This window comes from Canis lupus, chromosome 6 (assembly GCF_003254725.2).
Source record: "Canis lupus dingo isolate Sandy chromosome 6, ASM325472v2, whole genome shotgun sequence".
NCBI classification, from domain to species: Eukaryota; Metazoa; Chordata; class Mammalia; order Carnivora; family Canidae; genus Canis; species Canis lupus.
Genome location: NC_064248.1, coordinates 12,354,815 through 12,865,000, shown reverse-complemented (window position 1 = coordinate 12,865,000; position 510,186 = coordinate 12,354,815). Strand labels below are relative to the sequence as shown.

The 510,186-nt window shown below is 51.0% G+C and overlaps 7 protein-coding genes and 4 long non-coding RNA genes across 47 annotated transcripts; 7 read left to right on the top strand and 4 right to left on the bottom strand.

Annotated features, from left to right (window-relative positions):
• The first annotated feature begins 57,793 nt into the window (after positions 1 to 57,793).
• LOC112646370 (uncharacterized) lies at positions 57,794 to 64,405 on the top strand. Of its 11 annotated transcripts, none has more exons than XR_007411170.1 (6): positions 57,794 to 58,146; positions 60,056 to 60,161; positions 60,293 to 60,464; positions 60,563 to 61,144; positions 61,400 to 62,046; positions 62,565 to 64,405. It is a non-coding gene; the product is annotated as an uncharacterized LOC112646370 (long non-coding RNA). The 11 variants fall into 11 exon arrangements; XR_007411167.1 differs by lacking the exon at positions 57,794 to 58,146 and adding an exon at positions 58,716 to 59,218; XR_007411171.1 differs by lacking the exon at positions 57,794 to 58,146 and adding an exon at positions 58,746 to 58,825.
• A 16,580-nt stretch (positions 64,406 to 80,985) lies between these two features.
• FOXK1 (forkhead box K1) lies at positions 80,986 to 148,939 on the top strand. The gene is made up of 9 exons (XM_025426322.3): positions 80,986 to 81,615; positions 125,655 to 125,840; positions 135,135 to 135,291; positions 135,918 to 136,064; positions 136,719 to 136,912; positions 139,371 to 139,537; positions 139,628 to 139,912; positions 140,736 to 140,960; positions 141,572 to 148,939. Exons 1-9 carry the CDS (start codon positions 81,017 to 81,019, stop codon positions 141,835 to 141,837), a joined length of 2,226 nt encoding a protein of 741 aa, XP_025282107.2. The 5' UTR covers positions 80,986 to 81,016; the 3' UTR covers positions 141,838 to 148,939.
• Positions 148,354 to 154,925, bottom strand: LOC112646369 (uncharacterized). The gene is made up of 3 exons (XR_003127600.3): positions 154,792 to 154,925; positions 154,335 to 154,539; positions 148,354 to 152,409 (listed from the first exon to the last, which is right to left on the bottom strand). It is a non-coding gene; the product is annotated as an uncharacterized LOC112646369 (long non-coding RNA).
• Positions 153,265 to 164,325, top strand: AP5Z1 (adaptor related protein complex 5 subunit zeta 1). Of its 6 annotated transcripts, none has more exons than XM_049111181.1 (17): positions 153,265 to 153,411; positions 156,621 to 156,758; positions 157,015 to 157,201; positions 157,647 to 157,791; positions 157,964 to 158,076; positions 158,501 to 158,669; positions 159,036 to 159,176; positions 159,463 to 159,500; positions 159,580 to 159,742; positions 160,218 to 160,396; positions 160,919 to 161,061; positions 161,406 to 161,498; positions 162,213 to 162,324; positions 162,475 to 162,572; positions 163,060 to 163,192; positions 163,277 to 163,491; positions 163,739 to 164,325. In XM_049111181.1, exons 1-17 carry the CDS (start codon positions 153,338 to 153,340, stop codon positions 164,007 to 164,009), a joined length of 2,412 nt encoding a protein of 803 aa, XP_048967138.1. In that variant the 5' UTR covers positions 153,265 to 153,337; the 3' UTR covers positions 164,010 to 164,325. The 6 variants fall into 6 exon arrangements, with proteins under 6 accessions (XP_048967138.1, XP_025282102.1, XP_025282104.1 ...); XM_025426317.3 differs by having other exon boundaries at positions 153,268 to 153,411; positions 161,358 to 161,498; XM_025426319.2 differs by lacking the exon at positions 153,265 to 153,411 and adding an exon at positions 153,729 to 153,850 and having other exon boundaries at positions 161,358 to 161,498.
• A 670-nt stretch (positions 164,326 to 164,995) lies between these two features.
• On the top strand, positions 164,996 to 171,940 carry LOC118354977 (uncharacterized). Its single transcript, XR_004816522.2, has 2 exons — positions 164,996 to 166,454; positions 167,130 to 171,940. It is a non-coding gene; the product is annotated as an uncharacterized LOC118354977 (long non-coding RNA).
• On the bottom strand, positions 166,838 to 294,213 carry RADIL (Rap associating with DIL domain). 12 transcript variants are annotated; one of them, XM_035717591.2, is made up of 21 exons: positions 294,010 to 294,165; positions 268,291 to 268,372; positions 266,475 to 266,635; positions 263,255 to 263,329; positions 256,338 to 256,439; positions 231,431 to 232,029; positions 192,038 to 192,270; positions 190,330 to 190,401; positions 189,763 to 189,843; positions 187,819 to 187,856; positions 181,356 to 181,516; positions 176,982 to 177,132; positions 175,569 to 175,806; positions 175,132 to 175,201; positions 174,584 to 174,756; positions 170,410 to 170,560; positions 169,239 to 169,429; positions 168,754 to 169,081; positions 167,800 to 167,939; positions 167,442 to 167,581; positions 166,838 to 167,139 (listed from the first exon to the last, which is right to left on the bottom strand). In XM_035717591.2, exons 1-21 carry the CDS (start codon positions 294,054 to 294,056, stop codon positions 167,034 to 167,036), a joined length of 3,339 nt encoding a protein of 1,112 aa, XP_035573484.1. In that variant the 5' UTR covers positions 294,057 to 294,165; the 3' UTR covers positions 166,838 to 167,033. The 12 variants fall into 12 exon arrangements, with proteins under 12 accessions (XP_035573484.1, XP_035573480.1, XP_035573481.1 ...); XM_035717587.2 differs by having other exon boundaries at positions 189,763 to 190,401; XM_035717588.2 differs by having other exon boundaries at positions 189,763 to 190,401; positions 294,019 to 294,154.
• On the bottom strand, positions 217,287 to 219,936 carry PAPOLB (poly(A) polymerase beta). The gene has a single exon (XM_025426316.3). The coding sequence runs from the start codon at positions 219,741 to 219,743 to the stop codon at positions 217,815 to 217,817; it is 1,929 nt and encodes a 642-aa protein (XP_025282101.1). The 5' UTR covers positions 219,744 to 219,936; the 3' UTR covers positions 217,287 to 217,814.
• On the top strand, positions 293,194 to 295,652 carry LOC112646365 (uncharacterized). The gene is made up of 2 exons (XR_007411161.1): positions 293,194 to 293,506; positions 295,032 to 295,652. It is a non-coding gene; the product is annotated as an uncharacterized LOC112646365 (long non-coding RNA).
• A 17,783-nt stretch (positions 295,653 to 313,435) lies between these two features.
• On the top strand, positions 313,436 to 352,632 carry WIPI2 (WD repeat domain, phosphoinositide interacting 2). Of its 8 annotated transcripts, none has more exons than XM_025426301.3 (12): positions 313,436 to 313,662; positions 320,420 to 320,502; positions 338,805 to 338,974; positions 340,365 to 340,461; positions 340,887 to 340,984; positions 341,418 to 341,510; positions 344,774 to 344,844; positions 347,592 to 347,699; positions 348,624 to 348,788; positions 349,667 to 349,774; positions 350,911 to 351,041; positions 351,933 to 352,632. In XM_025426301.3, the coding sequence occupies exons 1-12, from the start codon at positions 313,589 to 313,591 to the stop codon at positions 352,043 to 352,045; spliced, it is 1,311 nt and encodes a 436-aa protein (XP_025282086.1). In that variant the 5' UTR covers positions 313,436 to 313,588; the 3' UTR covers positions 352,046 to 352,632. The 8 variants fall into 8 exon arrangements, with proteins under 8 accessions (XP_025282086.1, XP_025282083.1, XP_025282089.1 ...); XM_025426298.3 differs by having other exon boundaries at positions 313,470 to 313,662; positions 351,593 to 352,250; XM_025426304.3 differs by having other exon boundaries at positions 313,472 to 313,662; positions 350,911 to 351,008.
• A 24,932-nt stretch (positions 352,633 to 377,564) lies between these two features.
• Positions 377,565 to 405,682, top strand: SLC29A4 (solute carrier family 29 member 4). Of its 4 annotated transcripts, none has more exons than XM_025426297.3 (11): positions 377,567 to 377,697; positions 391,765 to 391,950; positions 394,854 to 394,985; positions 395,253 to 395,366; positions 395,874 to 396,002; positions 397,903 to 397,977; positions 399,454 to 399,701; positions 400,347 to 400,488; positions 400,573 to 400,760; positions 401,771 to 402,011; positions 403,210 to 405,682. In XM_025426297.3, exons 2-11 carry the CDS (start codon positions 391,776 to 391,778, stop codon positions 403,344 to 403,346), a joined length of 1,581 nt encoding a protein of 526 aa, XP_025282082.1. In that variant the 5' UTR covers positions 377,567 to 377,697; positions 391,765 to 391,775; the 3' UTR covers positions 403,347 to 405,682. The 4 variants fall into 4 exon arrangements, with proteins under 4 accessions (XP_048967131.1, XP_025282082.1, XP_025282081.1 ...); XM_025426296.3 differs by lacking the exon at positions 377,567 to 377,697 and adding an exon at positions 388,201 to 388,242; XM_049111174.1 differs by lacking the exon at positions 397,903 to 397,977 and having other exon boundaries at positions 377,565 to 377,697.
• On the bottom strand, positions 405,567 to 490,732 carry TNRC18 (trinucleotide repeat containing 18). The gene is given in 30 exon segments (XM_025426295.3): positions 405,567 to 407,217; positions 407,525 to 407,599; positions 407,706 to 407,942; positions 411,198 to 412,528; positions 412,915 to 413,079; positions 413,748 to 413,864; positions 416,278 to 416,386; positions 416,476 to 416,551; positions 416,995 to 417,112; positions 419,127 to 419,268; positions 419,601 to 419,753; positions 423,603 to 423,971; positions 423,973 to 424,034; positions 435,142 to 435,387; positions 440,371 to 440,646; positions 444,360 to 444,720; positions 446,089 to 446,260; positions 447,932 to 448,060; positions 448,287 to 448,423; positions 448,988 to 449,163; positions 453,814 to 454,812; positions 456,211 to 456,640; positions 457,864 to 458,054; positions 458,519 to 458,665; positions 459,102 to 459,307; positions 459,580 to 459,682; positions 466,334 to 468,073; positions 468,672 to 468,797; positions 470,970 to 471,125; positions 490,399 to 490,732. Coding segments are annotated over 30 exon segments (8,943 nt in total). The 5' UTR covers positions 490,586 to 490,732; the 3' UTR covers positions 405,567 to 407,010.
• Between the last annotated feature and the right edge of the window lie 19,454 nt (positions 490,733 to 510,186).

Genomic DNA, 510,186 nt, shown 5'->3' with positions numbered 1-510,186 from the left:
GGCAGTCTACTTATTCAGAGTTCACCACTTATGATGTTAATCTCATCCAAACACAGCCTCCAAGATGACCCATAAAATAAACCATCACAGTGTCTCTGTCCCTCCCCTACCTTGCTTAGGGCCCCATCCCTCATGGGACCAGGTAGGCTAGTGACTCAGGAACCCATATCCAACAAGGAAAGAGAAGTTGAGATCCTCTCCTCACAAGATATTCAGGCAGTCTTATAGGATCTGGGACAGGGAGACCGTACCCCATCCTGAAAGCGGCTGAGGGGCAGAGGGCAAACTGGACAAAGTGTCTTTGGCATCCAGGTTTTAACAACATGACAACTGCTTGTCGCTCAACTGACCAATTTTTCCATGCCAATAATGCACCCAGAGTCAGCTCTGGGATGCACAACCCTTTCCCCTCTACCTGGAGGAGAGGACAGAACCCAAAAGCACTATTTGGGCTACTTGTTTCAACCCTGCAGCCACCTTCAAACCATCCTATTAACAGACAACAAAGTGGAGGACACAACTGACCATACAGGTCGGTCAAGGTGTCAAGTACCAATTCTCTCTCTTTTTTTTTTTTTATAAACCAGCTTTATTTTTTTTAAGATTTTATTTATTTATTCACGAGACACACAGAGAGAGAGAGAGAGAGAGAGAGAGGCAGAGACACAGGCAGAAGGAGAAGCAGGCTCCATGCAGGGAGCCTGACATGGGACTCGATCCCCGGCCTCCAGGATCAGGCCCTGGGCTGCAGGCGGCACTAAACCGCTGAGCCACCAGGGCAGCCTCAAGTACCAATTCTCATGAACTTCCCTCAAGTTCCATTAATTGATCTTTGGGGCCCTCATCTGCCTCATCTAGAAGGCCATATTCCAACCTCATTGCCGAAAGTGTTAAGTCAGAATCTGGGAAGGACCTGGGATTTTTACCCTATTTGCATGCTAACTGTTTAGTTTGCCACAATTTTATATACATATCCTGACAGAAGGACACAAGACCCCTGGGGCAGAGACAGGGAGAGTTTATTACTGACAGCAAAAATGATAAACAGAGCAGCATCTTGTACATTTCCCCATACCCTAATTCCCACAGGGCCAGGCACTGAGGGCCAGATGTTATCTGTACGTGCACAGAGGTGTACCACAGGACCCTAAAATTAAAAGACTCTGACCTTTAATGTGGCTGCTGGCATATCTGCTTATCCTCTCCTCTGAAGAGAAAGATTATTCATTACCCTGGAATGTAAGCAAGTATTTCAAAAAGACGAAGGAGATTATATCTTTCCTACCCAGAGACATCACCAGGGAGGTATTTCTCTAAATTTCTCTGGTGGCATATTCTCTTTAGCCTCCAGTACAGGCTTGCTATTCAAGTATGTTCTTTGTTCAAGGCCTAGGCTATGCAGGAACACAAGAAATCCATGGAGATTTGTCTTCCAACAATGTCACCTTTTGTGAATTATCTTTTCAAATATTTGGCCCATTTTTTATTTGGCAATTCATCTTCTTTTTATTGAGTTGTAATAATTTTTATACAATTCAAGTCCTTTTTGTAAAATATTCATATTACAAATATTGCAAACAAAAAGCCCTCCAATTATGTGACCTGCCCTGTTGTTTACTTAATAATGTTTTCGAATAGAAAGTTTTAAATATCTTATAAAGTCCAATTTATCCATTTTTTAAAATTTCATAATTTGTTTTTTGTATCCTGTTTTAAAAATTCTTGCATGCTCTATGCATTCTTCTAGAACCTTTATAGGTTTACCTTCACATTTAGGTCTATGTTCCATTCTGAGTTCATATTGTCTGTCATATGATGCTCACTTGTCTCCCACACAGATATCCTATTACTGTTGTGCCATTTGTTGGGAAGACTGTTTCCCCACTGGCTTTCCTTGGCATCTCTGTCAAAAAAGTAATTAATCACACATGTATGGATCTATTTTTGGATTCTCTATTTTAGCACAGTCCAATGTAAATATAATGCAAAATGTAAATGTAAGCTACATAGGTTATTTTAAATTTTCTAGTAGCCACATATTCAAAGAAGGACAGCTATGGGACTGCCATCTTAAAAACCCACAGTTTAGTCAGCCACGAATATTTACCCACTGGTGCTGACTCTTTTAATGAATAGGTCCAGGCTGGCCAACACAGAGGCTGGGCCATCATGAAATACATGTTAAGTAAAACAAAACTTGACACAATAAGATTAAATTGGTCTATAAGCTGGAGTCTCAGCTGAAAGCGGAGCCCACGAGTTGTGACTTTCAATGTGATGTTACATAATCAATGCTTAACATTTCCTCCTGCCCAAGCTACACGGAGCAAAGAGCAAGATTCTATAATCAATACCATGAGTAATACAAAGTTTATTTAACTCGAAGAGGAAAGAAATTATTAAAGACTGAAATAAATCTTACAGTTTAGTTAGAAATAGCATACACTATTCTGTGCCAGCCTCCTGGGTTAAGCTAAGTCTCTAGAAACAATCGGTGAGGCTTCATGATGCAACAAAGATTTATGGGAGAATTACCATTAGAAGAATAAAGACTGTGGATAAGCCTGCCTTTATTATTGTTGATTAATCCACAAAACATAAACAAGAGAGACAAAGCAAAATGCTGTACTAAGCATCACTTTCCTCTGACTCCAAATCCCATGAAATGGCAGAAAATACAATTTTAAGGAAAATAAATACATAATGATACTAGACCAGAACGTTAGAATATTTTTGAAGTATAGAAAGTATATGGGATATGATCTAATGAGGTGGAAAAAACAACAAAAAAATAGCCCAAAGGCAACACAAAAGCTGAAGCAGTTCAGGGGCACTCCAAACACAGAGCAGAACCCAGAACTCCTGGCTGGCCACTGACTTCTCCATCATATTCCCTTTCTCTGCTAAAGATTTTCCTAATAATAAATATTTTTAAAGATTTTATTTATTCATTCATGAGAGACACAGAGAGAGAGGCAGAGGGAGAAACAGGCTCCCTGCGGGGAGCCTAATGTGGGACTCAATCCTGGGACCCTGGGATCATGCATTAAGCTGAAGGCAACCACTCAACACTGAGCCACCCAGGTGTCCCAATATAATATTTTAAAAGTAATCTCAGATTATAAAATTTTGGCTTTTTAAAAATCAACATATAATGTATGATTAGTTTCAGAGATATAATGACTCATCAGTTGCATATAACACGCAGTGCCCAATGACATCGAGTGCCCTCCTTAATGACCATTACTCAGTTACCCATCTTCTCCACTCACCTCCCCTTTTCGACCTCAGCGACAGCAACTTCTTTCTAGACACATCTCCAAAGGCAAGAGAGACAAAAGCAAAAATAAACTATTGGGACTTCATCAAGATAAAAAACTTGTGCTCAGCAAAGGAAACAATCAACAAAACTAAAAGACAATCAACAGAATGGGAGAAGATATTTGCAAATGTCTAATCAGATAAAGGGCTAGTATCCAAAATCTATAAAGAACTTATCAAACTCAACACCCAAAAAACAAATAATCCAGTCAAGAAATAAGCAGAAGACATGAACAGACATTTATCCAAAGAAGACCAGAAGTGGCCAACAGATACATGAAAAAATGGTCAATGTCACTCAATATCAGGAAAATACAAATCAAAACCACAGTGAGATACCACCTAACACCAATCAGAATGACTAAAATTAATAAGCCAGGAAACAAAAGATGTTGGCAAGGATGCAGAGAAGAGGGAACCCTCTTACATTGTTGGCTGGAATGCAAACTGGTACAGCCACTCTGGAAGACAGTATAGAGCTGCCTCAAAAACTTGAAAATAGAGCGACCCCATGATCCAGCAATCGAACTACTAGATATTTATCCAAAGGATATAAACATAGTGATTTGAGGGGGTATGTGCACCCCAGTGTTTATAACAACACTATTTATAACAGCCAAAATTCGGAAAGATCCCAGATGTCCAACAGATGAATGTATAAAGATGTAGGGTGTCTGTGTGTGTGTGTGCACGCGTGCGTGCTTGCACTCATGCTTGCACACAGACACAATGGACTATTACTCAGCCGTCAAAAAGATGAAATCTTACCATTTGCAAAGATGTGCCTGGGAAGTACACAATACTAGAGGGTATTATGCTAAGTGAAATAAGTCAAAGAAAGGCAAATATTAAATGATTTAACTCATATGTAGAATTTAAGAAACAAAATAAATGAACATAAGAGAAAGGAGCACAAAATTTTGGCTTTAAAAAGCAAACAAGGGCAGCCTGGCTGGCTCAGTCAGTAGAGCATACGACTTCTGATCTCAGGATTGTGAGTTCGAGTTCTATGTTGGGTGTAGAGATTGCTTAAAAATAAAATCTTAAAAAATTAAAAAACGAACAAAAAATTCCCTCATAAAAAAATCCCAATTCGTTACATTTTATTTTATATTCCTTTTATATCCTCCCATTTTCAAGTGTATTTTATGCATATATGCATAGTTATAACAGTAGTACACATCCAATTTTATGTCCCGTTTTTCATTTAACCTTATAGAAATATTTCCCATCTTGCCACTGAATCTTCATAACTCTCATTTTTTATATCTACATAATATACTTTGATTGAGTGTATCATGATCTATTTTCTGCTTTCCTTCTTTTTGACCACTTGGGTTGTTTCCAATGTGTGCTATTATAAATAATGCTGTAATTAACATCTTTATTTCCTCGGCTAAATTTAAATCTGTTTTATGAATTAAAAGCAGCTGAACTGACTTCTGTGTCATTCCTCTTTGAACAAAAACGGAACGTCCTGGTTTCATAACAAGGAACAATCTAAATTTAGGTGTACAGATAGAGCTGTGTGACAAGTCAGAACAGCAATGGCAGAGTTCCTAAAGCTTTTTAGACAATGTCTATTTAGCTTACTTGTCTCTCTTTGGGAAATAGAATAAGTCCCAGGTTGCTTCAGTTTAAAATGAATCTCAAGATTGATAACAGTCTTGACAGGAGTAATTTTTTTAAAATAGTAGCACTTCTGGCTGCATTGCTTTCTTCAGATCTTTCCCCACTTGACCAAGGTGAAGGTCAACCACGAATACATAATTTTCAAGCTATTTCAAATACTGGGTAACACGAAAAGGTTTCCGTTTTCTCATAAAGTATTTTGTTGCCCAGATAAAGCAATGCCTGGTGAGAGTAAAGCAGATATGTGTGTGCAGGCCAGGCTGGGGGTGGGGCAGGAATTTTATAAAAGGACCGATTACAAGTTGAAGAAATTTAAAATAGGATACTAAATATTTTAAACTCAATGGAGCAGATGACCAGTAGATTGCTGCAGCTAAAAATGAATTACTTCCTGGATAATCAAACCATTTTGAGAGCCACCTAATAGGAATTTCATATGTAGGGAATTGTGGGAACTAAGGAGGGAAAAAATTCATAATAAAATTATCCAGAGTTAAATTAAGACACAAGTATTGGGGTTGAGTGAGTTCACTGAAAGTTGGTCAGAATGCATGAAACACATAAGCACCTACAGCGCACCACTGGGAACTTTCAAAACATCAAGGATGAAAGGGAAAGTCCTCAAAGATTACAAAGCAGGCAAAATAAAAAAAATAAATAAAAATTTAAAAAAGCAGAAGGAGAAAACAGATTGCCTACAAAGGAACAAATATCAAATTTGGTTCTGCCTTCTCATTGGCAACAATGGTGCTACAAGGCAACAGACCAACAGCCTCAAAAGTCTGAATATCATAATACAAAATGATTCCCACAACCAGATTAGTTAACATACCCATCACATCACATAATGACAATTTTATTTTGGAGAGAGAACATGTAAGATCTGCTCTCTTAGCAAATTTCAAGTATATCATACAACATTATTAACTGTAGTCACCATGCTGAATATGAGATCCCCAGAATATTTCCACCACATCATTGGAAGTTTGTGCCCTTTGGCCAACATCTGCCCATTTCAGCCCTAATCACCACCATTCTACTCTCCATTCCTATGAGTTTGACTTTTTTTGATCCCACATGTGAGATCGTATCGTGTCTTTCTCCATCTGACATATTTCACTTAGCATAATGCCTCAAGTCCATCCATGTCACAAATAGCAGGATTTCCTTCTTTTTTAAGGCTGAATAATATTTCATTGTATATACCACATTTTCTTTATCCAGTTATCCTCTGATGGACATTTAGGTTGTTTCCATGTCTTGGCTGCTGTGAATGATGCTAAAATGGACATGGAAGTGCAGACAATTATTTGAGATAGTGATTTCATTTCCTTCTGACATATACCTAGAAGTGAGATTGATAGATCATGTGGTAGTTCTGTTGTTAATTTTTTGAGCAACCTCCATACTGCCTTCTGTAGTGGGTGCACCAATTTATATTCGCTCCAATAGAGCACTAGGATTCCCTTTTCTCCACATCCTCATGGACACATACTATCTCTTGCCTTTCTGATTACAACCATCCTAACAGATATGAGGTGACCTCACTCTGATTTTGATTTGCATTTCCCTGGTGATGAGTGATGTTGAGCACCTTTTTGTGCACTTGTGAATCATTTGGATGTCTTTTGGTGGGGGGGCGGGGGGAATGTCTGTTCAGGTCCTTTGTGTTTTATTTATTCAATCATTATTATGATTATTTTGCTATTGAGTTGTGTGAGTTCTTTATGTATCTTGGACATTAACCCCTTTGTCAGATATATGGTTTACAAATATTTTCTCCCATTATGTAGGTTGCCTCTTCTTTTTGTTGATTGTTTCTTTCACTGTGCAGAAGCTTTTGAGTTTTATGTAGTCCTGTGTGTTTATTTTTCTTTTTTCTTTTTTTTTAATTTTTATTTATTTATGATAGTCACAGAGAGAGAGAGAGAGAGGCAGAGACACAGGGAGAGGGAGAAGCAGGCTCCATGCACCGGGAGCCCGACGTGGGATTCGATCCCGGGTCTCCAGGATCGCACCCTGGGCCAAAGGCAGGCGCTAAACCGCTGCGCCACCCAGGGATCCCTCTTTTTTCTTTTTCTTTTTTTTCTTTTTTTTATTTTTTGCTTCTGCTTTTGCTGTTGTATCTAAAACATCATCGCCAAGACCAATGTCATAGGGATTTTTCCTGTTTTCTTCCAGGAGTTTTACAGTTTTAGGTTTTAAATTCAAGTCTTCAATCCATTTTGAGTTTGCCCTTGAGAATAGTGTGAGATGGGGTCCAGTTTCAGTCTTTCACATGTGAATATCCAGTTTTCCCAACACTATTTATTGAAAATACTCTCTTTCCCCATTAAATATTCTGGGCTTTCCTGTGAAATGTTAGTTAACCATATATGCATGGATTTGTTTCTGGGCTCTCAATTCCATTCCATCAGTTTCTGTGTCTGTTTTTATGCCGGTGCCATGCTGTTTGACCACTGTAGCTTTGCAGTATAGTTTTAAATCAAAAAGTGTGATGCCTCCAGCTTTATTCTTCTTCCCCAAGACTGCTTTTGCTGCTTGGGCTTTCTTTGTGGTTCCATACAAATTTTAGGATTGTTTTGTCTATTTCTGGAGCCCAGATTTCTGGGCACTTTCAGAATCTACAGTGTGACCGAGTTTGGCGGGCTTCTCTCCAGGGGCACCCTGACCATGGCCAAGAGGGGCTGGGCCAACTCACCAACAACATCGAGGTCCATAGCCAGTACTGAGGTCTGCATGCCTACTATCCCATACAAGAGTGGGCATGAACCCTCCCAGGTCCCTTGGCCTTTGGTGCCGATGACAGGACCAAGTGCAATAAGGTGTAGCCAAGGTCTCAGGGGCATGGAGCTATTTTTGGCTGTGGCCAAGACCACAGTTGGTGAACCAGCTGCCTGGGTTCAGACCCTTCCTTCTCAAAATCCTCTTCTTGGTCTTGGACTGTGCTGAGGCTTCAGTCTCCTACCTGGATTCCAGGGTTCCCACAAAGATACCTCTGTCCACGGACTGATGCCATATTGTTGGAGGCACAGGGATATCTTATTTAACCGTCTTGCTGTCATCATCCCAGTATTTTAGTCCATATACTGGTTTCTGGACCCCCTCATCATCCTGAATCCTCTTCTCTAATTACATTTCAAGGTTGTCTGGATTTTTTCCTCTTAAAACAGAACACTCAGGGTAGGCTTACCCTGAGAATCACCATTTTTCAATATCTTTCTGAGCTTTGATACTGTTATCCACTAGTGGACTTTGCTTCCCAGCATTTTGGAGGGATTTAAATCACCAGGAGGTGAGGACAATGACCACATCCAGGCCCCAGGGGGGACACACACACATACCCCAAAATCAAACATTCTCCAAACCCATTCAGTGTTGCTCACAATTCCCCAGAGATTGTGGATTTCACACTTGCCATCCTTACACGGGTTCTTGGTTCACATCAGTTTCAGTTCCAATAGCCAGAGTGAGCCAGGCAGGTGGGGAAAGGACTTTTGTGACCAGGTAGAAACAGCTGTCCCGAGGTGCCCCTGTTTTCCAATTTTTCCCAAAAAGTCAGAAACCTAAATTTTTGGTTTTTGTCTGGGATTCTCCTGACTTCTGTAGTTTGCTAACAAAATAGAATAATTTGTAAACATTCTATGAGCCAAATAGATACATGCATCTGATTCAGAATAGACTAGAAACTTCCAATTTCAGTGAAGTCTAGTGGAAAATAAATCTCAAAGGTGATTAAATTTCTGGGGCCAGAACTTTGGATCCAGCAGAGAAAGGGAGGTGTGGCAGGGGCAAGGAGAGTCACAGCCATCTCTTTGCCATGGAAATCCCATGGGAGGAAGCTTATTTTTTTTCTGTATTAAGAGATCAATGAGAGATTAATAATAATCCCATACATTGATGTAGCACTTCAAACCTGAGTACTTGCTCATCTACGATCTCATTTGATCCTTATAACAGTCCCATGAGCTTGTCAAGAACATTCAACACTCTCTCACCCAATTAAAGGGAGCCAAGGATTCACACAATTTCACTGAAAGAAAGAAAGAAAGAAAGAAAGAAAGAAAGAAAGAAAGAAAGAAGGAAAGAGAAAGAAAAGAGACAGAAAGTAACCTTTTCCAGCTTTCAGTGGAAATGCTCGGAAATAAGTTCACTTTCCCCTAACTTTCATCTGCTCTCTTATCCTCCCTCTGTTCAGTACTCTCTGCTATTCTCTTGTTGCAAAAGGAAGAAGAGCATGTTCACAGAGCACGGGGCTCGGCAGCAGCAGGAGTCAGAGCCTGGCCAGTGAAATAGAACATATCTGGTGAGGTTTGTAATGAAAATATCACCTGGTGTTTGAGGATCCAGAAATGACCCTCACTGACTTGTTGATATCCAAAGAATCAAGCCTTGCCTGACCTCAGTCAGGTCTTTGGTCATAAAAAAATAAAATATAAAAAAAATCATTATCTGGAACCAATCTTTATAATCCAGTGGCTCATAGATAATAAATGAGTCAAAAGTGGGAGTGAACATACCCATTAGGATAGCTTCTATTCAATGGGGAGAAAAACACACAGAAAATAACCATTGTTGGCCGGGATGTAGACAAATTGGAACCCTCATGAACTGCAGGTGAGAATGTAAAATTGGTGCAGCAATTGTAGAAAAAGTATGGTGTTTCCTCAAAATATTAAAAATAGAATTACCATATGATCCAGCCATTCCATCTCTGGGCATTCACCCACAAGAGTTGAAATCATGGTCTTGATGTATTTGCACACCCATGCTCACAGCAGCATTGCTTGCCATAGTCAAAGATGGAAGCAACTCAGTGCCTATTGAAGGATGAATGAATAAGCAAAACGTGGCCTATGTGTACAAAAGAATATCACTCGGCCTTAGAAAGGAAGGGAATTCTGACACTTGGTCCACAAGGGATGAACTTTGAGGACATGGTAGTAAAGAAGACAAATGCTGTGAGATTCTATTACAGAGCATTCCTCCATTCAGAGTAGCCAAGTTCACAGAGACAAGGAGTAAAAGGTGGGTCCGAGGGCTGGAGAGGGGTGGAGGATGTCAGGGTTTAATGGGGACAGAACTCCAGTTTTACAAGAGGAAGGGTTCCAGAATAAGCAAGGATTGTTGTGGGGAGGGTGCATGGTTAATGGTATCCAGGCAGTTCTCAGCCACCTAGGACAGAGCAAAGATCCAAATATTGGGAGATGGGGCAGCCCGGGTGGCTCAGCGGTTTCGCGCTGCCTTCAGCCCAGGGCGTGATCCTGGAGACCCGGGATCGAGTCCCGCGTTGGGCTCCCTGCATGGAGCCGGCTTCTCCCTTTGCCTGTGTCTCTGCCTCTCTCTCTCTCTCTCTCTCTCTCTCTTTCTGTGTCTCTCATGAATAAATAAATAAAATCTTTAAAAATAAAATAAAAGAATAAAAAACAAATATTGGGAGATGGGTTGCAATTCGAATGGGATTATGTTAGCCGTAAATATGCACACTTCATGACTTTGTGCTGCATCTATCTCCCTATATTGTAAGTGTAGCAGAGGGTCCTAGGACGGTGTCACCATAATTTTAGGCATCTCTATGGTCTCAGGAAGGCTCCATGGAAAGACAAAACCCACAGGAGATGGGTGGATTCCTGGCCTGGCTCAGGATTAAGATTCCTGATAAACTGTGTCCAGTGGGGCAGCAGTCCGCTGGGATTGGGAGCAATGGGCTGAATAATGAAAATGCTTTCAAAGGATAATCCTAGACACCTGTGTGCACCTCATCTTATCCAACCCTTAAGGATACCTGGGCCAGATTCCAAGGAAGAGGAGATTCTACAGTAAAGGAGATCAATTTTTTTTTAAATGGTACTCCACCCAAGGGATATTTAAAAGCTTATTGAAAGGAGAGAGATACATAGCAGGAAGAAATAAATTATGAAACAGACCACATACAGGTAGTCCATTGATTTATTACAAAAGTGCCAAGGCCACCCACAGAGAAAGAACTCACCTCTTCCATAAATGGTGCTGGCACAGCTGAATACTCGTGAGGGGAAAACAAAGTTAACCCTTACCTCACACTGTGTACAAAAATTAACTCAAAATGGATCATAGGCTTTAATGTAAAAATTAAATCCCTAAAACATCTAGAAGAAAAACATTGAAGGAAAGCTTTGTGACTTTGTATTAGGCAGAAATTTCTTACATATGACAACAAAATTACAATCCTTGTAAACAGGGAGAAATTCGACTTTACTGAAATGAAAAACCTTTGCTCTCCAAAAGGCACCACGGAGAAAACAAAAAGACAAGCCACAGACTAAAAGTATTTTCAAATCCTGGATCTGATAAAGAACTGGTATCCAGAATATATAAGGAACCTCCATAATTCAGTAAGAAGACAAATAACCCAGTTAAAAATGAGTGAAAGACTTGAAAAGACACTTCACCAAAAAGTTGGGCAAATAGTTAATAATCACAAGTAAAAAATGCTAGACAGTCAACAGGGGATACAAATTAAAACCATTATGCGATCCCATTACACTTACTAGAACAGCTATACTACAAAGGACTGTCAGGTGGCAAGGACTCAGAGGGGCAGCACTTCTTACATGCTGTTAGTAGGAATATAAAATGGGAAAATACTTGGTTTCTTTAAATGTTAAGCGTACACTTATCTTATAAGCCAGTAATTCCACTCCTACCTATCTACCCAAGAAAAATGAAAACATATGTGCACCCAAAGACTCGTACAAGAATGTTTATTACACTATTATTCATAACAGCCCCAACCTGGAGACAACTTGATTGTCCATCAACTAGTGGATGGATAAACAAAATGTGATATATCCACACAATGGAATATGACCCAATAATAGAAAAGGAAGATCCTACTAATAGGTTAAACAGCATGGACTAATACGTCAAAAGCTTTCTGCTAAATGAAAGGAGCTCAACCCAAAAGTCTACATAATAATTTCATTTATAGGAAATTTCTAGAAAGGATAGGGCTTCAGAGATGATAAACAGATCAATAATTGTCTGACTTTGAGGTTAGGAATGGGCACAAGAAAATTTGGGGGGTGATGGAATTGTTCTAAGACCAGATAACAGTGATGGATGCAGAATGTATAAATTTACTAAAAATCATTGAACACTGCACTTAACAGTGGTTGAATTTTATGGTATATAAATTATACTTCAATAAAGCCATTTCCCAAAAGAAGTATTCTGTATGTTACCCAGAAACTCTACACCTATGAATCTATCCTTAATTCACCTTAGCAAAAATGCAAAATGACCTGTGCATCAATCTATTTACTATAGCATTTTTTATATACGCAAAAGATGGGAAACACCCCAAATGTCCATCAATAGAGGACTGATTGGCTGTAGTAAATCCATAAAATGGATACTCAGCACCTGCAAGAAGGAATGATGCAGATTATGGCATTTCCTGTAAAACAAATTCCCAAAAATACTGTTAAATGAGAGAAACAACGCTGCAAAAGAGTTTGTAGTAAAGGAGTTTAAGAACAGGGGGGTAGTGATGTATTTAAATAGGTGTTTGCATTCCTTTCAATAAAGAGACCATTGCATTCTATATAGATTTTAAAATTTGCTTCCAGGAGAGCTTCTTGCTGGTGTCCCCTTCAGTCCAGAACAGCCATGTGGCCGAGCCCATGTTTAATTCTGTGACAGTGACAGCTGCCACATCTACACTGTGTCAGGACTCAGAGCCACCAACAGGAGGAGTCTCCTCAATCTGATAACCTGGGAGTCAAAAACATGGGGTTCAAGGAGGAAAGTGGACCCCAGTGTCATGTTGGTCAATGCTTATCACCTGGCTGTCTGAGAGGAAAATTCTGATTTGCAGTGTTTGCCAGTTTCCGTGGTGCAGGTTTTCCCATCAGGGCCAATTTCAAGCTAATATCTTAACGTCTCTGAACCCAGTGCTGGGAAAAGCTGCACGTGATCAGCTCTCCTGGGGGTCCAGACCAGTTCCAGCTCATGGCTGGCAATGAGCTACCATTTCATACATTTAACTAGCAAATCAAAAAGCCTGACAACACCAAGTGTTTCATAGAAAGATGCATTAAAAGGTACTGGGTCGTAAATTGGCACAACTGCTTTGGAGAGCCATGCGACATTACCTGGTAAAACACAAAAACTGCAATCCAAAACTATTTGCAGGCTTCCACCAGGAGCTCTGGAACCAGTGCTTTTTGCAACATTGTTCGTAACAGCAAAAAGTAGGAACAACTTAAATGTCCATCCGTAGGAAAAATTCATAAACAAATCATAGACCAGTCATTCAATAAAAGAATGCCATCCAGCATTTAAAATTAATAAGCTAATATATGTATCAAGATGGCTGTGCCTTGGAAAACACAATGTTGTATTAAAAAGCAAGCTTTAGGATGTTATGCATAACGTAGAACTTCTGTAAAGGTTGAAAATGCATGAAATGATACTCTGCAATACTGTAGAGAAATATTCATTGAAACATGATGAAATCATTTTAAATAAAGTAGGCAGATACATACCAAATTCATGATAATACTGCCTCTGGAGAGAGAAAAAGAGAGATTGAAACTGGAGAGGGTATAGAGGGTACTTTGTCTTTATCGTGTTATTCGAGCTCCTTTAAATATTAAAAAATATTTATTTGAAATTAGAATAGCAACACATAAATGGTTTAAATTCTGGATTCTGAGTAATAGGGCATGGTGCTGGCTATCTCTGCCTTTATGCTTTTCAATATTTCAAAAGCTCCTTCGAAACACTGAGGCACCACCTTTTATGACAGGTTCTCAATTCTGTCACTGTTAGCTGGTGAGTCCCACAGGCCAGATATCCTGGCAGTGAAGTGCCATGAAAATGCAGTCATCTGACCACTTCCCATGCAGGTAGCATGGGACCATGGGGGTTTAACGCCCCCTCTTCTGACTTCTTCCTTTAAAACCTGGTGGTATCTCACGAATGTGCTATGGTGACATTTGTCACACCATATGTACAATAATAACATTGCTGTCTTTCCCATTAAGCCGTGAGACCCTCCTGGGTAGGATCTACAGTTTGCTCATCTCTGCATTCCTGGGCTCTCAGTGCACCACGGTGGCCACGGAGATTTGAATGAATCCGTGAATGAAGGAATCCTCTCTGTTTTGCGCGGCCACCTTCTAAACTCAGTGGGAATGCTTGTGTCCCTCCCAAATTCACAGGTTGAAATCCTAACCCCCATGGTGGCAGTACTAGGAGGCCTTGAGGCAATGATGGGGCCACAAGCCCTAAATACTAGGATTCACATTCTTATAGAGGAGACCCCAGTGACCCTCATCACCCGGTGATTGGGCCAGGACGTGGCCTCACCAGGCACCAGATCTGCTGGAGCCTTGACCCTAGATGTCTGGCACCTAGCACTGAAGAGATAAACGTCTGTTGTGTATGAGCCGCCCCGTCTGTGGTATTGTTACAGAAGCCAGAATGGGCCAAAACAGACGCAGAGTGCAGAGGTCACACCACTCTGTAAACAGACCAATTAAATAATCACCAGGAGTAGCTCCTGTGGGGCTCACACACACGGTCGTGAGGCAGAATGATGTGAGCCTCTGGTAAGTCACTGGAATAGGGAGGCTCAAGCTCTGGCCCATGTGGCCATGGCCGTGACTATAGTGACACCTGGAACAGATGGCTCTAGGCCCAGTGCTTCCTTCTGGCTCTTTTTTTAAATTTTTATTTCTTTATTTATCCATGAAAGACACAGAGAGAGAGAGGCAGAGACACAGACAGAGGGAGAAGCAGGCTCCCCGCAGGGAGACCCATGTGGGACTCGATCCCAGGACTGGGTCCCAGCCCTGAGCCAAAGGCAGAATCTCAAACGCTGAGTCACCCAGGTGTCCCCCTTCTGGCTCTTAATTCAAGATAAGTCAATTCACCCAAACCATAAGAGTAAGACCTAGGATATTCCATCACTCTCATTTCTCTATTAGAGACAGGGACATAACTCCACAGAAATAGAGAAAACGGGGGCACCTGGGTGGCTCAGTTGGTTAAGTGTCTGCCTTCAGCTCAGGTCATGATCCTGCATCAGGCTCCCTGCTCAGCAGGAAGTCTGCGTATTCCTCTGCCTTTCCTCCCTGCTCATTCTCCCTCTCTGTCTCTCTGTCTCTGTCTCTCTCTCTCTCAAATAAATATATAATCTTTTAAAAAATCAGGAGGACAGTAAAGTGAGCTTATGGGAAAGCCAACCAAAGCACCAGTGTGTACACAGAATGGGGACAGTGGGGTGACCCAAAGAAGGGACAGTGCAGGGTATGGGCACATGTTGGGGCAGGACATAAGCCTGATATAGTAAAGTGTGTTTACAGGAAAACTCATTTGTTCCTATCACAGGGGTCAAGGATGGAGGAAGACCTGAAACCTCAGAGCATGTCCTCAGGACTCAGTGACTGAGTCGTTCAGCAAGCTGACCTGTGCTAAACTGGGTGACCTCTACTGCTTCTATAGTTCCTGAGAGCCTGCTCAGGAAGTGTGAATCTCAGTGACCTTGGCCAGCAGAGCAGGGTCGGTGGCTCACCTCATGCCTGGAGTCGCATCAGAGCATCATCTGCATCAATGCCCTTGATCCTCACAAAATACCCCCAGGTAGGTGCGGTTATCATCTCTGCATCACAGATGGGGAAACTGAGGCCCTCCAGGGTTGAATAGTTAGATCCCCCAGCTTTTAGGTGGCAGACCTGGCTAATGAACCTAAAGAGAGTCTGCCCCTCAACCAGCACAGCCTACTGGTAGCAGGAATCTTCTTCCTCCCACCAAAACAACTGCTGGGACCCGAATCCTTTACATGAGGGTACATGCACCGCACACGTGCACATGTGCTCACACCCACACACACACATACACACATGCCCCCATACACACAGACGCCTGGACACAAATGCGTACCTGGTGACACAGGATCCCAGGAAGTAGAGGCTCCAGAAGCTTTACTATAGCAGGTCTCATCCCAAGGGGCTCTCAACAGACTGTCCACACCATGGGAGCCTCACCATAACAAGCCCACCATAACAATGTAAGTTTCCAGAATACTCACCCCCACGTTCTAGCATACTTCCTAAAACATTTCTCATCAAAATCACAAAAACCCTGCAAGAAACAACACGTGTTACTAATTTAAGTTACAGAGCCCTACTTCTAACGGGGACAGAAATGACTCAGATCGCATGAAATGTGACTTCCTACCTCTCCCTGGCAGTTAGAGGGAAGCTCTTACACAGAGGTGTCTTACAGGAAGGGAGAGAAAGCAGGAGATATGGAAACAGAATTTTAAGTCCCTCTTGAATTCTGAGTCTTGCAGATACTGGACATCCTACTTTGTCTGTAAGGACTGTGTAAATCCTGTCTGTCTGATGTGTTTGGCTTGTGCATGTGTTGTCTCTAAGTCTCAGAACTCCCTGAATTATTACCGCCAGGGCCACATGGGAAAACGAGCTGAGGAAAAGTTTGAAGTCCCAGTTAGCATCGTCATTATTGAGCTCATGAGCCCTGCTAGAATTCCAGTGGATTTAGGGAATTAAGACACCAGTGACCTCTTTTAGTCTAGCAGATTTACATAAGCCTAAGGCATGTTTGTTGAATGAATAAATGAGAGATGAATGAATGAGTGAATGAATGAATAACGAGGTGGACTCATCTTCCAGTTGTCCAGCTCAACACAGAAGTGGGGGATGGTACTGCCACTCCACAAAGGACAGAGCCAATTAAAACACTTGCCTTGTGGGGCACCGGGGTGGCTCAGTCAGTTGGGTGTCCCGCTCTTGATCCCGGCTCAGATCATTTCAGGGTCACAAGATCAAGCCTTGCATTAGGTTACACACTAGTTGGCACGCCTGGGTGGCTCAGCGGTTGAGTGTCTGCCTTCAGCTCAGGGCGTGATCCCAGGGTCCCAGGATCGAGTCCCACATCAGGCTCCCTGCATGGAGCCTGCATCTCCCTCTGCCTGTGTCTCTGCCTCTCTTGCTCTCTCTCTCTCTCTCTCTCTTTCTCTGTGTGTGTGTGTCTCATGAATAAATAAATAAAATCTTTAAAAAATAAAAATAGTTTACACACTAGTCATGGAGCCTACTTAAAAACAAAACAAAACAAAAGAAACACTTGTTCTGAGTTTTCACCTCTGTCTCTTAAAAGACAAAAAAAAAAAAAAAACAGAAACAAAACTTCCCATCTCTGAGTTTCAGCTGTGATTATGATATTTTAATTGTGCAAAACAGGGTCCCAGAAATGTGGATCTTGGATGCATGTACTAAGGAGTTGATCTGGGAAAAGCGGAAAGGATAGTATTGCTTTTCAGAGGGGAAAAGTCCAGGAGTTCTTAAACAGTAATTGGGCACCGAGGGTCTCAGCAAGGAGAAATGGGATCTGAGAAACAAGCCTAAGGTCTGCGGGAAAGGAAATCCGAGGCAGAGAGCAGCCCGAGCGTGAGACTCTGCCTATTGGCCTTGTGGACGTGAGCTCCTAACCTTCTGCCCAGGGGCCAGGCCTCAGGTGAGGCATCAGAGCTGGATGAGCCAACAACTCAACCAACAATGGGTCTGTATGTCCACTAGTACATTCCATTCAGTTACATTAATTTCTCAATATTGTCAAAGCATCTCTTTTTTAGTGTATAAGTGATTCTACCTTTGTATAAACACACACACACACACACACACACACACGACTCATTCAAAGGTTAAAATCTGAAGTTGATAGACAAACACCATCTCTCCCCTCAGTAATACTCCCTCCCTGCTCACCTCACCCAGAAGGTGCCTCCTTTGAAGGTAGAGAAGTAAAGCAGAGACCTCTGGTTCAACCTCTCAAATCCCCAGAGATGTCACCATTAGCAAAGGGAGAGTTAGAGCTTGGAAATAACTGCTGAAGGTTGGCAATTCTTGAGAGAAATTCAAGTATGTGCAAATTCCCCAAAGGTGAATCTTGGGCTGCCCAGTAAACTGAAGTTCCAGAGCTTTCCAGGAAAATGAGGCTACCCTAAGATGGTGCTATGAACAGAAAAGTCTGACTCCAGGGTATACATCTTAATGGACCACTGGCATGGACTCCCTTGATGCTCTTCTCTTAATACCAAGCACAATGATGCTTTCCTGGGAATCTGCATCTGCCAAAAACAAAAGCCTCTTCACGATGCTCACAAGCTGAATCTATCAGCCAGGGAGCTGAGCTGCCCCAGCTACAGTTGGCCATGGGTGCTCCTAGCAGCAGACAGTAAAGCCCTGGGGTAGACCTGGCCATGCGCTGGGTGGGGCCTATGACACCGTTTCTAGAAAGTCTGAAACCTAAGAACTTTCTCCTGAGGAGGACCATTTTCACCATGAAACTAAGCTGGAATCTGCAACCATAAGAAGCAAAATGGGGAGCTCAAGCAACACTTATCTGGTGGTAGCCTAGCACAGTTCCAGAAAAGGCAGAGGTGTTGACTCTTTCAACATTTAGATGAGTTCTCTTCTAGGTTAAAAGGGGGCAGAGAGGGGATCCCTGGGTGGCTCAGTGGTTTAGCGCCTGCCTTTGGCCCAGGGCGCGATCGTGGAGTCCCAGGATCGAGTCCCACATCGGGCTCCCTGCATGGAGCCTGCTTCTCCCTCTGCCTGTGTCTCTGCCTCTCTCTCTCTCTCTCTCATAAATAGATAAATCTTTAAAAATAAATTTTAAAAAGGGGGGATAGAGAATGTCTTTTTGTTCCTGTGATGGTTTATTTTATGGGTCAACTTGGCTAAGCTGCAGTGCCTAGTTTTTGGTCAACTGGCTGGATGAGGCACCCCCAACATTATAGAGAGCGATATGCTTTATCTCAACTACTGATCTACATGTGAATCATGTCTAAAAAAATACCTTCCCAGCAAGAGTCTGTGTTTTCAAATTCAGAATGAAAGTTCTGGCCTGCCCAGAATTCTATGCTTAAACTACCCATCAAGCAGAATTATATTCACCCATGCAAGTTCCAAAAGAAAAAATATTTACTCCTATGCATCACTTCTCAGAAAAATCCAGATGTAAGGCAAAGGATGTGTTAACCAGCCTTCTTGTGGGAAGTGTCTCGCAACACATGCACACATCGAATTGTCATGCTTTCAAACATTATTTGTAAATTGTATCTCAATAAAGCTGGGGAGGAAAACAAATAAGAAGGTGCTCTCTACCAACAGGAAGGAAGAAACCAAGAAAGAGAAGGCCCTGGGATCCAATAACAGGTAAACCAAGGCGAGCTGTGAGGTTTGCTGATGTGTTGTGGGCAGCAGCAGCAGCAGCAGCAGCAGCATTTTTGATGATTTCCTTCGGGCCAGGTAGTGATTTGGGGCCAAGCAATGAAGCCAGAGTTGTAAGGCTGCATGACACATAAAGCAGGATAAGGTGTGTGCAAAAACCCACCTGCTGGTGTCCCAGGTAAAATTAATGAGCTGGTCTTATCAGCAGAAACCCAGAGTTGGCTCCAGGGAGCTGTCGGCTGGGAACCCGCCCCGCACAGTGCAAACAGTAAGCAGAAGTTCCGTGGAGAGCAGCGTCTATGCAGGAGCTCGGCTGGTGCGGTCCCACAAGGAAACAGGCTCTTCCGTCCTCTCTGCTCTGGCGATCAGCCCGATCAGTCCCATGGGGGGCATTCTAGGTGAGCCACACAGCAGCATCCCCAAGGAGGGAATGTCCCAGGTCCTGGGGTGGGGAGCAGGAACCTCTCAGGTCGAGATCGTTTCTGTGTTGCACATTATGTTGCTCAGTATCCCTTGTATGACATCCACTGAGAAAGTCCTTAGGTAGTTTAAAACCAGAAAATGACAAATGGGCCAGCTTTATTCCCCATTAAATAATGTGACTCAGACAATGCTGATTCCCTTATCGCCCAGACCAATAGGATTTCCGGTGCCAAATTTAAAATTTAATCACAGTAACTTAGTCCTTGAGGGAGCTTATTTGTTCCTTTTCATGGCTTTGATTTATTTTTCTTTTCCCATAATCTTATTGGATATGTCTTTTATTCTAAGCAGCCTTAATATCTCCCTGGGAATCTCTGGCCCCATGAAGTAAAATTTACAAGAAACAGAATCATCAAGGCATGTCTACAAAAACAGTTTTAGGAGAAGGAAGAAAAGACGGATGTTCAGAGCATCGTGACCACAAGCGGCAATGATGTGCTTTCTCAATGAGAGAGTCAAGAGGAGAAGCAACATGAATTGAGGTCATAATATGAGAAATAGGAAGGAAGAAGGGGGGAAGTGGGAAACACAACGTGAGGTACGTCTGTGTGACCCTAGGAAATAAGTGAACATCTGGAGACGTCTCAGGGAAGTGGGAGTGACTGGGTGCAGATAGGAGGCTAATTATAAATATGGATAATGTTTTAATGCCAAGAATGTAGTATTTTCACACTACGCATATTTTTGGATTTGCAACCTGAAAAATATTCCAGAGTCAGAGGTTTTGATAAAACCTTGCAAAAACAGATGACAAGACTGCTCAAGGTCACTGGACTTGAATATGGAGAAGGGATGTCTGAATCTGATTTTTGATGAAGAATTTTCAGATGTCTGATTCAGGGCCTGAGGGGTGAGCGTGGGGATTTGCTGCCCACATTCTCTGTTGCTGCATCTGACAGTAAATCCAAGCTGAAAAAGGCAGAACCAGGTAGCTTATGACCCATCCAGGCTCTCAAATCCCAAAGGAAATGCAAAGGGGGATAAATTTCAATGGCAGATAGCAACCATCCCTAGAGAACCACATTGGGCCTTCCTTAATGAATGATGTTATCATGAAGAATCAAAACTTTCACTGACATATAAACAGGAAAATCAGTCTGGGGGTGACTGGGTGGCTCAGACAGGTGAGCATCTGACTCTTGACTTTGGCTCAGGCCATGGTCTCAGGGTCAGGGGATAGAGCCTTGTATGGAGTTCTGTGCTGGGCATGGAGTCTGCTTGGGATTCTCTCTCCCTCTCCCTCTGCCCCTCCTTTCACTCTCACTTTTTCTCTCTCATTCTCTCTCTAAAAATGAAAAGTATTAAAAGGAAAATCAGTCTGATTTAGAAATAGGTGAGGGAAGGAACCTCCTGCTTCCCAACAACTTTTTAGCTAAAGGAGAGAATGGGTAAATATCTCTTCTTGCAACATCTGTCCTCGCTCTCATTCCTGGATACATGTCCTCTACTGTCCCTTCAGTCCTACCAGATGGCATTCCACGTGTGGATGATAGAAAGCCTGGATCTCCTGATGCAGCTGTGTTTTTCTTATCACACTCAGAGTCGTCACTAAGAATTTAGTGCCTGCCCACTGCACGTGGGGCCTCAACACCCACTTCTAGGCACTGGATGCAACCCAACCTTCCCCTTACCCCATCCAACACCCCGCTGCAGCAGATGGGATCTCCAGCCACCCAATCTAGCTAGGAGCCTAGATCTAACACATTAGGGGTTGCTCTGTAAAGGTGTGTGTAAATTCATAAATAGGTCAACCAAGGTTGGGAGGAATGCCACATTAGTGGACAGAAGTCGCTGCCATAATCCTAAGTGGAAATAGTTGACCTGCTTTTCCAGGCTACATGACCCAACTACCTGCCAGACGCTGAATGAGAATCAATTCAAGTGCTTTTCTCACCCTGGGCAACCAGAATGTCGTAGTGGGTTGGATGGCATCCCCCATGAAGATATGCCCTAGTCCTGACTCTGATTACCTGTGAATCTGACCTTACTCAGAACCAGAGTCCATGAGAATGTAATTAACGATCTTGGGATGAGCTCATCCTAGGTTGTGGGTGGGTCCTTTATCTGATGATGGGTGTCCTTGTAAAAGAAGGAGGGAAGATATGAGACATGGGGTGCCACACAGAAGAAGGTCATGTGAAGATGGGGGTGCAGAAAGTGAAGTTATGTGGACATAACTAAGGAACGCCGGAGGCCCAGATACTGGAAGAGGCAGGAGAGGATCCCCACCTCCCCCCTCAGAGCCCTCATAGGGAATGCAGCCGTGCTGACACCTTGATTTCAAAACTGTGTGAGAATACATCTTCTAGTTTCAGCACTGGGTAATTTATTATGAAATACGAACGTAAAATGCAATTAAATTGTTCAAACAATTGGGCAAACAAGACCTGCTGATCAGAAAATGAAGGTGGGGATGCCCATACTGACCTGGCAGGGCAGTAGGTTAAAACATCCTTCTCCTGGGTGACAGATGGGTCACCATCTAGAGGAAGCTCTGTTAGGGCCACCACTGAAGCGTGCACAAAAGTAGGGTTCTGCAAAAGTCAGAGGTACTTACATAAATGGCAGGAGGAGCTGGAGATAGAACATCGCCACCAAGTAGAAGGTGACAGACAGTGTGTGTCAGCCACCGCTGGCTGCTTCCCCAGCCTGGTCTATTTGGGTCACCAGCCTCATCTTCTTGGGAGGTTCTCAGGCCTCAGGCCTCAGATGCTCACAGCCATGGGTTTGCTGCAGCCTCAGCCATGCACACTTGTCCACACTGGCCCCTCGGAGCTCCGCAGCTGGCCACCAGTCAGCAATCACTGCTCACCCTCCACACCCCTCCCCCCGCCCCCGGCTGGCCATCTCTGCCAGCCCTCCAGTCCTGGCAGGTTTCCGCGTGCAATGAGTGACTCCCGCTGCAAGGGCTATGACGGACCATCCATGGAAAAAGACACAGAAACTAGGTTTTTTGCTCTGCTGATGTGTCCCCGACACAGGAGCCAGTCAGAACTGCATACTTCCCGTCCCACCCACCCTGCACTCTCCAGAGTCACTCAGAGCATCAGTGGCTCTATGCCACCAGGCTCAACTCCCAGGAAATACTTATCTCCAAGCACAAAGTAACGCTCATCAAAATCTTCTGTATTCAAAGAGCCAAATGAGTGTCCGGGATGTGGCCATTCATTCAACGAGCACGTTCTCAGAGTCTCCTGGGTGCTCTGCTGGGCATCAAAAAGGGGTCACAGGGAATTCAGGAACTGGATATGAGAGCAACAGAAGGATCGGGCTCAAACTCAGACTCCAGAGATGGAAGCATAGACATTTTTGGATTTTGAATATTAATAATATTCATTCGATTACTCATTGAACTACTTATCGAATGCCAGGCATGCTATTCAAAGTCTATAGTGTGGGAGAAAACAAGTAATTTTCTGCCCTCACTGAACTCACTCAGAGCTGACGGGTGAATTAATAGTGATAATAATTACAAGAAGAGCAGCAAAGCTCACAGCTGCTAGGTCGGGCGTCCAACACCCATGTCCCATCACACCCGCACCAAGTCAGGTCAGGTTATCACTCCCGATTCGCCAGTAAAGAAACCGAAGCACAGAGAATTTCAGGATCTGTGACTCCCAGAGGCGTTCTTATGGTTCATTTTTTTTAGCATTAGGAATCATCTGGGGGATGTTATGACTTCTGATTACTCTCTTTCCTTTTTGGACGTTTTGTGGCCAGATCTGCCATTTCCCAGGGGGAAGGTTCATGAGACGTTAAAAGTTAAACACAGACTATGGGAGAAGAGTCAGGCATTCCCTCTCGGGGCGCTGATAATAAATGAACAATCTTTTTTTAATCAGAAATCTTGCCAAGGTCACAGAACTCATAAGTGGCAGAGCCGAGCCTCGACCCCATTCAGTATGCTCCACAGCTTGTCCTCTTGACCATGACATTTGCTAAATTAATCACATAAAGTCGGTTTGCCACGGCCAGAAGTCTGAGCTCACCGCAATTAGCAAAGATGGATTTAAAGGTGCTGGGTTCACTCCCTGCACCTGGTTCAGAGATTGTGCCATAATGCAGGGTGATACTGTTTTTGAATTATTAACGAATGTTTTTTTTTCCTTATTGGGGTGAAATCCATACTACATAAAATGAACTTTTCTAGAGTGTACAGTTTGGTGGTGCTTGGTACATTGACAATGGGGTGTAGCCATCACCTCCACCTGATTTCAAAACATAATTGGTGCTTTTATCATGCCTGATATTTCCCCAGCGCTGCTGGTTGTGCTTCAATAATGAATGCCAAAGCAGAAATGCAGAAAGAGAGTGAGCCATAACTGTGCTCTGAACGTGGCCCCCAAAATGTGTATGTTGAAATCCTAACCCCCAAAGGGGATGGTATTAGGAGGTGCGGCCTTTGGGAGGTGCTTGGGTGGTGAAGGTGGAGGGTTCTTATAAAATGGGATTCACGAATGGGGTTTGTGTTCTCATAAAGGAGATCCCAAGGAGCTCTCCACCCCCTCCACCCTGTGAGGACACAGTGAGACTACTGCCATCTATGAAGCAGGAAGGAACTCACCAGAACACACCATCTGGCAGCTTGACCTTGGACTTCCAAGCCTGCAGGATGGTGAGAAATAAATGTCTATTGTTTATAAGACACCCCCCACCCAAGTCTGTGCCAGGACAACATGAATAGATGAGACAGTCCTTTCTTGGCTTTTGAGTTGCAAAATTCTATGCCCAGAGACCCAGAATGTTCTCTCATATGTGAATGAGATTGGAGAAGCAAGCTGACTAGGGTAAGAAGGCATCCCGCCATTGAGACCAGAAAGGCTTCCCTGTTGGACAGGGTGGGAGAGAGGAAGAGGGTATGAAAGGTGAGGGGACAGGGGCGCCTGGGTGGCTCAGAGGTTGAGTGCCTGCCTTCAGCCCAGGGCGTGATCCTGATGCCCCAGGATCAAGTCCCGCATCGGGCTTCCCTTAGGGAGCCTGCTTCTCCCTCTGCCTGTGTCTCTGCCTCTCTATGTCTCTCACGAATAAATAAATAAAATCATAAAAAAAAAGAAAGGTGAGAGGACAGAATCTGGAGGAACCACGTGGACCACCACATGTCCACCAGGGTCAGCTGCTAGGAGCTGTATGGAGGCTGAGTCCATGTCCAAGGCCATCAATTTGCCCTATGCCCAGGGCTTCTGAGGGACAGGTTACTGTATCCTTTGGAAAGCAGTGAAGCCCTGCCACCTTGTCCCCTCCGTTTTTTGTTTTTTTGTTTTTTTTTAATTTTTTTTATTTATTTATGATAGTCACAGAGAGAGAGGCAGAGACATAGGCAGAGGGAGAAGCAGGCTCCATGCACCGGGAGCCTGATGTGGGATTCGATCCCGGGTCTCCAGGATCACGCCCTGGGCCAAAGGCAGGCGCCAAACCGCTGCGCCACCCAGGGATCCCGTCCCCTCCATTTTTAAAAAACCTTTTGCTGAGGCATCACCTACATGAAGTGCGCAGATGATAATCATAAAGCTCAGTGTATTTTCACAAACCAAATGTGGCCATCAGATTAAGGAGAATGTAAGCAGAGCCCCAAAAAATCCCTAGGTCCCCTTCCAGTTAACTGCCCCCCCCCAAACCATACCCTCTATCTCAACCCCAACAGCACAGATGAGTTGGGGCTGGTTTTGTCTTTTTTTAATATTTTATTTATTTATTCATGAAAGACACAGAGTGAGAGAGGCAGAGACACAGGCAGAGGGAGAATCAGGCTCCAAGGGAGCCCGACGTGGGACTCGATCCCGGGTCTCCAGGATCACGCCCTGGGCCGAAGGCAGACACTAAACCACTGAGCCACCCAGGGATTCCCTGGTTTTGTCTTTTATATAAAAGCAATCACAACAGGATGGATCCATTACATTTGTGAGATTAGTCTGTGTGTGGCAGTGATCCCTTCATTTTCATGGCTGTGTAGCATTCTGAAGCGTGACCGTGCACGTCACACTCACCGTCTCCCTACTGGCAGACAGGCAGTTTGGGGCTTGGGGCCTCTATGAACAGCGCTGCTGAACAGGAACATTGCATTTCACTTGAGTGCATGCCTCGGGTGGGATTTCTGGATGACAGGGCATCAGTAGGCTCAGCTTAGGTAGCTACTTCCACACCGTTTTCTAAAGGAAGTCTACTAAAATTCACAGGGAAGTGCAGAGGGCCAGGAGGGATGGGGCAGTGCTGGAGAAGGAGAGAGAAAATCAGGAGGAGCAGGTTGGAGGGTCAGACTCTACTATGGGACTTATTATAGAGCCACAGTAACTAAGTGTGGAAATGACTCAGAGGGATAAGCAGAGGCTGAGAAGCCTCTCAGAAGAAAAGCAAAAGCCCTAAGCTGGGAATTTTCATCTCACTAGGAAATGAGAATGTCTGCAACATTAAAAAATATTTGAAATGGTATCTGACGGCTCTCAGGAAGGCAGGCGGGACAGAGAGGTTCCCTGAATTCCCAGCTAATGGTTTGCATCACAGCCCACCACCACCCCCCGCCCCCCCCCCCCCCCCCCCCCGCCAAGGAGCAGAGTGGAGCTGGAAACCAACCAGCACCAGGCTTGCTAAACTGGGCCCCCGGGACCGAGTCTGTCCCAGGGTGCCTTTTCCCCCAACACTGTATCATGAAATGGTTCAAACAAGTAGCAAAATTGAAAGAATTTTACAGTGAACATCCATCTACCCAACATCTGGATTCCACCATGAACACTCAACTATGCTTACCTTCTCACACATCTATCCATCACTTCACCCAACCCCCCCCTTAATTTTTTTTGATGCATTTTGAAGAAACTGCATACATCAACACACTTTTTCCTAGATACATTGGCATGCATATCATTATCTGGAGTCCAAATCTGTTTACTGTCCTTTGTGTAAAATTTATATACTACAACATGCACAGATTTTAAATGCAAGTTCACTGATTTGGACAAAGGTATGTCCCCTTGTATAACCCAACCTCCATCAACATGTAGAACATAATCAACTTAAGATACCAACTTACCTGTGGTTCTGGATAGAAGATTCTAAAAGCTTGAGTAACCTGCATGGAGCTTCATTTCTGGAAACTGTGACTTCAGGATAATTATTGTGTTTGAAATAGATTTGTTTTCTAAAATTTTATTTATTTAAAGAGAGAGTAAGTGCACAAGCAGTGGAGAGGACCAGAGGGAGAGGGAGAGAGAACCTCAAGCAAACTCTCCACTGAGCACAGAGCCCTAACGCAGGGCTTGAGATCATGACCTGAGCCAAAACCAAGAGTCAGATGCTCAACTGACTGAGCCACCCAGGTGTTATTTTGACTTAAATCTTAATTTGCCAAGCAAAGCCCAAGTCAGATTCTGGGTTTCAGATGGGACCGATTTTGTGGATCCCGCTCAGTGTCCAGTGAACATTTAGACAAGCAGAGGTGGCCGTGGCAAAGGGAAATAAAGTGAGGATGGGCCCCTCTACTCATAGAAGAAAAGTACTTTCTAGAAAACTTCTTTAAAAAAAAACTCCAAGGGGGACGCCTGGGTGGCTCAGTGGTTGAGCATCTGCCTTTGGCTCAGGTCATGATCCGGGGGTTCTGGAATCGAGTCCCATGTTGGGCTCCCCGCAGGGAGCCTGCTCCTGCCTCTACCTGTGTCTCTGCCTCTCTCTGTGTGTCTCTCATGAATAAATAAATAAAATCTTAAAAAAAAAAAAAAACTCCAAGGATGTTCCCCTGTCTGTGTAAAGAAGGATTCCTTCTCCCTGTAAAACATTCCCCAATGGGGAATGTGGGTAAAGCTCCGGCTCTGAGGGTAAGTGTCCTGGATTCAGATCCTGGCTCCCCCAGAACTTGCCAGGAGTCAGACTGGTCACCTCGGAGCCCAAAGTCCTCCTCGTTCAATGACTTATAATAGTGTTCACACCACAGAGACATTAGTGTCTGTTTTTGGTGATGTTGCAATCATTCACAGAGGTGATATTCACATCACCTAAAGTGAACCACCTTCGGCTGAACCATTCAGGGCATCTACTGCCCTCCCAAGGCTGAGCCCCCCCCAACTCTGGCACAGAATGAGCCCACCCGTGTGATGGGTCAGGACCACAGGCACCCTGTAGACATGGGAGCAACACTCCTTATCAGGACCTTTTCTAATTGCATCAAGGCAAGGGTAACTTCTGCGACCTCTTCTAGGCCAGCTTTCCCTCCATCCAACAGATGGGCTGGTCATCTGGCTCCAAGAAGCAGTAGCAAGGACCTCACGTGCATGGTGGAGCATTCCAGAATCTTGACGTTGAGGAAACAGCAGGGGCCCTTTCTGGAAACAGTCAACAGGAAGGCCTCAGTTGGCAGAGCAGCCTCTGGCCCTCTGTCTCGGGCTTCACTTCCACTTCATTTCTCCTCTCCATGTGCACTGCTCTTCAGATCAATTTCCTTATGTTTTTAATTAATTTGAAGCTTAATTAGTTTGAGTTTTAGAGGGTGTGCTACAGCTCCAAAGGCTCTCTCGGGACAAAACCACATAAGGCTCAACCTAACCAAACCAAGGCATTCACGGCGGCTGCCTGCACAGACTCCTCACCCAGAGAAGGCAGCGAGGAGGTGAGGCTTCACGGGGCAGGCCAAGAGGCCAGGGGCATCCCAGAAGGCCCCATCCCCTCAAAACCTGAGAGCTACAATGGCATCGTTCTCTGCATAGATTCTGTGAGTCTGGAATTGGGCAGGACAGAGCAGGGACAGAAGGATCTTCTATTCCACGGTGTGGGGGCCTCGGCCAGAGGCCAGAGGCTGAAATCACCCGAGGGGATCTTTGCTCATACATCTGGCAGTTGGTCCATTGGCTCAGACATCACCAGGCCACTGAAGCAGCTATACTTGGTATCCCTGTGTTGTCTCTGTGTGGCTGCTTGGGCCTGCTCACAGGATGGTGGCAACATCTAAGAGCAAGTGTCCCATAAACAAGGCAGAAGTGCACCATGTTTACGACCTAGCTTCAGAAGCCACATAGCATCCCTTCTGCTCAGTTTCAGAAGGTGAGGTGGACCCTGATGAAGGGAGGCAAGGTTCTAGAAGAACACACAGAACTAGTGATATCACTGTGGCCATCTTTGCAATCTGCTACTCAGCGTCTACTGAAGAGACACTTTGCCCCACCTCAGCATGCCCAAGGCAGGCACCCCATCTCTCAGCAGAGCTGCTCCCCAACAAGGAACCTGGCAGTGACTCCAGAAAGCCCAGCCTACATCAGCCTGTGACCTAAAGAGGAGTCAAGCATTGAGATGTTGAGGTGTATCTGTTGCAGCAGCTGGCAGTGCTTATGCTGATTAACAAAACCATCAACTCAAAGAAAATGAAAACACTAATTTGAAAAGATACATGCACCCCTATGTTTATCGCAGCACTATTTGCAATAGCCAAGATACAGAAGCAGGCCAAGTATCCACTGACAGATCAATGGATACAGAAGATGTGGTGAATACACAGGATGGAATATTATCCAACCATAAAGACTGAGGCCATTTGCAACAATGGATGGGGAGCTAGAGGGATAATGCTAAAGGAAGTAGAGGAAGACAAATACCGTATGACTTCACTTATATATGTGGAATTGAAGAAACAAAACAAACTAACAGACAAAACACGGACTCTTAAATACAGATAACAACGTGGCTGTTGCCAGCAGGTGGGGGGGTGGGTGAAGTAGATGAAGGAGATTAGAAGTACACTTATGCGATGAGCATTGAGCAATGCAAAGGACTGTGGAATCACTATATTGTATACCTGAAACTAATGTAACACTGTATGTTAATTATTCTTCAATTAAAAAATTAAACGAAAAATAAAATAAAACCATCTAAACATGGAAGCCATGCCTGCCTTTCTCACCCAGGCTCTAGAAAAAAGACACACACCCCTGCAAGATTCATCATCTGAGATAGTCCTTCAATGCTCATAAGAACCAACATGTTCTCAGTTTCTCCATTTACAAAGCACTTTCGCTGTCTTCTTCCTTACTCAGGGTAACCAAACCTAACCCGAGACCTGCCAATTTCACCTCCCAAAGACCTCCAGACTCCATTGACTCCCCTCCACTTCCTCACCATGTCTGAGCCCACACTGTCCTCCTCTCCCTCCTGGCCCTCTGCACTGGTCTCTGCACATACATCCTGTTACCACTCCCTCCTTCTGGAGGCCCTCTTACAACCATCAGTGGCTTCCACTTTTCTGAAGACCAAGTCCAAAGTCCTAACCATGGCTACCAGGTTAGCCAGGTGCTCTGAGCAGCGCCACACCCTTCACCTTTACCCGTGCCTCTCGATCCCTACGCTGCAGCCCCCACAGAGGTGCCTTGGTGACACTTGCCGCTGTTCGTGTGCTCATGAGCCACGTGTGGCCAGAAGCCACTGAAGTGGATGCTCTTGTCCCCATGTTGCTCTCTATGTTTCTTCCTCACTCCAAGAGCAGCTCTTCATCAGGGTCAAGCTCTATTCTGCTTGTCCTCCAAGGTTGATTTTAATCTATGTATGTGCTCCTATTTATAGTACACATTATTCTTCTAAGCCACCTAAAACCATGCACGGACCAATTATCTGCTTTGTTCCTTGGAATGACTGAGTGTGGCTGTATGGCTGGATTGCAAGATCATGCCTTTTTAATCATCTCATTATAGAATCTGAGGTCTTCAATTTTCTTTCATAAACTCACAGAGAACATCTTATTCTGTTGTATTTTATTTATTAGCAGCAAAGCACTTTTGTCAAAAGGAATGTCCCTATGGATATAATCAGAGACAGCCCCCCTCCATCACGTGAAAAGTCACAGGCAATCAGAGCTGGTATAATTGAAGTGGACAAGGACAGGAAACACTGCCACCTGCCCCCCTCCCTCTCTGCCTTTTGCTGTGATGGCTCCAGGGCACCCCAGCTCCAAGGAACAAAGTTTGAGAACCAGCGATTTAAGTCATGACAACACATAAAACTTCTTTATGAATTCCAGCATCGTTTGCATATAAAATGTATATTAAAGTCTGGAGAGATTGCTTAGGCTCTTCAAAGTTATTAAAAGATCATTTTAGAAGTGAAAATCGCCTTAGAGATAACTTCTGGAGAATTTTAATTTGTCTGTGAGTTAAAGGCAGCTGAGATATAGTGAAAGAGAATATTGGTTAAAGTCAGAGGTACCCGGCAAGGAATTCTAACTCCAGGTAAAAAAAACACATAGCTTCATAGAGCTTCTGTTAGCCATGTTTCCTGCAAAACGGCAGGAAGACTTCCTTACCAGTTGCCTTGAGAGCCAAATGAGATAGAAAGTGGGAACATGCCTGAGGATAGAAAGAATGCGCAAGAAACTTCCCCTTGAAAAAATAATTGGACAATTAACACAATATTGCTATAGAAATTGTAGAAATTGATGTTGAGGAAAATCTATTTGTGATGCATAGAAATTCGTAATCTATTGCAGAAAGAAGAAAGGACACATCCAAATGTGCTGATGAGTAAGCCAGTAGCTCTATAAACATGTGCTCTTTATAATTTTATACAAATATATAATTTTATAATTATCCAGAAATCATCCTATAAGTATGCGTAATGTATGTGTGTATCTATGGGTGTATATGTGTGTGTGTGTGTGTGTGTGTGTATACATACAGTGATATACATTTTAATATATATAAATATATATTTATATATAAATAAATACATATATTTAAAAACCAAAGGATTACTTTTAAAATATTAGTAGTGGTTATCTCTGGGTGGCAGGCTACATGAGAGATATTTAATCTTTGTGTTTTCTGTAGGTTGGTTTGGAAGTTTTGTTTGTTTTTCGGGGGTTTTTTCCAAGCTTTTTTTTTTTTTTTTTTTTTTTTGCATTGGGTATGAACTGCTTGTAATCAGGAGGTGAAGTCGCCCATTCCCCTGGGTGAGCAGATCCCTGAGGATCTACCTTCATCCTGGACCATTAGTACAGCATTTTGAGTCTGTGGAAACTACTCTGAAGTTCAGTATTTTGAATGACAAATAAACTGAACAATCTGTTTTAAACTGAGTAAAAAATGTTTCTAGATTAGGTCATCTGGCTGTGAAAATGGCTGAATGAAATTGACATATTCTTCCAGACACGCACAGGCAAGGAGAGTTGTCACTTGAGTCTGATTTACAGGAAGTTGCTTTGTTTAGTTTGTCAGTTTGGTCAGTCTGGCCTGAACTGATTTCAATGAGGCCCAAAGAGACAGCTCTGTCTTGACCTTGGATCTTCGACCCAACCAGCCACTAGACACCTGGTGAACTCTCTCTGCTGAGGTGGCTAGGAGGCCGCCCATAGCTGAGGAAGATGCTAACGTCGGCCAAGATCTGCCTGGAAAGGCACAGCGTGCAGGTGTAACAGTGCCCCTGGAGAGGGGCTGGGGCACGTATGAATAGTGGACAGGTGCGCCAGGGACATGAAAGACCAGGGCCCTGGTGGGGGCGGACAGGTGTGACAGGGTCATGGAGGGAAGCCAGGGCATGGGGGTTGCAGGGGAGCCATACACCGGGCAGACTCTCAGAGGATGGTCTCGGGAGCTGCACAGGACAGAGCTCCAACTGGACATCTGCTGTGAGTGCCACCAAGGTCACCAAGGAAGCAAGTGTATGTGGAGAAGAAACAAGGGCAGGGCCCTGAGAAGTTCCCTCCTCAATTCATCCGAACAACAGGGGAGGCGTGTGCCTCTCGGCCTTGTCATGTGAGTTGTGCAAGGTCACTCTCAGATGTGGAGACAGAAAACACTAGAAGTCTTCTTGTCAGAGCTGTGTGCACGCATCCACCCATCCAAGGCGATAGAACAGAGGTGCGGAGGGAATCTAATTGGACTGTCTGCTCAAGGTGAATTTGAGCAGGAAACGAAAGAGGGTAGACAGGTGCTTTGGAAAATGGGAGCTCCATTCCTGCTCCTCCCCACTGCACTCAGAAAGCCCCGGGTGGCAGCGCCTGGGTGGCTCAGTCGTTTACTCTGCCTTCTGCTCAGGTCCTGGGATCCAGCCCCACATAGAGCTCCCTGCTCTGTAGGGAGCCTTCTTCTCCCTCCCCCTCTGCCGGCAGCTCCCCCTGCTTGTGCACATTCCCCCGCCCCCCCGTCAAATAAAAAAATTAAATCTTAAAAAAAAAAAAAAAAGTCCCTGGTGACAGGAGTCTTGTGGGCAAAGCTGACAAAGCACCACATCTGTGCATCTGCACTACTTGTCCCTGGCAGCTGTCCCGACACGCAGTCCTGCTGCGCATTTAACCCTCTGGTCCTTCCCTGCACCGGCCCCTTTCCTTGGCCGCATGGAACTCAGAGACCAGTTCCAGTCTCCAACAGTGTGACCCCCTCCTCCTCCTAATCCTTCCTGACTCTCCCCACCCTCCCCACACCTTATCCAAGGTCCCAAACTCGTCACTCAGATGGGGCAGCCTGGCCTCTCCCTTCAAGGGGATCAAGACCCTGAGGTCTGAAATCTTCCCTGTCTCCTCTCCTCCCCACCAGTGCCTGCCTGTGCCTCCGTCCTGTGCAACCTGCTTCTTCGCCCCGTTCAGTCAAATAAACATCTAACCCCCTCAAGGACATCTGCTGAATTTGGTCATCAAGAAGCCATTCATTCCTGGCCTTGAGCAGGACATCTCCAGGATGTGATGGCGGCCAAAGGCAGATCATGGTAGATGGAGGAGTTAGTAAAAAGGAGGAAGTGGAGATGGAGCTTTGGGGGATGCTAGAATGTTCTAGATCTTCATTGCGGGGGAGGGACCATGACAATATCTATTTGTCAAAATTCATAGAACTGCGCGCTAACAAGCGCAGATTTCACTATGAAACTGACTTCATTGTAAACATAGGCAATAAATCATTCTTGCTCAACAAAGATCCCTTCCCTCTGCAAGCGACTGCCTTCCCTTCCACTTGTCACATCTCAGATGGCACTAACAGAAAAGACGATGCACATAAATATTTCTCTCCCGCTCCAGTTTCCACTTTCCCCGTTCACCGATTTTCTTCCCGTTTTCCCCTCAGTGCAGACTTTCCTCTGTTCCCTTAATAGTCCCTGTTCTATAATTAGCAGCTCTGATAATTCTTTTATCATGTATGTTTTATTTCTAAAATATTCACTGCTGTGGCTGTCCCATAATGCCTTAATTCTCAATTCCCTGATCACCGTTTTTACAATCGTGCAGTATTAATAATATCTTCTATTTCGGTACTGCTTTTTTTTTTCTTTTTGTCTGATGAACGAAAAAGTACTTTGCAGGCATATTATACCCCTGTGAGGTAGTTAGGGAAGGAAAAGAGATACTTCAGATGGAAATACACAGGCACAAAATGTGCGCAGTGTGCTGCTCTCAGAAGATGGCTCGAGTGTTGGCCACAGGTCAGTCCAGATCTTCGCGTCCCAACAATGGTGTGGGCCCCCCACCGCACTGCCCCCTCCTTCACTCCCTCCGTGCCTGGGGCAATCTAGAGTCAGTCCGACCGCACTTTGCAAGGCGGAACACAAAATCTACACCATCCTGGCCCTGACACAGAGACTCATCCTAGAGGTTGTGGTGGGAGAGTGATCATAAATGGAAACGTGAACACACAGAGTGCACACCCAGAGAGAATCGTGGAATTTCTCTGAGTCAGAGGCTAAATCCCCTGACTCTAACTTTGTAAGCACACAGCATAGACCCGGGGACAAGTCCCAAGCCCAGACCTACCCCTAGTGGGTGCCCTCCCAGTTTTGGTTTCTGGGGTTCCCTGGTGCCAAACTATTCTCTCAACAAACACAGGATCTCTGGGTCATAGGACTCTCCCAAATGGTCCTGCTTGGGCAATACTCTCCCACAGAATGCGTCTTGTCCTGACAAAGTTGGTGCCAGAGAGTGTCAGTCTCCCTAACAATGCAGGGCATGTCACAAACAGACTGTACACACAGTGATTAAGACGTGCAAAGGGCCTCGCAACAGCCTTGACCAGCCGGAACTAGTAGCAGTGACCCTTACAGGCATCCTGGCCACCTCTCATCACACATGCCTGTCGTTATGGACACAGGGAGGTGCAGGTCAAGTGCCACTCTGGGAGTAAGTGGATGAGCTGAGTTTGGACCACAGACACGCCCCTTCTACTGCATCTTTCTTACATAGATCATAAGCACAGGCCCTGCGTGGGATTGGCAGAGGGTGATTCCAAATCTTTTGACTCCCTAGTGTCACTATCTCCCTCCGGGTTTAAGACAGGTTGTGTTTTCCAAAAGTGACCATAGCCATATCTTCCATCCCACCTGCTCTTTTGAAAAATATTAACTTGACATTCCTGTGGAGTGATGGGACATGTGTCCCCTCCCTTTGAATCCGGGCAGCTTTGGAAGTCTAGACTTCATTCACTCACTCATTTATTTTATACGTATTTATTGAGCACCGCCTACGTGCCCAGCATCTTCACTCAGACTTCAAATACTTAAGCCTCCATATTTTTGCATTTCAGGAGAGTGATTCCTCCTTCATGAGCTGCTCCCTGGTTTGTTTGGAGGAAGACGACCATGAGGATCCAAGGTAATGTCTGCAAGGTGCCAGGTGGGCCCAACACCGAATCTGTGCCCCGTGCCTGCCCTGTTCTCTGGGAAGCTGTGCTGTATGTGGAGCAGGGAGGAAACGTCCCATGTTAGATTCCCCATCTGGTGGTAGAAGATCCAATGTCACTCTTGGAACCTTACATGTAGCCTGGAGCAATCAGAGTGACCACCCATCCCCTCCCTTGTTTGTTCTTTCGTATTTAACACACGCCAGTCCCCTTGCTTTGTAACATCGGCTTCCTCTTAAATCATATCCCAATACAGTAAAGCATCAGGCTGACAGGGAGCTTGGGAAATGCACCGCTTTGATTAATTGTGTTTCTGGTTGACAGAGTTGAGCTGAAGCCATTCTGCTCTGATTCTTGGTGTTGTAAGGCTTTCTACTCTCCAGACTCCGTAAGTGTCGACTAATAAACATAATTGGATCCCACTTTGATGACAAACCTTTTTGGATTCCAGGGAGCCTCTATTTCCATGTTAGGTAGGACTTCTTTGGCTCTGGGTTACAACCAACCGCAGACAGGATTTGCATACTAAGGATGCAGGAGTGGTGAGGGTAGCCTCCAGAACAGACCACAGCCAGGAACCAGAACACTTGAAGGAATCCAGGCATCAGTCGGCCTTCTTGACATGCCTGGTCACCTGGGAGAAGATCTCCTTTGCCAGAGGCACACAGGGCTTCTCTCCCTGGGGTCCAGAGAGCCATGCTCAACTCCAACCAACCTGGCATCTCTAGTTGGACCAGCCACGGTCAGAAATCACCTCCAGAGCAAAACATTGTGTCAGTAGCAGATGCTGAACAAGCATGACGGCTCCCATTGTGACCATTAGTTGGATGTTGAAGGCACAGGCTGGGGACAAGGGGCAGCCTTTTTTTCCATCCAAAAACGGAAGCCTGAGTAGATAAGACCACAAGTGTCCACTGCACTCTCAAGATCTATGGTTGACATATAGTCCCAGACCTGGAAACACAATTCTAAATAAGCCCTCAATGTCATGAGTTTTCTTATCACCATGTCCTGTGTAATTGGTGAGCACAGTGGGCTGTCTTAGTCTGGGTTTTCCCAGAGGCAGCACTGACATGCTGATCTGAGTACAAGTGGTTTATATGGGACGTGTATGGTACAGTGTCTAAGATCACTTTGACACGTTCAGAGTTTTGTCGGGAGACGGAAGGCAACTGCTGACAAATCATGTATTTATGCAAATAGGAGAGACAACATGGTGTATGTCAACATATGCAAACCCCAAATAATCTGTTTTCAAGTTCTAGGGCAGCACATCACTGAGTGTTACCTTCTTTGAAAAATACAAAACTTGCAGATTTGAGGCAAAACTGGAATTGTTTGCATGATGGGGTGTGTGTGTGTGTGTGTGTGTGTGTGTGTGTTTCTGTTTTTACCTAAAGCTTCCAGTTTGAGACCTTTGATGCATAGCATGCAAGGGCGCCCCCTAGTGGTCAGTATGTTGTTTCCTGTGTGTTTGCATGTTTGGGGCTACACTGCACAGACCCCAAAGAAGGAGTCTCTTTCATGGGTCAGTTCTCCTCCTCTCTTCCTGCCTGCACTTTTTGCTCCCAATACCTAATTCATCAAACCCGGGCTAGCTTCTGTAACAAACCGACCCGGAATGTGCTGGGGCTTAAAGCAGTAAGATTGTCCTTCTCACTCATGGGCCAAACCAACGCCAGAGTGTTCCTGATGGGCTGGGGGCTCTGCTCCACCCAGGCATTCCAGGCTCCAGTCTCCCCGGGGACTTAGCTATTGTGGATGGGTCGGGTGCCCCTCCAGTACTGTGTCACTCGCGTGGGTATCCATTTCTAACTATACTTTGGACCCCCAAGGGCTGTGTCCATGCATAAGACAAGGCATGTATTCAAAACATTATTTTTTAATGAGGAAGTAAATGAGTGAACATGTCCAATCCATTTTGACTTCTGCCTGGAGAAGGGCTCCTCACATGTAACCTCCCCCTGCCCATCGCCAACATCCTTCCCTATAAAGGTGAAGAACGCTCTGTGAGTTGTAGAGTTGACAGGATTCAGGCAACGTCTCTTGATTTTCTTCTCAGAGGGAAATTTCTCATTCTCCTGGATGGCTACTCTTACATAATGCAAAATAATCACCTCTTCGCGGCCTAAAAAAAGCTTTCCTTGAATCTAGTGGCAGATGTCTGAAATGGAAGGCTCTAGTGCAGCTGAACACGCAGAGCCACAGTGTCAGGGAGCTCCAGCAGCCCCCTCCACTTGCTAGCACAGAACCTGGCAAGCCCTGCAATGTCAGAGGGAAGCGGGGAGAAGGCTCTGGGCCCAACTCCAGAGGAGAAACCGCAACACCCTCCCATCTGCCTCCTCCTCCTGCCTGCTTTCCCACCCACTGCAATCACAATGCTCTGTGTTTGCCCAGCATGGCACTATTTTTCCAAACACTTCCCTGCCCATATCTCATGGGATCCTTACCACACCACTGCAAGGGTACAATGCAGGCCTGGTTACCACCGTGCTATCCAGCAGAGCCCTCGCAGCAAGGGCAAGACGGAACTTACTGGAACACAAGTGCCTGCCGGCAGGGGCTGTCTCTGTACCACGGCTGGAATCAAAGATGAGCCGAGGTCCCCAAGCAGGAGGACTGCTTGGAGAAGCCACGCATGGATCAAGGCCGCTGACATCTGTCAATTTGAGAAAGGCCTCTCCAGGAGAGGGGGCAGCCCACGTCCTGCTGCCGAGAATGTAAATTGGCTCATCTTTCTAAAGAGCAGCGTGCTCTGCTGCCTGCCAGATTTGGAAACTCTGAGGGTTGATATCGGGTGGAGAAAATCAATGAGTCAGGACCCAGGCTTCTAATTCCGGTTCTGCCACAGACGGGCCGTGTGACCTTGTGCAAAGTGTCAGGTCACTTGGGGAGGCACTGTAAGAAGAAGATAAGGTAGGACATCGGTGCTTTTTGGCCCGTAGGCTCTCAAAGTTCATGACATCCCAAAATCAAAAAGACCCACATTTCCCAGAGTGCAGCAGTATCGTACCAACACATTTGTAATTATTACAAAGCACCGGCTTCCAACCTAGATTCTATCTGCCACCAGTTACAAGGTCTGCTTCTAGTCAGACAGTATCTGAGCAGAAGAGCAGAGGCATCTGAAGCTGGAGCCCTGCAGTCAGGAAGGTCTGGGTTCAGAGCCAGCCTCCCGCCACCACTGAGTGTGATCCTGGGCCTTAGGCTTCAGCCCGCTTACCTGTAACGCAGGTCCACGAAACAAGGCTTTATAAAATGTGCACACTAGGGCAGGTAGCATCGTTGTGAGGGCTGATCCAGATGACACAGCGCCTGCAGGTAGTAAGTGCTCAATAAACACATGTAATGTCATGATCTTCATACTTAACAAAAATGATCAAAACAGTTACTTCAAAGTTCACTGATTTAGCCACCAGATGCCAATAGATAGATGATAGATAGATAGATAGATAGATAGATAGATAGATAGATAGAAAAATTCTTGAGTTAATGAAGAGACTAGCTTAAAACAACGTAACAGAAAGATCTGACATTTTGGATTCTGTCTCAGTCCCACAACTGGTTAGGCTGCTGCCACCAGCACCACCACCACCACCACAGCCCTGATCCCTGGGACACCAGTTCTCTCTGAGCAAGCTCTAGATGCAACCCCCTCACCCTCACCCTCACCCACTCACCCAGCCCTCCTATCATATTCTTCCACCCTCACCAGTGCTTGGCCACCAGTGTGTGAGGCGCCAACCCCTTTGGGCAGGCCCTGCCAGGAAACTCCAGCCTTTTGACCCTATAATTCCATAGAAACTTTGTCCGATGGGATTTTCACACAGAGAAAATAGGAGTTATTTTATCTCACAATCTGATGATCAGCTTGGGATGGATTTTTGTTTTTTTTCCATATCAGTGTCAAGACTAGTGATCACAAATTTATATGTATTTAGCAGCAGTTCCCATAAATAAGTGAAAACTCAGGGAAGGAATATGGTGCTAGCATTAGCATGATAGTTCCATTTTGCTACAGCCATTGACAGAGGCTTTGGGCTTAGGGGACAGTAGGGCATGGTGGAGATTGAAGCTAATTGGAGGGAGACACATACAAAGGAGCCTCTGTGTTATAACTTGGGAGTGAGGGCCCAATTTCTCTACTTTCTTGGATTTTTCCAGGTTTTTTTGACAAAATCTGCCAAATTGTAAAATATTATCTTGATTTTTTTTTTCCCCTGTGTAGGTCAAATAAAACTGCAGACAAGAGTCAGCCGCGGACCATCATTTTGTGAGCTTTCATTGGGCCGCCTCCACTTCATCATCACCTCCAGTGTGTGTGGACCAATGTGAAGAATGGCATGGTCACCATGTGTGGTTGTCCAGGGTGTGCACTGCCCAAAGATACCACACCTAAGAGACTACGGGTTCCATCTCAGGCATCCCAAGGTCCATACTGTGAATTTCAACAGTTTTCCAGCAGAGGGCAGTCACATGTCATGCTCTAACAAAATCAGCTTTTATCACATTTTCATAAGAAGCAAGTGTCTTTGTGTTTTAAGATTTATTTATTTATTTATTTATTCATGAAAGAGACAGAGAGGTAGAGACATAGGCAGAGGGAGAAGCAGGCTCTTCGCAGGAAGCCTGACGCAGGACTTGATCCCAGGACCCCGGGATCATGATCTGAGCCAAAGGCAGCTGCTCAACCACTGAGCCACCCAGGTGCCCCTCAGAGACGGGCAAGTATCTTAAGGCAGGGCTATCCTTTTTCTAATTCCCACAAAGAATTTGTAAGAACCAGTTGCAGTCCTGAGGGTGGAGAATATTGAAGTGTATGATCCCATCCATTCTGACGGGGTTGTAAAATGAAAATTCCAAATACCAAACATTGGTGAGATTCTGGAGGCCCCAGAACTGCTGTACTGTCCTGACGGTATAAATCATTACACCCCCACTTTGCAAACTGGCAGCACCTAATCAAGCTGAACATGCAAATACCTGTGAGCCCGCAGTTCCACCAGGTGTATCCCCAACAGCACGCATACCTACGTGCACCCAAAAGCACGTTCTAGAACATGCTCATGGTTTCTAATAGCCCAAACCAGAAAGAGCTCTGATGCCCATCCGCCATCAGAAGGATCAGTAAGTTGCAGCATCGTGGGCAACAATGCAAAAGAACAAACCACTCTTACAAACCATAATACAGACAAATCTCATAAAGTTCACGCTGAGTAAAGGAATCCAGCCACAACACACATCCTGTGTGATTTCACTTGTATAAAATGTAAACGGCAGACAAAGCTCACTTCTGGCATCAGAAGTCAGGATAGCACTTTCCCTGTGGCAGGGGGAGGGCACACAAGGAATCTCCCAATGTGCTGGGAGGTTCTGATTTTTTTAGTTGGGTGGTGGTCACATGGACGGGCTCATCTGGGGAGATCTGTCCATCCGTACACACTCATACTTTTTGCTCTTTTCTATAAGCATGCTGTAGTCTAATAAACAACGCCACGGTAGACAATCCCATATGCGCATCGGGCAGGGAAGGGCTTCACAAGAGAAAGGGAGAGAAAACCAGCAGACCAACCGTCAAATGGTCTCCGGAAGGAATGTTCTTTCCCAAACTGCCGGGAATCATAGTACATGCTGTCATTGCAGAGGAAAGCCAGCTTCCCTGGATTGGCTGTGTCAACAGGCTGACTTCCCATATCTGTGTCCAGGAGTCCTTGCTTCTGGCTGCCATGGCTTCTGGCATTTGTCACGGGAAAGCACTGCTGGCCTCTTGTTTCCAGGAGGAAATGCAAATGTTACAAGTTATCGGTACACATTTAACAATTTATCACACCCTTGGAGTTTGATGAAGTTGATTTGTGGTTTGTGATCTGTGAGCAAGATGGGCAGCCACCCATCCCCCCAGTTCCAAAAGGGAGATGCTCCGGCAGGAAACAGCATGAGGACAAAGTCTGGACTCCATGTCCCCCATGTCCCAGTAGGATGACAGCGTGCGCTGAGCTCCCCCAAAGTCTCACAATTCTTTTTTGGCCTCTCTTGGCTTCAGGATGCTTTGCTTCTAATGGCCTGTACCTTCACAGCTGCTTTGCCTACACATTCGAAAATTGAAAGGTGCCTGGAGGATTCATCCCCGGTGAGCCCTTGGTCAGTGACACACAGGCCGTTGAATATGAAAGCCCAGTCCCTTTGCCTGACCTGGACAGACCCTCTGGGACACTGCCAAAAAACCCTGACCCCACTTGGCTTCTTTGCCTCCTGCCCCCCTTACACCTTCCACCCTGAGACCAAGACCTTAACAGACGACTTGCATGACAATCTCCATCCGAGTGTTTGCTCCTGGAGCCTGACCTGGAAGAGTGGGGGATGTGGATTCTAGCATCTTGGAGATTTCGAAATCTGAGATGGCTGTGGCTGGGACTCCTGCCTCCCACACACATGCCTGTATATCAGGTTTCTGCAAAGGCCAGCAAGTGGCTTGCAACAAGCTTGCAAGCAGCTGTCATCATTTCCAGGACTTGCTATTACTCAAGTTGTAATGTTTTCTTTGGGTACACAGACGTGCTCCCACGGGCTGTGCACCAGGGCCCAGTCCCTGGCTTGGAACTTGGAACATGCTTTCCCGTAAAAGTAACAGCAACTGCTAACATGGAGTAGCGCACCATAACTGACAAAGCCTATTCCCCAAACAGCCTTCTTAACCCATGTGTTGCCGAGCTTTTGTCATTAAAGTGCTAATCTGAAAAAATAAAGTGCTACACTGGGTTCTAGCAGTCTTCCTCCAGTTTGAGAGGGAAAAGACTTGGTTCCTCTCCTAGAACAAGGCTTGTCTGCTGTCCCGCAAGTAAGAGTGCACACTTGGTCATCTGAATAGACCCGAGATCCACCATTTACCAGCTGCTCTTCTTCGGACAAGCCACCAGCTCCTTCTGCCATCCAGATGTCCCCATCTGTCCAATGGACACAAGAATGCCAACCTTTCAGGATTATTTATAGTATTATTCATAGATAATATTAAGTGGGAATCTGGCCTGTGAGGTGTTCCACATTATTACACATCAAAGAAATGCAAATAAAAAGTACAATTCTGTAATAAGTTGAGCAAAAGTAGAGTCTCCCATTCCATGAGAGCACGACATGGTACAACTACTTCAGAAATGCACCTGCTAGAGCTAACTCTCCACATACCCCATGTCCTAGTAAGCTCGCCTACTCCCAAGAGAAATAAGGGCCTGGATGCACCCAAAGGCATGTTTCAAAAATATCCACTGCAGCCTTATTTATGACAGGCAAAAGCTGGACACAACCCAGACGTCCCTCAACAGTGAATGGGTTTTAGCATGTGGTGTATTCTGGTGATGGAACCTGATACAGCAGTGAGAAGGAACAACCCACCTCCCCAACAACATGCATGAGTCTCACAGACACTGCTGAGCAAGGAAGCCCAATTGAGTCCAAGAACAAGTAAAAATGTCTTAGTTCAGGCTGCTACAACAAAGTCCCACAGACAGGGTGCCTTATAAAACAACGGAAACTTATTTCCCACCCTTCTGAAAGCTGCAAGTCCAGGATCAGGCTGCCAGCGTGGTTGCGTTCTGGCGAGGACCCTCTTCCAGGTTACAGACGCCTTTGCATAGACTGACCCAGCAATTCCACTCCCAGGTAAGTAACCAAAAGAGTTGAGAAGAGGCATTCAAACCAAGACTTATGCATGAATGTTCAATAACAGCATGATTCGCAAGATCCAGAGGGTGGAAACAGCCCAGTGTCCATCAACTGATGAACAGATAAACAAAATGTAGTCTATCCATAGAGTAAAATATTATTCCCGAAAGGAATAAAGTGTTTACTGCTTCATGCCAGAATGTGGTTGAGCTGCAAAGCATAAATGAAAGAAGCCAAACACGAAGGACATATACAGTGGAATTCTACTTAAATACTTGGGATCACAAATCCATAGGGACAGAAAGTGGGTTAGTGATTTGCAGGGGTTGGGGGAATGTGAACGAGGAGTGGGTACGGGGTTTCAGCTTGGGGCCAATGTTCTGGAACTACATCATGGTGATGGCTGCACAATTTGCAAATTACTTAGCGAATTGTGAGCTTTAAAATGGTTCAAACGACAGATTTCATGTTCCGTGTGTTTTGCCACACACACGAAGTTAAACGCAGAGTTGCCATATGACTCAGCAATTCCCCTCCTAAGTACAGAGCCAAGCGAAGCGAAAGCATATGGCCACACGGAGACCTCCCCACGAACGTTCGCAGCAGCATGATTCCTAACAGCCAATGGGTAGAAACAGTCCAAATGCCCCTCAAACAATGAGTATGTGTGTGAGCTTCCCGGGGCTGCCGAAACAAATCCCCGCAAACAGGCGACCTCAAACCATGGAAATGTACTGCTCACACTCCGGAGACCAGATGCTCCTCCGGGAGCTGGAGCAGGGAAGCTTCCTTGCCTCTCCCAGCCCTTGCTGGTGGCCTGCCATGCTCGGCATTTCTTGGCTTGGGGCTGCGTCACTACAGTTTCTGTCTCTGCTATCACATGGCCGGCTTCTCTCTGCGTATCTTATCAGGACACCAGTCATTAAGGGCTCAATCCCCAGTATGACTGTATTCAACTAGTTGCATCTGCAAACCACCCCATTTCCAAATAAGGCCACATTCTGAGGTACGGAGGGTTAGGATTTCAACATCTCCTCCTGGAAGGACACAATTCAACTCATAACAATGTTCTATCCGCACAAGGGAATACTCTTCAGTCCTAAAAGAGCCTAAAACACCAACACCTGCTATGACATGCAAAGTCTGGAAACATGATACTGAGGGAAAGAGGGTGAACATAGAAGGTCCCATGGTGTGTGATTCCATTTATGTGAAATATGCAGAAAAGGCAAATCCAGAAAGGCAGAGTAGATTCAGGGACTGGAGGGACGGAAAGAATGAGGAGGGACAACTAGCAGGTCTGGAGTTTATTTTTGGTGTGATGGAAGTGCTCAGGAATTTAATAGTGGGAACGGTTATACAGCCTTGTGAATACACCAAAAACCAGTGGATTGTGTACTTTAGAAGGGTGAATTTATGTCAATTATATCTCAACAGGAAAAAAAAATGACCTTGTTAAGGGGGTAAAAAACAAGTCACAGACTTAGAATATTTGCAAACCACTTATTTAGCAAAGGACTTGTATTTCGATTATATTTAAGAAGAACGCTCAAAAATCCATTGTAAGAAAAAAAATTGAATTGGAAAATGGGCCAAAGAAACAAAAAGACATTCCACTGAAAAAGATAAAACAGATGGCAAACAAACACATGAGAAGGGTTTGTCAATATTAGCCACTGGAGAAATACAAATTAAAACCACCATGAAATATCACTACACACCTACCAGAGTGGCTAAAATAAAACGTAGGGACGCCCCCCAAAGCTGGTGAGGACGTGGAGTAACTGGATCCTGCATACATTCCTGACAGAAACGTAAAGCAGGCCAGCCACTCTGGAAAATTATTTGACGATTTCTTACAAAACTAAACATGCACTTACCATACAACCCAGAAATCACACTCTTGGGCATCTACCCAGAAATGAAAACTTACGTGTACACAAAAATCCATGCAAATTGTTCATAGCAGCTTTATTCATAATGGCCCCAAACTGGAAGCAACCCAGTACCCTTCAAGGAAACCGTTATATCCACCACGAATGCTACTTAGCAATAAAAAGGAACAAACCGTTGATACACATAATAACTTTTATGAATCTCAAGGGAATTATGCTGAGTGGAGAAAAAAAAAGCCAATCTTCCAAAGTTACATGTTCTAGGATTCTATTTATATAACATTCTTTAAATGATCAAATGATAGGGAGGGACAACAGATGAGTGGTTTCTAGGAGAAGGAATAGAGGTGGGTGGTGTGACACCATAAAGGGGCAGCATGAGGGGGATCTTTGTGGTGGCGGAGCAGTTCTGTGTCTTGATTGTGGTGATGGTTACCCAGATCTACACATGAGATAAAATTACATAAAACTGCACACACACACACCACATGTAAGTGGTGAAACTGAGTGAGTTCTACAGCTTGTACAAGAAATATCAATTTCCTGGGTACACTGTTGTACTATAATTATCCATGCTACCACTGGGGAAAACCAGATGTAGTACATGGGACCTCCCTGCATATATTTTTTTGCAATTTCTTGAGAATCTACAGTTTGTTCGAAATAAAAAGTGTTTTAAAAACAGATCATTTATTGAGGCACTTGGGTGGCTTAGTGGTTGAGCATCTGCCTTCAGCTCAGGGTGTGATCCTGGAGAGCTGGGATCGAGTGCTGCGTCGGGCTCCCCATGAGGAGCCTGCTTCTCCCTCTGCCTGTGTCTCTGCCTCTCTCTGGGTCTCTCATGAATAAACAAATGAAATCTTAAAAAAAAAAAAAAACAGATCATTTATTTACAAAAAACATTGAGCAGCCACTACTGCCTGAGCACTAACCAGTCGGAACAGAGCCCAGCCATGAACAACCAGTGTGGCCAGCCCCGTAATGGGCCTGTCTGCAGCGCACAGACCCCAGGGTGAAGCCAAATGAGGCATCAAATGTGTCATGGAAGGCTGCATCCCTTTAAGATCCTGTTTATTTTTTAAAAGCTAGAAACCATGAGTCGGTATTTATTGTTATGAATATATTATCAATGATACCTCTGGGTAGTGGTATTACAGGTATTACAGGTATTTGATCTTTTTTTTCTTTCCTGTATTTTCCCTGTATCCCCACAGTAAATCTGAATGCACTGTTTTTATAAGAAGAAAAAAATAAATTACGATGTCAGTTTTCTTTAGTTGAAGGTCACAGAAAGTAACGCAAATGAATCTGAACAAAAATGAGTCCTAGGGAAAAAAAAAAAAAAAAAATGAGTCCTAGGAAGGATGTTGAGGGCTGAGGTAAAGAGGGAGATTTGGCCACCTAACATCCTTCCTCTCTCTCTCTCTCTTTCTCTCTCCTTCTCTCTCTCTTCCTTCCTAACAGAAAACTGGTTTATTCAGGGTGGGAATGTGTCCAGTTAAACTGTACCTCCCAGCTTCCCTTAAAACTCTGGGTGACATGTGACATTGTTATGGAGGACCAGGTATAAATGAAAGTCCACTGGGCTCAAATTCTAGGAAAGTTCTTGGTTTTTTGTTTTGTTTTGTTTTGTTTTGTTTTGTTTTAAGTGGCTGACTGTGCTGGCAATGCCCTTTTGTCCCTCCTCCCTCCTCATCCCTCCTGTATGGAATATCAACATGATGGCTGGTCCTGCAGCAGCAGTTATGACATTGTGAACTTGAGGATGGAAGCCACACACTGAAGCTGGTTGGAGAAGAAAGACAGGAGGAGTCTGGGACAGTAGTGACTCTGTGGAGCCATAGAGCCAACCAGCTGCCTGTCTGATATTTAAACCACCCTTTTTCCACTGCCTGCAAACTTCTTGAGCAATTCTGGACTCCCAGGACTGACAAGAAGCTGGAGAACCAGGCTTGAAAACAGGCATGAACGTAGGCAACTCAAGAGTTAAGAAGCAAGAACCACACCCACAAGGTTATGGGTGTCTCCTCACCCGCCTGTGAAGATCCTCCTCCTCCAGGGAACATTAGTAAACAGTCACCTGTGTCTGAAAGCAAACCACATCCTTTCCTGGAAGCTAAGCTATAGGCTGGGAAAAGGAGAAAATTACATAGGTCTTTCAATTTGCCTTCTAAAAGTCCCCCTTTGGAGATTCTGCTTGCTTATTGTTATAATGCTTCCAGGAGAAACTCACCTTCTCAGTGCCTCAAATAAAACCTAAATTATGAATAGATGTGCTCGCATGTCTCCATATGAAAGGCTTCCCCTCCATGCTGCACTGTAAGCTCTGGGCAACTGCATGTGCTCAAACCCCAGCAGCTAACCCTTGCCAGCACAGAGGCCCAGGAAAAGTGACGAGGCCTGCCTCCGGCAGAGAGCTAGCTGGAAGTACCGTGGGCTACATCTAAATATGGTGTTCCACGAGGAAGAAGAGGTTTATTAGCAAAGCCCTTTGGAGCTCTAGAAATCCCATCTCCTTTGGTGATCATCAAAAATCTAAGAGTCACCTAACCCTACAAAGCATGGAGCCCTCGGTTTGGCACATCTTAAGATGAAAGAAAGTCCCATAAGAAGGGGCATGGAAGAGAAGTCCACTTATTTCACAGCCTCTTTGTTCTTTTGCTGGGGTCTGTTTCCAGAGGAAGAAGCATCCAGCTGGGTCTAGTTTGGGTCTTGTGGCGGAGGGCTAGCACCTAATGATAAACCCCACCCACTGCCTCTGAACTATACCCAGTGGGAAAGAGACAAGTGAGCCCTCAAGCAAAATCAGAGGGAACGGGTAACTGGGAAATACACACTCTCTTAACTTTTAAATAGATAAAAATTAAATGCTCAAAAGATAAATTAATTTTTTTTATATTTTTTTTATTCATGAGATCCACAGAGGGAAAGGCAGAGACATAGGCAGAGGGAGAAGCAGGCTCCCCATGGGAAGCCCGATGTGGGACTACATCCCAGAACCCCAGGATCACAGCCTGAGCCAAAGGTAGACTTTCAACCACTGAGCCACCCAGGCATCCCAAAAGACAAATTAATTTAAAACTTCCACTTAAAACTTTTTAAAAGAAAAAAACCAAAGTTCCAGGGAAGGGAAGTGATGCTCAGATGGCATATCTGTGATTTATGAGTTCAAATTTCTAGGCCCAGATGAATCCTTTGCTGAAATCAACCTGAACAATTCTGTGATTCTCTCAGGTCACGCGAAGATGAGTGAAGTGGTCCCTGGCATTGACAAGTTCCCAGCCCAGAGAGGGAGCAAGAGATATAAGTGACAAACCATAAGGTGATTCTAAGACCTATTAAAGGTACCTGGCAAAAGCACCATGAGAGAAGAGAGAAACTGAGCTAATTTTGACCCTGAAGACCAGAGAAGGCTTCCTGAAAGAGGAGGTGACACTTAAGTAGAAGATGCGGATGAAGACAGAGACTTGGGCCAGAGGATGGGGAGTTTTGAATGTTGTGCTGGACTTTCTTGTGGAAAATAGAGTGTCTCTGAAAGTTTTTGAGCAGAGGGATATAATATGATCTTATCTCATCAGGAGGGTAGAGATTAGATTGCCCCAGTGGGAGAAGTTAAAGGTCAGGAGACCAGTAAGAATGTGGTTGCAGTAATTCAAATGAGCAATGATAAGGGGCTATTTCAGAGTCCAGGGAAGCTGTGGTAATGATGAGAAACCACATTCCAGGGAACAAGAGTAGGCAAGTCTTGATGAGTAATTGGACGTCATTGGGGGCGCGGGGGGAAGCATCAAATGGAAGATAATGCAAGATTTCTGTCTTGGGTGATCTGATGAATAGCGATGCTATTAGCCAATCTTGAGAGCTCGGGAGCAGTGTGAAGGGGAAGACGACGAGGTTGATTGGGGTCAGGTAGGGTTTGAGATGTGTGAGAGACGCCCCGACAGAACCGTTCTACAAGTAGCTGGAAATCTGAGTCCAAAACTCAGGAAGAAAGTCTTGGTGGTCATTGCCTTGGAGCCCTGAAATATGGGCTGCCTTTTGTTTGGTTATTTTTAGGATCCTTAGTAGATATGTGTTACTTTTATAGTGACAAAAAAGAATATGCTGTGTTTTAAGAAGAGCTAATGCAGGAGCCAGGCTGGATTCTGGGACATCGGGAGCATCACAGACGCCTTTGCAGAACTGGCATCAGTTCAGTACAGGGCCAATCGACAGTTACTGAGCACATGCTCTTTGCCAGGCTCTGGGGGTGCTGCAGCGAACAGGACAGTGACCGTGACAGATGTAGCCCCCATCCTCAGAGAGCCCCGAGGAGTGGGAAGGTGCCAGGAGAGGAGAGATGAACATCTGTCCCTCTCTGCAAGAAAAGCAAGGAAAGGCAGATTCATTCTAGAAGCCGCAGAACTCAACGCCTGGCTGGGCAAAAATTCTGAAGTCTTGTAAAGCCTAGGACAAGAAGGCACAAGTGGATGGTCCGCCTGGATCCACGGAGACCATTCATACCAGAGGAAGCTTATTTGCCTTCCTGGGAGGAGACTAAAGAGACCATGTGTCTGGGGTTCAGCCAGACCGTTGGCAGAGGTCCTCAGGAGGCTCCCGTGGGTGGGCTTGACAAATATGAGCTGAGACGAGTCAAGTGAGACAGATTCAGGAGAGGCCGAAGGACCAGACGCAAAGTTTTGATTAATGGGTTGATGTCAAGCAAGAGAAAGAGTCTTGAGACCCACAGTTCTCCTTGTGACCCTGTCCTGTTTATCATTAAAAAAACAAAACAAAACCAGGAAATAGGTATCAGCTCAGGATAAAGAAGAATTTAAGCAATCTGAAAAAAGAAATAGTAGACAATCCCATCACCGGGTATGTGGGAACAGCCCCCATGACCACCTTCCATGGATGTGAAGTCCTGGATGAAGGGCGTAGTGACATCCTTTCCAAATCAAGCATCCTTCCTGTCTGGAAGCAGCCTCTAGACACGTCACCCAGAACCACCTACCCCACCCACCATCTCGGCAAACTCAACATTTCTGCAAGTGAGCTCACCCTGCGAAGGTGGCAGGGTTTGGTGGGAGGCACAAGATCTTTGCAGCCAGTTGAACTTGGTTGCCATCCAGCTGTCCAAATGTGTTCATGTGAGAAAAAGCACTCACTCCTGCCCTCCCTCAGCCTCAGATTCTGCATCTGTAAAAGGCAGACAACACCTACCTCACTGTTTCGAGGGTTCGGTAAGGACTATTGTGTACTTTAAGCACCCAGACCCACCATCTATCTGTGCCAAGTACTCTGAGAGGCTGAGTATCTAGCAGAGGGATCACATGCACACAGGCCATTAAAATGGGCAAATAAGCTAAAGAACATATGATTCCAAACTGAAGGAGAGACCTGGGGGAAGCGGGAGGCAGTCAGAATACACCTCTCTGAGCTTAAAAAAAATAATCCGTGCAGAGCTTTTCAAGCATAGCACACAGTAGGTGTCTAATAAATGACATTCTCTTTCTGTGTACCACCTATCCTCTAAATGGTATGTTAATCTGCTCCAGCTGCCCAAACAAAGTGCCACAGACTGGATGGCTTCAACCACAGAAATATATTTTCTCCACAGTTTTGGAGGCTGGAAGTCTGAAATCAAGCCCAGCAGAGCCCATTTCTGGTGAGATCTCGCTCCCTGGCCTGCAGATGGCCATCTCCTTGCCGTGACCTTTCGTGACAGAAAGAAGCCCTCTAAAAGGACACTAAACATATGGGATGAGGGGCCACCCATGAATTAATTAACTTTAAATTCTTCTTCAGAGGCCCCATGTCCAAATACAGCTACACTGAGGGCCAGGCTCGACGGATGAATTTCAGAGAGACACAAGGATCTGTCCATAACCAATGGGCAGCTGCACCTCATGACACCCCAATTTCCAGGGCACACGGGCAAGCTGCCACTCCCTGGAGTCCCTCACCCAGGCCTCTCCCTCCTCTCTCCAGCTGGTGAACTTGGTGGTGAACACTTACCACTTATTGACTAACGTAGTATCATGATATCTAACACTGATCAACTGTTTGCTACCTGCTGGGCTAAGTATTTCCCATGTGTTCATTCACTCAATACTCACCAGAACCTGTGAGGTGGGTCCTGTGACTCATCCCCTTTCAGGGAGCCCAGGCCCCACTGGGAGGAGGGCCGTCCCCACCAGGTCCCATGGGAAAGTCGTGCAGGATTTTAACCCAGGCCATCGGCCCCCATGCACCCAGGGAAGTAGCTCTGTCCTGCCCATCTGTCCAGCTGAGGAGTAGGTCAGTGAAATGCCTGCCTTCCCAAAACCTCCATTTGTCTTGAAGTGTTAAGGAAGAAAATTCTAATAATTTAGCTGGTAATTCAAAACATTATTTTTATGCTAAACATGCCTCTATCACAAAGTAGAATGCAATATGTATGAGCATTTTTAAGATAAAGCTGGAAGTTTCAGGGGAATTTCGGTAAGGTGGGCCCTGAGGTGTTCTTTCTCTTTTCCCTCAGGGTAGTGGGGTGGATGAGCCAGAGAGACCTGGCTCCCTGCTGCCAGCATCAGCCTTGCTGCCCACCTCACTTTGGGACTCTTGTCCACACTGCCCTCACCTGCCGCCTCCTCTCCCCTCACCTGCCTAGGCCACCTCCATTCCTCCCCAGCACCCCACCCTCTTCCCTCTGAACTCCACAGAAACACACACACACACACACACACACACACACACACACCCTCCAGCACCTGTTTGCCACTTCCTAAACCACACTGGCCTATTCTTTGTCTTTTCCTGCCTAGTTTCCAATCTTTTTGATAAAATCGGTGGTTCTTTGCAGACAAGAGCCGGACTGTTGCTTCTCCACATGACCTCGGGACACATCTCACACATGGTGCACACTCAGGGAACATGTGCTTATTATTTCGGAGGTGGATATTTCCTCAAAATTTGGGGCCATTGCTGCAGAAACGCTTATGTGCTTTCTGAGTGTCACAATGTCCCATAAGTTCTAGCTTTGATTGGCTCAGACTAGTTTGAACTAGCGATAAGGGGAAAGTATAGGGAAATCTGCCATTTGTACAGACATGCATATGGTTTGTCTCAAAGTCACTACGTGTGCTTCCTGCCCACCTGTTCTGCTGTGGAGCTACTTATCTATCCCTTAGATCTTGCCTCCTAGATGAGGTCACAGCACTCTTATATCTGCCCTGAGCACCAGGAAGCTCTCCTCTGTAGCACTTACTCATAGTTTACATGGATATGGGTGAGGCTTGCTCTCTGTTTGTTTTCTTTGCATTGGATCTATGTCCCCAGCACTTAGCAGGCTGCTTGTCACACAGTAGGCAATTCAATTAATGCTGACCAAATATCGAATGCTCCCCTGTTCTGGCCGATAAACATGAACCTCCTGCCAGCGTCCACCCAAATTGTCCTATCAGAGGATGGCTCAGGGAGGGGTGCTTGCTTCACACTCCCCACATGGCCAGGAAACCAGGTCTCAGGGCTGGAACCTCGCGGAGAACTCCAGGCCAGTTCTGGTGATCACAGGGGGACCTAGGGCACCTCAGTCAGTCCAGGAGGAGCCGCTGGGTCTTGCAGCTATGGCCTTGTTCAATTCTCATCCTGCACTGCCATCTCCAGGGCACTGGAGCGCTCTTCAGGATTATCGAAGGTGCCGCAGACTTGACCAGCAAACACAAAATCACCCTCCTAATAGGGGCTTTCAATCTGAGAAAGGTCAGGACACTTAAGAAACATTCACTCATCATTACTCTCCATTTGGCGGCGGTGGAGGGATGGGCAGTTGTTCAGAGTTACCAGGGACAGAAGCCAGAAGCCCAGACATCCACTGCCCATCCCCTCCAGTATGAGCTGGTGAGACCACAGGGCCAAGACAGGGGGCAGTACCCTACATCGGTGCTTATCCCAGGGTAACGGGCCTGGCAAACTCCTGGGACCTTGTCACATGCCACCTCCAAGGCAGTGGGCCAGGGTGGAACCTGACATTTCTAGCAAAACCCCAGATGCTGTGGTCTTATGCCACAGTCGACCCTTGATAGTCAAAATGCGATCCAACAAACATCAGCACCCACATCAGCATCACCTGGAATATTTCTGCTACTCAAAATGCAGTCCTGTTTTGGCAGTGTCCAGATCACCCGGGAGCTCATTAAAAACAGAACCTTGGCCCCACCCCAGACTTCCTGCATTTGATCCAGTTCCCCAGGTGATTCACAGACACAGTCAAGTGTGAGATACTCTGTTCTAGAATGCTGGTCCTTGGGTCCATCTACATGTTGAAACAAACTGTGGGGCTTTTAAAAAAAATGCTGTTGTGGGAATTCCTAGAGACCCTAATTTAATCTCCATTGGGTGCAACCTGCCTATCAGGAATTTTTTTTAACTTCCCCTGTCATTCCAACATCAAGCAAAGTTTGAGGGCTTTGCTTTATATTAGAATATTTTCTCAGTGTTTTATTTTTTAAAAAGGGTCACGTTCTGGGTGCTAGATACCCTCACCATTCCAGGACTGTTGTAGATTCTAGGCTCTTCGTCTATCTTGCATGTTAACCAATATTTGTATAGGTTCCTGTTATCTTGCAATATTGTTTATAAGGTTTGCTGAAATACGTATTGAACTTTGTTCCTTGGGCTGTCATGAAAAGATAAAACACAAAAAAATATATTGTATTAAATTTTACTAATTTTTTTCTTAATATATATTGGCATTTCTTTTCTCCAGAGAAAATGACCAACTAGCACATGAAAAGACACTCAACATCATTAATCATTAGGGAAATGCAAATCAAAATACAATGAGATACCATGGATGGATATAATTTTTTAAAATGGAAACTAGCGAGTGCTACTGAGGACGTCCAGAAATTAGAACCTTCCTACATTGCTGCTGGGAATGTGGAAAGGTGTGGCCACTGTACGAAACAGCCTGGCAGTTTCTCAGAAAGTTGAAATGGAATTTCCATGTGACCCAGCAATTGGCAAGTCCCAGCTGTATACTTGAAAGAATTGAAAACAGGGCCTCAGATACTTGTAGGTACATGTTCACAGCAGCATTATTCTTAAGAGCCAAAAGGGAGACACAACCCAAGTGTTTATCCGCAGATGCATGGGTAAGCAAAATGCAGTTTATCTGTACAATGAAATATTATTTGGCTACAAAATGGAATGAAGCATTGACACGTGCTGGAACATGGATGAGCCCTGAAAACATGCACTCAGTGGAAGAAGCCAGATAGACACAAAAGAATATTGTATGATTCCATATTCATGAAGTATCTAGAATAGGCAGTCCCAAGGACACAGTCATGTGTTCATACGTCTCTTCAAAAAGCCATGAGCTCCCAGAACCATACCGTGACTTGCCTGGATATCCTCTAGGCCTATTGCAAAGTGAGTTAGGGTCCTTCTTAAACTTGATTTGGTCATGGAAGTTTCTTGTGTCTTCGTTTTCAAAGAGACAAAATCATTCCTACAGGTTTTACACATTTTTTTTAGTTTATTTCTGGGTGTCTTCATTTATTTTGCATGGCAAAAGGGATCTTTTCTTCCATTGTATTTTCTGAAGAGCTGCTCCTTGTATATAGGAATACTACTGATTTTTAAAAAAAATACCCACCCATCGTATGGTAGGTTTCTAGGTATGGCTCATGCCATGGCCAGAAATTTGAGGTGAGTTCCTTATTCCAGTCCTTTCCAAGCTATGTGCAGTGAAGGACCTGGCTTTGGGCCTCTTCCTGATGCGTTTGTAAAACAGATGACAAGTCCACAAGATCCACTCTCAGATGTCATTAAAATGTCAAATTCCTACAGAAGTTTCTAAATGTTTATTTCCAATGTCTGTACTTTTTGGTCACGGAGCTGTAAGCAGTTGGCAGACCAGGAGTGGTCTGCAAGCTCACTCTGCATGTCATTGCTTTACTCTTCTCTACTGTCATTAGATGTTGCAATTCCACACCTGCAGCTCCTTCTCCAAGCTCAGGTACCAACATCCAGGAACCCTGGGTCAGTAAGTTACATAGTACCTAGTCTGTGTGTGTGCGCGTGAGAAAGAGAGAGATAGACTTGTTATGACCAGAACAAAAGGAGGAAGAAAGGACAAAAGTCCAGGAATAGATATTTAGGGATATTGATTTTGGAAGTTATATATAGAGAGAAATACAGATATGGATACAGGTTTTCTCCAAATTTGGAAGACAGAGAAAGAATGGGAAGAAGCTTGGCCAAAACTAAGGTTTTAAAATTCTGAGCAGGGCAGCCTGGGTGGCTCAGCGGTCTAGCGCCTGCCTTCAGCCCAGGGCATGATCCTGGAGTCCCCGGATCAAGTCCCACGTCAGGCTCCCTGCATGGAGCCTGCTTCTCCCTCTGCCTGTGTCTCTGCCTCTCTCTCTCTCTCTCTCTCTCTCTCTCTCTGTGTCTTTCATGAATAAATAAAATCTTTTAAAAAAAACTTTAAAAAAATAAAATTCTGAGCAAATTATAAGTTGGTGGGCATGGGAAATAAGTTTTTAAAAATAGATCCTTCAGTTAAGATGTCTTGCCTTACGATTACATTAGGGCAACAAGAGGCATTAATGGCCTAATTGCTCCTGCTGGAGCAGAAGTGCTCCCACATCTGGGATCCCGTGACTATATGATGGCCACCATGTGTCTTACAAGGTTTCAAGGCCCACTCAGGACCATGACTCTGCTGGCAGGGGAACAGGTCACATGAAGTATATGGAGGCCTGGGGATTTGTCCCTGTGAGATCCTCAGGATCCACAGCCCCGCTCGCTTTTCCCACCTTGCCAGCCAGCAGTGATAGACCACTTGTGGGCACCCTGCTGGATGCTCTTCATTCTAAAATCCACCACTGGTGCCAGTAAGGAAGGAGCTGCCACCAAAGGGTGTGATGTAAACACACACACATTTGAGTAAGAATTCCTCACCAGAAACCAGTAGGACCCCACAGCCAACTGAAGCCTCGGACTCACCACCTCTTTAACCCATAAACAAGCTTGCATGAATCCAAAGTTGAATCCACAGATTCCTTCCACAGGATTTACGGAGCACTTCTGGTGGGTAAGACCTGGTTGGATGCAGCAAGCACGCCTCTGCATGGGAGCAAGGCGGCTCTCAGAAGAGTGCAAAGCGCAGTTAACCACCGTTCAAGGCTCTGAAGATAATGAGACAGGACCATGAACAGACAGCTGTGTGCTATTTTAGGAGAAGACTGTTGTCTGAGGAGACATCTCAGCTGAAACTGGGTCCAGAGGACTTGGATCCTGAAGCCCTGTTCCTTAAGGCTGGAGCAGAGGCTGTGGGATGGATACGGGAGAGAGGACCCTGCACTGCTGTCTGAAGTCCTCACTCTTAGCTCCAGGCCCTGCTCTGCTCTACAACCTTGGCCTAGTCACTTTACCTTAGGCATTATTTTCTCCATCTGTAAAAGGAGCTAAGATCACCTGTGTAGTGATATTAAACATGGCTCCAAAAATCATGGACACTCCTCCCCTCAAGAGGTGGATCCATGACTCCACCCAACAGAGTACGAGAGAAGCAAGACTTGAGACTTTTGAGAATACATTCTAAAAGGCCATATAGTTTCTGCCTGGTTCCTTTGGGAGCCTCTCTATACAAGAAGTCCAGCTACCCTAAGGCCACCAAGCTGAAGAAGCCACAGGTAGGCATGCCCAAAGCAACCCTTTCTGAGCTCCCAGCTGCCAGCCACATGAACCAGCCACCTGGGACGTCCAGCCCACACCCCCAACACCTGATGGCAACCGCATGAGACCCCAAGCAAGAACTGCCTACCTGAGCCCCAGATGAGCTCCTGACCTACCAAACTGTGAGCCAACAAAATGATTGCTTTACACTTGCAAGTTTGAGGGCACTTCCCGTAGTTATAGTAACAGGAGCATCTACCTCACTGCCTTTGTTTCTTAAACCTCTTCCTCACTCACATGCTCCTACCTCCTAGCGGTATTTTTCTGCTCCTCAAACACAGCAAAATGGTTCTGGCCTCAGGGCTTTTTGTACTAGCTGTCCTCTCTCTCCAGAAAAATCCTTGTTCCCCCCACCCCATCTTCCACAGACATCTCCTTATCTTGAAGGTCTCAGCCCAAGCCGCCAGCACTCAGAGTCCCTGGGGCTTATACCCGATCTAGCTTAGATATTGGGTCCCCAGCTGCCTTCTGATTTTTACAGCACTTCCACCACCTGACATTTTGTTGGTGTTTATGGACTATGCCTTCTGCCAGAATATAAAGTTCAGGAGAGTCCCTTCCTATTTTGATCACCTGTGCATCCCCTGGTCTTGCATAGTGTCTAGCAGAAAATCAGCATGGATCTGTGTCTATTAAATGAATGAATTCACCAGAAGGAAACTGCTGTGTGAAGAAGGAAAAGCATTTCCATCAGCGAGGACAGCAAGGAGCAGTGAGGATGGTGTGTTCTGGGTAAGAAAGGTGGCGAGTTGGGACCCAAGGGGTTCAGGATGATGCGAGCAGGGATGAGGAGACAGGTGGGGCCTTTTAGAACATAAAAAGGGGTATTGTTGGGCAGAACTTGATGTGATGTTGAGCAGGGAGGATGTGGTAAAACACATACCACATACCACTTGCCATTTTAACCATTCTTCAGTGCAGGGTTCGGGGGCATCAGGCGTGTTCAGGCTGCTGTGCAGCTGTCACCCCTGAATGCCTCCAGAACTTGTTCATCATTCCAAACACTGTTCCCATCAAAGAATCCCCATCCCCTGGGCAGGTCTCTTCTAGATCCCTCCCGTTAGTGGGCTCCGACAGTAGTCGTCACTCGGCTTGATATCCTCTAGGTTCACCTATCCCTTAGCTTAGGTCAGAATTGTCCTTTTTTTGTGATGAAATACTCCTAACACAAAATTTCCTTCCTTGCTGTTTAAGGCTGAGCAGTACCCCGCGGCGTGTAAACATATTTTGTTCATGCGTTCATCAGCACGGGGGGGGGGGGGGCGGGGGGGGGGCGGTCTGCTGTGTTTAAAGGCTCCCCTGGGCGGCCACGTGGGCCAGGGAGGGCGGCCAGGGCAGGTCCGGAGCTCACCTGCCGGACCTGCCACCTGTGCTCCCTTCACAGGTGAGGCCCGGGCTCAGGGCACCTGGGTGGCCTGCCACGGGGCGCAGCCCGGGAAGGACAGGGCAGGGTCTGGCAGGGCTGCAGCCGCCGAGCCCAGCTCTTCCCGGCCGCCACCCGCCCCTTCCCGGACACACGTTCCCTCCCGGACACACGTCCCCAGCCAGCACAGCGGCGCGCCCCGTCCTCCAGTGCGCTTGCGCAGGAAGAGCTGCGCGGAAGGCGCGGGGCGCATGCGCGGGAGGCTCCGCTCCCCGGTAAGCAATCCAGGATCCGGGGTTTGGGCCCCGCCGGGAGCTCTGTTTATAAACACACCGCGCGGCCACAGGCGAGGGGTAACCCTAAAGGTAGTGAGGTTGGAGGTCAGAGGTCAGCAGGGGTGCCAGCGGGGAGGTCGGTCCCTTCGCCTCTGCCGGCTGCTGGTTGCGCGGTGGGGCCGGCCCAGCCACCCTACCGCGGTCCGGGGCTGCCGGGTGCGCCACGTGGTGCGCACGTGGTCCGGTCCCGGCGCGGCGCCTCCCTTCCCCCAACAGCGCCGGCGGCCCGCAGCGCCCCCTGGCGGCGGCTCTCCGCGCCTCACTGCGAGTCGCGCCTGCGCACAACGCGTCACGACGCGCCTTCCGGTCTGTGCGCGGGCCGGGCGTGGGTCGGTTGCGTCCTCGCGACAACTGCGCGTCCGCCGTCCCGGGGTCCCGGGGGGGGGGGGGGGGGGCGACCCGCCCAAGGTCACCCGCGCGGCGCCTGGGAGGCCCTGGGACCCCGCGGCCGGGGGCGGGGCCTCCGGGGTCCACGTGGCCTCGGAGGCGGAGCTCTCGGCCCCGCCCTCCCTCCCCGCCGGAGTGGGCGCTTCTGCGCTGCGGCCCCGCGGGCGCTCGCGGGGGGCCCGGTTCGCGGTTACTGCGAGGGGGCGGCGCCAGCGGCGACCGGGACGGGGAGGTGACGTGGCCGGCTTCCGCTGTTGCTCCCCCTTCCCCGGCCCGCGCCTTTGACTTCATGCCCTAGCGATTCCAAAAAGATTTGGGGAGGCTTACTTCGCACCCCCCTCCCCCGGCTTCTTTTTCTCTCCGCTACCCCCCCCCCCTTTTTTTTTTTTTTTTTTTTTTTTTTGCCATTTTCTCGTACAGGCTGAGTCGCCTCGCCGCTGCTGGCTGCCCGGTTAGCCGTTAGTCTTCTCTGCAGGTGGCCCGCCCAGCAGCACCTGCCGAATGTCTACGGTGTGCCCGCGCAGCTGCACGCTCCACGGCGCCCAGGCGCCCAGCCCTCGGCACGAAGGGGGCAGCTCTCAGCCCGCCTGAGTTACCGCGAAAGCCCCCGAGTGCTGGCCCACAGGTCAGGCCCTGGCCTTGACCTAGGGGCCGGGCCGGGGCGGGGCGGGGCGCGTGCATTCGCGGGTCTCAGGCCTGCGCCGAGCACCGAGCACCGTGTGCTGAGAATGATCCTAAACCGCAGGCTTTCTTGTAAATCTCGTGTGGTCCACTGGTGCACCGAGAATGCTTCTGCTTGCTTTCGCTGGACTCTTGCACCCGCCGCCAGCCTGTGCTTGAAATCCCCCCGGTGATTGTCCAGAACGGAGTTGCTTCCCAGCCTCCCACATTAAATGTCATAAACTTGGATTAAACGTAATAGGTGATACGAGGGATCCCTGGGTGGCGCAGCGGTTTGGCGCCTGCCTTTGGCCCAGGGCGCGATCCTGGAGACCCGAGATCGAATCCCACATCGGGCTCCCGGTGCATGGAGCCTGCTTCTCCCTCTGCCTGTGTCTCTGCCTCTCTCTCTCTGTGACTATCGTAAAAAAAAAAAAAAAAAAAAAAAAAAAAAATGCAATAGGTGATACGAACACGGTTGAGGTTGCATTAAGTAAGAAGTGAAGCCCAAAAGACCCTGGAATTTCATCAGTGGTACGAGCATCTTCTTGATGATGGTTTACAAATACTATTCTTCCTCAATGTGTTGTGCTGTTTACAATAGAAAGGCTACAGGCTTGACACAAAGTTTAGTTTAACTACATTGTTAACTTTCTCTATTACTTCCTAAAGTCTAGACAGAGGGGTTAGCAAGTGTTTTCCACAAAGGGTCAGAGGGCCAAAATATTTTAGGCTTTGCCAGATACACATAATCTGTCACATATTCTGTTTTGTTTTGTTTAACACCCTTTTCAACCTTCAGGCTCTGAACTATATAGAATTTTCAGATGGATGAGTTCAGGCTACCAAGGTGGAGTGTCTGAGCGCGGGGTTGGGAACGCTGTTTCCAGCATGTGGATCCAATAGAGGTAAATAATCTTCAGAGCATAGGTCACGGTAGGATAATTGGGAAGTAATGTGTTTTGAGACTTTGTTGTCCATAGTACTGATTTCACTGTAAACTTATATAATTTAATTTTTGATACTGTTTGTTTAACAGCAAGCCCACAGAATTTATCATTTCGTACTCGTGAGCCAGCTGCAGCTCAGCACTGGTCTTACCTCTAAGGGAAGGTGACAGTGGGTATGGCGGTTGGTGATCGATGTTCACTTCACCTGGGTTCCACTTGGCCATACCCCAAGGTCACCCCCAATGAGTCAACAGCCTCCTGGTGAGTGGGGGCCGGGCTGGTCTTGTGCTTTTGACCAACAGAAATCAGTGAAAGGGGTAGGATGTCAGTCCCTTGACAATGTCATGTTGTACTTGAAGGATGGTGGACTTCTCGCCCATCATGCTCATGTTCCCGTGATGACTGGAGACAGCCTCTCCTGCTGGCCTTGCAGGAGCAAACAGCCAAGTTAACTGCCCCTGGATAGTGCCACGTGGTAGGGGACTGTGGGCAGTCAGCCTCCAGGACCCGAGGGTGGCCTCCAGCCAGATACCAGGAAGAAGCTATGGCCCTTGGCCATGTAGTCACAGGGAAACACATCTGCCAGCATCCTGAATGAGCTTGAAAGTGTAGCACCTCCAGATGAGAACAGAGCTCAACCTACACCTGGATTACAGCCACAGGAGACCCTGAGGGGATGATAGAGACCCAGCTAAAGCCAAGGGCCAACTCCTGCCCTATGGAAGCTGAGGTGAGTGCATTTCTGTTTGTTTGTTTGTTTGTTTTTGTTTTTTTAAGATTTTATTTATTTATTCATGAGAGACAGAGAGAGGCAGAGACACAAGCAGAAGGAGAAGCAGGCTCATCACAGGGAGCCCAACGTGGGACTCAATCCCAGGACTCTGGGATCATGCCCTGAGCTGAAGGCAGACACTCAACCGCTGAGCTACCCAGGCGTCCCAGTGAGTACGTTTCTTAAGTCACCAAATTTGTGGTCATTTGTTATACCGCAACAGAAAATGAACACATTATTCGCTACGTTTATGTGCCTTTCTGCGTGTGTGTCACATTTCTCAATTTTAGAAGGTTGGGGGAGGAAATGTAAACATTACACAATAAAAATAGCAGGAACGAACGTACTCAGATGTTGGCCAGAGTGCTCTCAGACATGTGACTGAGGAGCGGTAGGTTTATGTTTGGGGTTGTTTATTCCCCAGGTGACTCACTGTCCTGCCTCCGTGGCCTGTCCACACTGTGAAGCGGGATTGAGGTCAGGAGCTGGCCCTGTTTTCACCTCTGTGCCAGAGCTCCCTGCCTACCTGTGTGTCTCAACGTGCTTCCATTTATTCACCTCTAAAGCGGAGATGACCGTAGTACTGGTGTCAGGGCACAGCTGGACAGGATTCGGTGAGGCAAACATTTTCAACAGACCATGTTATGGCCACTGTCCCTTGCAGCCCTCACCCATTAAGGAGCCATCAGGGGGCAGAGGGCTGACCCCAGCTCTGGGCCCAGGTGGGTCTATACCATACACGGTGAGTGATTCAGGAATCTAAGTAGCTGTCTACCATTCCCTGAGCCATCTAGGAGAGGTCAGGCCTCCATTTGACAGGGTTTTCCAGAAAAGGGTTCTTCCCTTTTAAGATACAGCCATGAGAACAGAAGGCCTTTCCTCTCCAGATGCCACGGGAGGGGGTGAGCTGTGGCGGCCGTGGGGCTTCCAGGCTGCCACAGGATGAGAGCGGAGCTGGCCTCATTGTTGACTGAGGGAGCTGGAGCCATGGGGTTGAGCTACTCCGAAATTCCATCTACATCCAGATCCCAATCATGTGGACTGAGACATTTCCGTGTTGTTTAAACTATTGTGAGTTGAGTTTTCTGGCCGAACTTGCATCCTGATGAGGTTATCACATAAAGCTATACAATGGGGAGGGCGGGCTGGGGGGGTTATGAGGGACAGTGGATGACGGGTGTTGGATTCGGTGTCTGCAGCTCCTCTTAGAGTTGGGTATGGGGGGCGTGGCATACTGACAACCATCTTATCACAATTGAAGCCCTGGGGGGCCTTCTCTGTGCTGGCTGCCACCTCCAGCATCTTGATCTCAGACTCCCAGCCCCCAGGACTGTGAGAAGTTGGTGTCAATTGTTTGTAAGTGGCCCCAGGTGGTGATGTTTGTTACAGCAGCCGGAGCTGACTAACACAATCCCCACATCAACCGGTATGCTCCATTGCTTCTGAAGTTTTGTCACAAAGCACTTCTGTGCTTGAGCGAAATCACTGTTGGCCGTGTGAGCACTGGCCCTCTGCGTCGGGCCTCCCACATGGTCAAAGCTGGCAGAGGCTCTGCAAATGCTGAGCGCCTGACTTTGGAATTTGCACAGGACGCTCCCATCCTGCCTGGCACTCAGCAGCTGTGAGGAGAAGGAGTCTGGGCTCTGAGGAAGGGAAACGTCCCCACTGCCCCTCACTGTAATGTGACTAGGACTACCTGTGGATGCCCCCCATCCAGCCTCAGGGACACATGCACCGGAGGAAAGTTCAAGCTGGTGTGGGACCCGCTTGGACCATGGTTTCTGGGCCTGGGCCTCCTGGCTGTTGCTTGGCTTCCTGCTTTAACTCTGCTATGCCTCGTCCCCTTCTTCCCACATCCCAAGCAATCCCTAGATTCTGTTGTGGTTCTAGGAGCCTTGTCCCTGATCACAGGCCTGTATTCTGTTTCCTGCCACAGAGACCTGGAGGTCCGGCCGCCTCAGCACCTCCATGGAGGGGCCCTCTCACCCCTCCCCCAGGACTACACGTCCTCAGCGCTACCCCTGGAGCCTTTGCTCTTCTCTTGCCTGTGGAATCGCACAAAAGAGAACAGGGTCCCTGGGCCCCAGCCTGGCCTCCCACTTTGCCAGCCAGACTTGAGGGCCCGCCCCAGAGGAAAAAGCTCCTGCTAATCACACTGCCCAGTATGCAGATAGATGAATCTTCCCAGACCAGCACGGGTCTCAAGGTTGGCCTAGCAGTGACGAAACTGAGCAGGCCGATGACTGGACTCCCAGCCCGCAGCCCGCCTCGGCTTTATCGGCCGTGTTTTGCCAAACAAAGGCCCTGCCGGCCCTGGGAGCTCATGCTGCCACTCCATTGAAATCCCGAGGTGGTTCCCTATTAATCACTCCCTTATGGTGCCTCAGAGGCCAAAAGGAGTCAAACAAAACCTCTCTGCTAAGCAGGAAGAGCTTTGCAGAGGCCTGAGCAGCAAGATTCCTCAACCGTTCTCCAGTTTAACACTAACAAGATGCTGGGGCCTCCCGGACTCACACAAACAAACCGGAATCGCTGCCTGGCTGCTGGAGGGGGACTTGGAATGTGACTGGCTCCTCCTGTGCTCCAAAGGCTCCATGTAGGAGGCAGGGCCGGTGAGGGAGCTATCAAGCCTGCACGCAGCCCCTTCCTTATTTTAAAACCTAAAAAGACCCAATTAAATGATTTTTTTTTTAAGCAGACACATACTAGGAAGACAGAAGAAAAATATTTTCATTTCTCTCCCTTCTCTGGTGTGACCTTGACTCTCAACTCCTCTGTCTGTCTTTTCTTCTAATGTCACCATCCTGCATGAACTGATAATATTGCATTATTCATTATTCTATAAATATGAAGTTTGGCTTCTCTTTTTATTAATTTTTTAAAGATTTTATTTATTTGACAGAGTGTGCACAAGCAGGGGGGTGGGGGCAGAGGGAGAGGGAGAAGCAAGCTCCCCACTGAGCAGGGAGCCCAATTCAGGACTCGATCCCAGGACTCTGGGATCATGACCTGAGCCGAAGGCAGACTCTTTACTGACTGAGCCACCCAGGCACCTCTGGCTTCTCTTTTTAAACAGACACACCAAGGCCAAACACTGAGCCATCATTCACCAAGACAAGTCTTCATTTCCCAAGGAGCAGACCTGTTATCTGTGGGCCAGCATTTGGATCGTCCTGCTGCAGAGAGAAATGGCTTTTCTGTACAGATGCTGTGGCCTCTATCAGAGGATAGTCCTAGATTTTTATGCCTCTGAATGAAAGCACATTCTTTTTCATAAAAATTTAATTAAAAAAAGAAGGAAGGGGAAAAAAAAAGCTGGCTCAAAGAACACTTGTGTGCCATCCGTTCACATGAGGGCAGAAGTCTATCCAAGACAAATGCATCATATTAGCTTGGAAAATCAGATGATTAATAAAGATACAACAATTCATTGGAAAGGCATCATCCTTGGGCTAGCAGTATAGGGAGCGTTCTTCAAAGTATAGCATTTGGCACGCTGTGGATATAGCAGTTGTCTTGTGAATCTAAAACAGGTTTGGTACAGACAACAGGAAGGTTGGGGGAACACATAGCATCATCGCACTGGGTGATCAATAAGGTGCTGCAATCCAAGAGGGCAGGAGCTCTCCTCACACAAATAATAAGCCTGAGAAACAGATTATATGGCTTGATTTGTGATCGGCAAGGCCTGCTCACTCCTTAAAGGTTAACGGAATGAAATGACTGGCACTCATCCATGTTTGGAGTATGGATAGTCCAGCCTAGCATGTGCTGTGATCAAATAGCAGAGGAAATCCTACCAGGGCAGTTAAAAAGTACTTCTGCAATATTGCTGTTGTGAGGGTTTTTTTTTTTTTTAATTAAAAAAATGACACTCTTAATCGGAAAGATGATTATGATAATGGTTCTACAGTGCTTCCTAAGGATCCATCATACCAGTAAAGGGAGGAAATTTAAGGTACAGTGGGGGGCCAACTCACTATTGTTCCAGGAAGGGCTCAGGCACTTGATGGCTCTTCTCTTTGAAAAATGCTGCTAATAATTAGAGAGTTTTATGTTTTGCTTTATGGTCTGTAGCACAAATCAATGCGCAGGTTCCCCACCCCACCCCCTGCCACGAGGCACCCCCCCCACACACACAAATCAGACACGTTCCTCCCATTCCATCCTTGACATGGGCTGTCTTTCCCCCAGTGACGAAGAGACCAGGAGCCAGCTAAGCCTCTGACCTACCTTCACAATGCAGGCTGTGAGCACAGTGAGTAATGTTGGCACTTAGGTTCTCCACTCCCCGCTTCCACCCGTGAGAGGCCTTCTGAGGCAAAGATTTATGGGGTTTTGCAAAGAGTCATTGATCGATGCATGGACCATGCAGTTATTTAAAATGATGTCAACTAAGGATTTTTGATAACGTGGAGAAATACCATGGAAAACAGATAGGAGACAGTGCATGTGCACACATGTGTGTGCGTGTATGCACTCTCAGAGAAATGCACCCAACTATTGAAAGTAGTCAGTAGTGAGGTTGAGCATGTGGCTAGTTTCTTTCTTATAAGTATTTCCTGATTTTCTCCAATGGACATATATTGTATTTCTAAATCAATAGATGTGTCATTTTTTTTTTTTTACAATGAAGTATAGCAGACATTGAAATGGCTCTCCAATATTTCTCCCCCCACCCCTCCCACCATGCCACCTTTTTCTGATGATTGATTTCTGTGGCCCGTTTAGGTCCCCTTTACTCCATTCTTGTGCTGGCTTGTTGCTTGGTAACAAGCATTTTTACTGATTGCTTGTTTCTCGTCAGCACTCGTTAGCAATGCTGCATTGCAGCACGATCTGCTGTGAAATTATCTCCATCCAGGGCAATAACCAAGACCATCTAACCTCAGTGATCACACCTTCCACCTAATGAGATGTGAGTGCCACTGCCAGCTTCCCAAAACATTGCATTTCATTAATGTCCCAGCAAGAATAACACCTTGAAGATTCGAGGGCCCTAGTTTTTGCTTCTATGTGCAGCCATGAAAATCTCTCCTTTTATCCTACCCCTGATGTGCTGCTGGTCCTCAATGTCTGTTCTTTGCCCTGTTGTGGCAAATGCCTTCTGGCTACCTTCCTAGTAGCTCCCTCCCGACCTCTCTCCTTTTCCCGTAAAGAGAACCCTGATTTTGTCCAGATACCTACCTTCTATCCACTGCAGGAGAAGCAGGACCCAGCTCATAAGAGAGGATCATGACTGAACTAAGACAAGTGTGGTGGCGAGTTTCACACCCCTTGCCAGGAAGTGGTTTGGGCACAGGTGGAGAGGGTAATTTTGGCCAACAAGACATGAAGGGAGGTGGGCTGGAGTAGGAGAAAAGTGTCATTGTTCCTAAAAAGCAATACATGAATCAAACATGGTCTCCACATCCCAGTTTGGGAAGATAGGGGTTGTAAGGCCCCTGTAGCCACCTCAAAAGCATGTGATTCAATACATCAAGGACACAGAGCCACATGGTGGAGAGAAAGGGAATCCTTGGCGACACCACGGAGTCACTGAATCAACACACCCTAGGCTCACCCTTTCTCCTAAGTCCTTACATGTGAGGTCATAAATCCCCTCTGTGTTGGAGCCACATTGGGCTGGGGTTTCTGCTATTTATAGCCAAAGCCTTCTAACTGAGCCAGTGCCAAAGTTAGACATGTTTGAGTGATGTGAATCTCCTGGTCACCCGCTGCAGAGGGTGGCTCACCTGTCCTGGATCATCCAGAGCACTCATGGTTTACGTCATGATTCTGGTACAGTTTCAATAGGAGCCCCATTTTACTCTCCAGAGTGTCGTAGTCTCTGAGGATCAATTATATGGTCATCATTCTGAGTCAAGCTGTGTCCCTGCCATAGTCATGTGTTGAAATTCTGCCCCTAGTACCTCAAAATGTGACCTTACTTGGAATAAGGCTGTTGCAGATGTACTTCATTAAAATGAGTGGCCCCTAATCCAATCTAGCTGGGGTTCTTATAAAAAGGGGGAAATTTGGAGATAGATCCTCCCCTAGAGCCTGCAGAAGCACATGGCCCTGCTGACACCTCCATCTAAGACTCCTGGCCTCCAAACTGTGAGACAGCACATTACTGTGGACTAAGCCACTTGGTTTGTGGTACTTTGTTTTGACAATCCCAGGACATGTACAGTCAACCTACCTAAGGCTGCATCTGAGAAGGAAGGAATCTCTCCGGCTGCCGGTGATCCGAGGTGTCAGCATTTGAGAGGAGCCTTGATCGAGGAAGGGATGATATTTGGAGAGAGGGCCCGAAACATGAGCCAAGGGCAAAATTACAGACAACTGCTAACTCATCCTGACCCAATGAGATGGAGGCAAGGGAAGAGTCCAACTCCAGGGTACCTGGTGCTCCTCTGAGGGGAGTAATCCTGCTGTGAGGGGCAGCAGCAGAGGAGGTAGGGCATTCCATACTGTGTAGTCTTGGTCCAAGTATACACCAATATGCAGAGGAGACAGCAGAATGCTCAGAAACAGATCCATGTACCTGCGAGCACCTAATGTGTGACAGAATGGGGTGGGCCTGCAGAGCTGTAGGGGAAAGACTTGGTTTGCAGCCAGTGGAGTGAAGAAAATTATGTACATACACATCTGTGAAAGAAGCAGAACCTCTACCTCACATCATATGCAAAAGTCAATTCCAGGTGGATCAAAGAATTAAATGTGAAAGGCAGAGCTACAGACTTTCAAAAGACACAACAGGAGAATTATCTTCATGACTTCATGATTTCTTAAGTCATTAAAAGCACTGATCGGGGGCACCTGGGTGGCTCAGTGGGTTAAGCATTTGCCCTTGGCTTATGTCATGATCCCAGGGTCCTGGGATCGAGTCCCACAACTTTGTCAGGCTCCCTGCTCAGTGGGCAGTCTGCTTCTCCCTCTGCCCCTCCTTCTGCTCATGCACACACACACTCTCTCTTTCTCTCAAATCAATAAATAAAAGCTTTTAAAAAAATAAAAGCACCAATCATACATAATGACAAATCAAACTAAATTAAAATCAAGAAGTTGCTCATCAATATGTAGCAACAAAAAGAACATGAAAATGAGAAGGCCAGTCTTGGAGTGGAAGGAAATACCTGCAAGAGGTATACAACCGGGGATCCCTGGGTGGCTCAGCGGTTTAGCGCCTGCCTTTGGCCCCGGGCACGGTCCTGGAGTCCCAGGATCGAGTCCCGTATCAGGCTCCCGACATGGAGCCCGCTTCTCTGTGGGCCTGTGTCTGCCTGTGTCTCTGCCTCTCTCTCTCTCTCTCTCTCTCATGAATAAATAAAATTTTAAAAAGAAAAAGAGGTATACAACCAACCAAGGCCCATTTTCCAAATATTTCAAGAGCTTCAAACAGATGAGGAAAAAACAGACAACCCAAGAGAAAAATGGGTAAAACACTGGACCAGGCACTGCACAGAAGAAGTTGTCTGGATAGCCGGTAAACATTTGAGAGAGGTATTCCACCTTATCAGAAGTCACACAAGTACTATTAAAACTATGATGGGGTATCTCTGTATCTTCCAGGCTGACAAAAATTTAAAAGTCTGGCTGAGATACAGAGCAAGAGAAGGTGGGAGTGCAGTCTGGTACAAAGGCTTCCGAAAATAGTTGGACATTTTCTAGGAGATTTGAATTTTGGGTATCATGTGACTCCCAAGTGTACTTCCAGATATACAACCAAGGACACTCATTCTCAGGTGTCCCAACCCCCTGGAGGGCTTCTGGGCCCCGCTCCCAGAATTTGAGTCCGAAGGTCTGGGTCGGACCCCAGAATCTGCATTTCTAACAAGTCCTTAGGTACTGCTGAAGCCGCCGCTCTGGGGACCACACTTTGGGTAACACCTAGAGAGATGTGTGCTCACGTGTTCCAGGATACAGGGACAGGAGGCGTTCTTGGAGTCAATTGCTGCAAACATCCATCAGCAGTTGAATGAATACAGTGTGTTCATCCAGCAGAATCCTAGAAAGCATTGGGAATGAATGGCCGACACCACTTGCAAAATACGGATGCATCGTCCAAACCATTTGAATGTAAAACGCCAGACACAGAAGACCCTAAACGGTATCATTCCAGTCACAAAAACCTTCAAAGCAGGTAAATGCAGCCCATAATTCAGGGGTGCATGCATACATGATAAAACTCTAAGGGAAAGCAGGAAAACAACGCAGAAGTCGGTGTGGTGCTTTCCTCTGGGGTAAGGGGAGAGTGAGTAGTGTCACCAGGGAAAGTGTGCTGGTTACGGAATTATGGCCTGCTGGCACCAAACCCATCCTTCTGCATCAGCTTTGTGATGTCGGGACTGGAAGCTGCACTCCACACTTGGGCTCAGCCATTCGGATCCCTCTTTAGATCTTCCAGTAGGCGATGCTGGACAATGCCTGCCAGGCTGGAAGAGGGAGGAAGAACATCCTTCTTCTGGTTCCTTCCATTTGGGTCTCCACCTGTCCTGTTCCTATGGTCTGTTCTAGGGAGGTTTCTTCACCCCTGATTCCTCTGCCCCTTACTGCAGCACCTGTCTGCTATTTTTTCTGAGAGACCCCTCAGAATCACAGCACCAGCCAGCCACCACCTCACAAACCAGAGTTTCAACTGCTCCAAGTTCTTAAGTTTCAATAACTCTAACCTTGTCACTTTGTCCCCTTGGGTAACCTGCACTTCATTTTGTTGCCACTTCCAAGAGATACCCAGAGTTAGCTTTTTATGCTTCAGTTACCTAGTTCATGGCCTCATACCTTAGCACACAGTTCTTTACATCAAGTTTTGTCTGTTAAAATCAGTCAGTGGCTCTTGTCTTCACACTCAATGCTTCATGGTAACCCCTAGAATGGAGCTCACAGGCTATCACCCTGTGCAGCAAGAGGGGGACAGGCAAAGGGGACATGCACCAGCGAGCAGCCTCTGCTGCTTTCAAAGAGCCTGCTTGGAGGATGGCCAGCTGTTCCAGTTTGCTGGTCATCCTGAGCTCTGGGACCTCTGGTTAAATACATTAACCACAGTGATGTTGTATGACCACCACCCTTGGCCTCAGGGAAGGTGGAGACATGTCGTGTTCTAGCTGGGCTCCGTACCATCCCAGGCAAAATCAGAGTTGTGCTAATTAGGAGGAAGTGCAGAATAGGTACAGACAAGGCTGCCAGTGGTTGTGCCCTTTTAACTCCAGACTGTAATGATTAACCACCCTGCAACACCGCCAGCAAGCACACAACTGCCAGCAGAGCTGTGACCAGACACCAGGTCTTCTGACGGTGGTCCCTTCGTTCGAGCACTGCTTCCCTTCTGGCATCCTGGAAAGGAGAATTATCTCTACCATGGAGTATTTTATTTTATTTTATTTTATTTTATTTTTATTTTTTTTATTTTGTTGTTGTTTATAAGATTTTACCTATTTATGAGAGAGAGAGAGAAAGAGAGAGAGAGAGAGGCAGAGACACAGGCAGAGGGAGAAGCAGGCTCCATGCAGGGAGCCTCACATGGGACTTGACCCCAGGTCTCCAAGATCACGCCCCAGGCCGAAGGTGGCGCTAAACTGCTGGGCCACCGGGGCTGCCCCCCTGGAGCGTTATAAATCTTGGGTGGCTAATTAAATTCTGTAGGTGAGGGGCTGGGCAGTACACCTGCCCGCCCACAGAGGGTAGCTGCTGAGCGATTGTGGTCCCCAAAAGGAAAGGTTTTATAGAAGTTCCATTTGTCTTTCTGCGCTTAGGGTCAAGCATGGCTTTTTCCAAGTGGGAACCTGGGGTTTACATTCTTAATTTTGAGACAGGTTCAGAAATCTTGGGTCCTGTACTCTTTTTTTTTTTTTTTTTTTGGATACCTTTTATTTATTTGGTGCTTTCCTCAGACATTGATTATCATTTTATTCTAGGTTTATTCAAAATATCCTTTAGGACCTACATTTGCAACTATTGGTGTGGTAAGAAAATGCTTGCCAGGGAGGATTTCAAACCTGAGAAGTGAATATGCCCACTCACTTCAAATTCAGCAGCTCATTCTATCATGGCACTGATAAACATAAAAAGAGGGAAGCAAAATTATGTCTTATAGATTTAATCTTTTCGATTAACGTAAGCTTTGTAAAACTCTCTTAGGCAGCTGGTTTTCCCTTTTGAAGCCTTAATTGGTTAAACCGTGGAGGGGAAATCTGATCGGGGGGGTACTGGACAGCCAAGAGATGCTGGGCTGTGCACATTTCATGTGCGTTTTGCGGCCTCCCAGAGCCGCATCAGCTGCAAAGGTACACACAAAATAGGAGGCCACATCTCATCTGCTTCCAATTACCCCAGCGCCGAGTGTGTCTAGTACAACCGCACTTTTTATAAATGGCTGGGAATTGGGCTGGAAGCCAGGGCTTCTTGAATCCCATTTCCTTCTCTAGGCTACAAATTTCTTCCCAGATGTGAGAAGCTGCATTCACTTTTTCCTTTTCTCCCACTTCAAAACAGGGACGACAGTAATGCACGTCCAGAGGAGAGTGAGATCCAGGCAGTCCCTCCCTGTGGCAGGGAGTCCGTGGAGTCCCAATTTCATTTCGTCTCACTGCTTTTGCTCCTGTCATCTTCCCTCTTCAGACCTCAGAGGATTTCAGTTTGCACTCTGACACTTGGGTCTGTTTTTGGTTTGTTTTTTTTAAACTTGAGTTCCAATTACGCTTTTAGGTTGAAATGTAGGAAATTAGTGACCATTGACCACAGTCGACCACTCCTGAATGGCAGTAGGGCAATTCAGCCTGATGATGATGAGTAGCATGATTGAGGTCTGGCTCACCTGCCAGGCGCTGCACTGAGCCTTTACACCCATGACCCCCATTCCATCTGGAGGTTTACAGGAAGTGGGGAAACTGAGGCATGGGGAGGGACCGAGTAACTTGCCCAGGATCATGCAGGTGTTAAGTGTGGGAGCTGCACCTGAAGCCTGAGGGGGCTGTCCCTGCACCCACTGCACCTGTGTGCCATCAGCTGTCCTAACGTCGGGGCAGAGGCATATTGTCACCTGTGTGGGTGACAAAGCATTTTGTAGGAAAGATTTAAAGGATGAAATACTTTGTGCTTACGTATTTTTGAAAATTCACCTCCGACTAATAAATTTCAGCAACTGGCAAGAAGCAGGCTACAAGGAGCCCAAGTGGGAATTGACAACACCGTGGTCTGGGAGCTAAACCAGCAGCAGCCCACAGATGACCCCCCTTTCACCTCTTTCAACCTCTGTTCCCTTGTCTGTGCTGTCAGACAGGGCTGGTGATGGTGTTCACAGGGTTGTTCAGAGAATGAAATGAGATGTGCAAGGTGCCTCGCACAGGGCCTGGCCCACGGTAGTAGCTCAGTAAATGTTAGCTGAAATAAAGTATGACACGGCATATTGCCAAAGGAAGAGACCTGCTTCTGGGACAAGTCTGATTAATTTTTCTCCAACAGCTACCGTGAGCTGGGATGAGACACTTGGAGCCTGAGTCTCTATCCTCCCAGCTGTCAAATAGGACAACAATGGTCTCTAACCACCTCATGAGGATGGACGAGGAGGTGAAGCTGCAGGGTGTCATGAAGAAGATCCTGCACCATAGGTACACATGAGAAGCCAAGAGCCACGAGACTAGGGCCCCTAACCCACTCCATCTGAATGGTGGCCTCCCGGTTGTAAATAGACGTGATGATGCCTCCCTCCCTGTTGGCATCTGCTAGCAAATCAGATTAAAACAAAAGCAAAAAAACAACTTTGAACATGATAGAAGCAAAGTATTGTTTTAAGACATGAAGACATGGGACGCCTGGGTGGCTCAGTGGTGAGCACCTGCCTTCAGCTCAGGTTGTGATTCCGGGGTCCCAGGATTTAATCCTGCATCAGGCTCCCTGCAGGGAGCCTGCTTCTCCTTCTGCCTATGTCTCTGACTCTCTGTGTGTCTCTCATGAGTGAATAAATAAAATCTTTAAAAAAGAAAAAGACATGAATACTGATCCTTAACATGCATGTGGGCAGGATAGATATTTCCTAGTATCTAAATTTGTATCTTGTTCTCTCTACATTTATTTCTGGAAGTAGCCAAGCCTAGGGTGCCCTTGTCTGGGGGCAGCTGGGATTGCAGAACTGAAAGCACCAGCTTCCAGTGTGGAAGGTTATGCTAGAGCTTCCGAGGAGTGAGGCTAGGGAAGAGTTCCCAGAAGGGGCACCCAGACAGCCCCGATATGCTTTCTCCTCTGAAGTGTTCCCTTCTTCCCCATTTCCCATGCACAGAATCATTCATTATGTGCTCCACTGTCTGCTTCTTTCACTAAACACCAGGCTTGGGGTTCATCCACACTGTCGCATGTATCAACAGTCCATCCTTGTTAGTACTGATGGCGCTTGATTGTAGGAATATGCTGGTAAAAAAAAAAAAAAAATCAGCCCACTTGTTGATAGACATATGGATCGTTTCCAGTTTGGGTTTTATGAATAAGTCTGCTCTAAACATTCATGGGATAGTCTTTGACATGTGCTTTCATTTCTCTCGAGTAGATTCCTAGGGATAGAAGTGCTGGGGTGCACGCTGAGTGTATGTTTAACTTTTCACTAGACTGTTTTCCCAAGTGAGGACTGGCGGCAGAAAGGCATGAGGGAGCATTTTGGTGGCAGAAACGTTCTAGATAATATTTAAAGACGGAATGGGACTACACTAACTGTGAGAATTTGCTATGGAGATTACACCTTCATAAAGTTGCTAAAAAATGAAAATCTAAACACTGGCCAGAAATGTGGTAATAGTACAGCATTGTTGGGATTCTTTTATGAGTGATAATATTGTGGTTATGTTTAAAAAAAAAAAAAAACCCTTGTAGAGATACACACAGAGCTGCAGGAAATGATATAATGCCTGAGATTTGCTCTGAAATAATTCAGGAGGATCTGGATGGCTTACAGATGAAACAAGCCTGACCATATACGTTGATCCTCGTGGAAGCTGGATGATGGATCCGTGGAGACTATTTTATTATTCTGTCCTTTTTTTGTACATGTTTTACACGTTTCCATGTTTCAAAGTTTTCAAAGATGAACTTAAGAGTCTCTTAAAAAAAAAAAAAAAAAGCTGAATTGGCGGAGTGCTCCAGTGGTCACTGACGAAATCGGGTTGGAATGAGCCAGTGAATACATATTGTTTCTGCTTGCTCAGCACACCCTCCCCTTTCCGCTAACAGTGGCCAGACTTTGCTTTGAGGAAGAGCCAGCCTCTGCTTGCGTCTTCAGGGGCTGCCCACCTTTGGCCCAGACCTGGGCCCAGCAGAGCCCCTGCCAGCCAATCAGCCTCTGTCTCCTGGGCATTCCTGCTCCGCTCAGCTTGGCTGTGTGGAATGGATGGTGCAAGAAGCCTGAGCTGATGGATCCCCACCAGCCCCTGCCGCACACAACCCCCCACCCAGCAGAGAGAGCAGCCTTGGGGTGCTGCTGCTCTAAATCCCCATGGCCGGTGATTCCTATGCTTTTCTGAAACCTGGGTCTTTCTTGGCTTTCTTTGGTTCTGTGAACTGCCCAGTATCACGCTGATAAATTCCTTCTTGTTTAAGTTGGCTAGTGTTGGTTTCCGTGGCTGAAAACCAGAGCACCCCAGGGCAGACACGGCATGCAGCTTGCCAGACACTCTGCATGTTCCTTCGGTATCTGCGCCTCCCTCAGGCAGATTCAGCTACAGGCGCAGGCCGCTTGGACCCTGCATAAGGAGATTTCACAAGTAAAAGAGGAAGAAATACATACCACACAGAGATACCAAATTGATAGCTAGGAGCCCTTGCTCTGCTCAAACACAAATCGAAAGCATCATCATGAAGACAGAAACATCTATTGGACCAAAGAAGTTCCACTGGCCGCTAACACATTGTCCTGCAGAAATGCAGTGTGTCAGTGGAGAGGCACAGATGTAATTCTGAATTTTCTAGAGCTACATTAAAATGGTAAAAAGAAATAGGTGAAATTAATTTTAGTATTATACTTTAACCCAGTATATCCCAAATATTATCATTTCAAACTGTAACCGATATAAAGCTATTAATATGTTAATAGTATTTGGCTTTTTTTTTTTACGTTAAGTAGTTGAAATCCATGTAGACTGTATTTTACACTTATAGCACATCTCATTTTGGGCTAGCCACATTTCAAATGCTCGATTGCTACATGTGGCTGGTGGCTGCGTGTTGGAAACACAGGGGCGATAAACTATCCCTCAGGCATTCCTGCATGTATTCGGGATCGTGCAGCCTTAGAATGGTCACCACGTCCCTAGACTATAATGCTTCACTAACCCAAGGACAGCAAACCTGGCTTGATCCTGTTCACCAGGTACAGAGGTGATTAATGGGGCCCTTCAGACCGCTCTCTAGAAAAGCTGGCACTTGCGCTAATAGGGAACTGAGCTGTTAGTGGTGGGAGTAGAGGCACAGAACCTCGGCTGAGAAGCAGAAACAGAGCTGCTGAATGATCACTTACAATTACTTCCTGTTGCCAGTCCCTCGTGCCAGGAGCTGAGATGTCATCACTTCCATCCATGCTGCATGAGAAAGGCTGAACGTACAGAAAATGAACAGCCTCATCCTAGATCCATCAGAAAAGCAAGGCCTTGGGACCAACCTCTGTCCACAAACTGGGGAGACAGTGGGTGCAGAGAACCACAACTTCCCAGAGCACAAGCCCGAGAACAGGAAGCACCAGGGGCACAGGGCGGGTATAGGAAAGGCCACCCCTCCATGATGCAGTGCTGGAGGCTCAGCAAGGACAAGTCTGATAGCTAAAAACTCACTCCTGGGGGGTCCTGACTCTCCTCATGAGTTTCCCTGCCAGAGGCCCATCAGGTCTTCACAGTAAATACCAGAAAAAAATATCCGCTGGCACATCCATTGTGCACATCCCCTTGCAATCTGTGCAGAGCACTCGACTTTGTAAGGCCTGCCAGGCTGAGCAGCTTCTGAGAGCTTCCATGGAGCTGGCCTTGGGGCTCAGAGTCTTGCTTTCCTCATTTCCAAGTCTATTCTTGTAAAACACTCTGCCTTTCTTGAAGTGACAGCAGTGGGTTCCTGAGGGTCTTGCAGCCCCATTGATATTCTCTTTTAAGCTCTCCCACACGCCCCTAAGTCCATGTCACAGCAGAGGACGCTGAAGCCCAGAGATGCCAAATAACTTGTCCACAGTCACACAGCTGGTTAACAGAGGAGCAGGCTCCAAAGTCTTTGGCCCCTCCAGCGTACCTTCATGCTGCTTCATCTTAATGTGGCACCTCAACTCCAACTCAGAGCTGGCCTCCTTCAGACTGCTCCCGTTGTCATCACCCGCATATCATCTGGTGGCTAAATAGATGTATGGAGCATCTCCTCCTCCTTTCAGCTCCCCTCCTGGTGGTCATGCTCCTGTGGAGTCCTGTCCTGTACTGAATTGGGCTGATCTTGTAACCATAGGGATATTGTAGAAATGGCAGAGCAGGGCTTCTGAGGATCATAAAAAGACCTCGCAGCCCCCTCTTTGCTCTCTCTGGGAGCTTTCACTCCAAGGGAAGCCAGCCGCCGTGTTGGAGGATGCTCGAGCGGCCCTGCGGAGAGGTCACCCAGCTGATAAGGGACTCGGGCCTCCAGGCAGTAACAGCACTGACTTGCCAGGAGCCTGAGCTACCACCTTGGAGGCGGATCCTCCAGGCTCTGGCAAACTTGCAGAAGATGCAGCCCCGACCAACATCTTGCCAGACACAACCTCGTGAGAGAATCCCTCCCACCCAAGCCAGAACTGCCCAGCAGAGTCGCTCCCCAGTTCCCGATGCACAGAAACTGTGGGGTGACACGTGTGTTTCTGTTTTAAGCCACTGCATGTTGGAACCATTGATCACACAACAGGAGATGAGCGACCCACAGCCTATCTCTTTTTCTAAGTGCCCACACTAGTGTATTCCATCAAGAGTACTTTCCACCCATGCCTTGGTTTCAACAAGTGTCCTGTGCTGTCAAAGTCAGACACCGTTCTCCCTGTGTTGGTGTTTCAGGAATGATAGGGTAGCTGGGGCCAGTAGGATGTAAAAGAAAAACAAGTCAGCCTGCTCCCAGTGAGCTCCAGACACAGGGTTCATGACTCTCGGATTTTTAGGCTGCCGTCTCAAATGGGGAAGGAGGTGTTTCTATAGAATACTGTTCTCTCTCTCTCTGTCCTTCTGCGGCTGTCTTTTGCAGTTGTACAGAAGTGCAGTCCCGCTTAGTAACGGCCAGAGGTCCAGTGGCTGCATGACATGAGGGCCTCGCAACTCAGCAAACAGGCAGGAAGCAGTACTGGGGCCGGGGAAGGATCCCAGAAGGATATGGCCGTGGCAGGAAGTGACACTCAGCAGACAGGAAAAGGGTGAGAAGACAAGGGTCTGGGTTCCCCAGGCATTCCCGCATGTTAATCCAGCCCCTTGAGGATTCTAGTGTGGACCGGCAGCTTCCAGACTTTGAGGCTTCTCCTCCTCAGCCCCATCCACCTGCCTTGAGACCAGCCAACTCTAGGGCGGAGGGTCCTGTAAGTCTCCGGTCTTGTGCTGGGGCTCTGCTGCTTGGCACACATCCACTCCAGTCCAAGTGAGAACCCCTTGGAGCTTTGGGGGGCCCACGGCATTGCTTCTTTGTGGGTCTTATGCAGCTACTATGTGCCTGGCATGCGCTGCCTGGCATGCTTCCTGATGTTGGAAGATAAAGAGAGGAGAGGGCAGAGGCATTAGCCCTGCCACACCCCACCCTCAGAGCAGCTTGGCCAGTAGAACTTTCTGCAATGATGGGAATGTCCTTTATCTGCAGGGATCAGCACAGCAACCACACAAATCTCCAGATCCAGCCCTGGAAACATGGCTTGTGCCATTGAGGAATTGAATGTTTAATTTTACTTCATTTGAATTAGAATATACATGTAAATAGCCACTTGTGGCTCCTGGCTTCTGAACTGGGCAGCATGGCTCCTCATCTTTGGGGAAGGGGATGTCTATAAACACAAGCTCTGTAGAGTTGTTGTTGTTGTTGTTGTTGTTGTTGTTGTTTTAATTTGTAAAAAGGTACTATTTACATAGAGTGAAAATTCACCTTTTTTAGTGCACAGTTTTGCTACTTTTGACAGGTACACAGAATCATACAATCGCCATCACAGTCACCCCTCACCCTCAACATCCCCACATGTCATTTTGTGGTCAGCCTCTCCCCAGACACCAGCCCCGGGCAACTGCTCCTCTGTTTCTGTCTCTATAGTTTCGCTTTGCCCGGAATGTCCTATAAATGAAAGTATACCCAGGGCATTCAGGGTTCATCCATGGTGTTTTGTATGTTTGCACTTGGCTCTTCTTCATTGATGCAGTGAATCCCATCACGTGGTTGTATGGCGGTTTGTTTATCCATTCCCCAGTTGAGGTTCAGTTGGACAGTTGTTTCCAGTGTTTGGTGGTGAGTATTTGTGTACAGGTTCTTGTGTCAACACAAGTTTTCATTTCACTTGGGTTAAAGCCTAGTGATGGGACTGCCAGCCATCAGGTCAGGTTGCTGAACTTCATGAGAAACTACCAGAGTATTTCCTCAAGCGCTTGCTATGTAGGAGAGCACCTGCTGCTCCAAGTTGGCAACAATGGTTGACTTCATCATTTCCTTTAAATAATTTTAATAGATGTCTAGTGATATCTCGATGTTGTTTTCACTTTCTCCTAAAAAGTGATATGTTGAGCTTCTTTTTCTGTGCTTATCTGTCATTTGTATATCTTTTTTAAAAATATTTTATTTATTTATTTATGAGAGACACAGAGAGAGGCAGAGACATAGGCAGAGGGAGACTCAGGCTCTCTCTCTCTCTCTCTCCCTATATATATACACACACACACACAGAGAGAGAGAGAGAGAGAGAGCGTTTTAAGATACATCACATGAATTTTCCCATCCTAACCATTTTAAGTATACAGTTGGGTGGTGTTGAGTACATTCACGTTATTGTGCAACCATCACCACCATCCATCACCAAAACTTCTTTATCTTGTAAAACTGAAACTTTGTCGCCATTTACTCTCCATCCTCTATACCCTCGCCTAGTCCCTGACACCCACCCTTCTACTACGGTGCCTCTAAGAACCTGACTACTCTAGGAAGTTTCTAGAAGGGGAATTTTACAGTATTTGCCTTTCTGGAGCCAGGTGATTTCTCTTAGCACAGTGCCAAGGTTCACTCATGCGATAGCAGGTGACAGTTTCCTTCCTTTTTAAGGCTGAGTGATATTCCATTGGCTGCATATCCCACAAGTGTTGATGGAACTATGGCTCCCACCTTTTGGCAGTTGTGAATAATGCTGCTCTGAACATAGGTGCACAAATGCCTTTTCAAATCCCTGCTCTCCGTTCTTTTGGTTTTATACATCGAAGTCAAATTGCTGGATAGTATGGTCATCCTATGTTTAATGTTTTGAGGACCTGCCATATTGTTTTCTCAAGTGACTGCACCATTTTACCTCTTACCACCAGAGCGGATGTCAATGCCTTTGTATGATATAAATATTGCCCAAATCCCCCATCTTCTGTCCACCTTGCTCCTTGAACACCCCCTTGGCCTGGGCTCTACCAGCTTCCCAAGTGGCCTCCTGCAGTCACTCACCCCATCCAGATTCAGGCTCCACACAACAGCCAGTGATTCCATTTCAAGTATGTGGTTCCGCATGCTGCCCTTCTGCCAGAAACCCCTCAGTGGTTTCCATGGCTGGTGGGATAAGACCTAAATCCCTACATGACCCAAAGGGCCCTTTAGCCTCTTTTTGCCTAATCGGGTTCAGCTGACGTGATCACTCTCTCTTCCATCCCCAGTGACCTATCAATCCTCTGAGGGTTCCATGCTCCCTTCCTTAAGGCATGCTGTTCCTTCGCTGGCATGCCATCCCCCTGCCCCCTGGCAATCATCCTTGTAGTAAGTGTCATTCCTTAGGGAAGGGATCCCTGACCTCATTTTTATTGTCCTTCTCCGTCAAGTAGGTTCTCTTCTTACAGCTTTTCATAAAAATGTGTTACTTACCCCCCACACACACCCAGCTCTGTGTACCTATGTAATTCACTCAGATGGTGATTGGCCCAATATATAGAGTGCAGGTCCATTGGAAAACGGAGGAAGCAGCCAAGCTTCCCATGGGAAGGGGGGGCATCTCCGGGCACACTCGCAGGTCCCCACCCAGCACTGCCTCACGGGACTCCCGGCATTTACTAGTATGCACACTTGACTCAGGTCTGCAGCTCCCACCCAACCGTTAGCTCCACCAGGGAGGGTCCGGGTTCTCATGCTCCATTATTATTAAAGGATGGAAATGTGGGGACGTTGCCACCTCTCCTAGGGGACCTGGCTGAAGGAGGAAGGCATGAGCAGGACACTGAAGCAGTAAAGGGGCCGCAGCCCTGATGCCCCACTGGCCTCCCCGATGAGCCAGCCGGTAGGCGATTTAAAGCGCAGGCGGTGTCCGCAGCCCTCAAGCTGGTGCCAAGCGTGGGTCCCCGGATAGTTGATCTGGATGTTTGTTGAATGAATAAGTGACTCCAAAAACGCACACGGGGCATCAGGGATCGCAAGCATCCTTAGGCACACTTCAGTTACAGTTCGAAAACCCTTCCTTCGGGTGCTGGAGTGTGATCTCAGGGGAGGGTGGGCGGAGGGAGCGGCTGGGAGGGGCGCCCCCGCGGAGGCTGCGGAGTTCATTTGTCCCGGTCCCCGGGGACCCGGAGGGGGAGGGGGGGCAAAACTTTCCAGCGAGATTTCTGGGGGTTCCCCGGGCGGGTCCCTCCGGGACGCGGCCGGAGTCGGGCGCGGCGGGGCGGGGGCGGGGGCGGGGGCGGGGGCGGGGGCGGGGCGGGGGCGGGGCAGCGCGCCCCCGCGGGGACACCTGCCCCGCCCGCCCCGGGAGCGCGCGCGGCCTCGGGGTCGGCTCCGCTCCGCCGCGATCCGGCCCGGGATGCCGCGTCCGCCCGCGCCCCGCGGAGCCCCGCCCCCCGCCGCCGCGCCGCCGCCGGAGGCCGCTCGGAGCTGCGCGAACATGGCCGAAGTCGGCGAGGACAGCGGGGCCCGCGCCCTGCTGGCGCTGCGCTCGGCGCCCTGCAGCCCCGTGCTGTGCGCCGCCGCCGCCGCCGCCGCCGCCTTCCCCGCCGCCGCCGCCCCCGCGGCCCCCGCGCCGCCCGGGCCCGCCGCCCCGTCGCCGCCGCCGCCCGCCCAGCCCCCGCCGCCGCCGCCGCCGCCGCCGCCGCCGCTGCCGGGCGCGATCGCGGGGGCCGCGGGGGCCGCGGGGGGCGCGGGGGGCGCGGCGGCGGCGGGCCCGGGCGGCGCGGGGGCGGCGGGGGACGCCCTGGTGGCCGCGGCGGCCGCCTCGGTGCGCCGGAGCCCCGGGCCCGCGCTGGCGCGCCTCGAGGGCCGCGAGTTCGAGTTCCTCATGCGGCAGCCCAGCGTCACCATCGGCCGCAACTCGTCGCAGGGCTCGGTGGACCTGAGCATGGGCCTGTCGAGCTTCATCTCCCGGCGCCACCTGCAGCTCAGCTTCCAGGAGCCGCACTTCTATCTGCGCTGCCTCGGCAAGAACGGAGTCTTCGTGGACGGGGCCTTCCAGCGGCGCGGCGCGCCCGCCCTGCAGCTGCCCAAACAGTGAGTGCCGCGCGGCCCCGCCGGCCCCGGCCCCGACCCCGACCCCGACCCCGGGGTCACCCCCGGCCTCCGCGGAGGTCCGCCGCCGCCACCGCCGCCGGGATCCCCGGCCCGGCCTAGGGCAGCCCCGGCCCGACCCCGCCCAGCGTGGGCCTCGGGGACACCCTCCGACCCAGGTGCAGTCTGTGCTCGAGCTGCACCCTGCGTACACCTGCGACCCCCACCCTGCCCTGGCCCTGGGCTCCGAGGGCCGCCCCGCCCCCGCCTGGCCTGAGCCGTCCGGGTGGCCTCTGCCCCTTGCCAGGCGTGTGCACCGGAGGGCACGCCTGACCCTCGCCCAGCCTGGGTCCCGAGCGCCGCCCCACTCCCTGCCACGTTTGGATTCCGGGGTCACCCCTGCACGCAGTACTGGAAAGGATAGCATCAGGTGGTTTCCGTAGCAGGGGTCAGGTCTGGATGGCAGCGACTTGGGAAGGGATGTTCCCATCCTGAGCACCGGAGGACAGGACAGGAAGTGTCCTCAGGGTCCCTGGAGATGAGGCCCCTGGGACAGGACCGGAGTGCCTAGTGCTCCAGCCTTCCTTGGCACACCTGGGATTCTTGAGCCAGAAGGGGAAGCAGCAAGGCATGGGGGGCGCAGGGCGGGGAGAAGGCAGGCCTCCACCCCCCAACTGCAGCACTGCGGGTGGCAGGGCCATCAAGTCCCCGTGGGTGCTTTTAGTGACATTCACTCACTCTCCCTTGTCTTCTCCCCCATGGGCTGCGCCCCTGTAATCCTTGCTTTCTCAAGATCTGTTGATCAGGAGAAAGCCTGTTTAACTACCCTGCTTCCTCTTCGGGCACTTTCTGTTTCTGTGTAGTAAGTGCCTTTAACCCCTCACTTGTGTTTATATTTCTCCAAACGGTTTCCTGTACCAGAGTTGTCTCTGACGGCCTGATTATTCTTTCATGAGAGAGTGCAGGGGATTTTTTTTTTTTTTTCTGGGGTGATTCCCAGCGCCAAAGGCTTGCTTCTGTAAACTTCTCCCCTCCTTAGGGTCTTGGTGTGTTTTGTTGTAAATACTGCCATTGAACAGTTCTCCCGTGCAACATCAATAACTCACTCCCTCTTAGGGTGTGAGGGAGAACATACCTTTATCTTACAAACACCCTGTGTTGTGTGTTGTGTTCCATCCGGACTTGGTGAGTAACAAAGTTATTCTATCCCATGTTTGTTACTGCTTTATTCTTTTTACCACAACCTGCAAGGTCTCCATTCTGGGCCATTAAATACATTTTAGGGCCAGTCACTTCTCTCCTGAGAAAGTGACAGGCACCACAGCACCATCCCCTCCCTGCCCCGGAGCTCTTAGAGGCCTGTTCTTCTTAACGCACCTTTACGTGATTCCCTCAGATTTTTCAGAGCTCCCTGCCCAGCTGCTGAGCAGTAGTACACTCCTGACAGGGACCTAGCTTACTGAGTCCTGTGCGCCCTGATATCTTCTCTAACTCAAGGGGAAGGAATGCCAGCCCACCGAGGCCTCAGATCATCCTCCGGATAGGCCAGTACCAGGTCTGTTGTGTGTAACGTGGCCCGGGTGTTGGCGGCCCCTGGCAGGTTTGCATTCAAGGGGCCTGCCTTCTTGGTGGGCACGTCTCAGAGCACCGTGCTGTGGCTGACAGCCTGGGTGTTTGGCGGCTCTCTGACTGGGTCCTGTGCCCCACTGTACCTCTACTTGACTTCAGCTATGCTACTGAGCAGTCTGCATGTAGGCAGTGATGTAAAATTCACAAGAAGACAACAAACAGGCAGAAGGAGAAACACGGGGCGGGGGGAGCAGTGTCTGTGTCTCCCTTTCCCTGTTTGCTTCTAAAAACTGGCAAAGCCTGTTGACTAATGTGTTTAGCGGTTTGAGCCAGTTTATGTTTTTCTCTATTTTAGAGAGTATAAACCTAAGTGGCTCCATATATGGAGTGGGCTGTTGTAAACTTCATTTTAGAGCTCGATTGAGGCTCTTCAGCCCACCACTAGAAAATAATCAGGAAATTTTAATGAATTCAGTGCAAGGAAGTTGAATGTGTACATTTTTGTCACTCCAAAATGGGAAATTCATTATTGACTTTTACAGAAAAGTGGTAATTACTGTCTGGTTCCTCTTGGGTATTGGTATGTGGTTTTGCCATTAATATTCGAAGCTATGAATTTCTTTACCATAAATCTAAAATTCTTATTGTGCTGGCATTTTGTGGACTTGGCTACACTAGGATTTAGTGGAGTGTGGTGCATGAGCCTTGGAGGTTTTTTTTGTTTTGTTTTGTTTTGTTTTGCGTCATGGTGATAGGCACACCCTCCCGATGGTTAACATCTGTGCTGGGGGGCATTGCACACACCTCCTACTCCCAGGGGCAGCTCCCACTGTGCCATTCCTCCCTCTTCTTTGCCACCCAAGAAAGCATGCAGTTAAGAGGAATCCCAGAACTTATCCCCATTTATTATTACTACAAGTACATCTTCCCAAAACTTCAGTATTTTTGAATTATTGACAGGAAAACAATTCCTTGTGACACACTTAAAGTTGGTCTTGGTCTCCTACCATATAGCTGCACCATGCTGAGTCCACTGGATGTTCCCTGGGAGGGGTGGGCACATCATTTATAACTTAGCAGCCACCTTACTTGACTTGGCAAAGCCTCCTGGGCCACGAGTCTAGCATTTCTCCCAGGGCCACGAGTCTAGCATTTCTCCCAGCCCGTGAGCTCCCTGAGGGCTGGCCCAAGAATAGTTATCTTTCACTGGAGACACAGTGCAGGGCCTGGCTGGCAGTAGGTGTACAACTGAGTTGTTTGTTGGATGAACATCTGAGTGAATGAATTCGCAGCTTCCGTGGGGAAAGCCTTGTCATCGGTTTCACGTGATTTTCTGAGGTGGGGACATGTGGACATGATTTTCTTCCCCCTGGGACATGTGGACTGCCTTTTAGGGTCAGATGGGTGGGAGTGGTTTGTGTGTGTGTGTGAGAGAGAGAGAGAAAGAGAGAGAGAGACTAGTTCTTTATACAATCAAATTTGGAATTTGGGATACATGTTATGTGTGAAACATACAGAAGAAGGCCCGTACACAGCCCCTCTCTTGCTCTTTTTTTTTTTCCCAACCTTTGTTTTTCTTAAACACATTTGTAGTAAATGTGGACCACCTAATTGATTACAGTAAGAACAAGAAGTGTTTATGGTAGCCTCCGTGAGTAGTACAGTCATGGGATTATTTCTTTTCTTTTTCCTTTTCTGTGTTTCCCAGACTTTCTGTGATGAGCGTGGCTTTTTTTTTTTTCCAACACTTTCTGTTACAGAAAATTTCAAACATAAAAATAGAGTGGCAACCTTTTCCATAGCCATCACCGCCATCAGTGGTAGCATGTCGTGACCTAGCTTGCTTTACTTTTGTCCAGACTCATCATTGCTCTGGCCCTCACTTACCTGGAAGCAGGTCATTGATGTCATGTCATTTTGTGTGTAAACTGCTTCAGTAAAAGATAAACGATCTTTTTTTTAAAAATCCTAACTGTGATGTCACGATCACACCTTTAAAATTAATGATAATTTCTTACTGGCATCAAACATCCACGCAATGTTCGCACTTCCCTTGCTGTCTGATGAATTTTCTTTCTTACGGCGTGTTATTTGGATCAGGAACTAAATCAGGTGCAGACAGAATGATTGGTTGGTGTCACTTAGATCTCTTGTCATCTATAGACTCCATCTGTCTCTCTTGTTTCATCGCTGAAAAGACAGGTCATCTGTCCTGTGTAGTTTCCACCGTCTGCGTTTACAGATTGGATTCTCATGGTGTCCACTTACTGTGAATTGGTTGAAGGACCAAGAGATTTGATTAGACACAGGTTAGATGGTTTTGTTTTGTCTTTTCTTTTCTTTTCTTTTTTTTTTTTTTGCCAGAAACTGCCTCCTAGGTGGTAGAGCATGTGTCTGTCAGAAAGCAGAGATGTCTGTTTTTCTCCCTTAGCACCTTCCCGTGGTCCTTGCCTGTACCGTGGCTGATTGTTTTGGCTGCCAGCACATGTGCTTGGCCGCACTGGTGCCCTCCACCCAGTGAAGGACGTGTCGTGAGTGGCCTGGGGGAGGGATCACAGTTTCTGCGAGTGGACCCAGATGGAAAATGACTGATTGTGACCCCACAGCGTTTGACTACATACGTGTTTGTTTTGTAGAGTTTCCAAGTGCTGTTCCAACCGGTCACTTGAAAAGTGTGGAATTAGTTACTAACCATCACACAAGTAGTTATCAGATTGAAGTCATTTTGAAATTAGTTGGAAACTGCCCCAGACTTGACAGCAGCATCCAAGCAACAGTAACTGTGTTCCATTCCCCCACTCATCCTGGACACCGTGCCTCCACATCTGTTGGGGGCTGGGGGTCCCTCCTTGACCCAAAGCTGCCGTCATGGCCAGTCAGCCCAGCTGCTGGCTTGCGTGCTGTGGGGGGTTTGCACCTGGGACAGGAGAGGGTGTCAGCTCAGCTGGCTTGCAGAGGCCCAGAAGGGAAGCTGTGATGCCCGAGACTGTGCTGGCCCCATGTACACAGGTGGGCCAATGAAGAGGGGACGTCTGCACGTCTACTGGGAGGGGTGCAGGCTGTGTGCCGCTAGAGCCCACCTGCCAGGAGACCTGGCCTGGGAGAAGAGCAGTAGCCCGAAGAGCCTCTGAGGGAGAAACATTGCAGTCTGGTGCCCGCGTGGGTGTGGAAGCTGGAGCACCCCGTGCAGACACCAGGACCCTGGCAGGAGGAGCCACTCAGCAAAAGGAAAGGAAGCAGTAGGTTCAGCTGCATCATGTCTGGATAGCATGGCCAAAACCCCGAATGTGCATTTTTGAGAAATAAACTCTTGGTTCTAGTTTTCTTGCTCATGGGCAGCTATCATAGATCACATATATTTGTTCAGAGTTACTCGGTCGTCTTATAAAACGCTTACTTTAAAAAGGTTTATGGGAGTGTAGTGAATTGGGAGCTAGTATACCGAATCTTTGTTAATAAAAATATGGGCCACTTTCCAACACTTAGTTCATGCTGAGGTTTTTGGGCTTATCACCCATAGAGGAAAACATATATAGTATTTTAGAAACCAGTCTATGAGAAAGATGTTATGACATATGTGCTGAATCCAATTTAAATAAATTTATGAAAGCCTTTGTTGTTAATAAGGGAAGGGGATTGGTGGATGCTAAAAGGGTATTGTGTAGAGTTTTAATGATGTTCACGGTTAATGTTTCAAAAGAGACACAGCTATGTTTAAAATTATGTGCCGAGAGGAAACGAAAGCTTTTGATTTGTAGATACAGTAATTTACTATTTGCTGTTTTTGCATCTTGTGAATGTCAGGGGATAAACTTGGTAAATTAGTGACAACTCAAATTACAGCCATGCCTCATCTCCATAATTACCCTACATTTAAAGCATTTCATATTAAAATGAGAGGATTATAGAAATGCTTTTACTTTGATTTCCTGGAAGTAGGCCCTTGCATTGTGACTGCTAGGTTTCGTGGTTAATGCTTGGTACTGCTATCACCTTTTGCAAGTTTCCGGTTTTCTGGTAAAAAGCTCCTGATGGATTTAAAGGACAGAAAGTGGAATCTCTGAGTGTGAACGTATTTGGTGACCATATGAAGGGAGGCCATGAGAGCATGCTTTGTGCTGCTCGGGAGCCCAGACAGAGGCCATGAGGATGGCAGGTGCCCCTCAGGCCTCGCTGGACCCACTCCTAGGCGGCTGACAGCAGGATGGAAATGAATTAGTGTGGGTTTTGCCTTTCTTGGACGTAACTGTTCAAGCACTAAATTATGAGCTGATTGAAACGTGTGGCTTCTCCTATGAATACTTTCTGGGAAGCACATGGAAAAAAGATGGGTATTTTATACATGGTTTGATTAAGAAGAAACTTTTCTCCCTTAGTCATCTGTGACATGTTTAAGCCTGCCCAGAAAGGCACAAGCTCCTCTTGCGTTTATTTCCTTGGCAGGGAGGGTTCTCGTCCTTCCGCACGTGTGCGCTGAACAGGGTTCTGACCTCATCGCCTTCCTGCTGGAAGCCACAGCAGCTGCCAGGAACCCGTAGGGCCCGTCCTGCCCCTTAGCACAGGTCCCGGTGTTGCTGACAGTGGCCTGCCACCTCTTCCCTCCAGGTACCCTTTGCCTTTGTGCCAGCCAGACGCAAGGCATTGGCTCCCATGGCCCTTTCACACCTTTACACGTTACTGGGGACCCCAGTGAGCTTTGGTTTGTGTGGGGCCTGTTACCCTCACCGCATTAGACATTAGAACCAAGAAATTAAATATTCATCAATCCATTCAAAATTAGCAATAATAAACGTATCTCCAGAATAATTATTTATGATAAAGTCACTGTAATTCTCAAAACAAAGAAATTTAGAATAGGGGTATTTGTTTTTTGTAAGTCTTTACCATCTGGCTTGCTACAAGACAGCTGGACTCTCATGGCTGCTTGTGCTCTTAACTATGGTGATAGGTGGTTTTCGGTTAAGCATGGGGAGAAAGTCCAGCCCCACGTAGTTATGGGCTGGAAGAGGGTGAGCTGTTTTGGTGGACTTTCTGATGATTGCAGATGGCATTCCTTGATGTCTCACCAAAACTTAATAGTCAGTAGTGTCTTAAAGGTCAGTTGAGCTGTGGAATCTGAAACATCATCAGTGGACTTTCTGTACTCTGTTATATTAAAATCCATCACTCTGTCTTGCATTTTGAATAAATCTTTTATTACCCATATGTGGTTTTGTAACTTATGCCCTGATTTTTGGGAGAATATTGATTGAATTATGCAGATCTTCTAATGTCAACATGTCTTGTTATATAAAGAAAAGCCTGTCTTATCTTTGAGTTGGCAAATTTCATTTCATCCTCCTCAAACTCAAAAGATCATGTTTTTGAAAATAGAAATCTTTGAAAGGATGAGGCATTTTGATGTAGTTTAATTTTGAAATTTACTGTAAAGGTTGAGTTGACAGTATATTTTAACAGAAAATTTAAAAGCCTTATAATGTAGTCATTGGCCTTATTAGCACCTCATAATGTAACTTGGCTTTCATTTAGTATTTTTTGTGTGTGTGTGGGGTCGATTCTTGGTGACTTTGGCTGGGGCTGTCTGGCTCGTCCATTATTTCTTCTGTTTTCCCATGAGCAGATCGGGCATAGGTATGCTTGTCCATCTCCCTTGCTGGTTTTCTGGTGACCTCCCTGCTGTTTCCCTTCAGCCCCGGGAGCGGGGTCCTCAGGGGCAGGCACGGACAAGGGGCTGGACCCAGAACCATGAGAGTCCTCAAGGGGCGTCAGTGACGAAGTAGACGAAGTAGGTGTTTTTTCATGGAGATATTCCCTATTTGGGATTTCTTTTGAAACCCTTCTGAGTACACTTTTCAAAAGCCATGCCACTTTTGATAAACACAGACATTCCCTCCCTCCCCAGTGTCCTGTTTGTCTCAGTGGATATCTCTCTTCCCTCTTCATGGTGAATCAGTACCGTAGAGAATAAAACTGGCCTTCTGTCCAGTCTAAAGAAGCTTTGCTTTTTGTGATTTGTATCAAAAGAACAAAAAGTACTTACTGCTTTTCCAAATAGTAGAAACATCGAGTACGCTCTGGCTCCTCCCTGGTACTTCTCGCACTGCTCCCTTTCACAAATACTCTGGGTTTTATAACTTTCACAGTTGGAGTTGTGTAAGATACGTCATGTTGACATGTTGTGGGACATCCATGGCGATGAGTGGCGTAGTGAGCTGCTCAGGAAGACCTCTGCTAGAGGCCCACCATGCTGGTGAGCCATATGTAACTCAAGTGCAAGCTCAAGCTCATGCGTGGGTAGTTACTGGGGCCGGTTGTCCATCAAAAGCCTTCCCAGGAATACTCCCTCTTATCACATGATGTGGTTGCATTATGGGTGAAATTCAGGATCCTTCAATATGCTGCCACGAAGCTGTGGCTGAAATACAGTCCATGAGAAATAGCTTGTGAACCTAGTAACCCTGTGGAGCTGATGTAGAAAGAATGTGAAGATGGAATCTGACGGCAGGCAAACAGGTTGCAGGCTGCGAAGTTACATGAACAGAAGTTTGTATTCCTCTACCTCCACCCTTGGGGACATAAATATATCCGGTTAGCTTGGCAGGTACATCCCTGAAGCTGGGAACAGTGACTCATCACAGAAAGAAAACATCTTCCCCTTAAGAGTTTCCACCTCCCTTTGGTTGGGTTCCATATTAACCAGGAACATTTATAGCCCTGCCTCAGCAACTAGTATGTGGGAAGACTACTGAATATCTGGCTTTCTTAGCAGTTATATTTTTCTTTGCAAATTACAATATGAACAGATTTTCCATACCTGTTAACCCTCAGGTTATCCAGCAGGAGATCTCATGGAAAGTCTAGAACTTTCTGCAGTGATAGAAATGTTTTGTGACTGGGCCGTCCAGGATGGTGGCGCTAGTCATGTATGGCTGTTGAGCATTTGAAATGGGGCTAAGAACTCAATTTTTAATTTTTAGTCTGTAAGTTCATTTAAGTTTAAATAGTCACATATGCTGATGGCCTTGCAGAGTTTGCAAGTCTGGATCTGCAGCACCTGGGTGCAGCCGCTGCCTCAGTTTACCCCACTCACCTCCAAGGCACAGATGTTTTCTGCAGTATGCTTCGAGGTGAGGAAGACCGATGGGTCCAGCCTGTGCCATGGGGCTCCAGCAGACCCACTGCGGTTCCTCAGTGCAAGGTGAGGAAGCACCCAACCATACCCTTTGCAGAAGACACTTGTTGAAATGTCTTCTGGCCAGACAGATTAGTCATTGTCTTCAGTTTCTACTACTCTGGACTGCCGATAAATGAGAATGGACAGTTTCCCCTTTATTACCCTCATTCTTGAAGCCCCAGGAAAGAAGTAAGGGACCGAAGAGATGATTCCTGTGGGTAATAAAGAGAAGAGACAAATTTGCTGATATAGGGAGAAATTTTTCTAAAATTCTGTGGCCCTTTCTAGCTCTGGGTTACTGTGCATATGGTTATCAATAGATTACTTTTGAGTCCAACTCGATAATAGGAATACTGTATACTCACAGATTTTAAAATTCCTTTATAAACAAATGCATGAGTATCATGTGTCTGCCTGTCTGTCCTATGTGCTGCCTCCACAGACACCTGTTCATACCAGGTGGCGCTTGTCAACATGGCTGGTCTCATATGGTGTGACCATTGGTTGGTGTCTTCTGCAGGGAGCTACAGGTCCTATGAAGGCAGGGCTGAGCTCTCTGCACAGCGTTGTATCCCACTGCCAGCATGTGCTTGGCACTTTGAGGACTCTAAGCCTTTATCCAGTAGATTTTTGCTTATATATATAATCTTCTGTGGCCTGCTGGTTGTTGTCATAGATAAATTCCAATATCTGGCTCACAGAAAGTCCCAAATCAATGTTACTAATCAGTGGTTGAAAAACATGTCCTTCATGTGGCAAATCAGGGAACCCTGGCTGGCACTGACTGGTAAACCCATCATTGGTAGCTCAGCAATCCAGGCTGTAGGAGGGTTGTGTGGAGGAGTATTGACAGGCCAGGAGTGGAAATGGGGAGGATCCTACTTCTGCTTGTGTGCGAGTGAGGAGACTTCAGTGCAGGGCCACTCCGAGGGAGGGCCGTGTGTCCAGGAAGAAGAGGAAACAATCTGGAGAACACTTAGCCAGGCTCAGCACATTTAGATCCAGGCAGCACACTAAGCCTGTGGGCCAAGTCCCAGCAGACTCTAGTTTTATAAATAAAGTTTTATGGGAACACAGCCAGGCCCATTTGTTTACATGGTCTCTGTGGCTGCTTAGTTGAGACAGAGATGGTATGGCCTGAAAATCTAAAACAGTACGTGTCTGGCCCTTTATAGAAACAGTGTGCACCTTGCTCTAGGTTGTACACCTTCCTCCACACCAATGATAATGCTTTACTGAGATTAATTCCCACCTTTATGTTACTGGTTTTCTTTATGTGGAGTTCCTGTGGTTCTTAATAAGTTGCGTTTAATTCTAGGTGTTTTATTTTGTTTTATTTTTATTTTATTTTATTTTAAAGATTTATTTATTTACTCAGACACACACACACACACACAGAGGCAGAGACATAGGCAGAGAGAGAAGCAGGCTCCATGCAGGAAGCCCGATGTGGGACTTTATCCCAGGATCCCAGGATCATGCCCTGGACCAAAGGCAGACGTTCAGGCGCTGACCCACCGAGGCATCCTTAATTCTAGGTGTTTTATATATTTGCCTTGGGGATAGTCAATACAAATAAGATCTTTTTTTTCTTATTATTTTCTAAAAGGTTAGTGTTTCCATGTAGGAAAGATGGGCCGTGTGTGTGTGTGTGTGTGTGTGTTTTCTTTTCTTTTTGTTGGTATGGGCTTTATAATACTAATTTATGTTTAAAATTTTGCATTTTGAGAACATATCAAGCTTCCAGAAAACTGCAAGACTACTTCAGACTAGTTCTAATAACTCCTGTCCTCGGCCACAACTCACCAATTTTTAACATCCTGCCACGTTTGCTTCAGTATTTCCCTATGTGTATATGTGCTATTTGAGAGTCCGTTAAATGTATCATGCTCCCTTTTCCGTTAGTACCATAATATATATTTCCTTAGAATAAGGATATCTTCCATAACCACAGCCTGGTTACTGAGTTTAGGAAATCTGACCTCACTCCGGTTCTGCTCTCTAATCCATGACCCGGGTACCAGTGCTGTCAGCTGCCCCAGGAGCATACTTGGCAGCATCCAGCATCCTGTCCAGTGTGGAGCCTCTCTGGTCTCTGTATTCTGAGACAGCTCCTTGGCCTTTCTTTGTGTTGACCTTGACATTAAAAAAAATTAAAAATAAAAAACAGGACAATTGTTTTATCAGATGCCTCTCAAATTAGATTTGCTGAATTAGACCAAGTCCTGATGAGATGGTGAGGTTCGGGGTCGGGATCTTGGGCTGGAATGCCAGCATGAGGATGCACACCCTTCTCAGGCATCTCTCAGCGATGCCATTGTCCTTCCTAGTGGAGTTCATGTGGATCACTTGGTTTAGGTATTGGCGGAGCTTCTCCACCCGATAGTTACTATTTTTCTTTTTGTGGTTAATAAGTAATTTTTGCCATTCAGTGCTGGAATAAAATATTTATTTTGTATCCAGTCACAGTTACCATTTCTCCTAACAGTTTTTAAGTTGACTTTTTTTTTTTAAGCACCATTCTTTGATTTTATTTATTTATTAATGAGAGACACAGACAGAAGCAGAGAGATAGGCAGAGGGAGAAGCAGGCTCTCTGCAAAGAGCTGGATGCGGGACTCAATCTGGGATCCCCGGATCACAACCTGAGCCAAAGGCAGATGCTCAACTGCTGAGCCACCCAGGCATCCCTTAAGTTGAATTTTTGCATGTGTTTTCTAGGTCAGATTTTCATCTACAAATGATAACTGTTTTTGTCTCTTTCTTCTGCTTTTTTTTTTTTTTCAAATCTCATTTCTTTTTGTTGTCTTGTTGAATTTGCTAGAATTTCCAGGTAACATAGAATAAATACCATGATAATGGGCTCCATTCTTCTTTCCAGCTTGACAAGGAAGGCTTATAAGGTATTTCAGAATAAATGTAGCTTCACTGCTCAGAAGCCACTTTCTTAAGGCAGTGTTTCTTACCTTGCAGAGGTGAGTCTCCTGGGCTGCAGCCCATGGTGCCCTCAGTCTTACCATCCCACTGTCATTGTAGGGTTGGTGGTCTGTTTATCTGACATGCTCTGGTGTTGGGGGCAGGACTGTGCCTTACTCATTTATTACTATAATCCCAGCACCACCCAAGTAACCCCAGTCTGGGCACATAGTTGGCACTTCGTAAGTTGGTGGCAAAATGAATAAAGTAGCAAACAGGAGAGGTCTGAATGCAGAAACAACCTGGCTAAAGACAGTGATCAGAGGTGATAGAAGCTTAGCATTTTAAAGTTGTGTGTCTGGGGCACCTGGGGGGTTTAGTTGGCTTAGTTGGTCTAATTCCTGATTTCAGCTTAGGTCATGATCTCAGGATCACAAGATTGAGCCCCATGTCTGGCTCTTTTTCAGTGGAGTCTGCTTTAGGTTCTCTCTCTCCCTCTGCCTCTGTTGCTCCTTCTACTTAGGGGCGCCTGAGCGGCTTAATCTGTTAAGTGTCTGCCTTTGGCTCAGGTCATGATCTCAGGGTCCTGGGATGGAGTCCTGCATTAGACTCCCTGCTTGGTGGAGAGCCTGCTTTTCCCTCAGCTCTTGTCCCTGCTTATGCTTTCTCTCTCTCTCCCTCTCTCTCTCTCTCTCTCAAATAAATAAAATCTTTTTTTTCAAATAAATAAAATCTTAAAAAATAAAATAGTTTTTAAAAATTAAATTAAAAAATTTAATTTTTGGACAGGTGCTGTGACCTCAGGCTCCCTTTTCCTCATCTGTAAAATGGGCACACTACCCACTATCTGGGTGTTTATGAGAGTTAAAAGTGGTGTACCAAAGTGCTAACTTTGGTGTCTGGCATATAGGTGCCAGACTACATGGGTATACTTACTACAAGCCCATGTCATCACCATCACTGCCATCATTTGTGACCATGTGTGGGGGACTGTTTTTGCTTTGCGAGGCATCTGGATGTTGGAAGTGAGAGCTCTCTTATGGTAGGGAAACTGTTGCAGGGCCTGGAGTGGGTCATGGTGGAGTAGCCCTGCCCCTCACTTCAGCAGAGGTGCCAGTCACTGCTGGTGTCACAGGATGGCTGTCATCTTGCCATGGCTGGAGAAGGGGCTTGGGCTGGTAAGGGTCCCTCACACCTCCTAAGGTGGTACGATCGGAGCAAAATAGTAGGGTTTGTTCTCTTGTGTTTCTCTGAGCTGCTTGCCCAGAGAGTGGGGGTTTGAAAAGATGAGCTCAGATTTTCCCTTGAATCAGTTTGAATCACCTTTGGGGCTCTGGGAGCAGCTGGTACTGGGGCCGGATGCTGAGTGGTAAGCCAGCCTCCCATCACCAGCTCCATCCCTGCAGCGGTGTGACCACCCCTTCCCGGGACACAGGGCATTCTTCAGAGGAACAGTAGGAATTGGGGATGGAGGCCAGATCTCACATCCAGGCATTTAAAAATACGGACAGTACAGAGGATAATTAAACATGTACTTGTGACCCACAAAGAATTGACACTCGTCCACACTTCGTCCTGTGTTTTCAGCGGAGAGTGCCCTTGCCACCATGTTTCTGTCTCTTCTGCAGAGCCACTGAGCTCCAGTTCTAGCCCATCCTGCCCCTGCACAGAGATGGTCATCTGTTTTCATTGTCAGGGGTGGAGGGGTTGATTTACATAAATGGCACCGCAGATCTTCTCATCGTACTGTGTGTATTTTCCACTTCTCTGGAAGACCACATCATGGGTGACATTGCCAGGCCCAGAGAACTGCACGTGTTTCTTCATAGCTCTGGTGCTTGGACCCCAGACCTTCCTGGCTCTATAGTCTCATCTCCTGCTCACCCTCATTCTCTCAGCTCTGAGGGGGTGGCTTCTTCTCAGCACCTGCAGTGCTCCCACATATGCACTGGGTCACCAGGAGCCCCTCTGTGTCTCAGCCTGAGCATCCTGCCTGCTATCCCCCCGCCTGGTCCAGGGTGGCTCTGGGTCCCTGTCCTGTCCCCAGGCTCTCCCCAGGCTCATGTCCAGCTTGCCTCCCCTGAGCCCTGGCCCAGTGTGGTGGCCTCCAGCATCTCCATACTGAAACTGAATGGCTTTGGGAAGATCTCCCTCAGCACCCCCACATATACATGCACTCACATGCAGTCCAGGTGGTTACTAAGGCCTTCGATGCTACTTTCATTGGCAAGTGGGTGCTCCCTGTGTGAGGTGCTGTGGGGGCTGGAAAAGCAGAGGGAGCAAGACAGACTCCCCCTTTGCCTCTGTGAATTAAGAGGGAGACCTCACAGCCATGAGAGTGAGCATGTGGTATTTCAGGGAGGTGCAGGGCGCAATGAGGAAACCAGAGAATGTGTTAGGTGGATGGGGAGGACCCTTCTGGGGAAGCCGTACTTGATGATCTAAATTACAAGCAGGAGCTGCCGATTGGAACCATTGAAAACAGGGACTTCCCCATAGGTTCGTGGCTGTGAAGCAATGGGGGAAGTTACTCGGATAGAGGATGCCAGAAATTCAGAGGACCCCAAGGTCCACCTGAAAGGCTCAAAGGAGAGTAGTGATATATCCAGCGGGGCTACCATGGGGGCCACACTCAGGCACAGGGACCAGAGTGTGGCCGTGGCCATGGGGAGAGATCAGTAGAGTCTATGGGGTTGGGTGATGAGCTGGCTCTGAGGGTGTGGGAGACGGGGGTATGTCTGTGTGAGTGTATGTGTGTGTGGGTGTGTGTGGACAACTCCCCAAAGCCTCTGAGAGATGCCCCCTTTCCAGGCCTGGAGTCCTCATCATGTGCAGGTTTTCTAGTATTGCCTGGCCTCATAGCATAGGAGGGAAGAAAACGTGCCTAAGATTCAGGGAACCCACAGGACTAGGGTAGGTTTTACTCACCTGAATGTTGGGGACAAAACAACATTAAGAATGATGGTTTCATTATGTGTGGCAAAACTAAAAACTTCAGTACTGGAAACCATGTGAGCCTTGGGAAGCCCTGGGCAGGGGCCATTGCTCCCTAAGATTCCAAATGCTTCCGGGACAGCCGGAGAGCCCTCCCGGACCCTGGAGACATTTTCAGCTCATCCTTCTGAATGCCATGAGCCTGTAATGGAAGTGGAATCACAGCCTGCTGAAACAGGGAGAGGCCACCCCAGCCAGTTCATCTGGGCAGGGGAGAAAAGCAGCAGGTGAGTCGCATAAGTTATGCCTGTGAGCCAAGCCCTGCTTGTCTCTGTGAGTACAGAAAACCTAACAGTGTAGGGAAAAGGTGTGTGCATGCTTGTTGCTTTGAGAGCATCTCTTCGTGTATTTGGGAAATAAATAGTCTGCTGCTTGTTTAACAAAACACCGTGGGAATAAATTCCTGAGTCAGTGGTACAGGCTTCAGATCCTGCCCTTGGAGCCTTTGGTGGCAGTGCAGAAAGCCTCTTGGCTCAGAGGATCCCTGAGTCTTTTGTGAGTAACGGGGGTCCCTGATTGGAGATTGATAAGCTGAGGTGCGGACCACAGTGGACCTGTCCAGGTGTCACAGAAGATGCTGGTGTCAGGGCCAGCATTTGCTTGTCTTCAGCTCATGCCCTGGTCTGCATTTTCTTCCGTGTGGTGGGCTTATGGATGGCGGCGGATGGCCAGGGTTGCTGGGGAGGGCGTGCGTCTGGTTTCCCTGGCTCGCCTCACGCTTCGTGGGCTTCAAGGGCACAAGGCAAGCTTCTGCTATGCCAAACCTCTCCTTGCCGACCCCACTCGCACCCAGGAGACCTGGGCTCTGGTTTACCCTACCAGTTCCAAACAGCTCAAAGAGTGTGTCTCCAACTGCTAAGAACCCCATGTGTGCCCGGGCTGTCCTGAACCCTGGTCACTGTCTGCTAAGGACAGACGACCTGGCCCCTGGGGCAGGAAGATGTGTAAGCTAAAGGCTGGCAGGCTGGAGGGTGTCCTTTGTGGGGCCCTCTGAGGGTGACTGCATGCAGGCCAGTGACAGGGGATGGCAGGTAGGACAGGGCCAGACCGGCATGTCTGGGGAGGCGCACAGAATGTGGGGGGTGAGGAAGGAGGGAGGGACTGTCCCCAGATGCGCCCTCAGGTGGTCAGGGGCCCCCTGGGCTCCTGTGGTGTGCCCTGTATGGGGCACCCTGCCTGGTTAGCAGGTGGCTAACCCTGCCCCTGAAGCCCTGCCCCTCCCCCAAGGCCAAGGGCTCATGGGGGGTGCTTTCCTCTTACAAGACAACGTCCGCTTCACTCTGCAGGCCAGGGTGTCCCCTGGTTTGGGAACTTGTGCTAGTCCAACAACTTTAGTTTTTCTGAAGTAGATTGTTTTTGGTTTGTTTTTTAAATGCCAGTGAGATTTGAGATTGGGCTTCGCCGGGTAGTTTTTAAAAAGCAGGGATGGGAGCACAGACCGAGCCCCATCCCACCATGAGTGGTGGGGCAGCACACCTGCTGCCCCTAGGCTCAGGAGCCACTCCCCCCCATAGCTCTGTCTCCCCTTGACACTCCCTCCCTGGCCCTCCCCTCTCACTGGATCTGCTCCTCTTAGGTCGTCTCCCCACGCTGCCAGCCCAGATGCGTGTGGCCTTTCAATATATGTGTCCACGTCTGCCTGCAGCTCCTCAGTGGCCCTCCTGCTCTCCCACCAGCCCTTGCCATCCCCCCACCTGGAGTGGCGTCCACCTTCTGCCACATGGTCATCCTAGTGTCACTTCCCCGGGGCCCAATTGGGGCACTTGGTTGTTTGCACACTCTGTTTCTTCAAGGTACTAGTGTTGTTTATGATTGTGTGTTTTTGTATGACACATTCCCTTCCTCCCCTCCCCCTGCCTGCCCTGTTCATCTAGAAGGTCTGGGAGGGTGAGAACCATGAGCGGAAACGTTTCTGCTGTGGCTTGTTGGGTTTATGTGAGCCTTGTCCCTGCTGAGTGTGCGGTAGCCGAGGAGAACCCAGGTGTCCCCTCCCTGCCTTTGTTAACTTGGAGGTGATGCGGCTCATCCTGGTTTGAAGAATGGTCACCAAGACAGTTCTTCCTTGGATGCCCTGGTCCCTCTGTCCCTGGGCACATGTGCTTTAAAATGTCTGTGCCATCCGGTCCCGGCACCTTGAATGTGTGTCCTCTGCACGTACAGAGAGCCCTGGTGACACGTTCAGCCCATGTTTGAAGATAATTAATCCTTCAAGTTTCTTGCCTTCCGATTCTCCTCTAACCTCTAAGGGACTGAACTGTAATTCTGACACTTGGAGATTTGATGCACACATTCATATTTGCTTGTTCTCATCAATAATTTTGTCAGTTTTTTATTATAACTCTGTGTTCGTCTTTTATGGTTTTCAGAATGGTCACCTCTTTTTGTTCACTGTCACCTACAAAGCCAGGGAGGTTAAGATGTGTTTTTAATGAGATAACTTAAAAAATGGGTGAAAATTTCAAAGTCAGTAGCTTCCTATAGGAGCAGATGATTGTCTGTTCAGAGAATTCGTCTATCCAAAATGACATTTTTCCCAGAGAATTCCAGACTGCTAATATGGTAATTAGTAGAAAGTTCAAAGTCTTTAGTTCCAAAGTTTATTAGGGAGTTGATTTTTATGAGTCTATATTCTGTAATTCTTAAAAGTCAAAATTGTTTAGTCGCATTTCTTTTTGAAGGAGCCAGTGTTGAAAAGAAAGCCCTGAACAGTGACCATTAGCTTCTGTGTTCCCTGTTGCCTTTACGGTTTCAGGCTTTTCAGTATTTTTTTTTAATTTTTTAAAATATTTATTTATTTATGATAGTCACACACACACACACAGAGAGAGAGAGAGAGAGGCAGAGACACAGGCAGAGGGAGAAGCAGGCTCCATGCACCGGGAGCCCGAGGTGGGATTCGATCCCGGGTCTCCAGGATCGCGCCCTGGGCCAAAGGCAGGAGCCAAACCGCTGCACCACCCAGGCATCCCTGGCTTTTCAGTATTATACAAGAAATCGATGCTTATAGAAAATTTGGAAAATACGGAAATGTGGAAGGGAGAAAGGCCACGTACAGCTGTTCTCCACAGAGATGCCCACTAACACCACAGCATGTTTTTTCCTTGTGTCTGCTTCCTTTTTAAAAGAGGGCACTTTGCTGAAAATGCATCTTTGCAATTTCACAATTGTTGATGATCCCGGTCCCTCTGGCAACTACTAAGGCGCTCTTTTTTATGTTAATGTCTGTTTAATGAGGAAGTTAGGACCGCTCTGCCCCACTAGTCTGGGAGTCCACCCCTGCTGTCTGTCCGCTCTACGTAAGGCTTCAGCAGGAGGGAGGCCCGGCAGGCAGCTCCTGGCTCCTGGCCCTGCTTTCTGTGATTCCCCCCTTATCAGGAAGGAACCTCTCCACCCATCCTCGTCCTCGGTGAATGGCACCAGATAACTCCTGTGGTAACCAAACGCAAAATGTGATTGCGAGTTTTTTTCTGAATTGTTTTCAGAGTGGGAAAACGTAGAAGAGGTCCTGCCGCGCCAGGTTACAGACCTCTCATGGGGGAGCTCTGTCTTGGGGGTGAGCAGGGACTGTGTCTTCCGCTGTAAATGCCAGCAGGGTCCTTTCTTCGCCTACCTGGGCAGCTCCCCCTCCAGAGTCTGTAGAGACCTACCACTTTCCTCTAGCACTTTGGATTTGCCGGGTCTTCAAATAATTTTATTGAAAGTGAACAAATAAAACAACAGCTCACGAAAAACTGCCACAGAAATCACTCAGCTACTTTACACCTTGGCTGAGCACCATTGTGCTTTTTGTAAAAACGTGGACTACAAGCTAAGAGTGTCCTGCCTTCATCCACTAGGGACAGGCTGAGGACGCGGGGCAGGGGCATGGGTTGGGGAGGAGGCTCAACAGCCAGTGGGGAGGGAAGGAGTTGATGCTTTCTCTCTTCTCCCCATTCCCTTTGATGTCCGCGGCACCCATTTGTGCATCCAGCACCCTGGTACAGCGGAAGCAGGTGCCACAGAGACGCTGAAGGAAAGGAAAGAGCCTGGAAATGTAGGACCCAGGGGCTGGCTGAGCTGGGGAGGGGTGCCAGGAAAGACAGTCTGCTCAGTTTTTATTTCAGAGAAAACGGTGCTGATGAATAGGCCTTCGGGGATGCATGGATGTGGCTGAGAGTACGATTTACATAACAATTAAACTAGTTCAGTAGACCCGCCGCTCCTGAAACCAGGCCTCTCCCTGAGTGAGTATTCGGTGGTATTAATCTGCTTTATGACCCACTTTCCCCAGATGGATCATTTCTTCTCCACGGCACTAAATATGTTCAGAGACCTGGGGTCTGCGTTGGCGGGCAGTTTGAAGGTGTCTGAGGTGTGCTCTCTGCTCTCTCCCAGTGCCTATTTGTTGGGCAAGGGCTGGTTACTCCATCTTTCCCATTTGTACGACCCTCAGTGCCACACTGTCCTTCCTGATTTGTGTGTGAAAGTGTATTTTGCCATCGATCCTCAGATTTTCACATATTCTCCTAATTCTGAGTTAAGGCAGAGGAAGAGGCTGCCAGGCACAGGCCCCTGGGTTGGAATGAGTTTGGAAGAATGAAGTGTTTCCCTCCCGGGCCAGGCACCATGTCGCTGTTGGCCTTCCCAGGGCCCTTTGGAATGCGCTCTTTGAAGGGCCTACATCTTGAGGTAGATAAAGGCCTTTTCACACTCTGCGTGGTGCTGATGCTACTCCACTGTGTTTTGTTTTGGGCTCTCTCCAGGATGGCATAGAGGTCTCTAAAAAGAATCTTGTTGCTTTGTAAACATCATCTGGTTGCCAGCGATTATCCCAGCCTCCCTTAGGAAAACCGGATGTGCTTCCTGACTCTCCGATCCAGCTTCTGGTTTCAGCGGCTGCTACTTTGGGGGAGATTAGCCTGAGGGTAAATCAAAGTGGATCTCAGAAAAAGACTGTACTCCCTTAGGAAAGGTTATAGAGGTTAAAATCTGACTTGACCTTAAATTATCCAAAGTAAGTTTCTCGGTTTAGTATGGAATTTTATGTGGCAGAACAAGGGCAAAAGTGCCTAGAGTGTAGTAAACTGATATAATAAAAATAGAACAATTTGCCCCAGTGGTATAAGCTTCAACTTCTCTTGTGTGACCCGGGAAAGAATTTTCTCTGAATGTTTCTGTGTTAAAGCCATAGCAGCCTAGGTCCTCCGATGGTGGGGGTGCCGGCCACGCAGGGGTGGCCCTGGCTCTTCCTGGGGAGGTTGGCAGGTGGGGTTGGCTGTCAGAGGCCCCCTTCTGGAAGAGGCTAATGGAAAATGTTACTTGTGAAAGGAAGCAGATGAGCTCTGGGTGGCTATGATCCCTCGAGCCCCAACCCCACGTCCCTGGTGCCTTATCCATGCTGTTCACAGCCTTGAATGCCATCTCCACTCCTTATCTCCCAGACAGCCCCCGCTCAGCCTTCTGGCTATGCACACCCTGCCTCCCCCAGTTTTGTTTACCTGGTTGGGGTGAGGCCCTTCATCGTGGCTCCTTAATGTCCTTGTTGCTCTAATGGAGCACCTATCACGTGGTTGTGTTTATTTGCCTCCCTGACTAGGTCGCAGGCTCTGTCTTCCAGGACAGACTAGCATTTATATTTCCTCTCAGGGCCTGCAAGGAGCCGGACGCTTAGGAAGACCTAATAAGCTGTTTGTGGGTGAGTCGAAGGCTGATGGAGTGCACAGTGGCCTGGGCCATCTCTGGGGGGCCACAGTGACCTGGTGAGCATGGCCCTCTCTGCCACCATAGTCTCTACCCCAGCACCTGGACCCTGTCCACCAATGCACACCTCACCCCAGAACTCAAGTCATCCTCTACAAACACAGAGTGTATTTCCTAACATGTGGGCATGGTTGTTAGTTTTGTGGCAGGTATATGTGTGGTCGGCTGGTGTTGAAATATAAAGTTTCAGAATTTAACTTTGGTAAAATATGGGCTGATTTTGCCACATGAAGTTTCAATCACATGATGATAAATTCAGATCGCATATCATGCTGTTGGTCTGAACCTCAGGGCACTGCGGGTCTGTGTGTGCTGATGGCTCCTGGCTTGAGTGGTGAGGCACTGCCTGTGGGTCCCTTCACTGCCCAGTGACAGCTTACAGCCCCATGGTGGTGGAACTGGTGGGGACCCTGCCCCTGCAGTGATGGGCTTGTGTGGGCTCCCACAGGGAAGTGCACAGAGCCATGCCTGACACTGTGGATATGATGCTGATGATCGAGGAGAGAACAGCAGACAGGAGGAAATGGCTCTGTGAGATTAGATTGTCTGGTTCGAAGCTGACTCATCAACAGCTTCGATGGTTTTCACTGTTGAAATTTTTAACAAAATTTGGTTTCTTCGTGTTTATACCTACGGAGTTGGAAGGTCAGGGCTTACATAGAGGCTGTCATTGACGGTTTCGATGACTTGATGGATGACCTGGGACAAGTGACTCATCCCCCTTGAGCCTCAGTGTCCTCATCTGTAAAGCCACGCAAACCCAGCTTCCTTTCTGGGCTAACGGAAGCCTGGGAAAGTACTGGATAAGTGAGTGTCCTGCCTTAGTATCTATATACTTGACCCACACATGTGGGCTGCAGAAACAGTGGACCAGTTTGTGTTTTAACTTACTGGTGAATTAGAGATGAGTACTTGGGATTTATGTAGAAGACTGTTTTATACTTTAATTAATATATTTATTTATTTTTTAAAAATTATTTATTCATGAGAGAGACAGAGACAGAGACATAGGCAGAGAGAGAAGCAGGCTCCCTGCAGGGAACCCAATGTGGGACTTGATCCCTGGATCTGGGATCATGCCCTGAGCCAAAGGCATATGCTCAACCACTGAGCCACCCAGGCATCTGTATACTTTAATTTAAAAACCGTGTGGATACCAGGTCTGTGACTCCTGCTGAGCAGGACATCTCTCCCTTGCTCCAGAGAGAGGGCCACTTGTGGAGGTGGGCTGGCCACCCGGCAGCATCACACAAACCTGTTCCCACAGTCTGTGTAGGTCAAGACTGCTTTTAATAGAAAGTAAGCTCAGAGGGAGCCACCAGCCTCTACCACATGGAGTTAGAGCAACTCTGTGTCCCTGGCCTGCTCCCATTTTGTTGTCATCATGGTCTTTTTGTTGGTTCTTGTCATTGTGCTGTTGTCCTTGTGTCTTTTCTCCTCTGTGTAGTTCTTCCTCTGTATGGAGGTATGCATTACCCGTATAACCAGTTAGGTACTGTCCTAGGCATGAGGGACTCAGGGCACCAGGCCCCGGGTCCCAGACTTGAGACGGTCTCTGAGCTGTGAAGGGCTCTCAAGAACATCTAGAGCCGAGGGCACCGAGGACCTGGCTGATGGTGAAGCTGGGACTGGATCCCACCCGCTCTGGCCCTGGGTCAGCATTGCTCTTGCTACAAAAAAGCCTCACCTGCTTACTGACCATTCTTGCCATAATCCCGTGTGGCAGGCAAGGTGCCACCATGCTTTACGAAGGAAGGACCTAGTTTAGAGACATGTTTCTTCATGGTGCCATGCCTAAGAAGGAGTTTATTCTGGTTCAATTGAAGAAGCTACGTGCTGGTGTCTGACCGGCAGTTGCCACCAGCAGCACAAGGGCGGGGAATTTTTATATAGGGCAGCCTCTGGTAAAGCAGGCCTTAAAAGCCAAGTACACATGTGCTACTTTCTGTGTTGTATCTGTCAGAGGCAAGGACGTGGTAACAAGTACACCCAGTGACCAATGGCTGGATGGTAGCTGAAACAGAAAGAATGGTAGCCAGCCTCTCCTGGTGATGTGAAGAGCGCTCCTTCCTTGGGGGGCAGGGAAGCGGGGGGAGGGGCATACAGTCAGAGCCCCTCCTGGTGATATGAGAACTCCTTCCCTGGGGGGAAAGGGGGCCACATGGTCAGGGCCCCTCCTGGTGATGTGAGGAGAGCTCCTTCCCTGGGGGGGCAAGGGGCACTCAGGGCACCTGACCTGTGAGAGGGGCTGCAGCAAGGAGCAGGCCTATCCCCATCCTCAAGGAGTTGGCCCAGAAATGGTTGCCATACCACCATTCACATCCCCTGGGAGAGAACTGATCTGGAAGGCACATGTAACCACACAGACCATGGGAATGGTTGTTATGCAATGGCCCCGGTGTAAGAGGTGATTTGGCCAAGTGGATAGCAGTCACTCTAGGGAGAGCCTACCTGGTTGTTGAGGAGGAGGGACCTCAGGAAAGGAAGACCTGGTGCTCTCAGTGGCCCTCAGATGTGTTGGCAGGTGGAGAGGGTGGAAAGGTACGCTGAATTCTGGGGCCATATGGAACTTTGGAGGTTCTCAGAGGAGGTGCCTGATATGGCTAGCAGCAGCCCACATGGATGGATTGAAGTGAGGTGACCATACGCCTGTAGGAGAGTGATGATGGTGGTAGTAACTGCATGTGTTCATGGGCCTGTGGCACATGCACTGGCCTGTGCGCCTCACCCGCTTACCGACCATTCTTGCCATAATCCCGTGTGGCAGGCAAGGTGCCACCACACTTTACAAAGAAAGGACCTGGTTTAGAGACATGGAGTCCCTCCTCAAGACAGCCAGCCAGGCCGGGCCCCACATGCGGCCACCAGGAAGTGAACTGTTCAGACATGCAGTCCAGGAAGGAGTGTCATAGCCTCTGGGAGAAGCATGTGGAACTGCGAGCTGACCTGGAGTGAAGTCAGGCTGGGCATGAGATGAACTGAGCTTCATGGTGGGACAGGGCCTCTGGGCAGCCAACCCCAATGCCAGGAATGGAGATGTGCGTCTGGAGGGAGGCAGGAGAGTGAGACTGGAGTTGGACTGTGCCCAGAAGGAGGACGGTGCAGGTGACTGGGGTGCCACGGGAGCCCTTTCCTATGACCATGGCCAGAACTAGACATTCAGCATGCTTGATATTTGAGGTGGATCATAATACCTGTTACGAACCCCTGGGTCCATTCACCCTTTTGTGCTGACAGGTAGGAGAGTGCCCATGAGGCCCACACAGGACATCTGATGTGGGGGTCTCTGCTGCGCTTACTGGATGGATGTGCACTCTCCAGTTGGAAGTGTGACGAGTGCCACGACCTGGTGTCCACTCTGTAAATGGCACTGACTGAGGGACCCTGATGGAGGCCAGCCTGCTCCTCTGAAGAGTCGGGTTTACTCCTCCTGAGTCTTGACCAGCACCATCCACCTTGCAGGACAGTCGCCGCAGAAGGTGGGGGTGATGTGCTCCTTTCCATGCGCCCATCTACTGTGGGGAAGCACGTGAGCCCACTGCTCTGCCTCACGTACTTCCTCGCCAAGGGAGTGTTGAGAGCTAACAAAACCAAACCACTGCCCTCTGTGAACTGCGGATTTATTCTCATAACCTTGAAAATGGTCTCATCTGTCTTCAGTTTAAATGTGCCAGGTATCTGGCTTCTCATTCTCGGGCTTTCTCTCCTCTTGCTTGCTAATTTGTTGCTCAGATAGGTGACATTTAGTTCTGTTTATACTTCGGACTGCATTCAAAGCCATTTATGATTAAACACTGCTCAAACAGCCAGGGTGAGATTTATTGACACAAAGCAGAGTTGATGCAGACAGAGTGCTTGGGGAAGGGGAGGAGGAGTCATTTCTCTCTGTTCTGTGTATTTCCAGTTGACAAGACATGACATTTATTTTTAAATTGTGCTCATAGCTCTGTGACTTCTGCAGAACTCCAAGCCAGATTTCATTTTAAAATTATAGTAAGATGGGGATAATGGTCAGTACTTCTGAGGGCCCCTCCCTGGTCTCTGTCGGCTGATAGACATCACGTCTACATTCATAACCAGATACCTTGGCTCAGGTAATTTATCCAAGTGAATTTGTGACTTGAAAAGAAAAATTGAAAAAAAAAAAAAAAAGAAAAGAAAAATTGTCTTCCTGTCCTATTAATTTGCTGGTTCTGATATTCCTAAATAGTCAACAAAGCTATTAACCATTCTTAAGCTCATTGTACAAGCTTAAAGTAGCGAAAAGTACTTCTTTAATGTAATTATTTTGGCACAGTTACGTGCCAGGCCCTGAGCTAGACCCTGGGCTTGGAGGAGGTTGTGGCTCCTGTCTTCAACAAGCTTGGTGTAATGGAAAATTTGCATGGGAAAGAACCAGGAGACCGTGCAGCCCACATGGCCACTCACTCCAGGAGAGCCCGTGCAAGGTCAGCTTCGCAAACAGAAGATTCCAACAGCCACTGCCCATTTGCTTTCTCTCATCTTTGAGATATTTCTAAAGCCACCCAGTTTTGAACACCAAAAAGCACTTGCTTTGTGGCTTGCAGGTCTTGTCACTTCCACACAGATGGAACAAGGACAGAGGTGAGACCATCTCTTCATGTTAACCTTGTGGAATGTGAGGGGGGAACCTCCCTTTACCTTTGCTGTCTGCTAGACATGGCCCAGGTTCAAGACAAGATCCAGGTCTTATATTTGTGTCTAAAAATAGGTCGCTTTTTTTTCTTGTTTCAGTTTTACAAAGCACATTTTATAAATTTTGGTTTACATGTTTTCTGAGAGGTGATGCGTTCCCACAGTTCAAAACTCAAAGGGTATGCAATCCACAGTCTTTTCTCTTTCTTCCCAGCTTCCTCCCCTGATAATCCATATCTGGCTTCTAGTATAGGAAAACCAGAAGATTAAATATCCTTCCCACTCTGACTTCCATTTCTCCAAAGAGAGCCATGATTACCATAATATTTTCATGCACACTTTCAGAACGCTTGCGTGCACGCGGAGGTGTCTGCAGAGCATTGCGCTGCCTGTAATCCTCCCTGCCTGGCTGAAGACCCAAATTCACAACAACAACAATCAGGCTTTACATAGGGGTAAAAAGACAGCTTTTTTGATCAGCTTTCTTGACTCTAATATAGAAAATAATCAAAAGGATCATAGATGGAATTGTGCTGTGGCGTGTGGGTATCTCATTTCCAGGAACGATCATAAATAATAGCTTCCTTTTGCTGGCAAAGAATGTTTCCAAGTGATACTCATCAGTGTCAGGCTTACTTGTGACGTGGAGCCCAGGCCCAGGGGTAGGTTCTGGCGAGATAGTCTACGTACCCCACTCTGCTGAGCCATCCTCTTTTCCAGCGGACTGGCTGGGACTTAGGCCTTCTGGCTGGTGTCAGAGTCAGGGATGCCTAACCTATGAGAAGCTTTCTGTTTATCAACAGTCAGCTTTTGACTTGAGAGAGCCAAGTTTGGAATGAATGAATAGGATATTTTGAAATACTCTGCTGTTGTGAAATATGAAACTTTGCAAGTTCTTTGTTTCTCTCTGTAACTGGCTGATAGGAGCCGGGTCTGGCCAGGCGGCTTTTCAGGGCGTATTAGTAAATTGTACGTCCCTGGACAGATCGTGGCCAGGAAACTCAAGGCGTCTCTCACTGTGATTCCACCAAAGAGTACTCAACGCCCACAGTTGGTTCTTTGAAGATAAAGAATGGAAAGGAGGCAGGGAGATAAGCAAAAACAGTCCTGCCAGTGGCTATTCTCAGGCTAGGAGTTGCCAGACTTTACCCTAGACCCCACCACCTGGAATCTGTCAGTAAAGGACCAGAAACAAGTACCAACAAAATAGGGTGCCTCTTTTGAGTGTCTGTGGGAAGCCATGTTCCATGTATGAGCAGATTTCTGATGTTTCCCAGTGGAACCCGGGGCTCTGGCTGTCCGCAGTGTACGAATGCACAAACACAGGCTAGCCTAGTCTGCCTGGAGGGAAAGACAGAGGGAGCCTCCCCACAAGCACCCATGTGTCCTTGGAGCAAGGGTGCCAATTGGGCAGGCTTGGCTCAGGCAGACGTGTGGGGGAGTGTATATGGTGCAAATGGGACCTAGTCCTCCAGCAGCCGACGAGCAGAGAGCCAGCACCCCATTTTACAGATTGAGACCTGGCTTACAAAAGTGAGGCATGACAGCGTTGGCATGTTTTAATTTTATGAATTATTTTAAGCAGATTGCTTGATTTTTCTTTTTTTCTTAATCAGAATTAAAACCAGTTGTTGGTTTGTGTCTGGTTTTCGACACAGCTCTCTGGGTGAAAGGGAGGTGTGTGCTGTGTGGGGCATACGTGCTGTGACGAAGCCACCCTGTGTCTGCACCTGACCCCCACCACCTGCTGGCACTGGGCATCTGTTTCCTCATCAGTAACAAGAAGAGCATGAGCCATATCTTTAAGTCCTGTTCATTCTGAAATGTTACTATTTCAGTATAGCTTTAGCTTTAGCACACTAATCCATGTTCCCTTGTGGAGTCATTGCCATTTTCCCAGAAAGTGACAAGCGCAGCCTGTGAATCGGTAACGTGTTTGAGTTCTGATCTCTCAGGCTCTGTTGAGGTGTCAGATTGTTTTTTCTGTCACAAAAATAGTAAAACATCAAGCATCTTCACCTTTCACCTCCGTTTCCTGTTAAATGTGTCCAGACACTGTTTTGTGTGGATGAACCGGCCATAAACTTTTTTATTCCCTCTATGTGGCAGTTCAGTTTTGAACTAAAGGAGTGTGGATGCTCCCTGGTGTGCATTACTGTCCAGGGGAGGGTGTGGGTTGCTGCCCCAGGGGAGACCCTGTAAGCTGTGTGGCTTTTTCTAGCAGGTCCCAGCTCTACTGGTACACTCTTTATTTTGAAACAATTACAGATTTGGAGGAAGTTGTTGAATACATTTGGAGAGGTCTCCCATGTATGTCCCCCAGCCTCCCCAACCCCGTTAGACCATATGTGGTCATCGGACAGTAGCAGAGCCCGGAAGCTGATGTGGTACGGTGTGTGTGTGTTTATGTCATATTACCACACTGGTGCATCTCTGTGACCACCCCCTCCACTGAGACACACAACTGTCCCACCACTACTTGGTCCTCCCTGCTGCTGCCCCGGAGCCACACGTAGCCCATGCCCCAGCCCTTGGCAGCCACGCATCTGGTTCTCCAGCTCCGTAGTTTGTGATTTGGGGTTTGGTGTATAACAGACGCTGCATCACGCCCTCCATGCAGGTGTCAGAGGCCCCAGCAGCCTATGGCCTCTGCTGCTGAGGTGACTGGCCCCGGCGAGTGGCCTCCTCCCTATTTAGTCTCCACCCACAGAGGGATGTCTGCCTGACCCAGTTTGGGGACTGTTCCCAGTAAAGCTGCTGTGAACATTCATGTTCAGGTTTCAAGTGGACAGGAGCTTCATTTCCCAGTTACAAAGCCCAGGAGGGTAACTGCAGAGCTGTACCTACTGCCAGCTTATGGTCTACAGCACTGCACCACCGTCCGTTCACCTCCACTGCGGGAGACACCCCGCTTCTCCCTGTCCCACCAGGCTCTGGGGGGTACCGGTTCTGACTGTAGCTGCTCTGCCAGGTGTGTGGTGACAGCGTGGCAGGGTCTGCAGTGGGCCTTCCCCGACATCTGGGCACAGCACTTACCTCCTGTGGCTCATCTCATCCACCTTCCGTGGAACCCCTTCACGGACATGTCTCTTGGTGCTTCCTGTCTACTTTCCAATCAAATGGTTTGGTATCTACCACTGAGTTTTGAGAGTTATTCACACCATCTAGGTGTGAGCCTCTGCCCAGCGCAGGGTGGCAGGTACTTCTGCCAGCCCACAAGACCCTCATCCTCTGACCGGTGCACACTCAGAGTTTTAATGTTGGTGAAGTCCAGGTTGTTGATATTTTTTGTCTGCAATGGACCATGCCACTGGTGTTGTGTCTAAGAACTCTACACCAAGCTCTAGCTCCCAAAATTTTTTTGAAATTTGAATTTTTCCCCCCACAGAGAATGCATTGTTTCCCACTGGCTGCTTTCAAGGTATAAAGAATATTGCTTCAGTGTTCAGGTTTATTGTGCTTAGGATTCATTCACATTCTTGAATCTGTAGGTTTACCTCTTCTGCTGGATTTGGGGAACTTTTAGCCATTCTTTGAATGTTTCCCATCTACCTATGTGCTGGTCTCTTTCTGGGGCTCGGGCGACATGGATGTTTGATCCTTTGTTGAAAGTCTCATGCATCCCTGGGATCTTCTGTGTCCTCTGCTTCAGTGTGTTGAAGTTTCTATGGTGGTGCTTTTTTTTTTTTTTAATATTTTGGGTTTTTTAAAAAGATTTTATTTTATTTTTTCATGAGAGATATATAGAGAGAGGCAGACATAAGCAGAGGGAGAAGCAGGCTCCCTCTGGGGAGCCTGATGCAGGACTCAATCCCAGGACCCTGGGATCACAACCTTAGCCAAAGGCAGCTGCTCCACCACTGAGTCACCTAGGTGCCTCTGTGGTGGTGCTTTAAAATCCTTGTTTCGTGGTCCTGAAATCAGTGTCATCCTATGTTGGTATCTGTTGACACTGTTCTCATCATTTGAGATCTCATTCTTGGTACGACAAGCGGTTTTTTATTGAAACCTGGACATTAGGGGGTAATATTTGAAGATGTTGGATCTTATTTAAATCCTGTTTTATCAGTCCTCCTCTGATACCACTCTGGTGGGCAAAGTGGGCACACCCATCTTTCCTTCCTTCCCACGTGCTCTCCGTAGGCCCTGAGGGCATGCCCAGTGCACACGGATCACTCCCACCCCACTTCAGCCTGCCTCTTGCTCTCTGCATGGGCTATTGTCCCAGACACCTCGGGGAATGACCTGTCCCCTAGACCCTCCCTAAGTGGGGATAGCCTGAATCCCCATCTGCAGTGGGGACAGCCTGGGTCCCTGGCCCTCAGTGCACATGGCATGTTTTGCAGGGGTCTCCACTGTGGGTCTTGCTTCTTGGGCCTCTGCAGCGCAAGGCCTGTGTGTATCCAGCCTCTCCTTGCTGTGTGTGGTGCCGTGTCTTCCTGCCACCTGGTTCAGTGTCCTTCTTCCCCTAACAGCCAAATGCTTCTTTAGAATCAGACAGACGTAGTGTCAACTCCTATAAACTATGTAGCGTATCTTTACTTCAGGTAGGTCTTTTGTCCTTCAGTGAAGTTTTATGATGTTTCTCCATCAAAGTCTTGGTGTATCCCTGTGACTTGTTTGATCGTTTGTGTGATCATTCTTACCCTTGCTGCTGGAGCTTTCATGTCATTAACTCTCTGCTCTGAGCATCAAGGCGTTGTGCATCACCACCCTAGAGCATGCTTCTGTCCAGATCCAGCTGTGGCTTATGAAGCAGCTCAGACTCACACGGGGTCCTGGGCTTTGTGGGGCCTTGCACTATGTGCTGCACTCGAAGTGCATGGAAACCCCCCCAGAATTTCCCAGCCGGCCTCTGTTGCCTGGTGGCCTGTGGTAGTGATGTGACACCCCTCACCCCCATGGCCTTAGTGAGAAGGTGGCATTCCCTGTGACAACCAGGCCTGTGTCCTGTAGGCCAGCCATGTTCTAGAAAATGGCCTGAATTTTAATCTTGAGCTGGTAGCACTCATTAAGCTAAATTACATAAAGAATTTTTTTTAACTTTGAGAGTGAGAATTATTCCAGCCCCCCACCCATGAGAATCCTGGGCTGACAGCTCAGGCGATTTCCTTCTGTTCCATTTCACCGGGCGTTGGTGTGCCTCTCCTGTGTGTCAGGCCCCTGGATACCCCAGTGAACAGGGGTCTGTCCCCTAGGCACCCATCTCTGTGATCATAGAGTGCAGTGCATACTGTGAGGACCAGAACAAAGTGCCAACAGAGAGAGGGTGTGGGGCTGCTATGCGCTGGGGATAGAGGTGTCCTCGCTGAGCAGGGCCCCCCATGCCAAGGGGCCGCGTCAGAGCAGAGGTGGGTGCAAGCATTCCCGGCAGGGTGGCCCTGGGGCAGGGAGGGTGAGGGAAGATACATCTGAGAGGCTGGTGTAGCCAGTCCTATGGACTCAGAAGCTTGCATTTTCTTCCAAGAGCCATGGATGGTTTCTAAGCTGAGGTAGGACCTGATTCGATGTGAGGCTTCACAAAGACCATCCTACTGGCCTGTGGAGTGCAGAGGATAGGATGGCGTGGGCACAGGAGCCCTTGGGGCCGTCTTGACCCCAGCCAGGCTTGCGCGCTCTAGCGCTCTTGCTTGGCATCTGATGAACGTAAGGGTTTTGGTGGAACTTAATACTGTTTTCATTTTTAACTGAAAAATAGCCTGGAAATACTTAAACTTTCCCTGAATTGGGATGCATGGGTGGCTCAACGGTTGCGTGTCTGCCTTTGGCTCAGGGCGTGATCCTGGGGTCCAGGATGGAGTCCCACATTGGGCTCCCCGCAGAGAGTCTGTTTCTCCCTCTGCCTAGATCTCTGCCTCTCACTCTGTCTCTCATAAATAAATAAAATCTTAAAAAAAAAAAAAAAAAAAAAAAAAGCTTTCCTTGAATTAATTCTGAGTAAGTTTAGAAGTTTGGTCACTGCCAACTTAGAACTGTCCTGAGATGTTGTAGGATGACTCTCCTCCTTGAGGGCTGTGTTGGTGGCAAACCTAGAACAGGGTCGAAGCATCACTGGTGTTTCCTCTTCTTTTGGTGGCCGCCACTCAAAGTGCTAAACATGACCAAGTTTAAGAGGCAGGAGGACAGCAGGCCACCTGGGTCTGTGTGGAACAGGTAGGTGGCCCCTGGATTTTCAGTGAAGGAGCAAGGGAAGATCGTGGAACAAACAGGGAACACGAGAGGCATCCATACTGTTTTCATTTCACACCCCCTTCCCAGGGGAGATAGGTGAGCCATGAACATGAGCCATGGCCGCCCTATGTCCCCAGGGAGACCTCGCCCTCCCCCCACACCGGGACCTTGCTGCAGAGACACCTGCAGTAAGGTGATGGTCATGTCCTGCCCTCATCAACTGGTCAAGAGAACGGGGGTATATGCCTTCCCCTGCTGCCTTCCAAGTGTCCCTGCTCCAGTGACTGTCCTTGCTCTCTTGTTCTACAAACCTCCAAGATGACGCCTGGAGTCTCATCTTAGCCTCCAATGTGTGTTGGTAGGATTTCCTTAGCTGAAGGAGTGTTGTGTGGATAGATTTTCCACGACACTTAGCCAGAGGATGTCTGGAGCCCCTGTTGGTGACACTGCCGGGGGAGTGGAGGTGTGGACTAGTGTCCCGAGGGGCCGCAGCAGTGCAGTGGCCCAGGGCTCACTTGTTCCACGGCAGGTGAGAGATTCTCAGTGGCGTTTCTCTCAGAAATGTGATCTGCAAGAGTGTTATGGAAACAACATAGGCATGTGGGAAAGCCAGGCATGCAAGACTGGTCCCCCTGCCCAGCCCTTCCTTGGCCATGGGCCCCCCAGCCCAGCCCTCTGCCGAGTGCCTGCTCCTTCTCCTTTCTCCTCTGGGTTTGGGTTCAGCTCCCAAAGAGCCATCATCTTGCCCTGGAGCCTCATATACAGGGCTGTCTGTTGGAGGTGTGTGACCAAAAAAGCACGGCAGTCTGCATGAAGAACCCCAGAAGGGGTGGCAAGTGCTGCCATCCAAACGGGGGGCCCCGCCATTTTTGGCTCTGTGAACCTGACTGACACTCACTAAGGCCGGTTCCTTCATGTATCAAAGTGAGAATGACAACGAGTGTGTCTTAGATGACGCTGAGGAAGTCCGTGATCTGGTGCTTGGAGGCAGTGGCCTGGCACTGGCCCTACACCCCGTGCCCTCAGGACAGTGGTGTTGCTCCCCCTGAGTCATAAAGGTAAATGTTGCTGAAGAGCCTGTTGGTCAACATCACCTAAATGTGGGTTTAATTTGTCTTCTCAAAGTTGTTTGGCTTTGTTTTGAATGTGGTAAACTGACTTATTTTGAGGACTGCCTTTGAATGACATTGCTGGTGAGAAGCCTACTGAAGGCGAAGATGAAGCCAGTGCCATGCCCAGCAGTTCTGCTCCTTCCTGGCTGGCATCCGTAGACGGGCCCTGCTCTCTGTGGACACGCCTCCTTGTTGCCTTGGCAGGATTACCCGGGCTCCAGTGTGAAGAGTGGGTTCTTGCAGGAATCAGGAAGCATTTTCTCCCCCTGCCCTCTCTTTCAGGCACATATTGTTCAAAATACCACCATTTATTCTTAAGAAATCTAAGTGACCTGGCATTTTCTGCTTCTTAGGTTTTCTGGGGCCCTTGGCATTTTGGGTTCTTGATTTGTGTGAGTCAAAATAATAATGGCATTGTAAAAGCAGCTCCCGGTGCGCTCATCAGTCCCATGCCATGCACTAAGCCATTTTTTTTTTTAAGATTTTATTTATTTATTCATGAGAGACACAGGCAGAGGGAGAAGCAGGCTCCATGCAGGGAGCCTGACATGGGACTCGATCCCGGGTCTCCAGGATCAGGCCCTGGGCTGAAGGCTGCGCTAAACCGCTGAGCCACCCCCCGGGCTGCCCTAAACCATTTTTGAAACTCGACCTGCCCTTCTGGGATCTGGTGTATGGATAGTAGTTTAGTTTTTTCTTCAGTACGGAGTGCCTCCCGTCCTGTCCGCCCCCATCCTGCCCCACCCGCTTTGGGGTGTGGGGGTGTGCTGTCTGCCGGGAGCAGGCCTGCTCAGGCCTGGACATATTTTGCAGAGTTCTCAAGCTCTGTCAACTGTGATAGCTTCCCAGACCTGGTCGCAGGCTTTCAGTTGTCCAGGGAAGTGGCTGGCCGCCAGTCTGGTTCCCAGATAGCAGGGGCAGAGCCACACACGCCCCGGCTGGCCGCCCCTCCCTCCCCAGCTTGGCAGCACTGTCTCCATGCAGGTTTCATTTGTGCCTGGTCGCGTTTTCCAAATTAGGAAAGTAAACTGAGCTTGGCCTTGATAAAGCAAGGATGTGATTTGTCAGGCATGCAGACGCCAGCCCTGTTGTGTTTTGACAAACGGAACCTTAAAAACAAATACAAACAGCAAGGCCTGTTTACTCTTGGGAGGTATACTTGAGGTTTATATTTTAGGGTTCTCTCTCGAGGTTTGCTGCTTTGAGGACATCAAAAGAGAAAATCTTGAAATCTAACTTTTGACTTGGATAGCAATGCCAGTGTGAGGTGGGGACGGGAGGCCTCGTGGGTTTGCCTGGAACATTCCCCTTGTTGGCAAACTCATGCTTCCCTGTGGAAGGACAAGCCTGGCTACAGACCTTCCATTTGGCGGTTGTGGTGGTGACGCCGTTCTGGCAGGCCCTTCCAGGCTCTGCCTTCAGCTTCTGGAAGCTTTTCCTCTGCCAAGTTTAACAAAATTGAACTTGTGCCTCTTTGAGTTTCCAGAATCCAGATCAGCATGCAGAGCTGATTTCTGCTTTGTTTTCTGTTTCTCATCCCCTCCTACACAGTTCAACAGCTGCTTTGTCCCTTCTCCTCCTCTGTTTTATAGAAGGAGTGATAACACAGTGGCCTTTTCTGTAATATCCTCAAAATACACGTATTTAAATAAAACTAGTGTCTGGAAAAATGGGGTGTTTTGATTACTTGATGTATGTAGTAGAGCCTTCGTTTGGTGCATGGTTACCTGGCACACTTAATAACAGCAGATACTAGGTTTTGACTACTAATGTATCATTATTATTAAATTTCATGTTAAGAGTTAGGCAGAAGACCTTCAGTTTTATAAATTTTCCTTATATGGAAATCTTCGGTGCCACATTCCAGTGGCTGGCAGTGTCCTACCCGACCAGTCCAAAATTCCTAATGTCACCTGGATGTTGTCCCCTGTGGGGTGGGGGTCTATGCATTACCAGTGCTCTCTGTGAAGAATTTCCAAGTGTAAATGTGACTGTTACATCCTGTGTGGTGATTTCTTTTTCCAGGAGTTGAGGGGGAAGCTGTGTGACAGGGGGCAGTCTGGGCAGCCATCTTTTTTTTTTTTTTTTTTTAATTTATTTATGATAGTCACACACACACACAGAGAGAGAGAGAGAGAGAGAGAGGCAGAGACATAGGCAGAGGGAGAAGCAGGCTCCATGCACCAGGAGCTCGACGTGGGATTCGATCCCTGGTCTCCAGGATCGCGCCCTGGGCCAAAGGCAGGCGCCAAACCGCTGCGCCACCCAGGGATCAGAGGGCTGTTATAACAGACAGGTTACAGTCATGGCACAGACTGCTCCCCTTCCCCCCCCATTTCAATGACACCGTGACCTCTGGCAGCCTGGCAGAAGGATGGCTGGGGGGTCTGCTGGTGGAGTGACTCCAGCCTCCAGACGGCACACGGGGCCACCACAAACACTGCCATCTCCGCCAGAGACTCTCTAAAAAGTGTAGACGTGCTTGGAGCGGCTGAGTCAGCGGCTCCTGGCCCACCCCAAGTGATGGAGTGATGGACCTCCCTTGCCTACCGCACGTTCTCTGATTCTTCAGCCAGTTGGCTCTACTAAACATAGTGAAGGTATATTGTCCATGTCCTTGCAAAGTTAATCTAAGACCAGAAAATTCTAATCATTTTTCTGTGGCTTGTCAATTCCATGGAGGCCAAGTTTTAGCTGTCCCCCCTCCATCATGCCGTGGCTCTTACAGCACTTAGATTAGAATTTATCTCCCCCTGCCTTGTACCCACATGCTGTTTTATATGCCTTTACCTCTTGACTTTCGATTCCAGAAATAGGTCATGGTGAACTTGTGTTGCATGCACTGTGTGTGTGCCAGGAGAGCAGAGCGGCCGTAGTGTGGTCAGCACCCTGCCCCAGGCAGTTAGCAGCCCAGAACCAGGAGCGGGGACCAACAGAACAGAGTCTTGAAGAGTATAGGTCCCTTAGGACAAGGCTGTGTCCTGTACTTCATGGCTGGCTCCCAGGAACTAGTGATGACTTAAGTGCTATGTCTGCATGGTAAGATCTGTGGGTCAGGCCAGCTGGACTTCCTGGAGTATTTTCCTTAAATTGAGTGGAAGGAAAAGGTAAAAGAGAACTGGAGTTGCTCGCGGCACATAGAGCCCCGGTGTTTCTGTGACTGCCATCCATAGGGTCCAGTCTTGAGGTCTGCATCAAAGCCAAGCAGCACAGGACGGGCCCTCCAGGGTCTGTTCAGTCCGACACTGACCTTAAGGAGGCCAGGACACTGGAGGTGGTGGTTCTGAGCTTTGTGGTTCTTCTATTCACCCAGCTGGATGGTCTTCAATGATTTTCAGGCAAGTCTAGAAGGTATTTACTTTTCTGCCCCATTGACTTTCCAAACTGTAAAGCTCAGGAGCTTGCCTTACACAGTGAGGCAAACCAAACTTTTGGTTTGTTTTAAACCCAGTACATCCCCACAAAGGCATAAGAGTGTCCCTGGGAAGACCCTGGGGACCTTCCCCTAGGGATCCTTACCCTGCGCTGCCCACAGCTCTGCTGGGGTGCTCTGTGTCCCTTCTATATGGCAGGAGAGAAACGGCCATGTGGAGGGTGGACCTCAGTGCCAGATGGGAGTGGTGGGTCATTTCAGGATTGTTCTGAGAGCTGGCAGGCTTCCTCCTGGGGCCAGCATTCATCAGGGTCTTCGGCAGTTTCCCAAACATGCCTGAGAACAAGGCTTTATGAGGAGTAGTTGTCTCCTGGGCAATGCCCACTGGACACCTAGATTCTGGGCTCTCCCCCACCCAGATGACTCACAGTCACTGGTGAGCCTCTAGCCTCAGCCGAGTAACACTGTAGAAGTTACCTCAAATCCTCCAGGTGATACTGTAGAAATAACCTCAAATTCTCTGCAGCTGGTAGGAGTCTCCTAGGAGCAGGACATTGCTCCCAAGGAAGGAGGGTGAAATAATTTTGAAGGGGCCAGAAACCCCAAGGTGTGCCCCCTTGGCCACCTCCTGCAGAGGGATGCCCAGGACTGCCGTGAGCCCCACTTAGCAAGCTGTGTGAGACACGGGAGGGTCATCACAGCTGCACCCAGCCAGCCTCCAGGGGCCCCCATCTAATTGCCTTCTCTACTCGGGCTTCTCAGGTGAGGGCGGAGCCTCTATTTTTACCAAGGAGCCCTGGCTTTGACCAGGCCTTTGGCTGCATTTCTGTGTTTTAGCATTTACCACAGGGGCTTGAGTATCCTGCAACCTTTTTTTCTTTTTCTGTAGAAATAGTTTTGGCTTGATTATAAATATATTGTTTATTTTTAAAAAGAAAACAGACCATACGTTTGAAAACATAAAGAAGAAAGCAGGGGTGTCTGGGTGGCTCAGTCCCTGAAGTGTCTGCCTTCTGCTCACATCATGATCCCAGCGTCCTGGGATTGAGTCACTGTCAGGCTCCCTGCTAAGTGGGGCACCTGCTTCTCCCTCTCCCTCCATCCACCTCTCCGCCTTTTGTGTATGTGCGCCCTTGCTCTCTTTCTCTCTAATAAATAAATAAAAATCTTTACAGAAGGAAGCAAAGTTACTTCTCAACATGTATTCTTTAATTTGCCGTGTATGTTTCCCACACCCAAGTTGTTACTGCGCTGACCGGGACCCAGAGCTGAGCGTGTGGATAGGATCAGAACCGAGCCTGTGACCACCTGCTCCCAGGCTGCTCTGGCTGGCCGGGGTCACAGCTGTGTGAGTCAACCAGCCTGAGGAAACAAGGCTGAGGGGTCAGTGCAAAGGTGGAGGGAGCTGGCAAGCAGTCAAGATCACAGCCTCGGTTCATAGAGGAGGGACGAAGACCAGGCAGAGAAGGTTGGGTTTTGAGTTTTTGTTGGTGTGTCAAGGACTTCACCAAGCTGGTGCCTGGTCAGGGACAACAGTCCTCGCACTTTCCCGAATCTTCGGCCATCTGCTTCCCTTGGCTCTTCCTTGTTCTAGCTTCCTAGTTCTAGCTTATTCCTGCCCCTTTGGTCTGCCTGTGATGTGCATCCTTAGCTTCACTATGAAGGTGGTCCCCATGGCCTGACGAGCCCCCATGGCTGCAGCCTCCCTTCTGCGGTTTTGGCTGTTCTAGCAAATGCATTAAAGTATTAGTAAAAATAGATCTTTTAGGCTAAAAAAAAATGATTGTCAGAATCCTTTGATGTGGGGATTGTATATGTAAAAGTTTTACAAACCCATTTCCTGAACAGTCTTATTTTTCTCCCAAGTTCTTAGGAAAGTCAGAGCTTCTAGCTCCCCTGGCATTCTAATTCCAGACGTAGGTACATGGGAACCGCTGTGGGCTGGGCCCACCCTGGGAAAGCTTCCTCTTTGCCTCCACCTGGAACAAGGGTCTGGAGCAGGGTGGGAAGGGAGGGGCGGGCTGGAGGGGCTCTGCGGGCTGTTGAGTCATGTTTTGTGTGCCTCCCAGCCCTGCCTTCAGAACAGGAGGCCTGGCAGTGTTTCCACTGTTCTCAATCCCCCTGGGGCAGGAGCACACGGTGGAACTGGGCCAGGTTTAATCCTCCATGAGGTTTCTGGAAGACCTGTCACACCTTGCATAATTCTAAAGGGTTGGTTATTAAGTATTTGCTCCCTCCCCCCATTCACGAATATTTCATTTCTTTTCTTTTTTTTTTAAGATTGATTGATTGATTGATTGAATTATTATAGACATAGACAGAAAGAGAGTCAGAGATAACAGCAGGAGGGAGAAGCAGGCTCCATGCTGGGAGCCTGACGCGGGACTCGATCCCGGAACTCCAGGATTGCGCCCTGGGACAAAGGCAGGCGCCAAACCGCTGAGCCACCCAGGGATCCCCGAATATTTCATTTCTTAAAGGACATTGTAGCAACACTGAAAGAATGTTTTGATATGAGTGTGGGGTCCTGAAAGGCCCAAGGATCTTTCATCCGTCTTTCCCGTCTCTTCTGCTCACAAGAACATCCGTGTGCCATTGGCTGCTCACTGTGTGCCAGGCCTCACACTCAGTGTTGTCAATGCATTTGAAGAGACCTCCCAGGTCCCCCCACACTATTCCCACAGCTCATTCTCAAACCAAGCCTGTCTTCACGAGTCAGCTATTTGGTCTCTGCACTTCATCACCAAGTATCACACTCCTCTGTGGGCCAGCACTTTATGAGTTCTTGGTATGCCTGGATTCTGTGTGTGCTTCTAGTCACTTTGCTTAGACCATTCTGCTTAATACTCTGAAGAACCCTGTGAAGTATGCTCTAAGGATACCCTGTGCTCCTTGATGAGGAAAGCAGGCCGGTGCATTAAGAGACTTGCCCAAAGATGTGCAGTGATGAAAGTGTCCCAGTAAATGGCCACATAATGTTTGTCTCTGAGTACACACCATAGTTTGTTCAGCGATTCCCCATAGGGAGCTCTTTAGCTGTTTACAGTTAGGATATAGTTTTGGTTTTGGTAACCAAGGTCAAAATAACAAGGGTGAAGTTGATACAGTCTTAACATAAGCTGCTACAGCAGCTCCTAGGCCTTTTCTATTACATTGTTGTGTTACCCAGTGTCCATCTGATGGCCTACTCTGGCTGCTGCAGCTCCTGCCATCACATCCTCATTCTGGCCATTGAAAAGGAAAAAGTGAAGAAGACATTCTGTTCTTCTTCATGGCATGCCTATTTGCATCCCATTAACCACCACGGTCTCATGGTTGCAGGAGAGGCAGCGAAGCATTGTCATTTGGGCGACTGTGTGCCCAGCTGAAACTATTCACTGTAGGATGTGTATCCAGGGAACTAGCTGCCTCTGTCATAGTCTGCCTTTTAACCACCCATGTATTTGTCTGTCGTCTTCCAAAATAAAAACACTCCTCCTTATCAAAGGAGGCAGCCTCAAGTCCCGCTTATGACGACACCCTATAAAGTATAGGATCTCTGGTGACTAGTGCATCCCTCCATCATAGCATTACAGGTGGTCCTCTGTGAAATGCTGAGCTGAGCACAAGGAAAGGGGAGGTGGCCCCAACTCTTCAGTTGGAAAAGAGAAGAGCAAGAAGCACACTCACTAGTCATAGACATTGTTCATGCCAGTTCCCACAGGGCCAGGCCCTGTGTCTGCATTCTGGAAGGATCTCTGCCCACCAGCTCCCTGGCCTCATCTCTGCCTGTCTCACTTGAGTGGTGACTTCTTTGAGGCCTCCTGAAGCCATAGGCTTGCCGGGCTGGTGCCCGATCTCCAGCCACATGGCAGCTGCTTGAGAAAGATGTGGCATTCCTTCTCCCACAGCCCATTGCTTGGAGCCACTAAAAGCCACATCAGCATCCTTGTGTACACTGATGCTCACTTCCCCATGCATCCAGTCCCCAAAGAGTTCTTCTCTCTCTGCCTATTTCTCTCTCTCTCTCTTTTTAAGATTTTATTTACTTATTAGAGAGAGAGCAAGAGAGCATGAGCAGGGGGAGGGGCAGAGGGAGAGAGAGAGAAGCAGACTCCCTGCTGAACAGGGAGCCCTATGTGGAGCTCAATCCCAAGACCCTGAAATCTTTTCCCCCCCTTTTTTTAAATTTTGATTTATTATTTATGATAGTCACACAGAGAGAGAGAGAGAAAGGCAGAGACACAGGCAGAGGGAGAAGCAGGCTCCATGCACCAGGAGCCCGACGTGGGATTCGATCCCGGGTCTCCAGGATCACGCCCTGGGCCAAAGGCAGGCGCCAAACCGCTGTGCCACCCAGGGATCCCAAGACCCTGAAATCTTTTTTTTTATTTTTTTTATTTTTTTTTTATTTATTTATGATAGTCACAGAGAGAGAAAGAGAGAGAGGCAGAGACACAGGCAGAGGGAGAAGCAGGCTCCATGCACCGGAAGCCCGATGTGGGATTCGATCCCAGGTCTCCAGGATCGCGCCCTGGGCCAAAGGCAGGCGCCAAACCGCTGCGCCACCCAGGGATCCCCAAGACCCTGAAATCTTGACCTGAGCCAAAAGCAGATGCTTACCCGACCAAGCCACCAGGTGCCCCATTCTGCCTTTTTCTTATGTCTAGAATGAAGATCACTGTATTTATATTGATATCAATAAGGATTAAACAAGCTCTTTTTATCTCCAACAATTTCCTAGCTGGTGGGGCAGGTGATGGGATTCCTCCCTAAGGACCAGATGGAAGTGAAAGTGAGCACCCCAGTCACCCCCAAATCACTTAGGCTCCTTCATGCCTGAGCAGGACCAGAAGCAGCCTTCCATGCTGTGATCTTTGACCTGTTGTTGAAGACAGTGGCTTCATGTGCAACCACAGGATGTTGATTTGCCTCAACTTCCAGGAGCCTTTGGCTCCCATGTGGGCCCAGGGACTGTGCATGTGGCCCCAGGGACTGTGCAAGCCTCGGGGAGACCCTAAGTATGGGAACTCTAGAGCAAGAACATTTCAGAGGAGCTTGAATGAGATGTAATTCACATAGCAGGCAGCTAACCCACTCAAATTGTCCAGGTCAGTGGTTTTGAGTCTGTTCACAGTTGCACAGCTACCACCACAGTTGATTTTAGAATATATGTCTCACCCCTGACAGCCAGCCCACCATTGCCTCCAGCCCTGGGCTGCCCCCCAACTCCTCTGTCTCTGGACAATAGGGCAGGGATCCTGGAGAGAGATCTGAAGTGCTGTCCCTCCCAGTGTAGGTGCTTGCTTGCCAGAGCTGTGCTCCAGGCTGGGGCAGTGAGTGCTAGAGTGCACACGCCCACCCGAGGCTGGGATACCTCGCGCTGAAGGCGGGCGCGCAGTGTGTGGTTGGGATCAGGTCAAATGTGAAGCACCTCCAAGAGAATAGCTTTAATTGCAAAACATGCTCATTAAAACTCCACAACCAGGGCCCTAAACCGGAATGAAAATATTATAGGGAGAGAAGTAATTGGTGAACCCGGGAGCACCCTGGGGAGAGATGCCTGTTTAAAATTAAGTAGCTTCCTAGTGTTTTTCCTCTTAGGTAGGAGACAGTTTGCCTCAGGATAATTTCTGGAAGAGTGAGTCAGGAGCTGCTTTTGAAATAGCTGCTGCAGTAAATAATATGAAAATGTTTATTGTTAAACCGTAATTGGAAATGACTCTTACGGTAGGAAATTGGCCCGTTTGAATCAGTTATAGATGGTGTTTGATTTTGTTACTAATTTGCTAACCCAAATCCCTGACCTACAAAATGTTGTGTTTGATTTTACTAAAAACTCCACCTGTGTGCACATATTATCTGGAATCTTTGTTTTTGAACTGGAAAGTGTCTGTTCAGAGTCTCCTGTTTTATTAGCAAAGAACACACAACTACAGAGGCCAAGGCAGTAAACTCACTAGAGGTTCTAAGCCACTCTTCTTCCTGTATGCTGTTTCCTTCCATGTCAGTCTCCACCCTACACCTCGCCCTCACAGGGGACTCAGCAGTGGGCCCCCCACCCCCACCCCGGGCACCTCACTCACCTCCTGAGAATCACACTGTGGTGTGGGGGTGGTGCAGCCCCAGCTGGCCTGGAGCCTGGCCTCCCCATCCCCATTCCAAGGATTCTATGCTAGCTCTTGTCTTCACCTGAAACCCTGTTTTCTGACATTCCGTTCTGCCTTGTGACCTCTGCCATAAGCCAGAAGCCACATCCTCTTTCTGGTTGCCTTGATGATTGTAGGATGCTATGATCTTGTGTTAGCATGAGGACTTTCACGGTGTGGGATGTCAGAACTCCAGCTGTGTGCCCTTTTGGCAGGTAGTAGAATGTAGCTTGTGTTGATTTGCAGCTGATGAAGGAAGAGACCAATGGTAAAAGACAGACACAGTGCCTTTAAATACTCATCATTACTGCTTCCGTATTGAACACTGTAGGACGGGGCTGCATGCGGGTGCGTGTGTGCACGTGTGTGCCTGTGTGTGTGAATGCATGAGTGCGTGTGTGTGTGTGTGTGTGTGTGTGTGTGTGTGTGTAGCCCTCAAGCATCTCCCAGGTTCCAAACTCTTTCCTTCCTTCTCTGGTTTGGAGACGGCAGCCCATCCTTGGCCATGAGCTGGGACAGATGCTGGCTCGGCTCTGAGTCCTACAAGAGCTGACAGGCCTCCAGGTCTGGGGAGACTGGAGGCCTCAGAAAGCGTCAGGAGGAAAATGTGTGATGTAACTTTTAGCCAAAGTACTGATGAAGGAAATTTCTGCTGGGTTGCGGGAAAACTAAGGAAAGTGGGAGCAACATCAAACGTTTCTTTAACTATGGCTTACAAGAGGAAAATTGCAGAATATGTTTAAGTGGCCACGAGGGGCCTTACGCAGGACCTTGGGGGTGATGTTGACATGACAGGACAGATACCCCAACCCCCACCCTAACGCTGGTGCTTAGACTGCATCTCCCAGAACTAGTGCAGCATCAGGAAATGGTGTCAGAACGCCTTCGTTCTCATTTTAGGTTTGGAACTATGAAGCTGGTACCTGTGGGTTCAACAGCAGCCTGGTACTTTGCTCCCCACCTTGGCTAAGACCCCCAGTCCTCATGCTCTTGCTTGGGTGTCTCTGGAAGAATCCGTACTGGCCAGTCCAGCCGGTTTGAGTTACGGACTTTCTCTGGAAGTTGCAGGCAGCCTGACTGTTAGAGCAGACGCTTGCATATGCTGCTGAGTCATTTCATGAGCGTGGAAAGCTCAAGAGTACTCCTGTGGGCTCACAGACACTCACTGCCTCTTGGGTGCCCAGAACCTGTTTTGACCTACTCTTAAATCTAGTTTTTTAAAAACTATTTTACTAAGAGAAAAAAGGGAATTCAGATGAAGAGGGTGTTTACTGCGTCCCTGGGAGTTTGGAGGTGTACTCGCTATGTAAACAAATAACATGAGCAGGAGTGAACCAGCAGCCTGCTGGCGGAGGCTTCGTGTGGTCACGCTGGGGAGGACTTTCACACTTCTCGAGCTGTGAATCACTTGGCATAACCTGAGCACCTTTCCAGAACTACTGGGAGAGCACCAAAGGTGGGAGTTTACATCCATCCTCTCCAGGCCCCGCCCCACGACACCCCCCATATTTTACAAAGAGCCTTATCTAAGCAATTGCTACAGGCAAGACTGTCGCTTGTCTCTGCACAGGCAGCCTGTTCTCATTTGGTTTTGTGTTTTTGTTTGTAACTAAGTCCTGCACTTAGCAACCTGTTAAGGACTTGTCCGTCTAGAAGGTAAGTGTGCTGGATAAGTAACGTCCAGATTTTACAGGTAGATGTTCCTTGGAGGCAGGCGACCCAGGGTTCCTGTGGCACACACAAGGTGTGACTTGGATATGTGAGGCTGGGTTGGTTTGCATGCAGTCACCTGCCAGTAGAGAAACTGAGATGCTGAGGATGCTGCTTGTCATAGGGTGTCTGTCTTTTCCACTTGCTGCATGAACGGTAATCATGGAATTTCAGTCTCTCAACAAGCTTGGGTACCCAGCGGCCATGCTGGTAGATGGGAAATAACTCTGTGTGTCAGAGCCTCTGCTAGGGACTCACCTGGGTTCATAACTCTCTCTTCACATGTGCAAGAAAAGGAAGACCCATATCAGTGTTAGCAAGTGTCCTGATGAAAGCAGCACACATAGGATTTTTGGTTCACTCCCTGAACTACAAAATGACGGTGGGGTTCTGTTACAGAAGGCAGTTATGTGGTGACCTAGAACATTCCTCTGCCGACTCCCACCTCCGCCTTCTCCCCGCCTGTTCTGCACTGACCTGTGTCCTCTCTCTTGTTACAGGTGCACTTTTCGGTTCCCCAGCACGGCCATAAAGATCCAGTTCACATCACTATACCGTCAGGAGGAAGCCCCGGCGTCTCCCCTCCGGCCCCTCTACCCGCAGATCTCCCCTCTGAAGATTCACATTCCGGAGCCGGATCTCCGCAGCTTGGTCAGCCCCATCCCGTCCCCAACTGGCACCATCAGGTGAGTGACCTCCTCTGGCCTGTGCGCAGCCCACCGTGAGCCTGGGCCACACAGTCCCCTCCACAGAGGAAGAGGAAGATGACACAGAAGTTCTAGGTCTTATACAGCATTCTGTGTGTTTCTGGAAAATTGCACAGGGATGGAAATTTTGGAACTATTTTAAGTGCATCAAGGGACTTGACGACTTAAAGAAAATCTCTGGAGAATTCTGTCACAGAGTGAGAAGTCCCTGCCTCCTTAATCACTTTTCAGTTTGCAGTTCTGTGTAGTAGGGGCTTTCTTAAAAAAAAAAAAAAAAGCACAGGCATGATTTTTTTTTTTTTAAGACATTGAAAATATTTTCAAGTCATATCTGCATATCAGGATTTGAACTTTGTTTTTCTAAACTTTATTGGTGAAGTTTTAGGAATCGCTCTGGATTTTGAAGGAGGGAACATCCTCAAATGTTCTCATCATTGGCATGATGTACAAAGAAGCTGTAGGGGAAGGTTTCAGGGAGATCTACATAGATGGAGACTAGCCAGGCTCTTGACTCAGTGCCACGCAAGTCCTGCCTTCTACCCATTCTGTTACCTGTCTCAGGGTCAAGATTTATACATGTTAAACTATTTTAGAACTTTGTTAAGGACATTCTCAGTGAAACTCGCTTTCCTTTTACTGCGTGTATGACCCCTGGGGTGCAGTGACCACTGTGCATTTTGGTGCTCCCACCACAGCACCAGCAGCCTCCCCCATGGCCAGTGTGTCATCGGTGTAGATGTCAGACCTGGAAAAGGCAGGTCACATCACTTCCTACAGGGGCCCCTGAGCCACACTTTGAAAATGGCTGCTCCAGTGGCGGGAGCTTTGCTGTCTCTGCAGCCGTCTTGTCGGATGCTGTGCCTTCCCTCACTGAGTGTCCCTGCTCCAGAGGTCCTCATGTTCTAGAACTGCGTATCCCCCATTCTTTCTGTAATAATCATGCCTCACCCATGCCTCTTATTTTCCTGCCGGGACGTGTTGCTGACATACTGGGAACAGTATACATTGAGCTGGCTTGGAATTGGTGTCCTGCAGAGCCAGTGAGTAGGTGTGACTTGCTCTTACAGAGAGAATGGTAGGGACAGTGCTGAACGGGACGTGGCCTGGAACTCAAGACTAGGACCCAAATTCTGGCTCTAGCCAAGTATCTAGTTAATAGAGAACTAGGGGCAACTGAGGCAGGCCCCTGCTGCCTCATTGGGCCTTGTTTACCTTGTTGTAAAGGGAAACTCAGAGGTCCCAACTCTGGCAGACGGGGACAAGCAGCTGCTTACCAAAACCCAGGAGTGCGTTAGGTCCTGTACTTAGCACTGGGCCTGCAGTGTCTCAACTACTACTTGCATTTATTTCAGGTTTCTAGAATGGCTCTGCTTTAAAACCCCAAACTGATCATGTGATCCCATTGTTGTTTCAGGCGGCTAACTTGAACTTATTCTAGAACCTGAGTTTTATGGTCACGCCATGAAAATGTTCCTACACTTGCTTACCTGTGTGTAGTTCATCTGTGAGTAAGAAGTCGTATATAGTGAGATGGTGTAGCCACGTGGAAAAACAGTCCAGCTCTTCCTCGCAGTGCTGAAGGGCCACTCTGTGAGCCAGCCACTCACCTGAGCAGCAGGAGGTTCAGGCAAGAGCTTGCACACAAGGGCTCAGGGCAGCATTATTCATAATAGCCCCGAAGCAGAAGCGACTCAAATGTCTGTCATCTAATGAGCGGCTAAGTCAAATGTGGAATATTTACAATGGAATGTTGTTTGGCCATAAAAAAAGGAATGAAGTGCTGACACCTGGCATAACTCAGATGACCCATGGAAACATAATGCAGAGTGAAGGCAGCCAGATGCAAAAGACCGCACACCGTTATGATCCATTGATAGGAAATGCTGGAACAGGCGGATCTAGAGAAAGACTGGCAAGTGGTTGCCAGGGGCTGGGGGTCAGAGGAAGTGCCATCCAGCTGGTATGGCATTTGTTTCTGGGGCAATGATGCAAACGCTTTGGAATCAAACCGTGGTGATGGTTGCACAACTCTTGAGTATACCGAAAACCCCTCAGTTCTTTAATGGGGGAATGACATCTCCGTGAAGCTGATACCGAAACTTGCCTGTGCTGACCCCTTTACCCAGCAGTACTGTAAAGCAGCAGTGGACACAGGGACCAGCAATGTTTCACGCCTGTGCCGCTGGCAGCTGGGGGCTGGTCCTGGGCAGTGAGGGGCTGGTCGTGGAGGACCTTTGGCACCCAGCAAAACCCGAGCAGTTGGTCGGCATGGGATTGTTAATTATCAGTGTATAGTACAGCCAAATAGATGCATTCTAAGAGAGAAAAATATGTTGGCTTATACCTGGAGGGCTTCAGAAAATAAATATATCTTCCAGTAATATTCCAAATCAACACAGTAGCCACCCGGTTAAGATATTCAAACCAGGCTTCGGGCGCTCCTGTAGTTTTTGTGTTGGAAGGGAGGCTGTAGCCGGAAGCAGTTAAGGGAGCTGTTGAAGCAGAATTGGGACTTGAAGCAGGTGTGGCTTGTGAGGGGCCAGCCCTGGGGCCAGCCCTGGGGGGGAGCTGTGGGGTTGGGGGGGGACGCTGTGTCCTGGGCTCCCCTTCTCCTGTTCATCTGGCAAAAGATATGGAGAGAAGATAGTCATGGTGGGACCAGCCCTCTCTCCCATTTTTGGCCTTTAAATATCACAGAGGATTTCTGTTTACATCCGTTTATCTTGGCACTGTGGAATCCAATCGAGTGTTTAGAAACCTCGGAGGCCGCAGTGGTTTCGCTTGCCAAGATCCTGCTCCTCTCCTGGGCTGTGGTGGGGTGGAGCCTCGGGTTTACTAACTGCCACCACCCCTGCTCTCACCACCTCTGCTCTAATCCCTGGGACGCTCCCTCCCACCCCTCCCATGACTGAGGAGGGGAGGAGGGCCCATCTCTGCAAGGGGTGGGGTGGAGGGGGCTGGCACCCCCGCGGCTGTCGCTGCCCGTCCTTCTGACGACACAGTGGGAGGGGAGGACACCTCTTCTCCTAGTTTGGTCCTCCCTCGTCCTGCTCCTGCTATTGGCCAGCTCCCCGCGTTGCCTGGGGGCCCCGGTGTGGGTTGCTTTTCTCCCAGGCCCCAGTTTCTCCAGCGCCCTGCCCCGGGTCTCTGTCCCCTCCAGGGTTTTCTGAGCCACTGGAGTCCCTGTAGGAACATTCTCTCCAACCAACAGCCCCCGCCCCACCCTCCGACCCTGCCCGCCTTCCTTTCTGTTTGACCTTTTTTTTTTTTTTTTTTTTTTTTTGCTTCCCCAGCGCTGTGGGCCAGGGGGTGTGGCCGCCTGTGGTTGGGTTTGTTTTGTTTTTGGGCGTTTGTTTGTGTTTTTTTTTTTTTTCACTGATGTACTCCACCCAGAAAATGAATGAATGCTCTTTGAAATAAATTCTGCTGTCTTCAGCAGCATTTTGCTGACTTTTTTTTTTTTTTTTTGCAAAGAAGTGTTTTTAGGAAGAAGAAATCGATTAACCGTTTTCTGGGTTTTACAAAACAAGAGACCAACCTATAAAGAGTCCTCAGAGCTAAGAGTTTTAAAGCCAGAGCTGAAATGAAGCGGGAGGAAAGAGGAGCTGGTTGTCACTAAGAGCCAGACTTTACAAGCTGCTTCTTTAAGAAGCTTTTCCTTGATTTTTTTTTTCAGGGTAGAGATCAAAAACCAGAGTAATTTGTGCTGGGAAGTCTGGCAAAGTCTAGGCCACTGCCTTCAAAATGAAACCACCCCTAACCGTCATCTTCAGGTGCAGTTCCACCTCATTGGTGGTTGGAGCTCGGCTGCCCGCCCTTCCCTGTCATCTGTCCCGTCCCAGGAGAAGTGCTTGTGTCCCTCCGCAGACGGGCCCTTGCATAGGGTGGCGGGTCCTTCCATGGAGTGACGTATCTTTCCTTGGGGTGATGTTTCCTGCGTCACCGCTCCCAGCTCGGCCTCCAGACACTTCCTGTCGTGCCAGCCGAGGCCCTCACCTGGTGGTCTTGGAGCACGTCATCCGTGGCTCACCTGGGGGCCACTTCCTGGCACCTGTACCTGTGGACTCCCACCCTGCCCCCCCGCCCTGGGCCCTTTCCCTGCCCAAGAGGTCCAGGGAAATAAAAATTGGCTTATCCACACAGAAAGGCCGGCCCTCCATGTTCTTTGTATTTTCCCTTCTGCCAAAATCCATGCCACGGTGTGTTTTGGCTCTAGAATGTGGAGAGAAAGTTCTTATCTTTATGGAGGTGGCCGTGTCCCGGTTCATGGACACCTCTTACGGGCCCTTTGAAGGTTCATGCTTTAAGTGTTCTTGGCCGAGCCTTCTGGGTGTCGCCCGGCCTGTGGGCACATGACCCAGTGACGGAGGGCCCTTCCCAGGCCTCACACTCTGGGCGGTAGGAAGCAGGAATAACCTGGAGAACAGGAGCTGAGTGGGCGCGGGGGCTGCGTGCCCCTCAAGGTCTGCACCAGGCGGGCTGCTCCTCGGCATGCACACACCTTGTGATGTCTGGGCTGATGACTTGCCGACTGTTGTGTGCGGGGCAGGATGCATTTCAGAAATGACCTATGCTTTTGAGCTTCACAGGATTCCGCAGCATCGCATTATTCTTAAGCATCCCTAAAGAGAGGTCTCAGAAGCTGCCCTCTGGGGACCTTCTTTCCCTGTTCTCCTATTTTTTTCAGACTACAGAAAGACTGTATGCAGTATACAGAACTCAGACATTTCAGAAAATGAAGCTCCCCCCACTGTGCCATTCCCAGGACAGGTGCACGGGGCACGTCTCTAAATGCTCCCAATGGCTCACTTGGAGATCAGATGCTGGCCAGCAGATTGCGCATAACGGTTGAGCGTGGTTCTAGCTGGTGGCACCAATGCTGATTGTGTTGAAGCTTTTACAAAGTTGGGTTTTTATCAAAGGGATAAAAGAACCAAAGGGTACAAGAACCAAAATGTCCACCACGGTGGCACCACGGGGACAGTCCCTGCCCGCCTCAGTGCTCTGCCAGTGTTTGCTCGTCTCTGCATGGCCCACTATGCGATTCTCTGGGCCTCTCGGTGTGTCTTGTGTCGACTTCCTAGGTGGAAATTAGGGGTTTTGTTTTCCGTCCCCACCCTGGCACCTCAGGACTGTTGGGTCAGTGAGTGTTGGCGATTTCTTAGCCTGTCTGTGCCAGCTGCAGTGCCTACTTTTCCTTGCTCCTGCTCCGGCTGTCCCCGCCTGGGGGGTCTTTGGGCCTGTCTGCTGTGTTTGGTTCAGGCTCGGTGTCCCTGTGACTGGCACATCCACCCTCTGCCCCCATCAGTGTCCCACGCTCCCAGCTCCGTCTGTCATGCCGACCTGTTGGGAAGACCCTCCTTGGATGCCCAGTCTCCTTCTACCTGGACCAGCCTGGGGCACCTCCGACCCTGGGATCGGCTTCCCGGTAATTCTGGGAGCTCCTTCTGCTCAGTCTGTCTTTCCATTTCCCTGATCTCCTCAGTTTTTATCAGGGAACATCCTCTAGCTGCTTCCTAGGAAAGAATTCAAGACAGGTAAATTAAAAAAAAAAAAAAAAATCTTCCATGCCAGAAAATCATCATTCTCCTCCATTCACACTCTCTCCTCTGTGGACACATTTTTTTTCCTGACAACTTACAATCACTGTCTATCTTTGAGTGTTGTCGTTAGAGAGGTTAGTACTCCTCTGGCTCAGACCCTCTCAGACCCGCTGTTTGCAGTGTCCATGCATTTGGGGCGCCGGGAGATGACCCTCTTGTTTCCGTGGAGCTTCCCCCCTGCTCATACCCCTCACTGCCCTCCCTTCCGTTCCTGGTGGCTTCCTGGGCCTTTTGGGGGCTTTCTGGCTATACTTACTGAACTTGCCTTTCTCCTCTTTTTAAAATTCTAAGGACGTTTCCCTGTCTTCTGCAAGTGCATTAGCAGCCTTCTCACCAGCTAGTCACCATGGTCTGTGCCATTCTGGGGTTGAGGCCACACTCTGTTTCGCTCTTTTCACCCCCTGCTGCCCCCTGCTTGCCTGTGTGGGCACCACCAGGTCCCCCCCACCCCACATGCCACAACCCCAGGGCACCTAGGACCGGCAGGCACCTGAGTGGGTGTTGAGGGCCCTGCAGGGCTTGGGGGCACCCTGGACAGGTGGCAGCAGACACCATGGGAAAGGCTCACTGTGGGCACCAGGGACAGACTTCATCAGCTGCCCTGTTATGCATGGGCATAGAAAAAATGCATGCATTTTCCTCAGCTTAAATTCTTACCATCATAGTTAGACCTGGAAACACCTTTTCCCATCAGGCTGTTCATTCTTTTCCAATATTTGTAAACATATGATGCAATGTCATTGCCAGGTATGACTTGCGTGGTTACAGGGGTCCGTCCTTGGGTTTGCCCTGGTGCCACAGCAGCCCCAATCCAGAGCAGCTGCTGGCAGGACAGGCCAGCCCAAGCAGCCACCACCCAAAACCATAAACCTTTCTCACCTGAAACAAAAGCATGACTTAGGAGCTATTTTCCCACCAAAGGTAGAATCAGCGACCAATGGTCTAAAGTGCGCGTTCAGTTTCATTTCCACCTTTAATCTTGAACCAGGAAGAACAGGCATTTGTTTTGTGTGACATCTGGTAGGTCGCGGCTGCTCGGCCTCTACTGCTTTACTGTGTGCCTACATTGAGACTTCCCACACACCTGGGCAGTGGGGGACCCCCCACACCCACAAAGCGAGCAGTACTTTGCTCAAGCCTGGCGTCCCAGGAGGTCCCTACCATGTCCTCTCTCTCCTATTCCCTTCAGAGTTACACATGTGTGTTTGTACTTTAAGAATTATTTCCAGGGTGCCTTGTGGCTCAGTCAGTAGGGCAGGCAACTCTTGATCTCAGGGTTGTGAGTTCAAGCCCCATGATGGGCATGAAGCCTACTCCAAAAAAAAACCAAACTCCCCCCCCCCCCCCAGCTTTTGCTAGAAGTGAGGGAGATTTTCAGTGGGGCAGGATACAACTCTGGATGGGACACTGAGCATCCTGGTGGGCTTCCCTAGTGTGTGAGAGCCTTGCTGTAAGCCCCCGGGCCGCCATCTGACACTCACCCTCTGAGGCCCATCTGGGAGCCCAGCTCACCTGGCATCTTGCTGTCGTCCTTCTCTTCAGATGGCAGCATGATGCCAGGGCAGCTGGGTACCAGGCACAGCCCTCTCCGTGGAGGCCAGACTGTGGCGACAGCTGAGTGGGGTTCAGGGAGGAGCTAGCTGCTCTGAGGCCAGAAAGGCTGTGCACAGACACACGTTCTCCTGGGACAGGCCTGCTGGGCAGCTCTGGGGTCACAGCCGGGACCTGCCCAACCGTGCTCTGTCAGAGGGGCGATGGATGTGTTCAGGAACAAAGCAGGGTTGACAGGGCTGCCTTTGCCCGGTGCATCCAGCACTTCTGCATCGTTTGGCAGAACACAGTGCAGAGAACCTTCAGGAAAAGCCCCTCACATCAGGGTTGTGTGACCATCTAACCACAGCTTCATGCTGTGTATGGTGGCATTTATTTCCCAAATGGCTGCATTTGAGAAGCCTGCTTCTGAGCGTGTGAATGTGTTACTAGAGAGAGATTTTCTGTCCCCCTCCCACCCTGACATTACAAGCTTGGGTTTTATATATTTGGTTCTGAATTAAGTTAAGAAAAGCTGCTTTTATTACTGTTTCCTGCCTTTACTAAGCAAGCCTACTTGTGTTGTGGGAGTCTGTTCTCACACACCTATCTCTGCTGTGTCTGGGGGAACCCAGCAGAGAAGAAGACTTATCAGATAAGAGTCCTTGCAATCCGGGATGTCTGAGGGGCTCAGTTGGTGATGCGTTCTACTCCTGACCTCTGCTCAGGCCTTGATCCCCCTGCGCTGGGGCTGTGTGGTGTGCGCAGGTTCCTCACCACAAAGGAATAATGGCCAGAGTCAGCTGAGGTCCCTTTGTCCTGTCCTTCCTAGTACCTGTTGCATGAGGGAGACAGCCTCTGAGCTGTGATTGCTGACTGGGCCTGGGGGAGGAGGAAGGTTCTGGGGTGGGGGTGGGGTGCGTTTCCAGGAAGGAGCTGGGCAGCTGGGTCAGTGAGCATCGGAGTTGGAGTTTTGGGGATTGGGAAGGTATCTTGTCATTTGGGCAGAAGGGAAAGGATGTTTAGGCAGGGGAAATGGGACAGAGGGGAGGACGCAGGAGCACATAGGGCATGCTCTAAAACCTGGGGCCTCTGGATGGTTCCTGTAGGGTTCTGGCCTTGGAGGAGCTCTCCTGAAGGCAGGGGCCTGAGTTCTCTGTGACTTGAAGGAGGTGGAGTACGGGCACACTGGCCTTGTCCCTGCTCCTGGGACAGTAGGGGCCAGGGCACCCAGGGTCCTCCATGAGGCTGGCGAATGGGGCTCTGGTCAGCACCTAGCAGGGGCACCTCTTACCTGGGCTTGTTACCCACTTTTAGTGTTTGCATTGATTTCCTGTGAATATTATGTAACAGAATTAGTTTTCAGAATCAGAATTTCGTTGTAATTTGATAACCAAAGTCCACCTTGTTAACGAGAGGCATTGTGCCAATGCCTGTCGCTGGTGAGCTGGGCCAGGTGAGCTCCCGCAGGAAGCAGGCCAGGGTTCCTGCAGGCCTGGCACCAGCAGTGTGTGCTCAGAACCCGCTGGAACTGGGAGTGGCCTTGAGCCATGAGTGTGTCCAGCCCATGTATTTGGCTGCAGTTTCTCACTTTGGATTGGTACTGCAGCCCAGGAGAGAGAGCCAGCATCAGTAGAGGCTGGAGCAGTAGCTGTGGCACCAAGAAACTGGGGGCGGTCCGGCCCAGAGGTCCTCACACCCTCTCTCAAGTCTTCATCTCCCCAACCTTTGCCCACAGCGCCCTCGTGTGGACAGTGAGCATGCGACAGCAGCAGCAGGGCATGGTCAGCCCTGCCTACTGCTGGCTGTGTGCAGAGGGAGTGGGGACCCGAGTAGGGGGCCTGCTGAGTGGCTGCCATGTAAACCTGCCTCTCAGGGCCCACGGTTCCCCACCGCAAGCAGAAACTGCTGCTAGAATACCCCACATCGCACCTGCCATGCGTGGACGCAGACTGTTTTCTGGTTGCACTTGGTCCGTCCTTTATCAAAGGCCAGGTGCAGTGTCATGACAACACAGGAAAGAAAGGGGTCGAATTTCTCTGTCTCCCTGCATCACCCAGCCGGGTCCTGAAATCCTGTGACGTCAAGTCCTCCTCCTTTTCAGGATCATGTACTTAGGACCTGTTGTTTCTCTCTGCAGTGTTCCCAACTCCTGCCCGGCCAGTCCACGTGGAGCCGGGTCATCCGGTTACCGCTTTGTTCAGAATGTGACCTCAGACCTGCAGCTGGCAGCAGAGTTTGCAGCAAAGGCCGCCTCAGAGCAGCAGGCAGACACGTCTGGAGGGGACAGCCCTAAGGTCTCAGGCCTCACGGCGCATGGCCATGTGGTGACCGGGCATGGGGCACAGAGCAGCCACACACACGGCTGTGTGTGGCTGCTCCAGTGAGGGTGGCGGGCTTCTGGGGTGCCAGCCTGAAAATGAGCTGCACTCGGAGGCAGAACACTGGCTCTGCCTGCCCATCCCCCCCCACCCCGAGAGCAAGCATTTGCTCAATTACCAACATCACACTTAGGCCCCACGCACACTGTTCTTTCCCACTCTGCACCTCATTAGCATTCTATCCTCGTCCCATCTGTTGGTGACAGGACAGTTTCAGGGTTTTAATTAGTCGACGAGGTTTTCCTTACAACTTTGTATTTCAGCTCATTCTCTTGTGATACCTGTTTTTAAACCAATCTGTAGAGGGAGAAATTTCAGAATTAAAGTATGATGAGAATTTGATTTTTCCTTGCATGGGGCAGGAATGGCTGTCCCTAGTTTTGTGCATGCACATCAGGGAAGTGGGTGGTGGTCCAGGGACCAGGTTAGGTGGGCACGCCCTTCCAGTCTGTCCCAATTGGTAGCAGGACACGCGGGGTAGAGGTGAGGGTGGTGGCTTGGAGGTCCTTCTGGAGCTAACGGCATGCCGCCTTTCTTCTCAGGACGAGTCGAAGCCACCGTACTCCTACGCTCAGCTGATCGTGCAGGCCATCTCGTCCGCGCAGGACAGGCAGCTAACACTAAGCGGGATCTACGCCCACATCACCAAGCATTACCCTTACTACCGGACAGCTGACAAAGGCTGGCAGGTGAGGCCTTGGGCCCAAGAAGCCAGATGAGTCCATAGTCTTGGAACAAGGGAGTCAACAGGCTGTGGTTTTCTGTGAGACGAACAGAAAGTGATAGAGGGTGTCTCTGTTGATGGCCCGTGGTGCATGTAAAATGAGCAATGGCCCCCTGAGTCCACATAGACTTCTCTCCCTCTGATGTGGAGAGGGATGTATGTATGTACCTCACGCTCACCCCACCTTACAGTGCTGCACTGTGTTGGAAATGGACTGTACACACGTGCTCCAGCAGCAGCCCACATGTCCCATCATGCCATGGGCCATGCAAGACATAACTAAGCTGTGTCACACTTGTTTGGGACCATTTTCCTCAAAGTTGCTCCTTCCCACTGGCCAGTTGACTTAGTGTAGGCTTCGAACCAGTACGCTCCTGGACTCCAGCTTGTCCTTCTATTGCACTTTGTCTACAAGGAACGCTGTGTTGAATTTTACAAGGAAACACGACCACTGTGCCTTTGCACTGCCCAGTAGAATACGAGCACCTAGCGGCCCCGTGGAGTGCTCTCGCTGGCATGAACGCCACCTGCCCCATCACCTCTAGTCTTGTGGCTGGGGTTCAGATTTGGGGCTGGTTTTCTGACTTACTAATTGGTGAGTATCTCTGCTTGCCCACAGAATTCGATCCGACACAACCTCTCCTTGAACCGTTACTTTATTAAAGTCCCTCGTTCCCAGGAGGAGCCTGGGAAGGGGTCTTTTTGGCGAATAGACCCTGCCTCAGAAGCTAAGCTCGTGGAACAGGCATTCCGAAAACGGAGGCAGAGGGGTGTCTCCTGCTTCCGCACCCCCTTTGGGCCTCTGTCGTCCAGGTAAGCCCCTGCTCTGCTCCTTGGGCAGAGTCTGTCTTCTCCCACTGTCCACATTCACAGGAGCAGTTTTGTGTTTTCCATCGAGACCACCTCAGGACCAAAGAACTTTATGATGGTACAGTTAGTACACTCACCACTGGCTGCTTCTCTGACATGTCAGTTCTCAGAAGCTGAAACGTAGGTGATGGTGGGAACAGTACCTAAACCAAAGGGGGTTAGAAGGGGACTGCAGCTCCCAGGGTTCCGTGGAAGCAAGCTCACTAGCAGGAGGGCTGGAGGGACCCAGTAAACCGCCACCCTGGCCCTGGTGAAATGCTGCACCCTGAGGGACACACAGAACAGGGCTTGTTGAGCTCACACAGGCTTTGTCATTGATGGAGCTGATGTTGGGATGTGGCCTCTGTCGGCCCTCTGGTCAGGGCCTCTCCTGCTCCATGCACTTGTAGTCAGCACGGTCTGTCAGGCTAAGCTGCCCATGGAGGGCCCAGAGGTCTTCCCGAGGTCACCAGTCCAGGGAAGGCATGGGTGAAGAATAGAGGACAGATGCTCTCTGAAATTCTTCCCCTGGAAGGAAATCTTGGAACCTGGTGCTTTGCACTTCGTTGTTTGTCAGACGTGATTCCACGAAAGACTGCTCAGATGTCCAGAAATGTCTGATACAGGGTCTGTCATGATTCTCAGTTCTGTAACCAAACTAAAAATTGGAGCAAAGGTGATGGTTGTACAGGTAAGGTAGGAACTCAGAACGTTCCAGCTGAGCTCAGATTTTCCAAAAGGCCCATTGCTTAAAAAGGAATTTGAGAGAGATTTTGTTAGAGGAACTGTGAGTTTGCTAGTGCTGCAGTAGCAGAGGACCACAGACTTGGTGGCCTGAATGCCCAGTACCCTTCTCTCACGCTTCTGCAGCCAAAGTTGGCAGCAGGGTGCGTTCCTCGGAGGCATGAGGGCATCTACTCCAGGCCTCTCCCAGCCTCTGCAGCTTTGCTAGTGATCTCCAGCACCCCTGGTCTTATGCAGGCATCACCCTGACCCCTGCCTGCATCCTCCCCTGCCATCTCCCCAGGCTCGTTTTTGTCTAGATTGCCCCTTTGAGGATGCCAGTCACTAGGTTAGGGACCATCCTATTGACTTCATATGACTCAGTTAGTAAAGACCCTAACTCCAAGCAAGATACCTTGGGAAGCATTGGTGGTTTCTGGGTACACAGTTCAACCCCTTAACAGTGACTGGCACTACTTTTCACTTGTAGACCAGCCTATTGTCCAGCTGGGGGCATAGTTAATGGAACTGGCTTTGTGCGCCCAGTAATGCCCGGGGAACCCTGATAAGGGGTGTCTCTGGAGGATGACAAGGTGGGCCTGACTTCACGGTCACTTGAGAATTAGGGACACGATTTGATGAACCTGCATAGTGGCAGGCAGGAAAACCTTGGGCCAGAAGGAAGGCCCAGCAGGGTGTGGGTGTGAGCTGTGTATTAAGGAGAGGGAGAGACTCTCCTGGCTGCAGAACCTAGATTTTTTAGGAGAGAGGCAGGGGGTGTGTTTGTGTTGGGTGGGAGGCAGGTAGGACGTAGGGTAGATTTGGTACAGAGTTAAAGAGGGCCTGCCAGGAATTTGGGCTCCTGTGGTCAGAAGGAAAGCCATCACAGGCTTGGGGGCTGGGACGGACCCAAGCATGACCAGTTTGAGTGTGGGCATAAGCACACAGACTGCAGGTCTGGGTGGGAGGCAGATGAGCCAGCCAAGAGGTGGGAGAAGCAGTAGGAAGGCTTGGGTGGCAGGGGGTGGGGGTGGGCAGCCAGGTCTGTGCCCGAGGAGACCAGGGTGCCCTCAAGCACCCCTGTGTCTGGGGAGGCAGGCAGCACCATTCACCGGGGGTGTTCATGGTGCTGATAAATGCAGAGTGTGAGGACTGCTCTCTCCAGGCAGCCCCGGCGTCCCACCTCTGCGGATTTGTGTTGACCCCAGGGTTCTGTTCAAGGGACTGTGAGTCCCCTGCTGTGCATCCGGTTGCAGGCCTGCCTTCACTGCATGAGCTGGATGACAGTGCTCTGGTTGAGAACCTAGGCAGACAGTGACAGTGGGAGATGAAGAGCTGTGTGCCCAAAGCCTATGTTTTTAATGTAACACCGAGCCCATTTTGTGGAAGACTGGCTGGTCCCCTTCAGGAAGTAAATGCTTGGGGTTGTGGCTTTTGCTGGGAAACCACAAATAATGCAGTGTCCTCCCACTTACTGGGGCTTTCAGTGCCTGGCTGCTGTTCTGTTTATCGGGTAGCTCATTGTCACCATGGAACATTACGCTAGTGTTGGAAATGCCTCGTGAGGACAGAAGCATCAGGAAAGGCTGACAGAGGTGCCATGTAAGATGGATGTTACAATGTTTATGTTTTGTTCGACACTTTAGTTTCTTACCTCGTTTACTTACTTGGATGGTCCTTTCTCTTCTTTTTTTCTCAGGAGTGCTCCAGCTTCACCCACTCACCCTGGGCTAATGTCCCCTCGTTCTAGTGGCCTGCAGACCCCAGAGTGCCTGTCTCGAGAGGGCTCACCCATTCCACACGACCCTGACTTTGGGTCAAAGTTAGCTTCCGTTCCAGAGTATCGGTATTCCCAAAGTGCACCTGGTAAGAATGGTCTTGTCCCTTTATCCGGTGTGGCAAGATGGAGCCTCGGGAGTCCACAGGCCTCAGTGGTCATGCTCCTTCTTCACACAGGCTCTCCGGTCAGTGCCCAACCAGTGATCATGGCTGTGCCTCCTCGACCACCCAGCTTGGTGGCGAAGCCCGTGGCCTACATGCCAGCGTCCATAGTGACAGCACAGCAGCCAGCAGGCCACGCCATCCACGTCGTGCAGCAGGCTCCCCCTGTCACCATGCTCAGGGTGGTCACCACCTCCGCCAACTCTGCCAATGGGTACATCCTCGCCAGCCAGGCCTCATCAGGGGCTGCCCATGAAGCGGCGGGCACAGCTGTGCTGGACCTGGGCAGTGAGGCCAGAGGTAACATGCTCATGCGTGCACTGGGCTGGGATGGGTAAGGCCGTCCTTGGTCTCTGGAACCTAGCCCTGCAGCCTGGGCCATGGGGCTACAGAGCCCGTGCTGGGGCCACGGACTATCTCTGGGGACCAGTAGTTCTCAGACTACTGCCTCTCCTCCCTGCTACTTGCTTTTTGGGGCATATGTCCTTTTAAATCCATGCCAATTGCCCTCTGACACGCACCTTCCTTGGGTGGTGGCACCTGCAAGTACGCACAGCCCTCGAGGTAACAGCACTGGGTAGTGGACTTATCGTTGCAGTCCAGAGAGTGATTGCTCTGGAGCCCCCAGTGGAAGTCCTAAGAAATCATGTAAAAAAATAAAAAGTAGCCACAGATTCCTACGTTGGGCATCTTAAGCCCAAGGGGTCACAGGGTCAGTACTGAAAATGCAGCCAGAATGGCAAAAGCCAAGCGGAAGCCCTTGAGCTGAACACAGTCTCCTGGGCTTGTGGGCCTCCATCCACTGACCCCATTACAGCAGCCCGTTAACGTCACAACAATGAAGGATTTCAGAGAAAGACTGTGGTTCCAAGCACAAATCTTTTCTTTCCTGAATAACGTTTTCTTTCTCTGATTAACTTTGGGTTGGTTAAAGTTCAAGGTATTTAAATGTTTCTCTTTAGCCCTACTGATTGCCTTTTGTTTCAAATATATTTCTTTAGTGGGATTTTTCTTTTGAGAGCAGTGTTTTTTCTTTGGCGTCAATGCTTGAGAACCTTTCCGCCATAAGCCGACTTCCGGGCCACGTCAGGCGGACGGGGTTCTGATATACTTCTCCCCGTAGGCCTGGAAGAGAAGCCCACCATCGCGTTCGCCACCATCCCTGCTGCCAGCCGCGTCATCCAGACCGTGGCCAGCCAGATGGCCCCAGGGGTCCCTGGACATACGGTCACCATTCTGCAGCCGGCCACACCAGTGACCATTGGGCAGCACCACCTCCCTGTCCGGGCCGTCACTCAAAACGGGAAGCATGCGGTCCCCACGAACAGTTTAGCTGGCAGCACTTACGGTGAGGCCCTGCCCATGCCCGCTCAGCTCATCCCCGCCATTCTGCCCGTGGTGCCTGCAGCACAAGAACACATGTCCCCTCTATCTGTGACCCCCCTACACCCCCGCTGCGGTGGGTCTGTTGAGCATCTGCACCACATGAGCACTGTGCTCAGGCCAAGACACAAGCCCTGCAGCAGAGGCAGATCCCATGTCCCAGAGCTCACACCCTGCTGGGTCAGATGAGAGGTCAGAGGTGGGCAGGGGTGCAGCTGCAGGAAGGGTGGCAGGGGGCATTCAGTTTGCATAAGATAGTTCAGAGCAGGCTGCCTGGGTTAAACCTGCTAGAGGTAAGGGTGAGAGCCACCCCCCACCCACCCCCAGCTGCAGGGATGCAAATGCAGCAGCAGCAGGGGGAGGCCCCTCAGGCGGTAGCAGGGTCAGAGCAGGGAGGGTGTGGTACAAGAGGCAGGGCTGCAGTGGGAGCCTGAGGGGGGTGGGCATGGCATGCTGGGAGCCAGGGTCCTGTGTAGTTTACGTGGCCCTGGTGTAGCACCTCTGCGTGTGCTCAGGACACGCCAGTGCTGGTCCTCACCCATTCCCAATGCAAATCTCTTTTTCCTCCACTCCTAGCCCTCACGAGCCCCTTGCAGCTCCTGGCGGCCCAGGCTAGTTCATCCACGCCAGTGGTGGTCACACGGGTGTGCGAGGTGGGGCCTGAGGAGCCGGCAGCGGCAGCCGCCACCCCAGCAACCCCAGCCACAGCTGCCACCTCTGCCTCTTCCACCGGGGAGCCCGAGGTCAAAAGGTCGCGTGTGGAGGAGCCCAGTGGGACTGTGACGGCGCAGGCCGGGGTGATTGCAGCTGCTGGCCCGCAGGGACCGGGAACCGGGGAGTGAAGTCGCCTGCGAGTGGGCCGAGTGGGATGCTCGCCAAAAGGGATTCTGGAGCCGGGCCCTGACCGCTGGCCTCCTGCCACCTGGGGACCGCAACGAGGAGGCTCCATGCTGACCTGCGCACGTGCCAAGCGGACAGGACGGCCTCCACCTGCCTGCACCCGGACACACTCGTCCTCCTTGTTCTGTCTCCTGCCCCTGCTGTGGTTTAAAACAAAACACATAAACAAGTTCAGACAGCTGATTGTATGATTCAGGAATGCTTGTTTTTATTTTCCTTCTCCCTTACACCGTTTTCTCTCCCAGGCCTGTGGTCCAGCACTGGATCACAGGCCAACCGGGCCATGAGCAGAGGCAAGGCTTCCGGAGCAGCCTTCACCCCCACCCCCACCCCCAGAGGACAGACGGAGCCGCGGCGAGGCACAGAGGCCGTGCATGGGAGGGCCGGCAGGGGGCATGAGTCCTGTCTGCGGCAGAGCGGGAGGAGGCAGGAGAGAGGCAGGAACTGCCAAAGCTCAGACTGTCTTGTGGGGTTTTCGCCCTAAAATAGTGACATAGAAGTCTCGGCATTAATCGGGGGGGCGGGAGCTCTGGTTTGGCTTTGGACCCCAAGTACTTCTTGTTTTGTTGAAACAAATTGAGGCTTAATCATAAACCTGAGATGGAAACACAGAAGGCAACATGTATTTGTGAGGTCAGCACCTATGGGCAGTTTACCAGCTGTATGTCTGGGCTGCTTACTGGCATTAATCCCGTGAAGAGCTGGTGATGCCGCTCTGTCTGCTAACTTCAAGAAAGATTGACGGCCACCTGGATTGGTGTTCGGGGCAGAAAGTCGTCTGGGTGAGGAGCGGCAGTCCCTGGTCCAGAGGCTCCAAAACCAGGAATCGGCGAGCCCGGCGTCCTCTGCAGGCCTGAGGCCCCGGTGCCTGAATGCCGTGGGATGCGCAGCAGTGGCGTAGGCCTCTCCCACCACCGTTGTCACCAAGTCACACTTGCTTTACTGCCCAACACATACCTCCTGCTATAAGTCACATCGTCTCCTGCTCCTGCAGCACCAGTCCTCTGGTAAGCAGTGGCCGCGCCACCCCTGCGTTCAGCTCCTGATGACTCCATTGGTCTTCCCTGCAACCTGGCCACGTGACCCGGCGAGTGACACCAGCTCCCCCAGGGAAGGACCCCAGCTCCCCCAGGGAAGGACCCCTGCACTTGTAGATGCCCCATGCTGCTGGAGCTGTCAGCAGAGCAGGTGAGCCCACACTGCCTGATTATTAGCCCTGTTTGGGATCCAGATTATAGTTCTTCAGCTCCTCTTGGAGAACATTCTCAGGAAATGTTAAGCACGTCTGTGAAAAGTGACTTTAAATTTGGCTGCCACGCTGGCATCTGGCATCAATTTTTCTGGCAATGGACACTGCCTGAAACGGCAGCCACAGGCCCTGCACAGAAGTCCAGCAGGGATGGTTTTTCTTCCTGAAAGTAGCCTGTCCTCAGCATTAGTCTCCCACCGACCAAGCTGCCTGCCCCCCACTGTGCCCTGATGTCAGCACCCGAAAGAGTGCAGCCCCCTTAAAGCTCCCAAGAGGAGGAGTGGGCCTCAATGATCAGGTCAGGTACTGGCTCAGAACGAAAGGGAAACTGTGGAACACAATTTCGAGGCCGTTTGGGCAGGATTGGCTGATGCAAACTTGCCCTGGCGACAGCCAGAGCTCATCGGAGGCCAGGGTGGGTGTGACCAGACGAGTCTTGCTGCCACAGTCGTCAGGGTGTCCATTGCTGGGGACAAGTGCAGAGTGGCCTCCTGCCCAGCCCAGGGCAAGGCCTGTACTGGTGTTCCTCAGGCCCCAAACCAGTCGTTTCTATGGCACCCAACTTTAAGTGGGAAAAGAGCTCTTCTGTGAAGTCCATACCTGTTGCCTTCAGTGACGTTGGCCGTCCTTGGGGATGAGAAATCTCACTCTGTTCCACGTCAATGTTTTCTGTTCTAGCAACTCTATCCTTTGCATCAGCTGCTGTGTGCGTGAGAGGGCGAGTGGCTGGGCGGATGCAGTGGCACGCACAGAGGTTTTTTGGCTCCTTGCCAAGGGCCTCACCTTTGAGGGTCTGACCCTGGGGCCTGTTGCTTTTTCCCTCCCACCGTCATCGTTTACAGGGTCCTTTCGGAGGGGCGTTGCCCAGGGTTTGTCTCCATAGGAAAGCTGGCGCCCTCTGCAGAGAACACAGGACAGTTGGCTGCCAGAAACATGTCAGGGCCTCACCTGATTGGGTCAGTCTGGCACTGACCCTTTGCTCTCCCAACTTTGAGGTGTTTTGGTTTCTGCTCGTTTTTGGTGATGGTTCTGCTCTCTATTCGGGTGGTGGTTCCAGGAGAAGCGGGTACAGGGAGGTCTGGATGTCGGCTGGTGGTACTCTGCCCCATGGAGAGCTTGTGCCTTGTTAGCTCCTGCTGGGACCAAGAAGGGGACCCTGTGGGATCAGCTCAGGCTGGGTGCAGGGCGGGGAGGGGGGTGGAGAGGGGCTGGGCCTTGCGGGAATGGCCACCCTGTGTTCACAGCGCGCTTCTGGATGGGGCCAGGGTCATCTGACCAGATAGCAGGCCCGGTTTGTGCCACCACTTGTCCTGGGACTGGTAGCCAAAGGCCCAGGGTGGCCCATGCCTCAGGGAGATGCACCTCACAGCAGAAAGGGCTGTGCCCCAGAGCTGGCCAGGGGATGGTCTCCTCCAAACTGGAACCAAGAGGCCAGCCGTGACCAAAGAATTGCAGCCCTCAGATTCTGGATTATAGAGGGTGTGCCAACCCCCGCCGAGATTAGAACAAGTGGAAATAGGTCCACTCTGGCACAATGCTGGTGTCACTGTGGCCCCAGAGGCCCGAGAACCTTCTCTTTGATCACCAAGGGGCTCACGTGTGTGAAGAGGTCAGCTAGGCCCAAGTGTGCGGCTTTGAGAGGGGCTCACCTTCTCCTGCGCTGTGACCCAGGGTATGCAGGCCCTCTCCACCCGGCTCCCAGGTACCTCTTCTCTCTCTCCTGCTTACCTGTCACCATGTTTAGCAGCACCAGGTACAGGAAAACACCCTCCCTATGTAGGAAGGAAGTCACAAAAGTAATTACTTTTCAGTAGTTGAGCGTTTTCCACCAAGACAGTCTGGTCTGGTGTTGGGAGGCAGAGGGTTGGTAACCAGAGCTCACCGCTGGTGTCCCAGGGCCCAGTGGGTGCAGCAGTGTGGGACACAGCTCCTGGCACCCAGGGTGGATCTCACAAGCTGTCCACATCTTTGTTCCACACTGACGCCCTCCGAGGTGATGCACACCAGCGTCTGCTGAGGACAGGCCAGTACAGCGCTGCTAGGAATCAAACACACTGTCCTTTTTCCACTTTCTTGGTAAATTCTTACAGATTGTGGAGCTTGCATCCCATGGTGAGGTTTGACGTGTCCCAGAACAGCCCATTGTCTTGGCACACAGCCTTGCCCCATGCTCTGAGGACGACAGGACCGATCACTGGGTCCACCGTGCAGCGCAGCACGAGGCCAGTGCCGGGGAACAGGGTCCGTGTGCCTACTGTCTCGCCTGTCAGCTTTCCGTTCTCCGTCGGGTGGGTTCATGTTTGAGGGCTACTGTTTGTCTTTTTCTTTGTTTAAGAACCGGGCCAAGTTGAGAAGATGAGAAAGGCTTTCTGGGTTGATAAAATGAGTATTCTGTGATTCTCAAAGTAGGAGAGAATAGTTCAGGGCCAGGGGTGTCGCCATGGCTGGAAGGTGGGGGTTCCACCTTGCCCCAGGCAGCCTGACCCCAAAGGGTTCCGTGGGGACCTCCTGGTCCCTTTTCTGCTCCTCACTGGGGCTGGTGGAGGATTGGCTTGAGCCCACGAGCATCACTGGGTCAGTCTCTCCCTGCCTCTGAGGACAGGTGTTCATGGAGCATTCAGAGGGCTCCATCCTCTCCAGAGGGAGCAACACAAGTCCCCTCTGCAGAAACCCTCTTGTGAGCCATTCAGAGTTGAGAAGAAAGAGCAGGCTTGCCTTTGGCCTTGAGATCAGTTTCTTAATAGAACAAAAACTAGGCCTCACGTGAAGGAAGGAGCACCTAGTTGAATGTGAGAAAGCATCAGAGAGGAAACAACATCCCCTGAGTTCTTGGAGCACAGAAGTCAGTCCAGTGGGTGCGGGTCGGGATGTGCTGTTCTCCAAATGCCACAGATTCTACTTTGCCCTTGAGCTACTGTGTGTGGGATGTGGGATGTGGGATGTCATGGGAGCCCAGGGCCCAGCCCTGCGCCTCAGGGAGGAAGGATGTAAGGTCCCCGGCAAGGGCTCCTGTCTCCGGGCAAGTACGTAGTGAGTGTGCTGCTCATTCTAGAATCAGGCTGTGAGGCTGTGCCTGTGACAGGAGCCAGGGCTGCGAGGTGGAAGGCCCGGGCAGCAGGTGTGCTGCAGGCTGGCAGCCCCCAACCACAGTCCCATTGCCAGCGTGACCTAAAGGAGAGGACGTTTCCCATAACCCCTCACAAGTCGCCCGTATGATACCTCTGCTTCGGAGCAATAGTAACAGTGCTTGCTGAGAGTTTAAGTTATTCAGATGCACCGCTGCGGCGGGGCCGCCACAGGTGTGGGCGCGGACGTCCCCTGCCCAGTTTCTGTCCATTGTTTTCAAGTTGTTTCCCCTCTTATAAAGCCTTTTCATTTTGAGTCCTTTCCCAAGGCCTCGATTCTCGCATGAGGTTTTAAATGCTCAGGACCCGGCTGGGTGGGTGCAGGGCGTCTGCGGGAGCCCCGGTGGGCATGGGCAGCCAGTGGCGCCAAGAGTGGGCCATGGCCTGGGTCGGGGTGGCCACCACCTCCGCTGTCCTGGTGTCGAGATGGGACTTTGTGATGCAGCCATGAGCATGTCCTCCGAATTGATGTACAACAGGCCCACCGCACAGACTGTGTTTAAGGAACATTGTTTTGTTCCTGGCTACCCTACAGCCCGCAGGAGCCGCCAGCCCGGGCCACCAGCCGAGCAGGACCGTCCCTGCCAAGGTGCTCAGGTGCTCAGGGGCCCAGGCTCACCGCAGTGCAGCCCCACATCAGCACCACAACCTGGGCGGTGAGCACAGAGGTGTTGGGAGCCAGGCCTGCAGTGTGGGGCGGGGCGGAGGGGGCGGGCACAATGGGGTTGCTGCCTAGACCAGCTTCCCCCCACACCCCAGGGTGGGGGGTGGGAAAGTTCTCAGGAGTACAAGGCAACTACAAGGAGGTGGGAAGTCCGAAGGATTGCTGCTCAGAGCTTGATGGGCCTGTGCCTCCAGCGTGGCAGTGATACGTCTACCCATCTGGACCGGCTGCTTTGGCCCTGAGATGCAGGCCTTGTCCCTGGGATGCTGGAGCCCAGCCAGTTAGTGACAGTGGCCCTCCTATAGTCAGCCACAGCCAGGACTTCCACAGAAGCTCTGCCTACCATCAGGGCCTGGCGTTTGCACTGCATTTTTACACAGGACTGAAATGAAAATCTTTTCGGAATTAGTGAGACTTGGGATCCTGTTTCTTCGTTCTCCTAACCCCTAGTTTTGGCCCTCGCCACTTCAGCCAAGAGTGAGCAGAACATCTCTGTTTCTAAGGAGAAACCCCACAAAGCACTTCATCTAGTCCTGGCACCTACTTGTCATTGAGGCTCACTTGGGAGGTGTGAGCAGCAGGAACCAGGGAGCCAGCGGGGGTGGCCATCTGCACGGGGGTGACCTCCTGCAGCCCCTAGTCTCCCACCTGCTTCTCGGGCAGGAGAGTCTCCACATGGCTCTCTCCTCTTTGTTCCAACCATTATTTTAAGAGTCAAATACAAGTGGAAGAATTCTGGCTTATCTATTCAAGAATCTTTTCTGGAACAGTTTGCTCATTTGATTCATCTAAATATTTATTGATGGCTTACTCTGTGTCAGAAATAGTGAAAAGTGCCCAGCAGGGGGGCAGGCCTGGGAGGGAGGTGGCCCCACTGCTGGGGCATGTCCCCGAGTCACGAGGCACATGCCGACCTGTCCCCTAAATGCTGAGCGAGCTGGCTGGGCTGGAATGAGGCCTGGGACTCTGAGGTGAGTTTTCTGCACATGAAGGTAACTGGTGTGGAGGATGTTAGACTGGGCCTGTGGCCTTTTAAGTTCTTAGCCTCTGAGTTTCTGCTAACTGACCCACCACATCTTTTTTTTTTTTTTTTTTTTAATCCATTAAAATGGGATTTAAAATCAAACATTTAAAATTTGGCCATTCCCTGCTTCCCTGCCAGCTTCCTTTCCAGAAGGCTTTCTGGATACCCATACACTTAATTTACATGGCTCAGTCTGTATTTCAGGATGGGGGTCAGGGAGGAGAGAGACAGAAGTGTGCCCCCGACTCCCACCTGGGTCGGCCGAGTTCAGCCCCATTGAGCTGTGCATGTCCCGCAAACCCTCGTGCCCCAGAGGTCGGCCCACGTGAGAAGGGATTGAACCAGTACTGAGATTTTTTTTTTCCTTACCTGCCGGTAATTCTCCTGTAAAGATAATTTGGGGGGCGGGTGTTAGGGGTGCGTGTGTGTGCGCGTGTGAGAGCGTTTTTTTTTTGTTTTTTTTTTTTTTACAGTGGCTGTCTAAAGTATTTTCCACAGTACGTGTAATAATCAGTGCTTTAAAAGCGGTGGTACCCCATACAGTGGAAACCAGCGCACGGGATTGGAGGCCCCACCGTGTTGCAGGCTCCTGCCCCCTGTGCGTGCGTCAGTCTCCGGGAAGCCCAAGGGGACCCAGACGCCCCCACAGGTGGCAGGGAGCCAGCGGTCCCATCCCCAGAAAGATGAGAGGCCCCATAGCAGCTGGGCCCGCCTGTGTTTTCATTTCAAATGGGATACAGTATTTTTTTAATGAGGAGCCATACTTTTTTTTAAAAGTTTGAGATCTGAATGTGATTTCTAATTGTATCAGACGTTAATGTTTTAAAGCTATAACAAAGTTTAAAATTTCTACTTTTTGTTTTTCATTTATTTTAACTGTTCTTTTATCTATTAAATTGTCGTATGTGGATGGGGAAGTTCTGTTTCTCCTCTTAGCATTTGTTTCTATAACCAGAAATAAAATTATATATTACAGAAATGAGCCTGGGGCTCTGTGTGGTCCTTATGAGTGGCTTCTGGGGGGGCAGACGGGTGGAGGGGCAGGCCCCTGGACACGTGGCCCCTCTGCGCTCCCTGGCACGGGGGCACCTGACCTGAGGGGCCCTCACTGGGGAAGGTGTGCTTTCTCCTATGGCACTTGGGAGGTACCCATGATTTCCTGGCCTCTCTGAGCCCCAGTGAATTCCCCAAATCTGTGTTTGCAGCCCCAGGGACGAGAAGACCCCTCACATCTGGCCCTGGACGTGGAGGAGCCAGTGGTCCCTCAGCCCGCTCCTGGGCACTGACAGCAAGGATGCCACACTGCCCCCAGCTGCCTCCATGAGTGGGCCCATGCACCCACCAGAAGCAGACCCAGGACAGACATGGGTCCCTCCTGCCGGCACTCAGCTCCATGAGACTTTCTGCCCCTTTGTGCACGTTGTCTCTGAGACCTCGCTTGTTCCGTGTACTGGGGGCAAAGTGGAAGGCAACATAGCAAATGTGGTCAGCCCAGACTCTGCAGTCAGACTTGGGTTCAAAGTCCAGCTGGGGCGGGGGCAGGGGGGCTTTCCCCTGCAAGGGGTTCCATTTCTTCACCTGCAGAATGGGCGCCCCTGCCTCAAAGTGTTCTGTGGATCACGTGGGCCATGGCACGTGAGCTGTGGTGAAATTGCAGGGCCCAATGGCTTTACAGTTACATTGTCATAAGAAGGGTGTGCCTCTGCCGCAGAAAATCCCTGACCGGCTCTCATAGAAAAGTGCACTTCCCACCAACGCATTATTTTTTTTTTTAGATTTTATTCATTTATTCATGACACAGAGAGAGGCAGAGGGAGAAGCAGGCTCCCCGCAGGAAGCCCGATGCGGGACTCGATCCCAGGACTCCAGGATCATGGCCTGGGCCGAAGGCAGGCGCTCAACGGCTGAGCCCCCCGGGGATCCCGCCAGCAACACATCTTTTGTCAGAGTTCTCTACTGTTTGTCCCCGACTCATCGCCTGTTGGAGCTAAATAACTGGTCTGGTCTGTTCCAGATTCTACAGATGCCCACAGTTGCAGCTGGAGTTTGCATATACTTTCCTTCAGGCTACCCCACGGCCACTGTCAGATTCCAATGGTAAACCTTATCGCAGTATTGACAGTACATTTTAGGATTTTAGCCAAATAAGCAAGAGAGAATATTAAGTCTCATGAGCTACCAGTGAAGCCAGTTAACATCTTTCTGCAATATGCAGCTTTTTAGGCTTGGGTTTTAATTAAGACAACTGTTTCTCACTAGCAAGACCACTAGTAAGATTGGGACACCTGGGCGGCTCGGTTGGTTGAGCTTCTGACTCTTGATCTCAGGTCAGGTTGTGATCTCAGGGTCGTCGGTTCAAACCCTTCGTTGGGCTCCATGTTGGGCGAGGAGCCCACTTAAAATATGAATGAGTGAATGAATGAATGAATATTAAGAACTTAAGGTAACATTTTACACAACTGTGAATCTTGTAAGAAACCATCATGTATTATTAATCCCGGGAAGATGCTTGGGGTGTGCATGAGCGAGGAGAGAGAGGATGGTCCCGGCACACAGCTAAGTTCCCAGTAGGACTGAAGCCACCACATGAAGCTGGGTTTGTACTGAAGCATGGGGAGGGCACACCCCCACCAAAGGCAGACTGCACTTTCCAGCAGTGTTCGTGGCCGCCAGAGGGGGAGACAAACCACGTATTCACCAACAGCAGAACGGCCAAGTGGCAATAAGCTCCTACAGTCTGCTGCTCAGCAGAACACTGCAGTAAGGGCGGACGGCTCTGATAGCCCCACCCGGGTGGTCCTCCCCGGTGTCGGGGGAAAGAGCCACAGAGGCGGCTTCATGCTGCAGGGTCCCGCGTGTATGAAGTGCAAACAGGCAGAGCTGACCCACGCTGAGAGAAGGAGGTGCCAGGAGCCAGTGGGGAGGTGGGAAGGGCCCACCCTGCTCTGCACAGGGCCACACGGGCTGGGGTCAGCTGGCCAGGGCTGCTTGCTACATTTCCAGAATTTGGGGAAGCCAGCTGCTAAAGCCAGTATTAAAATTGTAATTAGGGCAGCCCGGGTGGCTCAGCGGTTTAGTGCCACCTTCAGCCCAGGGCCTGATTCTGGAGACCCGGGATTGAGGCCCACGTCAGGCTCCCTGCGTGGAGCCTGCTTCTCCTTCAGCCTGTGTCTCTGCCTCTCTCTTCAGCCTGTGTCTCTCATGAATGAATAAATAAATCTTAAAAAAAAATGTAATTATATAAACTTCCAATTAAATAAATTACATGAAAAACAAAGGTAATGAGTACACGGTTCATCCCTTACTACTATTGGACTCTAGCTGAGCTCTCCGCCTGTTCCCATCCCTCCTGTCTGAACGATTTCTCCTGGTGATTCAGTGACGTCACATTGGCAGCTTGAAATCTGCCATCTGGGAGTATTTACACATGGAAATCATCAAAAGCACAGCCCCTCTGCCCCCCAGTGAGCCAGTGAAACATTTAGGAGCATACCACTGATTAATGGGAAAGATCCTGGAGTTCACTTGAAATCTGTATACTTCATATATGCTTTACTTTAATAAACATCTTTTTAGGCTATGAAACTAGTATTTGAACTCTTTTCCAGGTCTCAGATTTCATAGGTTTCAATGCGGATTTGCTGTGCATGCCACAGCCCAGGTAAACCAGCCAACTCCCTGCAAAACCATGGGTCATTATCAAGCTACGGGCTGGCAGCTTCACACCCAACTTCCTGTGTGTCTGTGATGGGGGGGGGGTGCGGATGACATGGCTGGAGGAGATGCCAACCTCTGCTCTGCCAGCCTCTTCCTTCAGTACAAGGGACTGGAAGGCAGGAGGGCGCTTCCTGTCCCTGCCAACATCATCAAACGCTCTGACAAGGGCAGTCGACTGTAGTTAGTGTCTGCAGCACAGCCAGGGCTGGCCACCTTGGGCCTCTCCTCCTAACTCTGGGCCCCCACTCCACCAGTCTCCCCACTGCCTGCTCCCTTTCAGCTCTGCAGTACCTAGAGGGCAGCCCCAGCAGCTCTTGGGACTTGACCTCCTCAGTGCTGCAGTCTCCTAAATGTCTTCCCACTGCTCTGGCCATTCCCCACTGGGCGAGGACAGGGCGGGGTGGGGGGGCAGTGCAGCTGCAAGTGCCAACCTGGGGTCCGGCTGCTGGCTCAGTGCGCTTCTCCACTGACAGGTGTGTGACCTTGGCCACCTTACCTGGTTTTAGCCTCAGTCCACTCATCCTTCAACTCAGCTCAGAGTCGTTCCACAGGTTCCACGAGGTTGCGTATGTGCAGTGCTGGGCAAGCAGCAGGACTTCCCTGAGAACCACTTGTAGCAGACTTCCCAGCTCAGCTCTGCTCCTTGTCACTCTGTGGCTCCCGCCTCTAACTCCTCAGGCCGGTCGCCCTCCATGCCTCCTGGGTGCCATCAGGGCATCTCAAAACCACCAAGTCCTGTTTTCGGGCAGGTGAGTACCTGGCTGGTCTTTTCGGCCCCATCTCCCACCTTAAGTGTCTCCTCACTGCTTATCCCTCTGACCTCCCTACCACCCCCCTGCCCACCACCCAACTGCCTGTGCTTCCTGGGCTTCATCTCCCTTTCCTGCCATTTCCCACTACTAGGCTGAGGTGTGTATTGCCTATTTGATCACTGTCAACTTGTTGATTGTAAAGTCCACCTGGCCTCCCCTGCTCACTGTCCCCAGAACCTGAAACACTCCCTAGCACAGCGAGGGGACCCAGTCATTGCTGGCTCAATGACCGAATGAGACTCCCCCAACTTCTCTTCTGCCCCAGGGCCAAGGGAATGGCACCACCCAGAAAGCCAGAAACCCCATCTTGCCCTGTTCCTCCTCCTGTCTCCAAATACATCTCCAGGTCCTACGAATCCTACCCCTGAATGGTTACTGTATCTGCCTACTTCCCATCCTCATGGCTCTACCTAGCTCCAGCTCAGGCGACCTCCCTCTCTTCCCGGGGCCACCCCATGCACTGTCCATCCTGCTGCCAGACATCAGGACCCCCATCAGGTGCATTCACGCCCCGGGAAGCAGGCCCGCAGTGCCGCCTTCATACCTTTGCCCGCCTGCCCCCTCCCCCTCCCTAGGTCTGACAGCCTGTGGGCCCCGCTGAGGCCCCGCTGAGGCTCCCGTCCCTCCGGAACCTTCCTCCCGCGCCCGGCCTGCCCGGTTCAGCCTGTAACAGCATCGCCGTGCACGCTTGTCACCGCCTGGCGGCGCCCGGGTCTCCAGGCGGTCGGCGGGCGGGGATACTGTGGCCAACACATCTTTCAGGAGGGCTCGCGCCTGTCGCCTCCGAGCCTGTGGTCAGGATGGGCAGGGAATAGGGCTTGTAACAGCAGCAGTACAGCCAAACTAAACACATGAGAGCTTCAAAGCAAAAGAAAACAAAACACCACGAAGAGGTTCAGCTGTTCCCGCAAACTGCCAGACACGGGTGAGCCCACGCCCCAGGGCTCGGGTCCTGTTTTCCAGTCGTACCGAGCAGAGGAGCTGCACACAGCAGTGCGGCCCTCGGCCAGGAGACAACCTAGACGCGGGGCAATGGCCCTGGGGCTGGTGACGAACCGTCTCCTACTAGCGCCCGGAGGCCCGAAGCCCGCGGGGATGCCTGGGGTCCCGGGGTGCCGAGGTCCCGGTCCTAGTCTCGCGGGACCCGAGGGTGCCGAGGCTCCGGGGTCCGCAGCGAAGCAGGGCGACCCGGGGCGCTGACGGCCCCGCCCCCGACAGCCCATTGGCCGGCGGCCTGTCCGCCCCGCCCACGTGACGCGGCACGTGACGCGCCCCGGAAGCGGCGGGGCGGCGTCTCCCGGCGGCGGCGGCGGCGGCGGCGGCATGTTTACGGCGGGGGCCGAGGGTCTGCTGCACCAGGCCAGGTGGCCCGGGTTCCCCGTGAGGCCCCGGGCGGGGGGCGGAGGCGGGGGGCGGGGATCGCTCTCCTGCGCGTGCGTTAGATCGGGTGGGAAGTCGCCGTCCGGCCCGGCCCGGCCCGGCCGCAGCTCGCTCCGGACTCCCCCTGCCCGGTCGGCAGCCCCTGTCCTCCTCAGTCGCTCTCCAATGAGCCCCTGGGCCACGGCTAGGTAGAGCCATGAGGATGGGAAGTAGGCAGATACAGTAACCATTCAGGGGTAGGATTCGCGGGGCCCGGAGAGGTACTTGGAGACAGGAGGAGGAACAGGGCAAGATGGGGTTTCTGGCTTTCTGGGTGGTGCCATTCCCTTGGCGCTGGGGCAGAAGAGAAGTTGGGGGAGTCATTCGGTCAATGAGCCACTGAGGAGAGCTACTTGCTTTCACCCGTGGGAGAAAGCAAGGTGGAGGCTCGGCCCCCCCCCCGCCGCCGTCCATCAGACAGGGTAAGACCTGGTGCCACTTGTGTAGAAGAAAAAGCAGTCGGAACCACGAGCGCAGGGCGAACTGGATCTGCACCTGGAACAATTGATGGGGAAAGACCGGGATGGTTGTGGCTGCTGTAACTCCGTGGAATCGAGATCTTGAATGCAGATTAGGTTCTGAAGGCCGTGAACGGCGCAGAAATCTTCTGCAGTCAAAATGACCCTTGAAAAACCTGCTGGGAGAGCGCCTCATGGATTCGTCTCTTTCACCGTGGGACAGAGATCCCAGTGTTCAAGCTCCAGTATTACAACTCAGGCTCATGTGAATTTAGGGGTTGTGTTAAGTGAAAATAGGTATCTTTAAATACCAGCAGCATCTCACTCACCGCTCAACACGCTCACCCCCGTGTTCTTGCCAAGAGACCCACGGAAACCGACACCCACCCAGAACGCCACGTCACAGGGCTTACCCCTCTACAGCTCACCTTCTCCGGGCCACACGTCTGCGGAATCAAAGGCAGAATGAATGACCCCTCGCCATCTAAATTCCCGTGCCTCCCTCTGTCTCGGGTGGGCGAGTGGGCAGATTGAGGGTAGCGTATAGGGTCCCACATCCACGTAACCTGTGTAATTTCGCCCCTTTAGGGCTTGAGGGAAGCCGATCACCCTCAGTTAGGTCTTACTGGTTTTCACAGTATTCTGTCCTAACTAAGCCTGCCATTGCGGGGGGGTACTCTAGAACAATCTGCTAATATTCCGGAATTAGGATTTGGGAGTGAATTTTAGTGTCTGAACATTCTGGAGATGAAAGCAAGGATGGAGAAAGCCATCAGAAGCATCTTTTGTGAGCTGAAGACTAACTGAAGGAAGTGGGACTTGGAGAAGGGGTGGACAGGGGTGTGCAGCAAATTTGGGGAGGTTTCCAGAAGCCCAAGACTGCTGATCAGAGGCTCTGTGTGGGAGATAACCAGGGAGGGAGAGGTAGGGCCGAGAGCAAGAGAAACAGGACCGGTGGTTCTGAGAAGTAAGGAGGGCCCAGGACCCTGCAGGCATTGTTACTGTCCATAGGAGTTTGGGTCCAAAGGCAAACTATTAAAAGGTTTGAGCAGATTGGCCTTTTAGAAAGAATGCCACAATTTAGAGAATGTACTGGAAGGGATTCACTGGGATGGGAGGTACCACCATTCTAGGAAAGAGTCTTTCGTGTTATTTTGAGGCGGCCTGGTGGCCCCCCGCTCAGTGTCAGCAGCCCGGTGAGGAACAGACCTGACCAGGCCTCCTGTCTTTGTGTCCTCATCCCATTGTGTCTATTGTGTTTGTAAGTCACCAGGTCCAACTGTGGCTGTGTCAAGTACCAGGAAAATGAAAATGGGATAGGAGGTGGGGAGGACACCAGAAGTAGTGGGGGATTCATTGAGGTTTATCTGCCAGCCTTCAAGTGAGAACAAGAAATGGAAGAAGCAGGCCCAGGTGCTGGTCACCCGAGGCTGGAGCTCCCTGTCTGTCTGGGTTCAAAATTCTGGGTTCCTGAGCTCGAGTGTCTGATTGGTCTAGTCTGGGTTTAGTGGATCTCAGCCGTGGCTAGAGGGGTGAGGGGACCCTCCGAGAGCCCCCCTAGAAGTCCCTAATACCGTGTCTCCTGGGCTGATTGTCTTGTCTTGCCTTTTGGCTGGAACAGAAGCCTAAAAACCCAGGTTTCCATTTTGAGACTGTTGGATATCTTACCTATAGATGCTCAATAGATGCATCTTAACTAAACGGTAAATGTTACGATAAGTAATTATGTTACTTATTGTTTGGTATAAATATTTACAAATATAAGGGCAAAAAATATTTGCTTTTTAATATAGCCGATCTCACTCTTGTTCCCAGAAGCAAAAGGCTCACGGAAGGAATCTTTTGAAAAGCAACTTATTTAGGACTAAAATGCCCTTCATTCTGACTCTTAAAATCAATCAGTTTTAGTTCTTCCACTCTGGCAACAACAAAAATCTGCAGGTGTGGTGTCTCCGTACCGGGGTCCCCTATAACTGTTGGAGTGGGGGTCTCCTGCCTGGCAGCGGGGACAGTGACCGGGCGATGGCCGGGTGCCATTGACGGAGGGGCCCGGTGAGGTAACCAGCCAGCGACTGTCCCCGAGAGGAGCTGTGGGGGCTGGGCTCACTTTCCCACAGGACACCCAGGCTTCTGTGCTCCGTGGTGTGGGGGTTTTCTGCAGTCCCAGAGCCACTATGTCATAGCTCAGGGCCACACTTCCGGTTCCCCTGACTGGGTGCCCCCACACCAGGTTGCCAATGCCCCGCTCTTTGTCTAGAGGGATCCAGGATGAGGAGCTGCAGAAATTTTGTTCCCGGGTCGTTAAGCTGCTGCAGAAGGAGGAACTGGGTCCCGACGCTGTAGACGCCCTGCAGAGGCTCTTCCTCATTGTGTCAGCCACGAAATACAAGAGGAAGTAAGTGTGATGATCTTGGGGGATGCAGGCCCCGGCCAGGCTCCCAGCACGTGAGGCTGCGGTGGGTGCCTGTCCGCACCTGGCAGGTTGGCACACACGTGCGTCGGGCCCTGGCATCTTCTGTCCTCGGAAAGCCGCACCAATGGCCCTCAGATACAGAAAGCTCTTCCTGCCTGCCAGGGGGTCCCCGGGGGCTTCTGGGGGTGGGTGCTCCTTCAGTGATGTGCCACCCACCCACACAGCCTTGTCCTCCCAGGCTGGAGAAGACCTGCGTGGACCTGCTACAGACCACACTCTGCGCGCCCAAGTGCCCCGAGCAGCTCCAGCTTCTCTGCACTGCCATCCTGAGAGAGAGGTCACCCTCTGATGACCTGAACCTGTCCTGTGACCACGTCCAGAACAGCCGGCAGCTGAGCCTGGTGGCCTCTGTGCTCTTGGCCCAGGTGAGGTGACGATCGCTGCTCAGATGGGCCGTCCTGTTCTTGGTGGCTCTGGGGTGCCAGTGCACGGTCCCGGTGCAGACACGGACCTGCCACATGCGCAGGCTTGGCTTGACCTCACCTCCCCTTCCATTCTACTGTGTTTGTGGGTGCTGCTGGCGTGCCAGTACACCCTGCACCTGGATGCTTCTGGAAGGAGAAGTACCAGCCTCCCCTGACCCCTCCTGGTCTGCCCCCATTGTTCCCGGGGAGGTGGCCGGGCTCCGTGAAGGCTAATTCAGACTGCTCTGGGGACACTCCTGGACATAAGAGGTAGCATCATGGAAACAGTGATGCTTGTAGAGACGCAGCCTACAGCCCCATCCCAGATGTGTTCAGACCAGATGACCTGTCGTTCACCCACTCAGGCAGGTCACCACTTCATGATCCCCCTGTGTTGCACTTGAAGGGTGACAAAAAGGAAGAGGTCAGAAGCGTGGGCCAGCGCGCCTTCAGAGTCCTTGAGAGCCGGCAGCCCGAGGGGCCCAGTCTGAGGCACCTGCTCCCGGTTGTGTCCAAGGTCACCCACCTGGCCCCGCACACCCTCCATGAAGGTAGTCGCCTGTTTTTCCCTAGAGGAGGGATGGTGGAGAGGTGGTGGGGGAGGCCTGAGGACCCAGCACTGTCTAGTGCTCATTGTCTAGAAGGACCTGCTCATGCCCCTGTGGCGCAAGTCTGCGGGGTTGACTGTTTCCCACACGTTGCCCTGCCTCTCTCCATCCATAGACCAGACCAACCTGCTCAGCAAGAGGCTGGTGGACTGGCTTCGCTATGCGAGCGTCCAGCAAGGGGTCCCACACACTTCCGGAGGCTTCTTCTCTGCACCCAGAGCCCGGCAGGTGAGCCTGGAGACTCAGAACCTCCATGTCCTGGAGCTTCCCTCGCTATCCTGGCCAGCATTGCCCCAGGGTCCCTTCAGCTCCTCCTGTCCTTCCACCTGCCCTGGTTCCAGAATGATCCCTCCCCACTTGTGTGGGTAGGCTCTGGGTCCCCAGGGTCGAGCCCCCAGCCTGTGATGTGTGCTAATCCCACTGGCAAGGGTCACTTACCTGATAGAGGACCGTGTCAGCTCAGGTGCCAGCATTTATATGTCTCATGGGGGCCCCCCAGTCCACAAGAGTGTGAGGGCAGAGCCAGGCATACAGCCTCCCCATGTGAGCCTGTTGGCGCCCCCTGGCCTTGGACCCCAGCACCTCCCTGGCCCCCAGCACCTCCCTGGCCCAGGTCCCCCACGACCCGCCCTTCCTTCCTTACCTCCTGCAGCCAGGCCCTGTCACCGAGGTAGATGGAGCGGTGGCCACAGATTTCTTCACTGTGCTGTCCACGGGCCAGCACTTCACAGAGGACCAGTGGCTGAATGTGCAGGCCTTCTCCATGCTCCGGGCATGGCTGCTACACAGCAGCCCCCGGGGCCCCAGCAGCCCCGACACAGGTGGGACACAGGGGAGGGGAGCAGGAGGGAGGCAGGACCAGGTGTGCCCTGGGGGAATGCTGGCAGCCCTGGCCGAGCCTCATTGGCACCGGGAGGCCCTTCCCCATCATGCAGGAGAAGCCGGGGTGATCACTGAGGGCAGACATCAACAAGGGTGTCAGAGAGCTTCACCAAAGCCCTTCTCTGCAGCGGTGTAGACAGGTGGACTTTCCGGGGGAGGTGGGATGCCTGTACTCCATGGGGCATCTGGTGAGGGTGACGGTGGGGGCCGGCGGGGCAAGGCCTGGGTGGCCTGCCGCAGGGGCTCCCTTCACGCCCCTGGATGGGCCAGGCCGAGTGCCCTCCGAGTGCCCCCCTCTCTTCCAGACGACAAGTCGGAGCTGGAGGGCTCCACCCTGTCTGTGCTGTCGGCCACCTCCACCGCCAGCCACCTGCTGCCACCCCAGGAGCGGCTGAGGGAGAAGGCCTTCGAGTACTGCCAGCGCCTCATCGAGCAGAGCACGCGGCGTGAGTCCTGCTGTCATGCTCCACCCCGAGGGCGCCGGAGCCTGGGCAGCCTCTTTGTCCCAGGGGGGCCTTTGGCTTCCAGGCCTAAGCCCGGGGATCTGGGCATCGGGCAGGACCTGTCCCCAGCCCACCAGCGTCTGGCCCAGCCTCCCGTCCCCTTGGGGTGGGGGCGCCCTCTGCTGGTCTGCTCCCTGCCACCGTGTCCTCCTGGAGCTTCCAGAACAGGGTGTGTCCTGCTCACTGTTTGATGGTGACCAGAGACCAGGTGACTTTCTTCCTCCCCCAGGAGCCCTGCGGAAGGGGGACTCGGACCTGCAGAAAGCCGTAGGTGCCGGGCAGGCCGGGCGGGGCGGGCCTCACCCCCGTGGCTCTGTCCGAGCCCGACTCCGTGCCCGCCCCACAGTGCCTGGTGGAGGCTGTGCTGCTGCTGGACGTGCTCTGTCGGCAGGACCCGTCCTTCCTGTACCGCACACTGTCCTGCCTGAAGGCCCTGCACGCACGGCTGTGCGGGGACCCGGCCCGGGTGCGGGCGCTGCTGCCCATCGCGCAGTTCTTCCTGAACCATGGTGAGCTCCTGTCTCGCGCGCCGTCTCTCAGGGTCCAGATGCTGTTCTGGTTCGAGGTGAAGCACAGCCTCTCTGTTCCTGTTTGTTGCTCCTCTTCCTTTGTTCGTGGAGCCACGTCGTTTTAATGGACTGTTAGCACCAAACAGGGTGGTGTTTAAATGGGTCATGTAGTGGATTGAACTGTGGCAGCTTCACACTGATCTTAGAACTCTTTGCCACGAGAGTGCACGCGAGTTTTGTGGAAGGTGCCATGAATCCAGCACATTCCAAAGAAGGTTCCACACTGTGTGACTCAGGGATTGGTTTGTCGCCAGAGACTCCCAGGGAGAGCAGGCTGTGGCGTGGCAAGTTTTCCCTGTGGAGGAAGGACACCTGGGGTGCCTGGTGTCCAGGACTCCGAGGGCCCCTAGCCAGCCGTCCTCACAAGGAGGCGGGGACGTTCTGCTGGGGTCCTGACACCGCCGCTGCCTTTCAGGGGAGGCGGCCGCCGTGGACTCAGAAGCCATCCTCCAGCACCTGTTCACCAGGATACCCTGCGAGCTCTTCCACAGCCCCATGCTGGCTTTCGAGTTTGTCTGCTTCTGCAGGGACAGCCTTCCCGTGTTTGGCAGGAACCTTGACATTCTCAGACGGAGCTTCCCCAACCTCTTCAAGGCATGCTCCGGTGTGCTCAGGCCAGAGTGGGTGGCCCGGCAGGGTGGGGATGCAGCGCCCCTCTCCCTGCTCCTCCCTCCCGGGAGGTGGCCTGGGCTGCAGGCAGAGGGCCCAGGGACCACCAGGGAGTGGGGGTGGGGGGTGGTAGGATGCTTCTGTGCATCACACCCTGGGGAGCTCCCTGCTGGGCCCAACTGCAGTTTATTCTAGAACTTGCCCTGTAGGCTCCTCTCATGCAGGAGCCTTGCCTGCTGGGCTCAGCCCTCCGTGCTGCTGACTTTTGATGTGTGTCTGTGACTGGCTATTGTCACTGTGTGGGCTTTGCTAATTCAGCTGGAGCCTCAGTCCTTTTGTTAGAGAAAAAACAGTGATGAACGCAAATCATCATTGCTACGAAGCGAACACAGGGGCAGGGGGTTTTACAGATTACAATGGCCCAGGGGCCGTGGGTGGGACCAAGGGGCTCTCCCCTGCCCCATGGGGGCCCTCCCGGCTCCCACCGAGCATAGCTCGTCCCCGCAGCTCCTGGCCTGGAACAGCCCAGCCCTCACCTCAGAGTTCGTGGCACTCTTGCCATCACTGGTGGACTCGGGCACGGCCGTGGAAATGCTCCACGCGCTGCTGGACCTGCCCTGTCTCACTGCGGCCTTGGACCTGCAGCTCAGGTGAGCCCCGGCGGTGACAACTGTCCTGGGTCCCCTCCCCATCCCCTGCTGTTCGTGAGCTGCCCCAACGAGAGCACCCATACCCTGGGCCTTGGAGCCTCTGGCGGGTCTCACACAGCGGTAGAACCCCACCCTGCAGGTACTGGGTCCCAGGCCCCTTCCGGTCCATCCCTCTGAGGCTCATCGCTGGCTCAGGGTGCTGTGATGACACAGTGACGACTGCTCTGTTTCTCCTGAGGGTTGGAGTCAAGTCTCTCCACCCCGGAGCCCGGCCTTAGGCATCTGCTTGCTTGCAGGCTGTCACCAGCTGCAGCCGAAAGACCACTGTGGGATGTCTCCCTCAGGAACCCTAGCTGCCTGGAGGCCTCCCGGGACCCACAGTTCCAGGGTCTCCTCCAGCACCTGCTGCGTGCCACGGCCAGTGGAACCACGGAGAGGTAGGGGCCGCTTGGGCCGGGGGGCCCTGGTCGGGTTGGGGGGGTGGTGCCTGCGGCTGAGCATCCCCTGGGCCCAGGTAGGACAGGAGAGCACCCTGAAGCCTTGGGACAGGGCTATATGTGTGGCCAGAGCCCATTCTCAGTGTGGGTGAGACTTGTCTGGGGACATCTGCCCCCCGGCCTTGTGCCTTCTGGCCCAAAGGGGCCTCTGCGGTCGCCCCCCACCCTTGGCAGGCACCACCCATGCCGTGGGTGCTCGCTGGACTCGGGCCTCCCACTCAGTTCTTTACCAGCTCCCTGATGTGGTCCACACAACCCTGCAAGATAGGCACTGTGGTGACTCCATCCTGCAGCTGCAGAAACCAAGGGGTAGCACTTCCCAGGAGCGGGAGGGCCAGGACTGGAACAAGGCATCCCGACTGCAGACCCCGTGTGAGCCGTCCCCATGTCCCATGGGAGCAGTACTGCCCTGAGTGGCCAGTGGCTGATGACGGGAGCAAGGCTCTAGCAGGAGGCAGCAGGCATGGTGACAGGGTGGCCTTGTCCCAGGAGGGCAGTGCAGGCGGGTTCAGAACTGGGTCCATGCCACGGCACCATGACCCCGTCCTTTCTCCCCTCAAGCACCAGCCAACTGTGGATGCGTGGAGAGCGCACCCATGGGCCCCGGGGAGCAGGTGGGCAGGTGCTCAGGGGGATGTGCCGTGTGCCCCGCAGGTTGGCGCCGCTCCACCAGCTGCTGCAGCCCCTGGCCAGCCTCACCCGGGTGGTGCAGTGCGCCGAGGCCGTGCCCACCCTGCTCCAGGCCTTCTTCTCAGCTGTGACCCAGGTGAGCCCACTTCTGGGATCCTTCAGTCCCACGCCAAGGGGGCTTGCCGTGGACCTTTGCAGAGCCTGTGTCCTTGATCGAAGAGCCCGCTGCCGATCAGCAAGAGGCACCGGGAAGGGGCCTGAGTATATATCTCTCTCTTCACCCCAGTTTGCTGATGGGGCCTTGAGCAACCAGCTGGCACTGCTGCTCCTGGAGAGAAGCGACTCCCTTTACCAGGTCCCCCAGTATGAGGCCCATGTGCACAGGTGGGTGCATCACCGCCTCCCCGACCCTCCTGCCCCCACCCCGGCCTCCCGCTCAGCCTGCTGCAGCTTTGAGTCCCCACGTCCCCTAGGCTACACCCCCTTCCAGCTCTCTGTGGCACATCTCCTGTCCTCCAGCATCACCCCCGGGCCAAGCTGCTGCTCATGTTCCTTGTTCCCAGTCCAGATGGGCCCCGTGTGCATCCCTCCTGCCCCAGCTCTGTAACCTCCAGTATGGCCCAAGTCCCTCTCTGAGGAGCCTTCCAGACCATCCGTCCCCCTTCCAGAAGGCCTGATCCACACAGGCCTGTGCCCACGCCACTCGCCAGTCTCAGCATCCTCCCCAGTGGGCTGTGGGTTCTTTCAGAGGACAGACCATTTCCACCTGGTGCTCAGAGGCTCCCCCCACCCCCACCTGATTCTGGTTCTGGATTGGGGGCCACAGTCTGGAGCCTGGGGGTGGCCGCCCACCAATGTCCTCCCCGGGTAGGGTGCTGAGCTCACAGTTCCTGGTCCTGTGTGCGCGGCACCCATCACTGGTGGTCGAGCTGGCTAAGGAGCTGCTGGAGTTCGTGGGGAGTGTGAGCAGCGTCCACAGCAGAGAGACCATGCTCACGGCTGTGGTAAGGCCTCCCCGCCCCACCCCGCCTCTGCCCCTTCCCAAGCCAGGGTGCCTGCAAGAGGGCTGAGGCTCTATCCCCACCCAGGTGTGGGCTGTCGGCGAGTATCTGTCCGTGTCCTGGGACCGTCGGTGTACTGTGGAGCAGATCAACCGATTCTTTGAGGCCCTTGAGGCCCTGCTCTTCGAAGTCACCCAGTCCCGCCCATCTGCCACCCTTCCCAAGTGCCCCCCACGGGTCATCACAGTGCTCATGACCACACTGACCAAGCTGGCCTCCCGGAGCCAAGACCTGATTCCCAGGTACAGGATGGGGCACATGGGGGAGACCTGCATGCCACCCCCTGGGGAAGGGGAGATGGCTTTGGGATATCTCCCAGGCCCCCAGGGTCTGCCCATGGCCGGCAGCACGAGGGTGACGTGGACACAGGTGGTGTGGGCAGCATCCTCATTGCCTCACTTCTCCCAGCCGAAGCCCCACAGCCTGGAGGCCACGGCTGTCCCACGAGGGGTGCATCCACAGCTCACCAACTGGGATCCTTATCCTCAGGGTCTCTCTGTTCCTGTCAAAGATGAGGAGCCTGGCCCAGAACCCAGCCCCGAGCTCCGACCGCTGTGGGGAGGACGCGGGGGCTGTCTGCACACGGGCCGCCGAGCTGCTTACCCTGCTGAAAATGCCCAGCGTGGCCCAGTTCGTGCTCACGCCCAGTGCTGAGGTGTCAGAGCCTCGCTACCACCGTGACACCAACACGGCTCTGCCCCTGGCCCTGCGCACCGTCAGTCGCCTGGTGGAGAAGGAGGCAGGCCTCCTGCTGGGGTGAAGGGATGAAGACCCAGTGGAGGCTGGCTGGGCTGCAGATAAGAGCCCTGTATTAGGGCCAGACTGCGGCTTCCAGAACCAGAGGGCCCGTCAGGAGGGGTGTGAGACCCGGGGAGGAGCTTGGGGTGGGTCACACGGCTGTCCCATGCACACCTTCCTCTGGTTGTGTTTCTCGTGCACTGAGCTGTGCTGAAACAGGTCTGACTCAAGCTCTCACTCCATTTGGGGCTAGATGGGGGCTGCTTGGTCTGTTTCTGGCTGCTCCTTGTTTGGGGGCAAGAAGAGATCCAGCTACAATAAAGGTCTTTTAGAAGGTCCCGGTGTGCACAAAGCAGGGGAGAGGGCCCCATACAGGGGAATGCGCTGGGCTGGGAGGCCTGGCCCAGGGCAGGTGGGGACCCCCCAGCTGGGGCAGGCACCTGGGGCTGTTCCTTCCCACCTAGTCCCCACAGCAGCCCAGATGCTACAACAACAGGACTGTGGACAGTCAGGAAGCATGTGACCTTTCCAGAAGTGCAGCCACCACTGGAAGGGCCGTTGCTCAGTATCCTTTCTTAGCCTGTCTTCTGATACTACTGAATGATTAGAGAAACTGAGGCTGGGGCTCTGGGGCTCTTTGGCCTGCAGCCCCCTGCCATCGGGGCAGCACCAACCCAGCAGGGGTGCTCGGCCTCGGCCTGACTCCTGCGGGCAGAGCCTGAGAGAAAATCCAGGATCGCTCTGGTATTATGCCACGTGAGGGAGACACGTGAGTGTGGCCGAGCAAGGAACGTGCCCTGCCCCCTGCCCCCTGCCCCAGCAGCTCGCCCCGCTCCAGCCTTTCACACCAGCTCCCAAGGCTGCCCCCCGGCTCCGGCCGCGCGCACGGGCGCCCGGCACCAGGTGGCGCTCCTGCTCCGCGAGCCCCACGCCCGACCCGCCGGCCCGGCCCCGCCCCTCCCCTCCCGCGGACACGGGGGTGCCCGCCTCGGCTCCGCCTGGCGTCCTCCGAGAGGACAGGTGGCGGCCAGGTGCGGCCGGTGGAGGACCGAGGACGGGCGGAGCAACCCTTGGGCTCCCCGCCCCCGCGGCCCCGGGCGTCCAGGCCGGGTCTGCCGAGCCCTCCGTGCCCCAGGCCGACCTCGCGCGGCCCCGCGCCCGAGCTGAGGATGTCCGGCCGCCGGGAGTCGCTGTTCTGCAGGATGCCTGCGGGGCTGTTTTCGGTTCGCGCTCAGCGTGCGGTGTTTACCGTAAGCTCCGTCTCAAACCTGCGCGAGCGGCGGCTGCCTGGGGAGGACAGGTTTTGCGGAGACCCATTTCCCTGCCTCACACGGAGCCAAGGCCGATCGAGAGACAGTCCCTTTAGGTTTTCTCTGCGGGGCAAACTACCAGAGCTCAGACCCCGGGGGGCTCCCAAGGGCAGATGGGGTCTCCTGCCACCCTCGGGTTGTGGCCGGGGGTGCGGCGCGAACCCCTCCCTGGGCGTCCTGTGCCACGTGCTGGGCCAGCAGGCTGTGGGCAGAGGCCACGCAGCCTGGGGTGTGCTGCGGAGCGGGGCTCGGCCTCTCGCGCTTTGCCACTGCCGAGAGCATCCCCGGCCCGTGCGTCCGTCTGGGAGGCGGGAGGCGCGTGGGGCAGACGTGGCCCCACCTGGAGCTTGGAACCCCCTCCAGCTGCGCTGAGCCGGTGAGCGAGGTCTTCACACACTGAGCGTCCCGTCCCTTCAGAGCGTTAGTATGGCCGTGGCCGGTCTAGAGGATCAGGCTGCAAAGCGGAGGGGGCCCTGAGCAGTTACCGCCTGTGAGGCGCCCGCCGCTGTGCGCCCAGCCCCTTCCCAGGGCTCCAGCTCCTTGGGAACTTGGGTTTTGTGGGGTCACCCACTGGGTTCCACGGCTCTGTCTCCTCCACCGCGCACAGCGGTCAGGAACCGAGACCAGTAATTGGGTGAGCCTCAGGCTCTTGCTGGCCCCTCTGAACTTGAGGCCTTGCTTCAATTTGGAGCTATCGGAATTTTCCTTTTTGGTTCAATTGTACATTTAAAGTGAATTTTTAAAAAATACACATCATCCAGCAGTTTCAGATTCAGTAGCAGGCGGCGCTTCAAAGCAGGCCAAGCCCTGGCCCCTACCTGAGGCGCCCAGCCAAGGGCCTGCAGCAGGTGCAGGCGCGCCTCTCCCCTACGCTCGCCAGAGGGCAGCATGGAGCTGCGCGAAGCCCAGGGCATGGGCCCGACCTAGGACACCTCTCCCTGGGAGGGGCGCGTTGGCCAGCCCCTTTCTCCCCCAGGTCTCTCTGTGCCTGTTTGAGCCCAGCCGTGAGCTCTGCGCTGTGACGACCGCACAAGAGCCATCTGTACATAGGCCACTGCGCTGACCCTGCTGAAGATCCCGAGATGTCCCAGCCCCGCCATCACCAGGACACTGCCACGGCCCCGGCCCTGCGCACCGCCAGCCGCCTGGTGAAGGAGGTGAGCCTCCTGCCGGGGTGAAGGGACGGTGACCCGGTGGACACCCGCCCAGTTGCAGATTAAAAGCCTGGCCTGGTATTAGGGCAAAGCTGCAGCTTCTGTGACCAGAGGGGCGGTCAGGAGGGGCGTGAGGCTCAGGGAGGAGCCTGGGTGCCCAGGGGTCAGGGGTTGTCTAGACCCTTTGAACTTTATGCTGTGCATGTGTGACCAGCAGGAGCAGAGGCAGCTACCCCCTCCCCACCACTCTGGGCCTCAGGGCTGGGTGGGGGACAGAGCGTTAGTTAAAACCATATGGGGCATCACAAGGATCCTGCGTCCTCCCAGGGGGTCTCCCTCTGGACCACAGCACAGTGTCCACACTAGCTCCACACACTGCCACCCTCTCAGAATACGAAAGATAGTTTATTGAATCTATACGTCTCCATTAAAATTTTTAAACATAAAAGCTCTGTAACAAACATCACAATTTAGTGTTATCTGTCATATAAATAAAATATACACTAAGATGTACATTATCCACAGCAGGGAACACGGCATGAGCGCGGGAGCAGCAGGGCGGGGAGCACAGGGGCGGCCACCCTAGGGAGGCGGCGTGCGGAAGCGGATCTTCTTGGCTGTTTCCACATCAGACTTGGCAACCAGAAACCGCATCTTCTTTCCCCCATGTCGGATCAGGTCCACGGCTCTGAAACCCAGCGCAGGGGAAGGAGGATGGTGGAGCAGGGCTCGTGTCGTGGGGGCTCCCGGGGGTGCCCAGGATGGGGGCCTACCCCGTGCCGTGACCCAGAAGTGCTCAGAGGGGCCTGTGCTCACACTGCCTGGTCCAGAGCCCACCCCCCACCCCGAGGAGCCCCTGGTGGAGCTGGGGTGTCGTCAGAGGTCAAACGAGCAGCTGAGGGCTGAGCCTGGACCTCTACCACAGGGTAAGGATGGGACCTGCTCGCGGGCCTTGGGGTACCCTGGGGCTGCAGCACAAGGCGGTGGTACCTCAGGTAGCTGACGCCCATCAGGCTGCTGCCGTTCACTTCCAGGATGCGGTCTCCCAGGGACAGCCGGCCATCCGACGCTGCAGGGCTACCCGGGAGCAGGGTCTGGATGTAGAGCCCAGGGGAGCCCAGCGGCGTGTGCTGGGGGGAGAAGCAGCGGCCTCAGGGCGCCGTGGTCTTCAGTGTGTCTGCGAGGGCAGCCCTGGACACCATCACAGCCCCCAAGGACCGAGGTGACGCTGCACGCTCTTCCCTCCTCCCGGATTCCTGAGAACTGCCCACGCCCCAAGCCCCTGGTCCCCAGCCCTCCTCTCCTGGTGAGCTCTCACGCTGCGGGCCTGTGCAGAGGGACAACTCACCATCCCGTCGATCAGGCCCATCCCCAGTCCAGAGGGGCCCCGCTCCAGCTCCACCACAAAGACATAGCAGAAGTCCTCGGTGCTGGAGCTGTGGCTGGAGGGGGCGGCCGGGGGCTCGTCCTCGTGACCCGCCCCATCTCCTGGGTGGGCAAGGAGACGTGCCACTGTCTACGCTGCCGCAGCAGCCCACCCCAAGCCCAGAGGCGGTGCTCACACAGCTCCTGTCGGGGGGAGGGTCTGGACTCCGTCTGTGGGCAATGCCCCCGTGTGCCTTTGGGGCACGTCCACCCCCCCCCTTGCAGCTGCCCCAGGACACCAGCCCCTGTCAGAGGCTGGCTAGTGCCAGTGGCTGAGCGGTGGGCTCTGCCCACGGTCCCCCCAGGCTCCCTCTCTCCTGCCACAGAACTCTCCTGAGACCCTCCCCAGGCCCCCTGCCCAGTACTGGGACCCCCAGAAAGCCTGCCCTTTCTTGACTGGGGCCACCGTGAGGGTGGAGGGTTGCATCAGTTCTCTCTTCAGGTCAGGTCAGGGCTTCGGGCAGAGCTTGCAGCCCCCATCTCCGCACCGCTGAGCAGGTATCCTGCCTCCGGCCTGGCTCGGCCTGGCTGTGCCTGTGCTCAGGCCACACTCCGCGGTCTGCAGCACTGTCGGGGGCTGTTCTGCCCCCATCCAGCCCCCGGGGAGGGGGGCACACACGCCCTGCCTCCTCCCTGCCCCCCTGCCTCACACCTCCTCCCATGTGTCACCTGAGTCCTCTCTCCCTCCGCCCTGAGTGTGGAGACTCAGTCCCATCTGTGCATGGTCCAGCTGCCCACCCCGTCTGGCGTCCCAGGCTATAGGGTTCCCGGGCAGGTACTAAAAGCCCAGGCCAGACAGGCCCCCGGGACCTCATTGGTGGAATGACCCAAAGGGGATCAGCCCAGGTGCCAGCAGGGCTGGGGTACAGGGCCTCACCTTCTGGAGCTGCCCCCCGGGAGCCACTTTGTCCGTTCCTCCTCCCTTCCAGGAGTGCTTGCCCACAGGTGCCACCAGGCTCTGGCCAGTCAGGGACAGCGGGCTCGAGGCCGAGTGGGGTGCCGGGAGGCGTGAGCAGGCACGAGGAGTCTGCCTGCAGGGGGCCAGCCTGGGGGCCCCCGCGGCTCTGCCTTCCCGGAGGGCCCTGTGCTCGGGGAGCCCCTGAGGAAGGAAGAGCGCGCATCTGGCTGGCTTCACGGGCTCCCCTGGAAACCAGCGGGCAGCTCTGGCCCTCTGGGTGCCCTTCCGGGGTGGTGTGGTGTGGGCCCTGGAGGCAGGGGAGAGGGAAAAAGTTCAGGTATTGACAGGCTGACAGGAGGGGCCCAACGTGGTGGGAGAACCAGAGGGGTCTCCCCAGCCTTCTGCAGCCGGGGCTCCACGAGCTGCCCAGGGCAGCAGCCAGGCCCTGTGTCGGACCCAGGTACCTGGAGGTACTCTGGCTGGGACGGCCCACCCCCAGGACTGGGTTTGCTGCGCAGGCTCCACAGGAAGTGGCGGATGTAGAGGAGGTGCTGGTAGATGCTGTCATCCAGGCAATCTGCTTCCAGATCCACCTGGAAGCCCTCACTGGGCAAAACGATAGGCGGGGGGTTTTCATAGGACTCCAGGACATCCTCTGCGGGGGAGGGACACACTGTGACCGGCCTGGCCAAAACAAAACTTCCTGCCCCTTACCAGGCTCACCCACCACCCCTGCCCAATACTGTAGGGACTAGGGTCACAGCAGTGGGGCATTCAGGCGAAGGCAGCTGCCCACACCAGCTCTCAGCCCTTCAGTCCCAGTGACCACCCAGGATGAAGCCCAAGCTCCCAGGGAGGACACGGCCCTGCCAAGTGGAACCTCTGCCTCACCCCCAGCTCCACCCGCCCCTCTGGGCACTCCCGGCCTGTGCTGACTGCATTCCGCATGTGTCACCGTGATCCATTAGCTGGTGGCACGTGTCTGTACTAGAACAGGAGCCCGGTCCGACAGCAAGAAGGCCAGCACCCACACAATTTGGGGCTCCTGGCAGAGAGCCTCCCATGCGGCCGGCCTCAGGAGTGAGGAGGGGCCCAGGGTCCCGCTCAGACCACTGGCTCCATCCAGGCCAAGGCTCCAGGTGATAGGGGCACAGCAGAATGTCGCCCACGGCCTTATTTCTAGCTGCACTTTCTACCTTCTTTTAATTTCCATCTCTGTATCACGATGTCGTGCAACGAAAAGAGGTGGGCATCTATTTGTAAATCACACGTATATGCACATACAGAGGCCCATGTCCACTGTGTGGGGCAAGCACACCACCTCCCCCTCAGTGTGGGGACCTGCTCTCCTCCTGGTGGGTGGTGCACAGAGCAAGGCCCCATCCTTGCGCTCCTCGATGGGGAGGGGACCTCTGGCCTGACCCAGAGGTTGGAACTGGGCCATGGACTGTAGACTCTGACATCCAGCTGTGGGATCTCAGAGTCCCTAGGCAGGGGACAGACCCAGGCACTCAGGAGGAAGATGGCCCCAGATGCTCTGCGGGCTCCTCTAGGGAAGTCCCCCAGGGAGGCTCCCCTTTGCCCCCAACACAGCCCACAGGACCCCTTGCTCCTGCCCCTGGGACGGCAGCTCACCTGACTTGAAGGCATCGGGGCTGTCCTGGGCACCCGGCTCCCAGGCGCTCATGGGGCCCATGGCCGAGGCCAGCTGGTACTGAGTCAGCAGCCGGTGCAGCTGTGCGGGGCTCAGGGTGGGGAACGCAGCCCGCAGGTTTGCCCAGCTCATCTGGGTGACAAGAAGGAGCTTGTGGTCAAGACCCCTGGGGGGGCACAGCTACACCCCCAGGGAGGGTCTGCCGGGCACTCTGCGGGCAGGGGCAGAGGCCTGTAAGGGCTGATGAGGCCAGCAAGGGGGTCAAAGCCCCAGAGGTGGCCGTTCCTAGGGGCCAGCAGGCACCACACCGCACGCTGTGCCCCCGACATGCCTCTCACCGCATCGTGGCAGGGCCGAGAAGGGAGGGAAGGAGCCCTGGGGACACAGGGCAAGAGAAACGGGATTCCTGCCTCACGGCATGGAAGAGTCGTCGACCCGGCAGCCTCAAGACTCCATGACGGCACAGCCTTCCACCACCTGGGACCCCCGAGACTGGCTCTGTGGGCACAGGACAGGGAGGCTCCTCCAGGGGGGCTGGCCGCCCAAGCCATGCAGAAAAGGGCAGACTTGTGCACGATGACGTCAAACAGCTTGCACGTCCCCTGGACCACAGTCTCTCCCGCAGCTTCCTGACAGGTGCCCCGAGGACCCCCGCTGACCCTGCCCATCGGGGCCGGCCCACGCTCACGCCCTGGGTGGCGTGTGGTGGCTCATTGTCCCCCAGCTCCTGAGGTTGCTCTTCAAAGTTGGAAAACACTCCGTTGGCTAATCTTCGGGATGTGTCCCGTCTTTATTCTTCCAGGAAGTTCACAGATTTCTCGCTCCCAAGGTCCCGACACCCTGGCGCTGAGTCCCCCCTGCAAGTCGGTCTGGCCGCCGAGCTGCTCAGCCGCAGGCACCTCCAGAAGCTCTGGGTCAGCGGCCCGGGACCTCGGGGTCTGGGCTGCCACTTGCTGCGCGCTCTGCACTCCTGCTGTTTGGACCTGGGCCTTGTTGGCCGGCGCCCTCCTCCCATCTTGCCTTCGCTCCTCTGCTTCACTGTCTCCCGGGTTTACTGCCAAGAGGCCGGGGCTGCGGTTAGCAGGTGCCTCTGCCAGAGGGACAGCAGTGCCCCGAGGCTCCCGGTGCAGGGGTGGGGGGAGGTGCAGGGCACCGCTGGGAGCCCACAGGCTCTGGAGGCCTCCGGGTGCCTGAGGCAGTGCCCTCTGGCTTTCCCCGTCCCTGGAATCCAGGCTTCGCTGCCCACCCCGTGCAGCGTCCAGGGCTGGGGTCAGGGAGCCACCAGCAGGGACCCAGCACACTCGCGCGTCCGTCTTACCCCAGCACAGGGACACTTTCTGGGTGACTTTGTGGCCTCTGTCTCCCGATCTTGCCACTGAATCCTTCCTCTCTGCTGTCACGGTTTTAGTTTCCGAGAGTCTTTTTGGTTCTCTTATTTATAGAATCCTATTATTTAACGGACACTAAGTCTTTTTTTATCTTCATGAAGATATAAATTTTTTTTAAAGTTTCTTCTTCCTGAGAAGTCTGTTTCAGTGGATGTCCAACTATGGCCTGTATTTATAGGACTCTCAGGCTAAAAGTTCTCACCTTTTTTAAAGGGCTTAACAACAACAGAAGAATTTGGGATGGTGACTATTTGTGGCCCGCAAAGCCTACAGTATTGACCACCTGGCCCTTTACAGAGAAGTCTGTCAACCCCTGATCGGTGTCCCCCGACCTCATCTCCCCGAGCCCGTGTCTCTCGTGTTGGAAGCCACTCACTCCCGTTTCAGCGTGGGTGCTGGGTCTGCCTGGCTGCCTCACGGTGGGACCCAGGTCTGCATCCTCCATCCCCAGCTCCCAGCTCCCACCAACCACCCAGCACCGCTAGGTCAGCCACCTGCTGCGGGGGAGGGCACAGGTCCCAGCCAAGCCGGCAGTGGCACACAGCCTCCAGCACTCAGAAGCCACTTGGCCCCTGAGAAGCCCCCTTTATCGGGGTGAGACTTCTGGTGTCGGGCTGACAGCCTGGTTTCCTAGCCTGGACACCCTTTGTCTTCAGTGCTCTAGAAATGAGCCCTGGTCTTCTGCTGGCAAGTGTGAGGAAAGGGCCGGCACCCGGCTGTGTAGGAAGGGGGGCAGCAGAGCACCCAGAGTGCCCGCTTCATCCTCTTCCCGTGCATGTCGTGTTGGAAGTACCACGAACACACGGGAACCGTACACGTCCAAGGTGCCCAACTGCTGTTCACAGGGGGGCCAGCCGATGCTCCCAGCTGAGGACAGGAGCGGAGAGCAGCCCAGGCCCCACCACTCCCCTGCAGAGCAGCGTCCCGACTCCAATGCTACAGCCGCAGCCGGGCTTCCTCCCTCGGGAGGAAGGTCCTGATGCTGGGACCACAATAATCCCTGCACCCCGGGCCTGACTCTCGCTCACCGACACTGCTCATGGTTGCCGACGGCCACACATCCACGTCACTGTGCAGAAGTGCACACCGGTGGATGCACCCCACTTTGTTCACCCCTTGTGCCGCTGAGTGCTCTTTGGGGCTCTACACCTGTGACATCCCCGTCTGCCTCTGCGAAGTGCAGGCCAAAGCACTTCTTGCCGGAGAACCAGTCAGCTGCCCTGACTATGAACACTGTTAAATGTGTCCCCCAGTTTTACTGAGATGCAATCATTACTACTCATTTTTAATATAGGGTCGGAATGATGTACCCTTCATTCTGGTATCAGCAATTTGTAATTCCCCACCTTCATTAGACTTTTCAAAGAGCCACTCCTGGCTTTCTGCTCTTTTCTGTTCCCCGTTTACAGATCTTGGGGTTGGAAGGAGCAAGAGCAGCACCTCCTCCTGCTCCAGGATCTGCATCCTCCCCTCTGTTCTTGGCCTCCTCGCGTCTTCCTCAGGAGCCAGCCTCCTCCACTGCGCAGGCACTCATCCCCCTTCCTGGCCTCCAAACGTCTCATCTCCATGTTCTCCGTCCCTATGGGCTTATGCCACCAAGAAGCCCAGCTTTGCTTTGGTTTGGTGCCATTGTGGAGGAAGCCAACCACATGCCTGCGTCCCAGCTGGGCTCAGCACCCAGGCGTCCCCAGTTTCTGAATTTTCTCTAGAAAACCCACACTTCATTTTTAGGATAAAAAAAATCAAATAACTTCAAAGACATTTGAGCAAGATCTGATCCCCAATACGTGGTAGATTCTCAGTACCTGCTGAGTGATCGCCAGCTGTGGGGCCTAGGCTTAGCCAGCATGAAGCAGTGGTCCCCCGAGGGCAAAGCCAGGTGACATACATGAAGTTGGTTACGCCCTGTGGGTGTGCAGCAGACAGCAGCTCCCGCCATTACTAAGAGTGATGGTGATGCAGGCACAGATGAGATTTTCTGAGTTGTGATCCTTGGGTAGAGGCCGAATACCCCAATTTTATTCCAGACTGAAAGGTCTACGATCCCTGTAGGAACTTCACATGTGCTCCCCCGGATGCTCCCGGCGGCACCAGCCATGCAAACCTCTCCCCATCGTCCCTGTGGCACACTCAGTGCTTTGCCAGGCAGGAAAGGGACACCGCTGGTTTGGTTTCAGTGGTATGGGGCCAACTGTGTGGAGAAGCGACTGAGGGAGAAGGTGAGGAGCTGTGCTAACTTCCTGTTGAGCTTCCAACAAGTGACCACAAATGCACATGCTGACAGTTCAGGGGGTCAGATGTCCAGTGTGCATGGGGCCAAACCCAAGAAGCCAGCAGGGCTGTGTCCTCCTTGCTCATTTTGGTTGCCTGAACTCAGTTCCTTGTGACTGTAGAATAGCAGTCCGTTTCTGTGCTGGGCTTCAGCTGAGGGTTGTTCCCACCTTCGGGAGGCCGCTGCACCCCATGTGCATCTTCAGAGGCAGGCAGGTGGTGGAGTCCCTCCTCCTCCTGTCCTCTCTCTGACCCGCTCTTCTGAGCCCACCGGACAAGCCAGGGTAAGCTCTCCATCTCAGGGTCTCTAACCTTAATCACACATTCAGAGCCGCCTGTGCTAGGTGGGGCCAGGGGACTGGACACAGACCTCTTTGGGGCCTGCTCCTGCCTGCAGGTGGTAGTGGCTGTGGAACAGAAGAAACTCTGCAAGATCTCAGAGGCCCAGAAGCCAGGTCTGGGGCCCATGCTGGGTTTGTAACTGTGCCCCTCCTACCTGGATAAGCTGGGCCCGGGGAGTGGCCAGCAGGTTGAGTGTGCAAGAAAGCTTCCGGAAGAAGCACTCTCCGGCCTCCCCATAGCCGGTGCTCCTCATCCACTCCAGGAGCTGCTGCAGGCGGGCGCAGGCCTGGACACCTCTGGGCCAGTGGAAGCAACTGAGAGAGGGGCCTACGAGCAGAGAGGGCAGGTGAACCCAGCTGCTCCTCACAGGGGCGTGCTGTCCGCCCGTGCCCAAGGAGGTCCCCAACACCCGTACTCCCCGACCCCAAGCCTCTGAGGACAGACCTCATGACCTTACATTGATCTCCAAGTTATCCAGCCTGCGTCTGGACCCCTCTCTGGGTTGGGTGGGGTAGGCATGGGTGTGAGGGGGCAGGGCAGGGGGGGGGCTGTGACAGCCACTGAATCCTAGGTGCAGAGACATGGGCCACACCTACAGCCGAGACCCCTTGCTCCCATCTGGATCCTGCCTGCAGACCCCAAGCAGCCCAGGAAGACCATGCTGGTGACACAGGTGCGTCATGGGTTCACACCCGCTCTCACCTCCCCATGTCCCAGCAGGACCCCTGGCTGGAAGTAACTGGCGCTCCAAGCCCCTGGCAGTGAGGAGAGCCTGGGGGCCAGCAAGGCAAGGTCAGAGACCACATCACCTTGGAGCCTGTCCACCTTCTCTCACTGCTGGGGCTGTGTAGGGACAAAATGAGCCAGGAAAGGCCGGTACAGACCCCCACCCCTACCGCCACCCTGGGGTGTCTGCAGACACAGATGGACATTACTGCTCCCGGAGGGACTCGCTCTGTGACATTAGCTACTCTCCTGGGCCTCCACTCCCAGCCCTTCCTGGCACCGCCTGGACGCCCGTGGAGCAAGGTGTCTCCTGGAACTTCAGGGAGCAGACGCCACGGTCCTCAGCGCTCACCAGCACCCGCGGCTTGGTTCTTACTGCAGGAGTGCAGGTCCCCAACACCCCAGGGCCTCACCCTTGTCCAGGAGCTGGTTGAAGAGCAGAGTGCTGGAGAAGAAGAAGAGGTACGCCAGCACCTGGGAGGCAATCTCAGGGTGCATCTGGAACTGCCGCAGGAGGTCCAGGGTGGCCTGGTACACGGACACGACATGGCGCAGCTCCTCCGGCAGTTGGGGAGCAGAGCACCAGCTCTCCCGGCGCTCTGTCTGGAAAGGGGGGCACTCCAGCAGGGCCGGGAGGCAGACATACAGGGACTAGAGGGGAGAGGGAAACACCAGCTGTGGTCTGCAGGGGCCCTGGGGGCCACACGAACCCCCCTGCCTGGGCCTGATCACATATCCTGCTCAACAGGCCTCAGCTGCCCCAAGCCAAGGCCAAACCCGCTTATAGGGGCAGATGACACCAGGAGCCACAGAGCCCCAGCCAAAGGGCTGCTGGGGACACTCCGCGGGTCTTGAGGGGACGGGGCTCGCCCCTCTTGTTCCATCAGACAAAAGAGTGGTGAGGGGGCAGCCGACTGGCCTGGAGTTCCCCCCAGGACCACACCCCTGGCCCTGGAGCACCCCTTCCCACAGAGCTGAGCCAGGCACAGCACTGGGGGCCAAGGTGATGGTCCTGGTGGAAGATCCAGCAGGAAGGCAGGCCCCTACACTCGTCTTGGGGGCGACAGGGCAGCATCTGCTGCTCCCCAGAAACAAGGTGAAAGCTCCGCCTTCCCAGGGGGTCCTCGCTGCCACCATACCTCAAAGTGATCCTGTGATGACTGGTCAAGGGCAACAGGCTTCCCCACTGGGAACCCCAGGGCAGATGTGAGCACGTGGTGAGGCGGCCCTTCCTGTTTGGCCAAGATACTGAGGCGGTGTCCTTCTCAACACAGGGCAGCTGGTACTAACTGGCCACGGATGCTTCTCCAACCACTGTCCTCAAAGTGCGGTGTCCAACCAACCCCCCTTGCTTCCCGCTGGAGAGCAGCAGGGGCAGGTTTCATACCCCCACGAAACCCATGCAAGTGAAAATTCAGTCTTAGCAAGTTGCCTCGGCTCGCCCAGTCGGGGCCCCTCCTCTCTCTGCTCGCCTGCCTACACCCCCCCCATGTGCTGGGGTAGCAAGGACCCTCCTTACCTGGGGGCTCAAACGCCCCCTCTGTTCACCGCAACGGCCACCAGTGTCCATGGGGCACACAGTCTACCTTCCCAATCACTGCCCAGCAGCCAGCCCTCCTGCTCCCCCACACTGCCCCTGCGCAGTCGGCCGACTCATGGGACAAGGGTGACCGAGCCAGAGAGCAGGAGGGGAGGAGCTGGAAGCCAGGGCTCACATGCGCAGAGGCAGCGGTTAGAGCTCACAACCCCCCAATGATGGTGAGAAAAGGGCCTATCTCCCCTTCGTGGTCCTCACCCCCTGCCCCAAAGAGCCATGAGGAACACACCCTGCGCAGCGTCTCAGTGAGCCGGCAGCCTGCTGTACCTTGGAGACGTAGTACACGCACTGCTGGAAGGCATACAGGATGACCTCCTCCAGCACCGCCATGGCCTCCTCACTGGCCGTCAGCGTGCAGGAGAACAGGGACTCCTTGGAGCCTGCGGGGAGACAGCAGTTACCACGCGGGATGTGTGGGGCGCCCAGTCACCTCCGGAGGGCGCTCCCCAAGTCCCCATCTTGGGTTTGGCGGACGAAGCCACACAGCGCGGGCTGCCGCCCCAGTCCCGCGCCACGCCTTCCCAGGGCTGCGGGGGAGGAGATGCTGGATGCGACGGCCAGGCCCCTTCCAGGCCCGTCAGTGCTGCAGCGATGCAAAGCACATCTCGAGCTCGTTACTGAATAGATGCCAGACACATTTTCTGTTGGAACCAGTGGCCCAACAATAATAGATTCTGACCCAATTCCCCTGCAGTCACTTCTCACTCCTGACACATGTCAAAGGAACACCTGGCCAAAGCTCCGAAGGAGACGGTCACTCCACAGAACTGTAACCTGTTTCCAAGAAGAGAGAAACCCAAATGGTTCTCCCCCAGCACCTGGGAGAGGCTGCAGGGAAGAAGCTGCTCTGAGACCAGGATTTTCCACAGCCCCACAGAGGGAGGCAGCCTTGGCTGCATGCGGCTCCTCCAGGACAATAGGCCCAGGTGGTTGGGCCTCCGCATGCGAGCTGGTGCTGAGCCTGGGGGCTGCCCAGCGGGGTGGAGGGGGGTATCAGTGGATGCCACATGATTTGTTCCCTCTGGGAGGGGTTCCTGTCAAGGCAAGAGGCCAAACTGGCCACAGGGACCCCAAACCTGAGAACCCCAACAGGGCGGAAATGTTCTGAAGAGGCCTCTAGATCTCAGGAGGCACGTGGTGTTCCACCAGCACTTAGCAGAGGTGGACGCCCTGCCTTTGTCTCCCACTCTCTCAGATCCTCGCTTTAGGATCTGCAGCAAGCAGGTCACATGTGTGCGTCCAGTGTAACAGGCACCAGCCCATTCTGCCATGGCCCTTTCGTTACCACACAGTGTGGGCTCCATGACCTAGGACTCTCCTTCCAGGGCTGGGAGAGAGGTGCTGGCTCTAATGGGGCCACCCACTGCTGGACAAACAGAATGGAAATAGTGTGCAAGTCCATCAGACACCCCCATCCCACCCCTACAACCATCTGGATGTGCCACTGATCAAGGCACTTCTCTTTCCAGGGCTTGGGGCTCTCCTGCCCAAGCCCACAGAGCAGCCCCCAAGGGCTCACTCCCCAGGAACCCGCCTGAAGCAGGAACCCAGAGGCCTTTACCACCTGCCCACAGTCCTCCCCAGAGCCCAGCCTGTGGGGTCTCACTGGGGACCGACCCTGGTGGGGTCTGGCTGCACCTGGCAGTCTCACTGGGCTTCAGAGGAGAGGCAAATCAGGCAACTTTGGGGTCCCTGGGGCTTGGGGTAGTAAGAGGCTCTTAACAGGCTGCTGGGCTGTAGCACCCCAGGCCTACAGAAACATATAAGGGTGCCCACTGCTGACAGCAAAACCTGCAGACCAAAGGCGACCCACAGCCAAGCAAAGCCAGCAGGAACAGGGCCAAGAAACCAGTTCCAAACCCTTTCCCTGGAGCAGGGCCTGGACGAGAGCAACACACCGCCCTGCAGGCCTCCTACTCATCCAGCCTGTCTGAGAAAGCCCACTTGTACCCCTGTGTGGCAGTCGGGGCTCTGGAGAGAGGAGGGGTGGCAGAAAGAGGCGGCCAGGACCCCACAGAGCACAGCCATGGGGCGGCTCCCCACAGATGCCACACGAATCTCTCAGACATCACTGGCAAACCAGCTGAAACACTTGTGCCCATGGTACAGGCTCTGCTGGAGTGTCCAGCCAAGCTGACACTCACAGGAACTTTTCAGGAGATCAGGGGCCTGCGCCTGAGGCCCCTAAATCCACAGGTGCTGAGGCAGAGGCAAAGCTCCCGGAGATACTCAGTGGATAAAATACCCCCTGGCACCCATGGGCCCACCTTCTATCTGCCCGGAGAAGGGAGGCGCCCTGGACAAGAGCTTCAGACAACAAAGATTGTTTGCGGAACGAGAAGGCGATTTTCCAGCGTTCAGGACATGACATCTGTTTTCAGAATTCTTCCCACAGAAATTTCCCGCTGAAGGTCAGGAGGCTGAGACACGGCTCTGACCTTGCCTCTGCCCTTTGGTGATGTTATTTTTCCTCTGAGCTCTCCAGCGCCGGCACCACACAGGACGTCGTTTGTGGGACGGTCAGAGCTCGCTGTGGTTTCCCCAGTCTGCATGGTCCACGGTCCCTGGGGTGGATGGAGGCAGGGCCCTGGCCATCCACGTACTCCCTCTCCCAGCATCGCCTTGGGGCACAACATCCAGGGCCTGACCAGAAATAACTCCCCCATGAGCAGAGGCAGCAGCTAAGAAAGCAGAGCCCCTGTCAGCCCCAAGTAGCTTTTTAAATGAAAATCTGCCAGACGCACGGTCCCTGGGCTCAGGAGGCAGGCCCAGTGGGGCCCACAGACCACAGCCTCTCAATAGTGTGTGAAACAAGGTCAGATGAGATGGGGCATCAGCAGGACTCACCCACCAACACAGTGCCTAAAAGTCACAGGGCGGGGGGCGGGGGGCAGTTTTCCCAGCTGACTCTGCTGGAGCCCGAATTGGCAGCACTTCTTGTCAACACCCCTGACCTCACACCTTGCACAGGAAGCCACACGTGCTCAGAGACAAGCCAGAGGCCCGGGAGCTCCCTGGCCGACACCACGTCCAGAGGAGGAGCCCCTCGACTCAGAACAGCTGGGGGGGGCCCCAAAGAGAAACGTGGGCTGTGGAGAAAGGGGATCATAGGGAGGGCAGGAGGGAGGCCCTGGGTTCTGGGAGCACCAAGCTCAGGACAGCCCAGGCTGCTTGGGCAGGGGGTGTGCCCTGGCTTTGGAGACACACAGAGGTCGTTTAGGTCACACTTGGGGAGAAGCCAGGTAACTGGGCTGCTTTAGGCCCAGGCCTTGCGGACAGAGAGAGCACCCTGTCCTGGGAGGTCTATCTGGACGCCTTGCACAATGTCCACCCAAGGGGAACCAGGACGGGGACAGCAGGTCAGCAGGCCTGAATGTCCACAGGGACGCAGAAGGTTCCAGTGTGTCCCTCTACATATCCACAGAAGCGCTGATTCCCAGGACCTGGGAGCCCAAGAAGCTCTCAATGTCCCTTTCACTGTGAAGTGGGGGGTAAGAAAGTACTAAGAAGCCATGACTGAGGAGAAGGGATGTAGACACACCTGCTGGCTCTGCCTCCCCTCACCCCGCCACCTCCCACCAGGCCTCCTGCACAGGCTCTCCACCCCACCGGTCTCCACAGCTCCAGGGTGGCCGACCTGGCACAGAGTAGGACAGTCTGTACCATGCAGACCATCGACTGCCAGGAGCCCCTCCTCTCTGGAAATCTGGCCCATCCCAGAGGGGCGGGAATGGGGGCTCAGCAGGGTCTCACACCCCTGGGCAAGGTCCAGGGCTCCCTGCTACTTGCTTGGGGCTCTTTCTCCCAGAGCCCACGGCCACCTCCCGGAAGACATGGCTGAGCACAGACCCAGTGCAGCGTCCCGGCACACTGAGCCTATGGGGAGCTGTGGCCAGGCCCCAGCCTGACTGCCTGGCTTTGTTCCCAGCCCCGGTTGGTGCCTTCAGAGGCAGGACCGCCAACCACGCCTGCCCGAAGCTTCCAGTGCCCAAGCCCCACCATGGGGAGGGAGGGAGGTGAGCGGCTGTTCTTGCCACATCAGAGCGAGGGAGGGTGTGGCAAAACCAGGCTCATCCACAGGAGGCTGTAGCCCTGGCTCCCCAGACTACCTCACCTCCTTCCCTGCTCCTTGCAGGAGCCACAGAGCAGACACAGAACAGCTGAACAGGGCCCAGCCAGATACCACCCTCTTCAGGAAGCCCCAGGCTGCCCCAGGCAGTCTCTCCCAGCATAGCACATTCTAGCATGTGCATCCCCTGCAGCTGAGTCTGGAAGCCAGCACATCCCACAATCACACACAGCCCCCAGAGGTACTGTCTCCTCTCTGAAACCAAGGTGTGTCCCGTAAGGGACAGCCCAGGGCCGATGCACTGCACCCTTCCTGCAGGCGCGCTAGGGGGTACAGCAGGCACACACAGTGGGATGCCTGATTATATAACAGGACATGACGGGGACGAGAGGAGTGGGGTCAGCCCAACTGCCAGCATCACCCCCTCCCAGAGGGAGCCCCAACACCACACCACCTCCCACTGTTCTAGTGGCCGACTCCACCCCAGGCAGTGAGGCGACCGCACTCGCAGCCCGCTCCCCCGCACGGCAGTACCTGTGACGTCCAGCTCCTCCTCCAAGCTCTGCATATAGAGCGGGCACTTCTGCTGGATGAAGTATAGGAGCTCAACTGAGTTGGACATCCAGAAAAGAATGTGCTGCAGGTCTGGCACCAGGCCAGCCATGGAAAAGCTGGCTAGGGAGATGGGCTCCTGGCTGCCAAAACAAAAGACTCAGGGTTACTCCTGGATGGTAACCCAGGGAGGCTGAATGCACCACTTTGCAAATAAGGCTGTTCGTTCCAACGGGACGCCACCAAAACCCACTGATGTCAGGCTGGGAAAGGGGACGCACAGATAAGTTGTTGGACACATGAGGCCAGAGGCACACATCCTACAAACCTCGCAGGAAGGACAGCCAGTGGCCACAGCCAGCAGTAAAGGACTCATGTAAACTATTTTCACATCTTGTCTTCGGGGATTGAGATAATGAAGGCACGTTGAGAAGAGCGTGTGAAGTGTGTGTGTGCATGGGGAGGGAGCAGCCCACGGCTGGTAGGATGAGGAGCAGGAGTGTAGTGTGTTCTTTATGTTAGCATAAGTGACAGAAAAACCAAACAGCAAACAAACAATCTTGGGAGGCGCATGGGCAAGATTAGCTAAGAACTAACTGGTCATAGCTAGAAGTAGTTGGAAGATTTAGAGGTCATTGTCAGAAAAAAAAAAAGAGGCTGCCACTGAGATCTACCGGGTGCTGCTGACACATGCTCCTCACACAGACTCTATCAGGGCCGCTCACTGCAGCTAGTTAAATCGGAAAGCCACCAGGCACGGGACTGGAACCCTCCAGTGCCTTCAATGATCCCCATCACAAGCCTGAGGGATGACCAGCCGGGAGTGGAAATGGTCCTAGAGGCACTCCTCCCTCCCAAGCTGGCACCTCGAGGCTCTGAGCTCCCTTTCCAGGGGACGATGACAACGTCAAGGCCCCCCTCCTCCAGAGTCCAATGGACTCCAGCCAAGCCCAGATCCACCCTGGCCCCCTCTCCTCGCTTCTTGTCTCCCATGCACCAGCCCCTAGGACCCAGGACCTCGTGTCTGTGAGCTGCCCATGGTGACAGGAAGCTCCCAGGCACTGTCCTGACACCTCTCCAGAAGTCTGAGGGTGCAAGTGGCAAGGCTGTGCTGAGCTCTGGGAATTCCTCAATTTCCAGCGTCAATGGCTGGTGTTTCTGGGCATGATACTGCATCTCATCCCACTCCCACAGCAGAAGCAGGTCAGCAGGCCATGCTCTGGTGGCCTCTGAGGATGCCCTGACGCCCAGCGCCCAGAATGTTGTCTTTGGTGCCACCATGACCACACCTAGTGACTCTCCTGACAGGGAGCACGGATCCATTTACAAGCAAATCAAACCATCCAGGTGTGACTTGGTTTGGTCTGAGGGGTAGGCTGGGCTGTCTGTCCAACAGTCCCAGGGACTCCTCACCCGAGAAACATCTCTTGTTGGTGCATGGTGATGGGCAGGCCAGGCAACAACAGGGCAGCTTCAAGGACAGTGCTGCCCCCGGGACCGGCAAGGGCACAGACTCTTTACTCCTGCCTGGTGAGCTGGCAAAAGCCACAGCGGCTTAGGGACTCCCTGTCATTAGTGATGGTCACACCCAGGCTAGCAGGGAACTAGGTCCACAGGAAAAGCCACAGGCAGCCTGCATGGGCCAAGGCAGGGACCTCAAGCTCCGTTTCACACATTCCTCTGATGCCTGCAGGCTTGTTGTTCTCTAGGACTAACTTCACTGCTGTCATGATAGTGTGACCTCTCTGTCCTGCTCCCGGGGAGGGAAGGAACTGGCTTCAGGCTGGGCCTCCTTGTCTTCACTGCTAGATAGGTCACTGCCACTGCTGCCACCCGCTCCTCTTGCAGGACCCTGAGTGCTGTTCCTCCAAATCTGTTCCACACACTCGCATCATACACGCATATCCACACAGGCGTGAAGAGGTACATGTCAGTGAGAAAGGGATTAATCTGGCCCTTCAGAGCCTAATTCCACTTTGTTTTCGACATTCACTGCCCTTCTCAATTTCACCCAGAACTCAAAGGGACAGACAAGCCTCTACTGACAAACAAACCAGCAGTATTGCCAACTGGAGTTTCGGTGTCGAATCCCGGAGAGGTCAGTGCTGATGCACACCTGCCAGCCTCAGGCCACATACCACAGTGCACAAATGAGGTGTGGTGAGGTCCGTCCCATCCCACTCCGGTGAGCATTTGGGGGGGGGGGGGGGCGCGGGGGCGGGAACAACTTCATGTATAGGACTCCAAGGTCAAAGGCAATAAAAGCCAAAACAGACAAGTGGGATGACATCATACAGCCAAGCTTCTGCAGACAGAGGAAACCATCACCAGAATGAAAAGGCAATCTACAGAGTGAGAAAAATATTTGCAAACCATCCATCTGAGGGGGTTAATTTCCAAAATCTATAAGGAACTCCTATCACTCAAAAGCAAAAAAAAACCAAAAACAAAAACAAAAAAACTAAGCACCTGGTTAAAAAGTGGGTTAAAGGGGATCCCTGGGTGGCTCAGCGGTTTGGCACCTGCCTTTAGCCCAGGGCGCAATCCTAGAGTCCCAGGATCGAGTCCCGCATCGGGCTCCTGGCATGGAGCCTGCTTCTCCCTCTGCCTGTGTCTCTGCCTCTCTCTCTCTCTGTCTATCATGAATGAATAAATCTTTAAAAAGAAAAAGTGGGTTAAAGACCTGAAGAGACATTTTTCCAAAGACGACCTCCAGGTGGCCAACAGGCACATGAAAAGGTACCCAGCATCACTCAGCATCAGGGAAACGCAAATCAATACCACGAGGAGAGCTCACCTTACACCTGTCAGAACAGCCGTCATCAAAAAGACGAGATGACAAGTGTCGGTGAGGGTGTCAAGAAACTGGAGCCCTTGTGCTCTGCTGGGGGGCGGGGGGGGGATGCAGAAAGGTGCAGCCGCTGCGGAAAACAGGATGGACACTCCTCAAATTAAAAATAGCACTAACATATGATCCAGCAATTAATTCCACTTCTGGGTATTTACCCAAAAGAATTGAAATCAGTATCTCCAAGAGATATCCCCACTCCATGTGTTCCGTGCAACACCATTCATGATACGGAAGATCTGGAGTCACACTAAATGTCCACCGAGAGAGGAAATAATAAAGAAAATCTGGTACATAATACAATGAAACATTATTCAGCCTTTAAAAAAAATCAAGGAAATCCTGCAATACGCTACGACACAGTGAACCTTAGAGATGTTATGTGAAGTGAAAGAAGCCAATCGCAGAAGGGAAAATATCGCAGGATTCTGCTTAGATGAGATATCTAAAACAGTCCAACTCATGGCCTCAGAGACAGAACGGTGACCTCTGGGGCCGGGCCGGGAAGGGAGAGACCAGAAATTGCCAAGATACACTTCAAAATTTATTTTTTTTTTTTTAATTTTTATTTATTTATGATAGTCACAGAGAGAGAGAGAGAGAGAGAGGCAGAGACACAGGCCGAGGGAGAAGCAGGCTCCATGTACCGGGAGCCTGACGTGGGATTCGATCCCGGGTCTCCAGGATCGCGCCCTGGGCCAAAGGCAGGCGCCAAACCGCTGCGCCACCCAGGGATCCCGATACACTTCAAAATTTAAAAGAGTGGTTCACTCGTTAAGTGTTTTTACCACAATAAAATAAATAAAAATAAATCAGATCAATGGGTGCTCTGATGTAAAAATGTTCAAATCTATTTGGGAAGCACATGGGAAAGTATTACTGAAATTATTACTAAAATCAAATGCATTTTTGCTAAGAAAAATTAAATTAAAATTTAAGAAGTTCAAAAAATGTTCAAAATAATTCATGAATAAAAAATAGAAACTAAGATAGAAATTATGCAAGAAAAAGGAAATAATCAATGGAACAGAAATGAAAGAAAAAGTAAACAGAAACAAAATTGGTCCTTTTAAGCAGATGGCAACAGACAAATCCCTGGGAAGATAAATCAAAGGGAGGTAAGAGGAAAGATAGAAACCCAAGAGGAATTAAATAGGGAGATAATACCACAAATACATGAGAGATGAAAACAGTCCTAAGAGAATAAACTTTTATTCCAGTAAACTTCAAGAACAAAAATAGAAGTCACCGAAATCAACACAAGCAGAAACAGAAAACCAGATATGCCCATAATCACTGAAGAAGTGGGATCAGCAAACCCAGGGGCCACCCAGACACTTTCATGGGCTACTTCTCACACACCCCAGAACCTGAGTCATTGGCCCACACACCCTGATGCAGGGAATTGGACACAGATAAGGCTGGCCAGCTGGGTTTCTGTGAACCTCACTGTTTAAAAAAATATATTTTATTTATTTATTCATGAGAGATACAGAGAGAGGGGCAGAGACACAGGCAGATGGAGAAGCAGGCTCCTCAAGGGGAGCCCAATGCAGGACTCAATCCCAAGACCCCAGGATCACAACCTGAGCCATAGACAGATGCTCAACCACTGAGCCACCCATGCATCCCTGAACTTTGATATTAAAGTCAGACAAAGACAATGGAAAAAAAATCCTACACCAATTTGACCTATGAATTCGGATGGGAAACGCTAATTAAAATGTCAACACATGGTAGATCGCCATGCCACACAAATCAGTAGCCATGAAGGGTTTAATCCCAGGGATTCAGCTGTGGTCAGAAAACCTGCAAGCACAGCACCCACACTCACGGGTTCCCAGGGGAAAAGGTGTGATGATCACAGATGCAGGAAAAGCACACAGCGAAGGTCAACAGTCACTGGCAATGTAAAAAGCAGCACCTCACACAAGCACCTGAAGCCCGAGGCAAAATATTCATAATGTGAAGTTCAGGTGTGGATCCTTGGGCGACTGGATAGAGTCTGTGCTCTTCTGTATTTTGGAAAGGAGTCACACTTGGATAAAGAGGAGGGGAGAGGGAACATTCCCTGAGGATGGACACAGGCCTGTTAAGTTCTAGAATAAAGACTGGGCAGGAATGCTGAAGGGAAGGCCTCGATTTCCCAGTGATCAGACACTCAGGAGGGCGAGGGCTGCATGAGCCCCTAAAACCTCAGCTGCATCACCTCCCACATGTCCCTACAGCTGGGGGGCAGCCACACTGGCCAGCCCATCACACGGAGGTTCTGTGCAGGTCCCCCCACCTCAGGCAGGCCGGCTGCCACCCTCTGAAGCCAGGGCTGCCCTGTGGGGCCTGGTCCACACGGAGCACTGCCCAGGGAGCGAGCTGGATGGCAGAGCCTGGGCCTCCCCTGCAGCCTCATGCCCCCAGGCACGAGGCACGTCACTTGTCATCAAACACTTCCTTCCTCTGATGTGGCGCTGGCTTCCTGATGTCAATAGGAGCTGGAGAACACACATATGTGAGCAGCAGGAATTCCACGCTCCACTTCCAGCCCGGGCAGAACAGCTCGGTGACCCCAGATCCCTGCTGCTCCTGACCCGGCCTCCATCCCTCCCTGTCTATAGTGCCCCCACTCTTGAAGGCAGCGAGGACCATTCCTCCCTTCTCTGCCTGGGACCGTGGCGGATATGTAAGCACGCACGCGTGGTGACGGCCTGCTTTACAGACGCCAGGAGCAGAAACACGATCGAAGCAATCCAGGGCGCCAGGTGTGACTTACAGTCCTGGGTGCCCTTTCCTCATGACAGGCAGTGACTACCCCTTTGACATGGCTCTTTGGGGGGTTGCCGCACATGCACGTTCCTTACGTGGGCCAGCTTGGTGCAGGCTTTACGCCCCTGCACACGTGCAGTCATACTACCGCCACTCCTCCGGGTGCTTCGTCTACTCGGCACTATTTTCAGATTCGGCCATACAGATGCAGCGTGCAGTTCATTCCCTTTCACCGTCGTCGCCAAGTATACACTGCATAAATGCATGGCATGCTGCCACAGGGCACATGGGTGCCCTCGGACCTCTGCGCTTACAGAAGAGGCCTTGAGAGCGCACCTCCCAGCCATTGTGTGAGTACATCTCTCTACGGGGCCCACATCAGAGGGGGACCAGCGGGTTGGGCACGTGCACGTCTTCACCGTTGATGCCAACCAGCTTCCCGAGGTCCAGCAGCGGTGTGTGAGTATAAACAGCCCTTTCCATGAGAAGAGATGAGGGGAACGGAAATGCACTACCCTAGCTCAAAGTTGGGGGTTGTACATTCTCCTAAAGAGGCAGGTTCGCTTTAGCAAAGCCATTACGGTAGGTGAAAGCAGGCCAAGGCTCCAGAGAGCATCTCACCCCCTCGATCTAACAGATGCTCCAGAGGAACTCCCCAAGCCCAGTGCTTCCCAGGGTGGTGAGCACAGAAATGGGAATGGTCACTCAGAGACAGGACTGTGTGACAGAAGCCCAGAGCTGACCCCAGCAGTGTCTGGGGGGCCCTCTGGGGGCTTGGCTCCATGGGGAGGTGCAGGTCTCCCAGGAGCTAGGGGCCTAAGTAGGGGCCATACTTACAGCTGTGCCTGCTTCTCCGCCAGTTCTTTGGTTTTCTCCTACAATCAAAAAGACAAAAAAGCAAACCTGAGAAAAAACAGAATACCGCAGGATCTGTTCAATGCGACCACCACTAAATTCATGGTATGCCATCCACATAAAAACCACGGCAGTGTCATTGTGGACATCCTGTACTGTGCGGCTGTTTACTGGAAACTAGGCTGGAAAGGATCATTTTCCATCTGATGTGACACCTTTCCATTCCATTCCTGAATATGATCTGCATATTTCCTGCAACAGACAGTTTACAGTTTACACCCAGCTCGCTGACATGACCACTGGCTCTTCAAGAAATAGTAAAGCAGGTCAAATATCCTCCAAATACCAGAAGAATCTACTAACGCTCCTCTTGTTAAGCTTTATACATACGCTTTCCACTGTCAGCCACAGGGGTGATGAGTACATGTGTGTGCTTGAGTATTTACAAGTACGTTTAAACATCCCAATGGGGACACAGGTTTAGGCAACCTTTTCTGTCACTTTTAATCAAGAAATGGCTCTTGCTTTAGCAGCAAGTTGTTATCTGGCTAAGCACAGCCCCAGGTGCCGACTCTGTTACTTGTTCTAGGATGTGCTAATCTGCCTCGAGTGTATGGAATAAAGAGCATGGTTGATGCCCAAGAAACAGTGAGACAAACGAAATATCCACAGCTCTTGACAGACCAGGGCTGAGACTCACAAGCAGCACAGTGGGGAAGCATGCCGGGGATGGCCTGGATCCAGACTCCTCTATTTATGAGCTCCAGACCTTGGGTGAGGTTGTTCACCTCGACGAGCCTCAGTTTCCCTAGCCAGGACATCAGATATGTCATATTGTCTAACTTACTAGGAAGTGTCAGGTCCAGGGCAGACTTAGAACAGTCACAACACCTAAGCATCAGGCCTTCGGTCACCGTAGGCCCCAGTGTGGTCAGGCTCCTGCACTGCACGGATGTCATCTGCCCTGTGCTTGGACCCCACACAGGGATAATACTGACATTGTTCTGCATGAGAACTGTGGTACGAGGTGGGCTCAGATGCCCATGATGCACACAGATAACTTACACAAACCTCTGGGTGTGACAGCCCATGTTGGCTTTTGCTTTTAAAAGGTTTCAAACATTTTAAGTGCAGATTTTAATCTGGGGAATCTCTCTAGTTTACAGGCCAAGATGAATGGGTGTCTCTGAGGGACTGTGTGTAACTGCCAGTTATGCTTCGGGTCCTAGGGAGTCCAGTCACTAGAGGGGCAGGAAGAGATGGAGGAGGGGGGAGTCGAGTGCTGGACTCAGACAGCCTGCAGTAGCTCTTGCCCTGGCCCTGTAGGGACAGGCTGTCTGTGCCCCCAGGGGACATCTGGCAGTGCCCAGAGCCATTTCCATGAGGGAAGGGCAGCCACTGGCGTGCAGCAAATAAGAGCCCAGGGACACTAGCCAACAGCTGACAGTGCACAGCCTGGCCTCACAACAAGAACTTCTGCCCAAACGTGCATGATACCGTGCTCTAGAGACCCTGATGGAAGGAAGTTTTACAACATAGAGAAGTCAACCAGTCCTGCACCCCCACCACCAAGCTGACAGGGGCTCCACGGTGGACTTTTGGCAAGAGGCACAGGGCACTCAAGTCAAATAGGTGCTGAGGGCTTGGGACTCCAGGGCACATCCCGGCTATGCTGGGCCTTGGGGAGGGACATAGGACCAGAGCTCACAATGCCACAGCTGACCCCACGAAGACAAAGTGCCTTTCCCACTCCCCCGCCCCAGGACACCCCAGGCTTCCTACCGGTGAACAGGCAGGGAAGGCTGGCCCTCAGAGAGGAGGGACTCCTGAGCTCCCCCAGGTGGCCACAGCCTCCATCCAGCTCCTCCCACAAGCCCCCACTCCCCATCCCACCCCGCTGAAGAGAACAGCACCCCCATGACTGACCCAGACTGTCTCTCGGATCGCCTTGGCTATCTTGAGCAGGAGCTGCCCAAATGAGCCAGGCTCCAGGCGGGTGGCTGAGTGCTGGATGCAAAGGCAAAGGAGGAAGGCAGGGGTGAGCTTGTGGTCGTCCCCACTGGGCTCGATCAGAGTCATGATTCGCTGCAGCAGTGCATCCTCCACTTCAGGCTCAAACTCCAGGTGCAGCAGCCTCGGCCGGGGTGGGGGGACCCGTGTGGAGCCAGAGGTGGAGGTGCCCCGGGCCCGGAGCGAGGCGCCACACATCCTGCAGCTCCGCGGCACGGCACGCAGTCGGGCCAGCGCCTGGGCAGGCAGGGGCTGGGCCTGCGCTGGGTCCTTGAACAGCAGCAGGTAGTAGAGGCCGAGGGAGAGCAGGTCCCCATGGCGCAGCACCACTGCCCGGCCCCCGACTTCAGAGAAGTTGACGGAGACGGGTGCCCCGGGGATGGGCTCCAGGACCAGCCTGCTCCCTGCCTGCTCTGGGCCGGAAGGCTGGTGCCTGCGGATGGTGCAGTGCAAGGGTAGGATGTCGGGGGCCGAGAGGCTTACACTGGGCTTGCTGGAAGGGGTCCTCTGGCCCACCGTGTGCTGTTCCCGATTGAGCAGGTACACCAGGCTGTCCTGAAATGCAAATACTAGACCTCAGGAGCCACCTTGGGAAAACCCATCAGCGGGAAGAAACAAAAAGGTGTCCCAGTCCCTGGTTACCTAAGCCATGCGGCCAGGACCGCCAGCCTGGGCCTGCCCTGCCCTGTAGCCCTTCCGCACCTGCTGCTTGCCCCTAGCCTGTCCCACATCGGACACTCACCCTGTCCCCAGGGGACGAGGCTTCCCAGAGCAGCGTCAGGGGCACACCAGACACCCAGGGATGACTCCGGCTCTCAGACAACGAGGCCAGACAAGGGACAAGCTGGGCACAGACACTGGTTTACAGTCACAGCCAAGTGCCATCAAGCACCCCCCGCAGGTGATCGGTGACAAGCTGTGTGCAAGCACCCTCCTTTGCAGCTCCAGCTTAGTGAGGCAGATGTCTCCTCATTAGACAGAATAGGGACAGGACTACAGCTTCTCTCAAAACCCTAATGAGATTCAACTATACCATAAAGAAAAAACTTCCTACCAGAAAATTCATGAGCCTGTGTTTCTTGAGCAATATGTCTTAGGAGTGCAGAAAACAGGACGTCAACCTAAAGCAGCTAGTCAGCGCCCAGAAAACCTGGCAAGATCCAGGCAACACCAGTCTGCACCACCAGAGACCCCTGATGCTGGCCTCAGAGTGTGTACAACCACGGGGGGTGCCCTCAACTTACCTTTCCCTCATTTAAACTCTAAAAAACACACCCAGGAGTAGAGATAGAACAGGCTAGTGAGACATGCAATGAGTGGAAAAGCAGGCTCTCTGAGTACACACGTGCCAAGAAACCCTCACCTTTTCATGCAAATGCCACCCTCTGCCCACCTGTTTCTTCAAGAAACCCCCTCTGACCTCTCTGTGGGTACTCAGCCTGAGAAGTCACCCTTGTGGTTGAGCATAGGCCCCAGTAAAGCCTCGCCCAGAGCCCTCATCTGGCCTCTTGTCAATTCCTACTGCTTGGAAAGCGTAAGGCCAGGTTTAGTATGGCTAACACCTCAGCACCAGAAGCCCCAACACCACACAGCATGCACCTGGCGTGAGCCAGAAGGGAGCTCAGCAGATCTGCACAAGCGAGCAGACAAAGGAGCTTCCAAGGGCTATGCCCCTGCAGACAAGGGCCCCAACAAAAGAGGGAAGTGTCTGACTGGGGGCCACTCTCCTTTCTGGCCTCCTCAGACAATGCCTCCCATGGTGCCCTCGAGGCCATGTGCTCCTATCTGGACAAGGGGACCCCCTAAGTTGGGGTCCCCAAAGCCAGGGCATGACATGGTCTGAGACACCATCTGGAAGATGGCAGACAATTCTCTGAGAAGGAGCCTGGTACTGAGTGAGCCCTGTCCTTGCTGCCTCCTACTGTAGCCTGTACAGAGAATGTCCTGGAAACAAAGCATGGGGGAAGCCTCCACTTCCTCCAGAATCTAGGACGGCCCCCCACAGTGGTCCCCAGCACCCCATTTCTACAGCCTCATTGTCACCAGAGCGACTGCAGCCCACAGAAGTTCACAGCTGACTCAGCTAGCAGCAAGAGGAGGCTTTCTACTCTGAGAACTTCCAGCGGGCCCTCCTAGTCAGCTCTCGGGAGGGCAGCTGGGCCTTCGTGGGGGCACAAGGGGGTGCACTCACGTGCTGTTGGCTGTAGCCCTGCAGAAGGAGTAGGTGGGGAGACTCATAGAGTGAGTAGCGCATGGTTTCCTGGCCGCGTTCCTCAGGGCCTGGGGTGGTGGCCGAGCTCAGGCTGCTCTCACTGACTGTGCGGCGCAGCCGGGGTGTAGGGGGGCTCTGGGCACCCTCTGAAGCCAGGGCTGGGGTTCCCTTGGCACGGCTCCGCTGCAGCCTCCGGGCTTGGGCGTTTATCCCTGAAACAGAAGCAGTACAGGGTAAACAGAGCTTAATAAATGAGGCCCACCTCTGGGTCCTTCTGAATTTAGATCTCACGGACCCACTTCTAACACTGGTCACTGTTTTGTCAACAGATGTGGAGAAGATCAGAGGACTCCACCCTCTGATCCCAACCTGGTAAGGCTGGGCCACCTCTGGACTCCCCTTGAAAAGCAGGCAGCCCAGCTGTTCACGTCTGGAGGAGCCCTACAAGGAGCCCCATGACCCACCCAACAGCCTCGCCACAGCCCCTCCCCTCTGGATGACAAACGGCACTGCAGCGTCGACTTCTGCCAGGGTCACCGTGCCAGGGGCTCCTGGTGCGTCACTGCACTGTGCCCAGAGCCCTGCTGGCCCACCTGTGTTTGTGTGTGTGTGCGCATGCGTGTGCCTGTGCGTGCGGGGGGGGGGGGGACGGTGCATGTGTCCGTGTGCATGCATGCGTGCTGTGATCAAATGAGACGAGACCTATTCACAGCCCCCTGGCCCTCCCCCATTTACAAGTAGGAAGCGGTCCATTTGCCCTCTGAGCCGGCTGGTCTCTGTCTAGGACAGCACGACTGTCCCTCCCAAGGATGCCCCACCACGGCCAGGTCGGAAAGCACACACATGCACACCAATACGCCCACAAGCACGCCCATGCAGGCGCACATGCAAACCCATGCACACACAAACATGCCCATGTATACACGCAGGCACACACATACACATATGTCCCCCTGCCTGGGCCGTGAAAGACAGTCTTCCATGTCCAGGAAGCAGTCTTTTAAACTAACGCTGCTGGAAAGCCGAGAAGCCAGATGGAGCCCAGGAGGCCGATCTCCTGTCACTCCCAACAGGGCTGACCCCAGCGCTTTTTTTCTGAGCCTTCTGCTGACTCCCCTCCCCACAGCCTCCATCCACCCCTAGCTGCAGCCTCCCTTCCTACAACCATTCCACCCAGATCAGACAAAGCCAGGGCAAAGGAGGGAGGCTAGCTGGAGCAAGGGTGCTCCCTTACCAGAGACCTGCCCTTCCAGGAGGAAGCCCGCTCTTCTGTAGCCACAGGGGGCTGGGTCTGCAGGAGGCCCGGCTGGCGGAGGAGCTGCAGTGCAAGGCAGTCCGCCTGGGCGCCTGCTGCTCCCCGCCCGCCCGCTGCAGAGCCGGCCAGCCACTGGCAGGCAGGAGCAGTCTAGGGCACGGGGAGGTAGGGCGGGGAGCAGGGGAGGAGGGGGGAGGAGAGTAGGGTCAGGGGGCAGGCCAGGATGGGGAGAGTAGGCGGGAGGTAATAGTAGGGGGAGGAAGGAGGGGAGCAGGTGGGGGGGAAGAAGGGGGAAAAGCAGGGGCTGCTAGGGAGTATGGGAGGGGCAGAAGGAAGTGTGGGCCAGGTGGGGCCAGGAAGGGTGGGGGGAACATAGAGGGGAGCAAGTAGAGGCTGGGGGGGGGGCAGATGGAAGCCAGCTTCCTGCCACTGTACCCCACCCCCACCTGCCCTGTCCCACCTGCTACTCTTAAGGAGGACAGACCTCAGTGCCTATAGCAGCACTGTACAACCATGGGGCCGTGCCTGAAAGAAGAAACATTTAAAAACCAGTCCAAAATGATGTTCTAGCCTCCCAGCTTTTCCTCCATCTAGGGCGGAGCCATGGGCCAAGATAAGCCTCAGAACTACTTCCCAGAAGTCCAAAGCCTTCCAGAGAAAAGGGGGTCCTTTCCTCTTAGATTCTCAGGGGCCCCCCAGATGAAGCCTGAGAGACCAAGGTAAGTGTCCCCTGGACTGCAGCCCCACAAGGGAGCTCACCACCAAGTAGGCCCCACTGCAGTTGGGCTCCTACCCCAGCAGACAGCCCTCCCAGTGCCCAGGGCTGGCTTCCCTGACCCCACTGTGGAAAGCAGTGGTTCTCACCCTGCCTGTGCTCAGACGCTCCTGGGGAGTTTTAGTTTTTGTTGTTGTTTTTTTATTTTTATTTATTTATGATAGTCACACAGAGAGAGAGAGAGAGAGAGAGAGAGGCAGAGACACAGGCAGAGGGAGAAGCAGGCTCCATGCACCAGGAGCCCGACGTGGGACTCGATCCCGGGTTTCCAGGATCGCGCCCTGGGCCAAAGGCAGGCGCCAAACCGCTGCGCCACTCCTGGGGAGTTTTAAATACTGCAGCTTGGTCGGCTTCCAGGTCTCCTTACTGGGTCTTTGGACAGCCACGTGAACACCAAAGCACCAGGGCTGAGGAGCAGTGGCTCAGAGGCCAGGCCATCAGAAGTGACGTGCCCACGGCCAGCACGGCTCAGGTGCAGAGTAACCCACAGCACCCAGAGAACGCAATTCTGACATGACCCCATGTTCACCCTACAGGTGGCATAGCCAGAAGGACCCTCACACATGCATGGACACTGAATGGGCCATGTGACCCTCTGTGGGCCTGTGTGTTCATAGGATGAAGATGCTATAGGGGGAAAAGTGGGGGCCACGTGTGCACCCAGAGGTGGGGGGAAAGCAGACTGGAGTATAATAGATAAGGTAGGATGCCAACTGTTTACATGCTTCAAAAGCCATAAAACATCACTGCATGTTGCTCATGGTTTACTTATGTGTGCAAGTGAGGCTATGTTTAAAAACGGATAGAAAAGGCACACAGTAAATTCAAGAAATGGCTGTGTTCCAGGTGGGGAGCATGGAGTCTGAGGATGCATATAACATAGCACAGGTGACAGGACACGATAATGCCACAGACTGTATCTTTATGCATAATGTCGTATATGGTGTTTTATTTTTATTTAAGAAAACTCTAAATCAACACAATTTTTAAAAAAGAGTTATGTCAATTCTGGGAGGAAGGTCTTTATACTTCTACTTCTTTAAACTTTCTTAAAATAAAAAAAAAATCATAAACACTGTGGAGGCCTCCCCAGGCTGTGACCACGGTTTCCCTGCAGCGGGGTATGGAGTTTCAGGGCCTGATGAGGCCCCCAGAGATGCGCCCCAGCCCCGCCCCCACTGAGCAGCAGGACCCGTGGCTTCCAGAGGGCTTCTAAGGACAGCCACCTTCCCTGCTGATGTCTGATTTCACTTCAGCTTTGCCGTCATCAGATTCATGCATCTGAGCAGCACGCAAAACCAGGACAGATCCGCCAAACTCGGAAACGACGTTCCCAGTTCTGGGTGGAGGATGCCAGGTGGCACACAGCTGGGCAAAATCCTAGCCAGACGCACCCCAGTAACCTCCAAAGGCCTGGCGTGTGCCGGTGGCCTGTGCGGCACAGGCGTTTTCGAGGCACTCTGCCCTTGGGCCCCTGCCACCTGTGATGCGGCTGAGGAGCCAGGGCACGGGGGCCACTGAGTCTGGGGCCTAGTGGTTGAGTCTCTGCCAAGAGCATGCTGGCCCAGCGGCCAGCCTCCCACCAGTCTGGGATTTCATTCACATGGGGGAGACTGAATGGCAAATCACTGCTCTTCAGCAGTGAGTTCTAATGAAATAAAAGGGCCACAGCGTCCACATCTTCCATGGCACAGGGACTCCAGGTAGAAAGCTATTCATCCTATGGAAGAGCGCCAAGCCTTGCCCGTGGGTGAAGGAGATGCACTCCAAGGCTGGGAAGCCAGAATAGGCCCACTCTCCTAACACACCCATTCCCCACCTCTTCCAAGATGGGCCAAATGTCCTGATCCACACATTTTCCTGCTATGGTGCAACTGAGCTCATTGGGGCCAGAGATTTTGGCCTGACTCTGCATCCCTGAGGGACACTCAGGAATCTGTACTTTATAAAAATGCCCAGAAGGTTCTAGAACACAGCAGACAGGCACAGGAACTCCTGTTGAGAATTTGTCCCTCTCCTTTGTCCGCAGACAAAGCCCTGTCTACAGAAATACACTGAGCACTTGGTAAACTTACTTGAGCACCTACCAATTTACCTTGAGTTTGGGATTTCCAATTCTTTTCTCTAGATGAATGTATTTATTTGTCAGCTCCTAGAAAGGTGGCAGATATGGAGCTCCCCGCTCCACCCTTACATACCTGCTCTGGTGGAAAAGCAGAAACACATTCAGCAGAGGAGTGAAAGCGAGGGTCTGGGTAATCTGAACCTGGGGAGGCTTCTGTGCTTCCCCAGGGCACACACAAGGGGCCTACCATTGTATTCCCACCCAGTGACACATACAGGACCTACCTTGTCATGTTCTCACTCCAAGGACACACACATGGGACCCACAATGCCACCTAACACTTGCTAATACACATGGGCACCAGACCCAGAAGCAAAATGATTACTTTCCACATTCTAAAAGGATAATGAACTCGAGGAGATTCTGAAGTAACAGGAATCACAGGCCCTGATGGGATGGATGTGCAGGGTCCAGTCTGCCTCTCCTGAATTGTTTGCCTCTGACATGGGAATTGGTAAGGGGTGCCCTGACCTGCAGAAGGTGTGACCGTGATCGAGACAGTGAGAGAATGCCAATGTCCATTCATAGTGGCCACGTTTACAAAAAGGAGCTCGCTTTCCCTGGCCACTGGCTCTTGCTAGCTCCCTCACCTGCCCAGAAACCCACAAGCATGCGGCTCTCTGCAGGGCAGGGAGCTCTGGTTCCTCCCCTACTGGCTCAGACACTCCTGGGAAGGAAGAGGTAGGGTGACACCCTGGGTCACATGGCTCTTTAACATTCAACTCCCTCCTCCCACCACAGCAGGTTGGTACAGATGTCCCCTCTGCTGGTGGAGAGGAGAGGACTCTGAGCATACCAGGGGTGGTAAAATTAATTTTGAAAACAGTTGGTAGCTGTCACCAGAGCTCCAGTCATGGGCCCAGTGCTGGCTCCAGAACAGCACTGGAAAGAAAAACACAGCTCTTTCCTGAACGTCACTAAGTTCAGGACAATAAATTTAACCTGCAGGGTTTACCTCCAAATCCTGTTTGCTCTTCCCTCCTGGACTCTGAGAGTTTGAAACAGTATGTACAACTTGGAAACTTTTGTGTTGCTTATATCCATGGCCAGGGCTGGAGGTCTCACAGATGTGGTTACCAGTGGCTACTAATGGGGCAAGAACTTGGTTCTGCATAAGGGAATTTTACTAGAATTAGGGGAATTAGACTATTTTTAGATGACCTCTAATAACAGTTGGGGATACACTGCTAACATACAGCATTGCTGCAAAACACAGAGGGAAGCTCAAGCAAGTCCTTTTGAACTGGAATGCCCTTTCCTACTTTAGCAAAGAATGGGATGGAAGCTCTTGGTACCAAGCAATCCTGGAAGTTAATTTTTTGAATTTGAAATGCACAAAAAGAATGACCAACTCACGGATAATTTGGTGAGTGCCTATCTAATGCATAGCCAGCCTTATTCTGGGCATTTTGAATTCCACTTCATTCTCGCATTAAACCCTATAAAGGTTTAATACTGAAGGGTAGATGGAAATATGTTAGCTTAGCTTTTTAGGACCGGTCTGACTATTGGAAAAGGAAATTCTCGGGACACCTGGGTGGCTCAGTCAATTAAGCAGCTGCCACTGGCTCAGGTCATGATCCTGGGGTCCTGGGATTGAGCCCTGTATTGGGGTCCCTGCTGAATGGGCAGCCTGCTTCTTCTTCCTTTCCAACACTTGTGCTCTTCTTCTCTCTCCCTCCCTTCCTCTCTCTCTCAAATAAATAAATAAAATCTTTAAAAAAAAAGAAAATTCTCAACAAAATGTGTACTGAGCCCCCCTCCCCTATCAAGAACAAGCAAGGATGCTTGCCATGACCACTTCTGTTCAACATTGCACTGGAGGTCCTAGCCAATACAATTAAGGCAAGATAAAGAAATGCAAGGTTTAAGAATTGAAAAGAAAGAAAATTATAATTATTTTTCAGACATTGTTTATAGAAATTGCAAAAGGATCTATGAACAAATTACTAGAATTATGAGGTGACTAGACATGGTGAGCGTGCTTATTCAATCATGTTTTAATATAGGAGAAACAATGAGAAAAGGATATGTAAAAGTAACAATGTCATTTATAATCATGTCAAGAAACATAAAACTACTAGAGAATAAGTCTACCAAATGATGTGCAGGATCACAACACTGAAAACTGCATAACACTGCTGACAGAAATTAAAGGCCTAATGAATAGACAGGTAAATACCAAGTTGATGGATTGTACGGATGTCCGTTCTCTCCAAACTGGTGTGTAAGCTCAATGCAATCCAATTGCAAACAGGGTCTCAGTAGATGTTGCATGGGCAAGTGTGTGTGTACCTATAAACCCATGCACAGTTAAGTGTGCAAAAACTGGTAAAACGTATATGGGAATACAAACAGCAAGGTAACCTTGAAGGTCAGCGACAATGCTGGAAGACTCGTACTACCAGATGAGAGCCTATTCTAGAGCTATAGTAACTGAGAGAATGTGGTATAAGGACCAAGAGACCACTGGAACAGAAATGAGTTCTGAACCAGAATCTCACATCAGCAGAAAAGACAGTCTTCTCAATAAATAAGGCTGGATCAATTGCATTTCATATGGAAAAAAAAAATGAATCATGACCCCTACCTCACACCACCCACAAAAATTAACTCCAGATGGATTGGAGAACTAGCCATGAAGGTAAAACAATAAAACACTGAGAAGAAAACACAGGAAAGATCTTCATGGGCTTGAGCACACAAAGATTTCTTACATGGGGGGAAGGTGCTGCTCACAAAGGGAACACTGCCCTTGGGAGCTTCTGAGTGCACTGGACAGGTTACAGACAGACACCGCCAAGCACATCTCTTCAAATATGACCATTGCACTGGTCAGAGAAACAAGAAAGTTTCTAGAGGGACCCTAAAAGAATCTGTTTCTTTCATCAACCAAACTAAAAATCAGATATAATAAAATTTAACTGTGTGGTTTGCAGAGTAACAGTGAAAACTGAACTCACAGCCTCACCAAATTTCCCATGTGAAAGTTAAGGCACTGACTGGGGAAAAGCAGGACCCTAAACCTTGGAACAGAGAAATCAGGGTAGGATCCAATGAAGCTGGGAAGCTTCAATGCCTGATTCAATCTGAGCCTTACTTGCCAAGAGAACCAGCTGTCCTCCTGTGTCTGAAAAAAATGGCCTTCCCTTGCTTACGGAACCTACGATAGCCTCACCTGGGAGCCCCAAGAGGCTGCCTCCTTCCCTGAACACCCACCTTTATCCTTGTTAGCACACTTTGGTGCACCAGAGCCAAGTTTTAGAGGAGAACAGTGCAAGAGGAAGCTGAGCAGCAAGCTGGGCAATAGGCAAGCCGCTCTGACCCTGGGGATCCGACAGCACTGGGAGAGTCTGTAGCAAGGAGGTCTGCGGTGTGGTCCCTCTGGGGGTTTTGGAGCATGCCTTCTTCCTTCCTTTTGAGAAACAACTCCTGACCTGTTATTGAGTGGGAACTGGACGTCTCATAAAGCAACATTACAGGACCGTGCAACCTAGGTTCCCCTCACTACCTGGTGCGGTTTCTGTTTTCCTGACTGACACAGTAACTGTTTTAAGAACTTCTCTTCAAAAGAATGTAAAGCCAAACTACAGAGTAAGAGGAGATATTTTCAGTATATACATCAGAAAAAGGACTCATCTCCAAAATCAGTATGAAAAAGGCAGATGCCCCAACAGAAACTAGACAAGGGTTTGAAAAGATACTGCAAATAAAAATATCCCAAATGGTCTTTCAACATATGGAAATGTGGCTAACCTCATTAATCATCAGATATACAAATTAAAACCACAAAGCAATACCGCTGTACAACCGTGAGAATAGATAAAATGGGAAGAACAGGCAGCACCAAATGTGAGAGAGAAAATGGAACAGTCAGACCTCTTACACACTGCGGGCACACACACTTGAAAAGAGGATTAGGAGCATCTCCTACAGCTGGACATCTGCACACCCATTGGCCCATCGACTACATTCCTAAGTATATACTGGACAGAAATTCACGCATTATCATAAGGTAGAGCCAAGAACATTCACAGCAGCATTATTCAACTATTGAGTCCAAACTGGAAACAACCCAAGTGTCTGGCAACAAGAGAATGGATTCATAAATCGTGGTGTATTCATATAATGCAATACTGTACAGCAATAATAATGAATGAACTCTTCCCTAAGCAACTAAATAAATAAGTCTTTAAAATATATTAAGCAAAAAACAAATTTTAAAAAAAGGCCAGACACCAAAAGGTATATGAGATATGATTCCATTTATAGGAAACATAAGAAGAGGCAAAACTGATCTTTGGTGTTCAAAGATAGCTGGGTCAGTGACTAATAGTTGGGAGGGAGATGAGGGAGCCCACTAGAGTCCTGGTAATGTCCTATCTCTTGATCTGGGTGCTTGCTGCACAATGCACTCGCTTTTTGAAAATTCACTGAGTTGCACACTTACAATCCATGCACTTTTCTATTGTGTGCTATATGCTGTATTTCAATGAAAAGCTTCCTTCCAAGAGAAGGAACTCAGGTGTTGAGATTATCATATACAAAATATGTATATGTAAACTTACCCTGTTTAAAGAAATAAAACACACCTTGAAATATCTATAGAGAAAAATAAACTATAAACAGTAATGCCAGGTTTGTAAAATAACCAATTAGAATCTCCAGAAATGAAAAATGCAGTAAAGAAACTACAACTTCAGGCAAGCCGCTCTGCAATAGTCCTTGCAATATACCAGACACAACAGAAAAGGGAATCCAGCGAACCAGAAGACCAGTCAAAAGAAATTATTCAGGAAGTGGTACAAAGAACCAGGCAAGAGAGAGAAAATCTAGAAAAGAGCTAAGAGACACAGAACATAGAAAGAGAAGGGCTGACATGTGTTTAAAACAGCTCCAAGAAGAAAGGAGTAAGAATGAGGCAAAGGCATTATTTGAAAAGAAAACAGTTGAGAATCTTCCAGGACCAACTGAAGAATCCAGCTCATAGGTTCAGAAATGCAGTAAAAGAAAGAAGAAAGACATCACAAGGAAACCACCAACTCATCTCCCTTCTGAATAAAGATGTAGATGTCTTCAGCAAGACACTGGCAAACCAAATCCAACAACGTATCAAAAGGATACATCACAAACCAAGTGGGATTTGTCCCAGAAATGCAAGGTAGACTTAAGCACACAAAAATCAATCACCGAAATACACCAAATCCACAGACTAGGAGGCCAAACCACATGATCTTCTCAGCAGACATGCACAGAGCTCTGGACACTTGGAATAGCTGAGGAAGTGTCTCAGCAAATCCTCTTCCCAAAGACCCACACACTCAAAACAGGCCAAACCATTGTGTAGGAAAAAACACACACAGATGGTATCACTTAAAGCAAGAAAACGGGCATGAGGAAATCAGGACTATGGGTACTTGTGAGGGGGAAGGCAAGGGCCAGGTCAGGGGGATGTGGTGCAGACCACCGCCCCTGTCTGCTCAAAAAAGCAAGTGGGAACGCACCAGTGCTAGAAGCACAGCTCGGGTGGGCAGTGCCCACTTTACCATGTTCCATTGACCCCAGCGCTCGTGGTTTACACCCTTTCCTGCACATGGTCCCTTGCACCACAACTACAGTTACGCACACCCCACCTTGGCCTCAGAACCACATCGCCTTGCCTTTCTATGGCACAGAGGAAGCAGCCTGGAAGGCTGAGGGGCCTGCAGGAGACACTGGGGACCCCAGGAGCCAGGGACACGGTGCCAAGACTGCTCATGGTAACCATCTATACCAGCCTAGTCGACATCAGCAGTTCAGAAAGTGGGCTGCTGCAGGGATGAGTGGAGTCTCGTCCACTTCTTCCCGGTCCTTGGTGCGCCTCTGTCCTGTGCTCCCACCGCCTACTGCCAACCCTTCCACTTCCACCCACCAGTCTCCACAGCACACTTCCTTCTCTCTCCCCAAGGAGCTGCCAAGTGCTTCCTTACTGCAGGACACCTGGGAATTAATTCCCGGGGAAAATGGAAATATCCTAAGCCTCCTGAGCTTTCTCTCCATGTACCCTGGGAGGGATCCAGGAAAACTTCCAAGGGAACAGCGTCCCCCCGGACTCTGTCTATAGTGGCCCAGTCCTTAAGCTGTGTCATGGGTGCACAAATGGTTTGTTATGTTATTCTGTATCTGTTTTCCATGTGCTTGACTATCTCAAAATCCAGGACAGAGAGGTATGGGATGAGAAATAGAAACACTCTGTAAACATTCTAAAGACCACTCAACCTCACAAATACTCCAGGAACACAAACTGGAACAGAGGGAAACCATGTTCCTCTGTCAAATGAGCAGAGAATTTCAAATGATAGAATCATGTGATGGCGAGGAGACAGAGACGGACATTCTCAGTGCTGGTTGGAATGGAAAGTGGCACGGATCCACCCCCAGTTTTAGAAATAGCTATGGAGACATGTGGGCTACACCAATATTAGATATAGATGTATCACTATCTAAAACTATCTCCATTCTTCCACAAAGGAATCCCACTTTTAGGCTGTTGTCCTACAGGAAGAATCAGAAAGGGATCAAACACTTATGTACAAGATGTTTATATAAGCATAATTTATGGGAAAAAATGGAAATATTCTTAAAATCCAATAGGGATATGGCTAGATACACTCGTTCACTGGCATTAAAAATTATGTTCATAATATGAGCAAATAAATATGTGTTAAAAAAAAAACAGAGGAGGGGCGCCTGGGGTCTCAGTCAGCTAAGCATCTGCCTTTGGCTCGGGCTGTGATTCCAGGGTTCCTGGGATGGAGCCCCACATCAGGCTCCTGGCTCAGCAGGGAGCCTGCTTCTCCCTCTCTCCCCTGCCTTTGCTCTCTCAAATAAATAAAATCTTTAAAAAATAAATAATAATTTTTAAACATTTATTTTTTTATTTTTATTTATTTATGATAGTCACAAAGGGAGAGAGAGAGAGAGAGGCAGAGACACAGGCAGAGGGAGAAGCAGGCTCCATGCACCGGGAGCCCGACGTGGGATTCGATCCCAGGTCTCCAGGATCGCGCCCTGGGCCAAAGGCAGGCGCCAAACCACTGCGCCACCCAGGGATCCCAATTTTTAAACATTTAAAAAAAACCAGAGGACATATAACTATATATGTAGCTTGATTTAAATTGTGTAAGAAAGTAAATATAACATTAAGAAGAAAAAAAAAAAAAAAAAAAAAAAAAAAAAAAAAAAAAAAAAAAAAAACATTAAGAAGAGACTGGAATGATAGGAGAGGACATTTTAGGTGATGTTTATTCTCTTCTTTACACTCTCCCTATTTTCCAAATTTTCAACAATAGAAATGTCATTTTTTAAGTGCAGAGAAATTGCATATTTTTAAATTTTATTTTATTTAAATTCAGTTAATTAAACATATAGTGCAGTATTAGCTTCAGAGGTAGAGTTCAGTGATTCATCAGTTGCATATAACACCCAATGCTCATGACAAGTTTCTCCCTGAGAAATTCCATTTTAAAGCACTGATGAGCATTATTTCTGTGGTAAAACCTGGACCCTCTCACATGAATTTGAGTCTCAGTCTGAAAATGACATCCCCTCTTTAGAAGAAACTAATAAATCAATTGAGATAATGGGTAACCAACTAGATAAAATGCTCAAGCCATTTGTCACTTACAGATGGAAACAGAGCCTTCCAGAACTGTGGCCAAGAAAGAACAGTGTGGCAGAAGCAAGAGTTTTATTTAGCTGAACCCAAGGCCCTATCTGGTTCCCCCAAGATGACGAGATGACACTAAGCCCGCTCTCAGGGAGGACAGGGTGGCACAGTGACAGCTAGCACAGACTAACCTGCGGGCCGCTTTCCACTCTCACTCCAGCAGGTGGGCACCCCTGGGTCCAGGAGCAGCTCTTCCTGCCAGAGTGGAGCAGGGCCATCTTTCAGTAGGAATCCTGTCCCCAGAGAAAGGCCACTGTCCTCACTGACTGCTCTGCGCACCCCGCCCCTCCATTGCTGCTCTGGAATGAGCTCCCCAGGCTCACCCATCACTGCAGGTTGGAAGAGACAGCTGAGGACAATGCTTTGAAAGTAGAGCAAAAAGACAAAGATGAGAAACTGGGAGACAAAAAATCCAAAAAAACAGATCCAGAACCTGAATAACAGAAGAACCAGAAGAAATCATCAAGAGAATACCATATTTTTTAAGAACAGAAGATGATCATGAGTTTTTAGATGAAAATGGTCCATGAAAAGTCCAACACACGAGAGATTAAAAATGCATGAAGGCTCAAGATGTGCAAGGGGATAGGGATCCCTGGGTGCGCAGCGGTTTGGCGCCTGCCTTTGGCCCAGGGTGCGATCCTGGAGACCTGGGATCAAATCCCACATCGGGCTCCCGGTGCATGGAGCCTGCTTCTTCCTCTGCTCTCTCTCTCTCTCTCTCTCTCTCTCTCTCTCTGTGACTATCATAAATAAATAAAAATTTTAAAAAAGATAAAAAAAAAGATGTGCAAGTGGATATATTTTGAATAAATATCATAACAGTTAAAACAATTCTTTTTAAATAAGAAGGTAAGACTCTAACATCCGGGTACAAACATACCATCCCAAGGCACACATGTGACTCTTCAGAGCGAGGCTGGGGGCTGGGGAGGAAGCAGCATAAAGAAGTTATGTGCTTCCAGAAGGAGAAAAAAGCTACCGAGCATGAGGGGTGAGGAAACACAGCACCCAACAGCTTCTCAGAGGGCTCTGTAATGAGAAATGGGCCAATCCCTTCAAAATTCTAGGAAGAAAGCTGTTTTCATTCTAAAACTCTACACCCAGATATTAATCAAGCATTAAAGCAGGATAAAGACCTTTTTAGACACACAGGGTCTGAAGCAATTTTAATTCCCTTGCATACATACTCTCTCAGGAAGCTACCAACTCCACCAAGATGGAGTGAATAACCGAGACAAGGAAGTGGGGGGGACAAGGAGAAACAGGGGGTCCTTCCTCAGAGAGAGGCCCACGGGAATGATGTGGGGCAGCCAGCCCGCACTGAAATAAGGCAGACTCCAAAATGCTGGAGTTCGGGATGCCTGGGTGGCTCAACGGTTGAGCATCTGCCTTTGGCTCAGGACGTCATCCCAGAGTATCAGGATTGAGTCTCGCATCAGGTTCCCTGCATAGAGCCTGCTTCTCCCTCTGCCTATGTCTCTCCCACTGTGTGTCTCTCATGAATAGATAAATAAATCTTTTTAAAAATGCTGGAATTGGTAAAATACACCATATATCCGAGCATCCTGAAGTAAGGTAATTGGCAGAGAGCTGGGGAATACTGATTAGTGAGAAAGAGAATACAAACAAGAACCACAATAATTAACTTCAAAGAAACTAAAAGTTGGGCAAACAGAAAAAGTAATCCTTGTATACACCAACATTCAGTTGTGCAAAGGCGCACCTGGCCACAGAAATGTGCACCCTGGTCCTTTTTTTTTTTTTTTAAGATAGATTTATTTATTTATTATTTATTTATTTATTTATTTATTTATTTATTCATTCATTCATTCATTCATTCATTCATTCATTCATTCATTCAGAGAGAAAGGCAGAGACACAAGCAGGCTCCTTGCAGGAAGCCCGACATGGGACTCGATCCCAGGTCTCCAGGATCACACCCCGGACTGCAGGCGGCGCTAAACCGCTGCGCCAACAGGGCTGCCCTGCACCCTAGTTCCTAATCCAACCACCACTCTGACGCCCTGAGAGCACCAGCCACGGGAGGTGGATGTTTTAACAAGAGCCATTCTCATCTTCATGGTAGGAAATCACTAGATGTGCCCCAAAATCAAAACAAAAAAATCAAGTATAGTAGGATAAGCTTGTTATTTTAAGCTATGGAATTAAATGACAAAGAAGAAATAGTCTCGGATGATACTGATTCCCTTGGAGGAGTGCAAAATTGGGAAGAGCAGGCTGGGGTGAGGAACTGTGTGTGTGGTCTTTGTTTTTGTTTTTAATCAGCAATAGGGAAGTACAGCCTTAACTGTGCACCTATGTAACTTTGGTAAAAATAAGTAAACTTTTTTTTAAGATTTTATTTTTCTTATGAAAGACACACATAGAGAGGCAGAGACAAAGAGGGAGAAGCAGGCTCCCTGCAGGGAGCCCTATGCAGAACTTGATCCTGGGACTCTGGGATCACGACCTGAGCCAAAGGCAGACCTCAACCACTGAGCCACCCACGTGCCCAGTAAGCATTTTTTTTTTAAGTAGGCTCCATGCCCAGCACAGAGCCCAATACAGGGCTCAAACTCATGACCCTGAGATCAACACCCTAGCTGAGATCAAGAGTCCTATGCTTAACCAACTGAGCCACCCAGACGCCCTAGTAAGTAAATGTTTTTAAAGGTATATCCCCTTCAACTTACTAAACGAATGAACGAAGACACACACTTAGGGTAGACATGTCCTCTGTCCCTAGATACACCTTTCTTTAGATTTTAAATTCTTGACATTGTTTGCATCTTTGAAGCTAGAAAGCATCCTATATGCACGTGGCATGTCAGCTCAGCAGCAGCTGTGATGTGAGAACTCCCACATCTCCTCCCGTCCAGGGGTGAGATGGGGGAGACCCTACAATATTTCAGCCAGATAAGAATTATTTGAAGAAGGAACATGAGCTCTGTCATGTGCAAAACTTTCAGGATTTCATGCCAACACTGGGAAGAAAATCGCAGAGATCACAGTGGAGCACTCTCCTCAGAAACTCTGCCTTTCTGGAGCTCCTGAGGGTGCAGAAGACGATGCTGTGTGCATTCTGATGGGCCCAGGGTTGAAAAGGAGAATTAGACGCTGGATTTATTTCACTCAGATTTATCTTTTCATGTATGCACAAAACGGATACAGATAAAAATCCATGTTTAAATAAATCTTTAGGTTTACTAGAACTCTTTAAGGAAGTACAAAACTGGGATCCCTGGGTGGCGCAGTGGTTTGGCGCCTGCCTTTGGCCCAGGGCGTGATCCCGGAAACCCGGGATCAAATCCCAAGTCGGGTTCCTGGTGCATGGAGCCTGCTTCTCCCTCTGCATATGTCTCTGCCTCTCTCTCTCTCTCTCTCTCTCTCTCTCTGTGTGACTATCATAAAAAAAATTTTTTAATTAAATTAAATTTAAAAAAAAAGGAAGTACAAAACTAAGAATCCTAAAGTAATACTAAAGCCTTGTGTCTGGTTTAATGAATAGCCCTTTATATTTTGTGGTAAATAAGACATATCATTAATTTTAGTGGTTAAGGCGGCACCTGGGTGGCTCAGCAGTTGAGCATCTGCCTTTGATTTGGGTCATGATCCCAGCGTCCTGGGATCAAGTCCCGTATCAGAATCCCTGCAAGGAGCCTACTTCTCCCTCTGCCTATGTCTCTGCCTCTCTGTGTGTCTCTCATGAATAAAATCTTTAAAAATTTTAGTGGTTAAGACATATTTATTTTAATGGTAATACATATAACTGTATTGCAAAATTGTTCTTAATGATCCCAAAATATACATAGATAGCGCTCCATCCACACCATGGAATATTCCATAATCCCTATAATGAATGAATGAGAACTGTAATAGATGTGGAAGAAGTTTGGCAGGAAAACGAAATATGTGATCCCATCACTAAAACAACAACCTTGAACCCAAAACATGTGCATGAACACACTCGAGTAGGTCCACACCTACTCAAGCGCCCAAGCGCAGAGAAACTACAGAAGGCCACTGTGGTGGACAGGGTTCTAGGATGACCTCTGTTGTCTCCGCCTCCTGGGATTACTCCCATCCTTGTGTTCAAGGGCAAAGAGATTTTGCAGATGTAATTAAGGTCCTGGCAGGATTGATCTTAAGATACGGAGACAATCCAGGGGGCCCGACCTAATCACCTGAGTGCCATCAAAGCAGGGAGTTTTGTCCAGTCGGTCACAGGAAGCAGAATTACCCTGTGAGAAGGGTTTGGACAAGGGGGTGCTCTACTGTGGTGCTGGGAGGGAGCCCTGGTCGACAGCAAGCAGCAGCAGCAGCAGGAGGAGAGGCAGAGGCCAGATGGAGACCCAGTCCTACAACCCCGAGGAACTGAATGCTGCCAATAACCTGTGGACTTGCAAGACAGCAGCCCCTAAGTGAGCAGAGGGTCCAGCTCCCCCTGAGCCAGACTCCCAACTCACTGAAACTGTGAGGCAATAGTTTTAAGCCACTAGATTTGTGGTTATTTGTTACAGGGATGACAGTAGACTCTCATCCTGGGAAATGAGGCACTGCTGTAACAAATACCTACAATGGGGAAGGTACTTCCAAGTCAGGCAGCAGGAAGAATTCGAAGAGCACAGAGCAGAAAGAGTCCAGAGGGCCATTAGGCTATTCACAGAAACATGGGCTGAAAGACGCTGCTGGTAAGAGCTTAGAAGACAATGAGGAACATTTCCTCAAACTGCCTTCGTGAAAGCAGAACCTGCTGTGGGCAACTTGCCCTGGGAATCTAGACTTGGAGAGGGCTGCAGTGGAAGCTCAGAAGGACACGGGATGGGGATGTGTTCCTGGGGATCTGGGAAGGGGGCCTGGTTGTGCAGAAAGGACCTGGAACTAAGGGCCTGAAAAGACCTCTCAGCAGAAGTGGCCCACTTTCTTCTTGCTACCTGTCAGGAGAACCAAAGAGCAGAGAATCAAAACGGAACTGGGACTGGATGACTGCACATCCTCAGCCTCTCCGCGTGACAAGAGAGGCCAAGAGTCAGAACCTGCTGCTGGAGAATGGCGCCCAGACAAGGCTCAGAGCCCTGCCTATTCCTCTCCTGGCGTCTTGTAGGGATCTGGAGTCAGAGAGCTGAGCCATACAAAGACCCTTTCAAGAGACCAAGGGTGCTCCTCATCAAACTATGGGCATCGGAGCAGCTTACAAGCCCCCTCACATCTCAGTAGAAGCTAGAAGTGGAGAAGGGCCACATCAGAAGCATCGCCTGTGGGTGTGGCTTGTGTGACAGGTGAATGCCCCTGGAATCCGTGCACAGCACAGGCCCCAGGTTCTCGAGAAGCAGCAACTCAGACTAGGGCAGAGGGAGCCTGGCATGGAAGGAGGCTCCTGACAGGCTGAAGGCTGAGGAAGCCACTTGCAGGGCTGCGGAGGAGTCCCATCTTTCGGGAAAAACAAAGGACGGCTCAGAGCCCAGAGAACGGCAGGCAGAGTGCTCCAAGCCTTGAAATTTAACCATGGACTCCAGCTGCAGTTTGCCTTGCTGGATTTCAAAAACTGCCTGGACTTGGCGACTCCTTCTCGCCATCCGCTGCCCTCTTTCTGACCCAGAACACCATGACTCTTGTCCTGCACCTGGCCACCCACTGCAATCTGGGAGCCTCTGGTTCCACAGGCTCAGGGGTAGGGAGGTCTGTGCCTTGCACCTGTGGAGCTCCACTTACTGGATGTTACTGGATGTACTCAGACACCTGCTCCACATCTGACTTACATTATGTACATGATGGACATTTGGACTTGAGCTGATGCACAACGGCATGAGGCTGTGAGGCCTGAGGATGACTAGAGCCTTTAGCCATTGCTATGGATATAGCTATGGCTCTTGGGTAGCCAGACCTAGGATGACCCCCAGTGACCCTTGCCCTCGTATAATCACCTCCCCTGAGCGTGGGAGGGACCTATAAATGTGGAAGCCATCATGCCCCCAGTGATGCTTTGTTTTATGGCAAAGGAAGTAACTAATCAGTTCAGTTCACTCTGGGTTCATCAAAAGGGAGGTTATCCAGGTGGGCCTAACCCAAGCACATGAACGTTTAAAAGCTGAGAGGAAGTCAAAGATTCAAAGATTCAAAGAATGAGGGAGGGCTGGTGCAACACTGCTGACCAGAAGGGATGGCGGGGGGGGAAGTGCAGGGGGTGACACACATGGATAGAAGGTGGGAGCAACCCCAAGACAACAGCCAGCAGGGAAATGGGAACCTCAGTCTGACAACCACAAGGAACTGAATTCTGCCAACGGTAAGGATGAGCCTCCTGACGAGAACCTGGCCTGGCTGACACCTTGCTTGGATCTGACCTTGTGATACCCTGTGATTCCAGCCACACCATGTCAGACTTCTGATTTGTGTGCTAAGGAATGGGCATTGTTTTAAGCTGCTATGCTTGTGGTAATGTATTACATAGCAAGGGAAAACTAATACAGGTCTGTACTAGGCTAGTACCATGAAATCAGGAGGAATCAGAATGGCAGAGGCACTTATGTGGGAGAGAGCAGAATTCCATGGTAAAAAAAAAAAAAAAAAAAGTTTATACCATATGAAGGCATTTATATAAAATAAAGTGTAAGAAGTGTGAGTGTGTCTATTAGCATTATTTCCCTAAAATATAACAGTCTAATCAGGACCAGTCAGATGACTTTGGACAAGGACAGCATTCCCACTGAAAACAAGGAACACTGGCGATATGGGGCATAAGCAACCGAGGAAGAAACTGTCAGGCCAAAATCTGAACAAAAAGAACCCAGAGGTGGGAGTTTCTGAAGCTACTTTTGTCCTGCAAACATTGGCCAGTTCCAGAGAACAAGAGCAGTGGTACTGTAAGAAATCAAAGCCCTGGGCTTGCTGTGTTGGAGCCTCTACAGGAGACCCTCCCCGCTTGCTCGTTCTTCCCTCCTCTGGCTCTGATAGGAAAGTCTTCTTGGTTTCATAAAATGCTGCTCCTTTCCCTGTCCTCTGGAAGTCGGAGGTGCAGTACTGGAATGATCCTGTCCTTGAGTATGAGGAAGAACTGGATAGACCTTGGGTCCAGCGTTTTCACGGTTGGGTTGGGTTGGGAGTGCATCCAAATTGCTCACGCACTCTCTCTCTCAGGGAAACTGTCCAGGTTTTTAAGTCTTTCTTGAGTGAGCTTTAAACAGGCTTTTTCTAGAAGATTGTCCATTTTGTCTAAGCTTTCAAATTCACTAGCAAAAAGCTATCTATAAGATCCTCTTAAAAAAAACAAACAAACAAACAAAAAAAAAAAAACCTTACTGGACAACCCGGGTGGCTCAGCGGTTTAGTGCTGCTTTTAGCCCAGGGCGTGATCCTGGAGACCCGGGATCGAGTCCCACGTCAGGATCCCTGCATGGAACCTACTTCTCCCTCTGCCTGTGTCTCTGCCTCTCTCTCTCTCTCTCTCTCTCTCCCTCTGTGTGTCTCTCATGAATAAATAAAATCTTTACAACAACAACAAAAACCCTCCTACTGTAGCTGTAGCCCTTTCACATCTCTGAGACTGCTCCTATGTACCATCTTCCTTTTCTTCATCAGTCTTCCCAGTTTTGACTACTAGTCTTTTCAAAGAACCTACTTTTCATTTTATTGATCCTCTCTCCTCCATGTCTTAATGCAGTAGGCAGATAGCTCATCAGTGTTTAGGCTTTAGCATAAGCATTTAAAGCTATGGCCCTCCTTGGGATTCCTGGGTGGCTCTGTAGGTTAAGCATCCTACTTTTGGTTTCGGCTCCGGTCATGATTGAAGGATCATGAGATTGAGCCCCATGTTGGTCTCCACACTCAGCACAGAGTCTGTTTGAGATTCTCCCTCCCTCTGCCCCTCCTCCAACTTGTGCTCACACTCTCTCTCAAATCTTTTTGTGTGTGTGTGCCTTTGCACAACTGAAGGCTGGTGTATACAAGGATTACTTTTTCTGTTTGCCCAACTTTTAATTTCTTTGAAGTTAATTATTGTGGTTCTTGTTTGTATTCTCTTTTATACTAATCAGTATTCCACAGCTCTCTGCCAATTACCTTACTTCAGGGTGCTTGGATATATCGTGTATTTTACCAATTCCAGCATTTTTTTAAAGATTTTTCATTCATTCATTCATTCATTCATTCATTCATTCATGAGAGACACAGAGAGAGGCAGAGACATAGGCAGAGGGAAAAGTAGGCTCCCTGCAAGGAGCCTGATATGGAGCTTGATCCTTTACTTTGACTCCCACCCTGAGTCAAAGGCAGACACTCAACCGCTGAGCCACCCAGGCATCCCTCAAATAAATAAAATCTAAAATAAAGCTATAGCCCTCCTTCTAAATCCTGTATCAGCTGCATTCCACAAGTTCTGATTCATAGGAAAGTCTTTCTTGATCCCTGAGTTACTTTGAAATATTTTAACTTCTGAATATCTGAGTGCTGTGTAAGAGATGGCCATCACTGCTGGTCAGGACCCATTCTCTCCTCCTTCCTAATAGTATCATGGTGAGGAGTGACGAGCTGATGTACTCAGCTCACAAAAACTACCTTTTCCAGTCTTTCTTGCAGATAGGCATGGCCAGTGATTGGTGGTCAGTGAGCAATGAGGCCATGTTCCCATTGCAACTTCTAGGAAAGTTCCACAGGAGGAGGATACGGTTTGCAGGGATAACCTTTGCCTGGCCCCCTCTTCCTGCCTTCTTCCTGTCCTCAACGCAGATGTGATGGCAGTGGCCCTGTAATTATCCTGTACTTGAGGGGATCTTCCAGACTGCAGGCATGAACTAGAATGGTAGGACTGAACGTGGAAGGAGCCTTGGGTCCCTGGTGACCTAGAAAGCCACATATTGGCCCTGAACCTACCACCGCTGTAATGTGAAGGAAAAGAAACCTGTCTTGGATTCACCAGTTACCTGGCCAAATGCAGCTCCTGACTGACGCAGAGGCTTCTAAGATACCACTTTGGTATTTGATTTCTGAACAGAGAATAGTTCACGTATATGAAAGCATTTATAACTTAGACTAAAAATAAATACTGCTCCATCTACCACCTAACTTAAAAAGATGAAACATTGGGATGCCTGGGTGGCTCAGCAGTTGAGCATCTACCTTTGGCTCAGGGTATGATCCCAGGTCAAGGGATCGAGTCCTGCATCAGGCTCCCTGCAAGGAGCCTGCCTCTGTGTCTTTCATGAATAAATAAACAAAATAAAATCTAAAATAAATAAATAAATAAATAAATAAATAAATAATAAATAAATAAATAAATAAAAGCTGGTTCATTTTAGGCTCACTATATTCTCTAAACTACAGCTCTCTGCCTTCTCCCCACCTCTCATCTCACCAAAAGAAACCACTACCCTGGACTCTGTGATTAACATTCCCTTTTTCCTAATTTACAGTTAGACCACACATTTTTGTAACCTTAAGTTATACTGCTCTACTTAGTATAACATTATTTTTCTGCTATTTTCTTTTTTCCTCAATATTCTGATACACTCTACACTGATGCATGTAGCTATGGTTCATCTAATCTCACAATTCTACACCGTTCATTGCATGAATACACCACTATCTATCCACTTCCCCACTTATGGTTTTGTGAGTTATTTCAAGCTTTAAGTTATTACAAAATGCTGCTACCAAAACTCCCATACTGATCTCCTGGTGATCCATGGGACAGAGTCTCTAGGAGAGTGCTTCCTGACTCTTCTGACACGATGGCACGTGTAGAAAACGATATTTTCATGAATACTGGAAGAACACCAGAGGGGTGTAGAGTTCTGGATGAAGCTGCAGAGGGGCCCACAGACTGGCACCATGAAGATTCAGTGCCTCCCAGCCCAGCGGCAGAGGCAGGCCCAAGCAGGCCCACAGTGCTAGTTAAGTCCAAACTGTCTCCCAAAAGGAACACAGCATTTCCCCCCTGTGTAGACCCTGCGTTAGAGCTCCCATAGCTCCCCCTCCTCCACAAGCCCGGATGTTGTCAGACATTCGGTAAGACAAATTTCTATGCACTCAAGTCATGTTTCCTCACTGCTAATGAGATGGGGTATCTTTCTGTGCAGTCTATTTCTAGATTCTCTTCTGAGACACTGATTTATTTCTTTTGCCCAGGTTTTATTAGGTAAAATCTGTTGTTCTTGAACGGATTGTTTTTGGCATCCTTGATACAATCCAGATAGTAATCATTTGTCAGTTTTATGTATTCTAACATCTCCCTATTTGAGCCTGTTTTTCACCTTTCACTGTTCATTATTTAATACAATTAACAGATTCTGTTCATCAGTCTTTAATGGTTTGAGCTTTTTTTGTCTTCTTCAGGAAATTCTTCCCTAAGTTATTTGTCATTGAATTTAGTAAACAAAAACAAAACAAAACAAACAAAAAAAAAACACACACACCTGTTTTGTAGTCAGAGAACATGCTCTGTGAATCAGATATTCTACAATATGCTGAGTCTTACTTTCTGATCAAGCAGGAGGTTAATTTTTGCACATGCCCAATGCTTATTTGAGAATAATATGCACTTTCCAATTTTTGGGTGGAAGGTACTATAATAAATGTCCAATAGATCAGGGATGACAAACACCGGCCAGGGGGGGATGGGTAACAAATCCAGCCCTGGCCATCTGTTTACATATCATCTCTGGCTTCCTGTACTCCACAAAGGCGGAGTTAAGTAGTTGAGACAAAGACCATATGGCCTCACAAAGCTGAAAATATTTACTATCTGGCCCTTTATAGGAAAAGCCTGCCAGTCTCTGTTGCGCTCAAAACTGTTCCCCTCCCCCTTTTTCTTTGGTCTGCTTGATATCAATTAATGAAAGGGCTGCTTTAAAATCTTCTATAACTGGGCAGCCCAGGTGGCTCAGCGGTTTAGTGCCACCTTTGGCCCGGGGCCTGATCCTGGAGACCCAGGATCGAGTCCCACATCGGGTTCCCTGGGTAGAGCCTACTTCTCCCTCTACCTGTGTCTCTGCCTCTCTCTGTCTCTGTCTCTCTCTCTGTCTCTCAATAAATAAAATCTTAAAAAAATATATAAAAAATAAAAATGTTAACAATGACACTTCAGCAATTTTGCTAATCCTTGCTTGTTATGTTACTTTATATTGAGGTTAGTTTATTAGATAAGAGTAAGTTTTAAATTGTTCCATTTTCCTGGTATATTACTTTTTCTTTCATTAGAGCAGTGGTCACTCTTGTCCCTAGCTGTTACTTCTGCTCTGAAATCTGTTTGGATGACCTGGTCACTCTAGCAGTTTCTTTTCCTTAGCGTGTATTTTTTCCATTCTTTGGTATCTTGCATTTTGGATGTGTCTCTCATAAATAGCAAACAGCTGCACTCAGTTTTTCCATGGAATCTGACACTCTTTTTGTCAGGAAGTCTGGTCCATTTGTTATATAAAGTGACATATATTTGGTTTCATTTCCATCATCTTAGACGATATTTTCTTTTTACCTGTTTTTTCTATCCTCCTCCTCTATCCTCCTTAAAATTTTTTTCACTCCATTTTTTACCTTATGAAAGTTTTAACCTTTTCACATGTTCCCCTAACATTATAACATGACTTCTAGAGTTAATAAAGTCAAAAATTTCAGCAGTGTCTTTATCCTCCTCCACAACAATGTAAGAGCATCTGAACTCTTATTGTCAGATTTAAACCCCTTTCCTTGCCTCTTTGCTGTTTATTTTTATTGTGTTTTCAATGGAGAAATACATCATCTGTTTCCAAAATAGCGCTTGAAAAATACAAGGGGTACAGGTTCTATAAAACAAAGCCAACTCCTGCCATGAGACACTATGTACATCATGTGAAAAAACTAGTCTGATATTCAGAAAACTCTAAGTTTCCAGCTTGGTTAAACAAGTATAGTTACATGAAACACTTAATAAACTAATTTTCCCCCAAAGTGTAAACAAAATGACAAGACCACATCTGTGCCTGGCAATTCCAGCCAGACACCTCAACTCTCTGAAATACACAGCTCCTGTGCACACTTTGCCCAACTTATTGTAGCAGAAGGGCAAGATATCTTGACTGCACAGGCAAATATGTGGGCAATAGGGACACTGTGTACTCGACATCACAAAGTAGGGGTAAAAAGAAAGCCTCAGTTACTGCAGAGCCTATAAGGAAGAAGACTATATTCCAACTTTGGAAAGTTAATCTAGAAGGATAGAGAAAGGGTTTAAGAAATTATAGTTTCACATGAAAAATGCACACATGGTAGAAAGGAACACAGTTGGGGGAGGGTAGGAATCAGAACCAGGCTAACCAGGAAACCTGTCAGGCTCGCTGTGTCTAGATTCAGACAGACCAAGTTTCCATTCATCTACATCTGTTGCCATTCATGTGTCCTAAACACAGATGTTTTGCTGCTTAATTATGAGTGGCCTTTCATTTTTTAATTTAAAAGAAGGTATTCCTAACCTCTCGTAGGATAAAAAAACAGAAAGCTGACTAGATGTCAAGTACTTGCTAGAAACTATTTTGTATTTCAATGTTTTTACATGTGAAATTTACTGATAAATTTTAGTGAGTCCTTTAAAAATAAAAATTGGTTTAAATATTTTGGAGAAAATGCCTTTTTGCTTACATGTTTAAACTGGAAATTAACTTTATCATAAGCAAATACTCTGTGGAGCATACAAAATTTCTCATAAGTATAGCTCAAACAGCCATCCAAGACCAATAACATGTTTCCCAATTCATTACTTTCGGTAAAACTTTAGTAAAATATTAGCCATAGAACCCATATCCAGTGTTTTGTACCGTGTTGCCACAGGATTGTTGGTTTTCTATCATGGTTAAAAATATACTAGCATTTTTTTTTAAATGAATCAACATACAAGCATACCTTGTACATACAAACAAAGAGAAGCAGGGGAGAGGCAAAAAGCTTTTTGTTTTAGGACAAATGCAAGAGAATATGGATCTTTGTTAGTTCTGAGACAGTACTTGGTATTTGCTGACTGTATGCACTCTAAAACAATTCCACAGATAAGACCAACAGATCATTTCTTGATTGTGTCCCAGAAAAGCCAAAGATCTACTAATTACTGTTCCAATGTCAAATATATACCCTATGAGTTGACATTTCAATTTAAAGGGTTACAGCTACCTCACCAGAACCGAGCTAGATGGACTTCTATGCTTTTTCTGAAGTTTGGTACACACTGCACCCACAATGGTATCCAATTGACAATTAATAATGAAGAAAACTCTTCAGGAAAAAAACCTAAAATTCATCAAGCTGAAAAACTTAAAATTAGTTCTACTTTCTAATAAAAATATACATAAAGTGCATCATCAGTATAAGGAGTTCTGATACCAGTTTGTATTGCAAATTTTCCCCAACAATGCATCAAACATAAATCCAGTCCAGATGTCAGGCATGGGTACAAATATAGTTGGAGGGTTTTTTTTCTGTTTTTTTTTTCTCTTTATGGGTAGTCCTTTAAAATAGTTACCATAACTGCTGCTGACATATTTATAATAGTACTTCTAGCTTCATATACTAACCTGGACTTCTGATCAAGATTAGCCAAATAAAGTTACCAAATAAGGCTAAATCTAGTTTGAGTCAAATCTAGTTTGGCACCCTTCATTCTCCTCCTTAAGAATTTGAAGACAACAGGTTGAGTTGGCAGATATAGTTTATGGACCCTTGAGGTTGTTTTTATAGTTCAATCTGTCTTACTGAATTCTTGGTAACAGGAACGGTATTTGCAGGGAGAGCCGGGATATTAGAAAGTTCTGTCCTGGGTGTTTTCCACAAGGCCAGCACTGTCTGAGTAATTTCCAATGGAGTTGTACTTGTCTCTTTATGAGATTGTTCCTTTTCAAGTTTCCTTGGTCCTTTATGAGGTGAGAACGTCCCCTAGACTCCCACAATAGGATTAGCTATGTTTGTTGCAGGACTCCCTGAAGGCCTGGGTGGATGGTTTACCAGACGTGCTGAAGAAACAACTCTGGCAACTGTGGGCTTTGGTGGTGGAGGAAGGGCTAGTTGTGAGGCAGTCTGAGGAATGCTTTCACTCGATGCACCCCCTAAGCTTTCACTGGGATTCACTTGTTGCAAGGAAATTTCAGTAACTTGTACGGTGGTCACAGATGCAGCCATTACAGTAGGAACAGGACTATTTCTGCCCTGAGAGCTGCCAGTCACTGGGCTGGTCTTCATAGTGCCAGTAGGTGAGGGCACAGACATGCTGTCTTCACTGGCTGCAGACAAGTCAAGGCTGCCATCACTCAAAGCTGTCAAAGTGACACCTTCCATTGAATGTGTTTTCCGTTTCTGAAGCACATGATTAGGCAGTAGTTGATGAAGTTCCTTTCTTTTTAAATGCATTGCAGCAATTTTCATATCCATCTCAAACATCTTGCTATTTATTGCTTGCCTATAAACTGTATCTGTGAAAGACTGGATATCATAGGTGAGATCAATACTGAGAACGTCAGAGTTTTCTGGCTTTTTTAGCACTAACCCAATTACCCACATAGTACGAAATTCTTCCTTGTCAGGATTTTCCTTAGGTGCTGGAAATGACTGAGGATTCACATGCGCCAGAGTAATAAATTCATTCTTCTCCAAGCTTCCAACCAGGATTCGGATTTTTGATTCCACCAAGCCCACCCATTCAAGATGCTGTTTTTCTGTCGGTGCGCTTGCTAGAAGAACAATATAATGCTTATACTTTTGAAAGAAGCTCGGAGCTTCAAAAAGCTTGGACCACTCTGCCTTACTGAGCAAAATTTCATGTGTGATAGCAAGCCCTTGTTTAAACTCCTCAATCATGACCATCCTTGTCGAAACAGACACATTGTATGTGGAGTTCTGCTGTGGGTATGCTGGTGTGATTATGGGCATAAGATGGTACCTATCACTGGGATTTACTCTTGGGTCCCATACAGGCAAATTAAGATTCCGCTCTTCAGGCTCTTTCAGTAGCACTGGATTTGGCCACTCCCATTCAGAAAATACCAAGAAAAACTTCCGTACAAGAGTTGATGCTATAGCATTTGGGTAGAGCTGGCAAGTTCTTGCTACTAGCATGGCCCAGGAAACACCTCCCAGGAAGCCTAGTATATTGGAATAGATATTGTGGCATTTGGCCCACAGTTTGATGGCTCTCAGAGTTAACCTGAAGTTGTCAATGTTTGGTACTAGATGTAAAATTTCATCTGTCACCCGGCAACCGTTAAGGCTTCTTATGCATCTAATATCTAAGTTTTTAAGCAGACTGTCATCTCTCAGGTCCAAATCTTCGGGAATAGTCTGCAGTGCCAACCTTGCAAACAAAATATCAATCTCTATCCCATCAAAACACAGTTTAATAACTGGTACAAATGCTTCCTCAACAGCCCTTAAATCTTTTACTTCTTCATGTAGTTTCAATTTGTCATAGAACGAGGTGAAAAAGTCGCTCCGATCGACATGTCTCGGTGCAACGCACAACGCATCAATATCGGCACCTTTTGTATGTACTCCTAATCTGTAAGAACCAAAGGTAAAGATTTTCCCTCCAACGTTTTCAATTACAGCTTGTGGAAGGCTCTTGCTTTCACTGATTTCTCGTATCCATTCCTTTACCAGATTATTTAATTTTTCCAAAATTAAAATCCTGCGCTGCAGTTCCTCTTCCTCTTCAAAAACCCCAAAGGGCTTCAGGGTTTCAATTAGCTTCTGGGTAAGTACGCAGTCAGTCTCCTTGGGGGCTGCTAAACTGATGGGGGAAGAGATGCCATAGTGCTTGGGAGGCAGCGGCATCTGTTGTGATCCCGGGGTTGTCACCGGAAACGGCATCATCTCTAGCGCCGGCCCTGCCACGCCACGTCCCCCGCCACCGCGACCTCCACGGCCGCTGCCCGGGTCATGATCCGCTGAGGCGGGAGGGGCGGGGCTCCTACCAGCCCAGGTCCAACCCGCTCCCGCTCCGCTCCCGCCGCTTCAAGCGCCTCTCAGCCGTCCCCTCGGCCCCAACATGGCGCCCGGGCCCTCGGAGCGGCATTCTAGAATGGCCACGCACGCCACGTATGTTACGGCGCCTGCGCGTGGCGCGAAGCCTCACGGGAGTTGTAGTTTCCGAGGTTCCACTGCAGGACCCTGGCGGGTACAGGTGGTCAAGGGGTTTGGCTTGTTCTTGGCTTCGTCCATACGGTTTACACACACCTACCATCTAGTCCCTTGATCACCATTTTTTCTTACGCCTCCGATCTATTTCCTCTCCAGGGGCAGCTTCAAGTGGCCTTCGTCCTACAGCGCATTCTTCAGAAACCCCTCGCAGCGAGGGTCTGCTGTGCAAAGCGCCTCCCATTGCATTCTTCGTGGTGGGTGCCTGGCTGGTGGCTTAGCTGGCTCTGCAACTCTGGGCTGACAGTTCTGTTCTTCCCAGCTGGAAGGTCCTACCTGCTGCCTCAGGTTTCTACGATTTCTGTTGAGAAATCTGCAGTTCAGCTGACCCACTCACCTCTCTTTTCCTAATGGCAGCTGTAAGAATCCTCCCTGCCCTGAGTGTCCTTCAGGACCGCCACTGGTATCAAGGGATAAACTTTTCATTTACCTTACACTGTGATTTATGGACCATAAGATTCGTGTTTTTCATTCCATGACCTTCGGAAGAAGCCAAGGCATGTCCTTGGACTATCCTCTCCACACCATTCTCTTGATTCTCTTCACGCAGACATGTGATAGAGTCACTGGGTTCTCCGTGTCTCTGAGCTTCTGTTTCTTCGTGGGTGACGCCACATCTCCCTCTCAACTCTCCAATTTTCTTTCAGTTGTAGTCTGCTGTTTAAGCCCATCACTGAAGTATCCATTTAAATACTTACATTAAAAAAGAATACTTACATTTTTAATTACTAAAACCATTATCTTGTTCTTTTCTAAATCTTCCCTGCCTCATTTTTAACTTACTTAATATTCTATAACTAATGGTTCCAATTCTTAATATTCTTGAGAATCTGATTTTAACTTGTTTTCTACTTACTCAGGCATCATTTCGTGTGTCTTGTAATTTTTGGATTGTGAGCTCATCTCTGGTGAGGCTTGGGATGCCTGGATGTCCTTCCAAAGAGGAATTGCTTTGTTTCCATGAGATGTCCTTGTACACTATCAAATTGTACACTGTAATTTAATTCCTTTTCCAGGGACTAGCCAAATCACCTGAGTAGTGTGATTTTGAATCCCAAACATATGAGAGGAAGGGTGGTTTTCAATTCTAGGGAAGAGTTTTTCCCACCCAGAGCCCACATAAAGAGAATACTTTGTCACCTCCTTTCCTCAGGTATCAGATTCTTCCTGTTCCATCTTTTCATTCAGTGTGTCTGCCATTCAAGAGTTGCAACCATATCTGGGGGTTTCAGTTCCAACTCCCTGCCTCTTTAGGGTTGTTTTTTGTTTGTTTGTTTTTTGTTTGGGGTTTTTTTTTTTTGTTTTTTGTTTTTGTTTTTGTTTTTGTTTTTTGCCTCTTTACGTCTTGAAGGTCTAGGTCTCTTTCTTATGTAGCTGCTAAAGTTTTTTTTTAAGATTTTATTTATTTATTCATGAGAGACAGAGAGAGAGAGAGGCAAAGGGAGAAGCAAGGTCCGTGCAGGGAGCCCGACGTGGGATTTGATCCTAGGACTCTGGGATCACATCCTGAGCCAAAGGCAGATGCTCAACCTCAACCGCTGAGCCACCCGGTGTCCCTAAACTAAAGTTTCTTGATCACAAAGACTCGCAAATGCCTCCAGAGCTTATAAAATCAGCTAAGATTCTGAGGTTTCAAAGTACCTCTTTTTTTTTTAACCCCTGCTGATTTACTTGGTTACTCAACTATGCCTCTTAAAGGAGATTTTAAAAAATATTTCAACTAAGGAAGGTGGGCAGGGGGTTGGGGTGACTGGGTAGTGGGCACTGAGGGGGGCACTTGACGGGATGAGCACTAGGTGTTATGCTATATGTTGGCAAATCGAACTCCAATAAAAAATATACAAAAAAAAAGATCTGAAATTTTAAAAATTTTAAAAAAATATTTCAACCAACACTTTCAGGTACTTTATATAGAAAGATTTTCTAGGATAAGTAATCCCACATATTGCAAGAAATAGAAGTATCTATTTTTCAACCCACTTCAATATGATTTGCATGCTCAACATTCCAGCAACACAGCCATCAGTAAGGTCTTTGTTGACTTCCATGTGCTTAATCCAATGGATCTAATGGTCTAAATTTTGTTTTATTTATAATAGCCTCTTCTTGGCCTCCATGGCACTACACTCTGTGCTATCTTGTACATCTCAGGCCTCCCCTCAGCCTAATTTGCTGACTGCTCCTGCATTACTTAGCCTCTAAAGTCAGTGATACTCTAGATTCCATATTAAATTATTTCTTCTTATCATATGTATATTCACTACCTAGATAATCTCAATTTTCACAGCTTTAAATATCACCTATTTACAGCTTAATATAAGCTTTTGTAACACATTCTTTTTTAAAGATTTTATTTTAGAGAGAGAGAGCATGTGCACAATGGGGGGACAGGCAGAGGGAAAGGGAGAGAATCCCAAGCAGACTCCCCACTAAGTGCAGAACCCAATATGGGGCTTGATCTCACAATCCTGAGATAATGACCTCAGCCAAAACCAAGAGTCAGACTCTGAATTGAGCCACCCAGGCAGCCCATAACAGACTCTCTTCTAAGCTCCAGATCCATATTACCTGACTTCCAATCTACCACCTCCATTGAGTATTTGAAACTTAACCTAGTTTAAAGAGAGCTTACTCTTCCCTATATAATTTGTTTCTCTCTCAGTAGTCACCATTCTAGTAAATAGCATCCCCATCCACCCAACTGTGCAGAGGTCCCTTCCTGATTTTGATCCTAAGATGGAAAGAAAAATACGAGTGTTCCTTGAGTGTCTTGATTAAAGGATATGATTGAATGAATTTGAGCAGCTGCCTTTGGGACTGGGGAATGTGGCACTCAACACCTTCCTCTTTCTTATACTCAACATCTAGTTCATTTATGAATATTGTTGATTCTTTCTCCAGAATACATTTGGGATTCATACACTTCTCCCTACCTATTTCCTCATAACTCTACTCAAGGTTACCATCAACTCTCATCTAGACTCCCATAGTAACCTAATTAATCTCCTATTACTGACCTTTTTGAGAATTTTCTACTAGGAGCCAGAGTGGTCTTTTAATCCCTTCAGTAGCCTCCCATTATACTTAGTCTAAAATACCTAACAACCCAGCTTGTCTTCCCCCTAACCATCTCTCCAGCCTCACTGCCCACAGCTTTCCTCCACACTCTAGCCACAATGGCCTTCTTCCAATGCATTGCATTTGCTTCACTGTCTCTCACCCCTGAGTCTGTACACAGTGCTCTTCCCTCTGCCCAGAAGGCCCTTCCCACCCCACCAAGTGTCTACTATTCTTCACCTGCTTAATATGTTGTCATCCTTGAGATTGGTTTAAATTTTATCTCCTCAGAATTCTCTTAACATTCATGCTAAATTAGCACATGTGCTTTTCTTCCATAGCGTTATCACAATTTGTTTTTTTTTTAAGATTTATTTTAATAATAAATTTATTTTTTATTGGTGTTCAATTTGCCAACATACAGAACAACACCCAGTGCTCATCCCGTCAAGTGCCCCCCCCTCAGTGCCCGCCACCCAGTCACCCCCACCCCCCGCCCTCCTCCCCTTCCACCATCCCTAGTTAATTTCCCAGAGTTAGGAGTCTTCCATGTTCTGTCTCCCTTTCTGATATCTCCTACCCATTTCTTCTCCCTTCCCCTCTATTCCCTTTCACTATTATTTATATTCCCCAAATGAATGAGACCATATAATGTTTGTCCTTCTCCGATTGACTTATTTCACTCAGCTTAATACCCTCCAGTTCCATCCACGTAGAAGCAGATGGTGGGTATTTGTCATTTCTAATGGCTGAGTAATATTCCATCATTATCACAATTTGTAATTATGTTTTCCCTGTGATTGTTTCTTTGCCTTTACTTCCCACTAGACTCTTAGCTCCATGAGAACATGATTTGCTTTGTCAACTGCTCTCTCTCTCTCGTCTCTCTCTCTCTATACACACACACACACACACACACACACCTAGTCAAGCACCTAACAGAGTAGCACTCAACAAATATTTGCTGATAAATTACTGAATGAACACAGAAAAATTCTTTCTCCTTCGAATCCCTGGTAATCAATAACCAGAAGACTTATTACTTGAATTTTGATTAGACAGAGGTCACTTTCAAATCTACATATTGTTACTTTTGGGAAATTATTTCATGACTTGGTTTACAGCTACTCGTACCAGTTGGCTACAGGGAGCTTCTATGGCTGCATGACTCTAGTACCCCACTACATTATAGGACCTTTTGATTTGAAGTGTTTCCAAAGGAGATTTTTGTGGGTCAGGGGCTCATACTCAGTGCCTAACGATGTGGAAGGGCCTCACAAGAAAGCACGCCATTGTCATGGCTGTCTTTCTGGAGAAGCTGCTGTCCAGCAGTGCTTACTAGGGAAAAAACTAGATATATCTACAAGACAAAAATTCCATTCCTTGGATAATACACTAAGAGAACTCTACACAGAACCTCTAGAGGGTGGGGTGTTTGCCATTGTTTGTAGTAGGATGAAGCTGGATGAAACCTCAGAGCCCATGACTTGGGGAAAGGATAATGTGGTATATGTATATTAATGAAAACTATGACTCAATCAAAAGCAATGAACTGAAATTTATAGCACCACAGTAGATCTTAATCTTATTACAGTGTCCTTAATTGAACAGAAAGTTTAAATTTTTACACAGTCAAATCCATCTACCTTTTCCCCTTATGGTTTGTGCCTTTTAAGTCATCTTATGAAATCTTTCTTTCTTTTAGCTGATGCCAATTATCCCAACACCATTTACAAAATCCTTTCCCTACTCTCTGTGATTCAACCCTACATCACACCAAATTCCCATTGAGTCAGTCCACACAAATCTGCCTCTCCCATCTCTACTGTGTTCTCTCCATCTGCTTGGATGTTTCTGCCCCGAAACCCACATGCCTTGAATTACCACAGTTTTAAAACATGTCTCAGAGCTAAGGAGGTCAATCTCCCCTATCCCTGTTCATCTTGTTCAAACCTATCTTGGGCATCCTTTCATAAATATGGACTCAGTCTGTGCAACAACAGCACAGCAAAGAAGGCGGACTTGGGCCTCATTTACTGCTTTCGCTCTGTACACATCTGAACATGTGTTCAAGACCTCTAGGAATATTTCTGCCACTTCAACCATCAAAAGGAAAAAAAAAGAGTTGACTAGCATTCTCTGTTTATGTGAATATATTATCTAAAACCAATAAGAGATACTATCCTACATGATTAAATATATCCTCCAAAATCTTTCCCCAAAATTATGTCACTTTTGGGAACCAACAACTATTAACATGCTTTAAATGTTAATAAAACATAGTTGTTAATATGTTAATACTGCTTGGAAATGCTTCACATGGTTAACTGGACCAAGTGAGATCTCTCTTCCCATTTAACCAAATTCCAAATTTTGCTTTTATGTCTACCTGTTTCCAGACAACTTTAAAGAGGTTGATTCATTTTGTTGCAATTTTGTATGACAGAGAAGGCATCAAGGACTAGGAGAATTTGTTGTACTAGTTAGAGAGCAAATGCTGGCTAATGGATTTTTTTTAAAAATATACTTCTTTCAGAATTTAAAAATCAATTTCAATAAAACTATAAAGAGGTTTTAGAAAATGAGTTAAGTGCTATTTCGTTTATACAATCAGTAGCTAGTCATGACAACCAATAAACATCCACTGTCACATTGTGAGCATCCCAACTGGGGGCCAAATGTAAAGAAAGATAAACTGCAGATCTAATGGCTAACAGATGTCTGGTATTCCTGCTCAACCCCTCCACCTGACACCTAATCCCTTCTGGCTCCAACTCCCCAGGAGAGCCTGCATCCCCGCAGGTACACACTTCCCTCCCTGCAATGTCCATACCTTAGCCAATTCCTCTTATATTTTACATCTTGTAGACATTTTACACCAGTTGTGACCTCCCCCTGTGTGTTCTGTGTTAAGCTTTGGAGGCTCCTTATATAATATGGCTGGAATCCCTGGGGAGGTGGGGGTGCTGCTGGCCAGGCCCCGGGGTAGGCACCACCCAGCCTAGGGGAGCAGGCAGTTAAGCCTCTTCCAATGCTGCACTTCAATGTGGAACTGAAGGCTGTGAACTTTTAAAAAAAATCTACACAGTGAATTAAAGGATGAGATGGGCTGCGAGCAAATAACCATTTAACTTTATGTTCTCTTTGAATTAAAAATCCTCAAAAATGGGGATCCCTGGGTGGCACAGCGGTTTAGCGCCTGCCTTTGGCCCAGGGCGCGATCCTGGAGTCCCGGGATCGAATCCCACATCGGGCTTCCTGCGCATGGAGCCTGCTTCTCCCTCTGCCTATGTCTCTGCCTCTCTCTCTCTCTCTCTGTGACTAGCATAAATAAATAAAAATTTAAAAAAAAAGAGTTGACCAATATTCATTCACATATATATGGAATATATATAAAAAAAATCCTCAAAAATGTCTTTTAAGCTCAATTACTTTAGACTGATGAGAAAAGTTAGCAGTTGTCTTGCTTTTCACCAAATCACATACGATAAATGCTGCCCACAATGATTTTTATCCCTGCGAATATGCTTAAAGGAATCTCACACAAGACTTACAAGGCAGTTACTTCTTTTTTTTTTTTTTTTAAGATTTTATTTATTTATTCATGAGAGATACACGGAGAGAGAGGCAGAGACACAGGCAGAGGGAAGAAGCAGGCTCCCTGTGGGACTCAATCCTGGGACTCCGGGATTATATCCTGAGCCAGAGGCAGATGCCCAACCACTGAGCCACCCCGGCGTCCCTGCGAAATTCTTCAAGTTCACATGTGGGAGACTGAAAAAAAAATCTAAGAAGCCCCAGGGCGAGCTCAGGTTTAAGATAGACACTCACAGGGCAGCCCGGGTGGCTCAGTGGTCCAGCGCCTGCCTTCAGCCCAGGGCCTGATCCTGGAGACCCAGGTTCGAGTCCCACATCAGGCTCCCTGCATAGAGCCTGCTTCTCCCTCTGCCTATGTCTCCGCCTCTCTCTCCGTGTTTTTTTTTTTTTTTTATTGGTGTTCAATTTACTAACATACAGAATAACCCCCAGTGCCCGTCACCCATTCACTCCCACCCCCCGCCCTCCTCCCCTTCCAACACCCCTAGTTCGTTTCCCAGAGTTAGCAGTCTTTACAAGGCAGTTACTTCTAAACAAAAGAAGAAGAAAATCGAAATCGCCTCCTTCATCCTGAGAGAAGTTCTTAATGATCAGATTCATAGCAGAAGAGAAATATCAAAAGCACAGAGAGGTTAGGGGATGTGTGAGGACAGAATTCATGGTGCACAGTCAGTAGGTAGAGACACCAGAGGGCTCCCATGCAGCCTCAACATCCCTGTCTGTCATGGGGGTCCAGGCTCCATCTGCACATCCATAGATGGAGAAGTGGGAGGAACCACACACCCAAAGTCAGGCGCACTCAGAGATGACATAATCTGCCCCCACCAGCCACTCTGGGCCTGAAGGAGAGGAGAAGCTGGTGGGTTGCACTGTCAGGTGCCCAAGTGGCAAATTCCTTGTCACTCAAACCCTGGCACTCGCGGACTGCTGTCAGCACACCACCCTCTCTCCTCCCTGTCCCCATCCCCTGGCAAAGAAAATGGATTCCAACCCTGGAGTTTTAGATGCACACATGATGTGGGACTTCAAGAGGAGCTTGCTCTCCTTACATGCATCAAGAGGCATTTAATGAGCATCTACTGTATGACCCACACTGTACAGGCATTCAAAGGGTGGTTAGTCCCAAGGCCAATGGCTGAGGCAGAGATGCCTTGCAATGGCATAGCCTGCACACCTTGAGTCACAGAAGCTTTGACACACTCTAACCTTGCTTGATTTCCAGGGGACACCCAAAGCAAAGGAGGGGACCCTGCCTGCAGGGAATGGAACAATGACAAGTCTCTGAGGGCAATGTACACCACACAAAAAGGCACCCAGGAGCAGAGAAAGCAGCTCTGCATGTCACCCTCAAAACACTGGACTTTCAAGGCACCCAAGTACCTCAGTGAGCCAAAAGACAGAGGGTGTAGCCTGAGGATCATAAAGGTACATGGCCACTGGCCAACCAACTAAGCTCAGGCTGCTAGGTCCAAATTGTGGTTCCCAAGCAAGGGCAAGTTTGTCCCCAGGGACAGCCACCAATGCCTGGAGACATTTTGGTTGCTGCAGCCAGTAGAGGTGTTGCTAGCATCTCGTGGGCAGAGGCCTGGAACTACTAACTACCCTCTAATCTGCAGGTTGGCCCTCACAGCATACCATCGGCCTAAAATGTCAGTGAGGCCAAGCTTGAAAAATCTAGGCTAAATATTCTGCCACCCCAAGACACAAAAGAACCTTCTCTCGCCTTCCCAAGCCACTGATAAAGGCCACATGGCCCAGCTGTCACTCCTCCCCAAAGTGCAGGGAACCTGATTACCATCTGTATGTCAGTGACAGGACCCAGAGCCCTGTCTATGCTCCTGATGCTAAACACCAGCCTTCTGGGGATATGCAAGTAGGAGAGGCCTTGCCGCCCCACCTACACCAGCAGTCTCTCTCCCAGAGCGGATGCACAATATTTTGATACTCTGGAAATCAGGGGGAAGCTGGCAGCTGTGAAAAGACAGTGTTTATGAAAACAAAACCCAAAGTGCCTGAGTGCATTACTATGGGTGCATAATAATGGTCCAAATGGTTAAGGAAAGCCCCAAGGATTCTTGCTCCAATGCCTCTGGGAAGCATCTGGCACATCCTCTTTCAGGCTTTGATTCTGAGGGGACCCCAACGAGTCAGTAGGAGAAGAGCCTGGGGTGAGTTCCCGGCACCCACTCCCAGCTGCTCCTCAACTCCAAAGAGCAGCCAGGATGCATGCCTTGGGCATTGGCTATAGCTCATTCTGAAACCAGTACCAGTGAGCCCAGACTCACTAATGACTGGGGTGAGTCCTTCACTGTGACAACGGGGAGTGGATTGGTGAAAACCATGATGGCAGTGCTCAGTAACCTGAAGCCTGAGAAGGCCGGTGTGAAGTCACACACAGATGCACGTGCATGCACACACCACATATAACGCACACATGTGCACATATGTACGTGCATACACGTGCACATAGGCACGTACGTGTACATGCACACGCAGGCAGTCCCTTCCCCTTTCCACCACTTTTCCCAGATGAGGTAGACTACTGGCTCACTGGAAGAGTAGGGTCAACCTCTTCTGCTCTTTAGGGGAAAGAAGAACAGAGAAGCCGTGGAGCACTGTCCCACAGTGGAATTCACCACCATCCTAAACACGAAAACGCCCCATCTCTGTAGGCACTGCTTTCACCTGTGCAAATGCCACCACACAGCCTCATGCCCACACACAGGCCAGCTAGGCCCCACTCTCTAGAAGACAAGCAGGCCCTGGGGGTGCGATGGGCAGCATATAAAGCAGGAGACACGGGGCAAAGTCTTCCCGAGCAGCCAGACCAACAAGCTTGAGATTCTTATTATCAAACCTGGCACAGAATCCTCAACAGACATGTAACACCCCCTTCAGCTCTCTGGGGTCAGTTCGGACAAGCCACAGCCTCAGCAGGCCTCACCGCGCTGTCTTTACTGTCACAGGCAAGGGGGAGAGCATGGTCAGGAGGCCCTGGGGTGCCCAGACCACACCCCAAGAGAAGGCCAGCAGCAAAGGCTGACTCCCTGGGGTCTAGGAGGCCTGCTTCAGGCAGGTAACACAACCCGCTTCCAGCCCGAAGAAGTGTGTCAGTGAGACTGGTCCTGTTCAATAGACTCTTTATTTGAAAGGTTTTGCAAAACCAACACCAAGTTGAATAGGCCATGGGCAATGGGGCCTTCTCTTGCCTCAACTCACGTAAAGGGAAGGCCATCTGCAAGGGGCTGGTGAACAAGAGACAAGATCCCATGTCGGGAGATGGCATCTGGCCCCCGGTTCCCCACCAGCCATCATCTGTACAACACACAGCAATCTTTCCAAGGCCCTGGCTGAGTAAGGACAATGACCATGAGCTGAACACCAGTGAGGCCCCTCAGCAGGTCTGCCTGGCCTCGTGGGAGGCAAGACAGGGCCAGACGAAAAACCAAAGCCTAGGCCCGCAGGGTGGGGGTGTTTGGGGTGCTGGTCCAGAGAGGCTTGGAAACAATACCAACTCCACCTGGGCCTGCTTTTAATCATCATTGCATGCCAGTAACTCCCAATGTCATCAGGGATTAACTCCCCCCGTCAGAAGGAACCCCAACTCTGTCCTCCACACACTTCTGCCTAGGAGCACACAGAACAAGCTGCTTACTACATACAGGAAACAATAATGATACGGAATTTCAACTCCTTGGCATCTGCCAAGCACCATGCTAAGTGCTTTTCTATGTCACTAACATGAGGCTGAAGTCATGCCCCCATTCTCCAGATCAGGAAACTGAGGCCACAAGAGGTGAGCTACTTTGCCTAAAGTAACAGAGGGTCACTACTGCTAAATGCCAGTAGTAAGACTGTGAGACTCAAAGGTCCCATCAGGCCTGAGTGACCCCAGCCCCTGGGAGACCCACTGACCCACCACCCTGCTCCTTTTCACACACTGACAGTACAAAGCAGGCCCCAAAGCAGAAGCAGAGCTCATGAAAATGAACATTTACAACACCTCAGAGACACACTCAACAGGTCAGGAATGCTCAAGGCCCCTTTTGACCCTGGGGCATCATGAAATCAAATGATAACTCAGGACAAGTCCCTTTTTTTGCATTAAGCCACCATTTCTCCAGGAAATTAAGAAAAAGTCAAATATGATTTGACATACGTTTAAGAGTTGTTCAGCATTTGAAGAAAATTATGATTTATGGCATTTACCTATTAAGGTCATCAACTTCCTGCCAACTGAACAATAGACAGACGCAGAGCAGGGCCCCATAGGTTGCCAAGTGCCCCAGGCACCCACAAACTCATGCACACTCGGTGCACCCTGTCACCTCTGAAGACTCGACTTCCTCCCCTGTCCTTTCATTGCACTGTCCCTAAGACTCACCCAGTACTGCAGGTACTACCGGACTTCCCGTAATACATGTGCCACCTCCACTGGCACAGCATGTATGGTGTGCGCTTGGCACTAAAGCACATGACTGCAAGATGGCAGCAGGAGCCGCTAAAGCACCAGCATGTGTCCCGCAGCATAGATGAACTGCAGTCTCCACGGCAGCTTCAATTAAAGCAGTGAATTTAAGAAGTCCTCAAACGCCATCACGGAGCAAACACACCTTACTGAGCTTTCCCCCAAAGAGATCCCTAAGCCTCTGCCTTTAGGTTCTCCCCCCACCAGCCCCTGCTTTCCCTGAGTCTTCTCCCGTCCTCACCTGCAGTCAGAGTGTCCACATCCTTGGCTGCCAGCTCTTCCACGTCTGACCTCTTTCTTAGCTCAAACCTCCGGGACAAGCCTTCTCGGGGTTTCCACAATTCCTGGATCAAGAGGGGCTTCTCGTTATCCCCAAAGACCCGAAAGCATTCAGCCTGCCACTGCTGCCCAGGGTCACCAGCCTGGCCCACCACGTCACACAGCACATACTGGCTGGCGCACTCTGGGCTCAAGGCATAGCGCTCCAGGGCCTCCTTCACCAGCTCCTGGGCGCTGGACATGCCGGTGGCCAGGACGCTCTTGTAGTGGGTACCCGTGCAGACACTGTCCCCGAACACCTTCAGGACCCCAGGGGCCGAGAGCTGGGTGGAGAGTTCTGCAGGGTCATCGCTGGCGCCCAGGCTGGAGAAAGTGGTGTCCAGGTCTCGGTACTTGTAGCTCAGCGTCCGGGACAGCACGCTGGATAACAGCTGGCTCTGCCGCTTCAGCTTGCTCTTGGTGGGTGGAGACATGATGAAGTGGGTCCCATAAAACATGGTGGGCCAGTCGTCATGGACAAGGACTGAGGGCTCTGGCCAATGACAGGGCAAAGGCTGTGTCCTGGGAGAAAAAAATAAGGGTTAGCACTGACCATCATGAGTGGCAAGAGCAATCAAGGCTCAAGTGAATTTTGATAACTCAATAAGCCACCCAGGGTCTGGTTTCACAACAGAGCCAGCAGGCATGCTACATCCGGCCAAGTGCCACGAGCACCTGAGTCAGAAAACAGTTGAAGCCAGCAGGAACCACAGGGGACAGAGCCGGTTCCAATGGCCTCAAGCACCCTTCAAGGAAAGCCATTACCGGGAAGTACAATGAGGTCACCAAAAGGTAAGACAGGCTCTGCCATAGGGTTCTGACTTCTGCGGAGAGCCGGGCACATACGCCCTTGCGGCAGGCAGCCAAGAAACAGTGGCAGCGGGCATGTGGATGAGCATACTTGCCTAGCAGAATCGTGCAGGGCTGGCCCCGTCCCGTAGGAGGCAGCCCACAGAGGGCAGCAAGCCCAATCCCCTTAAGCTCAGCCTCTCCTGCACCACAGCTTCTAATACGGGGAATGAATCCCAAGCACAAATGGATCCAGGCAAACAGGCAAAGTCACAGACACGTTAACAGAGTACTGAGTAACCAGACATTCTGCACATAGATCCCCAATACATGGCTCCTCGATGACTGGCCGTGGCCTGGAAGAGCTGCTTCCTCAGGATAGCAGCACTACAAGGTCCACACGAGTACAATGGACACAAAAGGGCTCTTCCAGAACCAGGGGAGGCATGAGTGGAATGTATGCATTCCACCCACCACATCCAGCCTGGTATTCAGGCCCTGTCCCAGCCAGAGATGCGATCTTGCTGGGGAAATTAGAAACAGCTCAGGGACGCTTTGGTGTGTCATAAAATCATAATTCTGATGCACCTGGAGCTCGAAGGACCTAGAATTCTAAGTTTACCAGGTGCCCCCTGCTCCCTGCCCAAGCGCTGTGGGAGCAAGAAGGCAGTCTCTGCTTCATGAACAGAGACTTTGCAACAGGCAGAGGACACTGCAAAACTGTACCCACCTCCTGACTACTGCATCCCGCTTCTCTGCTCACGTGCTCACCAAACCCAAAAGCAGACCAACCAAGAAATGTCTACTCTCTCAAGGCTCTGGAGACAGTGGCGCAGGTCCCAGTGAGGACAGCAGTGGGCACTGGCCTCTGTGACTGGGAGAAAAACGGCACTCAGCTGAAGTCAGGGTCCTGTCCTGACCCACTCCTGGCTCCACGGGCACTGGAGAAGGCTTTCTGGAAGTGAAGCTGTGTGCGTGGCGTAGGAGAACGTCACTGAGAAGCCCCCCAAACAAAAGGGCCCACACAGACCCCAAGGGAACCCACAGTGGACCTGTGTTTGGGCCTCTTGCTAGCTTCACAGAGGCTTCTGTCACATTTTGTAAGTCTCTCACTCCACCCAGGGCTTTCGTTGAGGAAGCCTGGAAGCAGACCTGCCATTCAACTCCTCTAGACCAGCCTGGGTCTGTCAGCCACCATACATCCTCAGAGAAGCCCCAAATCTTCAAAATGGTTCTGACAGCTTCTTGCACCAAACAGCAGGTTCCAAATACTAATGTTTGCCCTTTGGGGGTGGGTGGAGGACATTCGTGTTCTATAGCCTGTTATTTATGCTTCCCCCCCCCTCCCCCGCAAAGCTCTTTATTATACACCAGCTTCCTGAAGCCTAGAACTCTCTTAAAGCAGTCAGTGTCCTAAACAGAACAAGCATTTGGGGTTCTCTCCAGTCTCCATGAATCAGGGCTTCAATTCTCTCCCTCTGAGAAATGTGTGACCCATCTCCTTGTGAAATTCTTTTCTTTTTTAAGTATTTTTTAAAAGATTTTATTTATTTATTCATGAGAGACACACACACACAGAGAAAGAGAGAGAGAGAGACAGAGACACAGGCAGAGGGAGAAGCAGGCTCCATTGAGGGAGCCCAATGTGGGACTTGATCCCGGGACTCCATGATCATGCCCTGGGCCAAAGGCAGTGCTAAACCACTGAGCCCTCCTTGTGAAATTCTAACTCTGGCCTCCCTGCATGGGCCCACCAAACACAGCTGAAGCTTTTTGGATAGTACCTGCATACCAAATTTGCACGCCACACCAGCAGCCCATTCCGATGTGAGCCTTCTGAGAGTTATACAACCCTGCATCTCAGGACACCTCAGCTCAGAAGCCTCTAGGGCCTTCGCAAAGTACCTGAACCTTCCATAGACGCCCTGCTTACCTGGCCCCCTCCTCCTCCAAGCATTGGCCCCAGGGTCTTGACCCAAACCCAAAGTGGCCCAGAGGCTTGGAAGCTGCTGCCTTTCGAAATGTCTGAATGTGAACTTAAATTTGATGTCCTAAACTGCAAGGAAGGCACCCAGGTACAGCATAGAAGGGGAATGCTATTCTGTGCCTGGCACAAGGTCCAAGTTCTGTAAGGTCTGAAGCATATACAACTCTGCTTTAATAAACAAGAAACAGAAGCTTACACAGCTGCTAGGTTCCCTCCCAGGGACTCAGAAACGAGCTCCCCTCCCTTCTCTTCAGCAGGATTCCAAGGCAAAGTTAGCAAAATCACATCAAGAGGAGAGAAAATGTAGGACAGACTGTGATCTATCTGTTCTCTTCAGAAGCTCCTTCTTAAGCCCCAGAAGTCCCAGCAAATACAAATCCTGGTCTATCTGGCCAAGGAGCCTTTTTCTCCTCATGGTCATTCTCTCTGTGGCCACTTTCAGAGAGCAGCCACCAATGGTGGCCACGTGTTCCCTCGCCAGCATCCTTCACAATTGCAGAATGCAGAGGACGACCTAGTTGTCCCCCTGTGCCAGATGGTCCCTAGCAAGGGCCAGAGCGCAGGTACACCCTACAGAGTGGGGTGTGCCCTGGGTAACTCAATCTGGGTTTTGGAGGCATGACCTGTCTTTCTCTTTGCTGCCCACTCCTCTTTCACACAAATATTTGGGGAAACAGGACCAACCGTGTAGGACACTTGCTATTGCACCTCTCAGGCAATGTTTTTCTCTTGTTCTCCAGGAAGAATCTAATTTCTGATGAAAACAAGCTCAAGTCACCCCAGTGAGTGCAATGAGTGAGGTCAGTGCCGGGCTGACGAAATGGGTGGAGACACATGGCCAGCCCAACACCACAATGTGGAACTCATTAGAATTTCCACCAGGACGGGGAAGGAAGAGGGTAGACTCTCAGGCTCTGCTTTATCCGCACCATCCATAAATCCTGTTTTGAGAGCTCTAGCCAGAGCAATGCTTTTAAATACAAAAATAATTTAATCAGATGTAATTCTGACATGCTACCCTCTTGAGAGGGGCCTTTTTCCACCGATTGGATTAAGGACTGGCTCCTCTCTGGAATGCACAAGAGGTGCTAACTGGAGACACCTGTAATCACCCTCAACTTGCAAATTCTTTTGGGCAATTCAGATTAACTAAACACTTAACAGGGAGTGTGTGAGTGTGCGTGTGCGCGCGCGTGGGGGGGGGTGGGGGGGTGTTGCTGAGCAGGCGGGTCTGCAGCCTCCCACCATCAACCGGCTCCCTGGTGGGAAAGAAGCCAGTTTCTTCCTCGGAGGCCCCCAGGAGCTCCAGCTCAGCATCTGTTTTCTTAGATGCAGTTATTTGTCGAGGGGCTGGAGGTGGTACAGAAATAGCTGGGAGACAATGCTTTCAGCTGGCACACGAGTGGGGGAACGCGCCGCCGTGTGAGCAGGAAAACCAGCACCGGCTGTGGGCGGGTGGAGGGGGGATGTCACGCCGACCCTGGAACGAGGGCGCGGCCCCGGGTGCCCTGCTCCCCCGCGGCGCCCGCGCTGCCCGACGCCCTCGTAGGGACCACCAGGGAGACTGAGGCCCTGGGGTGCCCTGCAGTGGTGGGGCCGGACTCCCGAGTCCCATGGCACCGCTGCCGCAGCCGGACCCTGGAACCTGCAGGGCCGGCCGCCCTCACCCGCGCTCGCCCCCCTTCGGGTCCCGCCCCCTCCCCACCCCCGGAGCCGCGCCCGGGCCGGGACACCGCCGGTCTCCATGGCAACCGGACAAGCCTGGCCGGCCCGGCCCGGGAGATGCCCCGTGAGGGCCGCGTTGCCCCAGCGCGCGCCCCGCGGCCTCCCCGCCGGCCGGCTCTGCGCCCCGGGACCCCGGCTGCCGCTCCTCGCGCACCCTGCACTCACCTCCGGCACAGCCCGCCGCCACCGCGTTCCCGCGCCGCTCCCACACTGCCGTTAACCCGCGCGCCCTCGCGCCCTCGCCCCGCGCCCCGCGCGTGGCGCGGCGCCTCCTGCCGGCGGCCCAAGGGACGGGGCGGGGCCTGTGAGGGGGCGGGGCCTCCTGCCCGCCGCCCAACGGACGGGGCGGGGCCTGTGAGGGGCGGGGCCTCCTGCCGGCCGCCCAACGGACGGGGCGGGGCCTCATGGGGCGGGGCCTCCCTCTGCCGGCCACCCAATGGATGAGGACAAGTCCCCGGGGGGGTGGGGCCTTGGTGGGGGCGGAGCTGGTGAGGAGTTGGGCTGAGCGCCAGCGCCACCTGCCGGCCAATTAATGGATATGGGCGTGGCCTCGAATATAAGGGCGGGAGGAGGCCTCCCGGGGAGGGCGGGGCTAACTGAGGAGAAAGGGACCAAGCAGCCCACCCTTGCCTGCAGCTCAAGGGGTGGTGCCTCTGCAGGAGGAGCGGGGTTGGTTTCTCCCGAGGCCTCTTCCTTGGCCTTCTCCTCCGTGTCCTCCTATGGGCATCCTTCTGTGTGTGTCTGTGTCCTAATCTTCTGTTACAAGGACGCCAGTCCTAGTGGATTAGGGCCCACCCCAATGACCTCATTTTATGACTTAATCACCTCTTAAAGGCCCCACCTGCAAATATAGTCTTGCTCTGAGGCGTTAGGGGTCAGAGCTTCAACCTATGAATTTTAAGGGGACACAGTTCAACCCTAACACTCATCTTCGTCACCTGGCCAATCCCCACTCTTCCTTTAGGACTCAGATCAGGTGTTATTTATGTGGTAGCCAACCTCCCAGGAGATCCCCAATGATTCACACCCTCTGGTTTTCACACCACTGTGTGGTTCCTTCTTGTGCTGGATAGGGCTGATCTGTATAATCACTAAGATCTCACCAAAATGACAGTTTGACTTCTGGAGTTAAATTATAAAGGATGTGGCTTCCTTGCTCTCTCTGGGATCACTCACTCTAGGAAAAGCAGCCTGTCATATTGGGAGAACACTCCAGAAGCCCTAGAGAGATCCACATGGTGCAAAACCAACAGCCAGCACCAACCTGCCATCCACATGCATGCACCATCTTGAATGTGAGTCCTCCAGCCTCAGCAGCCTTCAGTTGAATGCTGCCCTGCCCAGCATGCTAATTGCATCTCATGAAGGACCCTGAGCCAGAACCATCCAGCAAAGCTGCTCCCCAATTCCCAATCCTCAGGAACTGCGGGATGATATATGTTTCTTATTGATTTCACCCACTGAGTTTGGGGAAGTTTGTTATGCAGCAAAAGATAGCTAACACACCTTATCCAGGAAGGGCTCCCTGCCCCCCCACACTTGAATCTACACCCCTCCTCTGCACTCCCACTGGTTCACATTATATCAAACTATGTTCCTTAAATGCAAATGAGATGTTACTCCTCAGCCTATGCTCCTCCATGACTCCCCTTTGCACTTAGAATAAGCAGACCTCAAACCCTACCCCAACTGTCCCTGCTGCCCATGCCAACGCTCCCTGCATCACAGCACTCTAGCCATACTGAACTTCTGTTCTCAAATGCACTGTTCGTTCCCACCTCTGAAATCTTTCCCCTTGCTGCCTCCTCTTCTTCAAATACTCCTCCTCTTGTATCTGCATGCTGGCACCTTCCCCTCATTAAAAGTCAGCTCCACTACTCTCTCTGGACTCATTCTCTTGATGGCCTCCATCTCATTACTTGCTTTATTTAATGCATAGGCATTTATCACTATTTAAATGTATTTGCTGTGGGGCACCTGGGTGGCTCAGTGGCATCTGGCTTTGGCTCAGGTCCTGATCCCAGCGTCCTGGGATCTAGTCCCGCATTGGGCTCCCTGCAGGGAGCCTACTTCTCCCTCTGCCTGTGTCTCTGCCTCTCTCTCTCTGTCTCTCTCTCTCCCTGTCTCTCATGAATGAATAAATAAAATCTTTAGACATAAACATAAATAATAAATAAATAAATAAATAAATAAATAAATAAATAAATAACTGTATTTGTTGGAGTATTTAACACCCACTGAGGGTTGTGTTCTGTAAAGGCGGGTACCTCACCTGCCTTCTTTAGTGCCATGCTGGTGCCTACGAGGTACTCAATAAATACTGGCTAACTACGTAATCAAAGGAATGAATAAATTTCCACCCATCTCCTTCTCATCCCCTCAACTGGAAACTTATCAAGGGCAAGAACTGAGTTTTATTAATCTATGTATCCCTGCGCCGGGCCCAGAGGCAGGTGAACAAAAGTTTTTGAGCTGCAAGGTTGACCATCTTTGGAAATCCATGGAATAAAATGGAATGCCACGAGAGGGCAGTAGAATCCTAGGACTCAATCAAGGAAAGGCACCAAGAAGCCCAAAGAAAAAGCATCTGGTTAACACCAAAGGGCAGGTTCCCCAAGAGATGACCTGTCTAGGGGCAGAAAGACTGGGCTCTGGGGGGGACCAGAAGGGAGGAAGGACAGGTAGCAGCAGGCACGTGGACTTAGATCCCAGTCTTTCTTTCTGTCCAAACAAGTGATTTAATCCTGGGATCCCATTCTCAATGAACTCAGCACCACAACCCACAACAGCAGTGCTCTGGGTTCGGCCATTCTTTGTACACTCATCAGGCAAAATTCACTGTTACTTTCCTTGCTGTGTCATATGTTGAGCAACTTCCAGTCAACAATGTAGTATACCTCCTGGCACTGGGGATATAAGGGGTATCAGGTCTACAGAGTAATGATATTTTATTTTATTCAGTTTAAAGTTGATATGTCTATTCTGATGTAGAGGCATTTGCATCTGTAGCTTGGGTAAGATACTTAATTTGAAAACACAATTCAGGGACGCCTGGGTGGCTCAGCAGTTGAGCATCTGCCTTTGGCTCAGGTCGTGATCCCAGGGTCCTGGGATCGAGTCCCACATCAGGCTCCCTGCACGGCACCTGCTTCTCCCTCTGCCTGTGTCTCTGCCTGTGTGTCTCTCATGAATAAATAAATAAAAACTTAAAAAAAGCCACGATTCAATGTATGGAGATGGGAAATGAAGCCAGGGGTAGTAGGTGTGTTTGATTGAAACAAACAAAAGGCTCAGTTCTGTTAAAATGGATCATGTCAAATCACTTTACACTTGAGTATTTCATCTGTTGCATAGAACCTGAACCACTTACTTGATTGTCAAAGATTTTAGCTCAGGTGGGACCTAAGAAATCATCTACCCCAGTGGTTAATAAACTATTCAGGTGGGGAAGCCTCGAGGCCCAGTCTCGGAACTGGGGAACAAGTGGGATAGTATTTCAAACCAAGTAGAACTTAGGATCAATGTCATTGGCCAAAAATATGACTTTGTGATATGATCACAATATAAGATCACGAACATGAGCATATGTAGCCTCAAGAAACACAGTGTTGAATCAAATATGTTTGGCTGGTTCTGACATTTCCATTCACATTAATTTTTTTTATTTGTTTACTTGATTTGATGACTGTGAGAATTTGTTATAGAAAGTACCATTTAGTTTGTAATGTATGTATGAGAAAAATAATTAAGATTGAAAAAATACTATGCATTAACTTTTTTGAAATGAGAATTGAGAACAAGTGGCCATTTTTCAAATTGGGGAGAAACAGCTTAGTCCAGCTGGAGATCATTCTAGTGCCCAAGACACACATGAGAGCCCTTAATCTAATTCCACGTCTACGCTGAAGCCACGAGAGGCTAATGGACTTGCCCAAGAAAACAAAATTTTATTAACAGATCACTTCTTCCTTGTTAAATCACATTCAAGAAGATGTGCAATCAGGATAGGTTGGGAATACTAACAGTGATTATTTCTGGGTGATGGAGTTTGAGGCAGTTTCCAAAGATAGATAGCCCTATCAATATGTCCACATCCCACATGCTCCTCTTCCACTGTAACTCGAACTCTCCTCCATCAGGTGGTGGAGAGGAGGTCTGCCTTCCCTCCCCCTTGATCTTGGGAGGACTTTTTTTTTTTTTTTTGGAAGGACTATTTAGCTGTATCCACCATAGAACATAGGAGAAGTGAAGACTTCCAAAGCTAGATCATAAAAGATCGTGTCTCCTACCTGGCTTTCTTTCTCTTGGGACCCATCTGCCTTGTTGTAAAGGGAAGCCCAGACCAATGGGGAAGTCACCTGGTGTGTATTAAAATGTCTTTGCTTTTGATGTTTTCATATCTGGGACCTTATAGCAACCATGGGAAGACTGCCCTTCCCAGGGGTAGCCAATCTCTGGAGAGTAAACAACTCACCTGCTAAGATATACCTTTCATATGCAAACCAACCAGTCGTTTCATATGCAAAACAACCAGTCTAGAGACCATACCTCCCCACCTCTATTGGGCTTAGACTCCAGACCAATATTCCCCTGTCCTCATCACCCCAGGACTAAGTGTCACACAACTAGGGTCAGTCCCTATGCCCCAGAGCCTGCTGAAATTCTGCAAACTAGCCAACCCCAAATCTGCTAATCCTAAATGTCATCTGTTCCTTCCCTCAGGAGCCACAATAAATCTAGTGCCTATGATTTTCTCTGGTCCCCTCTGTCCCCTGATGGGCCCTGAATAGGTGGTATCCTATGCCCCCTCTTCCTGGGAACTCTGAGGGACAAACTGTCTTTTCAATGTCAATCATCCCCTGATCTCTTGGCCTTGCCATAAAATCTATGTTTTGAAACAGGATATATGGTCATTCAGGGCCCCAGGAACCTACCAACATCACCCAACAGGATCTGTGAGTGAAAGCACCTTGGGGCAATTCTCATGCCAGCCTTCACATCCTCCACCTGAAGCCCATACTGAATTCACAACTGATGGAAGCTGTGAGAGATGCCGATGATTACTGATGTTTTAAGCCACTACAGGGACACCTGGGTGGCTCAGCAGTTGAGCGGTTGAGCGTCTGCCTTCAGCTCAGGGCATGATCCCAGGCCCTGGGATCGAGTCTCGCCTCAGGCTCCCCTGAGGGAGCCTGCTTCTCCCTCTGCCTGTGTCTCTCATGAATAAATTAATTAAAAAAATTTTTTAAAGCCACTATATTTTAGGGTACATTGTTTTACAGCAAGACAGCTGATGCAGGGTTTTTAATTTACTTATGCTTTCCTAAATAATTCAGGTTATCTACAGTGAACAGAGACTGCTTTGATAAAAGGAGTGAACAGACGTTATTTTTAAAAAGACAGCTGGACAAGAGGGAGGCATCTTGGATTTTTATTTTTTTAAGTGCTTTCTACTCCACCGCAAACAATAACATTCACCGGCAGGATTATTCCTCTTTACTACAAATGTTTATCAAATGTTGTGTTAATACAAAATGGCAATTTCACAAACACAGAGAGAGTCCAGTACCAGCAGGACATTTTTTAAAAGTCATGCCACAGATGCCAGTCTCCAACGTTGTAGACACAATAGGTCTAGAAAAACAAGTGTGACAGTCAGAGCTCCTGCTCCCCGCCCCTACCCCTATCCTCCCAGAAAGGCCTTCATAAGCAACAGGAGTGGGAATATGCCTAGTAAAACCTGGTGATATAAACAGGGCTGGCGGGCGATCCGTTCAGCAGGATCAGGGCTCAAAATTTGAAATTGGAGGCACAATGGTTCTTGCAAAATTGGGTCCATTCATTTTTCAAACAGATTCGCTGTCTCCCTCCTGCCTTCCCAGCCCTGCCTGAACTAAACATTGACACACATTCCTGAGGTCTCTGGGACCATCCTGCCCCAAGGTCCCTTAGAACATGGGGCTAATCACCAAAACAAGAGACCCAAAAATCTGGTCTTGTATTCCTCTCAGTGGGGTCAGGGTTCTGAGCAGCCAGATCCTCTAAAGCTCCTAACTTCTTTCTCTTTAACTGTTCCCATTTGCCCTTGGGCACCCAAGTTTCTGAGGAGCATCATGCTGACCCCACCCCCACCCCCCAATCACAGCGACTAAGTACCTAGTACCAATGCTCATGCCTTCCCAGGACAGAACCAACTAGAACAATTTCCAGACCGTAGGTTCAGACTCACTCATGAGGCATAAAAGCAGTGTTGTGCATTGCAACCAGCAACTTGAAAGAGTGACAAAAGATGGACAGGGGAGGGTAGGAAGCACCCTAGTGCATCACATAAGTAGGTCCTGTTTCAGCGATGGACGTGTAAATTGGAATCACATTATAGAATGTATTTCTGATGATGAGTGTTAATCAAAAAGGTTTGGAAAATGCTAGCATCTGGGAATAAATGGAGGACAGCTGACCCACAGAGCCTGCAGCTTAATCCCACATGATGGAGCAGGTGGATCCCAGGAAGCACAAGTGAGCCTCCTGTTACTTGCTATGGCTGGAATGTGGCACCTCCCCTCCTAATGCCACAACAAGGGTACAGGTGGGTTTGAGAGCCCATGACAAGGCCAGCTTTGCAAAGAGATGGTTGTTAGGACACCTGTGAGCTGAGGTAGTATGGGCAGAGACTCCATGCAGACCTGGGATAACCAGTTGTGGCTGAGCCCCACTGGACCCCAGTGACGAGGGGCCACTCTAAGCTCAGGGTTCGATGGCTGGGCCACATGGAAGTCCTTGGGCTCCAGTGTCCTTGCCCCCTGGAAACAGTCTCAGCCCTGGCCAGTTTCCAAAGGCAGGAGCCGAGCACATCAGCCTTTCATCCTCAGGCCGCGCAAGGCTCAGGCAAAACTGAGTGCAGAGATTGAGCAGCCAAAGGATGGCATCGCTCAAGTCTGGAGAACAAGGCCCTGGGAGGATGTTAAGGAGATGCCTCATCCCCTGCCCCAGAGCTCAGCAATCAGGGAGCAAGACAGTGGAAGGAAGAGGATGTGAGGCCCAAGAACCATGACTTGGATTCCAGCCCTGCCCTGCACCATGGATGACCTTGCACCAGTCACATAGCCTCTCTGAACAGCCTGTTTCCCTGTCTTGCAAGGTTTTACTGGGAGAAATATATGAAAACGTGAACATGTGAACATGTTCGGAACTGTGTGTATAGTGCCTGTTACACTGATAAAGTGGGGGGTGGAATGCAGAAAGATGTACCCAGGCCGCAGGCAGTGGCATGCTTGTAAAATAGCTCTCCAAAAATATTAGGCTCTGATCTGTAGCCTTTTGCTGATTCTTATGGTGTAAATATTCCATCAAGGCCAATCTCACACCACTCTCAGTTTAATGAGATACCAGGCCCCAAGATATTTAACAACTGGTCTCCAGAGTGCCCTAAGCAGAGCACACCAATACCTCCACGACTTCCTGGCTCGCACAGGCAGTGGACATCGTTAGACATCATGCAGGCGCCAGCAGCCATGCAGCAGGCAGCATCCCCTCCCCCACCCACACCTCCCTCTTCCGCCCCCCACCAATCAGACCACCTGAGGAACAGGCACGTGCTCCCCTGGCTCCTCTACAGTTCATGCCAAATGCCAGAGTTGCCTGCTCCAAATCTTCCAGATAAGCCAGCTCCTTGGCAGTGCCCAGGCAGTAGATCCCTAGATACCCTGAACCCCCAGGGACAGTGGCCAACTGTAGAGAAGGCTCAGTCCAATGACAGCAGGTGGAACAGCTGCCACTGGACGGCACAGACAGGACTCAAAGTCGAAGTGTGGCCTTAAGAAAATCCACTCTATTCAGGGAAAACTTTATGTGGAAAGATACTCATCAGAGATACCTACATCTAGACCAATTATAGATCCCTCTTGAATTGAAAGAACAGTTAAATATATTATGGTACAAATCTTTATATCTCCCATCCTTGTAATTTGGGATAGGCGTTCCCTCATCCCTACAGATGAGCCTTGGTGAGTCTGAGGTTCCCTCCTGAAAGGTCACTCAGACGCTCACCACCATACAGACTGGGTGTGTCTCCCCCGGGACCCTGCCTCCTTCACTCTGTAAGTCCAGGGCTGGCAGACCCACTGGGGAAAACCTGGGGAGCCTCTCAATAGCACTCTGGTTTGTCCTCTGATGTTCAGACTCACCAAGAGTAAAGGCCAGGGCAGTGTCCACACAGACCATGGCTGTGAACCTGTCTAACCTGGATACAAAGGGCCAACGCATACATGGGACTCCCTAGCCACATCTTCCCAAACTGGGAAGAGGAGACCAAGCTCCCCTGCTACCCCCACAAATGTGCACGGAGCACCGACTAAGCACTGGGTATGGTGGGCTGGGCACAGAGCATGGGCAGTGGAGACGCAGCATCTGCCCTCAACCAGGTGTCCCAGACTGTTGCTCACACCTCTCCTGCCTCCCTATCCTGCCCATGTCTCCAGGCTCAGCTAAAATAAGCTAAAAGGAGGAGAGTGCTGGCCTGTGATATTCACCACATGTGTGGCATTTGTGACCTCTGTTTAGAGGGAAAAGTCTAGATCACTGATTCTCCACAATGTTGGTCTCCCCAAGCCCTTTCAGGGGCTCACAAAGTGAAGCTGTTTTCACAATAATACTATGACATTATCTGTCTTTCCCTCTCCTGCCTTCATGCAAAGGTTGCCAGACACTACGGCACAGGTGATTGTCACATGCTCGTGCAAACACAGGCAGGGGAGTCCTATGGTGGTCTGTTAAGCCAGACGTTCAAGAGATTTGCAAGAACGTGAAACAGTGCCACTCCTCCTCCTAAGTCTCTTTTTGTCTGGACAAATGTTATTTCTAATAGAAAAATATGTTTCTTATGTTAACGTGTAATGAGTTGATCTTTACATGAACTAATAGGTATTTTGAAATACTACCAGTTTTAATTTCTAGTATGATGAATGTTAATATTAGATCTAGCCCATAAACAAAAGTTCTTTGGTGTCCTCAATAGTTTTTAAGAACACAAAGGTGTTCCAAGACAAAAAGTTTGAGAAACATTGATTTACATTGTCCAATAGAACATTCTGGAAGGATGTAGACTGTCTTTATCTGTGCTGTCCAAAAAGGGTAGCCACTGGCCACATGTGGCTATTGAGTACTTAAAATGTGACTAGTACCCCTGAGGCACCGAGTTTAAATTTTATTTAATTTTAATTGACTTAGCCACCTGTGCCTTATAGCTACCATGCAGAGAGCACTCCTCTACATGGAGTCTGGTGTTTCTCAGCCCATTTGGGCTGTCTTTATTTTCCATACACTGATCTATCAAAGGTGTCTATGCATGAAGGAAGGTTTCAGTGTTGTTTCTAGGAGGAGCTGGGTCCACAGCCCTCTGCTCCCCTAGGGGACCTTGCCTTAAACTGGGGAAGGGTCTTGCCATGCTGAGTCAAGCCAGCCCAGCCCACTCGTCTGGGCTTCATGCCCATCCCTGACCTGCACAGTTTGGAAATGGACCAGCAGCTGACAATCAGCTGAGTAAGACCACCAACTCCTTTTACAGCTGACCAGATGAAAGCCCAGAGAGGATACGTCAGCTGCCCAAAGTCACACAGGAAGCAGGAAGTCAGGTACACCACATCTACATGTGGAAAACAAGATCACAAGGAAGGGCTGATATATCCTCCCTGCCAGACCAGGAGGAACCATGCCACCTGTGCCACCAGACTGTGAGAGAGGCAGCAGGCTGCACATCCTGTCACTGGAGGGGGCAGGACTTGCATGGCCTTCTACCCAGAGCAGGGGCCACAGTGCCCAGGAAAGAAAAGAGGCATGGGAGGGAAAGGCATCAGCTCCAGCTCTACCCAGTTCTGTGCCCTGGGCATGTTGCTCCTCTGCTCTCATCCCTGCTCTCTGGGTACAAAACTGAGCTGTCCCACCCCTTCTGGCTCATATTCAAGGCCCATGCTGTTCAGGCTCCCAGCCTTGCACATTGCATCTCAAATAAAGCAATCATAAAAGAGGATGGGTCTGGGATACACAGATTCCTGCCAGCCACCTGTGCACAGGCCAGGTGTCCCGTTGGGACCTGTGGCTTGCAGCTTTTTACAGGGAATCCAATCCCTGTGGTAAGCATTAGCATGGGGGCCAGAGAACGTCCTCCCAGCCACCCTGCCACTGGGAGCCATATGGCTACACATTCTCCCAAATAAGCATCTTTTGAAAGCCTGAGTGGGAGCTTCTGCCAATGTCTCCAACACTGGCCTGAACACAGGGCTAGTGAATGAAGCCTCACACCTTTGATATAATCGTTCAGAGCACATGAACCAGCTGAAGCAAAAACATGAAGCCCACTATCATTTCAACTGCTCCCACCCACACGCTGGAAACCCTAAAATTGACTTGTCAGTGTTTTAGGGAGCATAGTGGAGTTGGGGAGAGCCCATGGCCACCATTTATAAGCTAGGTGCCCTTGGATGAGTTACTTAACCTCTCTGAGCCTGTCTCCAAATCAGTAAGATGGGATCATACCTACCTCGTAGAGTGCTTATAAAGATGATGTAAATCACAGGGCTTGGGACAGAGCTTATGCAACGTTAGCGACAGAGCCCAATTTCAGGGATGGCCTGTGTATACACACAGGCTGCTAAGGGGTATTAGTGCTGTGAATCTAGGAAACTAAGTGAGAAAGAGACAGCTCAAAGTAAGAACTGTGGTTAGGGCCCCCACTCCTGGACATGAGTCTGTCTTCTGGAATCTGACTCCATAACCTCATCACTAACATGTGGGGCATGGCCTCAAAGCAGATGAGCTCCAGAGGAGGGCTTCCAGAACCGGTGTTCAAACCAGCTGGCAGAGTTCAGACTCCAGAGTGCCATCCTGACCTATTGGTTCAGCCATTCAAGGGGGGTGGCAGCCAGGATCTGGGGTTCAGCAAACCTCTGCAGAGATTCCCTGGCCAAATCCTAGGGCCAAGAACACTGTTCTGACTTCCTTCCACAAAAATGACCTTTGCCCTTAACTTAGCAAGAGAAAGAGGCTCCATGTGCTGACTGCCATCTCCATTTTACAGACAAGGAGACTGAGGCAGAGGGAATGAAGGACATGGCGGAGGGTTGCATGCTGGTCTGTGTAGGGCTGGACCCTGAGCAGGTCTGATTGGTTCCAGGTTCCAGACTCTGCAGCTGGAGTGTCCGAGCAGCTCAGTGCCAGGCCTAGCCCTGCACAGGGACCCCGCAGAGCTGGTCTGTTCTCACAACTCAGCATCCTGGGCATCCCTGGCCAGTTGAGTGAGAAGCACAGGCAGGAAGCAGTGGGGCACAGGTGGGCCTGTGCGAGCTTTGGAGGGCCAGAGATGTATACCCCTTTCCAAGATATCTTCAGTGATGTCACTTGGTAGCTTGAAATCAGCCATAGGAGCATTTACACCATGGAAATCAGCAAATGCTACACACCAGTGCTTTAAAAAAAAAAAATCATTAAAAATGTTCAGCCCCACATTCTTCCCTGGCGGACAGACTTGGGGGCAGTGGATGTCCTTGGAAACAGGAGATCTGGCCATGAGACCTGACACTTGGAGGTTAGATAGTCCTGGCTTCAAAGCTTTGCTTTGCTGGTTAGATCCTGGGTCCCCTTGGGGAAGTTGCCAAACCTCTCTGTGCTTTGCCTTCCTGCTCTGTAAGATCAGCTAATAATCCTTACCCCGCTAAGGGGACTGTGTCAATCCATGGACAGAGCATCTATGAAGCCACAGCAAAAAGCCTGGCCCCCAGGAGGGGCACCATTTCGGTAAGCCTCTGCCTCCCAAGCTTCCTGCTTCTCCTCACACCTGCTGTGCACCATACCTGTGAGTGTACTCATGTGTCAGTGTACTCGTGTGGACCTGGCTGCTGGGACTGCCACAGGTTCTTTCAGGACCCCATGATGCAGTTCCCAGAGCCTACCTTTCAGCACCTGCTTGCACAGTGTATGGTGGCAAAGGTGATAAGTGCCTTCTTGACTAAGTCACCAGGTTCATTTCCCAGACCTCTGAGCATTACCTGCCCCTCTTAGCTTAGCTCTCCCTAACACCTGCTTCCCAACAGAGGCCTGAACCCAAATGCAGGTGCTCAGCAGAGCTGTGGGAAAACATTCAGAGCACTTCAGCTCTTGCAGACGAATACGAAAAAGAGTTTGGTGCACCGAAAACCCAGGACTGCAACATTCTCGGGAAGCCCTGTACATCATCCCACTGTGTGAGGCCCCCACCCACCACTAGTATGGTTTCAGGACCTCAGCCTAGTCCCATTGACAACTCCCATCCTGCACCCACCCCTGCCCGGTTCTGTCCTGGGATAGTCCCCGGCCTGAGCCCGATGCTGATGGAGAGAAGGATGCTCAGCCCTGCTCCTACCATATGTGCAATTTCCAATCAAGAGAGAAAGGCAGCTCTGGTCTGTGATGTTGGCTTAAAGTCCCCTGGCCTGAGAGGCTACTGGCCCCAGGGACAGCCCTCGGCAAGCTCTGCTCAGGGCCTGTCAGGGAAATCCTGCCAGCTGGCAGGCAGGCCTCCACCAGCAAGTGCACCTGCTTTGGCTTGCCCTGATGATTGCCAATGAATGGAGGATGCAAGTTGTCACCTCCAGGCCTGTCCTCTAGCCTGGCTGAGCAGTGGGAGGCAGTTGCCACAGTGGGAGCCTCCTGAACCTGCCTTCATCCTCACTTCTTGCCAGCTCCTACCCTTCACCCTGCCCCAACAGTGCCTGCCTAACTCAGGAGCAGCTGCTGAAGTGCCCAGAATATCAAAGAGGCCTGGTGACCGCCTCCCTGGCTCCTTGGGGCAGGACAGCCGCTTTGATGGATCATCCTGGCACATGACAGCCTCAAAGGTGGCCAGGAAGAGGGAGCTGGCATTTGAATTCCCAGTGCCCTGCCTTCTCTACCCCACATGGCCAGTGCACAGACCAGGATGCTTACCCACAGCAGGGACTGGCCTAGGAACATCTTTCCCTTTCCTGCACTGTCTCCGACACATTTTGGAGGAGGCCAGGGCCTGGGTTTGGGTGAAATGGAATGCTGGGAAACTCACTTTCACAAATGATGTTGAGGAAGAGAAAGGGTTCATGGGAAACCACCTAAATTGGAGCAAAAGGAAGGAATGTGGCCAAGGCCAACAAAACAGTGTCCTTACCAGCCTGTCCATAGTCAGAAATCCCACCATTCGTAATTCACTCCTTTGGGCAGTGCAGCTGACACTCCTAGAAGAGTGTCATCTCATTATCAAGGGTTGCTTCCCAAGTGGACAGCTAAGGATGCTAATTAGAATACCAGGCTGGGTATTTCACATTTGTCATCCTATCACATCTTTAAGCAACCTTGCAAGGTACCTTACTATACCCAGCTTATAGCTGAGGACACTAAGGTTAAGAAATTGGCCCTCACAAACAGAAGAAGCCAGATTTTATGTTAAGTCCGGCAAAATATAGCTCCTCCCTTAAAGAGCTCCTGAGTTGGGGGGCAGGTGCAAGGACCAGGATGATGAAGGACAGAGCTTCTAGCCATGGCGCAGGTAAGCACAGAGGGTGGTGGGAAGCAGGCGGGAGCACCTGAGTCAGAGAAGGTCAGAAGTCCCTCGACACTAATGCCTGAGCAGAGCTTTGAAGGATGAGTAGGAACAAGATGGGTGGACCAGCATCTCAAAAGTTGCGGGGCATAAAGGGGCAGGCTGTCTTGGGGAAAAAGCAAGCTTGAGTAGCCAAGAGGAGGGGGCAGGAGGAGCTGCAGGTGTCACATAAGGAGCTGAGCTCCAGAGTCACTAAAGGAGACCCAGGTCCCTGTCCCAGGCCACCCAGGCCCGGTCCTGTAACAGGGCTTTGGTTCTCATCAGTGCCTCAATGACAGGACTTTCACGTCAGCTTGGCATGGTGCTGGTGCCGTGGTCTGAGAGATTTCCTGACTGGTTTCCCATAGCTAACAAGAGCTCCTCCCCCACTGTCACAGTGTCCCTGCCTGTGGGCAAAGCCCTTCTCTAGGGGGCCCTCCCCCACAAAGCTTCCTCTCCCCACCCCCCAACCTTCAACCCTGACCCCATCTGAGGGTAGGCAGACCAGATGAAGGCAGCTTCCAGGGACTGGGAGTGCACCCACACATACATGCACACAAGGCACAAGAGGACAAAGCTAACCCCCAACCCCCAAAGCATCTGCCAGCTCAGAACCCGCCTGTCTGAGGAATGTGTCGGATGGTTTAATACTGGCTTTGGTACATGAGATTCCAGATGCTGGAACCCTGAAATACATTGGAATGTACTAGAACTAAGCATAAGGCATCCTGTCTTGGCTCACCCAACTTTGATTGGGAGCTGTAGGCTGAGGCTTGTCTACCTTGAGAGATGCTTGATTCAGAGATTCCCAGATTCCCACTCAGATCAGGAGCTAGGCCTGGATCCCCTCCCCAGTAAATGTCCACGTGCCAGGTACAGAGTGGACAGCCCAACCCTGGGAGGACACTATGAGGACAGGTCCCCAGAAGTCTTGTCATTGGGCTACTAGGAGCTTCAGAGGTGGGGGTATCCCAACACTGGGGACACTCTGCCCAGATCCCTATCAAACTAGCCAAGGCCTGCCTTCCTTCTGGGGCTTATCTGAGGAGCCTCTAAGGGCCATGATTTGCACCAAGCAAGAATCCGAAAGTTGGCATCACAAGCCCTAAATCTGGAGCAGGTGAGCAATTTCCTGGGATCTGCTTGCCCCCCCCCCCCCCAAGGAATGGCTCTGATCATTTCTATGGATTTTTCAGCAGAGGAATTGGCCAACTAACCACTTCCCAATCCCCAACCACTCTTCCTCTGTACTGAGAATCAGCTATGGTGTAGCCGAAGGCCAGGGGTTCCTCGAGCTGTCTACCTAGGTCTCCCTTCATTGTCCCCAGACTGCCCCACTCCAGGAGTGTCCCCAACAGGGAGAAGGAGTTCAGGCATAGTGTCAGGAGATAAGTATGCTCCCCTACATGGAGACTTCTAACTGGTCTGGTCATGATCCCACTGCAGAGCACAGAAGACAGAAAAGGCTAAGAAGGGCCATCCTAAGTGCTGAGTTGATAAGTCATGGCTGCCCAGAGCACCTCCTGGAGAAGAATACTGATACTGCACCATGCTCCATTTGATTGGTGATGTCTGCTGTGGTCATGGATATTCACCATCCCTGATCTACAGGCTGGGTGACTTTCCCTGAACAGGGCACAATTCCCCAGCCAGGACTTTGGTAGCAGAGGAGGCCCTGGCCAGCGGGGTACAAACAATCCACCAATTCCCTAACAGAGTTATGAGAACCCTAAAGAGTGTCTATTGGCCCAAGGTCCCCCAATTTGCCAGGACAATGTCTCTCCCTTTTCTGAAGATGTTAATGTTGGTTGTATTAGGAAATACTTGCCTAGAATAGAAACACATTGCAGGGTTAATTTATCCTCTGTAAAAATTACTAAATGCTTTCTTTCTCACCTGGGACCCTAAGGACATTCTGGCTACTACCAGAAGTAGCCTTGGACCCATCGAAAACTCTGCCCGTGGATGTGCAGATGGGCCTGGGCACTGCTCTGAACCAAAGTTCATAGAAATGCTTTTCATGATGCTCTGCCCCATGCATCGGAGCCACCTCACTTGGACACCTTGGCCTGCACAGTGCTGGGCAGATACAGGTACCTCCAGATGGCATAGTAGTGGGTGCCAGCACCAAATGCCACAAAGAGATGCCAGATGGCGTGAGCAAAGGGGATCCTCCCGTCACTCTTGAAGAACACCATGCCCAAGCAGTAGAAGACCCCTCCAGTCATCAGCTCCCAGATGCCCTCGGTGTTGGGCTGTCGGCAAGGACAAAGGTAGGGCACAAGTTAGAGGAGCAGCCAGCAAGGCTGGGAGCACCCCACAATCCCCGCCCACGTACTCAAAACAAAAAGAAACATGGATAGGAAGCCAGCCCAGATTCCCGGGTAGAAGGTCTTGACACATATTAATTCTTCCCAAAATTAATTCTCAAATGTTATTGATGTCTACCAAAATCTCAAAGACTATTTTATAGCGTATGTTTTCTAAAAATTAATACAATCTGTGTGTGTACCCAAAAGAAGTGAAAGCAGGGATGTGGACAGATACTGGTATATCCAGGTTTGTAACAGCCAAAATGTGGAAGCAAGGCACATGTCTGGGGATGGATTAATGGATAAACAAGTTGTTATTCGTGTTATTTCATACTGTGGGCAATTATTGCTCAAGAGTTAAAAAGGAAGGAAATCTGGCACCTGCTACAACATGGATGAACCTGGAGGACATGATGCTAAGTGGACTGAGCCAGACACAAAGGGACAGATACTGTAGGATCCCACACAGATAAGGTCCCTGGTGTCCACTGAATCCATGGAGACAGAAAATAGAATGGAGGTTACCAGGGGCTGGGGAAGGAGGAACAGAGAGTTAGTGTTTCCTGGGAACAGAGATTCAGCTTGGGGTGATGAGAAAGTTCTGGAGATGGCTGGTGGTAACAGCTGCATGAGAATGTGAATGTGCTTCATGCCACTCAACTATATACTGAAAATGGTTAAAATCGTAATTTTTATGTATACTTTATCACAATTTTTAAAAAGGAATATATGTCCAGGGAAAAGAATTTTAGAGAAATCAAACAAAAAATATTAAGAAAAAAAGGAGTCATCCTAGCCATCAGAGATGAGCAGTATTAATACCTGAGCAATAGGTAGTTAAAGGGAATGGCAGAGACCCGATGAGAGCCATCACACCATCCCCCACCCCCTGTCTTCCTGGGTCCACCTGTACACGAATTACAAGCTGCCACTGCTAACAGTATCCTTCCAGAAATGTTCTCTCCACGAGCAACATGCCATATGCACTTTGTACATAATGATGCATAGGAAATGATCATTCTAGATCGATGGACTCACACCATCCCCACCATGCTGCAACGCCACACTGGGTTAACTGGTCTATGGGGGACCAGTCTGCAACCCATGGCAGGAGACATTTCCATCTTTTGAACAGCTGCATAGTATTTCATTGTCCCTGTGGACACTAACTGATCCATTCAGTCCTCCAGAGCATTGTACTCACATATTAATTACACAGTAACAACGTTAGGAATATCTAGAACCTCCTAGCACTTGCTAGGTGCAAGGCACCGCATGGAGGGCCTTTGTGCCACCGTCACAACTGCCTTAAGAGGCGGGCATTACTCCAAGTGACTGTCATGAGGATACGCCCACGACACGTGCTAAGTGAGGAAAGCATGCTGCAGAGCAGCGCATTTCGTGTGACCTTATTTTCGTAGAAGAACAAATAATTCAGTATGTCTGCATATCCACGTAGATTTGCATATAAATAAATAAAAAGGACATACAACAAACTGAGTGGTGGTTACAGCTGGAGCATTGTATTAGGGAGGACATGGAAGGGGGCTTTGGCTCTTTCACACATGTTCAGACTTATTTTTTGCAGTGATTGTGTATTTAAATATACACTTACTATATATAAGTATATATATGTCCTTAAATATATGTAATATATGATTGGACAGATAGTGTATAATTTAGTATTTATTTAGTGTAATTAATAAAATTTAAAAATTTTAACATAAATTTAAATGATATTTTAATTTAAAAAACATTTACTATAAATTATATAATGTAATATGTACTTCATAAAATTTTTAAGAACCTTTTTAAAATTTATTTATTTATTTATTCATGAGAGACACAGAGAGAGGCAGAGACAGAAGCAGAGGGAGAAGCAGTTTCCTTGTGGGGAACCTAATGTAGGACTGGATCCCAGGACCCCAGGATCATGACCTGAGCTAAAGGCAGACACTCAACCGCTGAGCCACCGAGGTGCCCAAATTTTTAAAAACTTAAAAGTATATTTAAACAAATAGTTTTAAGATTTCAAAACATTACAATGTAATATTTAGTTGAATTCGTAATATTTTTAAAATAAATTTAAATTTTTAAAAATTAAAAATATTTAATATAAATGATATAATGTACTATTTATTCTACTATACTTCATACATTTTTAATTTTTTAAAAAGACATTTAGATGTTTAAAAAAATTTTAATGTTAAAAATATTTGTCATAAAAATATTTGTCATAAATTATATAATGTAATATTTAATATACATCAAAAAAATTTTTTTAATTTAAAGATAGGGGTGCCTGGGTGGCTCAATTAGTTAAGAGTGTGCCTTTGGCTCAGGTTATGACCTCAGGGTCCTGGGGCTTGATCCCCACATAGGGCTCCCTGCTCCGTAGGGAGCCTGCTTCTCCCTCTGCCTCTCTCTCTCCTTGTGCTCTCTCTCTCTCTCTCTCTCTCTCAAATAAATAAATAAATCTGTAAATAAATAAATAAAACGTAATTAAGCTACATTAGCTCACTCAGTTTAGTGCCAGAATAGAGACAGGCCCTTGGACAAAACAGAACTGAAATATTGTGTTCACACATATATGTCTGAATTTAACATGTGGTCAAAGGAACATGTTTAAATGGCAGGTAACTGAAATCACTGGCTAGGTGTCTGGGGACAAATCACCATGTCCAGAAGAAACCACGGTGGGAAGTTTAAATCCATAACAGAAACAGGAGAAAATACTTTCCTAACCATAGGAAGGAAGAAAGAAAGGCTTTCCTAACCATAACACTTAGAGTTAAAAAAATAAAGAAGATAAAATTTTTCAAAAAGATGAAACACGTGATAGACTTGACAACATATAATCTTACCACCTGCCAATAAGAGTGTAAGATAAATAAACTAGGGAGGGTGCCAGGCAGGTGAGTTTTCTGTGCCCACTTGACAGGACAACGGAGGCTGGGAGGGGTGATGTGGTTTCCACACTTGCCGCCCCCCACCTCTTCTCTTCCTGGCCTCTGCCCCTCACAGCGGGGGGGGGGGGGGCGGGGGGGGCACACCTGAGATCCATCCTAGTCGCCAATGTTATGGGGGCAAATCATGGCTCAGCCACTTAGGGGCTGCACATGCACATGGGCTGGCCTGAATGTCATGAACGGGACATCATGTCCCTCTCCAGGGACACCTGGGTCAAGGAAGTAAGATCCTGTGGGTAGGCCTCCTGCACTTAGTAAGGGCTCAGACTATATATAGGGAAGGTGCCCCTTCTGGGCTTGGTCTCTGGTGTGGACAAGCAGTTTAGGATATACAGACACCAAAGCAGGTAATCAGAAGTCCAGAGCCCTGACTCTGCCTCTACGGCCAGGAATGTTTTACCACAGATTTAATTTAGTGACTGGGTACTTACTATGTGCCAGGTACCATCCTAATCCCCCCCATGGGTTTTCCTATTCAATCCTTAAACATACATGAGGGCTGAATCGGGGAGGGTCACACAGCTCGCTGGAGGTTAGGCAGAGTCAGGCCTCAGTTTCCTCATGTGCCAGAGGAGGGGGTTGGACTCAGTGATCCCGAGAGGCACGCTGGGTCCCTCCAGCCAGCTGGGAGTCCCCTTGCTGGGCAGGTGGGACTTACCATTGAGAGGATGACCAGGGCAGGGAAGAAGCCCATGATGACATAGCAGAGCAGCTCCACCAGCTTGTACCTGGCAGGAAGACAAGCCATCTGGGCCTCGGGACAGCCTCCCCATGAGGAACAGCGTACAGCTCCCCGTTCTGGGTAGGAGGGACACCCCAACCAAAAGAGTGAGAAGGACTCCACCCTCTGCCCAGCACTCCTGGACTCTGACTTCACCCATTGACACCCAGCAGGTGCTGGCAGAGCTGGGTGGCCCTGGGTGGATCTCCTTCCCTCTGGGACTTGGGTCTCCATCGATGAGATGACAGGCCAGGATTGCCACTGCTGAGTACAGCATGCCACACTCGAGCCTGGGGCAGCCATTGCTAGGTGACCCTAGCACCTTTTCCTGCTGGGCCCAGGCAGCCGCCCTCCATACATCCGAGTGGCTACAACCGACTGACACTGATTTGCTGTCCCTGGAGATTCCAGGGGTCACTTATTCCCTTTGTCTTCTATAGCTCTGTTTCTTTTCTCACTCTGCAGGACTGAAGTGAAGGTATTCGCAACCTCTCCCCCTCACCTGACCACCCAGCTTAGGGAAGATGGGTAACACATGACCCACAAGGCCTTTGTTAAAAACGCTCTTCAGATCCACCCTACAGGCTGTGGCCCTGGTGGCCATCCATGGGCCTGAACCCCATGATGCTAGGCAGAGCTGTACCCTCATGCCTCAGGGGGTCACCCTGGGTTGTCATCTCCCCAGGGGCAGAGAGGAGGCCCAGCCCCCACCCCGTGACACTCCCCCCACCCCGCAGCCCTGGCTTACCGCTCATGGAAGAAGAAGACGTAGATGGTGCCCACAGAGGCCATGATCCAGACCAGCCAACGCATGTGGGAGGCCCAGGGCCCCAGCTCCCGAAGGTTCAGCCTGGGAGAGAGCCAAGGGCACAGCCTGAGGGAGGCCCGCTGGGACCCAGCCCCTCACAGGAAGACTGACCCCAGAGAAGCCCTGTGCCCCGCGGCCCCGCAGCAGGGACGTGGGCTCTCGTGGAAAGCCAGGTGGGGAGACCGAGAAACCGACTGAACAATAAGCAATGATTAGAGGGAAATTTCCAAAACAGATACTGTCGGAGTATGAAGAGAAAGAGCATCTCAAGTGGACGGGAGTGTGAAGCCTGTGTGAGGGCAATATGGCAGACTCTTTTTTTTTTTTTTTAAGATTTTATTTATTTTTTTTCATTTTTTAATTTAATTTTATTTTTTTATAATAAACTTATTTTTTATTGGTGTTCAATTTGCCAACATACAGAATAACACCCAGTGCTCATCCTGTCAAGTGCCCCCCTCAATGCCCGTCACCCATTCACCCCCACCCCCTGCCCTCCTCCCCTTCCACCACCCCTAGTTCGATTTTATTTATTTATTCATGAGAGATACACACAGAGAGAGGCAGAGACACAAGCAGAGGGAGAAGCAGGCTCCCTGCAGGGAGCCCGACGTGGGACTCGATCCCAGGACCCCGGGATCACAACCTGAGCCAAAGGCAGACGCTTAACTGCTGAGCCACCCAGGTGCCCCCCCATCTGCTTGAATCTACCAAACCCAAGGTGTGTATGTCCCATGACCCGGTCCTTCTGGCCCCGGGGGATCAGCCAAGTCAAGGCTGTCTGGTACTCGCACCCAGAGGCACAGGAAAGGACATTCATCACGGCATGGGTCCATCGGGGAAAGCCGGAAGACACCCTTGTCTACCAGCAGGGGAAGGGGATGGCATCCATCTGTGCTGGTTGTCAATGACTGCCTCTCACCCTTTCTGCCTGCCCCAAGGTAACAGAGCTGGGCCTCGCACATCCCTCCTTGGCCGAGGCACGATGCTGAGCTTTGTCAGGGGAGTAAAATGAAGAGACTTTGTAGGAGGAAAGGCTCTTCCTCCCTGGTTCCTGCGGTTTTCCCATGACGTTTGCAGAGCAGGCTTTTCTCCGCAGCTACGTGGCCAGGGCTGTTTCCCAGGGCAGGTGCCTGCAGGTGCGGCTTTCTCTGGCATTTGGCCATGGCGTGTTCTCTTGCTGTTGACTTAGGTGATGGCAGCAGCGGCGGTACAGCTTCAGGTCCTGGACAGTGCAGGCCTGTGCCCCAGGCCAGGTGGCTGCTCCTGCACCCTCTCTGCAGCCCCACACACCTGCACACTGGGGCCCCCGCATAGGGACTCCTGTCCAGGCCACCTGGCCTCCACCCTGTGCAGTGTCTGCATAACTGAATTGCACTAAAATGCTCTAAGGCTCCTGCAGGCGTGTCTCTGGCTGCTAGTTCCAGGAGCACCCAGCAACCAGCAGCTTCCCTGGCACAGAACAAGTGGGGAAGCTCAGGACCTCCTGTGGCTGGCCTCTCCCGGCACCCAAGAGGGGTGATTTCTAGCAAGCCACCCCACCCCCATCAAACCCTCAGCAGCTGCTCTGTCATCCCGTGGGCAAAGACCAGGCTCTTTCCAATGAGGTAGGAGCTCTGCCCTGGGTGAAGGTGGGGCTGGTGGTAGTTGTCCCTTATCTCCACCACTACTGGCTTCCCCAGATTTGTCTTTGATGCTCATGAATCAATTCTCTCCTACTCCAATCTCCCATTATGAATCCTTTATACCAAGTTTTTGGTGTTCAAATCACTGTATGGTTTCTGTGTTCCAACTGCACCCTGCCAAACACACCGTCCTCTGGTATAGTCATAGCAGCTTGGAAAACAGGAAAACAATCTAATCTATACTTAGGTGCATACAACAAGACATATTGTTAGGTGTGCCAGGATTGAGCAGAGCATAACAGGACTGTATTATATGAAGAGAAACACGTCAATGCGCAGAACTCCAATCTGAGCCCCTTGTTGAGTGGTAGCAGAAGTTACATCTAGAAAGGGACAGTTAATGATGGCAGTGGTTGTGGGGGGAGGGTCCTTTTGCTCTTTTTCAGGAGTGGCTTTCTTTTTTAAAAATTTTTAAAAAGTTTTTATCTATTTATTCATGAGAGACACACAGAGAGAGGCAGACACAGACAGAGGGAGAAGCAGGCTCGCTCCAGGGAGCCCGATGTGGGACTTGATCCCAACCCCGGGATCACACCCTGGGCTGAAGGCAGATGTTCAACCACTGAGCCACTCAGGCATCCCCTGAAGTGGTTTTCTTGAATGAGAATACTTTATATAAAACATCTGTCTGGGGGCACCAGGGTGGCTTAGTTGGTTAAGCATCTGCCTTCTGCTCAGGTCATGATCCCGGAGTCCTGGGATCAAGCCCCACATTGGGAGTCTGCTTCTGCCTCTACCCTTCACCCTGCTCTTCCTCACTCTCTAAAAAAAAAAAAAAAAAAAAAAAAATCTGTCTGCCCTCCTGCCCCCAAAAAGCAACTGGCTCAGAGTCCAATTGTTATTATAAATAAGTTAATTTATACTGGATAGCTTAAAGGTAAAAAATAAACAATAAAACCAACTCATTACCCAGAAGAACCATCAGGAAAGAGCATTCTAAATAGTTCTCCAAACAGATGCAAAATTGGCCAATGGGTAGGAGGACAAGTATAAAATGGGATGGAGGGGGGTGGGCAGAGGAAGGGATAGGAGGACAGGCTGGGATGGAGGTGAGGGAGCATCGAACCACATGTAATATTTCTTTCTAAAACATTACATTGAATTTCGGGATGCCTGAGTGGCTCTGCGGTTGAGCGTCTGCCTTTAGCTTAGGGCGTGATCCCAGAGTTCTGGAATCGAGTCCCACATCGGGCTCCTCCTGGCTTCCGGCAGTGCCTGCTTCTCCCTCTGCCTGTGTCTCTGCCTCTCTCTCTCTCCCTGTGTCTCTCATGAATAAATAAAGGAAATCTCTCTCTCTCTCTCTCTCTCTCTCTCTCTCTATATATATATATATATACACACTATGCTGAATTTCAACTTGACTTTAAGAGAAAAAAATGAACACCCCTTCCCCACAAAACATGAGCTGAACTTCAAATAAATATTTCTGCTCTTCTCTTTCTATGGTGCCAAAGCATTTCAAGCATCTTTTATATCCTTTTCTTTTTTAAAAAAAAAATTTATTTATGATAGTCACAGAGAGAGAGAGAGGCAGAGACACAGGCAGAGGGAGAAGCAGGCTCCATGCACCGGGAGCCTGACGTGGGATTTGATCCCGGGTCTCCAGGATTGCGCCCTGTGCCAAAGGCAGGCGCCAAACTGCTGCGCCACCCAAGGATCCCTATCCTTTTCTTTAAGTAAAGATTGTATGCAGGAATCTTACACGTAAGTCCAATCTACCAGAAGCAAACATTTAAAAAATGAGGTTTTCTGATTGAGGCAAGGATGGGGGAACCTGCAGTCATGCACACCCCCACCCCTCCGTGGTCCTCTGGAAACCTCGGGGGTTCTGCAGAAAATGGTGTGAGAACCAGAGCCGTTCAAAGAAAAATACCCACCACAGGATCTATGGTGTCCCCTCTCGTTCTCCCAGCCAGCCAGGAAACTGGTCCCCAAGCTCCTCTGTTTCCTCCACATTCAATCAACCCCCATGTTTTGCCAATTCTTCCTCCTAAAAACGGCTCATAAACCAGGGTACATCTCCTGCCCCCCTCGTTCACAGCCCTTCCCACAGCTGTGACTCATTTCCTGTGTCAGTATTGGGATGGTCAACATCTGTGCTCCCTGTGAGACCCTAAGTCCCATCAGGAGGGCCATCCTCAGACACCGGCACGGGACAGAGAGCCCAAGCCCAGCCAGCCGCAGCCAGGCACAAAGACTAGAAACCCAGGCATTAAATCAGCAGGAGGCAGGACAGATGGAGGATTGTTCTAGAAATCCATGTCAAAGAGAGTTACTGGGACACCTGGGTGGCTCAGCACTTGAGCATCTGCCTTCAGCCCAGGGCGTGATCCTGGGATCCGGGATCAAGTCCCACGTCGGGCTCCCTGCATGGAGACTGCTTCTTCCTCTCTCTGTGTCTGTGTCTCTCATGAATAAATAAATAAAATCTTTAAAAAAGAGAGAGAGAGAGTTACTGCAGCTGAGCCCAAAACTTGACTGTATTCAGTCACGTCCCAAGGGAAACCTGACATTACCTGGCCCCTGCCAACTGCAGGTGGTGCCTAGGGCACACGTGGGACCCACCACAAGTGGCCACAGGGAATGAGGTCCCTCCTGTGGCTCCTAGCTTCTCTCTGCTGCTCCTGGCCTGCTCCAGTGGCTTCCCACGTACACACACCTCCAGGATCTTGCTTATTCTAGACACCTCCAGACTTATGCCTGCCCCCTTGGCATCGATGACCAAAAGCACACCAGTTTTGGGAATAGAAGTGAGTCACCTCTTCTCCCAAAGCCCAGCTAGGCGTGGGGCTTGCATGTGCCTGCATCTCGCAGGCAGACAGCAGCACGGCTGGTTTCAGGGGGAGGCTGGCCCAAGAAACCCTGGCCCCCTTGCCTCCTCCCACCTTCCATATGTCACTCTACTCAGCTGCCTGCAAGTGTCTTTTCAATCTGTCCCTGTCTCCTCTTAACCGCCTTGGCCACTCCTAGGGGCCGGGCTACCACCTCTTTTTCCCTAGGTCCTTGTGCCAACCTTGCCCACACCTCCCTGCTCCCAAGGCAGCCACCCTTCTGCCTCCAAACAATAAAATCACCTCAATATCCTGCTTCAAAGCCCCATCACCCCTAAGGATAGACCAAACAGCCTCCCATCTATACTCCCTTTACCTCTACCCTTGTATGAGATGTGGGCACCATGCCACACCTGCCACAGGAGCACGGACACCCAAGGCATGGTCACCAGGACCTTGTCCAGCAGGGAGGATGGATGACTCCATGGGTCTCTCCAGACATATGCTATGCAGAAGAAGCAAAATCCAAAAGAACGGGGATGCCACTAACATGAAATAAGAACTCAGGCATAACTATCATCTGATGACAGGTGTCAGGACTGTAGCTACCTTGAGGGGAGGGGACGAGGAGTATGAGGCAGCTGGATACATTCTGCTTCATCTGGGTGCTGGCTGCTGTGTGCAGAAATTCACTGGGATGTACACTTACGACTGCACATGCTCTCTAGGTATAGCACACCTCCATGAAACATTTATTTACTTTTTTTAAAAGATTTTATTTATTTTTTGATAGAGCAAGAAAACACAAGCAGGGGGAGTAGCAGAGAGAGAGGGAGAAGCAGGCTCCTCGTTAAGCAGGGAGCCCGATGTGGGGCTCAATTCTGGGACCCTGGGATCATGACCTGAGCTGAAGGCACTTACCAGCACTCTTAAATGTATTTAAAAAGCAACAGTCAAAAATAAATAAAAATAAATAAAAAATAAAAATAAAAAGCAACAGTCATTGTATATATACAAAAAGACCCATCTATTAGCAGATACAGTGAAAGAGAAGGCCCCGCTTATGACAGCCAAAAATAGAAATTTCCTAGGCAAAAACAGAACAAACCTTTCTGTGGCTCCTCACTCTTCAGAAGCACACGTGCTTCTCAGAGCAGCACACCTCCTCCAGGCAGCCCTCCCAAGGCCCCCACACCACAGCAGCACCTTCTCTGAGCTCCCATGGCTGCATGCACACATGCCCATCTTGCCATGCCACCACTGTCCTGTCACAGACACCCTTCCACTGGCCAGACCCTCGGGGTCCCGACCCCCAGCACCACCCGGCCACGTAATACACATTCACCAAATGTGAGCCCAACAGCTCTGCAGGCTCCCCAGGCTTTTTTTCTTTCTTTCTTTCTTTTTTTTTTTTTTTTTTGAGATTTTATTTATTTATTCATGAGAGACACAGAGAGAGAGAGAGAGAGGCAGAGACACAGGCAGAGGGAGAAGCAGGCTCCATGCAGGGAGCCCGACGTGGGACTCAATCCTGGGACTCTGGGTTCATGCCCTGAGCCAAAGGCAGACGTTCAACCGCTGAGCCACCCAGGCGTCCCTCGCCAGGCTTCTAGAATGTGGTGTGAAGCTGAGTGTTTTCTTATTCCAGAACTTCCTGGATTTATTACTAAATCAAGTTGGAAAACTCTAGGTCACTTGCTGGGGGAGTTTAAAATGGATACACCGATGGTGACCTGGCAACACTTAACCAAATAAAAGGCCCACTCTCTGCCACCCAGAAATCAAGTCTCTAATCTACCCTCCAAAGATCAGGCTCCAACCAGATGAAGCTGCCATTTCTGGAGGTCAGGAAAGGCTGCCTCTTAGCAACTTCATACTATTTGAGCCAACAAATTCACGCACATGTGCTAAATGATACCCAAGCAAGGGGCTTCACCGCAACATAGCCTCTCCTAGCCAAGGGACAGAGCATCCCAATGCCAGAAATATCCATAAACAGGGGATGGCCAGGAAATGTTATGCTGCTGCAGAAAAATAAAAAGACTGGGGAAATCTTCAATGCACTGATATGGAGACATGCCCTCAGTGATATTACTAAGAGAACAAAACTAAATTGCAATTTGAATGGTATCCTTCCTTTTGTATTAAAAATAGGAGAAGTATGAACACCAAAAAATTGACAATATTATGTTCACACACTTTCACTCTTTTCGCACAAAATAACTTTGGAAAGATACACAAGAAACTGGTAATAAGTAGTTGCTTCTAAAAGGAGAATGGGCAGAGGGTGTGTTCTTACCTACACTATTCTGTGCTGAATCAACATATTACCCAGCCAATATAAGAAGAAATTCGAAGAGAGGAAGCCAGCCCTCCCCAGGGACAGCACAGGGGTACTCACCAGGGTGCATAGGATGCCGCTATGAAGAAGTAGATGACCATTCGGTCGAACATGTGCAAGCAGTGCTCCACCATCCTGGGGCAGAGAAGGCATAGGGGTAGGGTCAGGGTTAGGGCCCCAGAGCCACACCCTGGGACAAACATGCCTCCCCTCAGGTGTGGAGGGGCCTGAGGCTGACTTGCCTCTGTCCAGCCACCACCCCTAGGCTTCAGGCTCCCCATCTGTGAGTGCCCAGAGCAGTGATTTTCAAACCAGGCTCCCCAGCACTCTGGAGGTTGAATGGGGACACCCTGTAGGTTTCTTCAAAGACCCCCTTCTCCCAGAAAGGTGAATGTCTGACATCTACACCTGTATAACTCTGCATTTTGGCTTTATTTTTATTTATTTTTCTTAAAGATTTTATTTATTTATTCATGAGAGACACAGAGAGAGAGAGAGGCAGAGACACAGGCAGAGGGAGAAGCAGGCTCCATGCAGGGAGCCCGACGTGGGACTCGATCCTGGGACCCCGGGATCATGCCCTGAACCGAAGGCAGATGCTCAACCACTGAGCCATCCAGGCATCTCTGCATTTCAGTTTAATATGCTGGGCTTTTCAAAAGATTTCATATGATGAAATAATTTGGTGATTAAAACCAATGAACTTATCTATGTGCCCCCCTCCCCCAAAGATCCTCTGGGTCCTGGTATTCTGGTTCAGGTCCAGATCTGGAGCCAGAAGGCCTGAGTTCGAATCTCAGTATTACCACTTAGGGACTGTATGACCTTGAACCATCTCCTTACCATCTGTCTGTTGGCCTCAACTCTCTGCTCTGTCAAGTGGTTAGAATACCAGCCTATCACAGGATGACTGTGAGGATTAAGTGAGTTGGTACTTAGCACAGTGCATATCAGGAAGTGCTCAATAAACATTAATGTTTTTGTTGCGACCTCGCATTGCATAGCAAATTGTAAGCTTCAATATATCTGCTCTGTGTGGTAGCCAGCCTCCAAAATGATGCCCAAAGAGCCCCACTTTCTGGTATTCACACCCATGTGTAGCCCCTCCCGTGATGAATAAGACAAACAACATGTGTAACCAACAGAGGGCTGCAGAAATGATGGTGTGTGATCTCTGAGGCCAGATCAGAAAAGACATTAGAGCCTCTGCCTTGTTCTCTTGGAATGCTAACTTTGGGAAAAAGGAGCCATGTGTCTGTGGAGATGTCCATGTGGGAATCACTGAGCACCTGCTAAACATCCAGCACCAACTTGCCAGCCACGTGAGGAAGCCACCTTGAAAGTAGCCTCCTCCAGCCCCAGTCAAGCCTTCAGATGGAAGCAGCACCAGGCCAGCATCTGGACCACACAAGAGATCTGAACCAGAACCACACAGTCAAGCCCCTGAATTCCTGGCTCTCCAAAGCTTTGAGAGGCAATCGAGGTTTCCTATTATTTAAAACCTCTGTGACTGAGCATAATTTATTATACAGCAATAGATAACTAACATAAACTGATTCTGTCCAGGAAACCTCAGCCCTCAACAAGACTGACCAGTGATCCTATGTACGGTTTAACTGCATATCCTCCTAGAAATAAAAATGACAACAGCAGCTAGCATGTATAGAGCATGTGACATGACCAGAACACTAGTCGAAGCAATTTAGAACATTAGCTCTTTAATCCCACCTAGAAGGTAGGTACTGTTAGTTTCATTCACCATGTGACAGATGAGGACAGCGACAGCCAGCACAGTCACACCACTGGTTAACTGAACACTAAACCCAATGACAATGACTGCTGTCTTAGTAAGAAAAGGAGGGGGGAGATTTGGACAAAGAGACACTCAGGGAGGAAGGCCACATGAAGACACAAGCACCCTGAAGGATAAGCCAAGGAACGCTGGGGTTGCCAGAAACCAGAAGAGGCCAGATCCTCTCCTAGAGACTTTGGAGGGAGGATGACCCCATGGACACCATGATCTTGGCCTTCTGGCCTCCAAAATTACAAGAGAAGAAATCCTGTCATTTCTAAACACCCAGTACATGGTAATTGGTTACGGCAGCCACAAGAAACTCCTACGGTGGGGAAGAAGAAAGACCCATGGGGAGAGCAAGAATGGGAAGCAGGAAGGGGGGACACAGCAGAGTCATGGGGTTTCCGGGGGTGAGGGAGGCACTGAATCTGGGGAAGAGGTATCACTGCAGCTGCTGCAATGGGACAGGGCATCCCTGGAATTAGGGGGACCCTGGATTCCTGGGATTACCTCTGGCTCAGATAGGACCAGCTCGGTGATCTTGAGCAAGACCCATGGTCTATGGCCTTCCAAATTTCAGTGTCATTATGCACAAGATGGGGATTCCATGTGCTGCAACATGGACAAGCCCTGGAACATCATGCTTAGTGAAAGAAGCGAGCCACAAAAGGTGGAAGCAACCCAAGTATCCATCGATGGATGCATGGATGCGCAACATGTGCTACGTACCCACAATGGAATATGTCTATTTAATGCCTTCAAAAGGAAGAAAGTTCTGAGACGCACTACCTACCATGTGGAGTGAGCAACATACTGTGCCGGATAAATAAGCCAGTCACAAAAGGACAGATATTCTATGATTGCCTTGTGTGAGCTCCCGAGAGGAGTCAGACTCAGAGAGAAAGTAGGATGGTGAGTTGGGCGAGATGATAGGGAGCAAGTGTTCAAAGGGCACAGAGCTTCAGTTCAGGAAGATAAAGTTATGGAGATGATGATGGTGTTTCCACAACCATGTGAATGTGCTTAATGCCCCTGAACTAGACACTTAGGCCTGGCAAAGATAGTCAATTTAGGCGATGTGTATTTACCACAGTGTTTTTAAAAATTAAAAGTAACCCAAAAATTTAAAAATATGCGACTAATGCTATACCACAGAATTATTGGAAAGACCAGGGGTGACATCTGTACAGGACTTAGAACTGGTAGGGGTGTTTCCCAGAAGGGGGCAGTCATTCTGATGGTTCTGACAGTTCCAAAGGCCCCTCATAACAACACCAGAAGCTGGAGGCTTACTCTCTGGGCCTCTCAGAGGTGAGCCAACAAGGCTCATGTGGGTGACATGGTCTCCCCAGGTGGGACCCACCTGCGGACACCCAAGACAAAGACAGGTCCCCACCCTGGACCCCTCCTGGCCCAGCTAGGCATGCTTCCTGCCCTGGTCACCCTGCCTGGCACACACCCCTCCCGTGGACTAGGCAGAGGCACCTGAGGTGGCTCTTTTTCCAGGAGATGGTGTGGAACACAGTGGACACCACGAAGAGCCCACAGAGGCCAAGGCCATAGATCCAGGCAGAGATGGTCTCCCAGTCGTCATCTGACAGGAGGTAGAGGTTGGAGCTGCCGAGGATGCTGGGGATGATCCAGAGCTGGAAGCAGAACAGAGACAGGTGCTAGAGGGCCAGCCTCCAGGCCAGGGAAGTACAGAGTCCCTAAGCTTCCCAGAGCCCACTGTCCACCCTCTTCTCTAGACCCACACCACTCAACAGAACCTCCCTCCATGGTGGGAAAGTCCTAGACCTGCACCGTCCAACATGGGAACCCCTAGACACCTGTGACTACCGAGTACCTGAGCCATGACTATGCAGTAAAGTGCTGAATTTTTTATTTTATTTCATTTTAATTGACTTTAGTTTCAATTTCAGCAGCCCCACGGAGCCAGAGGCTACCATATTGGGCAGCACAGCTCTAGAGAAGGTTGTGGTAGACACCAAAGCTCCCTGCCTCAAGGAGCATCACCAGTCACTGCCCCCACTTCTGTATCAGCTGACAGCCCAGCCTCGCAGTCCCCAGGCACCTCACACCACCTCACACTTGTGTGGTTGCACACGAAGCTAGCGCCTTCTGAAGAAAACAGCCCACCCCATCACGCCCACCTAAAAAACCCTTCACTCTTCACAGCTTGGTTTCTCCATCATTGCCCTTGAGGAGTCTAGAACTCTCCAAAGCACTGGGGGCAGGGGAACTCTAAAAGCATGCCTAGTTCTGTGTGTTGGGAACACTTTTTCAGGAGGAAGGTTCTATGACAGCAGCAGCCAACGGAACTGTAATGTGAGTCACACCAGTCATTTAGGATGTTCTGGTAGCCGCGGTTTTAGAAGGAAAAATAGGTGAAATTAATACTATATTTTGCTCAACCCAGTATACCCAAAATATCATGTAATTAACATAAACACAGTAAGGAGATATTTTACATCCTGTTTTTCATGCTAAGTCTTCCCAAGTTGGTGTGTATATCACACTCCCAGCATATCTCCAACAGATAAGCTGCATTCCAAGTGTGCAACTGCCACAAGGGGCCAGTGGCTACTGAACTGGACATGGGTCTAGATCTTTCATTATTCTCAGAAGGGTACACTGCCCAGAAAAGGATTTCTTTTTTTTTATTTTATTTATTTTATTTATTTATTTTTTTTATGATAGTCACACACAGAGAGAGAGAGAGAGAGAGGCAGAGACATAGGCAGAGGGAGAAGCAGGCTCCATGCACCGGGAGCCCGACGTGGGATTCGATCCCGGATCTCCAGGATCGCGCCCTGGGCCAAAGGCAGGCGCCAAACCGCTGCGCCACCCAGGGATCCCAGAAAAGGATTTCTTAGGCAAGACTGAGGTGGAGTCGACAAGTATCCCAGAGAAAGGGAATGGCATGTGCCAAGGCATGCAGGTGTACCTTCTACCCAGGAAACAGTGCATTCAAGTGCTGGAAACTGGGAGGAAGGGTGTGGCAGTGGGAGGTGGGCCAACTAAGGAGCTAAGACCTGCTTTGGAGCTTGCTATGAAGTCCAGATTACCAGGGAGCCACTGAAGGTTCATAGAGCAAAAGAGGCATGCTTAGCACCGGAGTCCAATGTACCCAAATGGCCTTCCCTTGAGATCCTACTCACTCTTCCAAGAGCCACAGAGGACTTGTCGTCATTTGGGACATCGCCATGGAATAGAAATGTTGACTCTCTCCAAGTGTGAAGGACTGCCTTCCCTTCCACCTGAAAGGGGCCCCCTCTCAGCACCCCAAAATGCAACTCACAGCATGGGTGGCACAGTTGGCTGCATGTTCATACTCGGTGGGCTGGTACCTCTTGTGGGCAGGGACTCGGTGGTTCATGAACCTGGAATGAGAGGTATAATTCCTGGAGGTTGGCCCAGGAAGCCTGGAGCAGCTCTGGTCACAAGATTCCCAGGAGACCTGAAGATCAGGTCCCTCCCGGGTTGGGGGGGGTGCTGGGGGGAAGGATTCCTCCCCCTCTCCCCCTCCCTCTTCTCCTTCCCCTACTCCTCCTCTCCCTCCTTCCCTTTTCTCTCCCCATCTTCCCTCCCCCCTTTCTATTACACTGTTTTTGGACTAGCCAATATTTATTTTGTGCCTAATCCCTAATGTGGTATTTGTTACAAAACTTTGCTAAATACAGCATTCTCTCCATTTTCTGCTTCTCATTTTCCTTCCGTCCAACTGATGCACAGTACAGCTCCCCAAGGGTACAGCCTGACCAACTCTTCCTTGTGCACCCACCCCCATAACCACCACCCACAAGGAGCCTGAGCTCATTTCCCGCCCCCCAGAAAGTGCCCTTATACCCCCTCCCAGGGACTTTTCCCTCGGGGAAACCAGCCTCTGACATTGTCATCAGATTACTTTGGCCTATTCTTGAACTTCCCATCAATGGGATCACAGAGCACAAACCCTCTTTTGTCTGGCTTCTTTGGTTCCACGTGACTTTTGCACGATTCATTCATGTTGTTGGATATAATGATTGGCTGTTTTCATCGCTGTGCAGAATTCCATCCACAATTTATGTATCTACTGGAGGTGGATATTCCAGTCTGGGGCCATCATGGAGACCTCTGTAAGCACTCGTGTGCACATCTCTGGTGACCATCTGCACTCATTTCTGCTGGGCGTAGATCCACATGTGGAAATGCCAGTTGACTTTATCTTAAGCAATATGCATTCCTAGTGTTCTGGAGTCCACGCCTCGTTCATTTCCTCCAGTCTCTCCTTTGATCCGCACTGGAGCTCCGAAAGCACACAGATCTATTGCCCCACTCATTTTACCGAGGGGAAACCATCGTGTAGAGTATATGAAGCAACACCCCCAGGTGTTATGGCACTCAGTCTGCGCCTGGCTGGTGTGACTCTGGGCAGTGGTTTTCAAGTCAGGCTGGGAAGGCAGGCCTGACAGGGTGGGGAAGGGGAGTCAGATTGCTGGGGGTGAGGTCTGAAAGCACCTGGCCAGCAAGCAGGGCCAGCTTGGCAGGGGTCCTCTCCTTGGCCCAATGGGCAGCTCACCTGTTCACCTTGGACCCTGCTGACCATTATCCACCAGATGGGGTTAAACTCCATGGAAACATCAAAAACGTTCCCTCCAAGACCCCAATTAGTACTATGAAGGCCCATAAAAATAAGGGATAGACACATGGCTCAGAATAAAGGGATCAATGCAGTACAGGTCACAGAGTATCTACTAAAGCACCTTCCATATGCTGGGTCCATGCCACGTGCAGACCACTGAGTATACGCTGAGCTTCTGGATGCTGGTGTCATGCTGGTACAGTTCACGGAGAATTTACCCAGCAGTACCACACCAGTATAGATCACAGAGCATTCACTGAGTACCTTCTGTGTGCTGGATCTGTGCCAATAAAGGTCACAAAGCATTCATGGAGCACCTCTGTATGCTGGACCCATGTTAAGTGTACTTCACTGAGGATTTGTCAGCACTTTCTCTATGCTGGATCCACACTATAGAGTTAATAGAGTATTTGTTAAGTACTTTTTATATACCAGTGTTACACTGAGAACCAGGGTCAATGGGTTGGGATGACCTGGCCTTGCCCTCGAGGAGCTCATAGTCCAGAAGGCATTAGATGCAAGCAGAAATCCCAATGCCATGTGATTAGTACTCCTCATCCCTTTGGGAAACCTTTGAAAACATCTACTATGTGCTGGAGTTGAGAGAAGAGACACAGCATAGTGTGAAGGCTTCCAAGAGGGGACAGGCTTCCCAGGGCACACAGGTACACCAAGATGCCTGGGTGCCTGGCATGGCACCTGGCTCCACAGTGGGCACCAGCAAACAGATTGTCAAGGGATAAATGAGTGTACGAGGTGAAAAGAGAGGTGAAAGGGTGCTTCTGGCCTAGGGACGAGCAGAAGGGAGTGCACAAAGCATTGGGCAAGCCGCCCAGTGTGTGCAGGGCAGTCATCAAGGCCGGAGGGTGGGGCTGTCTGCCAGGCGCTGACACTGCCACCTGCCCTGGCTCTCCCAGGGTCTGGTTTTCCTACACTGGCCCCTTGGCACCTAGACAAGTCTGGGTGTCCATGGCTGCTCTCCTCACCCACCTGCTGGCAGCCACTCTCTGCCTGCATGCAGCAGTCACTCTACCTGTGACCAGGGCAGGGTCATGCTGAGCCCATTACACAGATGAGAGAACTAAGACCCTTAGGCAGCAAGTCCCAGGGCTGGGTGTCTGAGCAGAGCAGGCTGGACCTCAGTGCTCCAATCTCTGCAGAGTTTGACACCTGTGGAGGGGCGGGCTCAACGCTGGGCTTTGGGTTACAGAGAAAAGGGAGGACCCAGCCCTGGAGCTGAGGACCCCACAGAAGTACAGCCTCCTCTACCTCCTCCCAAGACAACCAGCCCAACAGCTCACCTTCTCCAGGAAGAAGCTGTCTGTGGCCAAGAGTGGCTTAATAAATAACAATACAACAGAAGCAGTGCTCTGGGCTGAGTTGTGTCTTCCCTAAATGCTTATGTTGGTGTCCTAGCCCCCAGTACTCAGAAAGTGGCCTCATCTGGAAACAGAACATCTGCAGATGTCATCAGTTAAGAGGAGGGTGAGGCCCTAACCCGCTACGACGATGAGGGTGCTTATGGGATAAGGAGAGACACAGAGTTGAAGCCCCTGATGCCAAAACCCCCAGAGGCTGGGAGACAGACACAGAAGCTTCTTTAGAGCCTCCGGAAGGAAACCAACCCTGCAGACACCTCAGTATTGGACTTTTGGCCTCCAGAACTGGGAGGCCAAATGTTTGGGGGGGTTTTGGTTTTTGAGGGTTTTTTTAAGATTTTATTTATTTATTCACAAGAGATACAGAGAGAGAGGCAGAGACATAGGCAGAGGGAGAAGCAGGCTCCCTCTGGGGAGCCTGATGTGGGACTCGATCCCTGAGCTCAGGGATCACGACTTGAGCTGAAGCTACTGAGCCACCCAGGCATCCCCAAATGTTTGTTGTTTTAAGTCACAAAGTTCATGGTCGTGTGTGACTAGAGCCCTGAAGACAATAACAAAGTTATGCACAGTGTTAATTTTGATAGCTCCTGCCCAAAAGCCCCAAAGGGGGCTGTGCCAATGGGGTGGGGCAGAGGCCAACCATGCAAGGACACAGCTGATGCCTTTGTTCAAAATGGGAAACTGAGTCTGGGGCTGAGGGAGTTCTCGTCCACCTGCCACCAGGCGCAGCCCAGCCACCCTCTCTTCTGCTCCCTTAACAAATAGCAATAAGCCACCCATGATGCCAGCCTCACGGGTCCAAGGGTGATGTTGCGTTGCTGTGGCAACCTTCGATGGGCAGTTCTTTGTTTCTGGGTTCCACAAAACCCTCCTTGTCTCGCCCCGTGCTGCAGCCACTGAACAGCAGAAAGGCGGGCAGAAAAAAAAAGCCAGGAGACAAGGCCCCAGGACCAGGGGCAAACACCCAAGAAACAGAGTTCCCACAACCCTCCAGAACTAAGAACTTTTTCTTTACCTCCTTGTGGCCTACTTTCTTTCTTTATAGCCTCTAGGCAGACATTTTTTAAGAGGACGATGAATTGTTTTATTTAGGTTTTCACTTTCCTTTGTATTTACATACAGTTTTGTTTTTTGTTTTTGTTTTTGTTTTTTGCTATCCAGTTTTATGAGTTTGGGCAAATGTAGACTGCCGTGTAACCACCCCCACAATGAAGATAAAGAACAGATCCTTCATCCATCCCAAATGCCCCCATGCCCCGGGTACCCAATATCCATCCCCAGGTGCATAACGGCTGCTCAGTTCTCTGCCCCTAGAGCTTTGCCTTTCCAGAATGTCGTGTAAATGGAGTCGCATGGGTGGCCTTGAGTGTTTTTGTTTTTTGTCTAAAAAGAACTTATACGATGAAGTCAAAGTGCATTCTCAGGTGGAAAGAAACTGCTCTGAATGCCAAGCAGGGATTGACTTAGGTCTATTTAAAGTACATCTAAGACGAACTTGTTTTAGGGACGCCTGGGTGGCTTGGTAGCTGAGCATTTGCCTTCGGCTCAGGTTGTGATCCCAGGGTCCTGGGATCGAGTCTCGCATCGAGCGCCTCACAGGGAGCCTGCTTCTCCTTCTGCCTATGTCTCTGCCTCTCTCTCTCTCTCTGTCTCTCTCATGAATAAATAAAATCTTAAAAAAAAAAAAGACAAACTTGTTTTATACAAGGAGAAAATGGGCCTTCCTAAATCACTCATTACTGTTCTTGGCAATTAGCCTCAACCCTTCCATCCTCTTTTTTTTTTTTTCTGCATCGCCTTCTGAGTTTGGCTTTTTTACACTCGGCATCATGCATGTGAGGTCCATCTGTGTTGTCACTGTGCTCTGATGGCTCCTTCCTTTTTACTGCTGAGCGCTCTTCCATTGTCTGGATGTACAATGGCTTGTTTATCCATTCCCCAGTAGAGGGAGAAGGGAGTCATTTGTAACAGATGAAACATAGAGATAAAATTTAGAATGTTCTTCAACAGAGCTGACAGTCAAGGAGCAGCCTTCGAGATTGTGGGAAGCTTCTCTTAAAAGAGTTGATATTTCCAGCAGGATGTCACTAAACTAAAGGAGGAAAGTGGGCCTTTCTGCCTCCTCTCTGGAGAACAAAATTTCTATTCTGTGGCCAGGCCTACTGCTTAGATGACCTCGGGCTGTGGCATTTGTGGGGGGTGGGGAGGACAACCTCACATGGAGAGCTCCCAGACAGAGTCAGGGTCCAGACTTGGAGCCAGCAGGGAGGCAAGGACAGAGGCTGAATTTCCATCCTGAACAGGATGGAGCAGGGGCTTTGAAGTTGGGCACAGCTGTGTGGAAAATCTCTGCAGAGTCACTTAGGTGCTGAGAGACCTAGGGGAAATTACTTCCTGTTTCCGGGCTGCAGCTTCTTTGTATGTAAAAGGAGATACTATTGCCAACCCGATAGGTACCATGAGATGAGATGGCTCAAGAGCAGAGCACCTGGGTGGCTCAGTCAGTTAAGCATCTGACTCCTGATTTGGGCTCAGGTCATGATCTCATGGGTAGTGGGATTGAACCCTGTGTCAGGCTCTGTGCTTAGCAGGGTGTCTGCTTTTCTTTCTCTCTTCCTCTCCTGCCCCTCCCCTGTTCATGCTCTCTCACGCTCTCTCTCTAAAGTAAATAAATAAATCTTAGAAAAAATATGGCTCAAGAGGCCACACAGGAGTGCCTGACATGCACTGGTACTCAAAGAATGGGCACTCTTTTCACCTCTCCCTGGAGAGCCCCCAAAGAGCCCAGGCACCATTTTCTTACTGGTGGTTGATCCATCCAGATACTTCCCATTAAAATCCACAACATCCTTGCAAAGGAGATATTATTATTCCAACTTGAAGGTGAGGCCATACGAGGTTAGGCCAATGGTTCTCAACCTTGGCTGCACACGGACGGGTAGATCAACAAAACGTGATCCATCCATATGATAGGATAGTACTCAGCCATAAAAAGGAATGACATTCTGATATCTGCTACACATATAAACTTCAAGCACAGAATGCTGTCACATGAATAAAACAAACCAGACACAAAGATCACATATTATAGGGTCCCATTTATACAAAATATCCAGCATAGGCAAATCCCACATAATGATAGAGAATAGATTAGTGGTTGCCCAAAGGTGGAAAGAACAACCTCTTAATGGGTATAGGGTCTCCTTTTGGGGGGATGGAAATGTTTGGAACCAGACGGAGAGGGTGATTGCACAACATCGTGGATTACACTATGCCACTGAATTGCTCACTTTTAATGTGAGCTCACTTTAAATGGCAAATTTTGGGGGTGCCTGAGGGCTTCAATCAGCTAAACATCCAATTCTTGGTCTCAGCTCAGGTCCTGACCTCAGGGTTTGAGTTCAAACCCTGTATTGGGTTCCACACTGGGTGTGGAGTCTATTTTAAAATAATATAAAATTTTTAAAAATAAATAAAATGGCAAGTTTTATATGTCGATTTTGCCTTAATTTTTTTTAACGCTAAGAAAAAAATCACCTGGGAAGATTTTAAATATGCCAGTGCCCCAACTATATCCCAGATCAAATAACCTAGAACGTGTCTCAGGGGCTGGGACCCAGGCATCGTATTAAAGCTGCTGGGTGACTGCAACAGGCAGCCAAGATTATGAATGAAAAGCCCAAGCTGCTACACGGTGAGTAACACAGAACTGGACAAATACTAGCAACAGGAATTAATCTGAATGTCTAACAACAGGTTAGTGGTAAACGCATAAAGAGATGACTGGAAAAAAAGAGGAGAGATGGATGGAATTGGGGTCTCTGGTCACAGAAGACTTTGGCTGCCCTTTATTTTTTTTTAACTTATAGGATCGGGTGGGGGATTAAAGGAGATTTTCTTTAAAAAAAAATATTTTATTTATTCATGAGAGACAGAAAGAGAGGCAGAGATATAGGCAGAGGGAGAAGCAAGCTCCTCACAGGGAGCTGGATGCAGGACTTGATTCTCCAAACCCGAGATCACGCCAAAGGCAGCTGCTCAACCGCTGAGCCGCCCAGGCTACCCATAAAGGAGATTTTCAATTGACCTGTATTGTTTGAATTTCTATGAGATTATATTCAAGTTTTATTTGTGCAACTAAAAGTAAGTTTTATAAGTGCATAATGACACAGGAAATGTTTGCCAAATATCTATCAAGTGGGAAGAAGAGAATATATAACTCATTATAATTATAATAAGACTGAAACATGGGGATCCCTGGGTGGCGCAGCGGTTTGGCGCCTGCCTTTGGCCCAGGGCATGATCCTGGAGACCCGGGATCGAATCCCACGTCAGGCTCCCGGTGCATGGAGCCTGCTTCTCCCTCTGCCTGTGTCTCTGCCTCTCTCTCTCTCTCTGTGACTATCATAAATAAATAAAAAAAAAAAAAAAAAAAAAAAAACAAGACTGAAACATGTATGGATGGAAGAATACATGTAAATGCACAAAAATGAAATACATTATTTGTGGGGAGGGCGTTGGATTTACCCTTGATGATACTTTTTCTCTTAAGAATTCGTTTAAGGGTTTTGAGGGAAGACAAAGATGGAATGCCCATCAGATCACAGTATTGTATAATATGCTGGATTTCTGGGAGAGATAAGTGTGTCCCGGTTATGGGGGAGATTGTCCTTCCTCAGGAGATATGTGCTGACATGTTTGAGGATGAAGTGTCCAGATGTCTGCAATTCACCCTAAAAGGTTCAGAGAGAAGAGGAAGTGATAAACCCAACATTGCAAAAGGTTAATATCCGGTGACTCTAAGTGAATGGCACTCAGACTTTCATGGAACTTTTCTTGCAACTTTTCAATACACATTTGAAATTTTTCCAAATAAAAAGCTCGGGGGCAGGGGGAGAAATCTCTTTTTTTTTTTTTTTTTTTTTTTGAGAATTCTCTTAAGATCATTATACCAATGCTTTTATGATGTAAAGATTTCAAAAATGAGAGGCCAATCCTCTGTTGGGTGATGTCACAGACACAATGGTCATACTCAAGACAGCAGCGGGAACTTCAGGAAACCAAAGGGCAGCAGGAAAGCAGGAGTGGGAAGGCAGAGGAGATCGCAGGGGCCAGGGGGGAATCCCACCAGGCTGGAGTGAGAGCTGGGTCAGGAGGCGATCCCCGTCTTGGGATCCCAACATTGTGGCATCTCCCTGCTCTGGAACCACTCCCACCTCATTGCCCAGGAACCTGACCCCTTCATTCAGTCCATGGCAGCCCAGAATAAAGGAAGTCACAGGAGGACAACATCTGGAGTTAGGTTGTCTTTCTATGTCACCTACTATTGTAGGGCTGACAGCTTTCTCGGCAGCTGCAAAATTTTGCCCTTATGCCCAGCTGTGGAACTAGCTGGATGGAAAGTAGGTAGGTAAGTAGACCAGAGAGATAGGCAAATAGCTTAACAGACAAGTAACTAGATACCTAGATATTTGTCTGGAAGGACGAATGGACGGTTGAATCAGGGGACAGGAAGATGGGGAATGGATGGGAGGAGATGGATGGATGAATAAATGGGGAGACTGGAGGATGGATGGATGGATGAATGCGGGATGGCTGAGGGGATGGCTGGGGGGATGGGTGGCTTGGAGGATGGATGGCTGGGGATGGATGGATGGCTGGGAGAATGAATGGATGGGAGGATGGATGAGGGATGGATGAATGGAGGGATGGATGGGGGTGGATGACTGGGAAGATGGCTAAGGGGACGGCTGGGGGATGAATGGGATGGATGGATGGATGGATGGATGGATGGATGGGGGGATGGATGGATGAGGGGATGGATGGGGGATGGATAGATGGCGGGATAATGGGGGAATGACTGAGGGGATGGCTGGGGGAAGAATGGGATCGACAGATGGAGGGAAGGAGGGAGGGACGGATGGATGAAGGCATGGGTGGGGAGATGGATGGAGGGGTGGGTGGATGAGTATGTGAGTAGGAAAGATAGGCACGTAGCTTGGTAGAAAAATAAGTAGAAGTAGATATGTAGTTGTCTGAATGGACAGAATGATGGGTGGTAGAAAATCTGTTTTCCTTTCCTCCTTCCAAGGTGAACACCAAAACACTTTCAAATGTTTCCTTCAAGTAAATTATGCTTTGCTGAGGCTCAGTGTCCTGGCTAATACAGCACTGGAATCCTAGGAGGTGCCTGTCCCAGTCCTTTCTTAAAGTGGTAAATGCTTGGGTTTCCAGGGTTTGGACAGGCAGTGGGGAACAGTGGAAAGAGGACAGCCTTTGGAAGCAGTTCTGATTGGACCTGGTGAACACTCCAAATGCAGGAGTTATGATCCCGTGACTCCAAAACTAGGAGAGAGTTCCTCTGTCAGAGCCCAGCCTGCTCGCCCATCCCAAACGCAGTCACAGGGCCATCCTGTGTGGAACTGCTCAGAGGAACTACTCACCTGCTGCAGGGCTGCTCGGAGGCTCAGCCTGGAACTCCCAGCACCCAGGTAAAAGTGCTCTACACTGTAAGGTGCTGTTCATCTGCTACCCTGCTCAGGCCTGGGGATCTCTTCTTCTCCCTATGCCTCTGCTTTGGTTTATACCCTCCTCCTACCACCTCTGAGCATACACTATAGTTTACAATTAAAATAAGCAGCTCAGGGAGTCAGACTATTCAGATTTCAACCCTGGCACCAACCATTCTAGCCACAAGCCCATGTGCAAGCTGCTAAAGCTCCCTGGGCCTCAGTTTTCTCATCTGAGCAATGGGGAGAACCTCAGCACCCACCTCAGAGCATTATAAAAGAATGAAACGGGTTCATCCAAGCACAGCACTCAGCATTTCTTAGCATGTGACCCACATTAATAATTCTGTTACTATGAATCCTCACAACCAATAGGACAGGTCCTATTATAAGCCCCATTTCAGCTGAGGAAACTGAGACCCAGAACTGTCTGACCATGAGGCCTGTGGTCTCAGAGGATGATGGCACCTATCTCACAGAGGAGGAGACGTACCATGTGAACTTCCCACACACAGCAGGTGCTCAGTACTGGTGGATCCCTCTCTGCCTCCCATGTCACCTCCAGAACAGGTGCCATAATGTGCTTAGGTAAGGCAAGGAGGTTTGCTTTCAAAATCAGGCCTCACCACTCCACATCCATAAGAGTGGCTACTATCCCAAACCCAGAAAGCAAGGGTTGGCGAGGATGTGGAGAAATTGGCAGGAATGTAAATGGTGCAGCCGCTCTGGAACACAATAGGGGAGGTCCCCCCAAAATTAAACACATAGAACCACTCCACTTCTAGGAGAAGAATCAAAAGCGGGGAACTGAAGAGATGTTTGCACAGCCACATCCACAGCAGCATGATTCACAGGACCCAAAAGGTGGAAGCAACCCAAGTGTCCATCACAGATGAATGGATAACAGAATGTGGTCCAGTCATACAATGGGATATCTTTCAGCCTTAAAAAGGAAGAAATTCTGACACCTGCTACAAACAACATGGATGATCTTTGAGGACATTACCCTAAATGAAATAAGCCAGACACAATAAGGACAAAGTGTGAAAGATTCTATGTATATGAGATCCCTAGAGTCACCAAAAACACAGAGTCAGAAAGTAGGTGGTGGTGCTGGAGGTTAGGGGGAGGGAATGGTGTGTAATGGAAACCCCGGTTTGGGAAGATGAAGGGTTCTGGAGCCAGATGGTGGTGATGGTTGCACAACAGTGTGGATGTGCTCAATTCCCCTGAAGTATACACTTAAGAATAGTTAAAACATGGGTGCCTGGGTGGCTCAGTCAGTTAAGCATCTGCCTTCAGCTCAGGTCTTGATCCCAGAGTCCCAGGATCGAGACCTGCATCAGGCTCCCTGCTTCACAGGGGGCCTGCTTCTAACTCTGCCCCTTACCTGGCTCATGCTTGCGCTCTCTCTCAAAAAAATAAAATCTTTAAAAAATAAATAAAATAAAAATCTTTTTTTAAAAAAGAGAAAAGTATGCTTTCTCAACCATATCTGCCTCGGGCAGGGCCTAAGCAGCCTGACCTGCTGGGTCCCCACCACCTGGATACCCCCAGCACATGCCTCCCCTCCTGCCCCTTCCTTTTCAGGCTAGAGGGGTGAGGCCCAGCCTCAAGCTTCTGCAGTCTCTCCCTCTCCTCCCAGCCTGGGCGCAGGGCTGTAGCCCCCAGAGAGAAGCAGTCCTCCTCTCCCACATGAGCTCAGACCCAGGAAAACTATTGCGGCCAACCCCCCTCTCCGGACGGCGCTGTGCCTGGCAGCGGCAGCCCTGGGATCCCAGGACAGAGGACTAAAGAGATTTGTCCAGGTTTCCACACAAAGAGGGTCTGTCTGTCTGTCCCACAGCAGCAAGGACCGCCCAGAGCCAAGCTGGCCCTGGGCCCTGAAAGCCTCCCCGTTCTCCAGCTTCGCCCCAGGACACTTCCTTTGTGTCCATTCATGAATTCAGCCTCCTCCTGGGTGCAGACAGCATCTTGGCTCAGGCTTTGGGAAACCATTTTTGGGCTTATGCCACCCCACAATGGTCTCAAGATCAAAATCCCAGGGGAGAGAGAGCCAGGAGCAGGAAGGGGTGGGAGGGGCTGAGACTGGACACTATGCCTGGTCCCAGGAACTCCCTCCAGGTCTTCCGGAGGCATTTCATGTGGACAGCGCCCCCTGGAGGTTTGTACCTGGTAGTACTGGCCGGACAGACCTGGGTAGCCCCCAGGCTCCAGCCCACAACCTCCCTGTGGCTCCAGGGGGGAACCTCCCCTATTCTGGGATAATGAGTCCCCATCTCTAAAGTAGGGACCACCCCTGCCTCACCGAAGTTATTGGAAGACAGCAGGTGAGACACCTTCTGAACCAGAAATCCTGGGCCGGGTTGGGGAGCCACCTCCATAGTCCTAGCAACAAGAGGCTGATGCAAGCCCACCCCCCACCCAAGTGTCCAAGAGTTAATGCTCATGGCAATCAGCCTCTGCCAATGCCACGGTGAGCTGAGGAAAGTGCCAGGCCTCTGTGCCCAGAGGCGTAATGCCAAAACATGCCCCACAACGTCTCCCAAGCAGAACCAGCTTGCTTCTTAATAAACCCTTTGGTGAAAAAAATAAATAAATAAAAATAAAATAAACTCTTTGGTGGCTGCGCACCCTTCCCTGTGCTCATTCCCTACTCTCTTTATGTCTCTTGGGATCACCTCCCAAACACACTGCTTGCCCTTGGATCCTTTTTTCCGGGTCTGCTCCTGGGGAGACCCAAACAAGGGCAGAGTTGGCCTCTGAAGATGCCAGCCACAAACCCCAGGGGCAAGCAAGGGACGTTGCTTCTGAATGCCTCCGGTCCCAGCTGGGGACGGTGCTATGATACCAGAAGGCTTGTGTGTACAGCACTCCACAGTTTGCAAGGCTCGTTCACACCCCCTCGCTCCTCGGGGCAGCAAAACACTCTTCCCAAATCACAGGCCTTCTCAGAGGCATGTCCCAAACAGGAATCTGCCAGAGGGAACTTGTGAGGAAAATCAGCAAATTTCTCCCCTGCCCCCGGAAGCCCTTGGCCCTTGATTTCCTCACCTGGAGGCAGCAAAGCACCTCTGGCACCACAATGAGGGGCCAGCCTCAATGCCTCACCCTCCATCTCCCGCTGGAAGGCTGGGGCATCCAGGAGCCTTCACAGGATGCTTTCACAGGAAATAGCATCCTCAAGGCTCGTGCTATTCCCTGAGGGAGGAATAGCCACTCCTGGGCCATGCAACATGGCAGAGGCCTTGAATGACCATCCCTGGCAACACAGTGCCCCATGCCCTGGCACAGCCCAGCTCCACCAATGGCCAACGGTAGGGCCACGGAAACTCCAAAGCAGTGTGCCCTGGAATAGGCTGAAGCTGGATTTCAGACCAACCCCATCCCCTACGGTCAGGATTTGGGCACCCATTCCTGAGCAAGGTAGCTGCCTTCTGGGAGATCTAGATCTATACCTTTCTGGGGCAAGATGCACACATGTGTGTGCACAGAGTAGGTGCACCACCCCAGGGGTTCACGGAGCCCAAAACACCATCCACATATCCTAAGAACATCTACACTACAAACAGACTCATCCACTCCTTCCTCTGGAGGGCTTTCCTGGCAAGAAATGAACCTTGGGTCTGTCTTGGATAATAATGAAGATCCCACCACTTTGGTACACTAAGTGCAGAGAAGTTTGGGGGGCTGCTGAGCAACCAGATATTCAAAAGGAGCCGGGGGAATCCCAAGAGCAATCTGGGCATCACAGGAAATGGGACAGTCAGATGTCTTGTGCCCCCTTGGACAGATGCAACATAAAGTTTCTCGCCTTTCTTGCCGAGAACATGGATTCTAAACCTAATCTAGCCTCTATAGCTATGCTATCTGACACAGCACGAGCCATATGTAGTCAAGTAAATAATACACCTTCTCTAAAAATAAAAATGGGAACACCTAGGTGGCTCAGCGGTTGAGCCTGTTTGAGTCTGTCTTTGACTCAGGGTGTGATCCTGGAGTCCCAGGATCAAGTCCCACATCGGGCTCCCTCTGCCTATGTCTCTGCCTCTCTCTCTCTGTATCTCTCATGAATAAATAAATACAATCTTTTTTTAAAAAACTAAATAAAAATGTATAATTCAGGGGCACCTAGGTGGCTCAGTGGTTGAGTGTCTGCCTTTGACTCAGGTCGTGACCTCGGGGTCCTCCTCTCTCGTGGGGAGCCTGCTTCTTCCTCTTCCTATGTCTCTGCTTCTCTGTGTGTGTCTCTCATGAATAAATAAATAAATTCTTTAAAAAACAAAAGTACAGGGCAGCCCTGGGGTCTCAGTGGTTTAGCACCACCTTCAGGCAAGGGTGTGATTCTGGAGACCCGGGATGGAGTCCCATGTTGGGCTCCTTGCATGGAGTCTGCTTCTCCCTCTGCCTCTCTCTCTCTCTCTCCCTCTCTGTGTCTCTCATGAATAAATAAATAAAATCTTAAAAAAAAAAAAGTACAATTCAAGTGCTCCATACCACCAGGGAATTATTGTCAATACTGACAGGTGAGACAGGGGTCTAGTGGTTAGGGAAAAACTGTCCTCACCAGTTAAAGATGTGGACTGAAGTCACACCATTGGGATTTGTCCTCAAATACTTCTGCAGAGATGAAGCAAATTTGGCAAAATGTTAGTAATTGTTAAGTTCAGGCTATGGGGTGTCAGAGGTTCATTATTCTTTCTACTTTCATGAATGAAAGTCTTCACTACGTGAGGACTGGAATATTCATACAATCTCAAAATACTCCCTCCCCCCCACATAGTACTAGTGACCAAAACAAACAATAATTTTACAGAGAGAAAACCTGGAGGACATCCATGTGAGTGGGCGATCCCAGTCCATAGCACCCTGAAAGACAGACGGACATCTCCCACCAGTTATGAGGCACCTAGAAGGACCAGCATCACTTCTACCAAAAACACAGAGCCTCAATCTAACCAGGAAACCCCGAACTGAGCCCGGGGACCCCCACCTTGGGGCAGCCCACAGAGCGACTCGCCTGGACACCTCCGAGACCATCGGATGCCTGACAGAGGAAGACGGGAGATGAATTCTGGATTCGAGGAGGCTAAGGAGACAATGCAGGGCACCCTGAATCAGATTCTGGTAGCTGGCACAGTGATGGGGCAAGCTGGCAAAATCAGAATATGGACTCCATCGGAGAAGGACAAACATTATATGTTCTCATTCATTTGGGGAATATAAATAATAGTGAAAGGGAATATAAGGGAAGGGAGAAGAAATGTGTGGGAAATATCAGAAAGGGAGACAGAACGTAAAGACTGCCAACTCTGGGAAACGAACTAGGGGTGTTGGAAGGGGAGGAGGGCGGGGGGTGGGAGTGAATGGGTGACGGGCACTGGGGGTTATTCTGTATGTTAGTAAATTGAACACCAATAAAAAAAAAAAAAAGAATATGGACTCCATGTGAAATAATATTGCATCAACACCAATGTTCCCATTTCTTCCCCCTCTTTCCCCTCGCATTTAATCAATGACTTGCATATATCCCCGTGTTCAGCTAGGTTTTATTTCTCTTATTATTTTTTTCATTGTGGTAAAAGACTCTCAACATAGAATTTTACTGTTTTAACCACTATTCAATGCCCATTTCAGGGGCATTGAGCACATTCATGCTGTCATGCAGCCACCACCACCACTGGCCGGCTCCAGAACGTTCCATGCCCCCACACTGAGACTCTGTCCCTGTTGCTGACCCCCAGCCCCTCCTCACCCCTCCAACTCACACCACCATCTGCTGTCTCTGTGCGTCTGACAACTCTGGGGACCTCATGGAACTAGACTCACACATTTGTCCTTTTGTGTTATCAGCTTATTAGCATACTGTCCTCAAGGTTCCTGCTTGCTACAGCAAGTATCAGAACTTCCTTCCCTTTTAAAGTTGAGTCTCTTTTCTTAAATTTCATCCCATAAGAGACGGCACTGGTACTACATTCACACATAGTGAAGGCTTTGGGGTCAAGGGACATGTAGGCAAGGAACTGTCCCATTGTCAGGAGATGCAACAAGCAGACCCCCCCCCCCCACTGCTGGGGAGCCCCTTGGGGTCTCCATGCTCCCTGCAGCTGCAGTCTCTGGAGTGGCCTCTTTGGTTCCTTCTGGAACCAAAACCTTGCCACTCATTATAAAAGCCTCAGTAGTGCCCCAGAGCCCACAGGGGAAGGGCCAGCTGCTGGGCAAATGCCCAGGCACTTGGGGGCCAGACCCGGCATCCTCCCCTCCAGTGGATCTGAGCCCAGCCTCAGACTCTTCCCTCATAGTGGGAACCCATTCCTGCAGCCCTCATAGTGCTCTTCCCTCTCCCAGCCTCCTGTAGAACTCCTGTTCACCCCCAAAGGGCCAAAAGTCACAAGCTGTCCTTCGCTTCTCCTGTCACGTCCAGCATCTACCCCGTCTCATAACAGCACTCTTTCCTTTTGGGCCACACCCTCTTCCTCTCACTCCACTGGGCTCAAGTGGAGCCACACCCCACCACCACCCAAGCCATGCCTGACTTCCAAATTCCAAGCTCCAAAGGACCTAGACTTGGCAGGCCCTTCCCCTGACCCCGGTGATAGGTTCAAAGGTGGGCATGCAATCCAGGCCAAGGCACAGAGACTCGATTCCAGGACAGTGGTGATTCTGCCGGGAAAGAGAAATTCTTGGTCTACAAGGGCTGTGAGCAGTCCAGAGAATGCAGCCACCAGAGGAAACAGAGCCCAGAAACAAAGAGACCCTGGATCCAGCTGTACCTGAACCCAGACACTCCTGAACTTCTCAGTTCTGGACACTAACTCATTTCTTTCTTCTGGTGTTCCCTTCTTTCTCCTCCTTCGTCCTCTCCTTGTCTTCATCCTCCTTCTCTCTCTCCTCCTCCTCCTTCCCCTTCTTTCTCTCTCTCTCTCTCTCCATCTCTCCTTCCCTCTCTCTCCTCTAAGCCAGCTCAAACTGAGGCTTTCTGTTACTTACAACTGAGAGCACCTGATTGACCCTCAAGGCCCCTTCACCCAGGCACGTGAGCAGAAACTGTACCCCTGGTTTCCTGCATGCTTGTCAATATCTCAATTCTGCATTAATTCACATGGTGTTATTAGGAAACTGAGTCTTCCCCTAAACTATGAGCTTCTATACGTCTGGGACAGAGCCCGAGATCCTGCATTTCTAACAAGCACTAGGTGACACCAACATTACTGATCCATGGAGTATGCTCTGGAATGGCTTTGGAGGGTCCTGCTCTCATGAATACCCACAAACTGACTTACAGAAGCCCCAGGCACCCTGGTCACAGGGGATCCAGTGCTCGTCACTGGCACAGCCCAAGCCGTCGCCCTAGACATCCACATTATAACTAACCCAGGCAGGCCCCAGGAAAGGTCTTCTCCACATCTCTTATCCCAGGTCCTCAAAACCAAAGACAGCTGTAAACCCATACAGTGGAATGCGACTCAGCCTTAAAGAGGAAGGAAACTCTGACACACACCCGAACAGGGATGAACCTTGCGGACATTATGCTAAATGAAATAAGCCAGTCACAAAGGGACAAACATGTATGACTCCACCTACAAGGGGTCCCCAGAGTCATCATCAGACTCAGAGACAGAAAGTAGACGATGGTGCCAGGGCCTGGGGGAGGGGATGTGGGGACGGGGTATTTGATGGGAACAGAGTGGTAGTGATGATGCACAGCAAGGTGAATGTGCTTTATGCCCCTGAATTGGACACTTAAAAGAGACTGAAATGGTAAACTTAATGTTACGTAAGCTTTACCACATTAAGAAAGGAAAAAAAAAAAGATCACATCCACATGCCATGGAGATCTATGGGTGACACCATGGCCGGCATTGGAGGGGAGGGTGCAGGCAGTCCCAGTGCTGAGGTCAGCGGGAAGACACATTAACCCATCTGTCAAAGCCTTGCTTTTGGTGCCATGGCACCACGGGTTCCACCCGAGAGTCACTGCCCAGCAGTCTCAGCCTCCACCTCTCACGCCTCCTGTGGTTCCGGGTTTCCGAGCCACTCAGGAACTGCCCTGGAATTCCCAACAGGTGTACATGGCAGCGCAGGAGCACTGTGCAAGAAGGACAAATTCGTATCAGCCCTGAACCTGCATACGTCTGGGCCAGATGTGTCTGGCATAGGCACGATTCCTACTCTTTACCTTGGCCACTAGGCCACTAGCACTGAGCTCTAGATGTGAAGGGTTTCCTTTTCATAAGAGGAGATTCAATTGCATTTGCAAAAAAAAAAAAAAATCAAAATATTTCAGCTTGGGGTGCCTATGTGGTAAAGCATTGCCTTTGGTTCAGGTCACAATCTCAGGGTCCTGGGATCAAGTTTCACATTGGACTCCCCACCCAGTGGGGAGTCTGCTTCTCCTTCTCCCTCTGCCCCTCCCCCAGCTTGTGCACACACTCTTTCTCTCAAATAAATAATCTTTTAAAAATATTTTCAGGGACACCTGGGTGGCTTTGCGGTTGAGTGCCTGCCTTTGGCTCAGGGCGTGATCCTGGAGTCCTGGGATCGAGTCCCACATCGGGTTCCCCGCAGGGAGCCAGCTTCTCCCTCTGCCTAGGTCTCTGCCTCTCTGTGTGTCTCTCATGAATAAATCAATAAAATCTTTTTAAAAAAATTCAGCTCTACTTAAATATTTTACGTAAGTTTTTGACTTACGTAAAATATTTTTTGACTTTTGACTTTTTGACTTTAAGTTTTATACTTATTAATCTTCATTTGTATTTTGCCTTTCAAATTTAAGAAAATTCTGGATGCTCTAGAATAAAAATAAGTAACTTTTTTTTTCGATTTTTTACTTTTGGTTTAATTTACATTTGTAGGGTATTTTTTATTTTTTAAAAGATTTTATTTATTTATTCATGAGAGATACACACAGAGAGAGGCAAAGACATAGGCAGAGGGAGAAGCAGGCTCCCTGCCAGAAGCCCGATGCGGAACTCGATCCCAGGACCCCAGGATCACGACCTGAGCCAAGGCAGATGCTCAACCACTGAGCCACCCAGTTGTCCCTTGTAGGGTATTTTTTAAATTACGTTTTACATTTTCATCCTTTAGACTAGTGCTCTCCAAGAAAAATTTCTGCAACAACTGAAATGTAAGTCTTGTGTTGTCCAATACGGTGGCCACTGGCCATATGTGGCTATTGGGCACCTGAATGTGGCCCCTGCAAGCAAGGAACTAACCTTTTATTTTTATTTAATTTTCACGAATTTAGATTTGAGTTTTTTAAAAATATTTTATTTATTTTTTCATGAAAGACACAGGTAGAGAGAGAGGCAGAGACACAGGCAGAGGAAGAAGCAGGCTCCATGCAGGGAGCTGCATGTGGGACTCAATCCCAGGACCCCGGGATCATAACCTGGGCTAAAGGCGGCACTAAAACCGCTGAGCCACCTGGGCTGCCCTAGATTTGAATTTAAATAGCCCCAGGTAGGGGCACCTAGGTGGCTCAGTTGGTTAAGCAGTTAAGTGTCTGTCTCTTGATCTGAGCTCAGGTCTTGATCTCACAGTCACAAGTTCAAGCCCTGTGTTGGGCTCCACACTGGGCGTGGAACCTACTTAAAAAGAATAAATAAGTAAAAATTTAAATAAATAAATGAACAGCCACAGGTGGCTAGTGTGACAGCCCTGGACTGCACAACTTTAGATGATCAATTAGACCCCAATTTAAGTGAAAATCTTTAATATAAATAATATAATTAGTGATTTTGCTGCAATGAAGAGAAAAATAACTGGTATGAAATATACCATAATGAATAAATTATGTATACCTTTATCTTGTTGCTCATCCAAGCATTGCTGGCCCAGCCATAAATGCCAAGACACACGTGAAAAAACTAAATTCAGCTGCCTTTGATAGTGGCCAGCCTTCAATCATATGACAGCCACGTTTTAGAGTGTTCCATTTTTGTCATTATAGAAGTATATTTGCCAAGGAGGACAGAACCCATTTTGTCGAAAAGCTTGTTAGCTGGGTTTTTAACTTTAAATATTCAGACATATGGTGTGTGGACTTCCGCTGGGACACTCACTCCAGCCCCACAAATGCTTGGGGCGGGCCTGTCCATGAATGAAGGCGGCTGCACGGGTGGTGTGTTGAGAGCCTTGTCAGACCCTGCGAGGGTGTGGGCAGCAGGGAGGACTCAGGATTCTAGTCCCTGTGTCCAGCGAGGACAATCGCATGAGCTCTGGCCCTACTCCACAAACGCAGGTGATCATGAGGATTATTATCCCCATGGTGGTGTGGGAGGCAGAAAAGCAAAGCACAGTCCAGGTGTGAGCCTGACCATGTGGTCCATGACTACGGGCAAACCAAATACGGGTGGTGAACAGAAGGTGCTAGGCGTGAGGCCTGGCACGTGGTTCTTATTCCATGAAGCCCAGAACTGGCCTGCCCACAGTAGCCCAGCAAGACAGAGCACCCGGGAGCCCCTCCTCGCCACCTCTTCTCCACGCACAGGGACCCTCTGACATCAGCACAAGCCTTGCCAAGATAGAAGGGTTCTCCAACAGCCCCGTGGATCTTGAGAAATTTGTTTTGTACAGAGCGCTTTAAACTCTCCCTGGAAAGAGGCTGTGAATAACAATCACTTGCAGAAATAACCACCACTTTGGAGCACCAACTGTATACCCGCACTGGATGCTTCTCATACATATCTTCATCACTTAAAGAACAAAAAAGTGTTTATGAGACCCATGACTTTCAGAATTTCTGAGCTGGAATAGGATTGGTCCTAAGTGACCTTGAAGGGATGTCAGGTAGTAAGATGGGGACCTAAATGTACAGAAAGCCTACCAGGGCCACTGTATGCTTTACCAACCCCATGTTAGCCTCCAGTACAAGGATGATAGCATGGCTCGGTGATTAAGTTACCTATGCAAGAGAACCCAGCAAAGAGATGAGCAGAATCAGCACTCAAGCTCCAGGCTCCTTCAGCTTCTCGAGAACACCACTACAGGATGAGCTGGGCCCTGACCCTCCTGTGGCCTTAGGAACAACTTCAAGCCTGTGGCAAGAACTATGCGATGGGGCCGTTCTGGGGGCACCCTATGCCCCAGTCATTGTATAACTAGGCAGTCAGTGAGCATCACGTCGAACTTGTGACCCATGGGACGTGGCTAATGCCCAGGATCGACAATGGATCAAATATGTGTCCACACAGAGAATTCTCCTGGACGCTGGTGCCCTGCTGCAGAGATGTTCCCCAGCAGTGTTACTTACAGAAGTGGATTCCAGGAAGCAATGAAAGCCTCTGAAAGTGGGAAATAATAAAAATAAACCAGTGTTCGATGATGAGATGGAATATGAGGCACACATTAAACTCAGGTTGCGAATAACTGTTAAAGACAAGGGAGACAGGCTTGCAGCAGGTCACATTTTTAAAATTACAACACAATGCTAGCTACAGCGTCTCTGCAGAAAAAGGACAGCAAGCAAACAAGCAGCACATTTCACAGTGATGATCTTAAGATGGTGGGATGAAGGGGGACTGTTGCTTTCATTTTTATACCTACTTCCCTTGATTTAAAAAAACGTTGCCCAAAGAGCACATGTTGCACTTATAATTGCAATGCTGCTTTATAATGACTCCCACTTAAAGTCAGATTAAAAAAGGGGCACCTGGGTGGCTCAGTTGGTCAAGCATCTGCCTTTGGCTCAGGTCATGATCACAGAGTCCTGTGATTGAGCCCCACGTTGGGCTCAATGTTCAGAGGGGAGTCTGCTTCTCCCTCTGCCTCTGCCCTTCTGCCTGGGGTCTGTCTGTCTTTCAAATGAATAAATAAAATCTTTTTTTAAAATTTAAAAAATAAAGTCAGATTAAAGCAAGAAAGCGGGATCCCTGGGTGGCGCAACGGTTTAGCCCCTGCCTTTGTCTCGGGTCATGATCCCATGGCCCCGGGATCGAGTCCCACGTTGGCCTCCCTGAGTGGAGCCTGCTTCTCCCTCTGCCTCTGCCTCTGAGTCTGCCTCTGTCTCTGCCTCTCTCTCTCTGTGTCTCTCATGAATAAATAAATAAAATCTTAAAAAAAAAAATAAAGCAAGAAAGCAGACCAAGGTCTTCAAAGGTTCATTTGCTTGTCCAAAGTCACACACCCACTGGTCATTCACCAGATCTGACTGGTACCTATTCAGATGCCAGGTGCTGTTCTGGACAGCAATGGGCACAAGACAGCAGGACTACACTTCCCAGCCTCCCCTTGCAGGAAGGTGGCCACATGGGTAAGTCTCCCCCTGGGGAATGGAAGCTATCTTGTAAGGCATATAGAATCCAGGTTGGTTTTCTTCCCAAGTCAAGAATTAGAACACTGCTAGGACCAGAAGCACCCTGTGTACCCAGAAGCACCTGCCCCCCCCCGCCCCCGTTAGAGATAGCCAATGAGCTGATTTTGCAATAATCATTTGCTGGCTTTCCATATACCTTCCTCTGCATTCCTAAACAACAGGTGGCTTCCTATTCTTGAGCGTCAAATGACTGGATTCATAGTTCTCCTTGTGTTTTGCTTATCACTCAACATGTCTATAAGATTTATCTGTACTGTTGCCTGAAAGTGGAGGTACTCTCACTGCAGGATATTATTCTATTATAGGGATGCACACTACTCTACCATTGACGTTTGGGAGGTCCCCAAGTCTTCCTTATCATGAACAATACTGCTGAGAAAATTCTCGTCCATTTCCAATGACACACATTGTGCACAAGTTTCTCCAGGGTAGATGCCCAATGAAAATGAGCAGCTTTTTGTATGCTCACTGCTCATTTGTGTACTCTCCTCTCCCTCTTTGTGTTTATCTGCAAAACGATTTGTATTTTCACATTTTCTATTCGTCTTTTTCTTCTTGTAGTTCTTTATATTTCCTGGACGTTAATTATCTTGGTGGTTAAATTGTGCTGCAAATATGTCCTTCATAGCTCATCTTCTATTTTCTTCATGGCATTTTTCAGTGGATAGAAATTCATAATTTTTAACATGCTCTAGTTTATCTCTCTTTTCTTTAATGGTTTTAACCTTTTTGTGCCTTCAGATATCTTTACCTACCCTGAAACCCAAAAGCTAGTCCTTTCTATTTTCTAAAAGTTTCAAGTTGTTTTTTTTTTTTTAATTTCACTTATAAATTTTTAACCCATCCAGGGCTTTTTTCTATATGGTGTGAGGTAGAGCTCCAGTTCCACTGTTTCTGTCTGGATAACCAATTGTCTCAGTACCATTTATTTAATAGACCATCCTTGAGTTGGTGAATCAGCAATGCCACATTTCACAAAAATCAAAAATTTTTTTATATGTCTGAATCTGCTTCTGGACTCTCTATTCTGTTCCAGGGGCCAATCTGCCTAGCCCTGCACCAACACGACACAGTCTTTAATTCCTATAGCTTTATGATAAGTATTTTGATCTAGGTAAATCATTCAAGGGTTCTAGACTAGAACCTTAAAAGACGGGCTAGTCCCACCATTCATTGAAAAACAGGCTTAAAGATGGAAAGCATCTTTTTACAGTGTCACACAGCATTTAACTAGGAACACTGTTAAGGGCTGAATGGTTCCCCTTCTCCTTCCCCCAGAATTCATAGGTGAAAATCTAATTTCTGGTGTGATGGCATCTGGAGGGGGGATCTTTAGGCCATAATTAGGTCAAGAGGGTGGGGCCCTCATGAATGAAATTAGTGCCTTATAAGAAGAGGCCAGAGGCTCCTTCTCTATCTACTACACAAAGATACAGTCTGTAGCTCATAACCCAAAAGATGTCTCTCACCAGAACTCAACCATCCTGGTACCCTGATCTTGTACTTCCAGCCTCCAAACCTATGAGAAATAATTCTCTATTGTTTATAAGCCACCCAGTTGATGATATTTTATTAAAGTAGCCAAAGCAGTTAAGACAAATGCCCATCTCTTGTCCTGGAAAGACATTCCTGTGCTATTTAATTGGGCAGCCACTAGGCACAAGTGGCTACTGAGCACTTGAAATACAGCTAATCCAAACTGGGATGGGCTGTGGGTATAAAATACACAGATCTCAAAGATTTGCAGTGAAAAGAGAATATAAAATATCTCATGGATAATTCATTTATATTGATTATATGTTGAAATGACAACAGTTTGCATATCAAGGATTAACTACAATATATTCTTAAAATTAGTTTCACCTGTTTTTTAACCTTTTAATGACAATGAGATAGAAAATCAGTCACACATTAAACTGAAGAGCTACTAAAAAATGTAGAACTACGTATGTGGCTTGTGTGATATTTCTTCCCGATAGCACTGGGTCATACTATTAAATTCACTCAATCAGGAAGCCTTTATTAAGGACCTAACTTGTGGGCTGCACCACAATAAGGGCTGTGCAATGAGAAAGGGAACAGAAATAGTTCTAATCGATGTGCTTCACTTCCTCACTGGACTCATTGTAGAAACTGCATCAGCCCAAGCACGGAAGGAAAAAGCTCTTGGTCCAGACCCTGGCCCAGATGGAGAGCTCTGTCCCAGTTGGAGAGAGCATTACCAGTGTCCAGATCTACAGATCATTCAGACCAACCCTTACAAGTCAACCAGCTGAGGTTCAGAGAGGATGAGACACCTACCCAAGACCACACAGCAAGTGCAGGAGAGGCAAAGGCCCATAGCACAGGCTTCATAGCTCCTTCCCTGCATGTTTGCATCTATCGCCTCTAGTCCAGACTTTGCTTTCCCTTCCAGCAAACCCTCCACCAACTTACTGTACTTCACAATAGCAAGCCTTTGAAAGTCCAAGTGCCCGTATCAGAGAAGACTCTGGATTTGGACAGCCAGCCCTTCCTACCTTCCAACCCAAAGAAAACCCACAAGAACTCCTCCATGTGTCCCCTTTTCCAGTGGGACTCCCCAATTCTATGAAGGAGAATTCACAACTCCCTCCTCCCCCAGAAATGGAGGCTAAGACTGAGCAGTTAAAGCCCAGTCCTGCCTCCCCACCCACCTCACCCAGCCCCATGCCATTTTCAGCCTAGACATCTGTGATCAAGCTTTGCCATTTGACCGGAATTTGGGAGACCTCATGGGGACAGGGACTCTCAGCAACTGCAAGGAGACAATGAGCTACATAGATGCAGATACCAAAGTAATGTCAATCCATCTCAGACTCACCACCTGCATACTCCACCCAGAAGCAGGAGACCTGAGGCAGAGGGCTAAAAGTCAGCAGGGCAGGCTGGCCCCCTGGATGCCCAGGCAGGAGGCAAAAGTGCAGCTTGTCCTCCCCTCAAGTCCTCTAGGGGCTGGAGGCAACTTCAGGAAAGGGTTTTCAAGCTAGCTTTCAGGCAAGCAGACCCCACAGAATCCTACAGGAAATTAATAATGATAGACCTCCCCCATTTAATTTGTAATCAATGCAGCAGGGACTCGCCTTCCACTCGGCAATCCAGTGGGAATATCTGCCATCACCATTTTGGAAGAAACAGGCTCAGGAGTGACCACAGACCTCACACTGTGAAAAGGTCAAGAAGTACAGGCAACTCTTTCTGGGTCCTACCCTCAGTTTCTCCACCTTAAAAGAGCACTTAACTCGTTCCTCCAGCTTGTTCTGGGGGTGGTGAAGGCTGGGGGGAGGGTGAGGAGCCGGGACGGGGGCGGGGGCGGGGGCGGTGCGGGGCAGGCGAGGGCAGCGCTGGGGGGCGGGGGGACACCGCGGGTGCATGCTAACACCGCTCATCATTAACAGAAACGCCCGAGAAAAACTGAGCGATTCCTCCGCTCCTGGCGCCACGCAAAATGCTTCGCAAGGTCCCCAGGGATGGGGGCGTTCATTATCCCCGTTTTGCAGACCTGGAAATCGAGGTTCCGGGAGGTGAAGCGACTCGCCCCAGGGCTCGCCGCTAGGAGAGGAGGCGCTGGGAACCCGCGCTACTCCCGGATCCGGGGCGCAAAGCAGGGCGCGGACACTCTCACAAAAACCACGAAGTCTCTTTTCTGGTTTCTTCCGGCCGAGGTGAGGGTCCGTTTATCAACTCGAATTCCCTAGGCGGCGCGGGGAGCGAGCCCAGCGGCTCAGAGCTGGGAGAAAGCCTTGGCCGCCCCTCCCCACTCGCACCCCTCCCCAGGCGTCCCCTCCCTGCGCGCCCCTTCCCCGCGCGCCCCCTTCCCGGGTGTCATTTTCCCCGCCGGCCCCTCCCCTTCTCCCCGAGTGCCCCCTCTCCGCGCGCCCCCTTCCCCGCGCGCCCCTCCCCGTGCCGTCCCCTCCCCTTCTCCGCGCGCCTCCCCTCCGCGCGCCCCCCTTCCCCGCGCGCCCCTCCTGGTGCCGTCCCCTCCCCTTTTCCTCGCGCGCCCCCTTCCGGCGCGCCCCCTTCCCCCCGCGCCCCCTCCTATTGCCGTCCTCTCCCCGAGCGCCCCCCTCCCTGGAAGTCCCCTTCCCCGCGCGTCCACTCCCCGGGCGTCCCCTCTCCGCGCGCCCCCTCCCCGGGTGTCCCCGTCCCCGCGCGCCCCCACCCTCACCTAGCGTACTTCGTCTTCTGGAAATCCAGGAGCCGGGGAGCGAACATCGCGGCGATTCCATCAGCACCCAGCCCGGGGCTCCGACCAGCGGCGCTAGGAGGGAGCACGGAAGGGAGGGAGGGAGAGAGGGAGGCGGGGGCGCGGGAGCAGCAGGTAGGCGGGCGCGGGGCGGGGGCCGGCGGGGGGCGCGCGGAGCCCGAGCTGGCTGCGAGCCGAGCCTGAGCACGAGACGCCGACGCCAAATCCCGAGCAGATGGTGGCGGGGGCGGGGTGGGGAGGGGGGGCTCCGGGCCAATCGCCTTAGTCCCTGCGGCCTTGGCCCCCTCCGGGTCCCCGGAGGACCCCTCCAGCAGTGGCTGCGCGGAGGAGGAGGGAGAGGGAGGGATGGGGGGGCTTCCGATTGCAGCACCCCCCTCTCCCGGTGTGCCCTCCTCCTCCCGTAGTTTTCGGAGCGAGGTGACAGCCTGCTAGACGGAGCCCCGCTGCCCCCTCCCCCACCCACCCCCATCCCCGGCTGGGGCTGGGCTGGAACGGGAGCGGACAGTGCTGGCGCGCCAGCCATTCAGGCCCCTGGCGTGGCCGGCGGGGAGTAGACTTGTAGCTAGCGCTCCCCCCGCGGCCAGCGCCTCCTGCCTCCGAGCGCCTGCGAGGCGCGACGGCCCCAGGGGATCTGCCCGGGAATGGCGGCAGTCTCTGGGGAACCTCTCCACTTCCAGAGGCTATGACTCTAGGGACCCTCACGACCCCCAGGCAGGGACACACGCATTTGGCTGTGGGATTGCAGCGTACCCAGGATCTGCCCACCCCTCTCTGATCTTGTGCAAGATCCAGCTCTCTCCTTTAGGAGATCTTGGCCCCGGGTTATGGGCTTTGGGAAAGCACCCACGGGAGCAGATGACACCTTTGGGGGCTGTGGGAGGCAGAACAGCCTTCAACGTGGAAGGACAGATGCCCAAACTGAAAGACAAGCACCTCCTTCTCCCTTTCCTCCTCAAACCCCAGCTCCTTTCTATTTGTTATAGCAACTTTTTATTTGAGATCCTACTACACATCCAGAAAATAATCCCACCCATGGCAAAGAGACCCTATGGAATTCATTTCTGCCCTCCAGATGTTGGGCGCAGCCACTTGGCGGGCGTTGGTGTTGGTGGGGACTTGCAGGTACAAGTATTCAGAGGCTGCAGAGGGGCCAGGGCAGGCTGGAGGTGGGGACCAGGAAAGGGATCTAGGGATGCTTATGAGGTAAAATCCACTAGACCCTGCTGATGCATTAGAAATAGAGGGTGGCCACTGGGCTTCTGGCTGGCCCTGCTGGGTGGGGATGTGGAGGGAGGAGGAAGAGATCAGAGGAGGAGCTGCAGGGAGGTGAGGGAAGATGTGAGTTGGGTTTTGGCCAAGTGATCTTGAGGTCAAGAGTGGAAGCCTGGGCGTATAGAATGTGATGGATCAGAGGGTCCCCTAGGGCAGCCAGCCCACCCTGTGAAGAGATGCTGGGAAGGAAGAGCTGGAAGGTCCCTTGGAGCTGCAGGTTTTGAATTGCTCATCTGGACTTACCAGAGCGGCGACTTCCAGGATGATAGCCAGCCACCAGCCTCCTGCGTCTGTTTATTTCTACATTAAATAAAAGGAAATGCAATTTGAAATGCAGCTCTTTGGTCATATAAGCCACACTGCAAGTGCTCAACAGCTACATGTGACCAGTGGCTGCTATATCAGACCATTTCCAACACCGCAGAAAGTCCTGTGGGGCAACATGGCTCTAGAAGATCAGGAAGTCAATCAGGTGGGCGGTGAGCAGCCACTGGAAGTGAAACAGAAAAGACATCCCTTCCAGAGTGCATGGTGCCAGGGGAGAGAAAGTCATGTTCAAGAAACTTTTGTTTCAGTTGTCTTATATACATTTTGTGTGCTGGTCAGGATAGAAAATGTCTTTTTGCCAGGGGTCATGGTTAAGAGCGGGTGAGGCTCATGGCTACAGGGAACAGGGGACTGTCCCAAGGTCACACAACCAGAGGAGCTGCCCTGAAGCCCAGCTTCCCAGGCTCTGAACTCCAAACACGCATTTCATGGCCTCTTCTCAGACCTTGATCTCCATCACCATTGTTGTGACCCCGTCCCTAAGCCTTATCATCAGCCCCACTAGGACACACTGTCCCCAGGTGCCAGCCATACCTCCTCCTCAGCCCTCAACTTTAATTCCCAAAAAGGTCCCTGCTGGCTTTCTAAAAGTGAAAGAGATCAGAGGCCTGATCTCCCTGAGGCCCCTTCTGGGGAAGTCCAGGGCAGGCCTGAGGCATCAATTGTTGACCACAGCTGCCCAGAGGCTGAGGGAAGCCACAGGTGTGGGAGCAGACCTCCCCAGGCTGCTGGCTCGCAGGCCTCCTCCCGGCCCCCAGCCAGCCCTCGAAGACCTTCAGCTTGTCTTGGCCACAGGCTCAGTAGGGCCCCAGAGGAGACCCCTGAAGGGAAACAAACCTAGAAATGGATTTTCTTTTTCTCCAAGAACAAAACAAGTTGAATAAGAAATAAGTTACTATTTTTACTGCTGAGATCCAGTTGTTATAGCAACTGAGGGCCTGACTCCAGCTTGTGAAGGAGACAGGGTGGGCACCAGGGGTGGCAGCAGCCACTGGACAAACCTTGGGCTCCTGATCCTGGGGCCTTCCAGGACCCCCACCTCCCCTCTCCTCTGGTTCTGCCCCCCTCCCCAACAGAAGTCCACCTGTGCCCACTTGACCATGGCCAGTGCTCCCTGACGACTTCTCCCTTTGATGCAAGCCCACCTCCTGCTCACTGCATGGTCTCAGGACCCCCAAGCTTGTCACTGAGCCTGTCCATCACCACTCCTGGGAGGGTCACTGTGGCCTGTCTCCAGATACAACCTACAGCCCCTGCCATAGCAACCACTCACGATCACCTGAGCGCCCAGCCCCCCCAACTGCTCCTGGCCAAAACCCAACGCATCTTCTCTGGGGCTCTGCTGCTACTCCTCTGACCCCTCCCCATTAGGCCACCCCATACCACCCCCTGGGCCAGGCTGGCCATGGCTGGGAGCTCTGAAGGTGGCCTTCCAGGATCCAAGATACACCTCCACCACCATCTAGCCTTGTGCGCTGAACCCAGGTGCTTCCCACTCAACGAGGCTTGGTTTCCCCACTTGTAAAGTGGAAGTAACAGCGCCTGCTTTGCAGCTTTACCAAAGGAACAAAGGCAGCCTGGGTCAGACGTTTTTATTGGAAATGTGCTACCCCCTTAGTACCCTCCGTAGCTCTGCATGACAGGAGATGTTCCTAGTTCACGGACAAGGAGCCGTTCTCAGGCAGGCTGTCCCACACCAAGCCAACAGACCTACACCTGTCTCCCTGAATGGACACTGATTAAGCTCTTACTATCTTCCTGGCTCTTTGAAGAGGAAGAGTGGCAAGCAGGGAGGGAGAGAAACCTCCCCCCCAACCACCCATGCTTTTCACCCCTTCCCTGACCACATCACCAATCCCCTCCCATGAAGCCAACCTCTGCCATCCGTCCCCAGGACCCCACAGCACCCTCTGCCTTGATTCTCCTCCTCCCTCCTGGTGACTTCCGTCCCCAATCAGTAGATATGACACGGGCATCTACTATGTGCCTAGCAGTGTCTGGAAACAAAGTCCCCATTGTTTCAGCCTCGCCAGGCCACCAACCCTCCCTACCAGAGCGACTTTCTGAAACACAAGTCTGATTAAGTTCCTCTCCCTACAACCCTTCAGTGGCTCCCCTTGCCTTCAGGATAGTCAGGATAAAACAGCCTCGCCCACCACCCACACCCAATAAATGAATCCAAACAGACTCCCCAAATGTGTATGGCTTTCTAGAACTCTGTGACTATGCAGATGCTATCCCCTCTACCCCACCCCACCCCCAGACATTCTTCCTCAAGTTGTCTGGCAGGTCTCTATTTCTTTTTTTTTTTTTTTTCAGGTCTCTATTTCTTCTTCCAGACCCAGTTCAAAGGTCTCCTTTGCAAGAGCTTTTAGGGAACTGTCTTCTCCTTCCTTTTGTGCCAGCTCCAGAGCCCCACGGAAACATCCCGTCCATGCCCACCAGCCAAACACTGCCTGATGACGTACCTGCGGGGAGGCTTATTGACTGGTTACAGGGTGGAGGAGGGCCTACCATGGGGAACCGAAGATGGCTCCTCCAGGGAGGTCAGGAAGGACTTATGACAGAATTTGTATTTGCCTTAAGTGCTTGAGGGAGTTCAAGGAAGTGGGACTGTGCTTTTATTTTTTCATTTTTTTAAAAAAGATTTTGTTTATTTATTCATGAGAGACACACAGAGAGAGACAGAGGCAGAGGGAGAAGCAGGCTCCACGCAGGGAGTCCGATGTGGGACTCGATCCCAGGAATCCAGGTTCATGCCCTGAGCCAAAAGCAGACGGCCAACCGCTGAGCCACTCAGATGTCCCAGGGGCTGTGCTTTTAGATATTCTCAGGAAGCAGGACTCATTCTTGATGGGATATCTTAATAAGTCTTCCCTAGAATGGGGAAAGTGCAGGGTGAGGGTGGAGCTGTGATTGACAAATCAGTGACAGTCATTTGATTAGCCAGGAGGGTAGAGATATTTGGTATTTTTGTGCTTTGCACAGGGACCTTAATTTGGTCTGTGGTTAGACAAACTTTCAAGCTGGTTTTGCTCTCTGTCTCACTGTATCAGGGTCACAGAACAGCGTTGTCAGACATGGGTGGACAGTATGTGTCATCAGGCCAGTTCCTGGCTGGCAAGGGAGTGGGGGGTGGCTCATTGTCCTTTCTCAGTCCTCTGCTGTGAGATCAACTTCCAGCCCTCCACCTCCTAACCTTTGGGGACCATGACCACCCACCTGCAGGGCCAGGTGCAAGGTAAACAGTCACCTCAGGGTAGACAGGCAATGAATGGATGGTAGGCAGCTGGCACACATAACTTTTCTGTCTGTGGCTTTGCCACCAGCTAGCTATATTTTTCTGATGTGCAAAATGGGAAGAAGGAGAAGAATCACAGATCAAGATCCTGTGCTGGGTGCTTTGTGTGCATCAATCTGGTTTGCATGCATCCCTCTCTCCACACTTGCCCAGAGGTGAGCAGGTGCAACAGTGGACGCCGTGGGAACATTACTTCGCTGACTTTGGGCCAGTGGCGCTCAAATTTTAGCACTTTTTGCAAAGCTTCTAACAGTGCTGATGCCAGGGCCCCCTTCACAGGGACCCTGGCTCAGTTGGTTGGAGAGCCACTAAGTACCTATATGGTTTTACAGGTATGCTGGACAATCCTGAAGTCCATCTGGGTCTAGGGTATAAGTCCTTTTCCCCTGGTCCCCGACCCAGTGAGGTCGGGTTCCCCCTCCCAGATCTCACTGTCCATGCTTTTCTGTGAACACCACCCAATAGACGTACCTCTGGATTGGATTTAAGACCATAAGGGTCTGGACACCTGGGTGGCTCAGGGGCTGAGCATCTGCCTTTGGCCCAGGGCGTGATCCCGGGTCCCAGGATTGAGTCCCACATCGGGCTCCCTGCATGGAGCCTGCTTCTCCCTCTGCCTATGTCTCTGCCTCTCTCTCTCTCTGCATCTCTCATGAATAAATAAATAAAATCTAAAAACAAAACAAAACAAAACCATAGGGGTTAAGGTTAAAGTGGAGTGCACTCAGCAGACAGGCAGGAATAGTTTTCAAATCCTCCATCAGCCCCTCAAACCCCAAGGAATATGGCAGCAAACATAGTGGAAGCTCAGATACCCACACTGAAGCTGTCCTCCAGCACCAAGCTACAAACTTGCAAATGTTACTCCTTTCAAGGTTTTACAGTTTCTCCATCACTCTCTGTACCTTCAAGTAAGATCTGATTTGGGGAACAAAGTCAAAAGAAAAAAAAATTAAATTTCCCAGCAACTTAACAGCCCATCGACAAGTCTTTGGGAGTCTGAGTGACTTTCTTTTCACAACTCAACTGCCTTCACGTGAATGCTTCGCTAAGGACCAAAGGCAATCTTACCTTAACATTATCCCAAACTTAGGATTCTGGAAGTCTCCTTTATTTTTTTTTAAGAAGATTTTATATATATATATATATTTTTTTTTAAAGATCTATTTATTTATTCATGATAGACACATAGAGAGAAAGGCAGAGACACAGGCAGAGGGAGAAGCAGGCTCCATGCAAGGAGCCCGATGTGGGACTCTATCCCACGACTCCAGGATCGCGCCCTGGGCCAAAGGCAGGCACTAAACCGCTGAGCCACCGAGGGATCTCCTATTTATATAATTGACAGAGAGAGAGCATGCACGTGCACAAGCAGGAGGAGTAGGGAAAGGGGAAAGTAGGCCCTCTGCTGAGCAGGGAGCCCAATATGGGGCTCAGTCCCAGGACCCTGAGATCATGTGTGACCTGAGCTGAAGGCAGATGCTTAACTGATTGAGCCACCCAGGTGCCCCTGTAAGTCTCCTTCAACATATAAAAATTTCTTTGGAAATTTCCGTTATTTTTACCTCCTCCCCCAGGAGATTTTTGTCGGCAATCATCCTCTAAGCCTATGGCCTATAGATATACATCTGAAGAGTCTCCCAACTAGGGTTTTACTAGACAGTAATAAATGCCTTTTTCCTAACAACAGGTAGCTCCTCAAGGTCCTGGAAACTTTGCTTCCAAATTCCTTAGAGACTTAAGCTCTCCCCAACCCCCTCTCAACTTAAAAGTATAAAATCAGCCACTCCTCACAACCCCAGGACAGCTCTTCCTGCCCACGTGTCCTGTCCCCGTGCTTTAATAAAACCACATTTTGTACCAAAGACGTCTCAAGAATTCTTTCTTGACCCTTTGCTCCCGATCCCCAACACTTCCTACATTATATATCTATATCTATATTTTATCAATAACCTATCTAAACTATATCTTATCTATAATCTACCTACACATATATGCATGTGGATATATACATGTACACATATATGTATACACACACTCATATATAGTTTATATATACTTGTATATCTCAGATTTTATAATATATATTCCAGATTTTATTTGATACATGTGGTTAAATAATTAAATATTCAATTTAGTAAAGATGTAATCGGTTTTACTAATCGATTCATGAATTGGTCAGCATCCCATCCAGCAGGCAGAGGGGAGTTCCACTGGGCTGCCAGAAAGGAAAGGTTTTTATTTTTTATTTTATTTTATTTTTTTAATATTATAACCCTTCTTTTTTTTTAAGATTTTGTTTATTCATTAGAGACACAGAGAGGCAGAGACATAGGCAGAGGGAGAAGCAGGCTCCCCACGGGGAGCCTGATGTGGGACTCAATCCCAGGATCCCAGGATCATGCCCTGAGCTAAAGGCAGAAGCTCAACCACTGAGCCACCCAGGAGTCCTGAAATGAAAGATTTTTAAAGGCAGGGAGAGAATGGAAAAAGGACATTATTAGCAAAGAATGCATTATTTTAGACAAGTTTACCCTCCTAAGTGGAATGGAAAATGTCTATCCGTAAATTTCCTAGTGCTGACCAGGAAATTCCAGGTTGATGAGTTAAAGGTTACTTTGGGGGGTAGAGGGAGTAAAATTGCAGTTAAGTTAGGTATTAAGTCCTGGTTTTCTCACATGAGGCTTTTAAGATAAGTGACTCCATTTGGGCTTCCTTTTTAGCAATGTATGTACAACTGCTGGAGAGTTTGTCCAACCAGGATCCCCTGTCCCTTGTCATCACTCAGAGCTGGGACTCTGACCCCCCTCTCTTTGTTCAGCCTGATGGAGCAGGACTTGTCCTTGTCAGGTGGCAGGGGGAAAAACTTGTCTCTTGTATAGCTTTGTGGTCCCTGAGCCAGCTTCAGTTCTTCCCAGGAAGGAAAAGGAGCAGCTCCCAGGAACCAGCTTGTTCCAGCTTGGGTTCCTGGGAAGCAGGCTCTGGGAGGAGATTAAGCACAAGGAGGTCAATTAGGGGATTATTCTTGGGGTGAATGGCAAGGGAAGGGGGGAGTCCCATACACCTGTCACTGGGTGCAGCTGCAAAAAAGGGGTGCCGGGTGGGCACAGCAATCCCCCAAAGGGCCTGACAGCTAGGAGGGTACCTCCTCATTCCTGGAGATTGCCTCCTATTACTGGGGACCTCCCTGCTCTGAACTATCCAGGTTCTTCCTGGGTCGCCTGTACTCTGGTCCTAGCCTCCTACCTCCTCCAAATGAATGTCCTTCTCCTGTCTGCTCCACTCCTGACTTAGCCCAGAATCCAAATCCTGAGCTTCCAAACCAGTAGAGATGAGAATTGGGGGAGGGGGTGTGTGTGGGGCAGATTATAATCTGGGTTATCTGGTCTCTATCTTCCAGACATCCTTCATCTCAGCACTGCGTCCCCAGGAGTTACCATCCAAATCCTGGAGGAAGCCAAATTACCTCTGCCTTTGCAAAGTGCCCAAGGGCACCATTCAAAGGACAATAATGCTGGAGAGACTTGCATGCAGGTTGAAGCTAAATTCAAATCCAGGGCCTCCATTGACTGAGGGACCTCAGATTTAAAACAAAAACAAAAACAACCAGGCAGGTAATATCAGTAATGATAACCTGAATTGTCAGAAGAATGAAGGAGGAGGTAACTTCCCCACCTGAAGTGATTGTCCTCTGGCTTTTTTTTTTTTTTTAAGATTTATTTATTTATTTATTTATGATAGACAGAGAGAAAGAGAGAGAGAGGCAGAGACACAAACAGAGGGATAAGCAAGCTCCATGCCGGGAGCCCGACTCAGGACTCGATCCCGGGACTCCAGGATCTCGCCCTGGGCCAAAGGCAGGTGCTAAACCGCTGAGCCACCCAGGGATCCCCTGTCCTCTGGCTCTTTATTTAAAAATTTTCCCTGGGGCCCCAAGAGAAAATATCATTTTCTAAATATTCATGATAATGGGTGTGATGCGGTAAGTAGATTTTAAAATTTTGTTCTGGTTTTATATGTACAAGAAACACAAAACATCATTGAATGTTAAAAAGAAAACCACAGGACCAAAATGATGTCACTGCAGGTAAGGCCCCGCCAGTCAACCAACACTTAGTACCTAATCCAACTGCAGTTTCAACCTCCCAGAAACGTAATCTTTTTTTCTTTTTTGGAAACGTAACCTTTAACACATCAACATGCGAGTTCCCGGTCAGCTCTAGGAAATTGACTTAATGGATCCTATCCATTCCCCTTACGAGGGTGACCTTGCCTAAAACAACAGATTCTTTGCTAATAATTGCCCCTATCATTTTTTTTAAGATTTTATTTATTTATTCATAAGAGACACAAAAAGAGGCAGAGACATAGGCAGAGGGAGAAGCAGGCTCCCTGCGGGGATCCTGGATATGGGACTCGCTCCCAAGATCCCGGGATCACGACCTGAGGCAGACGCTCAACACCTGAGTCACCTAGGTGTCCCAGTTTCTGCTATCTTTAAACACCTTTCCTTCTCTGTGGCCCTTTGGAGCTCCCCTCTACTTGCTGGATGAGATGATGCCAGACACATGAATTGATTGGGAAAGCCAACCAGATCTTTAACATTTCCTTGGTTGAATTTTTGTTACTGAACACTAGACGGGTATGGATTGTGCTTTTCTCAACACTTAGGACTTTGGAACCACTGATTTGAATTGTTACTGACTCTAAGAGGACCTGGGTGGAGAAGGAAGTGGCTGGGGATCCAGGCTCCATCCAGCCCCTTACCACAAACAACTCACATCCTCTACCTGGGCCTCAGGTTTTTCATCTCTAAAGGGAAGCTATTCCAGTTCTAAAATTAAGATATAACAATACCAAAAGAAGAACAAAATTGGAGTAATCATACCATGTGATTTCAAGATCGACTATAAAGTTGTGGTAATCAAGACATTATGGATGTGGGGAAGGAATGAACACCTAGATCAGTGGGATAACAGGCCCTTTATTTTTTTACAAAGATGTCAAGGTAATTAATGGAGAAAAAAACAGTCTCTTCAACAAAGGGTGCTGGAGAAACTGGACAATCATATGCAAAAGAAAACTGTTCCTTCCCTATCTCACACCATATACAGAAATTAGTTCACAGGCTTCAATGCTTTCTAGCAGCTAGGGGACAGGGGTAAGCAGAAGTTGGTGACAAAGGGACACAAGATATTTGGGAGGTGGTGAAACTGTTCTGTATCTGGCTTGTGAAGGTATAAATCTTTCAAAACTCATAGAACTGTACACTTCATAAGAGGAAATTTTGCTGTATGTTAATTATACTTCAATAAAATTGAAAAGACCTAAAATTTATATAACAATTTTTAAAGGTTATTTACTTATTTATTCATGAGAGACACACAGAGAGAGGCAGAGACATAGGCAGAGGGAGAAGTAGGCTCCCTGCAGGGAACCTGATGTGGGACTCGATCCCAGGACCCCAGGACCACAACCCGAGCCAAAGACAGACACTCAACCACTGAACCACCCAGGAGCCCCTGTATAACAATTTTTTAAAAGGCCATATCTTTGTACCCGCCCTCTGTGTGTAGATGTAGGAGAGGTAAAGAGCAAGTGTGTGGTACTCATAGGTCCAGTTACTGCTATAATTGAGAATTATAAGCTTTAAGTGACATTAGTCACAGAAGAAATGTTCAGTGTTCAAATTTCTGGGAGCTGACTACCAGCTCCAACATTCAGCCCTACTCTCACCGAGGCCTCTCTGACATGCCCCAGCCCTCGTTCACCTTTGTCCAGTCTGCCCCACTCACCCACCTCTTGGTTACTGGACGCCCCTGATCCCAGACCCCCTAAGAAGATTCAGAGCCCAGGATCTAGCCTTAGAAGAGCCCCCTTGGGTCCAATGCTTGGGCCCTGCTGGCCTCTTGTGGCCAGAAGCAGAATTATCACATGATCGCAAGTTAAAACAAGTCTCGGAGCTGGCTCAATCTGAGCGTGTCTGGGGGTGAGAAGGGGCCTGCTCACCCACCATCCTGAGTATAAATTAAAGCGACCTTCTCAGCAATACGTGTCAATATGTAGAATGCACGGACCTTTGCCCCATGACCCCAGCCCCGTGAATCACAGATGACATCTTCTTGAAAATGTATTTCCTCTAGTTCTAAATAAGAGAGAAAAGAGGAACATTCTCATCCTCGTGTTAAGTGAAACCATGAGAATGTAATCAGCCAAACCCAGAATGTGGGGCCAATTTGCAGGACAGCTGATCCTGTCTCTTCAGCAAATGCCTGGCATAAAAACTGGGGGTTGGAAGACTCTTTTGATTAAAAAAAGAGAGAGAGAAAGAGAAAGAGAGACTTCCAGATTCATCAACCAATATCACGTAGAGCCATAGTTTAGATCCTGGTTCAGAGGAACCAATGGTAAAAGGATGTCTAAGCCACAATCAGGGGAGTGGATTCCCAACCGTGTAGTAGATACAAAGGGATAATTGGGACAATGGCATTGCAGCCATGTTAAAAAAAAAAGGGGGGGGGTGTTTCTGATATGTATCCTAAAGTGCACCTGGGTAAAACGAAGTGGTACCTGGGATTTACTTCTCAAATATTCCTAACAGGTGTCAGGGAGCAAACCAGAATGGCAAAATTTAGCCCGTTGTTGAAGCTGAGTAGTGGATGTAAGAAACTCATTGTGTTTTTCTATCTGTTTTTAGTATGTGTGAAATTATCCATAGTAGTGTTTTGTTTCATTTCATTTTGTTTTAATTTTTAAGTGCTAAAAGGGGAAGAGAACAGGCAACAGGTGGGGACGTGGTTGACAGGATGGTTAGGGATATTGGTCAGCCTTGGTTCCCAGGAGTTCTGTGCGGCGGAGACCTGGAATATGGGAGGCTGGAGTGGGGCAGACTGTAGGCAAAGGGAAAGTCTTCAAGGTGGGAAAGAGGGAAGAGAGATAGGAAGGATCAAGACAGGGCTGGGAGTAGAGGGAAGATGGTCCCAAGTGCGATGGAAGAGTGAGCAGAGCTTGGACAGAACACGTACTTCTAAACTGTGATGAGGAAATTGGATTTTGTTGGGAATTGGGATGGAGAAGTTGTCCAGGTTCCCATTGCCTTTTAGGATTCCTCTGAGCAGAGGCACCTGAGTGGCTCAGTGGATGAACGTCTGCCTTTGGCTCGGGTCGTGGTCCCAAGGTCCTAGGATTGAGTCCTACGTCAAGCTCCCTGCATGGAGCCTGCTTCTCCCTCTGCCATGAAAACAAGGCCTGCCACCCCATCCAGTCCCACGGCTCACTTGTAGAACATGAGCATCAGTCCCAGAAATTCTGGTCCCCACCCCAGCTCAGCTGAAGCAGCCCAGGGTCCCGCCCAGAGGAAATGGCAGGATCCGGGATAAGGAGCTCAGCGACTGTGCCAGAGAGGACCGACTTCCTGCAGAGCCCAGAGTTGAAAACTCCAAGCCTGAAGGGAAATCTGGCAGATTCCCACAGCCCTCCTGGAATTCTGGACAGCTCTGGGAGCCAGGAAGACTGTACCCACACCAGAGCATTCAGAGCAGCACTCAGGGTACACTTGAAGGCATTCCCCATACTGTACCCAGCTGTGTCAGAACATGTGAAGCCTCATTGCCACAAGGAGCTTACAAGAACTTTGGACCTGCATTTACTGAACAGTTAGCTACTGCTACTCAGTGTGGTCTCCCAAGCTGCGGTTTATTTATTTATTTTTTAAAGATTTTATTTATTCATGATAGACATAGAGAGAGAGAGAGACAGAGAGAGAGAGGCAGAGACACAGGCAGAGGGACAAGTAGGCTCCATGCAGGGAGCCCGACGTGGGACTTGATCCCAGATCCCAGATCCCAGGACCACACCCTGGGCAGGCGCTAAACCGCTGAGCCACCCAGGGACCCCAAGCCGGGGTTTAAAATGATATCCCAGTCAACACTGGCCATCTGGAAGATGGTGCGTATGCCCAGGGCTATTCCTCTCAGGAGAGACCATAGAAAGAATTCTGAACTACTAGCTTCTGGCTGAACATAAGGCAGAAAGAAGTGAACCCTCTGAGTTGTCTATGTTGCTTCTATGTCACATGCATAGCAGTAACAGGCAAAAATCTAACTTCTGAGGGGCTTATGCGCAACTTTGACCCATCAGTGGCTCATGCTGAACCAGGGACAATCCTAGAGAGGCAGGTTAAAAGGCAAAAAGAAGAGGTAAAAAATCTGAGTGGTGGTATCAGAGATTTCACGCAGTAGGATTGGGGGATGCGGGAGTGGGATGATTTCTCAGAATCAGTCCAACCAAGTCACTGAACAAACAGACAAATTACAAATGTGATCATCCTATAGATGCAGGAACGCTTTTGATCAAATCCAACCACATTCCATGGTAAAACTCAACTAACCAGGAAAAGAAGGGAATTTCACCCACGTGATATACTGGCAAACTTGTGAATCAAATAAATACAAGCTTTGAAAATGGAGCTTTTTAGCAAAAAGTGTACCAGGCAGATCAAATGGTGACTGTTCTCTGGGGACAGGGCTTTTGGGGAGCTCCAAGTCCTTTCCGCCCCCTCCAGTGACTGTGAGGCTGCTTGTTTTTATACCTGTCATTGTTGCAAGGCTGCTGGTTTTCAAGGCTACCATGAATCATGGAGGGAGAGATGGGATTAGGGAAAATGAAAATGCCGCAGATCTTCTCACTGCTTTTACAGAGATTCAGCTGTTTTGCTGTTTATATTAATGCTTCTTAGATTGTTGCAAGCCTGTAGTTAATTTCCAGAGTTCCAGAAAAGTGGATTTTGATCCTTTTTTTAATGCTCTCTTTGCTTTTGTGGAGGAATGGTTTTCAGAGGTTCTTGCTCCACTACTCTGGAAGGGCTTGCTCCCATTCATTCAATCTCCACAGCACTCTCAAGAGGTGAATTATTCTAGCCCTTAACGTTGTCAAGGAAGCGGATGCTCAGACAGGTTATGCGACTTACTTAAGGAGACGGACCTCAAGGGAGTCTGAACCTGGATTCGAACCTCTGGATGCCTGTCTGATTTCAGAGCTGTGTGGGCTCTGACATCTCTCCCACTGCCTCACTTCGTGCCATCACTCTTTTACTCAGGCCTCAGTTCCCTCCTCTGTGCCAGCTGTTCAACCCACAGGTTTATTTAGAAACTCGCCTGCGGGAGGATTGCTCATCTCTGAATGTTGCACATAAGAAGAATACTTGAGGAGTGTTTGAAGCACCAGTAGATGATGGTTCTGCTCTAAGGTTGAAAAGAGGAAGCTCTTCTTCATGGGGTTGGCATCAGGCCAGTTAGCTGGGCACTCCGGAGGTGATGATAGAAGCTCCGGGGCATCTTTCTGGCTCTACCTGCCATCAGGAATGTCAGTTCATGACGTCTCCAGGTGAGCTGGGACGTGAGGGTGCATTTCTGAATGACACATAGGTCAAGCTCTTGGATGCAAATCCAGCCTACTTCTGGCACCACTCATCGGTGGTTCCCAATGCCACCCAGGTAGTAGAGCAGTAGAAAGAAATGGGGTGAGTGGGCAGCAGCCCTTTGCTCCAGCCCATTCTGGCCACCAGGAATGGGGGCCAGAGTTTAGCTCTTCAGGCACGAAGTTCCCACTATTCTAGGTAATGGGAACACACAGTGAATGAGACAGGAGGGGGCGTTTTGTGGTCCACTGGAAAGTGATAAATCTTATCTAGAAATAGAAAGTAAGGAGAGGGATAGGGAATGTGAGAAAGTGTGGAGGTTACCATTTAAAAAAAAAAGATTTTATTTATTCACTTGAAAGGAGAGAGAGAGAGAGCATGTGTGAATAAGCACAAGCTAGGGGAAAGGGGCAGATGGAGAGGGAGATGCAGGCTCCCCCCTGAGCAGGGAGCCCAATGAGCTCGATCCCAGGACCCCAAGATCATGACCTGAGCTGAAGGCAGATGCTTTGGAGGTCACCATTTTTAATAGGTTATCCAGGTATCATACCACATCTCTTCTGATCAATAAATTACTCAAGGCAAAGGAAGCTTGACAGTAGGCTCATGCCCTTGGAATTCACCATCCTTATCACATGTCTTATTGCCCACAGATGGTAGAATGGCTTCCTGAAGGTTTGGCTGTGGCCCCCGCTAAGAGACCACACCCTGTGAGGTTGAGACAGCATTCTACAATATGCAGTACATGCCATCAACTGAGAGTAAAGGTGGTAGTGTATCCTTGCATACGACAGCTGAGAATCCCCTGAAAAATTTTTTGTTTCCATTCACACAACCCTGGGCTCCCTGGATTTTGAGATTCTAGTACCAAAAGGACCCCTGTTACTCAGGGAACAGAGTCATGATTCTGGTAAATTGGAAACTGAGTCTACCCCCGGCCATTTGGAGATCTTCATTGTCTGAACCAATGGAGTGAGATGAAGTTATTATCTTGGATGAAATAACAGATTCTGATAAGCAAGGGGAAATTTGGTGGCTTTTCAAAACGAAGTCGAGGACTGTGTCTAAAACCTGGAGGATTTATCAGACACCTCTTTGTGTGCCTTTGTTCAAAAATAATGCCTCCCCCCACCACGCAAAAAAATAATGGCCCACAGGAAACTGTGCCAACTGATAAAGACAGAACCACTAAAGACATTGCTCCTGCACGATACCTTGATTTCATGATTGGAGATGGGCTATATGGGCATCCACATATGTATATTTAAGCATGTACGCATGTGATATACCCATATGGTCAACCACAAAAATCAAGACCTAGATCAGTTCCAGCACTCCAGCTGGCTCTCTCTTGCCCCTTGCAACCAATCCCCCACCAGAGGGAACCACAACTCTGCCTAGTTTTGACTTCATATAAATGGACTCATACAGTATATATTCTCATATGGTATCTGGCTCTTTTCACTCAATATTGTGTCTGTAAGATTCATTCACTTGTATATGGCCTTTCAATTGCTCTGTAGTATTCTTTGGCATGAATGTACCACAATTTGCTTATTCATTCTGTTGTAGATAAACGTTTGGGTTATTTCCAGTTTGGGATTATTATGGAAAAGCAGCTATGAGTGTTCCTAACCCTATCTTTTGGGGAAAACATGCACTGGGGCGCTTGTGTGGCTCAGTCCATCAAGCATCTGCCTTGGGCTCAGGTCATGATCCCAGAGTCCTGGGATGGAGCCCCACATCTCCTGCTCAGCGGGGAGTCTGCTTCCCCCTCTCCCTCTGTCTGTGGCTTCCCCTGCTTGTGCGCGCTCTCTCTTTCTCTGCCGAATAAATAAAATTGCTTTAAAAATTAAAAAAAAAAAAGAAAATATGCACTGATTACTATTGAGTATATACCTAGGAGCGAAATGTCTGAGTCGTAGGGAATGTGTATGTTTAACTTTAGTAAATACTGTCAAATAGTTTTCCAAAGTGATTCTAACAATTAATTTTTAATTAATTAATTAATTAATTTGAGAGGGGGGAGGGGCAGAAGGAGAGGGAGAGGCAGACTCCCCGTTGAGCAGGGAGCCCGACATGGGGCTCAATCCCAAGACCCTGAGATCATGACCTGACCAAGGGAAGACACTTAACCGACTGAGGCACCCAGGTACCCCTAACAATTTGTTTTTTTAAAGATTTCAGGGATCCCTGGGTGGCGCAGCGGTTTGGTGCCTGCCTTTGGCCCAGGGCGTGATCCTGGAGACCCGGGATCGAATCCCACGTCGGGCTCCCGGTGCATGAAGCCTGCTTCTCCCTCTGTCTGTGTCTCTGCCTCTCTCTCTCTGTGTGTGTGACTATCATAAATAAATAATTTAAAGATTTCATATTTTGGGACGCCTGGGTGGCTCAGCAGTTGAGTGCCTGCCTTCAGCTCGGGGCATGATCCTGGAGTCCTAGGATCGAGTCCCACATCAGGCTCCTTGCATGGAGTCTGCTTCTCCCTCTGTCTGTGTCTCTGCCTCTGTGTGTGTGTGTGTGTGTGTGTGTGTGTGTGTGTGTGTGTCTCATGAATAAATAAATAAAATCTTTAAAAAAATAAGTAATAAGTAATAAAAAATAAGTAATCTCTACACCCCAATATGGGGCTCAAATTCAGAACCCTGAGATCCAGAGTTGCAGGCTCTACAGATTGAGCCAGTCAGGTGCCCTGATTCTAAGAATTTAGAATTCTATTCTAAATTCTTGTTTAGAATTTACTCTCATATACTGTGAGTAAATTTACTCACAGTATATGAGAATTCCAATCGCTTTGCAGTTATTGTCTATACTTTGCTCAATTGTTTTAATTTTAACCAATATGGTATGTCAAAAAGTTCAGAATAAAAAACAAAAATCAACAAATCACTGAACCAATGATTAGAAAAGGTTTATTGTGTACACACCAAAGAGACAGTTTGCAAATGAGAAGCATGGAAATCAAAACATGGAAGGAGGCTCAGAAGCATATCATTGTACAGCAGCTTCTATAGTGACTATTCATTATCCCAAGAACAATGGGCTGCCAATTGGTTATTAGAATTTTCTTAAATGCAAAGGAATTGGTTAGCAGTTATCTCTTATCAATTTTGGGGAACTACTTCTTTTTTGCTTATGATTTTCAGAGGCACTAGCAAGAAGTGACCCAGGTCAAGTTAGCTTTGCCCGTCTTACAAAATAAGCTAAATTAAGCTTCGCTTGTCTGACTAAACTGGTTTTCTCTACTCAGAGTATTTTCAAGTCTGGTCTCTGTTTCTATTTGATTTTAACAGATAGATGCTTGTAATATCTCATTTGCTCTTAATTTGCATTTCCTTGTTGAATAGTAATGATGATAACGTTCTCAGGTGCTCATTAGCCATTTTGCTATTTTGTGAAATGCCTGTACTCAAGTATTTTGCCCAGGGAAAAAAAAAGAGTTGGTATTTTTCTTATTGATTTGTAGAAATTCTTTTAACATTCTGGAAAGAAGCCCTTTGTCAAAAATACATGTTGCAAATATATGTATTGCAAGTATAAGTACCCCATTCTGAGGCTTGTCTCCTCCATGTCTCGTAATGGTCTCTGGATGAGCACTGATGTTTTTAATTTCGATGAAGATTAATGTTTTATGTTGTGGTTAGTACTTTCTAAAGTGCTTGTTTAGAACACTTTATTTACCCCAAAGGCATTTTCCCATGCTTTCTTCTAGAGGTTTAGTCTTTTACCTTTCACATTTACATCTACAATCAATCTCAAACTAGTTTTTGAGTTTGGTGTGAGGTAGGAGAGCCAGCGCCTTCAATAGAAAAGGCCATTCTTTCGTCAATGATTTTCAATGCGCTCTTGACTCTGTGGCTAGAATTAACTTCCTTACACACAAATTTGATTGTGCCATTCTCCTGCCTAAATATTTTCAATGGCAGCCCATTGTTCTTGGGATAATGTTCAGTCTCTTGCTTAATGTAGCCTAACAACATCCAGTTTGATTTGGTCACCTCCGATTTCACAAGTCAAATCTGTCTCGTGTCCACCGACCCACTCTGAGCTCAACAACACTGAGCGGAGCATTCCCTGGACACACTCTCATCTGCGGACCTTTGCCATACAGAATGCTTCCATCTCCTTAGGTTGGTTATTTACTATTCAAACTTCAGGTCTCGGGACTCCTGGATGGCTCAGAGGTTGAGCTTCTGCCTTTGGCTCAGGTCGTGATCCCGGGATCCTGGGAGCTAGTCCTGCATCCAGCTCCCCACAGGGAGTCTGCTTCTCCCTCTGCCTGTGTCTCTGCCTCTCTCTGTCTCTCGTGAATAAATAAAAATCTTAAAAAAAAAAAATTTCAGGTCTCACCTCCTCCAGGAAGCCTTCTCTGACTGCACAGTCCCTGTCCAAGTCTAGGTTGAGTGACCTCATTATATGTTCTCTTGTACCCCGACTTGTAATTAAGTATCTCCCCCACTGCAACTTCTGTAAGGGGAAAGACACCTATTTAGTTCAAATGGGAGGTACTTCCTAAATATTATTATTTTATTTATTTTAATTTATTATTATTTTTCTAAATATTATTGAAGGTATGAATACATGGAAGGTGGTTTCCTTTGCCAGGGGCGCAGGAAGTGTGGGCTTTGAGCAAGAACGGGTTTCAGTTCTCAGGTCTAACACTTGGCCGATAGGGTAGTATTCCGAGCCTCAGTTTTCAAATCGGTAAAATGGGAATACAATATGGTCTCAGTAGAGTTGTCATAAGCATCAAATAAGATGCTGTACATAAAAAAATCCCGCACAACGACTAGCACACGGCGAGCCCTTCGAATATTGATTGACAACACGATGAAGTGCCCGGAGCGCCTCGCTATTTCGCATGCGCATGCGCCGCCCTGGTGCGCCCGCAAGCCCCGCCCGGCGCGCCCCCGCGCGTCCCCACGCGTGCGCACGTTCCGCCGGAACCCCAGGCCGCGGCCAGAGGTGAAGAGGCGGGACCTCCTCGATACGCCTGCGCCGTGGGAGGCCGTGCCCCGGGGGGCGGGGCCGCGCAGGCGCGCAGGCCGCCCCGGCTCCGGAGCATAAACAAGAGCGGGCACGGGATGAGGCGGCGGTTGATCCCGGGGCAGCCAGCTGCGGCCCGCGAGGCGGCGAGCTGGGCCCGGCCCCGACCCTGAGCTCACCCGACTCGCCCTCCCGCGCGCGAGCCCCTGGCCGGGCCCGCCCGCCCCGCGCCCACCATGAACCTGGCGAGTCAGAGCGGCGAGGCCGGCGCCGGCCAGCTGCTCTTCGCCAACTTCAACCAGGACAACACGTAAGGCCGGGCGGGGGGCGGGGGCCGGGGCCGGGGCCGGGGCCGGGGCCGGGGGGCGGGGCTGAGGTTGGGGCTGAAGCAGGTGGAAGCCCGCCGCCGGGGCCGGCCCCGAGGTCGGGCCTGGAGCCTGGGGGTGGAGGCCCGGGCGGGCGGGGGCGGGCCCGGAGCCTGGAGGGAGGGGCGCTGTCCTCGGGACCCTCCGGGCGCTGCGCGGCGCGGCGCTGGGGCTGCGACCTCTGGGCGAGGCCGGTGATGGAGACAGGGAGCGGTCTCAGCCGCCGACCGAAAGAATGGTTGCTTTACCTTTGGGGGGACCTCCCTTTTCACGAAGTTGGGGCGGAACTTTGTGCGCTGACCTGTTGTCACAGCCGCTTCCAGAGCGGTGAGAGTGTCTTCCTTATGTCTCACCTCCCCTTCTTTTCGTCAGCCCTCTTCCCCGCTCCCCCACTCTTCCCCCCCACCCAGGTCCTTCTCCTGGTCCCCTTATCATCTTAGGGGCCCTTTCCCTTCTTTCCTTTTCTTCTTCTTGTCTCTTTCAATCTTTCTTTCTTTCTTTCTTTTTTTTTTTAAGGCAACTTTGATGTCCTGCCTGAGCAAGAAACATTTAGCAATAATCATGGCCTCTGATCTGGGGAGAAACTGAGTCAAGGGGGATGTGACAAATACTCCAGGAGTCTGGGTGCTTCGAGGAATGGGCCGTCCTTAGGGGAAGAGGGGGAGCCACTGATGCCACCCCGTGGATTCGGAGCACTGTCTGTCCAAAAGCCCATGTGGGTTGGAAGCTCATTCTTCAGAGGCTATCGGGGTGACCGGTGAGGATAGTTAATAGATGAAATTTCTGGAGAAGAAGGAGTTGTGGGACTGGAAGGGAGGAGAGCCATCTTGGGAAGTGAGTAAGAGGAAGTGATGTAAGTGAGGAGGAATGGGTCATTGGCTTCATAGTAAGTAGTTGGTTGAGTTGTTACTGGCTTGAATGGAATCAGAAAGGTAGAAAAAGGTTTTGTTTTTGCTTTTTTTTTTTTTTTTTTTAAGGGAAAAGTTAGTTGTGGAACGGCAAACAGCAGGTGCTCAGCAGGTGCTCAGCAGCCCTTTTCCCCAGAATTGTGAGGTCAGTGCAGATGGTCCAGCAGTGGGATGGCAGTGAGGGTAGGAAGGAAGCGGATGCCCTGCTCCAGCTGCAGACCCCGAACCTGAAGTTCACAAGGTCCAGAGCTGCACCTGGATCTTAGAGTTGGCTAATAGTGGATCGGGGGCAGGACTGAGTTCTCTTGCAGTGATCTTCCCACCCTGCCCCACTCAGGTAGGATTGGGAGGACACTGAATTTAGAAATCATACTGTAGCAACCTTTAAAGATTAAAATACCTAAGTGTACTGTGTGACCAAAAACCAGTAAAACAAAAACATCTTGGACAACCTGTTGCCCGGTGGTTGTAACTGGAAGAGACTATATGATATTCATCCAGGAGCCGAATAGAGCATTTCAAGCCATCTGTGATTTGGTTTTTAAGCCCTTAGTATTTTGAGATTGGTAAGAAATGGTAGTTCTGTGGGTTTTTTATGTCTTGTATAAACTACTGAATTTCCAAAATATTTTCTGCCATTTTTTTCCAGTTTTTCACTACCTGTCATTTATATTGAAAGGAAACCAAATACGAGAATGAGTTCTCTTTTGCTGTTCTTTCAAACAGGCTGCCAAATCTCTTATATAATGGAATATTTCAGTCTGGCCTGAAGTTAGACCTTTTCACACTTGGAAATCACGTGTTTCCCACTTTCAGTGAGTCCTGAAGTTCAAGAGATTTCTGTGTCATAATTTGAACTTTCTAGAGATCTTGATATAGTATAAACATAAATTGTTAAGAAATAGGATTTTACCCGAAGTTTATCAATTAAGATGGCTGTAATCTGTCTTAAGAAATACACGAGTTCCTGAGGAGAAGGTGCAGAGTTTACCCCTTTGCCTCCCTTGCCTGTCTCCAGAAACTATCTTAATAGAAAAACACAGTTTTTCACAAGACAGAAGTTACTGGTCTGGGATCTACATTCACTGTATTCAGTGAGAAAGTCTGGAAGCCTTTTCTATTCTATTTCACTTGATAGAATATATGTACATTATACAGTAATGCTTAATAAAAGGATACTCCTTGTATACCAAGGTATATCTGTCCTGCCTTTTTGTCCTGGCAATATGATTTCAAATATTGTGCTCATTTTTCTAGGATTCTTAGTCCAAAAGTATGAAGAAGTTTTGTTTTTTACCATTTTTTTTTCTTTTAAAGCTAGAGCAGTGAAAGAGGCACCAGGTATAGCTGATCTCTGTTACCTATTGACTAGTTAGTTCCAATCCTAGTTTCTGAAAGTAACGGTTTGGAAGATTTACCTTGAAGGAATTAATTGTTGGCTTTTGAAATTGAAGTTAACAAACTAATCAGTGGCAGAGTATTGCTTAACTGGAAATGTCAAGGATTAAAGTCCTCCACCAGATGCCACTCCGCTTGTGGGAAGCCCATGATGGTGTTGGCAACGTCTGTTTGAAACTACATCTCCAAAAGGGATAGATGAAAGAAAGGGACTTGATTTCCCAAGTCTTCTGTTTGTAGCATTGATGTTAGTGTCCAGAAAAGTGATGGAGACGCTTGTTTAACTGAGTTTCTTCTGGGTTACAGATACTATTCTGGGGAAGTCACCTCTCTCCATCCACTTTCTCCTCATCAGTATATTGAGAGGCTTCATTGTGGATGGTCTTTAAGGATCCTCCAACCTTAAAAGTTTTAGGTCATTCGGCCTGTTGGGTGGAGGATATGTTGGAGGAGGGCAGGACAATCGCCCAGGAGGATATTGTCCAGCAGCAGTGGCCCATGGAGAGGAGACTGGTCAGCTTTTAGGACTTGGTGTGACCCGTGGGACGTGGGTGATTACTCCCAAAACTCTGGTTTGAATTTAGAGGTGAACAGTGATTCCTTTATGGGGGAAAGATGAGAGGAAGATTAGGTTTGGGGGCAAAAGATGAATTCTGCTTTGGCTCCTGTGGAGTTTTAAGGCTGTAGGGCCATCCAGGTGGAGACCTAGGATGGAAATGCTGTAGGCTGAAGGGAAAGGGCCTGCTGTGGTGGGAAATTTACTAGATAGGCCCCCCGGGTCTCCCAGGTCTCAGCAGTTCAGCTCGTTCCCTTTTTGTGGGTAAGGACTGATGCCACTTAACCCTCTAGTCAAGTAAGAAGATAATGGAAAGGAAAAGCCTGTCGGGACTAATTATTGGTGAGAGGGCAAAGAAAAGGAAAAAGCTAAGAAAGAGATCTGATTTACATTTTGGGGTGGTTTTTTATTTTGTTTTTAGTGGAAATCACCGTTTTTTTAGATATTGTAACACTCAAGTTTAAATTAATTGACAGACTTGCCGTTGAAGATGGTGGATCAAACACAAGCATTTATTTTGGCTCCCTCCCGAAACCCTACTAAAATGTCAGTCAGTAAAATACCTAAGATATTTTAGAAGGTTGAAACCCATAGGATAGGGAGAATGAGAGAGGAGTCACTAGCAACAAAATTTTGGAAGTTAGCAAGCAGTACAGGAAAGTGGATCTCGAATTGCTAGTGGAGAAAGCAGAGAGCCAATCTGGTTTAAACTCAGAATCCCTGAAAGGCTCAGGATTGGCAGTCTAGGGAAGTTCTAGAAGTGGAATATAAAGGTGGGTGTGGAATGAAGATAAAGAGGATCGGCCCAAAACATGTTTCAGAAGCACTCACTCTCCCATCCTGGCAAAGGACATGGATCTTGTCTCCAGAATGTATAACAGGGTCTCTGGATTTTGACACCAGGCGCAGTTGAAGGCAGGGGTATAGTAGTGAAATGTGGGGTTGAGTAAATATATCCTTTTTTTCTATTACAGTGAGCTGGTTTTTCCCTTGTCAGTAAAAGATCTCACTGTGTTACTTTAAATAAAAACCAACCACACAAACAATTGGGGAATAAGATTATTTAATAAGGGAATCTCAAACTTACCTTTTACTCCACCTGTTCCATTAATGTGTCTGCCATTGTGTGGTCAGGCATATCGTGAGAAAATATTAAAAAACAGGATCAGTCCCCAAAGAGAGATATATGAACCCGATTGCTAGTGTTATCACCCTTTAAAAACACTACTTTTATTGATAAAGTATATATTTATATTATACCATATATACCTATCAAAAATAATTGGAATATTTTTGTTTGCATTTCTTACTGATTGAGGTTTTGTAAACCATGCAATTAAAATTCTAGCTGAGGTGTTTAATATCCAAAGCCAGTTACTGAATATCTGTAAAAACATGAAGATTCTGATGTTTGGTCACCAACGCCTCGTTTTGACAGCTTCTTCTGTTAGGAGCACAACATCAAAATCCAGGTTCTCATTAACTAATTAAAGCTCATTCACTTTGCCCATGGAAGAAGCCCTCCTCTAAGCTTGTTTTATATATAATGCCAATTAGCTTGGTGATTTGGTTCCTAAGTCAACAAGAAATTAGCAAGGGAGAGGGGCTGTTAATGTTGGGGGGAGGGTTACAAGGCAATGACACCTGTCAGCAAAACGAAAGGTGGAATATGTTTTTGGAAATGCTGTAGTGGGGTGTGTGGATGGCTCAGTCAGTTAAGCATCTGCCTTCGGCTCAGGTCATGATCTCACAGTCCTGAGATTGAGCCCTATATCAGGCTCCCTGTTCAGCAGGGAATCTACTTCTTCCTCTGCCTCTCCCCCCTGCTCGTCCTCACTTTCGCTCTGTCTCAAATGAATAAATAAATACATCTTTAATAATTAAAAAAAAAAAAAAGCCTCACCACTACAGTCTGGCCATTTGAGGTCAGTACACAAAACCTTTGGGAGCATCTGAGGGGGGTCAATGTATTACAATAGTATAGTAAGTTTAATGATGGGAGTCCAAGAAAAATAGGTGATAGGAGTCACCTATCCCCTGGTGATAGGAACACAAGAAAGCATATAATAAAAGACTTTTTCATTTTTTAATCAGAAATGGTGAGGGAAAAGGTATTGGTGCTTAAAATAGCATTATTTTTTTTTTTTTGGAAAACATTTTCCCAAACACCAAATTCCTAAAAGTCCTAAATTGCTGAGATTTTGCTTTATTTATAGTTTTTCTGGATATTCTTCTATTTTTATTGGCTCCTTTATTGCTTTTCAAAATATTTACAGGTAACAATACCTAATTACTTCATTGATGTAATTAATTCAGTATAGTGAGGTATTTTTGTCCCCTAAAAAGGGCTGTTAGAAAATTTTGTTTCTGTTTAAATGTCTAAAATGAGCCAGTTAGAACTTAAAAATGTTTTGTTTTTTAAATATTTTATTTGAGAGAAAGAAAGTGGGAGCAAGGCAGGGAGAGGCAGAGGGAGGGAGAAGCAGGTCCCTACTAAGTAGGGAGCCAGACATGAGACTCGAATCCCAGGACTTTGGGATCATGACCTGAGCCAAAGGCATATACTTAACCTAGTGAGCCACCCAGGTGCTCCAACAGCTTAAAAATTTAATAGTGCTTGTAGCAGCTCCATTCTTTGAATATATTTCTTTTGCATATTGGCGAAAAAGGTTAGAAATTTCAAGTTTTTAATAGATGAGATGACCATGAGAGGAACCCTAATTTTTACTTTGGTGTGCAGATACTCCCAGTAAGAAACATCAGTGTTGGGCAGCCCTGGTGGCTCAGCGGTTTAACGCCGCCTGCAGCCCGGGGTGTGATCCTGGAGACCCTGGATCGAGTCCCACATCAGGCTCCCTGCGTGAAGCCTGCTTCTCCCTCTGCCTGTTTCTCTGCCTCTCTCTCTCTCCTCTCTGTGTATACTCATGAATAAATAAATAAAATCTTTAAAAAAAAAAAAAAAGAAAGAAACATCAGTGTTCATTATTTCTAGTCTTCTGCCTCCACTTGTTTTCATGTCCTCCCAGATATTGAATTCACAACAGTCCCCGTAGCTACTTCCTCATGTCCCATGCTTCCTGTTTTATTTGCTTGTCCTCTTTCTCAAAGCTGTGCTTTCTTCTTCTTTTTTCCCCCCCTGTGGTTAGTCACATTCCAGAGAGTAGTAATCTTCTAATGAGGAAATACTTCATTCTGTGTCCCAGGGCTCCCCTTCAGGCCTCTTAGCAAAAGCCATGGTGCTGGTGTTGGGTGTGAGTGGCTTCACCTTTTCTTTGTAGGTCAGCTGTGTAGTCTTCTGATACCAGATTCTAAGTTAGCTTTTTGGTTCTGTTTTATTTCCACCCCACTGCCCGGCCATAGTGTAACATAGGTGATTGAGCTGCATTTGCTGTGGCCTTGGCAGAAGGCAGAGGAATGTCATCATCTACTAGGCTGTAAATGTCTTTGTTTAAAGTTTGGTGTGTCAACTTATTTAGCTTTTGGACTCATATATATATCAGATCACTTAAGAAACCCCATTTTGTTCTAAGGGGGTCATTAACTTACGTTTGATTACTTCTGTTTATTTGTCCAATTTATCTTTAATATTTTGTAGGTTTTAAATAAGAATATTGTCTGTATTTTATTGGTCTTCCCCTTTTCATGGCTGCAAGGTGGGGCACCTTGCTCTGCCACTTTCCCCTCTTCTGCTCAGCCACCACTCACCTGCTACAAACTGTGAAATTATTTGTCCTAATTTTTGGTAGAAAGGATGGTTACTATTTGGTAACATGGAGCTAGTTTGTGCATTATCACTGTCTACACGTATCAGCTCTTATTTCTGATTTGGCTTTTTTGCAGGTCCCTAGCTGTTGGTAGTAAGTCCGGTTATAAATTTTTCTCCCTTTCTTCTGTGGATAAGCTGGAACAGATCTATGAATGCAGTAAGTGTTTGCTTTATTTTTCCCCCTTCCTAAAAAAAAATAGACAAAATATACTTGAATTGGAATGCGTTCTCAAATTCTAACACTGTGATTGAAGTCCAGATACCCCTTGACCAGCACTCTTCTTTCACCTTGGTTCTCAGAGATGGTACATGTTCTGCAAGGTCTGTGCATTTGCATACTTAAACATATACACATAGAAACACTTGTTTATGGGTTGTCTTTTTCAATATATGATATTGCGCTGTATGTATTATCCTGTCATTCCTCCCCACTTTAAATGCCATTATTTAAACGATTTAGGTTTCTGTTATAAAGGGTTTCTAGAAAGTTGAAAACCTCAGAGTCCCCAGAGGAATGGTTTGTTTATTTTCTTCTGTTGTCATTGTATGGCAGTTGAGTTGCCTGTGTTTCAGAGGCAATGTGGAATTGTGGAAGGGTCGTATGAGCTTTGACTTCTTGCTCCATCACTTATGTGTGACTTTAGATAGATTGCTTCATCTTAGACCCTACTTTCTTTGGTTTTCTTTTGTGTGTCTGTGTACAGTAGTGCTTGCTGAGTACATGGTAGGTACAGAGTCCTCCTCCCCAGAGAGAACATGCTAGAAAACTTTGGGCTCTTCTACATCTATAACTTGTTTTCTATGGGCTTATATAGTTAGACACACATAACATGTACACACATAAACATATACTTTTGTGTGTGGTTTTGTTTTATGGAAATGAGCTTGTAATAGGTTTTGTTCTTTATTTTTGTTTAAAAAAAACACGGGGGATCCCTGGGTGGCGCAGCGGTTTGGCGCCTGCCTTTGGCCCAGGATGTGATCCTGGAGACCCGGGATCGAATCCCACGTCGGGCTCCCCGTGCATGGAGCCTGCTTCTCCCTCTGCCTATGTCTCTGCCTCTCTCTCTCTGTGTGACTATCATAAATAAATAAATAAATAAATAAATAAATAAATAAATAAATAAATAAACACGACTTTTTAAATTGAAGTGATTGTGAATTTACATGCAGATGTTGGAAATAATGCAGATTCCTCATACCCTTCTCCCAGTTTCCCCTAATGGTAACATTTTGTGAAAGCACAGTATAGTGTCTCAACCGGAAGAGCGACATTGATGGGACTTGTTGCTCCAATTCAGATTTCCTGAGCTTCACTTGTGTGTGTGTGTGTGTTTATAAGTTCTGTACAGTCTTAATGCCCTTGCAGATTCCTGTTTCCACCACAAGCAAGACACTGGACAGTTCCAACATGGCGGGATCCTTCCTGCTGTCCATTTATAACCGTACCTGCCTCCCTCCCACCTCCTACCCCCACCCTAATCCTTGCTAACCATGAATGTGTCCTGTTTCTCAAATTTTGCCATTTCAAAACTGTTATGGGAAAGAAAGGATATAACCTGTTGGGATTGACTTTTTTACTTAGCATAATTCTCTGGAAATTCATCTGAGCTATTGTGTGTCAATAGGTCCTTTTTATGACTAGAAAATATTCTGTGGGTATGGATAGACCACAGTTTAGCAGGGCTGTTACAAATAAAGCTGCTGTGAACATTCGTATACAGAGTTTTGTGCAAACATAAGTTTTTATCTCTGGGATAAATCTCTAAGAGTACAATTGCTGGGTCATATGGTAGCCTCAACTTTTTTCTTTCTTTTTAAAGAAGCTGCCTAAGTCTTTTTCCAGGTGGCTGTACCATTTTACATTCCCACTAGTAATGTTTGAGTGATCCAGTTCCTTTTTGTCTTTGCTGGCATTTGGTGTTATTGCTGTTCTTCACTGTGGCCATCCTGATAAATATGAGCAGTGCTGTCTCATTGTTTTTCTGATTTGCTTTTCCTTAACAGCAAATGATGTTGAGCATCTTTTCTTGTACTTTTTTGCCACATGTATATTCTCCTCAGTGAAATGTCCACCTTTTTGCCCACGTTCTCATGGTATTATTTGGGGTTTTTTGATGTTGAGTTTTGAGAGTTCTTTATATAGTTCAGATACTAGTCCTTTGTCAGACATGTGGTTTCTAAGTATTTTCTCTGTATATAATAAGCAGCCCTGAAACCTGCCAATGGCCTGACCTCAGTTGAGAGTCCCTGTTAGAGAATTAGGAGTTCAGTATGCACAGCTTACTTCTTGTAATTGGTCACAATGGGGTATGGATTCAGGGAGAGCTTGAATACTTAGCATTTCAGTCATCTATGTGTGTATGCAGTTGTGGGGAATCAGGTTTCCTCCTTGTTAATGTCAGTATCCCCTTCCTGAGCGAGTGTTCCAGTGTTGCCAGCTTTGCTTTCTCAATGGTTTGGTGTTCCATTTTGGAATTCTGTTCTACCTACCAATATCTCTGAAGTAGGGGCAGATGGGACAAGTAGTGCAAACAGGCTTCTCATTCATTCTTGGTTCCACTCACTCCATGAACACGTATTGAGCACCTGCTGTGTGCTACCCCAAAACCTTTTTTTTTTTTTTTTTTTTTTTTTTTTTTTACCATGACCCCGATGTGACATGAAGCTAGCCCTGTTCTGCTTGTAGAGATGCAGTGGTGGCCAAGTTCCTGCTCCCATGACACTTGCATGTAAATGAGGGGAGACAAGGTACAAGTACATACATTTGTGTCCAGGGTTAGGCTGGGGACACGGCGATAAGCACAGACATAGATACTGCCTCCCTGCATCCCTACCCCTGTGACAATAAGATGAAGACTTCAGGGAAAATGCTATTTCTTCTGCCAATTACTTAAAATTGTGGAGTTCTTGTGGTCTGCCAGGAAGTCAGAGGCCTTTACAGGCTCCCTCCCAGGCCTCAGCCTTCTTTCTACAGGAGGCCTTTCGGCTGACCCCTCACCTCCATCAGCAGAGTGTGTCTGACTTCCCTGACAAGTCTGTTTTTTGTTGCTGTCCCAAAGGCAAGCACCCAGGCCCTTCCTAGGAAGCTAATCAGTGTCTCTGACTCATACTTCCTGTGGGCTGCCTTAGAGTTGGCTCCTTTTTTGTCCTCAGATGTGGCCTGCTGATGCTTCTTCTCAAAAAGCCTTTTTTCTAGTATGTAGCTAGAAGATGTGATCTGGGTGATAAAATGGCTGTGAACTAGTGTGCTTGCTTATCTCAGGTGGCTTGTCAGTATTTTGAAAAATCTTCAAACTGCTCACCTTCCCATGGTCCCATGTATAATTGTTCTCTGTAGGGGCTTTCTTCAAAGAAGGGTAGCCTCATCTCTGGAGTCCATCAGGCTTTTATGAATTACTGAAAGATTTACTGATTCTGCATCCCAGCGAGCCCCTAAATTATGCAGTGAAAGTGTGGCTGTTGTGACTAGGGTCACCTGCTTTTAAATCCATAGAATTCCCCCTCCTACCCTTACTTGGGAGAGCCAGTGCTTACAGAAGGTGTAAGAAGACCAAATCCTGGTCTTTACTCTTCCTCAGAGTGAATCAGTTTAATGACTAATCTGTTCCCTTGAACTTTATTTACTGATTTTTGGTGCCTCATTTTTTTTAAAGATTTTCGATGCAACAAGATGTGATGTCTTGATAATATTGTGAAAAGTGGGTATTTACTGACCAACATAGTGAGGTGGAATACACATTTTTTTTTCCTTCTTAGTGAACTTTGACCCTTAGAAGTAGATGATGAAAACGGACATAGAACTTTGGGAAGGTTAATACTTTAAGCTGGAAGCGATTGCCCACCTTTCCTCTCTCACACACTTTTCTTGAGCAGATAAAAGAATGTCCGTTTGGAAACAGGTTAGCCACCAAATCAAGATTGTTTTCTGGAATTTTTCTGCAAATAGAGGCAGAGCAAAAAAGGCACTTGATGCTCTAGTCTCAGCTGCATATCACGAACTCAGACCTTCACCTCTGGGTAACTGTTGCTGTTACAGAAGGAATGAGCCAGAACTGGTCTTGGAAAGAACGAGATGAACAACTGCTTGTTCTACTGTTGTTTTTTCAACCCCCCCCCCCCAAAAAAAAAAAAAAACCTTTCTGCCTAGAAATAGTGGAAGATTTTTTCCTGACTATATTGTAATTTCTTTTTTTTTTTTTTAAGGTTTTATTTATTTATTCATGAGACACAGAGAGAGGCAGAGATATAGGTAGAGGGAGAAGCAGGCGCCCCATGGGAAGTCTGATGCAAGACTCCATCTCAGGACCCCAGGATCACGCTTGAGCCAAAAGCAGACGCTTAACCACTGAGCCACCCAGGCATCCCTATATTGTAATTTCTAAAGTTACAGGAACTCCCATGTATACTTTGCCCGTAGTTTGTGCCCTTTCGGCCTGTCATTCTCTCTCTTCCTCTCTCTCTGTCCTCTGTGTGTGAAGCTATATAATGTGCAAATGTGTGGTCTCCCTTCCCTGAAATATTATTGCAGTGAAATCCTACCCCGGTAGACTAAATAAAGGGTGTATAGATGTTATTTGTAAAATATCACGTAAGTTGGGAGGGAAAGTTGGTGTTTTCATATTCTACATTGTGTATGTTTGCACTTTTAAGTTTCCGAGCTAGGCAAACATATCTCAGGAAGCAGTCAGTTCCAAAATCGAGCATAAGCAGACGGTTCTTACCTGCACAAAGGTGACCGGTGCCTGCTTTGTCAACAGCAGTGCCTCCACAGACCCAGAGCACCTTTCACCAGAAAATTCAACTATCGCTGACCCTTCATCTGCATCTTAAAGTCTGAGAAATGGTGCTTCTGAGATCCTCCCGATTTGACAGACAACACTGGTTGGAATATTAATTTCAGTGAGAATGTATAGTTTGGGATCCTAGGGGGAGAAATCCAGTAGCCTCTCTGTCTAAATCTGTGGTGAGGAAGATCGGGCTCTTGCCTCCCTTTAGAGCTGCAGGCATCCGGCAGCCACACTTGTTTGGAAGTGTGTTAGGTCACTTCATGGTATTTTCCCTTAGTGCTCTAGAAGTTTTATCATCAGTTCTATGCAGCACCCACAGAAGCAAAAGCAGCATTCTTTTATTTTTGTACAGCATTCTTTTTTAAATCAAGTAATTCATTGCTTAAATTAGGCAATCTCTGGGAAGAACATTTGTCAGAAACAGTGGCCAGGGCCACCCAGAATGGGCCTTGAAGGCAAAGCTTTGGTGATCCTTGAGGTTGCGGAGGTTTACGTTCAGACTTTCATAGGGGTGGGTTGGGTGGGTGTCCCAAGTCTCTGTGACAGGCCACCGTGAATAATTACCAACGTTCAGCCTGTTTTATCCTGCTGTCGTTGGATTGCAGTGCCCTTGGGTTACAGACCTGATGCCTTGGCACCGTCGTTTTGTGGGAGACTGTGCTGGGTGTGTGGGCTCCAGGCCTGTTCACATGTTTAAAGAGAGCTCTTGGGAGGGAGGTAAAATGTAAAAATGTTAAAGAGCTTCTTGAAATAATGCAGTAGAAAGTCAACAGGCCTAAGCCACCAACTACATGGAAAGACAGGTTGCTTTCTGAAGGTGTGTTCCTAAAAAGGTGGGGACACTTGGTGCCAGGATGGAAAGGAGCTCTGAAGCTGTTCTTTTTGTGTCATTCCCGCTTCCCATGTGGTGACAGAAATGTTAGCTCTAGGGTCCCCTGATTCATCTGCCCTTCACACAGGGCCTTGGCCTCTTTCTGGTTCCTGGCTCCTTTGGAAGTGTGATGAGAGCTGCAACAGTTTCCTTTGGAAGACCTGGTAGTTAGTATATGATTGGGTGGTTTCAGAGACCCGAAGCCTGCGTGAGGGTCCTAGGATTTGGGGTGTCAGGGTCTCTGAGAAAGACTCCCCCACCTTCTCCAGGAGGCTCCACCTGACAACTCATGTCCACCGTCCATCCCTGCTGCCCTATACATCTTGCCTCACATCTTAATATATTGGCCAGAATTCTAATTCTGCAGTAGTCTGTGTGGTTTAACAGCTTATATGCCATAAAAATCACTGTTTTAAAGAATAAGAGTCAGTGGGTTTCAGTATATTCACAAAGTTGTGCAACATACCGTAATCTAATTTTAAGACCTTTTTCCCCAGAAGAAACCCTGAGTCCATTAGTAGCCAATGCCCACTTCCCTGTGTCTGCCTCACCCTGGGCAGCCACCACGTATCTGCTTTCTGCCTCTGCACATCGGCCACTCTGGACGGTTCAGATAAATGAAATCAGATGGGACTGGCTTCTTTCACTTAGAATATTTTCAAGGTTCATCCATGTGGGAGCATGTCTCAACACTTCCTTTCTTTTTATTGCTCAAATAATATTCCCTTTACATGAACATACCATGTTTTGTTGAGGGACATTAGGGTGGTTTCTACTTTTTGGCCATTGTAAATGTGCTCCTGTGAGCATTTGTGTGGACATGTGTTTTCATGTTTCTTGAGTAGATAGATGCCTGTAGGAGTGGAATTGCTGGGTGAGCATCTTTCTTTGGCCCACTAGTAAGTAGAGCTCTAAGATAAACTCCTGGAGCTAGAAAGGTGGAATCAACAGAAAAACATGTGTAAATAGATAGACATTGCTGAGTTGCCCTTAAAAAAGGTTCTTATTGACAGGGTCTGAGTGTCTGTATTCTCATTTCCTACACTAGGTGTATATTTTAATGACTCTGAGATAAAAATACAGTCATTTGCCTTTACATTTCTTAAATCATACCTGAAATGGAGCTCTTATTTTTTTTCATGTGGTCATTTGCTTTTTTTTTTTTTTTTAACTGTTTTCTTTCTTGATTTTTAACTGTTCCTTTGCCTGCTTTTCTGTTGGATTATTTGTCTCTTGCTGATTTACAGCAAATTAGCCATTTGTTGTGGGTTGCAGATATTTTTCCTGGATTGTTTGCTTTTTGACCTTGTTTATGGTATTTTTGCTGTGTTGAAGTCTTGAGTTTTTGTCTTTTCAAATATATTTGCTCTCCTAACTTCTATGCTTTGGAGCATCAGAAAGGTGTTTCCTGGGGGCAGCACAGGTGGCTCAGCAGTTTAGCACCGCCTTCAGCCCAGGGCGTGATCCTGGAGACCCAGGATCAAGTCCCACGTTGGGCTCCCTGCATGAAGCCTGCTTCTCCCTCTGCCTGTGTCTCTGCCTCTCTCTCTCTCTCTCTCTCTCTCTCTCTCTCTGTCTCTCTCTGTCTCACATGAATAAATAAGTAAAATCTAACAAAAGAAAAAAAAAAAAGAAAGGGGTTTCCTATTTCAGGGGTGCATAAAACAAATTTCCAATGGCATCTTTTAGTTCTTTGGTATTATGTTTTACCTTAAGTACTTGATCTACCTGGAATTTATTGTGATGTTATGATATCTTTCATTTTTATTCATAGGCTAGAAAGGATAGTTTCCCACATCCTTAGTTATTTAGAGGGGCTTACTGAAGTATTTAGGGGTGAAATGTCAAGATAATAATGAGCCTCTTTTCAAAATTTCAGAAAAGAAAAACATAGCTGAAGCTAAATGGTGGCAGAAAGATTTGTTAAATCTGAGTGATGGGTATAAGAGGTTTGTTATACTGTTCTCTTTTATGAGTATTTGCAGTTAAAAATACTCATAGCTTTATGGCTTCCCACATTCCCCCATTTAAACAAATTCTAGGGCGCTCAGGTGGCTCAGTTGGTTGAGCATCTGCCTTCAGCTCGGGTCATGATCCCAGGGTCCTGGGATCGAGTCTTGGGTCAGGCTCCCTGCTCAGTGGGGAGTCTGCTTCTCCTTCTTCTCCCTTTCCCTCTCCCTCTCTCTTTCTCAAAAAAAAAAAAAAATCTTTAAAAAAAAATTCTTAAATCACATCCGCATTTTTTTCTTCATTAAAATTTCAAAAAAATTTCAAACTTGTAGTTTGATAAGCAAACATCCCAACCCACTAGTTGCCCTCTTCCTCTGCACTTGAATTTAAGCAAATGAATAACACCTTCTATCCTCTTCCCAGCATTTTGTTAGTGGAAATTTTCAAACACAGAAAAGTTGAGAATATTTTACAGCTACACCCATATGTCCACCACTTAGAGTCTGTTGTTAACACTTGGTCATATTCATCCTGTCGCATATCTATCTGTCCATTGATCCATCTTCTCTTTTGTGTGCTTTTCAAGAGACGTCATAGGCATCAGTACATACTTCCTTAACTACTTCACCATAGATGTTACTCACTAGAGTTCACTGTTTGTTTCTTATTTGGGGGTGATACTTACATACATTCCATTTATATGGAATGTATAAATCTTAAGTAAACATTCTATGTTTTGACAAATCATATGTCTCCTATCAAGGTTTACCATCACTCCAGAAAGTTCCCTCATACTCCACCCCCACACACACAATCAATTCTGGCTCCCTTTTACCCTCTAAGAAGTAAGGAGTATTTTGGGTTTTTCCTGCTATAGATTAGTTTTGCTTGTAATAGAACATCATGTAAATGCAGCATGTACTCTTGGTAAGATTTCTTTCACTCAGCATGTTTCTGAGGTTTATCCACTTTATTGCATGTCTCAGTTGCCCACTATATAAATATATGAGTTTGTCCATTATATTGGTGAACATCTGCACTTTTTCCATTTCCATTTTTAGCTATTATGAATATAGTTGTTATGAACATTATCTTACAAATATTTTTGTGAGCATATGTTTTCATTTATCTTAAGTAAATATCTAGGAGTGGAAAGTTTTGTTTTATGAGAAACTACCAGATTCTCCTCTAAGAGGCTATCCCACTTTGTATTCCCACCAGTGCTGTATGAGAGTCTGGTTGCCCCAGTGAGGATTCATCAACTTTGGGTGTTACTAATCTTTTTTTTTTTTTTTTTTTTTTTTTTTTAAGATTTTATTTATTTGACAGAGAGAGAACACAGGCAGGGGGAGGAGCAGAGGGAGAGGGAGAAGCAGGCTCTCCTGAGCAGGGACCCGATGCAGGGCTCCATCCCAGGACCCCAGGATTGTGACCTGAGCTGAAGGCAGCCACTTCAACTGAGCCACCTAAGCACCCTGGTGTTACTAATCTTTTTAATTTCAGCCATTCTGATGTGTGTATACTGATAATCCATTGTGGATTTTTTGTTTAAATTTTATTTTATTTTTATTATTATTTTTTTAATTTTGTTTTTTAAAAGATTTTATTTATTCATTCATGAGAGACAGAGAGAGAGAGGCAGAGACACAGGCAGAGGGAGAAGCAGGCTCCATGCAGGGACCCCGATGCGGGACTCAATCCAAGGACTCCAGGATCACGCCCTGGGCCGAAGGCAGGTGCCAAACCGCTGAGTCACCCAGGAATCCCCTTTTTTTTTAAGATTTTAAAATTTATTTATAGAGAGTGTAAGGGAGGAGGAGCAGAGGGAGAGAAAGAATCTCAAGCAGACTCCCCACTGAGCAGGAGCCCGACTAGGGGCTTGATCCCATGACCCTAAGATCATAACCTGAGCCAAAATCAAGAGTCAAATGCTTAACCCACTGAGCCACCCAGGTGCCCCTGGTAGTTCTATTTTTAATTTTTTGAGGAAACTTCCTACTTTCCATAGTGGCTGCATTGATTTACATTCCCACCAACAGTGTATGAAGGCTCTCTTTTTTCCCACATATTTGCTAACACTTGTTATATTTTGCCAATCTGACACATATCTCACTGTAGTTTTGATTTGGATTTCCCTGATGATTAGTAATGGTGAGTGTCTTTTCATGTTCCTCTTGGCCATCTGTATGTCTTTGGAAAAATGTCTCTTCTAGTCCCCTGCCTATTTTTTAATTGAAGTATTCGATTTTTTGGTGTGGAGTTGTAAAAGTTTTTTAAAATATATTTTGCATATTAACCTGTTATCTGATGTATGATTTGCGAATAGTAGTTAGCTTCTTCATTTTGCTGATGGTTTCCTTTGCTGTACAGAAGCATTTTAGTTTGATATGATCTCATTTGTTCATTTTGGCTTTTGTTTCCCTTACCAAAGAAGACTGATCCAGAAAAATGTTGCTAAAATGAATGTCAAGGAACCACTGCCTGTGTCTCCTGGGAGTTTCATGGCTCCAGGTCTCACATTCATGACTTTAATCTGTTTTTAATTTTTTTGTATATGATGTGAGAAAGTGGTCCAGTTTTCCCAGCACTATTTTTTGAAGAGACTGTCTTTCCCCAGTGTATATTCTTGCCTCCTTTGTCGTAGGTCAGTTGACCATGTGTGTGTGGGGTTTTTTTCTGGGCTCTCTATTGTGTTGATTTCTGTGCCTGTTTTTTGTGCTAGTACCATTCTGTTCTGGTTCCTGTAGTTTTGTGGAGTGGTTTGAAATCAGAGAGCATAAGAATTCCAGCCTAATTGTTCTTTCTGAAGATTGCTTTGGCTCTTTGGGATCTTTTGTGGTTCCATACAAATTTTAGGATTCTTTTTTCTGGTTCTTTGAAAAAATGCCCTTGGTATTTTGATAGGGGATTTGTTGAATCTCTAGGTTGTGTTGGGTGGTATGAGCATTTTAACAATATTAATTCTTTCAGTTTGTGAATGTGGAATATCCTACCATTTATTTGTGTCTTTTCCAGTTTCTTTCATCAGTGTCTTACAGTTTTCAGAATACAGGTCTTTCACCACATTGGCTAAATTTATTCCTAGGTATTTTGATAATTTTTTTAATGTAATTGTAAATGAGATTGTTTTCTTAATTTCTTTTTCTGATAGCCCATTATTAGTATATGGAAACACTACAGATTTCTGTATGTTGATTTTGTTTTCTGTGACTACTGAATTCATTTATAAGTTCTAATAGTTTTTTGGTGGGGTCTTCAGAATTTTCTGTATTACAGGATCATGTGATTTGCAAGTAGTGATTGTTTTACTTCTTCCTTTCCAATTTGGATGTGCCCCCCTCCCCCTTTTTTAAGGCCTTCAGGAAAACACATGGTCACATGGAGAGGCATGAGGAGCACTTTTGTTAGAATCCCATGACTAGCATTGCTCTGCACGAGGCTGATTGAGCTCTTCTCAGATCCCAGGGAGATTACATCAGTCTACTGGAAAACCAGGACAGATTTTTCTGTCCAAACTAGGGAAAAAACTGCCACTCGTGTGGCAGGATGACAATGATTTATATCTATATTTTATCTTTATATCTACTATCTACCTACCTTTTTTTTTTTTTTAAACTGAAGGGTAGCCGACACACAATGTTCCATTAATTTCAGGCATACAACATAGTGATTCCACAACTCTTAGGGCATACTGTGCTCACCATCTGTCACCATACAGCACTACTGCATTATCACTGACTGTATTCCTTACGCTGTTACCTTCCATCCCCATGACTTACTCCATAACTAGACACCTAACTCTACTCCCCTCTGCCCATCTTTCCAAGTCTCTTCCTTCTGTCAGCCACCACTTTGTTCTCTGTATTTATGAGTCTGTTTCTGTGTTTTTGTTTCTAGATTCCACGTATAAGTGAAACCATATGGTATTCCTCTCTGTATAATACCTTCTAGGTGTACCAGGTTGTCGCAGATGGCAAGATCTTTTTTTCTTTTTTTTTTTTTTTTTGTGGCTGAATAATATTCCAGTGTGTATGTATACCACATCTTCTTTATCCATTCATTTATCAGTGGATACTTGGGTTGCTTCCACATCTTGGCTATTGTAAATAATATTGCAGTAAATATAGAGATGCATACATCTTTTCAAAGTAGTGTTTTCATTTCTTTGGGTAAATATCCAGTGGTAGAATTCCTGGATCACATGCATTCCTTTTTTTTTTTTTTTTCTTTTGGCATTCCATTTTTAATTTTTTGAGGAGCCTCAATACTATTTTCTACAGTGACTTCACCAGTTTACAGCCCCACCAATAGTGCACCAGGGCTCCATTTTCTCCACATCATCTCGAACATTTGTTTTCTTTTTGAGGATAGCCATTCTGACTCGAGTGAAGTGGTATCCCATTGTGATTTTAATTTGCATTTCCCTAATGATTAGTGATGTTGAACATCTTTTCATGTGTTGGCCATCTGTATGTTTTCTTTGGAAATATGTTTATTCAGATCATCTACCCATTTTTAAATCAGATCATTTGGTTGAGCCAAACAAATTTTTTAAAATATATTTTGGATATATTTACCAATTTTCAGATATGTCATTTGCAGATACCTTTTTCCATTCAGTAGGTTGCCTTTTCATTTTGTTGATGATTTCCTTCACTGTGCAGAAGCTTTTTATTTTGGTGCAGTCCCAATAGTTAATTTTTGCTTTTGTTTCCCTTCTCTAAGGAGACATATGTAGAAAAGTATTGCCAAGGTTGAGGTCAAAGAGGTCACTGCCTGTGTTTTCTTTAAGGAATTTTATGGTTTCAGGTCTCACGTTTTCGTCTTTAATTCACTTACTCCATTTTTTTTTTTTTAATTTATCTACGATAGAGAGAGAGAGAGAGAGGCAGAGACACAGGCAGAGGGAGAAGCAGGCTCCATGCACCGGGAGCCCGACGTGGGATTCGATCCCGGGTCTCCAGGATCACGCCCTGGGCCAAAGGCAGGCGCCAAACCGCTGTGCCACCCAGGGATCCCACTTACTCCATTTTGAGTGTATTTTGTGAATGCTGTGTGAATGGTATTTAAGAGACTCTTTTCCCTGTTGAATATTCTTGCCTCCTTTTATTTCTTTTTCTTTCCTATGGCTGTGGCCAGGACTGTGTTGGGTCAAAGTGGCGAGAATGGGCTTCGCTGTCTTGTTCCTGATCTTAGAGGAGAAAGCTTTCACTGTTTGACCATTGAGTATGATATTAGCTGTGGGATTGTATGTGACTTTTATGCCTTTATTATGTTGCGGTCCACCTTCCAGTTTTTAAGAAGCTCGTTCCTTCATTTATCCTGTCTTACTGTATTATTATCAGTCACTACATTAGCATGTGTAGTAGCTCACGTGTTCCAAAACAGACACTTGCCTTAACTATACAGATGACACTTACGAGTGTATACACACAGGCTGCCAGCCATCCCCACCGTTCTTCACATCTTTGTAACACGGCTTCTACTGCTGGTTGCCAGAGTTCTTCTCCACTTCCTTACCACCCACCCCTTCACATTTCATTCTGCCTCCACCTTGCCATCAAAATTTGTCAAGGTCACCAGGTAACATCCATGTCCCCAGATTCAGTGACTGTTCCTTGTTTCACCTCAGCCACATAGCTCTGGGCACAATTGCCGTCTTCCATTGGCTTCTGGGTCATTGGGCCTGGCTTTTCTCTCTCACTCCATCCCGGATGCTGGCTCTCCTCCTCTGCCTAACCTTGGACTGTTTTGGAGCCACCCAGGGCCATGGGCCTGATTCTCCTTGGCCTCAGCTCTGTGCTGGTGGCTGCTTGCTGGGCCAGTAGCTCGGTGGTCAGCATCTCATTGTATGTTTGATGGGTGAAGTAAATAAGTAAAGTCATGTCAGACAGAGGAGTGAGAATCCATTCTTTGAAGAAAAATACAATCTGTTATCATTGTGTATGGTAGCCATACATACCACTTCGACCAAGTGGCTGTGAACATGGAATTAGGGACCCGAAGAGCTGGTGCTGGGGTCAGGTTCCTGGGAGCCTCTGGTCACAGTGTTTTCACCAACTGCTGAATACATTATCTTGTTTTAGATGAGTTTCTGTTCAAAGACATCTTATTTTAATACATATTTATTAACAATGAACTCACCGCAACAACACTGTAACTCCTGCTAAACAAAGCTTATCCAGCGCACATGATTCTCCAGGGGTGCATCACAGCCTTCTTGCCCTTGGGAGCACCAGACGGTGCTGTGGCTGGGGGCCATTTTAAACAGTGAGATCACTGACCAAAAGCACAGAACTCGAAAACACAAGACCATGGAAAGGACGGTTGTTCACAGTATGAGCTGAAAACAAAGCAGAGCATATCACCCTGTTCAGCCTCAGCTGAGGACATGTGCATCAGGTACTTCTACGTTTTGTTTTTTTGTTTTGTTTGTTTGTTTGTTTGTTTGTTTGTTTGTTTGTTTTTTAATTTTTTTTTTTAAATTTTTATTTATTTGTGATAGTCACAGAGAGAGAGAGAGAGAGAGAGAATGAGGCAGAGACACAGGCAGAGGGAGAAGCAGGCTCCATGCACCGGGAGCCCGACGTGGGATTCAATCCCGGGTCTCCAGGATCGCGCCCTGGGCCAAAGGCAGGCGCCAAACCGCTGCGCCACCCAGGGATCCCCATGTTTGTTTGTTTTTTACTGCTTTGTGCGTGTTCACAGAACACTATAAAGGCACCACAAGTATTAGTTTTGGGGGTTACAAATAAACGTTAGCAACCAGGGAAATTTATAGGTACGGAATCTGAATAATGAAGATTGACTGTATTTAGAAATAAGGTTTTTTTCACCACTGATTTAACTTGGAGGGGCAGTGAATTTAAATAATATTTACTTTCTAAGAAGTCAGCATCACATATGCTGACTTCTCTTCACTATTCACAGTCCTACAGTGAATAAAGCTGAGGCTCTAACTCTTGTTTCACCATTGAGAAAATGGGTACTGGGTCTTAGTAAACAGCAGACACAAGATTATAGTCTGATTTTCATGAAAGGCCTCCCTCTCTTGGACACCACCATACCCCCATATGTACTGAATCATTGGAACAGCTCAAACTTTAATGGACATTCGGTAACCCCTTCTTGGCTGAAGGCTGTTTGAGGAGGTTCCCACGGGCAGCATTTGCCACCCTCAGGACACAGGCAGGGACAGGTACACGGTGAGGCAGGGAACCTGAATGCTGCGGAGTGGCGATCAGTAGGCCGCTCGCGCCAGGCCAGGACTGGCGGCACTAGGCCTGGGGCTCGGGCACCATCCTCTACCATTTGAAGGCAAAGGGCACCTGGCGGATGTTGGCACAGGCACAGAAATCCCCAATTTCGGTCAGGTAGCAGTCAAAGTCATCGATGAAGGTGCACTTGAAGCCCAGGGGCTCAAGCAACTGGTAGATTTTTTCTTCCAGGCAGCAGGTACCCTTGATCTGGGGCCCAAAAGGCTTGGGGATGCCCAGATTCTTGCCCATCACAATCATCTGCAGCAGGTCAGGGAAGTAGGGCCTCTCGAAGAACTTGCCGGTCTGCTCGCTGGAGGGCACGTTGGTCAGCTGCTCCAGGCAGAAGAGCTGCGGGATGTCGATGATGTCCCTCTCAACCAGGCCTAGCTCCTTCTTCAGGATGTTGCGGTTCAGGTTGATGCACTTCTCTCCGTAGTCGTTCTGCTTTCTCATGTTTTCGTCAGCCAGAAGCTGATTGATGGTGTTGGCCTCCCGCCCGTTAGAAAGGAGCTGGTCCTCCCGGACCTCTTCAAACAGAGCCATGTCCCCATAGCCCTCCTTCTGTTTCTCCTCGAACAGTCTGTAGCAGGAGCTGGGGCTGGCCAGTAGCAGCCGGAAGCCCTTTTCACCCTCACTCTTGTACTGTGTGGGGATGAAGCACATGAACTCATCCATGTGGCCCACCATCAGCCAGTCCGAGAGGAGCTCCACCGGGGCCTGGACTCGCTGGGCGTAGAGGAAGTCCCGGAGGGCCTTGCTCATGTCTCGGCCCTCCTTGCTGGGGTAAAAGCAGCTGCCAATGAGGATCCTGCCTAGGGGGTACTCTTTCCCTTCCACCTTGACAGGTGGGGACACCATCAGGTTCCCAATGGAATCAGTGTAGCCCTGCCATGCTTGTCCAATGCTTGTGTTAGAATGAATGCACTTGGACTTTACCAGTTTCACTGCTCCTGGGGTGGTACTCCTTCACCACTGACACAGATATCAGGGGTAAGATTAGCCCATTTTTTAGGTGTGACCTTATTCAAGAGATTATTGTGTTTTGTTTAATGGCACTTTGAAAGGTTTTGGAAATAACCCAGAATCTAATCATAGGTCTATTTCCAGTCATCCAACAAACACAACCAGCTACTCTTGAGCCAGGCGGTGCCAGAGCTGGGGTACAGCCTGAACTGGCAGGGAATACCAGTGGGTGACCAGTGGTAATGTGATAACTGGCAGAATGAGAAGTAGAGAAAGTAATTGATTAAGTGCATCCCAAAGAGTCATTAAATCCTGGAGAAAGAGTGAGGTAACTGGCAAGGAGAGCCTGAAGAGGGAGACATGGAGCCATGATGGAGGAAGTACCCTCGGTCCCTGGGTCTGAGTGGCCAACTGCCTTGCATATTTGAGTGTGGTGGCTGGGCACCCACCCCCCCACCCCCCACCCCCCACCCCCGCCAGCCTCTCCCAGGTTCAGTGAGCCCACTGCTCACCGAGCCAGCTTCAGGCCATGATGTAGTGTCCATGCCAATTTACAGAGGGGAAGGGGCTGGTCAGAGAAAGCAAGTATTGGGCCCAGAGGACATTCTTACTACACATGATAAACATTCTGACTTCGGATCGGCCTCCTCTGAGTTTGGTCGCCCTGGTGGTTGAGCTCTGCCATGTGCCAGGCAGCATTATGAGGACTATTGCCTTCATCAATAAAGACAGAGCACACATCCCACCTGCGTGAGGCAGCAGGACCTCTCTTGATTGTGCCCTTCAATTGAGAGTCTGGTCCTGGGAGGGATCGGCAGTTTCTCTGAGATGCTGCCGGGCCAGGGGTTGCAGACTGACACATACTCTGCATAAAGCTTAGCCTGCTGCTGGGGGGAAGAGAAGTTAGGTTCTGTGTAAAAGTGACTACAAATCTAGCACTTGATTTTACTACCTATTCCATTCTCGGTAATAGCAAAATCCTATCATTTTTCTCCCCAGAGGTATGTATTGTGTCATACAAATATGACTGGCTACCACCCAGCATGTTAGTACCTAGTTGTGCTGAGCACATCAGGCCATTACCTCTACGTCGAAATGACTAATACCAGGCATTTTCCTAGAAAGTTTCTCACTCTCTCTCTCTCTTTTTTTTTTTTTTTTTAAAGATTTATTGATTTATTTTAGAGAGAGAGCAAACAGGGGAGGGGCAGGGGGGAGAATCTCAAGCAGACTCCTCACTGAGCACAGAACCCAATGCAGGACTCGACCCCACGACCCCGAGATCATGACCTGAGCTGAAATCAAGAGTCGGATGCTCAACTGAGTCAGATGACTCAGCTACTCAGGTGCCCCTAGAATTAGTTTGTCTTAATAAAAGGGCCCTTAGAGCTTATTCTTACATTTATTTTCTCTAGTAGTTGGGTTTTTTTCTTCTTCTTCTTTTTTTTTTTTTTTTTTTTTTGGTAGTTGGGGTTCTTAAGTGTGTCTTTGTTACACCGTTTATAATCTAGCAGTAGAGCTAACGGAAAGGAATCCTTTCACATAACTTTATATTTTGTCTTTTGTGTGAATTTTCATATAAGGGCATCTCATTTACAGTGGAAACATTGTTGAGGCTTCAGATAGTCAAAACTTCCAGGTCCTTTGGGCTGGACCTGTCTGGTCATCTCTGTTCAGTGTGCCTCACTCAGGTCCAGAGAGAGAGTATGGCCTCGGGTCATTGTTGGATTGATGAGTGATGCATGTGTGCTTGAAACACCTGGCACAGCTGTCCTTCCAGTAGCACAGATAAAGACAGGCCACATGTAGAAATAATGTGGATTGTTGCCTCTGTGATTTTTCTACAACTCAGTATTCTCTTTGCTTCTAGATCTGAACTTAACTCAGGTATTTATTAATAAAACAAAGGGCAGAGATAAAATCGGGGTATATGTGGGGCATTTAATGGAGATGGGGTGGGTGTGAAGTGATTATCTATGCAGGATCTGTTATCTGGTACTTTCTGTGCAAAATGCTGTGTGCATTCATTTTTAACTCACTATCTTACAAAGTAGGGGGTGTCCCCACTTGAGGTGGGGAGCAGGGAGATAACGAGCATAGAGTGCTGGCTCTGGGCCGGTATCTGCAACCCCTCCTAACAATACCATAGAGGAGCTGCGATCCCCATTTTACATATGAGGAAGACAAGACATAGAGAGATCAAGTCATGTAGAGATGATTTGGGGCCCATCACTTGTCAGGTACTGGTGGGAAAGGGCCAGGACTGCAGGTGCCAGCAGGGAAATGAGGCCTCTGTCCTCATGGAGCTCACATTCCAGGGTGTATATAAGGAGCCACCCCGTGAGCTGGATGATGTGAAAGAGGAGCAAGGAGGGCCTCCCTTTGAGAGGAGCAGGGAGACCCGGAGAACAGTCTGCCCACGGCTCCTAAGTGGTGAGTGTAGCCCCAGTGTATGCCCCCAGGCTGATCTCCATACACTGCTATGTTCTGGGATCGTCCCCACAGCCTGGTCCCGTCACCAGACAGCCACTGTGTAAGCCCGTGGTACTCTACAAGGTGGGCATGTACAGTTAGAAATGCACTCGTGTGTGAGTAGATTGCACCTATGTTTTCTTTCTACTTTCAGCTGATACGGAAGATGTGTGCATTGTAGAGAGATTGTTTTCAAGCAGCTTAGTGGCCATCGTCAGCCTCAAAGCTCCTAGAAAGTTAAAAGTTTGCCATTTTAAGAAAGGAACTGAGATCTGCAACTACAGCTACTCAAATACCATACTGGCCGTGAAGCTGAACCGACAGGTAAGTGACACTTACTTGACCCAACTGCCAAGTGCTCTGCCTGTATCTCCCTCTTTTCGGCGTGGCTTTGGGCTGTCGCTGCCATTCCAGAGTTTCCTGCAGCAGCCTAGCAAAGCTGACAGTCCTGGGCCCTCGACCCGTGCACCTGCTCACCTCACACTACCTCCCTGACTTAACTGTTTTCTCAACAGTTTGCTCAGAGCACACCACCCCTTGCTCTCCTCTAGATTGTTTTACTTACCCATCAAGACACAAGTCTTAGCATTTCTCTGTATACCCATGTACTCATCCATAGAAATCTGCTAGCATCTTTTTCCTGTTTTCTTCTTTTTTTTCTTTTAAACTTTTTTTTAAGGTGAAAGACTTACTCCTTTTTTTTTTTTTTTTTTTTTTAATTTTCCCCAAACTTACAAGAATGTCTAGCCCAGAGTATGGACTTGGTGGCTAACACTTGAGTTTATTTCATGAGACCACCTCATGGCTTTTGCTTCCCCACAAAATGCAACAGCACCCTTAAGATCCTTCAGCTTTTCTGGGATGACCACATATTCCACACGCAGGGAACGTTAATTAAGTTGTTGGATGTCACTGCGGGGCCGGGGGTGGGTGGGGTGGTCTGAGGTGTGCTGACCAGGTAGAGTGGTTGCAGTGGAGGCCTGTTGGGATTGGTCTGTTAACTAAAGGAGTTGGCTAAAATGGGAAATTATAAGATTATAACATGTTGAACATCTTTTAAACTTAAAATGTGTAAGTGTCCACTCATGCACCAACTAATGCAGAGCTGCATGCATACCAAGTTGTCTTTCTTGCATGAATCATCCCCTTGGTGCATCAGCTGTGAGTAAATTCATTCTCTAAAGTGGAGTGTGAACTTAGACCCCTGTGAGATAATTCGAGATAATTCGAGGGCAGAGTGAGTTCTGAGACTTTTAACAACCCCGAGGCTTTCACTGTCCTCTCGCCATGCTTCCATTCAGCACGGGTTTTTGAAAGCCACTAACCTACCAGACCTGTCCAAGGCACTTGCTCTGAATTTCATGAGGAGAGGGGTGTGAGCTGAACAGAAACCAAAAACACAAACCGTACTTTTCTTTGCTATAGTTTGCTAGTTTCTGAAATAGCACGTTCAATGGCACGATTTGTGGTCCTAGTAGAATTGGTAGAGATGGTCATAGGAACAGGCAGAGCTGGCTGTGGACGCTACTTAATTGGTAGATGAAGAGCATGGCGCTGCAGGAGGGCCTCCTGGCCACGGCCCGCACTGCCATGCCGCGCTTGTGCAGTCCATATGATGTTCCAGAAGGAGAGTCAGTTAAGAAGTTAAGAAGATGGAAGCAAGTATTGTATTGGCTCTTTATGTTTGGTTTTCTGTCTCGTGTCTCTTTCCTAGAGGCTGATAGTTTGCCTGGAGGAGTCTCTCTATATACACAACATTCGGGACATGAAAGTACTGCACACGATCAGGGAAACCCCTCCAAACCCTGCAGGTAAACTGATTGTGGGAAGAAAGCCCTAGTTTTCTGGTTCTGCCTTTTAAAGATTAGCTCTTTTCTCCGTGTAGGCTCCACCAACATAGACAGCTTTTGAAAGTATTGATTTTCAAACAAGCAAGCTACTACCTTCCTTCTGCTGTTGGTCTTGTGACCACATAAATCAGTTTCATCAGCTCCCAATTCCAAGGCTGCTGATCAGTTCCAACCAAAGGCCTTCAGTCTGTTTTTATAATCCTCCTGTCACCTGAGGAGGTGGCTTTGGGGGTGGCACTGGAAACACACTAGCACAGCACCCCCAAAGCTGTATCTGAGCCCCTTTGCTTTCTCCAGTCTTTGTTACATAAATACTAGGGTGCAGCAGCTAAACAGGACCCCCTCTGGACCTGACTCTCCGTGTTTGCCTCCGTGTGTTACCACAGGCTTGTGTGCACTGTCGATACACAACGACAATGGTTACTTGGCATACCCAGGCAGTGCCACTATTGGAGAGGTGCAGGTCTTCGACACCATGAATTTGGTGAGTCTCCTTTTGTACTGGGGTCATCTGCTCTCTGCAGCAAGCACCATGGAGCCTTTGGAAAATTGGGTTTCACTACCACCTTCTTAATGAGCAGAGCAGGTCTGGGTGACCTCTGACTTCAGATTTCTGCCCAACCTCCCATGGTGCTGAGCTCCTGACATTGTGGATGTTTGGAGGAATGGAGAGAGCTCTAAAGACTTAATGGATAAAGTGCTTTGCTTTCTATAAGGTTTTGAGCAGCATTTCCTTGGGTCCCTTCCCCAGTAAATCTGGTACCTGTGGTGCCAATCTGGTACCAATTTGATCAATTCAAATTGATCAGGATGGTGTTTTAGTTACAGCAACTTGGCACTTCAGCCTGATGACCAGTGGCAGCATGGGGTGTGGTCTTACTTCGTGGCAGTCATGTCACATTGGTTTTGCCTTTCAGAGAGCTGCAAACATGATCCCAGCTCACGACAGTCCTTTGGCAGCACTGGCGTTTGATGCCAGTGGAACCAAGCTTGCCACTGCCTCCGAGAAGGTGAGTCTGTTACGGCCTGATAGGAAACTAGTTTGGGGGTTCGGCACTGTCTCACTCTGCTCACACAGTGAAGGTACCAAATGAGTTTCTGTGCTTACCGGCTCCCAGAGAGGCACAGATAACCCGCTTGGAGTGCCTTCTGTACCACCGGAGCTGGCCCATGTGCCAGTTGGAACTACAGAATCGTGCAGAGGAGGCAGACGTGCATAAGCAGCACCCCCAGCATGCTTCTCGGTGACATGCTAGTGTGAGCTGTGCCACGGAGCTTGTGTAATAGTGAAGAGCAGATGTAATTCTGGCCAGGGTGAGCCTAAACACATTGCAGTGTATTTCCTTTTCTTCTTTTTTTAGTTATTTAAGAAAATTATGATTATACAATATGTATAATTTACCATACTCTTTTTCTGCATAATACTGGATTTTTCTAAGTTAAGAAGTACTTCTAATGGCTGTACAATATTCCGTTGTGGTTTACTTGAACATTACCCTTTGGAGACATTTATATTGTTCCTAATATTTAGAGTGGAATAATATAATATTTGGAATATTGATAATAGTGCATTTGTTTTACACATAAATCTTTGAGCATCTTTATTTGCTTAAGAGATTCCAAAGAATGGGCACCTGAATGGCTCAATTGGTTAAGGGTCTGATTCTTGATTTCAGCTCAGGTCATGATCTCAGGGTCCTGGGATTGAGCCCCACATTGGGCTCCGCCTGAGCATGGAGCCTGCTTAAGATTCCCTCTCTACCTCTGTCCACACACTGCTCACCCCCCAAGAGAGATTGTAATGAACAGACTTTCGGGGTTAAAAGGATGTGGTCTTTTTAAAGTTCTTTCCACATAGGACAAAGTGACTTTGGCCTTCCTTCCCAGCCTCCATGACACCAAAGGGTCCTTGTGCTCTTCCTTGCAAGGCTGCTATTTCTTGTTCCATTGCCCTTTCTGTCATCCGATAATACCATGCTTTGGCCTTGGTCTTGTTCCGGCCTGTTCCTCAACTCTGAATACCAGTACCTGCTTTTTAGCTGCCTAGTTGTGCTTTGATGCTTTCTCACTAAAAACCTAAATTATTAGCCTCCCTTCTGTTGCCTGTCCACCTTGGCTTAGCCAACCAGCTGGGCCAGTGAGAAAAGTCCACTCACTTGAACTTTCCTGAGGGGTCTCTGTGCTTGACTCTCATATACAGTTTCTGTAATGACCGTGCTGCCGTCTGTGGGTCACTTAGTCATTGGGTGTACAGATCCTTTATATTCATGACCCCATTCCATCCCCTCAGCAAGGTAAACACTTTCTCATTTCCTGTCGAGGGCTCAGAGACCATTGATTTGCTCGAGGTCACCAAGTTGGGCGATGACAAAGGCTTTGACTCCAAGCCTGGCTTTGCTTTTATTTTTATTTTATATTTTTTTTAATTTTTATTTATTTATGATAGTCACAGAGAGAGAGAGAGAGAGAGGCAGAGACACAGGCAGAGGGAGAAGCAGGCTCCATGCACCGGGAGCCCGATGTGGGATTCGATCCCAGGTCTCCAAGATCGCGCCCTGGGCCAAAGGCAGGCGCTAAACCGCTACACCACTCAGGGATCCCTGGCTTTGCTTTTAAACACCACTGGCCAATTACACTGTCACCTTGTGCATTTCTACTGAAGTGGCCATTGTGTTAGTCCTCAGTTAATAGTTTCATCTCCCCAGTTTTTGTGAGGTCCTGGAAGCTCCCTAAAGTACCGTGGACTCTAAAGGCAATTAAGAATACAATGATTTTTTTTATTCCTGGGTTATGAAGAGCAATCTTTTGATTTGCTTTTAACCAGATCGTCTTAGTTCACAGAGTTAGCCCCCTAGAGACCTCCCCCATTCTGCTGGGTGCCAGGGCCATGTCTAAGTGTATGCTGAATCCTCTTTCAGGGAGCACAGTCAGGCTAGGACCAGCAGCCCTTCAGTAGTTAGTATTATGCACTAGGTATGTTGTTTAAAAAAACAAAAACAAAAAACCTCTAAATCAGAAAGCTAAGACTACAAGGAATAAAACCTTTGCTATGGTTATTTTTGCATCCGAATGTATTGTTTTATCCTTCTAATTATCAAGAATTCTAAACTCATTTGTTATCCTTTTATCCAGAGGGAATCACTGTCTTTAAAAAACATTTTATCTAATGGATTTGTTTATTTTAGAGAGAGGAAAAGAGTGTGTGTGCATGGAAGGGAGGGGTGGGAGAGGGAGAGAGAATCTTAAGCTGATTCCCCACTGAGCACAGAGCCTGAGGCATGGCTTCCTCCCATGATCCTGAGGTCATGACCTGAGCCAAAACCAAACCTGAGTTGGATGTTTAACCCACCAAGCCACCCAGGCACCCCTTTTAAATAAAATATTTTTAAAAGGGGTACAGTTCCTGGTGGTCTAAAATTAGGTTGTTTATAGTTTATTTTTGCTATTTATAAACAGGTGAGATATTATTAACAGTTTTTATACTAAACAGTTTGAACCTTCTGAAAGTATATGGTGTCAGGTTACACGCTGAGTAGTTCTTCATGTCCTGAGAATCTTGAAATACTGCCTGTTTGCAGGTTTTCCATTTTGCTATAAGGAGTCTTTCTTGTGCTACTTTATTACCATAGCTTGCTAGTGTTCTTTTAACATTTAGATGTTGAAGGTACCGGTTGTGTTCAGTTTCCTGGCTGTTTTCTCTTACTTCTCCCAGATGTTCAAGTACTGTCTCTCCATCCACAAACCCCCTGTTACTTTGTGGGAGGCAAGAAGTGAGGGAGTGGCAGGGACGCTGGCATCTTGAGAGTGGCTCATTCTTATACTCCTTTGGTCCTACAATCTCCCTTGACCAGTGACTCAGCCTGAAATGACAAGAAAGGATGGATGTCGGGGGTCCCAGGTGTCTCAGACCATTGAGTTAGGTGATGCTTCCCGATGTGCAGTACGTGCTTCCAGAGTCAATGTGTGAGAGTTGAAACTTCACACGACTTAGAAGTAGAGCCATTGCACATTCGATGTCAAGGCTGTTGGTGTTTGAGATAAGCAGGGAGTTACAGCGGCAGTATCTAAAGAGAAGAGTAAATGTTCAGTAGGCAGTAGAAGCTGGGAATGTTCTGCGGTGCTGCTGGTGTGCAGAGGGTGTGTGGGGGCCCGTGTGCAGAAGCTGCCAGTGCAAGGTCCCCCTTCTCTGTTTCCTTCAGGGTCTATTGTGAAGAAGACAGGCTGAGTTTCCTCCATTAAAATCCTTTTCTCTTTCCTTTTACACCTCTCACAGGGGACCGTGATTAGAGTATTCTCCATTCCAGAGGGACAAAAACTCTTTGAGTTCCGGAGAGGAGTTAAGAGGTAAGTAAGATATGTGAATCTCTGGAATTGATCTGGAGGTGACATTTGGATTTCAGTTCTGTTTTCTCCGGGTCAACAAGTGGAAACTTAAAGCAGCCTTGGGAACCCCATTTAAATGTGTAAGTGCTTTCAACCCAGCTGGATGGTCAGGGGAGGTTTTATTGTCCTCCTGAGAAGTAAAGGAACGTTTTTATAAAGCAAACTGGGTTTCATTTGTTGTGATCCCACCTGAACCGAGGGTGATGGTCAGGCAGCCCAGGGAATGAGAAAGAAGTAGCCTGACTGGCCCTCTGGGGCCTCATAGCTTACTCCACCTGATCTGAGGTGGTAGGCCAATATTTTCCTGAATATTTTCCTGAATGGTCAGCATGCTTCTATCCTGCTTGTCTACTCTGGAAACTAACCAGCTTCCCCTCTGTCCTGTCACCCCACTTATTTCCCTGTCTGCATACCTTACTGAGTCTGTACTTAGCACTCCCTTTCTTGACACCCGCTTGAGAGGAAGGAACGTCCATCCTGCTTGGTTAGGCCTGGATCATCTGCCACAGGACTGGCTCGGGGGGGGGTCTGTTCCCCATTCCAGAGGGACAACTAAGAGTACCCACCTCAAGGCAGGAACAGGGCCAGGAAGTATTCCAGAACCTGCAGCTATCAGCCACCCCCTTCTCTGTGAACTTTGCACTGTGTGTCACCACTTCCTGTCAGCCGTGGGGTCCTTCCCAGAGATGGCCCACACGTGCTATAGGGTCCTATCTCCAAATGCCCGGGTCCCTCCCCATTACTGCCTCCTGTGTTTCTTTCCTCTTTTTCCTTGGTTTTCCATTACGCCACACCATTCTAGATTTTTTCTTCTGTATCTCACTTCTGCCCTGGGGCCTTTCTTCATCCTGTTCTGTACAGTCTCATAGGCCCATAAACTGTGTTGCCTATGTGCTGGTGACTCCTCACCTGTATGTGTAGCCCAGGCTGCTTTCTGGAGATGTTCCTGTATTTCTCCTGCCTGCTGGATGCTGGGCCCTCCAGCGACCAGCCAGAATGTGCCCCATCTGCCCATCATCTTGTAAACGCTGCATTGTCATCGACCTGGAACCTGAGTCAAAGGGGCTTCACACTGGCTCCTTTCTCACGTCCAGCTAGGTGTTGATGCCCCGGGTCAGTCCTACCCACTCCCATCTCCCCGGCATCCCTGCCCACCCAGTTCAGATCGCCACCACCCGACCTCTTATGCACCTTGGTATCTGCTTTTGGCCCTTTCAGTCCCTTCTTCAGACCATGGCCCCGGTTGCTCTTGCATCAGCACAATCAGAGCACACCCCCATGTGGAACCTTCAGGGCCTGCCTCCTGCTGGTAGGGCTAACTCCAGATCCCTCAGCCCTGGTCAATAAGCTGGCCTCCCACACCCTTGTCCTTCAGCTGTGTTCCCAGCTCCAGCCACACTGAACAGTGGTTCCACTGTCTACGTGGGGTCTCCTATGCTGGTGTCACCCCTGTGACCTAGCCAACTTCTGAACCCTTGCAGTCTAGGTTGAGTGTTCTTAGGGAGGCTTTCCTGATCCTCTCGCAGAAATACCCTTCCCTCCATGCTTCTCTAGCGCATCCACTTTTACTTTTTGGCATCACTTTGTTTGCAGCAAATTTACTATCTGTATTCACACCTCACAGAGCCATTAAAGTGAGAACCGTTCCTGATTTATACCCAGAGCTTTGTACAACACTGGACACCTCACAAGCAATTAGTAAACATGTACTAGATTGAAAAGGCCCCTTCTTTTGACAGGGCAAAACATGCCTTGTATTTGTAGGGCTATAAGGAAATGCAGATTTATTTGAGGATTGGGATTTTTACAGTGGTTTTTCAGATAAACTGTAAGGTTTTAGCATGTTGAAAGTTTTATTCTTTTTTTTTTTTTTTTTTTTTTTTGAAAGTTTTATTCTTAAATATCATCAAGGTTGCCATTTTGCTTTCTTGCACATTAAGTAACTGCTATAAATTAAATTATTGGATTTTCTTTTACTAACCTTAGTTCTGTAAATCCAGCCTAATTCAGAAAAAAAAAAAATGGTTTCATGAAGCCCTGATTCCCTTTATTATTTGGAATTTCAGATAAAATTGGCTAAGAAAATATTAAAGAATTGCTCTTGACTTTTTTTTTTTAAGATTTTATTTATTTATTCATGAGACACACAGAGAGAGCAAGAGGCAGAGACACAGGCAGAGGGAGGAGCAGGCTCCATGCAGGGAGCCCGATGTGGGACTTGATCCTGGGACTCCAGGATCATGCCCTGGGCCGAAGGCAGGTGCTAAACCACTGAGCCACCCAGGGATCCCTGGTTTACCTTTAAAACATTTTCCCTTCTTCAGAAAAATTTTTGAAAAGCAAGCTGGAGAGGTTCCTGGGTGGCTCAGTTGAGCATCTGCCTTCAGCTCGGGTCATGATGCCAGAGTTCTGGGATCTGGGATCGCCCCACGTCAGGGTCCCTGCTCAGCAGGGGTCTGCTTCTCCCTCTGCCCCTCCCCCTGCTCATGCTATGTGTCTCTCTCTCAAATAAACAAAATCTTTTAAAAAGGGACCGGGGGAGGGAAAGCTGGAGAGAAAAAAGAAAGATACCAGTAGACCCAGGCATGCCTATTCTGGGAACTTTACTTGTCTGGCTTTTTAAAGTCGCTGGAGAAAGGTGACAAATTGCCCACACCAAGGCTTGTGGACAACTGTGTAACTCTGCTCCCTCTTCCACTTGCCCTCAGGTGTGTGAGCATCTGCTCCTTGGCCTTCAGCATGGACAGCATGTTCCTCTCTGCATCTAGCAACACTGAGACTGTGCACATCTTCAAACTTGAGACTGTGAAAGAAAAGTGAGTTGCAACGAGACATTTGTTTTAAAAAAAAAAAAAATATAAAGCTCCCTCTCCACTGACTGGATGAGGATATCAACAGAGACACTGTCTTACCTTTAGTCATTTTTGCCAATAAAGACCCTGAAGCCAGCTCTAGAATAAGTGTTACCACATCCGGGCACAGCAGGGAAATGACCTTCCCTGAAAGATGAAGCAGGGAGGGTGAAAGTGGATGGCCTGGGGTCTCTGCACACGTCCACCTCTTAGCGCCACCTTGACCCACAGAAACACTTAGAGGTAAACACCCCTAGGAGTGGGTGCTGGCTCCAGCATGCCCACAGTGATCTCCATTTTTAAAGCAATTGATTGAAATTATGTGTTACTGTGAGGGGTGTGCCTGGAGAAGTGCTGGTCCTTTTCTTAAATGTTAAAAAGATACCCATTAGAATGAGTATTGTTTGTTTATATGCTGTCCTATTTAGGGGAACATTTAAGATGACTTACAATATATGCCGGATGAACAGCAGCAAAAAAAATGGGGTCTGGGAAAATAATTTGAGATTTTGCTAATAAGGTTTTTGAAGACTTCCTGTTAAAAATATCTGGGCAGGAGGAGGGTAGATCATGAATTTGGCCTGTACATCTTTACATTTGCTGTGAAGTTGGGGAACCTCATCCTCTGCCACAGTCTGATGTGGCCGCTCATGAGGAGCACAGCTCTTCTGGGCTCTGAAATCTGACAGGTCTCCTCTGATCCATCCCGGAAGACATGCCTATAGTGTCCCCACGCTTTGAGACTTTGTCATTCTCTGCATCCCTTCGTCCTGAGATACAGGGAATTCTCCTCAAGTTTCAGAGCTAACACTTGCTCCTGTGAGTGGGGCCTGGTCCTTCTGGTGAAGAGTCCCTGTATATGTATCTGATGATGGTTCCTCCTTCCAGACCTCAGGAGGAGCCCACCACCTGGACTGGGTACTTCGGGAAGGTACTCATGGCTTCCACCAGCTACTTGCCCTCCCAAGTAACAGAAATGTTCAACCAGGGCAGAGCCTTTGCCACAGTTCGCCTGCCTTTCTGTGGCCACAAGAACATCTGCTCACTGGCCACGTGAGTAGGGATGGGCATTGCCTCTTGTGTTTACCGGGTGCGTCCAGTCAGAAGTCTGGTCACAGGTCACCAGAGATGGTGGCGCGGCAGCCTGGCTAGGTTTCTCCTCATCCAGGAACAACCCACAAACTTAGGCCTTTGACTTGATCAAAGTGGAAGAAGGGGGAACCCCCCCCTCCCCGAGTGCCTCTTCACCATTACTAGAATGATTCATCTGCAGTGTTCTGATCCAAAAAGTCTTCCTCTTTTTTGGGGAATGTTTGTAATGGTAATGAAAAAACCTCTCAAGTCCAAACTATAGGAGGTTGCCAATATTTAACCCTTGGGGGGCCTACAAAACCAGCAGGTTGACGTAGTTGAAGGCTATCCGTGTCACTCTGGAGTACAGCCTCAGAATGCACGTGGCACCTTGAGAGCCTCATTTGATTATTCAAAGTACATCCATATAGGAAAATACTGTTGAAAATTCACTAATCTCACATCTTTGTGATTACATGAATCTTATAAATACTATTTTACATCCTTTTTATGCCGCTAACTCAGATGGAAAAGCTTATGAAAATATCTACCCTTAGTAATTAGAGAAGCCATGAGAAATGGTTTTGTTCCCACCTATTCTCCTGTGGGCTTCAGTGTCTGTTCACAGTAAATACCCCTCAAGGCTTGAGCCCTTGATGCTACAGCCTCAAGCAACACAGTGGGTGCGATCTTTCCCCTTCCCAGTAGATAGGATGTCGAGTGCACAAAACTAACTCAGTGCTTTTTTGGGGCGGGAGTGAGAGGATTCTTTCCTGGCCATGCCAAAGGCAAGGCTGCTGGTGTAATAACATTGTCTGAAAGTTGTGGTCCTAGAATTTGGTTCTTTTTATTCTCACTAGAATTCAGAAGATTCCCCGACTACTGGTGGGAGCTTCCGACGGGTACTTGTACATGTATAACCTGGACCCCCAGGAAGGAGGCGAGTGTACCCTGATGAAACAGCACAAGTAAGCGGGCCTCACACCAGCCATTTCCATGAAAGCCAGTGTGCAAAGGGATGCATTCCAGTGGAGCTGGCCTGTTGATAAGTTTTACTTCCCCAGACTGTACTCTCCCACACTTCTCTCCCGCCTTCTCACTTCAGTAACTGAGAAGAGATTGGACAGGTGTCTGGTGTGGCACTTGTCCTTCCCCAGTACAAGTGGACTACGGTGGGAACTTAGCATTTTGCAAGAAAAGGGAGGGTGCTCTGGGTGGCATCCCCTGGGTGGTACACATCCCAGGAGCGCCTACAGGCTCACTGTGAGATGGACGTGCTCTCTGGGAAAAGAAGGCATTAATGTTTGTTGATTGGGAAGTAGTGCAGTTTGATTTTGTTTTTGCTTTTTAAAAATTATCCAGAAAGGCAAGTGGGTGGCTCAGTGGTTGAGTGTCTGCCTTTGGCTCAGGTTATGATCCTGGGGTCCTGGGATCGTGTCCCACATCAGGCTCCCTGTGGGGAGCCTGCCCCTCTACTCCGTTTCTGCCTCTCTGTGTCTGTCATGAATGAATAAGTAAATAAAATCTTACCCAAAAAATTATCCAGAATTATCCGGAAATTCTCTAAAAATGATACTATAATTAATTCTAATGGGGATGAAAGTGAGTGTTTTTTTTTTTTTTTTTTTTTTTTTTTTTTTTTTTTTTTATGATAGAGAGAGAGAGAGAGGCAGAGACACAGGCAGAGGGAGAAGCAGGCTCCATGCACTGGGAGCCCGATGTGGGACTCGATCCCGGGTCTCCAAGATCGCGCCCTGGGCCAAAGGCAGGCGCCAAACCGCTGCGCCACCCAGGGATCCCGAAAGTGAGTTTTTTTAATAGTGAATTCTGTTTATGATCCTCAGTCTTAAAAATGCAAGATTATCTCAGTTAATATAACTTTCTTCGTCAGACTTCCCATGTAAAAATCTTTGTGAAAAATCCAAGTGAACATACCCACGGAGAATTAGCTTATAGTGAGCACAGCACAGGGCGCACACATGTGTGTCCATTTGGAGCACCTTCTTGCATTTGCTGGGGCACCTCTGGCCCTGCAGGTGCATGAGGCAGGTTGTCAAGATCCCCATCCAGCCTCACTGTTTCTGTGTTTCTCTGCTTCTACCAGGTTGGATGGAAGCATGGAGACAACCAATGAAATCTTAGACTCAGCCTCTCACGACTGCCCCTTAGTGACTCAGACCTACAACACAGCTGTCGCCACAGGTACTCATGTGCCTTCATCTCCGACCAGACTTGGTAAGGGCTGTAACGCAAACCCCTGCTGCGGTCTGTGCTTGGCGCTCTTACCCTGAGCAGAGCTGCCCACCTGTCACTTTCCCCACACACAGGGGACAGGTAGGGCTCAGAGGCAAGCTCTTGTCACCTGGGGGTTTCAAAGCTGAATTCATTTTCATTTTTGAAGGAATAATAGTGATGATAGCTTGGGTGACTTCAGGTGCACGTGAATTGTCCCTGGCTTGCTGCCTCTTGGCTAAAATACTCCCCTAAATTCTGACACTGCCAAGCAGGTGTCCTTGGCCCTGTGTAATCATTCAGCAGGTACAACTGAGACACCCCCGCATCACTCAGGGCCTGGGAGGATGGCAGGCCTGCGTTCAGGGCCCATCCTGCTGCAGGAGCTGGGTGGTCAACATACCAACAGATGAGGCCATGTAGCTGTAGCTGTCCCCCACCCCAACCCCTCTCCCAATCAGCTTGACCTCAGATTGGCAATCCTATAGATTTGCTCACACAGGAGATTGTACATGCTCGCTGTGACTCTGAGATGAAGTGGCCCTTTCCATCAGGTGTCGCGCATCCAGCATCAGCAGTTCGAGAACTATTCCCATCCTCCCTGTTCGCTGAGGAAAATTTGCGGCCTGTCCGTCGGAAAGCTCCTACTTACTCTGCAGCCGTCTTTTTGACATTTATGAATTTTGGAAAATAAGTGACTTCATCTTGAGCTGCCCAAGGCCGCAAAAAGCTTATAGTCAGAGATTATAGTTCAGTCTTAGTGTGTGCTGCAGCTTGTAGCTGTCTGGGTCTGGCCACCAGGCCCAGCCTCCCTGCCTCACTTGCCTCACCCGCCTCACCCGCCTCACCCCTCCACACCCTGCCCCTGAGCGTGGCTGCGCTGTCTCTTTGCAGCCTACGGAGACGAGCTGGGGGCCGTGGGCGGCACATGTCTGGAAGAGGAGGCCAGCGCTCTGCGGCTGGAGGAGGACAGCGAGCATCCTCCTATGATTCTTCGGACGGACTGAACTTGACCTGTGAACTCTGACCCCCGGAGCAGAGAACACTGACTTGATGGAGGACTTTGTGTTATGCTGCTATGAACTTTGACCTGAGTTGGGGAGAGGATGGCAGAGACTTAAAAAGAAAAAAAAAAAAAGATCGTAGCTGTAGTCTTATTCCATACTGTTGAGAAATACATCGTTTTCACTTCAGTGGCTTTTAATCCTGCTTAGGAATCTTAGCTTTTTGTTTGTTTTCTGTTTTTGCCAAAATTAACTGTTTGGTGAAGCCCTTGAAACCTTGCTTTGCATGCGTTAATGTGCCAAGCCAGCATAGGAGAGCTAGAAGCCACTTTATAACAACTGCAGTTGTTTGGTTTTTAAAATCTGTATATAAGGAGGAGCGTACACAAGGAGAAGGTGGCATCGTGCAGAGCGGTTCTGGGTGTTAAGGCGGGTTCTGCTCAGGCGGGTCCAAGAGCCCTCTCTGGGTTTGCCAGGCTCAGGGGGCAACAGCCATGGGGAGGGGTCCTCTCTCTCCAGAGCCCCTCCTGGGCCCTTCCCCCCATTTTATTTTGTTAATTAAATTCTTTCCAAATTGGATTATTCTGGGATCTCTTGCTTGCCGGACTTTTATTTTGTTTCTGGCTTTATTTTTCATGTGGGTATTGGAGGAGAGATTCTTTCTGGCATTAAAAAATCTTCCTTTCTGACAGCACATGAACTCAAAAGAACACCTCAGAGGGCCAGAGCGAAGGAGAGTGGTCTTGTTTTGTGTAATTAAATTATCTGGTCTTTAATTTTCCTGTTGAATAACTGTGTGGGGGTTCTGTTTGTGTGTTTTTAAGGAATTTTGTAGCTACTCCCTATACCCATGGAGCATAGAATTACAGTGTGGGGGGCACCCGAACTGTCCTCGGACCTTGAGCCCCGCCGTCTGTCAAGGGCTCCTCTCACCCGTGTCAGGAGTACTAAAGAGAGGGAAATGCGACAGACCTGGGGAGAGGGGAGGCTGTGAGCACCGGTTTTACAGGGTGATATGTGCCTTTTCTATTTTAATCTTACAGAATTGTTCAACAAAGTGACGTGAGATTGTGGTCACAAGTCCTAGTGTTAGCCCACCTCCCCTTTTCATTTTTACAGGAGTCGCACAACCACAGATACCTCAGAATCTGCATTCCAGACCAAGACATCTAGTAGTCAAAGTTTCGAGGCAATTCAAGTGGTGTAAAAGGTCGTCATAGATTCTTGACAGAATGGTGACGGGTAAGGACAGAAGTTAAAACAAGGCAAAAATGTTGTATCTGCCCTCCCTTTGCCCCGTGTCAGCCTTCTGGACAGAGGAGGTGCAGAGGCATGTACTCCATGTTGAGGGGGCTGCTGCAGCAGTTGGTGGAGCTGACTGCACACTTTCCATGCCCAACCTCAGGGTCTGTCTGTACCCTTACAGCTGCATATCCAGTGGTTGGTTTGAAGGTGAGAGCCTAGGTGCAGAGAGCACCCAGATAAGTTTGGACAGCAGCGGAAATCTCTAGAAACGCTGGTTAGGGCAGCAGCCTGAGATGCTGTACGCTACTGGTCAGAGGTGAAGGCAGAGTATACTGTACCTTCCTTTAAAGGCTGGCACACCACCTGCATCCCTGACGAAGTGTGACCCTCAGGCCCAGATGTGATACAGTGTGCATCTGCTGAGCACCGAGCAAGGACACGCTTAACCTAAGGACTCTTGAGGGGCCGCACAGGACACAGCCTGCCTGTGTCAGACCTGGGAGGCCCTATCTCTGTATCTTCTGGAACAAGGCACTGGACTCTGTGTCGACGGCTGCGGTGAGTGTTCACGGGAAAACCAGTGTCAGGTGCGTAAGGCTGATGTGGGGCCCTCACCTAGGGTCTCCTCATTACCAAAGAGAGAATGGCCTTTCCGATTTTGTGTTAAATATTGCTGATCTTGGTGTCTGAGTGTTGGCTTCTGCACTCATGGCGATGTGGGCAGTCAGCTCTGCTCTGTGGTTTCTCCTGACCAGAGGTGTGTGACTTCATCTGTCCTTGAGACTGGGGGTCCTGGGAGCTGTGGGACTCCCCTGTCAGCCACCATCTCTTCAGTGGTAGGACAGGCGGTTAGAAAAGGTGGCCTGAGTGGCTTGTGACCACTGCCCCTGTCCTGTAGCAGGGAGCCCCAGCAGGGCTGGCTAGTCCTGAGGTGCATGCAGGGGACGCAGGAGAGGAGAGAACTGGAGGAAGCTGCTGAGATGCTCATTAGCAGAACACTTGGTGCCATGCTGGAAGCTCAGACAGAAAGGGACCCCAGTCAAACTGACATGGCACTAATTTGCTCAGTTCCAAACTGTACACCAATGTTAACTTTGTATTATGTCATAACGTTCCAAGCTCCCGAAAGAATCATGGGATAGGAAACGAAACCCAGAAACTTACTTCATAGACCCATGTGGATTTGGGACCAAGCCTGTGTGTTTTCTAAAGCAGCGGAAACCACAGTTGGATTGAAGCTGGAGTTGAAAACACCTGCATGCAGCCCCCAATTCTAGCACCTTCCTTTTGGCATGGCCTGGGTGGGCCCCCCAGGGGCCGGGGTCTCCTGTGCTGGATCGCAGGACAATCCCTGCCTGGCGGGGCTGCTGTCAAGTGCTGCGGGCACCCAGGGCTCAGCGCCCCATAAACCCTGAAACAGAAACTGGTCTTATGGGATGAAACTAATGGTGGTTTTCAGTTCTCGTTTCTGAATACTAAGCTGGTCAGAAAGAAATCTTCAAGAACAACGTAAGTATAAGTCACAGTGTAGGTCACGTGGCTCCCTTTCATCCCTGCCTTTCCACTTCTGTGTTCTAGGGCCTCTGAGCAGCCACCTATGGTTCTCACAGGAGGGAGTTCCCAGGCTTTGCCTCCTCACTGATCCATTTGGGGAGCAGACGAGAAAATAGTTGGTCATGTACAGAGAAGACTAGGCGTGCTCAGGTCACAGAGTGAAACGGGACAGTCGGTGGTGGGAACACTGTTCCTGGCTCTTTGCAGCTATTGTTTGTAGCCTTTGTAATGGCAGCAGCATGGAGCTGTGCATGGGCCGTGCTGGTTTGGTTTGTGTGTCCCCTTCCCTAAATGTCTGTAGGTTCTGTCTTCTGCATGCAGGGAATGACAGGAGCTCTCATTTAAAATGTCTTTGTGACTCTGTAGCTAGCACAGCTGAAATTCCAAATACATTATTTTACAAGTGTACTTAATTCTTAAGATGGACAGGTCGAAAACTTGGTTTGGGTTCTGTGGTATCAGAGATGTAGAAAGATCGGGCATTCAGGCCATTGGTATTCTGTTTGGGAAGAGTGCTTTATATAGAATTCTCTTTTGTGAATAACTGATTTCTTACTGAAAATATAATGATTGCTTATTGCCAAGCAGATCTCACTGATGTATATTTTAGTTCCCACCCAGGTCCTAACCCTTGCCCTATATTGTACCTTTTCATTCTGTGGATTTTGTGAAGCACAAAAATGGATTTTGAGGCATGGCCAGCCCCTCTATCCTTCCCTGGTATCTGGCCAGGAAAGTCTTTAATTTGGAAAAATTAAATCTTTTTAAAGCTCAGAATTTAAAGAGACTGTTTTGATTCCTCCTCTCTATATTGTTTCACTCTTTACTGAGTTGTAATTTAATTATATTTCTTCTTACATTTTCTTTTCAGGTGAACCTGTTGTATGTGCTGCCAGTGTATATGGGGTCAGGGGTGAGGTGGGAGTGTGCGTGTGTGTGCATGCGTGTGGATACATGTGCGCCCATGCCGCAGGTAGATATGCTTACTGGTTATATCCCAGGCCAAATCGGCCTAGAAAGTCCACTGCTATTAGCATATTACAACTGTATTTAGAAATTAAAACTTGTTCACAGGCTGTGTACCTCTCTTTTGCACCATATTTAAATGCACTGTAATTCTTCCTAGAATATTATGGCCAAATATCAGAATCCTGAAGTCTGACTGAATTCTTATGAAGGTTTTCATCCAGAATTGATTTTTGTCCTTTGTGAACTAGATTACACGCTTCTTTCTGCTAGTGTTCTTAGCCTCTTCTGAAAGATTTTCTTTCCTAAGGACTGCATCTCGAGGGATGGGCAGGGCTAAGCAGATGAGTGCTCCCCACATGGAGGCTGTTGTGAGGCTCTGCTGGGGCAGCTCCACTCAGTACCCACTTGAGTTCCCACCCAGGTTCCTGCCTGGGTTCCTGCCCAGGTTCCTGCCCGGGTTCAGCTGCTACTTTAGGTGTAGTGCTAGTTTGGTGGCTTCTGTTAGAGGCACATCTTGTGCATGCTGGATTGTTCTGCCACAGGTCTCCCTCTAGGCTGGAAGACTTGTTCCTTTTACATCAAAAGCTAAGACATGCCTGGCGAGCGTTCTGCTTTTCTAAAGAGCCTGCAGTGTCCCCAGCAGGTGAGTTTCTGAAGGGGTGGCAGCTAGTCGCCGCTGGGATTGCCGCCCTGTTCCAGGGCATTGACACAACATTTAATTTTTCAGGGAAACACACAAGATTCCATACATCTTTCCATGTGCTCATTTTGGTTCCTGTTTTTTTATAGAGAGCATTTGTGATTTTGTTTTTGCTACTATATATATATATATATATATATATATATATTTTTTTTTTTTTTTTTTTTTTTTTTTTTTTTTACTGGCTTCACTGTAGGTTCTACATAAAGATGTACTTGAGTTTCTTTAGAACAGCCAGGCATGTTTTCTCCAGGGAGCGAGAAGCGGGGTGGCCGAGAGAGAGCAGTGGGGCCTTCTGCCACTCCCTCCATCCCCAGAGGAGGCCCCTTTGACCCTCTCTCTTGACCTACCCCGATCTAGTTGGAGTCTGGCAGAGCCAGGACATGAGTGGGTGTAGGCAAGTCCCCGGGGGCAGTAATGCCAAGCTGGGCCCCCGTGAGGTTGCACACCTGTGCTGTGTCCGTAAGGGGCCAGTCCTACAGGACTCCAGGTGCTTGAAGCAGGAAAGCAAAGTGCATATTAAACGGAGAGCATTATAAAGTCTGAGCACCTTTGAAATGATCCCCTTGGGATGCCAGGTTCAAACCAGAGAGCCGGCCCTGAAATAAGCCCTTAAGTAAAATAAAGTGAAACCCTTAGAAGTTTCTCCCTGCCTGCCCTTGTCACCTATAATAATGAGGAATAATGATGTTAGGTGGTTTTTAAATTGAACACTTGCTTCCATTTACATGAGTTCCTGGCTGCCGCTGGTACCTGGCTCCCCCTGGGCTGATCTTGCTCATCACGTGGCCTCGAGGAGGATGAAAGGCCAGGGCGCATTGGCATTGTCACCAGCGAGGCTCTTCAAGGGAATGGGGGTTTTGGAGATCATGGGGGCAGACCACATGCGGCTCTGTCACTGTTGGCTGTGCTTTCCAAGGGGACCTTCCTTGTCGTCCTTTCTGTTGGCAGGGTGGAAAGAGGCAGGAATTGGTCATCATTAGCTTGCTGGTTTTGAACTTAAATGTAACTACTCTGTTGTGCTTCGAGGGCTTGGACCTTCCAGCTTAGTCTGGCAGGGTGGGGTCCACAGTTGCTGGGCTCCTTTATAAATAAAATGCAAATCTGTTTAAAAATCTAAACATCTTGTTCTAGTTTACAGTTCTGTTCCAGTGACAGACTCGTCTCTGGAAGCCCTCAAGGTAAGGTTTTCCTAATGGGGTGGATGACTGTCCTCCATCAGCGGAGACAGCACCCTCCTCAGATGCTATGTGTCCCTTTCTTCCTCCTTCCCATGAGGTTGGGCCACTCCCCCACCTGCTCCACAACTGGGGACATGTGGGAAAGCAGGCCACCAGCGGGGGCTGTGATTCCATGGGGACAGGGGCTCTTGTATTCCTCTTTCTCATAGCTGCTGGGTTATGCAGGCATTTGTGAGATGTGGGCCTAGGTGCCCTATTTCCTGGGCCCAGGACGTAGGAGGCCTGCTGGCCAGTGCTGGGAGAAAGAGTTCCCCCTGCCTCCTGCCTCCTGCCCAGGAAGTGGGGGTGCGGTGGTCCCTGGCAGGGGCAGATGGGCATGGGGTCCTCCTGCTTGAAGCACATCCTGGTGGCTGTGTTCAAACAAAAACATTATGAACGCAGAGGCTCAGTGTGGACAATTCTGAAAAAATAGGGATGGATAAAGAGGACAAAGGTCACCTGCACCCCATCCTAAGCTAATGCAGGGTTAACCTTTTGGTGTGTTTCCTTCCAGTTTCTTCTCCAACAGGTCATTTGTAAGTTGATTTCTTTAAATCAGTATACAGCTCTGCATACTATTCTCCCTGAACAATTAATGGGGAGCCTTATCTTTCCAGTTTCAAAACTGGAATGTGTTCTCTCTCCATACAGGCTGCCTAGAACTGGTGGCTGCCAGGTGAAGGGCAAGTGGGACATTCAGAGGCGTAGGGTCGCAGACAGAAGGTCTGAAACCAAGACTCTAGCAAGACAGCCAGGATGTGTGGTGGAGGATGGTGGGGATGTGCTGTTGCATGCACGCATGCGTGGTATGTGCATCTCAGTTCAGGCTGCTGTGACAATGCGGTAGACTGGGTGGCTTGGAAACGATAGAAATATATTCTCACACAGCTCAGGAGGCTAGAAGTCCCACATGCACATGCTGGCAAATCCCGTGCCTGGTGAGAGCTGCTTCCTGGTTCACAAACCACATCTCATACTGTCCTCACCTGAGTGGGAGGGTCAAGGGAGCACTGTGGTCTCTTTTATAAGAACACGAACCCCATGCACCTCAGAGTTAGGATCTGACATGGAAATTCATCCCATAGCAGAGTGTGACTCCTGTGTGCACATGTGTGCATTTGTGTATGTGGTGTTGGGAAGGTCACCTCCAATGTCCCAGCCACCAGGACTCTTCAGGTTCTCATGAGCAGTTGTATGTGGAGCCAGGCAGGTGACCTCCATCATCACCTGGTCAGTGTCTCTGAAGTCAGGCTTGTTTGAAAGGATACATTTGCTATGTCTTCTTCCCTCTAATCCTGCCTCAAGCCTGGCAAGATGTTTCTGCTCTCTTGAGTCCACAGCCCCCTCCTCTCAAGTGGCTCTACTCACAGCCTGCAGCGTCCTCAAATACAGAGTATTTCATTTATGATCCACGAATACTCAACAGATCCGTGAATGGATGGAAGGAATGAATAGACTTTTTGTTGGGTTTTGCAGACAGTCACACTGTCCCAGAGGATATATTTAGAATAGGACGTCTACATACATTTTTCTCTTGGGTTTTCAGGAAATTCCCATGCATCCTCCTGGCGGTGTTCTCTGTTGTGTTAAAGTGAGGTTGTTCATTTACACCTTCTCCTGTTGACAGACATGTAGGTTGTCTCCAGTTTGGGGGTGTTATAGTGTCCCTGCGAGCATCCTCATATATGTATTTTGGGACATTCCTGTGGGGTTCTTAACCTAGGAGTGGGGTTGCTGGGGCATGAGGTATGCAGACGTTCAGCTTCAGAAGATCGCGGCAAACTTTTGCAAGATGGTTACAGCATAACATCCTGCTGCATACCAAATCACCCACAACTCCTCTTGAAACAACAATATATTGTTTGTCATCACTCCGCAATCCAGCTGGACCCAGCTGCTCTCCAGAAGGCTTCTTGAGGTTGGCCAGGTGCCTTCCTCACAACATGGCTGCTTGGGCTTCCTCGCAGCATGGCAGCTTATCTGCAGTCAGACTTCTCACACGTGGCTGACTTCCAGAGAGTGAAAGTGGAACCCGCCAGATTTCTTTAAAAAAAAAAAAAAAAAAAAAAACAAAACTGGTATACTTGTCACTCTGACTCCATTCTCCTCCTGGCCAAGACAAGTCAGAAAGGACAGGTACAAGGGAGCAAAATCAACTCTCCTGTTGAGGCGCAGCTACAAGTACCTGCAGGAGGGAAAGGGTGAGGTCTGCATATTTGGAGAAGGATTGTATCAGTTCTCACCTCCACTCACTCACAGCCTGTTCACGAATTGCCCAACCTCATGGGGCACAGAATGCCTTTTTGACATTTGTGTGTCTAAAACCGAGAGAAGGAACACTTCTGGGACCCCACGTCCAAAGGGCTGCACCAAGTCCAGAGCAGGAGGGCTGAATTGAGGGTCCTGTGGGCAGTGGAGAGGCTGCCGGCCCCAGGCTCCCAGCCTGATCTCTCCTCTGGTCCAGAACTGTGCTCCATGCTGTCTCTGCTTGCGGTTGTGTGGGGGCTGCCTTCTGGGGGGTTATATTTGCATAAGCCGGGGGAGGGCTTGGCTGCCAGAGAGCTCTGAGCAAAGGTTCGCAATAGCAACACAAATGCTCTGAAGCGCTTAAAATAAAACCTGGTAAAGAAACAGGCCAGTTAAGAGAAGATGTGATTACCCAGCTGTCACTTAAAACTCATGTTCAGCCCTCAAATCCTTTGCTGTGTTTGCCTGACTGTGTTTCAACTGATCATGGGATAGATATATTCACTTTTGAAAGGAGACTTGGAGAGCCCACAGGGGAGGCAGGCAGGCACCGTGGTTTCTGCTCCATAAATGGAAAGCCTGCCATGGAAGTCTGTGTGGGTTGGGAAATGTGGAGGGTTTTAGTTCAGGAATGAACTTGGTGGATGTAGAACCATTCTCACTCCAGCCACAAATACAAACACATAGCCAGGCTCGAAAGAAGAGGAAATTCTCAGGTTGAGAAACTCTTAAAGGCAAACAAGTGGGAGCAGGCTCACAGCCCAGATACCTGGGGTGGAGGCCCCAGATCCAGATCGCAGCTTGGGGGCCGGACCCTGATTCTGCCTGAGATGGGAGCAGGGACAGAGACTGCTCCAAACAGAAGTCACTGCAGAGCTTTCCGGTGAGAAGGGACAGGACAGCCCCAGCCACCAGCCCTGAGGAAGACCCATGACACGACACTTGCTATGTGCCCACGGTGGGGGTGCCATGGGGAAGGTTTAGGGAATGGTGACAGTTTCTGTTGGGAATGATGACAGGTTGTGGAATTAGTGATGAAAGTTAACACAACATTGTGCGTATACTGAATGCCACTGAACCCTATGCTTAAAAATGGCTAAAATAGGAAATTTTATAGTATATATGTTTTGCCACAATTAGAAGCAAAAAATACTGGGAAGGAGGAAGCAGATTTTTGTTATCTGCAAGTAATAATGGTCATCTCCTTGGAAAGCCCAAGAAAACCCATGAGAATGTATTGGGATCACAATGCCCAGTCAGGTGTGTGGTTATGAAAGCCACACAAGTTTTCTGCACCAGCAATAGTGAGAAAATACAGCGGTGAGGGAGGAGCAACGGGAGATCATGCCTCGTCTTAGCAGAGATGGTGCTTAATACAATAAGGAGGCTACACAAGGAGCTACACAAGTAACACTTGCTGAATGAATGAACCATGACTCATTGTCCCGGAGAAATGGAAAAGAAACAAGAGTAAAGGGACGCCTGGGTGGCTCAGTGGTTGAGCGTCTGCCTTCAGCTCAGGGCATGATCCTGGGACATCGGATCAAGTCCCACATCCCTACATCAGGCTCCTCGCGGGGACCCTGCTTCTCCCTCTATGTCTCTGCCTCTCTCTCTCTCTGTGTCTCTCATGAATAAATGAAATCTTAAAAGATGTATCCTGTTTGGGGGAGAAAAAAAAGTGATGAGCAAGGACATGGATAAGCCTGTTGATGAATATAAAGACACATGGACTCCTAACAAAGTCATAATGGCTCATCTGGGACATTCAAGTGATGTTAGCAGACCTATTGACAAAACACTGGACATCAGTAAGGAGAGATGACCATTGTGAATGCAGAAGGGTCCGCAGAGCTTCCACATACTGATCTTCTGACCATTTTGTAAGACCGACATTTTTTAAAATAAAGAATTGGAAAATTTATGAAGCATTCAGGAAAATTTGAGCACTGATGGTCTATTCCACGCTGTTAAGGAAACATTGTTCACCTTTTTTCAGCATGATAACGGTATTGTGATGGTTTTCAAAAGTGCTCTCTTTTAGAAGTATATCCTAGAATATATTCGGATAACGAATTTTGGATTTTCAAAGTCTGTGATGGGGAAGAAGGGAATGCTTCCAGCCTTGCTCCCGCCACGGACAGTCTGAGATGCTCACATGCCTAATGAGCAGGTGTGGGCTCGGACCTGCCGCTGACCTCCTTGGTCTCCAGAACCTCCTGCCAGTGCGTCCTGGGGGAGAGCCCAGCTCTACCGCACTCCCCCTGCCTCGCAGGGCCCACTCTTCCTGCCCCCCCCCACACACACACACACACACACACACGTGCGGGCGTACACACATCCTTCCCCTCCTTCTGTTTTCTCTCCTGCGGGACAAGGTGTGCAGAGCACGGCTATACTTGTGCATGATTGTTCTCCGTCACTGTCGCTGCGCCAGGGTCTGCCCTAAGGAGAGCACGTTAGAGACCATGGTGTCACTCAGACCCTTCATAGCAGGAGTAACCCAGGAGCAAGCAACCGTGGAGGGGACATGCAGGGGCTGGTCTTGAGCTGGATTGGCCCCGGAAGCAGAATCGAGAGAAGGATGACCCTGGGAGGTGAGAAGGCTGAGGGAAGGAAGCCAGATGAGCCGGCTACAGTACTCATGCCACAAGGGGCAACTAGAACCGCAGGGCCAGGATTACCCACCAACTGGCAGCCACCATGGACAGTGCCACCCCTGGGATCCTTAGCTCCCTGGATGGCAAACCCTATCTGTGTGCCTGGGCTGGGCACGCCCTCAGGTGGAGGTCACAGGTATTTAGAGGTGGGTCGCGTAAGTAGAACTTTGTGCCCTGGCTGCAGGGGTCATAGTGCGGGGGGTCGGGGGGCAGAGCGGGGCAAGGAGAAGACAAGGGAGTCACAGTTTGCTAGTTGCCCAAGGAAACCAAATGCACCCTCTGTCTCCCAGTGCTCACTGTCCTGCCTTGCCTGATCACCTGATCTCCCGTACCCTACGACAAGGTGCTGCTTTGTGGAGTCGGGAAAGCCAGACCCCCAACAACCCCGGTCCTTCCACCCCAGCCTCTGTTCTCTGCCCTGGGCACAGCCAAATGCCTCTTGCCTAGCAATGAATGCTTTGCTTCTTCCCTCAAGGGCCATTGGGGCCAAGGGTCTAGAAGTACCAAGCACCTGCATCAGCCTCCTTACCTGCTTCATCATGTCCATTCTGGCCTGTTCCATCTTCCTGGACCTGCAGAGCTGAGCCACTGCCCCAGTCCACTGGGCAAGTAGCCGGGGTCAGGCCCCCTGGAGTGGGCTCGGAGAGCAGAGGCCGTGTTCAAACACACAGCACATGTTAATTTTCTTCCTCCGAGGAAGAGCTCAAGAGCCTCTCCTTGAGGTCGGACCCTTTCGAGAGTCTGTAAGAAGCACTTGCCAAGAAACCTCACACTCACCCAGCTGTGAGGCCTATACTCTGAGAATGTGATTTCATCAAGCGTGAAGTATTTGGAGGAGGATTAGCCTCTCAGCCGTGGCAGGGGGCAAAGCCAAATGGTGGTACAGCATTCTCTGCATCCTTGTCATGGGAGCTGCCCAGGATAGACTGGGGGGCCCAGAACGGGGGCTTGGCCACACCACCTCTGAGGCCTCCGAACTGCCACCCCCTCCCCTGAGCCCCACAGGGACCCATCCCCCAGGGAAGCTGCCTCCAACTAGGCCTCCTGGGCCTGAAACACCCATTCCCTCCCCACCTTCCTCCAGCAGGCCCTCTGGAAGGTGAGAATTCTCGTCACCTCTAAAATCTTAGGAGAAATCGCTTCCACTTCAGCGTTTCTGCCTGAAAGTAGCTGGAAACTGTGAGGGAAGCCAAGGCCGTTGGGCTCACCCAGAGCTCTCAAGGCCTGAGAGCAGTGGGGGAGGGGGGGGGGAGTGAGCTGGCACATAAGAGGCCCCCCAAAGGTGGGCGAACCCTCGAACAAGCTGGTGAAAGCGTCGAAGGGCATCTCCTAAGTGGCCTAACCAAACTATTTTACTTGGAGAATCATTTAGTTTACCATACATTTATGTAATTGCTAAAAGTGACTTGAAATACTGGCTTGCACCATTCCTAAAAGTTCAACAATCAGCCTTCAAGCACCCACGCGAGCTGGCTTCACCTGCCGGGCGGGCCGGGGAGGCCTGGGAGGCCATACTGCATGGAATGAGGGGTCAGGGAGAGACTGAATTCTGGCCTCCGGGCTGGTATTTATTGGCTCTGCTGACTCAGCACACCATCTGCCTTCAGATGCACTCATCACCACTCTCTGTGCCTGGTTTATGTCCAGACTCTTCCATTTATTAAAACGGCTCTTGTTCCAGGCACCACTGGCTTCTAAGTGACTCCCCAGGTGCCAGCAGGGGGCTGAGGCCACTTGGCAGCAGGCAGGAGATGGGGGTAGGGAAAAGGGAGGGAGGATGCTCAGCCCGTGGTCTAGCAGCTGCCTCTGGTTTGTCCTCCACAACTGCCCATGGGGGTCACCAACCCAGAATGACTATAGACACGGCCAGGGCCATCCAAACCAGAATGACCCAAAGGCTCAGGGGTGACACAAGGCTGGAGGCTGTTGTCATGGGGACCACACGCACAGGAGCACAAGGCCGTGAGGGAGGAGGTACACGTCCACCCCCCTGAGGCTCCCTCTCTTCCATGAGAGATTAACTCAGGAAGAACCAGCTTTTCAAGGGAGACAGGAGCCGCTCACAAAATGGGTGCAACAGGTGGACGCACGGTTCCAGCCAATGGCTGGTGACCAATGGCAATGGGCTTTTCCTGCCAGGCCCCCCTGGAAGCTACTGCCTTGTCGGACTCTGGGCCTGGCTGGCATCTCTGAGCACTGGGTCCCCGGAAAATGAGCTGCCTGTTACAGTTGGGGAAGGTGGTAGCCTTAGCTGATGTCCCTCAGGTTGTGCCCCCCCAGGACCCTAGCAGGACAGGGCAGGACAAGCCTAACCAGGTCTCTCCCTCAGCGTCCAGGTAGTGGGCCGGCCTGGCTTCCCCCCAGGGTCTTCAGAGCAAGTCCTGTAGTCCAAGCAGCCAGGAAAGGCCTAGACACAGGCATCCTCAGGGGACGCTGCCAAGGACCCTCTGCCTCCAAGCGCCTGACGGTGCCCATGTCAGCGTGCTGGTCAGCCCACGGGGAGGAGCGGGGCCTGACCATGGAGGGCTCCTTCACAGACGTAGCTCCACGCAGGGAAGAGGCCCCCAGCTTCAGAAGCAGCCCTAGGCTCCGACCCTCGCCCTGTGTGGCCCTGGTCACAGTATTCAATCTCTCTGCACCTCAGTTCTCCTTTTTTTTTTTAATTTTAGAGAACATATATATATATTTTTTTTTAAGATTTTATTTATTCATGAGAGAGACAGAGAGAGGGAGGCAGAGACACAGGCAGAGGGAGAAGCAGGCTCCATGCAGGGAGCCCGACGTGGGACTCGATCCCGGGTCTCCAGGATCACACCCTGGGCTGAAGGCGGGCGCTAAACCACCGAGCCACCCGGGATCCCTGCACCTCAGTTATCCTATCTGCAAAATGGGGCAATAATCCTACCTACCTCAGAGGGTGGCTGCCAGGGCCTGGTAGGGGTCCTACTGACCATGTTTCCTCCTGCTCTAGTTACATTTGCTCAGAGGCGTGTTTTGTTCTGTTCCAGGAGTTCAGGAAGGGCTCTGCTGGGCAGTCCCCTCCTGGGGTCTCTCATGAGGCCCAGTCAGATGTCCCAGGCGCTGTAGTCATCTGAGTGTTCTTCTGGGCTTCGCATCCAGAAATTCTCCCTCCAGGCCTGCAGGTGATCTAGGGGCAGGGGGTGGGATGGGGGTGCCTCTCCAGGACGTTCAGGCATCTCACAAGGAGCAGGTGTCCCAGTGAGTGATCTAGGTGGAAGCTCCAGGAGCTTTCATGACCTAGCACCTCGTCCTCAACCCCTCTCCCCACTTCCCCTGGCCTGCCCACACTCAAGGCGAGTGGACACAGACCTACTTCTCCTGGGAGGGGCCAGAGAATTGGAGGCAGTATCTTGAAACCTTTACAGAGACTTTGCCTGAACCCTTCAATAAATATTTGCTTGGTAGTCAGATTAACAGGAAGCCTGGCTGGCCAATTTTTTTTAAAGACTTAATTTTTTGAGAGAAGTTTTTTGTTGTTGTTGTTTAAGATTTATTTATTTGACAGAGAGAGAAAGAGCACAGGCAGGGGGAGTAGCAGAGGGAGAGGAAGAAGTGGACTCCCCGTGAAGACGGCAGCCTGACATGGGGCTGGATCCCAGGACCCTGAGATCATGACCTGAGTGAAAAGAAGGCAGATGCTACAGCGCCTGAACCACCTATAGGCTCCCCTCTAAGAGCAGTTTTATGTTCACAGCAAAATTGGGAGGAAGATAGAGGCTTCCCATGTCCCCCTCCCCACCTCCACATGCACAGCCTCCTCCCCCACATCCCCCACCAGGTGGTCATTTTGTTAACGATCGATGAGCGTGTATGGACACAACATAATCGTCCATAGTTCGCAGTAGGGTTCACTCTTGGTGTCGTACCTTCTGTAGATTTGGACACACATGTGATGACACCCAGCCGTCATTCTAGTGTCACCCAGAGTAGGTTCACTGCCCTGCAGATCCTCCGTGCTTCGCTTCTTCACTCCTCCCACCCCCAAGCCCCCAGCAACTGCTGTCCCTAGTTGCGCCTCTTCCAGAATATCATAGAGTTGAAATTATATAGTATGTGGCATTTTCAGACTGGCTTCTTTCACTTACAAATATGCATTTAGGGTTCCTCCGGGTCTTTTCTTGGCTGGATGGCTCATTCCTTTGTAGCACCTAATACTATTCCATTGTCTGGATGGACCACGGTTTATCCATCACCTAGCAGAGGACGGATTGGTTACCTCCAAGTTTGGACACTTGTGGATAAAGCTGCTGCTGTAAGCATCTTTGCGCAGGGTTTCGTGAGGACATAAGTTTTACACTCCTTTGGGAGCTTAAGGGGCACCACCACTGGATCATATGGTAGATGTTAATTTTTATTAAAAAATTGCCAAACTGGGACACATGGGTGGCTCAGTGGTTGAGCATCTGCCTTCAGCTCAGATTGTGATCCCAGGATCCTGGGATCGAGTCCCGCATCAGGCTCCCTACATGGAGCCTGCTTCTCCTTCTTCCTGTGTCTCTGCCTCTCTCTCTCTCTCTCTCTTTCTCTCTGTGTGTGTGTGTGTGTCATGAATAAATAAATAAACAAATAAATAAATAAAAGGAAAAAAAGAAAATGCCAAACTCCCCAGTTGGCAGCACCATGTTATATCCAGCTTACTGATTTTTTTCTTTTCCTGATCAAAATATGCTGAAGTTCATCTTGAGGCCAGGTTGGTCACTCCTGCCCTTAATGCCTCAGCCCTCAGCCAGTTTGGCAGGCACTCAAGTCAATTTGGGTAAAATGGTTGTGTGGCTCCTGAAGATGAGGCTCTGCTGTGGAATCCACCATCCACAGGGGCAGCGGGAGCCTCTGCCAGACTCAGCACTGGCATCCTGCGGTGAGCGCTGGAGATGCGCCCTGCCAAGGCACCCCGGGACTGCACACCAGAGCTGGGGCCTAGTGTGGGGCTCTCCAAAGTTCTGGGGGTGCAGCCAGTGGAGCATGTTTGCAAGCAGTGACTCCTCTGGCAGACGCACCAGGACCCTTCGAGCCTATGAGCCCTCTGCACCCTCACGTTCCAGCTTGGGGCCTCTGGGACTGGCAGGCAAGATTGCCATTGCTTGTGGCCAAGTCCTCAAGAGCCAGGTGCTACTGTCCTGAGGCCACACCTGCCCTGTGGCCTGCCTGCAGCTTTTGGGGTCACTGAGCCTCTGTCCTCCTACCACATGCCAAGCACAGTGTCGGGCCCTGGGGATGAGAGCCAGGAGTAGCCTCTGTCCCCTGCAGTTGGCAGTTTCTTGGGAAGACAGACAATACCTGTGCACCTGTTCTTGGGGCCTACTGTGAGGTTAGCAGGCAGCATCAGAAATGACTCCCATGGGGAGCTGCAGGTGACAGGGCCTTGATGGTCCACAAACGGGTGAGCAGGCAGGGGGCCCAGACTGTGCAAAGGCCTAAGGTGCAAATTTCGGGTGTGTCTGGGAAGCACAAGGGATAGCGAATGAGGAGATAAGGCTACAGAAGCTGGCAAGGCCCCACATTGTATCCTGGGAGGTACCCCAAGTCCCACACGAGAACAGCTGAGATCCACAGCCCAAGCCTCTGGGGGGCTGGTGAGCACTCGCCAGGGACCAGGCTCCATCCGGGAGCCTTCCCAAATGAGCACTGGTCTTTACATCTGCACTGGATGGGTTTTCCCATTTCATAAGAAATCTGAGGCTCAGAGAGGTTAAGAAATATGACCAAAGACACACAGCAGAGTAAGGTTTGAATCCAGCCCCACCTTGGCACCCTGAGTAGAGGAACTAGTCAGAGAGGGAGTGTGTGTGTGTGTGTGGGGGGGGTGTCAGGGGGGCTGCAGCTGGCTCCTACCCACTCAGGAGCTGATCATGGGCCCCTCCTGTCCCCTGTGCTCTCAGCCACGTCATAGGAGGAGAGTTGACACCATGGGAGTCCACAACTGCTACAAAGCAAAAACCTGGCTGCTAAATAGGAACCTGTCCACCACTGGTCTATGTGAAACCGAACATATGTGTGTTCATGTCTGTGTGTCTGTATGTGTATCTGTGCATCTGTGTGAGACTGTGCATGTGTGTGTTCGTGTCTGCATGTGTGACTTGTATGTTGGTGTGTCTGAGGGTGTGTCCCATGTATGCACACGCCTGTACGTCTGTGTGTAGTCAGGGTGCATGTGTTTCTGTGTGACAGTGAGTTGAGAGTGTTTATATGTGTCTGTGTGATTGGTGTTTGTGTCTGTCACTGTGTGTGTCATTGTGGATGTCACTGCGCACTGCATGTGTATCACTGTGTGTGTCACTGTGTGTGGCCTCTCAAGCTGCAGGTTGTGGTTTCAAGTGAAATAGAGTCTGCGTGAAGACACTGCTGGCAAATGTCCTTGAGGAGGCAAAGGACTTGGGCTGCACGAAGAGGGGAGGGGCCGGAGCCAGCTGAGACAGACCGCGCCCAGCCCAGAGCAGAAATGAAGTCACAGGACAGGATCGGAAGCCGCCCCCCGCCAACCCCCCCCCCCCCCCCCCCGGTCTGGCCCTCGGAGTGTCCCCAGCCCTGCAGGCAGCAGGGCCCTCGAGAGCCTTCCATGCCATGACCACAGCCCTTGAGAAAGCAGTGTCAGGAGGGTTTGTAGGGATAAAAATATAAACTTGGTTGCTTACAAAAATCACTCGCAGCTTAAAAGCACTGGCCCCCTGTTGTCATGGAGTTGACAATACCGATAAGGATCAAAGGGACAAGAATAGACTGAAAGGACTGGTTCCCACTTAACTCTTAGAATCTTTTTTTCCCCTAAATTTCTGGCTCTCTCTTCCTGAAGAATATTCTAGATGCTGTAGTGTGACCCCCATTTTGTGAACGCTGCATCCTCTGCTGTCCCAGGACAGCCCCCCAAGCCATGGGGCCGTCTGACTGCCCACCCTCCTAGCCCCCGGGTGGCCGTGTGAGCCATGCTGGACCCATCAGGGCTCTGCCCTGGGACTCTCCCATTGGGATGGAGAGAGGCGGGTCAGGCCCTCTTGGGACACGGGATAGGAGCCATGAGTGATGGGGACAGAGACTGAAGGCCCTCCCCGCAGTCTGGCTTCCTGTTCTAGCACTTCTGAGGCCCTGTCTCCCCTGGCTGAGCCCCCAAGTGGTTCTATGAGAGGGGTGTGTGTCCCTCGAAACTTCCCGAGTCCTGATCTGAAGCCCGGTTACTCTCCAGCCAGCCCCTCACTTTTCCCTTGCACATATTTATCACAAGGGGCGCTATGTGTGCACAGGGGCTGTCACCTGTCAACCCTGCCCCATTCCCACTGCTAGAAGTGGTGCGAGGGCCGGGACCTGTATGGCTGCCTCAGTCAGGGCTCTTTCAGGGGCGAGGTTCAAAAACCCAATTCAAACTGCCTTAAGCAAGAAGGGAACGTGTGGCCTGCATCACTGGGGCGTCGGGACCCGAGCGGGCCGTCAGAGATGCCACCAGACCTCTCATCCCTCCATCAGCCTCTCTGTGCAGCAGCCCCGCCTTCAGAACCGGGGTAACGCTGGTCACAGACGCCGGGGGCGCCACTGATGTGGATTCATAAACCCCAAGCAGGACAGTCCCCTCCCTAACACGCCCGTGTCGCAGAGCTCAGAAGAGGCTTTGCTGGCCCTGCAAGGCTCCCACGGCCTCTGCTGAACCAGTCACAGACTTGGGGTCACAGTGCGGTGATTGAACTGCCCCAGAAGGAGGTACGGTCACATGGCAGGGGCTGGAGGGTGGGGGATGGCCCTCCAGCAGAAAGGCCTGGGGCCCTGACACCCACCCCCAAGGCCCACAGCCTCATATGGTCTCTCAGCCACAAGGCATCTGGCTCTACCATCCTGGGGCTCAGAGGCTGGAGCTCTGGTCTCAGGGGGACACATACAGACAATGCAATTGAGATGAGAATCCCAGGTCCCAAGGGCACAACTCATCCAAGGCTCAGGTGGGGCAGGAGGAACCGAGAAGGAGAAGCAGGCCCAGAGGAGCATCCTGGGGAGCAGAGAGGGAGGCCCCTTCAGCAAGGAGTGTGCTTTGCAGAGAACAAGGCCGGACGCCCCCCACCAAGGGAGGGGGCGGCGGGGTGGAGGGCACATGGGGGCCGGGTCTGCCGGGAGAAGCCAGGTCGTGGCTGCCACTCAGAGGGCGATCCCACCAAACTTGCGCACGATTTGGCCGGCAAGCACGTGCCTGGCCGATGACTCCACGTGGAGAATTGCGACTGCCACCTGCTCTGGCCCAGGGAGGCAGCGTGACCTGCCCAAGGCCACGTGGCTGCGGTGCTGGGAGACAAAGTCCCAGAGAAGCTTCCCTCCGTCCTTGGGTCAAGATGGAAAAATTCAAAGCACCCTCAGCTCCCAGTGGCTCGGAAGGCAGCCATACCGTCAATTATTAATCATCCCTTAAAAGCCCAGGAAAACTGAGATGGGAAAGCCACGAGGCCCCTCACAGCCTTTGCCTAAAAAGCCACAATGGGTCTGTGTTAAGCCACAGACCCCAGAGGCCAAGAGCTCCCCGTTTCTGAGGCTCCCTGGAAGAATGACCCCTCTGCTGAGGACAGGACTTTGCAAACCAGGAAGGGGTTTCCGGGCAGGCTTCGTTGTCCCTGTCACTTTATGGGGAGCCGGGGGGGCAGGGTGGGGGATGTGACACTTTAGGGTATGTCAGCAACACCACCCAACCTCTGCGTCCCGGGCTCCGTGGGCAAATGCTCAAGAACCCAGAGGCGAATCTTTGGCTAAGGGCAGAGTCCTTTCTTCTCCATGAATATTTATCACACGTGAACCTGGCTTGTTCGTACTTCATAAAGCAAGGCACGTTCGCCCGAACATTATAATGTGTATATTATTTCATGGACTGTGATCTTTATTTCCAGTCACTCCCCTTCTCACTCTTTTCTTTCTCACCACCCACCTCTCCTCCCAACCCATGCCTCCTTCAGCAGCCGTCGAAGAGCCCCTGCAAACCCACCGTGGACGGGGCAAGGCAGCAGGGACCGTGCATCCTGGGAAAAGCGCTCGGGAGCCTGCACTTGTCGTGAACCCATCTCCTGTGGCTTCTGCAACAAACACCACACACTGGATGACTCAGAACATCGTGTAGGCTGAACTGCGACCCCAAAATTAACGCAGTGTCCCAAAATAATGACTGTCTTCGGAGATAGGGTCTTTAAAAGGGTAATTTTTTTTAATTACTTATTTACTCATGAGAGACACAGAGAGGCAGAGACACAGGCAGAGGGAGAAGCAGGCTCCCTGCAGGGAGCCCAACGTGGGACTCGATCCCAGGACTCCAGGATCACGCCCTGGGCCGAAGGCAGGCACTAAACCACTGAGCCACCCAAGCTGCCCTTTCAAGGGGTAATTAAGGTAAAATGAGATCCCAAGGGTAGTCCCCAATCCCACAGGACTGGAGTCCTTAGAAGAGGAAGACTTCAGGGCACAGATAGGCATAAGGGATGATGACATGGGGACACAGAAGATGACCACCTACACACCAGGGAGGGAGGCCTCAGGAGGAGCCAGTCCTGCCCACACCTTGCAGGGGCTGAGGAGGGTCTGCCCCAGGGTTTGGCGATCCTGGACATTCCTTGGGTTGTAGACACCTCTCCCTCTGCCTCTAAGGACACTGGTCATCGGATTAGGGCCCACTTTAATCCATCTGGACCTCCTCCAAACCTGTGCAGAGACTCTGTTTCCAGACAGGGTCACATTCACAGGCACTGGGGCTTAGGACTTTGGGCATAGCTTTGGAGGCCACAGTTTAAGCCACAACGTGGCACCGTGTACGAGGCCAGCGTATGGAGGGGAGCAGTGTGGCGAGGAAGCCACAGTGGCTCAATCCCCGGCACTTTGAGCCTTGGCCCGGGGAACAGACCTGGGAGGGGGAAAGCCACCATCTGCCAGTGACCACATTTGAGATGCAGAGTGAGAACTGCCGGGCTGAGCCCAGTTCACTGCCAGACCCGTGAGCAGAATGGGCGGCTGCCATTGCTTCAACCCTTGCTTTTGAGGGGCAATTTCTTACATAGCACCAGATACCTCAACAACCATCCCACTTTCCACAATGGCCACAGCATGTCACATTCCCACCGGCAAAGTCTGGGGGTGCCTCTTCCCTCATCCTCGCCATCACTGGGTGTTATCGCTTTCAACATTTTTTTAACCATTTGGTCAGTAATGAGGGATATTCAAGTTTGTAAACCCGCGGTACACTGCTCTCAGGCGTGGATGCCCAGGGAGTCTCGGCTCGCCTAGGCCGACCTCTCATGCTCTCAATGGGCAACGGAGCATCAGAGTGACGTGGCTTGTGCAAGACACACCCTGGGCCTTTACTGGTTCTGTCACCCCAGCCGCTCCACCCAGAGCTACCATGTTCATCTGATCCTATGTGGTTTTCATGGCTCATGTATCCCTCAGACTCCCAGGGAAAACAGACGGTGCACTCAGGTTGGGATACTTCCAGGAGGGCTTGTTTCCAAGAGTGGGGGACAGAGGGTCAGGAGCCATGGGAACAGTGCAGAGACCTGGGGCAGTACCAGAGCTGCTGCCCCCAAACCCTGGGAGTCGGAGAAGGGTCGGCAACTGGAGTCTGGAATGAGAGGATCATGCAGAGAGGAGCCTGGAAAGCCGCGGTGGCAGGAGAGACACCGCCAGCTGAGGTAACCTCAACAGGTGGGAGTCAGGGAAGAGATGCCCTGACCCCACTCTGCCCCCTCCCTCCAATCTCTCACTGGGGACTTCCGTTGACCAAACCCAACCGGGAGCCAGAGGCAGGGACCCTGCTAGTGTGGCCCATATGGGGCAGCAGCCTCCAAGGGCACAGAGGAGACAGGAGGGGGCAGTAGGGCAAACCCAGGAAGATATTCCATGTAGTCTGATGATGAAACTACCACGGCCATCCTGTCAGCAGCTGCTGACATATCTGGGCCTTGAGAGCTGGGAGAAATCGCCCTGGAGGCTCCTTAGTCTTTGGGAGGAAGCGGGGGCCCCACTGAGGATCTGATGAAATCCAAGTGTTCCTCCTCCCAGCAATAGGCACATCCATCTCCAAGCAGCAGAAACACCAATAGAACAGCTTTCTGCCAGAAAAGGAATTTACTGGCTCATGCGGTGGGTGTCAGGTAAGGCTAGATCCAGGGTCACAGCACTGCCAGGGCTTTACCTCTCCCTCCTTCTCTCTCTGTGCTTGTCATCCTGAACTTCCTTCTGTATCTCAGTGCTTGGCACAGGGCAGACAGGTGGCTGCCACAGCTTGATCCTATCTTCCCAAGTTAGGAGACCCTATGGGAGAACCCCCCAAGCTAGACCCAGCGGGAGTTCTGGGGAAGGCTCTGGGGGGCCATGCACGAGCCACATGCCCATCCCCAACTGACCACTATGTCCCCGTGGATGCTGTCCTGTGACCGGCCTGCATTGTGCCTGACGGTCCTGCCACCTCCACTATGGGATGGGATAAAGAAGGTTTGTTTGTTTGTTTGTTTGTTTGTTTGTTTGTTTGTTTGTTTCTAAAGACTTATTTATTCATAAGAGAGACACAGAGAGAGGCAGAGACACAGGCAGAGGGAGAAGCAGGCTCCATGCAGGGAGCCCGATGCGGGACTCGATCCAGGGACTCTGGGATCACACCCTGGGCCAAAGGCAGACGCTCAACCACTGAGCCACCCAGGGGTCCCTGAAGAAGCTTTTCAAACCAACCTTAACTGTGGCAGCCACAGTCCATCCCCTTAGACACCTGACATTTCAGGGGCCACTGACCACTGCCAATCTCTTTCCGGTACAGGAGGAGGAGCAGAGCCGTAGATCAAGGTCACTCAGGGAGTGGAGAACAAAGCCGTCTAGGCTTTCTCTTAGAGAGCCTGAAACCTATAAATCCTTAAATGGCATTAGCAAGGGACAAGCACTGAGTTTCCTTAATCCGCCAAGGGGATTAGGAAAATGCAGCCAAGCTAAGCTCCTTTCAGGGACGAGAAACAGCCACCCCCCACCAGCACTGTGCTTCTCCTGAGCTGGCCCATCCCTGGAGGGTAGGCAGTAGGCCCTGCAGCCAACATCCTGGGGCCTCGGGACCCCCCCCCACACACACACACACATAACACTGCAGCCTGGAACTAATGACCACTGGCATCAGCAGCATCCGACAGCTGAGGAAGGTTTCCAGGGGCACAGGCAGGTGTTCCGGATGGACCAAACCACATGAACGAAGGTATCAAGTCTGGAATTAGGGTCATCCCTGCCCCTAAATTTGCAGGGCCTGGGACAAAGGTTAAATGAAAAAAGGCCCACTTGCCGTCAGTCCAAACAGTGAAGAGCAAACAAACTGTTGAACAAACATGTTCTGTCTCACACCTTCTAACAACATGGTGTGAATTGAGCCTCCTTTTAGGACGGGGGGGGGGGGGGGGGGGCAGGCAGCAGCACCCCGCTGACCTCTGACTTCTGGTCGCCCATGCTACCATGCTAGCCAACCCTGGTGCAGGAGCTCCCTTCTTTCCCACCCCTGTCGACCCATGGGTCACAGTGACATGTCACACATGCATGAGTGTGGACCTCCCAGCCTCTGGGGCCGTGTTCTGTCCTCCTTCCCCACACAGGCTCGCCCCTGTTCACCCTTGGTCCAGGACTGCACATGCCAGCCACATAGCCAGTCATCGGGGGAGGAGTCCCCACAGACCCCAGAAGGGGCTCAGGACTGCTCCTGACCCAGGGTGGGGCTTCGGGCAGTGGTTCGACTTGGCAGAGTCAGTTTGGCAGGATCGGGGGGTGAGCAGTGAAGTGGACAGAGCTGGCCAGCCCTGACGCCCCTGACAGCCTGGGGTGGGAGCCACGAGAGGACTGGATCCTGGGAGCACACAGTCAGCTCCATGCCAGAAGACAGGCCTCCGGATGCCACGGGCAGGGGGTTGCGGGGTGAGACGTGCCCAGGAGCCAAGGAGGAACCGTGACAGAGAGGGGACCCCAGGCTGGAGTTCATGCCCCCTGAGTCCAGGGCATGAACAGTCTGGGATGTGTTTATGGGACCCTCAGAGGGGAAGACCGCCCCCCTTGATGTGGAGCACAGGCAGTGAGAAGCGGTAGTGTGCTGGGAAGGGCGTAACCAGCAGCTCTCGGGTAGGAAAAGCCCTGATCTGAAGCAGTGGCCAATTCCCGTGGTGTAAATGTTCCCACCACAGCCGATTTCAAGGTGTCAACAGGACATCAGGGAACAGAGTTGGGAAGAGAGATGCCGAAGCACACCATCACTTGGCACCACTCCCATCACCTCGAGAGCAGAGAAAAGTAAAATAACCAAGACATGATGAGTCTTCGATAAGTATTAATTTAGCACGTTCATTTAATTTTTAGTAATGGCTGAGTCTAAGGACCATCTTGCAGAATTCCCTGAGAATGTAAAACTCAGCTCTCCAGAGCTGGTGGTAGCTGTGTTCTCCAGCACAGCCCTGAGGAGCCTAGATGCAGAGCTGAGGCATCTAGAATGTTCCCTGGCTAAATCCTCCATGGGGTAGAGTGATAGGGGGACTGTGCCCACTGCCCCCCAAGGGCCACATCCATCCCCCTTCCCAGCCTGAGGGGCAGCCTGACCTCCAGGTGCCAAACACACCAGGAGACCCCGTCACTCTGGCCGTGGGCAGGCTGAGGATCCCATCCCTGGTGGCCCCCTTCCTGCACTGGCCCCCAGCAGCCAGGCCCCCATGCCCTAAGTGCTCTGGGGGCTCCGCTCCTCCCCTGCCCTGTCCCGCAATAAGGATACTGGGACCTCAGCTCAAGCCTGCCCTGGCTGCTTGTCCTACCACCCCGTAGCCTAGATGATCTGGAACTGCAGGGTGACCTACAGACAACGCAGGTCACCTGTTGTTACACGGCCCTCTGCAGCCCAAGCTGTTCCTTGCAGCAAGCAGCCTGCGGGAAGCCTCCTGGACCGGCCTCGGGCTGGACGTCCCGGCCTCACCAGGAAGCCCTGCACCCCTGGCACCGACCCCGTAGGATCGAGTGTGCCCTGGGCACGGTAACGTTCATCCTGTTGATGGCGGAGAACAGCCCCCGGGTGCCGAGTTCAGTGCCAGCGGGCTCGACGATCGGCACACGGTATTAATGTAATTAGCAACGATCCCGTGACACGGCCACTGTTGTGACCCCATTTTTATAGATGAGGCAAGTGAGATCTGCTCAGCGGTCACACAGCTAGGAGGTAGAAGGCCCGGGCAGACTCAGATTTGTCTGACAGCAAGGCTCAACCTCAAGCCTTGTGCTCTCCTGAGTGGAGGAAAGGACCAGGTGTCGGGGCACAGTCTCCAGGGGTGGGGGTGGTTATCCTCTCTCTCTCTCTCTCTCTCTCTCTCTCTCTCTGCAATCTCCCAGTCAGTAATCTCACCGCACATGTGGACCCCAGATGTGACAAGTGGCTGGACAGATATTCCCCTCCACCGATGTTCTCCATCCAAGGAATGGTGCATCGCGCTTGGTTCACCTTTCTGTGTCACACGTTTCTGGATTCGGTGGATTATCATCTTTACATTCAGAGGAAACAATAAAGCTATTTTCAGCTTGGGAACAAACGAATCCAGTGGTAAATAAAACCCCAAAGCCTGGTGCTGGGAAGGCCCACACTGTCCTCCCAGTTGGCAGGCTTCCTCTGCCTGGGGGGGCTCCGTCCACACCCCGGGGGGGGTGGGAGTGTGCAGGCCCAGAAGGGAAGCAGGCAGGGAGCGTTCTGGAATCATAGCAGCTGTATGATCCCCACGTCGGCTTTACGGATGCAGACACTGAGGTCCAGAGAGGGTGAGCTGCCCGCCGGGGACACAGCCCTGGGCGCCAGGGAGCGCTGTCCCCGGCTCCGCTGGTGCTCCGGCTCCCGCGGCTGCTCCAGTGTTTTCTCAGCACTTGAGAACAGATGGCTCCAACTCCCACCCACGGAAGCCAAACATTTTCCCTGGTTACCCTGCTAATTTGCTCACAAGCCTCCTCTTGTAAATAGAGAGTACAAAGGCTCCTGTGAACAGCGTGCCCGACGAGCAAATTCTGACTTCACTGGAAAGGCTTCAGACGGAGCACAGCAAGCCCCAGGTAAGGCCCAGGTGTGGCTCAGGTGTGGCTCAGGTGTGGCCAGCAGCCTCGGTGGCCAGCCCGTCATAAGCAGGTACCAGCTCGGGCTCCAGCCCCGGTTCTGCCCCTCCCACCAAGGCTGGCTGGGAAAGCTTGGGCCGGCCCCTGGGGCTCCCTGGCATCCTTCTCTCACCTGTGAAATGGGTGTGCTGATTCCAGAGCCGTAGGACGTGAGATATCATGCATGTGCTCCGGGAACAGAGGAGAGGTGTCTGTGAGAATCCAGTCACCTTCATCTGGTGACAGTGGGCTGGCGTCACTCTGCACCCCACCCCTCACCCGACAATAGTCCACTTGCTCAGCCCCTTTCACTTCTGGAGCCCTCCTCCCAAGACCCAGAGAGGAGCTAACGCCTCAAGATTCTCAGCTGTGTGATGCTGCACGAGCGCCTTCACCTCTCTGGGCCTCATCCCCACCTGTGAGGATCCAATGATCCCTGATACCCAGTGAGTGCTCAGGGTCATCCCTACCTCACCAAAGCCAGGGGAGGCTCCTTGGAGGAGGGGGCGGTGGCCTGGAGCTCTTGCAGAAGAGTAGATGTTGGTGGGGTAGAGGGGAGTGTGCGTCAACGGGCAGGTCCTCCAGGTAGAAGGAACTCCGTGGGTAAAGCTCAGGAAGGAGTCACCTCCCTGTGGGGGAGCGGAAGCCACAGGAGCCCGGGTGTGGCTGGTGCTGGGCGGAGAGGGGGCACAGCGGCTAGCCAGGTGGGCAGGGGATCCAGAGGTTTGGAACTGGCAGGGAGAGAGGAGTCAAGGCTCCCAGCAGGTCCCCAGGGTCCCCCAACCTCACCCACAGCAGCCATAATGAAGAGCTCTTCCTGCTAAAAGCTCCTGGAGCCGGGCCAGGCAGCGTCTGCCGTCCTGGCCACCCTCCAGCGGCAACCCTGGGAGCTGCTGTCCCATCCTGCTGGCGGCCTGTGGTGTCCTGGGGGGTGCAGACCCGGGAGGCCACTTATGGCTTGGGGGCCCAGTCCAGGAAGCCTGGCCAGGGTGCCACGCCTTTGATCTGTAGGCCTGGGGCGTGGGGGTCCAGGGGATGGCATAACCTGCAGGATCCACAACAGTGGCTGAAGAGGGAAGAGCGCGATCCTGGCCCTGCTGTGGGACTGGAGCAAGCCCTCCCACCTCTCTGAGCCTCCCGCCTCTGTCAGCCTCCCCTGGCAGAGTCGCAGTGAGGATTGGAGCAGAGCCTGGCTCCTAGCCGCTGCCCGTAGCGTCCACCCCCACCCCCATCACGCACAGCACCACGCAGGGGGGTCTTCACCCTCTTAGGACAGAATTACCGGCTTTGCTTGTTTATTGGATTTAAACAAAGCCCAGATGGCTGACTCCCCTCTTCTCCCGAGGTTGACAGCACAGGTGCTTGCATGGAGGCAGGGGCACTGCGCTGGGCAGCGATGGGGCAGACGGTGCGTCCTGGAGGGTGACGCCCGGCAAGGGCTTCTCCTCTCTGCACCCGGGTCCTGGGCAGTTCCAGGGGCCTTTCCGTCCATGGCCAGACATAGGCTTTGACACCGTGGTGGTCCCCGGGCCCGCCCTAAGTTGCCTCAATAATCCTGTGTCCTGGGGTCACTGTGAGCACAAAATGCAGTGCATATATGGCTGTGACCCACCATCCCAGGTGGGAGTCCCACCTCACCACTCACCGGCTGGCTTCTTCATCTCTAAGAGGGGGTTCAGGGCACACCCGTCTGTGCAAGAATTAGAGAAGGTGACGTCAATGAAGGCCACTCCCCGCTCAGGGGGACGCGGGAGGGGAGACCCCCGTCCCTTGAGATCCGCTGAGCCTCCCCCTGCTGGGCGCATCCAGCAGCAGCCCACGCAGCATCCCTCCCTCTGCGCTGGGGAGGCTCCCGCTCCCTCTCCCTCCCCGGGCTGTGTCCTGGGCAGGCCCCACACTTCGTTCTCTGTCTGGCTCTTGGCTGCAAGTACCGGTTTGACGGGAAGATTCTAATGGGCTTTAAGTTAATAAGTTGGGAATAAATTAGGTTTGAGCTCCGTAGGAAGCAGATGGCGCAGCCGCCGTGGCCTGGAACAGCCCCGCTGGAGCAGCGACGGGCAGGCAGGGGCATGGCTGGGCTCTCTTTATTCTTCTTTCTCCTCCAACATCTTATTATGAAAATTTAACATAAAGAAGATCCAAAAGAATCGTGCAGTGAACACCCATATGCTCACTGTCTGCATTTGCTCTGTGAGCTCACTGGGACAGCTGCCCGTCCCCCCCGTCCCCCTTGCCAGCCACCAGCCCAACTCGCTGTTTTTAATGCATTTCTAAGTCCGTGGCAGACATCAGTCACTTCACCCCTAAACATGCATATCATTAGCTAGAGGTCAATATTTGTTTTGGGTTTGGGTTGTTTGTTTTTAGGTAAAATTTACTAACAGTGAAATGCACAAATCTAGAGTGGACACTTGCTGAGTTTTGACAGATGCACACATTGCAGAAGCCAGAGCTCCACCGAGACACAGCATCGCCGTCGCCCCAGATAGCTCCCCATGCCCCGCACGCTTCCCGAGGGTGATCACCCTCTTAATCACCTCAGAACCATGTTGTCTGGTCTAGAACTTCATATGAATGGATATGTGTCCTTCTGTGTCCTTTTTCACTCGGCACAATGCTCTTGAGATTCCTTCCGGTTGTTGGGGTATCAGTGCTGCGTTCCCTTTTATTGCTGAGTACCGCGCTGTGGTCTGGAAGGACCACAGTCTGTGTACTCATCTCCTGCTGATGGACGCCTGGGCTGTTGCCAGGATTTTACTATTGTGAATAAAATCCTTATGGGTCTTTTTGTGGACATTAAGTTTATTTTAGTTTAGTTTTTTAAAGATTTATTTATTTATTTATTTGGGGGGGAGAGAGAGGGAGAGCAAGTGGGGGAGGGGCAGGGGGAGAGAATCTCAAGCAGACTCCTCACTAAGCGTGGAGTCCGATGGGAGACTCCACTTCATGACCCGTGAGCTGAGCTGAAACCAAGAGCCAGATGTTCAATCCATTGAGCTACCCAGGTGCCCTGACATGAAGTCTATTTTTAAGCTAATCTTGAGTCCCTCTTTCCCCTAAAACAAGACCAGCTCACTCCATAGCTGCAGGGGTTAGGATAATGCTTCAACTGTCCCCCCTGGTTTTTGGCTGGCCACATCTCCCCAGACTGAGTCCCCGTGGTGGGCCGTGGTGGGCCTTGGCGGTCTGCAGTGGCTCGTGCTCCTTCATGGGTGGCCAGGCTGGCGGCTGTTGTCTGCAGTGGTGAGAGCTACTCTGGAAAGTCTAGCTTGGGCCCAAAGTGTCTCCTTCAAGGTTTGTGTACAAGCACACGCACCTGGGAGGCTTGGTTGGATTGACCACCAGAAAAAACAGACCCGAGGGCCCCAGGGAAGGGATTCACCCCAAAGCAGAGATCAACTGTAGAGTACCACTGACGAAACACAGCAAAATCTCAAAGGTGCCACAGAGAGTGGCCATGGAGTAACAGACACGGCTAAGAAACACTCCAGGCCATACTCAAAACTCTCAGCCAGGTGGAAAGGGCTTCTAAGAATCTTAAAACTTAGACTTTCTCTGCTCGACTAGAGGGCTCCTAAAACTCCCATGGCCCCAAACAGAGAGACAATGTCTCAAACAGATGTGCATGTGTGGCTCTTACCCAATAGAGGGTGTTGTAATCTCATACACAGGAAGCCCACAAGGTTTTCAAAGGAATCATATCGGCTGGCCTGAGCAGAGCTGATGGGGCTTCAAGGCTGGCGAGCTGGCCTATAGCCCTCTCACCCTTATCAGCCATTCCTCGAGGGCGAGTGTGTGCAAGTTGGGTGAGATCAGCTGGCTCAGAACCCCTTGGGCTTTGGGTTCTACCCTAGTGCCCACTGAGGAATTATGGGAGAGAGTTAGCAATAGAAGGACACCTTTTAGAAAGCTCACTCTGCCCAAGAAGAGGGGTTGGAGGGCAGAGTGGCAAAAGCCAGGAGACCAAGGAGGAGGCCCTGATAGCCATCCTACTGAAAAATTATTTTTTTTTTTGGTGGGGGAAGCATCTGAGGCCATTTAGAACAGCACCTGGAGCTTGCCAAGTGAGGACAAAGCAGGTGCCCTGACCCCTGGCAGTGGCAGCGCCTTGCTCCCTCTGTCCACAAGGCAGACCGTGGCACAGCATCTCCATGCACCGATCTGGCTGTGCCACCGGGGCCCAGATGACACAACAGTCATGCTGCAGGTCCCTCCCACAGTCGCTGCTGCAGCCTGTCACCTGCTCCTCTGATGGGCCCTTAATTGTCTGCATTTTTCATCCTGGCAGCTGGCTTTCCTCTAAGGGAGGGTTGCTAACAGGGTCGGGAGGACAGACATCGATTAGCAGAGTCCTCACTGCTGTCAGTGAGGCCCGGGTGTCATTGGCACTGACAGCAAGCCTGGCCCCGAGCCTCGCCCACCCTGGCACCCCCACAGGGAACCGTTTCCCAGCACTGCAGTCACCCCTAACAGAGGCACCCATGCTTAGCGGCCAGCACACAGGCTGAAGAGCACAAGACTCTGCTTCCACCTACCAGCTAGGGGCCTTCTTGGGCCTCAGTCTGCTCACACAGAAACTCGGCAGGGATGCTAACAGTCCCAGGTCACAGGGAACTGGGAGATTAATTTGTTTTTTTAAGATTTATGTATTTATTTGAGAGGGAGAGAGAAAGAGAGCAGTGGGGAGGGGCAGAGGAAGGGAGAGAGAGAGAGAGAGAGAGAGAGAATCTTGAACAAGCTCCATGATTGTAGTGGAGCCCATCACCAGGGCTAGATCTCACAACCCTGAGATCAGGACTGGAGTCGAAATTAAGAATCAGATGCTTAACCCACTGAACCCCAAAGGCATGCTGGCCCCACTTCCTCCTTGACACCAAGGGCTCCTCCCCACTCTGCAGAGCCCCAAGGAAAACTCCTGACTCGGCCAGCTGTGGGGATGGCCCGCCCCTCTCAGCTCTGGGACCTCGTCAGACACACCCACCCCTCATGCCATTGCCACCAGCCCCTTTTGCACCCACAACACAGCCCTGAAACCCCCCCAACACACACACACACACACACACACACACACACAACCACAAGCCACTGCTCAGATGCTCTGGACATTGGGCAACATCAATCCTATGCCCAGACCTTGGCCCTAATCTAAACCCCAAAGTTTCTCCTGTTATTCCAGACTAGGAGTCCTTCACTCCCCAAGTCCTCCCATCACTTGGTGCCATCAGGAGCCAGGGTGCAGAGAGCACGGGAACCAGGCAGGTGAGGAAGATAAAATGTCTATCTCTGCACATAAACAATGTTTCGTTTTTCATAAGAAACATGTACTTGGAAAAAAACATTACAACTTGACCTGGGCTTATAGAAACAGTGGAGAAACAGACAGGAACATTCAGGAACACAGTTCAGTATTTTGCTGCATTTCCTTCTAGTCACTTCTCTATGTGGAGTGAATATTCTGTATTGTGTATCCTGTGTGTCCCACTTTAAAAAAATGCAGGGGCGCCTGGCTGGCTCAGTCAGTTAAGTGTCCAACTCTCGATCTCAGCTCAGGTCGTGATCTCAGGGTTGTGAGTTCGAGTCTCACGTTGGGCTCCACACTGGGCATAAAGCCTACTTAAAAAATAAAAATCCAGGGATCCCTGGGTGGCGCAGCGGTTTGGCGCCTGCCTTTGGTCTTGGAGACCCGGGATCGAATCCCACATCGGGCTCCCAGTGCATGGAGCCTGCTTCTCCCTCTGCCTGTGTCTCTGCCCCTCTCTCTCTCTCTCTCTCTCTGTGACTATCATAAAAAAAAAAAAAGATCTTTAAAAAAAATAAAAAATAAATAAAAATAAAAATCCAGGGGATCACTGGGTGGCTCAGTGCTTTAGCTCCTCTCTGGAGATTCTGGTTAATACAGTGCCTCTCTCTTCTCTCTCTCTCTCTCTCTCTCTCATGAATAAATAAATAAATAATCTTTTTTAAAAATCCAAAGTGTATATAAGTCTACAGTAAGTTAAGTTCAGTTTATTTTTTAAAAGATTTTATTTATTTATCCATAGAGACACACAGAGAGAGGGAGAGGCAGAGGAGACACAGGCAGAGGGAGAAGCAGGCCCCATGCAGGGAGCCCAACGTGGGACTCGATCCCGGGTCTCCAGGATCACGCCCTAAGCTGAAGGCGGCACTAAACCACTGAGCCACCCGGGCTGCCCTAAGTTCAGTTTAAATTTGAAAAAAGGCTACAATAAAATTAATTATCCCTTCTCTGACCCCAGCCCCACCGTCTCCTTTCTCCAAAGCAATCACCGTTACCTACCCATGTACACCTTCCAGAACAATCTGTGTTCAGGCAAGCACACCCGTGGATGCTCCCCCTTTGTAACACAATGATTTCATACTCTACACACTGTATTAACCAGAATCTCCAGAGAAACAAAATCAATAGGATGTGTGTGTAATGTAAATTTAGCATGAGGAATTGGCTCACATAATTATGGAGGCTGGCAAGTCCAAAATCTGCAGGGCGGGTCAGCAGGCTGGAGGCCAGGAAGAGCTGATGCTGCGGCTGAAGTCCAGGGGCAGAATTCCCCCCTTGCTCAGGGCTAACTGATCAACTTTCTGTTCTTTGCCGGCCTTCAACTGATTAGGTGAGGCCCACCCACATGGTAGTGGGCGATCTTTCACTCAAAGTCCTTGGATTTGCTTTTTCTTAAGATTTTATTTATTTATTTGAGAGAGGGTGAGAGAGAACACAAGCAGGGAGAGGGGCAGAGGGAGAGGGAGAGGCAGGCTCCCCACTGAGCAGGGAGCCTAATGTGTCACTCAATCCCAGCACCCTGGGATCGTGACCTGAGCTGAAGGCAGATACGTAACTGATTAAGCCACCCAGACACTTCAGTATTTTGCCCACTTTAGTGTCCGTATCAATGACCATATGTTTTTTTTCTTTGACCTGTTCCTGTGACGCATGACGTCAATGGCGTTCTTTACGAGACCCTGCGTGTACCATGTTATAGAGCATGCTAATTGCAATGTGCTCCTGGATTTTGTCGGCTACTATTTCAGTGAGGATTTTATACTGCCATTCATAGGTGAGATTGGTCTGTTGATTTCTTAGAGAAATCTGTCAAGTTTAGGAAGCTCTTCTTTATTTTTTAACCCGTGCTCTGGAAGAGTAAGATTGCACTGTGGCTCCTTCTTTAAAAGTTTGGTAAAATTCTGAAATTCTGTGAACCTACCCAACCAAGCCTGGGGTTTCAACGGAGGGGTAATAGATCTTCAACAGAATCCTCTAGTTCCTGCTTAGTAATTGTTTTATTTAGATTCCTTTCTCTTCTGATAGCAGGTTGTCTGTTTATATTTTCCTAGAATATCATCTTACCCATTTTAAAAAATATTTTGTTTGTTTGTTGAGAGAGAGAGAAAGAGAGGCAGGGACACAGGCAGAAGGAGAAGCAGGCTCCATGCAGGGACTCAACCCCAGGACTCTGGGATCATGCCCTGGCCTGAAGGCGGTGCTAAACCATTGAGCCACCCGGGCTGCCCCATCTTACCCATTTTTTAAAAATTTTGTGGCCCAGGGGCACCTGGATGGCTCAGTTGGTTAAGTGTCTGCCTCTGGCTCAGGTCATGATCTTAGGGTCCTGAGATCGAGCCCCGCATTGGGCTCCCTGCTCAGTGGGGAGCCTGCCTCTCTCTCCCTCTCTGCCTCTCCACCCGCTTGTGTGCTCTTTCTCTCTCTCTGTCGAATAAATAGAATCTTTAAAAAAACTTCTGTGGCCTAGATGCAACGTGTGTTTTGCAGTGCTTCCCATTTCCTGTTTGTGTGTCACCACTTTCACCCTACCAGTTCCACCTGAGTAGGTAGGTACCTGGTGGTACCTCAGAGCTGTACATCCTAGTGGTGACTTCAGATTTCTCAGTGTGGTTACAGTCTTCCACTGGCTTTCTTGGGTTTCTCATATATTTTTTTTAAGATTCTATTTATTTGCGGGAGAGAGAGCACACGGCTGGGGGAGGGGGAAAGGGGGGAGGGGGAGAGGGAGATGGAAGGGCAGAGGGAGAAGCAGGAGCTCCACTGAGCAGGGAGCGCCTCGTGGGGCTCGATCCCAGGACCCTGAGATCATGACCTGAGCGGAAGGCAGGTGCTTCACGGACTGAGCCACCCAGGCGCCCCCTGAATTTTTCAGATAGAACAATCATAGTCTGTCTCCCACCATGATGAATATTCCTTACCCACTCTCCCGGAGTAATTGGGCTATTTTTGCAATGTCTGGCTGTTACAATGCACATCTTCATATACAAAGCCTTTTCTGTATTTAGAATTATTTCCTTGGGCTAGATACTCTGGATCAAAGGGTAAGCATGTTTTTTTAGGCCAGTTTACTTTCCAGAAGGGTTGTTCCAATTTGCACTCCCACCAGCAACCAAGGATTAAAAACCTGGGTCAGGTCATGCTTTTTCCTCCAACAGAAACACTGCAGGGGCTCCCACCCATTCCCACTGCCAACAAGACCCCCCTTCAGGCTGCTTTATGCCCCCAACCTTACTTCCCATCTCCCACTGGAAAGTTCTTCCTCCTCTGACCTTCTTTTTGTTCTTGAATATGAGCTTTTCCTGGCTCCAGGACTTTGCACTGGCGGTTCCCTGTGCCCCAAACACGCCTACCACAAACCACCCCACAATGGGCTCCTCTCCATCACAGTTCTGGCGTCACCTCCCCGGAATGGCCCTCCCTGACCACTAGACAATGATGCCCACCCCATCCCCATGGTCACACACAACCCCACCATTCTGTCCTATTGTCTTGCAGGCATCTGATGCTTCCTAAAGTGGCTGCTTGTTTGTCGCCAGCTTCCCCCATTAGACTGAAATTCCCCGGGAGCAGAGACCCCAATAGTCCCCTGTATCTAGAGCAATGTCTCACACACACACCAAATAATTTTTATTTACACCCAGGAGAGCTCGGCATGGCTTCCTGCATAGACCCTTTCAAAACTCCAGAACTGTGGAAAGCACAAGGCTCATTACTTTAAGATCAGTTACTTTGATCACCTGGCTGTCTCCCCCCCGTCCAGACAGCACCAGAAGGTGGGCAGAGGGGTGCTTCCAGCCCTGAGTGCACGACAGCACCCTCCCCAGCACCTTTCACTTATCTTCACTCTACTTCACTCAATGCAGCCTAATTCAGCACCCAGTTAAGTCCTCTTCAAACAAATATTTGGCTCTTTCTGTATGCCTGGCACTCCACTGAGCACTGAGGATCTAGTGGCTTTACTCCCAGGGGGCTTCCAGTCTTTCAGAAGGGATGGGGCAAGGCCTTGAGTAAAGGTGCCAACTCCGGCTCTGGGCTGACCAGCACCTCTGGGGCTTCCTGTTTGATGGCAGAGGTGGGTCTCAGGACAACAGGAGGAGCTAGTCTGGTGGGAAGTGAGAGGAGGCATCCAGGCAGGGGCCTGTCGGGTGCTTTGGTAGTCCCGTTCTGATCCCATCCTGGTGGCTCGGTCCTGGGTGGGGAGGGGGTTCGTCTGATTCCCATGGACACGGCTCCCAGCCCTGGAGGGACCCAGGACATGTCTACCTTCTCACCTTGTCACAGGACCCTCTCCCCAGCATGGACACCCACCCTCCATCCCTAGCTCATTTCCTGTGCCAGGGCGGGGACTCCCCTCTGCAATGTTCTCCAGGCTTCCAGACAGTCTCTCTTAAAATCACATTACACAAGAGTAAACAGAGGCTCAGACAAAAGTGGGCGAGCTCGGGCCCTCAGCCCCGAGAGCGACTCCTCTTTACCGGAGAGAAAACCGAGGCTCCGCGATAGGAAGCCATCCGCCAGGGTCTCGCCCAAGCCGGGGGGAGCAGAGACTGGGCAAGGGGCTGGCGTCAACCCCCAGGCCCGGCCGGGACGCGCCCCTCACGGCCTCCAGCCCACGGACTCCTACTCATCCTTCAGAACTTGGGGTCTGGCCGCTCGGCTCGGGTGACCTGCCCCAGCCACTGAGCTGGGCGCTGCAGGCCTGCCCCCCACAGCGGCCGCGGCGGAGCGGGGAGCGCGGGGCAGTGCGCCCGGGCGTCCGCGCGGGAGGTGCGCGCGGGGCCGGGGCTGGGGCAGGCGAGGTCACCCCGCGGGGGATGGCGGGGGCGCCGCGCCCCTCGGGGTGTCCGGGCGGGTGAGGACCTGAGCCGCGCCCCGCCCCCGCCTCTGCGGGCCCGGCTGGGGGGAGGGGCGGGAGGGAGGGGAGGGAGGGGGCGGGGCGGGGCTCCGCGGGGGGCGGGCCGGGGCGGAGCGTGGTGGCCCCCGCCGCGCTCGCCGCCGCCGCTGCGCCCCCCGGACACGCTCGCGGAGCCGGGCCCGGCCGACCGCGGACCCGCGGAGGACGGCGGGGGCGCCGGGCCCGAAGCGCGGGGCGCGGGGCGCGGGGCGCGGGCGCCCAGGGGTCCCGGCGCGGGGCCGGCGGGGCCGGCGGGGGCGGCGGGGGCGGCGGGGCCGGGCGCGCCGAGGACCCCGGGGCCGGGCCGGGCGAGGTAAGCGGTCGCCGCGGGGCGGGGGCGGGGGCGGGGACCCGGCTGGGCTGAGGCGCGGGGACCTGTCGGAGCCTTTGTCTGCGGCGCGCGCGGCCCCACTCCGCGCCCCTCCCCCTCCGTGGCGGTCGGGCCGCTGAGTCCGGGGCGAGGGCACGTGCCTGGGGACCCCGAATCTCCCCCCCCCCTCGTCCCAGGTACTCCCAGCCTGTACCTCACCCGCCATCTGGGCCGGGCCAGCCCCCACCCCCGTCGGCCCACCTCGGAGTGGCCAGTGGCCCCAGCCATGCCCGGCGCTGGGAGCCACCGCCCGCCCGGGCGTGCCCAGGGGTCCTTCCTCCTGAAGTTCCTCCCTGGACCCCCTCTGCCCCGTCTCACGTCATCCCCCAGCCAGCTCCCTCCTGGCTCCTGGAAAAGCCACTGTAAGAGGCAGGGCCTGTGCCCAGGGGTCACCTCCGGCGGCCTGGGGAGTCCGTCTTTTGCCTAGGGGCACAGGCTGGGAACCAACTTTGTTGCTGATAGGACCCGGCAGGCAGAAGGAGCCCGGGGGATGCAGGGTGCTGCTGGCCTGGGACCCGCAGAAACCAAGGCCAGGGAGGAGGGGGTGCGACTGGGCTGGGAGCTGCCAGCCAGCGCCTGTGGCCAGCGCCTCCGCCTCTCCAACAGCAACTGCAGGAAGGAAGCGGCCCAGGGCCTTGAAACCCACTTTTCTGTGGGCAGAACCAGCAGGGACGAGTTGGGGCAATCTGTGAGCTGAAAGGGGGGGGTGCCAAAGGTGCTCGACCCTGCCAGGGCTTCAGTGCGAGCCGTGTGACCTCTGACCTTGGCTCTCCGGGCAAAGTGGGGGCCCGTGAGCCAGGCTTTCAGGACTGCTGGAATCCGGAGCCCTCTGAGGCCCACAGCAGTGCCCCAAAGCAGGGGCTGGTGTGACTTCTGAGCGCCTCCTGTGTGTAGTCCAGCTTTGACCATCTAGCCACCTGCTCCCATTTATGAAGTACGTGACAGCCTCACCTTCCTCATCCACAACAGGGAGATAGGGAAACTGAGGCCTGGAGTGGCCCTTTGAAGCATTAAGTGGTGACCTGTTGACCAAAGAAATGAACTTTGTCCTCTCGACTACTCCCCAGGGGTGGACATTGAGGGGTTCTGGCAGGGTGGGGGGATCAGAGAAGAGCCCGTGCTCTCTTGCATTTTTAAGCCCATGTGCATATCCTTAAATCTTAACTGAAGAGGGACATGAGAAGAGGAGGAATGGGTTGGGGGACCATCTGAGGCTCCAGGCTGTTGGTGTGGAATGTGAGGGGTCCAGGGAGGGGCGAGTTGGCCGGGAGAGGTATAGATGAGCCACCTCAGCCCCCCCCACACTCTGCCACCCTGCGAGGCCTGGCCTCTGCCCAGGCCAGTGACGTTGTGCCTAGGGGCCTGGGGCCGCCACAGGGGAAGCCAGAGCCCCCTGCCCACAGGAGGGACCAGGAGAAGCACATGGGGACAGTGGCTGAGGCAGGCATTGTGGGTGGCAGCTGCCTGCCTCACTGATGAGCCAGAGGGAGCAGTGGGGCCGCCTCCTGGCTCAATGCTGAGCATGTCCGCCTTCCCGGGTGGTGTGGTCAGACGTGTCCAGGGCGCTGCGTCTTGGGAAGCTTTGCAGAACACAGGTCAGGGGTTCGGGGTTCGGGCGTCCTCTGGGGCTGGGCTCAGGTCCTGAGAGGATTGCAGGGGGGAGTGTGCCATTGTTGTAAACCACTGCTCTGCTGCTGGCTCCTTCCTCGGCCTTCCCATCGGCTCAGGGAGGCTGGGAGGGCGGGGCCCAGGGTCTTGGAGCCTCCTGTGCCGGATCCTGACCAAGGCCACAGAGCAAGGCCACGGTCATTCAAACCAGGCGCAGCTCTGTCCTGAGTCCACTTGGTATCCCCAGCTCCAGATGTGGCAGGAGGCCCAGGGCTGGGGGACACTTGGGAGATGCACTGAGCCTGCAGTGGGGTTACGCCTGCCTCTCAGCCCCCAGACGGAGAATCCTCAACCTTCTTGCCCATGCTTGTGGGTGCCCATCAGCTGGGGCAGCCCCCAATTGGCAGGGGCAGTTTCCCCAGTCCCTGGACCAGCCTGGAAGGAAGCAGGATGGCTCTGAGCTCCAAGGTCCCTGTTAACACTCTGTAGAGCGCAGGAAGGGTGGAAACACGGGCCGGCAGGAGGCACTCAGTAACTAGTCAGCACATCAGATCCGGGGGCTGAGAGCGGGTAAACTGAGGCAGGAGGGCAAGAAGAAATGAGACAAAAGAAGTGCAGGTGGAGGTTGGAGGGGTGGTGGCGGGCCGACTGCAGAGATGATTGGAGCAGTCTCGGACACCCAGGATCCTTCGGGAAGTGGGCCTTCTCCTGGCTTCTTCACACACACTCTTGGGTGGGTCGAGGTGCCACACTCAGTGCCCGATGCTCTGGTGTCCCACCTCTGTCTCAGATTCTCTGCCATGAGTGTGTAAGAAGATAAATGAATAAAAGTCATTAGAAAAACAACTGGCTCAGTCGCCGGAGCGTGCCATCTTGCAGTTGTGAGTTCAAGCCCCACACTGGGTTTGCTGATTACTTTAAAAGAAAATAGAATCTTTTTTTTTAAAGGAATTTATTTTTTATTTATTTTTTTTAAGATTTTATTTATTTATTCATGATAGACACACAGACAGAGAGAGAGAGAGAGAGAGGCAGAGACATAGGCAGAGGGAGAAGCAGGTTCCATGCAGGGAGCCCGACGTGGGACTCGATCCCTGGTCTCCAGGATCACGCCCTGGGCCAAAGGCAGGCGCCAAACCACTGCACCACCCAGGGATCCCAAAAAAATAGAATCTTAAAGAAAAAACAGAAAAGAAAAACTGGTAACTCTTTTTAGGGATAAAAACAAGACTCCCTCCAGCCCCACTTGCCCCCCACAGGGTTACCTCTACAATGGAGGTGACTCTCCATCAGGGATAAATTAGCTTCTTCCTTTCTTTTAAACGTAAGACTTGAATTGAAGCAAGAGAAACTGGGGTGAGACCAAAGGAAGGACTTCCCACCACGGAAAGTGGTTGGCCCCAGAATGGAGGGCTGCGGTGCTTCTGAGTGTCCCCGGGCTGCTGCTCCCCTTACGGTCTGTGAGACTGGGGTGGGGGTGGCGGGGGCGGCTGTCTCTAGGCTCCCGTTCCCTTCCCGGCTGTAAAATGAGTGAGTATGGGCACGTCTTCCCAGAGGGAGATGGTGCGGGGGACACTGAGCACGTCGCTGGCACACGCAGCACTCAGTGATGTCTGCTGTCACTCTGACTGCTCACCGAGTCCTGGCACTCCAGCTCCAGATTCCCCCTCCGCCCACCCCATGTCTCTCCCTCCGTGCCACCATGCCACTGTCACCGGGGTCCCCGTCATGGCGCCACTGCGACCAAGCCTGGAGTGGCATGGCACCGCTCAGCCACAGGCTCGTGTGCCCCGGGGGCGCAGCGGGGTGCGGGGTCCCCCTGGCTCGCTCAGCCCGCCTCCTCTCCCCTCTCCGCAGCACGGGCTGCCATGGGCTCCGTGGGCAGCCAGCGCCTCAAGGAGCCCAGCGTGGCGGGCACGCCAGACAGGAGCGTGGTGATGAGCTTCAGCTTCGACAGCTGCCAGCTGGAGGAGGAGGTGGCGGCGGGGACGGCTCAGGGCCAGGGCGGTGTGGCTGGGGTTGTCCCGGCTCTCGCGGACTCCGGTGAGTGACGGGGCCGGCGGGGGCGGGGGCGGCGCAGGTGTGTGTCCGGCTCAGGGCCAGGATGGGCTGCGGGAGCCCCCGGGAGCCACCGAGTGCAGGACGCAGCATCTGCCAGGAGGGATCTGTCTCGAGGACTTCGCCCTGATGTCACGTGTCCCACGTGGGTCACGGAGCCAGGCGAAGAGCTTTCATCTGGCCAGAGGCTCCTGTGACCTCTGGGCAGGTGGAAGGGCGCACGATGAATCATGCACTGCCCTGTAGAGCTTCCGTCTGGAAGTGACACATGTCGCTTGGGTCACCTTCACTGGCCTCCCTTCAGTGGAGATGGGCAAGCGAGTGCCAGATGGGAGGACCAATGTGAGGTGCAAAGACTTGATTTTCATCCTGACCGTGTGACCTTGACACAGGCCTAAACCTCTCTGAGCCTCGGTTCCCCCACATCAAGGAAATGGGCCAGTTGCCTATGCGATCGGACTTGCTCGGTAGAGGGCTGCATGCGGGGCTGACACTGGACAGGTTTGGGTTCAACCACGTCCTTCCACCGACTTGGGGGCCTTGGGCGAGTGACCATTCTCTGAGCTTTGGTTCTGTCATCTAGAAAGGGGAGAAGTCCAGGTGCCACCCTCACTGTGGCTGCACAGAAGCCCCAAAACATTGCTAAGGGCTGTCCCTGCCCTCGGGAGGCCCCCAGTGACAGCTCATTTTGGGGTGCCTGCAGTTGTTTTTTTAAGATTTTATTTATTTATTCATGAGAGACAGAAAGGAGAGAGAGAGGGAGAGAGGCAGAGACACAGGCAGAGGGAGAAGCAGGCTCCATGCCGGGGGCCCAACGCGGGACTTGATCCCGGGCGGGACTCCAGGATCACGTCCTGGGCCAAAGGCAGGCGCTAAACCGCTGAGCCACCTGGGCTGCCCATGCCTGCAGTTTTTGCTAGCACCCCTCCAGGCTCAGAAATAGGGGCTGATTTTCTGGTTCCATGCCCTGTCTTTGCACGTGGGAAGCAGAGGTCCTGCTGGCCAAGCCCTGTTCCCCTGTACTTAGGCAGAGCCAGCTCTGGGCCCATCCCCAGGGTGCCAGACTTCCCCTGGCCAGTCGTGGCACTAGATAACATGTGACTGTGGCCATAGAAGCAGATGGTGGTCATGGCAATGGTGATTTTAACTGTAGTCGCCTTGGTGATGGTGGCTGGGTCACTCAGCCAAGAAACAGAGCCAGTGGGAGATACATACACAGATAGTAGAGAGTTGGAGATAGGATGCAGGTGTGGTTCACTACAGAACATAAGCAACTACAATGGAGACTGGCTAAGGTGGTCTGAAGTCCATAAGGCTGGTGCTCAGGAAACCCCAGGGCTCTGACCTGTTTAGGGTCTTGGCTCTGGGAAGACCTAAATGCCTTGCCTGATTAGGTCAGGCCCACCCAGGGTAATTTCCTTTTGATTAACTTAGAGTCCACTAAGGAGAGACTTTTATCCACAAAATCCCTCCATGACAGCACCTCAACCAGTGTCCAATTGAACGAGGGACTAAGCCAGCCAAGTTGACCCATAAAATGGACCCATCACAGCCCACCCCTTGCCCCCATGGCTCTCAAACACAGCTCCGTAACCATACTTCATCTCCAAATAAAGACACTAAGTCATACTGCCACCTGGTGCGACTCAGCTAACCCCTCTGCAACCGAAAACACACTGACCCTTACCCCAAAAGATGCAAAGTCTGACATAGCACGTTCCCACCTCTCCTTTGACAGCCCACGATTTAAATATTGAGATTTGGCACAAACGTGTCCTCTGTTAGACGGTAAGGTGATAAGGTGGGCAAACGCAAGCTTTGGGTTCATAGACACATACAGACATACTAGCGTCAAGGTGAGGGACAAATACGTGCAACAGCGGCATTCCTGGGGTCTGGGGGGTCCCGTGGTCATGGCTGGTATTTATAACCACCTTTCTCTGCTGCCCATCCCGCGCCTGTTCCCTCCACAACCGAGCTGGTCATGGTTCTTTGCCCAGTGGGGAGACCCAGACCTTCATTTCTAAAGGCACAAATCAGATTGTTTTCCGTTGACTTCAGCCCCCGGGAGTGGAAATCCTAAGAAACGCCGTGACATACTTGTTCCAGACGTACGCATATTCTGTTCTATTCTCTTTTTTATGATTTATTTATTTATTAGAGAGAGAGAGAGCGTGTGCACATGCGTGGCACACACCGAGGCAGAGGGAGAAGCAGACCCCCTGCTGATCAGGGAGCCCAACGGGGGCTCCATCCCAGGACCCCGAGATCATGACCTTAGCTGAAGGCAGACACATACCTGACTGAGCCCCCCAGGCACCCCTCTGCTCTATTCTGTTCCATCCCTGATGTGCCCTTGGTAGTCAGGATGAGCCACCCCAGCCCCCTGGCAACCCTCTTCTCTGCCTGCTGATTTGGGGCCAGGAGGAGCCCAGCATGGCCAGGGGCCGTCTTGCTTCCCGGTCAATGGGACTGTTGTGTCTCCGGGTAGAAGTGTTTCTGCCTTTGGACCCTGGACCGTCCCTTTGGGCCCGCAGCCTGGAGTCATAGGGGCGGGAGGCAGCCGCGTTGCTAGTGGGTCCCTGAAGGTCAGAGTGGACCCACATCCACCTGCGTGCTCCCTGGACACACGAGTGCTGGTGTGGGGAGCTCAGCCCGGGTACTAGACCCCCAGTTAGAGCCTAGGCAGCCTCCTGGGGAGTTTCACCTCAGCTGAGTCTCCCGGGGGCCTTTCTACGGTCTGTCAAGCCAGCTGCTTTATGGCCACGACGGTGGTGGCCATGGGTGGTTGCCATGACAGCTCTGACCACGAAGGGGGATGGTGGCCGTGATGCTGGTGGTGTGGAGGGGCTCGCCCCCCTCTTACCTGCTGCTGCCCTTGGGTTTAGCGGTAGAGGAGCCGGTGCCCGACGACCGCTACCACGCCATCTACTTTGCGATGCTGCTGGCCGGCGTGGGCTTCCTGCTCCCGTACAACAGCTTCATCACCGACGTGGACTACCTACACCACAAGTACCCAGGTGGGCCCCCCACCGTCGCGCCCTGCCTCCCCAGGCCGGTGGCACACTCGGCTCTGGCTCGCCACCCTCCCGAAACCCTACTGGGGAGCCCATTCATTCAAATCCTCGCTCAGCGGCAAATTGCTAAGTGACTCAGGGCGGCCGCTCACCCTCCCTGGGCTGCCAGCCACTTTCAGGCAGAGCGAGGAAGCAGTACCTGCTGAGGGTGGGTGCAGAGAGAGGGGCTCCCCTGAGCACCTACTGCCGGCGAACCCTCCCCCCTCGCAGGGACCTCAATTGTGTTCGACATGAGCCTCACGTACATCTTGGTGGCACTGGTGGCCGTGCTCCTGAATAACGCGCTGGTGGAGAGACTGAACCTGCACACCAGGATCACCGCGGGTACACTGCCCACCGGGGCTCCCAGCTCTCGAACATCTGGCCTGTCACTGCCATTCACCTCCTCAGTTACCCTGCGACCCATCTGTCCAATGGGCACACCTCCTCAGAACGTTACAGGGTTCAACGTATGAAAATAGGGTCCAGCTTGTGGTGGGTGCACCATATGCTAGCACGATACCTGCCCCTGGGGAGGCTTCTGTGCACCCTACATCGCGTCCCGGGGCCTAGTCAGCTCTTCCTGTCCCTTTCCTCTTCATGGCAACATCCAGTTTCAAGGCCCAGCTCAAGTGGTACCTCCTCCAGGAAGCCTTACAGGCATCCTCCTCTAAGACCTCTAAAGTGTCCCCAGCCATACAAGCATTAAGGAGAAAGGCAGACAGAGAGGGCATCTCTGACCAGGAAGGGTGGCACGAGGGGAGCCACAGGAAGGGTGCTCCACAGGAAGGGTGGCACGAAGGGAGCCCCCCACCTGCTGCTCCCTGCCCACCACTCTGGCCTCTCCCACAGGCTACCTCTTGGCCTTGGGCCCCCTCCTCTTCATCAGCATCTGTGACGTATGGCTGCAGCTCTTCTCTCGTGACCAGGCTTATGCCATCAACCTGGCCGCTGTGGGCACCGTGGCCTTGGGCTGCACAGGTAGGAACGGGGGCTGGCACCGACCCCTGAGTACCCGCCGCGGGCCGTCACACCTCGGTCCCCCACCTGCTGGGGACGTACCGCACGGGCTGGTGGGCTCAGCGCCAGGACATATCCACGTGCGTGCCCCACCCGTGTGCTCACACACGGAGTGCACACCCGTGGTGCCTACTGCATCCACCTGCACGTCCTACACACCTGTGTACAGCATCCACGTGTACACTCCACACAAACCCACACACACACTGCACATCTACACCTACATGCCACATCCTTGTGGCACTACACACACACACACATGCTGTATGTGTATACCTACGTGCTGCATCCATGTATACGCTACACATACACACACATGCTGCATCCACGTGTACACCACACACGTGCACACACTTGCATGCTGCATCCATGTGTAAACTCCACACGTGCGCACATGCTGCACATCCACAGTGCCCGTGTGCCCCGAGCACATACAGCATTAGAGTGCATACACTGTGCACAGGTCCACACACCCACTGCATGCCATGTGGACGTGGAGGCAATCCCCTGGCTTCCTCAGGTATGAATTGTGCTTCAAGAACTATCCTGCCCATGTCACCATGTCACCTTGTTGCTCTTGGGGGGTGTCTCTCAAACTTATTTTTTTAACTTTATTTTGAAACTATTTCATACCTCTGGAAAGGTTGCAAGAATAGCATAAGGAATTCCCACACACCCTTCACATTCATTAGGCTCGCCAGTTGCTGATGTTTTGTCACATAGACGCTCTCTGTCCCCATTATACACATAGATATGAATAAATTTTGTCTCTGAAAACATATAAATATAAAATAATCTGTGTTTTCATCTTAAACCATTTGGGAGTCATCTTGCCTAAATCCTGAGTCCTTTTTTTTTTTTTTTTTTTTAAATCCTGAGTCTTGAGAGTGTATTTTCTAGAAGTCAAGATGTTTCTTCTATCCCTGTGTTACAGTTACCTGAGTCAGGAAGCATAACCCACATGGTGCGCTCTCAGGATCCGTGTCACATGTCACCCATCACCTGGATAGCATCCTTTATAGCAGTCTGTTTTCCTGACCCAGGATGCAGTCCAGGATCACACCTGGCACTCACTGTCATGTCTTTAATCCCCTTTAGTCCTGTATGGTCCTCCGCTTCCCTCTTTCACGGCAGCAATGTCTGGAAAGGTCCAGGTGGTGGCTTTGTACTCTTTCAAACTCTTTTTGTGTGGCAAGAAATACGTTTCACACTATGAGCCAGTGAACATGTTTGCATGCGTGTGTGTGCTTATTAGTGAGATTGAAGCTCTGGGAAACCGTGTCCTCACTCCAGGTGGTGTCCTCAGGTCTGTTTTGTTCTGTTCTATTTCTTTAAAAAAGCAAATGCCGGGAAGGACCAGGAGATCCTAGTTTTCATGGTTTGTCTGCTCTGGGGTGGGTGTCCGTGTAGGGCAGGGATTTGCTAAGCTGTAGGCTCTGAGCCTGTGCATCTCTGTGTTGGTTAGGATGAGAGCAGGGAGGCTGTAGGAACCAGCTGGCCCAGAAATCTCAGTGGCTTCATAAAATTAGACTCCTTTCTAGCTCTCGCTGCATGTCCAACACGTGGACAGAGGCGATGCTTCACACAGTCCCTGGGAGCTGGGCCTCAGTGGCCCCCATCTGTAACACGAGGCCCCTTTGGTCACTGCCACTGGGGGAGAGAAACATCAGAAGTCCACTTGGCTTTTTTCGCCTCGGCCGGAAGGGGTGCATGTTTTCTGCTCGTGTTTCATTGGCCAGGACCTGGCTGGCCCGTGGTCCCCAGCACACACTACTTGCTGGGCAGGGTGGGTGGGCCAGATGCCTCTGCCACCAGGTGAGGGGTGGCATCTCACAATCACTCCTCTGTCTCTCCCCCCAAGTGCAGCAATCCAGCTTCTATGGGTACACGGGGATGCTGCCCAAGAGGTACACCCAGGGCGTGATGACCGGGGAGAGTGAGTATCTGCAGACCCCCAGGAGGAGCCCTTGGCTATGTGCCACGCACCTGGTTGGGGACGGTGACCACCATCAACCCCCGCCTGGCTGGTGGGGGGCAGGGACTCCCGATGGGAAGGGAACGGCTATGATGTGTGCACATCTCTATGAGGGTGCAGACCTTTGTGATGTGAGAGCACGTATGCGTCTGAGCGGGGCTCTAGAGTGACTTGGGGTGCTCGTGTGTTCTGTGTGTCTGCATGTGCATGTGTGTGCAAGGTATGCCTGTCCAAACCACGATGTCCGGCACCACACCTCAGCGTCACGTCACGCTGTCCTCAGATCCCCGGACCCACGAGCTAACCCCTGCCCGGCACCCCCACATGGCTTCTCAGACTCACTTTTCCAAGCCCACCCGTCCTGTCCATCTGCCCCTGCTCAGTGAATGGCACCCCCAAACCTGAACCTTACCCAGCACTCTGATCCCTGCCCTCCAGCCCTGGTCTGGGTGGCCAGCTCCCCACTGGCCCTGCTGTCCCCACCTGCATATCAGGGCCCTCTTTTGAAGCCCCTTCCACCAGATGTTCTCAGCCTTCCTTGATGCCTGGATGGGCCAGGGTCAGCAGTGTAGTCCAGGCAGGAAGTTGGCCCACTTCTTTGGGGTACTCTGCATCCCCTACCATGTGGGGAGGTTGCCCAGACACCCTCAGGACTCTAACCCTTAGGTGTGTGGGGTTCGGCTGCAGGAAGGCACGGGGCAAGCAGATCACTTCGGTATGTTTTGTCACAGAGGTGAGCGAGGCAGCTGCAGACTGTTGCTGATTTGGGGTGGCTTGTGCAGCCAGGAGCCCCACACTCTGAGATTAGCCATCAGTGGCCACGGCCTGCCTCTGCCAGACACTACCCAGTGGCTCATGGTCACACCCCACACCCACATCCTGCCTGAGGTCTCCCACCTGCCATAACCCCACTGCCCTCCCTTGTGATCTTGTGACCACACCCACACTTCCCGTCAGCTCCTTGAACATGGACAAGCATAGCTCAGGCCAGCCCCTGCCGGGGATGCTCCTCCCCAGCCTTTGCCTGCCCCCACTGTCATGTACAGATGTTGACATTCTTCTGCAACTCGTTAGCAGCACGAGCCCTGGGAAGGCAGGGCTCAGGTACCCCCTGTCCCCACTGTGTCCTCCTCAGGGCAAGGTGGTGCCAGGCACACAACAAGCGCTGTATAAATGCTCCTGGGGTGTGTGTATGAGAAGACAGCAGGGCCAGGGAGGGGTGGTCTGAGTGGGCGCATGCTGGGAACAGCTCCCTCCCGTCTGGGGCCTGGGCCAGGGCCGGAGGGAGCTTGAGCAGGGCAGGGCCGGGCAGGTGCGGGGCCGGGCAGGTGCGGGGCTGGGCAGGGCCCGGGACGGATCCAGGCAGGGGTAGGGCAGGGCTGGGGGTGCTGAGTGGGGGCCGAGGCCCAGGCCGAGCATGGCTCCTTCCCGCTCCAGGCACGGCGGGCGTGATGGTGTCCCTGAGCCGTATCCTCACCAAGCTGCTGCTGCCGGACGAGCGGGCCAGTACGCTCATCTTCTTCCTGGTGTCCGCGGGCCTGGAGCTGCTCTGCTTCCTGCTGCACCTGCTGGTGCGACGCAGCCGCTTCGTGCTCTACTACACCACGAGACCCCGCGACAGCCGTGGGGGCTGCAGGGCCGGCTACCGCGTGCACCACGACGTTGCTGCGGGGGACATCCAGTTTGTGAGTCTGTCGGGCGCTGCCACCGCCAGGTCCCAGCCGACCTCCTGGCCTTCCCTCGGGCCCTCCTTCTATCTGCAGAATCAGGTTTCGAGCCCCCGTGGCACCCGTGTATGTGGCCTGAGGCCCGGCTGGTGGGCCGGCCAGAGCCGTCCTGGGGGGCAGGGTGCCCTCTGGTGGCAGCAGGGCCTCACGGCCCCGGAGGGAGCAGGGTGGCAGGTAGGGCGCCACAGGATGACACGGGAGGGCAGGGCGGGAGGAGTCAGCATCCCTGCTCCTGGGAGGCCCCACGCCCCTCACCGTCCTCCGAAGCGAAGTCCTTGCAGACAGGGTCCAGAGGGTCAACCAGGCTCTGTGTGACACAGAGAGGGGCCACCAGGCAACACACTGTGTCACAGTGCTGGGACCAAGCCCACGGTAGTCAGGGAGGTTCCCTGAGAAGTGTCCTCTGGGCTGACCTTGACCCCCGAGGAGGGGAGATGTGGAGATCCACAGGAAGGGCATCGGGAGCAGAGGGAAGAGCAAGTGCGAAGGGCTCAGGGGCTGGATGGAGCTCTATGTGTTTGAGGGGCCGTGGGGTGCAGGGTGGGCGACCTGGAGGACCCCTCCCCACCCATACCCGACCGGCTCCGTGCGTCCTCCCTCCAGGAGCACCATTGCCCAGGCCTAGCCAACAGCGGGTCCCCGAAGGACAGCCCAGCCCACGAGGTGACCAGCGGCGGTGGGGGCACCTACACGCGCTTCGACATGCCACAGCCGAGAGTCACGCGGAGCTGGCCCTCCTTCAGAGGTCGGGGGGCAAGGCAGGCGGGGTGGTCCTCTGGGCATTGCCGGCAGCGCCCCCACCGCCTGACCCCTAGCCTGCCGCCCACAGCCCTGCTGCTGCACCGCTACGCCGTGGCCCGCGCCATCTGGGCTGACATGCTCTCCATCGCCGTCACCTACTTCATCACGCTGTGCCTCTTCCCGGGTCTCGAGTCCGAGGTCCGCCACTGCGTCCTGGGCGAGTGGCTGCCCATCCTCATCATGGCTGTGTTCAACCTCTCCGACTTCGTGGGCAAGGCAAGCCTGCAGCCCCTCCAGGGTCCCTGCAGGTTGGGGGCGGCCCCTGAGCTGAGGACACCGGAGCTCCCAAGTTGGGAGGGGGCAGCCAAGCCACTGCGCCATCCCAGGCCACGTCCCACAGCGGGCGGCCCTAGCAGTCATCCTTGTGTCTGCACCCCGCAGCTACTGGGTCTGTGGGACAGGCCTCCCAAGAGCGCAGGACGTACTCCCAGAGAGCAGGCACCTCGAAGGGGCCACAAGAATCTGGGCAGAGTGCCCTCCCCGTGCTACAAGCACAGGGCAGGCAGGGGTCAGGGTTGGAGTAGGATCAAGGCTGCCATTTCTGGGGCAGGCCTGATGTGGGCCTTCTTCAGACGAATGAAGAACGTGAGGCTCAGAGAAGGAAAGCCTTTTGCCCAAGGTCACACAGCAGAGCCGTCTGAGAAATGAGTCTGTCTGCGAGGGAGCAAGGCTTAGTGAGCTCAACTCTTAATTGTGCTCTTTCCTGCTGCATAAAATGTTGTAGGCAGGACTGACCCTTGGGGTCTCGAGGGCCCCATTTCTCCAGTAGGGTCAGGAGCCCATCCTGTGAGGGTACAGTGAGGATAGAATGAGGTGGGGGGACCCATGCAGTGTTCTTGTTTTTTGTTTTTTGGTTTTTTAAAAGATTTTTATTTATTCACGAAAGACACAGAGAAGCAGAGACAGGCAGAGGGAGAAGCAGGCTCTCTGTGGGGAACCTGATGTGGCACTCGATCCCAGGGAGCCAAAGGCAGATGCTCAACCACTGAGCCACCCAGGGACCCCTTGTGCAGTGTTTAGATGGATGCTAGGCACACCAGCAAGGACCGTGTGTTGCTGTAACAACACACGGATTTGGTGGATTTAGTGGCCAAGGCCGGCAAAGGATGGGGACCCACCGGAGCTGGTGCATCTGTGCACAGGGACCCTGTGTGGGGCTGCTGTAGAGACGGGAGGAGTGGCGGGCTCGGGAGAGACGGGGAGCCCACGTGCCTGGCTCTCCACAGATCCTGGCAGCTCTGCCCATGGACTGGCGGGGCACCCACCTGCTGGCCTGCTCCTGCCTGCGCGTGGTCTTCATCCCCCTCTTCATCCTGTGCGTCTACCCAAGTGGCACGCCCGCCCTGCGCCACCCGGCCTGGCCCTGCGTCTTCTCTCTGCTCATGGGCATCAGCAACGGCTACTTTGGCAGCGTGCCCATGATCCTGGCAGCGGGCAAAGTGAGCCCCAAGCAGCGTGAGCTGGCAGGTAAGGCCCACGGGAACAACGGCCATGTGGCAAAAAGGTGCTCCTGGGCTCCAGGGTCATGTCAGCCTCCGGGAGCTCATAGATGTGGGGATGTTCATCAATCACTTGCCACTTCATTCATCCCGCAAATGCTCAATGAGCCCCTACTGTGTGCCAGGCACTGTTCTAGGCACCAGGGATACAGTGGCAACAAGACGATGACCCCTGCGCGTGTGGGGCTGACAGTCCAGAGGTGACAAATGACCATACACGTAATGTGTTGAGTAATGGTAAATATGACAGAGAAAAAGCAGAGAAAGAGGATGAGGTTGTTGGGATGGGGAGTTTACAATGTAAGTGGAATGATCTGGGAAGGCCTCCCTGAGGAGGTGACTTTTGAGCAGAGATCTGGAGAAAGTGGCAAGGAAGCCAGCCTTGTGACAATGCAGAAGAAGAGCCTGCGTGAAAGCCTAGGGGCAGAGCCAGCGATGGGACGGGGGGAGGGGGGGGTCCCCACGGTAGGGGTGGAGGCCCCCAGGAGCGAGGAGCGGCAGGACCTGAATGTGTGTAAAGACCGCTTCCGGTGCTGCTTGGACAGTGAGGCAGGAACAGGCAGGGGCCGGGAGGGAGGGAGGCGCTCCTGCACTCGTCCAGGCCAGACCAGACCTTAGAGGAGGGGCTCGGGCAGCGGGCCACGTCCCTGGAAGAAAGTGCCAGATCCCAGATCTGTTTGACAGCCAGAGCCCACGGGGCGGGCTGATGGATCTGGAGACCAGATGTGAGAGAAGGATCTGGGGCCAAGAAGGAGTCCCCAGTTTGGGGGTGTCCCGAGAAGCCTGGATTGCCATCGACTGAAGGGGGAGAGGGGTTGGGGGGGCCAGGGGCCCTGGATCACGTTCCGGGCACAGTCGTTCCAGAAGCCCTTAGACATCCCAGATTGTCCGCACAAGGAGGCACGCACGTGTAGATGGGGAGCTGGAGGCAGAGAAGCAGGCAACGCCTGGGGCAGCCCGTGTGTTCACCTGGGGCGTAACCGTCCTCAGATGGCCTCCCCTCCGGGAGCGGGCGGTGGTCACTGCTTCGCACCCAAGAAGCTGCGGCTTGGACTCGCGGCCGCCGTCGTGGTCGCTGCTGTGGTCCTCTGAGCGCCCCCCCCCCCCCCGCCGCCGCAGCGCCACCCTGCCCCTGGCCGCCACCTGAGGTCCCGTGTCGTCCGCAGGCAACACCATGACCGTGTCCTACATGACGGGGCTGACGCTGGGCTCCGCTGTGGCCTACTGCACCTACAGCCTCACCCGGGACGCCCCCAGCAGCTGCTTCCACACCTCCACAAACACCTCCTTCCCCGGCCTCTGAGCCAGGCCTGGCCACCCCCGAGGCCCGAGGCCCCCTCCCCGCCCCTGCCTGCAGTGCCTGCGGGGCCCCGGCCTCCTCCCCGTGCCAGTCACGCCCCCTCTGGGCCCAGCTGCCCTGTCACTCCGGCCCCAGGGCTATGCTGAGCCATCCCAGGGCCACCCAGGGCCGCCCAGCACTGTGCTCCCCGTCCTGTCTCGCACCTGCCCTTCATCCCCTGTGTGCAGTGGCCCCGACTCTAGCCAGGCCAGTGCTCTCTGGGGTCACAGCCGTCCCCAGCCAGAAGAGCAGGCCACCAGCGGGGGCCACTCTTGGCGACCCCCACCCATGGCCACCTGTCCCCACCATCCATGGCACCTGACCCCACCCTCTTTCACCAGGGAGCCCTCCCCAAGGAGAGGGCCTCTCCCCTCTACCTGTCCCTAAACACTAGTTCTCCCAAGCAAAATGCATTTGCCACGACGGTATAGTAGCCCTGGATCTGAATGCCCTCAGACCGTGGTCTACACTGGCCTCTCTACCACCATAGCTTGTGCGCTGGCCTGGGTGCACCCACCCCGCATCGAGAGCCCCCCTCCATGCACCCAGGCGCCCACCTAGGCCACAGGCCTGGGAGTCTGCACCTGACCGGGGACCCCTGTCCACTTCTCTGGCTCCACCCCATCCGTCTGTAATGCCGCAAGGGGACACACGCAGGCTGAAGTCATCTCTTGACTTAGACCTTGATCCTCACCCAGCGAGGCCCAAGGAAGGACAGGAGTCACTGCAAGTAGGTGGGGGGGGTCCCCTCCCCAGTCAGGATCCTCAAGCTCCAAGTCTGGGGTGCCCTGAGCTGAGGGGATTCTGGAGCATCTTGCCAAAGACAGACTTTTCCAGGGGGAGGATGGCCTGCCCTGCCACGCCCATGGCACACTTGTGACCACCCTGGCCCTCTATGTCCTGTCCACCTGTCTGTCCACTAACTACCGCACTGGCCATTAAAATATGAAGGCAGAGAACTGCCCAGCTGCTGCCTCTGAGTGGCGTCTGTGTGGGTGGGGGCCGCCCCCCACCACCTTGCTCTCTGGTAGTGGGGGAGGGGTCCTGTTGGGACAGAGCCACCCATGGGGCTAGGACCTCAGTCTTTTCACCTGGGAAGCTGCCCTGCCCACAACCAGGCCTGGAGTTGCGTGGGGGTGGCCAATCTGGTAGCAGGAGGGCTCCATGCACCTGGTGGGGGGTGGACGGGTGGCACGGGAGCTGGAAGCATTTGGGGTGTGAAGGCACCTTTGGTGCTCCTTGGCCCTCAGGTCAGGGGGAAGGGCTGCAGCCATCCATTTGACAAGGAGCTTGCACCCTGCCCGCAGGAAATGAACCAGGACCCGAGGTTGAGGGTTCTGGGTTCAAGTTTCAGCTATGCTGCTGATTCCTGTCCAGTTTGGTGCCTTAGTCTCCACAAGCAGTGGAGCCGGTCCACCCTTTTATGTGGGTCCCTTGGAGAAGGTCTGGGGAGGGGGGTCGGCCATCAGAGGGGCTGTGCTCCGGGCCTGCAGCCTGAGGACTCACCACCAGGACCCACTGTCAGGCCTCAGCCCTGGACCCAAACGGGCGCCCTGGGCCGCGAGGGGAGCCAAGACCTCGAGGCAATACCACAGGGGCCACCAGGTGGCGCCAGCGCAGCGCTCCTCTGGGTGGGAGTGGCCGGCGGCTGTCCTGACTCGGTTTCTCAGCCCCTCCCCTGGTGGGTCGCTGGGCAGGTGCCCGCGGGGTCAGGCCGGAGGGAGTGGCAGCAGCAGGAGCAGGACCCGGCCTCCCGTGACCCCCGCAGGGGTGCAGTCCCGTCTCCCCACGGCCCCGGCCCACGCGGCCCCCCTGCACTGCCCTGGCTCTTGTCTTCAGCTGTGGGCAGGGCTGGAGCGCTGAGCTCTGCATCTTCAAGGACACGGGAGGTGCCCACCCCCAGCCTCGCTTCTGCACTGACGGACACGTCCCGCAGCTCAGCCGCCCACACAGTGGTGGTCATCTCTGGCCACCCACGGGGACAGCAGCCGGGACAGCCCACAAAGCCTCCGCTTCCCTCCACTGGCGCTGGCTTGGACGGAGACGGCCCTGCGCCGACCGCGGCCGCTGTGGGGCCAGCGCCCAGCTCCTGGCCTGGATGGTGGGCAGCACCGCCCCAGCCGCTGCCCAGGACCGCGCACCACCCTCCCCTGCCCTTGAAATGAACCACTCCAGACAACGGCATTTCTCCGATTATAGCTTTTTCTCTTTTCTTTTCTTTTTTTATGAAAAAGATCACACAGAATTCGCCAACAAACAAAATTCCAAAAGAAACTTAAAAAAAAAAAAAAAAAGGAAAACAGTAATTCCCCCAAAAAACAAAACCAAAGTCTGGCTTTTCCTTCCCTTAAGATTGTCTGGACGAGGCCTCCCGTCCCCCTGGAAGGCGCGGGGGCTGGTAAGTGCTCTCGGGGCCGAGCCGGGGGAGCAGGGGCCCCCCTCTCTCCCTTCCTCAGCCTCTTCTCTCCCTAACTGCTTCTCCATTCTGGGGGCAAGTACAGTACACCTGGGCCAGGGTGGCGGGCGGGCGGGGGGTGCTCAGGACGAGGGGGGCCCGTGAAGCTGGGTGCTAGACACTCACAATCTAATAGGAAATAAAAAATAATATTCTGCACGTCAGAATGTGTTCGCTTTTTTTTTATAATTTCATAGCTATTTTTTCACAGTTTTAAAAAGTTTATATTTATATATATTTATATATATTTATCTTTATATATATAATTAAAAAGTTGACTCCATTTAAAGGCGTATGATACAGGGGCGGGGAGAGTCTCTCGGTACAATAAAACTGTACAGGTTATAAGAACTGCCGCCTCCGGGCTGGCTGAGGCCGGGGCGGGAGGGCCGGGCGGGGCCGGGTCGAGGACTTCAGCACCATTGGGGTTGTGTGTAGTGTAAGGGGCTGGACCGGGAGGGGTGGGCTCTCCCCAGGGCCTCAGGGCAAGCAGCCCCCCGCCCTGCTGCCTGGCACCTGCCCGATGCTCCGGGGCTCCACCCTCACCTGGCTCTCTTGCTCGAGTCCAGGCCATCCTGAGGGGCAGAGGCCGGGCCCCAGGCCGGCGCCCAGACCAAGCCTGGCCTGATCAGTGAGGCTGGCGGGCATCCGGCCACTTCCCACTCCCCTCGCTGCCCGTGTCACAGCGGGAGGCTTGGGGCGGGCTCCGTGCTGAGGGGGGTCAGGCCCGAGGTGCCCCGGGGAGGACCTCCAGCAGCGGGAACCCCAGAGCGAGTGTCAGTCTGGTTCCTTGGAAACCACCCCGTCCCCCAACTGAGTCCCTGGTGGGCCTGGGCATCGGCCCAGAGGGGACCCAGCCTAGCCAAGTGCTTACAAGGTGCTGGAGGGAAGGCCCCTGGAGGGGGCCCAGCAGAGCCATACCCTGATAGCTGAGAGGAGCCCCATCCTGAGGGGCACCGAGGGGTTTGGGAGGGGGGCTGGAGACGTGTGCACATGTGTGCACACACGTGCATGCATACAGGCACACACATGTACACGCTCACACACGCCGGGGCGTCCAAGGGCACACCTGCATGCACACAGCCAACGCACATGGCCCCCGAGACGTGGCAGTGATGGTGAGGGCCCCCATCGGCCCTCGGGGCACAAGGCAGCTGGCAGGGTGCTGGGTGCTCAGCAGAGCACAGGCACGCCGTCGGTGGAGAAGATCATGCCTGTGGTGGGCTCGTAGGTGCCCGCGAGGTAGTACAGACCCTCGCTGTCCTGGTATTTCTTGGTCTTGAGCATCTGCTCATACTGCTCCAGGCCCACCACCAGGCACTTGTGCGACACGGTCTGCACATCGTTCTCGTCCACGTGGGAGGACTGGTAGAGGGCGCGCTGCGGGCACGGTGGGCAGGTGTCAGGGCAGGTGGGGGGGCAGAGGGAAGACCCCCCTCCCAGGCCAGAGGGACCAGGGCAAACCTTGAGGGCAGAGACAGAGAAACGCCCCTCACCCCGACCCTAGAGCAGCCCAGAGACTGGGATTCTGACACAGGCCGAGAGAGGCGCCAGGACAGAGCCCTGAAAGCCAACGGCCCCAAAGTATCGCGGGGACCGAGTGTGGCAGGCAGCAGTTCAGAGCCAGGACGAGGTTGGGGTTGGAGGCCTGGGCACCTCCTCCCTGCCCTCCACCACGTGCCCCTACCTCCATGAAGTCCTTTCTCTGGCTGGAGGCTCGCAGGGCCGCGGGGAGGCTGCGGCCGGACTTCTGGTCCCAGTGCTGCATGAGGGCCAGACAAGGGGCAGCGGTGAGCCTGGCCAGGCCCTGCCCGCCCCAGCCGGGCACCCTGGCCTCCACCCCCGGGCTGGTCGGGCCCTGGCCTCACCTGGCCCTCGTGGAGGCGCTTGCCCGGGCTGGTCTCCTCAGGGTGGTAGAACCACTTGACGCGGACCACCATGTTGCTGCCCCACGACTCCCACATGCTCTGGATGCGGCCGATGTAGGGCAGGTTGGGGCGGCCAGCCGACAGGAACACGGCGCAGTCCCCGATGCGGATCATCTCCTTGCCGCGCACGATGGCCTTGTAGAACAGCTTGCGGGCCTTGCCCTTCATGCCACGGCGCTGCGGGACACACCGTGTCAGGGGCCCCAGGCCCGCCCTGCCGCCACCGGCCCTACGCACGAGCCCTGGGCTCCTGTAGAGGGCGGGCTGGGATGGAGGGGACCCCCTGCTTGCTCTAACTGGGGGAGCCTCCTTCATCTCGCTGCACACTGGGTGTCCAACAGGGGCTTCCCTGACATGCAGGACCCACAACTAAGAGGGGCTTTTTCCCATCCTGGAGAAGTGCACCTGCTGTCCATGAGGCTCGTGCAGCCGAACCCAGCAGCCCCCTACTGATCCCCAATTTCCAGACAGGGACAGTGTGGTCCAGTAGGGAGACAGGGCAGTGAAGCCCCGGGGCTCCCAGCTTCGCCTGTGGACAGAGCACAGGGCTCCTCCCACATGACTCTCACTTAGCCATGTAACGTCCCCTGGGGCCACAGGACACTGGCTGTTCAGCCTCGTTCTACACCCCAACAGGTAGTGTGGGGCTGGGAGTCAGCCACCTGAGTGGCCTAACCAGGGGCGAGGGAGTGGGGGGCAGGGGCCGAGGCTGTCCCTGAGACAATGTCAACCCCCAGGGGAAGCCCCTGACTCCGGTCAGCCCAGGGCCCACAAGGCCCAGCACTCGGTGCACATCTGCTAAGCCTGTGGTGTGCTGGGTTTTTCTTAGTCACTCAACAAACATTTCCTGGGCTGGCACTGGGACACACATGCAGGTCTGAGGAGGGAACACACCTGCCATCAGGACCCCAAAATGTACCCCAGCCCCAGGCAGCTCTAGGGTCCATCGCTGTCCCTGGGGGCAACCCCTGAGAGACCAGACCTAAGCAAAGTTCTGCTCTCCCATGGATGCAGAGTGTGATCTCCTAGAACCCAGATCTAAAACTCACTTTGCCCATTTCACATGGGCTGCCAGCGGACTCAGACGAGCCTCAACAGGGGAGACTGCACGCTTGTTTCCCACCTTCTCCAGCAGCCCCCTTTCTCTGCTTTTAATTCATTGGCTCCCTGGTGGTGAAAGACTTTCTGATGTCCTGGTCACTGATTTCTCGTACGTTCTACAAACTGCTCAAATTCTTTTCAGCTCAAGGCTAAAAATAAATTCAAGGTGAGGTGGACAGCTACGATTTCTACATCAACTCATCTCTGACGGCCACTATGTTTCTTAGCATCCAGTGGCTACTCCCCTTCTCACGGATCCTCCTCAATCCATATGGCTCCCCAGTGGGGCTGCTCCCACCCCTGCAGTGAACACAGGACTTGGCCCGGCCAATCTGAACATCCTGTCCTCCTTCTGGCATTGTGACTGGCTCAGAGGTGGGCTTAGCATCCAAGCCAAAGGCATTCCACCAACTACTTGTAAAAAGATACTTCCATGGGGATCCCCGGGTGGCTCAGCGGTTTAGAGCCTGCCTTCAGCCCAGGGCGTGATCCTGGAGTCCCGGGATCGAGTCCCACATCGGGGTCCCTGCATGGAGCCTGCTTCTCCCTCTGCCTGTGTCTCTGCCCACCTCCCGTTTCTCTGTCTCTCATGAATAAATAAATAAAATCTTAAAAAAAAAAAAAGATACTTCCTCCCTACTGTCACTTCTGAGATGGTGGAACACAAACTGGAAGCTACAGGGGCTACTTGCTGTCAAGAGGGAAGGGACCGTCAAAGCAGGAGACCGATGCAAAGGTGGGAACAACTGAAACCTGGAGCGTGGACCCAGGAGTGAGTCTGAAGACAGCCTTTCAAACCCCTGGATCCAGTTGTACCTGAAGCTGGACACCCCTGGACGTTTCTGTCCACTGCAGCCCTGCACCCTGATGCTAACACAGGGAAGAGGCCAATCACAGTGGAGGCGAGTCAGCAAGAATGTGCCCGTCTTCAGCTTCGAAGCTGCCACTCAATGCAGCCCCTCAATAAAGCACCTGCTGGGACCAGAGCTCCAGGACGCCCAGCAGGGAATGTCTGAGTGCAGCTTGTCAGGGAAGATCCCCACACGCTCAAATGTGCTGTCCTCAGCGGTGGCCTTGCCAAGAGAGGCTCTCATCCTGGAGCCAGCGACCTGCGTAGGCTGAAAGCCAGACAACCTGTGCCCCGCAGGGTCCGAGCAGATTATCTGCACCAGGTCCAAAGTGGTGCCTCCACAGCAGGGAAGCCATAGGGAGAGCAGGAGCTGAGAGGGGCCCGGGGACTGAGTACTCCTGGACTCCCTGCTCCGCACCCCTTCTGAAGAGCCCTCTGGGGGGTTCTAACTGCTCCTGGTGGCACAGGGGACCCCAAAGAGCCACCTGAGACAGACACCCCCAAGCTGGAGTCATAATTCAGAACTCTCCTCCACTTTTCTGGCTTTGCTGTCGTACACCAGGGAGCAACACAACGTAAGCCCCCTGGCAGCCTCCCCCACAAGTCATCACTATCAATCCCAAATCCCTACACCTGCCCTGGCAGGAACTGGCAATGATGAGGGGGTAGGTATGGACCCAGTGGGGCACCTCCTCCAAGCCCACCTCGGGGGTAGCCTTGAGGGGCCCGGGTTAGTGGGCAAACCTGCCCAGGGGCATGGGGGGGACTGGTGACCACGGGGGCTGTTCCCTTCTGCACATGGAAGCTTCTTGGATGCTTGTGTGTGTGCATGGGCAAGCATGTTTGTGTACATGTATAGATGTGTGCTGGCACATACATGCATGTTCATGTCCACATGTGCACACGCCAGATGGGCACAGGGTGGGCTGGGAGGGCTCCTTCTGGAGAATCCCTCTCTACAACAAGGGTGACTGTGTGACCCTAGACCTGGGCAACCAGAATGCTGTCCCTCTGAAAGGTGGCGGGCGGGTGGGCACGTGATCCGGCCACGCCCAGCAGATTCAACCCCAGATCTCTGTGGGCAAACACAGGAAAAAGCGCCTCCTCCTTGCTCGCCTGGTCAGCCAGAGGTCCAGGGCCATTCTGCCACGAGGGGAGAGGACGGCTAACCATGAAGCCCACGCCGAGTGAGCCTGTGGGGTTTCGAGAGCCCTCTGCGTGATAACTAAATGTCTGCCCAAAGGGTCAGGGCTTGTCCCTGCCTGTTTTTTTGCCTGTGTCCCTCAGAGTGGGGGAGGGTCTGGGCTGAGATCAGAGGGCAGCACTGCTCTGGGGAGGACACGGCTTTGGGGCTCATCAAAGTGGGCGTACTTGGGTGCTCTGAGACTCAGGGGACCCATGTATAAAAGGGGATCTCCCCACACAGTGGCTGGGTGGACAGGAGGTGACGGAAGGACGGGCAGGCCCCCGCCCGTGGCTACCTGGGTGGGCTTGCCGAACCACTTCCAGAGCTGCCGGGCAGGCAGGAAGGCGGCGATCTTGGGTCGGTTCTCCACGGACGGCAGGCGCTGCCGCTTGGCCAGCTCCTTGGTGGTGGGAAGGTGGACGCCCTCTCTCTTCTTGGGTCGGCTCTTGGCCCCGGCCCCGGCCTGAGCCTTGGGCGGCATAGGCTGTGGCGGCTGCGGCGGGGGCGCCTGGGGCGGGGGCGCCGGTGCCTTCTTGCCTGGAGAGTGGGCCGAGGAGCGAGCCTTGCCTGGCGGCTTGGGCGCCTTGCTGGGGAGGGCTGGTGGGGCGGAGGGGCCGGCCGCGGGGGTGGGCGCCGCCTCGTCATCTGAGCTGCAGGAGGAATCGTCTGTGGTGGAGGAGGAGGAGGAGGAGGACGAGGAGGAGGAGGAGGAGGACGAGGAGGAGGAGGAGGAGGAGGAGGACGAGGAGGAAGAGGAGGACGAGGAGGAGGAGGAAGAAGAAGAGGACGAGGAGGACGATGACGAGGAGGACGAGGAAGAGGAGGACGATGACGAGGAGGACGAGGAGGATGACGCCCTGGAGCTGGAGGCGCTGCAGTTCCGGCCACCGCTGCCCTGGCCCTCTTCCTCCCCCTCAGTCTCCGAGCTGCTGCTGCTGCTGCTGCCACTGTCACTGCTGCTGCCACTCTCAGACTCCTCGGCCCCGTCCTGCTCTGCCTGGCCCTTGTCAGGGCTCTTGGGGTTGCCGGAGTCCTCAAACTCGTGCCCAGTGCCAGGCTCCTGGGCCAGGTCGCCATCCATGGGCTGGGGCCGGGTGGCCTTGGGCTCACTGCTGCCCGTGGCCGGAGGGTAGCTGCCCAGGCCCAGGAGGCCCTTGGGCTCCTGCCAGCCCCCAGCTCCAGGGTCCTCCCGCAGAAGGAGGGCCTCTTTGGCCTTCTTGCTTTTGGGTGACGTCACACCCTCGTGGTCCAGCTTGACGAGCAGCTCGGCCTCCTCCCCAGGCCTCCGGGTGCCCTTGGTGGCCGCCTCCTCGGCAGCCCGGGCCTTCTTGGGCTTGGGCCGGGTGGCGGGCATGGTGATGGGCATGGTGACAAGGGGGGCGGGGGCCAGGACCGTGGCAGGGGCTGGCAGCTCCCCAAAGGGCTCGGGAGCCGGGCAGCTGGTGAAAGTGGATGGCGCTGGATTGGGTTGTGGGGGCGCTGAGCGAGCCTTAGGGGCTTTGGCCCGCTTATCCACGGGTTCTGGGGGGCTCTTCTTGGAATTCGGGGTACTGATGGGCTCCAGGGCCAACGGGGTACTGGGGACCTCTTCTGTTGAGGGCCCCTCCTCCAGGACGGCAGCTCTATCTAGAAGAGAGAGGAAAGATCTTATGTGAGACTAGGGCCCGGGGCTCCTGAGCCAGAAAGCCCTGTTTCAATCCTGGCCCTGCTTGTTCCTGAACAGCGGCCGTTCTGGGCCCTCACATCACCATCATCCTACAGGTGGTGACCCCAATGGTCCCCAGCAGTGTTGGCTCTTGGCACTTGTCCCTGAACTCTGGAGTGAGCCACCTGGCTGAAGACCAACTCCGCCCCTGATGGATCAATGCACCTCCCAAAGCCTCAGTTTCCCAATCTGTCAAATGGTCCAAGAGGCCCCATGGCCAAGTCCCCACAGAGGTATGCAGCCTGTCCCCATCTACTCCCACACCTGCTCTTGTGCCTTGGCTAGGACTGAGCTGGGGCCCACATACCACTCTTGGCCTTGGTGCTGGGTTTCCGCCCACGCCCTCGGGCCTTGGCACCAGACTCCTCAGACCCTGGCGTGCTCCCATCTTTGCTGTCCCCGGTATCTTTGCTGGTCTTCCGGCTGCGGCGCTTGGCACTTGGCACCAGGAGGGCTGGGGATGGCTCCGCACCTGCACGGGCAGGACAAACGGGGGCTCAGGGCTAGCTCTCCACTTTCCTAGCTGCCTAAGCATCGTCTGTCACAAGGGACAGGGGCTGGATCACCACCTGGCTGAACTTGCTTGGCCTGCCTGAAGGGGCTGCGCAGTTGGAGAGTGTGGCCCCGTCTGCAGGGATGCCACTCAGGTGTCTACACACACAAAATATTCCACAGGGGCCCCTCGGGTGAATGGACTGGGTGGAGCGGAGCCAAGATCCCACCTTTGTGGTTTTTATAATCCACCTGGAGGATGCTCAAAACCTACAAGTCAGGCAGTCCTCATTCCAAGTCCTGGCTCTGCCCCTAGTCATGGGACCCTGGAAGAGCCATTCCCCGTCCCCCCACCCCAAGAACCTGAGCTGCTATTGGTCGGTCAAAGGGGCTGGGATCTCCAGACACACAGGGCTGAGGCACCATGCTCTCGTGGACACAGGCATGGGACATTCAGTCACGGTGACCAGCCAGCCTCGATAGCCTGGGCAGCCTGGGGATGCAGGCCTGGGGAACCCCAGGAGCCCCACCCATGGTTTCTGCCATTTCCATCCCATGGGTGTAAATGGTTCAAACAATGGCCAGAGCCCGAGAGTTGGGCTCACAGGGCAGGGTCACCCTCAGCAGGGCAGAAGGACCACCACTCACACTGGATCTTATAGTCGGGAGGCAGGAGGCGGATGTGGGAGAGGGGGATCCTCCCTGTGTCCCCGTCATCAAATTCCACGGTGATCAGGTCCCCGTCATCCTCGAGGCCAAGCAAGCCTGTTGGCAGAGGGGCAGGGTCAGGGAGGCCAGCGGACCCCACTCTCAGAGGGGCACGAGGGCAAAAAGGGGAGCCAAAACGAGCAGGTAAGCAGCCCTGGACTTGAGACGTACAAGGGCAGGTAGAGACTGGTGTAGAATGTGAGCTTCGGAGCCATGTGGTCCCAGCAGGAGCACCAGCATGCCCATTCCAGCATCTCAACTCACTCCCAAGACCCTCCCCGAGCCAACAGGGAGCTAGGGAGCACAAGGGCAGGCACCAGAAGGGACAGTGGGAAGCGACAGGGGCTGGTGGCAGGTGGGAGCATGGCATTTCACAGACAACCACCTACACTCGGAGGGCCCAGAAGAAGGCCCAAGAGGCGCCCAGCACCTCTGAAGGTAGGGGTCAGGGAATCCCAACACTGGACAGGCTGAGGGGATAGCCCTGGGGTGCAGAGGAGCTGGGTGGGTGACCCCCACCCCATTCTACATGCAGATGCCTGGTCTGGCCCCTAAGCACAGGCCGTGGGTGGTCTGCCAGCGGCAGCAGGCACACTGTGGGTGCTGGGACCTGAGGTCCCCACAGAACACTCCTGCCCACACACAAGGTTTCTGATCCACTTACTATGGATCACCAGGGCTGAAAGGACAGCCTCTTAGGAGAGGCAGACACAGACCAGAGAGGTCAGAGGATGAAGAGAGAGCCCAGGACCCCAAAAGGGAATGGGGAACCCAGGACAAAAGGGAGCTGGAGAAACCTGACATGGAAACAGTAGATTTTCAGAGATATTTAAGAAAATGTAACATGGATATAACCAAACATGATATGAAACAAAACAATATAAAAACAAGAAAATAGGACACAAAAAGTTCCCGGGGAAAGAAAAAGAGAAAGAGAAAGAGAAAAAAAGAACAGAAAAAAGAAAGATAGATTGATTCAAAGAATAAGAAAAAGCTCTTAGGAATTTCTTACATGACAGGGATTTCAACAATTCAAGACAACGGAAGGATCAGAAGGGCAGGGTCGGCCAAGGAAACCACTCAGAGGTGGAACAAAAGGGTGATGAAACAGCCCCCCAGTAGGAATAAAGATACAGATGCTGTGGGCAGCACAGCTCAGGAGCGTGAGTCCCAGGGAGCAGCTCTCTGAGGGCAGCGCGGGCGTCCAGAACAGAGGACACTTGCTTCATCCAAATCACCAGCAATGCATACAGACACAGACACACAGACACAAACCCACATGAAATCCCAGATCTAGGAAGAATGAGAACATCCTAACAGTTTCCAGAGAGAAAAAAGCAAGTCTCCTACAAAGATGTGTTTTTAATCATGGCATTGAACTTCTCAGACAATTGGAAGCCAGATAAAAATGGACCAGAGACAGAAAATTATTTCCAACCTAGAATTTATTCCAGTTCTACTATCTCTTAAGAACAGTTTAGAATAAAGAGATCTTGGGCATGCAGATATTGGAGGGATTTACACCCCCCTCCCCCCACTGCACCCCCTTATACCCTTTCTCAGAAAGCTACGCAAAGATTCTCTAGGACGACAAGGGAAGAGAAAGACACAATGCAGCCCAGGAGCTGGAGAAAATAGTACTCTCAGAGGGATGACCAGGGGAAGTCCCTAGAGTGACCTCATCGTGGTTTAGGGAGTCAGAGAGCTCTGGGGGACCTGAATCAAGATGAACTCTTACCACAGTAAGAGGACTTCCTGCTCAGTGCCCCCCACGCTCCCACCTTCTGCCTTACGTGGATACTAGGTAGCCACGGGGTGCACTGAATTTGCCAGCTGGTCGAGTGGTGGCTGTTGCCTGTAATGTAGTGAACATCCATACCCCTATCTCCTGGGAATGCTGGGTCTGCAACAGCTAGGGGGAGCCCAGAGGGCATCTGCGGTGTCTGACACCTGTACCTACATCTTCTGGGGCTCCTGTTATTTTCATCTGCCTAGCTCCCAATCTCTTACTCTGCTAACAGCACCCCAATTTTCCCGGGGAAGCCACCGTCCCCTCTCTTAGTCCACATGTGGAATTAGTAAACTGACCTTGCTCGCTAGTGTTGGGGATGAGACTCACAGCAGTCAAGGAAATGCACATGACCCACACCAGTTCTGCAGGCTCCATCCCAGGACTTATATGGAAAAGGAGAGAATTCTCCCAATGACAGGATTTGTTAGGATTGTGGGATCTAGTCCCCAAGGAACTGAGTGTGAAGCCAGGCCCAGACGAGAGCAGATGGAGGGCCTGAGTCCTGAGGATGCTTGTGTGAACCATTCCTGAGCCTGACAAGGCCCAGAGGCCCCAGAAATTTTCAGCTACCAGGAGCCAGCACAAGCGTTCATGTTTCAGACAGTCAGGGCTGGGGTTCAAGTGACTCAAGAGGAAACAAGGGAATGCCAGGGAGGGTCTACAGGAGGGATGCCTCACCTCGGACCACAGTGCCTGGGTAGAGGCAACGGTACTGCTGGCTCCAGTAGGCTGCGATTCTGGTCCCTTGTGGCAAGAAGCGAGTGGAGGCTGGCCTCACGTCATTGATCTGGGAAAAGCAAAGTATTGAGCACCAGGGGTGGCCGGGAACAGCCCCGGCCCCCACCCTCCCAGCAGCCCCGCTGTCTGGCCCCTCACCGCCTCCTGCAGCAGCTGCTCCAGACAGTAGATGTGGGGCCGGTTCCCGCGCTCACCCTCCACCACCACGCGGTATCTGCAAGGCCATGGCATGTGTGGGGTGGGGTGATACAGACCGTGGACCTTCCCAGAGAGACCCTTGCACCTCAACTCCTGGCCCAGAGAGCACCAGCTCAGCCTCCCAGACCACCCACATATGATGTCAGAGCTTGGGAGTTTGCTGACGCCCTATATAAACTTGGGGAGTCTTTCCCCTTCTGGGTCTGCTTCCTCCTCTGTACAACTAGGGGTTGCAGGTCTAAGCACATACTGGGGGCTGCCATGCCCACTCAGCCCCCTCAGAGAGCACCACCCTCTCAGGGTCATTCCACGGGTTCTACGGAGGAGCTGCAGCTCAGAGAAGCAAAGCTACCTGCTCACAGAGGCCTGGCAAAGCATCCCGGACATGGGACTGGGTGAGGGTCTTTGGGCTCTAAGCCCGGCGCTGGCCCCTGCCCAGGCCCCCAGGTCTCCACTCACATGTCTGGGGAGTGCACTGTCTGTACATGCCCAGCATACAGCAGCTTGTCATCCATGGGGATGAGCACACGCAAGCCGTCCTTCAGCTCATCCTTGTCGATGATGCAGGAACGTGGAGCTGTGGGGGTTGGCGAGGAGGCAGGGCTGGAGCCAGGGGGCAGCCGGGAGACCCGCCCTCGCTGCCCAAACCTCCCTTACCCCAGGGGAAAAGGCATAAGGCTGCCTGCAGGCAGTTTGTGCTCTGTGTGTGTGAGTGTGTGTGTGTGATTGTGTGTGCACGTGTGTGCCCACTGGTGGGCCCAGAGGCTGCCTGTAGGCAGTGTGTGCCGTGTGTGTGCGCCTGTGTGTGCACACGCACATGTGTGTACCCACTGGTGGGCCCAGACAGACCTCATGCAGGGGCACACAGTGGGGCCATGAGCAGCCCCTACTCTCCTGACCCAGGCCTCTGGAAAGATCCCAAGTGGGTAAAGACCAAGGGTGACAGCCTACATGTGCTGCCCCTCCTCTACCTCAAAGACCACCACCCTGAGGCTTGAGCATGAGGCTCCAGGTCATCAGCCCCACCACCACCACTTCAGCCAAGCATCCAGGACTTTCCATTGGCTTGTTCTCCACCTGGGGTGCCATTCAATCTGGTGGAAGCCAAACCCCTCTAGCCAAACTTCCCAGCGAGGCTGTCAGTACTCATTGCTCCCGCCCCTCCTCATCTGTCCTCATCCCAAAGCTACCTCTGCCTTTGGCTTAAAAGCCACCTGCTTCTAGCTCCCTCAAACAACATGCTCCCCCATTTTCCTCCTCCAGGCTCAGCCACACTGTTTCAGGGCCCTAGGCCCACTCTTCCTGCCCTGTGGGACCTTGAACCCGGCCCTGCGCTGTTGTGACCAGGCTAGAGAAATCCAGACAGCTCACTGGGGTGGACAGAACGGCCAGCCCACCTGTTCACCCCTGGCTGCACCTACACCCCTGCCACAGCCTCACCGTGGGTGCAGTGCACTTCCCACTCCTTCACGCTGAGCATGGCCACATGACTTGCTCTGGCCAATGGCACAAGAGTAGGAGTGATCAAGTGCTGATTCTGAATCTGGGCCTGAGGAGGCCTGGTCAGCTCCCACTTGCCCCTGTTGGCCTCTGGCAGGATGGCCACAGGAAGAGCATGCCCTGGCTCACCCACTAGTCCAGGGGCTGAATGGCCACAGAGCAGAGCATTCCCTGCATCAGAGAACCTCTAGCCATCCCACTCTTGTGGGAACAAACCCAGCTGAGGTCAGCCCATCTGCCCTGCAGATAACTGAGACACAACTACCTCTTGCCATTTCCCACTGAGTAGCTGTTTGTTACACAGCAACAGCTGAGTGATACTCCCCCGATCATGAAGTCCCTCAGCCTGGTTCATCCTCTTGCTCCATATCTGCCCCACCCAATTCCCATCCTGAGTCTCTCCTCTAAGCTCCTGGAGGAGATCCCTGGGTCCAAATGCCAAGCATACGTCGCTTCCCTGGGATGTCCTCCAGGCACCCCAGGCTCTGGCTGGCAAAGCATGGCACAGGACCTCAGCCTGCTCCCTCTGTGCCCACCCTACCACCAGCCGTCCTCACCCCTTATCTGCTCACATCACACAGCCCACCCCAGAACCCCTCTCCCCCTCCCAACATGGCCAAACCCACCCTATCTCCCTCCATGCTGTCTATGGCACTACAGCCCACCATCGTTTGCTGGGATCCTCACAAGGGCCTCCTACCTGGACTGCCTGGGCCCCTCAGGCACCCCCCCCATCTGTCCTCTACAAAGCAGTCAGAGAGCACTTTTCAAAACCAATCTGACTGTGCTGATCCTCCACTTACAACCTCTGACAGCTTCTTGTTTTCATTAGGGCAAAGACCGCAAGCCTGGGTCATCTGCCTCTGCCTCCTCCCCTACCCAGGGCTGTGCTCCTGCCCCCCACCAGCTTACTAAACCAGAATCAAACCGGACTCCCTCAGTTTACCACAGATACCATGCGCCGACCTCACGTCAGGCCCTTGCAAGTGCCCACTCCTCGTGCTAGTCAGCCCCTGCCTGCTGCTTTCCTCGGGGAAACTTCTGCAGCCCCACACTGCAGGCCGGACCAACACTGCGTTGCTGGGACTTACCTGGAGTTAGCGGCCGCTCCACGGCCCCACCACGAGGCAGGTGTTCATCCTCAGAGAAGCTCGAGTCCTGGTTGGGCTCGAAGTCCTCCTCAGCAGCCATGCTCTCCATCAACTTGCTCACAGCTCCCCCCTTTCCCCGATTCTGGGGACAGAGCACAACAGACCCTCAGCTTAGGACGTGCCATGCAAGTCCTGCCACTTAGGACCCTCCCTGGAAACGGGGGTCATCGTCAGGCCGCAGGGGCATCTCCCACATGTGCTAGCTGGCCTCACTCCAAAGGCCAGAGAGCAGAATGAGCCTACACCCCAGATGGCCAGGACTGCGTGTGCTGAGGCAGCACCTCCAGACAAACAGTGGGCTCTGAAGAACAGCCTGGCCGGGGGCTGGACGGCGTTGGGGGGTGGGCACACCCAGCACATCCCCATCAGGGAGGGGGCTACAGGGACCTCACTCTTGAGCACAGAGAGCCTTACCTCCTTTTTCACCTCCTTCCCTTTGGCCTTGGCTTTGCTCCTCTTGGCGGTGGCCGGGGAGCTGGTGTGGGGAGCCCGGGTCTCGGGGGGCAGGGCGGGAACACGGGGCGGGGGTGGTGCGGCCCCTGAGCCGGCCTCCTTTCCCTTCTTCTTCTGGGTGAGGAAGCCACACAGGTGCCATCAGAGGCTGTCCTCCCCCACAACTCGCCTCTCCTGGGAGAGGAACAAAACACCTCCCCCTCCCTTCCCGCTAGTATGTTTGTTCTTAATCTTAATTGTTTTATTACTACATGTCACTTGCGTAAAAAGAAGAAAAAAAAAAGTACCAAAGTGCATATAGGTGCAACTTCCTCTCCAATGTATCCTATCATGTACACAATGCTAACAAGAATCACCAGTGGCTGCCTGGTGCATCCTTCCAGAACTTGCCACGTAAACACACAGGCTATACAGACACATTTGCGCACAAATAGTATTTTTTTTTTTTTTAAACACAGATGGGAATTTGCCCAAAGTCCTGCTTTGCAACTTCTCCCCCAAAAATGTCTGATATACACAGAGGCTGCCTCACTTCAGCGGCTGCTCACGGTACAGTTCTGTGTGCGTGTGTGTGTTGGGCGGGTGCACAATTCGTTTAACCACCCTCCAGGAATGACTGCATAGGTGGCTCCACTTTGCTCTTTCAAGTGATGCCACAAAAACAGGGCAGGACCGGCTAGTTCCAAAGGCACGTTCTTGGAAGGAGGAAGCAGAACCATTCACCTGACTCCAGGGCACCCCAGCAGCGAGGGGGAGAGCCAGGCCCATCCTAGCTCCAAGCACCCCCAACCCAGGGACGGCAGGGTGAAGGGGCTGCTCCCAGACCCTGCCAGCGGCCTGGAGACTTCTGAGTGCACCAGCTTTGTTCAGCAAAGCACTGCAAACAACCTGGCTGTCCTGTGACCTTAGGGAAACACTGGTGCATCACCAGATCCAGTGACAAGCTTTTGGGCCAGCGGCCGAGAGTCCCATTCGAGGAAGAGGCGGCGGCGGGAAGAACAAAGTAGGGACACTTGGTGCAAGAAGCAAGCTCAGGCTAAGGTCTGCACGACCCAGGGGTGATGGGCGGGCAGTGGAGACGAGGGCGGGGGTGTGTGTGTCACTTTATGCTTTTTAAAAGACACATTCCTGAAACAAAACAACCAAGTCAAGGGACCCGAGGATGTGGGAAATGAAGAAACATAAAAAGACAATACTGGGCAACGTTAAAAAAGACCACAGCGGAAGTCACGGCTTCCTACCAGACACGTAACATCCACAGCACACAGCGTCATGAGGGGCAAGGCAGACACTCAATAATTATATTTTCTTGCATCGGATGCATGCCTTAATCTTGTTCGCATTTCTGAAATCAGAAGGCATCCCGGGGGTTGAAGGAACGGCTATGACGTGGTTCTGTTGCCTTCTCCTCCAAATACCTACTGTAAATACATAGCCCGTCCTCCAGCGCCTATCTCTGCAGCTGTGTCCACGGGGGCAGGCCAGGGACGGCAAAGAAAGTTCTGAGTGGACTTGAATTTTCGCCCTTTCCTTTCTTTCTTTTTTTTTTTTCCCACCCTTTTCTGTATCCTCCAAATCACTGTTATGATCAGACAACACTGATAACTGTTTCCCATGGACCAGAAGGCCCCTTTCTGGGAACCTAATCTTTCTTTCTTTTTTTTTTTTAGTAAGAAAGGAATGCCAGGGGCGTCTGGGTGACTCAGTCGGTTGAGCATCCGACTCTTGGTTTTGGCTCAGGTTGTGATCTCAGGGTCGTGAGTTCAAGCCCCGTGTTAGGCTCCATGCTCAATGTGGAGTCTGCTTGGAATTCTCTCTCTCTGTCCCTCTGTCCCTCCCCACTGCTCTCTCTAAAATAAATAAGTAAAAATCTCAAAAAACAAAAAAATTAAGGCTGATGGCAAATGGAAATGTACAAGTCTAAAAAGAATACAAACATTATCTCACAAAACTATGAACAGTGGTTGCCTCTGGGGTGATTTTATGGATATCTGGTTTCTCCTCTTGTTGATAATTAGCCTGTTCTGTTCTAGTCTTTTACTGTGTCATCAGAAGGCTGGGATTGGGTGAGCCCTGATCTTCTCGCCCATACATGGCACCGTATCTTGGCAAAGGGCCCACAGGCAGTAAGGCCCAGGGGGTGTTCAAAGCTCAGCTTGGATGATCGTGTTAGCTGCCGTGACCATGGAGGGGTTACAAGGCCACCTGTAAAGTGCAGTTAATATGAGTCAGCTACCTCACAGGGTCTTGTGATACAGGGACATGGTAAGAAATATATACTTGGGGGACACATGGGTGGCTCAGTGGTTGAGCAACTGCCTTCAGCTCAGGATGTGATCCCGGGGTCCAGGATTGAGTCCCACATTGGGCTCCTTGCAGGAAGCTTGCTTCTCTGCCTCTTTCTCTGTGTCTCTCATGAATAAATAAATAAAATCTTAAAAAAAAAAGAAATATATTCTTGGTCTCTGCCCCTGGTTTCTGACCCAGGGCTCCTAAGCCCTTGGAAACTTCCTGGATCACAGGAGCGTCTCTCTCTTGCCTTAATGAGGCAACTTCGGGTAAGTCCCTAGCTAGCCCCAGGATGGGGGCTGCTCATTAGAAACACCAAGCCAGGAGAAGAAGCCAGGAACTCTGTGAGCTCTACCCCTCCATCCTCCAGAGAGGAGAGAGGGTCCAGAGACTGAGTTAATAATCAATCCTGCCAATGAGATGAAGGCCCCATAAAACCCCAGAAGAGGGATTCAAGGAGCCCCCAGGTAGGGAGCACCTGAAGAAGGCAGGGAAGTGCCACATCATTCCCCCGTCCCTTGTCCTGAGCATCTCTTCCATCTGGCTGTTGCAGAACTGTATGCTTTCTGATAAACGGTTATATCAAGTAAAGTACCTTCTGGGTTCTTCACGTCCCTCTGGTGAATTATCAACCCTGAGCAGCAGGTCCTGGGAACCCCCGGTACACAGCCTGTGCATCCATCAGAAGCATAGGTAACAACTGAACTCCAGGACTGGTGTGTGAAGTAGGGGTGGGCTGGGGACAGTCCTGTGGGACAGGCCCCCCCGCCAACTCCAGGGAGTCAGTGCCAGAAGGATCGTGAGAAGAGAGAATAGGGGTGAGAGCCTACCTGGGCCCTACCGCAGACCACTTGGTATGATCAGCATGAGTATTCTATAGTATTCCAGCACCTTCCCCACAAGGTCTGGGAAAAGCTGAGAGGGCTCTAGCCACAAACAGGTGAGCACAAATCACTGTGGAGGACCGTAGCCCCCTTACCAGGAAAGCAATGCCGAGTTTCATCCCTCATCACAATGTCCTCTAGAACGTCACTGTTAGTCAAGAGATCATCCTCCACCAGGGTCGGAGTGAGGGCCAGGGAGGCCTGAGTCAGAGGCCACAGCTGAGAGCTGTTAGGTCTGAATGCAATCACCCAAAGGGGGAACAAGAGGCCACTAGCTCCCTAGCAGGCAGCACGAGGAAGGGAATAGGTTAGACCGTCCAAGGGTGCTCAGAGAGCAAGCGTTCTCCACCTGGGGAGCCCAGGCGGAGAATTCACTACTCAAGAAATGAGGTTTTCCTATAGGTTGTGCGTAGGAGACCACACACACCGTAGTAGGATCCAGACAGACTTTAGCAACACAATCACTGTCACATAGCACATAATGATTACCACAGAGACCCTGAGCTATGGTTTGGGCTCATCACCTGAAGTGACAGCACTTGATAGACCCGGTGACGGGTCCCCATATCAGAAACACTCCTCCAGGAGCACACAGAGTGCCCTATCACAAGTGGGGGTGTTCAGTGTTCTGATAACTGCATGCCAGGATTGCCGTTTCCTTTGAGGTCCCAGCACCTCACTCCCGTGGGACAGTGTTACCCTGAGATGGGAGGTGAGAGCGCCTCTGGGAGGATCGATCGATGGTGGGGGTGCCCCTTCCCACCACCCCCACCCTCCACGTAGCCCCTACCTTCCTGGGGTCCTTCCTGTCCTTGGCGCGGCCAGTGTCCTTGCGGGGGCTCAGCGGGCCACCCTTGCCACAGCGGCTGGGCTTGGTGGCCGCAGGGGCTGCGCTGCTGGGGGCCGGGGCGGCGGCTGAGGCGTCGTGCAGGAAGATGCGCTCACTGCGCCTCCGTGTCCACAGGTCATCGTCGCTAGCCTCAGGCCCTGCTTCGAAGCCGGGCTCCTTGGCACCCCGCAGCTTGCGGGCCTTGCGCCCCTTCTCTGCCGCCAGCTTGGCCTTGTCGGGGCTGGCAGGACCAGGGCCCCGGGTGCTGGGTGTGGGTGAGGCCAGGGAGGGGCCTGGCTCCCCCAGTCCCTTCTTGGGCCGCAGCAGCCCTGGCGGGCGACCGCTTCCGCACCTTGACCTCACTCTCCGAGTCGGTGTACTCAAACTCCGTGCCTAGATATAGACGAGGGTGGGGGCTGTGGACAGGGGCTCCCGAGGCCCCCCACTTCCCACCCACCCAGACACCCTGGCCACCAGCAGAAGGCCACAGTCCCACTCCTCCTCCTAGGGCCCTGATGCCCACAAGAGGCTTCTCATTTCCAGGAGAGAATACCAAGGCCCAGAGGAGAAAGAGGACTCACTGGGCCACATACCTGTGAGTGGCAGGTCCTGCTAGCCCCACTGCTACCCTGAACACCCTTCGGCTGCCCAGACCCTGTTCCCTAGCCCTCACCCCAAGAACGCCATCTGGGAACGTGAAGATTCCTGCCTGGCCCCATGCGAGCTCCCCAACTGCCTCCTGTGAGCCCTGTGGGAATCCCAGAAGCCAGGGCAGACTGGGAGGGCCTAACGCCTACAGGGGCAGCGGGTCCATCGGAGGCAGGTGGAAAGCCCACATGAAATCCCCAAGCCTGGTGGGTGGGAGTGGGGGCTCTCCTCCACTTCCTGGTATCGCTTCTCAGAGCTGGGAGGCCCCTGGCACCCACCCCTCCTTCGGAGGCCTCCCCAGAACTCACACAGCCCTGGGGCCGGCCCCCTCCTCTCACCCCTGAGGCTTGTCCCTTCCCACAGACAAATGGCTAGGCTTGACCCAAACCCTGGATCTCCTGGCCTTCTTTACACAAAAACCACTCCCCCGTACCCAGCTGTGCTCCATCCCTTCAGGCCTTTGCTTCTGCTGGTCCCTCTGCCTGGAGCACCATCTCTGGCTTCTACCTGGAAACCTGAGTCTCCTACCTGAGAAGACCTGCTCAGAACCCTGGGGAGGGTTCTGTCTACACCTCCATCACTACAGGCACATATCCCACTGTCAGATTCCTATCCAATGTCTGCCTATCCTGTCCTGCTCTGCCCTCCAGAAGCAGATCCCCAGATTTACTACCCCAGGCCTACTGACCCCTGGGTAGCTGGCAGCTTGCCCACGAGGGCTCCTCTGGGAGGCCCAGCCCCATTGCCCATGAGATGTAGCCTCAGTAGCTAGGCCGGGCAAGCAGGAGGCACACTCCGTGGGAAGAAGCCACTTGCAATGCTTAATGATCCCATTAATTAATCTTTTGTTAGCAGACTTCCCACTGCACAGGGAGGCAGCTGGGGGCTTTCATGGCTGATTAGGGTGCAGGCCGTAAAACACAGGCTGGAGTTCTGCAGCAGGGTGTGACGGAATGAGGCCCCACCTGATGGCAGTCTCCTGCAGAAAACCATCAGAAAACCCAGACCCAATCAAACACTGCAGGAATGTCACATAGGGCGTGGTACTACAAAGCGGACCGGGTGGTGAAGGACAGTAGACACTTGCTTGAAAGAGGGAAGTTGGAGCCGTGACTAAAGTCCTGTTGGAGCACAGCACAAACAGTACCTGGGACAGGGGCAGGGGTATCTCTCTGTAAGGGTCTTGTGGTAGGGACATGCATGATGCCCAGAGAGCGGGGAGTGTGTGCCAAGGCAGTGCCTCATTGCCACATGGTGACTCAGCAGGGAGTTGAGTCCGTATCCCTGACTCCCACCCATCGTCCTGTACTCCTGCCTCCTCCCCAAGTAATAAGGCAGTAAAGGAGGAACAGACAACAAAAAGCACAAAAAATATATAAAACAGAAGAGTAAGACACAAAGTGGCTGCAAGCCAAAGGATAAAAAAGATATATCACGCAAATAGCCAAAAAAGAGCTGAGGTGGCTACACTAAATATCAGACAAAAGTGATCTTAAGATAAAAATTGTTACCAGAGACAAAGAAAGACATAGCTAAATAATAAAATGGTCAATCCATTATGGAAATATAACAATTTATAAACATAGATGGACATAATAGAGAAACATATGAAAAAAGATTATACACTATGACCAACCAAAATTTATTCCAGGAATACAAGGCTGGTTCAACGTATAAGAAAATCAACGTAATGTACTGTATTAAAGGACAAAGACTTCATGAACATCTTAATAGAGAAAAAGTAACGGACAAAACCTAACACCCTTTTATGATAAAACCACTCAAACCAGGAACAGAAGGAAATTTCCTCGACCAGACAAAGATGTCCATAAAATTCATCTCTAACATGATACTTAATGGCAAAAGAATGAATGTTCTTCCCCTATGATCAGAAGACAATGAATGTTCTCCCCCTATGATCAGAAGACAAAGATATCTATTTTTCCCATTTCTATTCAACACTATACTGAAGATTCTAGCCAAGGCAATTAGGCTAGAAAAAGAAATAAAAGGTATACATATCTGAAAGGAAAAAATAAAACTATCTTCTCTATTTGCAGATGACATGATCTTGTATTATAGAAAATATTAAAGACTCTACTAAAAACCTACTAGAACAAGTGAGTTCAGCAAGGTTGCAGGATACAAGATCAATATACAAAAATCAACCGTATTTCTATACACTAGCAATGAACACTCCAAAAGTGAAAAGAACGTAATTTACAACAGCATCAAAAAAAAAAAAAAACTTACAAATAAACTTAGCAAAAGAAGTGTAAAACTTGTACAGTGAAAACTATATAGCACTGTTGAAAAAAATTAAAGAAATAAATGGAAAGACATCCCATATTCATGGATCAAAAAACTTATAATATTAAGATGCCAGTACTTCCCAGTATGATCTATCGATTTAACACAATTCCTAATCAGAATCCCAACTGGCTTTTTGTAGGAATTCACAAGCTAATCCTAAAATCCATATGGAATGCAAAGGTCTCTGAGGTACCAACAATCTTGAAAAAGAACAAATAGGGTGGACTCATACTTCCCAATTTCAGAGCCTCCTACAATTCCTATGGTAATCAATTCCTATGGTAATTAGACAATATGCTACTGGTCTAAGAATAGATGTATAGATTGATGGATTAGGACAGAGGGTCTGGAAATAATCCTTCATCTTTATGTTCAGTTGATTTTCTTTTTTTTAATTAATTTATTTATTTATGTATGTATGTATGTATTTATTTATTTATTTTCAGTTGCTTTTCCCCAAGGGCACCAGCAGCATTCAATGGGGAAGAGAAATGACTTCTCTCAACACATGATATGGGACAATTGGATCTCCATATAAAAAAGACCCCCACATCACTCCATACACAAAAATTAACTCAAAATGGATCACAGACCTAAGTATAAGTCACAAAGTATAAAACTCTTAGCAAAAAACAGGACTAAATCTTTGTGACCTTTGGTTAGGCAGTATTTTTTTTTTTTTTTTTATGTAAACACCAGAAGTACAAGTAACACCTTTGGACTTCATCAAAATTTACTTTTATTTCAAACAACCCTATCAAGAAAATGAATAGACAACTTACAGAATGGGAGAAAATACTTGCAAACCATGTTTCTAATAACAGAGTTATAGCCAGAATATACAAAGAACTCTTACTCAACAACAAAATGACAAACAACCCAATTACGGAAGAAGTAAAAGATTTAAATAGGCTTTCTCCACATACAAATGGCTACTAAGCATATGAAAGGATGCTCAGCATCATCAGGAGAAATGCAAATCAAAACCACAATGACATACTACTGCACACGCACTAGAATGGCTTCCTCTCCAAGAAATAAGGCATCAGCAAGAAGACACTTAACAGGTATCAGGAAGGATTGGGGAAGAAAATGGAACCCCTGCAGAATGCTGGTGGAAATATAAAATGGTGCAGCCACTTTGGAAAACAGTTTGGCAGTTTCTCAAAAGGTTAAACATAAAGTTACCAAGTAGCCCAGCAATTTTACCCTTAGATTTGTAGCAAGAACTGAAAACATGTCCACCTAATAACATATACATGAATGTTCATAGCTGCATTATTCATGATAGCCCCAAAATGGAAACCAAAAAAGTAGATAAACAGGGGCACCTGAGGGGCTCAGTCAGTTAAGCATCTGCCTTTGGCTAAGGTCATTATCCCAGGTTCCTGGGATGGAGCCCCACCTCGGGCTCCTTTTCCCTCTCCCTCTGCCTACCGCTCCCCCTGCTTGTGCTCTCTCTGTCCAATAAATAAATGGATAAAATATTTTTTAAGACATTAAAAAAAGATTTTATTTATTTATTCATGAGAGACAGAGAGGGAGAGTGAAGCAGGCTCCCTCTCAGGAGCCCAATATGGAACTCGATCCCAGGACCCCGGGACCATGACCAGAGCCAAAGGCAGACACTCAACCACTGAGCCATCCAGGCACCCAAATGGATAAAATCTTAAAAAAAAAAATTGATAAACAAAATGTGGTATATTCATAAAATGGAATATTATTCTGCCATAAGGTCTGAAGTCACACAAGAAGAAATAGATAATCTGAATAGACCTTTATCTATTAAAGAGATTGAATTAGTAATTAATAACCTTATAAAACAGAAAATGCCAAGCCCAGATGAGTTCACTGTTGAATTTGAACAAAAATTTAAGGAAGAAATTATACCAATTCTCTACAATCTCTTCCGGAGGACAGAAGCAGAGGGAATATTCTTCCCAACTCATTCTGAGGTCAGAATTACTCTAATACCAAAACTAGACAAAACTACAGACCAATATCTCTCATAAACATAAATGCAAGAAATTCTCAACAAAATATCAGCAAATCAAGCCCAACAATGTACAAAAAAAAAATTACAAACCACAACTAAGTGAGATTTATCCCAGGTATGCAGGGCTTGTTCAACATTCAAAAATCAATTAATGTAATCCATCACATCAACCGGCTAAAAAAGAAGAATCTCATGATATTAGTAGATACAGACAGAAAAAGCATTGGACAAAATCCAGTATGCATTCATAATAAAAACTCTCAGTAAACCAGGAATAGAAGAGAACTTCAACTTGATAAAGAACATCTATGAAAACCCTAAATCATCATACTTACTGAAAAAAAAAAAAAAAGAACATCTATGAAAACCCTAAATCATCATACTTGCTGATGAGAAACTAGAGGCTTTTCCACTAAAATAAGGAATAAGACAAGGATGTCCCCTCTCACCATTCCTTTTCAATATCGTACTGGAAGTCCTAGCTAATGCAGTAAGACAAGGCAAAAAAAGTATATTGATAGAGAAGGAAGAAATAAAACTGCCTTTGTCCATAAATGACACAAGTATCTATATTTAGAGAATCCGAAAGAATCAACCAAAAAATCTCCTCGAACTAATAAGCAATTGTAGCAAGGTTGCATTTTTATAACCTTCATATACAAAAGTCAATCATTCCTACATACTAGCAATGAAAACTGGAATTTGGGGCACCTGGGTGCCTCAGTTGCTTGGGTGCCTGCCTTCAGCTCGGGTCGTGATCCCGGTGTCCTGGGATCGAGTCCTACATGGGGCTCCCTACTCAGTGGAGGGGCTGCTTTTTCCTCTGTCCCTCCCCGCTGCTCCCACTCTCTCTGGCTCTCTCTCTCTCAAATAAATAAATAAAATCTTAAAAAAAAAAGTGGAATTTGAAATTTAAAACACAATACTGTTGTGTTGGCACTCCCCAAAATTAAATACTTAAGTTAAATCTAACAAAATATGCACAAGATCTATGGGATGAAAACTACAAAATTCTGATGAAAGAAATCAAGAAAACTTTCCATGTTCATGGACAGGAACACTCAATATTGTCAAGATGTCAATTCTTCCCAATTTGATCTTTGGATTCAATGCAGTTCCACTCAAAATCCCTGAAGTGGGTATCAACACACTCATGCCAAAGTTTGTATGCAGAGTCAAGAAACCCAGAATGGCTAACTCAAGATGGAAGAAGAACAAGGTCCGAAGACTGACAGTACCTGACTGCAAGGCTTACTATAAAGCTACAGTAATTAAGACAGTGAGGTATTGGCAAAAGAAAAATCAAACAGATTAATGGAACAGAGAAAAGACCAAAAATAGACTCCTAAAAACAGTCAAATAATCTTTAACACAGGAGTAAAGGCAATACAATGACGAAGGGATATATATGTCTTTCCTTTTTTTTTTTTTCTTAAGATTTTATTTATTCACTAGAGAAACAGAGGGAGAGGCAGAGATACAGACAGAGAGAGACACAGGCTCCCTGCGAGGAGCCTGATGTGGGATTTGATCCCGAGAATCCAAAATCACGCATGGAAGCAAAGGCAGACACACAACTGCTGAGCCACCCAGGCGTCTTTCCAACAAATGGTATCCTGCTGAGCCACCCAGGATATGTCTTTCCAACAAATGGTACTAGAACCAGGAGAGATCCACATGCAAAACAGTGAAAGTAGACACAGATCTTACACCCTTCACAAAAATTAATTCAAAATGGATCACAGGCCTAAAGGTGACATGTAAAATTCAAAAACCCCCTAGAAGACCATGTAGGAGAAACCTAGATGACTTTGGTTCTGGCAGTGAATTTTTATAACACCAAATGCACAATCTGCAAAAGTTGGACTTCCCTAAAATTATACATTTCTACTTTGTGAAAGATGCCAAAAAAGAGAATAAAAGGACAAGCCATAGCCTGGGAGAAAATATTTGCAAAAGACACACCTGATAAAGGACTGCTTTCCAAAATAGACTAAGAACTCTTAAAATTCAACATTAACAACCTAATTTTAAAAATGAAAAAAATAAAAATAAAAAATAAAAAAATAAAAATGGGTCAAAAAAACAAATAAATAAATAAATAAAAATAAAAAATAATTTAAAAATTGGTCAAAAATCATAACAAGACATGTCACCAATAGTACACAGATGGCAAATAAGCATGCAGAAAAGATGTGCCACGTCGTGTTATTAGGTATCTTGTTTTAATTAGCATTTCCCTATTAGAATGTCCAAAATCCAAGACACTAAGCCTAAATGTTCACAGGAATGTGAAGCAACATGATTTGTCATCCACTGCTGCTCAGAATGCAAAATGGTGCAGCCACTTTGTAAGACATTATGGCGATTTCTTACAAAACTAAATGGACTCCTACCATATGATCCAGCAATCACACCCCTTGGGATTTACCCAAAGGAGCTGAAAACTTACATCCACATGCAAAAAACTGCACACACAGATGTTTATAGCAGCTTTAGTCAAAACTGCCAAAACCTGGATGCCACCAAGATGTCCTGACGCCCTGGAATAGGTGAATGAATAAATAAACCGTGGGCCATGAGATGCCTGGGTGGCTCAGTGGTTGAGCGTCTGCCTTTGAGTCAGGGCGTGAATTCGGATTCCTGGGTTCAGGTCCCGCATCGGGTTCCTTGCATGGAGCCTGCTTCTCCCTCTGCCTGTGTCTCTGCCTCTTTCTGTGTCTCTCATGAATAAATAAATATTTTTAAAAAATAATAATAAAATAAAATAAAATAAACTGTGGGCCATCCAGACAATGGGATATTATTCAGAGCTAAAAAGAAACAAGCTATCAACTCATGAAAAGACATGGGCAACCTTTAATGCATACTATTAACTCAAGCCAATCTGAAAAGATACCATGCTGTATGATTCCAACTACATAACATTCTGTAGAAGAAAAAACTATGGAGACAGTCAGAATATCAGTGATTGCCAGGCAACCAAGGACAGGAGAGAGATGAATAGGAGGGGTACAGAGGATTTTTAGGCAGTGAAACTACTCTATATGCCACTATAATGGTGGCTATACACCATTACACATTTGCCCAAACCCACAGAATGTACAACACCAGGAGTGAATCCTAAGGTCAACTATGGATTCTGGGTGACAGCGATGTGTCAATGTAGGTTCGTCAATGGTAACAAATGCACCATTTGAATGTCAATAATAGGGAAGGCTGTGCATGTGTGCAGGGCAGGGGGAATAGAGGAATCCCTGTATCTTCCTCTCAATTTTGCTGTGAACCTAAAACTGCTCTAAAAAAATAAAGTCTATTATTTTTTTTAAAAAAAGGAATCAGGGATCCCTGGGTGGCTCAGCGGTTTCGCGCCTGTCTTTGGCCCAGGGCGGGATCCTGGAGCCCCGGGATCAAGTCCTGCGTCGGGCTCCCGGCATGGAGCCTGTCTCTCCTTCTGCCTGTGTCTCTGCCTCTCTCTATCATAAATAAATAAAATATTTTTAAAAAAGGAATGAAGTACTGATACATAACATGGATGAACCTTCAAACAATTAACAAATTAAAGAAGCCAGACACAAAAGACCACATGTTGTAGGATTTCATTTATATGAAATGTCCAGGAAAATGCATAGAAGACAGAAAATAATGGTTTCCTAGGGTTGGGGGTTTGGGAGAATATGGAAAATGATATGAATAGGTATGGGGTTTCTTTGGGGAGAGGGGGATAAAAATGTCCTGAAATTAGATAGTGGTAATGGTTGCATACCTCTGTGAATACAATAAAAGCCATGAAATTGCATACTTTAAAGAATGAATTTTGTATTATGTGAATTATATTCCAATAAAGCTCTTACTTCTAAAGAGTAGATTCAAGTCTGACCATGTCAATAATTACATTAAATATTAATAGATTAAACACCACAGTGAAATGATAGAGATTACAAAGTAGACTAAAAAGAACAACTCAACTATAAGCTGTCTACAAGAGACTCGCTTTAAATATGAAAGCAAAGGAAAAACACAGTAAATGACCAGGAAAAGATATGCCACACAAATAAGAAGCATAAGAAAGGTGGAGTAACTATTTACTACCAGATAAGAGGGATTTCGAAACAAAGCGTATTAAGAGATAGAAAAGAACATTTTGTAATGATAAAAGGACCAATTTAACAGGAAAACAGAAAATCATAAGTGTATATACACACCCAACAACAGAGCTTCAAATACATGAAGCAAACATCCACAGAATTAGATTATAAGGAGAAAGAAAATCCTGCAATCATAGCTAGAGGTTTTACACCCATCTGTAAGCAATTGATAAAACTAGACAAAAACTAGCAAAGATTTTTTTTTAATTAAATATTCTATTTATTCATGAGAGAGAGAGGCAGAGACACAAGCAGAGGGAGAAACAGGCTCCATACAAGGATCCTGATGTGGGACTTGATCCCAGGACTCTAGGATCACGCCCTGAGCCAAAGGCAGATGCTCAACCACTGAGCCACCCAGGCACCCCGATTCACAAGATCTTAACACTTTCAATCACACTGCCTTGCCTGATAGAACTGAACGATTTACCGAACAGTATATAGAATGACATAAGAATGACATCAGAATATGTATTCTTTAAGTGCATGTGGTACATTTACTATGAATACCATATACTCTCAAATTTTAAGTTTTAAAAGATTGAAATTATACAGAGTATTTTCTCTGACCGAGATGGAACAACATGAGAAATCCATAATAATAAAATAACCCAGTAACCCCCACTAATATTTGGAAAATAAATAATACTTCTAATAATCAGTGGATGAAAAGTAGAAATCACAACATAAATTAAGAAATGTCAGTTGAACTGAGAGTAATAATGAAAATAGAACAACAGAAAATATGTGAGATGCAGCTAAAGCAATGTTTCGAGAGAACTTTTAAGGTTTCCACAAGAAAAGAATGTCCTAAGTTGATAACCTTAAGCTTGCACATTAAAAAATAGGAAATGGTTGGCAATTATACCCAAAGTAAACAGAAGGGAGGAAATAATAAAGAGTAGAAATCAATGAAATTGTTAACTTCTAGCCACACTGTTCAAGAAATAGAACAGAAAGAAATTATTTGTATTGGCAATGAAAAAGAAACATCACTACAGATCCCTCAGAATTAAAAGTATAAAAGGGGGAACTCTCTGCAAATACAGTTGACAACCTGGATAAAATGCAGAAGCCTGTAGGTTCTAAGATGGCTGGTGCATTTAGGGATGAGGATGGGGGCTGAGGACAGGATGATGCTGTCTGAGTAGCCACAGCTTGATGGTGGGGGGTCAGACAGGTGGAATGTGACCACAGGGCAAGAGGGAACTAGTCAGAGGTTCCCAGCAGAGAAGTAGTCTGATCAAGTCTGAGCTTTGAGGAAGAGGCCTCCAGCTGCTTAGGTACAAAGAATATCTGAGACCGGTGAGCCAGTGCCACTGACTCAGGGAGCCAGGCCCAAAGCTCCCAGGGAACAATAGTAGGAGATGGGAGTGAGAGGGAGGGAGAAGGAAGAGGAACGAGGCAGGGCCAAGGCCTGCAGACTATGAGGCCACCCCAGAGATGGGGTCCCACGAGGCAGTACAGGCCACAAGAATGAGCTTTCGTCCTGCAGCCTGCAGGGCATGAAGCCAGGGACAGCTGGGAGAGACCCGGGTGTAGAGCTGGGTAGCACCACTGTGCTCATTCTCCCCATGCCAGCCCCTGCCAGAGGGACTCACGTGGACCCTGGATGTTCACAAAAGGTAGCGTGAGTGCACATGTGGAACCATTTCAGTCCCCAGCCCTCAGGTGCAGTGGGGCCGGGTCCAGGAGGGGACATTGGCCCCATGAGAATAGGGGTGGGACCAGGATAAGGTCCCCTGTATGTTTCAAGAGGCAAGCATATGACTAGAGACACTGAGAGGAAGGAAGCAAGACCAGAACGAGGTCTAGCCTTCTGTGGGAGCCTTAGGAGCCAGCCATCTCCATTTGCCCATCAGGGAAGTGGGACAGTAACCCTAACAGTGACACAGCATGCAATAACCCCCAGTGACAACTCTCTCCAGACCCCAACCCCACGCTGCAGGCTCATCTCACTAAATGAACCACCTCAAATGCCCAGATTTAAAGAGCCTGTACCTCTATTTTGTCTATGTATGCTTAGCCAGTTCCTGTTTCTCTCTCATGGTTAAGCCTGGGTGTCACCTACCTGGAGTGGCCTCCCTCAGGCTTCTATAGCCCTCCAGAGTACAGATCTGAGGCCTCTCTGCTTCCCGGAACTGCCTATCACCGGGCATCAGAAGTGGGGGAGTCAGGAGTATTAACAGTGAAGGTCACCCTGCATTGCTCCGGAGACCCCTCCTGGGGCAGGCCAGGTCCATGTTACCAGTACCAACTGTTCTGCTCGGGACATGGTTGGCCCACAAGGCAGGGCCCCACTGGCCCCCAGCTAGACTCCTTCCATTCTCTGCATCCATTTCCTGTCTGCAGAAGGGGGCAATGGAGGCCCCGCATTCCACCTGCTGGTACTCACCCATCAGGTTCTGTCGTTCTTCCTTCTTCCGGGCCTTCTGCTTGGCCTCCAGCTGCACCACGGAGAGGGAAGGCCCCACTGTGGGGCTGGGGAGGGCACTGGCTGCAAAGCGGGCCAGCAAGCCCAGCCCACTCTCCTCCAGGCCCGGCGACAGGGCCCGCTCCCGGGCCCCCAGCCTATAGCCGCCGGCAGCCTCGTCCTCCTCCTCCAGCTCATCCTCCTCGTCCTCCTCCTCGGAGCTCTCATCTGGTGCAGAAAACAGGGGGCGAGTCAGAGCCTTGGCCTAAGGAGATACCGCCCCCCACCTCCCCTACTCAGCCAGAGCACCAGCAAGGGGTGCCACAGTTCCAGCCTAGCTCATTCCTCATCAGCTGGGGGTAGATCCAATACCAGCCCATAAGTCTCCCTGCCCCATGGCCCAGTAGCCCCCATCAAAGCAAGCCCAAGACGTGGGCATCCTGGATGGCCCAGAGGTGGGCAGCGGCTTTGGGAACCAGAGGTTTTCTGTAAGGGGAGCATCGACATGCACCTGTGCTGTGGGGAGGGGTACAAACACACGGACAAGGACTGGAGACAGCTCTTTCCACCATCTCACACACACACGCACACTCACGCCCCGACATACAACATGAAGGCTGAGAAAGGAGGCAGGAGAGAAGGAAAGAGGAGTCCAGGGAGGGGCAGAGAGGGTGGAAGAGGGCCCCGGGGACTCAGGTGCCTGGGGGTCTGGGGCTGGCGTTAGGAGAAGGTGGAGTTTGAGCTCTTCTTGGGGGAGCAGGAAGGCCCTGGGTTGAAGGCCCCAACAGGCTCCAAGGTTCAAAGTTGACTCCCAGCAATACCCCCAAGCCAAGAAGCCGGGGCAAATCCTGGCTCTCTGTGAGCACTTCTTGTAAGCATGTGCTCATCTGTGGTGGCAGGGGAAGGGAGTGACGTGGTGGGGGGGCCTCCCAGCCCACCCACCCACATAATGGGAGGCTCCCCACAGGATGGCATGTATGGAAGAGAAAGCACTTTGCAGGCTCCATGAGGACCAAACAGAAACAGAGCCAGCCTGTTCTACAAAAAGAAACCACTGTCCCCAGGGCCAAGGGAGCCACAAGCTGACTAAGCCTCCTGACCCATGCAGGTCAGCCCACTTTGCACCAGGAGATGGAGGCTCAGCGTGGCCAAGCACTCAGGCAGATGCAAACTCGGGGCTGCTTGGCTGCCTTGTCACCCAGAGCCTCCTGGAAAGAATCTAAAGATGCTCCTGCCTGTCTCTCTGGTTGGCGAAGAGACTTAGTGCTTCTCCCCAGGCACATGCCTGCGACCCAGGACCTACAGCCCTGCACCCCGCTCAGACTGTGGGAACAAAGGTGGGGCAGGCAGGAGGCTGGCAGAGGGGACAGGAAAGGCAATGTTCCCTGCAGGTGAGGCTGCCCACCAAGAAGAGAGACTTGGAGGGAGGGAACAAGCTTGCTTTGGACCTTCCCAGGGAGACAACCCAACACCACAAGAGTGGGCAGGTGAGACATCATCAGGAGCTAACTGCCCAGGAGATGCCCAAGGGACACCTGCCAAAAGGTGCCTGTCTGCCTGAAGTGCTAGGAGCGTGAAGGTGGCTCTGGGGGCCACTGACCAAGGGCAGGGCCAGGCAAGGCTAGAGGCAACTCTCTGCAGCAGAAAGAGGGAAGAGACATAAAGAGGTGGCCCACAGCCCCCCATATTCTACCTGGGGCAGGGAGTGCCTGGGCTCAGGGAATGGAGATGGACAGACACAGATGGCCAACTCCACATTCTCCTGCCACACCCCAAGCCACCTGCTGGCTTGGGTGCAACTAGCAGCCCAAAGTGGTGGCCCCCAGGTGCACCAATGGGGGCAGGAGTTCCTTCTGTCTACCCATGTTTCCGAGGGAGCCTGGGTCTCTGTTGAGTGACCCCTGGGTGAGGGAGGTGGAAATGAGCATAAAGGAATCCCTGAAGGGAGCTGAGAAAGGAAGGAGGCAGAGACAGAGGTTTGTTAAGAGGAGGAAAGGGAGGGGGAGGAGGAGGAAGAGGGGGAAGAGGAGGAGGAGGAGGAGGAGGAGGAGGAGGAGGAGGAGAAGGAGGAGGAGGAGAGAAGGAGGAAGAGGAGGAGGAGGAGGAGGGAGGAGGAGGAGGCCGGGCTCCCAAAGCAATGGATGAAGCAGGATGGAGGCCAGCGGGGCAGGCAGGCGGCAAGCAGGCAGTGCACACTTGCGATCCATTCACATAGCGGACATCACATGGTTGTCTCCGCCCCAGTGAGCCACAGCGGCAAAGCAGGCTAAGTGTAGGCAGACTTTCGACAGCGCCTGGGTCCCCCACATCAGGCCTCCCTGGGGTGGGCCAATTTGAGCAGGGTGGCGGGCGGGGGGCTGGCTGGGGTGGGGGCACAGAGTTAGACGTATGGCCAGTTTTCCCTTCTAAAGAACGCCTTCCCTGGCTGCTCAGGTGTGGAGACTCCAGAACTCTCTCCCGTCCAGAAGGACTCCCCACCAGCAATGTCCAGCAGGGAAGGGCTGGCTCTGGGTTTCTGGATGCCTGGAATGTCTACATCGGATACCAGTCAGCCAGCAGCAGCCCAACCCAGCACCTTGAGACTGATAAGTGTTTGGGAAGGAAAAGCCAAAACCAGGGTTTGCTTCCCATAAAACAAGATTATCTTGGTCTCTGGAGACCCTCCCCGCCTCCAGCAGCTACGAGCCTGACAAGCTCCCATTGGCTGCTTCCCAAGGTGGCTGGTCTGCTCAGGATGGAGTCTGTGGGGCAGGGTGGGGGGCCGGGGGGGAGGGCAGGGGGGGCAGAGGGGGTCTCAGGACCAAGGAAACCTTTCTGGAGCTGTCCACACCTGAGGCCACAGAGCTTGCCAAGGGCACAGGGAGAAAAAGTCCCAACAAAGCAGCCCAAGGAAATACAGAAAAACTTTTTTTTAAATAAAAACAAAATCAAAAAACTCTTTCTTGGCTCAGTACGTGGGGTTGTCTGTTGTCACTTGGTTTGGTTTTCCAAAACCTGATCGATAAATGCCAAAGCAATCCGCTGCTGCCATAGCCGATGGGGGCAAACCCCGAGGAGGGGAGGTGCAGAGGGGACACAAAGAAAAAGGGTTTTGCCTACCTACGGAGCAACGAGCCAGGCTCGGACCCAAGCTCAGTGACCCGCTGCGCCGTCTGCCCTACTCCCAGCCTTCGCTTTGCGTCCAGAGTGCAGCGTGAGAGCAAATGCAAGAGACCAAAACAGACATTCAAAGCATCATGGGTAGGGATCAAGGGTGAAGGTATGGTCAAGCTGCTGGGGGAGAGAGCAGACACTAGAAAGCCAAGCAGTCAGGGGTTTAGTACCGGATGTCAGGAAGACCCTATTACCCAAATATCCCTGTCAAGACCTGCCCAGTGCATGTGCGTGCAGCGGGGCCCCTCCCCTCCCTTCGTCTGGGCTCCCTCCACTGCTGCATCTGGCCTGGTCTGAGGGCCCCCTAGCCCCCTCTGCCCACTCTGGGCAAATGACCTCATGCTAGGACATTGATGGGGCTGTCTGCTTCTCCCCAGGGTCAGAGTCAGGTGGAGCTGGGGCAGGAAAGCTTAAACACATGGAAGCTGGAACCCTGACTTTAAGGGGGAGGAGCTCAGGGGGTGGGAGGGGAGGAAGGGATCATAGAGGGAGGATGGTGGTGAGCCAGCAAGACTGGTCCACAGAGGCCAGGGCTAGGGACAAATGAGGCCAACCGGCCAGTTAGTGACCTCCCCCTCCTTGGCCCAGACTGCATTCACTCAGGCGTGGCAGCACAAGAGAATGTGAGTCCCAAGGGCATCTGGCTCCCTACTGTGCCACCTCTTGGTCACCCAAAGTGGACCTGGGTAAGCCAGGATGGGTGAGGGGTGTGGGCAGGAAGAAGACAGACCAGGAACAGGAGCTCAGCTGGAAGCAGGGTAGCATCCAGTCCTATGGCCAGAGCTAGCTCCTATCCAGGTTGGCCTTAACATATAGGCCTCACTCTGGGACCATGGGGCCTGAGCTCTGGGAATCCCTGCAGGGGGTCTGCCCCCGAAGCAAGTCCTAAACCAGGGTGAGGAAACACTTAAGGATCCTCTGGCTCCCCCACTTGGCCCCTGGGACACTTCTAACCTGGGGAGGTTGGAGCCAGGACATACACAGGGACCACTGAACCCCACCTTCTCTCCACAGGTAAGGTGGATGGGGGCCCGGGGCGGGGTGGGGTGGGGCTGGGCTGCCAGCAGACCAGGCCTGTGGGCTCAGAGGCCAGTGCTCTCTCCGAAGCCTGGGCCCCGCCGCTCAACGTGGCAATGAAGCCCACAATTTCAAATCTCACAACAAAACGGGCGGCAAATGGTCTTGACCCTGCACTGCCTACACGCCCTTTAAAACAGAAATACGTGTTAGAAAACAAGTGTATATTTTTAAACCACCGTTACATAGAAATACAGCTTTAAGAAAATAAATAACAAACAAGCAGCTAAAAAACAAAAACAAAAACAAAAAAAGATGAAGCTGGAGGTGAACGCAGTTGACTTTAAACCTGAAGAATGAAGGCATGCCAACAGCTACGAGGGATATTTGAATAATAGAGAAGAGCAGCAGACTGCATATTCCAGCTCTACCCCTGGTGGGGTGGGGAGGAGGCAAGGGAAGGGGGAGGAGGAACAAATGAGGGGAGCGGCAACCTAATGGTCTAGTCAGGACACAGCAAGAGAGACAAGGCACACGGGTTTAGTTAAAAATGAACTCGGTATGTTTAATAAAGCTTGGTATTACCAAAATCGCGGTACAAACATCAAGTCACACGCCCACACGACAGAATTCCATTTACAAAGTGTCCCTCGGGAGGCCTCCTCCGGCCACGCCCGAGAGAGACCCCGACCCAGGCCTGCGGTCTAGGGGGGCAGAGGAGGTGAGGACGGGGGGCAGAGGGGAGCGTGGAGGGTGAAGACTACAAACAGTCCGTATAAAAGCTCAAAAAGAGCCAGGCCGTGGCGTTATCACAATGATACAGGTACAAGGAGAACAAAAATAGGACTCAGGCGGATACAGCAGGCTACGCTGCCAAGAACCCAGACGGCCGCCCTCTCCGAGGCGTCCCAGGGGGGCCACCTCTGCCCGCCATCTCCTGCCATCTCCTGCGTGCTCGCTCGCGCTCGCTCTCTCGCGCTCTCTCTCACTCACTCGCTCGCTAGAAAACACGGAAGGTATTTTGTGTTTGGAGCTAGTAACCTTGGTCAAACGAGTCCTCCGAAGAATCGCTGAAGGAGGAACGGGCTTCGACCTCTTGAAGCAGCAAACAAAAGGGCTGCTTCCTGCTGGCGGCCGGCTTGGGTTTCAGAGTCCGCGCGGCCGCCAGGCCCCTCTTGGTCAGCTTGGGGCCTCCAGCCAGCTTGCCGTTCTTTGCCACCATGCCACACAGGATGGAAGACGTCAGTTTGGAGCTGGACGGGCCTTGGGCAGACCACTCGTCCTTCAGGAATTCTTCGTCTTCCTCTGAGTCCGTATCTGCAGTCAAAGTAGTTTTTAATACGGTAAGTCATCGAGCGCTGGGAGGGAAGGGAGGGGCTGGTGTGTCTCGTTATTCTCAGTGGCTTTGAGGACACCCTGGCACGTGCCAGGACAGAGAGGTCCAAAGGCCTATTGGCCGTGGGACAAGCCCTGTCCCACCGCTTGACCTCTTCTCCCTGCCTGGAACGCTCGCCTCTCGCCTGGGAGGCCCCCCAGGCCTCACAGAGCTCGTCGTCTCCAGGCTGGTGGCTGCCAGCACCACCCACCACACAGCCACCTCTGCAAACAGCCCTTCCGGGCCGCCGATGGAGGGAGGAGCCCCACTCTCAGAAAGGTCTCAGCCCAGGCCATGGAGATCTGTGCACTAAGCCCACGGGCTCCTTTTGGGGAGGGACAAGGCCCAAGAAAGGAAGGGCTCAGATAAAGCTCTCCTGCCCCAGGATACCAGTTTCCAGCAGTGTGCTGGGCAGCCCAGACAGACTCACAACGGCAATCACACAGGCGTGTCCCAACTCTCCGCCCAGCAGCGTCACAACGGCCATCGTGAAAGCAGTTACTCCAAGGAAACTGGCAAACCATGTTCCAATTCAAGGCCTTCGCCCCCAACTTTCTCCTATCAAAGGCCTGCGTTTACCAGCACACTGCTGCTGGCTTCTCCCAAGACTCCTGCCTTACTGTGCAGGCAAGGCTAGGGTTCTTAAGCTTTCCTGGGAGAAGATCACCCAGATTTGGGAAGGGGAGCCGTCAAGCAGGCACAACTTTGGCCCCTTCAACCCCACCCCAAATATCCTTAACACCATTTTGATCTGTTTTATATATGGGGCTGTCAAGCAAGATTTCACTGGAAGAAACTGCTGCACAGCAAAGACTATATAATCCCTCAATCTGATAAAATCCACTCTGAACATAAGGAATAGTAATAGAGCTCCAACTCTGGCAGCACCTGCCATCTCCAAGTCCATGAGAAAACTACACGTGAGGCAGTGTCTTCTGGCTGCCTCTTCTGACACCTAAGCTTTCCACTCCAACCAAGACCCCCAACTGTAGGATGGCCTCAAAACTCTAGGTATGGGTAGGACATGGACAAGCCCTATCAGGTCTCTGTCCGTCCTTCTCAAGGCCACATCCCAGGCTGGAGACACCCTTGGGTGATGAAACCAAGTTGGCTTCCCACCAGGCATGCCCCTCAACCCCTATTACCCAAAGTGAAAAAGAGTAGCTTTCCCTCTTTCCACATCCTGCCAGCCATCTCCGTGCTAGAAAACACTCTTGACCTCACTGTGACTGCATTCTCTCATTTACCCAGAACTACAGAAAACCCAACATAAAAAATATAAACAAGAAGTGCCTGGGTGGCTCAGTCGGTTAAGTGACCGACTCTTGATCTCAGCTCAGGTCTTGATCTCAGGGTCATGAGATCGAGCCCCACATTGAGCTCTGCCCTGGGAGTGGAGCCTACTTAAAAAAAAAAAAAAAAAAAATACAAACAAGATCTCTCTCCACAGTCAGCTGCATATCATAGCCAGCATCTAGTTGGACACAGATCTTCTGACCTCTTTGTTGCAACTTTAACTCCTTTCTCTCACCTGGACAATGGAATTTTAGACACATGTTTAACAGACTAGCAATCTGAACATGGCTTTGTGTAAGCACACATCTACACACAGTGGACTGTGGCTCAGAGAACTCCAAAGACCTCAGGACAGAGCTTATTTCTGGCCTCTAGATGCCCCCCAATCACCTGTCAGTGGGAGGAATACGGGATCCTTCTGGCAATCAGAGCAGCAGCAATCCTCCCCAATTCCTCCATCATTCTAAAACCAGCCAAGATGGAAGAATAAAGGGAAGTCATTCTTCCCTTCTCCTCCAGGGCTATGAGTTTCTGAGATGAGCTCATGGTGGCCATGGATGGGCCTGGGCACTGCTGTTTAGATCATACCTATCCAAAACTGAGGACCACAAAAGCTATGACAATCAAGCATGTCCTCAACACATAAGGCACAAAAGAACTGTTTACCTCACATATATCTCTGCGTCAGCCCTAGAGACCCATTAGTTCTAAGCAACCAAACACACAAATGCATAAAAAAAAAAAAACTGCAATAGCAGCAGCTGAATCTTATGCCACAGCCAGCTTTTACCAACATGAGCTCACTTAAAGCTCATGACAGTCTCGTGATAATATAATTGCAAGCCCATAAAAACTTTTTCTTTTCCTCGAGAAAACAAACTTTAATAGCATTACAGGTGTCTACTTTCATGCACTTGACAGTCAACCACTATGTTCTCCCCCAATGAACCCTGCAGAGCCAATCAACAGCCTAGACACATACATCCAGGCAGGCCCAAAGAAAAAGCCCTCCACCCCAGTCAGGGCCTGGGGGCTCCCACAGCAGACTGTGCCAACAACTGCCAGGAGCCACGACGCCCCTCCTGGCCTTCCTGCAGCGGCCACATGCTTAGTGAATGTGTTCTGGACATTAGGGGGTTCCACCCACACACACCTAGGAGTATCAATTATGTGTCAAGCAGCATCCTAGAGCCATCAGATGCCACCAAGAGCTGGCCATGGGCACACAGACACCCAGGAGCCCCTATTACATGCCACCAGAGGCCGTGGAGGGTCAGCCATCTGCATACACACACACCTAGGAGCATCTACCACGTGCCAAGCAGCATCCTAGGGCCACCAGATGCCACCAAGAGCTGGCCATGGCCACACAGACACTTAGGAGCACCTGCTATGTGCCACCAGGGCCTGTGGAGAGCTAGCCATCTGCAGACACACACTTAGAAGCATCTACTATGTGCCAAGAAGCATCCTAGGGTCATCAGATGCCACCAACAGCTGGCCATGGGCACACAGACACCTAGGAGCACCCACTATGTGCCACCAGGGCCAGTGGAGGGCCAGCCATCTGTACACACACACACTTAAAAGCATCTACCACGTGCCAAGCAGCATCCTAGGGCTACCAGACACCACTGACAGCTGGCCATGGGCACACAGACACCTAGGAGCACCTGTTACATGCCATCAGAGGCCGCGGAGGACCAGCCATCTGCACACACACCCAGGAGCACCTACTACACGCCGCCAGAGGCCCCCTGGCCCCAGGCCAGCCGCGTTCCCGAGTGCCCAGAGAAGGTGTTCCCGTGCGGCGACCCCGGCCAGTAAGAGGCCGTGCAGCAACCCCCAGTCCAGCACTGGGTGCGCTTCCCCACTCCGCAGCTCAAGCCCTAGAAGCCCCCGCTCCAGCGGTCCACTCTCGGGGACAAGGCGCGGCAGCCACCTGGAGGCCTGTGGCCCGTGCAGCCCTCAGTACTCTGCGCAGCACAGGGTGCACCCTGCTGACACTCAGCATCCCCAGAACCCCGGGAGGAGAATGGAGAGCCGCTTGTGGGCAGGAGAGGCCGGCTGCTCTCTATGGTCCTCGCGAGTAGCCGCTCTAGGGCAGGCGGCGGCGGACTCCATGGCGCAAACGCTTCCGCGCCCACTGCTTGCAAACCAAGCACAGAGGGCAGGCCAACTTCCGCTCCCGCCCGCCAATCACAGGCACTTCCGCTTTCCACACCCCCCACGCACTTCCGGCCTGGAGCCCACGCGCAGAGGCGGAAGAGAGACCTTCAAGCGCCCGCGGGAGAGACCGAGGAGCGAGGAGCGGGAGAGAGAGGAAGCGCCCCGCGGCGGCGCGGCGGCCGCTACTTACTGTAGGAGTAGCTGCTCACTTCCGAGGCGAACGGGGAGTGGGCCGACTTGGGCTGGCCTCTGGCCTTGAAGCCCACCTCCATCTTCCTCGCTTTGGCGGCCCGTTTGTGTTTACCTTCTCTGGAAGCCTTGAGGGACAGGCTGAGGCCTTTGGCCAGCGCCTTCCTGTCCTTGCCCAGCAGGCTGTCGTAGGGCGTCAAGTACCTGCCGCAGCCCCCGCCGCCTTTGGACTTCCCCCCAGAACCGTCCGAGAACTTGAAGGGCGACTTGAGCTTGTCCTGCTTCGTGAGGGACAGGGCCTTGTCCAGCTTGCTGGCCAGCTGCTCCTGGTCACTGGCCATCTTCTTCTTTTTAATCTTCAGCTGCAGACGGAAGTCGGGAAGTCATGGGTTAAGACATTTGGTGAACCGGGACAGTGGGTTTCAGCACACCGGCTCTGAGGAAGCTGGGCTCCAGTCCCTTCCACCTACCTCTGTGGCAAGCTGCTCAACCTCTCTGAGCCTCTGTTCTTCCCGCTGGGTAAAACAGGGACAACTAGGTGCAGCTCATCTGTTTAACTCGAGTACCTAAAGCAGCCCACGAAGACTGCAGCCCAGCCTAAGTGGGCCCATCCAACTAAATGGGCTGAAGCTGCTAAGAGAATGCCCCGGGTGTGCCTCAGATGCCCAAAGCGGAACAGAGTGACTCAAGATCTCACAGATTAAATTCCTACTTGCATGTCTGCTGCAGTCATTTGTTGTCAATATGAAATGTGCCGTTTCAAAACCATTAATGCCCCTCATTTGCACGTTTTAGCTCTATTTTCTTTAATCGGGTAACATAAGGGGGGGATATAGGGTCATTTAAACAACGTGAAGTATCCTTCACAATTTGCAAGTAAAAGATCTTGGATGTACAGGCTGGCTCTGTTCCCTCCTCCTGGATCGAGTCTCCCTTTTGTGAATATTTCCCTCGGATGGCCAAATCAACAGACACAGTCCCCTTGCATGGGGCCTTATGAGGAGAGATGACAAGGTACATTAGTATTTAGAGACAAAGGCCTTAAATGGACGATTTCAGGGCTCTGCAGAAATAAGAAAAATCAAGGAGTTGGCTCTCACCCCATTACCCCTGGGGAGTTCACAAGGAAATTACAATGGCATCAACCCCTTGTTTCTTAGAACGACAGAATGCTGAAGCTGCTCATTAGACAATTACGCCGTTAAACAACAGTAATTGCATTATTTGGTTAAGAACCTGCAGTCTCTCTTCATGGCTTCAGCAAAGCATCATGGTACGTGCACAGGGGATGTGGCTTTCATCTTAACCCTACCTGAGGCTGTGCTACTCTGGTAAGGCTCTGACCTCCTCTGGGCCTTAATTTCCCCCTTTGTGCAGTAAGAAAGCCTGGAGGAGGGGATCCCTGGGTGGCTCAGTGGGTTAGTGCCTGCCTTCGGCTCAGGTCGTGATCCTGGAGTTCTGGGATCAAGTCCCACATCAGGCTCCCTGCATGGAGCTTGTTTCTCCCTCTGCCTGTGTCTCTCATGAATAAATAAATAAAATCTTTTAAAAAAATGTACTAGAAAATTTGAAAAAAAAAAAAAAAAAAAGCCTGGAAGACAGTCCCTCTGGCACTAAGGCAATTGTTTCTACACTTTCTGTGCAAGACTAGGGCCAACAGACCTACAGAGAGTGAACTCTGGCATGCCCTTCCAACCTCAGCAGCACACCTAGAAGACAGGGTGACTGACCTGACTCATGAAGTCCGATGAAGCTTCATGCTCATCCCAAGGCTGGTTCCTGCCCCTCGCTTTCCCCGTTCCAACGAGGGCATCATGTTCCTCTTCAGGTCCCTTGTGTCTCTTCCTCATCCCTGCTCCAAGCTCATACTCCTCTGACGTCAGCAGGGGCTTGCTGCTCAGCCTGAAACCCAGATGCACTGCTGGTCAACACCCTGACCAGGAAAGACTCAAGGGTTGGGGGTCGGCCCTCAAGGCCCTGAAGGGTAGGCTTTGGATGTCGAAGCACAGACAGTGATGGCAGAGTGACGAATCTGGGGAGACGGATCCTGTGAAGCTATGGTGCTGGGATTTTATTTGTGAATGGGGCAGAATGAGAGTTTAACAGGAAAGAAGCAACACTTCTCCAAGGCAGTATCCTCTGCTGGCCTCTTTCTCTCGTGCTTCTTCACACACACACACACACACACACACACACACCCCTTATCAAAACATGCCGAGAACAAGGATCAGAAATGTCAAGGAACTCCTCCAGGATGGGAGGGAGATCAAGAGCCCCTGGCTGGTCTCCTGTACCTCTGGGATTAAGACAGTCAGGATACAGTCCCAGGTTGAAGGCATCTCTTGCCTACTTTAAAATAAAACCTCACAAGTAATAGAAGCAGCTAATTTTTACTCGGTGCTTTATTATGTGCTTTGTTCCATGTTAATGCTTTCTATTTCAGCCACATAATAATGTTCTACATAATGTTTTTTACACAGGGAAACTAAGGCTCCAAAAAGCCAGCACCCAGTCTGAGGTCACAACAAACACTACAGGAGCCGGGACTCAAAGGTGGAAAAACACGCCCACCTCCAGGGGCTATGCGCCCTGATCCAGTGCTGTCTGCCAGCGGCCCAGCCTCTACTGTCTTCAGCAACTGCTTTCCTACTCTCCTTTGACTGGCTATAAGGGATTTCTTCCTCTCTCACTTCTCCTCCAACAGGAACATCCAAGGAAGATAAATGTAAGTTGTGGGGGCCCCTTGGGGTGGTCTTCTAACAAAACCTGTGGCCAACCCAGTCTCTCCTCTGCCTTCTGAAGCCACCGTGTGGCCCCCTCTGCTTCCTCAAGCCAAGCATCAGGCCGCCTAGTGTCCGCCCTGCCCCGATGTCCCAGGCTGAGGCACACTCCAACTTCATTCCTCTGATGGGCCTCATTCAGTTGATGCTACTCCCTGACACCCAGGAAGACTGCAGCATCATTCCTATCCATGCTCAGCCTGGAGGAAGAGCTCTCATTCTAGCCACCATTCAAGAAAACCTCCAGAGGTGCCACATGTAGCTTCTGCTGCCACTCAGGCTGTACACAAAGCAGTGGCCCAGGGCCACAGGCTCAGGTGCAACAAGCCAATAGGTCAGGCCAAGAGGACAGGAATGACACTGTCAGTCACACAGGGAACCAAGTGACAGCATAAGTCAAAGCCTGTCCCAGCAGGGCTGAAGCTCAGCAGATCCCTTTGCAGGGAGGAGGTGTATGGAGAAGAGCAGGAATTAGCCCCTAACCATGGAAGAAGCAGGTGTGGCAGGAAGATGGGTGAAGCGCTTAGCTGATGGCACAGGAACCTCTCTCACTGGGGTCAGCTGCCCACTCAGTGCTGGGTGGATGAGTCTGCCTGTCCATTCCGCCACTCGCCTGGCTCACCCTCCTGGCCTGGGCAGTGTGCACCATGCTCCCTGAGAGCTACCAAACCAGATGGGTCAGAGCCCGAGGGACTCGAGGTCCCCGGTGCCCAGATGCAGGCCCTGTGTGGGCCCGCACTCCTCCCCTCCGAGCTCTGTGCCAGTTCCCGACCCACCGAGGGGCCAGCCTTACTTTCCGCTACTGTTGCGGCTCTTCCCTCTCTTGCGGGGGGGCGACAGGGCGCTCAGGGCGTGGGTCCGTTTCCTCGGCCTGCCAGGGCCTCTGCGTGCCAAGCTTCTATGGGGTTCCTCGCGCCTGTCCCTTAAAAAGAATCACACGCTTGGCTGTGAACCTGGGGGGTGGAGGGGGCGCGGAGAAGGACATACGATACACACATGTCACTCGGGTCCACACACACCTCTAATGGCCTACCACAGCCAACCTACTGAGCGCCAGCGCCTACAAGAGCCCAATCAGGGCACCGCCTGCTACAGCCTTGTCACCCGGCTGGCCGGGGCCACGGGATATGGCTAGGGCGCACACTCACTCGGAATCACGGCGTCTCTGCAGCTTCACCAGCTCTCGCTGCTTCTCCTTGTACCGCCGCTGGACCTCAGCCAGCCGCATCCGGAAGTCCAGCTCCATGGCATCCATGCTTTCCAAGGAGGATTTCATGGCATACATCTGCAGGGAGAGCGGGGTGAGGATGCCAACGCCCACCAGCTCCCACTGGCTGATCAAGCGTCCACCCAGATGGGGATGGCGAGGCTTGATGGTAACAGGGGCCCAGCTCAAACCCCTCCTCTGCCACTTACTAGCCAGGGCCCTGTGGGCAGAACACAGGATAGGAACCAAAACCCAATTTTGCAGGACTGCATCAAAGCCAAAGTGGCCCCAGACAGCTGCTCAAGCAATGTGGGCCACCGTGTTATCCATCACTTACAGATGGAGGCTCAGAGAGGTGAGGAGCTTGCCCAGGGCTCACAAGCAGCAAGGGGCACAGCCAGGCCTGCTCTTCCCAACCCATCAGGCTGTCACCCATTATCACATAAATAAACTGGGACCCTGAAAGGGGAAACAGCTTGCACAGGCCTGTACAGCAAGTCAATGGCAGAAGCTGGACTCAGATCAGGCCCTTTCAACTCCAAAGCCAGCCATGTCCCCAGCAAGGTGGCATCTCTGGGGGACTCAGCTACAACCCCACCCCTTAGGCCACAGGTAGGCAAAAACAGGCCCAGGACACCTCACCCGCTCCTCCTTCTTCTGCATCCAGCTATACTTCTTGTTGGGGTTCAGCTCCCGCGGAAGCCGCAGATTCTTGAGCGGGTCCACAAAGGGGCTGTCCAACACCTCCTTCAGCATGTGGCTACTGGCTGCCAGCAGGCTCTCCAGCGAGGGCCGTACCGCCAGGCCCCGCTCCGCACCTACATACAGGAGGCAGGTGAGCCCATGCCTCTGCGCTGGCCCCGCCATGCTGCCTGGGGGTAGGATTCACGGATACTGCAGCCAACCCCACTCAGACCCCAAACAGGGAGGAAAATGAGGCCCAGGACCAGCTCAGGGCTTGCCCAAGGTCACATGGCCCCCAGGATGCTGACTGGACTGCGGCTTTTCTGAGAAGCAAGAAATGGTGCTAAGTGAGGAAAACAAGTGAGAGCTGGGGCACACAGCATGGCCCTATCCCAAATGTCCACTGCTGCACAAAGTCACCGAGAGTAGCCAAGCCACCGGCAGAGGTGCTTTCTAGGGTATGCCTCTTTCTGCTTATCTGTCCTTTAAATATCCCATGAGGAATATGCAAGGTGTTAATTTTCAGAAAAAAAGGAACCGAAATTAAGTTTTATGAAATGTAAAAGTAATACGAGAACACCAAAAATACAAAACAGGCATAAAAATGTGAAAAAATGAAAACCTTCCCCTACTCAGCACAAAGTTGTCCCCGCCACTGGCGGCACTACCACTGATGTTCTTGTAGAGGGCCCTGAAAACTTTTGCCCATACTCAAACATATGTGACGTCTGTGGGCATCCTTTATAAATATAGAAATGGCACCAATCCACTCGGAATCACACTTCACTCCTTTTCACGTTACCGCATAATGGACATTTACCACATGATTAGTTTGAATCTTATAAAGGCTGCCATTTCTGCAGGTCAAAAACAACAGAATTTCAGAAGTTTTCCATGACCAAACCCACTAACAGCTGCCTAGAATTCTCTTGTATTGCTGAGTTTTAATGAATCTAAATAATCCCCCATTGATGACATTTTAGTCATTTCTAAATTTTTTTTGGTACTGGATAGAGGTAGGCACATAGGACACATTTTGTTTTAGGAGAATTCCTACCTGTAAGATTAACATGATCAAGGTATGTGAATTTATTCCTTTGATAAATATTCCAGCTGCCCTTCAGGAAGGGCACACCGACTCAATCTCAGCAGTGGCTCATGGGAGCCCATCTCCCCTCCAACTTCTCCCAGAGTAAAAGGAGTTTTAATTTTTTTAACTGGTGTTTTCTTTGTGATCTAACATGTGGTCAGTTTCTGTGAATGTACCTGAGGTACCCATTTTTCACGTATACCTAAGGTAAAAAAGTATATTTTTTACTTCTGATGTGTACAGTTTCATAAAATCGACATTAACAATTATCTGGCATAGATCAGGGCTTCCCGACCTTGGCACCGTCCACACACCTTGTGGTGGTGTGCTCATCCTCTGTGCTCATCCTCTGCTACAGGGGCAGCTGTCCTGGGCATGCGCTGTAGGAGGTTTCGGGGCATCCCTGCCTTTATCCACTAGATGTCAGCAGTACTCCCCCAAGCTGGGACAACCAAAAGGGTCACTGCCAATAGAGAGCAGCGGGTTTTGCTCTCCCATATCCTTACAGAAACTGAGGCTACAAACCGTGAACCCCATCAGCTCATAAGGGGCTGGTATAAGACTGGAGTATGTGGACCACCCCAAGGTGAGATGGGTGTGCCAACGTCCTCCAAGCCAGAAGATTTTTAGCAGTTGGGTAAGGCAGGAGAGTGCAGCTCCATTACAGAGGAGGGGGACGGAGGTGTAGCTTTGTCCCCTCCTTCATCCTCCCAACCAGTCTTGCTGGGGGTTCCCGGGCAACCTGGATGACTCTGGGCCAGCTGCTATGGGATGAACTATGTCCCCCCAAATCCACACGTTAAAGTCCTGACCCCAAACAGACACAAAGGGGCAACCAGGAGAGAAACCTCGGCGGGACCCACCCTGCCCTCACCTTGGTCTAGAACTTCAGACCCCTGGGTGGTGGGAAAACACATTTCTGTTATCTGAGTCCCCAGCTGGTGGTTTGTGCTGGCAGCCCTAACTACTATACCAGCCTTGTGGCTGTACCAACATGGAGGTGACCCATGGGCCGTGGGGAAGCTCAAAGTGTGAGGACTGATGCTCAGTATCCCATCAGCAGCTGCTGGCAAGAGAAGAGACTACCAAGACCTCCCTCACCCCGGCAGTGTACACAGCGCTACACACCAGCACCACTGACTGCACTTTCCAACCCAGGGTCATGGATCAAGCTCTGGGCCACACCTCCATGGCAGAAACCAGCTGGAGGTCACAAAACCTCCTCCTGTTGTTTCCTGGAAAGTCTGCTCTTCCAGCAGCTCAGGCCAGAAACCTTAGAGTCACTCTAATACCCACTCTGACAAAACCCACTGGCTCCACCTTAATTTACCTCCACTCAGAATCCTCTTGTTCCTCACCTCCACCCGCTACCCCAGGGCCTGGAGCCTCCTCCTGAGTCTCCCTGCATCCACCCTTGCCCCAGCATCAGTTATCTACACAGCTCCACCCCCCAAATATGACTCTATTTACGTCTGATCCTAACACTGCAATTCTGAACCCTCTTTCAGGAGTATCCAGGGACCTACTCCCTCCCCATCCCACAACCTGCCTGTGGTCACCACTCTCCTCCTTCCACTCCACTCCCAGCCTCCTTGCTCTTATTCAACACACCACACAGTGCCACATACACCATTCACCTCAGGGCCTTTGCACCTGCTATTCCATCAGGTCGGAATGCCATCCCAAGAAGAGTTCCTCCCTGGCCTTTCTCAGGTCACTTTATGAAGAAAGGCTTCCCTGGCCTTCTCGCTCTGCCTTGTCCCCCCTTCCCACTGTTTCCACCTACTACTGTTACTGCCTGACGTTGCCAAGGGCTACACGTGGACGACTGTGTTCAAAAACAGTGCTGGGCACACAGCTAATTGAGAACAGGTAGGACCCCAAAACAGAAAATGAAGCAAGGGTGGGCAGCAATCCCCAAACCAGGCAAGCCAGCCTCAGGCCCTCCTTCCCAGATGCTGCTGGCCCTCTGCAGCCCCCACTGAAAACCCACCACCCACTGGCAGGATTTAAGAGGGTTTCCATCTTCTTCTGAAAAATGATTTTTTTGTATGAAAATACGTAAATGAGGGAAAAGTCGTCATGAACTTTAGAATAACAAGAACCAAACTGTGGGGGAGTGGGCAGCACGTAGCCAAGCTTCCAGGGGACCAGAGGACCATGACCATGAACAAGCCCTGAAAAGGTGACCTCGGTTCTGACCTAGCAATTCCAACCCTGGATATACCCCCAGAAAAATCGGAGGTGTGGCAAGGATTTTTCTTCGGGTACAATCATCACATTATTTACCACAGCAAAATAAAACAAAAGGTAATGCCTAACAATCTAGGATGAGGTCATTGAAGACTGGGGCCTCCACTAGCTGTCCCTAAAAAAAATTTTTATTTTATTTATTTATTTTTTAAGATTTTATTTATCCATTCATGAGACACAGAGAGAGAGGCAGAGATGCAGGCAGACGGAGAAACAACTCCACGCAGGGAGCCCAACGTGGGACTCGACCCCGGGTCTCCAGGATCATGCCCTGGGCTGAAGGCAGCACCAAACCGCTGAGCCACCCAAGCTGCCCCTAAAAAAAGTTTTAAAGACACATAGTTTTGAAAAATATTTCATAAAGAATATGCTAAGTGAAAAGACCAGTTCACAGAACGTTGTTTACAAAATGATCTTAATTTTAGAGCTGTATGTGTGTAGAAAAAGTTCTAGAAAAAATGCACCAAAACACTGGCAATGCTATTATTACCGCCTGACAGCTGTCACCCAGGCCCCTCCCTCCTCCGCGCAGGTTCTGGGCCTAGCGTGGGGTGGTGAAGCCCGCCTGGCCCACAGCCCCTTCTGTACACATTTCTTGGAGTGCCCTGAGTTTCTGTGTTGAACACAAGTGGGTTTGTGCACAGCCCGAAATTTGCTGCCCTTCTGCTGAGAGCACCCATTTCTTGTAAGAGCTACCCCTCCCTGTACCCCAGAGGGGACAGTCCCATCAGGGGCAGTACATGATCAGCCCATTCCTTCCCATCTCCCAGACTACAGAGTGCCTCTGCAGAAAGCATGAACCCCAGGGAGCCAGGAGAATGAATCAAGTATGTTTGCCATAACTACCAGGAAAAGAGGTGGCCTCTTTTGAGAGTCTGCTGAATTGGGCAGGCCTGTGGGCCTGCGAGGAAGTGTTGGTGACCCCCATGAGGACAGTGGGCCTGCCGTGAATGAGGCCAACAGAGAGAAAAGTGGAGCAGATGGACAGAAAGATGGGGAAGGGGTAAGTATGGAAAGAAACTCCTGAGGACTTGAAACGCTGAGATCCAGCCATACCTGAAACTTATTACCTAATTAGCACCATAATACTTGGGTTCCAAGAGCCAATCAATTTCCCCCACCTTCTTCTAAGCCAGTTCAAACAAGCGTTTCTGTCCCCTGCAACCCAAACAATGGTGCCAAAACAAAACACAGCACTGACAGAACGAGGAGAAACGTCACCACTAAGAAACCCACAGACCAGCTGCACGGCAACATGTGCGTGCTCGTAACACTACCAACCTGTAAACAACCGAAATGGTAATCTTTGTTGTGTATGTTTTGCCTCAACTTTTAAAGAATGCACACAAACCATATCCTGGGGATTTTTCAAGATTTTTAAATTCTGAGAATTAGGCAACATAAAAAATGCCACAGAAACCAACCACCCATCGTGGCTCACCTCCCACCTCCTGGCTCCTCTTCTCTAGCTCCAGCTCGGCGATCTCACTCAGCAGTGTGATGCCATGCAAGAAGCTCTGCTCCAGGACCAGGCTCTGCGCTGCCTCTAGCTTCTCCAGGGCCTGGGCTCCGGCGCCCGGGGAGGGCAGAGGCCTGGCCTGGGGCAGTTCCGCAGCTGCCGCCAGGGCATTCATGCCAGCCAACGGGTCCTCCAGGCCAGGCAGAAACTGGTCAGAGCCTTCCTCCTCCAGGAAGCAGGGGCCGCCGGGCACAGGCGCGGCCTCCCGGGCTTCCAGACTCAGGCACTCTCCCTCCCCGGCGGGCACGTCACAGTCTGCCAATTCCAAGCTGGGCAGGGGCTCGCTCGGGGCCACCTGGGCTAGGCCTTCCTCGGGCCCCGCCTCTGCCACGGGCACAGCCATGGGCAGGTCGACGGGCACCTCCACTGGCTCCTCCTTCGCCTCCACCAGCGTCTCCGGCGTCAGTCGCGCTCCCAGGTCCGGGGCGGCTGTGCATGATTCTGTCCGGCCCGGTGAATCGACCCGCGCTTCGACCCTCTCCGAGAAGTCTGGGCACCCGGGGGGCTCCACGCCCCCCTGCCCGCTGGCGCTCAGTGCCTGGGCCTCCAGCAGACCACCTCCACAGCCAGCCGAGGGGCTTTGGACTGCTAAGGCTTCCTCGGGGGGCAGAGTCAGAGGTGACTCCAAGGATGGCAGCTCTGCAGGGCCTTCATCCATGTCCTCCACCTCCGCCTTCACCTCCCGTTCTGCCAGCGGCTCTTCGTCTGGGCCCTCTCGAAGCGGCTCTGGGATCTTGGAGGGGGACAAGCGGATGGGCTTGTCTTCAGGTGAGAGCGCCAAGCGCTCAGGCCCATCAGCTGGGAGTGGCACATCAGGAGCCAGGCCGTCAGCGTCGGAGGCCGCTGTGGGCTGCAGCAGGAACGGGTAGGGCCTCCCATAGTGCGGTGGCAGCGCTTGAAACGGGTACCTGGGTGGGATATCTGCCAAGGACACTGAGAGTCAGCAGGGGCCCCTTCACCTGTCATGTCTGTCCCCATTAACGCCCACCCACCAGCCAAGACGCAGACCCACAGCCACCCTCTTATCCTGGCCGGCCTACAGAGCTGGGACCTCTTCCAGGCAGCATCTGAGGATCCCTGGGGCCTTTCTGCCATGTCCGGACCACAGAGAGAAAAAGTCAGCCACCACCCTGTCCCCAAGGAGCTTCAGGTCTCAAAGGCAGAAACCATAATCGGCTCTTTCTTTCTCTAGCCCCCGACCCCTTAGCACCCAGCACAAGGCTGGCCCAGAAGCAAAGGCTCAGTAGATCTGCCAACGGTTTTCACCCAGCCAGTGCATCTCTGGCTCTCCAATCCCACCCCATCCCATTCATGCAGAGTTGGGCCATCCAAGTTGTTCAAGAAGTAACAGTAATGCAGTGCTGCACCCCTTCTTTCTACTCTAAAACCCCCACCCTTGAGTGTAACCACTCAGGAGAAGGACGGTGTGTGGGCCAATCTCTACAATGCTCCCAGGCAAGCTCCAGGTGCTCCACAGCAACCCGACCAGGGGGAGATGGGTGCAGGGAGCAGGCCCCGGGGCCAGGCATGTGCTCAGTACCAGACATTAGCATGGCATCAATCTCCCCAGAGAGGGGCAACCACTTGCCCCAAGATCACACAGCATCCTGATGGCAGAATCCGAATCTGAACTCAAATACTCCCAAGCCTGCCCTCGCACTCTTAACAGCTACCAGGGAGGAGGGATGCCACTAAGGCCACCGGCTGGCCGTCCCCACTGACACAGGCCAGGGGAAAAGCACCTGAACTCACAGCACACGGCAAGGGGCACCCAGAACGGGAGTCCCCATGCTACTCTTGTTGGGACAACTCAGTACCTCCCGTGTTTCAGGCACAATGTGCTTTATGGTTTTTACTTTCCTTAACCCACAGAGTGGAGTCCCTCTGCAACAGGTTTTGTTTTTTTTGTTGTTTTGTTTTGTTTTGTTTTTTTTCTTTAAGTAGCTTCCACGCCTAACATGGAGCCCAACGTGGGGCTTGAACTCCTGACCCTGAGATCTCAAGCTGAGATCGGGAGTCAGACATTCAATGGACTGAGCCACCTAGGCGCCCCCTACAGAAGTTCCAATAGAATGCCCATTTCCTTGACTTTGCTCCTGAGGTGGGGCTGGGAGGAGAGACATCTCTGACCCACACACCCATGCATTCACTTCAGAGCTGAGTGGCAGGCCTGATGCAGGGCAGGTGCAGGGCAGGTACCCAGCAGAGACAGAGGAGGGAAGGAGGAAAAAGCTGGACAAATGGATGGTAAATGAGCCAGCAGGGGTTGGTCAGTGAGCCAGAGCATGCAGCCTGCAGGGGTCTGAATCACACTCCTACCCGAGAACAAGGCCTGGAAGGGGCTGGGGGCTTCTTTCTCCAGCTCCAAGTCCTTCTTCTCCACGACGTTCTCAGGAGCCTCCTCCTTGCGGGTGATGCCAGGAGTGGGCGGTGGGGAGGCAGGTGGCGGGCTGCTGGGGTGGGAGCTGGGCGTGGCAGGGTAGGCATAGGTGGGCGCCTTGGACACATCCTCCAGCTTCTGGATGACCTTGGCCTTCAGAGCAGCCACAGGAGAAGCACGGGGAGATGGTGGTGGGCTCACGGCTTTGCCATAGGTGCCCGTGGGGCCAGCAGCCAGGCCAGGGGGCTTCCGAGGCAGCAGCCCAGGGCCCGCAGCAGCCAGGCCAGCCTTGCTTGCGGCCTGCAGGCTCCGCTTGCTCACCTTCTCCTCCATCTCCACCCGATGCTCCTGGGCCTTCAGCCGCTCCTGCTGGGGAGGGGCCCGGCAGGCAGGGTCAGCACAGCAGGAGCCATCACCCAGCACCTGTTCTGTCCCTGGGGTCCCCTCGAGCAGGGTCCGGGGTGCAGGCTGCCCACCCTCCCAGTTGGCTACAGACATTCCGTCATGGCTTGCGTGTAACAAGCACAGCGTTCCTTGTGGAACCCCAGATGGGGCCAGGGGCCTTGGTGGATCTAAAGGCTCCATCCTCCAGGGCTTGGGTGGGGGGGGCCTCCAGTCCAGATCCTGGCCCTGCTGGGAGCCTCACAGTAAGAACAAGGGGGACAGGGCAGAGACATGAGATTCCTGCTGATGAAGGAGCCACCCCTCTCCCTGCACTTTTATGGCATTAAAATAGCTACCTTCACAGAGAACTCACTACCGAGTGCTCTCCTGCCTTAGCACCTTTGGATCTCAAAATGCCTGTGTTGGGGGGGGGGGGGTCTCTCCCTATATTTGACATCTTTTGAGGAAATGGAAGGGGCTGCTTGAGGATAGCCAATGCTTGTGGGGGTGGGGGCAGAGGGCCAAGCAGTCAGCACATAAAACACACTGGGAAGAATGCTCAGGGCAACAGCCACTCTCCTGATTATTAAATCTCACTGAACAATCCTGATGACACAGGATTACCAGCATCTCCACTTTCCAAAGGAGGAAACCTGAAGCCCAGAGACATGAAGTCATTTGCCCAAGGGCACAGAGCCAGATATGCCAGAGCTAAAGTTCCAGCCCGGGGCCGTCTACTACCCTGTCTGCTGCCTGTGCCACCTCGGCGGCCTCCTCTGGAGTGGCTACTGCACAAAGGACAGCAGGCAGCCCAGCTGGGCTGCTCAGGGAGATCAGCCTGGGCTCAGGAAACCGCAGCAGCCCCTGGCATCTCTTCAGTGCCCAGTGCAACTTCCCAGTCCAACCAGCTGCCTCTCCTGCCTCGGTTTCCCCATTGCTCCCCACACCCTGCCCCTGCCAGCTTCCGACCACCTCAGGGCCTTGTTCACGTTGTTCCCTCTGCCTGAGGGCTCGTCCAAAGTCAACTCCTTCGGGTTTATGGGACAGACACTCTCTCCTCTGGGTGGCCCTCCCTGACCACCAGCCCCTGCCACCTTCTCTCCATCCCAGTCCCTAACTGTTGAGTTTCGGCCTGTGGACCTGCCTGCCTCTCCACCACAGATGGCGCTGCAGCAGGTCCTCCTGTGGCTGCCCCCTCCCCAACTCACCACGAGCTGGGCGCTCCTCTGCAGCTCCAGGGCCTGGGCTGCCTGCTGCTGCAGGTACAGGAGTTCCTGCTGCCGCAGAAAGCGCTGCTGGGAGAAGAGCTGCAGCTGCTGGGCGTGGTGCAGGGGGCCGCGGCCCGGCGGGTACAGGGCAGCCCAGAGTGGGGGTGCCGCGGCCCGCTCCATCAGCTCCGCTAGGGGCAGGATGCACAGTGAGGCTGCACCCGCCGCCCAGTGCCCCCATCGGCCCCCCTGCGGGGCAGGGCGGGGCCTCCCTCTGCACCCACCTCACCAGCCCAGGGGACCAGGGCCCCATCCACACTCCAGGTGGGATGTCCCAGGCCCTCACACCAAGCCCTTCCTCCCACCACACCCAGTGGTCTGCCAAGTGGACTCCTGAGGGATGGGAGGCACCAGGGCGGCAAGGGTGGGGGAGTCTAGGCCCCAGGAAGGAAAGCCTGCTTTGGTTCTGGGTAGAAGCTTATCAAAACAAGAATCCCTATAGCTTTATGACACAGGGAAACCTTGAAGCCCCGCTCTGCCTCCTACCCCATTATTCTGGGCGGACACCTCCCCAAGAAGGCCCTTGGCATCTGGGTCAGTCTCTCCAGGTGAAGCTACCACGGCCACTGACCCCCACCAAAAGGCTGCCACTTACCAAAGTGAGGAAGGTGATCGCTGGGAATGACCACCAGCTGGCCCGACTGGGGGTCCCTGACGAACTGGTAGGCCGAGGGCAGGGAGCCCCCCAGGCCAGGCGGGAAGGCAGGTGCCATGCCTTGGTGCAGAGGTGGTGGGCCCAAGCCTTGGACAGACCCAGGCCAGAGTCAATGCCAGGGGCCAGGGACCCAGGCCAACCCCCTTTCTGCCCACTCCCCAGATCCCCACCCTCCTGGAGCCTCTGTGCAGGAAGCTGAGGTGTGACAGGCTACAAAGCATGTCCACAGCCACCCACCCCTGGGCACCACTTCCAAATGGGCTCAGCAGAGGGAGCCCCACAAGGCCTGTGTCATAGTAACTACCCTCCTCAGACACATGAAGAGACCGAAGTGTGGGGAGAGGAAGTGAGGCCCGGGCCCTAGCCAAAGGAAGACAGGAGCCAGATCTGGGCATGGGTCCCGCAAGCAACTCACCTCCACTCACAGCCCAGCCACCAGTCCTATGCTCCAGGCAAGAAATGCATTGGGCCCACTCTGTCCTCAACCACCAGAGAAAGGGGACATCACCCACCCCACACTTACCATAGGGGTGTCCGGCGAGCCACATGGACGTGCTACCCGACCGAGGCAGCCAGGGGTGAGTGGCCAGGTGGGCTGTGGGGTCAGCAGACCAACGCCCCGAGCCTGCCAGCGATGGGCCACCAGTCACCATGAGGTTGGGGTTTAGGCCATTAGCAGCACAGCTGGTGGGGTGCAAGCGGGCCAGGTCGGCCAACTCCTTACTTTCTCTGGAGGGGAAACAGAGACATTGCCAACAGCCTGTTTGGCTTAGGGGATGTGGGAGAGAAGGGGTATCACCCTGAACACCCAGTGGACACCCAGCATAAAGAGTAACCAGCTCTGGTTCAAGAAGGGCCCCCAAGGCCTCCCCCAACACTCATTGGAGAGGGGCTGTGGGGCCATCTGGCCTAGGATCAGGGTCATGGTCCAGACAGCTCCCACTCTCAGGACAAGAGGCCACACCCATGGAGGGTCATCCACCCTGGTCCCAAGCCCTCACCTGAGCAGCTTCTCTTGGTCTCGGTCCAGCCGTGCCCCCAGCAGCCGCTCCTCCCGATGCCTGGTCCTTTCGTCCCCACAGTCACCATCCGTCCGGCCATGCCCTGAGGGGGGCGGGCAGGCCTTGAGTCCCCAGCCCAGGGCCCAGGTGAGCCCTCCCTCCCAGCCAGGCCTCTTTGGCTCCAGGCCCCTCCATGTTCCACAGATGCTGCTCTGTAGCTCACACGGGGAGCTGCCATGGTAGGTAAGACAGATCCCAATCTCAACCCCAAAAAAGCAGCACAGCCAGACCCAGGTCCCAGGAGTCAGTCACCACACTTGAGCCCCATGGAGGTCCCATCATGGTTGTGGCTACTGCAGACATGCGGCTGATCTTTGTAAAACCAAGACAGGAAAGTAAAACCAGAGAACATGATCCACATGGGGGTGAGTGGAAAATGTGGGAGCAGCCCCCAGGGCTCGCCTGTCCCTGCCCGAGTACCCAGCATAAAGCACCAGCCATGTACCTCCCATGAGCTGCCCGGCCCCCAGGGGTCCCTCAGAACAGAGAAGGTGGGTCCCCAAGACCAGCCTGGCACACAACCAGTTAACTCGCGGGGGGGGGGGGCGGAGCCCATGGAGGGCACCTGCCATCTGGTCTGTCCCTTCCCACCCTGCCACCTTCCTCCAGCTCCTGCCCTGGCCCCTCTTCCTTGGTGTGTTCTACACGAGCCAGGAACTTGGTACACCCATGGCAGACCCAAGGCAGGCTGGGGCACAGGAGGCAACAGGCACTGGCATGCAGAAAGCACCTGAGACTTTTCTCGAGAGAACCCACCAGGACTGGTGTCCATCCACCTGCATCTTGAGGGACCCACCAACACTGGGAGACACGCTCAGGGAGCCGAGGGGAAACAAGGGGTCTGGCAGTGGCCCCCACACTCACACCCCTCATGGGCAAGGACTCCACTTGGAATACTGCCACTGGCCATCTCCCCTTCATTTCTCCCCTCTGCATCCCCAAAACCAGGACTTAGCAAAGAATAGAGCTCTCAGGAGAGGCTCAGGGGTGCGGGGGCTTCTCCCGGGGAGGCAGGAGCCTGCGGGCCCCAAGACGAAGAGCAGGAAGCCAGAGAGAGCACAGCGGCAACACAAGCCCACATGCCCAGAGACCAAGTGCAGAGGAGGACAGTCAGCAGCCTAGCACTGGGGAGAGGGCACATCCTAGAGGCAGCTGGACAGACTGGGACAGCGCGACCACCCGGAAGGATGGCCCGGGAGTTCCAGAGGTGGGCCCAGACAACAGGGGAACCAACAACTGGGCATCCAGCAGCCAGGCAGCAGCAAAGGCAGGCAAGGGAGCACATGTCTTCACAACTCAGCCCCTGTGGGACGCCGGGGTACATCCCTGGCCGCCCGCTAAATCATTCATGCCGGCTGCGGTCGGCAAAGGCACCGAGCACACTTCACGCATGCCAATGCCAGCCCAAGTCGCTGCAACCTCTCCCGGCCCATGGCGGGCAGGGGAGAGGCCCCCAGGGGGAGAGCAAGGCCACAGCCAGCCTGGGACAAGACCAGTACACCAGCCAGTATCAATGTGGTTCCGGTACCCAAGGGGACCCTGAGCCCCCTTCAGAGACCAATCAGAAAGGACCAGAAGGGGCCCTAGAATCCCCCAGGGTAGCAAGGTGCAGAAGGACAGCCCGGGCTTCCGGCAGGGCCAAGGTGTGGAGGGCCACCCAGAGTCCTGCGACTGGGCTGGGAAATCAGAGCCTGTGTGCCCCAGCTTCCTCCTCCCGGGAAATGGCCTCCCAAAGCCATCTCCTGCCCCCCAGGGCCCCCTGGATTCAGGGACAAGTTTTGGCACCGACTCCTGGAGTCCCCAAAAGGGACAAGTGCCTAGAAAGTAGCCTGGCTCCAAGTCCCCTGTCCTCTGGCCTGATGCCCCTCCACGGCTCTGGGGCCATCACACCATGAAGTGTCAGTGGCTTCCCATCCCAGGTCCCACCTCCCACCACAAACTCGTTCACAGTCCCACCCATCTGGGAGCACCCACCAACCCCAAGGTCACTCAAGTCAGGGCCCCAGATGGCTCCCTCCAAATTTGATTGGTCTCTGAAGAAATACAACATGCCCCCCATGACCTCACCCCAGGCTTGGCTGGACTCCAGCCCTACCCTCATCCTTCTGCGCAGCCTGTCTCCTCTAACCCCTGTTCACACCTGTCCCTCCCACAGAACACTAGCCCCACAGAACCACATCCCTGTGACCATGGTTCTCCACACTCCAGTCACACTCTGGGCCACACATGTTGTTCCCTCTGCCTTCCCCACATGTTGTTCCCTTCCCCTAGACTACTCAGCCTCTCCTGTCAGAGCTTAGCTTAAACGCCACCTCTTCCAGGAATCCCTCCCTGACCTCCATCAAGCTCCCTTATTTATCTCCCTCCCAGCATTGACCACACTGACCACAACATGCTACTATTCTGCTTGCTGGTTGTTCACCATCTGTCTCCTCCATGAGAATATGGACTGCTCTGATTCAAGGAGTCCCACACCTGGCTGTGGGACTTCCCTGTACAACACTTGACATAGGAAAAGCTCCTCAATAAACATGGATGGATGGATGGATGGATGGATGGATGGATGGATGGGTGGATGGGTGGATGGGTGGATGGGTGGGAGGGAGGGAGTGAAGGCGGAAGGAAAGAAGGAAAGAAGGAAGGAAGGAAGGAAGGGAGGAAGGGAGGAAGGGAGGAAGAGAGGAAGGAAGGGGCTGTGTGGATATCTACAGGAAGAATGAGCTATGCAGTAGGAATAGCAAGTGCAAAGGCCCTGGGGCAGAAATGTGCCAAAGAACATCAAGGAGACCATGGTGGCTAGAGAGAAAAATAAGGAACAGATGTACAAGAGAGGAGACCACAAAATAGGTGGGTACAGACTATAGGGCCTTGTAGGCTGTGGAAAGGAATGTGGTTTAAATTTTGTTCAAGGTAGGAGGGGAAGCTGGAGAAAAGGAAACCAGAAAGCCCTTCACCTTCCCATGCTGACGTGCAGGATCATCCACAAGGCAGGGATGTGGGGCAGGTCCCAGTGACACAAGACCTCACCCCAGCCCTTCTGTACCCGGCAGGACTCTAGATCTTCACCATGCATTCACTCACTTAGGGGTCATCAACCCAGGAGGTGGGTCCCAGCCCTCTCCCACTCAAGACTAGGAAACTGAGGCACAGGAAGGCAAAGAAGCCTGCCCAGGTCACACCACTGACTGACAAGCATCCTCGCTGCTTACACCCCCGAGACTCCAGCTGTGCCCGGAGTGACACAGGCACACCCCCCAGCCATAGGTCATGCCTGTTCGCAGTCCATCTCCAGGCCTTGCATGGGCCCCCGGGGGTCTTTCTTTCTCCAGAAAGACGGAGGATTCGCGGGCACGGCCGGAGGCTCTCAGACCCCATCAGGCTGAATGCGAGCAAAGAAAAGGCAGGCCTGGGGATCCCTGGGTGGCGCAGCGGTTTGGCGCCTGCCTTTGGCCCAGGGCGTGATCTTGGAGACCCGGGATCGAATCCCACGGCGGGCTCCCTGCATGGAGCCCGCTTCTCCCTCTGCCTGTGTCTCTGCCCCCGCCCCCTCTCATGAATAAATAAATAAAATCTTTAAAAAAAAAGAAAAGAAAAGGCAGACCTGTTTCTGAGGCACCTACTCTGTGCCCGGTGGCCACATCGGCAATGTGGACACCAGGCCCCAGGAGACTCGGCCCTTCTGTTCAAGGTCACGTAGCTGAAGAGGAAGAGACTGGATCTGAACCCACTGATGAGCAGAAGGCTCCAAAACTTCAAGGAGACAGGGGAGATGTAAAGAGATTGGGAGACCCAGGCTGACGACCCACTCGGCCGGGGGTGCCCCCAGCTCCTGCCCTCCCCCAGGTGCCCGACATGGGGAAAACCCACCACTTCTTACGGGAGCTGTGTGGAGAAGCCGGCTGCCTCCTTTTCAGCGGCTGGCAGTGGAGGAGGAGGCCTGCTTCAGGCTCATCCCACACCTGTCAGCTCCTCCCTCCATCCCCACATTCTGTCACACACATACATGGTCACACACACTTCATGCACTCGTACTGTCACACACTGTCACAGTCACTGTCACAGTGTCACATTCTCTCACAGTCACACACACATTCACACACTCTAACACAGTCGCACACACAGTCATTCACACACTCACGGTGTCATACACCATCACAGTCACTGTCGCGGTGTCACACTCATTCTCACAGTCACACACACATTCACACACTGTCACTGACAGTCACACACATTGTCACTCACACTCATAATGTCATACACTGTCAGTCACTGTCTCTGTCACATTCATTCTCTCACACACACAGTCACACACTCGTTTACACACTGTCAGTCACATACACTGTCACACACATTTTCATATTCATACAGTCACATGCTGTCATTGTCGGTCACACACTGTCAGTTACACGTTGTCATGCTCACACACACATTCTCACACACACCCTCTGTCTCACACCCACAATGCTCTCACACACTCATACTGTCAGACAGTCACACACATTCTCTCATAGTCACACATCCTGTCGTGCACAGCATCACACACATTCTCACAGTCACACACCTTATCTCATACATCATCTCATGCAGTCACAAAGTCACACACTCTCAGATATTTACACACTCACAGTCACACACTCTATCGGTGTCACACATCCTGTCACACACGTGCTCTCAGTCTTACAATCACACAGTCACATCATCTCTCACACGGGTTCACATGCACTCTCTCATGTGTCTTCTCTCATACATACATTTTTCTCTCACACATACTCAAGCACACGTTCTCTCTCTCTCTCACAGGACCCCATAGACACATGTCCCTCAGACATAGGCAGGTACTCAGGGAACTGTGAGCCCCTAACAGTGGTGAAACACCATGTCACCAAAGCATTCCTCCAGGGAAAGGACCCAAAGAGATCTCTGGCCTCCCAGAGGGGACCCTGAATACAAACCTCTCTCCTAGCAGGAAGGCTTGTCTACCACAGAGCCAGCCCACCTCTAAGCCAAGAGCTGTCACCACCCCCCCTCCTTCAATTCCGGAATGAGACAGTGCCTTGGGCCAGTCCCCCTGAGTCAGAGGACAGGCTTCCCTGGCTCAGGGAGGAGGGGACAAGGAGAAGCTCCACACAGAAACATGGGCTCAGTCATTCAAAAACATCCATGAGGTGTCACTCACTCTAGGCCAGAAGAAGATCCTTTGCAGCTACGTGCATGCAAATGGGTGGGGCAAAGACCACTAGGAACCGCAACACGGCCCTATGCCTTACTGCGCTCATCCAGGAGAGCAGGGCTAAAACAGCAGGTCTAGGAGACACCTGGAACAGGACAGGGGCCACTGACCATGGACCAATAATGAAGCACAGAAGTCAGTGCAGGTGGGCACAGGGAGGCCAGACCAAGAAAGGGATGACATTCACCCAAGATGCCTCCACAGCCAACAGGAGTAAAGTCTGGGAGGTACAGGGAAGGGGGCCATCTGGGTGCTACAGACAGGTGCCCAGGATGTTGGTGAAGCCTAAGCTTGCAACAGGCTGAGTATGGGATGCTGGCTAGACACTAGAGACAGAGGCATAGGGAAGAAACCCAGGCTGGCTGTTGCAAAGTCCCAAGAGCAAGGACCAGTGGACACAGCCTCCCTGGGCCCTTATCCCAATCTCCCAACCCCACAGCACAACACACTAAACAGCCTAGTGTCCAACCTGTAAGAAGGGTCCTTGGCTTGACAATGGGCTGACCAAGTCCACAGTCCCAACAAAAATGCCACAAATATCCTCCCTCAAAAATACCACTCCAGCAGCACAAAATGCAAGGGACAAAAAGACATACAATCGGCTAAGTTCTAGAAAAATACTCAACTTCACCACTAATTGAAAGAAACACACTATTCTTCTCCACCAAAATTATCAACAGTATTTTTTAGGCCCCAAAGTACAACATCAAGATCCATGAGAACACTGGGACCCAGTTTCCATCCATCACACTCCATCACTCACTCCCTCATTTATCAAACACCTACTACACGCCAGATCCCACACTAGGTATAGGGGACAATGAACTACGTACGGCTGTTACTCCCTCAAAGACTTGGAACTGAAACGGTACAGCTAGCCTGTTCCTAAGAACCTATTCTTAGAAAATGACTCAAAATATCAGGAAGGTGCGATGCACAAAAATATTCAATGCAACTTCCTAAACACAAAAACACCAGAGAAGGGAAAACAAAAATGCCCATGAGAGGAATAGTTAGCTTTACTACGGTGTGTGCTCTAGACAGAATAGTAGAGGCCGTTAAAAAAATTATACGAAGATTTCACGACAAGAGAAGAGAAAACCCACACCGTAATGGGGAAGAACACAGGCACCAGCATCAGGTGTGCTCTAGGAGCCCTGCAGGTACAAGCACACTGAAGAGGAAAAAGAATCCAGGGAAAGATCTGGGAGCGGTCAGAGAGTTGAGAAAATAGAATGATCCCTTTCCTTCTTACTCCTTCTCTGCATTTTACATGTTTTTCTCTGTGCATAATGGAAAAAGCACCCTCCCCCCAAGTGGATAAAGGACCAGTGGTAGCAGGAAGGCAGGGAGAAGGGGGTGCAGAGAGGCTGAGGCGGGTGGAAATGGAAAGCAAAGGTGGACAGGATTTAGGGGGCCGAGGGCGGAGAGTGGGGAAGGCCAGAGCTGGGACCCAAGACCCACCTTTGACATTGCTCAGGGACAGGGAACGCTCCTGGTCAGCCAGTCCAGGCCCCAGCCGTCCGCTGCCACCACTGTCCTTCTGCCGGGCCACGGCCACCGCAATGCCCACGGGCGGGTGTCGCACCTCTGCCTCTCCCTGGGCACCCGAGCTCTCGCGCCCGAACGCCTTGGCACTCTCGGGCCTCTCGGGGTCCCGCTTCAGCTGCCGGCCTCCGCCCGCCGCGGGGCCCCCGGGGTGCGGCAGGCGGGCCTGGGCGCGCGGGGCGCCCGCCGCCGTGGGGGCCGGCTCGGGTTTCATGGTGCCCAGGCCTCCGAAAGGGCTCTTCTTGCCGCAGCCACCGGGGCGCACAGCCACGGCCTCGCGGGCGAAACTGCCGCTGTACTTGATGAGGCTCTGCATGGCCGAGGCCTCCCCGGGCCCGTGCGCCGGGGCGTGCACGTCGGAGCCGGGCCGGGCACAGGCGGCCGTGGCGCGGGGCAGCGCGCCCCCGGGGTCCAGGTAGGCCTTCTTGGAGGCGGCCGCCTCCTCCTCGGCGCGGCTGGCGTGGTGGTGCTGCGCGGCCAGCACGGCCATCTGCGTGGTGGCGAAGTTGCCCAGCTCGAAAGGCTTCCACTTGGGCTCAGGGCCGGCGGGCGGGGGCGGCCGCGCGGGCTCCAGGCCGAAGAGCTTGGCGGCCTGCTGGGGGGCGGCGGCGGCGGGCCCGCGGGGCGCTCGCTCGCAGGCCCGCGGCTCGGCCTCGGGCTTGAGCAGCTCCTTGGGCGGGAGGTAGGCCCGGGCGTCCGGGGAGGCGCGCGCGGCCCGCGCCGGCGGGGCCTCGGCGGGCGGCGGCCGCTTGAGCGAGCGGATGACCGAGTTCTTCTCGCGCAGCGCCTCGGGCCGGTCGGGCGGCGGCCGCGGGGACCCGGGCGGGGCCTGCAGGACGCCGGGCCTGCCCACCTCGCGCTCCCGGGCCCGGGCGTCGCGCGCCTGCGACGCGATCTGGATGGGCCCCGGGCGCTCGTCGAAGGCCTCCACGGAAGGCACGAAGGTGGGCGCCACCACGCGGTGCTCGCGGCCGGGCTCGCGCGCCGCCGCCGCCGCCGCCGCCGCTGCCGCCGCGGCGGGGAAGATGGTGTAGACGCCGGCGGGCGCGGGCTGTGGCGCGGCGAAGGCCCCGGCCGGGGCGGCGGGGGGCGCGGGCGGGCCCTTGGGCGGCGGCGGCAGCGGCGAGGGGCAGGGGCACGGCCCGGGCAGCAGGGCCTCCGCGCGCCGCAGCCGCGCGCTCTCGTCCTGGCGCGCCGCCTCCTTGGCCACCAGCGCGGGGAGCCCCGCGTCGCCCGCGCCGTTGCAGAGGCTCAGCGCCGGGGGCGGGGGCGGCGGCGGCGGCGGCGGCGGCGGGTTCTTGCCCTTGCACTCGGCGGCTGCGGGGCCCGGCGCGCGCGGCGGCCCCAGCTCGGCCAGGAAGGGGGACAGGCGCTCGGCGAGGCGCGGCGGCCCGCGGTCCTGGCGGCCCTCGGCGCGCGCCTCCTGGGTCAGGTCCACCACGCCGCGCGGCCCCGCAGCCTCCTCCCGGGCCCTCGGGTCCTTCTTGCCGAACAGCGGGGGCGGCTCCCCGCCGCGGCCCGCCCGCTCCTTGGCTGGACCTTCCCGCGAAGAGCCTTTGGCCGGGGCGCTGGACGAGTGGCCGCCCGGGGTCCTGGAGGAGGGCGCGTGAGAGTGCAGGGAGCCCGGGGCCCCCGGGGCGGGCAGGTAGAAGCCATCTGCGGAGGAGAGAGCGAGAGCGCGGGGCTGAGCGAGTGCCCCTCCACCCGGCCACCCAGAGGCGGGGTCCCTGAGGCGCCCCTGCCCCGCCCAACACCGGGATTAAGGAGGAGAGCAGGGGCAGCCCGGGTGGCTCAGCGGTTTAGGGCCGTCTTCGGCCCAAGGCCTGATCCTGCAGACCCAGGATGGAGTCCCACGACAGGCTCCCTGCATAGAGCCTGCTTCTCCCTCTGCCTGTGTCTCCTCTGCCTCTCTCTCTCTCTCTCTGTGTGTCTCTCATGAATAAATAAAATCTTGGGGGAAAAAAAAAAAAGGAGGGCAAGCTCTGCAAACGGAGGGTAAGGAGTTCACACTCTCGCCTTGGCGGTCTAAGTTTCCTCATCTGTGAAGGGGGTGGAGTCCAGGGTTGTTTTAAGGGCCTAAGAAGGTCAGGCGACCACAGTACAACTAGAAGGCACAGAAGGGTGGAGGGGGTGTGGGGCATGGAAAACAGCTAGGTGCTGCCTGAAATACTAGGTAGCAGTGAGGGCCCCAGAGAAGTCTCTCCGAAGCACCCCCCCCAAGCCTAGTCTCGGGGCTCCTGCCCCCTCATAATACCTTTCTGGGCATCGAAAATGCTGGGCTGGCCCAGCTGGCTGAGGAGGGGGCTCCCGCTGCTGGGGGGCTCCAGGTGGTTCAGGTGGAGGTAGGATGGGTACAGCCCGCTGGGCAGATGGGAGAAGCCTGTAAAAGAGAAGAGAAAAACCGGACTGTCCCACTGCATGGACTCCCAGGAGGAACTTCCTCCAATCCCTCTCTATTTTTTGAAAATAAAATATTTTAGCTGTCAGCCCCCACCCCCCCCACCCCCCCCCACCCCCCCCACCCCCCGCCTGGGAGCCCTGAGATTCAGGGCCAACTCCCCAGGGCAGGCTTGACCCCCCTCCTGTCCCTCCCGTCTCCCTCCAGGCCAGCCCAGGAAGCCCCCAGGGGTTCAAGGCGCTCAAATCCCCCAGGAAGAGGATCAGAATGGATCCAGCTAGGCAGGGGACAGTGATGATGACAATGATGATAGCTCTAACCGCAGGCCAAACACTGCCAACTGCTTTGCCTTTGTTATTCTCATTTAAACTTCAACAAAACAAAACTCAGCAAGGCAGATGCTTTTAACATCCATACTTTATGAGGAAACAGAGACTCAGGCAGACTACTGGCCCAAAGTCACACAGCACCAGAGCCTGACTTTGAATGGAGGTCACTGGGACTGCTAACCTCAGCCCAACACAGTTGAGTGGTTTACTGACTTATGTCCCCTCTCTGCTGTGTGACCCTGAGCAGGTCACTCACCTGCTCTGAATATCAGCCCACCCAGCATCTCCAGCTGTCAGGGCTCCCAGGCCAGGAAAGACTTCCTCCTGGTGAGGATCCTCCCAGTCTCTCCCCACCAGTACTGCCCCAAATCAGGGCTTTGAGGGACAGAGAAGACAAGAAAGGGTAGCCACAGAGAAAAAGTGAGACTCCTAAGAGGATACACAGGGGATGGAGCCCCAAGAGCTGCTCAGCAAGGCCCAGAAAGCCAGGCAGACTGGCAAGCAGGTGCTGGGCACTGGGGGAAGGTCCTGATGCTCGACCTGGGTTGGAGATCCTACAGGACCGCAGGCCCATGGGAAATCCCTGAGACTCAGGTCCCACGTGCCCCTAGTCGCTCCCTCTGAGGCCAGAGGTCCAGGACCTATTCCTAGACACACTGGACCCGTGCTTCCCCCACAGCGCTGCCTGATAATGGCATTAACGACAATCACAGAAAAATCAAGACCACCTGAAGCACATGATCTCTTTCAGCCCTTGAAGCATCGTATGGGATTGGGATCCCTGTGCTTTCCCGTCCGTAAAAGAGACCTAGCCGTCCTATCTCACAGCTGGTCATGCGGATAAAATGAGTTCAACTGTGCAGCGCGTGGTACACAAGTCAGCACCCTCCGTGTGTGTAACCCTTACCATGTTACTAGCATTTGTAACGCGAGAGAAAAAGGAGTAGGAAAGGGTAGAGGAACAAGCCGGTGGCACACAGACACCAGGCAGCTTCTGCTCTTCGGGCTTCTCCATACCCCCCCCCCCAGCTGGCTAAAGTAGAAGGCTCAAATGGGACCCCAACTCCAAAGGACTGCCCACCATCCCAGGCCTAGAGAGGCAGGACCACCCCCACTATGGGGAGGGTACACAGGATAGCAGGTGCTTGATGACACTGGCACAGAGGAGGAAGTGGGGAGACCATGCACTGTGAAAAGCCCAAGAAAGCCCTTAGCCTGCAGTGGGTGCTCCCAGGACCCAGCATCCAAAATCCGCCAGAGGCAGGGAAGGAGCTCAGGGTCCCCCAGGCCCATCCCTTTACTGACAGAGTGAGGCTCAGGAGGTCCAGCATTTGCTCAGGGCCAGCAGGAAGCCAGGCTCCCAGAAGCCCACATTTAGAAGCACCACTGAAGAATTGCAGCAGGAGAGCCCAATGGCCCTGGCCCCATTGCTCCAACAGTGATTATCGAGTGCCTCCAGGGAGACAACAGTGAGCAGAACCAAGGCCCTGCCCCCAGAGCTCACTCTGGTAAGAAAATATCTGTCCTCACAAGTAACAGGGAGCCCGCGGGGGGTGGGGGTGGGGGTGGTCAGCTGAGCCCTAAAGGATGAACAGTGGGTGAGGGGCTGTAACAGAGGAACACTTGTGCAAAGGCCCTGTGGCAGTGACCAGAGGAAGTACTGAGTGTTTGAAAAACAGCAGGGAAGCTGGATGATCAGGGCTTGCCACCCACCCCCAGCCACCGCAGGAGAGATGACTAGAGGTGAAAGGGAGTGGGCAGGATGGAGAGGTGCCAGGACAGTGGCCCACAGCCCTCAGCCCCACCCACCTGGCACACTCCTTACCTTCATGGGCATGAGCAGCCCACAGCTGCACCATAGGCAGGTTGCTGGGGGTAGGGGAGCGGAAGGAGAGGTCAGAGGGTAGGGGCACGGGGCTCCCATGGGACGAGGCTGAGGGCCCCATCCCGCTGGCCACAAAGCTGCCCAAGAAGGCCTCGCCTGCAGAGAGAAGGGGGGGCTGTCAGGCACCCAGCAGGCCCCCAATGCCCGGCCCAATGCCCCAAGACCCCCATGTCTCCCCCACTTCTCGGAACTGACACTTGCAGGAACAGCAAAGAAACCTTTCCACCCCACCTCAGACCCTGGGGCTCAGGACAAGCCTGGTCACCTCAACCACATCCAATGCTTGAAAATCTTGCAAGCACAGCCCCAGAGGAGCAGCCAGAAGGAAGCCCACCACCATTAAAGACCCTCACCTCCAGGGCCCCCAGCACTCTACAGGAGGGCATTACCATCCCCAGACCCAGTGGGGACAGTTCCCCAACCTGCTGATGAAGGCTGAGGCACACCCAGGGACCTCCTGGGGCCACAGAGCAAGGAGGTGGGGGGTAAGGGGCTCAGGGCTTAACCCCCTGCTCATCCTCTGAGCTCCTGGATCAGAAAGGATCCCTCAAGTCAGAGAATGATCTCCCTGAGCACCCCACAGCAGCCCTGGTGAGCTCCGAGGAGTCCCCAGCCAGCGGGGGGAACCATGCACCCATTTAATGCGTAAGGATTCCCCCGGATGCTGGGGGAGGAGTGCCTGCGGGGGTGGGAAATGCCTGCCCCCAGCCAACAATCCACAACCCGAAATACACACCCAGCAAACATCCAAGGACTACACAGCGAATAGGCGAGAGAGAAACAGCGAAGAGATGAATGAGACCCATGGGCCTCCCACCCAAGGTCCCTCAGGTAGGGGGGTGTGGTGTGGAGCTGCTGCTTGGAAAAACAATGTGCCGGGGCCCTAGGTGGAAAGCACCTACCCCTGCCACGCCCCATTCGGCCAGGCCCACGCCAGGAGGGACGCCCCCTCCCTGCCACCACCCTGCGCACTGGCCCTCAAGATCCATGCACCCCACCCTCAGGGGAAGATCCCAGCAGGCTGCCAGGTCACAGGCCAGACGGAGGCCTGTGAGACTTGGGCAAGAGACTGCTTCTCCCTGGCCTCAGTTTGCCCATCCACAAAATGGGAATTCTAATGCCTCCCTTAAGAACCATGTATTTAACAAGAATAACAAGACAGCGTGCGGCAGGGTCCAGTCGCAGCTACCGAGCACCAGGCAGTCTGTGGGGATTCCGAATCCTCCCCTGACACCCCCAGGAGGAGGGGCAGAGGCCCGCACCCAGAGCTGAGCATGGCAGGGGGGGGGGGGGCGGGGGGGCAGCACCCAGCAGGAGCCAGCTCTGGCCAGCCGAGCTCAGGGCATCTCCGTGTACCCCCTCAGGTTAACATCTCCACAGCCCTGTGAAGCAGGTACCATCTGCAATGACCCAAAGAAGAGACTCCGGGGGGCCCCAGCCCACAGGGAGCTCACAGAGCCCCGTCTAACCTCTCGGTCCCCAGCAGCCCTGTATGCAGGGTCTGTGTATGACAGGTGTTCACTCACTGGGGGGCACAGGATGCCAGAATGTCCACCTAGTCCCTTTGGGGTACACGAAGGGAAACCCAGACTGCAAGGGGCAGTGCCTCCGCCTTGGTCCTCCGGAGTGGAGACAGCAGCAGACAGAAGGACACCTTCTGGCCACACGTGCCATCGCCAGCACCCCGCGTCCAGGGAGCCCCCCACGCTCCGGCCCGGCCTCACCCAGCCCTCTCACCAGACTCCAGTGCCAAGCCTTCGGGACCCAGGGCCATGGTGGCCGGTCAGTACACCCATGTGGCCCAAGCCCGGGCGGCAGGGCCTCTGGGCCCCGCTAGGCCCAAGGCTTCCTCCTTGGCAGGCGGGCGGGTAGACGGCTCCGGAAGCCGGCAGCCCGAGGTTTGCGCAACGGCTTACATCAGCCACCAGCTCTTCCTGCCTCGGGCTGCACGGAAGCCGGGTGGCCCAGGCCTGCCCCGGCCCAGGCTTGTGAAACCCGCCCAGCAGCACCCGAGGCCTGGTGGGGGGGCGCCGGTACCCGGATGCCACCAACGGCTCCCGCCTGCCGCGGGCTCAACGGTGCCCCAACTCCCTGCCCCGGGTCTGGCCGGTGCCGTTGCCCCTCCTAGACCGCAGGTTCGCAACTCTATAAACCGGGCACTGCCATCCCCACCTCAGACCAGCGCCGGGGATCTCCCTGAAGACCCCCTCCCGGCCCATTTCCACCTTAGGGGGGCCTTCCCCCCAACTCCATCCAAGCCTCCACCAATGACGCTTGCTAATGCGGATCCCTGTCAGCCTCACGTCCCGCCACATCCGGTGCCCACGACCTGGTGTCAACTTCGTAGGATTGGAAGAGAGTGTAGGTGCAGCCCCTGACCCCTGAGGATACCACACAGCATCCCAGGCCATCCTGCCTGGTGTCCCTGGGGTGGAGGTCAGGCAGCTGACCCCCAGACCTGGTCACCAGACTCTCCAGGCAGCTTTCTAAACCCCATCCACGACCCCCACCAATCTGGTGCTCATGTCAAAGTCTAACTATGTACCCCTGCTCCTCACACCCACCCCTGGGGACCCAGTGATGGCCTCCTGGGTCCCCAGGGGGCAGTGACAGTCAAGCCAGAGCCCACAGGGCTCTCCCTAGACTTTGCTGGAAATCCTGCGGCACAGCCGGAGGCAGGAGGGGTCTCACTCCCTCCCACCCTGGGCTGAGAGCAAGGCCTGACCCCACACTGGTCCCAGGCTGCCCCCTGGTGGCTAGAGGTGCCACGTGCTCTCTGGACGCCTGGGAAACAAACCTCCGTGGTGACCTAGACACGCAGTGAAACCAAGACCAACGATCATCCTAGGGAATAATGGCCAACATGGACAGGCTCCTGGCATCACCTGTGCCTAAACCTCATCACTGTCACACGTCATTTATGGAATCTTTCTGCCGGCCTCAGTACAACCAACAATCTCAACTCAGGGGACATTGAACCAAGAGCAGAGCTGGGGCCTACCCCGGAGCCCAGCAATCGGCCCTCCACCCCTCCACCCCTATGGGGGGAGGGGGCTCACAGGAGGGCCACCAGGGTACCCACACCAGAGTGTTCCCGCCTCCCCGCTTACCGTTCAGGCCAGACCAGGTAACTGGCCCCATGACCAACAGTGTCCGACACATGCTCTGTATCTGTGCTGACACTACAGTAGCCACTGGCCACTTGTGGCTACTGAGCACTTAAGTGTGGCGGGTAAGGAAGCACATCTTTAATTTTATTAAATTTTAATTAATTTAGACTTAATTTAGCCACAGTCTGTGAAGGCTTCTCCTGGCCAGAAGCCGGAATGGGGGCAGGGATGTGACCTCTGGCAAGCCAGTCCCTCCACCATCAGAAGGGACGAGACAGAGGGGTCCCCAGGGATGGCAGAGAGACAAACCCTGGCTGCAACGCCCACTTGTTCTGTGACTTTGGGCAAGTTTTTTTAATTTCCCCAGGCTGTGTGAAGAGGATCAGAGAGTAAAACAGGGATTTGTAAAATGCCTCGGTGAAGTGCCAGGCAATGTTGGGCTAACATTTTTAATCACTGTTTACAGGGACAGCCCCTGGGGCTGAGAGAAGCAGAGCAGCTGCCCAAGGCCAGGGTCTGAGAGGGACGGCTTCCCCTGCCTGTCCTTCCTTGAAACCAAATTTCATTATTATTGTTTCTTTAAAGCTTTACTTTCTATTTATTTGAGAGAGAGGTTGAGAGCAAATGAGAGGGGGGCGCCTGGGTGGCTCAACAGTTGAGCGTCTCCCTTTGGCTCAGGTCGTGATCCCGAGGTCCTGGGAGCAAGTCCCATATCGGGCTCCCTGCAGGGAGCCTGCTTCTCTCTCTGCCCATGTCTCTGCCTCTCTGTGTGTCTCATGAATAAATAAAATCTTAAAGAGAGAGAAAGAAGGAAGGAAGGAAGGAAGGAAGGAAGGAAGGAAGGAAGGAAGGAAGGAAGGGAGGGAGGGAGGGAGGGAGGGAGGGAGGGAGGGAGGGACAGGTCTTCTTCTCTGGTACCCAGTGCCCAGGGAGAGGGGCGAGGGCACCCCTGCGAGGGGCAAGAAAGGAGGCAGAGAAGCCCAGCTACAGGACGTGCCCCCTGCGGTGCCTGGGGGCAGGCTTCAGGGTCCCTCTGGGAGCATGAGCAGCAGGGAGCTGGGCAAGGTCACCCTACCCCTCGAGGCCTTAGCTCCCCACGTGTGCCCCTTTCCACACACACACACACACACACCCAAGCTGAGACCCACCACCACTCCGGGCCCTCCTGCCCCGCACACTGCCAGCCATTCACAAGCACCTCCAGGGCACGGCAGTGAGCCGTGGATTCAGGGGTGCTGGCCAGGCTATCTTCAGCCATCACTACCCCCCTCACTGATACCTGAATGCAGGAAGGCCTTCAGGGATTTGCCAACTCTGAAGCTGCCCAAGATCACAAGAGGGCAGAATTTGAAATCCAGACAAGGTCCATCGTTCCGTCTGTCCATCCATTCATCAATGCTAATGTAGGGCTACTGTGTGTTCTGGGCTGGAGAATGAAGCCCATCCAGATGCATTTTGTAAGGGGCTATGCTATGCTCATCCACCTCAGCTGGCCTCAGTAATGGATGGTGTCACTGGGGACCCTTCTAGAAGCTGACTATATAATGGGCACCTAATGTCCTCCTCACTGGTGGGAGCAGGGAGGGGTACTTGGTGAGGTGAGGGTGGGTACAAAGGTTTAGTAAACAGTGAAGGACTTTATCACTGCAAATGGGCTGGGCTGGAACATGGAACAGCACAGCCCCATAGGCTGCACCCCAGGGCCTTTGCACCTCAGCCTAGAATCCATTCCTCCCTCCAGATAAGGCAAATTGTCTGTAAACTCCCATCTGTATGTACCTCACTCTCTTCCCCTACACCTCAAGTAACACTTGATGAATACAGCCTTCCCTAACCCTAATTTATTTATTTTGCTAACCATGCTAGTTCAGATTGCAACCCACCCCACCCCCACACCCTTTCCTGAATTATTTTCCACCATAGTGCTTATCACCATTTATCATATCAAATACACATTAGTTCCTTCTTTATTATAGCGCCTTGTTTACTGTCCCCCTCCACCCACTGGAACAGGAGTCGGCAAGCTTTCTCTTGAAAAGGCCAGATAAATCATTTACGCATTATGGGCCTACTCTGCCTGCTGCAGGGAAAGCAGCCGCGCACACCACTTAAACTACTGGGCTTTGTTCCAATAAAACTTTATTTACAAAAACAGGAGGGGGGCTGCCTGGGTGGCTCAGTCCATGAAGCATCCAACTCTTGATTTTGGCTCAGGTTGTGATCTCAGGGTTGTGAGATCGAGCCCCTCTCCAGGTTCTGCCTCAGTGCAGAGCCTGCTTGTTCTGTGACTCTCCCTCTGCCCCATCCCCTGCTAGCACTCTAAATAAACAAATAAATAAAATCTTTAAGGAAAAAAAAACAAAACGGGCAGTGGACCTAATTTGGCCAGTTTGCAGGCCCCTGCGTGACAATGTGGGTTTACTCTACCCCAAGTGCCCCCTACGCTGCACATAGTAGGTGCTCAGTTAGTATTTATGGGAGGGCAGGATGGGCAAGGTCATGCTAGGGCTGAGGGAAGGAGAAGGGGGGGGCGCTTTCCTGGGACCCGACATCACAGCCAGCATTCGGCTCATTAAAGGCTTCAAGGCTTTGCTTCATTCTGTCTCCTCATCCACTCTCAACTGGGGGTGGGGGTGGGGGGTTCTTAGGACTTTTGCAGATGAGGAATTAAGGCTTTGACTCCCAAATCTACACTTTTCCGCTCAGCCATACCACCTGGACACGGGGACCCTGTTTCCATATTTTCATTTCCCAAAGCCCCTCCCCCCCCAACCACAACAGAACAAATACTTGGTCTCTTTCCATTTAAAAGGTTTTGCCCTCGGAAAGGAGCTGCATCCTTTACCGGTGTCACCAAAGGCTATCAGAGCATCTCATCAGCATGATCAAATCAGGGTTATCACCCAGAAAAGAGCTCACTCCAGCCCAGAGCACGGACATGTGACTCAGGCGTTTCTATGACAGCAGCTGAAAATAGTGTGAGGACCCTCCGGATAAAATGACCTTCAGACTCCCACGGATCCCGAGACGCAGGGACTTCTGTGATATCTAAGCCAGAGAGTGGGTTAATGCCCTCGCTGTATAAAAAAAGAGAGCCTTATCATTCAGTAAGAATCCCAACCAAATCGCTAACCACACAGTAAATGGCTGAATCCGGTGAAAAATTTGTCATTTAGGATTACAAAGAAATATTAAAACAGGATGATGTCATTTTCATCTATCAAATGAGCACATTTGGGGTTTGGCTGTGGGGAGGGGCAGGGGTGAGGTGGAAAGCAGCCCAGGGAGGATCCCCAGCTTTTGGAAAGCAAATCAGCAGAACTCTTCAAGGCTGGGAAGAGGCATAGGCCCACTTTTGAGGGTCCCTCCCAAGGAAATCACCAGATGTACTTCCTAGGATGCTCACTGAGGCCAAATTGATTGAGATATTCAAAGCACTCCTAATTCAAATCCCGACAGTGTGTGTGTGTGTGTGTGTGTGTGTGTGTGTGTGTGTGTGTGCGCGCAGCCCCTAAACATTACATACAAATGGAAAGCAGAGTCTCGGAGAGAGGTATGTAGGCACACTCACATCCCAGTGGCATTATTCGTAATAGCCCAAAGGTGGGAACCACCGAAGGGTCCACTGGATAAACAGAATGTGGTCCATCCATACAACGGAATACGACTCAGCCTTAAAAAGAAAGGAAGCTCTGACATGTGCTCCAACACGGATGAATCCTGAGGACGTTATGCTAAGTGAAATAAACCAGACACAGAAAGGTGGTAAATCTGTATGCACTGCACTGGTTTAAAAAAAAAAAAAAAAAAGTTACATCAAAACGCAAAGAGTCAAGAAAAGCAGAGGCAACCTGAAAGATAAGTGGGATGTCTTTGCTGTCAAATACCCAAAGGCGTGCACTTGCCACAGTGAAGTTGCATCGCCATCAGCACACGTGGGTACAGGACCAGACCCAGGCCAGGCCAGTCCACAAACTGCCCCACCCATATACACACAGTAGAGAAAAGATGAGGCTGCCAGTAAACACCACTGGTCAGCCCAGATATCATGTGAGGAAAAGCCATGAGTCTTGACCCCCTAACTTCACACTGCACAGAAAAATCGATTCCAGGTAGACTGGCTCTCCACGTAAAAGGCAAAACAGGAAAGCTTCTAGAACGACACACTAGAAAATATCTTCACATTCAGAGGGCAAACAAAGGTTTCTTAAAGACTATATAAAAAGCACAAATCAGGGCACCTGCGTGGCTCAGTGGTTGAGCATCTGCCTTTGGCTCAGGGTGTGATCCCAGGGTTCTGGGATTGAGTCCCGCATCGGGCTCCCTCTGAGGAGCCTGCTTCTCCCTCTGCCTGTGTCTCTGCCTCTTTTTCTGTGTCTCCCATGAATAAATAAATAAAATAGTTAAATAAACAAATAAATAAATAAATGAAGCACAAACCAAAAGCATAAGGCTGATGTACTGGGTTACATTAAAATGAGAAATGTCTAGCGGGCGCCTGGGTGGCTCAGTCAGTTAAGCATCAGACTCCTGATTTTGGCTCAGGTCGTGATATCAGGGTTGTAGGATCAGGCCCTGCATTGGGCTCTGCACTCAGCATAGCAGAATCTGCTTGAGATTCTTTGTCTCCCTCTCCCTCTGCCCCCCACCTGTGCTCGTGCTCGAAATAAATAAATAAATAAATAAATAGATAAATAAATAAATAAATGTCTTAAAAAAGAAGAGGAAGAGAAATATCTATTTATCACAGGACACCATTAGAAGAAAGAAAAGGGGGATCCCCGGGTGGCTCAGCGGCTTAGCGTCAGCCTTCAGCCCAGGACCTGATCCTGGAGACCCAGGATCGAGTCCCACATTGGGCTCCCTGCATGAAGCCTGCTTCTCCCTCTGCCTGTGTCTCTGTCTCTGTGTCTCTCATGAATAAATAAATAAGATCTTAAAAAAAAAAAAAGAAGAAGAAGAAGAAAGAAAAGGTGAGCCACCACATTGAATGAGATCTGTGCAGCATGTCACCAAGGAAGAGTTTGTAACTAGAATACATAAAGAACTCCTGCAAATCAGTAAGAGAAAAACCAGCAACCAAATGTAGAAATGGGCACCAAGAAGGTGGCAAATACATCCAAATGGCCAGAAAAATGATTACTCAGCCTCTCTTGTTTTGGCTTTTTTAGTTTATTTTTTTTTAGTAATCCCCACACCCAACATGGCGCTTGAACCCCATGATCCCAACACCAAGAGTCACATGCTCCTCTGACTGATCCAGCCCAGCGCTCCTCAGCCTCTCAAACCAGGGAGGAAATGTGAATTATAACTACTACATTGGGGGGATCCCTGGGTGGCTCAGCGGCTTAGCGCCTGCCTTTGGCCCAGGGCGCGATCCTGGAGTCCCGGGATCGAGTCCCGCGTTGGGCTCCCGGCATGGAGCCTGCTTCTCTCTCCTCCTGTGCCTCTGCCTCTCTCTCTCTCTCTCTCTTTCTCTCTATGTCTATCATAAATAAATAAACCTTTAAAAAAATAATTACTACATTGCCCACCAGAGGGGCTAATGTCAACAAGGAAAGATGGACAATATTAAAAATTAATACACGGCTGGAGGAGGTGCAAATTAGTATGACCACTCGGGAGAACAGTTGGACAGAATGTGCAGACTTTCTGACCCAGCCGTGCCCTCGCAGGTGTACATACACCCAAGGGTGAGGCACGGAAATGCACAAGCAAGCCCAAATTCGAGAGTCTAACCACCAATAATAGCCAAAATCTGAAAGCAACCCAAACGTCCATCAACAGCTAAATAAACACATTGTGACATCGTCACACAATGAACACCTCCCGCAAGAGGCAAGACAACCACTCAGACCAGGACTATGGTGAGTTTCACAGCAAAAGACACACAAAACACAGCACACTGCCTGCTTCGTCATACTGCACATGAAGTGTGTGGACAGACAACTCCAATCTCTGGGGTTCGATGGGGTCACCTGGGGACAGAGAGGGGGAAGTGACCCAGGGTTATGGGGGGGGATCTGTTTGTGAAAAAGGTAATGGAGCCCTACATCTATGATCTGTGCTCACTTGTCAGTATATCTTAAACCCTAGTAACAAATATCCGCAGAAGAAAGGTCAGTGGGGGTGGAGAGGCCAATCTGAACCCTAACACAGTAAATATCACATTTTGAATAATTTTTATGAACTCTCACATTGGCAAAATTTGCGAAAACTGAAGCAAGTAAAGAAATTAAAATGAGCCAAGAAAGGAAAAAGCAAAGAAAAAGAAAAAGTCCTACCAGTGACCTAGCTCTCCCCGACCCTTGGCTTTCCAGCACATAGCTTAGGCCTTGCTCTAGTTCTAGAGCCTGTCACTTCCAAGCTGTGTGGCCTTGGGAAGGATACACAACCTCTCTGTGCCTTACTTTCCAGTAAAGTGAAATGAAGGGAGTAGCAAAGGCAAGAAGCTGAGCCTGCAGCACTCCCTTACACTGGACTGGACGCAAATCCCACGCCACGGATAAGCAGGACTGAGGGACAGAGCTCCAAGCTGGGATGGTGGAGGGGGGCTTACCCTGCATGTGCTTGGTGCTGTGGCTGGGCCGCAGGACCTGTGACCACTGCCACTGTCCCCAGCCTCCCAGCAGAGGAATCTTGAGCTGCAGTCTTGAACTGCAGAGGTTTCCCCAAACCAAGCAGAGGCCTGGGAGCTGCAGGAGCCACCAGGCCAGATCAACCAGCTCTGGCCCTGCCCCCCAGGAGGGGAGGAGTCCAGCTGGGCCCCAGCTTCCCCTCCCCATCAGGCCTCTTTTCCAGCTACAGCTACTGGGCTTTGTTCCTCCAGCTCACTTTCCCCGGTCAAGTGCTACCTGGCCTCCCTCCCCTCCTGCTGGGAGCCAACCCAGACTCCCTAGAGAGGGTCAGATCCCAACAGACATCTTTTAGCTCCCCGCCACCAGAGGAAGACAATCTGGGTTTAACTCAACTCCCACTTCCAGCCCCAAAAAGGGACCCCCTGTGGGTTGGGACTTTCCCTGGCCCCCACCAGAAGCCCAACCCAAGGAGGTACTCCAGTCTAAATAAAGGGAATCCTGAAACAGCCCAGGGGGGTCAAGGCCTCAGCATAGCCAGTGATATGCAAATGCATCCACCACAGCCTGGCCCCAGGGCTCCAGACACTCTCAATTCTACAGCAATTACAGAGGACTTCCCCACTAATTTCCTCCTCCGTTGTTCCCCACTAACCGAGGCCTAAGGAGGGCCTTCCAGAACCACTGGGCAGAAAGCTAGGAAACCGGTGGGTAGGAATGGCAGACAGAGGAACTTGGCCTCCCCTCCCAGGCACAAGGGCCTGGGAAGGAGAGTGGGCTAGATCCCAGTAATGGTGGCACCCAGATCTGTCATGACCAATCCTTTCCCAAATGCCAGAACCTCATGAAAATGACAGCAATGCACTTCAAAATGGAGAGAAGATGGGGCACCTGGGTGGCTCAGTGGTTGAGCATCTGCCTTCAGCTCAGGGCTGGATCCCCGGGTCCTGGGATGGAGTCCCACATTGGGCTCCCCATTGGGAGCCTGCTTCTCCCTCTCCCTCTCTCTCTGTGTCTCTCATGAATAAATAAATAAAATCTTTAAAAAAAAAATCAGCCTGAAGGACCTCAGTTTCCAGATTAATATGGCCTATGGAACATCCAACACAGCAAATGCAAAAGAACCCATAGCAAGGTGCATGATGTGAAATTTCAGAACACCAGTGGTGAAAAGAATAGTAACATATTAATATCTACAAGGCTCGCTTTGTGCCAAACACTGTTCTGTATATTTATGTATATAAGCCCATTTAGTCTTAGCAGACAGTAAAAGGTAGGTACTGTTACTCATTTCACCAAAAACAAAACTGAAGCATGTCCAAGACCACAAGGCCAACAAGCAGTAAAGCATGAATTTTAGAGCCATTGCTTTTAACATAGTTCTCAAAGATTTTAAGCGTTTGGAAAAAAAAATTTTAAAAAGAAAAAAGGTTCACAAACAGAAGTCAAGAATCAAAATAGCATCACATTCCAGTACCACTGGAATTTAAAAGGTGATGTTGCAATTCCTTCAAAATATTAGGGGGAAATTATTTCCAAAATGCCAGTCAAGTATAAAGGTAAACTAAATGCATACCCAGGCAGACTAGGCCTCCAAAAAACTTGCCTTCCATGGATTCTGTCACAGAAAGCTAATGCAGGATTTCCTCTACCAAAACAAGGAAATAAGGCAGAAAAAAATGGGGTACCTGGGTGGCTCAGTGGTTGGCTGCCTGCCTTTGGCTCGGGCGTGATCCCAGGGTCCTGGGATTGAGTCCCACATTGGGCTCCCTGCATGCAGCCTGCTTCTTCCTCTGCCTATGTCTCTGCCTCTCTCTCTCTGTGTCTCTCATGAATAAATAAATAAAATCTTAAAAAAAGAAAATTAAAAAACAGAGGGGATCCCTGGGTGGCTCAGCGGTTTAGCGCCTGCCTTGGGCTCAGGGTGTGACCCTGGAGTCGCAGGATCAAGTCCCACATCAGGCTCCCGGCATGGAGCCTGCTTCTCCCTCTGCCTGTGTCTCTGCCTTTATCTCTCTCTCTCTGTGTGTCTTTCATGAATAAATAAATAAAATCTTTTTTTTTTAGTTTTTTAATAAATAAAATATTTTTTAAAAAAGATAAAGAAAAGGAAAGGAAAGGAAAAGAAAAAAAGAAAAGAAAAGAAAGGAAAAGAAAAGAAAAGAAAGAAAAGAAAAGAAAAGAAAAAAGAAAAGAAAAGAAAAGAAAGAAAAGAAAAGAAAAAAAGAAAAGAAAAGAAAAGAAAAGAAAAGAAAAAAGAAAAGAAAGGAAAAGAAAAGAAAAGAAAAGAAAGAAAAGAAAAGAAAAGAAAGAAAAGAAAAGCAGAGGAGTCAAGAAACAGGAGCTCCAACACAGCAAGGAGGTAAAGGGATTCTGAAGGATCATGATGGCTCTACAACAGGCCAAGCACCAAACAAACCAACCTAGACTAGTAAGATGGAAAACTAGGAAGGAAATTCCCAAGAAAGGAAGCAGCTCATGCAGTAGATTTGACCAAATGAAAAGTATTCCTAGAGACTGCAAGACAGAGATTCTAAGAAATCCAGCAATTTTTTTTTTAAAAAGGCAATGAATAACTCCAAGAAATAAATGAATTTTATTATACTACTTGGCTCAAATGTAGACAATATTTACAAAGCCAGAGCCATAATAATAAACCTGGTTTAAACAAAACTGTATTTCACATAGATTGGGAGGACAGGGAAAATAAAAATGGTTGGGGGGAGCAATAGAACAACAATAATAAATATTTACTAAGTGCTTATCATGTTTCAGACACAGTTCTGAAAGTTTTTTGCTTAATCCTCACAACAATCTCATGAAGTAGATACTACTATTTTTCCTCATCTTACAGATGAGAAAACCAAGGTAGGGAGAAGTAAAGAAACTTGCCCACAGTCTCATGCTAATAAATGGGAGTCAGACTCCAACAGTCCATGAGAAATCCTCATCCGCCACACAAATCAACAAGAGAAATAGAAGTAGCAGTAGGAGCCAGTTATTACACAGAAATATGGATGAAAAGGCCACAAGAAATAGCCAAAAGATTTAAACAGGGAAATCAAAAATAGGAAGGTAGGTAGCAGGGGATGGCTGGTTTTCTTCATAATTCTTCTAACACCATCTGACTTTGAAAATGATGTGTAGGGGCACCTGGGTGGCTCAGTGGTTAGGCATCTGCCTTTTGGCTCAGGGCGTGATCCCAGGGTCCTGGGATCAAGTTTCACATCAGGCTCCCCCCAGGGAGCCTGCTTCTCCCTCTGCCTATGTCTCTGCCTCTCTCTCTCTCTCTCTCTCTCATGAATCAATTTTTAAAAAAAATTTTTTAATAAAACAAAATGATGTGTAACTCTAACGTTTATCTTAAACATAAAGCAGAACTGTACACTTTCAATGGATGAACTTTACAGTATGGAAGTTCCTCAATAAAAATAAAAAAATAAAATAAAGGAGGAAAAAAGTTTTAAGATGCACACACAATTAGATACTAACGCACTCACCAGAATGAATAGAAGCTAAAGAAACTGACAATATCATACTAATGGCATAGACATGGAGGCACCGGAACGCTACCAACTAGGAACCTACAATGGTGTGACTGCTGGAAAATTCACGACTGTGAAAGCTGAACCTACATATACCCGGTGACCAAACAATCTGCTACTAGATACTACATCTAAAGAAATGTGTACATATGCACGTGCACCAAAAGGCCATGTTCATAACAGCCCTCTCCATAGCAAATGCTGGAAACAACTTAAATGTCCATCGACAGGTGTGGACAAATTGTGCTATTTTTATGTATAATATTCTACAGCAACAAGAAATAAATTGCTGCACACACCAGAATATGGACTAACCTCACACACCTAACGTTGAGTGAAAGCAACCAGAGATAAAAGAGGGCATGCTGTATGATTCCATTTATAGATAGTTGAAAAATAGGTAAAAGGAATCTAAGGTACCAGAAATAAGAATGATACTGGAGGTGGGGCAGATAGTTACTAGGAGAAAACATGAAGGAGCCCTCTGGAAGCTGGAAACATCCTGATCTAGAGCTGGTTATTAGTTACATGGGTGTGCTCATTTTGTAAATATGCAAAGTTCTCAATGCTCAAGGTTGAATAAATATGCAACGTTCTAAATGCTCAAGATTGAAGCATTTTATAGTATATGTTACACCAAAAGAAGAAGAAGAAGAAGAAGAAGAAGAAGAAGAAGAAGAAGAAGAAGAAGAAGAAAAAGAAAGAAAGAAAGAGAGAGAGAGAGAGAGAAAGAGAGAAAGAGAGAAAGAGAGAAAGAAAGAAAGAAAGAAAGAAAGAAAGAAAGAAAGAAAGAAAGAAAGAAAGAAAGAAAGAGAGAAAGAATTAGATTGGTTTGGGTTAGAACCCTGGAGTCTCAGGAGCCCACAGGCCATAAACACAATTCCAGAGGCCCCTGGAGAGGACTGGACTAGAACAAGGAATTAACTTGTTAGCTTGATGACTTGACTCATCAGTTAATGATAACAGTAATTACAACAATCACTTTTACTGCAACTTTTGCAGAGAGCTGGACCTATGCTAGGCATCTAGCTAGCATTTGCTTATTGAAACGTCACAATAGCCTAATGAATTCAGCACCCCGAGTGGACCCATTTTTAGAAATGAGGAAAATCAAGGCTTAGAGAATTGCATAGCCGGTAAGTGGAAGAGCCAGATGGAAAACCAGCCAATCTAACCTCAGCCGCTAGGCCAACCTGCCTCCAAATGAAGCAGTTCCTTATCCAGAGACTGCAAAGTAGAATCTTCAGCTGGCTCGTGAAGGCCCAGAATGTGCAAAATTGTGAGAGTGCATGGAGAGAGTGTTTTGTCCACTTTCATCAGCTCATGAAGAAATCTCGGATGCAGGTGATGGGTGCATTTGTGGCCTACAAAGATGGAGTTTTGGGGTTTGCCACCTTTGAGAGCCCAGACTTCCTCCAGAGTCAGATGCCAGGCCTCTGTGGGCAGCTGGTGTGGTAAGGACCCTGGCCCTGGGGGCTGGGACTGACCACTGGCCAGGGCTCCTGGCAGCTCCTGGGGAGGCCCAAGACCCATCCAGACATCAGTTCCCATGGGTCCCCTCAAAGGCTAGGCTGGGAAATAAAGGGCAGGGATGGTCACAGGATGGGGCTGGAGTCTTGGCAGAAGACAGGGCTACACATGACCAGAAGGGAGTTAAGTTTGCTCCACACCGGAGCCAAAGCACCCCAAGCTGGTCACAACCAAATCAAGAATGCTCAATCACTGCCCTCTCCCCACATCTGTTCCTGCCCATTCCTCCACAAGTAGCAAATCCAGCTTTTGTCCTCTTCTCTGCCTCTCCACCTCTATCTCAGCAGCCCAACCTCTCTACAAGGCCCCAAACCCCGGCTGCCTCCAACCTCCCTCTTGGTCACTACCACCTCCTTCACCGCCTCCTCACCACTATTGACCAGACAGTCTCCAGCTGGCAGCCCAGACTAATTTTGTTAAATGCATATTTTGAAATAATTTCAAACTCAGAGAAAAGTTTGAAATAGTACAATGACCTGCCATATGACCTCCCCCAGGCCCAGCCACCCTGAACTCTCCCTCCCTGGAAGTTAACTCCATGTCAATGATTTAGCAGTCTCCCATCCATATGTAAATTACAGGTATTACTTTTTCTCTTCCCAAGCCATTCCTGAGAGTCTTCCGTGGCCACCTGGTCCCCTGTCCCAGGTCCCCTGTCCCTAAATGGTTCAGTGTTCTTACTTCCAGAGAGCAAGGACATTCTCTTCCATAAGCCTGGTACAATTATCAACTTCCATGAAACCCACCATTGATTTGATACTATCAGCTAATCTACAGCCCATATTCCCATTTTATCAATTGTCCCTAAGATGTCCTTCAGAGCAATTTCTTCCCTGATCCAAGATTCAAAAGAAGGCCATACGTTGCCTGTTGCTGTCACATTTTTTTTTCAGTCTTTTAATCAGGAACAGTTCTTGGCCTTCCTTTGTCTTGTATGACATCGACAGTTTTAAGAGTCCAGATCAGTTCTGTAAAACGTCCCTCACTTCTAATGGCTCCCCCTGTTTCAAACCCTGAATTGCCTTCTCATTCCTCAGTGTGAAATTCCAAGACCTCATTACTGGCCTTCAGGGACCAGCAGGGTCCCCCTCCTCCCCACCAACTCAACTCCCCACCACTCCCCCCCAACCCCCCCTGCTCCTAGCCGCTCCAGTTCTGGGAGCCCCAGCCCAGACGGACCCTGGGCATTCTCTTTCCTTCACAGCCTGTATCTCTATTTAAAATGATTTCCTTTGCTGATCTGTGTGCTCACTGTCTGGCCTCCACACCAGAATGAAACCCTCCAATAAGAGCAAAGATTTTTGTCTGGTCATCCCCGGATTCCCAGAGCCAGAGCAGTACCTGGCACGCCAGAGGCACTTGGAAATGGTTTGCTGAGTAAATGAACAAGAAAGGAAGCACTTGGATTGACAGCCAAAGAACCGGCAGGCTCAAGAGCCAGGGGACCTGGGGGGGGGGGGGGGGGGGCCTCCAGAGTCCAGAACCTCCCCCAGGCCTCCTCCCAGCTAGAGGAGGAAGCACCCAGCAAATCTCCTTTATCTCTGGATCGCATCACTCCACCAGCCAGTCCCACTGATTAATCTCTTTAAATCAATCCCAGTAGGCTGACGGGCTGGATTCCAGAGATAGAGCTGATGGACCCTGGAGAAAGCCCATGGCCCCCTATTGTCCACTGGCCAGTCCAAAGTGCACGGCCTCTCCAACCTGATCCTTGGGTTCCACCCCCCATTCATGTATCTTCCAGGGCCCAGGCAGCCCTGGGAGTGGGGGCAGGGAGAATAAACATCCAAGTACAAAATCCTGCTAATAGGTCTTTAATTGCAGCCTGAGGAGGACCTGAGTCCAGGCCTCCCAACCCCAGAGCCCAGAGGCAAGCCTACCAGGGGCTTGTCACTTACTTGTCCATTTCACTGACCCCGGGGAACATTTAAGGGCTCACACTATAGCAATACTCAAGGTTATGGGAAAAGTAATGGCCAACCAAACCCTGTTTATTTTTTATTTACCTCCTCTTCTGCACAGGAAAGAGCCAAATCCCTCAGCCTAGACCAGTGATGCAGAAGGGCCTCTTCTCCTGGAGACCCTCACTCACGCCAACACCTGCCTGGACCAGCCCAGCCCAGAGCCTCCCAGAAGGGCAACTCTCTCTGCCTAAAATGCTGAATTCACAGGCACTCCCACCCACTCTGCCCTGCAGACTAGAAAGGGGTCCAGAGGTAATCTGGGCCTCTGCCTTGCTGTGTGATCTAGGGCAAAAGACTCAGCCTCTCCGGGCTTCCCAGAACAAAAACAAACAAAGACAGGACCGATAAAGCTGGCCAGACCTAAGTTGCTGACAGCCAAGCAGAAGAAGCGTCTGAAAGAGAAAATTTAGCACCTGCACCCAGCAAAGAAAGAGGGGGAGGGGTGTGGGCTGAGGAATTTGTAATCCACCCTGCCCAAGCAGTGAATGGGAAGCAGCTCTCTACCTCCTGGCTAATGGGATTAGCACAGGGCTGGGCTCTGGGCGTTGGCCTAGGGTCCAGGGTCTCCAAGTGGCCACTCATGTTGGGGAAAGCAAGGGGCAGCACCAGCTGGCCTGCAACCCTTCCTAACCAGGTGAGCACAGGCCGGCCAGCATTTCCCAGCGCTTCCCGAGCCTGCCTGCTACTTCCTTCATGACCTCAGCAGCCAAGCACGCAGAAGTCAGGCAGCTCCTTGGGCAGGAGGCCCAGAAGACAGGCCTCTGCAGCCACCTCCAGCTGGACTTCCTCCTCCTGCCTGCTGCAGTAGAGGTGCTTCACCTCTCCGGCCTCAGCCTCCCCATCTACCTAATGGGTGTTAGGCAGTCTGCCCACTGCAGCTAAATTCAGCAGAGCCCTGGCTCACTGCAAGCAGGCAGAGGCACCCGTTGATTGGGGCTGTTTTCACTGCTTCTCATTAGGGCATTTGGCGCCTGTTAGGCAGGAACCAGACTAGAGATGGGGTGCCGTCTCCCCTGATCTGGGAAGGCAGAAGGCCAGGGAAGTCCCTGCCAGCCAGGAAGACCCAGGCTGTGACTCTCAGGCCCCAAAACTCCGCCACCACCCTGGGCCGGCCTGAGTGACCGGATGAGCTCAAAAGACACGCAAACCGGAAAATTCCCGCGGCCTCTGGGGGCAACCAAAAGGGGATGGTACAAGCGGGCCTTTGCATCCCCAGGGTCGCCCCCAACCCCTCCTTTAGTATCCCGGCACCTCTCCAGCGCCCACAGTGCACCATTTGAGAAAAAAACCAGAGTCCTGGTCATGGCCCCCTGGGCAGAATGTGGGCCGGGTACAGGAAGGACCCCGCGCACCCCAGGCCAGGACCAGGTTCCCGCGCCCCCGGGGCTGGGGATGTCTGTGCTGGCTGCCCCGAATGTGCCCCTCCCCGGCCGGCGCTTCACAAAAGGCCCTTTGTCCCGCCGAGCCCCGGGACGCCGGTTCCTGAAAAGTTCCATGAGAAAAATCAAAGAGAGGCAAACACCTCTCTCGAGCCGGCCTCGCTGGAGAAGGCAAGGACCCGTGCGACCCGGCCAGGGCGGCGGGAGGTGTCCCTCCCCAGGCCGCGGGGAGAGCCGGCGGCTCCCGCAGAAATCGCAGGAGTCCGGCCGACACTCTGGAACAGGAGAGGTGGATTTTTTTAAGTGAAGCGTGGGACGCCAGGCCAAGCAGCCGGGCGCGGCCGGGAGGAGGGAGCGGGTATCCTGGAGGTCGCCGCGCTTCCCTTCCCACCCTGCTCTACCGGAGCGGCCGCAGCCCGCCCGGGACAAGCCTCTCCCAACCCGGATGCCGTCCCCACCGGCCTCGGTGGCCCCCCTTGGGAAAGGACGGAGGCCTCCGGGCCCTCTCTGCCACCTCCTGCGCACGGGTGCATGTGAGACCTCAGGCTTTCCGTGCGCCGCTCGGGGCCGGCCAGGTCGGCTCCTGACTCCGCGGATGGCTGCGGCCCCGGCTCTGCGCCCCGCCGCGCTGCGCGCCCGCCCGCCCGCCCGCCGGAGAACGCGGGGTTCCCGGGGCCGGGGTTTAAGTCCCGGGACAGGTGCTCTCCTCTCTCGCGGCCAGGGAGGGGGTCCCCGGGACGCCGAGATGTCCGTCCTCCCCACAGCCCCGGCTCTGGGGCCGGCCGGAGCCCCCCCACCCCCACCCCGCCCTGTGCGAGCGAAGGAGCCAGGAACGGACCGGGGCCCAACGGCGCCGCCGCGCAAGGGCGTTAGCCAAGAAAACGATTGAAGCTCGGGGAACGGATGTCTCAAAGGGTGTGGGGCTGGCTTCTTTTCTTGCCCAGATTTTGAACACCCCAGCCTGGGCTGGAGCCGCAGGGGCCCCGGGGTCGGAATTACTACCGGCCTCGGGTTTCGGCAGATGCGTGTGCTCCGAGAGGGCACTGGCGCGCCGGGGGAAGCAGCCGAGCCGCGCGCCCCTCTCCGCCGCGCCCGGGGGTCCCCCCGCCCTGGGAGCTGAGCCTACCCGCACTCCCGTGGCCCTGCCAAGGGGAAGGGAGGTGCCGCGTCCCTGCCGAGAACGCCCAGGAACAGGCCGAGTAGGTTTTCCCCGGGCCTCCCTCCCCAGGGTCCCAGGAGGGGGCGGCCAAGGCGCAGGGCACTTACCCGGGTGCGGGTGGAGATTGAGGCCGGCCATGTACTTCCCGGGCGGCAACGGGCCGGGCAAGCCAGAAGCGGGCAGGCGTCCGGCCGCAGCGGTGCCCACGCGGTGGCTGTCCATGGCCAGGCCAGACAGCAGCGGCGGCGGGGGGCCGTGCACGGACCGCGGGGGCCCGAAGTCTCGGCCATCCATCCTCCGCGGGAGTGCCGCAGCCAGCCCCCCACCCGGCCCGCGGGCCTCGCTCAGTGGGACCTAAAAGTTCGGCCTCGGCGTAGTCCCAGAGTCCTCGGGCGGCGGGGGCTCCGCGGCGTGCATGGCGGCGGCGGCCAGCGGGGCTTGCGCTCGGCGGCGGGCCCGCGGCCCGGGGCGCACAGGCGGCCGGCGGTGGGGCCCCTCCGGGCGGCCAGGCGGAGCTGCGCGAGGCGGCGCACACGGCGTCTTGGCGGGGAGAGGAGACGGGCCGCGGAAGAAACAGGATTGGGGGGGAGAAAAAAAGAGGGAGGGGGGAAAACAAAGTTTCAGAAAGTCGCCTTGCCGTTCGCGGTCGGGGACGGCGGATCGGGTGGCCAGAAATGAAATCGGGGGTCACCCCTTTTCCATAAAAAGTACGAAATCCATGCTCTTTCCTCCGGCGGCCTCGCGCTCCCGGGGACCCGGCTCGGGAAGTGGCCTGTGGCGCGCTGCGCCCCAGCCCAGACTGGCTCGGCGGCTCCCGGGTCCCCTCCCGAAACCCGGGAAGGCCCCTCAGCCGCGCCCGGACGGCGCAAACACAAAACCTCCCCAGTGGGATTGATTCCTGGGCGTCACATGCTCCGGGGCTTCAACCCGTGAAACCTTTCCATGGGCGCTTCGAAATGTCTCCCTCAACACTGTGTCACTATCTGATCCGGAAAGTTTAATATTTAACCTTCTTGGCCGCTGGTCTGCCTTTTTTTTTTTTTTTTTTTTTTCTTTTTTGAGTCTGTTTTCCCCTAAGCTCGCCCTGAGCCGCCAATTAGTGTTGGGGTTTTTGTTGTTGTTTTTGTTGTTGTTGTTTTGGGGTTTTTCTTTTCTTTTTTTTTTTTTTTTCTCTAGAGAGTGCCAAGCCTGTTTATTCTTTTTTAAAGAGGCTCGTGCCTCCTCCTGCCGCCCCCCTTGGGCACGGTGAGTCGCAGAGTCTGAGTCCGAGGACTCGAGACGTGGCACTCTCTCCCGAGGACTGGAAAGAATCCTTCAAAACAAGCTTTGGTTTCATTTTCCAACGCCTTGGCCTGAGAATCCTGCGGCCCGAAGACGTGGCCTGGCGCGGGGGGTTTGGGGGAAGGGGGGCGGCCAGAGGGGAAGCAAGGGGCTGGAGGGTCTTGCTCCTACCCTAGCTTCCCCCACCACCACCACCACCCAACCCCAAAAATAACCTACAAAGAAAACCTTCGCAGCGCGGGCGGACCAAGGGGCGCCTCCCCCAGCGTTGGATAAATCCCCCTGTAGTTCCAGTTTAAAGCTGTTTGTTTAAAAGATTTGTCGTTTGCCGATTCCCATGGGGGCGGGAGGGGGGTCTCGGAGCCAACCCTGCCCTCGCTCTCCGTCTGCCCGCGGCAGCTCGGGTTCCTGATTCCGGGAGGCCCGGGCGCTCCTAGAGCCACCGATCCACGCCAAAGCCACCGGCTCCCGGGTGCCCGCCCCGCGCCGTGAGCCCCGCGCCCGGCGCCCAGCCCCCCGAGCTGCAGACCCCCCGGCCTCTTTCTCCACCCGCCCTCCCCAACTTCGCTAAGGGTGCTTATTTTAACCCGGTTTTGGTTACAAACACCCCCTTCCCTCCCTCCCTCGCTCACTCCCATCAGGCTCTGGTTACCAGATCCGCGTTTACTTTGGAAAAAATCTAAGATCGCCACATCCGAGGATACATGTCTTAAAGGAGGCGATGAGCTTTCCGTGATTTTTTTTTTTAATGTTCTTTGTGTAGCTTTCTTTTAAAAGGTAGGGCTTCGGAGCATGCCCCGACGCCCCACTTTGGGGAAGTCGAGGTGGAGGCCCCCGGAACACCCTCGCTCTGGTGGAGAAGCTGGCTCGGCCATCTGCGGGCTCCACTGCGTTCTCTCTACTTTTCTCCCCCCTCTTATATGCAGTTAAAATGGCTGAATTCCGGCTTTTAATTAAAAACAGCCTATAATCGAAAACGTCTCGGCGTCCCCGGCTCCCCCGCCGCCTGCCAGGAACCCAGAAGGGAACCGACGCCCCTCAGCCCGGCTGGGCGGGCTGGATCCGGGCTGAGGACTCAGGTGGGCGCCCGAGGCGCCGCGGCCCGCCCCCGCCCTCCCCAGGGCGCCCTCACCGCACCGCCGCGGACCCCCGATCCCGTTCGTGGGGCCCGGACAGCTGCGGGGATCCCCCCGCGCACCCCGAGGGGGAGGCGGGCTAGGGGGTCAGCTGGAGAAGTTTGGAGACCGTCGTGCCCGGGCAGGGACTGACGCGCGGCCCGGCGGCGTACCTGGCGCGGCGGGGCTCCCGGCTCCGGGCTCCGGTGACGGCGACTCCGGCGGTGGCCCCGACTCCCGGCGCGGCTAGGCGCCCGTGCTGCCCGCCATCCCGCGGCTGCTGCTCCCCTTCGCCACCCGCAGCCGCCTCACACTTTTTGCCCGCCTTTCCTTTTTTTGGTAGAAAACCGCTCCCCGGGCCGAGCGCTCGGCGCGCCAACTCCTCCGCCCTCCCGCGGCCCGGCTCCCGCAGCCCCCGGAAAAGCCAGCTTTCCTCCCGCCGAGCTCCTCGCTTTTTAATAAAATCCAGGTAGCGCCGGTTTAAAGAATCCCAAATCTCCATATACAGCCCGGGATTGGAAAAGGTACATTACACAACCCCCCTTTCAAGTTCCTCTCGCTGGATCTAAAAAAAAAAAAAAAAAAAAAAAAAAAAGCCAGCGGGAGGGGGGAGGGGGCGGCTGGGGGAGGGGAGTACTCTCCAGCGAAGAAACACGCATTGTTCCCGGGCGCCCGCCTCCCCCCCCAGGCCGGCCCCCGGCCTCCACCCATTGGCCGCGCGCACCGCCAATCACGCGCATGTAAACACCTTGGCCCTCAGCCATTCCTATAAAACCAATTACGGACCAAGGGGCTCCAGCAGTTTCCAGGCTCCCCACGGCGGGGCTGAATGATCAAAACTGGTGGTGAGAATTTTTCCCGGCCGTTTCTAGGCAGCCCTCCCCCTCCACCAGCTCGGACCCCCCCTTCCCTCCCTCTCCTCCCTCTTCCTACCCCCTCCCCCGGCGTCTAGGCTGAGTGATCAAAATAGAGGAAGATGGTTGTCGCCGCAATCCAGGGCTTTGCAAGGCGCGGTTTAATGGGCCGCCTGTCAGCTTCCTGCTCGCAGGAGGAGGTGACGAGCCGAGCGAGCCGGGAAGGGCCTGGGGCCCGGCGGGCTGCACCCCGCGCCCGGGCCCCGGCCCCCTCCTACCTCCCCTGGGGCGCGCCTTCCAGAGCGCGCGGTGGAGACGCCGACACAGACAAGGGCTGCTTTTTCCCTTTTTAACTCCCCCTTTTAAAACAAAGCAGCGATTCATGCCTTTTCCCCTAGCAGCGCGGTTGGGTGGGATGGGTAGGCGTGAAGGCAGTCTTCCTAGCCCCGGCCTGCGGGTCCCTCCCTGAAACGCGGTGTCAGATGGTTACTGATTAATATTTTGGAGAGGCCGCGGCGGCGGGTAGCGGGTGAGTCTCTAATCTTCTAAAAGGGGTTCCTATAGAAACGCGCGGGCCGGGGCGCGCCCCCCGCTCGGCCCCGGCCCGGGCTGTGGCGCTCTACGCCGCGCGCCCTTCCCCAAAGCCTTTCTTTGCGTGGGCGCTCCCCTCCCCTTCCCTACCCCCCCCCCAAAAAAAATCAGAGCAGAAAAAAGGATTAGATCGGCTGAGCGCGAACTGACTCCCTCTCGATTCTGACATTTCAGCCTATTAGCATTTCTCCACGGGGCCTTCTGAAACCTATTAAAGTGTAATATTAAAAACCTCTTGGCTGGGGGCCTCTCTCGCCTTCCATCCGCCGCGCCCCCTCCAGGGAGGGCGAGACCGGGAAAAAAAAAAAAATCTGTTGAGCTCAGAGGAAGCAGAAGCCAAGCCCAAAAAGTGCTTGGCTGGCCGCGGCGGCCGGAGGGGGAGGGGAGCCCCAATCCCCCAGACTTTGTACTTTTATTTTGCGCTTTCAGCAAAATCCTTTCTGGGTTGAGTCGCCGGGAACTGCCCGCGGCAACGTACTTGGCTGCGGGCGCGAGGACTGCGGACGCGGTCGGAGGGACCGCCCTGGGGCCCCCGCACCCTCTCTCTGCAGCCCCGCAGGGACCCATGCCCGGCTGGGCATTACGTACCCTCAAATGGAAGCTTGGAGGGGCAGAAATCCTTGCCGATCCTGCCTCGGAGAGCTGCCGCGGTGATTAGATTTTAATTAAAACAAGAGAAGCCCGCTCTTTCGCCCCGCGCTGCGGACTCAGCGTTTTCGCATCGCTGGTTCTTTTTTTTTTTTTTTTTTTTTTTTTTATCCATTTTTAAGCAACTTTTCTGGAAGGGGGGAAATGAGCTAGTTGGCGCCCGTTCGTTCTATTTTCTTTTCTCCACTTTTAGAAGAAAACGGGGAGGGGGGGAATAGGCTCGGAGAAAGCGAACTGGGGGTGTCTAATTTAATTCCAGTATAAATTTGAGGAAAAAAGTTCAGCCTCTTGAGGGCAGTTTCAAGTTGCCCTTCCTGGAGCCTCTGCGCTGGTTTCGAGGCTGCCCTCTTTTGGAAGCTGGAGCTCCGCAGGGGGAGGAGGGAGGAGTGAGAAGTAAAGAAAGGAACGAAAATAGCCGGAGCCGAGGGGAACAGCGGCGGTGTCCGCGCTTGGAGCGGGGCGCGCAGGTCTCAGTGGCGGCTGGGGCGGCGGGAGGTTCCCGGTGCGGCCCCGGGACGGCCAGGAGCAAAGGCGGAGAGGAGAGGGGGGTTAGAGAAAGGAGGTATTGTGTCTTGTGTGCCTTGGGGGAGGGGATTGACTGCAGAAATAAAATAAATGCAGTTGAGCTGCGCGGGGCTGCTGGAAGCCAAGGCAGGGGAAGGGGCTGTGTGTGGGGGCGCAGCCCCTGTAGGCGCCGAGCATCCTAGAGCGTTATCCGAAGGCCTTTGTGGGTTTCTAATAAGCCCTCCCACGCCTGAGCCCCCAGTGTTTCGCCACCCCCCTGGTTGCCCTCCAATACTCGGAGCCCAGACCCTGATCCCCGACCCCATTATCCCCGCCCTGGATCTGGAATGGGTTTTTTGTGTGGGTTTGTTTTGGGTTGGTTTTTTTTTTTTTTTATGCTTTTTTTTTTTTTTTTTTTTTCGTATAGCTCAAGCAAAAAATACGTATCTTGAGAAAGTTGAGGTGGGAAATACAAAAGACTTGAGAGTTGGCGGAGGGGGGGAAGCCTATTTTTATAAATGTTTAATGTTTTCACCCCTGGATGCTCCAAGACGCCGTAATTGTGATGGCGGGGTAGGTGTGCCATCAATCATTTAGTTGCTAATAAAAATTCTGCCTTGTTTGCCCTGCATTTGCCAATGGCGTTTGCATTTTTCCAAGTGTGCGCCTTGTCTGCGTGGCGAACCGAGCCTGCATTTCATTAGGGTCGCGGGGCGAGACCCCCTCCCCCAGCCCCTCCTCCCGGGCCTTTGTGGGCCTCCGCCGGGTCGCGCCGCCCTCCCGGCGCACACTCACACCCGCGGCCGCGCCAGTGTCCGCCCGAGCCCGGCCGGGCGCAGGGCCTGGGGACACGGCGGCGGCGGCGGCGGCGGCGGCTCCCGGGTCCCGGCCGCGGGCTGCGCGCACAGCCTGCCCACGCCGGCTCCGCAAACGCGGGGGGCGCGGGGGCGCCGCGGCCCCGCCGGCCTGTGCGCCCCCCCACCCCTCGCCGCCGGCCCCCGCGCGGCCCGGTGCCCTCGCAGGCGCTGGGTAAACAGCGTCCGGGAGCCATGTTGGGGGGAGGAGGATCCCAGGCCGAGGTGGGCGCAGCCCGGGCGCCTCCCGAGACCCCCGCGGCCCGCGGGGCGCCTCTGGGGCCCCCGTGCCAAGCCTCGGAGGCCTGGGGAAGCACGCCCGCCGCTCCGGCGGCCACACGCGGACGCACAGCCAGGCTGGGGCGCCGTGCACCGCGCGCAGAGGCGGCGCCGGGCCGCGGTGCTCCCGGGTCTGGCCGCCATATTCCGCCCCCACCCCCCTCTGTTTACCCGGCGGGATCCGTGGCCAAAAACTGCGTTGACGCAGTGTGTGTATGTGTGTGTTTTGTACTGACTGGGCGGAAAAGCGGCGGCGGCGGCGGCGGGGGGGGCTCCTCGCAACCCAAACCCCTGTTCCCGCAGAGCCCGCCCTGGCCCGCGCTGCCGTCCACGGCCGCCCCGGGCCGCCGGAGCCGAGGCCCTTTGTGTGCTCCCTGCACGCGGCCCGACTGACGAAATTACTCCGCTTTGTCTTAAAACCCAAGACCGGCCAGCGTTGAGCCGGGTGCGCCTTTGTGGCGGCGGCGGGGCCCGGCACCCGCAGCCTGCTCTGCCCTCGTCCGGGCCGACCCCCGCGCTTTCCGGGCCCCTGGTGGTGCTGCCCCCGCGGATACAGGCCCCGTCCCCCGGAGAAAGCTGGCATCCTTCAGGGGGCGAGGGCACCCGGGCCGCCTCCACCCCTCGCGCCCCAAGCCGCCTTTCCCGGCGGGCCCCCGAGCTCCCCGCGCTGTGCCAGCTTCTCGGGGATGGGGCCCCAGCGGCCTCCGGCCCCCTCTGCTGCCCGCTCGGGAAGCCCCGCCGGATCTGGGGCTTAGCAGAGCCAGTTTTCCAGGTCCCGGGTCTGGCAACCAGGGAGCTCCGGCCCGGGCACCGCGAAAACCCGGAGAGGCTGCGCCCGGGACATCCGTCCTCGCCATCCCGTCGCTGCCCCTGGCTCAGCCTCCTTTCGCGCCGAGCGGAGGTTCGGCCGGCCCAGCCAAGAGGGATCCCAACCCTGCAGAAAGACCAGAGACGCGGCGCCGAGGCCCAGACGCCGCCGGGACGAGCGCTCGAGCCGGTGGGCAGAGCCAGGGCTGAAGCGCCAGGCGCGGCCCCAGCGGATCGCAGCGTGTCTCGGCTCCGCCTCCGGCCCTGGCCCCTTTCCCCGGCCCCGGGTCGGGTCTTCCATTCCACTGTTTGGCTCGGAGAGGTCGGAGACGTGCTCGGTGCACAGGGGGCCGGATTCGACCATAAATCTCCATGCGGGACCTCCTTCCCGCTGCTCACCCGCGCGTGCTCCTGGCCGCCTCGCTTCCCGGGCTACGCCGGGGCCCTGCTCTCAGGGTCCGGGCCTGGCGACCCCGAGGCCGGTGCAGGGCTTCCCCATTCACCAAAGGGAGGACCGGACCGGCCCATTCAGTGCCACCACCTTCCAAACCCACCGGCGCTGGACCGCAGGTGGCCTGGGCCTCAGCGGATTGCAGCCAGGGGTGGGGGCACCCAGGCGGGAAACTTCCTCCCAGGAAGGGTCGGTGAGGCTGGAATGGGTACACGGCCACCTGCTTTAGCCCAGCTCCCGTGCCCTTAAGGGGTGACACCGGGGTTAGATCAGGGAGTCTTTTCATAGCTCAGCCAGCCACCCTTCTCTGCAGACCCCCCTTTAATCTGGCGCCGTCCTTCTGCCCTCTATGCTGGTGCACGGTTTAGGGAGGTGGGTGTTTTGTTTTGTTTTGTTTCTTTTTGTTCCTTCTTTTTCCTTTCCTTTCCTTTTCTTTTTTTTTTTTTCTTTTTTTATTTTTCTTTGGCATGATGAGAACCAAGCGGGGTATCGATGTTAAAGGGCCAGGAGGGTGGGGGCTCATATAGCTCCCCACCCCATGTCAGCCTATCTCTCTCTCTAAGGCCAGGGATACCTCCGACTTTTCGCCTCCCCCACCGCCTGTGGGCACCCCACCAGGCAGTGGCTTGGGCAAAAATAGCCCAACCATTGAGAAAACAGGAATCAGAGGGGTGCTGCTGGCAGCCTGGTAGGGGCAGTGGTCTTTCTACCTGAACAGTTCCTGAGCACCTGGGGGATAGACCCAGAAAGGATGCATTTACAATAATAACGTTTAATGTCACCAGCATCGTGTCTCTTTGCCAGAGGGTCTGGAAACAGGCCTGCACACGTACGGAGCAGCAGCCGCGCCGGCAGAGCGGGGGATCAGGGACCAGCAACTCGGAGCGGTTGTTGCTCTTTGCCTGGGACTTCAGTAGGGCAGCCGGGAAAGGGGGAAGCATGCACCCCCTCGTCGGCGCCACACACACACACACACACACACACACACAACAGTGCCAGTGACACAATTGCAACGGCCAGCCCGTGGCAGATGCCTGAGACGAAAGGTTTGGTAAACCTCGCCCCGCCACGGTCTTAGAGTGGGAGCTTTGGCTCCTTCCTAGAATTTCTAGAAGCCTGTTGGGAGGGAGCGCCGGGCCCGGAGGAATTGGAGCGCTGGGCCCGCCATCGCCGCCCGGAGAGGAGAGGAGAGGGGAGGAGAGGCTGCAGGGCGGCATTCCCGCCGTGCTTCCCCCGGCCCGGCCCCGCCGCGGCGCCCCAGGAAGCGTCTCGGAAAACAAAGCGCTGCGGTTTCAGCCCAAGGTTAAAGTCCACCACGAGCGTGTTTTTTATTTTCCCTCTCCGGAATCTGAGAGCGATAGCGTTTCTCCAAATAAACCGCCAATAAATCAGCTCCCGGGGCCGCCTGCTGAAGAGCTCTGCTGACCTTGGAGACTGGTTTTCCTGCTTGGACCCCCTCTGAGGCAGAGCCTAGGGACAGGCCACAGCGCCGGCCGCGTGTCCCTCTCCAGAGAGGCGCGAGAGGGGGTGGCCAGGGGCTCGGGTGGGCAGTCGTTGTGGCACTGTGTGCCCAGAGGGTGCGGGAGAGGTTTGGAACTGGGGGGCCATGGTTACCTGGGGGGGCTAGGGTACCTGGTTGGTAGGGGTTCTGGTGGGAACTGGCTGCTCTGGGGGAGGCTGACCTGTGCCCATTAAGTGACTGGGGTGCCCACACTGTTCTGGGATGAACAAGGCCTTTTTGGGGGCCTCCTTTGTCTGGGTGTGCCTGGGTGTGCTCTGCAGGCGAGTTTGTGCGTGTGTGACTAATGGGATTTATGTATGTCAGTGCCAGGGTGACGAATGGAGGGCTTGGCAGCACGTGTGTGGCGGGAGGAAAGGGCAGCACCAAGATGGGGAGTCAGGCTGCCTCCTGCCTAGTCTTTAGGGGTTCACTTCTCTGACCGCCAGTTCCCAGCTTTGGGCCTCTGAGCACCCCCTGGCAGGCCTGTGTGTGCTGAGATTTCTAGAGCAAATTCCACCGCAGCCCTGTCCCCCCTCCACCCACAAGGTACCTTGGTCCCCTCCCACAACCCTGACCCAGTCTGCGCCTGCAGACCCAAGCTGGCCCTTCCCTGTCCAAGGCAGACAACTCCCAGTTTCTTTTCCATTCCGGAAAATTCTTTTGATGCAAACTAGCCCTTGCTTCATGCCAGCTTCGACAGTCCTCTGACTTTGGTACCAAAGCGCCCATTTAACAGATGAGAAACCCAAGGAGAGGTGACGAGCTACACAGCTAAGAAGCAACAGCAGACACCCTCAGCTAAGCCAGGCAAGGGGATACCAATGTGGAGCTCCAGCATCCCTGGAAGCCTCCAGCCAGCCTGACGGAGACTAGGGTGGAGAACTACACTAGTCCACCCTGCCACCCCATTTACTGCCCTTCCTCATCAATCGCCTCTACTCCCTGGGGCCTCGGTCCTGCCCTCACCTAGGGGGAGGTGACAGAGGTCAGAGGTCAGTGGGAGTCCTTTGGGCCTGGGGTATGGGGGAGGTGGAGGTCAGGTCCTTTCTGGGAGGAGGGTCACATTCCACACTCCAGGGCTGGTGGGGGCTGCAGACAGGAGTTTAGGAGAGCTGACCCTGGGTCTCCCACACCTGCTGTAGACTCTGGCTCAGGACACACCTGCAGGATCACATTTCCCATCTCCCTCAGGGTCTCCTGGTGTCTGAATGCTCTTGTGTTATGGCTGCTCAGGCTGCACAGGCATCCTGCCCCGTGTCGTAGACACACTCATCAAAAGAGTCCCTGCAACCCAGAGAAATGGGGTCTTCCTAAGGGCACCCAGCCAGGGGGGCAGCAAGCAAGCCGAACCGGTTTCTGCCCAGCCGACCGCCTCCTGTGCTCCTCACTGGTGTTCCATGGCCCACGGTGGCATCTCAAGAGGGGACAGCAGCACCTAACATCCTCCTTCCCAGGCGTCCAGGGAGCCTCCCACACCCACAGGCTCCCAGGACCCGTGTCTCTGCCTCTCTCACTCGCTCATGCTCTCTCGCGCTCTCTCTCTCTCTCTCACACACACACACACACACACAATGTGTCTCTCCACCTCCCTCTTTTTTTTTTTTTTTTTTTTTAATTCTTCTTTGGCATTTTCTTTCAAGCAGAAAATAAAAACATTTCCCATGGCTACAGCTTTGAAAGCTTCCCTCTTCTGCCTCTCTCTCGCTCCCACCCCCATGTGGATCCATTTCTAGAGTCAGCAGAAAGTCAAAAACAAACCCTGAAGATCAAACCTGACAGCAGCCCCCCTTCGTGCAGCCCTCCACTTTCTCTACATGTCTTAGCCTGTCTCCACCCTGGAGATGAACAGGAGGCAGCCCCCGAACACATGCACAAATGCACTCACATACCTTCTGTGGCCACAGGCAGTCTCTTAAGAACCTTCTAGAGCCACCCCTGCCAGAAAGGCCTGCTTAGATCAGTTCCTTCTCCCAGAAATGTCTGGGTTCTCCCTCATGCTCCCCTTTCCAGCCCTGCTCACCTGGCCCCGCTCCATCCAACCCTCCTCTGCTGACGGTTGTGGGTTGAATACCCCCAAAACTCATATGTTCAAGGTCTGGCCCCAAGATTTCAAAGTGTGACCTCATTTGGAAACAGCATCCTTAGGATCCCTGGGTGGCGCAGCGGTTTAGCGCCTGCCTTTGGCCCAGGGCGGGATTCTGGAGACCCGGGATCGAATCCCACGTCAGGCTCCCGGTGCATGGAGCCTGCTTCTCGCTCTGCCTGTGTCTCTGACTCTCTCTCTCTCTCTCTCTCTCTCTCTCTGTCTCTCTCTCTGTGACTATCATAAATGAATAATAAAAAAAATTAATAAAAAAAAGGAAACAGCATCCTTGCAGATGTAATTGGTTAAAGTGAGGTCACACTGGGGGAGGGGCCCCTAATGCAATATGACCAGGGTCCTTATAAAATGGGGGTCACAGGTACAGGGGGGATCCTGAAAAGACAGAGACAGAGCCAGCCACCTAAGGAGACAAAGGGAGAGGCATGGACCAGGCCCCCTCACAGCCCCTGAAGGAACCCACCCCGCCCAGACCTTGATCTTGGACTTCTAGCCTTCAGAACTGAGAGATAGTAAATCTCTGTTGTTTGAGCCACTCACCCTGTGGTCCTTTGTTGTGGCAGCCCCAGCACACTACAGCATCCCAAATTTAAGTGACCACAAGTGTCAGGTGGGAAACAAGTGGGCAGAAGTAGGAGAGTGTCTAGAGAGTACCGCTTGTCACCGTCCCCACCAGTGGCCCCCAGGGGTACCAGATCTTCATGGTTCGCAGCAAGCTGGTGCGTCAGTTAGAACAAGGTAGGTTATCCTGCAGTGACAAAAATCCCTAACGTCTCAGTCTTAGCACAACACAGAAAAATGTATTTTCCCTGACACATCGTCCGCTCTGAGCCTGGGCAACACTCCAGGGCAGCTGCCCTCCACGTGGTGGCTCAGCACCCAAGCCACTTAGGTGCTATCAGTGGTCCACCTTGATGTGAGACCATCACAGGGAAGGGAAGATCATCGAACTGGGGGTTTTACCACCAGAGACCAGAAGTTTTACATGGCACTTGTGCTCACCATCCATGTGATCACACCCAACTAAATGGTGCTAGAAGGTGGGTCTCCTTCGCCCGCCCATGCCCAGGAAGGACAGGAGATCCTGACATGGGTGAGCACAGGCAATGTCCACCACACCTCTCCCGATCTGTTGGCTTTTCTTTTCTTAAGATTTTTTAAAGCCATCTCTATACCCAATGTGGGGCTTGAACTCACAACTCCAAGATCAAGAGTCTTGTGCTCTACCAACTGAGCCAGCCTGGTGCCCCCTAACCTTGGCACTTTCTTAAAAATCGTGGTAAAATATACATAATATAAAATTTACCGTCTTAACCATTTATAAGTGCGGGGCTCGGTGGCATTAAATATATTTCCTTTTTTTTTTAAGATTTTATTTATTTGACAGAGAGAGAGCACAAGAGGGGGGAGCAGCAGGCAGAGGGAGAGGCTCTCTGCTGAGCAGGGAGCCCGACATCCGGCTTGATCCCAGAACCCCGGGATCATGACCTGAGCCGAAGGCAGATGCTTCACCAACCAAGCCACCCAGGCGCCCCAGTACATTCCCATCTCTGTGCAGCAATCCCCACCATCCATCTCCAGAACCTTTCCATCATCTCAAATTGAAATTCCATCCCCATGAGGCAGTTCCCACCCCCGCCCCTAGCCCCCACACCCACCCTCCCACTTTGTGTCTCTGTGAATGTGACTCCTCTGAATACTACACGTAAGTGGAATTATACAGTATCTCTCCCTTTTGTGTCTGGCTTATTTCACTTGGTATGTCTTCAAGGTTCATCCACGTTGGAGCAGGTGTCAGAGTGTCCTTCCTTTTTAAGGCTGAATAATATCCCATTGTACGGCTGGACCACGTTTTGTTTATCCATGAGTCTGTTGATGGACACTTGGGTTGCCTCTACCTTTTGGCTATTGTGAATAAAGCTGCTAGGAACAGATAACTCTTCACGTCTCTGCTTCTAGTTCTTTGGGGTATAAATCCAGAACTGGAATTGCTGGATCATATGGCATTTTTAAGTTTAATTTTTGGAGGCACCTCCATGCTGTTTTCCACAGCAGCTGTACCATTTTATATTCCCACCAACCGTGTATAAGGGTTCCAATTTCTCCACATCCTCGCCAACACTTGTCATCTCATATATGTGGGGGGTTTTTTTAGTAGCCATCCTAATGGACGTGGGGTGGTATCTCATTGTGGCTTTGATTTGCATTTCCCTGTTGATGAGTGATGTTGAGCATCTTTTCGGGTGCTCATTAGCCATTTGTAGATCTTCATTAGAGAAATGTCTGTGCATGTTTGCCCGTGTTTAGCGTTTTTAACTGTTGTTTGTTTTGTTTTCTATCTTTGGCACTATTTTTAACACTGTGCTGACCAAAATGGAAGCACTTGAGTGGGCCACCTGCTGGTCCCTGGTTTGCAAGGCCTCCTGGAGGTTCTACTCAGACCACCCGGGGGTCCGTCCTGCTCCCCCGACACTCCTAATGGTCAGCGTCCTCCTGAGGCCGCACTCTGCTCAGTTCCTTGTGTTTACCCACTCCTGTTTGTTAAACAAACACTCACCAGACAATTTGGCCAACAAAGAACCTTGAGTGTGACCAGCACAGAAAGGAGGAGCCGAGGGCCCAGGAGCAGGGCAGGGGCCAGACCAGACAGGGCCTTGGTCCACAGGAGGAAAAAGAAGTTGTAAGGAGTCGGTACCCAAACCCCTTAAATGAAAGATATCCTGAGGGGGACACCTGGGTGGCTCAGCGGTGGAGTGTCTGCCTTTGGCTCAGGTTGTGATCCCAGAGTACCAGGATCGAGTCCCACATCGGGCTCCCTGCATGGAGCCTGCTTCTCCCTCTGCCTGTGTCTCTGCCTCTCTCTCCTTGTGTCTCTCATGAATAAATAAATAAAATCTTAAAAAAAGAAAGAAAGAAAGATATCCTGAGGCCCACAGCTAGAAAGCCCAGAAATAGAACACCCGTGGGTATGTCTGGACAGAGCCCATTTTCTCTCTCTCTCCCCTTCCCCCACCCTCCTCCTTCTCCCTCCTCTCCTGAGTTCAAGTTCTGGCTCTGCCACCTACTTGATGTGTGACATTTGCAAAGCCCCTCCCTGTCTCAGCCTCAGTGTGCCTGTTGACCTCTCTCCCTGTCTCTGTATCTTTGCACATCCTGCCCACTGGCACACACCAGGTCACAAGCCCGGTTCCAGATGATACAATGCCACACTGTGGGGCACCACAGAACCTGGCCTTCCCAGGCTACTGTCCTGACACATCATAACCTCTGACAATGGCCACACAGTGTCTCCCTGCTGCAGTGTGACCTTGACATTCCTCCCATTCAAGGTGGAGTCATAAGTCATAACAAGATGCATAGCTTCCAAGGCCAGGTCAAGTCACTCTTGTGTGTTAGGATGCTCACGTGGAACCCTGAGCCAGCAGGTGAGAAGCTGGATTGCCCAAGGCCACCAAACCATAAAGAAACTCCTACACGCTGAGGCCACGTATAGTTTCTCCAGGGGACAAGCAGCTTTCGCGAGGTTCTCCCCACAGCCAGCACCGACTCCTGGGTGTGCTTGTGTAAGCAAGAGAAAGAAAGGAGCCTCCTCAGAACTGCATGAGTGAGGCTCAGGGGCTCTGTGACAGCCCAGGTCACACACTGGGTGGCCAAGTGGGGGCTAGAACTCAGTTCTGTTTGCCTCTGCCAGACTACCTTCACTGGTGAGTGCTTGAATGACCACAAAAGGAAATGGCCTGTACTATGGAACCAGTCAGCCTGGGTTCAAGTCCTGGCTCTGCCACCTGCTTGATATGTGATATTTGTAATGTCACTTCCACTCTCTGAGCCTCAGCTTACCTGTTTGCGAAATGGGGCTAACATACTTCTTTCCTGGGATCAAGTGAGGGTGTGTGTGTGCCTATATTGAGCATGCAGATGGTAGCCAATGCGCTCATCTTTCTGAACACTAGCAGGTGTTCAGATAGCCAAGGGGGCCTGGAAGCCCTGCTCCAGGGTGACCACTACCCCACTCCCTCCATTAGTGATGCCTGGGTACCAAGCAGGTGCTCAGCCCAGTCCCCAGGCTACTGCCCCAATGCTTCTTGACCAGGACAGGGCCAAAGCCACCTGCATGGCTTTCCCCTGGCTGCCACAGCAAATGGCTACACGCTGGGTGACTTTATACAACAGATACTTCTTCTCTTACAGTTTAGGAAGACAGACATTCAAAATCAAGGTGTCAATGCAGTTGGTTCTCTCTTGAGGGCTATGGTGGAGTCTGCTCCAGGCCTGTCACCTTGTGTCCGGTGGTGGCCAGTGCTCCTGAGTCCTCCTGGACGTGAGTCTGGGCCACTCCAACCTCTGCCACTGCCATTACACAGCCACCGCCCCTTTCCAGGTCTATCTTCACATGGCAGTTCTCCTCTCCACGTGGGTCAGGCTCTCTGCCTCTTCTCCTTTTCTTATAAAGACATCAGTCATATTTGATTAAAGGCCTGCCATAGTCCAGAGGGACCTCATCTCCACTGATCACATCTGCAATGACCCTATTTCCAAATAAGGCCACGTTCTGAGCTTCCAGAGGTCAGCACTTTAACATGTCTTTCTGGGGCATGCAATTCAATCCACAACACAGACCTGGGGCCCCCCCACCCCCCACCCCATCCCATCACCAGGACGCAGCTGAAGCCCCTCCCTCAGAAGGAGTGGGTCCTCCAGCCCTGCATGAGGCAGAGAAGGAGACTTTGGTCTCATGCCGTAGGGGCAGTTCTGGCCACCAATCCCCAGCCCCCAGCACACATTCCCTGGCACGTGCCCTAACTGGAGCGATGGCGACCCAGAGCCGCTGTGACTCCGGGGGCTGCCCTAGCCCATGTTAGTCTTCTCGGGCTGCGGTAACAAAGACCAGGCACCTGACCTACAGGCACTCATTTCTTTCTGTTCTGGAGGCCGGAAGTCCAAGGTCAAGGTGCACACAGGGTTGGCTTCTCCTGCGGCCTCCCTCCATGGTGTGTAGACATTGTCTTCTCTCCATGTCTTCCGTGGTTGTCCCCCTGTGCGTGTCCGGGTCCTAACCTCCTCTTGTCACAAGGACACCAGTTCTATCGGATGAAGACCCACCCTAGTGGCCTCCTTTTACCTTAATTACCTCCTTAAAGGTCTCGTCTCCAAATACAGATGTGTTCTGAGGTCTGGGGGCTAAGATGTCATCGTATGTATCTCGGGGGACATAATTCAGCCTGCCTTAGTCTGTTTGGGCTCCTATAACAAAAATATGTAGACCGGGGCCCTTTTTTTTTTTTTTAAGATTTATTTATTTATTTATTTATTTATTTATTTATTTATTTATGATAGAGAGAGAAAGAGAGAGAGAGAGAGGCAGAGACACAGGCAGAGGGAGAAGCAGGCTCCATGCAGGGACACGGGACTCTATACCAGGTCTCCAGGATCACACCCCGGCCGAAGGCAGTGCTAAACTGCTAAGACACCAGGGCTGCCCTAGACCGGGGCTCTTAAACAACAGACAGGTATAATTCTAGAGGCTGGAAGCCCAAAATCAAGGCATCGGCAGACTCAGTGTTTGATGAGCACCTGCTTCCTGGCTGTTTTTTCACTGTGTGGTTATGTGACAGAAGGGACAAGAGGGTTCTCTGGGGCCTCTTTTATGAGGGCACTAATCCCACTCATGAGGGCTCCGCCCTCAGGAACTAATCACCCCCCAAAAGCATCACCTCCTAATACCATCACATCAGGGGTTAGGATCTCCACATATCGATTTCGGGGGGCAAAAACATTCAGTCCATAATCCAGCCCACACCAGAGGCCCTCTGCTTTATTATCACCCTCTCCCCCATGTTCAACCCAGTAGACCTCAGTGGACATCCACCCAGTGAACAAATGAAATGAATAATTCTGGTAGGATTTTGAAGGATGCATAGAAGTTTGCTAGGCAGAGAAGGCAGAGATAGACATTCCAGGCTGAAGCCTAGAGGGCCTGCCTGGCTCCCTGCTGGGCCTGAGGGAGGGGGAGAATCAGGCACGACCCCCCCATCCCAGGTGACTGGCCACCTTAGGTCAGCACAGGTGGCAGTGGCCCTGTGCTACCCTGCTGACTTCCTACCCCTGAGCCAAGACCCATCCAGCCTCCACAAGGAGCAGGGCTCCAGCACCTTTGCCCACAGGAGCCCAGCTTAGATGATTCTAGGTATCTCTTTTCCCCTTCACGCCTGGGTGGGTTGAGCGGAATTTATTCAAACTTGCTTTTTATTGGTGTTTTTGTTGAAAGCCCAGGAATTATTCATGGCTGGTTTCGGTTCTCTTCTGGCAATGACCGCATCTTTGTTTACAAGGTACAAATTATGTGTCAGTTCAATTCACCGTCAATTGAAGTCTGCCCCCAAGCATCAAGCAATGGAGGCTCAGAATGCTCTAGAAGCCAAGTCTGGCTGGAGGCAGCAGGGGCCTGCGTGTGTCATGGTCCTCGAAGTCATTAGGGACAGGGGACAAGGAAGGGATACAAGGGAGGTGACTGGGAAATAAATCCGACCTCTGCCCCTTCTCCTCTGTAAGCCTGATTGGGCTCAGTCTTCCCATATAAAAATGGGAAGGAGTATTTAGCACATCCACGTTGCTTTCCACATTATCACCCATGCCTAGCTGAGTGTGGCACACGGGGCCCTCTGTGAGGCCTAAGGCAGGGAGCAGAGATGCCAAAGGAAATGAGAAATGAAAACAGAGGGTCAGCCTCTGCTCCTCTGGCCTCCCAGGGGTGGCGATGTGAGAACATGGCCCTAGGAGATTTTGAGACTCCTCCTATTAAAAGGTGAGTTTTGGGACGCCTGGGTGGCTAAGGGGTGGAGCGTCTGCCTTGGGACCAGGGCGTGATCCTGGAGACCCAGAAGAGTCCTGCTTCGGACCCCCTGCAGGGAGCCTGCTTCTCCCTCTGCCTGTGCCTCTGTGTGTCTCTCATTAATTAATAAATAAAATAGTAAAAAAAAAAAAAGAACCAACAGTGTGCCATGGAGGGTCTGAGCCAGGCCTTCTAAAACTGGCATCTTTTGCTTCTGGTCTCTTGGGGTGACACTCCTGGAAGCCAGCTGCCACACTGTACAGAGGCCCCAGCAGTCCCCTGGAGAAGGCCGCGTGGAGGGGACCCCCCGTTGCCAGCTTGCATCCACGGGTGGGCCGCGCACGCATGTGAGCCACCTTGGAACGCGCCCCGGGGGGTGCCTCGTGGAGCAGGTGCAGCGTCGTTGCCGAGATCCGCTCAAATTGCAGACTCACAGCAAAATAAATGGCTGTCATTTCTGAGCCACCAGTAACGGGGCGGTTGGTTATGCAGCAACAGAAAAGTCAAACATGGGATTCAGCTGAGAATAATTTTGTAGGATATGTGTACTACACCTCCCGTGGGGGCCTAGACCCCTCCACATACCCATTGCCTAGACTCACCCTGTGGGCTTCCCTGCAGTAGTCAGCTGGTAAATGTTCAACGACAGGTTATCAGTGGTGTCCGGGAAGGAGGCCCCCTGATTTGTAGCATCTGCCAGGCTCCGTGGTATAAATACTCCTGAATCATCATCGCTGGCCTCCGTGGAGGCCCAGCCTCCTGTTCACCAGCCTCCTCAAGGCCAAGCACTTCCCGGGTGCCCAGCGGGACCTGAGACTCCAGACCTACCTGGTCCCCTGTGAGCTACCAAGATCCCAACATCCAGCTCTTACACGTTTGGTTGTGGGAACATGGGATTCGGGGACCCAGCTCTCCCTGGGCATCAGGACATCAGGCCATTCCCCACACTTCCCACCTCCAGCTGGTCTGGGCCTGCCAGAGACACACTGGTTCACACCCGGGTCCCTGCCCTCGGGCAGCCCCTCACTCTGGGGGGAGAGAGATGCGAGGCAGATTCTAGGATGATGATACAAAGAAGGCCAGCTGGTCTGTAGAGCCTGCCGGGAAGGCCCGAAACACAAAGTGGAGGGCCGACAACAAGAACATCCCATGGGGAGGCAGAGCAGAGGGTTTTTAATCCTGTTCCCTGTCAAATACAAACATCATACATGCTTCTGTAAAGCACAAGAGTATTGGGGTGACCATGGGGTCTCTGCTGGTCACAGCGTGGGCCCTTCCCAACCTTTCTCGTGGCCGAGTCCTACAGGTAGGATCTGTAGGTTTGTGTTGCACCTGCCAGGCCTCCAGAACAGAGCAGTAGTGCCCTTACCTGCCTGCGGGTCCAGACCCACACCCTGTATCCGCTTGCTCAGGCTGCTGAAACAAATGCCACCCCCAGGGGATGCTCAAGCAACAGAAGTGTCTTCCTGGCAGTTCTGGAGGCTGGAAGTCCAAGACCCAGGTGTCAGCAGGGCTGGTTCCTCCTGAGGCCTCCGTCCTTGGTGTGTAGATGGCCGCCTTGTCTCTGCGTTCTCACGTGGCCTTCCCTCTGTGCGTGTGTTCTGGTCCCTTCTTATGAACACACCAGTCAGACGAAAATAAGGTCCAGCCTAATGACCTCACTTGCCTTAAGTGCAAGCCCATGTGGCTCAGCAGTTTAGTGCCACCTTCAGTCCAGGGCCTGATCCTGGAGACCCAGGATCCAGTCCCACATCAGGCTCCCTGCATGGAGCCTGCTTCTCCCTCCGCCTGTGACTCTGCCCCCCCCCCCCAATAAATAAAATCTTTAAAAAAATTTTAATTACAATTGAAATGCAGTTAAGATGCAGTCACATTGGGTTTTTATTTAATTTATTTATTTACTTATACACTGGATTTTAGAGTGGGCCCTTATCCAATAACTACTATTCTTTTAAGAAGTAGGAGCTTTGGATAGAGACACCCACACTGAGGAAGGAGCCACATGCCCACAGAGACAGACATCAGGGTAAGGGTGTGTGTACAAGCCACCCACCACCAGACACTGGGAGAGGGCCAT

Coding starts and splice junctions, on each gene's coding strand:
- PAPOLB (XM_025426316.3), bottom strand. CDS start 219,743: ATGATGCCGTTTCCGGTGACAACCCCGGGATCACAACAGATGCCGCTG.
- WIPI2 (XM_035717582.2), top strand. CDS start 313,953: ATGGTTGCTTTACCTTTGGGGGGACCTCCCTTTTCACGAAGTTGGGGC. Junction 347,700..348,623: donor CTTGAGACTGTGAAAGAAAA/GTGAGTTGCAAC, acceptor TCCTCCTTCCAG/ACCTCAGGAGGAGCCCACCA. Junction 351,042..351,592: donor TTCATCTCCGACCAGACTTG/GTAAGGGCTGTA, acceptor CCTTTCCATCAG/GTGTCGCGCATCCAGCATCA.
- AP5Z1 (XM_025426317.3), top strand. CDS start 153,338: ATGAGAGCTTCAAAGCAAAAGAAAACAAAACACCACGAAGAGGTTCAG. Junction 157,202..157,646: donor CCTCTGTGCTCTTGGCCCAG/GTGAGGTGACGA, acceptor TTGCACTTGAAG/GGTGACAAAAAGGAAGAGGT. Junction 158,077..158,500: donor CTGCACCCAGAGCCCGGCAG/GTGAGCCTGGAG, acceptor TACCTCCTGCAG/CCAGGCCCTGTCACCGAGGT.
- RADIL (XM_035717587.2), bottom strand. CDS start 294,056: ATGTTCGCTCCCCGGCTCCTGGATTTCCAGAAGACGAAGTACGCTAG. Junction 263,330..266,474: donor TGGAAAAAGAGCCACCTCAG/GTGCCTCTGCCT, acceptor TCTCTGCCCCAG/GATGGTGGAGCACTGCTTGC. Junction 167,582..167,799: donor TGGGCCTGATCGACGGGATG/GTGAGTTGTCCC, acceptor TTCTCCCCCCAG/CACACGCCGCTGGGCTCCCC.
- FOXK1 (XM_025426322.3), top strand. CDS start 81,017: ATGGCCGAAGTCGGCGAGGACAGCGGGGCCCGCGCCCTGCTGGCGCTG. Junction 135,292..135,917: donor CTGGAGGGGACAGCCCTAAG/GTCTCAGGCCTC, acceptor CTTTCTTCTCAG/GACGAGTCGAAGCCACCGTA. Junction 139,913..140,735: donor CCTGGGCAGTGAGGCCAGAG/GTAACATGCTCA, acceptor TTCTCCCCGTAG/GCCTGGAAGAGAAGCCCACC.
- SLC29A4 (XM_025426297.3), top strand. CDS start 391,776: ATGGGCTCCGTGGGCAGCCAGCGCCTCAAGGAGCCCAGCGTGGCGGGC. Junction 395,367..395,873: donor GCACACCAGGATCACCGCGG/GTACACTGCCCA, acceptor CCTCTCCCACAG/GCTACCTCTTGGCCTTGGGC. Junction 400,761..401,770: donor TCTCCGACTTCGTGGGCAAG/GCAAGCCTGCAG, acceptor GGCTCTCCACAG/ATCCTGGCAGCTCTGCCCAT.